This window comes from Leguminivora glycinivorella, chromosome 9 (assembly GCF_023078275.1).
Source record: "Leguminivora glycinivorella isolate SPB_JAAS2020 chromosome 9, LegGlyc_1.1, whole genome shotgun sequence".
NCBI lineage: Eukaryota > Metazoa > Arthropoda > Insecta > Lepidoptera > Tortricidae > Leguminivora > Leguminivora glycinivorella.
Window position 1 is genome coordinate 2743381 of NC_062979.1, and position 522983 is coordinate 3266363.

Here is a 522983-nt window from a genome sequence, read left to right on the forward strand (position 1 = left end):
AGAGAATGTACTCATTCCGTTCTAAGATCTCTTCTCCTACTCTTCTTACTTCGCTTAAACCAATTATGTGGCATTTAATATTTTCAGCAGCTAGTTCTAGTTGTATTAGTGATTCGTCTGTTCTGAGGGTTCTCACATAAATAATAAATAAATATTATAGGACATTCTTACACAGATTGACTGAGGCCCACGGTAAGCTCAAGAAGGCTTGTGTTGTGGGTACTCAGACAACGATATATATAATATATAAATACTTATAGACATAGAAAACATCCATGACTCAGGAACAAATATCTGTGCTCATTATCATTCATTAACTTTATACCTTACTGTAGAACTAAAATATAGATGGAAAGCACAATATCCTTCCTATGACAGTTGGGTAAATAAAACCTAACCATATGCAAAAAACAACTAAGTTAAAACATTTGAGACACTCAACTATTGTTTATATACAGTGTAACATGTGGCACCAAAAAGATTTTAAACACTCATTTCTGTGGGCAAATGAAAGAAAAAAAAAGTTACTCTCGGCAAAACAGTTTTTTGTTTTTTTTTCGGATGTATGTATTAAATAGGCTACTTGCCTCCTAGTAAAATCAGCTTCTTTTTAAGAACTGTCAAAACGAATTTGAACAACTTGCTAATATGGAATTTATATGAAATCGAATTGAGTGATGTCACAGTCAACTTATTTACTTTATATATTTCTACTTGAATTATTAAATATAAATTTGATCAAAAATAACTTCTGTCCATGTTTTTTCTTATAATTATCTGATGCTTTATTTCGTGGATGGTATAAAATATTTTATTTCAACTACAGTCAAGTTCCCTATTATTTGGTATCCTCAAGTTACACTCAGTATGCTTGTACACAGTATTGGTTGCTCTTCCACTCAAACATATAAAGAATGTTCACTGTTTACTGCGCCAAATCATATATTTTTAGTTTCAGCCCCCCCCTCAAAAAAGTCTAGATCTGGCGCTAGCCTAGTTTCCTAATGAAGTAATTATCTATCGACTGTTTAGGGCCATGTTATGGGTTTCCTGTTCTTCTTCGGTGATGGACTATCGGTCGCAGGTGTATCCTGTGAAACAATAGAAGGGTGAATTAAATTTATGCAAGAAAAAAGTTAATTTCAACTTGATAACTGATAAGACACCTACAACTGACGTATAGCAAGACATGCCATCATTTTAAATTAATTTTAAATTGTGAAAATAACCCAAGAATGCCCATTCCTAGTGTGTAAAATAATTCATAATATTCGACGACAACAATGTATAGGGTACAATCTGCAATTTTTTTTTTCCAGAAAATTGCACCTTGGGTACCAACGTACAAGGTGCTATCTGCTATAAGAAAAAAGATCTGCGCAGATTGCGCCTTGTACGTTGTTGTCGTCGAATTATGTTAATGATTAAGTGTCAATTTTATTTCAATAATAATACATTTTTATGAATCATAGTAACTTTGTACTTTTGTTGAATTCATATTATTTATTGTAATTTTTGACATGTAAAAGTGCTCTTGTGGTCTACTTGCTGAATAAATGTTATTGATTTTGACATTGGGTAAATTATTGAGCAGTAAACCTTTGTTGTTCTTGTCACAAATTAACATGAAATTGGACTGTTAATATGTGCCCTCAGGCCATACTTTTAAATTACATATGAGGGAATTGGTTTAATACTTTTAACTTCAACATGTATAAGTCACTAAGAGTGAATAGGATGTAATACTGAGAGCAGGGATCGGAACCCGTTCCCAAATACCATTTGATATCGTTCTTAAACCGTTACCAATAAATTTTGTTCAATGGGAACAAAATAATTTCGGTTACGGTTCTTATATCGTTCCCTAAAAGAACGATTCATTATAAATTTTGTTCAGTGGGAACAAAATAATTTCGGTTTCGGTTCTTATTTCGTTCCCTCAAAGAACGGTTCCTTACAGTAACGTTTAAATGAACGAACAGAATTTTAGCGTTCCTAAAACCAATATTATTTCGTTCCGAGCCGCGCGGGAGTAGGTATAGCGACTGTAGCGAGCGCCAGAGCCGAGCGTTTTCGCCGACGCACGAGCCGCCTTTCGCTGTCTCTTTTTCACACGAAGTTCATTTATATTTCTGTTTCGGTTAGCCGGCCGGCCGCGGCCGGCAATGAAGGTGAAGGTAGGTTGTTTGTTTTGTTTACTTCATTTACTTGAGTTGCAACTTTCGGCGTATAAACAGTGAACGTGCAGTGTAGTTGGGGAGTTTATTGCAAAACCTAAAATTTTTTGACCAAAGCATGAAACTTGGCACAGTTGTTCCTTATATCAAAATAAGCCGATTAAGATCGGGAGCCTTCGAGAGCCTCCCCTGGGGCCCGGGAGGGGGTCAAAGTACCGCTTCACCCGGCTTGGTTTGAAAAATTCTAACTTACCCCGTTTAGTTAATAGGTCATGTTTGGTATCGTTTTCGAGTAAATCAATAACGTAGAATTCGTTTTAAGTACTAAAATTATAATTTAATGGTAAATAAAATAAAATAAAAAAAATGAAATTTTCATCCATGATTTACAAATTCAAGTCATCATAAATGACAAACTGTTTGCTTTTTCTATAAATAAAAAATATGATATGAAAGCTTATTTAATATAGATTATAAAAAAATATAACTTTTATCCACATTTACAAACGTTAAGTTCCACAAAAAAATTACTTTAAGACGCGCGGCGTCGGGACGCCGCGAGCGTAATTTTAAAATGCCTCTATTTTAAAAACTCTATTAGACCCCGTTTAGCTATTAGGTCATGTTTGATATAGTTTTCGAGTAAATTAATAACAAAGAATTTATTTTTGGTACTATAATTATAATTTAATGGTAAATAAATTAAAAAAAATATTCATTTATGATTTGCAAACTCAAGTCAACAAAAATGTCAACTGTTTGCTTTTTCTTTAAATAAAAAATATGATGTAAAAGCCTATGCGTATGTCACCAAACACCAAGACAAGTTTGGTGGAAACTTTCTTCACGAACTGCTTGGTGTCTGATGACCATGGTCCAAATGTTTCAAATGCAATTGCCGCAAATATGTAGTTGTTTTTTAAAAATGCATATTTGCGCGTTTAAACTGGGCGTTTTGCAGCAGCAGTCCCTGGTTTCTGGGCCGAGCGTTAGACGTTGGACGGAGCCAAGGTATCCACACAGGTCACGCCCCACGCCAAGGGTCGTCCCAGAAACCAAGGCAAAAGCGAGCAACCATCAGGCCGCTTACCGTCTGCTGCTGACAAGCCGACAGGTTCGAGGGTTGTCGGTATGTTCGATGTGCCGAGAGCCTTGCGGATTAAATCGTTAAGTGCAGCGTGTCACAAAATTCGGCCAGCACCAGACTGGCAGTGGAGTCCGTGGTGTCCTAATGCGTCGGCAACAAGGGTGTGGTTGGCATGTCTTTAGCCCCAGTCTTAGACAAATGGCAGTATATGATGAAGTAAGGCAGCCTCGGAAGGAGGTATGTTCTCCAAGTGTCGATCTTTTCTAGTAAAGAGGTTCTTCCGGCACTCATTCACTGTTGCGTAAGGACCCTTGATCTGAAACAATATGTGCATTGTCATTTTATTTAAACAGATTCTGCAACTATCAAATTACAACATTTTGGTGGATCACGTACCTAACCTTCACTATTACACACTTACCTATCATACAAAATAATTACAAAATTTAGTAGAATCTGATTAGCCTATCTATGATATTGCTCCATCTCGTAATAGTTTGAAGCCTTGGGTGGCCATGTTTCTCCCTTGTTGATCGTTTCAAGCTGCGTTTATCGTACCTATCCCATACTATGTCTAATCTAGAAACTTTTTCTTTTGGCTTTGTAGCTTAGCCAGGCCACCCAAGGTGTCAAACTATTACAAGATGGAGCAATATCAGAGGCAAATCAGATTCTACTAAAGTTTGTAATAATTTTGGGCATATAATTAACCGGGCAACTATAATATTAAACGGGAAGTTATTTTTGAGGCCCCATTTTAGTCGCCAAACTATTATTTTTGATACCCATTTCTATGGTTATTCAGTCGCCCGGTTAAATACGTGCCATAATTTTGTATGATACGTAACGTAAGTGGGTAATACTGAAGGTTACGTGATCCACCAAAAAGTTGTAATTTGATAGTTGTAGAATCTAAAATGATAATGCACATATTATTTCAGACCAAGTCGTTGCGCAACGGTGAATGAGTAGTCTTTAGGTACCATAAAAGATCGACAATTGGAGAACATACCTCCTTCAGAGGCTGCCTATCAGCATATACTGCGCACAGTGTACCAGGGGCCCATTTCTCGAAGCTACAAGTTACAAGTGGTTTTCAATGTCTAATATGACAAGTTGGAAAGAGACTTCCGCTTGTAACTTGTAACTTTCAGTTTTGAGAAATGGGACTCAGGGCGTTCTTGTTTGGAGTCAGGCGTTGGTGCCACACCAAAATTTGCCAAGTCCGTCTTCTTGGGGATGGAAGGAAGAAGGAGACGAATGGGTACCACACTGGTCAGACAACACTGAAGTGGCCAGTATATGCTTAGAAGTTACAAGATGTTAATGTAAATCAGGTTGCAAAAACCGATGGCACTGCAAAAAGAGGGTAGAGCCCTCTTTATGCAGTTGCATATGTACCCAGCTATGTCTCTGTGAAGGGAATGTATAGTATGAGTAATCTGTCAATTAGGACACCACAAACTAAACTATAAGTGCTAACTTTTCAGTGTTGGATACTCTATGGCAGTTCCGACTCAATTATAAAAAGCTCATTATAATTGACTTTAGTTAACTATAATAATTTCAAAAATAGAACTTCATACAATTTCTATACTAATTTGCAGTACCTGGCAAATTTTCCTGCATCTGAAACACATTTTTTTTTATCTGTCGCGTTGTCGGCCAATCAGAGACGGTTATTACAAACAATTGGTTGCTAGGTAATTCGATGTTGATACAACGGTGAAAGACTCTATTGACTATTGACATTAATTTTAACTTGCATGAATGATGATATTTCCGTCCATTGATGATGAAGATGATGACTCGTAGAAAAAGTATTGTATACAATAGTGATATAATTAAACTTTTCACTCTCGTACCGTACTACACATGGTACTCGACTGAAAAGTTTTGTATTATATCACGATTGTATAAAATACTATTATATAAATTTCTTTCAGTAGGCCTAGCACATGATGGCCGCGGGAGTATGTCGCCGCGAGATAGATGCCACGTCTTCTTCTAACTGTATTAATGACATAAGGACGGGTAGTCTATCTCGCGGCGACATACTCCCGCGGCCATCATGTGCTAGGCCTACAGGATTCACTACAATGAATAAATAACAGGTACAGTCGGTCTTTAGAGTGTGTGGTCCGACCAGAGTGTTGCCGTTGTCGACACCGGAGTCCATAATAATGAATCTTTTTCTATTTATGCATTAACACACCTCTGACACTGGAGATCAAATATATGAAAGAGGCGCGTTCCCCGCACACAGTCTAAGCTCGCGTAGGTGAACGCGTACTATCCTTTGTGAATAGGCTTTAATATCATATTTTTATATTTATAGAAAAAGCAAACCGTTTGACATTTATGGTGACTTGAATTTGTAACTCACAGAAGAAAATTAAAAAAATAATAATTTTTAATTTCATTTAACATTAAATGGTCATTTTAGTACCAAAACTAAATTCTACGTTATTTATTTACTCGAAAACGATACTAAACATGACCTAATAGCTAAACGGGTTCTAATAGAGAGAATAGGCATTTTAAAATTACGCTCGCGGCGTCCCGACGCCGCGCGGCTTAAAGTTTTTTTTATGAAACTTAACGTTAGTAAAGGTGGGTAAAAGTTATATTTTTCATAATCTATATTAAATAGGCTTTCATATCATATTTTTTATTTGTAGAAAAAGCAAACAGTTTGACATTTATGATGACTTGAATTTGTAAATCATAGATGAAAATTTCAAACTTTTTTTATTTTATTTACCATTAAATTATAATTTTAGTACCAAAAATGAATTCTACGTTATTGATTTACTCGAAAACGATACCAAACATGACCTATGAACTAAACGGGGTATGTTAGAATTTTTCAAAGCAAGCCGGGTGAAGCGGTACTTTGACCCCCCCTCCCGAGCCCCAGGGGGGAGGCTCCTGAAGGCTCCCGATCTTAATCGGCTTATTTTGATATAAGGAACAAAACAACTGTGCCAAGTTTCATGCTTTGGTCAAGAAAAAAAGGTTTGGCCTCTTTTTGTCGATAAACGTCCCCACTAAGTGATAGTGTATGCTGGATATTGAAACTATTGAAAGTGATAACGTGAACATAATAACATTAAGATGGGAAGGAAGAAACAGCATAGAATATACACCATGTATATGTATGACGAGGCTACAAAAAAATCAAAATGTTTAATGGAAAACTGTGACATAAACATAAGTTTGTTATTTTTTACTTTGAGCTATTGAGCTAGGTTTGGATAACTTTACATTAATATTAAATAAATAACTTGTCAATGTTAACCTGATAAACATAACAGTCCCAAACTATGTGTACGTTGTACGTAATTTGTGTATGCTTATAGCGTAACTAGCGAATAAGTGTAGGTACATATACAACCTTGGAGGACTACACATTTATTTTATTGTCACCATACCAACTGGTAAAGGCTCTCTTGATTTTCTTTCTTTCTTCTTTCAGAGCTTGTGTATGTTTTTAAAGGTTTCATTTTGTAAGTCTTTCTTCTTCGATGTCAATATTAGAGTTGTGTTTCATTTCATCACTCATCAGGACAGGAATGACACACTTTTATATGAACTAGGTATAATACGTATCGTTTTTAGGGTTCCCTAGTAAACAATAGACGGCCAAGCAAATTTTGTCACTAAAAAGGGCGGCAAATTTTAAAATTGTAGGGCTCACCGGCCAATTGTCTTCATAAAGCCTGTCTACTTAAAGTTTCACGTTAACGGAATCATTAAAGGATTAAGACTATACAGGAGGCAAGCACGAATTCAGATTTTTAGGTCGTTATCGCCGTCGCGCTGACGGGGGCGGAACCCACAGAGAGGCCCTGTATAGTTGTGTGTGCGCGTGGCGCACGCACACAGACGCGTACGCCGGCGGCGCAAGTACTCGCGCTCGAGCCGACCGACCGGCGCCCGCAATCGCTCTCTATCTATTTTTTCGTGTTTTGGACTTCTGATTTGCGTATAGTTTTGGACTCCGTGAAGTATACTCGTACTGATTTGAATAGAATGCAAATTTGTCATATTTTAGGTATTCTAAATATTATTCCTTACCTTATACATAATGTAATTATCTTAAAAGGAATCATGATACCGAAATAAAGTTATTCGGTATGTAAAAAACTAAAGCCTTTTCGATGTCCCTGCAAGCATATAGCTCTGGAACCCCACTCTGGACGGCCGGTTAAGGCAAACAAGTAGGTTCTTATTATTTAGGATTATACCGTTTGATAACATATGTACGACGCCGACGATATGAAAAATACTAAATGTCGCTCATATGATATGTTATTTTATTTTTATGTAATTTTGACTAAATTTGATTTTAATCAATTCAGATAATCTGATTGAGATAATTATGTGATCTGATTGAGATATTACGTAATACTGATGATATTTACATCGAATATGTCGTATGTTAGACCAGCTTCTCCCTGTTTAGATATCAGATTGCATTGACGAGGTTTTCATTGCCGATTTATTCAAATGCTAAATGCTTCACTGCTACTGTGGATTCAGCGATCCAAAAAGAACATTGGAATTTTCCAAACACCATTCAGCCTTGTTCTTTCTCACTTCCTATCTTTCATGTGCATGAGATCATTTACAAATATTCATGACAAAATAGATTAGTAGTGGTCATTCAAGGAGTAAGGAGTATATTATTAATATTAATCGCTTTAATAACGTAAATGTATCAATTTTATCTTAAAATTCAACGTTTTTCACATGATTTTCTTAAATAATGCAATGGTATTTTTGTCTTAAACAATATTCGAATTATTCGTTTTATCCGAATTTCAACTTACAAAAAATCCGAATTTCAACTTACAAAAAATCCGGATTTTAAAATTGGCGGATATCCGGATAAAATGAATATCCGGATTGCAAGCCCTAGTAGAACTGGAACTAATTAAGTACTATGGACAGGGACCTTTATTCTGAGAACGTCATAATTACTATTAGCAAGGATGATTCATATAGGATTGATAATGTTCATACTAAGAATCTTACCTGAATTTTTTAGCGCCACCTATTAAATAGTATCATAACTACACTGATGATGCTTACAAATATCTTTTCTAGGGTTCCGTAGTCAACTAGGAACCCTTATCGCCATGTCTGTCTGTCCGTCCGTCCGTCCGCGGATAATCTCAGTGACCGTTAGCACTAGAAAGCTGAAATTTGGTGTCAATATGTATATCAATCACGCCAACAAAGTGCAAAAATAAAAAGTGGTAAAAAATATTTTATTAGGGTGCCCCTACACGTAAAGTGGGGAGAGATTTTTTTTTTATTTCAACCCTGACGTGATATACCTATTGTTAGATAGGTATTAAAAAATGAATAGGGGTTTACTACTAACATTTTTTGATATTGTTAATTTTTTCGGAAATAATCGCTCGGAAATGTATGGGACATTTCAGGGGTAAACTTTTTTGTATGGGCTTTGTCAGTCCCGGTATATATCGTCCTTGCTATTAGGCAACTACTGAAATAATATTTGTGTGCTCTAATTCAATGTGCACCTCTAACGACTCTTACGCAGTGGCCATTGAGGCCAATCAATTAAAGGTGAGGAAACAGTCTCAGCTGTTGCCATTAGATTTCGTGAAAATAACATTGATCGCGTTGGATATGGTAAGTATGATTAAGAAACTAAAGCCTGACCAGAAATATATAACTATTGTCAAGAGTGCGCTGTTATTCTGATGTATGGAGTGACAGTTCAGTATAGTATGATGATTATGAAGAAAATAGTTTTAATGAAATTCCGCTACATGGCGCGTAGTCATATATTTCTGGTCAGGCTTTACATGTGTATAAAATAAAACAAAACTTATGAATCTTATGATATAATCTTTCCAGTAATTGCCTATATGTTTCCAGTAATTGCCACAAAAAAATTGTTAAAGTTAATGGTATTCCCAGTAGTTACTAGGAGTAAAAGCTGGGAAAATAACATTGTAGTTACCACTGGTAACAACTTAGTGGTAACTCTAACTAGTGGAATAACCCTTATTTTATAACGATATTTCACTAACGAATGTACCAAAATATGATTGACTTTTACACTGAAGCTATAATTATGATAGAGTACACATAATCTTGATACACATTTAATAATATTTTTCTATTGTATTTTCGAGATCTTCTAAACAAGCCAGTAAATTCTCTTCGGGAACTTGTTCTAACTTTTTTCTTATAACGACTGCAACTATATTACGCTTGCATGAATAAGGGCACATCGCGTCCGGTTCCGGTTCACTATAAATAGTATAAATGGATTGCATGGGTTGTGCTCTCTCAAGGACTGCATCTTGGTCCTTAAAAACATTTAAAAACATATCACTATTACAAATTCACACAGATTAAGTAACACACATATTTATACAAATTAGTGCAGATTATATTTTATACAGCTTTCTCACACTATAAGCACTTACATCCACCTCAAGGTCATCAGAATAGCTTGGATATGGGGTAGTTTTTTCTCTATATATATATATATATTTTGAAGACCAGATCTTCATCATCTATGTCAAAGCTTTTATCTGCAATAAAAATATTTTATTTATTTTGCATACTTACATTTCTAGATAATTATTACAATAAGTTACAATCTTTTGAGAATTGGGCCCTTGGTGTATCTACATGGAATACACAACTGTAGTTGGCGAGTGTATTAGTGTCTACACTGTCTACAGACGACCAAACCGACCAAGGTCAACAAGTACGGGATTGTAAGAGCGGGAGAGCTACGTCAACCGGGGTGGCTTTAGGAAAATTTGGGGTTACTTTGATGGTATTTGAACGGCTTTAAAATTAACATCATTCATTATTTACTGAAACTGTTCATGTAACTAGTAGCTTGATAATAGATCAATAAATATTCTTGTAAATCTACCATAGAAAATCGCGAATTTACTTACAGTATGACTTTAAAACTAAATTTTCAAAGTCACCCCTGCGTTTTAAAGCCACCCCGGTTGACCGTATAAGGCTTTCTCATTTTTTATAAATAACAGCGTCCCTAACTGACCTATGTCGGTACGGTCACCTGTAAGTACCTACTTTAGGAGTGACACCGAATAGGGCTTGTAATCCGGATTTCCGCTGATTTTGAAATTCGGATAATTTACACGTTAAAATCCGGATAAAACGAATAATTCGAATATTGTGAATAACAGAAATACCATTACAATTTTTAAGAAACTCATTTGGAAAACAAATTTTAAAGTAAAATTAACACATTTACGATATTAAAGCGATTTATATCAAAAATTACTCCTTGAGTGGCACTACTACCTTATTTTATAAGTAAATAAATAATAAATAAATATTGGGGGACATCTTACATAGATCAACCTAGCCCCAAACTAAGCAAAGCTTGTACTATGTGTGCTAGGCGACGATATAAATACATACTTATATACACAGAAAACATCCATGACTCAGGAACAAATATCTATGCTCATCACACAAATAAATGCCCTTACCGGGATTCGAACCCGGGACCGCGGCTTAGCAGGCAGGGTTTTTTTCATGAATATTTGTGGATAATCTCATGTATATCAGTTTAACTCAATCAATCAAGTGACACTGAGTACCGTATCAAATGCTGCACTTTCATTATTGTTAGCATCCGAATACATTATAAATAAATAAATAAATTGCTAACAGAACTAAAACTGTTCAAATTTTCTGACAAAAAGAAGTCTTCTATGTATCCCGCGGCGGAAGACCTGTTTAGTATTGAACTGCAGAACAAGATGAAGTAGTTAAGCAGATACGCTTTTACATTTTATCCTTTCAAAATAGGTTGCAAGTGTTGCAACACCAAAACTTTTTCGCTGTATACGTAACGTAAGGCCCTCTGGCTAAGAACGTCTACCCGAGAATCACAAGTGTAACTGGAATGGAGTCACGAAGTCATCAAAGATAAAAGGTGAAAATTATTAGAGAGAAAGATCATTCAGCCTTGTTATTTAACAAAGCTAAATGGTGTTTGTAATATGTCATAGTTCTTTTTGCATTTGAATAAATCGGCAATGAAAACCTCGTAAATGCAATCTGATATCTAAACAAGGAGTAGGTCTAACAAGGTAATATTCGATCTAAACGATCACAACATGACGTTTTGCCTCATATGGCAATCAGATTATGTCTCTAGCATTAAAATTCATTAATATCAAATATTAGTCAAAATTACATAAAAATAAAATCATATATCTTATGAGCAACTGAAGTCATTTCATAAAAAAGGCAAGAATGAAATAACTAAGTAACCTAACCTAACATTAAGGTTACGAACAACAGCTGAAGCCTGATTATAAAATAACAATTTCCTACGGCGTTTTTTTCGTATCGTAGTACATAATTATGTTACTAAATATGAGATTTATTAAATAAAATAAAAAATATTCGAAATATCCGTTTTATCCGAATATCCGAATTTTCAAATATCGAGTCGAATCATCCGGATTTCGAATTGGACGGATAATTGCAAGCCCTAACACCGAACCACTGGGCAGAGTTTCAGTATTTAGGTTTATGAAGGTTTAGTATAGGTAAGTAAGTTTTACTCAGTGGCTCATTCTGTGCATCGATCAAGTCATAAATATCATCATTAGTGCCCCTTTCACTCGCAGCAGTATAAGAACATTGAATGAATTGGGATTCTTCGAGTTCTGGGACACGGGAGTCTTGAATACTAAAAACAATTTATTTTTGTGACTAATTGCACATTGTCTTATCTTTAATTGTGACGTTTTTAGACTAAAGGTCCATTGTTGATAGTAGCTGATGTAATTTCTATGGTAATTGACAGTACCAACAATGAGAGTCTTTTTAATTTAAAACGTCACAATTAATGGGAAAGTAGTGTATATTACACACACACACACACACGCACGCACGCACACACACATTATATATATATATATATATATATATATATATATATATATATATATATATATATATATATATATATATATATATGCTGTAGAAATGTAGTCTGGCTGTGAGCGTTTGTGCATTCAACTACGCACACAGATGAGATGACCGTACCAAGGTCAAATAAGGACGCTGCTATTTGTTAGAAATGTTAGAATGAGAAAGTTATTTAACTCTCACGCTCTTGCTAATAGCGGCGTCGCGTCCTTATTTGACCTTGAAAGGTACGGCCATTGCAACAGAACCGCTTTGCTCGGAAGTCCATCTCACAAAAGTGCTTACAGATGGGATGACCGTACCAAACCAAGGTCAAATAAGGACGCTGATGTTTGTTAGAATGAGAAAGTTATTCAGCTCTCTCGCTCTTGCTAATAGCGGCGTCGCGTCCTTATTTGACCTTGGACTGTACTATTGCCTGTAAATAAATAAATACTTAAGCGTCGTGACATTACTTAACTTTTAAAATCGGTAAAATTGAAAGCACTTAATTAAAAAAAAACATACTTACTTCATTGTGGTTGTGGTGCAGAATGTTTTCGACGTATTAAGCTAGGAACACACTACGCGGACGTCCGTCGTAAATCGACCGCGGACGGGAATCTGGACAATGGAAATACACATAACCGTGCAAACTATCGGTCGACGGACGCGGACGTGGCCTTGAGCGCACGGACGTCCGATCGAAATCTGGCTCTCTGGATGTTTTGTTCCGTGCACACTGATAGGTCGCGGTCGCGGTCGTTTTACGACGGACGTCCGCGTAGTATGTTCCTAGCTTTAGTTTCGTTCGACGCCACGTTTACTCACCGCTAGTCTCAAATCAAACAAGTTACTAAAGTGATGACCGTGGCCGACACCGCTTGCGCATGGTTCCCCCCCCACTGTTCGTTCAAATTCTTGGAAATAGAAAAACCGAAATAATTTCGTTCCTGCGAACTGTTCTTTAAAGAACGTATCATTTAATTCCGTTCCCGCGAACTGTTCTTTAAAGAACGTATCATTTAATTCTGTTCTTCGGAACAGTTCTCACTCATAAACGTTCGTTCACTGAACGAAAAAGAATACCGGTTAATGGAACCAGAAACGCTAAAATAAAGTTCTCGGGTCAACGTACGGAACCGTTCCGAAAAAAATACCGGTATCCGATCCCTGACTGAGAGCAACCGAAATTAAGCCTTGGCCTCTAATGAGATTGCACTCTTGAATAAGATATAAGTATGAAATTAAATTTACTTACAGAGTCTACAGACATTTTCCTTTTTAAATAAACATCCTTTTCCTTATTTTCTAATTTGATTCTTTTCATATGCCCACTTAATAAGTCAGGCGGTGGTTTGAGTCTTTCCAAGTTATCCGAGTGCACAGATTTCCTTGTGTTAAAGGCTGTATTTAGAGATACTGTATGTGGTGCCGGCGGACTGACAGGTCGCGCTTTATTCAACACCTTTCCTCTTCCTGAGTCTCTATATCTTCTCTGGCCATGGGGCACACAATACTGGTGAAAAATGTGTAACAACTCATCTCTTGCCATATTTTGAAGGTTCGGGATTCTCAAATGTCGCTAGAAATGAAAAATAGATGTTTATTTACACAAAAGAAATATCGAATGCGCAGTAACTGTAAACAAAACTAGTAGTAAACTTCACTGAAGGTTACCTCGTGAAGTACGTATATTAATTGCTCGTTTGTTAATAGTTCGGGATGCAGTAACATTTCACAAGGTACAGCCATATTCAAAATGTCTTATAATTCATCAGAAAATTTAATAAAGCATAATTTTAGTCAATTTCATTTTGGAGGCTTTTCAAATAACCTCAGCTGATAATGACATTCATGACAGCTGGCTTTACCAGGTGTTTATGAAGTTTGTAATGATATAAAGCCCATTTACCCAATAAAAATGAATTTAAAATATAAACTGAGAATATAACAAAAACTATTAAATGAAGAAACAACCAAAGTTAAACGTATGTTTGCCTTACAATTAATTATAAAACTAAATAAAAATGAGATATTTTAAGGAAGATTTGTAATTCCCAATTAATAATTGAACAACACTCTCTGTAAACACTATGTATAGTGTAAAAAACTATTTTCTTAATCACGGTGAAAATTTACATTATTGATTATTTTTGCTAAATATTTTTATCGACAGAATAAATGTACTCAAAATACTTGAATAAATTGGTTCTTATAACAGACAGTTTCATAATCTTAAAAAAAACTTGTATGCAATCTGACAGTTCAAATCTGACAGTGTCTTGTCAGTGTCAGTTTGAACTGTCAGATTGCATACAAGTTTTTTTTAAGATTATGAAAATTAAGACTCGTCTGTGGGGAGGCATAATATAATAAAGGCTTTAAAAGACAAAATAATAAATCATCATTGCTATAGCATAGCCTATCACACAAGTCTAGTTGGCTATGGGTATTTTATTGGTTGGCTATGGTTTCTGTTTTCTGTCAGTTCGATTCAGTGCTGTCATGTGAAGCTTTGATTGTTTGCTTTACTTATTTCTAACGTTTTTATTTTTGACTCTTGGAGAAATTTTAATTATAGATACGTTAAAATTAATTTAAACGTTACATATAATCATAGCTACATGTGTGGCGTTCCTGCATTAACCCCTCTTCTCTCTATCAAAAGTTTTAAATCTTATTTCTATTTTATTTTCGCATAAATAAATCACGCGAATCGTAAATAAATCTCGATGTCTGTTTGTGAATAAAATAAGTGTTTATCAGTGTGCGAGTGAAATATAAGAGCAGTCAAATGTTAATGGTTCCCGCGATAATTTCGATGTTAGAATCGGATCGGGACGTACGCGCGAGGAGGGACTATGTTGTTTATCAGTGCCTTAGCGATCGGGATGGTGACCGGCTTGCAGAATGTTACCACGGACGTTGCGGCGGTCAGTGACGTCACGGGGGCGCCGCGGCGCGAGCTGGCGGCGGAGGCGCCGAAGCCGGCGCCGCCGAGCCAGGTGGACAACGTGACGGTGCAGGATCGGCCGTCGATGTGGGACATGTATTTGAATCCGTGCGGTAAATGGCGGCCGATAAACCACATATTTTTCCAAGTGGCCAATGTATTTTTCCTGCTGTCGTTCCTGGCGCCGCACACGCCGACGGGGCTGGTCTGGCTGCGCGTGGCGCTGGTCCTCGGGTGCACGTTCTCGGGGATCTGGGCGTGGAGCATGGAGTGCTATCTGGACGCTGTGTTGTGGAACAGTGCATTCGTAGCCATAAACTTTGTGTATTTTGCTGTGCACTTCTATTTGATGAGGCCAATCAAGTTTCACAAAGACGTTGAAGAGGTAAGAATCATTCAAGTATTATTTATTAATTTTGAACTAATGTTGAAGCACTCATTTCGCACCTACTTATATGCTGCTGAAGAGTCTAGAAACTGAACCAGTAACCCATCTTGGTTACATGGAAAAAACAAAAATTGAATGAAACTGTTATTTTGCAGTCATAGTCATAATCTAACAATTACAAAAAATTAAATTAAATTTAAACTGTTTATTTCAGTCATTTTTTATAGAATTTTACAAACAAAACTCTTAATCTATTATTTAGATTCTAATTGAGTTAGGTCTAATTGAGATCATGCATTACATTACAGTTTCAAAGTTAGTATTATAATAATATACTTACATTTTAACTACATTTATGTCAATTCAGAGATTAGGTAAATTGTTCAGCAACATACTTTTATATGACTTTACTATTTGCTTATCTGTTCAAGATTGGCTTTTTTAACATCCTAAAATGTTTGTATGGTCTCTAAAAAATGTAATACATTATTTAATTTGTAAATATGGTGAGTCAAATTAATCCCCATCAGCTGTATCATATCTTATCAGAGCATGAGTGTACAAATGTGGTGAATTTACATATTAGTACAGATGCATAATAAATTACAATCAGATAACACAATCTTATCTCTGCTAGACCTTGATTTTTGCAATCTTTGCGTGTACTTCTCTATAATTTAGCATTTGTCAAGGACTGTCTGGAAAATATTGATTTACCTTCATACCATTACAAGAAGCCTATTTTATATCAGAGAGAGCAAGCCTGTTGACAAATGACATAGTGGTTAAATATTGACAGACCTTTTTCCCACCAGTTTATCTTTTTAGTTTTGACCCCCGAGGTGAACTCAGCGCTGCCTTATTTGCTTCATGTCTTTTTTTTCACAAGAATCATATCTCATGAAGTGTGCTTAAAAATGGCCTACCAAAAAATATAAGTATTTACCTACTACTTTCACATCATATCAGTGAAGTGAAAAATGTGACTGCAGAAGGTCAACTCCAAACATCAAATTTCATAAATTAAGGGTATCTTTTTAGGGTTCCGTAGCCAAAATGGCAAAAACGGAACCCTTATAGTTTCGTCATGTCCGTCTGTCCGTCTGTCCGTCTGTCCGTCTGTCCGTCTGTCACAGCCGATTTACTCGGAAACTATAAGTACTACAGTGATGAAATTTGATGGGAATATGTGTTGTATGAACCGCTACAAAATTATGACACTAAATAGTAAAAAAAAAGAATTGGGGGTGGGGCCCCCATACATGTAACTGAGGGATGAAAATTTTTTTTTCGATGTACATACCCGTGTGGGGTATCAATGGAAAGGTCTTTTAAAATGATATAAAGTTTTCTAAAAAACATTTTTCTTAAAGTGAACGGTTTTTGAGATATCAGCTCTCAAAGTCGTAAAAAGTATGTCCCCCCCCCTCTATTTTTATAACTACGGGGTATAAAATTCTAAAAAAAATAGAGGTGATGCATGCTAATTAACTCTTTCAACGATTTTTGGTTTGATCAAAGTATCTCTTATAGTTTTTGAGATAGGTTGATTTAACTGTAATTTTGGTTTGCTGCTACGGAACCCTTTGTGCGCGAGCCCGACTCGCACTTGGCCGGTTTTTTATTACTCTAATTACACCTTATTTGGAGTCACAGATAAGGGACCGTCAACACTCAAGAGACGCATGTCCGCCGACGCGGAACGGACGTCAGCGCCACGCCGCCTGAATGTAATTTAAAAAACGTCTCCTCAGTACATTTTGTATAGGAAAGACGTAAGACGCGCCCCCAGGCGGCGCGGCGCGCGCCAAGCGAGGCGTCGCCTGGAGCGCGCCAAGCAACGTCCCTTGCGCTTCCTTCCTTGAGTGTGGACGGGACGGTCCCTAAGGTGTCAGGAAATTGTGAACTTCAGTTATAGATAACAGAGAAAGGTATCAAAGGTCACTGCTCTATGCTCTTATCTATACTCATACGTCATTTAAGGCCTGATTCGTAACGGATTTGTCAAATTCAGAGTGCTTTTTCTTGTATAATTTCTAGCTTACTTTATATATACATTACACCATTCAAATTGCCAGATTCACAAAATTATTATGTTAGAATCATGTTTAAAAGCAATTCTCAACTATTTAAAAATATTTTAAGCGGGTTACTCACGTATTAAGTCGATATGGCGTTCGACATATAGTTAAAATTGAGTTGAGTTGTTTTATAGTTAAAATTCTCAACTAACTAGATAGATAAAATTAAAGTGATCGCTGAAAATAATTCGGCGACAAATTGCTGTCAAAAACTTGATTCCTGTTGACGAAACTTGCATTTAAATCATTTTCAACACTACCAGGCAACCAACATTATACCTTATCTGAAAGGCAATTTCTTTACGATTCCTATGAAACAATGATAATGTAGATGAGTCTCCAAATATCCACTTTACTAGGAATTCAGTCGATGCACTGTCCGTTACTAAGCATTTAAAGCAAAGTAACCACTTTTCGATAAAAAATCTACAACAAAAACTGCTGAACGAAGCTGTTCGCAGATTTTATTTAATAATATGATCTTTCAACTTTATTCTGACAATAGCTGGATATCATCCACCACAACTATGAAGCCAGCAGCCTGCTAAAGCCAACGCTCTTCAAATCGGGTAAAAAACTTAATTTAACGAAGTCTCATAGTATTCACCTATTAACCGGAATAGGATGGAGTGTCTAAGAAATTCATTCATTTAAATGACACCAACCATAAGCCACCAAAATATTTAAAAAAAGATAGTCCTATATAGGACTAAAACTAAGAATGTGTCGAAAAACACTGTCGGATGTACGATGGAGGGCATACAACAAAACTTACAATATGAGCGAGGAGAAATGGAGAATGATGAATTTACTAATAAATAATAAATTTTAAATACATTTTAAACACATTATAGAAAAACATACTTTAATTCGGCCGGCTCTGGTACCGTTAAAACAGTTTTGAATTTGACAAATCCGTTACGAGTCAGGCCTTACTTCGCCAATTGTTTATATCCATTGCATGCTAAATTACCTTACGCGCAATGATTGCCCATATACAACTTGTAGAGTACATACTATGTCATGTTTGTGAGCACGATTTGCCGAGACTCGCGTAGTTATGAAGCTGTTTTTGCCAAACAATAAAACCATGTGCCAAACCAACTGACATTTCACCGTATCTACGTGATTAGAGAAATGTCGATTGGTAGTCTTAAAATAGATCAGATTTGGTATAACATTTATTGCCCAACTGAACAAACCATTTAAATCATTCAGTTTAGACCCATGTGTGCATAAACGGCGACGTATACTGTCCTTAGCCGAGCACAGTAGACGCAAACTAGAGAAGCTAAATCTTCCTGAAACTGATTTTATAATAGTAGGTAATACATTACGATACAAGTGCGCGGAAAAGAGGAAGTTCACACGAGTAACGAATTTCCTCTTCACTTCGTGTATACGACGTTTTTCAGTACATGCCCTTGGAAGTTTCGAAATGTCATGTGAAAACGCATATTTGAGTTTTCGAATGTTTCCACTTTATACGAACAATGCCGTACATACAAAATAATGAAATGAAATGAAATGAAAAAAAAATTATTTCAGGCGTGATCCCATAAATTTGTTAGTAAACTTAAACAACTATCCCTACTCTATATTAGTCACAATAATAACAAAAATAAATTAAATTAAATTAAAACATAAACATAAATATAAACATAATAATACAATAGACATTTTAAAGAAAAATATCTCCGTGAAAACACAACATTATTCAACCCTATTGCCCAATAGAGCACTTCCACAAACCCACTTCACTTTATCTCCAACTCCAATACGCCTGCTCTCGACATCGGCATAGAGCTACGCCTCCAGAATGAATTATGTTTTCGGTAAATGATCAAACTACGAGCTATACTCTTAAAGCACGGATGCGCGTTTTGATAGCTGATTGCGCTCTTATCGTCATATCAAAACATAGCAGTCATACAAACATAGCAGTAATACCATGCTCCAACTTTGACTACCCTTCCTAACATTACCTGGCCTCTGGGGTGCATGACTGGGTTGGTAATAGAAAACATTGACGAAATTTGATTTGATCAACTTTAACCACAGCTAAGACCATTTATTTCTTTTTCTAGTTTCACGTTGGTTACGATTTTATCCACTTCACTCCATCTCCAATACATCTGTTGACGATTCAAATGTTTTCGGAAAGCGATAGACGGAGCACGTGCTCTTGTGTGGAGCGAGTTAATGGCGGATTAGGTATTCAATAACAGCGCTCGATCTAGATTTACGTCCGCTCGGGGAAAGCTGAAAGTGAATTGGGAAACAGGAGATCACCTGTGACCATCTTTTTGAATTCGTTTCTGCTACAGACAGCAGTTTATCTCCGAGGATCAATCCTCTCACGACCATCCACGTTCTTTGGCCTATTTGCTGGTTGAGCATAATTTTTAATGAAGAAAGTATCGTGCCATCGTGTCGTAAGACTGGAGACGACCTAGTTCCAACAAGGCCTAGATTTTACGGGATGGAAAACGTATTTAACTTCAATCTGTAAGATGGAACCGAGAAGTGTTTGTTACTTTACGCTGAGAAAAAGTACAATTTATTAAGACTTCTTAGCGTAAAACAAAGCTCAGCGATTTGTACACACTTTTGCATTTGCATCAATCTTTATTTAATAACCATGCCACGTGCCACGATTATAATAAACTTCTACACCGCCTTAAAAATCGGCTAAAAGGATCGTTGGAGGAATATAAATGAAAATGTATGCAACAAATTGCAGCAATTTTAAAAAGACATAAAAAAATATTACGTTCCAAACCAAGACCTTATACTATACCTCTCCCCGATCAAATAAAGGAACGGTCGAGTGAAGCCTACATTGCGTGAAGGAAACTACTCGTGGTGGGCAACTAAAGTAACTTTTTACTGGAGTTTGTAAGAGATGTCGCCGAGGCGGTAAAAGTTAGGCTGCCCTTTGAGAATAAACCGATGCTGCCACTTTCGTCTCATAAATTTCTTTGTATGATTTCTGTGAGAACCTTCGATGGTGATGTTTAGGTATTGGGAGATTAGAAATTTTCATGTTTTTGTAAATATTATGAAATTTAACAGTAATCAATTAATCGATGGAATCAGGCGTTACTTTGCGGAAATCCATGTTAATCGTAAACTAGAACTTTCCTTTGCTAATCCGCGAATCGATAACGTGCAAGTCAATCAGTGCTAACCTGTTATAATTACTTGCGTATTTTTTACATGCAATTAATTTTCCCACCCTCCCACCGCAAAAATAAAAATAAATACGCAAATAAATATAACAACCCACCACCAAAAATACAAAACTCGACACGTGTTTCGCCTCTCTACGAGGCATCCTCAGGAGCTGATGTTGACGGTCCGAAGTCCCGCAACTGACTGATCGTCCCCAGAATGGTCGGCCATATTTATACTTTGTCCACCCCCCTACCAAGCAAGTTAGATGGAAAAATTCGTAATAACGGCGATGACGCAACATTCAACTGCTCATTAAGGATTAACCCCTATTGTTGTACCTAATTATCTCCAACTGTTCTAGAACCCCCAAACGCAGCCCTTTCTCACATACATGTAAAACATCAAAAGAATGATTCTCTGATACAGTATGGTCACTCTCTATCAAATGCTTTGCAAAATTGGATCTCTCTGGATGGTTGTGCCTGTATGATGCCATATGCTCCTTATACCTAGTAGTGAAATTGCGGCCCGTTTGGCCCACGTACACTTTGTTACAAACATCACAGCTCAACTTATAAACCCCAGATTTTTTCCCTTTCTCGATCCTATCTTTGCCGTTACAAAGCTTGGAGTGCAAAGTGTTATTTGTCCTAAAGGCCACAGGAATGCCGTTTGACTTCAAAATCTTATAAATGTCCTCTGACACTTTGCCAACATAAGTAATGCTCGCTTGACACCTCTTAACCGGTTCAGAAGGACGTGCCGCATACAACATATTGTTAACCATAACCATTCGCTTCTTTCTGATGATGCCATCAACGATTGATTTATCATAACCGTTCGAAACTGCCAAGTGGTAAATATTGTCCAATTCGGCAATTCGGCGGTATTCGGGGGGGTCTCTCATTTAAGTTGCATAATCTCGAGTTTGATATCCTAGACCAAAAGGCGAGATACTTTGCTTCTGAACTTGCACATGAGATGTATACTACTCAGCTAAACAAATTGCGTAGGTTAACGGAGTCGAGTTCGAGTTCGTTTTTGAGGGGGAGGGAAACGGAACCAACACCTCACCATGACTTCCATCCTCGTGTGAAAAATTTAACTGATGTGGAGTTTTCGGAGAATGAAGTAGAGCTTTTAGGAAAAGGGTTGAAATATAATTTCCAGCCAAAAATAACTCAGGGGACGTTAGAGAATTTGGCTGTGGATTCAGAGGTAGCGATAGTGCGGGGCCGTGGTGATTTAGATACCAAGACCATGGTGGCCAATGTTATTAAGAGTACTGTTCCGGCACAGGGTGGTGGATTTAGTTCTGATGGTTTGGCACTGAGAACTATTCAACAGAAAGTGCGAGAAAATGATTTGGTAGTTTCGAAAGCAGACAAAGGAAATTGCATTGTTATTATGGAGAAAGGAAGTTATAATCAGAAAGTTCTTGATCTGATTCAAGGTGATGGCTTTTCGAGTTTGCAGAGAGACCCAACTCCAGGATTCCAGAAAGATCTGAGACAGGCAATTAAGAACTCTATGTTTGTTTTTGAAACTGAACATCAGAAGAGCATGGTTGTGCCAATGAATCCACGAGCTCCTATTCTTTATGGGCTACCTAAGATTCATAAGGATAACATTCCAGTTCGTCCAGTGGTCTCATATTTGGGTGCACCAACTTATAATCTAGCTAAGAGGTTGAATCACATTATTAGAGAAAAGTCTCAGTTCCGGCCGAAGTTTTGTTTGAGGAATAGTTTGCAGTTAATAGAAAAGATCAAAGATATTATTATTCCAGATAATGCTGTCTTGCTTTCGTTGGATGTAGATAGTTTGTTTACGAATGTGCCGTATGGGGAGACTTTGGATATTCTAAGGGACCTTTTTGAAAAGCAACGTTTACATCCAGGGGAGGTAGATGAGTTAATAGATCTAACTGCTATATGTATGAAACATAATTATTTTAGATTCGGGGGACAGTATTATTTGCAAAGTGATGGTTTAGCCATGGGTTCTCCACTGAGTCCTTTAATGGCGGATATCTTTATGGACCACTTTGAGAACCAGCATATTGCAGGGAATGATAATATATTGTATTACTTCAGATACGTAGATGATTTGATTATTTGTTGGACGGGGAGTATGGACCTGCTGGATGAATTTGTTACTGGGCTTAATAGTAAACATCCAAAGATCAAGTTTAAGAAGGAACTAGAGCAAGACAAGTCATTGAATTTTCTAGATTTGACCATTACTAGAGTTAATAATAGTCATCAATTTCAAATTTACCGCAAGCCTACACATACTGATACAGTTATACCAGCTTCTTCTACACACCCTTGGCAGCATAGATTGGCCGCTTTTCACTGTTATGTGCATAGGATGTTGTCTGTGCCTCTTTCTGAAGAACACTATCGAGCCGAATTGGACAATATTTACCACTTGGCAGTTTCGAACGGTTATGATAAATCAATCGTTGATGGCATCATCAGAAAGAAGCGAATGGTTATGGTTAACAATATGTTGTATGCGGCACGTCCTTCTGAACCGGTTAAGAGGTGTCAAGCGAGCATTACTTATGTTGGCAAAGTGTCAGAGGACATTTATAAGATTTTGAAGTCAAACGGCATTCCTGTGGCCTTTAGGACAAATAACACTTTGCACTCCAAGCTTTGTAACGGCAAAGATAGGATCGAGAAAGGGAAAAAATCTGGGGTTTATAAGTTGAGCTGTGATGTTTGTAACAAAGTGTACGTGGGCCAAACGGGCCGCAATTTCACTACTAGGTATAAGGAGCATATGGCATCATACAGGCACAACCATCCAGAGAGATCCAATTTTGCAAAGCATTTGATAGAGAGTGACCATACTGTATCAGAGAATCATTCTTTTGATGTTTTACATGTATGTGAGAAAGGGCTGCGTTTGGGGGTTCTAGAACAGTTGGAGATAATTAGGTACAACAATAGGGGGTTAATCCTTAATGAGCAGTTGAATGTTGCGTCATCGCCGTTATTACGAATTTTTCCATCTAACTTGCTTGGTAGGGGGGTGGACAAAGTATAAATATGGCCGACCATTCTGGGGACGATCAGTCAGTTGCGGGACTTCGGACCGTCAACATCAGCTCCTGAGGATGCCTCGTAGAGAGGCGAAACACGTGTCGAGTTTTGTATTTTTGGTGGTGGGTTGTTATATTTATTTGCGTATTTATTTTTATTTTTGCGGTGGGAGGGTGGGAAAATTAATTGCATGTAAAAAATACGCAAGTAATTATAACAGGTTAGCACTGATTGACTTGCACGTTATCGATTCGCGGATTAGCAAAGGAAAGTTCTAGTTTACGATTAACATGGATTTCCGCAAAGTAACGCCTGATTCCATCGATTATTTGAAAACGGCTAGCGTGGCCGAACAGGCACGACTTTATGTCAAACTAACCAAACAACATCGTGCAGCTGTCCAGAATGTGTGGTTTAATCAACAGTGCAAGCGTTTGAACGTTGTGCCTAATTACATCCAGTTGCGTTGTAGTAGCAATTCGAGGGCTGCTAAGTTGGCTGTTAGTAGGGCTCAGAGAATTTGGTTGAACGAAGAATCTCGCCATTGGTTTTCGGTTAGAGATAATTTGAAACTGCATCTTAAAGTGTTGTATTCTGAACTCTCATTTAAGTTGCATAATCTCGAGTTTGATATCCTAGACCAAAAGGCGAGATACTTTGCTTCTGAACTTGCACATGAGATGTATACTACTCAGCTAAACAAATTGCGTAGGTTAACGGAGTCGAGTTCGAGTTCGTTTTTGAGGGGAGGGAAACGGAACCAACACCTCACCATGACTTCCATCCTCGTGTGAAAAATTTAACTGATGTGGAGTTTTCGGAGAATGAAGTAGAGCTTTTAGGAAAAGGGTTGAAATATAATTTCCAGCCAAAAATAACTCAGGGGACGTTAGAGAATTTGGCTGTGGATTCAGAGGTAGCGATAGTGCGGGGCCGTGGTGATTTAGATACCAAGACCATGGTGGCCAATGTTATTAAGAGTACTGTTCCGGCACAGGGTGGTGGATTTAGTTCTGATGGTTTGGCACTGAGAACTATTCAACAGAAAGTGCGAGAAAATGATTTGGTAGTTTCGAAAGCAGACAAAGGAAATTGCATTGTTATTATGGAGAAAGGAAGTTATAATCAGAAAGTTCTTGATCTGATTCAAGGTGATGGCTTTTCGAGTTTGCAGAGAGACCCAACTCCAGGATTCCAGAAAGATCTGAGACAGGCAATTAAGAACTCTATGTTTGTTTTTGAAACTGAACATCAGAAGAGCATGGTTGTGCCAATGAATCCACGAGCTCCTATTCTTTATGGGCTACCTAAGATTCATAAGGATAACATTCCAGTTCGTCCAGTGGTCTCATATTTGGGTGCACCAACTTATAATCTAGCTAAGAGGTTGAATCACATTATTAGAGAAAAGTCTCAGTTCCGGCCGAAGTTTTGTTTGAGGAATAGTTTGCAGTTAATAGAAAACATCAAAGATATTATTATTCCAGATAATGCTGTCTTGCTTTCGTTGGATGTAGATAGTTTGTTTACGAATGTGCCGTATGGGGAGACTTTGGATATACTAAGGGACCTTTTTGAAAAGCAACGTTTACATCCAGGGGAGGTAGATGAGTTAATAGATCTAACTGCTATATGTATGAAACATAATTATTTTAGATTCGGGGGACAGTATTATTTGCAAAGTGATGGTTTAGCCATGGGTTCTCCACTGAGTCCTTTAATGGCGGATATCTTTATGGACCACTTTGAGAACCAGCATATTGCAGGGAATGATAATATATTGTATTACTTCAGATACGTAGATGATTTGATTATTTGTTGGACGGGGAGTATGGACCTGCTGGATGAATTTGTTACTGGGCTTAATAGTAAACATCCAAAGATCAAGTTTAAGAAGGAACTAGAGCAAGACAAGTCATTGAATTTTCTAGATTTGACCATTACTAGAGTTAATAATAGTCATCAATTTCAAATTTACCGCAAGCCTACACATACTGATACAGTTATACCAGCTTCTTCTACACACCCTTGGCAGCATAGATTGGCCGCTTTTCACTGTTATGTGCATAGGATGTTGTCTGTGCCTCTTTCTGAAGAACACTATCGAGCCGAATTGGACAATATTTACCACTTGGCAGTTTCGAACGGTTATGATAAATCAATCGTTGATGGCATCATCAGAAAGAAGCGAATGGTTATGGTTAACAATATGTTGTATGCGGCACGTCCTTCTGAACCGGTTAAGAGGTGTCAAGCGAGCATTACTTATGTTGGCAAAGTGTCAGAGGACATTTATAAGATTTTGAAGTCAAACGGCATTCCTGTGGCCTTTAGGACAAATAACACTTTGCACTCCAAGCTTTGTAACGGCAAAGATAGGATCGAGAAAGGGAAAAAATCTGGGGTTTATAAGTTGAGCTGTGATGTTTGTAACAAAGTGTACGTGGGCCAAACGGGCCGCAATTTCACTACTAGGTATAAGGAGCATATGGCATCATACAGGCACAACCATCCAGAGAGATCCAATTTTGCAAAGCATTTGATAGAGAGTGACCATACTGTATCAGAGAATCATTCTTTTGATGTTTTACATGTATGTGAGAAAGGGCTGCGTTTGGGGGTTCTAGAACAGTTGGAGATAATTAGGTACAACAATAGGGGTTAATCCTTAATGAGCAGTTGAATGTTGCGTCATCGCCGTTATTACGAATTTTTCCATCTAACTTGCTTGGTAGGGGGGGTGGACAAAGTATAAATATGGCCGACCATTCTGGGGACGATCAGTCAGTTGCGGGACTTCGGACCGTCAACATCAGCTCCTGAGGATGCCTCGTAGAGAGGCGAAACACGTGTCGAGTTTTGTATTTTTGGTGGTGGGTTGTTATATTTATTTGCGTATTTATTTTTATTTTTGCGGTGGGAGGGTGGGAAAATTAATTGCATGTAAAAAATACGCAAGTAATTATAACAGGTTAGCACTGATTGACTTGCACGTTATCGATTCGCGGATTAGCAAAGGAAAGTTCTAGTTTACGAGTAATCAATTAACTTAATAGACATATTTAGTCAATCAATTAATTAACAGCGTCTATCGAGTCTATATGAGTAACAAGACGGTAATGTGTTATGTGTATGTGTACCTTTATAACAACGAGGAAGAAACACGAAACGACCTAATAAGTAATTATGTATTCTAAGATGACAATTCAAATGATTCTTTAGGTAAATCCATTGCAAAATACCTACAGTAAGCCTATGCCTTTGACAAATGCTTATTTTTGGATACATACGTTAGTCCACAACATTCACCAACATGTAACCAGGAAACACGTCGCGTCACAGTATCAATAATTCCGTGAAGCGAATGATGTTATAAATATATAAACCCTCCATAAAGTTTGTTGAATTTATCCGTTATCCAGGGATATAAACAGGCGGTAACAGATTGGAGTTTGGAGTGTTATGTGGAGCAATCTGTACGCTACTCGTGTGACCCGATCGTTTGGGTTTTTATTTCGTAAACAACGTGTAGGAAAAGAAATATTGTATACCTATGATATTTAAATATCAGTAAATGTTGCGTTTTATTTTAATTAAAACTAGCGGCCCAACCGGCTTCTTGAATTACTCTATCTATAAAAAAACCCCATCAAAAATTATTTCATACTTTAAAGATCTAAGGCATACGCAGGGACAGACAGCGGGATGCGTTTTTGTTTTAAAATACTATGTAGCGATACTAGCGATACACATCATAAAGTTTAAGCCGCATCCAGCATTCTTGATTTAGCAATTTTCGCGGGACTGCCCTCGTGGGATTCAGGCTGTGTCATTCAAGGGACAGTAAACAACTACAATGTTAGTTACAATGTCACAATGCAATACCAAGTTGGTTCTGTCTATACGTACCGACAACTGGGGTTACTTTGATTAGTTTGATTCGTGGGGTAAAATTGATCGTTGAATTTTGCACTCAAATTAATTCGGTTCTAAAGGTTTTCATTAAATATTAATTTTAGGCGTGTCAACCACATCATACATTGTTTAAATTCTCGTTCAAAAACCTATTCTTCAAAAATTGATGATCAATGTTACCCCACGAATCAAAGTAACCCCGTCTACCAGTACTTAGAACCATAACACCTTACAGGGGGAACCTTATAGGGATAAGTTCGCCTTTGTACACCATAACTATACTGTATTTCTATGTCCTAACTTGTCTTATGTACAATAAAGTGTTTACATACTTCAAGTGTTTACATAACATAAAGTGAGATTTATGTGAAACTTTTATTTTTATCTAGGTATTACGTTTAAGATGTCATTTACTTTTGCATTTCTAATATATTGTATCATAATTTATTCAATAAGAATTAACATAAAATTATAACAAAGTACAAAACTAGTATTAGTTTTAGTTACCTAAAAATAAAAAAAAAATATATGAAAATAAATTTAAAGTACCTATTAACTAGACAAGGTCACCGAGGTCTGAACCCGCCTGTAAGGTTCCCATAAGGCTAGCTGCGTTCCCCCTTTGGATCGCAATGCCAATTCGTTGGGCAAGATTTTTTTTGATAGCTCCCTAATTAATTTGTGAGCTTGGGCACCACGGTCCTAGAGTTTCGACTACAAATGCCGCAAATATATGATGGTCCGTGAGGGCTATATATTTGCGACATTTTGCCGCTTCAGCAGCAGTTTCTTTATACTAATGATACTATGAATTGATGTTATTAAACAATCAACAAATTTATTCGTATCTTACAACAGTTAAAATATAATTTTTAAAATTATTGTAGACGTTCTGAACACACTCGAGCGTAATGTTTGGTATTAAATATAAAGAATGAAAATCTAATATTGTTTAAAGGATTTGGGATAAAGATTTTGGGGAGAGCTACAGTTCAAATTCCGTTTAAATATACGTTATAAGTATAAAATTTAATGCTGAATGTATTAAAGATAATCGCTCCTATCCTGATATGGAAACCCATTGCATCAGAAGCATGCTTAACAAGTACAAGACGGCATTCTGTAAGTCTCCCGTTTTCGATCCTTCCGCTAATTACTTTTTTATCTAAACCTTTATCAGTTGACAAACAGGGTGTTAACTTGTCGATTTAAATTTATGTCTATCCCTTGTCGACGTTTTATAACAAATTAATCATTCCGTTGCTTTGCTAGTAGCTGTTCTGAGTAAGATTAACAACATACTTAGACAGGTTTATTGGTCTACTTGCTTGTTACAACTTACTTCTTACGCAACTCGAGTTTGACATTTATAATGCAACGTTATTCATTCTAGGTATTGTGCTGCTAGTTTGTATACTGTATATTATAAATAAGCTGTTAATGTTATCATCCGATTTATTACTCTAAGAAACTTGTAAAATATCGAAGTCTGCAATAGTGCCAATAGTTTCCTATTTTCTTCAATCTATGTTACCAAGTTTAAGCTTGCGAACTCCACAAAGCTCAAAGTTAAGCTTTAAACTCTTTATGCAATAACCGACTAACTTAAAAAGCTAAGAAAACCACGAAGCACCTCGGAGCGATGTTTTACTGTTTTTCCACGTTAGTTTCCTTCAGCTTTCACGCTTTCAGAGCAGAATTTTCGCTACCCCGTTGCATGTTCTAAATCCGCGGGTACCTCACGGCATTTGCATGAATTAAAATCTGCTATTTCCTCACTTAAACAGATTGCTTGGGCTTCTAAAAATAGACTGGCTTGTGGAGCTGCAATTTCAAGTGCACTACAAACTTATATACGGGAAGCGTGAGAGGGGTTGTAGGGGTAGCTAAGGTTATTAACCCTAATAGGGGTCCACCCCGGTATTCAATGGTGATCTGTCAATATTAGAGTATTTACCACTAATCGATCTATCTATTTAGGTAGAAACTATTGTGTGATAACATTATTGCGGTGTAAATCAAGTACCTGTACGATTATGTGCACAATTGATCTGTGTTCGTTTGTCTGTAAAGGGATATAATATCACTACATAGTATAAAACAAAGTCGCTTTTTCTGTCCCTATGTCCCTATGTATGCTTAAATCTTTAAAACTACGCAACGGATTTTGATGCGGTTTTTTTTAATAGATAGAGTGATTGTAGAGGAAGGTTTACATGTAGGTATAGTACCCGTGCGAAGCCGGGGCGGGTCGCTAGTGTATTAATATAATTAAGATAACTTCTCGTATATCTACGTAAATTTGTGCAAACTGAACCGCTGTCGCTGTCCATTGCAGCTGTGACATGATTTATGAACGACATTAATGACGTCTTCAGTTTGAACATTCATCAACATCTTAGCTTAGGTACTGTCGGTGACAAAGATATGGTAACATTTTGGATTTACTCCTTTGTTATAAGACGTAAACTTTAGACATATCTTACGATCCTTATGGCATACCTAACGTTACTTATGTCAATAATGTCAATATACCTACAATAAATTTAAAAGTGGAAAATGTCTGCCTTGGGTGAGACTTGAACTCACGGCCTCTGGACTAACGGCATCGATTGCAGACGTTTCTGCTAATCAGAAGTTAAAATATACCTACAGTTTTGAATTTTATTATTTCAAGGCAAGTCTTGCAAATTTAAGTCGGAAAGCAAATACACGTACTTATACGTTTAAATTATGTAAAAACTGCACGTGTTAATGTTTTGTGATCCCTGGGGGAACTTGTAATCAAAATTTATGGTGGAAGTGGAAGAAGTCTTTGCCCAGCAGTGGGACACTACAGTTTGACCAAAAAGAGTAGAAATTAAAAAGTGCCAATATTGTGGTGTCATTCCTTTTGAATACTATACCTACGTGTGAGAAAACAGACAACAAAACATTTTGGTCAGACTATAAATCAGGCTAAAAAAAGCTTCTGATATTGAAATGATGATTGATTTAGAAAAAAAAGGTTCACAAAACTATTTGTCCGCGGGAACTTGTTCTTATTTGGTATTAAAAAATATGTAATGGAAGAATGCTTTATTTATTCAAAGGCGTCATAAGCTTACTGTAACTTGGCAGCCTGCAATCCTTTCCGATCGGGTTAGTGGGGCACAGGGGTGAACGCTCTCAAACGTCACACTCACAGAATCGCGTCACCTATTTATACGATTACGCAGGCTGCACAGTTAAAGGATTTAACTCTCATATCCAGCCTCTTTTAAGGCGTCTTAACATAACACTTGGCAAACTGAAATCCTTTCCGATCGGGTTAGTGGGGCACAAGGGTGAACGCTCCCAAACGCCACGTTCAGGGATGCGCGTCTCCTATTTAAACGATTACACAGACTGCACAGTAAATTTGCCCCTTGTTTCACAAGACTGACATTGACAATTGCTAATTCGCTGTACTTTACTGGTTTAACAAGTAAATATTTACGCTACGCATTATTGTCCTTACTTATTGTGAGTATGGTGAAACAGGTCCACCCTTATAAATTACTAAATTAGTATCCTATGTCGGAGTGCCGATCGGAAAATCTGCCGGTGGTCTTGTTAAACTAATTAAATAGGTCTGTCCAGATATACTTAGTCTTAATAATCTTATCTTTAATTTCTGCTTGACTGTACTGCTTGACTATTTCTTGAATCCCTCATCATCATCATTCCCTTGCCCTTTTCCCATTATTTGGGGTCGGCGCAGCAGATCATCTTCCTCCATTTCTCTCTATCAGCCGTCATTTCCATAATAATACCTTTCACTCTCATATCGTTGTTCACACATTCCATCCATCTTTTCTTAGGCCTTCCACTACCATTGTATCCATCCACTTTCATATTTACCACTCGTTTTATAACATTGCTTTCATCCCTCCGCATTACATGCCCATACCATGCTAATCTACTTCCTCTCAATTTCTCTGTCACTGGCGCTACTCTCAGGCTTCCTCTTATATATCTTATTTCTTGAATCCCTAAAGTTTCACATTACTTCACTTAGTACTAACACTCACTTCTAGATTATACTCATAGATTCCTTCCAGTCCTACTGATTATTTTCACTATCCCAAATGTCACAATCACCAAATTTACCAAACACCGCACTTCAAATGTTACTCCGCATATGTATTCCCGGCTCTTATCCTTTATCAGGTTACATTTCACATTTCACCCTCTTTGTCGGATTGGTGTTTTCGACGTTTCCTTTTATTTTACCTGTTAGGTCGCAGGTGGGACTTTGATCTCCAAGACACTTGACCTTTTCTTTGATTGTTTTAGCTATAATGGAAATCAGTCGTTGTTGAGAGTAATTTATTGTGAAATTGCCCTGTCATTAGTAAGTAATCACTTGTCATAATTTAATTGTTGATCCTTTATTATAAAATCGCCTGATTTATTTTCTACAGAGCCTACACTAAAGATCGTTACAAACGACTAGAAGATATTTTCTTTCGTCGCTTATTTTGGTGTTAGCCCACCTGTCTGAATGCATAAGTGCTCACTGCTCTAGAGATGCAACGAATGCGCGGAGTTCGTTTTTATTTCAATGTTTATTTTTTTAATAATAAAGGGCTATGATAATGAGTATTATAACCGTAACTGTTTTTTTAACCGCCTTCCAAATCTCAAGGGAAGGGGTTCTCAATTCTTCTGTTTTTTTTTTTCATGTTTGTTCCTCAATATCTCCGTTGTTACTGGACCGATTTTGAAAATTTTTTTTTTGATTGAATGTATATGCATACAGATTGGTCCCATTTTTCTCAGAACCCAGTTCTGATGATGGGATCCTGGAGAAATCGAGGGAACTCCTCAAATCTGAAAGATATACATAGAGTGATTTTTGTGTTTTTAAAGGAACAGCATGCATTTACGTACGGAACAGAAACATTTGGTGCAGTGGAACTCCTGATGATGGTCAGAATGGAACTCCTCAAATCGGAACGGCACACTTATAGTGACTTTGGTATTTTTATAAGAACAGCATGCACATACGTCCAGAACAGTGACATTTGGTGCAGTGGAACTGCTGATGATGGTCAGAACGGAACTTCTCAAATCTGAACGGCACACTTATAGTGACTTTGGTATTTTTATAAGAACAGCATGCACTTACGTCCAGAACAGTGACACTTGGTGCAGTGGAATCTGTAAGTACTCCAGAATCATCCAAATTTCAAAATTGGTTCAGAAATGACGGAGATATCGAATAACAAACATTAAAAAATATACAGACGAATTGATAACATAATCCAACATTTGAAAGTATTTATCACCAGAACCCCAAAGGAAGGCGGTTTTTTTTTCTTAAAAATTATTTACATTTAATTTGTTTACCCCAAAATCATTCAATCAAAAATAGCACATCCGGTATCCGGCCGGATAGTACGTCACTATCCGAATACCGATATAGTAACCGAATATTCGGTGCATCTCTTCACTGCTCAGTTGCAGTTCAGTCTAGGTATATATTTTTACACTAATTTAAGACCACCACGACTCGACTGCTCGTGAAATGTCTATTACTCGGACGCTAAAAATCTTGTTGCGCTTGATTTTCATTATTTAGTGTCTATTGTTTGTCTATAATTATATCCTACGGGAAATCAAAATATACCTACAGAATATCCTTATTCAAAATATCAAGTAAACATGTACGAGTAAGTTGTTGTATAATTACTTAGTGTAAATAAATTCGTCAGACACGCATTCTGCAAAATTATGTGCATATTTGGTTAATTAAGCTGAAAATAGCTCACGTCACCTGATATCGGTTCATTAATTTAATGATATAGCAGTGTAGGCAGTTAATGTAATTACACGATGACGGAGGACGGTAATGTGGTGAATTATTTCTTAATTCGGACATTTATGACACTAAAGTGCTATATTTACATACTATCGACCACATAACATCGTGTTAACTGACACGTTGTAAAAAAATTATCAGAGATAAAACCGACGGTCAGTTTCAATCAAAGAATATAATACTGTTATTACTGTTTCAATTGAAACTTCAACTCTTCGTAAATTACGAAGAAGAAAATTCACTATTAAATGATTCAAAACTCTTAATTGCAATAAATAGTACATCACATGTCGATTTAACTCGCACTAGTGCATAAAAAACACCATCTGTACTGAAAAATGTCATTAGTGCGATGTTGCAAATCCGCTTCCGGTGCAGCGCCATCTATTAGTGTGGCATTTTGTAAACAGTTTGAATGAAAATAGACTTTTGTAGGGTCGCAAACAGTCAGTATTGTCAGTAACATCATAAAAAAGCATATGTATATCGAATATAATCTTATGTTTTCCCTAACAGGATACGCCAATCAGACTGGACTGTATTGGCCGCATCAATTTGGCCATATACCGCACAAGAAACTAAACTCCCTTAAACGGCTCGAAGCTATTAAAGTGCAGACGTTGAGCTTTATCTGTGATAGTATAAGAGTAGTATTGCTATTTGTGTTTAATTACTTTTACAGTACAGAGGAATTGATTGCTGGTCGCAAAATTTTCGATGCGATGTTAAAGAAAAGAGTATACTCCCTCGGAATTGATGAAAGGCATGTCGACTACGCACTTGCATTTAATCAATTCCACATATTAAAAAAACCTGCAGTTAATTAACAATTTTTTTTGTGATATCCTGCCTGCTGCATTGACCTTGTCTTCGGGAACTTTGGCTATATTAGAGATCCTAAGATAACTTGACTTACCAATCAAATACTCTTAGCTCATTCACAACATTGGCAATGCTGTTTTTGAATGTGACATGGTATCAATGAATCAACATTGTGTTAAAAACTCAAACTCAGTCCTACATACATTGTTTCTTTATAATCTACATGTGTTGTTTGCCCCGGTCGTTATTTCAATTCCTCTTCAACCACAATAGACAAAATTTCAGCCCAGACAATCTAAAGTTAGGATGTTGCCGCGACCTCTTCGTACATTTGTGCTTTTCTAGCTTGTTCTGCTCATTTATTTAGTGACACAAAACATTTCTGCTTCTTCACTTTTAGGTGTCGTATTCTGTGGTTGCATGTTGCAATTTGACAATCTAAACTACATTGGTTTTCTTGTGCAAACAGCAGGTATGACAGCCCTCGGCCCAGTGGTCGAAAAGCGTCAACTTTCGGTCTGCAGCTCAGATTGCTGATTTATAGTAAGTTCATCGATCAGCTTAGGAAAACATCAAATACACCACGGCCGTAAAAGCCTCAGACGGGTCACATCTTTATCAACCTCGGCATGACTTAAGATTTGAGAGACGTTTCTTGCGATTACTGCGAAACTACAAAACAAATGAAATCATTGAACCCCCAAAAAACTAGGATGCATTAGTGACCAGATGGAGATTCCGAATTCTCCAATCTTACCTCGAAGTAAACAAATTCCAAATACCCCAATGGTCCAATAGTACAAAGGCCTAAGGTGTTTGCGGGTAAAACTATCGATTTTATGCAAAGGCGATGCACGGAGCGATGCCAATATTGTCCGCCGGTCCCGTTCGAGCAAGAGAATGGATATTGTAATTGGGATCATCCGATTTGGCTCTCAACCAGTGTCTATCACAACAGAGGCTTTTATGAATTAATAGATTTTATGCAAAAGTAATTAAGGGTATGCGCTTCTTGTACATGTTTAAAGGCGAGATGTTGGAAAATTTCCATTGATTGTTTTAAGCCAGCTCTTGCTTGCTTGCAGTATTTGCCAGGAATCAGCGTTCCAATGGGGATTCTTTTCTGGAAATAACTTCTCTTTTACAGATATTTACAAGGAAGATTCAAACTGAACATTTGCATCAACTAATGCATTTTAATTTAAGTGATGTGGAATGTTCAAAGAAACAATAATTATCTCTGGAAAAAGTCTAATACACAAAACTCATAGAATTAGCCTTATTTGTGTAAACCGAAAAGGCTGAGTAAAAGGTATTGGCAACTGCCTCATTTAAGTACTGATTTCGGCTTTCTCTAGAGCGGGGTTCCTTGCACTCTGCTGTTGCGCCCTGAAGCAATTTGCTTGCCCTAGATCCGGCACTTACAAGCTTGCATCTGATTGAACATGAACATACTATCAAATACAATCAGAACACGCTGTTTTCATGCCAAGTACCTCTAGATACTCTAAAACTCTAAATCAGTGAGAACCAGATTGTAGATCATTGTGACATTTTGCGAATAGAGGTATTCTATACCCGTCTTCCCTGTTAAAGTTTTTAGGATATTTTTTAATTTCGATCATCCGGGGATTGAGCTGTTCTTTCCACATTTATCCCCGGATTGTGAGGGAGGCGATCGAAATTAATAGAGGTATTATCCAATCATCTAATAAAATTAAGGATGACAAGTGAAAATGGATGAAACCGAAATTGCAAAGTTTGGAATAACTCTAGAAAAAAGAAAAATTCTCCATTAGTTTAATCATTTTCTGGAGTCTGGGACCTAAAAGTCAAAGTTCACAATAAATTTGATTACCTAAAAGGCGCGAATGTGAATTTTACGTCCACATCGGGCTACGAGTCGATAAAATAAGATTGATGGCGGGCGTTCAGCTTCCACTTGTAACTATCTCACCATTTGCGGCACTTGTCCGTTAAGAAAGTGGATGACCGCCTCGAAATTGCCTCTCCATACAAAGGAATTCCGTATTTATAGTATTTTGCTGAATTAATGGCAAAACTGTATTTAATATCACCTACTGTACAGATAATAGATTAAGTACAACTTAGAAGCAATTTAGAATTTGCAAGGCTGTTGTGTTTTGCTCCCAAGTCTTGTCTTGTCCATCCATCCTCCTTTGCGTTATCGCGGCTGTGCCAACTAATCCCAAGATTTGGCGTTGGCGTCAATTTTTGCTCCTAATATACAAGAGTATAATAATTAGATAAGTATCCCGACTGACTATTCCAACATAATTAATGTGAACGGAAATTGAAAAATACTGAAAGTCAATGTCCAGCGAGTTGTATTACAATATACTTCTCAAAGTTAATATCCAAGGACAAAACATAAAATTACGTTTGTATGGAGAACGGGTCGGTCCCTTTCCTCTTGACTGATGTAGCCTACTTATTCGTCTGTAGATGGGTGTTGCTTGTATTTGTATTTGGATTATAATTGAACCAACCAAGTTTTGTGGATTTTTGGTTCAAAATGATCCATTATGTTATGATTTGATAATTATCCAAACGCAAATAGGCTCAAATGCAAGTTAATGATTTGATATTTTTTGTAATATTCCTTAAGATTCCATAAACCAATTTTACAAAGATTAATTCGATTCTATCTTCAGCGTCAGATTATTGAATCATAGATATAATCTCAGCCATCTTTCAACAGCTTTAGCGTACTTAGCTCTGGTTTTACCTACTCCTCGACCAGTTAACCGAATATCAACTGTGTTTAACGAGAAATACAGCACACTTCAAAAAAAGGAGAAACATCCAGTCGATTTTAACGTCGAAAGGTGTGAATCACCTGCAAATGCGAATCCTTGCCACAACCTCACAGACCTCTCAGTCACTTCACGGAGTTTTTTCATCGTCTAAATTTACCGCCGGTCGGAGGGATCGAGTTTTTTTCTTTTACCTGCTCGTGTATTTTTAATACCTGTGCAAAGTTTATCGCACGTCACGTCGTCATTTTACAGCTTATAACCCTTTAAAAGCAACCTTGTCGGTCTCCCCACAGGGAGTTAGTCGCCAACGCAATTACTCGGCGCCTCGACCCCCTTTGCTCGGGGTAAAGGCAAAGGCTACCTGCTAAATACTAGTTAACTTACAGAAACGCGTATCTTCTTTCTGTTTTGTATTGAAATTGAACTTTAGCTCGATCAGAACTAAGGGAATTTTGCATTTGTGTTATTGGACATTATACATGTTGTTTATAGTGATGCCTTCAGGCGACTATGTAGGTCTGATCCGGATCATTGGACAGAAAACATGATCATCAGTATTAAACACATAATATCTCCATGTTTGTTTCACATTAACAAATCGTCAAAGCGTAAATGAGTTTTCTTTCAAAGATTGTAAAATAAAAAAGTCATTAACAAACACATTTCGCGGTGTATGTAAATTGAATCGCCATTTAAGGTGTCGTGCTGGTGTCACAAAATCGATTACGTGCAACCGAGTGCCACTAAAAGTTTCCTGTTCGCGGCAAATTCGGCCCAAACTCTATTAAATAAATTTGTACGTGAAATATAACAAATTTTAGGGAGGCGCCGTTCGGTAATAGAGTGGCTAGAGTGCCGTATCGTTGGCGGTTCTTTTATTGGACGGGGGATTGTGGTGTCGTTTGACATGACAATTATTTATAATTACCTGGGTTGGCTGGGTTAAACAAAATTTTTTTCGTAACTGTACTTGGTTGTTTATTATGTTTTATACTTACTTCAATATAGATCCTTTACATACACACGTGGGCTTATTTTTACGCTTATCATCTCATCTCACATGTCACTTTTTGACACTATGCGAAAATATTTTCCCATCTTTTCTTTTCTCCCATTATATTACAAATAACGTCTGTCATTCCTTTGCGTATTTCTCATGTCTCTTTTCGAGTAATTTGGAACAAGACGTTTTAAAGAAATACGCAGTCTACGACTCTACGCAGACTTAATAAGTCACCTGTCACAATGTCACACGAAGAATCTTCTCCACTTCATAACCGAGTCATTTTCATTATTAGTTGTTGCAAGTACCATTATCTTTTATTTGGCTCCATAAAGTTAATTGAAAAAGCTTACTGTAACTGTTTTACTACTTCTACATTATATTGTTTAATTGTCGAAGTTGCAATGCCGGGTTCACGGGCTTCGATGAAAGAGCATTGTGCCCATTGTTTTAGGTCACAGTCATTTAATTGCACTTCCTTCCCACCTTTTTCAGTTTCTTTGTTTATTGTGGCAGATCGTTCATTATGTAACGGATTTATAGCTGTTGCCTTTTTTCTAACAAGTCGTTTGCTGAATAAGGCTTGTTGCTTTTAAGGAGTTTCTAGAGCAGCCATATACAGATGCAAAATGTCGTGCGGCGGTTTAGGTATGACTTCAACATTTTGTTACAAAAACGAAAAGAGACCTAAGAGATGTGCAGTTAAAAAAACTAAAAGTGACAACACTCCATATATTTTGTTATGTATGAAAATAGCATGGTGGTGGAAGGAAACGGCACCAGATTTCAACCTGACAACATAAAGGATTTTGTTTGTAATATATACAATCTGTCATGATAATATACTACTACAAACTTGCCCTTATTTCATAAAGATAAATTTTCCTTTTCCGACAACGCCAGCATGAATACAATTTGTGTGATTTCTGATTGAAATCTAACACAAACGTATTGTATATGTAAATAGACTACGGTAAATTACGGTTACGGTAAGGCAGCCTTGTCACCGTTTGTTATACTCGTTAGCTGACCTTATTGGGCCTAAGTGTCAAAACTGACTTGTTTTGTTATGTAGTGTTTGCATTTCTCTAGGGTTGTCAAATCATCGACATCGCTGGTAAACCACGAGTTTTATGAACCCTACTGTGCATATTCTCAATCACTCTTGCAAGAAATGACGACAGAACATGACAACACATGGAGAATCAGTTTGCTATACTCTTGAAGTCATCTTATTTGGCCTAAGTCTCAAACTGCCTTGTTCGGGTTTCTCTAGCGTTGTCAAATTATCGACATCACTGGTAAACCACAAGATTTTCTCTTCTCTCTTTCGATAAAATCGAGAGTAGAAATTACAGATGACAAAATAAGGAATAATAAGGAATATGAGGAATAATTTAAAAAATTGTATGCTAGCTTTAGTCAAGAATAATTTATCCAGCCAAAATTATGTAATTAATTATTGTTTTAATGTAAGTATTGTCTATATATTGTATGTTTATGTAGTTCAAATTTAATTGCACGAAATAATGGATTATTTTTGTAATTTTTGCATGCTCAGTTGTGAGTAGAGTACACTGTACCACTGATTGTATGTTACCATCTATGCACCCACTGTATTCTGGCAAATAAATACTTTGTATCTTGTAAAAGATAAATGAATGGTCAGTTATTCGTTTCGTTGTTCAAAATATCAGCTTATTATTTTAGTAGACACATTACTAACAAATGTCCCAGTAGATCCAAATGTCGAAGCGTGCTAAGTGGTAACCCTAAATTTTGCATAATTTAATATTGACACAGCCAGCATTTAGCAGAGTGGTACCACCACTATCTGCATACTAATGCGCCTGGATTGATGGCTGATTGGTCCAATTTCATTTATCAGTTTCATGAAAGTTATCTACGGCCTATGGGCATGCTCCCACAAGGTTTCCCTATAGGTTAACTTAGTTAACATGGTTTGTATTCTAATTTCTAATCCGAACTTTGGTAATTTTAGGTTTTAGTTGTTCGGCCATCAGCAGTATTGTTAATTAATGCCAAAATTTTAAGGCAAATGGCCGCTTTCATTACTTTATGTAAATACGTATGTTTCCAATTTCTAATATTGGACGCTTTAGAAAAATATTTGTTCGGGCTTCACAATTAGTTGCAATATCGCGATGATATCGGGTCAAATTGTGATGATAGAATTCTGTCTTCTCTCTTTTCATAGTTTGGTTGTGTCTTCGAAATTAGGTGAAATGACACAGTCAATGGTATATTCTTTTTTTGCGAACAGAATTTAATTCTACCTAAGCTTCTATCTAAAAACTGTTAGAAACGTTTCACCTCGCCCAAGTTTATTATTATCCGTCACTTGCGATCCCGTTTCCCGTCGCTGTAAACTTTTCTAATTGGATTCCAATTAGTTTCAGATGTCAACTCGCAATTGCTTCGTCCAATTGTCTGCTGCCAGATATACAGGATGTTAAGTTAACAAGTCAATGCTTGAAGTAACAATAATATATGGTTCTTTGTTGTAGCATAATATGATGTAGGTAGATACCTGATAATGATAAGTACCTAGTTGTTAATTGCCTGGAAGGTGATGAGTATTTACAACACTTTGCTTATTAATCAGATTAATGGGCCTTCTCTGCGGGATCGAATCAGAAATGACAGAGAACCAAAGTGATCAGCCCACCGTATTAGCAAGCTGAAGTGGCAGTGGGCTGGCCATTAACGTCTCGGAAACGGTGCATGTTATGCGATAGAATGATGATGAATAACGTCTAGACTGAATGTTTTGTAAATTTTAAGGCCTTTTTTCTGCTTTATACAGAACAAACGTTTGAACCCCCGATGTTTTACCACACAACTAGGACTAGAAGAAAATGGACTTCTGGAATCTTATCGTCGTTCCCATCGCACTGTTAATTGTCTTTTACTCGTAGTTTGGTCAGTTAAGAAACTTAAGAATGTCACTGTTAATACCACTTCGAACTCTAGTGAAGAACAAGTAATTTCCCATGTGAATCAGATATCGATAGCGCTCCTTTACAGGCTGGAGGATTATCGGAGACATGCTGCGATTTGTAATTTATTACTGTGATGGATATGGGTCACGTTTGGTATTCCGTGAATTTTGGCTTGCATCTCTCCTCTCGATCTCTCTTCTCTTCTTAGTCGTATACTCTTGTCAGAGTAGTCGTGGCCATTGGGGTCGTTGTGCTGCCTTTTTAATGGTTTCCCGCCATATTGCTCTATTTGCAGCGTTCCGCGCGCAGAGATTTAAGGGTGACCCGGTGAGAGCCCTCACTTGGTCTGTCCATCGCATTGAGGGGCGCAGTCTGGGTCTTGTACCGCCCACTCTTCCCTGAACAACAAGTCTCTCTATGGCGGAGTCTTCCCTACGTGTAACGTGACCGAAATAGCTAAGGGTGCGAGAGTGAACGACATCTGACAGTCTTTGTTTGATTTTGAGCTCCTGAAGAATAGACACATTAGTGCGCCGCTGGGTCCACGATATCCGGAGCATTCTTCTCCAGCACCACATTTCCAAAGCGTCAATGCGTTTTCGTTCACTCTCTCTTACTGTCCATGTTTCAGCCCCGTAGAGAAACACTGGGAAAACGAGAGATCTTACGAGACGAGTTTTCGTTGCCCTTGTGATGTCACGGTCTCTCCAGACCTTGGAGAGTTTCTCCATTGCGGACCGAGTGATGGCCATGCGTCGCTTGATTCTTCTCCTCTCGATGGATATTGGTCTCTAATGGTAGAGTTTCGTCGACTTTAAGGTAAAGTCACACTTTGATTGGGTTTGTGGTTGTAACGAATTTCATGTTACATACTTGTTGGACGACACAGATACACATGGTCAACCCTCTGCTTTATAGATATAACATTTATAACGTCAGTGTGGGAGCACCATTGCTATTGGGAATGATCATCCTCAAACAATGTCTCTATTTGAAGAGCCTTTTCATAGACATTATCTTCTGTCTTGAGCCTTGCTGTACATTTTCTCTGTAATGTTACCATAAACAGCTGAAGCAATTTCACAAGGTGGTTTTCCGTGTATCGGAAGTGCTCTGTCGGGCTTGCCGCCCCGTGGGTAGCGCACGATTTGCATACACGACTAGTCTTTAAGGAATATTGATATTTCACTTTATTTGGCCTTTGAAAGTATGAGATTGTTTGTGATTTTATGCACTATTATTGGCACGCAACATTGACGAATTGTATGTACTTATGTGTTTCTATGAATCAGACAGCCAACAGGACAGCTTAGGACTCTAAGAAAGGAATAGCTTCCTTGTAAGTAATGGAATGGAATGTTATTATAAGAGACTTAAAAGAGATCTGATTATTTATAATATGTTTCATACATGTTCCATCTCACTATTATTTTGCAAGATGACTTTGCGCAACTATACTTTAACTGCTCATAGCAATGTTTACTTTTAATTTGTATTCCAATATCCTTTCGCCTTGCACAAATGGGTCGCAAGTCGCAACTATGTCAGTGATTTTATTGTGATTGTATCCATTTACTATTTCTGGAAGACTTGAGAACGCTCTCTTTGCTTTTACTTGCCATTTGTAGCGGGTCGGCATTGTTTTAACTCATTCCGGCGAGGGCACTTGACTCTGGTAGCAATTACTTTAAATAATGGTGCTACATATTGCAGTTCAGCCAACTTCAGGGGCCCATTTCTAGGAATGATATTAGACTAATATTATTAGTCCACGAACTGTCAAATGGGTTGCCATGACACCACACTGGTATTAATAGACTAATAACTTTCGAGAAATGGGTCCCAGATATATCAGAGCGGCCAATGTCCTCACAGATATCTGAACACGCCTCTAGCCTCTACGTATGCAGAATGCAGATCATTTTAGCACCTTCGTCACTTTTCACTTTTTTACTTTATCAAGCGTCACTTTTTATTTTACTTTATTTTAATGACAGGCGTTAAAGATAATAAAGACGAAAAAAAGAAACTCAGATGTTGATGTGGACAAGATGGTGACCCGTCTACATCAACATAAAATGAGAAAGTTTTTTACTTTGATGTTCCTCGCATGATGGTGTTTTAACTTTTAAGTAATATATATTCTCGTGCTCTTAGTGCCGCTGCTCAGCTGTCTAGTTCATTATTCAACTTTATGAATACCTAAGACAAAGTTCTGGAAAATGTACACCATTGGCGTGGCATCCTTGGAACTCTCAACACTCAACTTATCAGCTACAACTTGTCTTAAGTATGTTTTACTTCAATGCTATGTTTCACTTCAATGCTATACGCCAAAACTATGACTTTGAGATGTGATGCGAATAATAGTATTTTATGCAACCGGTGTTTAAGAGTAGGTACCTATTCAAAAAAGGCGAATGGCACGTAAAATAAGTGTTTACATTCGCATCACCTTTGACTTTTACTTGAGACGGTGACGTCTGTGCCGAATATTTTTGTTATTCAAAGAGACATCAATGTTTTCTGAAGTCCTTAGCCTCTGCCATGACTGTTTGCGTTTTTAGAATACTCGTTAGCGTAAACGACACGGAAAATGTATGTCATTTTTGATTCTACTAAGCAACCGTATGGGGGCGCTGTTCAATCAACGCTCTTCGTACAAATGAATGTCATTTTCCGTGACATTTTATGCTATCGAGTAACGTATAGGCCGTCAATAACAATAACTCATGGCTACGAATACTATCGGTGCATAAATTTAACTTTATTTGTACTGTAGGTAGGTAGCTTTGTACATGTATCTACATATACATGAGTGTTCTAGATCTTGGTTTATTATTACATACATACATACAATCACGCCTGTTTCCCAGAGGGGTAGGCAGAGATCACGGATTTCCATTTACTACGATCCTGACAAATCACTTTCGCTTCACACACTTTCATAACGTTTCTCATACACGCTCGTCGGTTTCGAGTACTTCTGACCTGGCCTTTTCACGAAACGAAGCGCTAGCAATATTTCCCCGATTTGAACAAGAAAAGTTCGCCTAGGTCTTCCACTTCCAACTGACCCTTCCACTCTTTTTTCATATACTTTCTTCGTTACTCTCCTCTCATCCATCCTCTCTACATGCCCGAACCACCTTAACATACCCATCTCAATCTTTGTCACCACATCTACATCCACTCCACACTTCTCTCTTATCACGCTATTTCTGATCCTATCACTCAACTTCACACCAGCCATGCTTCTTAACGCTCTCATTTCTCATTTCATTGGTTTATTATTATATTACATAAACTCCAGGAGTACCTAAATAAAGAAGGCATCTTGAGATATTTGAGGTACATTTTCCGAGACACGCTTGTTTACGTACGCCATATATTGCTGACGCGCGAAAATGTGCTGGATCATGAAATCTGTCAGTATAATGTATTAACGGTTTTATAAACAAACCTGAAATAGATTTGCTATATGTACTCGTAGTTGTTTACGTAGTTTATGAAGTTGTTATGTGTACTTCGATTAAACCACTTTGCAATTAAACTACCTTAGTTAGCACTTTTCGAATTCCTCTAAGGCAATGGTGTCTTAGCTATGTTTTAATATAAATTTTACACTAAGTGTACTACTCCACCAATAAAGTCCCAGTAATCGATCTCAATCGGTCTAAGTAATTAAAATATATTGAAATAAATTATTCTAAAACTATGTACGAGGAGAAACTCGGTTCGGTACTTACTTACTGCTAAACTGACAATATTTTATTCCTGAAAATATTATTTTTTTAAGTACTAAAGTGTAATATATAGTGATAATGACTATTTTCATAGCAAAAACTCCAGGACTGGCGTGCCCACATTTCGCACAGACTAATAACTGTAATTATGCTACGATCACTAATAATGTCTCATAGGCCAAAAGAAGATTAGAACCGGAGCAAATAACAAGCTATTTTAGAGTACAGATGAATCATTTTTTATGATTTTTGTTTACCATAAAAAGACACCGAGCTAAACGTATAATTAATTGCCTAAAGAACACTCATCGTCCTCGCCAATGTCATCCCCTCAATAATGGCTTGTCACACAATATCATAATGTTTTCAGAAACTTTTAGTAATCTCATAGTCACCACTGAGAACAAATTTGGGACCATAAAACAGTAGCCCTACTTGCTCAAGTCTAGCTGTGTAGCGTATTAAGTAGATATTTAGATACTTACATTACTTACCCAAACCTTTAGTAGTTTCCACAAAAAACCTTTCTATGTAATGTGTCGGCCATATTCAATTTAGTATCATCAATAATCTCAGAGCAGACGAAATGAAGCCCGCACTTTACATCAAGCCGTGCGTTGTCGATTGTAATTGCGTGTAGACATGCTCAAAACCAAAATGTCATAACTGACTATATCACCCATTACAAATATCACGTTTTACCAATACAACGTGTCTCGGGTTACACTCGTCTGGCGTCGATGGGACGTGATCTGAAATGCATACGCATGAATTACTGATGAAATTGAGACTCGCACACCAAAGAGAATTTTGCAACAGGTCAAATACAGCCTTAGTTGATCCCAATTTCCCAATCAACTGGGATTCTGCTCAACACATAGCCACACCAGCACGGGTAGCATGGTCGCGCGATAGACGATAAAATATCAGGCCGTCCCTATCGCACTATTAGTAAGTGCGATAGGGACGGCCAGATGTTTTATCATTTATCGCGCGACCATAATTGCCTGCCTGGTTTATTTTACAAACTTTCCTGTCCTGCTTTAGGTATGTATCCCCAATAACTTAAATGATTCGAGGAAAGCATAGGGTTGCAAAAGGAAAAAAAACAATTTTTTTTTTTCATAATTATGAAAAATATGTTTCCCTCACTTCTTTCTGTAAGCTTAATATTTTAATATTGTTATATTTCATGTTAATACTATTTTTTTTGCTTTCTATTTCTTCTCAATGTCTAATATTACTAATCCAGTAGTAGAGTTTCGTTGTCATCTAACTCTAACTAACCCCACAAAATTACTGTGTAAATTGTATATTGTATGTCATAATACTTCGAACAAAATTTATTTAATTGATTTAAAAATCGACATGACACTGGCAAATCATTAGGAAGCCAATAAAAAAAAATGTTTCTGATATAAGTTGGTTGCGCTGAGTTGCTGGTGTTTGAAATATCATTTTTAAATGCTTGAACCAGATGTCTGCAGCACCGTTACCATGGGCTGCCCAAGTGATATTTTTACTCCAAAGTTGAGTTTACGTTTGTTTACAATATATTGTGCCTAACTTCACGCCAAAGAAGCTGCTTCTATCCCTTTCTAAATCAATAAACGGAGAAAGAACTATAGGCGAATGCTACGCCTCTGGTGTTTAATGGAACTAAAATCATAAGTAAATGTAATTTACCTATCGAAATCTGTCAATATAGGGTCTACTGCAAATTTCGAAACATACGCACTGAGGGATTCTTCCTCTTTCACTTTACACTGATAAGAGTAACTGAGACGCATGTCCACATTTCGATAACTTCGGTATTCGGTAGTAGGCCTCAAACCATAGGCCAAGTCATTCTGACGTGACATTTCTGTCAAGTTATACAAAAATCACACGGAATTTTCACGATTATATTTGCAGTTTTAAATAAAATTATGACTAACATATTGCATTAATTTATAATATTACGTGAAATTCAAGATTAGCTAAAATTGAATAAAAAGATAAACCAGTGAACAAATCAAATAAGGTAATGAGTTATTTTTGGCCATCATATTGTACTATTTACAATTGAGATGATTATAATGCTCAAAGCAGTTTTTGGTTTCAGAAAGATGACGGAAGCTATGATTGAAATCAATATTTCCGAACAAACCCGTATGGTATTCAGTCAACATGGAAGATGGACGAATGCACTTTGTTTATTTGTGATGTTCAGTGGTTTCGGTCAAACTTTATAGAATTAGCTTTTGCCCGCGGTTTCGCTCGCGTACTAAAAGAATTCTTATTCAAACATATACAAATAATAAAATTTTCTTTTGGATCCGTACTATGCAGACGTTTTTACTCATATTACTATTGTTTTTAAAAAGAAATGCCAGTGGTTGTACAAATGTTACACAGCGACCACAGCGTAGGTAGTAGGTACGAGTAGGTATGTATTCTATATACACTGAGGAAACTACATATTGTATACAACAGAACTCACATAGCTCCGTATCTCGGCACTATTGTCGGTGGGTAAAAAGTACTTTCTCGCATTATCGCTCCCGGTACCGAAAGTACCGGGAATTCCCGGGATTTTCAGCCAAGCAAAGAACCGGGGAATGAACTTGAAGGCTGTTATAAACCCTATAATTTATGAATTTATTATGCACACTATTGGCGCTTTGTAAATATCTCAATATGTATGATTTACAAAGTAATTGTTATTCCTGTAATTGTTTCTTCTGCTGTATGTTGTATTAAATATTGTATGTTTGCGCTGATGGCCAAGTTGCCAATGCATTTCGTTATAAGTGCGAGAAGTATGTCATTACATTTAAGCTGTTCTTTAATTTCACGAGTCCCAGAGAGACATTTTGCCACGAGCGGCACGCGAGTTAGCTGTAAAGTTAGGAACGTAAATCTCGGGACGAGTGAAGAATGACATTCTCGCACGTGTGACGAACGACATTTTTTTGGTACGTTTTCCACTCCAGTAATACAGTTGCGAAAAAACACTACTACTTACTTACGAAATAAAACAATCCGAACTATCAATTTTCCCATGGACATTGACGGATTATTTGACAATTCAAAGGCGTATTTTTGAAGCTTTTAAACTTGCGTGCATATTTTCGAGTTTGCTATTCATCTAACATAATTTATTTCATTGGGTGCCATAAAAACATAAACATTTACGATTTGGGACGATTGTTTAATGTACAACTACATTTTAATTTAATCGATCCATTTATGCCCCGACGTATTGCAAATAACGTAAAATAATTACGACAAATCGCGTAACATATTGAGGTTTTTTGAACGTGCATTAAGTTAAAACATGGTAGACGCCTCTACTTTGACAGTAGAAGACGCGTTTCGTTCCAATCATGTTCTGTTTACACGACTCATTATGACCGATTTTTCAAAGTATAAACCATTTTTAGGGTTAACTAGGAACCCTAGGTTAGTCAACTAGGAACCCTTATAGTTTCGCCATGTCTGTCTGTCCGTCCGTCCGTCCGTCCGTCCGTCCGTCCGTCCGCGGATAATCTCAGTAACCGTTAGCACTAGAAAGCTGAAATTTGGTACCAATATGTATATCAATCACGCCAACAAAGTGCAAAAATAAAAAATGGAAAAAAATGTTTTATTAGGGTACCCCCCTACATGTAAAGTGGGGGCTGATTTTTTTTTTCATTCCAACCCCAACGTGTGATATATTGTTGGATAGGTATTTAAAAATGAATAAGGGTTTACTAAAATAGTTTTTTGATAATATTAATATTTTCGGAAATAATCGCTCCTAAAGGAAAAAAAGTGCGTCCCCCCCCCTCTTACTTTTGAACCATATGTTTAAAAATTATGAAAAAAATCACAAAAGTAGAACTTTATAAAGACTTTCTAGGAAAATTGTTTTGAACTTGATAGGTTCAGTAGTTTTTGAGAAAAATTCGAAAAACTACGGAACCCTACACTGAGCGTGGCCCGACACGCTCTTGGCCGGTTTTTTAAATTATGTTTAGTATGACTAAAAGTAAACAATTACATATGAAATATTAACGTTTTAAATATTAATCACTTAATAGTATGTTTATAGTTTTATTCTGTCTTAGTAAACTAGACTAATATGAAAACAGCTCGGTAAGTAGTCGTAAAATGGAACGTATATACTTTTTACGCACTAGTTCGTAAAATACAACTTCTCGCACGCTAAACAGCCAAAAAACGGGCACTTTTTGAGCATCTGTATTAAAAAGTAATTTATGCACAACGAGTAATGTAATAAGCAAATTGCTTATTAAATCTCATCAAATTCAAATCTAAATTGAGAACATTACCTATCTATGCTGAAGCCAAATAATATGGGAAAACACGTTGCTGCATTCAAGCATAGGCCAATGTTTTCTTCCAAGTAAAGCAAACAGAACCATTCTGCGCCCCGAGATGAATATTTTTCGACGTGCATCCGTACAATAGCTCGGCACAATGTGTCAGGATTCCGCCATTCACTAAAAACTTCCATTGTTTTGCCTACCCGCGCTAAAGACTCCTAGAATATGCATGGCCGGGGCTTAAACTCTGAAATGTGGAAATTTAATAATCCGTTATGTTAATGGATGGAAGGACCCGAAATGCAAAACTGGTGTTTGAATTTTAAAATAGGCTTAGCTGGACGCTGTTACAGTTAAAACATGTGTAAATAGACAATAAGTTTACATTAAAGCAATATTTTCAAATCCATACCTATGTACTTTCAAGATGGATGTCTTAAACGCAATTGAGTACGAGATGGTTTCTTGAAACAAATCAATTTATAAAATGCTTTCACACAATTACACCTGCTGGCTGCTACTGATAGAAATGATGTGTTTGAGAAAAGCCTGTCAAATTATCTTCCTTTTATTCATAATTCCCGTGAATTGATTTACTGGGAGACGAACGCAAAAACATATTCCAAGAATCGAGACCCACATAGTAACATTAAGACTAAAAATAACTCCCCAGGCTGTCCTCTGCATGCTTATTAATTTACGCAAAGTTCCAAGCCACTCGAGTCTTGATGAATCTATTCAGTCCACGTTTCGATGCAAACTATAGGTTCCTTTTGGAACGCTGTGTCATTATCTTTATAAGGATAGCGTTTGCAACAGACTTATTATTAGACCGAATCACATTCCTTCCAGAGCAAAACATATGGTGCGGCACGTGAAAATTATGTAGGCGACAGTGATATATACTAGTATGTCTGGTCATAGAATTTGATTAAATGACGACGTTTAAGGGTGACGAGGATTTGACGTTTCTTATGATGCGATCAACCGTTCATTACGTTAGAGCATTAAATGATTGCCATGATCATGTAATGGCCAATTTTAAAAATCTGGCCACATTTATAGAGAATAGAGAGTCCTCATTCCTTTTGTATAATTTTCTAGCAATAGTCGTTATATAATTAAGCTCATTTCTCAGAGTTAGGCTGGAATTTTAGTAAGCAAGGCTATTTTTATGACCTAACGCGATGTTTGCACGTTCCGTTTAATTAAACTCATATTTCGAGGAAGTCCATAGGTTACGGTGACCGCTTTACATCAGGCGGACCGTATACTTGTTTGCCACCGACGTAGTATAAAAAAAAAAAAAGTTAGAAACTTTGTCGGCGTAGGACAAAATTAAATTTAATGAATGCCATATGAAACTTTGACAATCTACTAGGGCGCTGTTTTTAATGTAACCGACTGAACATACGGGAAACTTTGTTAGTGGGGGACCAACATTGTTTGTTTCACAACCCGCGAACAATTTTACATTACAACATAGTTATTGTAAAAAATCGAAGAAAATTAAAAGTGATAAGAATTCATGATCACAAGGACCTTGAACTTAAAAACGACGCTATTTTTGGGATACGGCAATAATAATTGCTGAAATCTGATTGGATATTGCGTAACGGTACGGAAGGCGTGGTTTTAAAAATGGAGCAGACAATTAATTATATTTTTACAAGAGGAAAGCTCGTTTTATAACAGTACCAAACTCGGTAGTTTAAATCACCGAAAGTGCACCTGCAGTGATTGCACGAATTGTTCCTAATGCAGATGAACAACTATTGTATCCTTAAACAAACTGTGCTTACGCATTGCTATGAATTAGTTTACACTTCAAATCAGTTGTACTTACGTTAGAGTCAGAACGGGACTGATCACCACATTGGATTGCAGGCGTTATGCCCTCGCTGAGAAACGTAGTGACTAAGCGTTACCTAGAAGTTTTTTCTTTAAATTATGTACTTATTAATGGGCTCACTCTTGGCCACATACTAGCCAAAGGCAAAGACGTGGCCTACGAGGGAGTGAGTTCGCCCAGAAGATGTCTGTTCACTCTTGATTTGAAGGTTGCCTGGTAAGAATTTCCACTCCTTGGCAGAGAGAACAAAAGAAGAAGCAAATTCGCTCAATATTGTTTTTCTAATAGTTTTTCATATTTTCAAATGTAAGCATTGCCTTATGTTTCTTCCAGGTATACGTGGCCCTCTTCAAGCCGCTACGCGTGTCGAGGCGGCAGTTCCGACGGGTGCTCCGCTGTATGCGGAACGTGCGCCACCTCAAGTGCCACGAGCTATACGCGCACGAGAAGGTCACTAAAGTGGACAGTCTCTCCCTAGTACTGTCTGGCAAGTAAGTACAATCCCTTAATACACAGCCGATCTAGCCGTGTAATGACAATCGTTGACGCTACGCTAGATGCCGGATGAAACGCGATGTTATCGTAAAGTGTCTGTGCATTTGGTTACATACCCTGGTATACTTGACCCTCTTCTAGTTCTGATGGGTGTTCCGCTGTATGTGCAAGGTTTTTAATACAACGTCGGTGGCAAACAGGTATACGGCCCGCCTGATGGAAAGCGGTCACCGTAACCTATGGACGCCTGCAATTCAAGGGGATTGGATATTGCCTAGCATGCGCTTTACCGACAATGCCGACCCATTAGAAACTTGTACACTCCTTTTTTGAAGAACTTCATACTGTAGTTCATCGGGAATACCTCGACAGGGAGCTCATTCTACAGCCGAGCCGGAGCGTTGGTGGGAAGAAATTCCTCTGAAACCGCACGGTGCGCTACCATTTAGGTTGTTCATTAAGTTACGTGCGATAGAAGGTCACTGAAGTGGACACTAGTGGACAGTCTATCTCAAGTACTGTCTGGCAACTAAGTACGATCCCTCTATACACTGGTTCATGTAACCCTATTGTGTACAGAAGCCAGTGGGGCTGCTCTCCTCATCCGTCTCCTATCGTGTAGGAAGTACTTGTACTGATTTTCTGAAAGTTAGGCAAATATTTTAGCAATTTTTCATTCAGAAAGAAAAAATATACACATATTGATTGGGCATTTCTCAGAGCGTTTAAATTTTTTTGATTTCGGTGGCAACATTTTTACGTGAATCCTGTAAGAGTCACATGAAATTCGGTCAATTTAAATAGAAGTCGCGGATTTCTACCAGAAACAAAGAAAACTCATGCTACGCTTACGGGGTTCGGGTAATAATGCTGCCACCGAAATCAAAAAAGTTGAAACACTCTGAGAAATGCCCGATTGATTCATCCGGATTACCAAAAGTACCAAAACACGCATTGGTCTTAATAATTCAAACGGAAATTGGACCGAATGCTCTCGCTTCAGATTTTTCAGATTGTATGATAAATTTAGCCCATGCATATTTAAACAGAAGCTGAATTTTTTAAAATAAATACAAATTCAGACAAACAGGTTGTTAATAATCGACTCTGCAAACTGTGGTTCGTGAAAAAGTATCAAAAGTAGGTCAAATGCATAGAGTAGGAACGATGACAGTAGCCTATCTATAAACATTTTTGGGCACGACCGGAACTAAGAAAGTCTGTGGTCCACTCGCCAATCTAATTCCAGAGATTACGAATTAGAGTTGACAAGGCCTTTGAAATTAGTTCAGATATCTCACTAAATATATTCTTTCACACTTTTCAAAATTAGATAAAAATGTTTTTATTTATTTACTTTTCCATTCCTTTTGTAAGATTTTCGTGCAAAACCCAGGCGATTAGACAAAAATAGGTCTTTTTTTTAAGATGGACTACTCTTTTGTGGTCTACATTTGCAAAGGAGTACTTATAGCCCCATTGGAGATTGTAGTGGACTAACGCTAAAGGTCAACAACCTCCATTAGGGATCGTTAATCTTTTTTCAACATTCTACCTAATGAGACATAGTTACATGAAAATAAATAGCTACTAACAAAACAGACTTTCATAAACAAACAAAAAAAGTGATGGCCTAGCGGTAAGAGCGTGGACTTTCAACCCGGAGGTCGCGGGTTCGAACTCCGGCTTGTAAACGAGTTTTTCAGAACTTATGTGTGATATGTCATTTTGACATTTGCCTGACGCTTTTCGGTGAAAGAAAACATCGTGAAGAAACCGGACTAATCCCAATAATGCCTTCGGGTTGGAAGATCAGATGGCCGGCGCTTTCCTAAAACCAGTGTCTACGCCAAATCTTGGGATTAGTTGTCAAAGCGGACCCCAGAACCTCAGAATCCTATAAGCCGTGCCGGGATAACGCAAGGAGGATGATGATGGTATACAAACAACTGTTTTTACAACTTCACAGGTCTAAGGATTATCCTCTTGAGAAAATATATTGTATAAAACGCCCCAATAGACCCATAGCGTGACGAAAACTCGTAAAAATAAAAGACCGAAGTCCTGCTCTGTCGTCGTCAACGATATGTTGACAATCCTGCGTCTTGTACCTTTGTATTAGGGTCTATAGTGTGTACTTCATGTTGACGATGACTGTACACGAATCTTTATGGGTTTCCGAGATAAACAGACCATAATAATATCTGCAGGATTGCTTTACGAAAAGAAGAACAAATCAGGACAAAAAAGAGCACTTTTAGGCATATTTATGGATCGATTTAAGATTTACTAGACCATAGTTGCCGAATTACTGGACAAATAGCGCCCTTTCATTAAAAAGTATGTTAACAGTCTTTTAGGTAAGTAATACAAATCGTTGTGCGAGATATAGGTGTCTAACTGCTTAGGTACAGTCAGCAGCAGAAGTTCCGTAGCGGGCAAGGTGTTCAAAATGAGCTTGACACAATCTTATTTTTAAGACAATAAGAGCGTGTAAGGATCATTGTGAACACCTTGCCCGTTACGGAACTTCTGCTGCTGACCGTACTTATATTGTCGGGAGTCCTTAAAAACGTTTTGCCTTGATTTGATAGTTTAACTTTGTTAAACTAGCATTATGTCCTCAGCGTTTTAAGAGTTTTTAACTATCCGTACTCACTTTATTTTTTTGTTAAGAGAATAAGATTTTGTGATCATTTCGAACATCTGGTGCGCCTAGCTATTTTAGCACTCGACTAACTTTTGTCTGAAAGCACACATTTGCAACGGTCCAAAGACCAGAACTCCAGACGCTTTGTATACCCTATTACAGCAAGTTCTCTGATCTAATCTAGGCTCTGAGTGCACGACGTCATACTTCCGAAATTGTCTTACTTTGTGTTAAGTTACATTATGCTTTGTTCTAAGAGAAAGATAAAAAGGACAACAATTTTTAGGGCTCCGTACCTCAAAAAGGAAAAACGGAACCCTTATAGGATCACTCGTGCGTCTGTCTGTCCGTTTGTTACAGCCAATTTTTTCCAAAAATACTGAACCGGTTAACTTGAAATTTGGCACACATATGTTAACCTGTGACCCAAAAACGGTCATGTAGTTTAAATTAAGAAAATTTAATGATAGGGACCACTTTTGGGGGGTAAAAGTGAAAATTAAAAATCAAAGTTTTTTGTACTATATTGTAGTTAGATATCAAACGAAAGAGTTTTTTATAAGTATTTCAAAAATATTTTTTTAAATAATTTTATTCAAGTAATTTTCAAATAATTTAAGAAAATAGGCTAAAAATGACCATACCCCCCTCCCTCCTTCTCCGAAACTGCTAAGCGTAAAAGTTTCAACAAAATGCAGGAGGATAGCCTTCAATATATAGATTACAGGAAAACCTATTAGAAATCTACTGTTAAGCGTAAGGCGTAAGTAAGACTTAAACGAAAAAAAAACTCAAATTACGAATGTCACTCACTTCCGCTGCAAGGAGTTACCAAATCTCTTGAAATTGTGTAAGTGCGTTTGAATATTACATATAAATTAATTTCTGCTTCGTTTTTAGGGTTCCGTACCTCAAAAGGAAAAAACGGAACCCTTATTCCTATAAGGGATCACTTTGTTGTCCGTCTGTCCGTCCGTCCGTCCGTCTGTCAAGACCCTTTTTCTCAGGAACGCGTGGAGGTATGAAGCTGAAATTTATATCAATTACTCAGGTCTACTGTCCCTTGAAGCTGTGAAAAAATCAAACTTCTAAGCCAACGCAATCAAAAGATACAGCCGTTTATGCCGCAAATTTTCGACACTTGCAAGGGAATCAAAACCTACAGGGTGCTTCCCGTGAACTCAGAATCTTGAAATTTGGTACGAAGCAACGTCTTATAGCATAGATAAAGGAAAAATTACGAAAACCATAAATTTTTAGTTACATCACATAATATATTTTTTTTTAATAATTTTAACCTTACTACCCATTTCCTCATAAACGCGTAGAGGTATTAAATTGAAATTCATACCAAATACTCAGGTCTATAATACCTTTAAGCTGTAACAAAATCAAACTTCTATGTCAACGCAATCAAAAGAAACAGCAATTTAAGCTGCATATTTTGAAACTCGCAAGTACTCGCAAGAAATCAAAACCTAAAGGGTACTTCCAGTCGACCTAGAATCTTGAAATTTGGCATGAAGCAACGTTTTATAGCACACATAAAGAAAAAATTCCGAAAACCTTAGGTTTGTACGGAACCCTCGGTGCGCGAGTCCGACTCGCACTTGGCCGGTTTTTGAAATTGTCCAAAATATCGATTATTTGCTAAAATGACTTAAGTGCCTGTTGGTATACGGAACGTTCGTTGTTAAATGGTCCATTTCGAAAATGTAAGCCGTAAAGTTAAGTTAGGTATGATATTAAATAGCAAAAGCTTAACGCAACACACTCTCCGAGGTGGCCAATCTCAGATGTGGTCTCTCTCAAGCGTTTGCTCGATTGACAGTGGCGTTTACACACAACGTGTCTGATCAGCTCGTCAGCGTCGCAGAACACGAATGGACCCCCAAAGTGTGAACTCTGGTGTAGTCGCGTTTTACATGCATCGATTGAGTTTGACCCCCTCCGGGTATGGGATTCCATATCTATCGACCGCGTAAATACAGAGATCCCCAAGTCTCGAATTCAACACTACATGCCTCGGTTGGCCAAGCCAAGGAATGGTTTACGTGTTGAGGTTGTCGGTCGTCACAACCCGACATACTACACATCACCATTTTTATTTATATGAAACATTGTAAAAACTTTATAAGTGTGATGTAGACCCAGTTATGCTATTGGCTGTTTCGGATTACGTACTCCCACGTCATATCTACTACGAATTTTGTAATATATGGTTTAAAATAACGTATATAAAATATGATCTTCTTTGACACCCATAACAAAGAGTTCAGTATAAATTAAAGGCTAGCGTATGTCATATACTGCACTTTGCAAAGCAGAACTTTTCATAAAGATATAAGGTTCAAATTTTGATTATATTAAAATCATGACATACATTGAACAGTATGCGAAATTGCAATCACTCATTTAGTTGTAATTTGAGTCAGTTTACCTGGTTGCTCACTCGCTATGTTTATCTTATAAAATGATCACGATTTACATGAATTATAAATGGTTTTGATATAAAATAGATCTCAGTATACATATTTCAACTATATTGTGAGTGGTAAAACTCTAAAAATAATATCGTATTTATTCTCTATGTTTTAGTATGTTAAAAATAAAACAATTAATTTATCATGAAACCATTTTATTTAAGTAATGAGAAATATTACAAGCACGACGACTAACTAAAAAGTAAAGTACATTTTATAACATAAAATTTTCTAATAATTACTCACTTCACTCAACTTTTTTACAATTTTTTCTACCAGACCTTCAGTTGCATTTAATAACTCATCATAGTCATCTTGAACAACATATTGTACTGTAACCCCATTAGATTCGATATTTGATTGCTCCAAATCGGATATACTGATTTTAATCAGACGCTTTCCTTTTGTAACCTTTCTGATGACATGGGAATTTAAACCCATTTCTTTTATTTTCCTCTTTCCTTTCTTAGCGATTTTCTTCTGACTTTTTGCTGGTGTACCTGATAATGGAATTTCTAAAGATGGATTCAGGAGCAAATCCTGGTATTTCAGGTACGCATCCATGTCTTGAGAATAATTGAGCGGATCATTCGGTTTTTCACAAACTTGCGAATAAAATGGTGTGGTTTCAGTCATTTCAGCAGCGTGGTTAATAGGTTGCGAGCCCTGTAAAAAAATATCAAGTTAAATATATTTCAACACCAAATAAAAGTACTCAAAGATACCAGAATATAATAAAAGTAAAATACATACCATTCTGATTTTGAAACTGATAATGCACCCGGCTTGAAATCTCGAACTGTTGTAATTTTAATTTATTAAATGCTCTATTTATAACTTCGTAGTAACAAAATATAGTATAGCTATTAGCTATTATAGCTTGCACATTGAACGCGGTCTTAACGCGGCGACATTCGTTTGATTAGTGCCGGAACCTTTATGCGGATCTTGTTTCCGACAAAAGAAATATTACACTTTTGTTTTTCAATAATTAGCTGAGTTGAATATTATATTACAGTGATGATCAACCTTTGTATTATATTGGTTTCTTACTGTATTTTTGCAAATGTTGTAGTTTATGTTAGTTATAATTTGCTTTTAGGTTGTTAACTCATGTCTTTACGTCAGTTTCGTTTTATTAATAAAACCCCTGGCTTATTCATTTCCTGTACTATTTTCTAACAAGTGCAAGTGTTACAGTGCGAGTTTTACGTACACGGAGAAATTCACCTTGAAACAATGTTCGTAAGTTTGTAATATTTTATTTAGCTATAAACTATTCTGAATATGGTGTTGAGTGATGTTTGTTCTCGATTAAATTTACCGATAAGTATCCTTCTAAGTAGCAGTTTTATGCGAGTTAAGTGCGTATTGGTATTAACTTTAACTTAAAATTTATAACCCTCGCTGGAGAGAGGTACAAGTACAACTGTGAAATCTCGTTCGACTGAACATAACAGAATCTTATTTTTTATTTTCAGGTCTGACTTTGAGTACCATGTAATCCAGTCTAAGAAAGACCTCGACTCTGAGGATGAATCTGGATCATTAAAGTATGTATTTTAATTAAATTTAAGATTTTATTGACTTATTATTAATTTTTGTTATTATTAATGATCTAATGGATAATCACTATGTATTGTAGGACTCAGAAGAAAACAACCAAAAGGAAAAACGCTTCTCAGATCCCGAAACGTGACGCGGGCTGGTCGCTGGACAGAAACGTCGTCGAAGAATGTGCTAGTAAAAGGTAATTAATTAAAACTGTGTTTGAAAACTTGTCTACAAATGCGAACTTTTTATTTATTTCTCTTTATTTATGAGAACTGGAAGTAATATAAAGTTTTTAATATTACAGCAAGAAGATCAAACCAAAGAAAACTGTGAAAAAGCACGCATCGTCCGTGTTAATAACTGATACGTTGCAGGACAGTGACACTGACCTTGATGAAGAAGACAAAACTAAAAGGTAATTAATTCAATTCAGTTATTTTATATGTAATACATATATTTACTTAACTAATTGTAATTAGCCTTTGAATCTAAACATTTTAAACCATAGTATTTAAATTCTTAAATGTTAAGTACTTACCTAATTAACTAATTATATTTTGTTGTATTCGATAATATAAATAAGTTTTTAATATTCCAGTACGACAACCAAGTCGAAGAAAGAGACACCTGATTGTAAGCCAGGCTGGTTTTCAAACTGGGGTGACGAAGGACATGTTGAAGCCCAGCGTCGAGCATCCGCTGCCAACTCTCTGTCGTCCGTGCTGATACGTCGCGTCCCAGGCGGCTACGTGCGTCGCACAGCTTCGTTAACCGGTGATCTTTTTATTGATCTTAAACTGTATAACGTAGTCGATATTCAAAACGTTCCATCTGAAGCCCGTTGGGAGAAAGCGCTGGTTAATTTTAAATATCGTGTGGATTCCGTTTCGGATATAGTAGATGGAATAAATAAGATTCTAAAGCGTTGTAAGGACGACTTTACAGATGAAGGAACCTTTTTCCCAGATAAAAAAAGCCAATAATCTTTAATCTTTTTTACGTCTAATTTAGTCTATTCCTATGTCAATAGGCAAAATGCCTCATAATAGCTCCATATTTTGTTCAGTGTGTGACATAAGTATTCCAAGTAAAGCCTTTTCTGCTCACTTGCGCACTAACTTGCATAAAAATAATAACTCTGTTCAATTAACTCCTGATATTGAAAAAATAAGCAGCGCTTTCCGTAGTAGAATAGCATCATACAGAGTGCGTGGACCAGAGAGTAGCCTCCATGACTCACCGGTAAAGTTTCTGTGCGCTCTTCGTAGACATATTAAACATATTCTCGAAGCGAGAAGGCTTGCTTTTGGATCTATAAAGGTTAACTTTGAACTGTTTGCTGAATTTGGTTTGCCGAAAAATGAAGCATGTGAAATTAAATCATTCGCTACGCAAAATATCATTTTACATCAGAGTTACGAATTTAAAGAAATATTTTCAACCATTTTGAACACATTGAGCACGAAAATTGATGAATTTCAAGAACGGGACAGTGGCTGGAGCTTTCTACGAAACTTATATCTCGAGATAAACATAAACAAATATAATCCTCTTAGAGCGTCTAGATTTATAGAATTACCAAAGTTAATAAAACATCGAAGAGCTTGTGTAAATATTAAAAACAATGAAAGTAGCACTATCTTCGAATGATGATAAACGAGTAATATTAAAAGACAATATTCACACACTTGCGTGGGGACATGCTTCATTTTTCTAAATATAGTTATATAGTGATATTTTAAAGGAAACTTTGAACTAATTTGTAAACACCTACTTTACTTTTTAAGTTAGCTATGCCAGTATGTATATTATTATTAAATAAACTTAAAAAAAAAATAGTTTTTCTTTTTTAAACCCACCATATTTATGTACAATGTTTAAATCAACTCAGGATACTTATGTTATGATCGTATACCTGTATCACGAGTACAATATCGTATCATGAGTTGATTTAAACATTGTTTTCAGGAGTATAATTTATAGGTTAATAAAATGCGTTTTATTTAGCACATTCATTTATTCAAAGAGGAACGTGATTTTCTAAATACCATTTTTTCATACATATTACATTTTTTAATGCACAAGTTTTTTTATGGTACACACAATTAAAAATACAATCATTAATACAATATTTTTTATACAGTTCTTGTAAATTCGGTGCACCCTTTTCACTTAAATCTATAACAGTACAGTTTGAATATAATTCTTTAATCCATTTAATTTTTTCCATACCTTTAACGAATATTATCTTATCTTTAATATGATTATAAATAAGTCTTCTAAATTCTCTATAATCAACATAACCTTCGTGCCACAAAATACCTAAATGTTTTTCAATCCATTTTGTCTGCCTCTCTTCACTTTCCGTCAATTTAGAAAATCGAAAAGGGGGTTTTATTAAGAAAACTTGAGTGTATTCTAGCGTGCTGTATGCAAATTCTTTGATAATAAATTCGTTTTCTTTTGTTTTAAACCCTTGAAGGTCTACAAATATATGCTGCATTACGATACTTTTTTCGTAATATTACTTAAAGGCTTATATTCAAATACACTATCATTTAAAATCAGACAGTAAGCTGCAGTGTTCTTTGGTATATCAGATTCACAATCCAATTCAACTCTCACATCTACTGAACCGGTTTTTAAGGTTTCGTTTTGACGAGAACAGTTGATAACAAATAAAGGAGCTTTATCTTTAAAATCTTTAGGGCTAAGCAACGGCGCTTGTAGACGATTATAATAAGACTGTTGAAATTTCGCATACTGTTCGTATAATATAGCAAACTTTTCACCCGAAAAACTAACATCAAAACTTTCGTACGGAAAGTAAACTGAATTCAAGAAAACTTTAACATCTCTCAAATTACAGTGATCAAAGTGTGATATGTCTTTATTAGCTTCATTTTTTCGTCCCGTTTTCAATCCAATTATAATATAACGCGGCTTTTCAATTTGCGATGAAGTTTTGATAGACCAAGAATGTTTTGACGTCTCAGGCAAGAGCGGATATTCATACAAATCCCAAGTCCTAAATGCTATCTGAACGGCACGATCTCTTTCTAAACATTTGAGTAAATTTAATCTTTCACGATCAGACACTTTAACATGAGGCATGCGCCATACTATTTTAGATATAGTAATATTGTCTATATATTCATTCGCATTTAATTTAACACTATTCAAATTAGTATTGGATCTTAAAAGAATAAGTTCATGCTTGCAATTAATTATGATTTTGCTGTAATCCTCAGCAAACCCGAGAATCTTGTTTAAAGGTACAGACACAGAAAATGTACCTTCCGTGTTTTTTATACCATTGACATCAAATCCCCATAACTTAGACATGGATGCTTCCAGTCCATTCATAGATACAAGAGATTTCATAGTTGTTGTAACTCCTGCGTTTTTAATTTTGTCAATTTCGATTCCATTTAATTCATATCGAATATCTTGAAATAGATGAAGTATGGGGTTGTTTGTAAGAAGAACACTTTTTACCTCGGCTTTTGTTTCTCTATTGAATGCGGTTATAGTACCTTCTATGTATAAAGAACTTGCTGATGGTAGTACGTAAAGATCTTGTTGGTTTATAGGTATACGTATTTCATCGTTGAAATTGAAACTTGTGACGTACGGTTTATATGAATGATATTCAAAGCTCTCGATAGAATTATCAAAGACAAAAGGTTCTGTTAAGTTTAATATACTCATTTTAATAGGCGTAAGCTTTGGAGGAATTGCTTATTTTGTTTTGTGAGTTTTACTTTAGGTCTTCTTTTCGTGATTGCAGGATGAGTACTGGTAATGTTTTTAAGAGAGACTGAAGTTTTATTGAAGTCTATCATTTTTTTCTTAAATGTAAATATAACTGAATTTCTTCACCCCGTAAATTAACTAGATTATTGTTAACGTCTAAAATTCTTATCGTTATTGTGTTTAAGCTATTTTGGGTTACAGGGAAATAAATAACGTTTTTTGGTGTTTCTATAATCCGATAACCAGGTGGCACGTTTGGTACAAACTCGTGAATTATATGACTAGGTTTTCCGTTAACGAATGAACCGCTCACTATGTCACATTCGATGCGGACTATGGTTGTTGAGAGAATGGAGACAGGATAAGGGGATTCAGTTAATATATTAGCTTGAATAGATTCTGAACCGAAGCCAAGTATATTACCGATGGAGCCTTCTTTGTCGAAATGAATATTTTCAGAGCATAAAATAGATGTTTTTAAGGTATTATTATTGCATGTTAGTGCAAAAGAGCATCCTTCAATATGTTCTTTAAGGTAATCGTCAATATCTTGAAGTTCATATGATCCTTCAGGAATTTTAATTACTTTGTTTTTACCATAATAGAACTTATTATTTCTGTCGTCTATGTTGGGTATAGAATTAAAAGTTGACATATATAATAGCCCACACTCATATTCACCATCCAGGTGAAAAGCTGGTGAATAGTTTGTTAACAGAGTGGAAGATGTTCCAGTTATAGACAAAGTGAAAGACATTGTGAGAATGATAAACTGATTATTGTGCGATGATATTTAAACGGTTATACCAATATTGTTTTAAATACTTTAGGCATAAGTGTCCACAATTGACAGTGTTAAACTTTTGATATGTGTCATAATTATAGTAAATATCATATTTTTTTAAATACCTCTTTAATTCTAGCGGAGGTCACCATAACTATTAAAATATTCACAATAATTGTTATCTTTTACGTAGGCTACCCAGTGTGTACCATTGTTTTTAAAACTGTCTAAATTAACAATTCCACATTCTACTTTTTTAGGAGTCTTTGGTAAACTGTCTCTCATATAAACTCCTCGAAAATATGGAATATCAGATGAGTGTTTTAAAATGTCAATATTTGAAAGAGCGCGCCTGGGTAACCTCTCAGTTAGTTTTTTGAAAGTTTCAAACATAATCCTTTGCCATTTTTATATGGTTTAATGTGTAAGCCTTTTCCTAATGCAATAGATTCCATCATCTTGTTATGTCGCTCCGATTCCGCTAAATTTTTTCTGGCGGCTTTGTAATCACCTACAGCTTTAGCAATTCCGGCAGCTCCTCCTGCTAATGACCCTAGCGCAGACAGACCAGCAAAAATAGGTATCAGCGGTAAGAAGCCTCCAGTTTTTGGAATTGGTATAAGACGAGGTACCCGTACCTTGGAATTGGTTTTAAAAATTTTCGTCGCAGCAATAAGTGCCCGCTCAATTATATTACTACCTTTTGTTTTTGGTTTCTTTTTTAATTCACTGCGTATCTTGGTCACAAAACGTTTAAATGGTTTTATACCCGCACCTGCCTTTATTTTAGATTTCATCACTTTGCTAACTAACCACGAAGCAATTTTTTCTCCTCTCCCTGCATATTTCGATTTTCTTCTTTGTTTCGCCATTTCGTATAGTTCTAAATCAGCACGATGTCTATCAGCTAAATCCGAATAACTATCATATGCTATGTCGTGTTTCATACACGCATTATCTAGCGCATTAATTCCTTTATCGCCTCTCTGCAACCTTTTGCGCAATTTTGTTCCCGGACCACAATAGTTATAACCAGGTAAGTGTAATTCAAAGGGTAAATTATTAATAGCGCTGTTTAACAGTCCTTTCCCTTTCATATCTCGTGAGATAATAACACTATCATTAAAAGGAAATTATATAAATATCTTTAAACAACCGCACTTTTATCAATCCAACTGTTTTCGCTATTATTAAGGCCCAACCATTTAACATACAACTTTCTACCCTTTCTTTTAATAACCTTTTCTACAAGGTAAACGTTTGGATGGTTGGTTTTCAGAAGTTCTTCCTCGTAAAATGTACCGAGTATAGTGTTTTTATGCTGGTCTTGAATGTGATACGTAACAGGTTGAGTGCGATTCACGTGAGTAATAGTGAAAAGTTCTGTTGACCAATTAGGTGTGTAACCTTTGTGAAAGGCATTTTTATACTTGCTAATGCGTACACAATCTCCTATATTGAATTTGTTCGATTTATAAGACAAATTGGATAGTGATTTTTTAATATTTTTTAATACTTGCATTTCATTATCAAAATTTACATCAATAGGTTTTATTTTTGTTGTGCGATGCACAGTCTGATTGTATGATTTTACTACATCGTCTAATGGCTTACCAACCCATTTATAGTTACCAACTAATGCAAAATGTTTGTAGAGCTTAGACTTAAGTGTCTTTATCAGCCTTTCAACAATAGATGCCTTCTTAATTGAATAAGTTGAGTAATGATTAACTTTTAATAATTTTAAGTAGAAATCGAATTCTTGATTGTAGAATTCTTTTCCTAGGTCAGTTTGTAAGTTTTTAGGTCTTCGTTTAGATGTTTTTATTATTAGTTCAAATGCATCTTTGACTTCTGTTTTAGTTTTAGACTTAATAGGTGTACACCATGCATACTTTGAAAATGTGTCAATAACGGTTAAAATATATTTATATCCTCTGTTAACAGTATGAAGCTTTTGTAAATCTATCAAATCGGCTTGCCATAAATCATCAATTCCTTGTAGTACAACCGATCGTCGCTTAAAATTTCTTCGCGCTGACCTGTGGATCTCGTTCACTATTTGTTGTTTTATCATTATTATATTTTTTTAAAATATCGTCTATCTCCTTCTTCGTGTAAAAGTTCAGTTTTAACTGAGTTACGAGTTGGTGAATTTGATTATTTATTGTGTTAAACAAAGAGTCTATATACTTCTTTTCGTACATGTTTTGAATGTGTTCATCAACGTACTGCTTGTTAACTGCATCATCGGAAGATAATGGTTTAACAACCCCTTTTAATCTTATAGTTTTTAGATCAAAATTTCCTGCTTCTGTTCGAAGCAAAGCCTTGTACTTGAGCTCAGAGATTTCATCAGTACGCAAACGTTTATGAACATGGTGACCGAATTTGTCTATATTCATTTTTTACTTGAAAGTCAAACTTCAACTGATGGGAAAGGTAAGAGTATATACATTTATATATTATTTATTAAGCCTGCTTCACGTAATTCTTCAATTATGGATATTATCTCGTTATCTAACCCTGTATTTCCAGCGTCACGCGATGCTATAAGCAGTTTTAATCTGTCAACTAATTCGTTTGGATCATCCCAATATACATATGAAATATCTCTTTTTACTTTTTTCATTGATGGTAAACCTTTACCGGATATATATTCTTCACTAACTGTGCGCTGTTTGGATAATTTGAAAAGAGGTTTTATAAGGTTTAAATATTTCATACCCTTGTTGCTTTTTATGGGTTTCTTTGGATCAAAGTCGCGTCTATGTGCATTCGTTTTCATTAACAATGTTTTATATAATCGTTTATCATCTTCAGTTACTAGTTTTAAGTCAGGTACTTTCTTAAACAACAAATCATGTAAGCCTTGTGTTAAAATATAACTTTCTCCACCTATCACGAGTTTATCATCATTAACAGAAATTGGGTAAGATCCAAGCATTAGCTTTCCACGCTCATTTCGTACACCAAATGGAATGTTCATGATAAAATATTGTTTCTGCCAAGCGGGATCATCGCGAGGAGAAGGAAACGAGTCTGACGTTCTAAATGAAATATTATTTGTTGTATCAGAATCACTTTGGTTCACACTTTCTTGAGATGAAGAATCACTATCATTTAATTCATTTTCACTATAATTTGGTTCAGATTCAAATGACTTTCTCAACAAAGTTTTATTATCCAAACTTTCTTTCATCCCATCTTCTGAAGGACTATATTTCAATGTTTTTACTGGCTTGTTCCATTTAAACCTATCGTTATCAAAATCTGAGTCACTAATGATTAGATTGTTATCATTACTACTATGTTTTTTTACCATTTCACCAAGTGGGTCTGTGATTGGTTTTAACATTGCTTCCAACATCATATTATCGTTTGATTTAACATCACGAATGCGTTTAACTTTTTTCTTACTGCTTCAGCAGATTTGAGTACTTTTTGTTTAAATAATTTTTCTTCATTAATTTTATGTTCCATGTCTGAACTAGATGGTTTCATTTTAAGCAATAAGTGTTTAATCTAATACTATGCTTTATATATCAAGTCAATCTAGAATTATAAATGTATCAAATCCTTTTCTATAACAGCCTGAATTTCTATTACAATCTTTATTTATGACTAAGTAATCAAACGGGATCTTCCATACTTGTGCACACATTTCACGAAATTGAGACCATGACATATCACTTCCTACATGTTCATCATAAACATGCTTTAAATTAATATCATCCTGTTTAAAAAGAATAACTAAGTTAGCATTATCTCTTATTAATTGTTTAGGTATTTTACTATACGTCTGATTTAGATAAAAGCTATCTATATTTTTATGCCTTCCCATTGCAAAGTAATCTCGTATATTATTTTGATTTTCACACGCAACATCATCAAATATTATAATGGAATTCATGTTTGCTGTATGAGGACTTAAGATTTCATCATTTGCGTTATATTTTTGAAATGATACTGAAGGAACTAGCTTTAAAACTTGCTCTAGAAATTGATACATTGGTTGAAATAAGGTTTTAGAATATACATAAACATTTTGAAAGCGTAGACCATGTTCATGTAGCAGCAAACCGACAATTAAATTTGTTTTTCACGGAACCCTTGCTATGGGAGTACAACTCGCACTTGGCTGGTTTTGTCGACAAAAATCCCATTGCTGCTGCTTAGAATAAATGCGGCCGTAACGTGCGTAACTAAGTGCGCCAGTCAAAAATATCTAAAAGGACCGTGTGATAATTTGGACCACCAGGCGCTAACTTCCAACTTTTGTCTGCAAACAGTCCAAACTTATCCCGTTACAGCAAACCTAATCTAATCTAGGTTAGGTGCCTACATGTGGCGGGCGCGAATAGCTTTCTGTAACGGCCACGTCATACTCGCAGATTCACTTTGTCGGGTATAACAGCATCTTCGTGCTTCGTGGTTCTAAGAAAAAACATAGGTACTCTATTATTGGCACTTCTCTGAAATTGTGATAAGTTCCTTCAAAAATAAGTGCCAATTAATTCGAAAAGACGACAGCTTATTTACCAATTGTATACGTAAACGTATTGGTTTTATTTCTATGTGTGCGTACAGATTCTTGTGTCACAAATATTTGTATTTAAGTCTGACTTAGATTAACTTTATTTTTGTTATAAATATTTCTGTATTAGGCAGGCGATAATTCGCCTAATGAGAGCGAGAGAAGAAAACACTAAAACTCAGTGGAAACACGGTAAAGCCTGGTTTATAAGATCCTAAAAAGTGTTAAGAGTTTAACTATCTATTCGTTTTTAAACGAAATGTAAAACGCGTGAGGTATTACGGGGAAATTCAGTAAACGTTCTACCATATTGGACACCTCCGTACTCCGCCGGTCCACAAAGATCAGTCACAAAGAACTAATGCCCGCCCAAACGTCATTCAGTGTGCGCTGGCCGCAGTGCAATTCCCTTTTGTGACTGCGTTAGAAACAGGGTTACTGGGTTTACCAGTCATTTTTAATTTACGGGACAACTGGCAACTGCCGATATTGAATTTATGGGACAACTGGCAAAGATTGCCGCACTAGGTTGAAATTCGGAAATTGAAGGGGATAACTGGCGCCTAGGTTAAGTAATTTCATAGTCATTGATTAAAATCTTACTAGCTTGAATGCATCATACATAACATAATACGCATATGTATTCGTTTAAGTGTACATATAACATACATATTATGTACGGTATGTTTGTAAATCTGTGTTATATATAATGAATTACATTACTTTTACTGCTTACCTACTACTACTTCATTCTAAGAAGTCATTAAAATAGTTAACAAAACTGTAACCTTCGATATTAATATCGAATACACAGAATATTTTTCTTACCTTAGTCGTTACATCGTTTCATGATTATTAATTTTTTAGAGCTTAATTAAAATCCGGGAAAGTGTTCTGTCCTTAATTGGATATCCAAATCGGGGCTTTACCGAGTTCAGAGGATTATAATGGAGAATTCCTAAACCAATCGGAACGTCTAGTCACCCTAGTTAAATGTCACCGCAAATCGCCAGTGACCCAAATGGACTAACGTTTAAAGGAAATTTCTAGATTTTGTTCGCTAATCCCTATAATGCTTTTAGTGATTGCATTCTACGCTAACCGAGTAGGTACTCTCTGTTTTAATGTCCACAAATGGTTCTAACTGAAGAGTTTCTACCGTTCTATCTTGTTTCTTTAATTGGAAATTTTTTCTGCGTGTTAAGTTTCATTTTAACTGAAAAAAAAATAATTAAGTATACTCTTTCCGAACATAAGTAAAAAAGGTCTTATTCAATAAATACATGTTTCAGTATGACACACCGCCGTATACTCACGAGAATTATATTCAAAGTTTTCTCCGAATGTTTATGGTAAAAGTACTTTTTTATTTCACGCACATGTCGAGAAGGTAAAGTTATGAACAAATGTGCAGGAGAGAGGATATAACTCAAGGATATTATTAAATTTTTGAAGATATTCCTACATGTTTGGTACAGTCGAGTTCATAAAGATCTAAACATACATAAGGACAGACAGACAACGAGAAACGTCTTTGTTTTAGACTATGTTGTATTTCTGTGACAAGGCAGTCAAGGCACTTACTTAAAATATTTTACATTCGTTTGTAGGCAACTATTACACAACGCCCACAAAACGAGCCTGTCTAAAGTGGCTGACGGACGATTATGAAAATTGCACCACCGTATTTGGCATCGATTTGGGCCACCGTGCATGAACTCAAGGTGTTCACAATTACTCATTTTAAGAAGTACACGCGTCCTCGTACAAAACCGGGTTGGTTATTACTCCTGAGTTTTGAGTTACGATGCTTTGTCTGCACCTAAAGAACGTGCCTAATTAATTATTAACGAAATTAAAGGTGTGCTAAGGCTCGGTGAGGCAAAAGGGTTCCTGGATTCACATGTCCAAATCAGGAATTCATCATTAATTATCTAAGACCGGACTAAGTTCCGACGAGCTGTTCTTCCGTGCTTGACAGGTAAAAAGGATGGCGTAGTACGTGCCACATATTTTTCAGTATCTCAGTTGCCAATCTTACTTTTTGACAACCACTTTTAGCATACATAAGCTGTCAAATTCCAATCTTCATGTTTATTTTAGGCCGTGTTTACACAATGGTATCCTTGGCTAAAAACAAAATGTTCATTTAATTATTTTTACAATGTATGCATTTCACGTCCAGCCAGTACCGTTTCCGCGTATCGCATTATAACAGCAACATATACTTAAATATAATTGCAAATACAATGCCCATTTCAGGTTTGCCTGCCCTAAAACAAAACGGGTTTATCTGCTACAGTGTACAGGCATAAAACAATACCGCACTCAGTTAAAAAGTCGTATCTCTTTACAGTCTTTACCACTTCTATACGCACATAGGTCCTTTTGGTTTAGCGTGCATTGACTCGGGTCCAAAAAGTCGTAAGTAATTTTAAGATCCGAATGAAGAGGACAACTGGGATATACGCCGTTTTTCCGGTGATTTGCGTTGTACACGTTTCGCAACCCACTGCCCACTCGCAGATTCGCTTTTCCTTTCAATGGATCCATTCATATTATTATCATAAGGCGAGTTAATGAACTCCGTTGCGTAATTGAACAGCTGTTCATACAAAAAACTTTTAAGTAGAATCTTAGTAAAATTTTGCTATCCAAATAGATATCTATACTACAGCGGGGCAAATCTCGACTGGGGGCCAATTGTAACTGATCCATTTGTCCATTATTACACTATGATGTTGAGTTCTACATGTATCCACTGAACACGCCTACCATATATAACCGGTGGACACTATTTAATAATGCAAACATTGTAAAACATGGAAAAAATGGACCAATTACATTTGCCCCCCAGTCGAGATTTGTCCCGCTGCTGTAAAATGTTAAATTTCCTGTTTGAAAATCGACACAAACTAACAAATATTGTAACAGCCACATCACACAATCATTCTTTGTTTACAATACAAATACAAGCGAACCTTGGAGAATAATACTAGGCTAGCCTCACAATTACACAATATTGAATTTCGTGTCCAGTCACCACTCACCAATCCAAGATGCTTGTCATTGAAATCTAAAAATACCTAAAGCCAAATATTTTGCAACTTGAGGACCTATTTTTGTATGAATGATGTCCTTTTACTATATATTTACCAGATAATATAACCCAGCAACCGTCAAATCAAGGGTGTGAACACTTGAACGAGCACCTCTGAGCGAGCTCGCTCTAACATAGGCCACGTCTATGCCTTGGCTAGTCTATGGCTATGAGTCAGCCCGTGTTAAAAATATGTTTACATTTCACATGGCAAAATATTATTGAGTGTTAGATTAAAAATATCTAATCTAGATCAAGAGATTATTCTGTTTGTTTCATAGATATAAATATTGACATGAATCCAATACAATCCTTGTGTAAGGTGTGCCAGATGCAAGTAAACTACGATACCGGTAATTTTCATAATAACCCGTCAGTAACGCTCGACAGGGCCCGAGTTCTGGGCGTTATGTAATGGTTGCCTACAGGGGCTACAGGCTACCCGTTGTTTACATTATCCACGGTGCACAAATGGGACAATATGCGGAAGTTATCGGTGCTCAATAAAAACACGTTGGAGCATTCCACGAAATGTTTACCGTTGTCCCGTATGTTGCACATAGAAATATACTGTAAAAATAATCATGCAAGACATGAAAAGGAGTATGTAGGCGACAGCGCAAAAAATTGGGTCACCAGAAACAAATGTTTAATGAAATACCTGACAAAAATCTTTATACCTTACCTACCTAATATTGTTTCTGGACGTTCAAATCGGTGAAGATGATGGGCGATAAAACAATCAAAAATGTTGCCGTCTGGTAACCGTCTTACGTGGAATGCTCTTATTCTGATATTGTTGTTGAAATAGGCCGACCAGTGTTCTTAATAATATTGTCTTGAGAAATCATCACTAGCTGTCATCAGCATCACTGCTTCAAAATTGAGATAGATAATAATCGAGAGCGATTATATGAAAGAATTACCACTTGTTTTGTCTTAATCATGTTCTTTGGTTTGGATATAACGAAGTATTAATGTTTTGTAGCGCAGAAATACTGGCAATAAAGCATTTACCTGACTTGTTCACTTTTATTGTTTATACAAGACACAATGAAATTGATTTACACTTTCAGGTGCAGTCCAAGTTGACATTTATTGCATACAATTCATTGTTTATAATGTGTATACTTAATAATGAATAGTAATTATTTATGTTTACAATATTTACTAATTAAGAAATAGTTACATCCTTTCAGAATTACCACGGATTTTTTCTCCTACGACGTATAAGAAAAAGTGCCATCATTTTAAATGTAATCAAAGTAATGTGGTAATATTGATAAATGCCGCATTGACTTCTTTACGTAGAAAGAAATCCCAATTAGGCATAACGATTCCCAATTATACCTAGACGATACATATCGTGACCGTGACTGCAATGATTCGTGAGTTTCTAAAATATCTAAAAATCGTTAAATTCCTTAATGTGAATCGTCTCACGAATGCATATTTTACGATCTCTATCTACATTGTTATTGCAACTAAAGTGAAGCTACGATGAGTTCCCAATGGTATACTTGAGAGCGAAAACGTCACTAAAATGACGTTGACATTGTATGAAAAAATTGACAAATAAAAAACCTTCAAAATTAAGACAAATAAAAACTCGGCTTGTCTGTGCCCATGAGTAAGCCTTCAAAATTAAGGGTGAACAGGCACCGGTGCTTTTTTCATGCTACCGGATCCGGGCGAACTCCATCGTAAGCCACGTTTTCGACTCGGCTTGTCTGTGCCCATGAGTAAGCCCATTTATAATTATAATAAAAACTATAAACAGGGTGTTATAAACGGTTACTTACTAAAACTAAAAATTACAGAATGTTTTAATTAACTCATGTTAGCAACAATTCAAAGCTTAAAGTTACTTACTAAAACTAAAAATTACAGAATGTTTTAATTAACTCATGTTAGCAACACAGCTTTATCGTTTAGCTTAGGTGGTTGCTAAGTTATGAATTTATTATGGTAAGAACTTGCTTTGAATGCTTGAAACTTTTATTTAAATAAGTAAAAATGTAAATTAAAAACTTTAGCCCAAAGTCCCAAAACTCAGCTAAGTTTTACTAGAAAAACACCTCGGAACGTCTTGGAACGAGTACTAAGTAGATACAGAATATAGTCTCTCTCAGAATATAGTCTATCTATGCATCTAGGTTAGCCTCTGAATAACCTTTTAAATGTATTCCGCCTCAAATAGGTCGCGAATATGGGAAGGACCTTTGATTTAATTACATATGCAAAAGCGTATTTCAGTAAAATCGATTTAGTCCAGTCTCCCGTCGCTTAAACGTGAATCTCATACGTAATTGTTATGAGTTTTGTAAAGTACTTAAGGGTTGTTCTAGCTAGTTAATCGAGAAAAATTGAAATACTCTGATTGATATTTAAGCTAAAGTTAAAGTCGGATTGTAATACTAGAATTTCAGTGTTTCTTTAGGATATTATAGAAACCTCGGTATTAAAACCTATAGATTAACCTTTTCAAAATATAAGCCTAACCCAAGATGACTTCCTACTTAATTATAGATGTGATGGATGAATGACAAATCATTAATTCTTAAAGAAGCTGATATAGATTTCGTAGCATTAAATATTCTCATTCTTTCAATCAAAATGTGCACCGCTCATTATAAGGTGCATTAGGGTAATTTCGAAAGGGGAATCTTGATATGATGGAAATAATAGTGATTTTATGCGACTTTCGAAACTCGACGATTTTCGAAATTACCCTAATGCACCTTACATTTAATTGCGCCTTTTGTCATACCTCTCTTATCTGTACCCTGTGACGTGAGAATTTCATGCTTGGGCGCTAAACTCAATAATTATTCGCAATTTGCATTCTACAAGATGCATTAAGGTATCGATACAGTTCCAATCGAAAGTGTTGAAGGCCTGATGTAGATTAAATACTGGTTCTTTTGCAAGGTCGTGGGTAATTATTGTTTTTGTTGGGATCTGTTTTTGTAAAAAGTGCTGGTTGATTTTTTGTTCGAATTATACTGCAACCGTGATTAAAGATGAAATAAGATTTTTAAGTAATTTGTGTTCATTTACTTTTTTTACCTCTCTGACATTGCATTGCTGCTTTATAATAATGCATTTGAAATTACTACAAATATGTTGACACTTGTAAAAAAGAAGGATCATCAATTGGTATAAGTATTTCCTTTTCAGTTTTAGTACTTTTTGTTTCTTTTGGGCATCTTCTAGCTCTTTGTTAGTTACTAATACCTACTAAAGCATTACCAACTCGATTGCTTGAACGTAAAGGGTTATAGGCACAGTATGCACACTTGCAGATGTGTTTTGACTTTACATTAGTTTATTTATGTACTATACACTAGTATATATACCAATATAGTGGACTTCATCATCAATTACGACTTCGCTCAGGACGAAACGTATCCATAATGGGCCCACACGTCCAGATCGCCTTGAACGAAGATATATAGCAGTTTCGGTAAATGGCGACCGACTGTCACGCCCATGCCTTTTGGAGTGGTAAAGCCGCGGGGGTCGAAAGCCCCCCACCCAAAGCGACACCGATTTGAATTATGCATTATTATTTAATCATTACCTTTACCTTATGACCATAGTAAAGTACGATAGTCTATCTATAAGTCATGATATAAAAAGTTTCATTAAATTGATTAATCTCGTTGCTGCCTTGTAGATGCATTACAACTGCGGGAGCCACAATTTCCACATGTCTCATATATATTGTTACATACATATATATACATAGACTGTTAAAATATTATACCTTTTCAGTTGTCCGGAAAAAAGTCAAACAGAAATAACAGGCTCCATTACGAAATCTAGAATTCCGCACTGCACGCTGTAAGAAAGGAACCTTATGTATGACATTTTTCGGACGTGACTTAGCAACCTAAATGCGTTACATTTCTTTTTGGTAAGTATTGAGAATAAAGTAATATTTATAGTTCAAACTGTGCCAAAATATGTTCGAGTTAAATAAGACAAGAATATTTGGAAAAGCTTTACAGAGTAAGCTTCGGAAATTTGCATCAGAATGCTAGTGTTGGAGCCAAATTTTAACTGTAAATATCATTGTTACGTCACACTTTAACCGTCGTAGTATTGTGTATATTTTATTTCATTTACTCTTGGACGCTATTTATTCAGAAACGTTGAAAACTTGGAATAGAGCTGTATAAAATTGGATAACATGGTCGCAAAGCATAAATTGTGCTAGCCGAGCTGAAAACCTACAAAGGCAACTCGTTAATAGAATAAAAGGAAACAAAACCACTAACCCGACTAAAAATCTCCCAACTACGAATATTCAACTTCCGCAGATTTCGGCCCTAATGTTCCCAAATCCTCTTTAAAAATATTTTACGTCAAATCCGATAGCTGTAAACCGCTTTTTACCCAAAATCGTTTCCTAATGAGATCTTTTATAACGAGCAGTAGGCAAGAAGATTTTCTGTTCGCAGTGACTCAGGCCTCAGGCAGTGGTTACTATAATCACTTCATAATGAGGTCCCGAATTATAGCCACCGTTTTAGAACTTCTGGTCATTGACGGAACAATGAACTGAACTGGTATGGTAATTACAATTAGTGACGTAATGACGTTCCTGTTTTGTATACAATGCTGAGATAATGCACTACTACTTTTTACTGCACGTTTCATACAAGCTGAAAATATGAATAAAATCCTTTTGGATGCATAGAAACATTATAAATGCGAATGAATAGAAACTTTAACGTAGCGCGCAGGCTGATTGAATAATGATTAAACGTCTTTGACTTAGTTCTTTCATTTTATCAAAAGCTATTAGTCTACATTAATTCAATTTAAAACTTAAAAGTTTCCCGACTTTGGAAAAAGTTTCCTAATTTGCTAAAATTAATACAAATGCGATTTTAGTTAAAGCTAAAAACATTGTTCCTTAGTTACATTAAGCTATTTAGCTATTCATGGTCGATTCGCTCCTTCAGTTTCAAGCGCTTTTAATTTAATAAAAGCTCTAGGACCTATAAACGATGAATTCAAATCGCGTACAAGCGAATTAGGTCACGATCCGCAATCCGAAAGTCGTTAATATATAAACGTACAAGCAAATCGGGATCCCTGACATTAGCCAAATATCACTCCAGGTCTGTGTTCATAAAGCTCTGCTGCAAACCACAAAACCAGTGGTTGAACAAAATTGTGTGCCGCACAGTAGGAATAGCTGCTACAAGTGTGGCCCGACAGTATTTTGCCCACAAGGTAGGCTAAGTATCTACTTGTGGGCGAGATATATTGAGAGATATTGTCACGTCCATCTTGTGCTAGCCATACAGTTCTTTCCTCGGAAACAGAAAAAAACAGGACCTGATTTTGCGCACGATTTGTTATACCTCTTTTTAAAATTTTTGCATCTTGCTCAACGAATTTGGATTCCAAACATCTTAATTACTAACTTTTAGGTGGATAAAAGCGTTTTTACACGCTGGTATTAAAGAACAAAACACGTGTTTCCGAGCTAGTGAGGGGAAAAAATTTTATCTTGCTCGAATTTGGATAATAACTAGGGGTGGGAAGTACTTTTCAGAAACATAAGATCGGAATCAATACTAAAACCTTGTATGTTTACTGTATATGTAATGTATACTGGATACTGGAATACTCATACAGAGACTAATAAAGCTACACTGACTGCAAAGGAGCTGCATTCATCTCTGTCAACACGTCGAATCGATGAAACGTTGTAAAGGGTCAACATCGCGAGATATCTCAACTTGTTGCAAACTTTTATCATAGTGGTGTAATAAAGATGTGAGAATTGTCTGAATCCGTACACATAGTTGCTACGTGCTTTCCAGCTCAAGTTATAGTAGGGACAGTGAACTTCGAGCCACAATGTATTATGAATGTCTGAACACGGCACTGGCGTAAAGGCCACCCTAATGGAGTTTACCGGCAATCCCGGCTAATCCAGAATGGCGGAGTTCAATACTAAATAAATACTCTTACATCTTTTTCATTCTAAGCAACTCGGAATAATGCAGATATTTGGAACGAAATCGCGTAAATTGATGACATTTAGTGACATTCCCAAGACCTATTAAGAAGAGTCGGGAAATATAAAATTAGATTCTTAATATTATACTTCTTTAGAGTCTGACCTTTGAGTCTCCTTTCGTCTCGCCTTTACAACGTGGGTTCAATAAGGATGAAAAGACTTACTACTTAGGTCGACAGTTATTAAATGAAAATTGGTTTCTTCAACATTTAATTTTAATAAAATCGCAAGAGATAAGGTAAGGACCAGTCAGGGATAGAAATGATGAAGTTTATTATTTTCATCCACACCATATCAAGCAGAAACTATAAATCAGGAAAAGGTCAATATTCAATCTCAGTAAACAAACATCGAAGCATATTGAAGCTGCAAAGTAAATAGCGAGGCAGCGTTAGTAAAAGTTATTGAAATATTGAAACGTACGGTACGGTTGCAGCTGTGGTACTTGAGATGCACTCTATGCGTGAGTGTTGACGAGACCTCTTTCAGACCATCGCACAGACTGGTATTTGACCCAAAAAGTTGGCCAAAATTATTTTAAAGTTCCAATGGCCTCCTAACCATGTGTTATTAAGATTTAAGGGTCAAGAAGGTAAAATAAACCGGCCAAGTGCGTGTCGGGCCACGCTCAGTGTAGGGTTCCGTAGTTTTCCGTATTTTTTTTTTAAACTACTGAACCTATCAAGTTCAAAATAATTTTTCTAGAAAGTCTTTATTAAGTTCTACTTTTGTGATTTTATTCATATTTTTTACACCATATGTTCCATATGTTCAAAAGTTAGAGGGGGGGGGACACTTTTTTTTCCTTTATGAGCGATTATTTCCGAAAATATTAATATTACCAAACAACGACTTTAGTAAACCCTTATTCATTTTTAAATACCTATCCAACAATATATCACACGTTGTGGTTGGAATGAAAAAAAAAATTGTCCCCACTTTACATGTAGGGGGGGTACCCTAAAAAAACATTTTTTTCCACTTTTTATTTTACCATTTTGCCGGCGTGGTTGATATATATATTGGTACCAAATTTCAGCTTTCTAGTGCTACCGGTTACTGACATTATCCGCGGACGGACGGACGGACAGACAGACATGGCGAAACTATAAGGGTTCCTAGTTGACAAATTGAAAGTTGAAAGACATTAAATATTATATTTCAACTTTTATTAGTTATTTTCTTCAAAGCTTACATTAGCTTTCTTCCAGGACATTTCTGTTTTATGTCTCTTGCTCCTGTCGCTCAACTCTAAGAAAGTATTTTCAGGACGACCAGAACTGACTCCTGCTTTTGGTAGAGATATGCATCCTTTGAGCTACTCGATGCTGCTATCTAGGAATCTGGCACTTGTATTAAGAGCAGCTGTCCATTTTTGTTTAAACTAATGCTTGATGCGAGACAGTTTCAGCTTTATGTCAGCAATATTGTGGTCATTTTCCGTATATAGATTCAGTAATACTTGCTCCAAAAATTGCAACTTTTTGTTAAAAGTTGAGCTGTCTGAGCGTTCAATAATAGCAAATAAATCATTCCTATATAATACCCGGATTCCAGAAGAACCTAAAACACAAAAACGTAAAAATAAGTAAAATCTCATGTACCGAGTAACGAATGTGCTTACGGAAAAAAAATCACCAAAAATAGGCGGGTGCATTGGGGTGGCTATTCTGCACTTTATATTATAAAGGAAAGTCTATTCTTCAATATGTCATTCAAATGTTTGCTGGATAATGCTTGGTAACTTATTAAAAATTCCAATGTTCTTGAAAAACTTATCTTTTTATTTAAAATTTCCCGGTACTCACTTCTTAAGGGTATTAATGAAGAAAATCAATTAATATTTAAGTAAAATTTAGTGTTAAATAAAGTACATACCTGGTTCTTCGCAATCCATATTATAAACCAACACAAAACGGGCCAATCAAGGAATAACAAATTTTTGAAAACAATGAAATTCGAGTGCATCGAACAATCACGCAGACGCTTTCGGCGAACGGTAATTTTCGACTAAGCCTACACGGGTGATAGATGACTTTAGCACGTGGTATTTTTTTTTACTAGGTGGAGGGGTTATCCTAGTTTTAAGAAACAATGGTTAAGAAGGGGTACGGCGTAAATAAAAAAAATGGATTTTGGCCAGCTTTTGAGGCTCAATACCTGTCTGTGCATCGAGGGTGGCATAGTTCTTGGTTCTAGGATGATCGCTTTGATAAAGTTTTTTTCTGGAATTTTAATAATAATAGCTCTGAAAACTGTAGGCTTAGAAATACCGTCGATCGGACAAATTTATCGAAAAAAACCAAATCGAAGCAAAGTCATTTCATTTCGAACCTGCTTTGAAAATTTCATTTGCAAAGGAGAACAGTTCGACTGATCAACAAAATAATTTTTGGTCAAGTTAAAACAGCATGCTTTGCAACCAAATTTTCTACTTGCATGTTATATTTAGGTAAAAATATTGTACTGTTAAGGATAGCGATGTAAAGATTTAATAAAACAACCTACTTAACCAAGTTACTGTCGTGGTTGTCGTTAAGGAAATTGGCTATGCCTAGTCATAAACCCTTTGCGTGTGACCCGTGGTCACTGCTCCACAATATGTTTTTATTTCACTGCCTGTGTCTAGTGCGTTTTACGCCTATCGTTAACAACCTTTACTGTTTTCACATTACCTGCCATTGAACATTGCACCTTGAAATTTCACTTTACGGTTAAAAATTCAGTGCAGATCACCGAAGAGTTAAGTGTTATAGACGTTATAGTTACAGAGCCGTTTGGGACGTTTCATGTTAAATTAAGGTTAATCTTTGATCAAGGTCTATGGATTCGACCGACACTTAAACATGCAACGAAGTCTGGGTGAGAAATCAGAAATAGATAAGATTTCACGCGATAACTCGAAAAGATTAATTAATTGTAGACGGGTATAACCAGCATTAGATAGGTACATTGTATTTATTAGCCATAAATAGGCAAAGAAAAGTTTTGACAAAGTTTACATGTTCTTGTAAGCAGCCAACTTTTGCGTACATATTTTTATTTACCTCTATAGAATAGAGGTCATAAAAAGGAGTGCCTACTTAGAGTGTAAAAAGTTGGCAAAACGTGCAGTTGCTATTGCCAAATCAACAGCACAGGACAAATTGTATTACTCCTTAGACAGTCCCAAAGGAGAAAAACAGCTGTATCGTCTTGCCAAAGCTAGAGAAAGAAGTTCTCGTGATATATCCCACATAAAATGTGTGAAAGATGATGTAGGGAAGGTGCTAACGAAAGATGATGATATAAGAGGACGTTGGAAAGGATACTTTGAAAGGTTGATGAATGAAGAAAATGATTGGAGCAGGGTATTGCATCACAAGCCGATAAATATGGGTGCAGTGAGAGATGTATGTATGGATGAGGTAAGAACGGCAGTGAGAAGTATGAAAAATGGAAAATCGGTAGGACCAGACGACATACCAGGAGAAGTATGGAAGTTGTTGTGTGAGGATGGATGTATGTGGCTGACTTTGTTCTTCAATAAGTTGTTGCACGAAGAAACTATCCCCGATGAATGGTGCGACAGTTTACTGGTGCCCATCTTCAAAAACAAGGGGGATGTACAGGAATGCAACAACTACAGAGGAATAAAGCTCATGTCACATACCATGAAAGTATGGGAAAAAGTGATAGAGAGACGCCTGAGAGAAGAGAGTAATATAACACAAAACCAGTTCGGGTTTATGCCGGGGAGAAGTACAACAGACGCCATTTTTGCACTTCGCCAATTGTGCGAAAAATACAGACGTGCAAAAAAGAACTTGCATATGGTGTTTGTTGACCTCGAAAAAGCATACGATCGCGTACCCCGAGAGGTTTTGTGGTGGGCTCTGAAAGAGAAATGCGTGCCTGGGAAGTATGTGGAGCTAATTCGGTCAATGTACAGCCAATGTTGTACACGCGTCCGGTCAGCTGCCGGCACCACCGACAGGTTCAGTGTCGCGGTGGGCTTGCATCAGGGATCGGCTCTAAGCCCGTACCTCTTCCTGCTTATTATGGACGCCTTGTCGTCGGACATACAGGAGGAGGTACCCTGGTGTATGCTTTTCGCCGATGACATTGTGCTTGTCGGTGAAGACGGACACGAGGTACAGAGCAGACTCGAGACATGGCGGCAAAGGCTGGAGAATGTTGGCTTGAAGATCAGCAGATCTAAAACAGAACATATGTTCTGTGATTTCGGCGGTCTCTCTAGTTTTGCTGCCATAGAACTCGATGGCACTTTATTGCCGGTCTGCTCCGACTTCAAGTACCTTGGCTCGCTCGTACAGTGCGATGGCGATATCGATCGGGACGTGAAAAACCGGATTAGCACAGGGTGGATGAAATGGCGACAGGTTACGGGAACTATTTGCGACGCCCGGATGCCTCTTCGATTGAAGGGTAAAATTTATAAATCCATCATCAGACCTGTCGTCATGTATGGATCAGAGTGCTGGGCCCTAAAGGTGATGGATGAAAAGAGATTGCATGTAACAGAGATGAGAATGTTAAGATGGATGTGTGGCGTGACAAGGATGGATAAGATAAAAAATGAGTATATAAGAGGAAGCCTGAAAGTTGCACCGATAGTAGAAAAAGTAAGAGCTAATCGTCTGGCATGGTATGGGCATGTGATGCGAAGGGATGAAAGTCATGTGACGAGAAAGGCATTGCGAATGAGTGTGGAAGGAAGTAACGGGAGAGGAAAACCGAGGAAAAGGTGGATGGATTGCGTGAGAGATGATATGAAGCGAAAGCAAGTGAATGATGAAATGACGGATGATAGGGAGGTATGGAAGCGGAAGACATGCTGCGCCGACCCCAAATGAATGGGATAAGGGCAGGCGAATGATGATGAGCAATCAACGTCAAATGGAAAATTATCCAACCCGCATACACTGTGTCAAACTGCCTCACCAAAAATCAACTAAACAAATATTTGAATCGCAATTGGATCCACTGTTTCCAGCATTCAGATTGGCGAGTTTATAGTAACGTGATGCGGGGCGTTTCAAAGCTCACTGTGTGTGGGCGTTGAGGTGTTGTGTTTACTTCGGTGATCAACATGGGATATTATTGGCATTACACGTCGTTAACAATCTGGAATAGCTGCCGTATAATTATAATATAAGTACACAACTGCCGTAGTTGGCGTTTGTTGGGGATAATATCGGGTGGATGGACATTCATTTTATATTACTTATAGCAATATATTCGGTAAATATTCGGTATTCGGCATATTCGGCAAGTTTTTAATTGTTCGTATTCGGCCGAATTATTCGGTTGCATTGCCGAATATTTACCGAATAAACAAAGAAAATAACTAATGAAGATCTTACGTATTCCAGTGGATAAAAGCTCCTTTTTAGTAGCTTTTTAAGGAACTGCTAAAAAAAGAGAAACCTATGCGTCAAAATATAAATACAATTGTTTTAAAAAAAGTAAAAAACCGTAGTTCAAGAGTTGAGAAGAATTCAGAGTTGTTTTAACTAAGTTTTAGTTATCCACTAAATCATAAAAACATAGTTGTAGTAACGATTATCAATCATTTAATAGTTTTCATGAATCTCCTTAAAAAATATGGCGTAACCGAATATTCGGCCGAATGTTCGGTTCGGTAAGAGCTGAACCGAATGTTCGGCCGAATATTCGTATTCGGCAAAGTCCATATTCGGCCCATCTCAAATATGTACAAATATATCGATAGACAAGTGTAACCTGGATCTGCCTCTTAGTCTTATTTAGGCATCTTAATAAGACAAAACAATTTAAAGACAACATTGACCGCTTGATATCACTCGGTACATAGCGTGCCCTTGCCACCGACATTTATGTAAACAAAAAAAACTTCATTATCATCCGTTAAAATGTTAAAACGTTACATCATTGCATATCCAATTCCCATCTTACGATTTATTTTTAAACAAGCTGAACATAGAAAGGAAATGAGACTCCGCTTAGCTAAAACGTCAATATCACTATTTACCCATATCAACGTTCAGCAATTCCAAAATGGAAGCGAAAACCTATTCAAGCTTCACAAATGTAAATCGAATGCGTATTTTACACGATTACGTCAAATTAATCTGATTATAGGCTTTTATCAGCCATGTCGCCATTGGCATAGTTCAGATTCAGAGCCTACCACAGATATAGGAAGGAAGAAGATCGAACATGGCGGCCGATTTGTATTGACTGACACCTCTCGCAAGTTCTTCACACTAGACACTGTTGCGCAATACACTCGCATCATTTCCATGTACATGCGAACGACTACCGAGTCGTGTCATCACGCACGCACACAACGACGACAGTATGCTCAATAATTTAACAACTGCGACATGTTCGCCGGCGGCCTATCCGGTCTCTAGTATTATATGCTCTGGTGCTGTAGCCGAATGGCATTTCTGCGACGCGAAACGAAAACGAAACGCCGCGAAAGGTAGCCGCTCTATCGCGCCAATCCGCAAGAGCGATAGAGATAGATATCTACGAGCGTTTCGTTTCGTGAGCGTTTGTGCCATTCGGCTACGTACCCTGAGGCCACTACTTTTTGACGTTTTAGAATACGCTACTTGATAGCTAAAGTTATGAAAGATACATTCATTGTATGGAGATGGTGATGGAGATAACAGCTCCCCCAAACGGTTACTTACTAGAGCCATTATTAGGTACATATACTGCATTTTCCGAGAAGTTTGTTCAGCATGGTAGAGGCTGTTCAGTCGATATTATAACGAGCCCTGTCAAGAGCTCTAGATCTCATTTAGATCAACGGCAAAAGTTCTTAAGCCTTTTAACTTCACTTAGTCGCGACTTGCGAGTAGTGATGTCTGGACTATATAAAAATGCGAAACCAAATTGGGGTTTCACTTGGTGCGCAACTGAGTCATACATACATACATACAACATACATACAATCACGCCTGTATCTCATAAAGGGGTAGGCAGAGCACATGAAACTACTAAAACTTCAGGGTTATGAAAATTTGGGCGTGCGAAAAGTTAGTTTTAAAAATAACAGGAATTGATATTTAAATAAGAATAAGGCAAGGTCCTGTAATTTAAAAAAAATATGTACCTATTATGCAATATCACTTCAACAATGAACTGCATATACACATTTGTAGTATTCATACATACTTTTAAAATAAAACTACCTTGCGCATACGAATTACTCTTTGCAATCGCATCCCTAGTCTGAGCACTTCAATGTTATCTCGTAGATTGAACTGAGTTCAAGTTAATTTATCTAACGTTTCCTAATGTTTTAGCGGAAAACTATAGATTGCTGCACTAACTTAGTGCTACTGATCGTAAAAATGTTGCAGCTTCTATTTTATGCGTTTCGGTGGAAGATATTGTAGCCTGACTGATTTATTGAACGTTTTAGAGTTTAGACTATTCGATTTGTTAGTAGTAAAAAAAGCTGATTGATGAGTGTGACAGAACTGACATGAGACAATGTCGGGAATCAGTCACAAATGTGGACAAGGAAGAGTCAGCAGAGTTACTTTAATACATCTACATTCATGCACACAAATTCATTCTAAATATTTATTATCACTCCTTCACTCCTAAAATGTTTTGGCATAGGTACTACAGCACGGAGGACATACATTTGCGTAAAAGTGACACATTTAGGTCTTGAAATATAACATATTGCAGCTGATAACACTGCACCAGTGCCTGCTATTATTTTCCACCTCTTTTTATAACCCTTTCTCCTTTAATTGGTTCATTGGATGCATAAAATTGCACTATTTTCCTGGCGGTGCAGCATTCTCTGAAACGATTGTGCAATTAAATATTTTAAACAGTTTTTTTATGCTGCTAGTATTTATTAAAAAAGATACACATGTAGCCTAGAAATGACCTATGCCTAGGATGATGTCATTGTTGGCATAGGTTATCGTTATCAGTAATGCCTGACTTGCATTACTAATAATTGCAAATACATTGATAACCTTTCGTACTTGAATACTGCAAATGTTTGCAACACTCTCTTGTCCAGCTTTAATTAATCCTGATGTCTGAGGGGGTCGTGGCCTCCGTAGCTCTATCTTTTTTTATTTCCATTCATTTGTTTTTTTTATTTCATTTGTTTGATCTATTCCCTACATTGAGTAATTATATTCCCTATAATAGCGATATGACAGATGAAAATCAAAGAGCAGAAAATCCGAGGTATTAATCAGTATCCACTTAAAACTATTCGACTTCAACTGTTCAGGATTCCAATTACCAGATACCGTGATAGGAGAGAAATTTCAATAGTTAGAAATCAAATAATGTTGTCTGACTTACAATGAAGGTAAGAACTTAAGAAGATATGGCAGTGTAGGTATGGAAGTCTGACTAATTACTATGTTTTGTTCAATAATTGCGTTTGCATAGTTGATAGTTACTTTCTCGAATATTTATCAAATAAAGTTAATGTAAATATGTACACTGTTTACTGAACTCTTTAACCTTTATTGAAAAAAGCATTCCTGGAAGTATCTTAAGTCCGCCTGTGCCATATATTTATCTATATTACACTAGGATTGGGATACTTGAGATTTTATATGATCCTGATTTAATTCAAGTTCCTGCCTCGTACCGATTGGCTGATCTTCAAACCAAAGCGAAATTTATTAGAGTTTGAAAGTATTAAATAATATCTAATATTGTCCAGACTATCTCTACCATATGTGACATGCGGATGGTAACTGTTACGGCCGCAATATGCAAGTTTAATGCCGTCACGCTGTTTGAACAGATAAGCTGAACTTGTGACCGGGCTCCGGGGCTAAACCACAGCTCGTGCTGACCGTCCGCCATTATTACGTATTTTATAATTTTAATGGCTTTGCGGCGGAAGCCGGAGCTGGCGGCCAGAGGCAGATTGACATTACGGATATACCTGGGAATTATTAAGATGTCCGAAGCTTTACTGCAATTTGAGCAGAATCTTAATAAATAAACGTCTGTCAGTGTAAATTAGTTTGGCACTATGTATTAAATATTGAAAACATACCGCTGCGTTGAGTGACTTTTGTCATTCTACTAATTTGTAAATGGTGCAAAAGGCATCTAGATAGAATGTAGATTGTAGATGTAATACAATAGTTATATAATCTAAATATTTTACAATCGGGTAAAGAAGTTGTTTGAAAAAAGCATATTTTTTTTTAATATTTATTATTCTTTTACGTATCTACTTACTTACAGATACTTTAATCATGATCGATCTCGTATTACATTTGTAATTCAAAATTCGTTAACAATTTTGCTCTTCGAACTTTATACATCTAAGTTGTAATTGAATTCTCCTTTAATCATGTTTACAATTTTTATCGCGTATTCAGATTCCTCTTTTTGCCTAGCAACTGCCAATTTAAAGGTTAGAGTTCAAAATTGGTATCAATTACATCTGTTCATGATCGTAGCCTTCATGTTTCTATTGTTTACTTAACTAACAATTTCTAATAACATTCGAAGCAATTTTTTTTGAAGATGATAGCAAAGTTTTGCGTAAATAAACATGCAGAGTACATGTAAGCCATTTCTTATTTTGTACAGTGAGCTCTTCATATCATACGAGTTCTGTGCTTGATGTGATGTTCAAATAAATTGCGTTTTGCCATTGCAGAGCAGAATCTAAAACAAAGCATGTACGTAAATGGTAATTGCCAACGAGGAAAATTTTACTACTGACTTTTCTTATTTACCACTACTACTACAGATACTAGTTTATCTCGATAAAGAAGATTGCTTGTTTGTTATTGGTCGCTTCAATTTAGCATTCCTCTCCACCGCTGCTGTTGACATTTGACGCAGGTAAGAGGCTTTCAGAGTGTCTCTATGGATCGGGAGTGATATCCAAATGTCATCAGTTATTTTAAATAGATTTCAATTATATTGATTGCTGCATAAAAACCCACGTGACATTCGGGTACGACCGACGTAGGTACACACTATAAATACTTATAATACTTCTATGGAATATTGGAGCCTGTCATCTACAATTTCATGGCGAGGCGAGTTCACCGATGAAAATCGAATAGAACGATTTAAAATTGGAATAGGTCGATGTATCAAATTACCATGCTTATTAATTAGACGGACTTACTGTCAGACTTCCAAGTGCGGGGCTAATGCGATTATCACACTAATGCGTATCCATGCGTCGCTCTGGTGCATGAGCGAGACGGCGCCATGCATTTATATTAGCGGTCTCCCGCTCGCACACCAGAGCGACGTCTGGGGGCTTAAAAATAGAGGAAGATAACGTTGTAAGAGGTGATTCGCACTGATCCTGATATGCTTTGGGTGTGTTAAGCTCTGAATCACTAGTAAATTATTTCAATTGCAGCTATTCTAACCCTGGGGATAAAAAATAACTCCAAATATATTTATGGTTATTGTTGTTTACATACAAGTGAAAAAATAAAGATCTTACTAAAAACGTGACGGAATGGAAAGTGCTGCCGATTCTGAGTAGACTGAGCACAAAAATATCGATATTTTTGATCTGATTTCTTTTTCTGAAAAACGCCTTGGGAATCCACGGATCCGCATCAAATGTGAAGACCGCCTAATGCTTAATTGCGCTGCGCCGCTTTGTCCGCACTCATTTTAATTAGCAACTTCTCACGGAGTTTATTAAACTTTGTTTACACACCTTTTTCGCCCGTCACAGGCATTTTTCTCGTTAAATCTGTTCATATTGTGGAAATGTCTGCGATGCGAGTCAGCGGTTCCTTTATCCGATTTTGTTACCGGATTTAGGAGTTGATGTTCGGATTTAGTTTGCGAGGGACGCTTTTGAAGGTGAAATGAGAATGGAAGCCTTAATTAAATTATTTGTCTGTTCTTAGCGTTAATCCCGGTGTCAGCTTCAGGTACCGGTTTTGTACTCAGGTTCCGATTTATTATATAATTATTTTCATAACTTGTTTTTTTGCCGGTGTTGACACGAATAAGGAAATAGTTTTTTTTTCTGTAGGTTCTCCACACCAATTCAATCACATATGTATTTTTGTAGCACAAAAAAAGGTAGAAACGCAACATGTTAGCATTTCTACCTGTCAGTCCAGTCGCTCGAGACTCTGAAGGGACTAGTTAGCGAGTAGTTCAATTTGAATGTTTTGGTATCAAGGGCATGGTCAAAGATAAACAAGCTAGTTAATCAGTCAGGACTGCATAATTATACAAATAGTCACGTCTGTGTCGAGGGGTAGGTAGAGACCATGGATTCCCACTTGTTACGATCGTGACGTGACATACCTACCTTTTTCGCTTCTTTCACTTTCATAACATTCCTCGTACCTTCTCGTTGGATCAATATGCTTTTGGTCATTTTTGGTTGTTATTATTTATTCGTTCAGCTTAGCACTAGTTTTTGAAGGAATCTTTTCTATTTACAGATTAGTGGTGTCGCAGAACCAGAGGGCGCTGCACATCGTGTTCCCGCACCACTTCCTCGACTCGCCGGAGTGGTTCGGCGTCTCAACCGATGAGTACTTCCAGGTAATATTCATTTTAAGTGAAAAATTTACCTCACTGGCTAACTAATGTGGCTCTGCGATCCAAAGAGGATCTTGGCCTCCAAAACGAGAGCACGCCACTTATCCCGATCCTGCTCAGCTTCCTGCCAATTATCGACTTGTAGCTGACGCAGATCCGCCACCACACTGTCTCCCCAGCGGTATCCGGGCCGACCCACCGGGCGGCGGCGGCCACCAGTTGGCCCAGATTTGCAGAGCAGCCCGATTTTCTCCCATTCTTACAGTAGGAGGCCGAACCAGTCCACAAACTCCTCTATTTCAGCATTCCTCCTTATCTAAACCAGAAATAACTACTAATACACTATAGGTGATGCAGACCAGGGTTCAGGCAGTCCAAAAAAGGGATGGCGGGACGGACGGTTTGACTCCATTTTATCCGGATTGGCGGGAATGTACAAATGACAGGCTTGAAGAGAGAAAGTGATATGACCTCTTTGGCCAGCAGTGAGTCAGCATGTCAGCAAAACGGGCTAACAAAAAATACTACCTACAACCCATTGGGTGGGTTCCGATGAAAACGTGCCCTTACCGCGTTTCTGCGTTGAGCCGTAATTTCCATCCCAACCTAAGCATCAGAAACGACTCTCCAAAAATAGTTTTTGACGTTTCTTCACCTTTGGGATACGGTTTAATGAAACAGAACACCTACTCACCACAGGATCAAAGTATTTATTTATTTACACGTGGGCGGTCACCAGCGAATAAACTTGAAAGGTCACGTTGCTGTTTGACATTGACATGCAGCGTGGCTGGTAGAAGTGTTCGCCATTTTTGCACGTAATAATACTTGCCTTATAAAGTTTTAATATGCAAATTGGGTAATGAGAACTCTATGAAGCAAAGCGAATTGAACAAGCTTTAACAAGAAATTATAAGGATTGAAATGCATCCGAAATATGCAAATTCGTTAAAAAGTGGTTTACCAATTTTGACAATAGGTGCTTTTACAGTAGTGGTAAACACGAAACAATGTCCCTTAGTTTCGCAGCGCAGTTTTTGGTCGACCTAAAAAAATGGAATTTTATCTTTTATCTATGCTAAATACGACGGCGGCGGAGCTAACGCCGGATTTGTGATTTCCTTCAGCAAAATAGAGAATTTCCTAGCAAATAGGTTTCAGAAAATGTGTTAAAATCTCTTTACTTTTGTGCCAAAGCTAGTGGAATAAATTAAATTAGATTCTGGAACAAAGTTACCGCTTAACAACTTAGTTTGTTAGCTGCGCTCTGTTTAAATGGTGCTTATAGTCTTATACTAATTGTAACTAATATTTCGATGCCAAACTGAGTTTGACTCTTAAATTTGAATCGCATGTTTGAGTCTCAAACGGAAAATTTTCACGGTTTTGGTGCATTCTAACGTTAAAACCTATCAAGTTCAAAACAATTTTCCTAGAAAGTCTTTATAAAGTTCTACTTTTGTGAATTTTTTCATATTTTTTTTAAACATATGGTTCAAAAGTTAGAGGGGGGGACGCACTTTTTTTTCCTTTAGGAGCGATTATTTCCGAAAATATTAATATTATCAAAAAACGATCTTAGTAAACCCTTATTCATTTTTAAATACCTATCCAAAAATATATCACATGTTGGGGTTATAATGAAAAAAAATATCAGCCCCCACTTTACCCTAATAAAACATTTTTTTCCATTTTTTATTTTTGCACTTTGTTAGTGTGATTGATATACATTTTGGTACCAAATTTCAGCTTTCTAGTGCTAACGGTTACTGAGATTATCCGCGGACGGACGGACGGACGGACGGACGGACGGACAGACATGGCGAAACTATAAGGGTTCCTAGTTGACTACGGAACCCTAAAAAGGTCAATAGTAAAGTCGTTTAATACGAACGTTCTTACTTCAAAGCCATGAATAAGATCCTTAACTTTTGGGAATAACAGGAAAAAGTCCCATTTGAAACTCAAGGGTGACCAATTTCCTTCATTAATATTTAAGTAGGGCTAGGTTTGAATGTTCTTTGTATGTTGCTTATCTTTTCGTGTGTGTGTGGATTGAGTGAGCACCTTCCGAAAATAAAAAAAATATGCTGATCATTTAGTAAAAGTTCTAAAACAATTGTAAAACGAATCTCTGAATTTGTAAAAAGATAAATCAAAAGATACAGCCATTAACATGTGCTCACTCAGTTCTCACAAACTACCAACGAAAACAGTGAATATATTCATTTAACGTATAATATTTATATACTAACATTTAGTAAAAAATAGGCCAACCTACCTCTATAAATATTAGATCACCTAGTTACGTATTTAATTTTTTACAAATAGTTTCTTATGCTCACTCAATCCTCACACTTTTGAAAAGCCGAATTTTGATGAAAAACATAAGATTTAGACCGCTATTATATGTGTATAGTTTAGTAAAAGTGAAATGGGAATTTGTAAAATACAAAACGGACCACTAACGTGTCAGGTTTTTTTATAATAAATTTTTGTAAGTGCTCACTCAGTCCACACGTTTTGACAAAGTTAAAAATGTAAATATCTTACGATTTGTAGCACCTAAGATACTCGAAAGTACTTCAACATTTAGTAAAAATTTTTACTAAATATCCACCATCTAATATTTTAAATTCGTTGTCTGGTTTTAAAGATATTCAGACATAACTTTTCTCATACAAATGTATCAAGTAGGGTGACCACACTATGTCGGCTCCTGATTTTCCCCACCTTCCCATTGTCATATTGAGATTGGGGAGTTTCGTTCAATTTTGATAATAGTTTATATTAAACTAATACCATATTAATTCTCCATCTGCAAACTGTTTTATGGTTATGTTCTTGGCCTAGTGATGATGTGTATTGTGTAATTTTTATCGACGTCAGGATAATAACCATATCGAAATTCATGCATTAAAAAGGACATGAATGATAATTGGTAAGAAACAAAGAATATAATACTTCACTAGTAAGAAACCAGAACCTGGTAATCTAATCGTGCTAACAGATGAGCGTACCGGATTTGTAAGTGGGAGCGAGAAAATAATAACTATTTCTCGCTCCCATTTACAAGCTAGCAAGCATCCATATGGATGACCTTGGTGCGGTACGGTGCTCGTACGGTCATGTGTTAGCAGCTTTACAGCGTGCGTAGCCGAATGGCATTACTCCGACGCCAAACGAAAACGAAACGCCGTGCCAGTTAGTCTGGCTCTGTCGCGCCAGTACGCACGAGCGATATAGATGTCGATATGGTTATTATCCTGACGTCGATAAAAATTACACAATACACATCATTACTAGGCCAAGAACATAACCTAAAAACAGTTTGCAGATGGAGAATTAATATGGTATTAGTTTAATATAAACTATTATCAAAATTGAACGAAACTCCCCAATCTCAATATGACAATGGGAAGGTGGGGAAAATCAGGAGCCGACATAGTGTGGTCACCCTACTTGATACATTTGTATGAGAAAAGTTATGTCTGAATATCTTTAAAACCAGACAACGAATATAAAATATTAGATGGTGGATATTTAGTAAAATTTTTTTACTAAATGTTGAAGTACTTTCGAGTGTCTTAGGTGCTACAAATCGTAAGATATTTACATTTTTAACTTTCTCAAAACGTGTGGACTGAGTGAGCACTTACAAAAATTTATTATAAAAAAACCTGACACGTTAGTGATTCGTTTTGTATTTTACAAATTCCCATTTCACTTTTACTAAACTATACACATATAATAGCGGTCTAAATCTTATCTTTTTCATCAAAATTCGGCTTTTCAAAAGTGTGAGGATTGAGTGAGCATAAGAAACTATTTGTAAAAAAAATTAAATACGTCACTAGGTGATCTAATATTTATAGAGGTAGGTTGGCCTATTTTTTACTAAATGTTAGTATATAAATATTATATGTTAAATGAATATATTCACTGTTTTCGTTGGTAGTTTGTGAGAACTGAGTGAGCATATGTTAATGGCTGTATCTTTTGATTTATCTTTTTACAAATTCAGAGATTCGTTTTACAATTGTTTTAGAACTTTTACTAAATGATCAGCATATTTTATTTTTATTTTCGGAAGGTGCTCACTCAATCCACACACACACTATCTTTTCCTATTTCAATGCAGATCACCCATACTTAGGCCAATTACTTCAACTCGGCTGTAATACTATCGCTTTAATGAAATACATGTTTTGTTCGATGTGCTCGTATTGTGCAAGATATTATTTCAAATAACTATCAACTTAAGTTATAAATAACCTAGCTACCATTTTTCACTTGGCGTTGGAAATACACATGGCACTGCAGTAGGTACACATTGTAAAATCTCAACTTGGAACATTTTTATACTTGAATTTTGAGACTAATTGGATTATCTGGACATTTTTGACTTCTACATAAATGTTGTCGAATAACATTATGAGAAGTATCTGTCTATCCATACTTACTTACTTACTACTAATATTGTAAATGGGAAAGTGAGTGTCTGTTTGTTTGTCTGTCTTTCACGGCAAAATAGACCGACGTATTAACGTCATTTTTTTTAACTTTAATTATAAGTGGAGATAGCTGAAGGAGTCGAGAGTGACATAGACTATTCTTTGTCTCTTTCTGACCCCTCACTTCCCTAAAATGGACGGTGGAAGTTTGAATAGAGCGCAATTTTCAAGCGAAGCCGAGGGCAAAAGTTAGCTATTATAAAGATAGAGGTCAATGTTGTCGTATGGTTTCTGTTTAGGGAGAGTCGAGTAAATATCGAATCAAGTTGTGATTTTTGAAAGTGTGAATGTGTCTGGTGCTGCGTGGCGAAGTAACCTAGATGTTGCATAATTAATCCGGTGCTAACTGGGGCAGGGAGACATCCTAACTAGTGCTGTACCTTATCAGGAATAATTGCATTTTTTTATGAAAACGTTCGCCGTTTCTGAAATATTTCTTAGGGTTGGAGGAATAAGCAGTGTATTACATCCAAAGATCGCAAGCTCGTGCGTCATCTCATACTAAATGTCATCAAAATAATGTCGTAATGTCGCAGATTACTAAGAATGTCGCAGATCTGTGCGATCTATGATTACCTATATCATTAGGCTATATGTAAGAAAAAATGTTTGTTTTTCTCTGTGTACTCACCTATGTATATATTTGTATGCCTCGAACCTATAAAGTACTTGTCTTGTTTCATCATTTTCATCTCAAATTTGTATTAAGTCTTTAGGTAACTACTTAATATCAGAGGTCACATTTATTAATTGAGTATTTATAATATGTACATTGTACAGTAAAAAATACTATTTAATTTAAGGGCTTAAGAGAATTATTCCAATAAAGTATATTTTCAAGTTCTGTTCCCTTATTTGGATATTCCTATAGAAATTTCTCTTGGTAATATTCCCGATACCTATTACCAAGACCGGGAATATTCTCATCGTACGTCACTAATCCAAACCTAAGGATTGATGCTAGGATTAAATATGAGGTACGAACTCAAGTCGACATGCCCAAATACCGCAATTATTGTTGCAATTGGAACCTTAATACGCCTTGCATACGGTCGTTGGTAAGTCTTAGTGACAAATGTTACATTTCGAACAGTAGGCCTCCGAGATTCCTTTGATTTATCCTGGGAAGGGATGTGAGAGGCTGTAGTTACATAGATCCGTCTCAGTTGACAGAACGAAGGTAAATAATCAATAAGGGCCACTTGCACCAACGAAAATGGTGGGTTAACCCATCATTTTATATGGAACTTGACAGATGACAGCCCACTAACCCCGAGTTAAATGTTTGGTGCAAGTTGGCCTAAAGCATGTAAAACGTATGCTTGGGAAGACCGATATGAGTACTTGTAGTAAAGTACTTCACTCACAGTCAAAAAGGAAGAGCATAACTCTCTAGCGACTAAAGAGCTTGGCGGTATTCTCAACATTTACTATGCAACCGCAAATGTTGGAACATGAATACATCAGCAACAACATTATATGCGTAAATGAACTAATTTTTAACTCTAACTGACGGTAATAAAAGAGACTGATACAAAGGATGTCAATAGCGTGCGTTACCAATAATCAGAGTCCACGTTTTAAGGCGGTGATACATCGCAGTCGCAACCAAAACCTACGCAAACGAAAGAGAAAGCGCACGCCCACCCCTGTGCTATACCAAAAAGTTATATCTCCGAAATATTTCTATATAACTTAAGTCCTCTTGGTTATGAAGTGCATTCGAATGATTTGTTTACGCTCGCGGATTAACATAATGTAACGATAACTACTGTTTGCAATTAGGTAAGTGTCGGTTGCAAACGTGCTTAACGAACCGATTAACTCAATATTAACGCAATCAAACAGGAACATGTTTCTACAGACAAGGGTCGTTGGGCTTCCTCTGCAATAAGGAACAATTTATTTTGAAATTTTGTATGAAGACGTCCTCCAACTTCGTCCTCCGTCCGTCCCGTTGCTGCTCTGCGGCTCTGTGATGCTCTATGATCTAGTCAGAGTAATTTTTTAATGTTCGAATAAGCCTCCTGAACTTCGCCTCATTGCCACAACCAAAGTATTCGATGTTTTAATGCTAAAATGCTCGGCTATCTACCATGCTGTTCATTTATACTGTGTCCATGCTAATCAGAGCATAAGGTTATTAGAAAATTCACTAGGTAATTTACATAGCCCGGTGCACATTCCGTGTGTATATGTAGCATTTATCGTATACAATTTATGCAAAGAGGCAGTTAATTTTATCCATTTTGTGTGGGTACGGTTTCTAGTTAGGGCGACTTACGAGTATAAGTAAATAAGTATAGTAACTATATTTATTGTAGCTACATTTACTTTCTTATAGATACGTTTAAGGGTGTTTGCACGTCTTTACTGGTTGGCTTGTTAAATATAAATGTTAAATCTGTAAGATAAATAAAAATAGTCATGTAAAATTATAAGACTAAATCTTTGAAAAATAACGAAAATTAATATAAATGAATAATAAGCCAAAGTTCCAATCTTAAACTCCAATGGAAAAGTAAAAAATGTATTACAGATATCAACGTAAAGTTCAGTGATTCGTGAACGCTCCTGTGCAATCAACAGCTCCATTTGCTGTAAAATGACAAAACTTAATCCTCTCTCCATCACGTTTCAGGTGTCGATAATGGCTATGGAAGAATCTCGAGTGCTCGTGTGGCACCGGGACAAACTCAAGCTTTCGATCATGTCGGACGCCTTCCTGCAGGCGGTGTTCGACCATATACTCGGGAGGGACGTCGTGCACAAGCTCATGCAGGTATGGATTGGATACCTATGTTGTAAAGGGGAAATGCTGATGCTTAAATTGAATCCTAGTAATTTAATGTAAAAAATATAGAAAGAATAGTAACGATTGGACCCAAGACGACCTTGTAGACAAAAGATTTTCTAGGTTCTACACACATGGTACTTAACTTAGTGCGCTGCTGCATTCTTGAAATGTTGGCCAAATCGCTGCATCGACCGCAGACCGTAGGGTAATATTTGTTGTTAATAGCTAATTGGCTATGGCGGAGTGTGAGCAGGAGATTACCAGCAACGTTCAGAGTGAGAAGAATGCTGTTTGTATAATTGTATAAGTAGACCATTTATTAATACTATCAAACATCTGTCAAATGTCGAGTATGACCAAGACTACAACACCAAATCGTACTATTCCAGGTTAGCGAAACGATGGCAGTGAGCAACGGTCACCTGCCGAACAGTTTCGAAGAGGGCGAAGACAAGCCCATGCTGGTCGTTAAGAAGAGCGGCGACGGGCCTGGCATCACCGCGCTGCTCAACCGGCAGCTGCAAGGTACGCCATCTTGAATTTAGGTGCACCCGCACTAGCGGCTTTCGAGTGTCGGCGTCTAGACAACTCTTATGGCTGCTGCTCAAGTTGGTCATTCTCCATTGCACTGTCTAGATGCGGACCCTCAAAATACTCTAGCGTGAGGTAGCTTTTATTCTCCTGATGAGATTCTGAGGAGCAAACTTATTTTAGGCCCGCGTCTCCGGTTGTCACGTTAACATTTTAATAACGTTTTATTATGACGTCACCGTACTATACGACATTTTTATAAAACGATACGGAGTCAACCGGAGACTAAGGTAGGCGATGAGTCTCGTCAGTTTTGCTCATAGGTATGGTGGAATAAGGTTTGTGTTAGACTTTTGGAATGTATAGGGACAATGGTACTGTTGTATCCTTTTATACAGACAGTGAACACTGTATAGAATGCAATTTTACCTAGCAGGAATAATTTTAGTATAAATTATAGTTACGATTTTTACAATTTAAAAAATCGGCATATGATTTAAAAACTAAGGATTTTTAACAATAACAATTCTTTCACATGGATAGTATTCCCCTGTGTGGTCATAAAAGTAGATGCTTCCGATAACATTTAATGCATATATGGGACATCTTATTTGTGAAATCTGAAACGCAATATTATAAATCAAATATAGTTGTTATAAGGGTTCTAACCCTTTGTGTCATCGTAAAATAGTTAAAATACGACTAGCATTTAATGTATTCGTGAAGGGTGGCGGTAGCACTGAAGGGTTGAATGAGGGGTTGGTCACTGCGAGGTTTCTTTTGATTAAATGACATGAGCAAAGCTGACGCGGACATTTTTTGTATAATCTTAGCATGAGTATTAGTTATGTGAAGCCGGTTGAATGGCCTGGCTATTTTATTGTGAAAAATATATTGGCAATATCAAATAGGCAAACTAACTTTATCAGTAGAAAAAGAAATCTGTGTCGGATATTGGTTCTCAGTTTTCAAAATTTGATGTATTATTATTACTGACAAAGTATAGTTTGCCTGAATATTATTATTATTGTGCCGTGAGCAAAACAAATCGAAAGTTTAAGTCTATGGTTCCCAATAGAGCGTACATTTTTTTCGGAGGTCCAGGCGATTTCTTTGTATTAAATAGTAAATGCTTGTTTTTTATTTTATTTAATATACTAGCCGTAGGCTTGAGCTGTAGTTTGGATTAATAATTTAAAATGGCTCATACTAAAGCACCATCTGGATATCATTGGTTGTATTGGATGTTGTCATGTAAGATTGGATGTTAAATGTACCTTAGTATGTCTGTCCATTTTTTTAGTGATACTTATAAGTTATGTTGATTAATTCTTATTTTCTGATTTCCGTTATTTTGCAGACATGCTCACGTACCGAAATTAATGTTAGCTAATGCAGTGATCGAATAAATATACGTTTCATATACTTTACACCATTTAATCTAAAACAAAAAAAATACGTATGTTTTTCGATCAGTGATGATGCTTTGCATATTGGCCCTTACTGTTGTCTATTTTAATTTTTATTTTATGTTTATCCATGGGGCCAAAATGTAAGGCTGTACTTCATGCATTGACTCCATTGATGCAACTGTTGACGACTAATTACAAATGTCGTATTATGTTACATAAACTGTTGTCTGTATGTGGACATAGAAAATATTATGTTGCCTACTGAATAGGTGTAAAATTTTGGTAGTTTAATGACAATACGACCCTTAAATTTTTGTATGGACGGAGGTCGGCAATTCGACATTGCATGTTGTCTGCCTGAAAATATAAAACATAAAATACAATCAAATTCTGAATCTTTACCAATGCAAATCCCGCAATGGGATTGGCCGGTTACAGATAGCCAGTGTAGATTTTCCTGTCAGCTTTACACATATCTAGTGTTTATTTGTTTTTATTTTTAAATGAACTAGCACTTTAAGCCAAACCTTACGGTACAAAGCTATCTGTACCAGTACCAGCGCTATCTGTACAAACTTTCGACAGTTGCCAACTTCATTGCCTGGCGAGTTTAATCAATGGAGTCAACACGTGGAGCCATCCAAACATGGCACATATACTCCTCTCTTTCCGCGCGGTAAATGTGAAAGAGAAGCGTATACCGTGGTGGTGTAGTAACGTTGTTGTTGTGGCGCGGCAGGCGAGCACGCGCCGCTGCTGCCCGCGCCGCACGGCTGCTGAGCGACGACCCGACCCTCCCGCTCCATCTCCCTCACACACATTATCTGCTTATGGCTATTTCATATTCCTCTCTCTCGCACTAACCCTAGAGTTGATATGTCGCCAATAAAAGCCACAGTCATAATTGGTACCATCGATTTAGGGTCATTTAGATCGCACGCAAACTCGCATGCGATTTCAGTCACATTGCGGACTGTTGGCGATACCGCAATGTAATGAAACTGAGAGTGTAAATAGGCCCTTAGTAAACTGATAAAGCTGGAACCTTATTCCATTACACGATTGTGTTTCTTTCAATCCCCATTCTTTAAGAGGGCCAGATTCTAAAGTTTTTTTTGAAACTGCATATACAAAATAATGCGTATTCTCAATTTCTTTATAGGTACTGTAGGAATCAAAAAATGAGGAAGTAGTTTTTCGTAACGACGTATTTAAAAGTACACGTATATAGTTTTTTTAAGACTAGAGATATCTGTTTAGAAATATTTCTCAGTGTGCTTATTTTTAGAGACATATATATACTTATATGTAATGTTTTATACGAAAAGTGTGATAATGTACCTAACCATGACACAAACATAACGTCATTACTTTGAAAAAATCTCGTATCTCACGCTGCTCCTCAAAGTTAAAACACAGTAAGTCTATATGCATTCCATACATACTTATTACAATTTTCTTTTCATTGACAGACGAAGATACAAGTTTTTTTAAAAGTAGTGACGATAATCATCTTAGCTTAATTATTACGTATGTATATGTCGCAGTAAGATAGATAAAGCCGTTATATAGTTATAACCCTAGGAATATAATTATACGTCGTAACATAGTTAAACGAAAGCGATTAATTGCTATCTTACTAGGAATATAACTATAATACTAAACTAGTTTAGTCATATAGTTATATGACTGGATTCAGTTTAGTGAAATGATTGTAGACAGGAGTGCAGCGGTGCGGCGGAGGAATAGTTATAACCCTAGGGATATAAGGGAGCGATTCAGAACCATCTTACTAGGAATATAATTATAATACGGTATTTAAAATTTCAAACGGGACTTAATCGCGTATTACTATGTATTAAGTCCCGTTTGCAATTTTAAATATGTGTAAAAATCGTGAAAGTTTAAATCAGTGTTTTATAATACGTATAGCGGGACGATTTGGAATAACAACATCGTCACTGACGTTAGAACAAAGTTTATTTTGTATCGATCCGAACATAGTACACAAGGTTTGGTTACTAAACAAACGAATCCAAGCTATATTAGTTAAAACGTAACAGTTAGGGCATGCTCCCGGTATTTCCCGGTTCTTGATTTCCCGGGAAATCCCGGTAATTTAATCGCGGTAAGCAAATTTAAACCCAACATTAAAAATGACAAGGTTGTAATTAGGTACGAGTTCAATTTGTTATGACTTATGATAAACATTAAGATTAAACTGACAAACAACGTCAAACTCGTATAACGGAAAAAGTATCGTCCAAGTAACCAGCCAGTATTAATACCCCTAAATACTGAAAAAGGTAAGCAACCTCTAGCAATGCGATATACACAATGTCGCATTACGAATACAATAGAATGGGCACGTAAAAAATAACTAATAATACAAATTAAACAAAAAATATTACCCCCATCAAGATATAGCTCAATCGATTCTACTCTCGATTCTGAACAAACTGATTTCAGGTTTTTAGTGTTAAGTGAAACACGGTGTATATAACTATATTATTTAACTAGAGACGTATTATAATTATATCCCTAGACTAAGTTTAATCCAGTGATATAATTATATAACTAAACTAGTAACGTATTATAATTATATTCCTAGTAAGATGGTAAGGAATCGCTTTCGTTTAGCTATGTTACGGCATATAATTATATCCCTAGGGTTATAACTATACCTCCGCCGCACCGCCGCACTCCTGCCTACAATCATTTCACTAAACTGGATCCAGTCATATAACTATATGACTAAACTAGTTTAGTATTATAGTTATATTCCTAGTAAGATAGCAATTAATCGCTTTCGTTTAACTATGTTACGACGTATAATTATATTCCTAGGGTTATAACTATATAACGGCTTTATCTATCTTACTGCGACATATACATTGTGCACATATTTTAAAGATGCTACTTTTATATGTGCATGATATAGATGTCTGTATTAACGATCTAGTCATGTATCGTTTTCCATTACTTATCTAATATAATACCCAGTTTGCATTCACTTTTAAATATAACTATCGACCCAGAGTGTTGTTACGTGATATGTCAAAATGATTTTTGTGTTTATTTATAAAGGACATTTTTAAATATCAGTACCTACTCGTTTTTCAATATGACTTATTTATATGCTAATAATAAATGCATGCACTTTATAAAGTATATTTAGAAGATGCTTACACGATACATAATTACATACCTAATGCTAGTATCTATCCCTTTGTAAAACTATTTCTAATACTCAATGGTATTGTAGTATATTTTTGAGAATTAATCATATTTTTACACATAACCTTTTGCAATTAGAAAATAGATACCAGCATATTTACGCTGTATTTAGGTATTATAGAATGCTTTAATGGTATAGTTGTTACCCCTTAAAATAAGCAATACTTTATATCTAAGTAGTTTATGCAAGGAAAAATGAGCTTATTAATAACGATCCTTATCGTCCCATCCTAAGTCCAAAATCCCTGAGCATGTTTGGAAGATCAACATTTGGAGGTAATTTTTTGTTTCATTATTTTCTCACCCTTACTCACTATTGTTTTTATTGGCTTTAGATTCAACTTTATTCAACATTTTACTTCTATATGTCAATCACAAAACTGGCAACACTTTCAAGACTTTTCTTCATAAAAAAAATATATTTTTCAAAATTTTAGAATGTGAATCATAGAGCCAAAAGCCCGTCATTCAACATCCACATTTATTTTAATCGCTTACACTGCGTATCTGTTTTAATTAAAGCGTTCAATTCAGCCTTACGTGTGTACGTTTAGTCATTTAGTCGGTTCACATTTTTTTACGTGGACATATCATGTACCTACACTAATATCATCTTCATAGATACATCTAACTGTGCACCTAAAGCGGACTATAGTAAGTCTGGAACTGGGTGTAGCTTGCACTAGAAACCATATTGACGAGTGCAATTATGCTCGATCAGACTTTTGTACACTATAAAAGCTGGGTCCACTCAAGCAAGGCAGTTTTCTCACGCGGCAACGTGCTATGTAAACGGGCCTCATCAGCACTCAGCAGAGGTAGTAAGCGAGTGCGTTTTGCTCGACCGAGGCACATTTATATTGGACGTAGCGTGAGCACATTGCCTCGCGACGTGCTTCGCTCTGTGTGGACCTGTTTATTCGCTTTAGGTGATCATAAGATATATATCAATAAGATATCACGTTAAATTGCATATCTGACGGAGTTTTGATATACCTCTCTCACACTTCTAATATTTACATTTACACAAACGTTAGACTGAATTTTATTGGTCATAGAGGTTGGTATTGCACACGGCACAATCACTCGCGGTGTGGTCAGTAACACGCATGTTTTGTCTACTGTCTGTGAATGTTGGCTGGTGAGTTTTTGGGTTTATGTTATTTTAAACAGGCTATAATTGATTTTTTATGAAAATACTGGCCGTCTCAGCTATTTGAAGTATTCGTCACAAAGATCAACAATTTTTTGAGATGACTTGTTGACTTTTATTTGAGATTTAACTTTCAGTTTGTTTATAGAGTTTGTCCAAGTTCTTTTGATAATACCATGGGTATATTTTTAAAGACGTTCGAATGTTATTCACTAATCCTCTTCCCACTTTTTGAATATTTTAACAAATTCTTACATCGGGTACTCATACTTAATCTTTCGATCGCCACGATCTCATCAGACTCGACGCAATTAGCTAATGTTAACGCTACGGGCCGTAGTCATCGTTCTACTCGTTCTTGGCGTTCAAGAGGTTAAGTAAAAATTGATTGTACCACCCCAGTGCCGAATAATGTAGAAGTGTTCCGTCCACAGCGAGCGACCCCAACGCGTGGCGCCTCGGCCGCATCGAGGAGGCCGACCACGAGACGCCCGTGTGAGGCCGCGCCCGCGCCCCGCGCGCGCCCGGGCGCCGCCGCCGCTAGCCGCTGCAGGAAGCTGCACGGACGCTGATAGTGCACTGTGATATTTACAGCTTTGCAAAATAGACTAGAAATTTACGGGCGACGTCCTAGAGTGTCGTCCCGTTTTCTCACATAAATTGAAAGAAAAGATACTACGATGTTGCCACTTTCTCAACTTCTACTATTTTTTGCCGGGCTGTAAAGTTACTTACGGGTTGATACATAATTTATCTCTTTTCTGACGTTTCGCCGGGTTGCGCTGAGCGTGATCACGGAAGACCACGGTCGTTGCGAGCCGGGTTCCCGAGTGAACCCCTCGTATGCTTAAACACTGATCCGTGCGTGTGAACTTTAATCTAACGTTTGAATGATCAAAATTGACGTGTCGCATACGAGAGGTTAAAGGGTTCGCAAATCTTACAATCGACCCGTAAGTGATTTTAAATTCGTGTAAAAAACGCGAGAATTTAAAGTGACGTGACGCAGAATGTTGACCGAGGTTATGACGAAGTGAACGCTTTCGCTGTTTTAAATGGTGTAAATACTTGATGTGAATATGAATATGGTGACGGTCTAGTCGATATACCTCAAAATATTGTTCGATGGCGCTACATGGATTATACGATGAACGGGTATACACAAAGCGGGTTGCTCAGCCAAGCAAAACGTCCGTGCTGCCTCGGCCGAGGCACGTCCCACGTCTACACTGAACGTTTGCCGCGCGAGCACATTGCCTGGCGACGTTCCTCGCGTTGTGTGGACCCATGGGGCCGATTTTTGAGTCTCACTGTCACTAAAATACCGGTTGAAAACGGTGAATTGCCTATTAAATTCAGTGACAATTCTCTGAATTCGAACGCCGTGAGACTCAAAAATCGGCCCCCAGCTAATGGTATCTTTTCTGCTAAAGAAGTGATTTAAACGGCGAACGAAGTCAAATTTAAATTACTAGTCAAAGAGTTTTACTTTATGATCTGACGGAAAAAATAGAGAACGTAACAACAATATAAACTACGCGGCTTATCACATTTCTAGCAAAAAGGAAAACCAAGTTAGATGACATGAAATTATTGATATTATTACTATAGGGATAGATGTCAAAGAGCTGTAAAAACGTGTAAGAGCCAGCGCCAAAGACAATGCTTTGTGGTAGTCAGTAGCCTTAGTGGACATTTACACGGTGCAAGAACTCGCATGCGAGTTCATTACATTGCGGTATTTGATTGGAGTGCTAAATTATACGTTGTCTCAACATTTCGCAATTCAACTAAAATCACATGCGGGTTATCGTGCCGTCTGAATGAGCCTTTAATTAAGGCTTCTAGTGAGAACGCAGTGTAAATGTAAAGTGATATGTGCGCTATGGCTTGAGTAGTAAGATCGGATTTTGAATAAGATTGAAGATTGGTAATGTTTTAATTCTTATTTTTGATTGAATTTGATAACACCCCCTTAAAATGGTAATCTGTGATTATTTGTAAATTTAATGTTGATTGACTGATTTCTTTTATGAAAACTATTTAGGTATTGTATCACCTTGAAAAGGATTTGGTTTTGCGTCCATTATTTTATAAAACAATAGTAATAAACTACATAGAAAATTCAAATTATTATCTCATCAAGCGCAAAGGAATTTCCATTAGATTATTCAATAATTTGAAGGGGATTGATAATTTGGTGTAATACTCTAGTAATAAAAAAGGTTATAAAGGTATCTGTTCGGGTTTAGTATTTACATTCATTCGAAGTATAAGTAATTGTTTTAGTTGTCTCAGGTTTTCGATTATCAGGCTATTATTAAAATGAACCAAATAAAGATAACACAAGGTGAGTTATTCATGCAAAATCTCAACTATTTATAGGCATATTTTTTGGCAGGGCTCAATAGATGTGTTAGAAGAAAGGTAGGTCAATCAAACTTGGTTAAAATGACACACTCCTGCAAAGACTAGGATTTACGATAAACATAATAGAATAGGGGTGCGTATTGATCGATATAACTTTTTTTGATATATTTTTAGTCGTTATAACGATAATTTGATATAATTATTGAATCATATAACAACAAATAATATACTAACAAATTGTATAATTCTTATTTAATATAATGATCATTTTTTCGAATAACATTTATTATAACATACTTTGTATATAATGCTTATTTCCGATAATAAATAAATTGTATAACACAAATTATTTCTAAAGCACAGTTAAAATAAAAAACAATTGTACAATAAATTAGATCCATCATTTACTCTGGTAAGTAGATTACGTTAGAACTGTGACCCCTACACACAACGCGCTGCTACCAGAAAAATAGGTTAGGTTAGGTTAGAACTTTGACCCTTAAACATATGTACTGCTATCAGAAAAGTAGGTTAGGTTAGAACTGTGATCCCTTCAAAAAAAGAATAAAATTAATTCATGAAATGTTTTATACTGTTTGCTAGTTATATTATACTAGTCGTATATCAATAGATAGTTATACCATATAACGGTTATTATAAATAAGTGTTATACAAAATAATGATTATACAAAATAAAAGTAGATATTTTGTGGTTATACCAAATGTTAATTATGTCAAATGAGTGATTATATCCTTTAAATATATACGAAATGTTGTTATATCAAATGTTATTATACCAAAAAAAGTTATACCAATCATTACACACCCATAGAATAGAGATAGACTTTTTATGTCCCAAAATAAAACTGAGGTAAATAGATTTCATCAACATTTTGTATTAAATAGCTCGTACGATAGAGTAAAGTGTAAAAAATAAAATATATTAATCAAAACCAATTGATTACCTTTTACGGTGGAAGTCACAGTTAGATGCCTATTTACAATTATTAAAATATTACCTGAACATCATAATAAGACTAAATAGTAGGGTTCATTGCTATCCTACAATATTTTTAGAAATACGTAAGTCCAGTAGGAAACAAACGAATACTGCAAGAGAAGTACAAGTTGAATTGCATAATCTTCATATTCAAAGTTGAACAAATAAACTTATATCTGTACAGAATATACATATAAAACTATCACACCATATTGAATGTACAAATATTTTATTGCCTAAGTATGCACCATATATTGGAACATCCTAGATATCAGATAACTTTTTTTTATGCAGGGAGTAATAGTTAAACCAAAGTATTGTAATGGTGCCCTATTCTTATAACTGTACAGATAGAACTGTGTTGTAATATTCGATGTTGGAAATTGTAAGCAATAGATTTTGATGTTAATTATATTTATAACATTCCATAATTTTCCTTTTGCAGCTATGTAAAATGTCAGACATAATATTTGTTGTGTGATCAAGACATTTATGCATACATTAAGCTAGAGAATACTTCGAAGCAATATTGACACAATATGGATTGTCTGGACTTTTACACTGAAATATTATAGCAAACAAGTTACATATTGATGTTGCATATTAAAATAATTATCACAAATGCACTGCCAATGCAATTAATAATATAAAAACTGATTTTATGACTTGAGATGAAGTTATCAGTCTTGCAGAACATGTGAGTGATACTGTGAGATAATAATTCTTAAATTAAGGATCTCATGTTTATAATATGTGCAAGGTTGTTCTATAAGGCCCATGATGATCAAGTTAGATTGTTCATAACAAAGAAATAAAGAGTCTGCTGGTACAAAACAAATATCATAACTACTTTACTTTATATATTGATATGTCATGACTTTGTAATTCTTGTATTCTTTTATTTTATTAGTGTGAGTTATGTTAGCATATGCACCTGTAAAGGTATTGTTCAGTGGAACTGTTTATAATATGCACCTGTACCTGCTATTGTAACCTGAATTAACATATATGCAATAAATCATTCATTCATTCAAGTCTCCAGTGTAAAATGGGTCTTATGGAATTATCTTGTGAACCTATAATACTTGCCTTGATATAAAATGTTTCTTGTACTTGTATAAAATGAGCGCCTGATGTTGGATTAGAATGCCTTAACGAATTGCCATGTGTGATGAATGTAAATTATGAATGTAATTATGTACCTATTATAATAATTGAATAAATGTAGTTCATGTTGAGATAAATAAAAGTAACTACTTGTATAACTTATGTTTTATTTATGAGAAATAGATTATATTATTAAATGCATAATCCTTAATCCTTAACTCTCCAAAGGACATCACAAACATATAAATAAATAAAATAAGACAGTACAAAGGTGATTTTGGTAGAACAGGACTTATAAATAATATAAATATCACAATACAGAGTCATCAAGAGTCATCAAATGTCATACGACCCACCCCATGTGACTTGATATACCTCCGATACTGTTTGTATTTGTTATTTTCAGCTAAAGCCTTCTTGGCTTCTTCATCTTTAATTTCTTGCCAAGCCACATAATTCTCTTTGATCCACAGCTCTTCATCAAGATACTCTTGCTTTTCACTATCTTCTAATGAGTCAAACTGGTGCTGACCAAGCTTCATGTACTTCCTAATTAAATATAATTTCTCCTGCTCCTCATATGGCTGCCTCAAAACAGTAAACTTCCAGAACCATCTCATATACCAATAAATATAATAAGAAATGGTGTACGGCAGTATTATTAGCTGCACCCAGAGAATGTCTGTGATTTCTGGCTTGGCATATGCTCCTTTTATATCCATATTCTCTTCAATAACTCTGCGTATGATTTTATCTTGTTCCTCCTTCTGCTCTGATTTACTTTTTTTATTCCCTTTGCTCTTTGAGTTCAGTTCCTTAGTTTCAGCTTTGGCAATTTCTAGAGCTTTATTTCTATACTTTGGCACAGTCATAAAATACTTAATAGCCGTATCGTACTTGGACCAGGCGCTGTAGTACTGGATTATCGATATAATAGAGATAGTGACAGCAATCACAATCCGAACATCCACTTTAGGTGCCATGCGCCGCCGGTAGTACCTGTAGTAATGAGCGTAGTACTCCTGGGGATTGTCGAGCATATAATCGTAGTCGGTTCTTTCTTCGTCATCTCGAAGTATTTCGTATGCGGTCGCGATTTGCTTGAACTTCTCTTCTGCGACTTTCTTAGCCTCTGGATCCCTGTGCATGTCCGGGTGGTATTTCCTGGCCAGCTGGCGGTATGCCTTTCCGATTTCATTTTTTGTCACGTCTCTATTCACCCCTAAGACTTCGTAGCAGTTTTCTTTTCCACAATAAATACCTTCTAGCAGGTGATCGGCGGACGAAACCGTGGCGACGTGCCATGACAGAAAGATGAAAAACAAATAATATAAGTACTTCGTCATTGTATTATAGCATTATCTTGAGTCGAAATTGTTAAGGTTATCGGCGATATTGCTAAATGCTACAATTTATTAAAAAGCCTGCAAATGCACTGCTACCACTGCTGGATTTGACTAATTTGACAGGCAGCAGCAAAAATGTGAACGTCAGTGCGACGTCAGCTAATTTTCGTTTAGAAACATGTCATACGCGTCGAGGCAAAGTTGAAATAAGCTTTTACCGAATTATTAAATTTATTCTTCCATATAATGCTATTAAATTAGTGTTTTTTCCTTTCCTTTAATATAGAAAAAGCATATGGCCGCCACAATGAGCTAACAAATCTTAAAGTGCTAAAAGAACTTGAAAGATGTCGAAAGTAACAATCATATTCGTCGTGTCACGTGTAAACCCGGCTTAAAACTAACTGTCAATGTCACGTCACACGTCACAAACGTCATAAAAGCGTGTCTGAAAGAGAGATTGTGATTTTTTTAATAAAAGAAAACGAAATTCACAAAAAATGATAGAAAACGTTTTAGATAAGTTCTCTGATTGTGTATTTTTGTTTCTGACTGGAGAAAGCAGAGACGGCCAAGGATTGTTAGTAAAAAGGCATTCTGAAAGTTTAAACGTACACGGCGACTTCAGCTTTCCAAACAGAGTGAAATCCTGGCACGGATACATTGATGCTTCAAAGGCGAAAGAAAATGATGATAGCTTGTTGCAGTGCATCGGGAAATCTACTGATAATTTAGTTCGTGAATCACAAAACTGGGTCCTACAAATAAACATAGTTAAAGAACATAAGGACCGCATTCATTTATTTCTTGACCGAACAAAATCTATTCGTACGGGTTTGAAAGAAGCGTTACAAACCAACGCAACGGTTATCAAAAGAATAAACGAGACACTTGATTCAGTAACATGTGATCCACTTTGTAATGATGATACCTTGACATCGTTTCGTTTACGACATCTGAGCAGAACTATACAGAATCTTTGTACACTGTGCGGGAACAAAACACCCATATTTGTAAGTTGGAAATCATCTAGTATCAGCCCTGATGGCAGACATAAGGTGCTGTGCGGAGCTGTTGTTAATGCTAAAACAGGGAACAAGGAAAATGCAGTTGATGGGAATGAATTTATAAGGTGAGTGAATTGTTAATAGAACCGATTTCACTTGGTGAACTCTGAACAAACAAAAAAAAACAAGGAAATAAGGATTTTTGTTATTGAGCCCGGCCTGATAAGATTGAACAGATAATAAGATAGAATAAGGTAAATGTGTGTAGGGTGAGAGATTGTGTGTTTGTTTGTGCAAACAAATGTTACCGATTATCTCCTAAACTACTAAACCAATTTTATCATTTTAATTAAAGTTATCTCAATTTGGTAACTTGCTGTTATGACACTATTGTTAAGGATAAATAAGTACTGTGAGCTGTGAAACGTAAGCACATAATCTTTTTGTGCAATTGTATTTACAATAAGTAATGTCATTAGCACCTCTGAAGGAACATTTTTCATTCACTTATGATATTCACAACATAATATTCACATTTTTATTTTTATTAATTTCCAGGCTACGCCAAGACGAGATGACACTAATCGCTCAACACAAGTATGGAGTAAGGGTGTCCACAGACTCTAAATGGAAAGAGTTCATAGCTAATCTTGGGGAGTCAGCTGCCATATTTGAGCTGCTTCAGACTAAACCTAGTAGTGCAGTTAAAATCAACTTTGATTGTTCATCAACAGGGTCAAGTAAAGGTAAAACTAGTTATTGTATTAGAAAGAAAGACAGGAGAATTTAGGAAGCAACATAATTGTTAGATGCTGTAAAGTATAAGATTTATAATGAATGTGTGTAGTATATTTAAATACTATTTTTATTAAAAGCAATTTACTACTTTTGTATAGTGTTTGGCAAACTTTTACACCATGCGTGGAAACAATTTTTCATCACACCCGTACTTTAAATGTGCTATTGCACGCAGGCGGAGCGTGAGTTGTAGAAAAATCGTTCTCCCAAGGGAATAATGAAAATTCTTGTACCATACTTAACTTTTTTACATCTATTTACATATTTTTTACATTGCTAGTGTGCTGAAAAACATTGTGTGTAACTCGGGGAGTATTAATATTACTAACTCGAGACTTTAAATCGCTCCGGCAAGCCGTCACGATTTAACTTACTCTCGTTATTAATATTCAACTTCCTCCCATTGTTGCACAATGTACTTTTTTTTATTATTATTTCTCCGTTTTTAAACTCTCGGGTCTTTCGAGCCCGGTCATTTATAAGGCGTGCGTGGGGATATAGATCCAACACGTAGAGGCCGTTTGAAAATGGGCTATTGCAAAGGTCCGGACACCTACCATAACATTGCGTTAACAAGTTATCGAGGCAGGCGGTGACTCGCCACTCGGTAGATGGGCACCTGATTTGCCATCATAAAGACGGCCAGGCGCAACACCGGCGTGAGTGGCTCAGGGGTGTCGAGAGCTGCGCTTTCTCCGTAGTTACTCGCGGCGTTATGCCCTTTAACACTTCCACCCCTGGAGCGATAGCTCAGATGTTCCTCTCTGGACGGCCAATGAAGGCAAGCCAGAGCTGAGAGTCCTGTGGGTCCCCTTGGGGTTCCACTCCGGCCGGCGAAGACACGCCGGAGACGGAGACCCTGACCGACTCTCGGGAACACTCGGGTCCGTGGGGTCGTCACTCCCCAACAGCTCGCCACAAGCTGCCCTGCGGGCTTATTATTATTATTCTCTTTATTCATTTCAGTTCTTAGGCTAGGTATTTATTATTATTATTATTTGTTTGTCTTTTCCATATCTCGGGACCATGGGGTCCCGGACCTTTGGGAGGCATGCGTGGGGCCAAAGCCAACAGCGCAGAGGCCCTTTAAGACATTTAATTTAAAGGCAATGTGATACTAGCCGGCGATTGTCCCTGTCCGCACTATAGAATGCACCCAAGGACATGCCCCAGGTTAGTGTAAAACTATTGCAATGCAAACTTTTGTGCTGCGATGGGAAATTATACTGGGCTATTGGGTTGAAATGTTAGTGTGCTGGTTAACCGGGCTATGGAGGGTCTATGGCACCTGCCTTGATCATATGTTTCTCAAAACACGAAAAAATAGGCAGGCGGTGACTCGCCAACTCACTATATGGGTCCCCGAAAACGGCCGCTCGCACGGAGCGACAAGGGGACAACATAGCGTGAGCGGCTCAGGGTGTGGAGAGTGTGCGCTGCTTTCTAGCCAGTCTGTACAAACAGCCACTGTGCCAACTCGCGTCTTATGCATATTTCACTTCCACCCTGCGAGCATATCCCGCTCTGGCAATCCACTCTGGCCGGCCGGTTAAGGCAAGCGCAGAGCCAGAGGTGAGAATCCTGCGGCCCTGCTCAGTGTTCACTCCAGCCGGCCAGTGAAGGCAAGCCGGTGGGAGGGGCCTGACCACTCACCGTCATGGGACCCGGGACGCCACAAGCTGCCCTGGGGCTTTATTATTATTATTATTATCGTTTTAGACAGGCAGCTGATGCTGGTACGTCTAAATCATAGTTCATAGTTATTCATAGTAATTAGGTAGGTTTTTGCTTGTATGTGTGTATAATGCGCGAACTTGCCCACACCACCGTGCCTAATAGTCTAAAAGTTTGCTGCGCACAGTACATTGACTAAATTGCATGACTATATTGACTATACAGTAGGCACATGCCTTGCATGCACATGAGAATGTGAATCCACATCCAACGTAATTTTTGTCCTAAACTATATTACTGCAAAGCCTTATAAAATCTTGTTTTCATCATATATTTTTCTAGATTTTTAAGAATGACCTTGACTGTCACTTATTTTCAGGAGCTGCTTTCATTCTATACAACTGTGCCAGGCTGGAGACTATTGTGCGGACATTTAATGAGAAAGTTGATGACGGAACTTATCCTCCTTTACCAGACTTTGAACATACGGATTTCGATTTACTCACACAAGAAGTAATAATCTTATAATTGCTTTAGATTTATTTTCACAAGTAAACATAATATGTACTGGTTATTTAGTTATAAAAATCAGCAACATCTGTGAAAAAGTGGATGTTCTTGACTTTGCTACTGACGCTACTGTATGACTCATTGATTATATTTAGTAACTAATAATCTTGATGACATGTATAGTTAGCATCTAAGAAGACTCGTTTTAATGATCTATTAGCCGATAGGGTAGCTCGCTTTAAGGATCTAGGCCGGCTGGACAGAAACCCGTCTCAACAGATCAGGTCATATCTGACAATTGTTGACGCTTGACGCTGATCGAAGCGCAGTCTGGCTCTGTCGCGCCAATACGAAAGAGCTATAGAGATGGCTACGATAACGATATTATCGTATGCATCTGTGCATTTTCCTACGTACTCTGTCCTTTTGGCCACTTAATCCAAGCACTAGCATTTTCTGTCTTATGGATACTGGTGTAAGCCAATGCCTTACTGATTAATAATGTTGAACTGAAGTTGTGTCTTATCCCCGTCTCACAAATAAATGACAGATAATAAAAAAAAACTATTTTTAGTTACTTCAGCTTTATAAAGCCTTTTATTATAGTAACACCATTAGTCTTTAAGTACTCTCTTAATTTATTATTTCAGGATGAATGGAGCATTATATTCAACTTTATTATGGGGTTTCCGTCTCTCATAAATAACTCCATGGATATCAGGGAAGCTACGTGCGAATTCCGACCACACCAGATCTGCGGCTTTCTGTGCTCTATGGTTAGAGTGTTCAGCCAGTACTACAGGAGAGTTAGGATACTGACAGTATGTTGAACAGTGTTATTTTCGAATCTTTACAGATACACGGTGTATTACGAGGATACCTAAAGACTTTAACATATTACTGATCACATTTAAAAACTAATATATTATGAACAATACGCACGTTTTCTTGGAAAAAGTCTAGTTTCAGAGTTAATATCAACTAGAAAAAACATCATGTTACTGAAAAATGTCTTTTTGATGGCAATTATGGGACTATTGTACTATACATAGGTACTATCAGCTGGAAAAGTGCATGGAGAAATTATGAATGAATTCATTGATAAATTCGCCATGCACTTTTGCAGCTGATAGTACATACATTTATTGCGTGTAATGTCTTTTTCAGTACAGATGGTGTTTTTTATACGCACTATTACGAGAAGTGGTTCATTATATGACAGGTCGAAACTTCGGAGGGTCATCTGTACTGAAAAACGTCGTACGATACACGTGCGAAAAGGAAATTCGTAACTCGTGTCGATTTAAAACACTCCCTTCGGTCGTGTTTTAATTTATCGCCACTCGTTTCGAACTTCCTTTTTTACGCACTTGTATCGTAATGTACTATTCTGAAAGTATTACTTGACGAACGACTATACAATAAGTGGGATTCACGTAAAAAACAATCAACAGTAGTAACATTTTTTTGACCTATTTAAACTCATATAGCATTTTTTTTGGCCCTAATGGGTACGATCAGTCCACCGGACGGCCACGGCCCACAGGCTTTCCATTTGAAATAAAAAATACAGCGCCGAAGAACTGACAAACCATTGCTGTCCAGGGTTGACTTGACTGTCAGTGGGCCAGGACCACTTTAGAAATGTGGTTGAAGTTTTTCGGCTTTCTCGCGTTACACCGTGTATTTTACTTATAAATAGGAAGGAAAACTTTCTTTCTTAATGTATGAACACTATGTTATCCCCATAGTGATCTTATAGAAATCCTATTGATTTTATGTCTTATGGGAAGTGTATTAGAACTAACTAGAAGTTGTAGACTTTTTAATAATAATCTCTAATATTTCTTTCTTACAGGAGCCAAGAAAGCATCTGTTGCCAGTATTGTACGCCAGAATTCACATGTTGAAAATACTGAACGAGACCCTCAAGATATGCTTGAAAATATTAAATATTAAAAGTGTTACGCAAATGTAAATGTGTTGCCTTTTATTGACGCCCCATAAGTACGTAGCCATTGTACCGGCGAAATTATAATTTTAAATTATTTTATTGTAACCGTTCCCTTTGTCCAAAAGCTGTAAGCCGCTAATGAGTGTAAACTGCTTAGGAAATGGAGATTAACTGTGTTCGCCAAATATAATAGAAAGCATCTAAGGCGGTTTATGTAGCCGGTGAAACCCTGCGCCCTGTGAATGTTACGATTATTACTAAAACGGTGGAGTTAAACCGATCATCGCTGTTAGCGTGCAGTTGAGTGCACTTCAATGCACATACAGCACAATGAATACATGCAAATAGAACTTGTTCAATATACCACTTCAGCAGCGCATAGAAAAAAAATGTTTTGTTTGGAAACACAAAGTTCACGTGATTGACCCAGGTATTTTATTGTGGGCATTGCCGCGCCGCGATTGGCGCTGGCGGCCCGAGCGCGCACGACCGGCGCCGACTAATCACGAAGCGGTTTACACGGTCGCGCGTCCCAACTCGTCTAGTGTGTTTTTGACATCGGTGAACGCAGTCGTGAACTTCGGAGCGGACCGAGATACTTTTTATTTATAGTTAATCGAATAAGTCGTGTGACGTTCGTGAATACCTGTGTAACCCGGGATATAAATATGAGTATTGCTGCACTCATCCAAGCCGCTGAATACCTCGAAAGGCGAGACAGAGGTGAATTGGATTTTCTTTGTTTGAATTGTCAATCGAGTGCAGTAGACGCACACGTCAACATGGCTCCCGTCTATTTTTGCCGTGTCGTAATCAGCTGATTTTGACGGAATGGCAGTTTTCTTTGTTGCAGAAGCGGAGCACGGATATGCGTTGAACCTGCCGGCGTACGAGGAGAGCCGCTCGGGCGGGAGACGGCCGAAGACCAAGAAGTCGCAGGGCAGCAGGTGAGCGCCGACAGTGCTAGTGCAGTGTATACGTGATCTAATTAGTGGAGAGTTTCTCTCGCGTGATAGGCAAGTGTCGCCGTGGCCGGTTACAAATTGTATGTTTTTTGTTCCAGGACCACTCATAACGAGTTGGAAAAGAACAGGTTAGTGGAGTTTTCCTTACTTATATCAGTGCCGCGGCCGGAGGCTGGTCTAGGCCCGCCGCGTACCGGCTTGCAGTGCGTCTATGGCGCGTGGCGTATTGACCTTGGCAGACTAGACGAAGGAAAGAGTGCAAGCCGAGTAATGAGTCGCGGGTGGGGCGAGTGACGCCTGTAACCCATTTGGCAGCACTGCCACGGGCAGTTACGTCACCTCAGAGTTGGGTTCTGATCTTCCTCAATCGTCACTAACCAGCGTGGGGAGATGAATGAAACGAACCGCCAAGCTATCTGTGCTCGTGTACCGGCAGTTTTTCATTGAGGTTCAGCCTTGTACAACGCATCATGCCATGGCACGATTAACTACTAGTAGTTAGTTTCTATAGCATTCGTAATAGCCGAACGGAAACAATACGTGTGGTATATGCGGCTATGCTTAGGTAACGTGCGGTTACTGACGTGTCAACAGCATAGAACTGATGTTTAGATAGTTAGTAAGTCAGTGTGAGATTAGTTTCCGTCCATTGTTGGAACATAAGCCTCCCTTTCATGCCATTCCAGTCCTGCGCTAATCACACGGCCGCTGCGGGCCCTGTAATGTCATTGATTCATTTGACTCTCCCTTTGTTAGCTACACAATTCTAACCTCTTTGTTTCGGTTGCATTCCTGTGCCCGTTTCCGTCCTTCGCTTTGTAAGATTTAGGGCCCTTTGCCCCTTTCTTTATCATGAGAACTCGTTATCTTTGATTATGATTACGTTAGCTCGAGAATGTTACGGTGTTTAGTTTAACAGGTATGTTAAGTGTTCATTTAGGTACTAGCCGAGAAAATTTAAGTTTACTTAGATAAAGTTGTGATAGTAAAAAGGTATTTTATTTTTTGTATTGAATTTAAATAGAAGGGACTGTACTTACATTTATTCGAAGGTAGATACACAAACAATACACTTTTAATTTAATTAAATTCACACTGCTCACTGCACTGCTAAAAACGGCGGTAAAGTAAATAACAGTTTTTATTTTAGAGACACCCATAGACAAGTAGTGAGATTTTTAAAATTCAACCATAGACAAAATATAAAAAGAGTGGTATACACATACAGGTTCCAAAATTTGACATTTATTTGGTAATGTTGGTATTGAACTGAGACATTTGGGACGTGACCATCAAATCTGGCATTTATTGAGTCTGTCCCGGTTCGCTTCTAACCGACTTTATGTTCTGATAGGTTTTAAAACACAAGTTAGGTACCATTCTCCGCTCATAAAATAGATATTCCTTTTTAATTTCCTCCAAGGTCAGAACTGCACTTCATTTTAACGTCAGCGCATTAAAATAGGTTCCTAATTAACGCTTGTAAATAACTCCACACTAAGGTCGTTTATTGCAATTCTGTTGTAGATAACGCTGTAATTAATTTATCTCACGATCTTATATGAGTGATGCATGAACGTTTTTTATAATGTAGGTGAGACCTAGCAACAAGTTTTATTCTGCTTTTTAACAGACAATTTTGTATAGGAATTAAACAATTTTTACGTAAAATTTGTGGCTGTTATTTGAGGAATTCGCAAAAAGAATTTTCGAGTTCTTAATCTCGGCTACTTTAATATTTAATTTGACAAGGGCACGTGAAAGCCCGTGATAATAATTGTAGAAGCGTGAATTCACATTTTTAGCGTAAGTTCTATTAAGAATTCGAGGCACGTATAGCCAACAAAGTTTATAATACTTTTAGAACGTTCACTGAAAAATCTCTGAGCCATGAGATAAATATCATCCTGTCCAACGACTTCAAAAAAGTGACTAATGCACTTTTTGCGGTCATTATCTAGATTTTTTTCTAGAATCCTTCTTAAGAGAGAATCTGGCTTAAGTAAAGTTTATTATTATTTAAGGTACCGTATGTTTATAACTTACAAGATAGTGATGTTTTCAATATAAATATATGTATGTCTATACTATAGGTTTATACTTGTAGGTACCTAATAAACGTTATTTCTTCGTAACGCAGGTACGTGATTGATGGTTACTCTTACGTCACTTAAATGCTCCATTCTATAAAATATTTTCATGAAAGGCGGGGTTTTATAGACATAATGCGTGCGAAAATAACGTGCATTTCTATCGTGGTAGACGCTTAGGTACTTTCTCCGTGAAATGGAACGCTAGAATGGCAGGTACATATATCAGTTGGTAATTCGGAATACGTCGCGGTATAAATTATATGGAGAAATTGTCGACAAAAGAATTTTTGATATTTTCTTGCTCGCATCTGGCGCTGCGTTGACGTTACTAAGTGGAATGGTTCACAATGGAAAGGTATTTATCGAAAGCGGTAAAGAATGCTGAGCGGTCTCTTACGCTCCCTCTTAATGTGAGATAACGAAAAAAAATGTCTTTACGTAGATACAACATTGTTGAGCTGTGAGATTTGCGTGCAATATGCTAGTAGCTTGTTAACACTTGAAACATGCACTCACGTATGCTCGCCACTCGGTAAGTCAAGCTATTCGTATTTATATCGATTTATATGTAAGATAGCCATACATTTTTGATGCAAATCTCGGAAGCGGCGGATGTGATGCATCCGAGCAAAAAATATGCTTCCACCGGCTGTTCTACATGACGCTCGGAAATGCGCCTGTTTTATGCATGTTTTCTGTTCGTTATGAGATAAATAAACACGCAAAACCGTAAAAAAATTCAGAAGGAACTACGACAACTTAGTAACAAACTTCAAGAACGTTTGGCGACTTTTATGATTCATAGGAACCCATTTATCTATCAGCGATCAAAATCACTTCGGCTATCTATAATATTGAGACAGTTATTGCACTATCGCATTTCTGAGTTTCATAAGTGTAACAACGTTTAATTTTCTATAAGTATAAATCGTGAATACATTTATTTTGAGATATCTGATAATGTATTGTTGTGGGCTGAATTGGATCATGCGGGCGGTATCGTAGTAGTTTAGCCTGCTGGCTGTTGTTTTCGATTAATATATTTCAGTGAATTTAGCAGGCAAATATTTTAGTTTAATACAAATCAAAATTACGCTACGGGATTCGGGAAGTACTGAAAATAGAGCACTTTTTACCTGTTGATATTGGTTGTATAGTGTAAAATACTGAGACCATAATGAGCATTGAGCATGCATAGATTATTGCTAACGATTCACAATGAATAGGCATATCTTAAAATATTATTACCATGCCATTTGTTATCTTGTAGTTCCAATGCAGTTGATATGGTACCTATCTTCGCCAAACATTTGATGATTAATAATATAATAATTGAATTATGTAAATTAATTGAATTATGAAATGAAGTAATTCATTCCTGTTTACGCAGTATCTCATATCTAAGTGAATCGTTATTTTATTAATGACTACAGTCGTTTAGATACCTATTAGTTTATATTAGTTCCAATCCAAATAACAGAAAAGGCAAGACTAATTTCTTAAATAAATGCGTATATTACGCCCAAATAAAAAAAAAATTATAGAACTTTGGCAGTTCTGTGTTAATAATAATTTGTTTGATGTTTAACCAATTTGATTGTTTATGGGTGAATCAACTTTTTCTTGCTTTTTGCAAGAATTACCCTTACTTATTATTAGGTCTACTTTTGTGATTTTTAACCTTACCATCGTGAATAAAGATCCTTATTTCACGTATACCAATTACGGAAAAATTTAAAAACGATTCATTTTTAATTAAAACAATATGTGACCCAGTGGAAGAGACACTTTTTTCATACAAAAGTGAGGGACAGCTATGTCCACTGGGTCACTGCTCGAAACAAAGTTATAAAATAGGAAATCCTATAATTACATGTTGTATTGCGTAGCTATTATATTTGTCTTTAATATAATAATTATACATTAATTAGACTAAATCCCAATTAAATTTTCTCACCACATGTAGTCGAAGTATGCGAAATTTTCCTGGCAAAGAAAAGTTGATTCACCCTTATATGCCTGTTAGGTAGGTATGTAAGTACATGTTAATAGATATCGGATAACTAAAAGCATAATCTACAGGCAACCTATCAGATGGAACCCATTTAAAGCGCCCTCTGTAGTAAGCAATTGGTAGTTTAAAACCCCATTTCCGCTGCAGAGGACAACATAATCCCCACAATCATATGCGGCTCTTATCAGCTAATGTCCGTGCATTACATTTGCAAATTCACTTTGAAATTGTTTTAATCGTGAGACTGTCCGTATGGCGGCCAACGCATGGCCACCCCGCTTGTAGCGCAGTGAGCGGACCGCACTCACCACGCCAGTTTGTTGGTTATCTTGTCTAGCTTCGTCCCTGTCTGCCGCGAATGCATTGCCTGATTTCCGAACGCAATTACATATTTCAGCAAATAGGCAAGTGAGAGCTGCTTTATGTTTACAGCATTGTATAATTTTCGAACGCAACTAAATAGTTCAAATGAACATGAACAAATAGGTTGCATCCGTGCGAGCTGTTTTTATGCATGAACATTGCTATAATGAATAATGAATACAAATTTAAAGTCATTGAGCAGGTTTTTTTATACGTAATCTATAACACGCGCGTTGTTTTATGAAATTGAATGGTTAACATTTTTTCTCTCCGGTTATAGAAATCATCACAACGGCAACTTTGTTCTCACATTCAAATAATCGGGTTAAAAATAGTCGTTGCATATTCACATGTAGGTTTTCTTTGAGTTGATAACCGTTGCATTATAATGCAGGCGTATTGAATGCTAAAACGGGCGGTGTTTGAACAGCCAATCTGTCTGAATAGACGAGCTTTACGTAACCAGTGACGCTACAGCTCGCATGCCCGCCTGCACGAATGCGAGTGATTTGGCCAATAGGTACATAGTTGCATGTTATAAATACGTCGTTATTATGTAAATTTGAACGCGCCCGCAATTATGTGTTGATTGATTTGTGTTCTAGATACTAATTATTTTACCTACATTTGGTTACATTGCATGCAACTTGCAAAGATGCTACTAATATGGGCACGCATGTAAAAAATATAGGTTTTTAATTTATGGAAAACGACTGTAACAAAACGGAAATAGACTATTAACTTTTTAAACGCTTTAAAAAGTTAGAATTGTAATCTATTACCTCGTTACGCTAAAAAACTTGTCTATGGTAAATTAAAAAAAGTGAATTACGGGTTCATTACGGCTGTCATGTGATAGCATGAAGTAAGTTCGCCTACTTAGCAGTAGCACTATCAGCTATTAGCATATGAGTGCCGATAAAAATGCTAAAATACTAGAAAACGTGTTCTTACACTTTGTCCAATGCCTGACACGAGTGAGTGACACGCCTTATGCAAGCGACATGCTCAAGTTATGTGGCGTTGTAATAGAGTAAGGAATACTGTCAATTAAAGTATCATTAATTCAGAAAATGGGACATAATTAGATAGATAGATAGATAGATAGATATACGTTTATTTGTTTGTCACAATACACACAGAATACACAAAAAAAATAAGTTACAAAAAAGAATTAGAATACATAATAAGCAAATTGGAAAACAGGAAATTACTTTTTACCATAGCACTATGATACTGTGCGCGTCATCGTTTTACTAAATAACTTTGTGCAGAGTGTTGCCATTTCTGCACGAAATCCAGTTTTTTTTGTTATCTTAATTTTTTTGAGTTCGCGTCGGACCAAGGCTTGGTCACCAAGCTAATAATATTCGCATGACAAATTTACATGGATACATAACTTTTTCAAAATATTTTCAGGGTTTGCTCCCGGGAAATACCGGTACCGAAAGTACCGGGAATTCCCGGGATTTTTGTCCAAGCAAAGAACCGGGAAATCAACTTGAAAAATCCCGGTACTTTCGGTACTTTCGAGAAATACTTTTTAGTGACTTTTTTGCTACAAAATTTATTTATTTCTGTTTATATTATTTATACAGTTAAAAAATAGGCGTAGGTACAGTTAACACGCGCCTAATCACTATTTAATAGCGGGTAGCAGTGGCAGACTGGCTGCCGTAGCCACCGTGATACTCTAGCTAGTCCCGCTAGTCGGTAGTGGAGTTTTGTATTTTTGGTGAAGGTTAGTTATATTAATTTGACTATTTATTTTTTCTCTCTCAATCTTATTTTCATTTGACTCATTTCTCTACATGTTATAAAACAAAGTCTCCCGACGCGTATGTCTGTGTGTTCGCAAATTTTGCGATAGACCCAAAAACTACTAAACGGATTTTCATACGTTTTTCACCTATGTATGAACATAGTGATTCTTGAGGAAGGTTTAAGGTTTTGTTATTATAAATTGATTAAAACATGACGATATGTGCTAATCAAGTCGGTAAAAATGACTTAAATGACGCTGCTTAAGAGCTTCAATCGAAAACCCTGCCCATACCGATCGGCATATAACAAAATAATGTATGGTGGAATTGTACCTCTTATACTATACATATGTAGGTCTAGAAAAAAGTCGGCATGGCTTATGTCTAACTTTTACGGATAACTGCTATAAACATTGTTAACTTTTAAAAAACGGTTATATATAATGTGGTATTACGGTATTCCAAAGAAATTTCCAGAAAGTTACCAAGTCCCTCTGACTAGCAAAAAAATAGTGCACTATCTCAAATGTTTTGTTTCCTTTACTTTACATCCTTTGCTTCAAATGACGTGTTTGGGGAATTTTGTGAGGTTTTACTGCCGGTCTATAATCAGTTAAGTATTATATTTCTTTAGTAGTATTTGTCTTATTTATTTTACTAAGCGATTAAACATCTCCCAGTAATAGCAGATCGCTTAATCGGAGCAATGTATTGCAATGCAACAGTAACCATTGGTGCCTATGGTTGCCAGATGGTCGGCTTTAGGCGTAATTCTCACGATTTTTTGATTGTTCTCCCGAATTCCGATTTATAATAAGTATTAAAAAAGACAGATAAAAAAATACGCCGAGCGAAGCTGGGGCGGCTCGGTTATCTTATACTTTTAAACGAGCAATTCTTGTATATTTATTTATTTATTTAATTATTTATTTATTTATTTATATATACCGACGATCTCGGAAACCGCTCTAACGATTTCGCTGAAATTTGTTATGTGGGGGTTTTCGGGGGTGAAAAATCGATCTTACTTATCCTTAGGTCCTGGAAAACGCGAATTTTCGAGTTTTCATGCGTTTTTCTTCGCGCGCCATCTCGTGTGCAGTAGTTGTACTGTTAAGACAGAATTCTTTCGGTCGATGTAAGTACTGCAAAGACTAGATGGCGACACAGGTCAAAGCTAACACGAATAGAAAAATACACTATTTGAGCTTTTGTGGCAAAACGCGCGCCATCTCGTGTAGAGTAGTTGTGTTGTTAAGACTGAGAATTCTTTCGCTCGATGTAGGTACTATTTATTTTTGAACTAGATGGCGACATAGGTCAAGGATACGAAACAGAACCGAGCGAAGCTCGGTCGCCCAGATATTATTATAATAATAAAAGACGTAAACTCCCAAAAAATGTTGTTTAATTTGAAAAAGCGAAATAATTAGACCAGTCCCGAAAGTACCGGTAAATCCCGGTTCCATATTGCTTCGGTACCGAAAATCCCGGTTCTTTAAATCAGTACCGGTACTGCAATCCCTAATTTTCACTCCTTCACTTTAGTCCCAAGTCAGAGAAAAAATAGTTTCGACGGATTCCATTCGAGTTTCAATATGTATATTGATTTGTTAACCGCCTTCCAAATCTCAAGGGAAGGGGTTCTCAATTCGTCTCTGTATTTTTTTTTTGTAATGTTTGTTCCTCGATATCTCCGTCGTTACTGGACCGATTTAAAAAATTTTTTTTTGATTGAACATATTGGTCCCATTTTTCTCAGAACCCCGTTCTGATGATGGGATCCTGGAGAAATCGAGGGAACTCCTCAAATCTGAAAGGCATACATATGGTGATTTTTGTGTTTTTAAAGGAACAGCATGCATTTACGTACGGAACAGTGACATTTGGTGCAGTGGAACTCCTGATGATGGTCAGAATGGAACTCCTCAAATCTGAACGGCACACTTATAGTGACTTTGGTATTTTTATAAGAACAGCATGTACTTACGTCCAGAACAGTGACATTTAGTGCAGTGGAACTGCTGATGATGGTCAGAACGGAACTCCTCAAATCTGAACGGCACACTTATAGTGACTTTGGTATTTTTATAAGAACAACATGCACTTACGTCCAGAACAGTGACATTTGGTGCAGTGGAACTGCTGATGAAGAGTGAGCCGCCCCTGGTTAGAGTTCCGTTCTGATAATCATTCTCATCTGTAAGTAATTCAGAATCATCCAAATTTCAAAATTGGTTCAGAAATGACGGAGATATCGAATAACAAACATTAAAAAATATACAGACGAATTGATAACATAATCCAACATTTGAATGTATTTATCACCAGACCCCAAAGGAAGGCAGTTTTTTTTTTCTTAAAAATTATTTAGTGTAATTTTGTAGTTTTTTACAAAGCAACCATTACGCTCAATCAATTCCCTAGTTTAAAGCTAACCTTGATTATGTAACTGGTCGCCCTTTATTTGCCGTGCTCGGTAACGACCTCTGTTCGACTCCGTGCCGACCTGGTACCACGGCATGTCATCACTTTTCTATTCATTTCAATTACTTTAGGGCACAGAGTACAAAAAAAACCGTATTATATATGAAGCGTTTACAAAGAACGCATACATAATATGAACAATGTTACTGGTAAAATACTACTATTCGAGCAGCGCAGTTGAGCGGTATCCTATCCATTACATAATAATACAGCCCAGCTTCAAGTCTTCAACCCGTAAATTATTTTTTTATAAATATTACTTACATAATTATATTATTTGGATTTCTTTCAACCCCTTTTTGCCAAGAGTGACACTGAAACTTAGTAGTTCATGTGCTCTGCCTACCCCCTTATGGGATACAGGCATGATTATATGTATATATGTATTACTTCAAACTTACACGAGTGCTGGACTACTGCTGGTTGTAAACGTCAACTGGATCAAGCTTTTTTTTTTAGTTTGAATAGGTAGAATAGGTAGGTTAGTTTGAATAGCGTGATAAGACAGAAGTGTGGAGTGGATGTAGATGTGGTGACAAAGATTGAGATGGGTATGTTAAGGTGGTTTGGGCATGTAGAGAGGATGGATGAGAGGAGATTAACGAAGAAAGTATATGAAAAAGGAGTGGAAGGGTCAGTTGGTAGTGGAAGACCTAGGCGAACTTTTCTTGATCAAATCGGGGAAATATTGCAAAGAGGCCAGGTCAGAAGTACTCGAAACCGACGAGCGTGTATGAGAAATGTTATGAAAGTGTGTGAAGCGAAAGTGGTTTGTCAGGATCGTAGTAAATGGAAATCCGTGATCTCTGCCTACCCCTCTGGGAAACAGGCGTGATTGTATGTATGTATGAATAGGTAGAGGTTTGATCACGATCACACCTGATGATGAGTGATGATGCGGTCTACGGTGGAGCACGCTTACCTATGAGATGCCTATTTACTCTTGCTTTAAAGAGACTTGGATTGTACTCAGGCGGAAACACCGACTCAGGCAGGACATTCCACTCCTTAGCGGTTCGCAAAAGAAATGTAGAAGCGAAACGCTTAGTGCGCATTTTCGGAGCTGTTGCATTCCCATGTTAAATTGCTACGGGAAACCATATTTATGTGTGGTGACTTTGAGTTGGCTTAGGGCTAGTTCAGACACGGCGGATTCCGCGCGGTCCTAATCCGCGCGGATCCAATCCGCGAGCGAACGAAAGTGTTCAGACATGCGCGGTTATCGTGCGGTGCGAGGTGAGGTGACGTGACAGCCTCTCAGTTCAATGATACACAATTTTGTTAGAACAAGAGATGGTGTGCGGTATAAAGACACTTTATACTCTGCACCCATGAGAAATCTTAATAGATCGTACGCAGGAAGAAGTACACCGTCATCTTTGAACATAAGAGATAGATATGCTCATTACTTTGTAAATGGGTCGCGTAGAATGGCAAGATATAAAAATATAGAATTTACATGTAACTACTGTAGAAAATTGTAAATAAAGTACCAACTAACCAAACATTTTTTTTTTTCGCCAACGAATCCTCTTTGTCACCTAAAATCTCTACCAGCTCCTGCCTACCTCTGTTTTTGACTAATTTACTGGAATAATCTGCACACTGGATATCCCATAGTGCTGGTCTTTTTTCAATTTCGTCTACAAATCATTCGGTGTCAAAGCACTCCATCGTCATGTAACGCGCGGCACGCGCGGATTCCGCGAAGCAACTGAACACGCGTAGGCAACGTCATAGAATTTGGACCGCGCGGCGAACGCGCGTTTTTATTTTCTTGCGGTCGAGTTGCGGCTACCGCGCGGATGCATAGTCCGCGCGGTGTGGTGTGAACGTTCTAGTACTATGCTATTGAAATAAGATCCGCGCGGTTGATCCGCGCGGTTTGCATCCGCGCGGTTTCCGCCGTGTCTGAACTAGCCCTTAAATGCTCCGTATAGTAGTTGAGGTTACCTGTGCTTTAGGCTCGTTCGACGTTGGGCTAGCTTAGTTTTAAATCTATGGATTTATAGTTACTATTTATAGTATTAAACTCTTCAGTTGCAGCGGTAGTAACTTGGAAACTACCTTAGTCATAAAATCCGGTTCTTATAAACCAAATTCAATATTTTATGTCGGGAATGAAGTTCATATAAACGGACTGCAAAACACGCAACTGAAGTTGCAGTTAGGTGTATTGTATATTAGAGTCCGTCTATGTATATCGGACCGGACCCAATTTGTGTCAGTACAAAAGCAGAATAATCATTTTGCATCTGAGATAAAACATAGCATTGATAAGAGTTGTTACCGAATATTTACATTAAGATATAGTATTAGAACACAACAACATATTACGGAGATAACAATTGTTTATAACAAGCAAACATGTTCACGTTATGAACGTAAATAACTAATACGTAATATGTCCTCGTTATGAAATAAAACTTTGTTTAAGAGTACAATACAAGTTTCTAGATTAGGGGCATGTAACATAACTAACTGAGATACATTTATATATGTCATATACCTAATTAGAGGTATATATATTGTTAAGGCACTAGCCCTATCGCTGACGATGGGCGATAAGCGAGCGAGTTATTAGTCGAGCGAGTCTGGCGAGCGTGAGCGAGAAGCTAGTATTGGCAACGTGCGTGAAAGAGTAACGTAGCGCTGATTGACCCCAATACACGGAAGTCGTACCAACATTACATAACATATTTTGACTACATCAAATTTAACATCACATCCTACAAAGCCCTTGCATTACCACCAGTACACCTAGCGAATAGTGCCGATAGATTTGTCGCTCGGCTATCAAATGAGTTTTTAAGCGACAGGCCGCAACCACAGCATATATAATAGTACAACCGCAACAGAAGTTAGTCTCTTAGCGTGAGTACCTAGCGAGCTGAGCTAGTTTTATCAATAGTTTTTAATTTTGCGGAAACGTTGCAAAGAGGCGATCATCTCTCGTTCGCTGACAATAATCTAGGGCCGATAGCTTATCGCAGTTATCGCTTACTCGCCGCTAGTGGGACGAAAGCCTAATAGTTGTTCGCTCTAATGATCACAAAATGCGTAGGCAATACATCTCTTCAATAAAACGTTCATTATTTGCAACAACATTGTGCCTATCATTACCATTATCATTTACGATTTCTCTAAACGCACCGTACCCATTAAAATGTTTGCGGCTAACATGAAACAATGAAATCATAGTTGCATTTGCATGCAGTGCTTATTACTAGTGGGAACGTGCGGCCCGATTCAAACAAGCCTTTAAAGATTTCCCAGCGATACGATATATACCTGTCAGTGTGATATTTTATTGTGGAATAGTCAAACTTGACACTGTTCGGTATCGTATCGCTGTGCGATGTTAACAGTGTTGTTCGAATCGGGCCGGTGGGCATAGAGCGTTGAGTTGAGCATTGAGTGTTGAGCGCTGAGCAAATGACAGTGTTTGGCTGTTTAGGTGCCGCTTTCGCGGCGTTCGCAGAACTGGGGTCAAACGGTGGTTGAACCTCTATGTGACTGCTTTCAGCGCGATACCGATTTCATTTTGCCTGTTTGAGTTTTTTTAAACTAAGCTTCAGGCTTTGCACATGATTGATTACGAAAGGGGCGACAGTATATCGCCGAACACGTATGTAACCGCCGCCTCAAATCTCTCAAAAGAAGGTGGTTCTCTATTCGTCTGTATTTTTTTTTAATGTTTGTTCCTCGATATCTCCGTCGTTACTGGACCGATTTTGAATTTTTTATTTTTTGATTGAATGTATATGCATACAGATTGGTCCCATTTTTCTCAGAACCTAGTTCTGATGATGGGATCCTGGAGAAATCGAGGGAACTCTTCAAATCTGAAAGGCATACATATGACGATTTTTTTGTTTACGTACGCGGCGGTAAAAATTATTTTCTTGTATTTAATGACAAGGACGGGTAGTCTAACTCGCGGCGACATAATTTTGTGCTTGTCCTGCTCATGCGCGGATCCAGGGGGGGGTCATGGGGGTCATGACCCCCCCCTGGAACCTAAGTTGGCCATACAAATAGACCACGTGACCCCCCTGGGGCCCCGGGCCTTTACCACGTGCCCCCCCCCCCCCTGGGCACGAAGCTGGATCCGCGCTTGGTCCTGCTGATGAGTATTAAACTGTATCGTAAAAAATAAAAGCCAAATTTAAATATACTCCAATAATACTACAACTTTGGTCTATATGTAGGCTCTAGATATAGCTCATGATCTTGATTGGCGTTTGTCAGTAAAATGATTAACCCCGGTGTCTTTAATATTCATTTTTAATTCAGTTTAATTTTTCCTTCCTTATGCTAGTAATCGCTATACTGGTAGGTATTTTTTAAATTATGAAGATTTCAATTAAAAGGTAACATTATTGGATCATAGGTTGAATTTATGTTGATGGAAACAACGCTTTTATAACAACCAAAATGTCACTTTTAATCAAATTACATTTAGGTATTGCGAATATCGACAAATTGAATTAGGTACATTTTAAAATTACATGTTAGTTTTTCCTACAAAACAAATGTGGTTTTCCTGAATAATTTTTAGACTAGACTACAATCTATTAACTACCTACTGCTAAAAATAACACATGATTAAATAAAAACTATCAAACCGAGGCTCACGCCATGGGCGTATCCGCATTTTATCTCTTACGTAACTTTCTATAAAACTTTATCGCCATAAAAGCAAAATATTCTTACACTGGCGTTTAACGCGCTGTGCTAAGAGCTGCACAAGTGCACATTAAGCATAATGGCCTATTCTGTACACGGTGCTGCCCTCACTTTGTAGGCTTTTCTATCTTATGGAGTCAAATTAGTTCCTACGGCCACCGCTAGCATTAATGTTTGTCATGTCCACTGAGCTTGCATGGAGAAATTATGAATAGGTAAATTTATTGATAAATTGGCTGCAACTCACTGCTGCGGTTACTCTATTAGGACTAGGAGTAAAATGTGTTCAAGAGGCCCCCATGCTTTGTTCGCGTGAGGGCCTCTGCGAGGCCCCCAGAAACGTACCTAATGGTCAAAATGAAACAATTACGTTTATGTCCATAAGTTTACGTGCGTTTGTGATAATCAGCCCCCACGTCAGTGCGTCAGTGATAACGCACGTCGCCAATACAAAGACACATTCGTCCCTCAGGAGTAAAATGTGTCCAAGACATTTGCGAGGCTCCGGGCAACAAATCTTTGAGAGGCCCCCGTAGTCCCCGTGCTACTGCTTTGCTCGCGTGAGGGCCTCTGCGAGGCTCCCGCAAGCGGGCCCCGCTCGCCCCCAAATACTAAAATAAAATATATCTATAAAATTACGTGTGTTGTGACAAATTGACAATCAGCGCTACTTCTTCACACACGTTGCCACTAAAGATTATTAAATAAGCGCCAATTTTACTCAAGTTATTCCTTTTTTATTTCGAATCACGAATATGGTGGAATATGGTATAAAACTTTATGGCGTAGTGGTTATTGTTAGTGGAACGAAAGTTCGATCGCGATCAGGATATGGTTTTTTATGCTGGATATCCTGTATTGATGAATCGATAAAGATAATTTGACGCGGTCAATGATGATCAAAAATCTCGTATCTCACGCTGCTCCTCAAAGTTAAAACGCAGTAAGTCTATATGCATTCCATACATACTTACTACAATTTTATTTTCATTGACAGACGAAGATACAAGGTTTTTTAAAAGTAGTGACGATATGACCGTTCGTTTTTGTACGGAGTGCGAATAACTATCGATGTCAAAAGATTTTGGACTTTTCTGGTTCGATAATATTCTTTTTTTTAAACGTTGCAATAAAGTTTTAAAAATACATACCTGAAAACTAATATCGTAATTTTTTTATGTACTTAGTAGATTCAAAAGTTAAATATATGAGCTGTCATGCGGATCATCAAGTATTTCTGAACACGAACACCCGATTGTTGTGAGATTGTTTATTATGTTTCCTGCCTGTCGATATCGCCGTTAGTTCTTTAAGTTTGTTTGTGGAACTGCATCGGTGTGTCTAGAGTGGAAACGTAGACAATGTAGCGAGCCTAGTCGCGGCAGACAAAACATGCGAGCGTTTACATTTATAATAATAGTGTTTATGTTAGAATCGAGTGCCAATGACTTTCAGAAACCTTTGAACGGTTACCTATTCGCATGTCTAGGTACAGTAATACTTGCATTTGATATTAAGTAAAACGGACAAGGTTGTGAATTGTCTAGTTGTACGTAACGTATTAAATGTGCCAAGAGTTCATGGGAAAGCGCGCGTCGGCCATTTTTCTCGAAAGGCAAAGGGACTGCATCTTCAATGTCTTTTCCTTATTTGTCTGAGTTTAGTATGCGAGTCTCTTGAGATGATGCTTAACCTAGAAGTGCACCTTAGAGATCGCGAATGTTCGTGTATTTTCAACGTAAGACAATCCTCTTAGCGTAAACGCATACTTGAAAAGAATAATAGTTTCTAACGTTGCGGTATCGCTGGCAAAGTTGCGTTTCTACATGAGAGAGCAAATTGGAGATAGCGTCGGCGGTATCTTTATACACTTTGTGCGTTTATTTTTTTATAAATTACTTTTCTGGTACGGAAAAATGCGGCTTGGGAAATGGAACGCCTGGTTTCCCGTATTATAAAAGCTATTGGGAGAAAAGTGTTACTTTTCAATAAGGTAGAGTCGGCTTTACTTAGGTGATTTGACTATTTAATACCTAAAGCCATACATACAGCGTAATCAAAATCATGCCAAGGGGATAATATTAGCGTGTTCATTTCCAATAAAAAAACTTATAATTGATGTCAAAACTAAAAAATATATAACGACCAATCGTCACTTTGTTCTCCATTCTAATAAACAAGCCGGTGAAAACTTAGCTTAATAGATGCTAGTCAAGACGATGTTGAAAAAAGACATTTGGCTGCTAAAATTTTTCCGAACAAACTCTTAATAAGTAATGACTATAATGAGTATCAGCGATGCACCCGCATCGGCGCCTCGTGTGCTCGCATGTGAACCGCCAACTGTCTCATGACTAATTGATATCGATCGCCGGAGCTGCACCGGACCGGCAGCCGCTCACCTTGACTTTAGGCGCTCAGTTTTTGTGCCCTCCCGTTCGAAATCGCAAGTGAACGGACTGCACCGCGCCGGCCTTGCCTTTTTTTCTCGTTACGATATTCGGCAGCCCGATGACGTAATACACTTTGGCGTTTGTGCAAATTGATCCGACGGGAAGATTTGCAAATTGAACTCGCGGAACGCCACGTGTATCGCCTTTTCTAGTGAGGCGCTATTTTGTAAGCGTGACTGAAGAGTGAAATGTAATTTAATTCACTGCAAATCAAACTCGTTTTAAACTAGTTTCAGTGGCTCTGTGGCGCGATCGTTCACCGCTAGGATCGGTAAGGTCGCGTTTGGCGTGCTAGTAATCACTTAAATCGGTATATAAATTAGTTCTATTAAGTTCATTGTAATGAAGCTACGTTTTGTTTTAAACGATCCTCTGATCGATGTTGCGTTGCGTCGGTACGCACGTCGATTGTTGTGTAAAGGTTGTTTATGGTTATAAATTCTCTAGCAGTAGTTAACGGAGCGCGAGGGGCGTCGGGCGCGGCGGCGGCGCGCGCGGGGCGGGGTAATCACGCCGCACTGGCTAGCGCCTTGATTACTACTATTGTCTTGACGAAATCCTCGCTTCTTCACCACCGCCTTTGTCCCGTCTCTCCCATTAATTTAACGAATCCAAAAAAGCGTTCGAGCGAATTCCGGACCGTTCCGAAACGGATGAGCGCGATAGTTTCACAATCGATCACTTAAATCTGCATCCGTCACTAAGGAAATGAATCCGGGAATCCATTATGCAAACGACCCTAAAATTAATGGGGAATTTCGACGGAATTGATCCATTGGATGTAGTGATTGGAACGCGAACCCCTTCATAATTCGGGGTTCGAAAGTTCCCGAACACGCGAAGGTTAGCGATGATTTGATATCCGCCGATCTGGCCCGAAAGGTTACAAATGCTCTCGAATGTAAACTGAGCTTAAAGCGGTTCAGATCAGACATGCAACATTCGAGCTTTATCCGTGAATGTTAATTGGGTTGCATAGTGCATACGGACACGGACTGCAGCAAAGATTCGAATTTAGATCCTTCAGTCAGCCGTCAAGATAGTGAATAGTGCTGCCCTCACACCGTCAATCAATACGGGCTCACGAGCCCCCGCTAACGAAATAACAAGCAGATAAAGTAAACGCATTCGCTACTCGAGTGAAGAACCTACGCTCCCGGCCTGCCTTGCCCATTGATATTCAGAAAGTAAATACTTACTTTGTAGCAACTGGCTTCGACGTCGTTATAGAATATCGTTTGAAAGCTTTCCTATTTTAGTATTTCCGTTGGTTCGATTTGAATTTCGTCCGTAAATGCAATCTGTCTTTGAATGCCATTTGCCAGTGTCAGTGCGGTTTCGCGTTTAATACGAAATGGATGGAAGCGTGTCATCAATATAGTATTTTATGCAACTGGTGGTTAAAAGAGGTCAAAAAAGGTGAGTGGCGTGGGTAACAATTTAAATTGTTAATAAAGACTCCACGAGCATTTTTTGACTCAGTTAAACACCGTTGCATACAATACTTTTTCTACGACCAAGCACTTATTTTGAAAGAAAATTATAAATCAACAAATACCTACTTTCAGTCATCTTAGTTATCTAGTGGACCGCCTACCATTTTGAATATGCAGTTTGAGGGCAAACAAGAAAATAACACTGTCTATGGTATGGTTCTTTGAAGCCTGGCCACTAAGACGAATCGAGCCGAGTTGAATCGAGTTCTCATACATTTGAATGCGATTTGACGCGTCGCCAATGAACGCAGCAGAAAACGAAGGAGTCTCGACTCTGCGAATTGGTTTGTTAAGTTGGTAGCAATGTATTTACTGAACTGTAACAGCTATATCGTGCTACTGCTACTAAATGTTTTCAGGGTATAGACTAGATAGACTTGTCCTGACATCTTTTATGTAGGGTTTTAAAGTTCTATGCACGACCTTGTAACTCACGAATAACAATACGGGAGTAGAAAAAATATTTAAAGCTATTAGCTATCAACATCTACAATGTACAAGTATGTTTAGTCTGTCATTACATGCAAGCAAATTCTTTATACCCGAGTAGTTTAAGCCTTTGAATCATCACATAACATCTTTTTGTTAAATCGTCATTCAAAAGTCTTTTATCGTCTGTCTAATGGCGCTTAAAGCTTGTCACGGCTACAATTACAATAATAAAGACTAATTCCTACGTTTTTGTCGTAATTATCCATTCCGTATAAGGCTGGTGCGGTGTTTCACGTCGCGTGGGCCTTTAGTGAGCCTTGAGAACTTCCATACACCTCTTCTTAAACAGAAAGCAGTAAGTGTATCGCGTTGGTATACTCTTATACCCTTTTCCAAGTTAGGATGGTTGTATAGCGGTGCCGTCTCTGCCAGGTGTCGTCATATTAGAACTCGGCTAATGTTTGGAGTGAGTGACTCTCCGATTTTAGGGAGATTAAATGCCGTGTACCGGCGAGGGTTCGTTGTTTCGTGCCCGTAAGAGGATTACTACCAAATTGGATTGCTAGAAAAACGGAACGGAACTTTTGAATCGCTTAAAGACTGCCGAACTTTAATTATTTACTGGAATTTCGAATTTGTAATCCGGCCCGCTAAATAAAATGTACAAGATATTGAATTAACTTTTGCCCCCGAGCAAGAGAAATTTTGTCAAAAGGGGTCTGCGAACTGCCGGAGTTAAACCGCACGCAAAAACTTTCCCGTTGAAATGGAGAGAGGACATCTATTAATATCTTCTCTGTGAATAGGTGCTTTCGCGGCTACTGAAGTAAGGCAATTAGGACTCGAAATAATATAATCCTTGTACTGATAAATGCATACGTTTGTCTGTTTGATACCTCTTCACACTTAAACTGATTAACTATGATTTGGACAGATTTTGGCATGAAGCAAATTTGAGTGTTGGGGAAGAAGGATATTAACCGTATCACGATATAATTGTTATTTTATTACATGTGGCTGTAGATGGATTAAAACGAGACGTGTTAGGCTGTTGGGGTAAATTGAAACCAGGGGTATCACAAAAAATCCTTAGTAATTCGGAACCACGGTTCATTTAAGATTTCCTTGTATTTGCCATTTTTCAGAGGCTAACAATAATGTAAGTGGATAGTTTGTCACAGAATGATGACACATGTACCAGATAGCTGTCGTCCGCACTTTATCCAGCTCGATATCCTGACGTTACCCTCTATGTACATCCTTGAAGCAGCGCTATTCGTTAGGAATAACATTAACTTGTTTAAACAAAAAGTAATAAAATCCCAGAGACGAAATAATGTAAACGAGCTTGAATTACCCCCTTCAACACTGGCAATGTTCAGAAATGGTCCGTATTACCGATGCATATTAATAGCTAACAAAATACCAGATGAAATAAAAAACGAAACTAAAGATGAAGTGTTTAAACGAAAATTAAAAGAGTTATTAATTAAAAAATGTTATTATTCTATAGATGAGTTTTTCAATGATACAATCTTAGACATGTAAAATAATATATAATAGAAAGAATTAAATAATATATCAGTAAATTTATAATTTTAATAATTCAATTTATTTCTAATTTATTATTGCATACAATTAGGTTTTCTATTATTGAATTTCAATTTAGTTATTTTATTGTTGACATTTAATTCCATTAATGAAGTATTATTTATTAGTATTAATTAAATAAAACCTAAAAATGAAAATGTTTATAAATTAATTAAATTAAAATTTATACCAATAAATTTTATCAATTTCAAAATAATTTTTGCCACTACATGTCCGTGTAATGAAATGTTGCTTAAAATGCATGTTATTTAAAAATCCATTTTATGTAAATAATTATAGTTTTAGTCTTAGTTAAGTATGTTGCTGTATACCCTAACAGGGTTCATGTGATCTTTTGCTGTGAATAGCCTATTGTAAGACCTTGTGTAACACATGATTACAAATGCAATAAATGAATTATGAATTATGATAGACATTGGTTACGCAAATTGTTCCTGAGGGTCTACCACGAAAACAGAACTTTCCTTATCTTTCTTACCATCCCTCGAACATCCAAGAGTGATAGAGACATTAGAGACAAACAACGAAATTCCAAATTTCAGTGCATATGGTGTTTTTGTTCCGCACTAGTTTCGATAGTAGTCCATTTCTAGTCAGGTCGAAACGTCAAAGGGCCATGTGTACTGAAAAAATAAATGTGGGATCGGAACGTAAGGTGATGGCGTGAAACGGAACGTTGTATGATAGTATGTGGAATGACAGGAGGTGTGAAAGGCGATGGAAGGACGGTTTGAACGGTGAGCGGGCGAACGTTGGGGAATAATTTGTATAATCTTTATTTGGTGTTTAAATAAAACTACTTGAAGTCTTTTCTTGGTTTTTTCATTCGAGGCATAACAATATTCCACATAAATATTGTACGATAATTCGTGACGATTTATCGCTACTCGTTTCAAACTTCTTTTCCGCACTTGTAACGTGACCCTCTGACCTACACGACTAAAATCATGTTTCACGATCTAAACACCGAAATAAGCTATCAAATACCTTAGCATAATGACATAACTCTACAATGGAAGGTTTTTATGTTCTAGTTAGGCGGGCGAGGGTATTTATGACTTTTATGAGCCTATAAAATATGAAGTGCACCTGTGGCGGTTCCGGCTTTAATATATACCGCTTTGACTGGAGATAGTAAGTAATTGGTGTAAATATTTGAGCGACTTTAAAGTTTAAAGGCGTGAAGTTTAAGGGTGGTCTAATGTGGTTTTAAGATGCAAGGGAATGTACTCACAGTACACTAAATGACACTTTTAAGGGTGGACGGAAAATGTAGATGTATACCAGAGACACTCACCCTTAGTGCGTTTTCACATTATCCGATCCGATATCAGATGTAATATTGGTATCCCATACATTACAGGAGCCATCTTTAATTTTTTCCATTGAAATCCTACCGACATCCGATATCGGATAGGAGATAATGTGAAAACGGACTTGTAGATATTCCACCAGTTCTAGCGTTTTGCTTCTTCTTTTTAACCGACTTCAAAAAAGGAGGAGGTTCTCAATTCGACTGAATGTTTCTTTTTTTTTTTTTTTTTTTGTATGTATGTTATTCGATATCTCCGAGAATCGTGGACCGATTTTCAAAATTTTTTTTTTGATCGAACCGGTATAACCCCGAGATGGTCCCATTGGCACCAAGTCAGGGTCTGATGATGGGATCCTGGAGAAATCGAGGGAACTCTTCAAATGTTATAGGCACATGTAATGTTTTTAGTCTATTTTTCAAAGGTACACCAGTATTTACGTCTGATGGTAATAATTTTATGTGGCTGAGCTGATGATGGAAGGTCAACTCCTCAATGGTTAGGAGTTAAAGGATAATTCTTTCACTACTGTACATGTATTCGGACTGATACATATAATATCACTAGGAACCACTAAAAATCAACAAATAAATAAACTTTTTAACAAAAAATAAAACCGCCTTCAAAAATAAGCGCGTTACAAAACACGGAGAAACTAAAAAGCCAAAAATAATAAACCTTTCAATTCAGATTTCTTATCGTATTGCAATAAGCTAAACATCCAAATTATAAACAAATCAATTATTTTTGGAGTCGGTACCAGCCTGTGTATGGTTGGGTGGGGCAAACAGGCAATAGCAAGGCGACGAACAGGTCTGGTACCGACTACAAAAATAATTGATTTGTTTATAATTTGGATGTTTAGCTTATTGCAATACGATAAGAAATCTGAATTGAAAGGTTTATTATTTTTGGCTTTTTAGTTTCTCCGTGTTTTGTAACGCGCTTATTTTTTCTTATACCCACTGCCAATACGTAAGGCGTCTATAGGTATTTCCCAGCTCATATGTATATAACCCACCTACTACCCCACCCATCTTCAAATCAAGGGTGAACCGGCACCTTCTGGGCGAGCTATATATTATTATTATATTATATATTATATTATTTGATACACTAGCAGCTGAAAGCTGATGCGTGTATATCAATCACTTGTTTTTTAGTTACTGTTTATATTTTAGTTTCAAATGTTTATCAAGTCTGTTCTTGAAACTGTTCACTGAAGGAGCAGTTATCACTGTTTCTGGTAGTTTATTATCCACTCGCGTACGACTTGTCTTTGTCTAGTAATATTTATGTATTTAATGTTAGTCAGCCTAGATAAGCTAACTAACGTTATCTTAACTGCGTCAATAATTAGTGGTAGACGTAAACGTTAACTTATACGCTCACGTTACTCCCAGTTTGAGGTTAGTTTACTGTGGGAGTGGACGTATATCGTGCTCCTGGCGTACATTGTTTCTGTAATTCAGAGATCACTTGTGTAATAGATGAAACATGTAGGTATCTACCGTAGAACCAACAAAGTTATAGTCCAATACTATAACAGAGTTCAACACTTGGCTATGGATCTACAATTATTGTTATAATAATAAATAAAAAAAACAATCATCATCCTCCTAGCGTTATCCCGGCATTTGCCACGGTTTACTGACGATTCGCCAAAAAACGTTTCCCAAAGTTTCACATCCCAAACTATTATTCCCAAATTATCATTTCCCAAATAAACGTTTGGCAAAACAACTTATCGCAAATTGACATTTAGCAAAACTTTTTTTGGCAAGTATTTGTTTCCCAAAATATTTACTTGGTCAAATTTAATTTTACCAAATATAATTTAGTCAAAGGTATTGTTAGGCAAAATTTCCATTTCCCAATATATTGTAATTAAATAGCGCGCTAGAAATTTGTTTGTTGATTTTATACTTTGTGTCCAAGATTTGTGTGAAATAATGTGTATGTCGTACTTTTTTTCCTCCTGCTGCAAATGTCAAGGATGACATTTTCACTTACATGTCCGGATACATTTTATTAAAAAGAAACCTTATGTTTTCAAAACCATTATGTTCTATTAATTTTTAATTACTTTAAAAAGCCATTTCCGGTTTGCTCACTGTCAACCTAACACGCTCCTCCTCGCTTCGCTCGTCGTCGCACCTAAACTGTCCCTGTCGCACACGAGTTTTCTGTTACAATACTAATAAAATTATTACATTACATTTATGCCTTGTAATATTTATTGTCAAACGTGGTTTTGCATGGTGTAATTTGTAGAAACATTTTTTGACAAAAAAATAGTTGACAAAATAATTTTGTCCAGTAATTAATTTGACAAAAATAAAGTTGAGCAAACTTTTCTTGTCCAACTGAAGCCTTGGGAATAAAACTGAAATTATCATTTGACAATTTTAAGTTAAATTTGGCAAAAACATCTTCGGTAAATTAAATTAATCCCGTAGAAATGAAAATGCCTAAATATTTTCGAAATTTGCGATGTGAAATTTTGACCAAACATGTTTTTGGGATATAAGTTTTGCCATTGAAAACGTTTGCGAAATAAAGTTTTGTCTAAATAAAATTTGACCAAGTAAAATTGTGCCAAATGATAATTTGACCAAACAAATTCATTGCGAAACATACCTTTGCCAAACAATACTTTGGGAAATGAAACTATTGCGATATGATTATTGGGAAATGAAATTTGACGAAACGTTTTTTGGCGAAACGGCAGGACACCATTTGCCACGGCTCACGGGAGCCCGTGTGCGTAGCCGAATGCACTAACGGTCACGAAACGCTTACGATAATATCTCTTTCGTAGCTATCTATCTCTATCGCTCTTGCGTATTGGCGCGGCAGAGTCAGACTTGCTTTCTGCGGCGTTCCGATTTCGTTTCGCGTCGCAGAAATGCCATTCGGCTACGGGTCCTGGGGTCCGCTTGGACAACATTATAGTATTGTGTTGTTTTGTTTTCATTCTTTATGAAGGCATGTTGCTTAAGAACAGAAATTCAAATATGTTATTTAGTAGGTGAATCGAATAATAATATTCAGATCATCGGATCAGAAAGTTTAATTGAATTTTTATGGTCTTTCAGATATGCATCTCATTAAAAACCAATAAACCTATATTCCATTGATATTTATTAAATGATGAAATAATTACCTATGAATGCACATGTACACTAAAATTATGGATGTACAATACTTCTGTGTTTCTTACTCACTCGATGGTCTCATAGCTAGAATTCACCTGCTGTGATCAGAACATTTCGACTATTTCGAGGCACTTCATTTCTACTTTCGTTCATGAACAAAAACATATTCTATTCTAAGTATTCTGCGATTGTAAAAACTATGATGACGTTCGATCGATCGATTGGTTCTCTCGCACATTCTCGCCATTTAGTGGCTCTTCATTTTTTTTTGGTACGTCTCGAAAATTGTTTATTGTCTGTGCTTACGAATAAACCTGTTCCCATCCCATTTACTTGGAGTTGGCCTTCCTTGTCCTCAATTTCCATCTATCACGTTCTTGTGCTATTTCTTTATTTAAACGAGCTTTTTTTAGGTCTTTTTCAACCGTCGTCCTAGTGGTAGGTTGTCTCGGACATTGTTGGAGTTAATGTGAGGAGTGAGGAATCTATATAGGGTAGTCTATATACATAACCTATTGTATATAGCAAGTAATGTATTTCCTACGGAGAATTGGCTCGCTTGCGCTGAATTATCTAGTCCGTAGAGTTTCAGGAATTGCGAGCGGATGTTTTCAAGAGGTTATGTTTTGTGTATTGTTAAGATAAACAAGAATTTAGCTACATTGTGTGCGGATCTTGTTATCTAGTTACGTGTCAGAAGATAGCTGAATTAGCTGATAGTCTTTAGATAAATAAATATAGTAGGTATAGGTTACTATGAATTTAGTGGATCAAACAAATGCCGCAAATGTAACGAAAAGGTTACTTCCTTTGACGGTACATAACTACTTAAGGGGCTGACAGTGACAACACCTTACTTGCGCAGTTTTTCGAGACAAACTATTAGTTATAGTAAGACAAGTAAATTATATGTTACTAGCTTTTGCCCGCGGCTTCGCTCGCGTTAGAAAGAGACAAAAAGTAGCCGATGTCACTCTCCATCCCTTCAATTATCTGCACTTAAAAAAAAACTCGTCAATTCGTGGCTCCGTTTTGCCGTGAAAGACGGACAAACAAACAGACACACACACTTTCCATTTATAATATTAGTATGGATTATTCATTATATTTCAACGAACATAGACGTACTCGATACATGATTTAATGAAATCGGCTCTATAGAAAAGAATTGCAAAGATTGGTCTCGAGTTCGTCATTAAACGGTTCTATGTCATTCAATTATTCACTTGGGGCCAGTTGCGTCAACCACATTTGATAGACACATCATCGTCAATAAAATTTAACGAACGCTTTAACGGTGACAGACAGTTTGATGCAACCGGCCCTTAGTTGTCTTTAATTAAAATTACAATAACAAAAATATACGTATATAAAAGACTAACGAAACATATTGTACAAATAATGCATTTTTCTATTTTATTTTAATATTTTTCCGTACTTTTCGTACCTAGCCGCCCTCTTTTAGTGACATCGCGCTCTCACTTACTCCCATACGAATAGACAGTGTACGCTAGCGTCAAGGTCATTGGGTGTTGTCAGCGTCTTAAGAATAAATTCTAATCCTAGTGGCATCGACGTCTGCAGACGTTTCTGCTAATCATAAGTTTGTCGACCTGTCTGGCTCAGTCGGTAGTGACCCTGCCTGCTGAGCCGCGGTCCTGGGTTCGAATCCCGGTAAGGGCATTTATTTGTGTGATGAGCACAGATGTTTCCTGAGTCATGGATGATTTCTATGTATAGTTATAAGTATTTGTACATATATTATATATATATCGTTGTCTGAGTACCTGCAACACAAGCCTTCTTGAGCTTACCGTGGGATTCAGTCGATCTGTGTAAGAATGTCCTGAATAATGACCTTTGGTGCTTAAACGCCGAAATAAGACACTTAAGTTTCAATTAAAGGTTTACAATCTTTACAAGAGAGCTATAGAACATGCCATAACATAACAAACTATATGTAGATGGTGTTATACCATATAAAAGCTTAGATTTCACTAGTCTTTCAGGTTCCTATCCATGTTCTAGCGTATTTTTTTAAGCAAAAGCCTAGACTACCTAAAAATAGAAAAGCCTTTAAATAGGTACGACCAAGTCGCAGTTTTTTAGCTAGCCCAGACCAGACGCAGTAAATCACCAGCAAACATTGACAGAATTCGGCGGCGACACGCACTGGTAACCGCCAGACTAGTATTTTACCGCTGGATTGTACACGATAGGTAATATGAAGCAAATTTCATGTGACTTTTGCCTGAAGGAATGAAGGCTTTCGGCTAAACATAAGTCGTACTCGTATTTATTAGTAGGTATAATCAATCATGGGTCAACTTGGTCAGATTTATTTATTCGTATGGTTTAATTGTTCAGTCGTTTATAAAGGTATTCTAAGGTTCTGGATCCATTAGATTACGTCATTACGCAGGGTAAACAAGCCCGCAGGGTTTCCACTATGTATTTGCTAAAAGGCCAGTGCGAGCATGTGCAATTTGGCCAGAAGAAAAAATACCTGTAGGTACCTAAGTTAAATTTTATGTGTCAAATTTACAAACATTTTTTAGAATCTTTCATCTTTTTCTACTGACGCTGTGACATTAATTAGTACCTGACAGAAGTTACAGTTTCGATTTCTGCTATATCAGAATAAAAATCTTGTTTCGGCAAAAAAAAATCCGATCACTCCGAAACGGTCTTTTAAGTCACATATTTTATATTTAATAGTTATACGTGCTGAGCCTCTCTTGGATTACGTCACTTATTCCGGCGCTAACAACACACAACAGAACATTTATTATATAATATAGGAAATATTTAAACGAATTTTCACACGTCCCTCACCTTTGTTATTCGTGTTATTGCGAAAAGAACCTCGTCATCGTATCCTTCCCCCAATCGTTATTTCGTTTTCACTCCAAGGTCCGGCCGGTAATCCCGCTAATGAAAAAGAAAACAATTTCCCCCGTCATTCATGAAAGGCATTAATTTGCGTTTCGTTATAATTCCGTTTATTAGAAAACATCCGTTCATAAATTTTGTCTGTAAATTCCGCCGGATGTAAACTGAGGACACGGAACTCTGGAGGGTTCCGAGGGTTTTAGGGCTGTGAATACCTAGTGCACAGATCTAGGGTGAATAAATGTTCTTTTTGTTGCCATGGAGGTCGGCAGTGTCATATTTAACAGGGCTTTCCTTATTAACCTATAGCTACTACTGGCATTGAAGAAGAACATATTGTAACGTTTTTCCGTCAGAATAACACAAACAAAATTGATTTATTTTCCATTCCACGATTCTTATCTTTCAGCACACACTGTAGTATATTTAATTTCGTAAAATAAATGCTTTATGTCCTAAAATGTAACCGCAAACCGTGTTACTTTTCGTACAAGTCTAACTTTAAGTTTTGGTACTCATCGGTATAAAATAGGTACTAGAAGTATTTTTTAGAATTCGTTTTCTCTTATATACTTGAAATGTTCTTACACTCGATGACTTCACTTGCACACTTTAAGCTTAAGATCTTTCTAGATCTGCGGCACAGTACAGTATCCACTTGCCTAAATGCAACCGAGAAATAAAAAGCTGAAAACTAGACGCCCTCGACTTTCGTCTCTCCCGCGAAATTCGCTCCTAACCTCAAAATTTTAAAACCTTTTTCGCTTGCAGACGCAACTTTGTTGAATTTGTAATTGTTTCGGCCGACTAGCCGCAGTGACACTCGTGGACGTTACGTGCGATCGAAAAACGCATTTTGGCTCTGTCGTGCCACGTGCCACTACAGAAGAGCAATAGTGAGAGCTAGCTTTCGTTTGTGACGTTGGCGAGGTACCGTGGACTGGCAGTTTCTTATAATTAGGCTTCTTGTAGATGGCGTAGGAAGCGTTGTTAATCCACATTGTTCTCGGAGGGATTTAAAATTTATTTCACCCGCCTTTCGTGTGTTAAATTCAGTATTTCGTGCTTGTTATTAGCTCAGTTTGTGGTAGTTTTTAAAATGGAAACCATTTTTAGTAGCCAGTTTTTTGCGCCTAAATAGCTTATTAACACCTGTAGTAGCAGTTACGTAGGCTTTTTGGCAAGAATTATGTAAGCTTAAAATTTGTATATTGCCAATTGTGTTTGTGAATAAGATGAATCACATTGAAATGTATAGACATAGTAGTTATTTAATTATGACTCGTTATTCTCTATTTTAAGACTAAGTAGAAAATGTACTTGAGTAATAATTACATTATTTATTAGGTACACGGACTAGTTAAGGTATATAAATTATTTCAAATGTAATTGTTCTAAGATTTTCCTTACTGACATATTTTGACAGCAAGGCCACATCCTCGCTACATCCCCTGCCTGAGTGTTATAAACAATTTGGAAATTCGATGATTGTGTTATCACTTTTTCCCATTTTAAAGAGAGAGAGAACACCAACCTAACCACAAAAATCTAAATCGGTTCATCCGTTCGGGAGCTACGATGCCACAGATAGACACGCACACAGACAGACAGACAGATACGTCAAACTTATAACGCCCCGTCGTTTTTGCGTGGGGGGATCAAAATAAACAAAAACATAAATGAAATGGTTCTGAGCAGGCCTCGTGTAGACACTTTTCGGTGTAAATTTTCCAACGTGTGTAATATAATCATACGTGCAGCCATGCATGTAGCAATCTCGACCTTCCCACATTTAGGTATAAAAGACAATGTCACGCCCATAGAATACCCGCATTGACGCCACAGAGTTGAAACACAAACAGACAGTAGCTACTTGGCGTTCAGCGCGAAAGTGCATCCACACATATAATGCGATTTCAAGAATGGACACATATTAGTTGATCCCTGCCACTTCTTTTCGCCATCGTCCTAGACGACAATATTTCCATATCCATCGCTTAGATGGCTGGCAGTCCTCAATTGTGCATTTCTCCAGTTCCTGCCTCGCACAGCTAAACTGTGAAATAAACTCGCCTGCGGTATTTACGGACCGATACAACCTTCAAACCTTCAAGAAAAGAGCGTATCCTTTCGAGCATCTATGTGCGGCGTTGATCGCTTATTATCAGGCGACCTGTCTGCTCAATTGCCTCCAATTAGAAAGCCACATACCTATTATATATGGGCGTATACCTAATACGACGTGGTGGCTATATTTTCGAGCTCATATAACCCGGCAACCTTAAAATCAATAGTGAACAGGCATCTTCTGTAGGCCTAGCACTAGCACATGAATGCTGCGAGAGTATGTCGCCGCGAGATAGATGACACGTCTTCTTCTAACTGTATTCATGACATAAGGACGGGTAGTCTATCTCGCGGCGCATGTGCTAACCCTGCTGGGCGAGCTCACTCCATCGAATGCCACGTCGTTGCCTTTGGCTAGTCTGTGGCCAAGAATAAGCCCATTTATAATAATAAAAATAAACTTATGGAGTCGCGTGTAAATCAGTGGTACATCCCATGTAATGTTACCTCTGTCTGCTTGTCAACTCTATGGTAGCATGTAAATTTCCGTGACAGTTGTTAAGTCTATTGCAAATTAAAAGGCATCTTCGTTCGACGACCCCGAGGTAAAGACTACCTTGCTTGGAAACAGACACGTGGATAATAAGGACTGTCAAGTCAAGAGTCAGACTTTGGCATAAGTACGTTTTTTGTTACTGCCGAGTCTTCCTTTGCGCTTCATAGGGTACTTTAACCTTAAAGAAACGGGTATTTAAGGTTATTAATAGTAAGTCCGCTGTGATCAAGGACCATGTAATACGAGACAGACAAAACCCATACAAACAAGCTTACCCCTGAAATGTATGGGCCTTTTAGGCTTAAAACTAAATGGTTCTGTTTCGCAGCCTGGGAAGTGGCCAAAATCATATTTTCACAAAATATTTTCCTTTTTTTTAAAGAGCAAATGACATGCTTCTTTATTTTATAATATCATGATATCATGTCAATACAATTCAAAAAAAATGTAGGCATCATCAGTGTAGTTATGATAGTATTTAATAGGTGGCGCTAAAAAAATTAGGTACGATTCTTAGTATGGAGACTGTAAATCCTAACTGTAAAACTTCCGTGAGACTCATACATATTTAAAAATATTTTAAGCGGGTTACTCACGTATTATTAAGTCGACATGTTTCGATCCAATGTTCGAGGATCTTTCTCAAGAGTAACGACCCCGCCTTTACATGTCGAGACATGTCATATCGACTTAATACGTGAGTAACCCGCTTAAAATATTTTTAAATACTGTAAATCCTATATAAATAATCCTTGTCTGTGATGTTGTCGACAATGACATGACCGGAAGCATTATAAGTATGTCTTTATAACATTCACACTGGCCTGGCAGGTAAGCACAGTCGCGTCAGCCTATCCTGCCTGAGCCGTCCTTTTCACACTAATTGTAAGTGCGATAGGGACGCACTGATATGATATGTAGTACCTGATATGATAAGGATAAACAGCGATAATATCCGCAACTTTGCATGAAGTACAACTGACAATCCTTAAAATTCACTCGTCCCGTGAAACCGAATCCATTAAGTAATGAAAAATGCTAATACCCACCGTCCACCACCGACGGCTTCACAAAGAAATCGATGTCAAACGTCCATCGTCCGTAATTTCTGCAATTTGCTACTGGCCTGCCGAAATGACAGCGACAGCGATCGAAACGCAGTCTCTCTCTGTCGCGCCCATACGAAAGAGCTATAGAAATAGCTACGATACGTAAGCGGCTTTTGGCTACGTATTCTGGGTTCCTAGTCACAATTGCTTACGATAATATCGTTTTCTCTCTGTCGCTCTTTCGTATTTGCGCGACAGAGGCGCGTTTCTACCGACATGTAGCGTCAATGATTGTCACTGCGGTTAAGCCGGCTGAAGTTCAGGCAGGGGCGGCTCACTTCGCGATTCTATCGGCGCGCTACAAGTACATGCTGGCGGCCGCGAGTTCGCGGCCTACTCAGGGGTGGCGCGCGTCCTCACGGAACGCACGTTTGCACTTTCTATTGTTACTTTATGTCGCGAGATTTTTTTAAGGTTTATATACGATGTCCGCGTGTGGAGTGTCTAATGATGCTTAGTTGAATAGACATCATAAATAAAATAAATACCATAGGACATTCTTACACAGATCTACTATTGATTATAAGTCCCCATGGAAAAGTTGAATAAGGCTTGTGATGTTGGAACTTAAACAAAAATATATAAATACTGTATTTATACCTAGAAAGTGCCGAAGATTTGAATATAATAGTATAACATTTTTTCTGAGTATTAATTCGTTTTAATCCATAGGCAACCCTATAGCCGGTCGCGGCGCACGTGCGGCTCGTTTCTTTCTAGAATTTTGTAGGCATTTAAAAAGGCGGCATTTCGTGAACATCAAAGCAGTGGGCCTTCTGTACTTGTAATATCTATTATATACCATCTAGTTCAAAAATGAATAGTACCTACATCGAGCGAAAGAATTCTCAGCCTTAACAACGGGTGCGCCAAAGTTCATATAAAATTGGTATATAGATTATTGGTAGTCCGAAAATGTTTCTCATAAAATTTTACATTATAATGATCATTATTTATAACAATTTTATGTTAATAACCATCGTCACTTCGAATGACTTATGTTCATAATGTCATTCATCATAAACACATTTTATACTAATGTTAATGTTTATATACTTATTGATCATAACGATTGCGAATAATATAATTTATCGTTATATTATTGTTAGCAGAACAGAAATCACATGACACAGTCCAGTTAGGTGCGACGACGAGCGTAGCGAGGAGGAGCGTGTTAGGTTGACTGTGAGCAAACCAGAAACGACTTTTTAATGTAAATTGTATATGTCACTGTAAAAGCTCCAAGCACGCTTCTATAAATGGCACAAGTTTTTCATAGAACTTCCCCAAAACTTCAAATAATTTTATGATGAATGATTTTCCTTAACACAAAATTATGAATATTATTCAATATTTGTATAGAATTTATGATTAAAATTTTTCGGCTAAATGATTATTATGAACAGTGATAGTAGTACTATTGATAATTATGAAACAAAATTATGATAAGTAAAATTATGAGAAATTATCATTCGGAGCACAAATCGGTATAAGCAATAATTTTATAACAAATAATTTTATATGAGCCAATATGGACCCCTTAACAACACAACTACTCCACACGAGATGGCGCGCATTTCGCCACAAAAACTCAAATAGTGTATTTTCTATTCGTTTTAGCCTTGACCTGTGTCGCCATCTAGTGTTTGCAATAAATAGTACTTACATCGACCGAAAGAATTCTGTCTTAACAGTACAACTACTGCACACGAGATGGCGCGCGAGGAAAAACGCATGAAAACTCGAAAATTCGCGTTTTCCGGGACCTAAGGATAAGTTAGACCGATTTTTCACCCCAAAAACCCCCACATAACAAATTTCTGCGAAATCGTTAGAGCGAAATTATATATATAAATAAATAAATAAATAAATATACTGTGGTTCAGGACAATTTTATACCAACGTGAGTATATCATTCTACACTTTATATTTTTAGAATAAAGCTTACGAAAGGTTACGAAGTTTTGCCCGCGATGGCCGCGATATTACTTCTTAAACTTAAAATGTAATAAGTAGAATATGTGCAGTCAAGGGGGGTGGTGAAATTCTTTTTCTTCTTTTTCGTAAGCTTTAGTAGTTTCATGTGCTCTGCCTACCCCTTTATGGGATACAGGCGTGATTGTATGTATGTTGTATGTATGTATGTGCAGTCAAGGTAAAATAATTATAGATGCGGACAAAGCGCCAAAATTATGTATACACGACTTTAATGCTCATAATGTTAAACTTGTGGCTATATATTTTGGCTTTTGTCCGCAGCTATATTTGACACCCTTACTGTTCAGTGTTCAATCAGAATTTTAACTTGATACGCGATGATATGATTCGAAATGGATTGATGTGCTTTTGTTTTAAATATGTTATTTAGTAATCGGCTTATATGAGTTTTAGTTTTAATTTGAATCAATGCCATTGTGTGAGGGTGGAAGTCGAAATGTTTTTTTTTTTTTATTTCACTGAACAACCTTTTACTTACGATGAAGACTATCCTTTATAAGGAATGCATACTCAGTGCAATGCATGTTTTAGCGATGTTTAGCTAGTTGGTTGATTGATGATGTAAAAACTAGAATTACGAGGAAATCGTCGAAGAAAGCAATAATAATGGTTAAAATGTTTACCTTTTGAACATATACAAGCTAATGCTTTTTAAGAATTTAGGATCTAGAACCGGAACATACCTAGTGTCCTAAATTGAGAACACGGAATATTTATGGTTTCTACAATACCTACACACCAGGCCCCGACAAAATGTACATCTTCATGAAACACCCCTGAATATCAAAGTTGCGAAACCAAATTACTCAGCAAACTGTATTACAATAACTCGTTTCACTGAATAAATACAATTTTAGTGGAAACTAATTTCCCACTAGACAAATGGAGCCATTAGTTTGATGTCTGGATTATCTAGATCTAGGCCGTTAAAACACAATGTCTAGGCTAAGCTAGGCTGGGCTAGACATGCGATAATGCTTGTAGGCGTTGAATTAATGCGTGCTATGCTGCTGACAGGGTAAGGGTCAGACATTATTTTTTAACTTCCAAACTAGGTACACTTAAATTTAAAAGTGGAAAATGTCTGCCTTGGTTAAGACTTTTTAACTAATAATGGCCTCTACGGCTAAGGCTATAACTAGCTTTATTAATAGGTGTGAACCTTGACCTTAGAAGTCTTTATTATTTGTGGCTCATGGTTCGTTAAGTATTTCTTGGTGGCTCAGTTTTGCAGAGCCTGGAGTATCGATCCACGAACGCTGTGAGTTCAAACGTCACCCAAGGCATGTTCCATTTTAAATTCATTATAACGGCATCGATTGCAACGTTTCTAGTTTTATTTCATGAGTAAAATTTAGGTACAAGACTTTATTATAATACAAAACCTCATGGAGCATTCCATGAGCTGTCCCGAAAAGTGAACAGCGTCCTCAAACGGTTACCGTGAAACTCCCCAACTATAGTCCAAATCTTCCAACTATGCTCCAAAATTAACTGTAAATATTTCATTTAGGTGTGCCTTTTATTATACAATATAATTTGTAGGGCTAAGGCTGACTAATTAAATAGATAGATAGATGATTTATTTCACGAAAAAAATTACAATATAAGTTTGCGTTTTTGTACAAAAATATAAGAATTCCCATCATGATCGTCATAAAATTAAAAACTTAGAGATAACATGAATAATATTAATAATAAATCATCATATTGTGTCCCCCAATAAGGATCGTCATTTTCCAAAATTTAACAATAAAAACAAATTAATAAAGATTAAAATTAAAAATTAACATTAAATTAAGTATGTAAATACTTACAAATCAAAATACAAATCGATTATTAAAGGAATGTCACACACAAAGATAAAAGATGAAAATATAATGTCATTATTAAATTTCAATGTAAAAATAATATCTCCCAATAAGAATCGTCAACAAAAATAAGTATAAAAATAAGTATTTTAATGGATATATTAAATTAATGGATGAAAATTGGGACGCAATTAAAGTTTTGATGAAAATACTTATATTGACCGGATATAGACCGTGATTACCTTTTTGATTTTTGTCGACTCCCGATAACGCAGTTGCACATCATTCACGGAAAACTACGAAGGCGGGTGGATGTTAAAGTTGTATAACAGCGCGCGATCTACCCTCTTCGCGCTTCCTTTGAATGAATGAAAGTGAACGCAGCCGACGCGCGCGAAGGAGGGTAGATCGCGCGCTGTCTATACAACTTTAACATCCACCCGCCTTCGTCAGTTTTCCGTGATCATGATGCATGCAACTGCGTCGAAATATCGGGAGCTCGACAAAAATCAAAAAGGTAATCACGGTCTATATCCCGGTCAATATAAGTCTAATGAAAAGGACCATTGGTAATAATTAAATTCTTTTTGAAGTTGTAGACCATAGTTGCAGTATTGGATTATAGTTGGGGTTTTACGGTTCTGTAAACATAATTTTTCTTTGACGTTTCATCACAGACGGAAAATTGATTAATTCTTGGTTTTAGTAAGTAACCGTTTGTGGGCGCTGTTCCCTTTCGCCATACAATGTCATTTTCAGTGACGTTTACTCAAAACGAGTTCGGGAATGTCAGAAACTCAGAGGCTTGAAGCCTCTGAGTTGAGAGCATTTAATAGGGCCTTTAATAGGGCAGAAGAATTTCGGAAATTAGTCAAAAAATTCTGTCAAATTGTAAAATTGTATGAGCGGTTTCGCACTTACGTCTGATCCAAATCCGTGAAATTAAGAGCCGTCGTAGTAGTAGATCTTTTGTGTCGTAATTTTGTGCACTACCATAGATCCGAAGAATGAATAAATAAAATACTTAAATAAATATTGGGAAAGGCCGGCAACGCACCTCCAACACCTCTGGTGTTTCGGGTGTCCATGGGCGGCGGTGATCGCTTACCATCAGGCGATCTGTCTGCTCGTTTGCCTCCTATCCCATAAAAAAAAGGACACCTTACACATATCAACTTAGCCCCAAACTAAGCAAAGCTTGTAGGTACTATGGGTGCTAAGCGAAGGTAATACATACTTAAATAGATAAATACATGCTTATATACATAGAAATCATCCATGACTCAGGAACAAATATCTGTGCTCATCACACAAATATATGCCCTTACCGGGATTCGAACCCAGGACCGCGGCTTAGCAGTTAGCAGGCAGCGTCACTACCGACTGAGCCGGAACGGTCGTCTGGTGACTGAAATAAATCGGATGACGGAGCCCTAATCTTTCTTACTCTACCTATTAACACTTAAAAACTTAGAGGCTCTCTAAGCCCGGTGTAACGGCACATCTCGGACACTGGCGATCAAACATATGAAAGAGGCGCGTTCCTAGCACACAGTCTAAGTTCGTGTAGGTGAACGCGTACTATGCTTGTATGAATGAAATATCAGGTCGACTGTTCGCGCTTTTGACAGGCGGTAACTGTGAGGTAACCGAGAGGGGTGGGCGTCACTTTCAGCGGGGAGCGGGAGTGGCCATACTGTACGATAGTACTCTTTATTATACTGTGGCCCGGTGTAACGGTGACATGCAGTCTGCCGTTCACTGTTATCGCGTTATGTCACTGTTATCAGCGGGTATTTCCAATGTCACCTTGCTTTTCGAATCAACAACAACCGAACTCGGTTGACATTGGCCGGACGGTTTGGGGGGTCAATAAAATTAATGTTTTGTTGGTTATCTGTTCAAATTTGTTTAGCATTGTTATTTGTAATGATTACGTATAGTCGGGCAAATGTTTTTATGTGATGCAAATACCAGTTATACATTAACGGTAATTAAGCAGCCTAAACATTTGATTTTGCTGTAACATAACCTCCAAACTGCCAAAGCAGTTTTTTTAACATCAGGATTATAGTAGTCTGTATATTTATCTTGTGATAGTCGTATAATGAAAAAAATAGACGTGTTAACCATTTTCTATTTTTCTCTCTCATATTGTTCTTAAGATAGCTGGAAGAGATCACTGAAAGGGATAAGTTCGCCTTTGTACACAATTATCATATTCTTTGTAATTTATGTAAGTTGTTTTGTGCAATAGTGTTTTACTACTACTACTACTACAATACAAACATTAGATTACTCGTACCAAGAACCTCGCAGCCATTGACAGAAGCACTGGAAAACCAAGCATGAACTAATTCCACGTAACAGCAGATTAAGGCGGCGATTACAGCAGCATATCGCCGCCAAATGGCTCCAAACAACATTATAATAGATGCATTATTTGTCCATTACAGCCACGGCCGCGAATCAACACATTTTAGACCTTAAAACTTATTACGCAAACTATACAACTGTGTGAAGCTAGTTTATTACACCCAAGACTATTTTACTAGACATTTCAGATCTTAAATCTATGTTATAAAGCAGAAACTTGTCTGAAATTGGTGGTAGAAGAGGTGAGGTCTAAATATGGAGTGTTATTAGTGAGGTTTTTGTCGTTTGCGATTCGGATTGCGATTGACTCGTGCCGTGCCGTGGTTTGATGACTGACGACAGTCTGAAGTCGATGTTTCGTGCAAGGACATTAACGACAAATGGTTCTACCAGCTTCTTTGGACTTAATCCAACGGAGAGGCTGGCATATTTCAGATCGACTTGAGCGACTTGACTCCTTGCAGAGAGAAATGTTTCACATGAAGACTAAAAAGTGTTCTAATAGTTCGGATATATCGCTGCTGCTTCTTTGCATCATGAAATGAAAAGAAAACCTTGTGAACCTTGTGAAATGAACTATCGTCTGTCTCATTTCAGACCTACACGAACACGAGTGATATGACCGCCAAGATAAGAGAAGTAATACTCTCATCATATTGGGCAGTACTTTCTCTCCTCTGTATTGTAGACAGTCAATGTGTCCATGAACATATTCTTATAACAATCAGTGATATAAAAATGTTTTAAGCGGGTTACTCACGTATTAAGTCGATATAGCGTTCGACATGTTTCGGTCCAATTTCGAGGACCTTTCTCAAGAGTAGCGACCCCGCCTTCACATGTCGAGAGCGCGACGCATACTGCCCGCTTAAAACATTTTTAAATATGTATGAGTCTCACGGGAGTTTTATAGTTAAAATCAGTGATTTCTAGCCAGGTAATTTTATAGGCAGCAAACGAGTAGACGAACCTTATAACCTCATCAGGATGAGATACAGTCATCGCCGCCCACGGTTATAAGCAACATCATGGGAGCCACTTATGCGTTGCCGACCTTTGAGAACCCTAACTCATTCGGAAGAACCCTTCTTGAAGAACCCCATGTCATTACGCAAGGGAAACACCTCAGAAGGTAGCTCATTCCACAACTTGCTGGGTAAAAACGAGCTAGTAAAAATAGGTAGGGTGTTCGAAATAAGAAACTGTTCGAATGTGGACATGTAAGCTCGCTTGGCATCGTAATCGATTTGTGACCAGAGGCAGAGGTATGCTCGCGCGGGTATTCGCCCGTTTTCGCGTCAAAACGCTTGCGATGCGATAGAGATGTCTAGTCTTGGTGTAGACTACCATCTTTAAACTCCGTATCATCCAACGAGACTTGTCTCTACCGATCTCTTAAATTAAAAAATAATAAATAATAATAATACATTAAAAATTGGCAGACGAGCCACTTCAAATCGTGAGGCGATCTGCAACACCAAAGGAGTTGAATGTGCGTTGGCGTTGATAACCTTGGAAGTAGGTACGCTTTTTAGGGTTCCGTAGCCAAAATGGCAAAAACGGAACCCTTATAGTTTCGTCATGTCCGTCTGTCCGTCTGTCCGTCTGTCCGTCTGTCCGTCTGTCACAGCCGATTTACTCGGAAACTATAAGTACTACAGTGATGAAATTTGATGGGAATATGTGTTGTATGAACCGCTACAAAATTATGACACTAAATAGTAAAAAAAAAGAATTGGGGGTGGGGCCCCCATACATGTAACTGAGGGATGAAAATTTTTTTTCGATGTACATACCCGTGTGGGGTATCAATGGAAAGGTCTTTTAAAATGATATAAAGTTTTCTAAAAAACATTTTTCTTAAAGTGAACGGTTTTTGAGATATCAGCTCTCAAAGTCGTAAAAAGTATGTCCCCCCCCCTCTATTTTTATAACTACGGGGTATAAAATTCTAAAAAAAATAGAGGTGATGCATGCTAATTAACTCTTTCAACGATTTTTGGTTTGATCAAAGTATCTCTTATAGTTTTTGAGATAGGTTGATTTAACTGTAATTTTGGTTTGCTGCTACGGAACCCTTTGTGCGCGAGCCCGACTCGCACTTGGCCGGTTTTTTCTTGAGGGTTTGACAATAGTATCGACCCAGAAACACCGCAAACGATAGTTCGTTCACAGTGCAAGGCAGACTCTTTAAAACATACCTTATGGTAGGTCGTAAATGAGGAAGTAACTGAACTGTTCAATCGCACGCTTAGCATTCAAATCACAGTGATATTAACATTAGTGCGTTGAGTTGCGTACCGTAATTATGTAAAACGTCGCATCTTTGACGTTGCTCGTTCCTTTGAAAGACATGCAGCTTAGTGCATTTTCACATTGTCCGATCCGATATCGGATGTGGGACCGATATCCCATATATTTAAGCCGCCATCTTTGATTTTCGCCTTTGAAATCCTTCCTACAACCGATATCGGATCGGATAATGTGAAAACGCACTTAGAAGAACCGTCTTATCCACGCTTCACCTAGCAAGCACACGATCTGTGTCGACACGTTAAAGGCTAGCAGGGGGCGTATTCCGTTATCTGCGACACAGAGCGGTCGAAAGTCTCATTCGCTAGATAACCCCCCAGGTTAAGCGGCGAAGAAATTTATGGTAGCAACTATGCTTAAATCACGCGATCCGACTTTAAAAACCAGGCGCTAAATGCCTTCAATCACGATAGTTGAAATACAAGCGTTGTTGGGTCACCCTTTGGATTGGATACAATAGGGATTTCGGAAGTAAACCTAAAGTTACCTTCGTTGAAACTTATCTTGGACGGATAATGATCATATTTGATGAAATGGCTTTCTTCCAAGTATTTCCTTTCCCTCAAATTTTACATTTGGAATGTAAGGCTCGCAGTAGGTACATCTCTTTCCCGACCTTTTACTTCGGAAGTCAAAATAAGAGCATTTCCTATGGACATTTTGGATATCTATGTAATACCTACTTGCGAAGAAGACCAAAATCCTAAAGATTACGTAGCTAATCCGCGAATAGAAGAGGTTTGCTAGTCGCGTATTAACAAAGTAATCTTTAAAATTTTGATTAACATGGATTTCCGCAAAGAAAAGCCTGATTCTATCGATTACGAAGAGGAAAATATTTGCAGGATAGAATATTGATAATTGCTAAATTTCGCCATATTTGACATTTGCCTTTGACATCCTTCGCGTATATAGATTTATGCGTTTGCACATATCAGATCGGATGTGTGCAAACGCTCTAACATTTTTAACAGTATTGTAATATCATCTTATGGTATAGGTGCGTGAAAGATTTTGTATAGGTATTTAAAATTTTGTTTACTAAAAAAAAACAGATAAGAAACTGGGTCAAATTATTTTTTTAATCTATATTCGACTCATGTAAAACATTTCCACACCCAAAAGCGGAGCACGCTGATCCCCAACGATAGACGATAAAAACGCCACCACAATTTCCCTCGCTTCGCCTCACAAAGGCCGGCACAGCCACGTGTACTAATTACCTCGGTACCCCAACAATCGTCTCGCAAAAATTCCACAACCGCGCTCCGGCATTTGCATAAAACCCGAGCTTTGACGTTTCGATTTTCGCTTAATTAACGCTCGTAGCGAAAGAGTTAGATATTCTCGCTCCGTCCGTTTCCGCTGTCTTCATTTCGAATTTTCCCCGACTTTATTCGATGGCAATAAATTGACGTCGGCGAAGTTTCGCCCGTCTTTTGATAGTCCAATAATTTTATCTTCATCAGGGCCCCGTTATCGTGTAACGAAGGCGCGATACAATTTCCGTCTTCCAGTACATTTGAGCCTGAGTTCTACCCCGAGATGCTAGAATCTCGTTAGCAACTGATGGGCAGACTTATTTGAAAATTTTGTACAAGCGGTACGAGATACGACAATCCATTTGCTTGACAAGCCAACTTTTTCATCCTTGTAAGTTCCCGCGTACTTGTAAAAGTACAAATTAAAATCGAATTTTACTAAGCGTTATAGAAATGAAACAAAGTTTCAACTTCAAAAGCCAGCGCCGCTCGTACCGTACGTGGTTATTTTCATTATACTTTTAATTAAAAACGGGATATTTGCCATGTATATTTGCTTTGCGGGTTCCCACATTTCGCATTTATTGCAGGCTACATCAAATAACTTTACATGACATATTCCAGTTTTTAATTGCGTTACAAGTAGTCCGACGTTCCATTTTCATACGTATAGGTGTCCGTAGAGAATCCGAATATTTGCATAATAAGCTTGCAGATTAAACTTGGTCGTATGACATCGCTGCAGCATAATTCAATAGTCTCAAACGGATTCCCAACTCGCGCCGTGATTGGTCAAACTGATTCCTAACTCGTTCTGATTGGTCGATCCGCGTGGCCTGGAGCGTAGCTCCGGAACTTCTGTTGCCTTTATGACTTCATGCAAATATGTTCTCTGACAATAATTAGCTTCACCGGTGCTAAGATTCCTATGCGACGATAATTGGATTGGCTTGCTCTCTTAACGTCATCCGTCAAATTCGATTCTCGAGTTCAGAAATTTAATTTCCAAACGCATGTTCTTGTTTATTAACAGATGCTCGGCCTTCAAATTTAATATCCACTTAAATTGTTAGGTCGATATGGTGAAGACCATCTATCAGGTAAATAAAAAGGTAAGGTCGGTAGAGACGTACATCTTACAAACAAACAAATGTGAAATATGAGAGTACTTGCCTATCCCGTCTTTACCGCGTTGTTTTTTGTTACTTAGTACACAGTAAGATTTTATCATTTAGGTAACTCTTCTTCCTACCTACATCTTCTTCCTAGTCATCTTCTGGGCAAGCTCACTCCATCGTAGGCTACGTCTTTACAATTGGCTAGTCTGTGGTCAAGAGTACGCCCATTTATAATAATAATTAAAAAAAAGACAACGTCACAAATATTTACACTAATATCCTTATCATAACTATTTGTTTTTGTTTCTTGCGCATTACTTGCAAACTATGTGAGGTGTGCAATAAAGAGTTGTATTGTATTGTATAACTAGTTCTCTCTTCTTCATCCCTCTTCAGTATTGGCACGATAGAGAGAGCTAGATACGATAACGATAGTATTATAGTAAGTGGTTGTAACGTTGTCTAGATACCCTGATACTATATCAACATGGCTAACTTTTCAGTGTCCATTTGCTTATTTGGTCAATCCGGAGTCGTAATCGATTTTCAATTATTAACCCGAGGCCCCATTAAAGTGTCACGGAGTGATGTGGGTAAACGAAACCTTACCTAATTAATTATTTATAGTTTTTACAAGGCTACGAGGAGGGTGATAAGGGCGCCGTGGACCTTACAAATTTGTTAAAGGGCCACCACAGGGTTTAGTTTTGTTTTTGAGCGTCGTCGTCGCCCGTCTATTTCCCCACACTAGTTTTTGAGCGTCGGTGTATAGTCAGCGCTATGGAAAATGGCATCTCTGCGTAATGCGTCAAGCAAGCGTTGAACAGCTATAGTAGGGTGGCACTCAGGAGACGCTAATGCAATAGTGTAGGGTCCTACGAAAGTAGGTGACCTCTTCAAAACACATTTTTTTCTCAGTTATGTACTGCAAACATTTTAAATCACGCCACCAGTAGGTACCATAGATTTGCCTCTTCATTATATTTATTGTTACATTTTTGTATAGTTCTAGAGCATTTAAACATTTGCATGGAGTTTGTTATTGACTGTTCGCTCTTATATAAAGCCAATAAATTAAAAAAAAAGTCAAACGAAGGAACATTGTAAAATATATATTTGTTAGAGAAAAATGAGGAGAAACCTTTGTACGGAGAAGCGGTACCCTTTCCTCTTAATTCCGAGCAAATGAGCAAGGGTGGACGACAGGCGTCCCTTTCACTCTAATCAGACCCGTATGACGCTATCCCTCTCGTTTTTCTCAATTTCGTTGACCCGTGGGGTACTGTCATATTCGTTGTCAATTAAATGTTCGCGATGACATAATTTGCACGGGCGGTTGAACTTTACACTCCAAGTGTGCTGGAGTTCGGTGTTCAGTTGTTCACGCTCGGGTAGATTATCACACTAAATGCATATTTATCTACATCCATATTATAAGTTATCTATAATATGCTTAAGAACGAGAAATCTGTATCTACTGGATCTGGTGGATCGTAATTTTTACCATATCGGCAACCGATACTCAAATTACATGTGACGTCTCGTATACTTAGACACGGATCCGTGCGTGGGAATTTATATCTTTGATTGTTTTAATTTAAATGACTGTCAGTGCCACTTTTTCAATGATCGGAATTGACAAACCGCATACGAGGTTACATTTAGAACGTTCTGTTTGGAAGAAAGAAAGCCATATTTGCGATTGGAGTTCATCGATCAGTCATTTGTTTCGTTTTAAATATCGAACGTTTTCAAAACTTATTCTTCCACTGACACCTGTCATTTGTATAATCCTGCCAATCATAGAATGTGTCAATAAAGCTCTAAAATGATATTACGAGAAAATTTGTTGGATTTTTTTACCCTTAAAAAACATCAAAAAATTCAAGATAGGAAAACATCAGATTTCAGTGGTAGATTTTTATACCCTTGATAAACATAGGAAAACATCAGATTTAAGTGGTAGCCCTGAGTCTTGAATAGCTTAAGACGGGAAACGAGCCTCATTGGTGCACTCGAGTGAAGACAAGAAGTTTCACTGTTGCTGCAGATCCCGACTTTACTTCGGTCTTAAAGCATGCCAAGGGTCTGGGAAACTTTCTTTAACAATCGTATCCGCAGTTTTGTTTCAGTGTTTTCATGTTTCAATAATCTATTAGATTTTTTCGAAGAGAACCCTCGATAAAGATCAAAAATTTCTAGATACCAGGACAACATCAGACGTCAGTGGTAGCCCTGAGTTTTGAATAGCTTAAGACGGGAAACGAGCCTCATTGGTGCACTCGAGTGAACAAGAGGTTTCATTGCTGCAGATTCCAACTTTGGGTCTTTCAGCTCGCCAAGGGTCTGGCAAATTTTCTTTAACAATCGTATCCGTAAAATAAAACTATGGAAACGGATTAAATCGCGTATAATGAATTTAAAATACATCCCGACGTTTCGAACTCTTTACAGCGTTCGTGGTCAACGGGTGACTTTAAATTCGGGATGTATTTTGATTCATTATACGCGATTTAATCCGTTTGCATAGTTTTATTTCATGAGTAACTATCGCGGTAACCGAAGACAATAATCGTATCCGTAGTTCGGTAGTAATCGTATTCATGTTTCAGTAATCTATTAGATTTTTTCAGCATTGATAAAAATCAAAAAATTCAAGATACCAGGACAACATCAGATGTCAGTGGTAGTGGTAGCCCTGAACCTTGAATAGCTAAAGACGGGATACGATTGGTGCACTCGAGTGACAAGAGGCTCACTGCTACAGATTCCGACTGTGCTTACCTGGGTCTTAAAACTCTTAAATCATGCCAAGGGCCTGGGAAACTTTCTTTAACGATTCTTATGCGTAGTTTTGTCATATTGTTTGAACAGATTTCTCAAATCCGTTGATATCATCAGAAAAATATTTATGTAGGTATTCATTGATGCACTAGTTAAAGACAAAATGCTTCACCGCTGTATATCCCGACTTTAGTTTGCTTAGCGAGTTCTATCATCGCGTCGTACCAAGATGACATCGATTTTGATAGCCGCGCCATGCTAGGGTTAAGAAAACGTCATTATTTCATAGAGGTTTGACGTTGAAATACCATATGCACCGGCGACGCTGTCAAAACGCTGCAAACTTATGATACTCTAGCTATCAAGATCGCCAAAGGTAGGAAACTTACTGTGGATAGTTTTATTCGCTCTTATCAAAACATTAGATCTTTAAGCGATTATAGAGGCGGTGACCGGTGACGCATGGCATGCCGTATTTACAATTTATAAACAATAACTCATTTGTAATGGGTCAGTAAAGAAGTTAGTTGTAAATATTATATGCGTAAATCATAAAGCCTCATGTGTACTTAATACCTATACTGTCCGCATAGAAACAGGAGAAACATTTTATTCTAGCCTTACTAGCCTGTGAACAGGTAAAAATATGTACTTATCTAGACAGGAGCAAATAACTATGCAAAGATTAAGTTAGGTTTTGGAGCGGATCTAGGTGGTTATAGCGCTACGTCGTTTTTCACCCAAAATAACTAATAGAATAAGTTAGTGTGAGAATAGTTATTTTGAGACTTTTCGATTTGTCTTCTTCTTTTCGTGTTTCTTTTTTCATACAGTAGGCAGCGGCATTGATAGCCCTGGCAGTCGGCTCCTTCAGATCCAGCTCAAAGCAGAGACTGTCAATGTTGGCTCTGAGAATTGTTCATAAGTATTTAATTCAATATGTGACGGATGTTAAGCTACGTCTACACCTACGTGTGGTGACGGGTTAAGAATTTCACCACCCCTTTCTTCCCGTGGGTGTCGTAGAAGGCGACTGTGGGATATGGGTTAAAGTGTGGCGTAGGCGAGAGACTGGCAACCTGTCACTGCAATGTCACACTTTCGTTTTCTATCGACCCCTTATTTGCCAAGAGTGGCACTGAAACTTGAGTAGTTTCATGTGCTCTGCCTACCCCTTCATGGGATACAGGCGTGATTGTATGTATGATTGTATGTATGTGTCTACACCTAATTAATACAGAAGCTTGCAGTTGCAACATTGTATGAATAGCAAAGTAAAAACCGTCTAAATCTTCCCACAGTACCCAATGTGCACCGATGCGTCTATTCATCCGTTTCTATTAAGTCGGGCTACTGTTTACGAGTCCGCCTGTCGACCGAGCAAAAATAAATACTGTAAAATGTCTCCCCGCTTCGTCTAGTGATTTGTGTGTCTACCTGCCATGTAGACTACGTCCTGAAGATTCTGCATTGTGAAAATTATGGGCTATAATGTTGTGTTTTTCATTGGTATAGTTCCGGAATTGAACAATTTTTTTTGGCTTTGTTTTCTGGTGGGTTTTTGATGAAATAATAGAATTTTAAATTGAAATTTATTATTAATCGACGTACAGACATAGCGTACGATCCTCTTCGAACCAACCTTACGTGCGGCTAGAGCGAAAGGGATAGCATTCATGGTCGGTACCGCCACGCCGTCAGTGGCGTTGCGGACTAACCATTATTGATACTTGCGTAAAAACACCACCATATATATTACATATTTGCATACATGATTTCGTGCATAAATACTTGACCTTTTAGTTTAATTATTAAACTTATCACAGTTTTTTTTATTAAAACGTGTGTAGCCTTGGAAGAAATAAATTAAAAAACTTTTATAATATAATAAATTGTGTATATAATATTGTCTTCTGTCACCGCGATAGTTACTCATGAAATAAATTTATGGAATCAGATTATATCGCGTATAATGAATATAATCCGTTTTCTTAGTTTTATTTTATTTTGTATATGATATGTTTTCTAGGTTCTTTTCAGTGAAGGAAAACATCGTGAGGAAACCGGACTTATTCCAATAAGGTCTAGTTTACCCTTTGGGTTGAAAGGTCAGATGGCAGTCGCTTTCGTAAAAACTAGTGCCTACGCCAAATCTTGGGATTAGTTGTCAATGTGGACCGCAGGCTCCCATGAGCCGTGGCAAATGCCGGGATAACGCAAGGAAGATGATGATGTTTTCTAGGTACATATACAGAGTGGGGCCTGTAACAAAGGCGAAGAATTGAACTCTAGGCTATTCTCCTTAAGCCGTTTTCACACTATCCGATCCGATATCGGATGTCGGAAGCATTTCAATAGAAAAAATCCAAGATGGCGCCTGTAATGTATGGGATATCGGTCCGACATCCGATATCGGATCGGATAATGTGAAAACGCACTTATACTGATCAACATTTGTTCGGCGACTTTTAAAAATAACTTGTATTTTGATTTTTATCACCCTTGAAAGTTTTTTCTAAGAGGTAATGTATTGCGAATTCTGCTAAGTCTAAAGTGTGACAGACAACGTCAATGACAACAATAATGGCGTACATTGAAGCTAATATTTATTTTGTATGAAAAATTAAAAATTTAAAGACTTCATAATTTTTAAAAGTCACTGAATAAATGTTGATCAGTATAAGGAGAATAGCCTACAGTTCAATTCTTCGCCTTTGTTACAGGCCCCACTCTGTATATAATGGAACTAAGATCGGTTTTCTTTAATTTTAAGTAGTTTTTTTTATATTTAAAATGTAAGAGTTTGGATGATTCACGGTTATTTTCATTAGACTTATATTCACGGTCTATATCCCGGTCAATATAAGTTTAATATTTAAAATGTGTTTTTAGGGTTTCGTAGTCAACTAGGAACCCTTATAGTTTCGCCATGTCTGTCTGTCTGTCCCTCCGTCCGTCCGTCCGTCCGCGGATAATCTCAGTGACCGTTAGAACTAGAGAGCTGAAATTTGGTACCAATATGTATATCAGTCACGCCGACAAAGTGCAAAAATAAAAAGCGGAAAAAATGTTTTATTAGGGTACCCCCCTACACGTAAAGTAGGGAGTGATTTTTTTTTTCATTTCAACCCTAACGTATGATTTATTGTTGGATAGGTATTTAAAAATGAATAAGGGTTTACAAAGTTCGTTTTTTGATATTATTAATATTTTCGCGAATAATCGCTCCTAAAGAAAAAAAAAGTGTCCCCCCCCCCCTCTAACTTTTTAACCATATATTAAAAAAATATTTAAAAATCACAAAAGTAGAACTTTATAAACTTTCTAGGAAAACTGTTTTGAACTTGATAGGTTCTATAGTTTTTGAAAAATATGGAAAACTACGGAAGAGCCGAGCGGCTATTTACCAACGCGGCTTTAAAAACCGGCCGAGAGCGTGTCGGGCCACGCTCAGTGTAGGCACTGAGCGTGACCCGACACGCTCTCGGCCGGTTTTTAAATATTATGTTGTTTTAATTGCATGGAGCACAGGAAGGTCCACATCTATGTATTGGTTTTTTGTAAGGAAATACAACTCTACGCTACGCCTACCTGCTTTAGTTGACTGTTGACACACTGAGACAGTGGATGCGCCAGAGTATAAAAGAGTGATTACCATCTCTTGTCAAAGATCTTGTTGAGACGAATAAAACGAACCCAAACACGAAGTTGTTTCAAGACCTGGTCGTGGAATACTCTTGACTACCTTCCAGCTTCATCATCAGATCCTGGGTACCATCTCTTGTCAAAGATCTTGTTGAGACGAATCAAACGAGCCCAAACACAGAAGAGTTTCAAGACCTGGTTGTTAAATACTCTTGACTACCTTCCGGCTTCACCATCAGATCCTGGGTACCATCTCTTGTCAAAGATCTTGTTGAGACGAACCAAACGAGCCCAAACACGGAGTGGTTTCAAGACCTGGTTGATGAATTCTCTTGACTACCTTCCAGCTTCATCATCAGATCCTGGGTACCATCTCTTGTCAAAGATCTTATTGAGACGAACCAAACGAGCCCAAACACGAAATGGTTTCAAGACCTGGTTGATGAGAACTCATGACTACCTTCCGGCTTCATCATCAGATCCTGGGTACCATCACCTCTTGTCAAAGATCTTGTTGAGGCAAATAAAACGAGCCCAAACACGAAATGGTTTCAAGACCTGGTTGATGAGAACTCATGACTACCTTCCGGCTTCATCATCAGATCCTGGGTACCATCACCTCTTGTCAAAGATCTTGTTGAGGCGAATCAAACGAGCCCAAACACGAAATGGTTTCAAGACCAGGTTGATGAGAACTCATGACTACCATCTGACTTCATCATCAGATCCTGAGTACCATCTATTGTCAAAGATTTTGTTGAGACGAGTCAGTAACCTCAAATGATATTCAATAATAAATAATACTTACTAAAAATATTAGTCAAGTTAATTAGTTAGTTACCAAAGTCGTCAACCCAAGGATCAAAGTTTTCGGTCGCAGTATACATGCAACAGTACAGCCAAACACGCACACAAGTGCGGTTTTGGACACGGCGGGTGCCGCACACAATGACAAAATAACTTCGCGATCGTCGAGCCGCGTGCGGAGCGGACTAACATACGTCCTGCCAATACAAGCACTGCCGCGGTACTGACATCGCAAGCGCGCGTAACCGGTAATAAGGAGGCATTTTTAAAAAATCGTCAAAAATATTAAATTGCAATTAATAGAAAACTTTTGCATAAAATCTGTTTGAGTAAGCGTTGCAGATTATTTTTATATTAAAACTACTTCAAAAACACGTAAGTTTTCGAAGAAATTGACACTTATTCTGAGGTGATTTCTGAAACAAATTGGATTCATCATATCCTCATTTACTCTATTCTAAAGCCTTATAACAAAGAAGTAGTCTCAGATGATTGTAGTACAGGATATACATAATACAAATTTACCACTTGAAGCATTCAAAACTATCCAAATTTTACAAATTAGACGGACTAAGTCAGCACGTTTCGCGGGTTTTCCTAAACATGCACCAGAAAAAAAATCATAATTTATTAAGTGAGTTAGTTTTTAAAAATCCAGTCTCACAACATGTAAGTTAAGAAGATGTCCTAATCGAATCCTGAACTTAATAAGTCTTTTAGATGACGGAAAGTGTAGCATTTTGCCGACTAAAACTATCAATTTTACATTATTACGACGTTTTCGTTGAATGCCCTCTTAATGGTAACCGACAAAGTGGGACGTTTTACTAAACACACTCACATATTTAGCATTAAGTATTATTTAATAGTATTTGACACATCATTTAGTAATAAAAACTACACATTTTAGATAAAAAACCAAATAAAACTACCCCAAATACAGTGTTTTCCTACTGAACTTTTTTCATACTTGAGGATTTACAGCAATATGGACAAGGACAAAATTATTGTTTTATGAATTAAACTAATAAAAACAAGAATTTTAAATGCATATGCATCGATTGATCATCGATCATCGCAATAATGTAAAAGTAATAATTTACAAGTGGCATAACGTATTGTTCACATAAATGTAATTAAAATTAAGTATTGAATTAATAGTTAACATCAAAAGTAGTGGAGTTACTGAAATTTAACGCCCGCAAAAGTACATACACATACATACAATCACGCCTGTTACCCATATAGGGGTAGGCAGAGCACATGAAACTGCTAAAGTTACAGTGCCACTCTTGGCAAATATGGGGTTGAAAGAAAACAAAACTGTGACATTGCAGTGACAGGTTAACCAGGCTGATATTGCAATCTAAAAATATATATTTTTTCCAGCCTCTCGCCTACGCCACAATTTACCCCATATCCCACAGTCGCCTTCTACGACACCCACGGGAAGAAAGGGGGTGGTGAAATTCTTAACCCTAAAAGTGGGTATCTGGAATTTGGGATTACTTTTCAGGGTATGGGCAAAGCCTGACGCGGCGTCGACGTCGCGTCGTCTTTTTCCATACAGTTGGCCCGACGGTACGCTCGCGAAACGCTAGATGTGGGGGGACCCTAATTGGAGAAATGTGAACAGTCTGAAGTGAAGGTTAAATACCTTTTGCAGCATTTAAGTTGTTCGCCTTTTTGTTAAACAAACAGAATAGCACTTTGAAAGCATAGCTGGATGTGCTACTGATACGAGTATATATAACTAGCTTTTTCCCGCGGCTTCACTCGCGTTAGAAACAGACAAAAAGTAGCCTATGTCACTCTCCATCCCTTCAACTATCTCCACTTAAAAAATCACGTCGATTCGTCGCTCCGTTTTGCCGTGAAAGACGGACAAACAAACAGACAAACACACTTTCCCATTTATAATATTAGTATGGATATGGATTCCAGTTAAGAAAGTAAGCCTTCGCCCCTACATTTTCAATATTTTTTTTGTGTTATGGCTCGTTGATGAGTTGATGACTCCACCAACGTCAAGGTTTAGAAAGGCACGCGTTTTATGAAGACAATTGGCCGGTGAGGTGAGACTTACATTTTTCAAATTTGCTTTATAATTTTTAACTTCTGATTAGCAGAAACGTCTGCAATCGATGCCACTAGGCTTACACTACTACTACTACTAGGCTACTAGGTTAGTAGTGGAAAATTTCGCTGGCTTGGTTGAAGTTTTGGTGGCTCAGTTGGCAGAGCGCTGGAGTATCGATCCAGTGGCCGTGAGTTCAAGTCTCACCCAAGGCAGACATTTTCCACTTTTAAATTTGCTTTATAATGCCAAGATTTCGTTGATCGTCTTAAGCTATTTATTAGTCCAAAGAAAAATTGTAGGCGTAATCCATATATTGCAGTGCCCACATAACCCGCGACAATCGCTTCACACAGAAAGCTTAATCTTTATACGGTATCGAGTAATTTTGTATCGTCTGATAGTTTTGCTCCATCTAGCGAGCATGTGCCTTGCATTTGTACCTACCTGGAGATGGATAGTATCCCCAAGTAGAAGTATAAATATTTATATCCGCAAAGGCTGCTGGCAGGAGGAGCAGGCTTAACCAAATGGCCGTTTTGCGGCGGTTTTAATAGTTTCCAACGTCTGGTCAGTTTAGACTCTGAATTTAGTAGTGTCTATGTAAAGTTAACAGTGTAGGGATCATCCACATATTACGTCACACCAAATTTCAGGTTTTTGTACCCCTCCCCCCCCTATGTCACGCTTTTTTGTATCCCTTTAACAGGGATTGTCACATTTAGTATGACCCCCCCCCCTACACTGTGACGTAATATATGGATGACGCCGATTAGTAAAAGCATTATGTAATTTTTGCGGCATTTTTCGGGATGAAGTGCTCGTAAAAATAACTGAAATGTTAAGTATGTTGGTCCTCTTTTAGACAATCACGAATTTATTCGAACTTCAAAAACCAACAGTCATAATTTTATACAAAGTAAAAAATGTACCAATATCTCGAAAACCATGATCCGATATCGGATGTCGGAAGGATTTCAATGGAAAAAATCCAAGATGGCGCCTATAATGTATATATCCCATACATCCAATGTCGGATCAGATAATGTGATAGCTAATGAGATGTCCTATCACTCAATTTCATTTTGGCGTTGGTTTTAGGGACACCGGGAGTTACTTTATGCCGCATTAAGACTATGCTTAGAAAATTATGAACTCCCCAGCTTGCGATTACGACTGAACGTACGGGTATAAACAAACTGGCGTGTCCAAAACAAGCCGGTTCACCCGGTTGATAACCCCAGTCCGCAGGGCCGCACCGTTAGGCCCTAGGAACGGAACGGGTATCGAATCGAAGCTAGCTTATTATGAACGCAGTTATAGTTCGATATTAAATAAAATAAAAATACATTTCTACACAGAATTGCCATTGCGTTTTACGTCAAAAATGTGACAGTTACGAAGAAAGTGGCGCGCGAAAGTCGTTTACTGAGGAGGCACACTCAAAGGCTATGACAGATGGCGCCATCTTATTAGACCATTGCACAGATAAAGAATTTCATGCATGAGAGCGAGAAGATGATTTCTCTCTCACACATATTAATGACTTAATGACAGTGACATCCTCGTTTGCGTACTCTCACGATCGTTACGATCTTACTCGTTACGATTTCCTGCATTTGGTTTTTACACGCTTAAATGTGCGTTACTTTTCTCTACATTTGTGCGTAGGTACGTTCGTACTCGTATAAATGGAAACTACCCATAGCCTCCTTAAAAAAATATTTTGAACTTATATTGATTTAAACAGGATTTAAGACGATACGGTAGGGGTCAAATCTCTATACAAACGCTCTCGACTATTTCCTCCCTGGTTTTTGAAGATAGAGCAATGATTTTTTCAACACATTTTTTTATCTGTGTCGGACCGTTTTGATTTTTTTGATATTCTGCTTTTTAAAGATTCTAGAGCCAATCAAAAAATTCCTAAAACGGCCTTTTTCATTGTGGCGCAAAAAAAGGTGTGATACTCAAGATTAGTAACAATTAACCTAAAAAGCTAAACGGTCCGACATAGATCATTTCATTGTTATTCAGATTCTCAAATTTCGTTCCGATTGATTAAGTTTTGAAGGAGGAAAGAGTCGAGAGCGGAACCTCGATTTTAAAGATTTTTTTGAAATATCTTTTGACTGAGTTGTTCTTAATGGACAATTTTTTTTCGATAAATATACAAGTGTTATTAACTAGATTTAACTAAAATTCCCAAGTTGAAAGGGTGGCTCCTTTCCATTTTAGCATTTTCGGTACCGTATCCTCTTAAACTAACACGATCTTCACTCATATTATATTAAAACTTTTATTGAATAACGAAAGGTTCCAAATTCAAAAACAAAACATATGCTTCCAGGACTCAGGAGGATATAGTCTGTCTTAGCTAGTAAGACTAGGTAGTCATGTACCAATTTGCGTCACGTCATTTAACTATCATAGAGACTAGGCTTAAAATTGGCGTTGACACTTCAACTGAAACTAATTTAGACGAGAGCTTTAACCACTCGCCGCCTCGCTCGTCACGAGCGTCCAATTCTTGTATAAAACTAGTAACTACAAGCAACCAAGCTAAACTTACATCATTAATCACATTTCTGCAAAATGTAAGTTCGTCTCAAGGATTAGTAGGTTGGCCTCTCACACGTGTTAGTTTACAATGGACGCTTGGCGCCGAATAGTCTGACGGTATAACGGTACGCGCGAACTACATGCTCTTCGCTCAACACGACATAGTGTATATATATACATATACATAATTAATAACTAAACATAGCTATAATCTTAACTATAAGATGACATCTGTGATACGTATACAAGGATTATAGTCTGTATCTTTAAGGCCCATTTAAACGGTACGAGAACTCGCATACGAGTTTTATTACATTGCGTTGCGGTGTTTGATAGCTGTGCAAAATTGTATGTAATCTCAACAGCCCGCAATGTAACTAAAAGGATACATACAATTTTGTACAGCCATCAAATAACGCAATGTAATCAAATTCCTATGCGATTTCTCGTACCGTCTAAATGGGTCCTTTGGCATTGAAAAAAAATTAAACAAAATTTACCCTCAAAAGAATCTTTTTTTTGCCGGTTGAGGGTAAGTTAAAACATAACGCGATCAAATAAGAAAGTTAAAGACAGCTCAGTGATAAATCCGCTGGGTTTTTGTATTTGGTTGGTTAACTGACAAATTGATGTAGTAACTAAGAATAAGAATTTATTTATTGCCTCAAAAACGTAAAATTTACCTTACATGCTAAGTACAATGCATATTTTAAATACTAAATGTCCTCGGGATATTTATTTATTTATTTATTTATTTATTTATTTATTTATTTATTTATTTATTTATTTATTTATTTTAAATACTTAATTAAAACAAGTAATACTAAATGTTACCTGGTTTTCAGACTGGACCTTGGAGATCGATCGGTCGCAGGTTAACAAATTACCGCGCTGATGGGCTTTTAAATAACATATTACACGAAAATATAAATTAAAGGTTTAAATAAATAAAAATAAGAAGAAAATAAATAAACTACCCGAAAATTTACAAATTCTGATTTAAACTTTCACGATTATTACACATAATTATTTTTAAAATCGGGACTTAATCGCGTATAACTACATATTAAACTGACCTCCAACGTTTCAAGGACGGCGTTGTCCCCGTGGTCTCGGTGAGTCTTCTCCGACAACTTATTTGTTTACATTCTTCTAAATACCTAAAAGTACAGAGTATAAAAGTCGGCTACTCGCACGTGTCAAGTTTAGAAAGCATGGCGCCGAACAGTCTGACGGACTAACGGTACGCGCTAACACGTGCCCTTCGCTCGACACGACACACACATAAATCTAAATACACATACATAATGATTTATGGACAGAAAATATTCTTTACGTTTTATAGTGTGAATGACTTTGAGATTAGGCTGAGTCGGACTAGCGAGTTCCTTTACAATATGTGAATCACAAGAAACAAGACTCAAGGAAAACCGACTGTTTAAAAATTATGTTTGTTGGATCCGAAACACGTCATCGGATCGGAGTAAAAGTTTATTTTATTTTATACTACGTCGGTGGCAAACAAGCATACGGTCCGCCTGATGGAAAGCGGTCACCGTAACCTATGAACGCCTGCAACTCGAGGAGTGTCACATGCGCGTTGCCAACCCAGCAAAAAAGAGTGTATAAGTTCCAAGGATGGTTCGGGTTGCCGAGGACTCAAAGGACAATAGACGGAACAAATTAGTTCCATAGATCCTTCCGTCACACCAGCACACCGCACCCTCGTTGAGCTCTGGCAGCCTTATACTTACTCACAGGCAGGAACACAACAGTGTCTAGTGCTATTTGGCTGCGGTCTTCTGTAAGGCGGAGCGCATTTTCAATCTTTTTAAACTGTTGCATTGAACACTGGGCCAGCGATCCAATGGGTTCAAGTTCTAACCAAGACAATGAATATTTACACTTGTCTTTTAATTTACTTCTAAATTCTACATTATGTTTTAAACCGCGTCAGTAAATGACGTTGAAATCCTAACTCGCAGCTGAACACGTAAATACCGTGTCGGTGATAACAGCATACCACGCGAGATAGCCTAAGCATGTCGCTTACAGAAACGCCCATTCCTAATACAATGTTAATGTTCGAAGTTGCGAGATGATTATTCGTAAAATTGTTTGAAATTATTTAGGTCTTAGTGTGCGCGCGTATTGTTGATTTTATTCCACATTTCAATGAGGAAAAAAACATTATTTAGGCCCTTTACACCCGAGCTGATACAATAGTGAGGGTTGTTAGCATATATGCCAATTTTAACACAATAATTGTCAATTTTAACATGTTAAAATTCGATATTAAGTTAGCAAACCTCGATTTTTCGGTTGTAAAGGGCTAAAAGATTTATATCGTACAGGATATTAGACCGTGATTACCTTTATTTTTTCCTCGAGGTCCCAATATTTCAACGCAACTTACTTCCTTCCTGCACCTTCTTCCCTGTATAGTGTATACTAACTCGAATATCCATACTAATATTATAAATGGGAAAGTATCTTTTTGTTTGTCCGTCTTTCACGGCAAAACGGAGCGACGAATTGACGTGATTTTTTAAGTGGAGATAGTTGAAGGGATGTACAGTGACATAGGCTACTTTTGTCTCTTTCTAACGCGAGCGAAGCCGCGGGCAAAAGCTAGTACATATATACAATCACGCCTGTGTCCCATAAAGGGGTAGACAGAGCACATGAAACTCCTGTGTGTGTTTCAGTGCCACTCTTGACAAATAAGGGTTGGAAAGAAAACGAAATTTTGGCTTTGCAGTGACAGGTTTCCAGCCTCTCGCCTACGTCACAATTTAACCCATATCCCACAGTCGACTTCTACAGGAAGAAACGGGGTGGTGAAATTCTTAGCCCGTAGCACCACACGGGGAAATTCGAATATACCTGACATCAAACGGATATATGAATCATGATTAGCTGCCAAGTGAAACTCGGGCTCTTACGGTAGTCGTTAGCAAAAACCCGGGGAAGTCACATTTTCTCCAAAAAGACGCAGTGCATACTGACAACCCGATGGAAATGTTTCGGGCTTGGCTGGGTTTTTAATGGAACTTGAACAAAACTAGAAAATATACGACATTCTACAGGAATTTGTCTTGCAGACGAAGATCTTTATAGGGTCTGCTCAACTGGTATGTTGGCATGTTTCGTCTCATAGCTGCCGTCACCATAAAACAGCGTCGAGTCTAGACACGTCCCTATCGATTATGCAGTTAAGATGTTCCTATTCTCTCAATGTTAAAAGGTCATAAATACCCACAAATTCAATATTGGCTTAACCCTTTGGTTTTAAACAAGGTGACTCTTCTTGTCAGATAGACGTAACTGCCAGAGAGTTACATAGAGACTTGAAGCGTTTTCAAACCAGGGAAGTTTGTCGAAAAGGCTTATCTCCTATGGAGGTTATGCAGATTTAAGACCTTTTGAAAGTCAAGGGTAGTCCCTTGAGATAGCGACAAAGCGCGGTACCTTAATTACTCGTGACGCTTGTTCTCGACATTAATTTGACGATACCTAAACCGTATTTCAAAGCTTATAAGGTCGAGTTACGATCAATTATTATTAAACGCGTTGCTGTTAGTTCCATTGTGGACACTTCATTGACCACTAGAGAGCTTTATTTCAAGGTGCTAAAGATCAGTTTGTGTTGTTTACTGAAGTTGGAAGTTACGCTAAACTATCTTGCTCTCGAATGCTTTAATAGATTATAGTTTGATCTTTGGCTCGTTGTAGTATTTGTGAGTACAGGATCCTGGTACAGTCAAGTGTACAGTAGAGGTGGAGTACAAACACAGAATATATAATAGTACAAGTACAGAAGGCTCACTCCTTTGATGTTCACAAAACGCCGCTATTATAAATTCTTACCTACATTAACAAACGGACCGCCCGTGAGCAGCCTACATTGAATTCTAATGCAACGACGGAAACGTACCTACCTACCTCAGAACCATAAGGAAAAAGGTACAGTGGCCTAGATGGCGTTACACCTTTGGAGGACGCTCGGCTAGATGGCGCTAATATTATTTTATTTGACAATTTAACACATATCAAGCTAAGAATATGGGCCAAATTGGCAAAATCGAGTTTCGAAAGTTTTATGTCTGTGTCGGGATCGGGAGATGGCAGTCTATGCACTATGATTACACATTTTACTTTGACAGTAACTCTTTATAATACTCAATCGTCTTTGGTAAGTATCGATACACACGCTGAATGCTCATTTAAAAAGAAATACAAATGGGCTTACTCTTGGCCACAGACTAGCCAAAGGCAAAGACGTGGCCTACGATGGAGTGAGCTCGCCCAGAAGATGCCTGTTCAACCTAGATTTGAAGGTTATGGGCTAGTTGTTCCAACTATAGATACCTAATACATTCGGTTAACTGATCGAAGTCACGCTGATATCTGTGAAACTTCTCATGCAATGTCAATCAGCGAAAGCTTAACGATGACATACTCGTAATTACGGTTTGGTGCAGTCGCACGATTTAAACAATCTTGTAATGCGAACAGTAAAGCTTTAGTTTTATAGGATAGGGTGCCGTCATATTTCCTCTGTCTGTGGTCTTCCGTGAATATTTCTCGCTTAATGGTCTCATCGGAAGATCAGCGCTGGAAGTCACCAGCAACACCGTAGCACTTCATTCCTTTGTCTATTTTGAATAATGTGTATGTGTCAGCTGTGTTCACGGCACTATCGTAGGAAACCGGGCGGGTGACTTTTTTTATCAATGTATTTGGCAGCAAAAGTGACTGAGCGTGTCAGGTGTTAAAAGGTTTTCACAACACAACAATCGTACAGTTCGGATCATTTTATACCTTGCCTAGTTCAATCTATTTGCGACACATTCTCCGTTCACCGTTTACTTAATTATTACCTAAACAAACAACTCAGGCAACTGAAAAACTGAATTTACAAACAGATACTTCCTTAATCCGGCTTGATATGCCGCAGTAATTAACAGAACAACCCGCATGACGCTTTCATGAGCCCTGCGAATATAGAAGGTATATAGTCGTTGAGGCAAGAAGGCAAAGGGGGAGACCAAGGAGAGCGTATATGACCCAAAAATCAACGTTGTGTCGTATCAGGAAGTCAAAAGGAAGGCAGAAGACCGGCACGCATGGAAGTTGCTCCACCGACAAGAGTCCAACTCTTAAATGATTGATGATGATGATAGTCGTTGAGGTACATAGGGCGTAGATACCGGTTTTACCCTTTAGGTAAAGAAGGGCAGAGTCAGTATGCTGCGATCTTTTCATATTATATTGATAAGCAGCTCAAAACTACAGTGATTATAATAGGTTTCAAACAGTCGCAGTTTTCGTAAGTCCAATATTTTGGACTCTCGAGATTCATTTCATTGTATCTTCTTCTGTCAATGAAAATAAAATTGTAGTAAGTATGTATGGAATGCATATAGACTTACTGCATTTTAACTTTGAGGAACAGCGTGAGATACGAGATTTTTTAAAAGTAGTGACGATATGTGTGTCAAAGATCATGGATTAAACATAGATTAATGCTAAGCACTGAAAAAAAAAGTCTCTTTTATTCATCTTAAATCAGTCTTATTGTTTATTACAGACTGACAAGAGTGTTTTTTACATTTATTAACGACTAGCTTTTGCCCGCGACTTCGCTGGCGAAAGAGACAAAAAGTAGCCTATGTCACTCTCCATCCCTTCAACTAATTATCTCCACTTAAAAAATCATCAATTCGTCGCTCCGTTTTGCCGTAAAAGACGGACCAAAGAAACAGACACACACACTTTCCCATTTACAATATTAGTATGGATAAAGGGTTCAATTTATTTCATTATCAATACCGCTTTCCTTTTAAGTAAAATGGCATTGAACGAAATTAATAAATGGTTGAGGCCTAAGGAATTTGTAGGTACTGACTAGTACAGCCTTTGATACTTATATTCTACACTCTATGCTAAAGTTTCTAAATCTAATTCACTCAATGCACTCATTAAAGACCCACGCGGAGCACCAAAACAATTTTTTTCTCTGCTGTCAGACTGACAGAGTTGTCACTTACCTGTCACCTACAAGTAGACGAGACATAACGTGTCAGAAATCGAGACCAACTCCTTATTTCAATATGAATGGGACGATATGAATCTCGGAACAACGTACATATTACGTACGTACCCTTTTGTTTTGACGCACACGTGTTCACGGCACGTTTTTATCGTTAGTACTAACATCTACACATGCGAGTCTAGTAAATAAAGACTGTAAACATATGAATATAAATGTAGGGACATTCAATATGAAAAAAGAAAGAAAGAAAAGGCATTATTTGCAACCAAAAAAATATAGATAATAAATGATAGGCAAGTAAATTATCATTGTATGTATACATGAAAAATGCCACTACATTGCTATTTATAACTTTATATGTATTATAACACGTTCACTGTTCACTATCCCGCTTTAGGCCGATAGTCCACTATCATACGTTTGTCATAGAAATATGATCAATAGGTCTGTATGCCTCCCTTTTTCTTCAACGTGAAGAAAAGGAACGGCATGTTGCCTATGATCTTATTTCTATGATAAACATATGATAGTGGACTATCTGACTTAGTCCTAGTCCTGGCAAAAGAAAAAAAAAACTCCCTTCCCATTGAATAAAAACGCAATTTTTAACTGACACACTGGGTGTGTCTAAGTTGGAGTATAGTAAAAAGGCAACATAAAAACCGTGGTTTTGTATAGAGGTTGTTCATCTTGAATATAGAATATTTTCTTCTAACCATAGGTGGACAGCAATCCTTTGCTATAAAGTTTTAAAAATAATAATTTTACCGTGTGGTAATACAGTAATAGCTCTAGTCTGATACTGATACGGGAAAGAATGGGTGAATTAACACTTTCGAAACCGTCTGCGGCGTACTTTTCGATACGGGAAACCCAAATCGGCTACGCTTCTACGAATCGGGTTCTTGGTAAAAAGGTTTCCGTAACATCGAAACTTGTGTGACCGTTATGTGGTTTGGTTTGAATTTGGAATTCGAGTGGCTCTCGTGTAGACAATCTAATATGTGTTTTTTTTTCTCTATTGAGTATGTTATTATGCCGGCCAGCTTGTTGTATTTTAGTTCGATTGTGTTTTTTATTTAATTCTGTGTAATTTAAACGGTTCGTTCGAAAATCGTTGAAAAAGTGCTGAATTATTTAAAAATACGTGGCCTGAAGGAATTTTAGGATTAGTTCTTAGACGAATCAATCGAGAAAGGGAATTTGGGTCTTATAAATTAGCGTTATTTCGTACCTATTTTGGATAATTTCGTGTTCAGTTTCTGATAATCAAATGAAAATCGGGTTTCTGAATTATTTGAATATACTTATATCACTACGTATTCGTTTTGAAGTCTAGTTTATATACGAGTTTTCTTTGAAAAATTTCTAGTTTCGGATTACCGTATTCTTGTTACATTTATAAGTTATTTGTGCAGGCTTCCTTCCTTTTCCACTGGCGTACTTTTTTAAATCCTTTAATCCTTAAGGAAATTAAACATTGCAGCGTAAGTTTTATGAAATCTCATTATTTTTCAAAGTTAGTTCCCATCGGGCTCTAGTACACAACTAGGTATACAATAAACTTCAGTGTCCGCCGCGAATAAATTAAAGCGAACAACAAGATGAATTTATACGGCAGCAATCAAAATGAGAAGCGCCGCAGACCAATTCTAGTTCAAACATTTTGATAAAGTTTTTATCTGAATTTGATACAAATAAGAGTTGTATCATCTGACATCTCACTCGCTATCTCGCGGCGACTTGCTACCCGTTCTTACGTCATTTAGAAAAAGACGTTATCTATGTCGCAGTGAGATACCTACTGTAGCCAATCGGTGCTATCCCTGCTGGCTTTTAAGTGCGAGGGACTTTCGACTAAAGAGGTGTTGTGAGGGATTTTGAAAAAAGTACCAATGGAACCACTGCATAAAGAAAAACAAACGCAATCTGGCTCTGTCGCGCCAATACTGAAAAAGTAATAGAGACAGCGAGCTCCTATAACGATATTATCATTGAGCATTTGTGCATTTGTCTACGCATGGGTGCATAAGATAAGTTTCCGAATGACTGATGTGCTGACATCTTGTTTCAGAATCGGCCCCCCGGTTGTGATTTAATTACAAACGTAATGGAATTCGCCAACTTATGTTCCCACTGCATTATGTATTCATTTATTTATGGCCACCACCTACTGTTTGCTTACTGACATTACATATACCTTAATGTCAAGGTAAAAGGTCTATTTTACGTATATAAGTTGGTCTCCCGTGAGTAAGCCTTGCGCATTTCGTTGCTCCTTGCATTCGTGTCAAAAGTTAAGAAATATGGGTGCGTTCAAGATTCTCGGAAATATTAAGGTTCTTTATTCTGCAGTTACAGTTATATTCAACGAGGCAGCTTTTTGAAACGATGAAAAAAGTACGAATTACTCCTCTAATAAATACTTATCCAAGGATCAACCAACATCCGATATCGGAACGAAGGGTTCTGACAAGAACACTTTTAAGAAAAAACAAACTTTTTTTTAATGAATTGGTCTTGGTTTTGAGACTTTACATTGAATATTGCGAAAAATATTGTAAGTAAATACATAAAAATATGAATGCATTTGCCCAATACGTCCATCAGCTGTGGCCTCCCTTTACTTCCTTGGCCAATCTCCTTTCTAAAATCAACTATTTTGTCATCAATCATTGGTATTTTATATAATCTGTGCTAGGGCTGTCAAAACAGTCTCAGTGTCATGTATGACAGGTTGTTGTTCACAACGAATTAAAATAAGAATAGAACTTCCGGTACGGGCGCCATCTTACCGTGTCGTGAATAATTTCTCCTTCTTTTGCTCATTAATTTTGTTTAAAGTGTAATATCGATAGCTTATTATGCAGTAAACTAATGTTATAGTGAGAAGCTGATGAAGAATTAATCTCGAAACGCGTTTAGCCCCTTTTTGTCGTCAACGGCCGATAGTCCACGTGCCCTTGTAAAATCTAGCTATCAATTTACAAGTGCCAACTACCGAACACTGTCGTACTTACCGTACCAAAATCTAAAACAATTAGCTTATATCACCTTGACACTGGCAAAATAGTCCCACCAATGGGACTGAGGCCATTTAATTTTAAAAATCCAAAATAAGAATAACGGTAGAATTCCTCGTAACATTATTTCTTGGGAATTGTACGATTTGTACGGTGAGTGACAGTAGACTGTGGTGATTGCTTACGTCAAATATGTAACTCAAATATGTAGATGTCATATATGAAAGAAAAAGTGACAAAGTTTGCCAGTAGTAAAAAAAGGTCGGGTCTGGTTTCTATCTTGGTTAAAGCTATGGACCTCTGGGCCACTCTGCTACGACGGGACCGGTCCTAATTTCTCGATTATATCATATATGCTATCTTAGTAAGAAGAAGGTCTTGATATTTAACGCAAATCAAGATATTTGACATGTTCCCAAAGTTGTATACGTCAAACACTGTATTGCCGGTTTCTCATTCTGGGTGGCCATTTGGCCAACGCTGATCTTCCGTCAGGGCCATACCGAATGATACCACGTTCCTACACGATACACATTTTATTAATACAACTTCGATAGGTGGTACTTTTCCGTAAAAGTAGATTCAGATACTTACTGGAATCTTATAGTATTAATCTAAATACATTATCCACCAATAATCTACCGATTATGTCACGCAATCCCCACAGTCGATCAGTTAGTGATTCGCAAATGGATCGTTGACAACCCTAACCTTGTCCCGTCAATCACGGACACGTGTACACGCATGTCAATTGTTTGACATTGGTATAAACTGTACATTTAATTTATATTTAATAACATGTTTTATGTTGTTTACAAAATCGTACAACGCGAATATTACGAGCGAATAAACTGCGACCATTCTTTGGTGTTTGGTATCAGTTAAGTACCTAAGTTTTATTTAATGTACTATAGTTTTTTTAGAAAGTACTATGAAGAAGTATTGTTTATGGGAAATAGTACGGAACGCTCATTTGTTTCTTGCATAGAAAATACATTGCGTAGTTCTTAATAGTAAAAAAAAATACGAAGTTTCTTTTTTCTGAACTAAAGTGTAGGAAAATTAACGTAGCGTTTATACATATTTCACCATTTTAATATGTATATATGTTAATTAAATAATATAAATTTGCAGCCTGCCATAAAGTGCTGAGTAATTGTCCGCGCAGCGTGACCATGACCAATAGATAATAAATAATATAAAAGAAAGTATACATGAATATTTACATAAAATTTATTAAAATCTAGCAAGTAATGGCAAAAATTGCAATGACATTCCGTCCATTGGTACCTACAAAAAAGGGTAACATTTCTTTGCAAATACTTTTTTTTTTCTTGTTCAAATTGAAATTCCTGAACGTAGCCCTTTGAGTAAAAATTTAAAATTCGAACATTCTCGTGCAACCAGCCAGCGCAGTTCGGTCACGACGCCGACGGGTCCAAATTGCACTCCCAGCGTCACGGCATCACTCAGTGCGGTTGAATCGCGCAGCTCTGCGCCCGGGTACTCGAGGTTAGTGCCCATTCGGACCGCAGCGCAAAGGGCCTCTGCCGTAGATACGAATAACTTTCACTACGCTACATCGTGGCTACATCTAACTTTGAATCTGTTCCAAATTTAAACCATGTCTCCAGCCAACTACAGTTCAATTTGTAGGGATTATGAATAAGTCAGATAAAATCTTGCGTACGTTATCATTTTCAAATAGCAATATATCGTGAGGGTTAGTATAATGGCGGTTCAAAACGGAGTATTTTGAGAATTCGGAACAGAATGGTGCTCGATTGATGGATGAGAAGGACGGACGTAGTTTTTTAAAGCTTGGCATATTTTCACGTGTTAAAATGGCTCTGTATTGGAATAAGGCATTCCAGGATTGCTTTTTATTAATTTACAGATTTTCTCGTCGCGTAAATATTTTATTAGAAGATTATCGGAAAATTTCAGACAAATCGGCTGTAAGATAAAACCTGTAGTCGATCTTAGATTTTTCAACGTTAGGTATATTAATAAGGGTACTAACTATTTGGAAAATTGATAATTTAAACTAAATGTCAACATTCAGTGAGCTCAGCCACGCAATTGCGTCGGGTGTCATTTGATAATAGAGACAAATTACGGTGTATAATATTGCGTTCTTTAAAAATTCACAATACATATTAGAAATAGAATATAAAAGGTCACGTTCGAATCAAATCAAACAATCAGCAAAGTTCAACGTCCTTAGCATAAATATTTACATGAGATAATTATTTCTTATCTATTTCCTTTATTTTTAATTTATGTAGATTATGTGGACGTCGTATTATGTAACATAAACAATGAAGTAATGTACCTACTTTTGCGTAAGTAGGTATGTAATTTTCCTTGATTAGTTTTGGAGTGTGAGAGTGTGACGTAATTATTTATTTTGTTCATAAATAAATCCTATTGTCGTTTGTATTCCAAAATATTAATCAGATTTATAAATAACTTTTTGTTCTAAGTTAGGCGTAGCGTAGGTATGACAATAGACTTAATTAAAAGTGACTTGGTCTCTAGGAATGAAAAATATATCCTTTCAGATTCTAATATTACATCTCATTGTTAAATTTTACGTTTGGAATGTTTGGATAGGTAGTTGTACTAGGTACTTTTTAGGTACTTGGAAGGTAAAGTACGATTCAGTTCGTAAGGGCGGTTTGAAACGACCGTTTCTTTCTGCACAATTGGTCTATGGTCTATGCCTATGAATGACTGAATAAATGCTAGAGTACATTACTTCGCAACTTGTTTATATTTATTTAGAAAAAAAATTACCCTTTTAATTGAACCTACGGGGCTACTAATTACAATGAAAATCCTGCGTGAGATTGGGCAAATGACACACAAAAAGTAATAAAATTTTAAAATCATTTGTATGGTAACCCACGCAATGCGGCTGCGGTAAAAACAGAGCTATTAAAGGCAGCGGTTGATTTATACCCGGGCCTCGGGACATCCTCTCATTAAATACACCTTTGATTTGTTACTATGCCTTGACGTATGGACGTAAAAAACTAAACATTGAACGCTACGAACCGGACTAGTTCAGCTTAAGGGCCTCGCATCCAGATCGTAATTGTTAAAAAAAAAGTTACTTGACGTATTCATACAAAAGAAAAATTTGAGATGCAGCCGGTAAGAACGAACTAAACAGTATCATAATGTGGTAAATGTGGTTGGTTGATTAACTAATGAGTGGTAGAATTAACGAGAGTAGGTATTCGATTTTTGTAGGTACTTAGGTTTCGAAAGGTAAGACACCAATATACCAAGAATTTTTTATTCATGTTGAACCCTCCTCATCTCTACGAAATTATTCTTTTAACCCTTAAATGCATATTGTTGCCATTTGGCTACAATGCATGTATTTTTTAATAAACTAGCCAAAATATAAGCTGGACTTTTTTATTTATTTTTCTTAGATCTGTAGGATCATCATCCAGTTTTTTCACACTTTTCCGCCATTTTTTCTTAAATGGTTGGAAATAATGTTTTTATTTAAGAAAAAATGGCGGAAAAGTGTGAAAAAACTGGATGATGGTGATTTTTAGTACATGATTCAGGCAGATTTTTTCAGAGTTAGTAACTATTTTATGTTTAATCATTTTATCATAGGGGTTTCTCAAATAGTGTACCTTTTTAATAGTAGTAAAAGTTTTCGTATAAATTTTACTAGTAATTATATATTTATATAAGTAAGATTTAGCCTATTTTACTTCTAACACTGATTTAGTATTAAAATCGATGTTAAATATTTTTTTATTATTTTTCCTAGAGTCAGAAAACCATTGTCTATCACATATATTAATTTCGCGTTAAAAGAAAATATCATGCATTTAAGGGTTAAAAATATAAAAATTAACTTGATCTCTGTACGGTGTACAAAGCGCGATGTAGAATATTCGCTAGTTCTAACAGCGCCATTGTACTGGGATATTAATCGTAATTATATAACTGTTAAGCACAAGATACGAAACAAAAAAAATAACTGGAAAAATTGCCTTATTATGTCAAATCTTCATTTACAAATTAAAATAAGTTTCATTCTTCAACTGTCGATCAAATACAACATACAGTTTTTGTTAATTCACATTGAAGTATTCAAACAAACTGATACTTCGTCGCCCCTTCTCTTAAAATTCACTTTAAAATTATGTCAAGTCAATAGGATTAAGGGTTTACTATAAACTCCAATTTGTCTTGTAAAATGTGTGAACATCGGCTCAACTTTTCAGCCAGTGTGGAAATACCGCCAGTCACCGTCGCGTCATTTGTCAAGGAAGTTAACGGTTAGAAAATCATTTTAACAATGAGACGAACATATTTATGGGTTTGGGGAAATATGTTATTTGTGTGAATTTACTTTGTAATGTAATGATTGTAATTATTACTTATGATTTCGCTAATGACAAATGTAAATTATGGTTATAGAGCAAGGAAATGTTAATGCCAAAAAATGTTAGAAATCCGATTAGTAGCCATAAAATTCGTTTGTTTATGTGTTTAAGTACCTACATATTAATTTTTAATTAATAATTAATAAAAACCTTTACTTTTTTCAGGTAAGAATCATTCCATCCTAAAGGCATTCTGTAAGTTACACTTTAAGCATTATGCTTAAGGCATTCTGTAAGTTACACACTGAGAAAATTTTTTTGGTTATAATAGCGCCTACGTGCTCTTTGGTTCAAACAACAAGCTACTTGTCATTTGAATCGGCAGTATATTTGAATCAACAAGTCGATTTTATAAAAACAAACGGATAAACATACGTTTGGCTGATTCAAACAAGTCGAACTTGTTAAATTCACAATGCAAATTTCTCTCAGTGCACTTTAGCATAATTTACCTAAGCATGGATTTATTTAGATTACCTAGGTGACTTAGTATGGATAAGATAGACAAACTTACTCAATCTAAAGCTAGGGTGCAGTGGGGTAATTTCGAATCACAGAAATGCTTGGGTAATTTCGAAAGGGGAATCTTGATATGATGGAATTAATGGTGATTTTTATGTGATTTTCGAAATCAGACTACTTTCAAATTACCCTAATGCGCCCTACTACATAACTTCTTTTCTCCGGTATTTGGTTAAAAGAAGTTTACTCGCCATATTTCCATATTCGCGTAGCAGTCGCGTCACGGACTGCGAACGAACATATTTTCCTACTTATAATTTAATGCGGTTTTCAGTGTGCCTTATTTTTCAGATTTTCGCGAAGATTTCTTGGAATTCTCTTGATTTCTGAAGTTTATAAATAAGTAATTAACATTCTGGGGGCCGATTTTTGAGTCTCACGCGTTCGAATTCAGAAAATTGTCCCTGAAAATAATAAGCAAGTCACCGTTTTCAACCGGTATTTTAGTGACAAAATCCCGTATGCGAGATTCAAAAATTGCCCCCCAGGTTCCACGTGGAATGTTCATTGCACGTGGAACTTTTTAGGACTAATTAGGTACTTATTAGAAAATGTTTCGCGTTACTTTCTCTTTAAATTTTCTGGAGTTGATTTTTATATCTTGGCTACTACAGCAACAAGTTATATACTATTCGGTTTTCTAATAAAAATAATATAATAATACGCGCAGTGTTCGCACTTTATTATCTTCCAACAAAGTGCCAAGTTAATTTTGAACACATCACCCGCTCACCTACAGCTGCTGACAGTACAGTTAAAATGTAGCTCAGGGCGAAGCAAAGAGCTAATGTAGTGAAAAATCCACGGCTCGGTGATATGGAGACAATGGCTATTCCTCTACCAACATAACAAATATAACAATGACCTTGTATTACTTGTAGTCACTAGGTATGAAGAGGTCAGACGCAAAATGGTTTTGAGAACATACACGTGGACATAATTTTCAAAATGGCGTAACTAAGTAGAGTATTATATTGCTGATAAGACGTTTTGATACTGTCTGTTCAAATTATTAGGGTTGGCCATTCAGAACGTCACTCATACAGGCTCATATTTTGTGATAAAATCGATGAAAACTGTTATATAACGGGCCGAATTTAATAAAAGAGCTTTTGAAACTCCAACTGCTTATTTTTGTGATCAATTCTGTAATAGTGGCCGCAAAATGTAATCCTTTGCGTCATTTTTTATTTTAAACCTTATTTTTCAAATCTTACAAACGTTTTTCGTTTGAGTTCGTATTCTGTACATATTTTAGGTGTAACAAACGTGAAGCGAGCAGAGTTTAATGTAGTGAGATAATCCAGCGGCGATGTGAGTCGGTGTCATAGGGGCCACTGTTTGGGCTATACGTCATACATATAAAGTGACCAGTCGTGTGTGAGCTTCATCTAATTTTGCGATAGTACGAATGTGAAAAGATATTGATATATTATCCCTTTTGTCATTGTATTCGTGGAACCACGCAGATCGTGGGTTTGAATCCCAGCGTACAATCCACATAATCGATTTTAGTACCTAATTTTAATTTAAGTCGTGTTTTTGGTTATAATTAGGTAGATACATGATATTTGTTATTTACCTTTTTACTTCTCTAAAAAAGGTACCTAACCTAATCTAATTTTGGTGAAATTCAGAATGGAGAAAATAAAAGTTTAGCCATTTTATTATTTTACGAGTCTACTGTTCCACTATGTAACTGCACGGCTTTTATATCCGTAAAATATTGTCATAGGCCATAACATAGATTATTATAACGTTAATGTTACTAAACATTAAAACAAAGTTGCATAACACAGTACATTACCTTCTTTATCGTCACGGGACACGCACCTAGCTCGCGTACACATAAAATAGTCGCGTTATATTACAGAGTAGAGAATATGAGAAAAATGTGCATAATGGCAGGCTTACGTCACTCGCTCGCGGTTCCGCGTAGCCGTTCATTCGAATGAACAAGTGGCCGAGAGGCGCAGGGGCGCCATGCGCCCGCCAGTGTAGTCACGTGGCACGTTCTTCTTCTGAGATTCACGTAGTAATTTATTAGTATTAGTTAAATAACGCGTAGGCATTGGTCGTTTTGCGGGCAAGTGAAGGAGCTGTTACGTTAGTAACTTATTAATAATCTGTGATAATGGTTTATACACTAATAGACAACGCCACCAGGGAAGCATGGAAAAAATCGTACACACCTGGTAGACTTGGATCAGTGTTCTAAAAAATAACAGGTTCGAGTACAATGTACCAAATCGTAGAAGCTTAATCATGTTGAAAATTCTCAGAAGCATTTATAAGTACAGCAACCGCAAGATAGCAGTCAACCCTTTCTTGTTATCTTTTTCATCCTTTACAATATATACAAAAAACAAACACATCTTTTATGGCGATATTCTCAAAATACTATCTATTAATCCTTCGTCTGTAGTTCTAAAGCTCCACATTTTTGCAGCTAATATAAAAGATAAGGCGAAATCTGTTCTAGAAAAATGTTTTACCTAACTAGCTCCAATGTTGGGGACCTTTCAATATTGAGATTTTTGTGCGGATAAAACGTTCGCGTCTAGTGCATATTTTTCTAAACCCCTCTGCTATTCTTTAGCAAAGGCAAGGATTTTCAGCCACCACATTTTCTTTGTGAGACTGCTCTGAGCCCGCGAGCAAAAGTTGGCATTATAGGAAGTACTGAAATCATCTTTTACTAACTTCAATTTGAGTTTCTTACCGGCTTGAAAATTTTGCTGAACTCAGAATTTGTCAGGCGTTGCTATAAAAAAACATAAATGTAGTTTACACGTTTTAACTTATCATTACGATTAGTATATATACGAGTATATAATAAAATGATTCAGAAGTTATGGTTGTACTGAGCTGCGAAACTGCATGGCGAATTTATAAATGAATTCATTCATAATTTCTCACTTCTAACTTCAATTGAACGTAAAAAAATCGATTCAAAAAAAATTGTCAACGAATATCAGCGTAAGTCACTTTATGAGCACAAGAAAATTAATCCTGTGCACCAAACTAACTATCTGTGTTTTGCCCAAATGTTGACTGGTAGAGAATGCCTTAAGGCGTTAAGTCCGCCATTTGTACTTATTATTGTTAATTTGTGCAATAAAGTTTAAATAAATAAAATTCATGATTTCGCAACTTCGGGCCGATCATGTATCTTAGTTCCCTCCTTCACTTTCAATTCAACGCAGCCGTCCGACGCGTAGAGTGGACGAACGGACGCCCTATCTTAAGTACTATACGTTCACAACACGCACCATGAATAGGAATCACTCATTCCGGTAATAAAGTGCGATAAAACAGCGGGGCAGCACTGGGCCAGGGCTGCCTGCGAATGATTTCACTTCCATTTAGGCATTTGAAGGAAATTGAGAGAAAAAAATGTATTTCAATGCAAATGGATTTCAACTAGGGATGTCCAAAATCATAACTGTGCCTATCGTGCAAGTCTTTATATGGAGTAGCTGTTACGCAAAAATGTTCGAAACAAAATGTGACTTGAAAATCTTTGAGGTCTCAAGACTCTCAAGTATGTTTCTTGAAATTCTCCGCTAGCTAGTCAAAGCATTATTTTTCTTTGTCCTTTGTATGTATGGTAACGCTTTGAAACAAAATGCACTATATTCTAAAGTCAGTAAAATAAAGAGTCTTGAATATTTGTTCCTTTGAACAGTAGTTCTCACAGTTGTGACAAAGTACCTAGTTTATAATAGTCGTTCGCCATAGATTTGCGTCTCTCTCTGACATGTGAAGTGGAGAGAGATGGGTGCTTTATTTACGGCATTTAACTCAATAACGTGACATTTCCACAATGCTCCTTTATCCGACCGCAATGGCAGCTGTTCTGCTCAAAGTTTGTCATGTTTATGTTTGCTGTTTGATAGTACGATACTTTAGGGTACGGCGTATGTAGTGTTGGTTAAGATTAATAATTAAGTTTAAACAGTCCTCTGCGAATAAGTCTAGAAACAGTTATTATATTGATACTTGAGATCTGGTTCATACATGAGCCAAGTCTTTTGTAAAGAATTATTCTTTAGATTATTACTCTCAAATTATGTTAAAAAATTCTAGGTTTGTATTGGCAAATTTAAAAATATTTTAAGCGGGTTACTCACGTATTAAGTCGATATAGCGTTCGACATGTTTCGACATGTTGTTGTTATTGTTAAAAATGTATTGACAATTTGACATTCGCATGAAATGTGATGTCAAAGACCAAGATCATGACCAATCAAAGCACACAACGTAGGATTGAGATAAACGGAGAACACATCGCATATGTCCAGGAGTACCTTTATCTGGGCCAAATAGTCTCTTTCCAGGCGCGACAGGACAAAGAGATCCAGAGACGCACTGAAAACGCCTGGAAGAGCTATTGGTCGATGAAGCACTTGATGAAGGGAGACCTACCTCTGTCACTCAAACGTAGGCTCATGGACATGTGCGTACTTCCAGTTCTCACCTACGGTGCTCAGACTTGGTCTTTGACAAAAGCTCAGCAGTCCAAACTCGGGGTTTGCCAAAGAGCTATGGAGCGCAGCATATTAGGTGTAAAGTTAAGGGACCGGGTCCGAAACACCACGCTGCGCTCTAAGACTCAAATAATAGACGTAGCTCAAAAAGCGGCTAAGCTAAAATGGGACTGGGCTGGCCACGTCTGCCGAATGCCGGACGACTTGTGGGCCAAGATAACCACGGAATGGGAGCCCCACGAGTCAAACCGGGGAACCGGCAGACCACGTCGGCGATGGCGGGATAACTTGGACTCCTTTTTGAAAGATTGGCCAGATGTTGCTCCAAACAGGGATGAGTGGAAAAAGAGGGGGGAGGCCTTTGCCCAGCAGTGGGACACATTAGGCTCTAAATAATAATAATAATAATAATGAAATGTTAACATCATTCAATAACGCCTATTGTTGGAATAAAATTTACTACGTAATTATTACGAAGTCATTAGTCCTATCACTATCAGCGACTGCTCACAAAAAAAAAAACGTTTTCTATCTAATCGTAAACTCGGAAGTTTTTGTTAAACGCTATGTCGCTGTCGTGAGTTTTGTTAGTGATTATGATTATACCTACTGACGTATATGGTGTGTTGTTCACCGTTGTTTAAAAACCTGCATGCTTTTTTAAAGAAGTCCATACTTAAGGCAGGGAGAACGTATACCAATTAATGTAACTGTTATATTAAAAATACCCCGTGGAGTTCACAGCCCTATATCAAATGCATATTCAAACCATCGGCGACTTTCGTTATCTTTGGTCCCGTATTGGCAGGGGGGTTAGCTAATGGGCCGGCTTAGCATTTCGGCAGTAGGGTGTAGGGGTAAGAAATTGCTTGAAAGTAATGTTAATTGGGTATCTTGGAACTACCCAATTTGGTTGAAATTTCAATACAATTCTTTGCTTTGGATTTTCACGGTAAGTTTGTGTGATGCTGATGAACATTTGTTTGTGCGATGAGCACAGGTATTTATACGTCCTAGGTCGTCCATGTATTGCTCGAAAGTGGCATTAATTGGGTATAGTTGAACTACCCATTTTAGTAGAAAATTAACTACCATTTTATGTAGTTTTGGATTTTGGGCTGTCAGGGCATTTATGTATACCTACAGCACAGATATTTTGTTCCTTAGTCGTGAGTGTATTCGTCTGATATAGGCAAAATAATGTTAGAAACGAATGTTGAGAGAGGGAGAGGTAACCCCAAACAACGATGAATGGATTGTGTGAAAGAGGACGCGAGAAAGAAGTAAGTGCTGAGATGACGTAAGATAGAGGAGAATGGAAGAGGAAGACAAGTTTAGCGACCCTACGTAACGTGGGATAAGGGTAGGAAGAAGAGTCGTGAGCGTATTCTTTTTAGGTAAACAATATAATTAATTTTAAATAGATTTCGTCGTTGACTACTACTTTTCTTCCAGAATAGAACTCATAAATACTTATCGAGACAATTCTAAAAAACCCTAACCCAATTAGGTCTCGTTTTTAGACAACATTGCAAGGTAAATACTGGTTTTACTAAATTGCACGATGCCATTGAAATGCCAAAAGCAATATTTTGTGTTGATTTGAAAACTGAACATGATCAAAATGTAAATGGAAACAGCAGTCTAATTTGTAGATTAACATTTGCATACTCTGGTCTAGTAATGCATTTGCGTACCGTGTATTGCTAATTGTAATTAACATTCAAATAGATATTAATGTAAAACAAATTTAATGTTTGATATACAATTATACCTACCACTAGTGCAGTCACCATCTGATGTATCGAAGCTGCCAAGTCTCACAAATATCGGCACATATCCGATCCGATATCGGATGTAGGGAGGATTTCAAAGGCAAAAGTCAAAGATGGCGGCTTAAATATAAGGGATATCGGTCCTACATCCGATGTCGGATCGGATAATGTGAAAACGCACTAACGTTTTGACAATAGAGAAGTGTTCCGATATTTCTGAGAGTTTTGGCTCCGATATATTTGATGACTTTGTGGTTGTATCTACTCGCAGCGAGGTTTTTACAGTAAAGATTGATTTTATATTAAAATGTTAAGTTTAGTATAAAAAATTCTTATCATTCACTCAAGTCCAAAGTTAAATGAATCCAGAACGAGCAATCGAAGTCACTTTCTGATCTCCGTGGCATTTAAGGATGACACCCGTCAACTCTACGGACATTTGAGCACAATATCAAAACGGAGATGAAAAAAAGTTGCCCACCCCTGCCTTTTATCAAACCAATTCTAAAATGACTTAAGTTCGCTTTGAATGATATACATTTAAGACGTTTCTAATAATCATAATGACTGCGCTCCGTTTGAAAAGGGCGTAAGTGTATGTAAATGACTATGCGCTTATGCCTTTTAGTAGAATAGGTTCGGAATTCGGCCGTAGGCTCTCCCTTCTCTCCCCTTGTAATTTTGAGTTAACAACTTCGCAAATGTTAATTTGGTTTAGTGAAAAATAATCAGTTTATACTCGTTAGAATTTTGTCTTTCCTCTCTTGGTAGGATTGGGTTTTTAGGAATATCACGTTTCATTATTTAAGATGTAATTATTTACGTAATTCCAACTATAATACCACCAGACAATCGGCAATGCGGCATCGCTTCACGGTTAGTATTCCAAAAATACGCACTAAGCGTTTCGCTTCAACATTTCTTTTGCGAACCGCCAAGGAGTGGAATGCCCTGCCGCACGAGTACAATCCTCTTTAAAAGCGAGAGTAAATAGGTATCTCATAGGTAAGCGTGCTCCACCGTAGACCGCATCATCACTTACCATCAGGTGTGATCGTGGTCAAACGTCTACCTATTCATACTAAAAAAAAATAGCGCCTGTAGTTAGAGTTTAGTTTTGGAAGTAAGTAACCGATGTTCTGAGGTTTTCGCAATAAATTAACCCTATATTTTTTAGAATAAAACATACCTACACTATTCATTTACTTTAAGAACCATCCAAAAGAAACCCGTCGAGAAATTTTGACCCGATAGGGATATATCCATGAGTCAGAGTACATAATATGAACTTAATGACATTAATGACTGCTTATCGAGTTTTTCCAAAATGCTGTAAGATGCTGGTCAGATGCGCGTCGGTGCGTCCTTCTTTTTCGAACATACAGAAAGTACAAAAGGGCCTCCCTGACGTGATAGGCCATGTCACGCGACCGTGGTGCCCGCCTGTTTGTCAATTTAACACATATCCTTTACCTGATTGGTATGTAATATGCCATTGTCATCTAAACGACTATCAACAAAATATCAGCAGCGGCTGGTCCATACAAGTTGATTCCCACCAGCTTGCCTAAAATTGATTACTAGTAAAGTACCTAATGTTAAGGTAGGTTTTTTTTTTGCTCAGTGTTGCCTGCCTAGCAGAAATCTCACCAGCCGCCACTGCAAAACATGCCAACTGAATTAGCGTATTTTTTTTTTATTTTTTCCGCGTTACGTTTTCTTTTACACATTTTCCTAATACGGAGGATTGAGGATACTTAACAGGGCGAACTAGCCCTGCAATGTACATTTTGTAGGCAGTAAGGCAGTTTCGTATGGTTGTGTTATTCAGGCGAGGAGAAAATTGGACGACTAGTCTATCTACTCGTCACAGTCCGGCCCTGTCGTCAGTAGGGTACGCGCCTACCGTACAGCCTCTAGAATAGTATTATTTATTTGTATGGGATAGGAGGCAAACGAGCAGACAGGTCGCTCGATGGTAAGCGATCACTGCCGCCCATGGACACCCGAAACACCAGAAGTGTTGAAGGTGTGTTGCCGGCCTTTAAGATAAGTGTACGTTCTTGGCGGAAATACCGCAGGCGACAATTCATTCCACAGTTTAGCGTGCATAGTTTCACGTGCTCTGAGCCCTTCGTGTGATACAGGCGTGATTGTATGAATGTATTTTGTATGAAACCTGACCCTCAAACCTGCTATCGCTGCATGTAACTGCTTTGAAATGGAAACTCAAGAAACAAAAAGTTATTACGGTTTAACTCTGACAGGTCTGTTAAAATCGTTTTATAAACTCATACTGGGAGAATATTCTGATTGTGATCAATAAGAAGTTACAAATTCAATCTAGAAATATGATCATGATCTGTTAATGTCAAAAATGACGTTACTGGTTGAAAAAAGCCACTTTTCAGCAAGACAAGGTGAAATTAATAACTTGTTTATACAATCCAAATACGCTTTCAGATGATATGTATAATGGGCAAACGAAATACGGAACCACAACATACGAATACATGGGGAAACGAAATGAATGAATGAATGAAATTTCTTAATTCTTATAGCGTTCTTTGTGGTATTTGCCTAGTGAAAGTAAAAACAGTAGACACTTGTATTGTGTACATTACTTCGTAACTCTTTCTTACGAAGTAATGTACACAATACCAGTGCCATACGGTCACTAAAAATGGTGGCAGTACAGAGGCGTCATTGGTGCCATGCTAGTCAAGCATCAGTCTCTGCGATTAATGAAGTGAGCAATGCGTACTCATCAACCAATTACATTTCACCGATCCACTAAGGCGCATCAAACGTGAATGTTGTTCAGGAATTGCCTTATCCCTCCCTACCTTTAGAAATACTTGCTTGTACAATGTATAGAGTACGGTCGGTGTAGACCCTCCCCCCTCCCACCCACCAATTCGGACATATTGACTAGTTTCCGACGCCTTTTCGCGAAAAAAAGTAACGAGCGACTTGTTTGTCCTCCACTACGAAAATAGATGATATTTTTTCCACTAAGTTTTCGAAATACGATATCCATAAGTTACTGACGAGCGGGGAAGTTTCGTTGTACGATTATTAGGGGGAGAGGTAACCCTATTTACGTAACTTTAGTAACTTTTGCGGCGCTCTAGCTTCACTTTACCTTTTATTTACTTTACCTGTCTTTTCAGTTTGGAACGCTTGAAAAATTCGCGGAGAGCTGGAGAAAGTTTTGCGTTTTCAGTTTTTACGTCTGATTTAAGACTTTTTTTTTTGTGGACGGTATGTGGGAAGGAGGAGTTTTTATTCAGTTTTTAAAGGTTAGATAAATTGGTTTTAGCGTATTGAATCAGGGTATTTACTAGAAACTGAAAGATCAATGTTCGGTTCAACCTCTGCTGGGAAAGAGATGTGGCTTTTAAATTAATACTTTCGGTCGATTCCTTACTGGAAAGACATTTAGACGTTTTTAACCCCCGACGCAAAAACGAAGGGGTAACGTGTTATAAGTTTGACGTGTCTGTCTGTGTGTTTGTCTGTCTGTCTGTCTGCCTGTTTGTGTGTGTGTACCGGTCTGCTGGCATCGTAGTTCTCCGGACGGATGAACAGATTTAGATTTAGTTTTTTTTGTCTGAAAGCTGAGTTAGTCGGGAGTGTTCTTAGCCATGTTTCATGAAAATCGGTCTACTATGTCGCGGTCGGGGGTTCTTTCGAAATTTTAATTGATAACTAAATACAGTTGCAAGCTTTCTTGTTATTTCCGAGTATATTTATTCCTGTTTTAAGATGCCAGTTTTAATTTATCAAAGATTATTGTAATATTTTTGGTCATCTTGTACTTTTTGTAGCTCGCAGCTCGTCCGGCACTCGCCGCGTACCACAGAAGCTCGCGATAAAATATCGGATTTGCTCAGATTAAGCGACGGGTCACGACGGATGGTGATTCACATATTTAATATGCAAATGGCATCATATAATGCGCGTGCGTGAGCCGTGCGATTTGGTAATACTTACCTACCGATTTTACCACGTTTGAATACAGTTTAAAGAGCGATTATCGACTTTATCCGGCTATAAATAAGGTGGGTAGCGAACGGTTGTTTACGTTTGTCAACGGGAGCGCGGGGTCGACGTTCTCGAACTATCTACTTTTAAAAGGGCGTTAGTATAATGTATTAGAAGTGAAGATAAGCCCTTTTGGTAGGTGGTGGTCAGGTTCTAACAATGGTAACGTAATTGTTTACTTTGACCTGACCCGTTACTTAGGCGTAGACTCCTGAGGGCCTACCGCGAACATCGTAACTCGTAAGTTCGCTATCTTCCTCTATCTTTACTTTAAAGATAGAGAGGCAATTAGAGGGTGGCTGATCTCTAATTTATACAGATGACATTCGGTTTGAAGATGGTGCGTGAATTTTGAATGTGTGGATTAGATGCAGGGCGGAGGGCAAATTTAATTATTTCGGAATATTTAATGTTGTAGCGAGTTTGGGTGAATTTCTGTGAACATCTAGCTTGTAATTACTGGTTTGACTATGATTATAGCTTGGAAACCACTAGCAACTTTCTTTGCCTTATTAGGATGAATTGGCACGTTGGCTGTTCGTGGATATAATTTCAACTTCAGTTGTGTTACTTGAGTTTTGTATAGCGTAAAATCAAAAAGCACTTGTCTAAAAAATATTAAAAGTAGGTACCTTACCTACTATAAATTCCATCACCATCCTTTTTTTACAAGACTGCGCCAAAAAAGTGTGTTGTTTTGTTACTCCTATTACAAACTAAAAGGTGATATAACTTTCAGTTTTTTTTTATGTGTGAAGATTTTAGTAAAGTCGCTATCAGATTGTAGAAGGAGCTTTGTTCATAACATTTGTCACCTTTTTAGCCGCTCCAATATATCGATATCAAATATATTATATACTTATTAAAATTTGGATAACATAACAAGATCTAAATTGCAAACAATGTTACGAAGCGTGTATTATTTTCATTCGCGCGAACTCATTGCTATCAACTACATAATGCCACCAAATTTACGTAATGTTATACCTAGAACACCTCATTTTACACCCAAATATCATAGTCACGCGAATTATCAACAATGATATCGTAACATGACACTACCTGGTTAAAAACAATTCAGTGACGCCACTGACGCATTTGTGTCGTAAAATAATACACGATTTGTGGAAAATTATATGTTTTTGGGAATGTATGTTAATTAAGTTTCGTTAACAATGACTATGCGACCAATTCGATCGTACACTGATATCAGAACGATATTCACGATTGATCGAAATCCTTCATATCCCATTTAATCCACCAATTCATTCAATAACCCAGTTTTCAGTATTTACTCTCAAATAGTCCTTACATCCTGGCGGGTGCTACCTCTGCGTGCGTCCCGTGACACGGACAAGGCTGCATTCAGTCGGTTTCAATTTAGTACCAAACATGTATGGTAGGTACGGACAAAGTTCATGTAATGCATTTTGCCACGGTTGTAACATCATAGTAAATTAAAGAAAAGCCAAATAATCGAAAAAATACAATATTTAGAATCATCACTTGACGTTTTGACACTAATGTTAAATTATAACTGTACTATATTTTATTGAACATTATACCTTATACCAGGAGTACTGGGACTGTTTTTGAATAGGATTGTACAGTCGATATTATGAATTATCCACTCAATTGCTCTAAAATTTTCAATGGCAATCTATTGTCAACTAAATAAAGGTTACAGTGTAACTAGAGCTTTGCAACTGAGTGGTTATGATCTGTGGAAAAGTGATTGATAATCAAAACAATAATCTGTAATAATGACGTATCTATATTTAGGCAAGGTTTCAGAAATAACCTATGAGGTTACTCGAAGTCAAAATTGATTGAATGAAAAGGTATTGCCAACTAAAGTGACTAAACATCGGTAACATCATGTAAACCGTTTCATACATTAAAAGGTTAGATTTGACATATCTGCCATTGTAACCCATAAATTCTTAACCCGTCACCACACGGTACACAGTATAAAAATAATACTATATAGTATGGCCACTCGCAAAGTGCGACCACACAGTTACCGCCTGTCAAAACGCGAACAGTCGACCTTACACTATACAAGCATAGAACCTACACGAGCAGACTGTGTGCTAGCCTTTTCAGGTATAGCAGATCATTGGCTGTGGCTATCCTAGACAGTTTGACTGCGTTTAGCTGTAGGTCACATTGGCTGTGGCTATCTAGATTTTTTAGGCCTCATGCTGCGGTATGCTCATACGTCAATGTCAAATAGCGTAAATCGTCTAGAGTTTATATTGCACTGAAACATTAAAAGAGTCTAATCAAGTCAGAAAGTTCAAACTCTGACAAAATCTCTCAAACTGCAGAATCTAATGATTTTCATTTCACTTCTCTCTCCTAATACGAGTACTAAGTATACAATAAGTAGACACATTGGATGCACACGTTGCGGTAGGCTGCAACCTCAATCTGCAAAAAATGTAGCTGAGGTCGTTGACCCCCGGTTGAGCAAGCTTGCTTAGGCTTGACATTCGTATTGACATGGTGTTCATACTGTTGATTCACGAGTGGTTTTGGAATTTGCGAAATTCTTTTATGCGTGTCGTTTAAAAATCCGTACTTCTATATGCGAACATAATTATTATGTTTTAAAGATTTTTTTTTAGATGAGGAGTTTAAAATTACAATACTTACTCTTAATTGGTTCTTCATTCTACGAGAATGTCCTTTACGAAATGCTTTGTATGGCAGCAATCAAATCCGTAAAGCTCGAGACTATACTAGCAATTTGTTAGTCAAGTTTTCGTAAGGGACACTTCTCGTGGAATGCCCCAATTGCACACCGTCATTTGGTTCGTTTCATAGTTTTCTGAATTTAAAAGCGCACGATTTCGTTACTCGATCAACTCTGTGATGATCTGTGTAAAAGGCGAAATGCTATTTTTGGGAATCTGGTGGTATTATCTCGTAAATGACTAAAAGCCTACATAATGGAGTCAAAGAATGTGGTCAAAGTTCAAAAATCATGTCTTAAAAGCGACCTATTTTAGGTAACCTTACTATCATTAGACTTATATTGACCTGGATATAGACCGTGATTACCCTTTTGATTATTAGACCTGATTTAGACGGCGTGCGAACTCGCATGCGATTTTAGTTACATTGCGGGCTGTTGAGGGTACATACAATTTTGCACAGCCATCAAATACCGCAATGTAATAAAACTCGTGTGCGAGTTCTCGTACCGTGTAAATGGGCCCTTATTGAAGTCTCGGTATTTCGACATAAGTTTTATGCATCATGATAAAAAACAGAAAGGTAATCACGGTCTGTATCCCGGTCAATATGTCTAATGAAACTAACAGTGAATCATTTAAATCTCTTAACCCTACTCTTAATCTACCTTGCTTTAGTTCCACCTAGAAAGAAAATTATTATAAATGAAATATTTTTATTCATGGCAAAATAATACATAAAAGACACACAGACTACAGCAACAAAGGCAATTATGTACACCTACATGGTAAGTAAGAGCATAGCCCATGAATATGCCTGTTCACTGGTGTTAGATTTGAAGGTTCTTCCGTCAGGTTAACGAATGATGAGCTATACACATTACAAAGGAAAATAAAATAGCCGTTAACAAAATGCAACAGTATAAATAAATAAACATTTTTAAAACAGTGCGCTATAATAAAATCGAAAAACGAACGTTGACAAAGCGCGCAACCAAATCTGACGTCAGCGATTACGCCATCTATACAATATAGCGGGAATTACATTTGACGCTTTTAGCTGATGGAGCATCTTAATAACAAGACATGGCCGCAGTTCACGTTTTCCGAACCTTAAAACGAAGAATATTACATACAAACAACAGTCAAATCTACGTGAATAACTACAATAAGTATAAGAGGGCGTTTGCGGAAGGGATAAAAAGCGATGGTAAGTAGCAGCGTTTTAAATGCAGCTCGTCTCGAGTTTGAGGCATTCCTCATTCAGTTGATGTTGAAGCATGAATTTTTTTAAAGTTATCTTAAAACTATTAATGGTTATATAAGTACTATAGTACCTATATTACCTATAGTACCTGTACATACATGAATTAAATTGTCCCTCCTTTTAGAACCTATCTATATTGTTATCGCTCCTGTAATAATTTGTGTCGAACATACTCTTCCTAAAATATCTGACCTTGGAATTAACCTTGACATAACCATAATATTTATTCAAAATTGTTCTAATGTTTCCAATTAATTTTATATACATATTGCTATAATTAGCTATATTTATTAAGTAAAAAATGCATGCACATAGACCTAAGAAATATTGAATACACTTACAGGGTGTCATGTAAGTACCTACCTCTTTAATGTGTAACACCTAATGTATTATGAACATGACTGCAATACAATAAAGAATAAATAATAAAGAATAAGTTTGTCTCAAGAATAAAAATGTTCAGTGAGTTTCTTTCACAAACTATTTAACAACTGTCTATATCTACCGAAATTGCACTAGCAACTTACCAAACACCATGTGTAATATTTTCCGTTAGTTTGCATAATCTCCTCGCTGCAATTGTGCAAAAACTGCAGCCGGCTCGTTAGTCCGTTCTGATGCGAAATGTGACCATTTGACGGTCTTCGTTGTTTTAAGCAATTAGTGTATGTGTGGTATTCATTTCGAACTTTTTGAAGGTAGATTCGGACAAAGCTGTGCACCAAAAAGCACGGCTTTTCGAAATTAAGCTGGCACTCTTCCCCATCTTAAAACCATTACTAGGTAGGTTGCCTCGGTCCCTGAGCTCGGGCTTTGTGGATTTAAATACTCTAGATTTTAATTCCACCGTAGTGTATGTATGTAATCTTCTTCGTATTATCGTGTCGAGGTTTTTTTCTTTTTATACAGTAGATGCCCAATAGGCAGCAGCATTAACAACAGTGTGTGTAATTGTAACCTGATTAAAAAAAAAAACATTGAGAACGTTTTTGAAAGTCGCTTAAAAAAGGTGGTCAAAACAGCACACGCAATTGCACGGAAACCAATTAGTTTTAATTAAATTTACTGAATTTCGCACTTTACATTTGGAATGGACGAAAAAGTGTAATTTAACCGCTTTATATACAGTGACGAAAGTGTTATGGTTATTTGCATCACTTTTCTCAAAAGTTTCTAATTCGCGATGATCAGTGAGTGACTTTAAATCTAGCTTCTGACAGTTCTGACCATTGGCTTTCTCTTCCGCTTTCCTCTTCAGTAGGATGAGAATGAAAAAAAAAAACAGACGTACTACCTAAATTACTTTCATATTTGTTGTAAATTAAATGACAAAACATCTGTCAAAATATTAAACAGTAACATTTTAATTACAGTAATAGCCCAATGTCCACATGTGATGACAATTAAAAAAAATCAACGCGTGCCACAAAAACACATCTGCTCTTAAAAAACCGTTAATTAAAAATTTCGACACATGCCCATGTAATTGATTGTGCCATTGTGGCACTTGTGAGTTGTGTTCCATTTTCAAACACATAACTTTTACAACATCGTATCCATACATTCAAACCTTAGGTGTATTTAAAACTTTATTTCTGTTGAATAAGACCCTATTTTGAACGGGTTAGATAAGTTTGATGTGGGTTTCCGAAAGTTCGTCGATTACGGGAGCGTTTTCGATATACGGACGTGCCTCGCATGGGCCCATGCTAATATGCGGGCGCTGTTCATGCTAAAATATGCGGGAGAGACGCGTATTTATAAAGTTTTAAATGATATTTGCATGGTGTGCGCTATACCTGGGTGTAATGGGGGAAGTGTGCCTATAACGGCGGAAAGCTCATGCTGTAGTTACCTAATTAGGCTAATTATAACAGAGATTTCTGTGTACATGGTTCTTGTATGCATATATGGTTGCAAATTGTGATTTTGTAGGAAGTCTGTGTATTTTTATTGCCGCAAGGATATAGTTTTATAGTAGAATGAAGTTGTAGTGATTGTTTTTGATTTTAGTGCGTTTTCTGCATTGATTTTAGGTATTATGTACAGTTTGCCAGAGCTATAGGCAGTGATTACGTGTTAGTTAGCACTGGAATCATGTGCTCATTGTGTTAATACATGAAAATATGAGAAATTAACAATTTTATTATGACTATAAAGCGCTTATATCCCTCATTATGAATATTATGATCATTAACGTACGTGTAATATATGAAATAAATGTTGATATTTGATACAACATCACTAGCTATGAAATGACGATTTAAATGTGTATAAAATATATTTGTTGGTAGCATTTCTTATTTAAAAAGTTATAATATTATATGTGTATTCTATTACCTATCAGAAGTGTCAAAATGTACGTTATGCAATATTTTTCATAATTATTCAACCCAATAGCAATTAAAGCGGTTACACAGGATATTACCATATTTATTACACGTACGCGACATTTGAAACCCGATTCCTGCCCTCCATTACCGCTAATGCAGTTTATTTAATTACCAACTAGTCCAGTTGTCATACGTGCTGTCCCCACGGTACAACTTTTGGGATATGCCCTCTTTTCTAGCTAATAGGGTGGCAACACTGCCAACGCGTCCGGATTTTTTCAAATCATTTTTGTCACTAAAATAGTACATTACGATACGGAAAAAAGGAAGTCAGAAGAAGGAATCGCCACGAGTTACGAATTTCCTTTTCGCACGTGTATTGTACGACGTTTTTCAGTACAGATGAGCCTCCGAAGTTTCGACCTGGCATATAATGAACCACTTCTCGCACTAGTGCGTAAAAAAGCACCATCTGTACTGAAAAAGCAGTTTTTTAAACGGTAGTCTTAATTTATTTATCTTTGTTTAATAAAGGTGTAATTTAATTAGATACGAACTAGTCCGGTTGTCATACGTTCTGTCCCCGAGGTATTAGTCATAACGTTCCGTGTCCTATTGTTCACGGCGGCTAGCTCCCGTTTCCACAGCACGTAGGCAACTATCATGATACAATAAGGTTCTTTATTAAACAGTTTGGGTATGCAGGTAACTTTTTTGAAGATGACAAAACGTGTTATCTCCGAAAGGGCTTTTTATGGATTTGAACCTTATTACTATCATGATAGTTGCTTATGAGACTATAGCACGTGCCGTTTAAACAACACACAAAGGCCTTTGTTTAACAGATTACGCAATTCATCTCAGTCCGGGGATTTTTTTCTAATAGAGTGGCAACACTGGCAATGCGTCCGGATTTTTCAATCCATAATGTCGGTAGTAAAACAGTATGTCGTTGTTTAAACTATTATACTATTGTTAGTATTGTTCGATTGCAGTTATCTTCTACATTGGTTGTGTGTTTAGCTCTCCAGCCCATTTCTCAAAGCATACTTATCTAATATAACTTGAACTCTACTTATATAACAACAGTTTTATATTGTGGGTCAACTTATACTTGTTTCTGTTGAATAACATTACTTATCTTCTGTTTATGCACTTCTGCTATTTATAACTTGATTGTCTTGTCCACGATAATACATGCAACTTTAATTTTAGACCTTGGGTGGTAAATGTAAAGTTTATAATATTGCGGTATTGCGATCTGCTAGTCACGTTTGCTACAGACGTGTCAACAAGAAAATAAATAGCAGGTGCCGGCAACTTTTTTGGATTAAAATAATAATATAAATATCGCGATAAATCGTAACCTTAATAAGCTCGATGAGTAATAAAAACATGCGCTGCAGTATTTGTTTGTAATATATATAAGTTATGTCCACTTTATACTTATCATTGTTTAATCGCTTCCTTTTACAATTCACAAAGACAGTGATGATGATGGACATATGGGAACTTTGTGATGAAACAATGATGTTGTTTGTGATGTTTTTTGAAAGAAAGTGACAAAAACTTTTATGATAAAGACTTATTTGTCAAAATAATCTTTCAATCAATCAATCTTTGTTTTATAACTATGGATGTTGTCAATGGTTTTAATATTCATTTATTTTTCGAGGCTGGCAACCTGTCACTGCAATATCACAATTTCATTTTTTTTTCATTTCGTAATTTCTAAGGGTGGCACTGAAACGTCAGCAGTTTCATGTGCTCTGCCTACCCCTTATGGTAATACAGATGAGCCGTGAGTATAAATACCTATATTCTTTTACATAACTTTTGATCTAAATTAAAGCATCGGTATTTACTTACCGCAGAAAAACAACATTTCGAAGAATTGGTGACCGACGTTGCTGTCTGTTTTTGTGACTTTCGGTCGTCCAATGTCATTACGTCATCTGTCAATGTGACTTCGTTGTATTTCGTGTTTGTTTTGTTATTGCAGGTATTATACAAATTACAACACTAAATGGGGCTGTCACGTTTTAATTTCATAACGTCTGGAAAGATGCTGCTCCAGTTTTTAGTCTTCATTTTTCAAATTCTACCTGTTCTGAATAAATTAGACTGGTCTGGTGATACTTTATGGAAAGAGTTACTCCGACATATTTTTACTGAAAAATTAGGGGAACGATTATAATAAATTTTGACATAAATATATTTTGTTAAGACTCATCATTCATCATTTCAGCCAATAATCGTCCACTGCTGAGCATAGGCCTCCCTTCGTGTACGCCACTTTGTTAAGACTAAGGAAGTCTAATCTTACTTTCATTTCTGGAAGAGGCTAATCTCTGGAGGAAGGATGGGAATATCATTAATATACTTAGGTTTAGACGGAACCTGTCTTATTGAGTTTGAATGCTACACGCTACTTCATGTGTGGAGCTTGTAGGCAAAAATAGCAAACAAATATTGGGGGACACCTTCACATCTTACACAGATCAACCTAGCCCCAAACTAAGCAAAGCTTGTCTCTACTATGGGTGCTAGGCGACGATATACTTAAATATAACTTAAACATACTTAACATACTTATGTACATAGAAATCATCCATGACTAAGGAACAAATATCTGTCTTTATCACACAAATACCCAGGACAGCGGCTTAGCAGGCAGGGTCAATACCGAGTCTCCTATATTACGCCAATAAATATCCGGAAGGCAGCGTAATAGTTTAACCTAAGAATCATTTTAGTGTAAGGAAGGTTATTTTAAAATCGAGAGTTACTAGTGAAATCATTTCATTTTCAATGCGTTGTTTCCACTTGCCAAGGAAAACATCGTGAGGAAACCGGACTAATTCCAATAAGGTCTAGTTTACCCTTTCGGGTTGGAAGGTCAGATGGCAGTCGCTTTCGTAAAAACTAGTGCCTACGCCAAATCTTGGTATTAGCTGTCAAAGCGGACCCCAGGCTCCAATGAGCCGTGGCAAATGCCGGGATAACGCAAGGAGGATGATGTTTCCACTTGTCAAGACGATTGCAAAACAGACGCTTTGACAAGTTATTCCGTATTCGTGTAATGAAGTGGGACTTTTGACTAGACTACAAATATCGATATTACACCACACTCGCTCTCATCTCGGTAAAACCTCCAATCATTACCAAATCGCGCCGAACGCGTGCGTGGAGGCCCGGAGGCCCGCACGTCAGCTGTTGGGGTTAACGACCGCAGGGCTCTGACGTCATAGCCTCGCCCACTGTCCCTAAAGGACAATTATTTGTGCCATTCATCATGTCGACGTAATATCTAAGATTTGGACGCGTGTTTTTGTAACAGGTTTTGTACCTACAGTTAAGTTCACAAATACTAAACTACCTACTACTACTACGCCTACTAATTTTATAGATTGTAGAGTAGAGGTAGAAAAAAACTTGAAATCTGTTTTAGGATTCCGTACCAAAATGTACAAAGAGACCCTTAGTGCGTTTTCATTATCCGATCCGATATCGGATTTCGGACCGATATCCCATACATTACATGCGGGTTTTTCTATTGAAATCCTTCCGACATCCGATCGGATCGGATATGTGAAAACGAACTTATGGTGCGATATGACTAATTATCTCGAGAACTACATGTACTATTCTAAGTTTGCACTGAAACCCTCTGATGATGATGATACAATACCTATAAAGAAATAGGGACTGTGTTACATTTAAAATAATTCAACCAAATCGCAACCTTCAAATCAAGAGTGAACAGGCATCTTCTGGGCGAGCTCGCTCCATCGTAGGCCACGTATTTGCCTTTGGCTATCGTATTAGATTTCAGCAGTTCTCGAAAAGTTTGTACAAAAATTAAGGGAAAAGTTAAATTTGTTTTTATTAATTCCTATTTTGTTACCAAGATTTTGTTAATGAATTGAGATTTTATTAAGTTTTATTTCGTCATTAAGGTTCTCTAGTATCTATATTTTCTTAATTATAACAATTATCCTGTATATATCTTACGAAAGTCGAATTATATTACTAAATGTTGGTAACAAAATAGGATCAATTAAAATTTGATGACGTGGCATTGTACAAAGTTGACGGGAATTGCTGATTTATTTATAATAATAAAAAAAACCGCTGCGTATTTGCAGTCAGAAAAATAATTTTGCATCAAAAATAAACTGACGATAAACTTACGTGTGATAGTTTGGTGTGAGAACCTGAAGTGGCAAAATTAATGCTGTTTTGTAATTTAAGAGTAAACGAAATTGATGCTGCGATTGACTTCGTCTACAATTTCAATTGTTTTGTTTGATAGACATTTTTGTTGTTTATTCGAATTTATTGAATTAGTCATAATACACACAACATGTAGGTCAAAAACCTTGATTGCGGGAATCATTGAAGAATTTCGATCAATAACTAAAATGTCGACCGTCAATTCATGGAAAATTGACGTGATTTAAATGTAGATAGTTGAAGGGATGAGTGACATAGAAAGAGAAAAATATTAATTTGTCTCTTTCTAAACCCTCATTTTCCTAAAATGGAAAAGTTCAATAAGGCTTGTAATGTTGGAAGTTGAACAAAAATATATAAATACAGTATATATACCTAGGTACCCAAGGGTATAACATTTTAATGTGAAGTTTGTAATGCAGCATTAGAATTTTGTAGGTATTTAAAAAGGCGCATTGTCGAACATAACGCGAGTGAGGCCGCGGGCAGAAGCTAGTTCTTATATCTATACAATTTCACGAAATAAGACAGCTTAAAAGTTACTTAATGTTTATAACCGGCGGTCTTATCACGCAAAGCTATTGCAGGCAACAATAACACATCTTAAGCGTATAAGCATATCTCTCAAACGCACGCCTGAACAACTCGCGTCTTTGTTATGAAATGATATTCATTCAAAAAGTTTGAGACGCAGCAAAGTTTAATTTGATTCATGAGAAAGGGGCTAGCGTGATAACGTTTATCGTCTCGGGTGGGAAATATATTGTCCTTCACAAAGGCCTGATTATTTGATCTTGCCCGTTTGGAAGGACGTGTCTAAATTCCACCGTTCGCCCAATAAAGGCTTACATTAAGGATTCCGAGGGAACAAAGGGAAAACCCTCTGTCTTTGGATGCGGATACGTGGGCAAGAGAGACATAACTATAGACTTGTATAGCACTATCTCGGTTACACACCGGAGCGGTGCAGATTCAGAATTTGATAACAGGGTAACCTGGTGGAATTCGCAAATTGTTTTGTATTTTGTAGACACTGTAGCTGTAAGTTGCCTGCTAGATTTAAAACATCTCTGTCTAATGGAAGACTAGTTTTTTACGGTTAGCGTATTATTATCGAATTCTCACTTCATTTACTATAAAATTATTACATGGAAGAATTTCCTCCCGCGAACGCTCCGGCTGTGGACTGAGCCTGCCGAGGTATTCGCGATGACCTACAGTATGGGTCGGCAACGTGCATGTGACACCCCTTGAGTTGCAGGAGTCCATAGGTTAAGGTGACCGCTTTCCATCAGGCGGGTTGTATACCTGTTTGCCACCGACGTGGTATTAAAAAACCATTTGCCGCACTTTGTAGTGTGAACATTATCTTATATAATCCTTATATTTTCCCAAGAATTTTTCACCACTCCCTTCTCTTCTATGGGTGTCGTAGAAGTCGACTGGGCAATATGGGTTCAATTGCTGCGAAGGGCTGGCAAACTTACACGACGTCACGATTTCTTTCAACCCAAGTATTAATAGATCAAGGTGGTACTGATAAACCTTGAGCAGTTTCACGTTTTCTGCCTACCGCTTTTGGAAATACAGGCGTGATAGGATATAAACTTAAAAACAAAAGTCAAAAACAATATATTTATCTACATACATAGCAGAGCACATGTAACTACTTTTAAAGCTTCAGTGCCACTCTTGGCAAATAAGGGGTTGCAAGAAAACGAAAATAGTGACATTGCAGTGACAGGTTGCCGCCTCTCGCCTATACCGCAATTAAACCGGTATCCCATAGTCAACTTCTACGACACCCACGGGAAGAAAGGAGGTGGTGAACTTCTTAACCCGTCACCACACAGGCAACAATATATCTATTTACTTTACGGGTTAGTAATTCCCTATTCATTTCATTCGCCCGTCCTTTACAAGTCCTACATCCTTCATCCTTCCCGCAAAAGGGAATATCGTACAAAGCGTTAACCCTCCAACAGCTCCGTGTAATCGAATCCCTAACTCGAGCGTAATTGAAACACAATTTAATCTCTTAATGGATAATCGATGTCCTTTACAGGACGCGAGGAAATGTGTTGAAGTCAATAATGACTAACCAAAGGCTGGCAAAGAAATATTTGATTGAGAAATGAGTAAATTATGAGTCATAGTGTTGTGTGTGTGTGTGAGTGATTTTAAAACAAATTTGTCAATCCTGTTATGGAATGTCAATCCTGGCATGTATGCAAAGTGTTCATTTTGCACACAGTCAATTTATCAAACATTTGAGTAAGGTACGAGTACAACGGGGCAAATCTCGACTGGGGGGCAATTGTAACTGATATTTTTTTTTCATTATTATACTATGATGTTGAGTTCTACATGTATCCACTGAACACGCCTACCATACCGGTGTACACTCTATTTGTAATAATGCAAACATTGTAAAACATGGAAAAAATGGACCAGTTATATTTGCCCCCCAATCAAGACTTGCCCCGATGTACCTTATTATGTTATTTTATTGGACGAGTATAAGCTATATTTTTATTATATTTGAACCACATTTTATTCATGATACCATGATTATCCAAATTAATAGGACAGGTCGACACGACAAAGTAAAGTAAATTTAATTCAGTAGGTACCTATAGCCGCATTTTCAATTTGTCACTAGCGAAAAATATAATTGCCAAGTCATTAAAGACCTTGGAAACCGCAAAAGTTTATTTAAAAAAAAAAGAGGACATATCCCTAAGAGAGTTTATGCTGCTTATTCCAAATCGTTAATTGGTGATTAAATGTGTAATTCATTTTGAAAAAAAATGCACGGTTGTTCTTTATTTATACATTGCGAAATAAATTGGGGTCTTACGAAGGTTATCAAAAAACAGTTTACATCATTTAATGGGGAAACAATATCGTATATTTTTTAAACAACGATCCTGTAATATCCTAGGGTGGTGGATAAAGAAAGACGGTATTCAGTATTGCTTTTGACGGTCGGTGATATTAGAACTCACATTATCTGGGTATTCATATTCATATTCATATCATTTATTGCATACACATGTGTTTACAATAGGTGTTTTTATAGATTAGGTCACAATGCACCCGTGAGGGTATACGAGTAGCAACATAGAAACTTACATACTATGGGTAAAGGGACATTGTCGATGGCGCTCACGGCGTTACGAGCGACGTTCGTGTACAAATACGACGCCGCGGGACGTAAGCGCCATCGACGCCATCGACAGATTAGGGTCCATTCGCATTCGCATATTGACTCTTTTAAACATTTGCAGATAACGTCACATATTTATTATTCAAATACATTACACAGCATAACATTAAAAACCGAAGCACCGTGAAACTAAAGTAATGAATTCAATACAATACAAGAAAAAAAAGAAACATATTACAACAAAATAAGAAGAGACAAACTAAACACTAGATTTGGGCGACGACGAATTATAGAAAATTTACTGAAATTATGGTCCTTTCTAGTGATCAGGGGCCCATTTCTCGAAGCTACAAGTTACAATTTACAAGTGGTTGTCAATGTCTAATATGACAAGTTGGAAAGAGACTTCCGCTTGTAACTTTCAGTTTTGAGAAATGGGTCCCAGCAGTGATGTGGCGTGACGTCGATGATGACGGGTGGTGATGATGGTTTTCTTTATAGTTAGTATCTAGGCTCTGAATAACGTCCGATATTTTAAAACCGTAACCATAATTTAGGGGCCTTATATATATAGCGGAATTAGTGAACCTATGTACAGTCAACCAATTGGAACCCTAGGCCACTCTACAACCATGTCAAAATGACAAGCAGTAAGAGATTTCTTACAATCTGATTTATAACGTCACTGTGACATAGTTCTACAGTGGCCTATAGGGTTCCAATTGGTTGACTGTACATATTATACGTTGATTATTTTTTGGTGTTTAAAATAATCGTATTATATTAAATGCTTGCGAGACTGCCAATTGCTTCTCCAATTTTAGGTTATGAAAAACTATAATACTAAAAGAGTTTTGAATGATTCACGGTTTTTTTCATTAGACTTATATTGACCGGGATATAGACCGTGATTACCTTTTTGATTTTTGTCGAGCTCCCGATAATTCGACGCGGTTGCATGCATCATGATCACGGAAAACTGATCATGATGCATGCAACTGCGTAGAAAATATCGTCTATAATACTATAATTTGCGTTTCGAAACTTTTATTTAGACATAATTATAATAAAGCGGTGAAAGGTAGCCATATCAGTCATATTACACAAAACAAGTCGAATCCCCCCAGCAAAAATGCGTTATTAAACAGGAAAATATAACCGAGAAAGCACAGATTGTGTTTTTTATTTTTTTTAGAATACCGTGCGATAATGTTGTCATAAAGGGGCTCTTTAAAGCCCATTTAAAAATGGTACACGTGGAGCGGGGACAATAAAAGCAATATGGAAACCATGACAACGTTTGAAAGTACACACGCTTAAGGAAAATGGTACAATTTTTGAGGAAATCCTATGTAACAATGGCTTGGTTTTGATTAGTATGTTATTTTTGTTAAGCGTAGCAGTATATGTATATGAAGGATATAATAAAATAAAACCTACAAACCATTAGGATATTACATATCTTGTCTGTAAGGTGCAGCGGGACAATTGCGAATGGGGGACGATTTTCAATTGATCGATTTTTTTCCATGTTTTACACCATCAACTTGAGCGCCATGTACTATCCACTGAAAACGCGTACCATGCGGTATGACCAGTGGACACTCTAAATAATTATAAGTATACAAGAAATGTAAAACATAGGAAAACATACAGTACTTAGTTGAAAATTGCCCCCACAGTCGTAATTATCCCCACAGATATAAGGTACACCTTATTCTTTTATTTATGAATTTTATAAGGTACAGCGGGACAAATCTCGACTGGGGGCAAATGTAATTGGTCCATTTTTTCCATGTTTTACAATGTTTGTATTATTAAATAGAGTGTCCACTGGTTATACATGGTAGGCGTGTTCAGTGGATAGTTGGATACATGTAGAACTCATTGATATCATAGTGTAAATAATGGAAAAAATTGATTAGTTACAATTGCCCCTCAGTCGAGATTTGTCCCGCTGTACATTACCTTATGCTTTTATTTATGAATTTTTTACTGACATATCTGACTTTGAATAGAAATAGGAGTTAAAGGTTATCTATATGTCTGTTAATGTAATTGTATTATTCTAAAAAAGATTTATTTTATTTTTGCAGGTAAGATTCAACAGTATTTCGCTGCAATGATGACTTTATGTAAGTCTTATAATGTTGAGGTGACTTAGTTATATAAATATTATTGTTTTTTTTCGTTTTTCGCATTGTCCATTAATAAGGACATTATACTTTTAGATTAGACACATTCTCATAGGTCTACCCAGTGTGTCATACACTGAGAGAAATTTGCATTGTGAATTTAACAAGTTCGACTTGTTGCGGGTTTATCCGTTTGAAACAAAAGTATTTTAGCAAACGGAATAAATCAATATTGATGATACAAGTCAAATTTGTTTGAACAAGGTCGAACTTGTTAACAGATATTTGATTGAATCAGCCAAACATATGTTTAAAACAATATGTGTCATGGCTTATGTAAGCAATATGTTGCTTTTTTAAATCGAGTAATTGTAGAAAGTACAAGTTACACTTAACAAAACCAAAGAGCACGTAGGCGCTATTTTAACCAAAAATCTTGTTGAACGAACATGAAAACTGGTTGTTTTTTTCTCTCGGTGATTGAGTTCACATATACGTTTATAGTATGAATTTTCTGAGATGAACTTTTCGGTTTTGCCCTAATCTGCTAAACAAAGGCCTTTGTTTCTATTATTCGCCGCGGTTAGCTCCCGTTTCCACAGCACGTGCTAAAGTCTCAGTGTAGTTAAAAAGCAACTATCATGATAGCAACAAGGTTCAAATTTATTAAACAGTTTGCAGTGTGCAGGTAACTTTTTTTGAAGATGACAAAACGTGTTATCTCCGAAAGGGCTTTTTATGGATTTGAACCTTATTGCTATCATGATAGTTGCTTTTTAACTACACTGAGACTTTAGCACGTGCTGTGGAAACGGGAGCTAACCGCGTCGAATAATAGAAACAAAGGCCATTGTTTAACAGATTAGGGCAAAACCGAAAAGTGCATCTCAGAAAATTCATACTATACCACTAGTTGTGTACAAAACAAAAGTTAGTTAAAAGTGTAGCAAGGTACAAAAGTACGAACTTTCAAAAACACCTGTGACAATGGCTAAAAAGACCAGACACACTTCTCCCCGTTTGGCACACTTACCCGTATTATAGTTTGTTTACATCCTACGCATTGTTCATTGTAAAGAACATAAGTTTAATGTTACGAAATAACTTTATCCGTACCTTGATCATTAGCATGAACGATGTAGCCATATATTTTAATTGTTTTAAATGAAAATTGGCAGCGTGCGTATAAGTCAAGCGTTATTACGAGAATAATTTACGCGGCGCTTCATTTGTTTTCCACGGGTCAATGACCCCTCATCGCCGTCCTTCGCGCCGTGATCAAATCACTGCGTAACTTTTGCAACATCGCATCACGACTTCCTCCTTGTTTCCAATTTAAACCTTAAATTGGAAACTTAAAGGTTGAGATTGGAATAATTTGGAGTGCAGTCATGTTAAGTTTCTTAAGTACGTTGCGTGATAATTTTCGCAAGCTCGCATTTTCAAACTCGGCGCTTTGAAATTTTAACTTTATTTTTCTAATTATAAGGCTGGACGTAGAATGGCGTGTTATATCAATTATGATTTCACTAGAGTTGGTTATGCTCAAAATTATTTAATCAGGAGTGATTGACCCCGTTTGATTATGAAATCACAGACGAGCATTATTCAATACTGAAATCTTAATCGCGCCGTTTACATTATGATTAGATTTCAGATGTTTATGTTATAACTTATTATTATATGTTTGTTTGAGAGTAACAATGATATCGCACTTTTTTGTGCGAGCACGTGTAAGGTTTCCTTATTTCTCTGAATGGATAAATTGTACTAAGTTACCTATTTACAGCGATCATCATCCTCCTTGCGTTATCCCGGCATTTTTGCCATGTCATGGGAGCCTGCATGGGTCCGCTTTGACAACTAATCCCAAGATTTGGCGTAGGCAGTTTTTACGAAAGCGACTGCCATCTGACCTTCCAACCCGAAGGGTAAACTAGACCTTATTGGAATTAGTCCGGTTTCCTCACGATGTTTACCTATTTACAGCGATATACATATATTATTTGTTATTTCTCTGAATGGAAAATTGTAATATTTACCTATTACAGCCAATACATATAGATGCAAAAAAGTGCAAAATATGTATGCACGACTTTATTGCTTATGCTTTAAGGTTGTGTATGTTACATAAAGCAACATAATGGAAAGAAAACAAATTAGGTGTAGTTTTTCTCTTGTTCCACCAAAATTGTGTCCATACCGAATAGTTGTAAAATAAGTATGTCATAAGTAACATAATTTAGTAGCAATATTTCAACTAGTTTAGATGCCGCGTAATTAATAATTAACTAGTTAATTCTCTGGTTTAAGTTTTACGACGAATTATAAAATTAGAGGTTTCCGGGAGAACCATTTGGGACGCCGTGGTGGACGGTCGTGTCCGGAGCAAGTCTCATAAACGCGTAAAAACCCATCGAAACAATAGACACCCATCGCGCCAGATCCCAAGTGCAGCAATCGCTGCACGTGCATCTAAATACCGCCGACGCACCCCGACCCGACCAAAGCTCCCGCGACGCGTTGTACCTAACTTCAGACTTTTGTGACAGTAGTGTTAAAATGTATAGAGCTTATAGTTTTCGCGTTACGAGTGTGCCGTGTGTTTTCTTATTTACTCAATTTATAGAGACAGTGCGAGACCAAAAACACCCAGTAGCATCCAAATAGACAATCCGCAGTACGAGTTACGAGCTTCTTCCCGCACCACAAGCGTGTGCAGTGTGTTTACATACTTACAGTGACAGTTGCTCAATTTTTAGAGACAGTGTTAGATTAAATACCTATACTTAGGAGTACTTAGTAGCGAATCAAGCCAAGTGCCGGTGGCTCTCGTCGTCGCGCCGCCCGCGCCCATACCCAACCTGGGCCCGGCGCCTACTACCCAACGTCGAGAAGCAGCGGCTGATGCTAACTACACCTTCATTGCGACCAAATTGGTGAGCTCGTTCCATCTCTGTTAAGTCTTACTTAGCGCTAACACCGGTGCTCCTACCTCCTAGGTTTAGGTGCCTATTTAACTAGATTTAGCTTGACCGAGTTGTTAAGCCTCAACGAAAGGGATATCAGCTGATTACAATTATACGCCCAGTTTTAGCTAATTATACACATTGTGCCTAATTTATATAACGCGACTATTTATTGACTATTTAATAAGCACAACACAATATATTATGCTTGTATTCCACATAGTTCAATCTAATGGTAATTATTTATTTGTTTCTAGGCGAGGTAACAAAATGTAAATCGGATACAAATATCATGTAACTGTACTAAACTTATGTACTTAATACTAAATTTACATTTTAAGAATAACCAAGCAAAACATTCAATAATGTATACCTATCATTTGTACACGCTATCATTTTAAGTAACTTATTATTATTACCTACCTAACTTTGATTTCAAATCTATAATCTAGCATCGACTTAAGATAAGGTTATTTGTCACTAGCCTGAAAGAGCCAGTCACGGCTAATCTTATAGTCCTATTGAATCTAATCTTAAGTAACGCCTTATTTGATCAGTTTTAAATTAATGAATCGAGAACAAAAGTTAACATAGTCAATGTTAACGCAGAATCGTTGAGCGATAGCCGTGACGTTACCATAATTATACCTGACTATTTTAGTAACTAGGTAGGTAAGACAGGTCACATAGTCCAGGTACCTCAATTAAACTGTATTAGCTAAAATTTCCACTACGCAATTTCCATGGCCCGGGTATTAGAAGCGGGCCGCATAGTTCATATTAGTTAATTAAGTTATGTGTCTAGAACTAGCGCTACGGTTCTGCACTAGACAGGAAAGTTGATTTAAAAAGGCCTGTTGGTCTCAATAAAACCGATAGCGATGTCTATTTGACCAGGTTGTCAGCATTAAAATTACCATTGCTTTTGCGCTGTATAACACTTTATATCATACCTTTGGTACCGTTTTAACTAAGAACTGTAACGAAATATCTTAGTTTGGAAAACATACCTATAATATTGTGGATACTAATTTCACTTTACTTAGCTTTACATAAATAGCACCTTAGGTACTTACTCAACCCCCAATGATACATAGCTAGCTGGAAATACCAAACAAGTATCTGAGACTCAAAAAAAGGAAAAAAACACGGGCTGTTTTCTTGAACTATCTGGGCAACTTTTACAACATAACACATTGCACTTCCAAACCATAAACCAAGCCAATAACTGCCCATTAAAGAAAAGGATAAATTACTTTCTTAAAAAAACCAAGACAATTTCCTTGTAAAGACGCACACATCTGGCCTCCAGTCACCGCTATTCTGCCAAACACGGTCAAAAAGGATATAAATTATGCAATACTCTATTGATATAGGGTTGTTTAACGGCCGGCCGCCCGACCATAGTATAACTGCAAACCCCATTAAACCTTTTCATCCAAATGTCTTTCCAAATTCCTGACGCAAATTTATAACTAAGACAATAGGCCCCATCTGGCATTCGAACCCACGCTACCTACTAGAGAAAAATATAACAATCGCTTTTATTACCAGACCAGGCTAAACCGGCCAACTATATTAAACTATATTTTTATTCTCTCAGTTTTAGGTACCTACATGAATACATACGGGCGCGATCTAGTGTTGTGGTACTTGTGGTAGTCAAAATAGTAGGTACTAACAGAAGTATAGTACTTATTAAGTGATTTCGAGTGTAGATGAAGTGACTATTACTAACATAATTTGTCGTTGTTATTATCTGTGCTATCCTTAAGTGAACTTGTGTATCTAATGCTATATGTGTTGTGGTGAATGGATGCACCGTGAAAGTATAGGCCTAAAATTGTGAGGGTCTTTTATGAGCTTGAAGAATTAGATGTCACAAGAAGATACCAAAGAAATACATAAACCCTTATTTGCCTAAATGGTAATACATAGTTGCATCAGCGCTTTAAAACGTTATTCATTCTTAATTATCCCATCAGCGGACGTGTTATCAAACATATCGCCGTAGACGTCTACAACCAGCAACACTATTACATTACTCTGCACTTACCCACAACAGGACAACGTTACTGGAGCCCTTATTACTTCGCCAAGTCTGCTCATATTATGGACACTCAAACTGTTTGTACTAAACCTCACGTGTTTGTGTCGTCTGTCAAGAAATAAGAAATACATCGAGTTCACAAAGAATGACATGAAATGAAACTATCAACGAGAATAAGCAACAGAAAAAATAACTCATTATCTGAACAGTGCTCAACTCAACCCTCTTCGTAGTTATTACATAGGTAACTACTCTGTCTCTTCTCATCATCAAGAATGGCTTAAGGCTGCGCAGCCGGTTGAACAAAACTGAGAACTGTGCTACAATATCTTCAGAATGCTGGCCTCAGTTTTATCTTACAGTGAAAGCAGTTACAGTGTGAAATATTTACGAAATTTAACAATTACTTAGTTACGTTTTGATTTTTTAGTGTCATTTGTTTAGTTAACGTATAGTAAAGTGTTGTGGGTGATCCTAACAGTGGCAATGTAGCAATCAACCAATATTTACACACTTCACGCGTAGAGACTACTTATGGAAGAATTAAGACATAGAAGAATAATATACATGGGATCCGTGGAGTTATAGAAAACTACCGATATACTCCACTATCGCTGAAATAACACAACTACAACGTGCAACGACATCAAGCTGGCTCTGAAACCGTAAAAGAAGACGGGAGAAGCCCCTCCGGAAGCTAGCCAGCTTCCGTCTGATACATCCGAGACGAAGAAATGACAAGTGAGACAAAGGGGAAGGTGTATTTTAAATGCAGTCACATATCCTCACACCTAATATTTATTACACACCAAGTATAGTATTTATCTACCCAACGCTGACTTTACGATGCCTTGTATTCGGGTCGGCTCCAAATTTCCCGTCTCTCCTACTATCCTGACTGCAAACCCTACACTCCCAACCCTATCTACTGGGTGCTCTGGTGTCTTGGACAGGCTGCGGGGGCCTACGGCGGGGCAGCAGGGGTTGCTGCGCAATGAGCCGGTTTGCAAACGTACTCTGTCTGATTCTGCGTTCGAGTCTTAGTCGGTGAGATGTGACGCAGACATATCCAACGACTCGCTGCCTCTTAGGCTCAATCATCAGAGTCACGTGAGCCTACAGCGCTATTGCGTATCAAAATCTCCTCCCCCTGTAGTCTCCCCTTCCTAGTCCTTGCAGCAGGATCTGCTGGCTGGAGTTACCCCCTGAATCTGAATCTGAATCTGAATTATAAAATTAGAGGTTTCCGCTCTGAATGAGATGAAATTAAACCCGTGCTAGTTAATCATAGGTGCTGTGGGAAAACTACGTTCTAACATACTAGAGCATTTATTTGTGTGATGAGCACAGATTTCGTTCCTGAGTCATGGATGTTTTCTATGTATATAAGTATTTATATATTATATATATCGTTGTCTGAGTACCCACAACACAAGCCTTCTTGAGCCTACCGTGGGCCTCAGTCAATCTGTTTAAGAATGTCCTATAATATTTATTTATTTAGGTATTTAGAGCGTTCCTAATTTTCGATTATTTTTTTTATTTCTGAGGGTCAAATCATGCAGTCTAAATTGGACCCACTTCGGCTACTTCCAATTAGGCCTGTGATACACACGTTAGTACAATTTAGCATACAAGCTACAGGAGCTTATGTACTAAATTGTTCTACCGTCTGTACAACGGGGACTGTTTGAACTCTTCTCTCTTTTAGAATGAGACAAAAAGTAGCTACAACTCAATTCAAAATATCTTTATTCATGTAGGCCTAGTTACAAGCTCTTATGAATAGTTCATTACATATATATTATGATCTTAATCTAACCTAATTATCAGAGCAATTTATTGTTGTAAATTATTGTTCATAATAATATTGAGTCTATAATATACAATTTCATATAAAAATAATCGTTAAACAAAAAATATATAATTAGGTATATGTATATATAAAAATACATGTCTAGAATATTTCTAGGAAAAATCCAATGTCCAAAAAAATACAATATTAATTTCATCAACAATAATAATAATAATAAACGTAAAAATAAGAAACCATTTCGAATAACAATTAATCCCACGTTGTTTTATCATTCATGTAGTCTTGTGTTGTATAATAAGCTTTGGAAATGAGTACACGCTTTACATGATTCTTAAATTTATTAATTGACAAGTCAGTAATATGATTCGGAAGTTTATTATAAAATCGAACACAATTACCCATGAATGATTTTTTAATTTTACAGAGCCGTGTGAAGGGCACCGCGAGTTTATGTTTATTTCTAGTATTTATATTATGTACATCACAGTTTTTCTTAAAATTACAAATGTTTTTATGTACATACATAATATTCTCATAAATATATTGACAATGCACTGTCATTATATTAATGTCCTTAAATTTATCTCTAAGTGAGTCTCTATGGTTCATTTTATATATTGCTCGAATAGCCCTCTTCTGCAGAATAAATATGGTATTTATCTCTGAAGCACTGCCCCAAAGTAAAATACCATATGACATAATGCTGTGAAAGTAACTAAAATAAACTAATCGAGCTGTTTTCACGTCTGTTAACTGACGGATCTTGCTCACTGCAAAAGCTGCAGAACTAAGTCTATTCGAGAGGTTAACAATATGGGGACCCCACTGAAGTTTAGAATCTAAAGTTATACCAAGAAAAACTGTACTATCTACCAGTTCTAATTCCTCATCCTTCACAACGACACTTGTTTGCTCATTCCTTACGTTACTATTAGTGACAAACTTAATACATTTAGTCTTTTTTTCATTTAATAATAAATTATTAGCATTGAACCAGTTCACTACTTTAGAGATAGCATTGTTTACATCACTGTGAGCTTGTTGCTGTCGTTTGAGTTTGAAAATAAGTGAGGTGTCGTCTGCAAACAATACTATATCATGGTGGGTCTTTACAAGGAATGGCAAGTCATTTATGTAGATAAGGAACAGGAAAGGCCCCAATATTGATCCCTGTGGTACACCCATAGAGACCAATGACCCAGTTGATCTCTGTCCATTGACATCTACCCTTTGTATTCTACCATTTAAGTAGGACTTGAGTAAATCTAGTGCTGATCCTCTGACTCCATAATAATGTAGTTTCCTGATCAATGTTTCATGACAAACACAGTCGAAGGCCTTAGATAAATCACAAAAGATACCTAAAGCATCTTGTGACTCCTCCCAGGCATCGAAAATATGCTTAATTAGCTCAACACCAGCATCGGTTGTCGAGCGACCCCGTGTGAAGCCAAATTGCTTATTATGCATTAAATTATTAACGTTAAAATGTCGTACTAATTGAGAAAGAACTAATTTTTCAAATATTTTACTGAAAGTTGGCAGCACAGATAAACCTCAACTAAGGAACAACCATCTCCACTTAAAAAAAAACGTAATTCGTCGCTCCGTTTTGCCGTGAACGATGGACACGGACAAACAAACACACACACTTACCCATTTATAAATATACTGTATTCGTATGGATACCTATACATAGTACGAATACGCAACGCACTATATATTGTACGCAATTCTGTTATCTCTCTCCGAATGATCCATTGTACTACACATAGTAATTTGCGCTATCGCGATCTTCACGCTTAAACAACAAAGAAATAATCGTGCGTATTCTTCGTACACTTTTATATTTACAGAACTAAAGAGAAGCGTAAGAGAACCGTAGCTAAGTGAACACTTGAACAGGCTCACATAAGATAGTTTTTTATAAGTAATCGTGGGCAAATGACTAATATTCACTTAGCAACTAAATTATACATATTTGGGCAGAATTATTTCAGTAAGGTAATCAATTACAACTTTATTTTTCATTTAGAAAGTTTTAAACTGTGTGCGTTGCCGCCGTTGCCGGCCGTATTGCCGTATGCTGATTAATTTTTAGAAAATCGTTATAAAAATGTTAAATTATCTAAAAAATTGAAATTACGTTATCTGCCTGATATGAGAGAGATTTGAATTTGAAAAATGCGTTGTAGAGTGATAGAGCTGTTTGACCTCTGTTGTTGACCGCCTACACAAGATGTCTTTTTTTCCTTTACCTACGTAATGGTACACACATACATAGTAACCCCTTTATTCATAAACGTTCACTAAAGTTATCAAGCCGATAAAGTTCGTTTGTCCCTTTCCATCACACCAATACAGGAAAGGGACAAACGAACTTTATTGGCTTGACGGTAAGAAATCACATCGCGTAGGTCCTACTTTTCACTGACCTCAACTACATACTTGGAACATCTAGGACAAATGTAACTGAGCTGATTTGAATCTTATTTTCATTGCATAAGGTCTAGCTGTATTTTCATTGTAAATAGGCCTCTCATACTAAGAGTGATACTTTTAACTGACCATAGTTCGACCTTAACAGCTTTGAAATAAGCGTTACGTTTCGTTAAAAGTACAGTCAATGTATCAAATATAGTGGACAAAGTGCCAGAAATATGTATCCACAATGTTAAGTTTTTGGCATTTTATTCGCATCTATATTTTAATAGGTACAATATGTCGGGCTAGTCTAAAACCTCGTATCTCCCTTGAGAGGAGTCACAATGTTCTCAACCTTAAACATTGTGGATTAAGGTTGCAAATAATTTAATGGCGTTTGGACTGCAGTGTAGTGACTTTGTTTAGAGCATTCTACTGACTTGGTTTCAATTCGTACACTGCGTAGTGCTTAGTATACCTACTGCTTTTTGTGATCAGCAAATTGCAAAAATAGATTTGAAAGATAAATGAAAGTATGAATCTGGGTTTCTATTCATTTCATACTATTGGCTTTCTATCAGTGGTCTATACCTATAATATAAAACAAACTTCAGTTTTTTATTTCATTAATTCAATAAATAATTTGAAAGTGTCCCTTTAAGAGAAAGATCAGACGGAGAATATTGACACATCAAATCCCAAACTAGAAATTCTAGTTTCTGCCATTGTCTGTATGTTTGGTAAATTAAAAGAAGTGGTTAGCAATTCGCATACGTTTCGATTATTTTGACTACAAGACGTTTGCTGGCTGGTTAGCTGAAGTTTTAACGGCGCCAGTTTTCAAATCTCATAGAACAGACCTAAAGACCTACGCGGGTGCCATCTATGTAAACTTTCGACAGTCACCAGCACCACCATTCGCAATAGGCCAAGCCTGGCGCCTTCGCTACGGCCATAGACGTTTTCTACTTGCCTTCTCTTCGCCTTTCAGCGGGCGTTGACCCGCGCGCGGCCCGGTTAAACATAGCGAGTGACGTCATCTGTTTATCATCGTACGCAAGGTTACGCAGCGCCACGCGGCTTGCACGCCGGCGCGAGCGCAGCCGCGGGTTTAGGGCGTAAGCGACAAGTTGCGTAAAGCCTTCGTTTTAACCCCCGAAGGAAAAACGACGGGGTGTTATAAGTTTGACGTGTGGCATCGTAGCTTTTGAACGGATGAACGGATTTCGTTTTGAGAAGTTTTTTTCAAAATTTACATTTTGTGTCGCGGTTGGGTTGGTTGAAGTCTCACGCGCAGGTAGGAGACTAGTTCTAAGTTACATTGTGACTTCAAAGTGGCATCTTAACGATGCCAATTGGCCATGGGATGCAATATGACCTGACATTATAAATATTAGTGTAAGTTTGAGATGGCATTAAGCTACGGCGTTCTGAGACCATGAACCTGAGATAGATTAATAAAAACTTGTAATAACTATGACACATTTAGAGAACTGCGTTTCTTTAGTTCTGGTCAAAATATTGGCTGTCGTTTCGACAAAAATAAAAATCATGTTTTGGTCGAAGTTCGAAGGTTTGTTTTCGTTCTAGAAACTTCTTACTCAACTTACAAAAGTAAGCGAGACTACTTCTAGAACTCCCACTAAGAGAGCCGATGTAAGTTCGTTCAACTCGTGTAAATTCGAAATTTAAAAAACACGCACGTTCCGTTTCCCTTGCGGAAACGGAGGCGTTACGGAATTGACTTTAGCGGTTGGTCTAAGTAGCTTTACCACATCACATAGCCAGCAATCGTAAAATCTAAATGCATAAAAGTTGGTACCTACATAAACTAAACATGTCTAAGGGCCAGTTGCATCAACCACATTTAACATATGCATCATCGTCACGCAGCAGACATCTGTGGAACTTCCCATGCAATAAAATTTAACGAACGCTTTAAAGGTGACAGACGGTTTGATGCAACCGGCCCTAAGTAACATAATAATGTTATCAATAAAATGGAATTCCTTGAGAAAAGTCTGGACAACATCCTGAAATTTCGTGGAAAATGTTTTTTTTATGCTCTTTTATAGACCCCCGTCTTTCGTCGTTTTAACACATTTTAAAACTTAATTGGGCCGGTGTGATGGTTTTTGTTTGTGCCTTCTCCTTGAGTTCACCCAAGCCAGCTTCTAATCGCTAGTTACAATCTGTCGTTCGGCAAGTTCCTAAAAAACCTAGACACTCGCCGAGCCATTTCTGAGAAAATATCAAAAATCCTGATAGGTATGCCACAGAAAACCCTGATTTATGACCACAGTGTCTCGGTATTTGACTGTTTATTGAAGCAAGACACTAATGAGTCATATGGTCCTCAAGAGGACCACAATTTATGACCATGTTCAATGCTGGTTCGTCGGCTTTTCAGTTTTATTCTGGTAATCGGACGGCATCGGCATAACTACCAAAGAAGGGCCTTTTAGAGAGCAAGCTAATCGCTCCAAACCATTGGCCAAAGTATGTAATACGGCGAATTGGTAGGAGTACCCAGTAGTAAAGTTAATTTGAGCGTCCATTGCTGAGAGCGACACGGACCCCTTCACTTTAGATGGCGCGTGAAAAACACAAATGTGGAATTGTCTATTGGTATAGTCTAGTCAGTCGAAAAAGTTGATTAAAATGAGTGGCGGACAATTGGCGGTCTTACTGCTTAACACGGACATGAGAAAATGACATAGTCCGGTTTGGTATATTGCCTTAAAAATGTAATAGATCTCTTACTAATATTTCACTTTTTACTACAGAAATCTTATACAGGTCAAGAACGTTCGGGAAAAAGAGATATGTTCTTGTGGTCAACTCGAAAGTTAACGATTTAGGTATCTACAGGAAAGTAGGTGGTACTAAAAGTGTTGACCCCTACCTTTTGTGGGGATTTACTTAATAAATGCGGAATCCACAGTAGGCAGTCTCCAGCGGCCGACAAGCGGCCATTGCTCCCACTGAGATGCGTGTACGCCTATTTCAACTCACAAACTCAAAACGACGCATGTGCTTACATTCTTACTGTACATACGCTCTTTTGACTCGCACTTCGTCGGTTTGCCGCGGTTCCGAAAGGTCTTATGTCCTCACGTTTTCATAGTTTATACGACTGTTTGGATCCGAAAATATTCGACCCATAAAGTTAACGGGTCTGCGGTCCGTTTCTATTAGCAAGGACATTTTGCTAGACATGTTTGTGAGAATATTCGTGGTTTTTGCCCTCAAGGTAATGGAGCTTATGAACGCGGGCTTCGTTATGATATTATGTTGGGTTGATGTAGTTACTTACATAGTTTCTTATCTTTATTTAGTTGCAACTATGTATCCATTTTTTTTACTTCTCAGTGAAGATTATTAGGTATCGATCGTTGTGACTGTAAGAGTTGATGTTATTCCTCTGTCAAAGTTAAAAATCCGTTTACTTTCGCCGAAAATCTGTCTATCGATATTCATGTGCTCCGAAATTCCGATGTCCTTTTAAAAGGACAAGACAATCGAATTTTTAAAAAATCACCAGTTTCGAAAACACCAAAGACCAAACCGCGAACCACGTTCGACGTACAACCTCTCTATCGCTTGTAAACTTCACTGTCTACTTTTAAATTCGTACCTAAGGCCTGCGATACAGATGCCTGTAGATTGCAACTGGCATGCCAGCCGCGTACAAAATTAATGGCATATGAACTGGCATACAAGTATTTTCTACGTGACTGGCATGCCAGTTGTGCAAGCTACATGCATGTGTATCGCAGGCCTAAAAGTTCCAGGGACGTGGTCCTGGTTATAGTGGTTATACTAAGTAATCATACCGTAAATGACAAACTAATTTCATCACATCAACACACTCACAAGCTTGGTCGTAACCCAATAACCTCGTTACATAACGACGTTAATTTTATTTATCGCTGACTTTCCCCGTGTCACAGAGGTGAAACGAAAAACGTTCTAAATATAACGGTTTTCACCCGACCCGTGCCGGGAATAACTGACCTTCGCTAGAGATGCCAGGCCAAATACTTGCCGAATATTCGGCCTATCTTGGCCGAAGTGTATATGCGATGTAATATTCGCACATTCGGCACATCTCGCCACATCGATTACATGTATAATTGTACAGCCATCGCAGTTGAAGTAGACTGCATACCGTCCTCATCAAGATACCTCGTTAGTATTAGCTGCTACTATAATTTACAAAGATCCTGTGGCCATGATAGGTACCTAAATCCATTACATATTCCGTATTCCGCCGAATAGTAAGCAACATTCGGCCGAATACCACCTACTTGACAAAATATTCATGTCATCTCTACAGTTAATTTATTTGGCAGCTCAGCGGAGATTGGAAATAACACCTCTTATCAGATACCGTGGTAACCTGTCACGCGTTATTTAAAGTTTTGAAATATAATTAAAAACGGTTATTTTTGAGCTGCAGCGTGGAGGTCGGAACGGAATGTGTCGTGTAAAGATTGCCAAGTAGTTGACGAATGTTTTTTTCGAACGATGAATGTTCTGAAACGATCTCTCGAACAACTTTTCGAATAGATTTTGGAATATAAGAGAGGTAATAGTCGCTCGAGAGACAGCACTATTGATATTGTGATCGATTTTAGCTTTGAAACATGTCCAACATCCGAATGATCCGATCTCCGTCATCCGATTTCTTCCATAAAATTGATTTATTATTTACATAAATCACAGCCCGGAATCATTACAATAATTTCCGTCCAACCAAAAGAAATTATATTTATTTTTAATTAGTGAAGTTACCATCTACCTGTTGGTTGGTTTAATACACAAAATTATGTGATGTTGCTAAATTTATGAATGGTTAAGCTATTTACCTAAATAAGGCATTTACTTGAATGATAAAATGTTGTACAACCATCACACTTAAATGTCCTATGGTAGCATTAGTCGATGTTTGAGAGTAAGGTGAAAACCAAAACAAACTAGATAAATACTTACCTAAGTATACTTCCTTACAGGGGTGAATTTACGTAAAAGTAACGTAAGTCACGACTTCATTAAGTGGTTATTTGAACTACAGCTGCAAATGAAAGGATCTATGCATATGTCGGGAAAGTAACACTTATTTAGAGATAGATTATCACTTGAACGTGAACCTTTTGAATTGATTGAACATGCCATAAAATCGTGACTAATACTCTTGTCGCGGATTGACTTACATAATTTTACGTAATACGACATTCCTAACGCCGATTTCGAGCAGTTTGATCTGAGTATTTAATTACTTAAAAAACCAGAAAACTAGATGGGTTCACATTAAGTGCTAAATAGACCTACTTATAATAAATAAAGAAATCCATTTAAGTATTAAATTACTTTGTCAGTAAAGTCGGCAGAAAAAAAAGAGGCATTAAACGGATATGCAACTCTGTACATTCAATTGTATCGAACATTTAATTGGCACCTAAGTACTATGAAATTTTATGCCATTTGTGGCTGAAAATAAGGCATTAAATTGCGAATTTGGAAACAGCACATGGAGGTGCACTCTGTACATTCAATTGTATTGTTTAGTATCGACCATTTAAATGGCATCTAAATACTATGAAATTTTATGCCATTTGTGGCTGAAAATAAGGCATTCAATTGCGAATTTGGAAACAGCAGATTACAGAATCTGGACATTTAATTGTCATGTGTGTGAATTGGATAACAGAAATTCTGGTTATTAAGCTAGTTAATACAGCAGATTACCGAATCTGGACATTAAATTGTCATGGAAAAAAAACCTACTGGTAACAGAATAACAATGACCTGACCTGTACAGTGTGCACGGCTCATTCAAAGCAGATAAAATGTATCTGGTCATTAATTTGACATGACTTTAGCCTTACGAGGATAAATATAGATATATGTGGAACCAGCAGATTACTGAATCTGGACATTTAATTGTCATGTAAAATAAATGAAAAAAAAAACAAATACTTACCTTGGTTAAGGCAGATATATTTATCTGGTCATTAAATTGTTGTAAACATAGTTAAACAGCAATTAAAAAAAAAAAAAAAAAAAACTGAACATTGAATTGTTGCAAATATGAGCTTAATGATAATAACCTAAACACGAAGTAAATTACGGTTATACTGGTTGAACGTGCGCTTAAATGACGCTTAGATCAGATGATAAATGCTATCTGAGCCTTCAATTGTCATAATAGTAGATTGACGTCGGTCAATAAATATCATTAAATTGAAACCGAAATAAATTACACATATGAAAGAAAAAATACCAAGGCATCCAGTGCCTGAGAGTCTGAGACAACTACCCCAGTAAAACACTCAAGTACAATGACTGAGTACTTTGAGATAGCATAAGTTGAAATATTTTCAATATAATATATTTTGACTTGTGTTAGTTAGAATCATTAAATTGATTGGGTACAGGTTGCCCCAAGAAAGTCCAGTATGGCTTCTTAATTGTCGTTGGAGGCATTTGACAGCGAAGGTGATCCTACATCAGTAGGAGTTCGGTGGTAGCGCTGGAAAAGAGCACTCTTTATATACCTAGATGCCGCTAACGTCAATCAGAGTGAAAAGAGTGAAAAAAATAAATAAATAAAGACAGTTCATTGGTTTGACATTGCATTGTATATAAAAAAAACACGTAGTGGTGCAGCTGAATTGAATAAAATTAAGCGAACGCTTGATACATTTCAACAACGCGGAAAAAAAAGAAGTTGCTAACTCTGCTTACCGTCAACAAGGCTTTGTCAGTATGGGTGACCTCAAGAGAAAGACATGCCTATTTAAGTTGATCTATGATAGATTTTCAAAGACAATCTACGTCAGTTGAAAATCATTATAAAAATATATTGGTACTGAAGGTACTCGTTATCAGTTAGGGTAATAGGTACATACTGCAGAGATTCAAGTAGGTGAATCTCATACAAGTCAGGTGTCCAGTTAAAACAAATAAACTAATGGATCTGTGAGCCTCTATTGAACTAATATAGAAAAAAAAAATAAGAAATAAAAATGCTGAACTTGTTTGCGTAATTTCACGGGAGGATATTGAAATGTGGTCTCTCTTTCGTGAATACATATTAAATTTGTATAAGATTTTCCAAGCGAACTAGTAACCTAAGTTTGTAAATTTATAAAATAAATCTCACTAGTGACCTTATTTCGTCTGGTCAAGAAAATGAACAAAAGGACAACAATCAGCGGCTGAATCAGCTTTGTCTGTAGTGATTGTAAAATGTTAAATAATCACATATTTCAATGCTTCACGTCAATTATCTAGGTACCTAACTACTTACAATGCACATTATTTAGAAGTTAGGGAACATGATTCTATTCTATATATAAATGGATTGATAGACGGATGTGAAGTTAAGGGTACAACTGAGAGAAATTTGCCTTGTGAATCTAACAAACTCGTCTTGTTGCGTGTTTATCTGTTTGAAACAATAGTATTTTAGTAAAGGGAATAAATCACAATATTGATGATACAAGTCGAATTTGTACGAACCTAACAACAAGGTCAAAATTGTTAAAATATATTTTATTGAATCAGCCAAACATATGTTTAAATCAATATGTGACATGTGCTTTTACAAAATCGACTTGTTGGTTTAAATAAAAGATTGGTTCAAAAAAAAAACAATAATATTTCCTCCCACGAACGCTCCGGCTGTGAAATGAGCTATGTCAAGGTATTCCCCGATGAACTACAGTATGGGGTTCTAAAAAAAAAAAGGAGTATACAAGTTTCTAATGGGTCGACGACGCGCATGTGACACCCCTTGAGTTGCAGGCGTCCATAGGTTACGGTGACCGCTTTCAATTAGGAGGCCCTATAACTGTTTGCCACCGACGTGGTATAAAAAAAAATGTAGAAGGAAGTGTAACTACACTTAACAACATCAAACTTGTAGTTGGAATGAAAGAACACGTAGGCGCAATTTTAACAAAAAAAAAATAGAAATATTGAACGAACATTAAATCTAGTTGTTTTTCTCTCCGTGTGACACATAAATAAACGCTGAGTCTGTCAAGATAATTATAACATCTCCTGAAGGAATTTAAAGACACAGCTGCAAAAACAAATTCAAATCGTGGTACCTGGGGAGAAACACTGTGCTTACCTACTACGAGGTAGTTACCTCGTAGTTCGGTGAGCTGTATAAGTATTCTGTTACTCCTGTTACTCCGGTCAATTTCAGTATGACTTGATGCCTTGTAAATGGGCATGCTGATTTGTTCGGTTAACAGCGCAAAGAAAGTAAATGAAGGAGATAATATTTGGGTAATAATTTAGATAATATTTTATCAAAGGAATGGAATGCACTCCCACCATAGATGTTCCCAGAAAAATACGACCTCGGTGTCTTTAAGATAAAAGTGAATATGCTAAGTATTACTGAATCGGTGAGCTCCATCTTCGACTATATCTTCACCTTCCATCGGGTGTGACTATGGTCAATAGCCAATCAGCCAAAAAAAAAAAAAAAAAAAAGTGGTTTTGTAATTTCTTTAATAATCATATTATAAAATAGCCTAGCCTAAGAGTTAAGATCTTAAGATAGATAAAGAGATAATAATAATAAAAAAAAGATGTTGATAAAATACTTTAAAAGAAAAGTGTTATCTAAAATATATACATACTGTGTAGATATAAATCGGATGTTAGTATAATTGGGTCAATTGGGTAAGCACTTCTTAAATAGTATATGAACAGCTATCTATTTTAGAAAATTAATCGTTGATTACTTTGTGTGGTACAAAGTATCTACGAGAAAGAAAGCTGATCATGATGAAACAAAATCAATAAAACGATAAAGTGGATACGTGACCCTGAATAGGATTTTAATGCATATTCTATATAGTATCTCTATGTATTACAATGCAATGAATCACGAGCCCTTTCGATCCAGAAAAAAAAACAGTAGACAGTAAAAGTTTTAATAACTATGCACTGCAATTTATAATTAAATTTATGAGTAGATCTAACTAAACATTATAATATCCGTAAGTATTATGAATTGCATTAGATGAAATGAAAAATGAAATAAAATGAAATAAATGTTTATTCAAAAACTAAACCTACAACTAAATTTATCTTCTGCCAAACCAGAGTATGGTTTGTCGGCAGACGAGGCTCCAGATACATTAGGTTCTATAACTAAATACTTATATGTACTATTTACTAGTTACTAGCAATAATAGGTGCATATAATGAAGTATAGGGCCGATACAATCAGTTATCAATGTTATCATCAATAATTACCTAATATACATTAGACGCCTGACAAGCGACCTATAAAAAAAAAAAAAAAAAATAATGTAAATCATGAAAAGGTATGAAATTAGTGAAATATTATTGTACGAGCCGTACACCTTAGATGATATGGTTCTTGATGGTTGATGGTAGTCTTGATAGAAACACTGATTTTTGATACACTTATAAATTTATTGATAACCAAGGTATACTGAGTACTAGCTAGGAGCACGTATAAACATAAACTAATGCATAAATCGATGTATAGCGTAATCGCAAATACAGCGATCAATCAATCAATCAATCATTATTTATTTGCAATAAAACATAACTAAATGCATGCAAATGCAATCAAGCAATGCAAAGCAATTCTAATCAAGTCATAATTATATTAATTTTAATGCTGACGCGAGTTCTTCCGGTCATTTTTCAATTTCAATTTCATTTATTTAAAGGACCAACTGAGATCATTGTTGTTAGTACGCAATTACATAATAATAAATAACTTAAATATATGGTTAGTATTCTACAAATCTAAATTATCTAACAATGTCAGTACAAAATTAGTATAAATAAATTAATTGAAAACCATGGAAGCGAAATTAAATCAAATTGAACTAAACTTTTTCGGATCTAGTGCGTAAAATTACCGTAGAAATGGTTCCACGGCTACTACGGACCATATTTTCACGGATCTGGATCGGAAGTAAGTAGTACGAAACCGCTCTTACAGAGGTCCAATTAAAGTAGTGATGAGTCTGTGCGGAAAGCGAATAGTCTCTCAAATGAGGAGACCAATACTGTCTATATCACAGAATACATATTAAAACATAATTTATATCACAGAATACATATATTATTAGTCTATATCTAAAATTTTTGTGTCATAAATTATCACGGTCAGAGGCTACTTAGTTAAATAATCTTAGGCCCACTTGCACCAGGGTTAGTGGGCTGTCAACTGTCAAATTCTATATAAAATGGCGGGTAAATGGTGGGTGGGGGTCGGGTTATGGGGGGTTAGGTAGTTAATTATTTAATTGTAAACTTATATAAAACTCTTCACAAGTTCCATACAAACTGTTTTCACCAAAGCTTTACCCTAAAGCGCCCGCACAGTTTGAAAGTTAAATACATTGAAACAAAAACATGTTTACATGTAAATTGTCTGCACGTTTTGCCCGTGACGTGGTGTGTGTACGTATTCGTATGTGTTGTCAGAGTAGATGAGTATAGAGTAGTTTATCTCCAAACTTTCTATAAAGAAGAAAGAAAAAAACGCAGTGCCGACAAAGCGGTGCCCAAGTCCGAATACTAATTGTGATGAACATGATGAGATGTTTTGTTTGAAATAAAATGTGTCATCTGATTGGTTAGACATTTGAGTTCTGAAATTGGAGTGAACGATTACATTTTCTGTCATTTTAGTTTTTCGTTCCTGGTTCTCACGCTTTTCTTACTCAATAACACTTAACATCACACTTGCAATAAAAAAAAAAACTTTTTTCCCTCACTCAAAATTTTCTCTAGGAGTGAGGTGTGTACTGTGTTCAATTGTTACCCACTCAAAGAATTTGTTTGATTGTTTACACCGTGTTACACTAGTCTCTCGAACGCGGGAAGCTAAGATAAATACATAAATATCAGAGGACACCTTACACAGATTAACTAGGGTGCTAGGCGACGATATACATAAAAAACATCCATGAATCAGGACCAAATATCTGTGTTCATCACACAAATAAATGCCCTTATTTACTTACCGCACCATCGGTTTAGGAGGCGATAGGGTCACTGCTGACTACGCCAGACCATTTGACCGATGGTTGATAGGCTATTGACAATGCCCCTACACTCTGACACTACGTTTGGCAGGTGTGCGTATTACGTAACGTCCTTTCATGTTTTTGTGGACAGTTATCGCGATTCGTGGGTCGCTTACATAACTAAGGTGCGTGTCGTTGACCAATCCTGAACTCTGTGGGTACGCGATAAGGTAGTAGAGGAGTGTTAAAGCGCTATGGTTTCAGCTTCATATGATCTGCAGGCCGCTCCGATGTGCGAGCGAGACGTTGCAATAGCTTTTTCTCACTTGTGCCTGCAGTACCGGCCTACCGGCCAATAGTCTATCAGTCTATCACCAATACAGATCTGGTTCGAAATGTTTTTCCTTCAAGTTTTCACGTAAACTCACTAGTTTCAGTATCATGGTTCAGTCAACGTTCGTACTTCTTGTACTGAGACTGACTGAAATATAACCTAACCAAAAAATATTTTTTTTTGAAAAAACCCCCGACCGCTACGAGTACATAGTAGACCGATTTGAATGAAACATGGCTAAGAACTAACTCAGCTTTCAGACAAAAAAAAACTAAATCTAAATCGGTTCATCCGTTCGGGAGCTACGATGCCACAGACAGACACACACACACAGACAGACAGACAGACAGATACGTCAAACTTATAAACACCCCGTCGTCTTTGCGTCGGGGGTTAAAAATGACATGAGGACACGTTCGCGAGTTTCCGTAAAAATACGAAGGACTAACTTTTCGCACTAAATCTGCACCACCTTTGTGACTTTTTATAATATATTTATAAGGGCAAGGGGTTCATTTCTAAATTCCAAATCTCCTCAAAACTTGTGAAATTTTAATTATTACATACATACCTACATACCTTTAAACTTTTCTGCAACTAAGGTACAGCGGGGCAAATCTCGACTGGGGGCAATTGTAACTGATAATTTTTTTCCATTATTACACTATGATGTTGATTGTTGAGTTCTATATGCATCCACTGAACACGCCTACCATATATAACCGGTGGACACTTTATTAAATAATGCAAACATTGTAAAACATGGAAAAAATTGATCAGTTACATTTGCCCCGCTGTACCTTACTGTTTTCTGAAGTGAAAATAACATGCAGCATTCCAATCACTGTTGCCAACCTTTCGGCGTGCATTAAAAAATACACATACCGACCGAAATATCCGTATCACTATGATTTAATATTTGAGTATTAAAATTCATTAGACACAAATTTATAAATGTCAAGTCAAGGAGACAGATTCTATTTTACAAATCTGATACAGTTTTGATCTTAGTTTCTTATGACATTTTGGACCACTCACCTTATGCAGCAAAACTTCACTTTTTCAGTACAGATGGTGTTTTTTTTACGCACTAGTGCGAGAAGTGGTTCATTATATGTCAGGTCGAAACTTCGGAGGTCCATCTGTACTGAAAAACGTCGTTCGATACACGTGCGAAAAGGGAATTCGTAACTCGTGTCGATTTAAAACACTCCCTTCGGTCGTGTTTAAATTTATCGCCACTCGTTTCGAACTTCCTCTTTTTCGCACTTGCATCGAAATGTACTATTTGAGGATAAGTAATAAGTTTTTTGCAAAAAATTTCCTTTTTAGCATGAGCTTACCTCAATTTTTAAACGAGACTAAGTATGTACATGTATAGCTCGCAGACGTTTCTGCATGATAAAAAAAAAGCTTCTAGTATTAAGTTGAATAAGTTTTGTTACAAAAATTTTTGGCACAAGCTTTTATCGCCGACTGTACCTTTCTTTCAACAGTCGTCTATTGCTCTCCGAGACCTTTCTAAAAATCCCTTACTCGATGGGGATACGGCGTTTCATGACCGAGTTCCTATGACCACCTTTCTGCTCCATCATCAGATCACGTGATTTATATACGTGTGTAAAATTTCAGCTCAATCGGAAACCGGGAAGTGGGTCGAATTTAGCTTCTACGTTTTGACGCATACTAACAAGGCAGGTTGAATAAAAGCTTGTAATATACACGCTTACTTGGGTTCGGATTCTCTGAAGAATCAGAATACACAATATTTATGTCTGGTCACATTCTCATCAAAATAAGATGTGGAATTAGCCAGTTGAGATGGTTTCGTAGCGCTGATATGAAGCAAATTTTGCCTAAATACAAATGAAAACCAATATGAATGCTATTGTTTTGAATTGCCTATATTGTTAAAGAAATCAAATGCTATCATAAACAGCTTTTTTCACCACACCAACTGATAAAGGCTTGCTTTGCTATTCGAAAACAGATAGCAAAATTGCATTTTATCCACAAGAGTGCAAAGTTTAAGTTTTAATACAAATTTTAACTTGATATCTTGAGCTGGCTGGTAGAAACTACCTATAAATGATGATTTTGAATTATAAATATTGAACAAATTGATAGATTTTATTTAGTTTGATGTTTTATTGTCAGTATTTTGTTCGTGTTGGTGTGGTGAAAAATTTTGTGTTTCACTCGGCGGCAAAGTTTGTTTAACCTTCGTTCCTTGAAACCCTCGCAACGCTCAAGATTCCACTTTTTGAACCACTCGTTACGCTCGCGGTTCAATATTGGAATCTTTCGCTTGCTCGGGCTTCAATATTGGCACGTGCGGTTAAACAACAACTTTGCCCCCTTGTAAAACAAATAACTAAAAAATTAAATTATGCTACTTTGCAATTCTTGTGTAATACAATTTTACATTCTCATCAAATGATTACTGCAGAATCGGTTTCAAGCTCTTGGCATTCCATATGACAGCTCGCATCATCTGTGAGTTTGTTTATCTGCAAGTCTTTATCTGCTGAACTGATTTTAATACGCAATGACTCAAGCTTGACATTGATACGTGTTCTACATTATGAATATTTCGATTATTACAATACACGAGAGTATTTTTGGGGAGCAGTCCCAGTTATCCCAGAGGGCTTTGATAAGTTGCATTCACATCGGAGCGACTTCGAAAAGCTGTAAACGGGAACTTGAAGGACTTAAATTAAAATATAAATAATACCATGCACGAAATAAAGTATCAGATAATTATAAGAATAACATGGACACTTTGGACAGTAGTTTTTTTAAACCCAATTTCTATTGTGACGTCATCACTGAATTCGATTCCATATTAATACCATATTAGCAAAATCGTTCAAATTAGTTTAAAAATAAGCTGATCTGACTGGAAGGAACGTAGCCTAATAGTCGCTTGTACTTCAAACTTAGCAATATGTTTAGAAAATGTTTAAGTGTGAATCCTGTGTTCATTATCACAGTGAGCTCGCAAAAGCGCACTATGGTCTATGTTGAACGTCCTAAGGCACCCCATAGGTGCACCACAAGATCCTTCCACGCCTTTCTATCTTGAGCTACCGCCATGGCTATGACCATAGTCGCCATGGCATGGTGACTATGGTCTATGACACTTGAGAATTGCGATCTGTAGAGGAGACATCCGGACATACAAAAGCAAATGTCCTAGTCAAACAGTAGAACTATCAGTGCTATTAACTCTATTTTCACACCTTCCACGTAAGTCAATGACTGTACGAGCAAACACACAGCGCAGTAAACAACGTCTTGATCAATCAATACGTGCCGATGGAACGTAACTGTCGACTTCGTTATTAATGGTACGCTACTGTCATGGAGCGTATGACAAAAAAAGCAATGTTTCTTTCTTAAGTTACACACTTAAATAATAATAAACACCATCAAACACTAAAATAGTACATTACGATACAAGTGCGTAAAAAAGGAAGTTCGAAACGAGCGGCGATAAAGTAAAACACGACCGAAGGGAGTGTTTTAAATCGGGGCATTTTCAGAATTTGGGACCCCCCAATTAGCGAAAATTGTTAACAAAAATTAACTAACTGTCAGTTTTGTGACGATAATTAAGCATGAAATTTCAAAAAAATATTGTTTTTGTGTTAATTACATAAACTTTAAGCGATAATCTACATTCAGAATGTGAAAAAAGTAAATTTTTAGACAAATTTTATGCTTAATTGTCGTCACAAAACTGACAGCGAGTTAATTTTTGTTAACAACTTTTTCTAATTGGGGGGACCCAAATTCTGAAAATGCCCATCGACACGAGTTTCGAATTTCCTTTTCGCACGTGTATCGTACGACGTTTTTCAGTACAGATGGCCATCCGAAGTTTCGACCTGACATATATAATGAACCACTTCTCGCACTAGTGCGTAAAAAAAAACGCCATCTGTACTGAAAATGTTTTTACACCATACTCGTACAAACCACTGAGTAAACATACGCCACTAATCAATACGTGATGACAGGACGTAATGCTCTCACTTTACTCCAAACATAGGTACTTCAAAATGCTTTATACGGTGTACACACTTTTTATACCTTAATGCAGGTATGAATAAAACAACCACTATGTAAACTTAACACCATACTCACCAATCTCACCATAGTGTAATCTATCTAACCAACCAATCAATAAGATTACGACGGGCCAACTTCAGTTCAGTTTTTAAAATTAAATGGCTTCAGTCCATTGGGACTACTTCGCCAGTGTCAAGGTGATGTTAGATAATCATTGATAATTTTTGTACGGTAAGTACGACAGTGTACGGTGAATTAGCACTTGCAAAATTGATAGCTAGATTTTACAAGAGCACGTGGACTACCGGCCGTTGACGACAAAAAAGAGGCTAAACGCGTTTCGAGATAATTCTGCATCAGCTTCTCACTACAACATTAGTTTACTGCATAATAAGCTATCGATATTACACTTTAAACAATATTAATAAGTAAAAGAAAAATAAATTATTCACGACAAGAAACCGCTAAGATGGCGTCCGAACCGGAAGTCCGACGGGCCAACTTGTTATTAATGATACGCTACTGTCACTCCACGCCAAACATTCTTTTCAGTACAGATAGTGCTTTTTTACGCACTAGTGCGAGAAGTGGTTCATTATATGTCAGGTCGAAACTTCGGAGGGCCATCTGTACTGAAAAACGTCGTACGATACACGTGCAAAAAGGAAATTCGTAACTCGTGTCGATTTAAAAGACTCCGGTCGTGTTTTAATTTATCGCCACTCGTTTCGAACTTCCTTTTTCACGCACTTGTATCGTAATGTACTATTTCAGTACAGATGGTGTTTTTTTTACGCACTAGTGCGAGAAGTGGTTCATTATATGTCAGGTCGAAACTTCGGAGGGCCATCTGTACTGAAAAACGTCGTACGATACACGTGCAAAAAGGAAATTGGTAACTCGTGTCGATTTAAAAGACTCCGGTCGTGTTTTAATTTATCGCCACTCGTTTCGAACTTCCTTTTTTACGCACTTGTATCGTAATGTACTATTCTAGCTTAAACACGTCAAACATTTATGATTTTATGAAATTCTAAAAAAGCAGTGCTCTATATAGTGTACAGTCTATATTTGCTTTTATAAGTGCAGTAAACTTACACCCTACAAATCAATAATGTGACGACGTACGGGCCAACTTCGTAATTAATGACGTACTGTCACTCCACGACAAACATTCTTTCTGCCAATCGCTGTGAGGTAATGGGGATATTATGGTCGTAACTTTTGTATTATGAGTTTGGCAAAAACTATTAGTTCGTCGTGATGTTTGCTGTTTTGTTGAACACACTAACAATAATATCGCACAAAATGAGGGACGCCAAAATATCTTATTTCTAGAGCTGTAAGCGCGTCTCAGGCATTTATGCAGCATTGTTTTTGTACGTTGTTATTGACAGTTACTGTAGCGAGTTTATATCACAATAATTTCGCTTAATTAAGATATCCTTTAATGCAATAATGACATAATATCACGAACAAACAAATAACTAACCTAACCACAAAATTAACATTTTAAAAAACACCCTACATAGTGGACCGATTTTCATGAAACATGGCTAAAAACACTCCCTACTAACTCAGCTTTGAAACAAAAAACTAAATCTAAATCGGTTCATCCCTTCGGGAACTACGATGCCACAGACAGACACATATACAGACAGACACGTCAAACTTATAACACCTCGTTGTTATGGCGTCGGGGATTAAAAAAGACATGTCATCTACTCTATTAAAACTTTATACTGGCACTAACAGTCATAATCATAAATGTTTAGCAAGTATGGCTGATAAAATCTGAAAATTATATGCACAACATGGTTTTTCGCACTAAAAATAAAACTAACTGTAACTCCTACAAGTTGCAATTTTTTTGCAACACCACAGGATTTACACTGAGCTTGAACCTGTCTGCTGTTGGTCGTTCTTTGGACGTCATTTAAGCAGTTCAAAAAGTTAAGCCATATGTGAACCCCAACTGCATCTGCATTACTGTTGCGACATTGCAGCGGCGTTGCTATCTACTCGCGACTTGCGTTATCGCGCAACTCGCTAACACTTGCCCAAGAGGTCGATGACCGTGAGACATCAGAATTGCTCATTTAATATACAACTAAGGCTTATGTTATGTAAACGCTTTGGTACTTTTTATGTACTTATCCTTATGCTGCACAGATTTGAACCTTACAATTATCAGGATACAGTTGCTTCTTGTTGTCTTAGCGCGTGCAAATACAGAAGCTCCCGCTCAACACAAAAGGAACAATGCCTTTGTTTAGAATCGTTCGTTTCAAAAAATGCATACTATAAGTATATATGCATTCCATACATACTTAATACATTTTTCTCTTCATTTACAGAAGAAAATACAAGTTTTTTTTAAAGTAGTGCCGAATTGTCGCCTGACACTCCTGACAGTGACTCTTCGCCGTTCATTGCTTGTCCAAAAGCACTGAGAGAAAATACAACCAGTTTTCATGTTCGTTCAACAAGTTTTTTGGTTAAAATAGCGCCTACGTGCTCTTTGGTTCAAACAACAAGCTACTTGTCATTTGAATCGGCAATATATTTGAATCAACAAGTCGATTTTATAAAAACAACCTGACACATATTGTTTTAAACATACGTTTGGCTGATTCTAACGGATAAACCGCAACAAGTCGAACTTGTTAAATTCACAATGCAAATTTCTCTCAGTGTACACAGATTGACTGAGGCCCACGGTAAGCTCAAGAAGGCAGTCGCGTTTTGTGTTTTACCTGTTATCAAGTGCAGCGTCGAGCGATAAGGAAAATCATAGTTATTTGCCGGTGGCCGGTTCTATGCACCGGCCGGCCGGCGCGCTAATGTTTGTTGTTTACGACCACACTACATAATAAAAAAGATGGGTGATGAAAATGAGAATATGGCGAACGAAATTAATTTACCGATGTCACGTAGCAATTCATTAGATGAGGCGGAAATGTTGGAGACAGAACAATACCAAAATAATGACGCAAGAGAATTAGATTTAGAATTGACCCCCGGTACCTTAAGCCAAGAATTAGATACCTCTCGACCGTCAAAACGGGGTTTCGATGAGAATCAGTGGGAAAAAGCCGGAAAAAGGAAAGGAAAAAAAGATCAAACCACATACGGAGACAACAGAAATATTTATTTCTTCTACGGAAAAACTACCAAAGCAGTTTGCCTTGGCAAAGTTATTTAAAGAGAATAATATCACGGACATTCAGAAGATTAAATATTTGAACCCATATAAAATTCGTTTAGAGATCTCCAACGAGATAAGCATCGACAAACTGGAAAATAGCAAAATAGTAAAGGAGAAGGGTTGGCGTGTTCAAAGACCGATGGAGAAGTCTCTTTCCTACGGAGTTATACGAGATGTGGACATGGAGCTGACAGATGAACAAGTGTGCCAAAGTATACAATATGACAAGCCAGCGGAACTTTTGTCGGCTTTCAGACTTAAAAAGCGAGATATCAATTGCAAGGAAGGCTGGTCATTGAGTGAAGTTGTGCGCTTATGCTTTAAAGGGACTTTTTTGCCACCATTCGTATTTGTGGAGGGGTTGAGACTCAAAGTGGACCCGTATGTATTTCCTGTTTCGCAATGTTCCCGTTGCTGGAAACTAGGTCATTCACAAAAAAGATGTCCTTCTAATAGAATAGTCTGTCCGAAATGCGGTGACAATCACGCTAACTGTGACACAACCAATTTAACATGTGTTAACTGCGGGGGAGCCCATATATCATTATCTCGGTCATGTCCAGCTTATTTAAAAGAGAAAAGGCTACGTGAACTAATGGCAGAGTATAATTGCACCTACAGAAAAGCTTTAGAAATATATGTAACGCCCGAGTCCCCTGACAAGAAAGAAAGTGCTGAATTTCCGATGACCTACCAATCTTTTCCTAATTTAAAGTTTTCAGAAACTACCCAGTCTGCTCAAGTGGCCCAGCCCAGTCAACCAACTCAAGAAATATCCTTCGCTAAAACAGTACAAACAAAAGCGATGATACACCATGAAAACGATAGACAAGAACCTCAAAAGCGTCGGACAAAAATTAAAATAAATAGATCTCGCGAAGAAAACAATGTGGACTCTTTCCTGGACAAGATACGCCTCACTAGCGAACCGGAGGAATACTTGAAAAAGGATGACGCACAGGACCAAAAAGAAGAAGGTGTTGACATTAGTGAGTTAGTGTCCCGCTTAAAGGAAATTTTATTTTTAAAAGGGGTATCTATACAGGTAAAATTGCATAAAATTTTAAAGTGTTGCATTCAGTGGGTTATGTTAGTGTGTGTAGAAAAACTGTCGAGCTGGCCGATATTAAAAAGTGTCTTGGACTTGTTTATAAATGATAATGGCAAATAACAGAAAAAAATAACTAAGTTAAAAATAATCCAGTGGAACGCCCAAAGTCTCAGGCCTAAATTATTAGAGTTTGAAAACATGTTACTTCAAGAAAAAATCCACGTTGCTGCCTTATGCGAGACCTGGTTAGAACCCGATAGCTACCTAGCGGTTAAAAATTACAATATTTATCGTAAGGATAGGAATGATTCATACGGAGGCGTAGCTTTGTTTGTACATAGATCTATTAAATCACAGTTACATAATATTTACTTTAATAACCCGGGCATTGAACTTCTTTGTATTCAGATTTCTAACTGTGATCAATTAAAATTTGTTACTGTCGTGTACTGTCCGCAATCGGTACGAACTAACATAAATGATTGGGACAATATCTTTTCTATACAGACGAAAAATACTCTAATTCTCGGTGATTTTAATGGGCATCACAGCAACTGGTCGTACAAAACAGATACTAGGGGCTCACAAATTCATGATACGCTAACTGACAATATGTTTGTAACTCTTAATGATGGAAGTCCCACTCGATTTAAATATGTTAATAACCAGTTGCAACAATCATCACCGGATATATCGATAGCTTCTTCAGATATCGCTTTAGACTTCACTTGGAAAACATTAAATGAATCATTAGGTAGTGATCATATCATGATCCAATTAACGACAAATTTGGAAACAAGTAATAACAATACGCTCAATTCTCGCCGAAATTTTAAAAAAGCTGATTGGAACGGATACAGGGCTTCCTTGGAAGAATTATTTTCAAATTTTCAGTGTAAAGATAATTTACAAGACACGTACAATAACTTCATCGAGTGTATAAATAAATCAGCTGAACTTCATATACCCTATATTAAAACATGCTCAAATCCAAGTAGTAAATTTATGCCCAAACCTTATTGGAACTCGTCTCTGTCACAATCAGTAGCCGAGCGGCGCTTAGCACTTTCCGCATTCAGACGCAATCCCACACCTGGTAATTACGATAAACTTAAAACTAAGATACGAGATAGCCAAAGGTTAATAAGGAAAACACGCGATGAGTCATGGCATTTGTTTTGTACATCTTTAGACCAATCAACTACACAATCTGATTTATGGCGTAAAATGAAATGGTTTAAGGGGTCTAAAAGTACAGTTAATTACGTTGAAAAGGATAAAGCAATCAGGTTATTAACAAGCTTAACCCCAGATTACGTGGCGCCAGAAGATCCAACTTTATACAGTCACAATCCTAAACTTGAAATACCTATACAGAAACAGGAATTTGAACAATGCATGCGACATAAAGACACGACGCCTGGCTGTGACAATATATCCTACTCAATGATTAGCAACTTGCCAGATAACGGTAAAGTAATTTTATTATCCTTATATAATCAATTTCTTACGTCGGGTTTCGTCCCCTTGCAATGGCGGGTTATCAACATCGTGCCTATACCTAAACCGGGCCGCAATCCACAATCTGCAGATGCGTTACGGCCGATTTCAATGATATCCTGTCTTTGTAAAGTGTATCATAACGTATTACTTAAACGTGTCGAGTGGTTTATTGAAAGAAATAATTACCTATCGCCTTGTACTACCGGTTTCCGGAAGTGCAGATCAACAGTGGATAGTCTGGCGTCACTGGTCTGCGATATTCAAGTAGGTATGTCAAATAATTGCTTCACCTTAGCGTGCTTCATAGATATTGATAATGCGTATAATCACATAGATTTAAAAAGTTTAATAAGCATAATGGATCAGATAGGTATAGGCGCCAAAATTTGTCGGTATGTCTGGAATTTTCTAAAAATGAGGATTCTTTCAATTAAAACGGATACTTGCACAATTTCTAGAACAACCGGGATCGGCTTAGCTCAAGGAGATCCGTTCTCACCTTTGTTATTTAACATTGCGACCATGAATATATGCAAAAATGTAAAATTTGTAAACAACAATATTAATATCTTACAATATGCGGATGACTTTGTTGTATACACGACATGTCGAACATTGAAAGACGGTGTTCACGAGTTGCAAACAATTTTAAATATATTTACCCAATTGTTGTACCGTATGGGATTAGAAGTATCAGTAACTAAAAGCAAAATCTGTATCTTTAGACGGGGTTACTCACGAAGTACCGTAATTCTTAAAATTAACAATAAACCGTTGGAAGTGGTAGATAAAATTAAATATTTAGGTCTATGGCTAGAGAAAACATTAAAATGGAATAAACATATCAACGAAATTATAGAAAAAAGTTTAAAGCTACTAAATACGTTTAAAATTTTAGCTGGACCAGGATGGGGTATCCACCCTGACAACTTAAGAAGGCTATATATTGCAACTATACGTAGTAGGCTAGATTATGCTAGTTTTTTGTACGGAAATGGGCACAAAAGTACTTTGATTAAGTTAGACCGGTTACAAAATCGTTGCATGCGCACGATCGGAGGCTTTATTAAAAGCTCACCAATTCACGTAATGGAATCCGAGCTCAGTCTTTCGCCACTGCATATACGCAGATATTATCTAGCAAATAAATTTTGGCTGAAAACAAAGTCATATAAAAATAACATTACGATGAATAAAATAGAACAACTAGCTACTTCAATGGAAAATCTGTATTGGAGACGTAAGCAACAACCTTTATTAATCAAAGCTCACGAAATGCTAAAAGATACCCAAATTCATACTTCATGCCAACTTGAACTCTTTACATTGGATACCTGGGTTAGCAGCGTGGATCTTTCTAATGTTATATCGCTTCATATTGAAGGTGTGCAAATATCAAAAAACAGACTAGACGTTTATATCTTGAAGGAAGCTTGTCAACTGTATTTAAAGAGAAAGTACACTGATTTCTATTTCATATACACGGATGGATCGAAATGTACAAACGGTGCAGGTGTAGCTATATTTGACCCTCAATTAAATCGTTCTATAAAACTTCAAATAAAGGATAATATTTCTATTATGTATATTGAATTGGTTGCATTAGCAGAGGCTATTTCATACGTCGAATCATTTAAAAACGGAAATTTTGTTATATGTACAGATTCAAAAAGTGCTTTACAGTATTTGGCTCGATGCACCTCGAATTTTCGAGGAGCACCGATAGCCTATACAATACTTAAAACTCTAAACAAATTGTTGGGGTCAAATATCACGCTGCATCTGCAATGGGTGCCATCTCATATAGGTTTAATAGGGAACGAATCTGCTGATAAACTGGCTAAGCAAGCTGTATCAGAGGGAATAGTATGTACATGTTTACCATACCATACCGATTGTCTAACCACGGTACGTGCCAAATGCAAAGAATTATGGAAGGTGCACTTCGATGAGAGGTCTCTGAACAAAGGAATATGGTACAGAACAATCCAACCTAATCTATGCCAAGTGCCATGGTTTAGAGGATCAGGTATGGGTAGATTAGAGATCATTACAGCCCTGAGACTACGATCCGGACACATTCCACTTAATAGCTTTGCTTTTTTAATGCGAAAGAGCGATTCACAAAATTGTGCGGAATGCAGGACAATAGCAGATGCTACTCACATCATGATGGAATGTGTCCGAAACGAAGCTGAAAGACAAAATTTTGTAACTAATTAAGTATAACATTAATTTACTCAATGTGGGCACATATAACTATATTTTGTCGCTTCCTTTGTCTAAAACTGCCAGAGATTTGTACAAGCTGGTCAATCTGGGAATTGGGCGTCGTTAAGTTTGTAATTAGGATTTAGTTTTGTAACAATGGGGGTGACATTATCAAGTATGATAAAACCCCTTTTTTATTAAATAAAGATTTAAAAAAAAAAAAAAAAAAAATACGTTTGCAATGCAAATTTCTCTCAGTGAGGAAATATTGGCGCTGAGTAACAATGTTACTTATCAACCCAGAAAGAGGCACAGATTGTCAGTGTCAATGTCACTGTGGTGAAAAAGCCCGTGGTGTGTCATGTTATTTAAGAAGTGCGGATGATCTTTGCTCCTTTCACGGGTGTTTTTTTTTATACCACGTCGGTGGCAAACAGATATACAGTGCGGTGATACTCGTCGTTCTAAACTCAAAGCATAGGCGTCCCCATTATCAGCCCTATCATTTGCAACTCGCTTGCGATCGCGCAACTCGCTATCGCGTCGCTTGCCCAATAGGTCGATGGCCTCCGTTGCATCGCTGATTCGGGTGTCTGTTTTGTTTCGTTACACACAGTGGCAATATCGTTGCCAGTGTTTTAATTTGTACTACACTACACTAGCAGCCGCAAAGCATAACAACGGCATAAAAACATTTCGGCCCGTGAGAAAGCTTAGCAGTTTTTTAGCTGTTAGAATGGAATTAGTTGTCTGTCTCGCGAGCGGAGTAGGAGCACTATGCTATATCGTCTGCTCTGGTGATTTGTACAGTCAGCAGTCAGTCAGGTGTTCTCTGCAGCTGACTATACACATACTCTACATATAGAAGATCGGTGAACAGAATGAGCAAGTCCCTTGTTTTTTGTTATTAGAGTATCTAAAGTTGCTACTTATAAAAATACGATTAAGTGTAGTTACACTTCATTTCGAACCTTGCACCGTGTAAGGTGAATATATTTTACCCTTGTGGGTTGACAGAGTAGCCTAGAGCTAGATGTCGTTAGTCTGGATCAATAAAGACGCCCGATCGAATTCGGCCTTCTCCGCTAGAGGTGCCCGTCGTTTTTCTTTAATATGTGGCATCTTTATTCAATTTATAAATTACAAGTTAAAATACTGGTCAGCATATTTACCTCGTGGTTGCATCACACACTAATGGGGATGTGTTGGAATGAAATAATTGAATGTTTGTATTGCAAGATTAAATAATGGCCGTTACGCAAAGCAAATTGAAGACGGTATGGGAAAGTTGTTTTTAATTTAAATTTAAATGTGTGCAGTCTACACTCACTTCACACAATAGATAGTCATTTAATGCATCACTTCATTTTATGATTTCGTTGTTTTTGTACCTACGCAAAAGTTATGAATAAATAAATTAGGGGACACTTTACACAGGTCGACCCCGCCCCAAAAAGAGGATTTTATTTTAGCTAACAGTATGCCGTAGACGACGGTATGTACATAATTATGTAGATAATAAAATGCCCTCTCCGGCCGTGCCAATAATGAGCCTAGTTTTAGAAAATAGACTGGATTATTTTTTATCAGTATAATTTTTTTTTGTGTCAGTAAATCATGTAAATCATAAGCATCTATCTATAACTTATCTACCTTGAGCATCGGAAATAGCCATTACGGTTGACAAAAAAACAAGAATCGAAATTATTTATTATAACTAAGTATGATCTAATATAAATCCATAAAAAGCATTGGAATACTAACTTTCCCTGCTTAAAATATGATCCTAAAAGTATAGTAGTAGTAAGGAAGTACTTTAGTTCTCGACCGTACAGTATGGCCACTCCCGCTCCCCGCGCCGCCCGCCCCTTCTCGGTTACCTCACAGTTACCGCCTGTTAAAAATGCGAACAGTCAACCTGTCATATCTCACTCATACAAGTGTGGTACGCGTTCACCTACAGGAGGTTAGAATGTGTGCTAGGAACGCGCCTCTTTCATATATTTGATCGCCAGTGTCCGAGATGTGACCCCACACAGGAGCGGTAGGTACAGAACCTCAGTGCCATTACATAGTTTTGCGTTATAACTTACGAGTATCTGTAATCATGTCATATGTTTTCGTATTTTCCACTCACCATTACCAAACCTTATACATTTGTAATAAGGTATAAAAGTACTCAGTTTATACAACGGTGCCTTAGGAAAACGGTACAAACGAAAGTAGTCTCATCTCTTTGTGTTAGCCTCGTCGTCGTTATGGGCGATAATCGCGCAGCAGGGGCGCTGCCCTTTCTATATTCTCTTCCCTAAATAAATGAGTCGATCGCTGACAAGATCCAGTGTTTTTGTGAGCTTTAAGAACAGGAAGATAGAACTTATATGGTTTCTTTGCGTATAAGATAACACTTTTTACACCGGTTTTTATCTTTATAGTTTTTTGTGTCGGTATTTCCGGATATGACCACACCTTTATGCGTTTTCACATTATCCGATCGGATGTCGGACCGATATCCCATATATTTACGCCGTCATTTGATTTTTTCTTTGAAATCCTTCCTACATCCGATATCAGATCGGATAATGTGAAAAACGCACTTACTATCTTAAGTCTGCAATGCAAATATACGTCCTATGGTCGCAGGTGTTAGCTGCCCGGTAGGTACATAATAATATTTGCTTAAAATCATAATATTAGTTTGCTCGTTTGCCTCCTGTATACTTATTCTATGAAATGTGCTTAAAAGAACTGTGTACGTAGTCAAAACACAAAAGCAGTTGTTTCGTTATTAAGTTAGGTTCTATCGGTTAAAGTTCACTCAAAACTACTCGAAATTATTCAAGACTCCGTTTTGCGGCAGACCTTTAATGAAATCAACCTATATCATCTCAAACTCTATGTAAAAAGCTACCTACGTACTTATTAACTGTGTTTACTATGTAACAAATCCATACAGTATTAATATGATACTACATCCTATACAATTTAAAAGACCTCTAACAGACTAAAAGCCCAAAAAAGACCACGAACCTACCGCGTCGCTCAATAACATTTCCGCAAGTCGTTAAGCGCGAGAATCGCTCAACGCAGCTTTACCCTACACCAGCCCTTAGGCCACAGGCGCGAGTATCGCTCAGCAGCGGCCTGCAGTATCGGCCCTTGGTTCAGAAGGGCGGGAGTCGCGTGGCGGGGGCTGAGCCCGGGCAGATCGATACCACGTGCGTGCGCCACGGCGGCGTAAACAAATGGTTACGAGTTCACACTGGCTCAATTACGACTGCCTTCCATACTACAATATAAACGGTGCACGGTGGTAGAGTGTGTGCTAAAAGGAAGATATGACGTGGAACAGAAAGCGTCATATCCTAATTGTAAAACGAGCTTGAGCTTCTTCAGGCTCAGCCTAGTTTGGGGTCCGCCAGATGTACCAATATGCTTATTTTGTGTCTTGCTTAGTAAATACTTTTTACTTTTACTTTACTCTTACAATTACATACTAAATTCGGACTAGTTTTATGTCATTAATAGTCAACTAACGACAAATGGTTACGAGTTAACACTGGCTCAATTACGAGTGCCTTCCATACTACAATATAAACGGTGGTAGAATGAGTATGTGCAAAAAGGAAGATATGACGCGTATGATGACTGCTGTAATAGAATCTTGGCTTTCCCGCAATCAAGGGAAGCGAAGGCTCTATACAGTATGGTGATTTTGGGCATCCGGAGAGGATAATAATTAACTGTATAATTTTTAACATTTTAGTGTAAGAACTCCTGAGTCCTGATGTGTATGATGGAGCGACATCGTCTCTTAGACTAAGCTCATTAAATAAAGATAAAAAAAAATGAGATTACACAAAGGGAGATCATAATTGAAAAAAAAAACGAGCTTTTGAGTTACTATTTCATACTGAATTCCGATTAGTTTCATGTCACGTTTCATGAGTCCGAAAAATACATAGACAAGTAACCAAATGGTTACGTTACGAGTTCACACTGGCTCAATTGCGAGTGCCTTCCATATTATACACGGTCATGAGTGTGTGCAAAAAGGAAGATATCGAAAAGACAGGTTGTAAATTAAATGCTTTTTCAGCAATATTACTTATCAACTCATACATTCGACTATTCGCCAAATTACTCTTATTATCAAAGTCATACTAGATTCGGAATAGTACCCATATTATAAACGTGCTATGAACAGAGTGATAGAGTAAAAATATTCCCATTAATAATGTTTCATCAATGCGAAGAAAGCTTTTTTTTTCAAAGCTTTTGAGCTTCGTACAAGTGTAACATGGCAAATCTGCATGTTGCAGTCGCCGCGCGCACTGGCCGCTAAGAAGAAAAAGTACGGCCATATCACGCGTCTTTTGTTTTTTTGCACAAAATTTTCTCTGCCGGGGAAGGCTAATATGCATTTCAAGTGCAATTTATTTAATTGTATTTAAAACTTGTGGAATACTTCTATAGTAAAAACAGTGTGTTTGTGTTGGGCTGCCTCTTATGCAGGTATTTATAGTTGTATAATAAGTATGTGTAAATAGTTGTAAGTTTATTCGTTTAATGTTGAAACCTAATCCAAGTCTTATTGTACGTCACTGTGCGAAAGCGAATAAGGCTTGGGCTAGGTTCCGACTGCACATCTAAGCACACACGATTGTTGCAGCCCTTTATTCTACTTTAAAATTTACGAAGAACTTTGCTGAACGTCGCTGCTTATACTACTCAGCGCTGGAACATCTTCAGCCTGGTTTCTATATACGACTCGCGCAGTGGCACCCGCGGACAGACCACGTTATGCGACTCGACGAAGACCAGCCTAAGAAACGTTGAGGCCAGTGACGATCTTTTACTTGTAAATACCTACTCGCGTACTGACAGATAGTACCCACTTTATTGTATATCAGTGGCGGAGCGTCGATACAACTCGATTCCCAACGGGTTCCCTAATATTATCTAGTATCTGTAGAAGTCCATACAAAACAGATTCCAAAAACCCCTCCGGCTTTACCAACGAAAATTTTCACGCCCCGCCACTGTTGTATATATTGGTTTTATATTATATTGTTTACTGCAAGAACCTTCGTTTAATTTCTCCGCTGCTAGCCGGCTACACAAGGTTTACCAAGTTGTCATATCGTCACTACTTTTAAAAAAACTTGTATCTTCGTCTGTCAATGAAAATAAAATTGTAGTAAGTATGTATGGAATGCATATAGACTTACTGCGTTTTAACTTTGAGGAACAGCGTGAGATACGAGATTTTTAAAAAGTAGTGACGATATGATTATTTTTATGCTAAATTCAAAGTTTATATTCCACGTCTCAAGACAAGTATACGTCAACAAATGGTAATGGAGTTAGATTCACACACACACATACAAAATGCGCATTCATGCCATAGAAAACATATTATGTTTAGATAATTGAGGTGTGTGAAGAAGAAGCCATTCTGTGTGTAAAATTCAGGGATCGGAACCCGTTCCCAAATACCATTTGATATCGTTCTTAAACCGTTACCTATAAATTTTGTTCAATGGGAACAAAATAATTTCGGTTACGGTTCTTATATCGTTCCCTAAACGAACGGTTCATTATAAATTTTGTTCAGTGGGAACAAAATAATTTCGGTTTCGGTTCTTATTTCGTTCCCTCAAAGAACAGTTCCTTACAGTAACGTTTAAATGAACGAACAGAATTTTAGCGTTCCTAAAACCAATATTATTTCGTTCCGAGCCGCGCGGGAGTAGGTATAGCGACTGTAGCGAGCGCCAGAGCCGAACGTTTTCGCCGACGCACGAGCCGCCTTTCGCTGTCTCTTTTTCACACGAAGTTCATGTATATTTCTGTTTCGGTTAGCCGGCCGGCCGCGGCCGGCAATGAAGGTGAAGGTAGGTTGTTTGTTTTGTTTACTTCATTTACTTGAGTTGCAACTTTCGGCGTATAAACAGCGAACGTGCAGTGATAGTGTATGCTTGATATTGAAACTATTAGGATAGGAAGAAACAGCATAGAATATACACCATGTATAAAGGGCGGCAAATTTTAAAATTGTAGGGCTCACCGGCCAATTGTCTTCATAAAACCTGTCTACTTAAAGTTTCACGTTAACGGAATCATTAAAGGATTAAGACGATACAGGAGGCAAGCACGAATTCAGATTTTTAGGTCTTTATCGCCGTCGCGTTGACGGGGGCGGAACCCACAGAGAGGCCCTGTATAGTAAAGTTGTGTGTGCGCGTGGCGCACGCACACAGACGCGTACGCCGGCGGCGCAAGTACTCGCGCTCGAGCCGACCGGCGCCCGCAATCGCTCTCTATAGTCTCTATCTATATTTTTCTAGTTTTGGACTTCTGATTTGCGTATAGTTTTGGACTCCGTGAAGTATACTCGTACTGATTTGAATAGAATGCAAATTTGTCATATTTTAGGTATTCTAAATATTATTCCTTACCTTATACATAATGTAATTATCTTAAAAGGAATCATGATACCGAAATAAAGTTATTCGGTATGTAAAAAACTAAAGCCTTTTCGATGTCAAAAAGAAAGTTTAAAATAATTTTGTGATAAAGTAAATATTTTCTGAAAGGATTGGGTTATACCTAGGGATTGCAATAATATAAAATCCGGATTTTCGGATTATTTTTAGGGCAAAATCCGAACTCCGGATTAAATCCGGATTTTTTTTAGTAACTAAAGCCTGACAAGTTTTTATTTGACCCTGGAAGAGTGTCGCTACAAATCGTTTTCATATGGCAATAATGTGCCGACGTCATGTATAATCGGGACAGCGAGTACTGGGTTTCGTTTCGCGTTAATATTTGTAGAAAATTAAAGCATGGTTTTAGAGAATGACAATTTAATAAGCTAGGTTTGAAGACTTGCTACTTCCACACAGCCTAAAATTCATGAAGCTTGTGCCTGTATCGAAGTCGTCGATGTTTATTTTCTTCTTACGTGGGACCTTGTTTTGTACTGGTGGCGATGATGAAACGGCCTCCTTATTTCTTTAAATATTTTTCACGGCAGAGCTAAATACAGACACCATAAATAAGAACAAAAAATATATTAAGCTAAATCGAAACCAACTAATCATTGCATGAGAACATTATTAGGGTGCCCGCCCCCCTACACGTAAAGTGGGGAGAGATTTTTTTTTCATTTCAACCCTGACGTGTGATATACCTATTGTTGGATAGGTATTAAAAAATGAATAGGGGTTTACTACTAACATTTTTTGATATTGTTAATTTTTTCGGAAATAATCGCTCGGAAATGTATGGAACATTTCAGAGGTAAACTTTTGTATGGGCTTTGTCAGTCCCGGTATCTATCGTCCTTGATATTAGGCAAGTCAATGTGCACCTCTAACGACTCTTACGCAGTGGCCATTGAGGCCAATCAATTAAAGGTGAGGAAACAGTCTCAGCTGTTGCCATTAGATTTGGTGAAAATAACATTGATCGCGTTGGATATGGTAAGTATGGTTAAGAAACTAAAGCCTGACCAGAAATATAAATAACTATTGTCAGGCAGGAGTGCGCTGTTATTCTGATGTATGGAGTGACAGTTCAGTATAGTATGATGACTATGAAGAAAATAGTTTTAATGAAATTCCGCTACATGGCGCGTAGTCATATATTTCTGGTCATGCTTTACATGTGTATAAAATAAAACAAAACTTATGAATCTTATGATATAATCTTTCCAGTAATTGCCTATGGGAAAATAACATTGTAGTTACCACTGGTAACAACTTAGTGGTAACTCTGACTAGTGGAATAACCCTTATTTTATAACGATATTTCACTAACGAATGTACCAAAATATGATTGACTTTTACACTGAAGCTATAATTATGATAGAGTACACATAATCTTGATACACATTTAATAATATTTTTCTATTTTATTTTCGAGATCTTCTAAACAAGCCCGTAAATTCTCTTCGGGAACTTGTTCTAACTTTTTCTTATAACGACTGCAACTATATTACGCTTGCATGAACAAGGGCACATCGCGTCCGGTTCCGGTTCACTATAAATGGATTGCATGGGTTGTGCTCTCTCAAGGACTGCATCTTGGTCCTTAAAAACATTTAAAAACATATCACTATTACAAATTCACACAGATTAAGTAACACACATATTTATACAAATTAGTGCAGATTATATTTTATACAGCTTTCTCACACTATAAGCACTTACATCCAACTCAAGGTCATCAGAATCGCTTGGATATGGGGTAGTTTTTTCTCTATATATATTTTTTTGAAGGCTAGATCTTCATCATCTATGTCAAAGCTTTTATCTGCAATAAAAATATCTTATTTATTTTGCATAATGTACTTACATTTCTAGAAAATTATTACAATAAGTTACAAGCTTTTGAGAATTGGGCCCTTGGTGTATCTACATGGAATACACAACTGTAGTTGGCGAGTGTATTAGTGTCTACACTGTCTACAGACGACCAAACCGACCAAGGTCCAACAAGTACGGGATTGTAAGAGCGGGAGAGCTACGTCAACCGGGGTGGCTTTAGGAAAATTTGGGGTTACTTTGATGGTATTTGAACGGCTTTAAAATTAACATCATTCATTATTTACTGAAACTGTTCATGTAATTAGTAGATAGATAATAGATCAATAAATATTCTTGTAAATCTACCATAGAAAATCGCGAATTTACTTACAGTATGACTTTAAAACTAAATTTTCAAAGTCACCCCTGCGTTTTAAAGCCACCCCGGTTGACCGTATAAGGCTTTCTCATTTTTTAGGGTTCCGTAGCCAACTAGGAACCCTTATAGTTTCGCCATGTCTGTCTGTCCGTCCGTCCGTCCGTCCGTCCGTCCGTCCGTCCGTCCGCGGATAATCTCAGTAACCGTAAGCACTAGAAAGCTGAAATTTGGTATCAATATGTATATCAATCACGCCAACAAAGTGCAAAAATAAAAAATGGAAAAAAATGTTTTATTAGGGTACCCCCCCTACATGTAAAGTGGGGGCTGATTTTTTTTCATTTCAACCCCAACGTGTGATATATTGTTGGATAGGTATTTAAAAATGAATAAGGGTTTACTAAGATCGTTTTTTGATAATATTAATATCTTCGGAAATAATCGCTCCTAAAGGAAAAAAAGTGCGTCCCCCCCCTCTAACTTTTGAACCATATGTTTAAAAAATATGAAAAAAATCACAAAAGTAGAACTTTATAAAGACTTTCTAGGAAAATTATTTTGAACTTGATAGGTTCAGAAGTTTTTGAGATAAATACGAAAAACTACGGAACCCTACACTGAGCGTGGCCCGACACGCTCTTGGCCGGTTTTTACAAATAACTGCGTCCCTAATTGACATATGTCGTTACGGTCGCCTGTAAGTACCTACTTTAGGAGTGACACCGAATAGGGCTTGTATTGTAATCCGGATATATCCGCTGATTTTGAAATTCGGATAATTTGCACGTTAAAATCCGGATAAAACGAATAATTCGAATATTGTGAATGACAGAAATACCATTGCAATTTTTAAGAAGCTCATTTGGAAAACAAATTTTAAAGTAAAATTAACACATTTACGATATTAAAGCGATTTATATCAAAAATTACTCCTTGAGTGGCACTACTACCTTATTTAATAATAGTCATACTAGTTATGAAAAGAAAGCTGCACTTTTGGATGGAAGCAAGTCGCTTTGCATGGTGATAGTAGACATCATAGTAAACGATTTTTTCCGAGGATATCGAAATTTCATCCCTTAAGAAGCCGAGCGTAGCGAGGTGTTTTATGAAAATGAAAAAAATTCTATCTTTTTATTGTATCGTCCGATTTTGACAAAACGTATCTCAAATGAAAGGTATTAATTTGTGTAATTAAAAAAAAATACAAAGAAAAAAATTTAAAATAAAAGTAAGAAAAAAATAATATTTATATTTCCGTCTCGCACTGAATAACTTCAAAGAATGACAGACAAAATGTACAATGTCGATATACAAGTTTTTTTTTAATCGAAGACAGATAAATTTTTAGTTGAAAACTGAAGACCGCATCGAAATCAGATCAGCATTTTTTAAGATACAAGTTGCCAAAGTTGGGAAAGATCGCTTTATATGGCCACTTTGAAATTCCTTTGCCAGAAAGTCAGAAATAATATGTTTTTCGGACACAGAAAAATACATAGTAACAGTACACATCAAAATAAAATTAAAAATTCCGAGGATATTATAATTTCATCCCTTAGAACGACGAGCGTAGCGAGGTCGGTTACGAAAACCGAAAAAAAATCTCATTTTTTTGTACGTCGTCCGATTTTGACAAAACATGTTTCATTTGAAAGGTATTACTTTATGTAACTTAAAAAAAATATTGAAAAAAATTGGAAAAAAAATGTAAGATTTAAAAAAAAAACCTTAATTTTCGTATCACACTGAATAACCGCAAAAAACGGTAGACACGGTGTATAATTTCGATATATGATTTTTTTAAATTAAAGACAAATAAATGTATGATTATAAACTAAAAACCGAATCGAAATCGAATCAGTAGTTTTTAAGATGCAATTTGTCAAAGTTGGCTTAGTTTGTTTATATGGTCGCTTATAAATTCCTTAGCCAGAAAGTCAGAAACATTATATTTTTCTCACAGTTAAAAGTATGCATAGGTAATAGACATCATAATAAACAATTTTTTACGAGGATATAAAAAATTCATCCCTTGGAAAGCCGAGCGTAGCGATGTCTGTTACTAAAAACAAAAAAAGGCAGTTTTTTTTATTGGATCGTCTTTGTAAGGGTTTCTAAGGAATGAAATTTTTATATCCTTGTAAAAAAATGTTTATAATGATGTCTATTACCTATGCATACTTTTAACTGTAAGAAAAATATAATGTTTCTGACTTTCTGGCTAAGGAATTTATATCTATATAATATAAAGCTACAACCCGACTGACATTTTTCCAAAAATGGGCAGAAGGGGGATTTGAAGGTGGCAGTGTTTGGTGTGGTCGTATAGAGTTTGGTCCTGCGACCCCGGATAGATCAGACCGTCGGTCTACCGGTTCCGGGTAAAAAAATGTTGGACGGCCTGGCCAAACGGCTGGAGTTAGCCGGGGAGTGTTCGACCAAATGTCATAGAGGACCCTGGGCAGTTTTTGACGCTGCCATTTTTTTTTCAAAATGGCCGACTTTTTTTTTTGACGATTTTTCAAATTTATCGTGGAGTGCTCAAATTTTGGTCGTAGAATCTCCAAGCGGCCTTGATTCGAATGAAATAAAAAAAAATTGAAAAGTGCTACAAATGTGGGAAAACTGGCCACTTTTATTTTGTATGGCAACTTTTAAACCGTAAGAGATAGCCGGGGGGTGCTCGACCAAATGTCATACAGGTATCCGAGTAGAAAAAAGTTGCATTAAAAAAAAATCAAAATGGCCGACTTTTTTTTTTGAAAATTTTCAAAATGGTCCTAGCGCGCTGAGATTAGGCACACGGGTGGACGGTCGCGCTAAGATTAGTATTCAAAAAGAAAATTTTGAAAAATTCAAAATGGCGGCCTTTGAGGGCCAATTGAAATTTGAATGGAGGTTTTTCTTTTAATTACCATAGCTCCGTAACGGTACAAAGAAGTGAAAAGTGCTCAAACAAATGTTATACAGTCACCCGAGGTCCATCGAATGGCATTAAAAAAAAATCAAAATGGCCGACTTTTTTTTTTGAAAAATTTCAAAATGATCCGAGCGCGCTGAAATTTTGCACACGGGTAGACAGCCACCCCAAGATTAGTATACAAAAAGAAAATTTTGAAAAATTCAAAATGGCGCCCTTTGAAGGCCAATTGAAATTTGTATGGAGGTCCTTTTTTAAATCCCCATAGCTCCGTAACGGTAGGGAAAAGGTTAATAGTGCTTGAACTAATGTTGTACAGTTATCTGAGGTCCATCGAATGGCATTTACAAAATTTCAAAATGGCCGACTTTGAAAATTTTTTTTTTTATTTTCGGTCCGAGCGCGTTCAAATTTGGCACGTGGTAAGAACGGGGGCCAAAAATAGAAATGAGAAAAAAAAAATTTGGAAAAGTCAAAAACGGTGGCGAGAGGGGACAAAGTCAAATTTCCCTACCAGTTTGTATGGAGGTTTTTTTTTAAATCCCCATAGCTCCGTAACGGTAGGAAAATGGTTAATAGTGCTTAAACTAATGTTGTACAGTTATCTGAGGTCCATCGAATGGCATTTACAAAATTTCAAAATGGCCGACTTTGAAATTTTTTTTTTTATTTTCGGTCCGAGCGCGTTCAAATTTGGCACGTAGTAAGAGCGGGGGCCAAAAATAGAAATGAGAAAAAAAATTTTTGGAAAAGTCAAAAACGGCGGCGAGAGGGGACAAAGTCAAATTTCCCTACCAGCCTGAGGGAGCGTTCTACAGCCCGACGGTCATTGCTCCGGTCCAAGTTCCGAGCTGCGTACAGACAGTGCTCCCAAGCAAGAAAATATAAGTAAAAGTGTCTAAAAAGCGACGCGGCGGGCCGGAGGCCGCAGGCCGGAGGTCCAACTTCCCTACAAATCCTACAATCCCCACAGTAACTACGCGGAGGGCCGAAGGCCCGGAGCGTGTCTGACAGGCTCCCAAGTATGCGAAGGCCGCAGGCCGAGCTGCGGGCAGAGTGCTCCCAAGCACGCGAAGGCCGCAGGCCGAGCTGCGTGCAGACTGTGCTCCCAAGAAAACAATAACAAAAAGCATCTAAATAAGCGAAGCGGCGGGCCAAAGGCCCGACGCGGAGCTTCGAAACCCAGCGAAGGCCGAAGGCCGAGCTCCGCGTAGGGCCGAAGGCCCGGAGCGTCCCTGATCGGCTCGCCGGCGGACCGGGAAGTTGGAGTTTAAACACGACCCAATAGTAAAAGTGTCTTAGAGAAGCGAAACGACGGGCCGGAGGCCGCAGGCCGCAGGCCCGTCGTGAGCTTCTCAAGACACTTTTACTATTGGGTCGTGTTTAAGCTCCAACTTCCCTACAACCCCCACAGAAACTACGCGGAGGGCCGAAGGCCCGGAGCGTGTCTGACAGGCTCCCAAGCACGCGAAGGCCGCAGGCCGAGCTGCGGGCAGAGTGCTCCCAAGCACGCGAAGGCCGCAGGCCGAGCTGCGTACAGACTGTGCTCCCAAGCAGAACGATAATCAAAGTGTCTAAAAAGCGACGCGGCGGGCCGAAGGCCCGACGCGGAGCTTCGACGACCAAATGTCATAGAGGACCCTGGGCAGTTTTTGACGCCGCCATTTTTTTTTCAAAATGGCCGACTTTTTTTTTTGACGATTTTTCAAGTTTGTCGTAGAGAGCTCAAATTTTGGTCATAGAATCTCCAAGCGGCCTTGATTCGAATGAAATAAAAAAAAATTGAAAAATGCTATAAATGTGGGAAAACTGGCCACTTTTATTTTGTATGGCAACTTTTAAACCGTAAGAGATAGCCGAGGAGTGCTCGACCAAATGTCATACAGGTCTCGGAGTAGAAAAAAGTTGCATTAAAAAAAATTCAAAATGGCCGACTTTTTTTTTTGAAAAATTTAAAAATGGGCCTAGCGCGCTGAGATTTGGCACACGGGTGGAAGGTCACCCCAAGATTTATATTCAAAAAGAAAATTTTGAAAAATTCAAAATGACGGCCTTTGAGGGCCAATTGAAATTTGAATGGAGGTTTTTCTTTTAATTACCATAGCTCCGTAACGGGACAAAGAAGTGAAAAGTGCTCAAACAAATGTTATACAGTCACCCGAGGTCCATCGAATGGCATTAAAAAAAAATCAAAATGGCCGACTTTTTTTTTTGAAAAATTTCAAAATGGTCCGAGCGCGCTGAAATTTTGCACACGGGTAGACAGCCACCCCAAGATTAGTATACAAAAAGAAAATTTTGAAAAATTCAAAATGGCGCCCTTTGAAGGCCAATTGAAATTTGTATGGAGGTCCTTTTTTTAAATCCCCATAGCTCCGTAACGGTAGGGAAAAGATTAATAGTGCTTGAACTAATGTTGTACAGTTATCTGAGGTCCATCGAATGGCATTTACAAAATTTCAAAATGGCCGACTTTGAAATTTTTTTTTATTTTCGGTCCGAGCGCGTTCAAATTTGGCACGTGGTAAGAACGGGCGCCAAAAATAGAAATGAGAAAAAAAAATTTGGAAAAGTCAAAAACGGTGGCGAGAGGGGACAAAGTCAAATTTCCCTACCAGTTTGTATGGAGGTTTTTTTAAATCCCCATAGCTCCGTAACGGTAGGAAAAAGGTTAATAGTGCTTAAACTAATGTTGTACAGTTATCTGAGGTCCATCGAATGGCATTTACAAAATTTCAAAATGGCCGACTTTGAAATTTTTTTTTTTTATTTTCGGTCCGAGCGCGTTCCAATTTAGGACTTGGTAAGAACGGGGGCCAAAAATAGAAATGAGAAAAAATTTTTTTTGGAAAAGTCAAAAACGGCGGCGAGAGGGGACAAAGTCAAATTTCCCTACCAGCCTGAGGGAGCGTTCCACAGCCCAACGGTCATTGCTCCGGTCCAAGTTCCGAGCTGCGTACAGACAGTGCTCCCAAGCAAGAAAATATAAGTAAAAGTGTCTAAAAAGCGACGCGGCGGGCCGGAGGCCGCAGGCCGGAGGTCCAACTTCCCTACAAATCCTACAATCCCCACAGTAACTACGCGGAGGACCGAAGGCCCGGAGCGTGTCTGACAGGCTCCCAAGTACGCGAAGGCCGCAGGCCGAGCTGCGGGCAGAGTGCTCCCAAGCACGCGAAGGCCGCAGGCCGAGCTGCGTGCAGACTGTGCTCCCAAGAAAACAATAACAAAAAGTATCTAAATAAGCGAAGCGGCGGGCCAAAGGCCCGACGCGGAGCTTCGAAACCCAGCGAAGGCCGAAGGCCGAGCTCCGCGTAGGGCCGAAGGCCCGGAGCGTCCCTGATCGGCTCGCCGGCGGACCGGGAAGTTGGAGCTTAAACACGACCCAATAGTAAAAGTGTCTTAGAGAAGCGAAACGACAGGCCGGAGGCTGCAGGCCGTAGGCCCGTCGTGAGCTTCTCAAGACACTTTTACTATTGGGTCGTGTTTAAGCTCCAACTTCCCTCAACCCCCACAGCACCTACGCGGAGGGCCGAAGGCCCGGAGCGTGTCTGAGAGCCTCCCAAGCACGCGAAGGCCGCAGGCCGAGCTGCGGGCAGAGTGCTCCCAAGCACGCGAAGGCCGCAGGCCGAGCTGCGTACAGACTGTGCTCCCAAGCAAAACAATAACAAAAAGTATCTTCATAAGCGAAGCGGCGGGCCGAAGGCCCGACGCGGAGCTTCGAAACCCATCGAAGGCCGAAGGCCGAGCTCCGCGTAGGGCCGAAGGCCCGGAGCGTCCCTGATCGGCTCGCCGGCGGACCGGGAAGTTGCAGCTTAAACACGACCCAATAGTAAAAGTGTCTTAGAGAAGCGAAACGACGGGCCGGAGGCCGCAGGCCGCAGGCCCGTCGTGAGCTTCTCAAGACACTTTTACTATTGGGTCGTGTTTAAGCTCCAACTTCCCTACAACCCCCACAGTAACTACGCGGAGGGCCGAAGGCCCGGAGCGTGTCTGACAGGCTCCCAAGCACGCGAAGGCCGCAGGCCGAGCTGCGGGCAGAGTGCCCCCAAGCACGCGAAGGCCGCAGGCCGAGCTGCGTACAGACTGTGCTTCCAAGCAAAACAATAACAAAAAGTATCTAAATAAGCGAAGCGGCGGGCCGAAGGCCTGACGCGGAGCTTCGAAACCAAGCGAAGGCCGAAGGCCGAACTCCGCGTAGGGCCGAAGGCCCGGAGCGTCCCTGATCGGCTCGCCGGCGGACCGGGAAGCTCCTGCGGCCTCCGGCCCGTCGTGAGCTTCTCAAGACACTTTTACTATTGGGTCGTGTTTAAGCTCCAACTTCCCTACAACCCCCAAGTAACTACGCGGAGGGCCGAAGGCCCGGAGCGTGTCTGACAGGCTCCCAAGCACGCGAGGCCGCAGGCCGAGCTGCGGGCAGAGAGTGCTCCCAAGCACGCAAAGGCTAAAGCAAAAAAGCACACAAGCAAAGCAATAAATCAAACAAGCAAAGCACAAAAACAAAGAGCAAAAGCATAAGCATAGCTCAAAAACAAAAAGCAAAAAAAAACAAAAAAGCAAAAACAAAAAACAAAAAAGAACACCGCGGGGCCCTCGGGCCCCGCGCACCTTTAAAAAACTAGTTATAACTATTATAAGCGACCATATAAACAAACTAAGCCAACTTTGACAACTTGCATCTTAAAAACTACTGATTCGATTTCGATTCGGTTTTTAGTTTATAATCATGCATTTATTTTTCTTTAATTTAAAAAAATCATATATCGAAATTATACACCGTGTCTACCGTTTTTTGCGGTTATTCAGTGTGATACGAAAATTAAGGTTTTTTTTTTTAAATCTTACATTTTTTTCCAATTTTTTTCAATATTTTTTAAGTTACATAAAGTAATACCTTTCAAATGAAACATGTTTTGTCAAAATCGGACGACGTACAAAAAAATGAGATTTTTTTTTCGGTTTTCGTAACCGACCTCGCTACGCTCGTCGTTCTAAGGGATGAAATTATAATATCCTCGGAATTTTTAATTTTAGTTTGATGTGTACTGTTACTATGTATTTTTCTGTGTCAGAAAAACATGTTATTTCTGACTTTCTGGCAAAGGAATTTCAAAGTGGCCATATAAAGCGATCTTTCCCAACTTTGGCAACTTGTATCTTAAAAAATGCTGATCTGATTTCGATGCGGTCTTCAGTTTTCAACTAAAAATTTATCTGTCTTCGATTAAAAAAAAACTTGTATATCGACATTGTACATTTTGTCTGTCATTCTTTGAAGTTATTCAGTGCGAGACGGAAATTTACTTTTTTTATTTTTTTCTTACTTTTCTTTTAAATTTTTTTCTTTGTATTTTTTTTAAATTACACAAATTAATACCTTTCATTTGAGATACGTTTTGTCAAAATCGGACGATACAATAAAAAGATAGAATTTTTTTCATTTTCATAAAACACCTCGCTACGCTCGGCTTCCTAAGAGATGAAATTTCGATATCCTCGGAAAAAATCGTTTACTATAATGTCTACTATCACCATGCAAAGCGGCTTGCTTCCATCCAAAAGTGCAGCTTTTGGCCAAAAATTCTCCATAACAAGTATGACTATAAGTAAATAAATAATAAACAAAAATATTGGGGGACATCTTACATAGATCAACCTAGCCCCAAACTAAGCAAAGCTTGTACTATGGGTGCTAGGCGACGATACGAATACATACTTATATAGATAAATACATACTTATATACACAGAAAACATCCAAGACTCAGGAACAAATATCTATGCTCATCACACAAATAAATGCCCTTACCGGGATTCGAATCCGCCGGGACCGCGGCTTAGCAGGCAGGGTTTTTTTCATGAATATTTGTGGATAATCTCATGTAAATGTATATCAATTTAACTCAATCAATCAAGTGACACTGAGTACCGTATCAAACGCTGCACTTTCATTATTGTTAGCATCCGAATACATTATAAATAAATAAATAAATTGCAAACAGAACTAAAACTGTTCAAATTTTCTGACAAAAAGAAGTCTTCTATGTATCCCGCGGCGGAAGACCTGTTTAGTATTGAACTGCAGAACAAGATGAAGTAGTTAAGCAGATACGCTTTTACATTTTATCCTTTCAAAATAGGTTGCAAGTGTTGCAACACCAAAACTTTTTCGCTGTATACGTAACGTAAGGCCCTCTGGCTAAGAACGTCTACCCGAGAGTCCCAAGTGTAACTGGAATGGAGTCACGAAGTCATCAAAGATAAGAGGTGAAAATTATTAGAGAGAAAGATCATTCAGCCTTGTTATTTAACAAAGCTAAATGGTGTTTGTAATATGTCATAGTTCTTTTTGCATTTGAATAAATCGGCAATGAAAACCTCGTAAATGCAATCTGATATTTAAACAAGGAGTAGGTAGGTAATACCTTTTTTAGGTAATATTCGATCTAAACGATCACAACATGACGTTTTGCCTCATATGGCAATCAGATTATGTCTCTAGCATTAAAATTCATTAATATCAAATATTAGTCAAAATTACATAAAAATAAAATCATATATCTTATGGGCAACTGAAGTCATTTCATAAAAACCGGCCAAGAGCGTGTCGGGCCACGCTCAGTGTAGGGTTCCGTAGTTTTCCGTATTTTTCTCAAAAACTACTGAACCTATCAAGTTCAAAACAATTTTCCTAGAAAGTCTTTATAAAGTTCTACTTTTGTGATTTTTTTCATATTTTTTAAATATATGGTTCAAAAGTTAGAGGGGGGGGGGGGACGCACTTTTTTTCCTTTAAGAGCGATTATTTCCGAAAATATTAATATTATCAAAAAACGATCTAAGTAAACCCTTATTCATTTTTAAATACCTATCCAACGATGTATCACACGTTGGGGTTGGAATGAAAAAAAAAATCTGCCCCCACTTTACATGTAGGGGTGGTACCCTAATAAAACATTTTTTTCCATTTTTTATTTTTGCACTTTGTTGGCGTGATTGATATACATATTGCTACCAAATTTCAGCTTTCTAGTGCTTACGGTTACTGAGATTATCCGCGGACGGACGGACGGACGGACGGACGGACGGACGGACGGACGGACAAACAGACATGGCGAAGCTATAAGGGTTCCTAGTTGACTACGGAACCCTAAAAAAGGCAAGAATGAAATAACTAAGTAACCTAACCTAACATTAAGGTTACGAACAACAGCTCAAGCCTGATTATAAAATAACAATTTCCTACGACGTGTTTTTCGTATCGTAGTACATAATTATGTTACTAATTATGAGATTTATTAAATAAAATAAAAAATATTCGAAATATCCATTTTATCCGAATATCCGGATTTTCAAATATCGAGTCGAATCATCCGGATTTCGAATTGGACGGATAATTGCAAGCCCTAACACCGAACCACCGGGCAGAGTTTCAGTATTTAGGTTTATGAAGGTTTAGTATAGGTAAGTACTTACTCAGTGGCTCATTCTGTGCATCGATCAAGTCATAAATATCATCATTAGTGCCCCTTTCACTCGCAGCAGTATAAGAACATTGGATGAATTGGGATTCTTCGAGTTCTGGGACACGGGAGTGTTGAATACTAAAAACAATTTATTTTTGTGACTAATTGCACATTTCACATCTTTCATTGTGACGTTTTTAGACTAAGGGCCCGTTGCATCAACCACATTTGACACACACATCATCGTCACGCAGCAGACGCCTATGGAACTGTCCATACAATAAAATTTAACGAATGCTTTAACGGTGACAGACGGTTTGGTGCAACTGACCCTAAAGGTCCATTGTTGATAGTAGCTGATGTAATTTCTATGGTAATTGACTATCTACAGTACCAACGACACAATTAATGGGAAAGTAGTGTATATTGTACACACGCACACGCACACGCACACGCACACACACACACACACACACACACACACACACACACACACACACACACACACACACACACACACACACACACACACACACACACACACACACACACACACACACACACACACACACACACACACACACACACACACACACACACAAATGTAAATATTTTATTTAGTTTTGATCATACAATAGCTTGATACTTTTGCGTGGCTTCTAACGAACTAGACTCGTCTCTAAACCAATATCTAATCTCTATACACTAGACTACTGTAGCACAATACAGTATGGTCACTCCCAATCCCCACTGAAAGTGCCCCCCACCCGCTCTCGGTTACCTCACAGTTACCGCCTGTCAAAAACGCGAACAGTCGACCTGTCATATCTCACTTATACAAGCACGGTACGCGTTCACCTACACGAGCTTAGAATGTGTGCTAGGAACGCGCCTCTTTCATATACTTGATCGCCAGTGTCCGAGATGTGACAGTAGGTACTTTTCTATTAAGCTAGATCTTTAGGTATTTTGAACCCAACAAATCAAGTTACATATTTAAAAATATTTTAAGCGGGTTACTCACGTATTAAGTCGATATAGCGTTCGACATGTTTCGGTTCAATTTCGAGAACCTTTCTCAAGAGTAGCGACCCCGAGCAAAAGGTTCTCGAAATTGAACCGAAACATGTCGAACGCTATATCGACTTAATACGTGAGTAACCCGCTTAAAATATTTTTTAAATATGTATGAGTCTCACGGGAGTTTTATAGTTAAAATCAAGTTACACCTCATTTATCATCATCGGTTTAATAGTTTTCACGTTACACTGGAGCATACAACAAAAACACACGATCTTTAACCATAGCTAATCCTTTTGTCTTTGCTACTATTAAAATGGCTAACATTTTTTTTGTTACCAGCCTCAATCTTATCTTAATTGGACCAAGGGCAATGTACTCCAGTTTTCTGACCACGGTCAAACCATATTTTCTTACGTAATCAGATCAAAACCACAACGCTAATTCGTTCGTCAAAAAAAGCAATTCCACAAGATAGATTTAATATGAAATCATTTCCCTGTGATCAAATCACATTTCAATCACGGAACGAGATCAAACGTCTGCCGCTGGTAATGTGCCATTGATTTCGAAAGTGCCGAAATTACGATCGTTTGTTTGTCGCATTTGACACTTATCGAGCTGCTGGCATTTGTTTTTGTGGGGTTGTGTTTTTGACACTTGTGTCATGCGTCCCTTTTAACACTTAAATGGACCCACCTAGTACCTACAGCGACACAAAAAATAGTACCATTTAAAAATCGCAACATTGTAGCGTGGTCCCAATATCTTGAAAGAGATACAAACCTAAAGCATGCTATAGGCGAGTACATAAGCTTAAGCAATAAGCTCCTTTCTTGTAAATCCATATTCATCGTGCCATATTGAGGTTAATTTTCTTTAATATACGCCATCTGCTCCTGCATTTCCTCAATCAAAATGGACAATAGCCGTACAAACTCATGACAACAACAATCTCTTGTTGCAGGTACGTCAACGGCCTCTCTCGGCAGCGCGCGCAAACACCAGATACACGTGGTAACGCTATCGAGCGAAAAACGCCTCCGGAAAGAATTTGACGAGAACAGAAAACGCCTCTTGTCAACAATTCCAAAGGGGTTCTTAATTTGACTGGATTTTTTGGGTCTTTTGTTGTCGGAAAACGGATTTTAATATTTCGTCTTCAGATTCTATTGGTATTATTTAGAATACGCACCACAGATTATTGTGATGAGTTGTTTCATCAACAATTATTGATGATTGCGATTACGACGTGTTTTTTACGATCACATTTTAAAATACGCACTCATAAATGCAGGTATAACTATGCTTTTTAGAGTTATATCAGAAGCGCTGCGAATTTAGCGTGTGTCTAACTCTAGATATCGTACCTACAGAACCTAAATACTAAAGTTTCGTTGTAGTCAAAATTATTTTCTATAAATAATTCGGTTTTATTAAGAACCCCTTCCCGAAAGGTTCAAAACACGTTACTACACGAGAAACGCCGACTATCTAACCGCGATAAAAATCATAATTAACATTTTCACGCCCGCGTATCGCGTATGATACACTCGCCACTCGGCGTGCGTTCAAGTGTCGAGTCGAGTGCGATCGTATCATTGGCTTGAATAGCGCTGGCGAATCGATTCCTGAAAGGAAACCAGCATATGGAATAGACTAATAGACTATCACTTATTTCAGTATAAAAACACAGTTAAAAATCCATGCGTTTCGGAGACATTCTAATTTACGTTACGTGGTATAAAAAAAATTTTATAGACTAGAAAAGGATGGATTCGAATATGTACCCCATCAGAATTGGTAAGAAGACATAATTTTTAGGGGCAGTCAGATAAAGTCAAGGGTCGACAGTGGGTGTAAGTACAACTCCCAAGGTATTTCAGGTGTGTAGGGGCGCTGTAATCACTTACAACAGGCGATTTGTTTGCGCGTTTGCTTCCTATGTCACAAAAAATTGTTTGCGTTTACTTATAATCGTCAAGCACCCATGGGTACATTGCACAATACTTCATTTTAAACTTCCCGTCATAACCAAATTGATATTCTGTCAATAGTCTGTCAGTGGAACCGCGCCTCACCCTGCGGGTTTAGATTGCTATTCAGAGCGGGGTGAACATATCTAGGTACGTAGCCGAATGGCACAAACGCTCACGAAACGAAACGCTCGTAGATATCTATCTCTATCGCTCTTGCGTATTGGCACGACAGAGCCAGACTACATTTCGCGGCGTTTCGTTCTCGTTTCGCGTCGGAGAAATGCCATTCGGCTACGGGGCCTGTTCTGTAAGATACGACTATTGAGAAGATGCGAAATCGGTGAAGGAAGAATTAGCGCTGATTGTCACCAAAAACACGTAAGCATTTGGCGTGGCCAACAGGTAACTTACATTATTGCTAGCGGCAACCGCTTTTATTAATTTTATTCCAGAAGATTCATATGTAACAGCTACTTTTTCTATGAGTAGGTTATTTTTCGTATACCTACATCTGGCGCAAGCGAGGCTTCTAAACTTAGAAAAGAGGGCAGCACCCGTCATGAACGTAGCGAAAAATTATTCTGTGAGCTTTGGATTTGGTAAGCCCGTCAATGAACGTAGCGAAAAATTATTCTGGTGAGCTTAATGGATTTAGGGGCTAAAATAGACGAAATTTTCGTTTTTGTGGTAATACTCGAATCGGGCGGGTGGATTCGTGGTTATTTGTGTGAGTTGAAATCAATGGGAGTTGTTCGTAGGTGATCATTAATGGTGCGATAGCGGCGTGACGTAGGGGCTATAAATAGACGAAAATGTTTCGTTTTTGTGGTAAATATGGCGGCGGCCGATTATGAAACCCGCCAGGTTGTAAAGTTGCTGAGTTTTGTAACGGCGGCCGATTGTAAAACCCGCCTGATTAAGTTGATGAGTTTTGTTTAGTACTACCATGGTACGGACCTATGGTAGTGCTAGGTAGGATAGATAGATATTATAAGTTAACTTCATTCATAGGTACGAAGATAATGGCTGGACGCTACTTGTGGTCGCGATCCTCGGCAATGAGGAAACGAGGAAGAAGAAGAAGTTATTTTAAACGTTTAATTTCAATGACATTATGATTTAATACATGACATTTTAATTTACTTAACCCGTGCACAGGCGGGGAAGTTAAAGGATTAGGTATTATTTTCAAGACTATAATTATAGTTTTCTTGTTAAAATTTGATTTATGTTTATTTCAAAGAAGATTTTTATTGCTCTTACGCATTTTTTATAATAGTGTGGTGCAATAAAAACTACTAATCATATTGTTGTTTATTCTTTTATCAAAATTTTACCATTTATAAAAAAAGACTCGAGACTCGAGAAGACTCGAGACTTTGGGCTCGAGATTTCTCGAAACTCGAGACTTCTAATAGGTCGAGAAACCAGAAACCCTACTTATTAAGCATGAATAAAATAGGAGTAAGTATTTAAGGTACAGCGGGGCAAATCTCGAGTGGGGGGCAAATGTAACTGGTCAATTTCTTCCATGTTTTACAATGTTTGCATTATTAAAAAAACTGTTTATTTTTAAGAAACATACATGCATTTATGAACTTATCTGCTAATCTTAAATTAAAAAGTTTATTTGAGTTAAGGAGTCTTTATTTTATTTATACATTACTTATTAAGTTTTTTCGTTTTTCATAAGTGTTTTTCAGAAAATAGAGTGTCTACCAGTTATGTAGTAAGCGTGTTCAGCGGGTTTATTTTTCTTTATTAAGGAAAACAAACAGCATTATATAATACATCTGTAAATTGTACATTTAGGTGGATCATAAGCCAATGAAGTTTTCACTAATAGGTAACACTTATGTGTAAAAGTATGCACAAAGTTATAAATTTAATCTAGTGTAACATAAGTTACTTTAGTACAAAGCGTTACAAAATTATTATTTTTTTTGATACAAATGCATGCAAAAACTTAATTATAAAGTACTTTTAATCGTGTTTACATGTTTACATCGTGTTTACATGATTCTAATATTGAACCGCGAGCATAGCGAGTGGTTCAAAAAGTGGAATCTTGAGCGTTGCGAGGGTTTCAAGGCACATTAATCTTCGTACGGCACGTTAAACATTGCCACCGAGTTTGAAAACCAAATTTTTCACCACCTCAACACGAACAAAATACTGACTATAAAACATCAAACTAAATCAAATCCATCGATTTCTTCAATATTTATGATTCAAAATCATCATTTATAGGTAAAATTCTATCAGCTAGCTTAAGACATCAAGTTAAAAGTATGAAATTACTTTGCACTCTTGTGGATAAAATGCAATTTTACTAAATAAGCCGTTACCCGTTAGTGTGGTGAAAATATAATTTTCTTGTATGCCATTTAAACATTCTACGAAACAAAGTTATGCTTATTATACTTATACCAATTCATCGTTATAACAATTTACATTATGCGCATTAGCATTATACGAAATCTGTTATGCGAAATAATGATATGCGTATTAAACGTTATGCGTAATAAACGGTATGCCAATTCATATTAGGAGTATTCAGTTATGCGAATTAATATAGACCCGGCTGGATCCATCTTTATACATACTTAAGTGATCACTTGACGGTCATATTCTAGAAAGATGAGGATGGTCTTACAGGAGGTCGATGGTATGACCCAACTTTTTACTTTTTTTTTTAATTCATACAGAAAAGGTAGGTATTCGCTTAAACACATTCTTAATAAGGAACTTAGGGATATCGAAGCTCAACTTCGAGGTGACCCTTTCCATAATAATTCATATTTTACATAATTCTACCGTAAATATTCCTAATAATAATACTCTCCTATCAAGTTAGGTGTGTGCAAGATCCTCGACAAGAAATGGACACCTCCTCACCAAAGACGTTTAGAAAAACCACTGAGCAATGTATGTTCTTACAGAAGTAAGCCAAGCGAAACACCGTCTTACCCAAGCGTGGTAACCTTCGAGAGTATACCTTAAGTTGTTGATATACAGTTAAGAGTTTTAAGGAAAAAATGGGGTCGCCATCCCGCCCGGTCGTTTCCGGATTCGTCCCAATTTTGAGGTGGGCCCGGTGACTTGGTGACCAAACGTTTGGGACTTCAAAGGTTTTGTGTTAGATTTTTTGTGGAGTAAATATATGTAATTATAGAGTAATATTTATCTTGGACTATAATTTTGTGGAATGGACGGGTCAAAGCCTGGGATAACAGAACGGATAAAAGTTATTTATGATTCTGAGTTTTGTAGCACAAATTTTAGTGTTTTTTGTTTGATATATGTAAAAGTTGCAAATCAATTTAAGAGTTCGCAACTTAGTACGCTCTTTCTTATCAAGTACTATCCGATGCAAAAGTGCATGGAGAAACTATTACTGAATTCATTGATAAATTCGCAATGTACTTTTGCAGCTGATAGTACCTATCGAGTTTTCATTTTTACATTTCGGTCGGGTTTGAATTTGTGGTTCTTTTAACATTTTTCAAAAAACTTATGTCACTTTCTCCTTCTCGTATGCTTTTTTTATACGATACTAGGCAAACCAGCAGACAGGTCGTCTGATGGTAAGCGATCACTCCCGCCCTTGGATTCCCGAAACACCAGAAGTGTTGGAGGTGCGGTATGGGCGTACGCTCTTTTCTTGAAGGACTTTAAAAACGTTTTTTACAATGCATTTTGCTCGACTTAAAATGACGACCGGTCTGGCTCAGTCAGTAGTGACTAGTGACCCTGCCTGTTAAGCCGCAGTCCTGGGCTCGAATCCCGGTAAGGCCATTTCTTTGTGTGATTAGCACAGATATTCCTGTTCATGGATGTTTTCTATGTATATAAGTATGTATATCGTCGCTTAGCACCCATAGAGCTTTGCTTTTGGGGCTAAATTGATCTGTGTAAGGTGTCCCCAATATTTATTTAATAAAATGTGACGCTTTGGTCCAAAAATAAGCTTTCTAGAGTTTCCTTCGAAACCTTTTCAAACTTATCTCCATTCACCCAGGTAAACAGAAAATTCGTAACTTTCGGCTTTCCAAGATGTAGATTAAGTTCCGGTGTATTACGGATGCTAATAACAATAGCAACATATCTTCTCGACAATGCTGGTAACACCGGCTGTCTTCAGAACACAACAGCTATTTTATTTACGCCTGGCAACCTGAGGAGGCCGACTTTGCTTTAGCAATTTGATATAGATTTTTACCTGGTTTTGATACGACGATAGTGAGCAACTGAGCACCAATCAGCAGTAACTTAATTGGTAATTTAAGCAATTGAAGGGGACAAGTCCAGAGATAATACTCGTTATAAATAAAAGCAGCTGAACATTGACAATCGTACACGCTAAATGTTCGCCTTTGTACTGAAACTTTTTATTTTAAATATTATGTGCTGTATTCTTTTCTTGTACAATAATAGTACTTACTTACTAACATGGCAATCAAAACGCATTCTGGCTCTATCTATCATCTACGATCGTGACGTTGGCTAAGTACCCTGCATACATACATGCACATACTTGAACAATAATTAGTTCCATCTGAAATTTCAATACAAATTCTTATAAAAAAGAACTTATTGCAGATGACGCCAAAGGACTTTTCTCTTATGTAAAGTTTTTAATTTAAACACTTTTCGTTCCTTGTTTCTAATGTTGTCTAGTTTTTCGACCTTTCGTTTGGCGTCAGGAGCCGTCGTTTGAAATTACGCTCATAAGTATCTACATATTTAGTTGATACGCACTTATTAGTCTTGAGATTCAGTCATACGAGTCAAAGTCGTATCAAAATGCGATGAAGATATACAGTAATATTATTCAGAATCGGCTTTCTGTGTACACTCGGTGATATTTTATTTAGCCCGGAAGTGCTCCCTGCTGCATTTGCACGTGAATGGCTATTCATCGCTACAACCTGAGTGTTTTAGCTAAAAACGACGTAAGTTTACATGAAGCTGTTGGGCACTTACGCTCTTTTTAGAATTGAAGGCGCGAAACCTGAAGGTTTAGGCTCGAAAAGGCATATGTGTACATAAGGCATTACTGCATTTATGCTTTTTAGAAAGAATTTTAAGAAGCTTGTAGTTTTAGGTAAAAAGGAGCGTAAGAGTGTATGGAGTGTCAGGCAGTTAGGCTCTGCTTTAAAGAAAGGAAGGTCTGGCTTTTACCTAAAAGGGGGTAAGTACGTGGAGATTCTTTGAACTTGTGCTTTTTTGTAAGTTTTGGTGTAAGTTTTGGCCTTATGTGCATGAGTAGATATTTCGAACGACGTTTTGAAATTTATGTTATTGTCATAGACAAAAGTCGTATTTGGCGATTTACTCGTAAATATTTATGTCAAAAGTAGTGTAATAAAAATTATTTTTTGTCAGATCTTCGAAAAAAAAATATCCCTAGAATTTTGCAGAATATTACCGAAACTTAAATAGCATTGTCACTTTTTATGTAGGTACATTAGGCGTGACTAGTTTGGAAAGACCTGATGGAAAGTTAAGACAGAGTCTAAGATAGAGCTCACTGATCCAGTAATAGCCTATTCACTCTTGCTTTAAAGAGACCGAGGTCGTATCTTTAAAGGGAACATATACATTATAATATATAGTACTTAGGTACCTATTTACAGTAAAACACAGTATCTGGGTCAGACTAGTCTTGCCTCCAGGCGCCGTTCCGGAAGATCAGGTGATATATAATGCCAGAGGAAAACTTACTTCCATCATTACCGAGGCTGCCCGGAAGGGAAATGATAACGGTAGTTTTTGTGATCGGTCGTCTCATGTTGTTTCGAAGAGGTTTTATATATACAATACACACTATACACAGTCTCGTATCTGACCGCGTTTGCTTCTTCCCTGTAAGCATTGCAAAGCCAAAAGAATCAATTATTTTTAAACAGACTCTTGAAATTCAAATAAGTAAATGGTGAAATAATAATTTCCTATGTATACGCGAATCATAAATATCTTATACTAGCCATAAAATATACTTATTTCAAAAAGAACTACCTACGGTCTTTTATTATTGCGTCATACATTTTTCGTCCTTTTTGTGTTGGCTAAATCTCTTTTAATCCTGTTACAACAGATAAAAATTTAATTCAATATTTGCGGGTCCAGGCAAAAGTTTCGTAGAGGCTACCGCCTAATCAACATTGTCAAGAATAATCCAGAAAGATCAGAAGCCGGATGGGTAACCCCGTGCCTTCGGCGCCTGTCGCGGCCAATCTCGTGGTAGCGGCTTCGCTGTCTTATCAGCGATCTCGCCAATTACTCTCACGTGCTGATCCCGGAACCATAGACCTGCGAAATGTAAAGAAAGGTAGAATCCTATAGTAAAATACAGTTATACAATACAATGATGAATGACTCAGTTCAAAAGATTGCCCGCTCCTTTACTCGTCCATTTGACAATTTTCGGGGCCGATTGTGGTGGTGATAGCGATTATACCATAAATATGCGAAATATGGAACACTGTAGAATTTGATGGTGGAAAAAGAACAGTTATATTGTGATGTGATGACCTAGAATAATAGATTGCCCAGTAACCCCGTGCCTTCGGCGCCTGTCGCGTCCAATCTCGTGGTAGCGTGTCCGCTGTCGTATCAGCGAGCTCGCCAATTACTCTCACGTGCTGATCCCCAAACCATAGACCTGCGAAATGTGAATAAAAAATTAGGAGTTTTACAACAAAAGTCATTTAAATTGTAAGGGCGCTTAAAATAATTCAGAGAAGAAAAATAGAATTTTACAGCAAAAGTCGTAGCGGCTCCGCTGTCGTATCGGCGAGCTCGCCAATTACTGTCACGTGCTGATCCCCAAACCATAAGCCTGCGAAATGTGGAAAAAGACCAAAAATACTAAATAAAATATCATATATTTTATTTTACTTATAATCGGTTGATGATTTTTAGGCTTACACTCATTTTTTTTTGTTAAAGTCATCTGTTATTGACCGTTTGTTCACTAAATAAAAAAAATACCTACTCCACAGTAATCAGCATCAGTGACAACCGCGCAAAGCTGAAAAACCGTAGCGTAGTCCATACACCTCAAGTCTGCTCCTAACCTCCACTTTCAACTTTTCTCACCTAACTTATTTACGGTTCTTTGTTACGGCAATTTTATTAGCGAACTTCGCCGGGCGCTAATGTGACAGCTAAAATGACAGCAGATCGCATAAATTGCCAAGTTGCGGGTAGTTTTTGGCTACCCCTTTATCTTGGCTTTGTGTTTAAACTAGTAGCGCCGGAAAAGCAACTTTTCATACAAATAAACCTGAATTAAAATTTTTAAAATCTCCCGACCGCGACATAGCAGACCGATTTTCATGAAACATATTTTTTTTTTATACCACGTCGGTGGCAAACAGGTATACGGCCCGCCTGATGGAAAGCGGTCACCGCAACCTATGGACGCCCGCAACTCAAGGGGTGTCACGTGCGCGTTGCCGACCCATTAGAAACTTGTACACTCCTTTTTTGAAGGACCCCATACTGTAGTTCATCGGGAATACCTCGACATGCTCATTCCACAGCCGGAGCGTTCGTGGGGGGAAATTCCTCTGAAACCGTACGGTGCGCGACCATTTAGGTTGTAAGGTGTGTGGATGAGCGCCCTGTCGATGGCGAGCGGTGCGATGATGAAAAGTGGCCGTTGGCATCATGTCAAACAGTTCTTCAGAACACAACCCATTGTACAGGCAATAGAACACACATAAGGAGGCGAAGTCCCTCCTTAGACTTAAGGGTTCAATACCGCCCGTGAGTTTGGGATCGTCGACAATTCGTGAAAACATGGCTAAGAACACTCCCGACTAACTCAGGTTTACTCAGGTTAACTCGCTCGCGCTATTATCGTGTCTCTTTTATTTATTACGGGAACGACTATCTTTTGTTCGGTTTTATCGCCGGTAAGTCATTGCTAACTCGCTTTTGGTGGGACCAGTGTCTTAGTCATATTTCCACTTGACACATAGATCTATACTCTGTCAAACAAGTCTGTCAGTAAATAAGAACAAAGAAAACTATATGCATCCTTCTCTTTAGGATGCTAGAGAAAAGGATAGCTATAGTTTTCTTAGTTCTTATTTACTGACAGACTTGTTTGACAGAGTATAGGCATAACCGAAAACCAAAAAATTGCCAGTACGAATGTTACAATTATTACTCTTTTTATATGAGAAATCATTCACCATAGCAACCCGTTTCAAATCCAAAAGTTAAATTGGCCATTCCCATTCGCATGAACTATTGAGCCCGTACGGTTAATTCATTCATTCATTCGGTCATCCATTCGCTCGATGACCGGCCACAAACTTTTAACATGGAAATTCGCAATCGAAAAACTTTTAGAACACATGTTTCAAGCCCGAAGGACGTATGTAGCCCATATTTTGTTTATAACAGTGTTCGACTTTTTTACCTTACTTCGTTTGGGATAAGATGCAAATTCGTTTATATTATGACTGATTCATATGTCGATTTGAAAATGGAATGTGCTATAGTTAGCCTACGAACCCCACGTAGCATCGTTTAGGATTTTAACATGCGGGAAAATCTATACTGGCCACTGTGGAACCAGAGTTTGTTAAAAAAAGTTTCGTCAACGTTCGTGTTTGAACAAGGAAAGCGGTTCGATTCAGTGTGTAATTATTTAGATGGTATTTTTAGAAGAACTGATAGAAAAGTTTGAAGCAGGAAGTTTACTTACATGTATTACTTAATAAAGAATTCCTTTTAATTTACTCAATAACAGAGGTAAAGAGTTTGTTAATTGAATGATTTATGTTATCGAAATGTGTATTGAATAATTAAATTTAATGTACTATTTGAAACAAAAAAAGTGGTTGTTTGGATGTTACTAGAAAATGGAGTGTGTCGGAAAATATCCTACCGACTGTGCCATTATTTTTTTCTAGAAAATATAAAAACGTATACTTATTTAATCGTATGGCTACAAGTTGGTCGCTTTCTAACAAAATATATACAATTTAAGGACTAGAATTTTACATCTAGCTTCTATATTCTATATAAAACGTATGTAAGTACATAGAACGGAGTAAGCAAATTGTTTTTTTTTCTTTGACTATTTACGTGTTCTTTATTCATGATAATGTTAACATAAAATATACTTAAATCACGAAAATGTGGCCCGTGTCACTGCAATCAGGTAAGCTCCTTCGAAAAACATATATTTTGAAGATTTCCTACTTCTTGCAGGTGTAGTTGCCGTTTCTTCGGAATCCTTGTTTAGTACAGGAACCCTGCACCGTCCTCACATTCGAAGGCCCTGATTGTAGATTCAAATTGTAGATGAGCATGTAACATTTTCATAATTATTATAATTGCACTTTGATATTAAAATACATATAAGTTAACGAGAAAAGTGTAACATGAGGTAAAAACTATGTAGAAGTAAGAAGTAACTTTAGGTCACAGGTAAACTAATAAAAATATCCTCAAAGGCAATGAAAATGAATCACTTCTTTATACAAAATTTGTTTTTATCGCTCTTCAGTGTTTATTTGTATAAACTCAATTTTTGCTTTACGGACTCCCGTTTTACGCGGGGATAATAGTTATTTGTTTTACAAGGGGCAAAGTTGTTGTTTAACCGCACGTGCCAATATTGATACCCGAGCGAGCGAAAGATTCCAATATTGAACCGCGAGCGTAGCGAGTGGTTCAAAAAGTGGAATCTTGAGCGTTGCGAGAGTTTCAAGGCACGAAGGTTAAACAAACTTTGCCACCGAGTGAAACACAAAATTTTTCACCATACCAACACGAACAGAATACTTGAAAATACTGACTATAAAACCTCAAACTAATTAAAATCCATCAATCTATTCAATATTTTTGATTTAAAATCATTATTTATAGGTAAATTCTACCAGACAGCTTTAGACATCAAGTTAAAATTTGTATGAAATTACTTTGCACTCTTGTGGATAAAATACAATTTTGCTATCTGTTTTCGAATAGCAATCTTTACCAGTTGGTGTGGTGAAAATTTATTTATGCCCAACTATACGTATGAATCACGGACAGTAAACGCTATCACCATAAACGTCTCAAACACACAAGTAAACATGGCTACCCGTACCCGTCTCCTCAAACCGTTGAAAATTCAATGACATTCGCTCGAGGCGAACGCTGATATCTTTTTTACGAGTCACAAAAAAAAATAGCAGAACTTTTATATCGGATCCAATTTTGCTCTGTAACTATACTGGGATCTGTGATAAGCTTTTTATAAGGGTAGCTCACACGAGCACGGCGCGTGGATACTGCTTTAGTGCTCCGGAATACTGGCCAGATAGAAAAAGAAATAGCCTATGTGCGAGCGCTTTAGAATGGCTTGATAAAATTAATGCTGGATTTTTCAAACGTGTTGTTCTGTGAGATAAGTATCGTGTCTGATTTTCTATATTAGAATTTTGCAATCAATGTTTTTTAAGACTTCTACACGTTGTATCAACTGCATCACATCTTATTTATGAAGTTTCAAATAATTGACGAAGTATTAATTTTTTTTTTATACCACGTCGGTGGCAAACATGTATACGGTCCGCCTAAATACAACTGAATTTTGTTCGTCACTTCCCAAATGCTCACAAAAACGTAAACTTTCAAGTTTTTTTTATGTTTGTCCGTAAGAGCCCTAAAAGGTTGGAAATCCCTGCCATAACCAATGCGACGAATTCGAGTGTCGTTTTTAACCGATTTTCAATGCGACGAATTCGAGTGTCGTTTTTAACCGATTTTCAAGTGCCACCACACATAGTACAGTCAGCATCAATCTTTAAAAAACTTATCTGAATATTCTCTTTAGTTCGCGGTCAGAAATGTCAAAGTTTTTTTCTATGTATAAACATACATCTGACTAGCTTAAGACTGGCGTAAAGTGGTCGTAGGATAGGGGTAGAGTGGCGATCTGTTGTGATTTCCATCAAATCTGTATCGGTGCTGTTACACGGGCAACACAATTGCCAGCAATTAACATACCATTGCCGCGTTTGTTCCATAGTTATTTGCTGGCAATTGTGTTGCCCGTGTAACAGCACCGATACAGAGTTGATGGAAATCACAACAGATCGCCACTCTACCCCTATCCTACGACCACTTTACGCCAGTCTTAAGCTAGTCAGATGTATGTTTATACATAGAAAAAAACTTTGACATTTCTGACCGCGAACTATAGAGAATATTCAGATAAGTTTTTTAAAGGTTAATGCTGACTGTACTATGTGTGGTGGCACTTGAAAATCGGTTAAAAACGACACTCGAATTCGTCGCATTGGTTATGGCAGGGACCAGGAAGCACCTTTAAGCTCGAAAAAATACTGCCAATTTGTTAGCCAAATCATGAAAGATTGTCAGACACAAAATCGCTTTCTTAGCGTTAGAAGTATTAGAAGAACTGCATTCCGTAAGGGGCTGCGTGGAATGCCCCTTTGATGTTGACTGTACCCACACCCTACGCAATCGCAGTAAGTACTTCATGTTTGTGAACACGCTCGCTCAGCAAAATTACACGTTTCCTCGCCTGAGCAAACACGGGTGTCAACCCCTGGCTTTTAAATATGTGTTGATTAAACTCTGTGTAGACGAATTAAGGGTGAGAATGCATTGTGGATTGTTTCATTTTAAAGAGGTGCAAGTTTCTTTATGTGCGTTAGTTTGGAGAAGTTTGTTGACTGATTTGGTAGGTAAGTTCGTTGGGTGTAGTCATTATTATAAAGAAATATCGTCGAGCTTCGACTATACTTACAGTAAATAGTTGTCGTCAGATATAAGGCTGGTTTTAGTACATTTAGTGATATGCGGACCGACTGCGAGGAGCGATCCGCGCGACCAATTTGTATGAAGTGGATGTTGTCGTTCGTGTGAACCCGTCCGCGCCACTCTAACGGCCCAGCCACGACATTGGTCTAAGCGCGACAGCCGTGAGCGGCGGCCATGCGTGCGAATGAAAAGTCCCATCGCTGTGTCTCGCTCCAATGTATGACCGCCGCTCACCGCTGTCGCGATTAGACCAATGTCGTGGCTGATCCGTAAAACGCCTCTGAACTCAACACACGTTAGTCCGGTGCAGGTTTGTCCGCGTCTGCGTGATCTAAACTAAAACTATCCTAAGTTAGCTGCCAGAGATATATGGAAACATCTAGCGTTTTGACAATATAGGCGTGGCTGTACTAACGATGTCCTACAAAGATAATTCATAATAAATATATTTCCTTATAACATTGTACAGTGTGTTACCACCACCCGGGCATTTATTAAAACCAATAATAAAACAGTAATTAGCAATCGTTTGCGCCTATAACACTTAGACCCACTTGCACCAACCACTTAACTCGGGGTTAGTGGGCTGTCATCTGTCAAATTCCATACAAAACGGCAGGTTAACCCGAGAGTTAACCCTCCATTTTCGTTGGTGCAAGTAGCCCTTAGAAAATTTATGACACTTGGATAGTTCTACCCACTTATATTATGTAAGGGAGTCCCCTCTGCTAACAAACTGTCCTGCTCCTGCTGTTTGGCAGAAGAATTAATGTTGTCAAAAAGGGTTTATTTTGAGGATAAACGATTTATTTTTGTTTATATCAGCATATCATAGTTATTTACATGAACTAAACATATTCATTTTACGAAAACCCGACATTCAATGTAATAAGTCAGCAGTCAAACTTATACCATAGTTTGTGGAGCACTGTATATTTTATACTATAGATATCTGTGATTGTAATAATTAAATAAATAAATAATGCGTGCACTTCTTAATTGTCATTACTCACATCGAGCTGCCATTGCCCTCACTTGATTAAGTGTGTGTGCTATTGTTGTACATAAAATTTTTATTAGAGAGTTTATTAAGTAAAAAATAATTATTATTAATTAAACTAAGGGCATGGCAATGGTTAAGTTAAAAAACTATGTAAGATTACGTTCCTTTAAAAAAAGCACTTGTTGGTAACTCACTGTATACCTAACCTAATAGTGTGGACGATATTGTAGACAGTAAAGCTGTAAACTTAAAACCCTATATACAAATACATAAGTCTCATGTATACATAAACAGACCGCTCGTATTGTTTGAGGTAGGCCGTAGACATGATAAATGAAGATGTATGAAGGATACGGATGAACAATGGTTCTGCCTTAATATTTGTATGTTGGGGTTGGTCCAGAACTATGTATATGTCTGTACCTATGTGGTCTGTCTATGTGTACTTATCGTCTTTTTCCAATGAACTAGGGTAAACTCGCCTCATTCGGTGACACGCCTAATTCGGTGAAACAACCAAAAATCGTCTTTCGGAATAGTGCTCCAAAGCCTGTATCACCGAATTAGGCGTGTCACTGAATGAGGCGAGTTTACCCTACTTATATTATTGTTGAGATTCAACGACACGACAAGGACGAAATGTCTCTTTTCAGTACAGATGGTGCTTTTGCACTGCACTAGTGCGAGATGTCGGAGTGCCATTTGTACTGAAAAACGTCGTACGATACACGTGCGAAAAGGAAATTCGTAACTCGTGTCGATTTAAAACACCCCCTTCGGTCGTGTTTTACAATACAATACAATACAAATCCACTTTATTGCACAACCTCAGAAATTTGAATATTTTAATTTGTCGGCACTCGTTTCAAACTTCCTTTTTTTCGCACTTGCATCGTAATGTACTTTTTTTTAATTAGTTATTAGGACAAGTTTTATTTTTAAAGTTTTATAATACGTTACTAATTGTCGTCACAAAACTGAGAGTGAGTTAATTTTTGTTAACACGCTAATTGGGGGGTCCCAAATTCTGAAAATGCACAAAGTATTCTATAGTATAGTCAAACACTTATGGTAAGGTTTTATCTCATAAAATAATCATAATATTCCACAATAACAATCAGTTCATACGACGTATGGTTGCGTGTGCGTGTGACTGTGTGACATTGGGGCTGATAGTGGGTTCAATCCAAGCTAGACAATTTAAGTTATGGCGACGAATATGGTATATATTATGGCATCGCGGCATTGAAGGTAATAACACTTATAGACGAACTGATATACTAACCAACTTATAAATGATTGTAGCCATAATAAGAACTAGTACAAATTACCATAATATATTTGGTTTTACCATGGTACTTATGCTTCAAATCCAACAAAGGTTTTCATTCGAAATTCCAACATATTTTTTATAAAAAGGTCTTCACTTCGCATGGACGCCACATATTTTGCATAAACCTTTTTTTATTGACCAATTTTTTAAACCAAGCATTTTCGCAATGTTTGTTTAACTAATCTCTCATTTAATTTTTACTTTTATAGTTCCTTTCACGATTCATAAAGCTGTGAAGCCTTTGCTCAGCAATGGGACACAATATAGGCTATTTAACAAAGAAAAAAGTTTCATACCATCCAATAATATGCACGCCATGCGCTTTGCGAGGAACAGATTGCCTATGGAGGGACCTAGGGTCCATTTCTCGAAGCTACAAGTTACAATTTACAAGTTTAGTGGTAGTCAATGTCTAAAATAACAAGTTGGAAAGGGACTTCCGCTTGAAGCTTTCAGTTTTGAGAAATGGGCCCCTAGTCTTCAACAGAATGACATGATGTCATAATAGGCTACTTGCCTCCTAGTCAAATCAGCTTCTTTTTAAGAACTGTCAAAACGGATTTGAATGACTTGCTAATATGGAATTTATATGAAATCGAATTGAGTGACGTCACGGTCAACTGAGTTACTTTATATATTTCTACCTGACTTATTAAATAGAAATTGGATTTAAAAATAACTTCTGTCCATGTTTATCGTATAATTATCTGATGCTTTATTTCATGCATGGTATAAAATATTTTATTTTAACTACAGTCAAGTACCCTATCCTCCAGGCATTGAGATCGAGCATTGAGGGAGTGACTGAAGAAGTATAAGCTAAACATACAATGTAACAATATATAGACTATACAGACTCGATGATATAGTTTTTTCCATGAAAGATTATGGAAAAGACGCTTATTTATCACTTCCCATCCATATTTAGTAGGTTAGAGTTATGAGCAAAAGATATAAGCGGTCGGACATATCTTGCTTTATTTTATTCTCCCATTGCTTATTTTTATTTCATCTGGCCGGTCGCATTCGTCAGAGTAAAAAGCTTTTCTCTAAGTAGTCGTAATTCTTATTGAGATTACTTAATCACCAAACATGGCTATTGTAATAAATATTACAGTAAAATCGTAGTTTTGATTTATTTTCTTTTTAAGCTAAATAAACTTGGGTTTTGTAAAAAAATAACAATTTTTCAAATAGAATTTGGAGAGATACTTTTTTTTTAGCTAAATAAACTTGGGTTGTAAAAAATTTGGAGAGATACTTTTTAGTTCCCCCCCCCCTTATCTACGAAGTTTACCAACATAAATTTATGAAATTTTCACCAAACATGGCTATTGTAATAAATATTACAGAAAAAATAAAATCGTACACGTATCTTGAAAACTTTTTATTTTATTTATAAAAAACCTTTCAGATTTAAATTTTCAATTTCAACACCCTTGCGGGTGTTTATTGTACCTGTATTTTTTAACAAAATAACAATAAAATTACCTGCTTTCAAATAGAGGCAAAATGGTTAAAATCGGTTCACGCAATAATCAATTATTCCATAAAAATCATCTTCCATACTAGCTCGCGCACATTAGTTTACTCAATTTGCCGATAGATGTCGCTGTACGTTGAACGCTCATTTCCTACATCGCGTTTTTCCTGATATAATGAGGTCGGTTCAGGAGCGTCCTTGCGACATGTCGTAAGTCGTAAACTATTGAAGTCGAATAGTCTTGATTTTATTTGGACGTTGTCTAACAATAAAATTGTATATTAAAATATTAATTGTTATGTGGGAAATTGAGTCTTGAGGGATTTAGTCAAATCTGTAGAGTTCTATGAATAACATTTTGATGATTCAACTATTGAAAGTTTGTACGGAACCCTCGGTGAGCGAGTCCGACTCGCACTTGACCGGTTTTTTTTAGATTATCTCTGCAAAATTTTAAAAATGTGTCGTATTTTTTGAATATTTGAAGATTCATTTGTTTTTGATTATACGGTGCCATTTCCCTGTGGTAGGTACTTAAGTAACGAACTAAAGACGCATCTGATTATTACGATCGCAGTATTCTAAGCTTAAGCGTTTGAAAATACGTGTACAAGAGTTTGAAAATGTTTTTGCCCACGCAAACCTTTCACGTCGTTGAGATATTTATTTTGGTAAGTAATATATATTTGCCGAGTATTATGTTTACCCTACATTTACAGGTATAAATTGTTACCATTATTGGAAACCATTTCCCTAAATTCGCGAGGCCCGACCGCCATTATGTGATCTATACGAAAGTGGATTTGTCCTGTCCCTTTATATCCATAAACAAATGTCCGAATGATAACATTACAAAGTATACCTTATGCAAAAACATAAATTCAAGTTTTTTATGTACTTTCGAGCCTCAGGCATTTTCGGTTTTACCCTTGGTAGGAGCGTATAGTCGCAACTGGTCTAAAAACAAAATTCCATTTCTCGAAAGGTACAAGTCTTGTATTACAAGTGTGTTTCCATGGAAACACATACGATTTGACAGTTCGCGCACTTGTAATACAAGGCTTGTACCTTTCGAGAAACGGGTGGTAGGTTAGGTTTGTTAGGTATCTTCAATAGGCTCAAATAGGCTCCGTAAATAAAAATATTGTGGATATTTTGCGTTTTTGCGTTAGACCAGTTGCTACTAATGCCGTTATTTTTAGTTTCTTTCATTAGGCGTTTGTATTCTAAAAATAAAAACAGAAAACGTTGGCTAAGTAGTAATATAATTGGTAAATATGTATATCTATTTCTTATTACATATTTATTTACACTACTGTCATATAGAAATGAAGTACACAGACCACAGCTACATAACGTATGTTTGCATGTACATACGAAGAGGGACTAGAGTTTGTTTAGGTGCATGTTTACATCTTGTTTGCCGCGTCCCGGGTTCGAGTCCCCGCTTTGTTGCAAGTTTATTCGCAAACTTTATCAAACAGTAAGTGTGGGTAGTAAGTAAGTGAATATTCTTTTTCAGTACTAACTCTAATATGTCTCTGCGATCTAAAGAGAATCCTGGCCTCCAAAACGAGAGCACGCCACTTATCCCGATCCTGCGCAGCTTCTTTCAGCATTGTTCAGTACTTACAGATGGTGTTTTTTTACGCACTAGTGCGGGAACTGGTTCATTATATTATATGTCAGGTTGAAACTTCGGAGGGTCATCTGTACTGAAAAACGTCGTACTATACACATGCGAAAAGGATTCATCGCCACTCGTTTCTAACTTCCTTTTTTCGCACTTTTATCGTTATTTACTATTTTGTGCATCACACAGTTACAAATATTGAGATAACAACATGCAGGGTATAGTAATAGAATTTGAGATGTTAATAATAGTACATTACGATACAAGTGCGTAAAAAAGTAAGTTGTTTTTTTACGCACTAGTTCGAGAAGTGGTTCATTATATGCCAGGTCGAAACTTCGGAGGCTCATCTGTACTGAAAAACGTCGTACGATACTCGTGTCGATTTAAAACACTCCCTTCGGTCGTGTTTTAATTTATCGCCACTCGTTTCGAATTTCCTTTTTGCACGTGTATCGTACGACGTTTTTCAGTACAGATGAGCCTCCGAAGTTTCGACCTGGCATATAATGAACCACTTCTCGAACTAGTGCGTAAAAAAACGACCATCTGTACTGAAAAATAAATATTATACCTAGGACATTCTTTCACAGATTGACTGAGTCTCACAGTAAAAACTCAAGGAGGTTATGGGTACTCGGACAAAGATAGATATAATATATACATAGAACATATCCACGACTCCGTAACAAATATCTGTGCTTATCACACAAATAAATGCCCTTACCGGGATTCGAACCCAGGACCGAGGCTTAGCAGGCACAGTCACTACGCGCAAGGCCAAACCAGATGTCACTTTGATAATGGTCCTCTTTTTTAAAATTTTCTGCTTGAATTATTTTTATCTTTAATTATACTTTACGTGTTAATATATGACTGCTTACACGGCGTTTGACGTGTGGTATGCTGCAGAAGCATGAGGTTTTCTTAGATTTGTTTAATTTGCTTAAACATTTGCAATAGCCATCAGGAAAGATACGATCAATTTCAACATGGCAACATATAGGTATTAGAATTTTCTGAAATGCCTACAATACAATACAATACTCTTTACTGCACACCTCACATAGTTTACAAGTGGAGTTCATATAATCAGAATATGTGGTACCTAGGTGGCTCTAAGAAATATGAGAAGTAGAATTTAAATACAACCAAACAACACAAAACACTGATGCAAATATACATAAATAAGTATAACCATAAACATACATAAACATACACACATAATTATTATTTTTTTTAGCCTATTGGGGTGTCCCACTGCTGGGCAAAGGCCTCTCCCCTGGCTCTCCAAATTAAAACACGACCGAAGGGGCCTTAGCCGTCGGCATAAATAGCCATAAATACATACATAAAAAGGTATAAATTAATAAAGAAACAAACAACAGTGCCTACATCGCAGATATGTAAATTTCCTGTCGCCACCTTAGTTTCAAACCTTTACAAACACTCGAAGTTCCTCTGCACGTAGAACCAAGGCTATGAATATGAATATTCGAGCCAGACCTAAGACTCCGGAGAACTGACGCGGTAAGACCTAAAGCCTGACTGACATATCTATTCGAGCAGGCTTTGCCGATGCAATCTATTCTCACGTGTGAAAATTGTGCAGTACCTAACCTGCCTGAATGAATTTGGATAGGTAGACGGTCAAAAAAATTATGAGAGTATAAAAACGCGCGAAATTCAAATTTTTTATGGGACGATAAACCCGCGCCCATACATACATGGATGTAGATAAAGTTATGTATGCGACTGTACATAATTCCTCCCAACTGAGGGGGGACTGAAATCTTCTCGAGGCTGAGGCGTAGGGTTAGAGCCGGCGTAGCTTTATTTGACGTTCATATGCGCATTGTAATATGTCTACTTGAAAAATAAATATTTCATTTTCATTTTTCATTTCATTTTCATTTAATTAGGCATTAAAACACTCATGTTATCTTATTAACACAACAAAAACAACACTCATGTTTTAATGGCTACCATTATGCAAATGTCACATAAATAACTAATATCCAGTTGCGGCTACGTAGCCGAGCCGGACTCACAGAGTTGTTAAAAAAAAGTTAAATCGCTGTCAGTTTTGCAACGATAATAAAATTAATCATGGAATTTCAATAAAAACATCGTTTTTGTTTTAATTATGTAAATTATATACTAAGCTATAATCTAAATTCAGAACGTGTAAAAGATTAGTTTTAAATACAGATTTCAAGCTTGATTGCCGTTAAAACTAACAGCAATTTATGTTTTTTGTTAACAACTCACGCTAATTGAGAGTCATAAATTAAAAAAATGCCCATGTAAACCCATGTCACTTCTATACTACGACTTCTAATCTATGCACTCTATGCAGGGCTCATCATCGCGACCGAAAGGTCGTAAGCGCCGAGTAAAATCGTAGCGCTTGCGACGTTACCGAAGCAGGCCATGGTGAAAATTATACTGAATTCACTGTTATATTATTTGAAAAAGCTTTGGTCCATTCAATAATTTTCTTAAACTTTTTACAAGCTTTTATTCAACTTACCTTGATAGTATGTTAGTTTGGGTCAAAACGTAGAAGCTAAATTTGACCCACTTCCCGGTTTCAGATTGAGCTGAAATTTTGAACACATGTGAATCACATGATCTGATGACGGAGCAGAAAGATAGATAGATAGCGTTTATTGGTAAAAAATAGTATTTTACATGTCAATAATTAATTTCTAGTATTAACTAAAAAACTTTAAATTGTTATTACATTTGATAGTCAATTATACATTTATCGTTGGCGTATCGGTGGTGGTATTTGGCGGTTAAAGGTGGTCATAGAAACTCTGTTATGAAACGTCGTATCCCCATATAGTTAGGGGTTTTTAGAAACTTCTCGGAGAGCAGTAGACGACTGTTGAAAGAAAGGTACAGACGGCGATAAAAGCTTGTGCTAAAAATGTTTTTTTTTTTAACAAAACTTATTCAACTTAATATTAGAAGTTTTTTTACCATGCAGAAACGTCTGCGAGCAATAGTACATCTCTCGATTGATACATACGATAACATCTCGTTTTTTAAGAATTGAGTCTGTAAATGCAAAGAAAAAAAGTCGATGGAATGCACTTACTCAATATAGGAGCAGCGTGAGATACGGATTTTTTCAAAGTAGTGAAGTCTGACCAGAATTATTTGACTATTGTCAAGCGGTGCTGTTTTTCTGATGTATGGGGTGACATTTCAGTACAGTATGTAGAAAATAGTCCTAATGAAATTCCGCAACATGGCGCGTAGTTATGTATTTCTGGTAGCAAAAATCTTATATTCTTAGTCGCAAAAGATCGTTTCACATTTTATTGCGGCCTTTGAACTTCGGCCTTGACTGTAGTGAAAAAGTAACATTAAAACAGTAATAACGTGGTAATAACGCTGTCAATTATATCAAAAGGTTACAAAAAGGATCCGCTAAAAGAGATTTATGGTTATCTTAAGCCCATCTACACCATTACCATAATTTACGAGATGAAATATTGTCTCGGCCGGGACATATTTGCTTCAGTAATTTCCTAATGGAGACTTGGATTCGAAGATTTGTGTCGTTGAAAATGAAATGTTGGATCGGGAAAATGTTAATTAATTTGTAATCAAGTGTGCGTGGAACAAGTTTTGAAAATCATTTTCATTCTGATGAATGCATTGAAATGTATTCTGCCCGCGTATTATGTTTCCGTTTTTATCATCCACGTGGATTAGACATCAGCCACTCTCACACTGAGATACTTGCCAAAGCGTGATGGATTTTTACCCACATAGATGTGATAAAATTGGGAGCATAATACGCCGGTTGAAAATTCTTGAAAACTAGAATTAAGGCTATTTAGACGTATCCTAGTCAAAATAACATAAAAAATATTACGAAACATATTTGACGAAATATTTTTCCACACAAAACATTTCCTATTTCTACGACATTAAAAAAAAAATCTAGATAAAATTGTAAACTTTATTTTTTAAATTACTCTGTCTGTTGTAAACAATACAGAAACAGAGCGGGGAGACGTTTCAATCAGGGCATTGTCTAATGAGATGAGCCCGACAAGAGAGTATTTCATAACACCTTCCCGACGTCGCCAAAAAACTACACAAAAGCGGGCTAGGGTTGCCAACTCAGATAGGGTGTAGTTTCCTCCAGTTTGAATATATCAAACATTTTTAAAAGTACAGTTCTTGAAGAAGCCAACTTGTAAGAATGTTACCAAAGAAGAATGTTACTTGTAGTTTGGAAGCGGCAGGGAATTCAATTCCTAAAAAAGTATTCAATTTTCAACGTAATCCGTACTAATATTATAAATGGGAAAGCGTGTGTGTCTGTTTGTTTGTCCGTCTTCCACGGCAAAACGGAGCGATGGATTGACGTGATTTTTTAGTTGGAGATAGTTGAAGGGATGGAGAGTGACATAGGCTACTTTTTGTCTCTTTCTAATGCGAGCGAAGCCGCGGGCAAAAGCTAGTTATTAATAAATAATACGTAACGAAATTATTACTTATAGATTAATCAAATGTGAGATGTATAGCTTATATATAGCTTAATCGGATGAGACATAGCCAATGAAATTGCGTCGCCGACGTAGTGTTTTTGTATAATTGATCTCCGATTTTAATTGGAATTTTGATCTTGAGATCTTGAGCTGTTGGGAAAGTAACGCGGACTTTCAGAAATAATGTCATTACTATTGGTAGGTCATATGTAATAAAATATTAGAAACAGGGGAACCAAATGAAAGATATAAGTTTGAGATTTGTTTAAATCTATCTAGTTTCATATTTTTAATTAAACCTTATGTTACAATAAGAACTTCGACAAACTGGCAACCCTACTGGTAACCGCCGGTCGTTCTTCATTCCATCTCTGGAACAAAGGCCGCAGATTGCGGCGGCACTCTAATATAATAAAGAGATAAAATAGTCAACACCGAGCTAGACTGCGGTATTAATACTTAAATACTTGTTTAGTACTGTCTTCAACTTTTTATTTGTATAACTAGCGACCCGCCCCGGCTTCGCTCGGGGAGTAAAACATAAAAGGTTCATAGTAAGTTATCCTTAAAAGATGCTTTCAGGGCCCGTAACTTTCATGCCGATGACATCAATTTGACGTCACGCTGCTTATAGGATGATTCAAATAGTTCTACTGTAATTTAATCATAACATACAATCACGCCTGTATCCCATAAAGGGGTAGGCAGAGCACATGAAACTCTTCAGGGCCACTCTTGCAAATAAGGGATTAAAAGAAAACGATGATTCAAATAGTTCTACTCCACAATTTAACCCATATCCAATAGTTAATCATTATTCATTAATCAATGTTTATCATGTACAAATGACTTTAAAAGTAAGCTATTCATACGTGGAATAATTAATACCTACTTGATACGTGAAACGAAAAGGAAACAATTTGTTTTGTTTTAATAATTTATTGAAATATACTAACAAACATACATAATTGATAAAATGAATGTAAAAAATAAACAAATAATTTAATTTACTTTTCACGTATCAAGTAAGTATTAATTATTTCACGAATGAATATATTCGTTTTGAAGTCATGATTAAAATAATTGATGAATAATGATTAAATATTAAATAAAACTCTTGAATCATACTATATGCAGCGTGACGTCAAATTTATGTCATCGGCATGAAAGTTACGGGCCCTGGATATAAGCCATCGCAGACTTTTTTGTAGATAACTCAAACGGTTTTTTTTTTTAAATATGAATGGGCTTACTCTTGACCACAGACGAGCCAAAGGCAAAGACGTGGCCTACGATGGAGTGAGCTCGCCTAGAAGATGCTCCTTCATCCCTGTTTTGAATGTTGCCGGGTTATATGAGCTCGGAAATATAGCCGCCGGCAAGGAATTCCACTTCCATTCCACCATTCCACGCCATTTCCATTTTGGGCAGAGTTTTCGATTAAAGCTCTTAGCCATCGGGCTTTTGTTCGACTCAATTAGCAAATAAAAATTTCAGTCAATACACACAAAATCTTAACAAATTATATGCCTATACCTTTCTTAAGAATCACTATTCACAGGTGAAAATGCGTTCAGTAGTTTTTGAGTTTATCGCGAACACACACACAGACACACAGACAGACCCGGGGACTTTGTCCCCGTCCGTCCGTTTCCTGCGCCGTTTGTACTGTATGCCTACCATCTCCAATTCTCCCTCAATTGAAAGGGATAAGTTCAGATTATTTTCTGGTGTTTTACTACTACTTTTACTACTTTGTTTTATAAGGTGTAGAATTAGGATTTTAGGAATTCGATACTCGATACTAAAATAAATAAATAAATATTGGGGGACACCTTACACAGATCAACCTAGCCCCAAACTAAGCAAAGCTCGTTCTATGGGTGCTAGACGACGATATACATACTTATATAGATAAATACATACTTAATATACATAGAAAACATCAATGACTCAGGAATAAATATCTGTGTTCATCACACAAATAAATGCCCTTACCAGGATTCGAACCCAATAAGTAAGTATCCAATATCATACCTACCCACTGTCTCTAGTTTCGAAGCGTATCCGCTCAATTTCCCATAAGCAGTATAGTAAAGAGTATTATCGTACAGTATGGCCACTCCCGCTCCCTACTGAAAGTGCCGCCCACCCCCTCTCGGTTGCCTCACAGTTACCGCCTGTCAAACACGCGAACAGTAGACCTGTCATATCTTTCATATATTTGATCGCCAGTGTCCGAGATGTGACATAAGCGTGTACTGTACACATTTATTTTCATGCTTTCAAGTGTATTAAATTCTTAAAATTAAATTACTACAAACTAGCGCCTGCTTAGCTCGGATTTACGTATCATTTAATATTAACTATTATACTTACGTGAAACGTTTCGCTTTGAACATAATTAATGCGTCCACAGACATCGTACATTTTAAATGACATGTGAGTTGCTTTTATGCTTTAGGTAGTAATTACTGTTTTAGCTTCATATTTAATGTAAAGCCTTGAACTAACACGTGTTGCTAAGTACGAGTATTAATATTGATAATTATCTTGGGTACTATTTATCAAGAACGATATAATACGGGACTGACAAAGCCCATACAAAAAAGCGTACCCCTGAAATGCATGGGCTTTCTAGGCTTAAAACTTCCAGGCGCAGCCTGGAAGTAACCAAAATCATATTTTCCCGAAATATTTTTGCTTGCTTTTATTTTTTATAAGAACAAATGACACATTTCTTTATTGTAATATCATGATATTCATGATACTCGTATCTAGTGATGGGTCGTCGGTAAAATACTCGTTACCAGTATTTTTCCATTTGGGAATATTACCAGTAAAATACCAATCTTACCGGTAATATTACCAAAACCGGGTAATATACAAAATTTGCGATTTTTATGAGACGCGATGGTTATTTTTTTAATTATGTATTACTAAGTCGCCATCATAAAACTTAAAAAAACTCGTAGAGTGCCTCGGGGAGTAAATTACCAATCTTACTAGTAATATTCCCAAAAACACCGAGTAAATTACCAGTCTTACTGGAAACATTCCTTTCCTACATTGTCACCAACTACAAATTTAATATACTTCGTATAATTTTGTGGTATCATGTGGCAGATATATCTAATATTTGAATATTTTGTCCATTTTCCATAAAATATAAAAACTATTTTATTAAACTTACAACTTTCCACATATCAGGCTAAATAGTAGGAAATTGACAGCTTTGGTTAGAGGGGAAGTAGTGGAACCTACCCAAATTTATTTATTTTGACAAAAATTGTACTCGACGATAAACGTAATTAGCTAACTACCGTAAACTGGGGTTACTTTGATACTTGGGGTTACATTGATAAAAACTTCTTTTTTAATGCAAAATTCTACATGTCCCAACGCATCAGTCCATTTTTTTAACGGCGTTGGCACTATCGATAGTTACTTCCATTAGTTGCTCTAACGCAGCGAAAAAGTATGGTCGTGGGCAGTGCAAATCACGTGTCAAAATATAAGTATAGTTTATCGCTATTTATCATGTTCAAATAACTTCTAAACTAACTTAGTGGGTATTAAAGTAAAAGGTTCACAGTGAATATTAGCTTGCTAGATATATTTTAGGTATATCATTGTATTGAGTTTCGTGTTAAAATTCAAACTAGGCATTTTATTACTAATTATTTAATTTGTGGGGTGTCTTTGATCACCTGCATGGGGTAACATTGACCATACTTACACAAATTTGATTATTGTGTATTATGTCAAGGTACTTATTGAGGCTGATAATTTGATCCCCTTTTGTGATAAATATTGAGACAATCTTACATAAAGTTGATTTTTAGAAGATGGTTATTTATATGTTTGATCAAAGTAACCCCAAAATAGCATTAAACAGTTGTAACTTTTGTACCTGCGAACCGATTTTTATGTTTCCTTGAGATGAAATACTTCTGTAAGGGGTTACATTCGATTACCAAAATAAAACCTAGTTTATGTTTTTTTTTTGCTCCGCACATTATTTTATTAGCATTTCTAGATTTTTAGCAGCGAAAGACTAAAACAAGTTGATGTTAGAGAAGTTTAAACTTTGAAAGTGATCAATGTAACCCCAGTTTACGGTGCCTATCTATTGTAATACAATTGCAAGTCTGCATTAGGTACCTACCCAATAACTTTGTGTTAACTATGTGTGTGTACCGAATAGGTAATGTGAAACAAAACCAGCAAAGTCCGAGTAGGACGGCCGATTTTTTTCTCTCTTTTTTACTCTGAGGTACAGTAAGAAGTGAAACTCCATTATCGGACCATTTCTCTACTATTTACAGTTTAGCCAAAATTTGTTAGATGAGATTTAAGCAAAAATAAAATACTACCCTACTAATTTTCTATATTTACAAATTTTACAATACATAAACTAATCTGTGTGCCTACGGCTGTGTAACCCTGCCTTACCACCTTTCGGTTCTATGGTCCTGGTACTACAGCTGATAGGAAATATGGATATTTGCAGGAAAATTTCTATTATTTCGCCTTCCGGTTCTGCGGCCCTGGTACTACAGGTGATCAAAAATATGGTGTAGCTGGGAAAAATTATAAATGAAAATGTTTATACAGACAGGTTGCTACAGATGTAGTACGAAAGCCGAAAGGCTTTTCCTTCGTATTTTTACGGAAACGTTCGTATTTGCCATGCTAGTTCAGACATTGTCAGTACGTCTTATACTGAGACTGGCTGAAATAGCATCACACGCTCGTACATTTCCGTAAAAGTACGAAGAAATTCTTTTCGCACTTAATTTGTTATCTGTGAGTAGCCTCATTTCTTAAATTATTTCTTAATTAATTAAAAAAAAAAACAATTTTGAGATGCCTATAATTCTAGTATAAGTAGCTCTTTGATGTGACATGTAAAACAAACTTTCATTTAAAAATCTTTAATTTTTAATTTTTACATTACCTAAAGTGACCCCTATGATAGAAATGTATTAATGTAAGTTACATGTCCATGTTTGGGTCATAAGGTTATACGTCTATCAAATTTCAAGTTATTCGAATCCGTATTTTCGGAGAAAATTGGCTGTGTCTGTGACAGACGGACGGTGGGTTCTGTTTTTCCATTTGGAGGTACGGAACCCTAATACAACAAATTAAAACTGATTTAACAATTTTTTGTTATATTTTCGCCATATTATTCCATAAAATTATGATTCATTGCAACTTTCATATCATACTACTATAGAAATATTACCAGTAAGATTGGTAAAATACTCGGTAGTATTGGGAATATTACTGGTAATATTGGTAGTTTACTAAATGACGTTAGGTAGGTATTATTTTTTGTTATAATACAGTGCAACATGTCTCCTTTGTATCAATAAACACAAAAGAAATATTTTTTATCTATTTTTATGGCTATATTTCTCTAAATTACCGCTAAGTGGTAATATTACTAGTAACATTACTGGTAAAATACTCGTTTTAGTAATATTACCGGTAACGACCCATCACTACTCGTATCATGTCATTGTCAATATCTATACACATTTTGAAAAAAAAAAAAGCTACTTATACGTCATCAATGTAGTTATGATAGTATTTGAGGTGGTCCGTTTCCGGTTGTCAAACGAGTAGTACGCAGTTGTGATTGCTCCGACCAAATAAAACGATTTTGAGTGCTTTTAACGCGAGTTCGAGTGCGAAACTGCATAAATCCGATAAATAACACCTTAAGATACATAGACGTTATACAGTTTTGCGGAAATAGTGCTTAAAAAGTGAAAATCAACTCGTAAATAAGAAGCGGTGAGGTTATCTTGCAGAACTATAACCCTGCCAAATTACGAAGTCCGCAATTACACCAACTTCATAAGTATCCAGTGTTGCCAGTGAAATAAAACGTTCCATTTTACGATCAAAAATGAATCCTTCCCTACAAGTACTGTTTGACAGCTTGAAAGTGGAGATGCAGAAACAAACGAATGTAATACACGACTCTGTAACGAAAACACTGAGTGATCGCATGGAGGAAAAGCTACAGGTGATTACGGACGAGAATAAAATTCTGAAATCGAAAATCGTTTCGCTAGAAGAAAAAATCGTGGTTTTGGAGAAAGAAAATAAGAAAAATAATTTGTTGTTGTTTGGCCTGGAGGAAAAAGAAAGTGATCAAAGCGAGCTAGTCGACATCGTCAAAGAAAAGATAGGAAATGACCTGAATATTACATTGGAAAAAACTGAAATAAACAAATTACATCGCATCGGCAGAAAAGATGCAACTAACACAAAAGTTAGACCAGTGTTAATATCATTTGTCAATGAATGGAAGAAGATAGAAATTATAAGACACAAAAAACGATTTCACGATGTATATGTAACCGAGGACTACCCTAAGGCAATACTAGAAAAGAGGAAGACACTCCAAGGACAGTTAGAAGAAGAAAGGAGGAGAGGAAACCAAGCATATATAAAATATGACAAAATAGTAATAAACAGTAGAGATGACAGAAAGGATAGCAGGAAGAGAATGCAGTCTGCGTCACCGGAAGAAAACCAGACAAAGAAACACCCCTACAACCCTCCAAAGACCGGCAAGCTGAATGCCTTTGAAGCAATGATGTCCGGGTCAAACTCGCAAACTGTGTCACCTTCACCAAATCAAGAATAGGACAGGCACATCGGCAACTGGAAACCAACACGAAATAGTAACAAAAGCAACAAAAATACCAATCACCCCAACCCGGCCGGTCTCCGTGGGGTTAGCGACCACCACCCTTTAAAGTCACACAAGAAAAATAACAAAAACGAAAATAAAAAACACATATATCATCCTCCAAATCATGAAAATAAGACGTCAAACAAGGAAAATACTGCAAATAATATTTATATTGCAACTTACAATGTGAGAACCCTCAGAACAGACGAATCACTAATACAACTAGAACTAGCTGCTGAAAATATTAAATGCCACATAATTGGTTTAAGCGAAGTAAGAAGAGTAGGAGAAGAGATCTTAGAACGGAATGAGTACATTCTCTATTATAAAGGGGAAACTAAGGGCATGTTCGGAGTCGGATTTTTAATAAAAAAGGAGCTAAGAAATGAAATTGAAGAATTTTTAGGCATCTCCGAACGCGTTGCAGTCCTAAACATCAACATCCCCGGCTTGGGCAAGTGGTCTATTATACAGACATATGCACCGACAGACATAGCTACAGACGAAAAGAAAAACTCCTTCTACAGAGAACTCAGAATGGCCTTAGAAAACACACATAAGAATAAAATAATTATGGGGGACTTCAATAGCACACTAGGACCCCTGGAAAATAACTACAATAATTTAATTGGAAAATATTGCACAGGTAATAGGAATGATAACGGAAACAGACTAATTGATTTTGCAACTGAGAATAGATTATATATATTGAACACATTCTTCAAGAAACACTTTAACAGAAAATGGACCTGGATATCACCAAGGGGAATGAAAGATGAAAGGGATTTTATACTGAGTAATAATAAAAATAATTTTCTTGACATAGAGATAGTTAACAAAGTAAACTTTAACTCAGACCATAGACTATTACGGGCAAAATTATTGGCTAAAACTCCAAGACACTCAAGGAAACATATAAAGAACAACAGAGTACAGATCCCTCAATCCATACCCGAAGAGTTTGGAAACATTTTGTCAGAGGAACTTGCAACAATTTACCAAGCCCCGAGTATACAAGATAAATACAACATATTGGAAAAAGGATTAAAAGAGTTAAGCAATAAATTCAGACTAAAATCAGATAAAAAAGATAAAATAGGGTCAGAAGCAAGAGATCTTATTTCACAACGGAGGCCATTATTTACAGACAGGAATAAAAATAGAAAAGAAATAACCTGTATCAGTAAAAGAATAAACAATAGCATTAGACAGCATAGACACAGAACCAGATTAGATAAAATACAGAGGTGCATAGAGAAAACAGGAGGAGTTAAGAAAGCTATGAAAGAGCTCAAAGAAGAGACTTCATGGATACCATCGATTAATAGTAATATTAAAAAACAAGAATCAAAAAGATTACAAATCCTACATACAGCCACCCAATTCTACAAAGAACTATATAGCGACAGCCAAGTAACAATAGAAAATCATCATAACAGTAGTAAAAATGATAAAGTTCCAAACTTCTTAATGAGAGAAGTAGAGCATGCAGTAATTACACAAAAAAATTACAAATCCCCGGGAGAAGATAACATTAGCAATGAAATTTTAAAAGCAGCCCTCAGCAACATATTAAAACCATTAACCGATTTTTTCAACGAAATCTTGAAAAAAGAAACCATACCAGAACAATGGAGAAAAACTACAATCACTCTCCTTCATAAAAAAGGAGATAAAGGTGAAATAAACAACTATAGACCAATTAGCTTAATGAGTAATCTTTACAAGATATTTTCAAAACTAATTTTGGGACGAATGACGAAAACCTTGGAAGAAAATCAACCAAGAGAGCAAGCGGGATTCCGTAAAAATTTCTCAACAATTGATCATATACTAGTAATTAAACAAATAACAGAAAAATGTCAGGAATACCGATTGAAATACTACATAGCATTTGTCGACTATAATAAGGCATTCGACTCTTTAAAACATACGGAAATATGGAAAACACTCAAAGAACAAGGAATTTCACAAAAATATATTAGAATAATACAAGAAATGTACTCTAACAATACAGCAAAAATTAAACTGGAACGTTTAGGTGAAGAATTTCCATTAAGAAAGGGTGTCCGCCAAGGTGACCCGTTATCCCCAAAAATATTTATTGCCGTTCTTGAGAGTATTTTTAGAAGAATGAACTGGGATAACTACGGACTCAATATTCTAGGAAGAAAACTAAATCACTTAAGGTTCGCGGACGATCTTATATTAGTATCAGATAACCCAACAGACCTGAAATGTATGCTAGAAGAATTAGACAGACAGAGCAAAATAGTTGGCCTATCTATGAACATGACAAAAACAAAACTAATGACGAACAGTAATAAGGAACAAATAGATGTTAACGGAAGGGTAATAGAATATGTCAGTGAATACGTATACCTAGGACAAATAATATCACCGGAAGACCAGATGGACAAAGAGCTTCAGAGGAGAACCACAAATGCCTGGAAAAAGTTTTGGTCATTGAAAGACGTCCTGAAAGCAAAAGAAATACCTACAGAACAAAGATTTAAAGTTTACAAAAGCTGTATTATACCAGTATTATCATATGCCTGTCAAACATGGGGACTTACCAAACAACAGGGACAAAAACTAAATGTTTGCCAGAACAACATGGAAAGATCAATTTTAGACATAAAGCTAAGAGATAGGGTGAAAATAAGTACCATAAGAGCAAAAGCCAAGACCAAAGCCCTAACAGAAGTGATTAAGCAACAGAAATGGAGATGGGCTGGCCACATAATGAGAGAGGGCAGAGACAAGTGGACTCGAGAGCTTGTAGAGTGGTGCCCTAGGTACAGCACAAGAAAAAGCGGGCCTCAAAAATGTAGATGGTCCGGGGACCTGAGAAGGACGGGTGGAAGGGCTTGGATGACTGTGGCAAGAGACAGGAACCAGTGGAGGACTTTGGAGGAGGCCTTCGTCAAAGGACGAGTTGGAGTTGCCGATGTAAATGAGTAAAAAAATTGTAGTTAAATGAAACTTCAATAATAAAGGCTATTTTTATTTTTATTTTATTTATACAGACATCGTACATTTTAAATGACATGTGAGTTGCTTTTATGCTTTAGGTAGTAATTACTGTTTTAGCTTCATATTTAATGTAAAGCCTTGAACTAACACGTGTTGCTAAGTACGAGTATTAATATTGATAATTATCTTGGGTACTATTTATCAAGAACGATATAATACGGGACTGACAAAGCCCATACAAAAAAGCGTACCCCTGAAATGCATGGGCTTTCTAGGCTTTAAACTTCCAGGCGCAGCCTGGAAGTAACCAAAATCATATTTTCCCGAAATATTTTTGCTTGCTTTTATTTTTTATAAGAACAAATGACACATTTCTTTATTGTAATATCATGATATTCATGATACTCGTATCATGTCATTGTCAATATCTATACACATTTTGAAAAAAAAAAAAAGCTACTTATACGTCATCAATGTAGTTATGATAGTATTTGAGGTGGCGCTAAAAATCGAGGTACGATTCTTAATATGAAATTGTAAATCCTATATAAATTATCCTAGATATATTTGATGGCGACTATGTACAGTCTAATATAATTATGATATCTTATTATATAAACGATCATCCGACCTAGCCTTCGGTCGAGTTAGTTATAATGATAATCTAATTTTATATTTATCTAACCCTTTGTTATCCTAATGGAGAGTTATTATCATTAGTGGAAACCCTAGATTACTCCGTCTGCCCTTGTGTTTTCACCCCAAAAATTATTAAAGTTTGGCCAAGTGCGAGTCTGTATTTAAATACTAATCTTGTTTTGTTATTTTCAGGTAATTCATCATTTTTGGAGTTCTGAGCCTGTTGGTATGTTATAAACAGATTTTAATTTTTAACACGTATGTGGCTGCGATATTTTATTATTGTATTTTATTTCCGAATTATTGTAGTTTCATCTCGAAAAAAAAACCAATGAAAGAATAGAGGATAAACTCACTGTCTATGCTGGGAATTATTTCCGGAATACTACCAACTGAGCTAATGAGGTTTACGCGTTGACAGCAAATATGAAATATTGTGCTTCTGAAATAAAACTATGGAAACGGATTAAATCGCGTATAATGAATTTACAATTCACCCCGACGTTTCGAACACTTTACAGCGTCCGTGGGCAACGGGTGACTGAGGAAAAATTACAATGTGCAAAAGCTACCCACATACAAGAAATATTAAATAAAAGCAAGAAAACAGATTAAATATTTCAAATATTACGCCCCCCAATAGTACAGACAACATGAGAAATATGACAAATGATGAGACGCATAGAAAATTTGTCCTTTATGGGTTAGACGAGTACTATGGAGAAACTGAATCGTGTCTTTATCCTCGTATAAGCCATATGTTTAACGACATATTAAATATTGAAATAAATGGCTTTATAGAGTCTGTTCGACGAGTAGGAAAAAGAGGAAATCGCCGCCCACTAATTATCGAGCTTCTTAGCAATAGGATGAAAAAATACGTTCTAGACAATGCGCATTTATTTAAGCTCTACGGCTACTCTGTATCGAACTTCCTTACGAAAGAAGGTATAGAAAAGAGAAATCAACTGAAAAACATTTTAATAGAAGCACGCAAGAAGGGAAACCACGCAACCATCCGAGACAATAGGCTTTACATTAATGGTAGAGAACATAAACTATACACAGAAAGCCAGAGAAGGCCGCTTGTAATAAATAACTCCATTTGCAACCATTCTTCACCAACCATCACCGCCACCCCTGCCACCCTTGCCAGCCAGAAGCCTGACGTCGAGGAAATCGTGCATAACCCCACTTTGAATTTGGATAAAAGCACCGAAAGCATAAGTGACACCACTGCTAGTAATTTTCGTCCCTAAAAAGCGCACCGACTTTACAGTTTTCTTCCAGAATATGCAAAGCCTCAATAATAAAACTCATATATTGGAGGCATTTCTGGAAAATCACTCATTTGATGCATTGTGCTTATGTGAAACCTGGATGACCTCACCGCAGTTAGAATTGATCCGTTTTTCCGGCTATGAACTGGCTACACATTTCAGCCGCAGTAAGCGCAACGGAGGTGGAACGTGTATTTTTATTAAGAACGGAATAGAGTACTTTGTCAGAGAAGATCTCAATAAAATCTCTACTGAATGTATATTTGAATTATGCTGTGTTGAATTGCTTAAACTAAATACTATACTTATTTGCGTGTATAGACCTAACAGAGATATAGAAACCTTTTATAATTGCCTGGAGACCATTTTAGAAAAAATAAAGCATAAGGAACATAAGAAACATATATTGATAGGAGGTGACTTCAACATTGATATTCAATTAGATTCTAAATGCTCTCGCCGTTTATCTGACCTTATGTTGACTCTGAATCTTGATAACATAGTCCAAGAGCCGACTCGAATTACTCTAAACTCCTCCAGTTGCATAGACTTAGTTTTTACTAATTATAAGTCACAAGTGTCTCTTATCGCAGAGTACGGTCTATCAGACCATAAAAGCGTTGTATGTAAACTTGAAAATATCCGTAGTAAAACCAAATCTAACAACAATATTATCATATATAAAAGAATACATAATCTACATAGCCAACTCGCATTTAAAAACGAACTGAAGAATATTAATTGGAATAGAGTCTTAACTTGCAACGACATGAATGACAACTTCAATGCATTTCACGATATACTTAAACAGATATTGGACAAAACCATTCCTATAAAACGGATTTTACTTAAAAATAAACCTAAAAACATGTGGCTTACGAAAGGTTTAAAAATATCATGCTCACACAAACGACTATTACAGATTCATGCTAGACAATCAAATAGCCCCGTCCTTAAAACACACTATAAAACATACGCAAACATTTTAAAAAACTCGTCACCAGGTCTAAGAGATTAAATAATATAAATAAAATGAAAAAATCTAATAATAAAACGGCGACAATGTGGAATATTATTAGAAATATAAAAAATAATGTTAAAACTAGGAAAAATATTAAAATAAACATATCGGCTCAGAACATTATTACAGAAGAACCCGAAATTGTAGCGAACACTTTTAACAATTTTTTTACCTCTATATTTAATGATACACAAGGTTGCCCCTCTACAAACACTCGGGGCCGCCCCGTGCGATCCCCACTAGAAAAATCTCTGTACTTGTACCCGGTAACGGAGAACGAGGTCTTTAAAATTATACGTGGACTTAAGAAAACACATAGTACTGGGATAGATGAAATCCCATCGACTTTACTAAAATTGTGTGCCACTGAACTATCATTCCCGTTGTGTATATTAATTAATCAATCGTTTAATGAAGGGTGCTTTCCACAACAGCTAAAGATGTCACTAATTAAACCCATACACAAAAAAGGCAATGTTCTTGACGTCAACAACTATCGGCCAATAGCACTACTGCCCACTCTATCCAAGATTTTTGAGAAGTCAATGTGTACTAGAGTCTATAAATTCTTAGAGAAAAACGTTGCATTACATGACGACCAATATGGATTTAGGAAAAACAGATCTACTACCCTTGCAGTAAGCAAGTACACGCAAGAAATCATGGACATTATCAACAAAAAATGCGTTGCAGTAGGACTTCTGCTAGACCTCACCAAGGCATATGATAAAGTTTCACACAAAATTTTGCTTCAAAAACTATACGGATCGGGTATTAGGGGAATCGCTTATGACTGGTTCAAGTCATACCTAGACCACCGATCGCAGCTTGTACAGATTGAGTATCTCGACCCTTCGTCTGCCTGTTTGCAGACTGTCCGCAGTGATGTTAAGGAAGTAAGCGGATCTATCCCCCAAGGAAGCGTGCTTGGCTGCCTGCTTTTCTTAATATACATAAACGACCTTCCAAAAGAAATCGACGTTAAATGTACCCTATTTGCAGACGATGTTTCCCTCCTCTTTGAATTCAATAGCAATGACGATTTTAACGCGACATTAGCATAAACCTTAAATAAAATAAACCATTGGATGAATGACCACAATCTTAGCATAAATTCTGATAAAACAAAATTAATTCAGTTTTATCCTTACCAAAGAACCCCTTTACAACTAAATCTAACGCTAAACAACAAACAAATTGAAGAAGTAAATAATTTTAAACTTTTAGGTGTGACAATCGACAGCAATTTGAATTGGAAAGCCCATATTTTAGATATTAAATCCAAATTATCCCGATTCCAGTACGCATTATTCACACTTCGTAAATACTCGAATTTTGCTGCAGCACTTTCTGCGTACTATGCTTATGCACATTCTTGGCTGCGATACGGTATCGCAATGTGGGGTAATAGTACTGACGCACACGACTTGTTCGTAATGCAGAAAAGGTGTATACGCATATTAGTTAATAAATATAATAATGAAAGTTGCGAGCCTTACTTTTCAAATCATGGTATACTTACGTTACCATGCCTTTACATTTTTGAACTGGCTATGTTTGTAAAGAAAAATATGCATCTATTTCAAAAGCAGCAAAATGAACGTTTAAGAAATAAACTGCAACTGCAACTACCTGCACCGAAATTGGAACTATTCCGAAATAGCCCTCAATATGCTGCTGTAAAAATCTATAATCAACTTCCAAATTACATTAGGTCAGAGGAGAACGACAAAAGCTACGCAAATAAGTTGAAGACATTTCTTATCAATAAAAACTATTATACTGTTAAGGATTTTATGAATGATAATGACATGACATGATCACTGATTAATTATACCTATTACTATTTTAATACTATGAAATTGATTATCACATTCGGTACTATTTGTAATAATTAAAGTATGTTGCTAATAATAATGATGTTAGTATTTTAATAATTATGTTCATATTTAAAATTTTATTCATTGTAATTCTTAATTAATTTTAATGATATACATGCACATATGTATTAGCACATAAGTTAATTTTAAGATTTAAATTGCCATACCCATCTTGGGTCCATGAGGTACTGACTATTTCGCATGTAAAAAACATATTGTAATTACCATGGTGCAATAAAGAAAGAATAAAGAATAAAGAAAGAAAGAATTAACGAACCATGACCATAAATAATATAGATTTCAAAAGCAGGTTCACACACTATTAATAAAGCTAGTTATACAATATTTAAAAGTAAAGTGTTCGAAACGTCGGGATGAATTGTAAATTCATTATACGCGATTTAATCCGTTTCCAGTTTTATTTCATGAGTAACTATCGCGGTAACCGAAGACAATATTATTGTGCTTCTGTTTTCAGTCGTTTTTCTGGATTAAAAAACATATAAACACTACTTACTTTTTAATTTAATTATGCTAATTAGTAATTTCAATTGTTTAATTACACATATTAGTAAAATATTTTGTTCCCACATAAAATATTTTGTTCCCACATAAAATATTTTGTTCCCACATAAAATATTTACTCGTACATCGTAAAGCAGATTATGTAATTCGTTCTATTTCTTTACTTGGCGGACAAAGATCTCCTTAGTCCCCGGTCGTCGGCACCGCCCTAAATTTGGATATAACGTTCCTTGTTCGTTTTATAATCAATTCCTTATACTAGTTTAAACTGCTTGTCTGCTTGTTTGCCTCTAACTCATAAAATAACATATAAGTGTTCCGTTAGGCTTAGAATAAATCTAATAGACGTCCAAAAAGGCATCCAAGGATTGTAAGTAACAGTTAGGTACTCTATATAGAAATGATTTGCCTCGATTCTGTATCTACCATATTATATTGTTAGTTATGTATTAGGTACCTATTATATGAAAACACGAATATAAGTTTATGAAACGACCGGAGTGAGTTTTAATCACACGAGTGTTTATTGCCTAATAATGTACATTTAAGTGTACTGCTTGAATGTGTGAAATGCATTATTTAAGTTTTGAATAATTCACGGTTATTTTCATTAGACTTATATTGACCGGGATATAGTAGACCGCAGTGGCGAAGCGTCGATACAACTCGATTCCCAACGGGTTGCCTAAAATTCTCTAGTATCTTTAGAAGTCCATGCAAAACAGATTCCAAAAACCCCTCCGGCTTTACCAACGAAAATTTTCACGCCCCGCCACTGATAGACCGTGATTACCTTTTTGATTTTTGTCGAGCTCCCGCTATTTCGACGCAGTTGCATGTTTTCCATGATGCATGCAACTTCGTCGAAATATCGGTAGGTAAGTCTAAACGCATTATTTGTCTATCGCGGGTTTCGTAAATATTTTAACTAGGTAAAGGCAGTAAACGGTAATTAATAGATTATTGATACTCATCGGCAAGAAAACGATGCGCCTTATAAGACGTAGGCGATTTATGTAAGGATACGGCAACGGCCGCATCAAATATAATGGCCGACGATATCGCGCGATCGCAAGAGATAGACGAGCTGCGGTGCTCAAAGTTTGAGGGTAAGTCTTTATGCCTGCTGGGCTAACACATGACTGGCTAAATATCTCTCCACGACAAGCGCGGATCCAGCTTCGTGCCCGGGGGGGGGGGTAAAGACCCGGGGCCCCAGGGGGGGGGGTATAAGCATAAGCCGGCCTAGCCGAAATGACAATCGTGGACGCTAGACGCTGATCGAATCGCAGTTTGACTCTGACGCGCCAATACGGCAAGAGCGAGTTAGCGAGCGATTTGGCTACGTACAGTCAGCTGCAGAGAAAAGTAGACCCCCTTGCATACAAATTTTGTATGCATGGGGGTCTACTTTTCTCTGCAGCTGACTGTACCAAGGACGGGTCGTTTATATTGCGGCGACATATTCTCGCGCCAATCAGGTGCTAGCACTTCTGTTTGGCGCTAACAATGGTAGAAGACACAATGGTGGAAGAAAGATATTAAGACATGGCACACTGCAGCCGATTCGCATGTCCACGTAACAAGACACGTTAGAGCGGTTTTGCACTACGTCCGATCCGAACCTGTGAAATATGGTCCGATCCAATCTCCATCATCCGATTTCTTTCCGTCATTCTTCTGATGGTGCATAAATTACCATATAAATAGTTCTGCGGCTTATTTTTATACCATCATATAAACTCATTTCGCACTCTCTAGCAAGAATCTCTAGTGATAATATTATGAATAACTCGTGCGAAAACAGACATCATATATCTAAGAAACTTCTAACGTATCTCACATTTCTGATGCCAATCGCGTCGAAATTGCCTGTAGATTACCTTTAAATTGTATTTCTTCTCCGATAAACACGAAATACAGCAATTTTCTTCAGTAAAAGATTATCCTGCCTAGATTATAAACTTGCGTTAGGATGCTAAAATTATATTTGGATAAAAAACAGATAATAGAAACTTAAAGTCTCGACAGTCAGGGAAATAATTGGTCTGAGTGTTGAGAGGTTCCAGTAAAGCGTTGAGGCACTGGTCCCACCGCGAGCTAGTAAGCTCTGAGCTATCGGCTATAAAAACGATCAACGACTTTTGTTCACTTTTATAGCCGAATTAGCCGATAGCTCACAGTTTTCTAGCTCGCGGTGGGACCAGTACCTAAAGCGTTAAATTGGTGGTTAAACCACCATCCTTGCACCATTTTTACATGTCTCGGTTTGTCGCGATGGTAGAAAATGCCATTAGGTATTAAATCCGCCATTTGTACATTTTTGTTTTATTTGCAATAAGTTTAAAAAACTAATGACTTCAAAATCATAACTATTTTTAATAAATAAATAGATACTATAGGACATTCTTGACTGAAAACAAATACAAATACGTATGTAATGTACATAGAGTGAAGAGAAAACATCCATGACCCATGACTCAGGAACATATCTGTGTTCATCACACAAATAGATGCCCTTACCGAGATTCGAACCCAGGACTGCGGCGTAGCAGGCATAAATAATATAAATCAATAACATCTCCGTAGTTGCAGGCGTCCACACGCAGTTGCTGCTTACCACTAGACGGACTGTGTCCTTGTTTGCCACTTGCTATAAAAATCATCAGTCAGCTACCGGTATTAACTGATCTCAAAGGTTGAGAACCCCTGCCCCGACCGGTCCAACCGGCCGCTGCGATCAGCACGGATTGCAATCCTGTGCACATTACAATGTTACTGATTATTAGACCTTATTAGGGCGTAATAAGGGCCATGCTAGATAAATGTGTTCACTATGTAGTAAATATGTACACGGACAAAGTGCCAAAAAGATGTATAGACTGCTTTAATGAATGGGAATAAGGTCGTGTATTTATATTTTTGGTTACTTTCTCCGTGTACATATTTATTACTTTGACTAGACACTAGCATAGAGGAGCTGATCAGTGGTAGACTATATCTCGATGTATTAAAGTTCATATTAAGTTAAAGAAACTAGTTTTCTATAAAGTAACTATTTTGCAATGGAATTGCATACGATGAATATACGTATTAGGTATTCATAGGTCTTATGTCCACGAGAGAAGGTTCAAGTGTGCTTTGGTGGTATATCTGTTTTTGTAGAACAAGTTTGTTGCAAACAAACAAAATAGTATTTAACAACAAAGTTGCCTTAAGGATAGTCCTTAGATTGACCAAAGTAAATTTCTTTCCATTTTAAGCGAACCGGCGTAAGTATAGCTTTTATTAAAAGAGAATAAGTTGTGCGAAAGCTACGTTATTGTTGAAGTATGAAAAACAAGTCTAGACTCTAGATTTAGGATGATTATAATAAACTCAGTGGCCTGTTTCACCACAGTGACACTTCGCGCTTCCGTTGCCTGATCAACAAAGAAATATTGTCGCTGAGTAATAATGTTACTTATCATACGAAACCAGAAATAGGCACAGAATTGTCAATGTCACGTGGTGAAATAGGCTACTGGTCGCGGGAATCCACTGGATGCGATTTGTACAGATATAGTCTAAGGGCCGGTTGGGCCCATCAAATCTTCTGAAGTTCTGCTGCGTGACGATGATGTGTCTGTCAAATGTGGTTGATGCAACTGATGGGTGCTCTCTGTGCTGATCTCTCGCTCGTGCGTATTGGCGCGACAGAGCCAGACTACCTTTCGCGGCGTTTCGTTTTCGTTTCACGTCGCAGAAATGCCATTCGGCTACGGCACCTGGCCCTCAGTTGAGGTAAGAGGCAGTATCAACTAGCAATTTAATGTCAGTCCACTTTTAAAACGTTCGGTATTCGAAACGAAACAAATGACTGACGATGAATGCCATCTTCGCAAACATTCTTTCTTTGTAACAGAATGTTCTAAATTCAAATAACAGTTAACAGCCAGTGTCAAGCGATCATAAGTTTATCACCAGATCGCCACGCTCGCATAAGACGTTGAACAAACGTTCTACAAAACGTTTGCCCAGTAACAACACTGTAGAGATACTGATAGTGCACCATAATACAAAATAAACCGAGTGTTTAGTACTAAGCCATGTCAGATGTGGATTATTGTTGGGGCACGACTTCCGAGAGCAATACAGGGAGTGTTGCTAATGCTTACGAAATTGAGTCTATGTAGATTTTGACTACTTTAAAAAAAAAATGAAAATGAAATATTTATTTTTCAAGTAGGCATATTACAATGCGCATATGAACGTCAAATAAAGCTACGCCGGCTCTAACCCTACGCCTCAGCCTCGATTTCAGTCCCCCCTCAGTTGGGTTGGGAAGTACGACATACGAGGTCAAGGGCCTACAATCATATGGTCCGCCTGATGCTATCTAAGCTCTCTAAACAGCAGTGGCGGAGCGTCGATACAACTCGATTCCCAAAGGGTTCCCTAAAATTTTCTAGTATCTGTAGAAGTCCATACAAAACAAATTCCAAAAACCCCTCCGGCTTTACCAACGAAAATTTTCACGCCCCGCCACTGCTAAACAGTCACCTTTTTTGGAGTCTCGAGAAGCCCCAACCTTAGCAACTTCTTAGGGTGGAAGCCTGAGCGCTTTAAGAGCCATTTTTTAGTTATTTAAATAAGCTTACTCTTGGCCACAGACTAGCCAAGGCAAAGACGTGGCCTACGATGGAGTGAGCTCGCCCAGAAAATGCCTGTTCACCCCAGATTTGAAGGTTGTCAGGTTATATGAGCTCGGAAATATAGCCACCGGCAAATTCCACTCCTTGGCAGTGCGCATAAGAAAAGAAGAAGCAAAGCGCTTCGTGCGAATTCGCGCAATTCTACCAAGTAAGGATGGAAACCGGCCGTTCTAAGAGTCCGATGGTAGAATGGGGACGCGTGGAATAAACCATATGTAGTTGAGCCGGGTTTTGGGATGGCTCCAAAAAACTACCCTCATTGAGCTTTGAAAACAGCAGGAATACTTTTGAACACCTTTGAATTATCTGGGGACAACACACTAGTTAGTACGGCGATAGCTCGCCAAAGCACGAACTGACTGGAATAACACCGGCCATATCGCTTTGTGGAGTCACGTGGGGCCATTTGTGCGTTATATTACACAAGTACTGGTTATATACTTAGGTATAACGGGACGCTTTTATGTTATAGGTTTAGTTGGGAGCTGGCTACCTTATAATAGCCTCATACTTCTAAAAGAAGCATAGTAGTTACATATACGAATACAGTTTATTCAGGTAACGGGATGAGTTTGTGTTTCAGAGGTAAACTGCAAGCAATTCTTTAATAGTATTAAAAAAAGAATTGCTTGCATGGTACTTCCAGTTTACTTAGAAGAATAGTAGTTTACGTAAACGGTGAAATATGTAGTTTTGTTTTCCCCACACTGCACCCTATGTAGAAAACTTACGTCAAGGCTTTAGGTAAGTCTCGATCGAAATGAACAGGGACGAAACCTAGTTAAAGATCGATTTATTAAACATCAAAAATACAACAACATAATAAAAACATTTAAATTAAAATCTTACAAATACATAAATAGAACTAAATTATAACTAAATAACGACTTAAAATTAACTTATAATAAATAATACTAATGAATAAAAGATCGCGAAACGTGACATCAGGGTTGAAGAGTAAGATATCCATTTTGTTAATGAATACACATACTTAAAAAAAAATTGGTTGGACCAGATAGCATTTGTCGGTAACAGGCAGTTCAACGAAATCGATAGACGCATCGTAAATGTGGTTTTGTGGTAAACTAACAAGTATACATGTTCAAATCCTAGCTTTATTGTAAAAAAAATTGAAAAAACCCCCGACCGCTCTATAGTGGACCGATTTTCATAAAACATGGCTAAGAACACTCCCGACTAACTCAGCTTTTAAACATAAAAACTATATCGAAATCGGTTCACCCGTTCGGGAGCTACGATGCCACAGACAGACACACACACAGACAGACAGACAGAGACACACACACAGACAGACACGTCAAACTTATAATACTCCGTCGTTTTTGCGTCAGGGGTTAAAAACCATAAGTGTTTATGTAATTTCGGGCGAAATGATTTATCAGCAGTAAACGCCACGGTATCTCGTTATTTACGGTTGACGGGCTGACGGGTAATGACGTTTTCATTGCGACGTAAAATGTTTACGTCGGATAGCATCTTGATTTGACGGCGAGCGTGGCTGTTCGATATTGGGCCATAGGCTGAGAGGTAGCTTACTAAATCGTTGAATGTTTTGTGAAAAATTCAAAGAGTTGCACTATATTGACGACCGGTCTGGCGTAGTCGGTAGTGACCCTGCCTGCTAAGCCGCAGTCCCGGGCTCGAATCCCGGCAAGGGCATTTATTTGTGTGATGAGCACAGATATTTGTTCCTGAGTCATGGATGTTTTCTATGTATATACGTATTTATATATTATATATATCGTTGTCTGAGTACCCACAACACAAGCCTTCTTGAGCTTACCGTGGGCCTCAGGCAATCTGTGTAAGAATGTCCTATAATATTTATTTATTTATTTTATTTATTGTCCAAATTTAACACAATCGTACACCACATTAAGATCGCATGCAACGTCAAACATATTCCATGTAGTGGACAATTTGTAGTATTCCAAACTAATTTTGGTAATGCATACATATCTTAATTATTTGAATTTTCGTGTTTTGAACACATATTCAAATTTTATAAACGTATAGATGTTATTCTATGAACATGCGTATACGCATGCTTTCAGCTTTATGACTTCACCCTAAATAAACCCGCTTATAAACTTTTAATAGGTGCACTTATGCTGACTTGTTTTGCATTTTGTCTTTCTTTGGTCGAACACTATATTCTAATACTCATATTTACTACTAGCTCTTGGTGAATCTGTACAACTCTAAAAGATAGCGGTGATACCGCTTGTCGCAAGATGTCTATAAGCGGAGTAGCCATGGCAACAGCTTTCTCATTATGACTTCGACGGTTTATTTTGACAAGCTTTTATGTGACGACCGGACTGTTCTAGCGGATAGTAATAGTGGCCCTGCTTGTGAATCCGATGATCCTATGTTCATTTCTTATATTATTTTGAATGATGAGCACAGAATCTGTTCAGCCGAAGGAAGTAACTGACTGACGGACTTATAAGTTCACCTGATTCTACAAAATGTTTTTCATCATCATATCAGCCGAAAGACGTCCACTGCTGGACATAGGCCTCCCCCAAAGATAGCCACAATGACCTGTCCTGCGCCACCCGCATCCAGCGGACTCCTGCGACCTTCACCAGGTCATCAGTCCACCTTGTTGTGGACTGACTTGAATGTTTTTAATATAGTGCTATTATTTAGTAGTTTTAGGGACAGAAACCCGATTGAATACCCGAATGGAATAAAGCAAACTATACCTCTTTGGTTGTCACAACTCAGACGGGGACAGATTTCAAAACATGTTTCATCAGCTCTCGTATATCAAATGTCTCTATTACGGTAACTCCATATAGAGATATGAGCTATACCCATCTAGGGTCCATCATAAATCCTAATCCGTCAGGTGGTTGACCCCACACATGCCTATACGGATATCTCTTTCACTTGTATCGTCTAGTGCGATGTGTGAGCGTGATAGCGATATGCGTGTACGCATGGCAACAGCGTCGCGAAAAATAGTTGACACGCGATGACTTATGGTTCTAGTGGTCAATTGACTTTATTGTAGTTGTAAAAAAAATGGCTGCGACAAATTGATTATTATGTCGATGTCTATACATTGTAATTTAGACGTGATATTTGATTTTGTGTTTCTGTACCTAAATGTGTTAGATTTGACGACGACCGGTCTGGCCTAGCGTGTAGTGACCCTGCCTGCTAAGCCGCGGTCCCGGGTTCGAATCCCGGTAAGGGCATTTATTTGTGTGATGAACACAGATTTTTGTTCCTGAGTCATGTCACTCTTTCGTTTTTCTACGTTTACAATTTCGTATAACGTCGACGAAATTTAAAATAAAGAGTATTTTATCTATCTTAAATCATTTTTATACGCCGTGTTTCGGAATAAGCTAGTTATTTGCACGGTGTACCTAAGTAACCTCGCGTGAATGATATTTTTTTGGTTACTACCCCTACTGACTATATGAATGTGAACCAAACTAAGTAATTGATAAAATCTCTATTCCTTTTGTAAATATAAAAGCCATCGGTAGCTCTACACCATTAAGTGCTATGTAACTTTACATAATACTTATAAGATGGGATGGCTTCGATCTTTTAACTGGTAAAGTTTGGTTACAAAATGTTAAGAAATTACGCATATGAAGTCACAGGCACAGGCTAATACCATGTTCAAATGGATCAAAAGCTTAAAATTAACACCTTCTTTGAACTCCCAATGCCGACAAAGTCTAAAACAAACAGCATAATAACGTTTCATTCACGAAGTCGCCTGATATGAATCTTATTTCATACAATTAAAGGTTAGCTTTGACAAATCTGCGCGTCATAGTTAACGACACGATCCAAGCCAACGACCTGTATATGACCTTCCTTGGTTCATGACTCATATCTTTTGGCGCCATTAATGCTCAATTCTAAATTATACCTAAAGACGTTGTCATAAGATGTATTGTTGTATATCTTAGTTCTCGTATGATTATGTGTACTTAACCCACCGTTATGTATGAGTACAAAGGCTTTTGTTTGAGCTTGAATGTCGCTAAAATTTTGAGGCAAATAAAAATGCAGAATATTGGATAGTCTGATCTCATTATATGTATGCCTTTTCTAATATTATCACTTCGTTGCTGTAAGTTTCAAAAACATTGAGATGTGACTATTGTCTTATTACCCGAACCCTTAGATTTTTCGGTCACATTATGAGATCACCAATGCATAATATGGAGAATTGTATCATCTTGGGGCGAATGAATGGTAAACGCGCTTGGGGTGGGGCTCGTAAGAGATGGTCTGACTGTGAAGAAGTCGACTGGCGGCAGCCTATACCGTGCAGTCTACATGGCTTATGACCGCGTTCAATGGAGACACGCTACTTGTGGTCGCGATCCTCAGCATTGAAGGAACGAGGAAGAAGAGATTGTCTTGTAGAAATGTCATTTCTTTTGGCGTTGCCTTATTTCTATCTTGAACCACTCTGACTTAGATTTTATTTGTTTTTTAATATAGCTGAATAAGCCGGGAGTGTTCTTAGCAATGTTTGATGAAAATCAGTTCACTATGTCGGGGTTTTTTCAAAAAAAAATTTTTTTTTTCAAAAAATAAATTGACAGACTTTGCGTACATCTATCTAGTAGAATAACTCACATAGTAAAATCAGGCACTGGCTTCATCTCCTACAAAAAGCTCTGTCACATTTTTGGTGACAAAAAAGAAATCGCATGACCTAAAAACACCAGCCAGGCAAGTATGGTCGCGCGATAAATGATAAAACATCTGGCCGAAATTATTGCTGCGCTGGAAATGCTAAAACCCGCGTCAAGTGATAATTTCCCAAATTCAACCAGCGACAGAGCTGTCAACATAATCGTTCGACACTCAGTTTCTCTCAGAATGCGAGATCCGAAATAAGACGGCGGTCGATTTGGTCGGTTTGTGTCAACGACACTATTTTAGTCGGGCCTTGACATTGGCACATGCGCGAGTTAGTATGGCGTCGGCATACCCTTAAGGCTCATTTAGATGCATGCGATTTTAAGTAGGTAAATTGCGCATTGTTGAGGTTACATACATACGTATTGTTCATACTCTAACGAGCGATATTTTGTCCGCGAAAACCGATTCCGCGCCGATAGCCTTAGTTTGATTATAAGTTAGACATGTATATTATAAACTGAAATAGATACCATACACTAAAGAAAAAGCGATCAAGCTCACTGGTGGCGAAGACAGGTGGTTAGACATGTATAGTTTTCTTACATTGATAACTTGTAGGTGTTTTATTACTTATTCTTTCTCTTCCTAGCATTTGGCTCAGTTTATTGCTATAGCTCGTGGAAGCTTTGGATCCACCACTGATCACTGGAATTGACTAAAAGAACTATTTACCCAAACTAGAGGGGAAATTAGACCTTATTAGGATCTGTCCAATTTTTTTAAAGTGTTTTCGTTGAGTTGATATCTTGCTACATGAAAGGTTGATTTGAAGGAAACTGTTTTAAGGAATGAAAGTTAATCAATATCATATGGATTCCGCTTATATAACTGCAGGGCCGCATTAAAATTAGCAAATAGAGCAGGCGCTCTAGGTGCCACATGGAAGCAGGGGCGCCAAAATGCAACATGGTAAAAAAACAGTGGTGCTTTTTTTCAGTTAAGGTTTTTTTTAAACAGGGGCGCCAATATTATTTCTCGCACTATCCTGATTGAGTGCTGGATAGGGTGGATCAAAAAACACTTTTTTGGAATTAGCAAACCTCATAGTTATCAATCAATGACCCTTAGTCTATGAAGCCTTTGTGCAAAATTTCAGCTTTTTTAATCAACATCTTCAGCCCCCGCATTAGGTTTGAAATTTTGAAAATCTCATACAAACCTGAAAATTCAACTTTCAGATTTAAAAAAAATTTCGGCTGTATTATGTTAAGTATATGTTATTGATACATATCAATAAAAGAAACTACCAAAGGTTGCGAAAATAGAATCAAAAATCGCCAAAGTTCGCCTAGTTTTAGTACATTTGCCGAAATAGCCGCTAAAATACCGAAAATTTGCGATTTTTAACGCTATTTTCGCAACTTTTGGTAGTTTTTTGTAATAATATGTATCAATAATGTATACTGAACATAATACTGCCGAAAGTTTTTTTTTATCTGAAAGTTGAATTTTCAGGTTTGTATGAGATTTTCAAAATTTCAAACCTAATGCGGGGGCTGAAGATGTTGATTAAAAAAGCTGAAATTTTGCACAAAGGCTTCATAGACTAAGGGTCATTGATTGATAACTATTAGGTTTGCTAATTCCAAAAAAGTGTTTTTTTGATCCACCCTAGTGCTGGAGCCGGTACTGTATACCTGTATGAAATAAACCTACTGTTATAAATCTTTCACCGTTTTTTACCTACTGCAATACTGTTTGTAGAAAAGATTTTCTGTTAGAAATTTCAAAGGCGCATTCAGACGATCCAAAACTATATGTAAATAAACTCGTTTGTAGATTCTCACACCGCCTACAGTCAGAAGCGTTTATGGCATTATGATTATCGTTTCCTATTTCGTAATTTTATATATGTCGCAGGGATTTAGTCAAAGACGTTATATTATAATTACACTAGTGAAATTTTAATTACACTGATTATTGTCAATAACGAAAGATTCGCATAATTTCACGGGCTTATTTCAGTGATATTGTAATGTCACTGGACCGCATAAGTGATATTATAATAAACCTAGGTTCACGGCTTTCTCAAACCAGTGCTATTGTCAATTTATCACCGTCTTACAATTTCACTGTATCGGTCTAGTGAAATCATAATGTCACTGAAACTAGCCCGTTAAATTGTGAGAAATGCAAACGATTGACAATAATCAGTGTAATTATAATTTCACTAGTGAAATTATAATATAACGTCTTTGACTAAATCCCTGCGACATATATAAAATAAAAGCAATGTCGACCTCGATGGAAGAGGAAGCCAGCCAAGCTAGCACTGTGCTAAGTTGGGAACATTTCATAGCTTTTATCTTTATATTATTACTAGCTTTTGCCCGCGGCTTCGCTTGCGTTAGAAAGAGACAAAAAGTAGCCTATGTCACTCCATTCCCTCAACTATTTCCACTTAAAAAATCACGTCAATTCGTCGTTCCGTTTAGCCGTGAAAGACGGACAAACAAACAGACACACGCACTTTCCCATTTATAATATTAGTATGGATTAGATTGGCGTTAAGTGTCACTTTCGAGCCATAAACATAAATCTATGTCGAAAGTGACACTTCACGCCATCTACAAGTATAATGGATGGCAACAAGGCATTTTTTAGTGGCGCCATCTAGTTTATGCACATCTTTATGCGGTTGCATTTTAATGTATGAGATGGTACTATCTTCTTAAATTTAATCTATGCTTTATAGTTTTTTTTTCCTTTACTTCCAAACATCATCATGATTAGGTATAGTCAGAGATCAGACAGTTGGGCGTCATTTGTATGACGTTTTCGGAATAATGATTCTTATGTTGTTGTCCGATCTCTAGTTATTAGTATCCATGTCGTTGCTGAGATCCTAAGCGATCTGATGAGTCCAGAGCGTATTCTAAATCATCAAAAACATACTATAGAAGCTCAGGTTGTCCCGCCATTTCTTCTTAGGCTAACCACTCGGGTTTCTGCATTAATTGTTGTTTCATTTGTTTATGTTGTCACGAATAAACGCATTCTATTCCATGTTATTCTAAACTGCATCAAGCCACTTTCACACGCTCCTCAACTACTTAATATAATACAACCCATTCAGTGAATGAAGTCCGCAGGTTGACACCCTAATTCAGAACGCATAATAATGATATAATTGCGTTAAAAAAAACGCCAGTTACACTCTGACCGGTAATTTATAGATCGAGATACGGCTTCGTGCGTGTTGGGGCGGTTTAAATATTTTAAGTTCGGCCGAGCATGGGGAAAAGGGGATATGGGCTTGTAGTTTGAGTAAAATTTCCTGTTGGTGGATTTGTTTTTTATCATGCAGTAACATCTCCGAGCGATATTACATATTTCTAAGGTTGAGAATTGAGGAAAGGCATGGGTAAATTAGCACACATCCAGCAGGCCTCCGTGGCGCAGTTGGAAGCGGGATGGCCCCGGCAAGGCTAAAGGTCGCAGGTTCCAGTCCTGCCGGAGGTGTGAATTTTTCAATTTTTCCTTTAATTTAAAAATATGTTCCTGTTGGTGGGCTGAGAGGTCTGATGGTGGAAATATTTTCTAAAATAGCGGGTCAGTGATGTTAATAGAGAGGGCCTGAAACTGCTTACAGCATTGGCTGGTTTTACGGCCCGGCCACGACATTGGTCTAAGCGCGACAGCGGTGAGCGGCAGCCATACGTGCGAATGAAAAGTCCCATCGCTGTGTCTCGCTCCAATGTATGGCCGCCGCTCACCGCTGTCGCGCTTAGACCAATGTCGTGGCTAGGCCTTTAGCGTCACGCGGACCTACTGTGCGGAGCGACCCGCACCGGACTAATATGTATTGTACTATCAGCTGCAAAAGTGCATGGCGAATTTATCAATGAATTCATTCATAATTTCTCCATGTACTTTTTCTGCTGATAGTACAAGGAGCGTTTTAGTCATATGATACAAATTTGCCTTGCAGACCGCTCCGCGCGGTAAGGGCATTTTAGGATTTGATGAGTTAATTTTTGTTAACAACTTACGCTAATTGGGGGGTTCCAAATTCTGAAAGTGCCCCTAAGTCCACTAAGTACGTTGTATATTTTGTGCAAAATATTAATAATTATTTTATTTGTTAAATTAATAGAGATTAAATTAATGAAACATTCGGTATTCGGCAAGTTTTTCAATGTTCGTATTCGGCCGAATAATTCGGTTGCATTGCCGAATAAACAAAGTAAATAACTAATGAAGATCTTACGTATTCCATTGAATAATAAGCTCCTATTTTAATAGTTTTCTAAGGAACTACTAAAAAGATATAATGACCTATGTGTCAAAATATTAGGTAGGTACAATTGTTTTGTAAAAAAGTAAAAAAACCGTAGTTTAAGATTTAAGAAGAGTTCAGAGTTGTTTTAACTAAGTTTTAGTTATACATTAAATCATAAGAACATAGTTGTAGTAACATATGTAACCATTATCAATCATTTAATAGTTTTAATGAACATCCACTTTAAAAATATGGCGTAACCGAATATTCGGCCGAATGTTCGGTTCGGTAAGAGCTGAACCGAATGTTCGGCCGAATATTCGTATTCGGCAAAGTGCATATTCGGCCCATCTCTAGTTAAATACATATGTGTATATGTCCTATGAAACCATAACGATCGGGTGTTACTGTGTTACGTAGCTGTCTGTTTACGTTCAGTGGGACACCTGGGCGCTTTTATAGCAGCATGGGGTCTCGAATTACCATGCCGGTTTACTTTTAATGTCGCTTATATGATATACGTTCATAATTACGTCAATTATAGCCCGTTAGGGATAGCTGACTGTTTTGGGAAATGTTTAGGGCTCCCCTGGTAAACCACAAATCTTTAAAGAATATATATAAGTACTCAATGGAATCAGGCGTTAAGCCTGATTTAGACGGCGTATGAACTCGCTTGCGATTTTAGTTACATTGCGGGCTGTTGAGGTTACATACAATTTTGCACAGCCATCAAATACCGCAATGTAATAAAACTCGTATGCGAGTTCTCGTACCGTCTAAATGGGCCCTTTGCGGAAATCCATGTTAATAAAAATCTAGAACATTGCTAATCCGCGAACAGATAACGTGCAGGTCAATCAGTGTTAACCCGTTATACTTACTTGCGTATTTTATTCATGCAATAATTTACCCAAGAATATGATACACTGATAGAAGAAAAAGTAAAAGCGAATAGTTAAGTATGGTAGGGCATATATGTGATGCGAAGGGATGAAAATCATTTGACAAGGTTCAAAGAAAAACGCAATTTGGCAAGCTCTAATTTGGCGGGTAGCGTTTTGAAGCAATATGAAATATGAAAGACCACGTAAACCTTTTCCAAACCTTCACAAAACTCTAAGGCAGCGTTCCCACTTAAGCGTCGCGTGTCTCGGGGCGCGCAACGGACGTCCGCGCCACGCCGCCTGAATGTAATTCAAAAAACGTCTCCTCAGTACATTTTGTATAGGAAGGACGTAAGACGCGCCGCCAAGCGGCGCGGCGCGCGCCACGCCGCCGCGAAATGTACTGAGGAGACGTTTTTTGAATTACATTCAGGCGGCGTGGCGCGGACGTCCGTTCCACACCTCAGGACATGCGTCTCTTAGGTGTGGCCGGTCCCTAACGGCCCAGCCACGACATTGGTCTAAGCGCGACAGCGGTGAGCGGGAGCCATACGTGCGAATGAAAAGTCCCATCGCTGTGTCTCGCTCCAATGTATGGCCGCCGCTCACCGCTGTCGCGCTTAGACCAATGTCGTGGCTGAGCCGTGAAACTTGCTTAGGGCATTTCTACTAAAGCCTGACCAGAAATATATGACTATTGTCAAGAGGGCGCTGTTATTCTGATGCATGCGGTGACAGTTCAGTACAGTATGAAGAAAATATTTCTAATTAAATTCCGCAACATGGCGCGTGGTCATATATTTCTGGTTCCGTAGCCGAATGGCATTTCTGCAACGCGAAACGAAAACGAAACGCCGCGAAAGGTAGTCTGGCTCTGTCGCGCCAATACGCACGAGCGATAGAACAAGATATCTACGAGCGTTTCGTGAGCGTTTGTGCCATTCGGCTACGTACCCAGGTTTTATATTTGTCTAACGAAGCTCTCTACACCCTGTTTTTATTGAATTCCATTAACTTTAAGGGAAGGTTCTTTAGATCAAATACAATTAATTTCTCTAAGAAACTAGCGTCTTAACTCTTACGGTTATCGAGTTATTAAAAAAATAAAGATAACTACTGAACACGTGTGTGACTGCCTTTACCAATTCCTAATGTTATTTGTTTTGACATGTGCCGTCAATCACTTGACACTAACTTGAATGTTATTCATAAGAGTCTCTCACACTAATAAATTCATTTATTATGTATGAAAATGATGAAATTTTTTTATTTGTGAATTCAACTAAAACTGATATACAGGGTGGTTCCTGATTATGAACTAGCTACGTGTCGAATTTAACGGAAAAAAAAACACGGTGTATAGTCTGCGGTACCAGCTGACAGTATCGAGTGGAGAATAGCATTAATAGCGCCATTAATTAGTATTGCGGACCCGGTCCGTACCTCGATTTACCGCGCCCGTGGATGAAGGGCAATACACCGTGGCCCTGGGTGTGCCTTAACACTTTTATTTTTTAAGTTTAGATTACACCGTGGACCCCTATCCATACCAATATGGAAAAGTGTGTGCACTGAGAGAAATTTGCATTGTGAATTTAACAAGTTCGACTTGTTGCGGTTTATCCGTTTGAATCAGCCAAACGTATGTTTAAAACAATATGTGTCAGGTTGTTTTTATAAAATCGACTTCTTGATTCAAATATATTGCCGATTCAAATGACAAGTAGCTTGTTGTTTGAACCAAAGAGCACGTAGGCGCTATTTTAACCAAAAAACTTGTTGAACATGAAAACTGGTTGTATTTTCTCTCAGTGTGTATCTGTTTGTTTGTCCATCTTTTACGGTAAAACGGAGCGACGATTTCATGTAATTTTTTTTACGTGGTGAAAGTTGAAGGGGTGGAGAGTGACATAGGCTACTTTGTCTATTTCTAACCCCCCTCTTCCCTAAACTGGTGGGTAGAATTTTGTATGGAGCATTCCGCAATTTTAGAATTTAACGTGAGTGAAGCCGCGGGCTAAAGCTAGTCTTTTCTAAAATGTTCCTCACCTTTCTTAGCTCATTTTGTCCTATAGAGGTCGTTTCTGTTCATCTAACGCAGTCTCTATAGTCCGCGGTAACAGCTGACAATATCGAGTTGAGGATAATAGCACCATTAATTAGTATCGTGGACCCGGTGCGTAACCTCGCCGTGGATTAAGGGCTTTAGAGTGTTATACACCGTGGCCCTGGCTCTACCTTAATACCCTTTATTTTTGGTGAGTTTAGATTATAGCGTGGACCTATGTGGCATATTTTAAGACTGTTTGTTTCTGTCATAATTGTAGTTAATAAAATTTGGTGGGTAGTTAGGGTTTCCTATTCTGTATATTAGGTACGTTGCAAGCATTCGAGTCTGTTACAGCCTCATATACTTATTACGATTAAATAATTAAGGGCGAAAAGAGAATATTTCAAAAATCTCATGCGAAGAAAGTGTTTAAATCGTCACGAGATGCGAACGATCTCTTCACAAGTAGATTAGAAATAAGTACACAACAGCAAAGGGTGTGTACAAGTATCTTTCTAATGGGTTGGCAACGCGTATGTGTCACCCCTTAAGTTGCAGGCGTCCATAGGTTCGGTGTCCGCTTTCCATCAAGCGGGCCGTATGCCTATTTGCCACCGACGTGGTATAAAAAAAATGTACATGTACAATGGCCATTTAGAGTGTCGATATAGGCACGTAAATTATTGCTTTGTGTCCTACCTGTACAGTAAATATAAGTGCATTTTCATATTATCCGATATCGGATGTAGGACCGATATCCCATAGATTTAAGCCGCCATCTTAGATTTTTGCCTTAGATCCTTCCGACATCCGATATCGGATCGGATAGTGTAAAAACGCACTAATAAGTTTACGATTGCTATTAAATAATTGTGCAAGTGTATAAAGGGCAATTGCTCATGGTTAATAGTATGAAAACCTAGCCTTTAGAGTCACACTAGTCCACGGTGTATAAACACACATAAGCCCTTTCGTTTCGCCATTGCTACAATGTTTCAAGCCTTTGTTTATAATAACGAGCTGGCTAAGCAATAATGTCCTTTATACCTCCAGGAAAAGGTCGAACCCAATAAATAATAGTCAAGTCTTCCTTTTTAAATCCATCCACGTCGCGAGAAAAATGGAATCGCGTATTTGTGCACTTGTCAAACAAAAGGTTCCATTAAATAAATATTAGGGGACAGCTTACACAGACCAACCTAGCCCCAAACCAAAGAGGATCGAGTATAGACTGCCATCTCTCGACACAAGCTTAAAACTTTTGAACCTCAGTTTTGACAATTTGGCCCATATTATTAGCTTGATGTGTGTTAGAATGTCAAATATTAATATTAGCGCCATCTAGCCGAGCGCTTCCCAAAGGTGTAACGCCATCTAGGCCACCGTACCTTTTTCTCTAGGGCTTTGAGGTACGGTTTTTTCTTAGACTTTATCCGTCTATACGCAGTTACACTAAGCCCCAAACTAAGCAAAGCTATTTATCTGTCAAGTAAAAAAATATTTATTAATAACACTTAAATAAAATTTCCATACAATAAATATCATAAACTAGGCAATTAAAAAGAAAAAGAGGCATAGTGCCCAAAGCTTGTACTAAGTATATTATTCTAGGCGACGATATACAATTATACATTTTCTTACATACATTGCCGCTTAACTGAAGCCTGACCAAAAATATATGACTACGCTACGCGCTATGGCGCACCATGCATGCTCAACATGTTGCGGAATTTCAATAGAACTTCTTTATTCATACTATAGGTACTGAACTGTCAAACCATACGTCAGAAACAGCGCCCTCCTGACAATAGTCATATATTTCTGGTTAGGCTTTATTATACGGCCGCCCTATTAACTGGTAATTCGTATAAAGGTAGGTACTAGCACGTTCTTAATATGGTAAGCGACAATGTACCGAGCGTCTACATATAACGCAATTAATAAATTATGTAACTTTAGAGTCTGTAGTCTAAAGGAAGCAAAAGTATTACTCTGGAATTTTTTGCATTCACAGAAATATGCTGAGACAGAAGATTTCGTACCTTCAACCCTCTAGTTTCAACTTGAGCCTTAGTTGTATAAATTAAGTAGTATTGTTTAAAATTGTAACTAATTCAGTAACACAATGTAAATGGTTCCCCGCGACACAGGCACAGCCTAGTGCGGAGACCCCTGGAAATGTAGAAACCTAACTCTGATAATAAACTTTCTTTCTTTCTTCTTACCTTTTACTAGAAAACGTCACATTTTGCTACATTAGGTGCATTTCCTTTTGATATCGGTACAAATGCATTTTTAGCTTCATTTGTAACATTTTGTTTTGAGAACTATTGATGTTAATATATCAGTGTCGGCGGGCGACTTTCGCGAGATAAATTGCTGTTGTTTCTTTAAAATTTACCGGTAACCGGTAATACCGATGTTGGAGATGGATGCGAGGGCAAACGAAGATTTGTCATTGTATTGTGGTCTGATTCAGTAAGAAAATATGAAGATTATGAAGTTTTAAACAAAGAATATGCTAGAAATAGCTTCTATGTATTATTGGTATGCTTCTATGTATTAATCGACCAGCGGGGGTATCATGCAATTTCATCACTTTCAACGATGATTAGACATCTGTCTCTCTCACACTAACATACTTGCCAAAACGTGACGGAAGCTGTATCCACGTAGATAAGTTATAAAATTGGAAGCATAATATAGCCGGGCTGGAATGTAGTGAAAATCTAAATGGGCAAAGGTGCTGCAATTTTCATTAGATACGTACCTAACTTTGATTGTTTAACTGAAGATCTGTTCCCCGGATGAAATTAAAATTTTGGACCTTTTGGTTACTTCGTTGGTTACTTTATTTTTTATCCGTCCATAATATGCTCGACATTCTTTTGTATACCCACATTTCGAATCCCTCCAAGCGTTGCGTTGGCTAAATTTTATAACGTAATCTAACCCATTAATATAATTCATTTTTCGTGTAAAAGTCATAGTGTTTACCAAAATCCAACAGCGTGTCGTTACCGCCCCCTTCATTCCCTAACCTGAAGACGTTGAGGATCCTGGAATGTATGGCACACCTCGGACAATGGAAATCAAATATATGAAAGAGGCGCGCTCCTACGCACACAGTCTAAGCTCGTATAGGTGAAGGCGTACCGTGATTGTATGAGTGAAATATGGCAGGTCTACTGGTTGCGTTCTTGACAGGCGGTAACTGTGAGGTAACCAAGAGTGAATAGGCGACACTTCCAGCGGGGAGCGGGAGTGGCCATACTGTACGATAGTACACTTTATTATACTGTGGTACGGGAAGCCTCATTTGCCTCACAAATTCAGTTAACAACAATATAAAAACTCTTATCAATCAATCAATTTGACTGAAATAACCTCATTAATGCAATCGATGCAGTTGGGTCATTCTGTTATCTACTCAATGGTGTAAAAAATAACTTTATTTTCATTAAAATCCACAGTCTAAGTAAAATTCGTACATGTACCGTGGTGCGAAAAGGGTTTCCTTCGTATTTTTCCGGAAACGTTCGTGACAAATGTCATGCGAGTTCAATCAATGCCAATACATCTTGTACTGAGACTGACTGAAATAGCACGACACTTTCGTACGTTTATAATACGAAGGCAAATCTTTTCGCACTACACCTGTAATACCTATAGATTATATCCAGATAAAATATGTTCAAACATATCATTATTACGTGCTTTTCAGGTATCTTAGCAGTTCACTTAGATTCGAAAATTTTCTGACTTACGGCTTCTTAATAACCTACATAACCTAACCACAAAATTAAAATTTTGAAAAAAACCCCGACCGCGACTTAATTTCTAGACCGATTTACATGAAACATGGCTAAGAACACTCCCGACTAACTCAGCTTTCAGACAAAAAAACTAAAAGTAAATGGGTTCATCAGTTCGGGGCTACGATGCCACAGACAGACACAAACACAGATAGACAGACAGACAGACACGTCAAACTTATAACACCCCGTCGTTGTTTCGTCGGGGCTTAATAATCAGTTATGAACATCTTAAAATTCAGTCGACTTTCTGCGCTTTGCAAAATACAAACGTTTGTGTCTTCGCACAGTTGTAATTAGGTATTCATACCACACAATAAATATGTATACAAGGAAGGTAACGAAACCATAAAATAGGCACCATGTAACTTCGTATTAACGACATACGACATCACATACGTTAATAATCATAATTCATAATAAAACTAAATACATAATGTGCATTCTAAGTTTCTAACTAGCGTTTTAATACTATGCGCGAATTAATATGTAGTGTAATTTTATAAATAGCATGCCCATGCAATAGCATGTCAAAAAAATTCCGCATATTTTTTAAATCGAAAGCGGAATGACCCAACTGGATATGCCGTCATTGTTAATTATTGTGATCGCGATACGGGTGACGTTTTAATGCGTTCTGCTATTTATATTTATAGTTAACCGCTAGCAGTTTGTCGTAGTTAACCTAAACTGGTGTAAATGGTTTATTTTATTGGATAGACCCTCCAAATGAGGGCGTGATTAATAGGTATTAATTGATCGAAGTAGCGGGTGGCTAGTTAATAATATATCCAAGTCGGAAATGAATTTCGAAGGTTCCGTACGACTGCAACTTGTATTTAATTTAGTTTAATTTATCTATCATTCGAGGCAATAAATAGCATATAATGGTTAGAACTTATACATTATTGAAAATTTAAAAGCTAATTGTTAGTACTTAAGTGGGACTGGGCAGGGCACGTTTGTCGTATGCCGGATGACCTGTGGGCTAAAGCGAAAACCAATTGGGTCCCACCAAATCGAACCCGGGGTCGCGGAAAGCCTCGACGGCGTTGGCGAGATGACCTTGACGCTTTTGATGAGAACTGGTGGGAAACGGGTCAGGACCGGGATACGTGGAAAGGGAAGAGGGAGGCCTTTGCCCAGCAGTGGGACACTCTAGGCTCATATAAATAATAAATAAATAAATCATTGTTAGTATAACATAAAAACAGAAGGTAGACAACACAACAATATAGCAATAGGTACTAACTGAGACCCTTTATAAGTGGAATACCTCAACACACAATACACAAATTCTTTCGCCCCTTGAAGTCTTACTTATCCAGGTTTCATTGTAATTGCATTAGGTCTAGTACTAGTACATACAGGGATAATCGTTAAGTTGGTGTCAATTGTCTTAAAGAGACTGTGCTGTTGGTTTCGGGCCGATATAAAATACATACGCTTCTTGCTTCGGAGTCCCGTAGTCCATTCTATTATTTAAAAAACAAATCTACCTAATAGTATTGTATGACTAATACGCAATTGTTTTTTATATGGAAAGCAAGCCTTAACCTATCCGTGTCTACAAGGAATAGAAAATAGATAAGGACCAAATGGCCCATCTGTCTTGTCTATTATCAAAACACTTTGCGTGTCATGTTTGGCCCATTACGGGCATATGGCGAACGATTAGGTAAGGGGGCACGGAAAAAACAAATGGCCTGGGCCTAGCCGAAGTGACATTCGTCGACGGGGCGATACGTGGAAGACCTAGCAGGCAAGCTGTGATAAAACATCAGGCCTTCCCTATCGCACTATTTGTAAGTTAGATAGGGACAGCCTGATGTTTTATCAATTACCGCGCGACCATGCTTGCCTGCCTGGACCAATTTTATTAGATTTCAGTTTTTTTATTTTTTGTATTTTTTTTAATACTTTATCTACTCAGAATCATGAGCTCTTTCGATCCGAAAAGGAGACAATCTTTTTTATTTATAATTTTTACTTTCCTGTGAGTTACCTCGCGAGGAAACCGGACTAATTCCAATAAGGCCTAGTTACCCTTTGGGTTGGAAGGTCAGATGGCAGTCGCTTTCGTAAAACTAGTGCCTACGCCAAATCTTGGGATTAGTTGTCAAAGCGGAGTCCGTGACAAATGCCGGGATAACGCAAGGATGAGTGACGATTATAAAACGGACATTTTTTTTTCTCTTTCGAAAGAGGATACAAAAGAGCTCATGATTGTGAGTAGGAAATGCATAAACAAATCGACGGTTGAAAAAAAAAATCTTTCTGGCTACGAAACGCTTTTAAATTGTACGTGATTGTTACGTTGGCTAGGCTGGTTGAAATAGTTAAAATAATCGAGGAACTTACGAATGTTTGCCGCTGGGCCCCCATTTCGGTAAAATACTGGTGACAGGCCTTAATTTGTGAAATTGTGGGCTGTACTGAGGATAATTATATGTTAAGTTGGTAGATGTCTTTATTTACGTTATGAAATTTTTAAAACTTTATTCCCCTCCGTTTTAGGTGTTGAGCATTCGATTCTTTATAATAGAAAATGTTTTTTTGTTCATAATTGACGTCTTTCAAAAGGAAAGTTTTTTTGTGGGCGGCTGATTTTGTTTCCTGTTTAAATATTTTATCAGTTTTCATTTGTTTCTTCCTATGTACTTGTACTTACTTACTACCAAAGACATATGTAACTCCGTATAGACAGCTACAGTCTAAGAAAAAAACGTACTTCAGAACCATATAGTGGCCAAGATGGCGTTATACCTTTTTTTTTTTTATTATAAATGGGCTTACTCTTGACCACAGACTAGCCAAAGGCAAAGACGTGGCCTACGATGGAGTGAGCTCGCCCAGAAGATGCCTGTTCACTCTTTGGGGGACGCTCGGCTAGATGGCGCTAATATTAATATTTGACATTTTAACACATATCAAGCTAAGAATATGGTCCAAATTGTCAAAACTGAGGTTGAAAAGTTTTAAGCTTGTGTCGAGAGATGGCGGTCTATGCACTGTGGTTACTATTTTACTTTGACAGTAACTTTCTATAATACTTGATCCTCTTTGTTACTACTTACCTAACGTTTGGTTCAAATAATACTAGCTAATTGAAACCCACTTTGCTTTGAGTGAGAATGCTTTTGAATAATATGTTAAGTACAGTCAACCAATTGGAACCCTAGGCCACTCTACAACCATGCCAAAATGACAAGCAGTAAGAGATTTCTTACAATCTGATTTGTAACGCCACTAATATGACATAGTTCTACAGTGGCCTAGGGTTCCAATTGGTTGACTGTACTGATCGTTGTCAGACCAGGAAGTGGCCATACAGAACAGAACGACTCTAAAAAGCACTCAATCTAATTGTGTTTGCCTGTTGAGACAGCGAATAAATCTTATTATATGACTAAAAAACTTTGATTCTTTGGCGGAAAATAGTAAGAAAACATGATATTATCGGCTGAATTTGTCACTTTCCTCTGAAACAAAGCTTAGTTCTGTAATATTATTTTGCCAACATAGTACTATGAAAAAATGCTGAGCTCTAATTTATCGTAATATAACATGTAATACGCTCTAAATAGAAAATTTGGCCCAGGGGCCCATTTCTCGAAGCTACAAGTTACAATTTACAAGTGGTTGTCAATGTCTAATATGACAAGTTGGAAAGAGACTTCCGCTTGTAACTTGTAACTTTCAGTTTTGAGAAATGGGCCACAGGTCTTGCTCTTTGGGTAAGGTGGCCGCGTTGCCCTGGATATAGCAATGCCAAAATATAACCTAAAGCAATTTAGAGGTATTTTACCTATAATTTTTTAATTACATAAATAAATAAATAAAATATTTTTTAACCGTGTAAAATAAGTAGATATGAACTTTGTATTTTTTTTTACAGGTAATTCATCATCTGAGTCTTACGTGCAACAACATTAGCCGTTGGTATGTTTATAATTACTTAAAAGTGTACATTTATTTTGTAACTTTTGCACTATGACATATTATATAATTTGAAAGAAAAAACCAAGAAGCTGATTTTATTAATTTGCTTTATCAAAATCACTAATAATATGTAATACCAACAGTCTAAAAACTGTCCTTGCTTAACGGGCAATATATTTTTTTACTAATTATGGAAAGAGCCAAAACGTGACTTTATCCAATGAGTTACAAGGAAATTCCAAGAGAATATAAAATAAATATTAAACTATGTGGTCGTAAGTGCATCTTTTATAAAATGAAGTCATGTCGACCGCACTAAACCAGCACAGTATAAAATATGTCCCATAAGCATTAAGCTGTAACATAGAAATGTGTACTAAATCTGACCCAACGCTATACACTTTTATAAAATGAAGTCATGTCGACCGCACTAAACCAGCACAGTATAAAATATGTCCCATAAGCATTAACGCTAACAGGCTATACACTCTCATTGCTACGCGAGTGCGGGTGAGTTGTGTCATTATTATACTGTGGCTGTGTCGACAACAACATAATAGTTATTTGTTATACAAGGGGGCAAAGTTGTATTTTAACGCCGAGTGTGGATTGAAAAACGAGCAAGTGAAAGGGTTCTACAGTTGAACCACGAGCGAAGCTTGCGAGTTTTTTAAGTGTGGGTGAGTTGTTTATTACTAGTTTCGTCATTATTATACTGTGGCTGTGTAAAATGCGTTTTTACCCGAACAACACTGTTTCCGAGCTGTGTGAGAACAAAAAAAAAAGTACTGTACAGGGCACCGTTTTTTTAATTTCGAACTCATGAATTCGCCGTCAAAAGTGTCTGGAAGACGATGAAATGCTATTTTTGAAAAAGGACGGCTAGTAATTTTAAATCTAGTGGTATAATTACCACCCGTTTTCGATTCTGTTAGTAGAATTTTATTTAAATCGCTAGTAGTGGAGATATTATTGAACGTCATTCGTCCTGGGTTCGAATCCCGGTAAGCGCATTTATTTGTGTGATGAGCACAGATATTTGTTTCTGAGTCATGGATGTTTTCTATGTATATAAGTATGTATTTATCTATTTAAGTATGTATATCGTCGCTTAGCACCCATAGTACAAGCTTTGCTTAGTTTGGGGCTAAGTTGATCTGTGTAAGGTATCCCCAATATTTATTTATTTATTTATTTATAATAATATGAGTGAAGATCGTGTTAGTTTAAATCAATACATTTTGTCCAAGTTTAATATATGGCAGGCCTTTTGGCTATTTAGAATAACAAAACTCGTCTTTTGAACTCTGCCTTCCAGGGGACTTAGCTGAATGACATTTCTGCGAAACGCCACCAAAACGCCGCAGAAATGTAGTCCGGCTTTGTCGCGCCAATACGCAAGAGCGATAGAGATAGATAGCTACGAAAGAAATATTATCGTGAGCGTTTGTGCATTCGGCTACTTAGTCCGTTTTCACATTATCCGATCCGATATCGGATGTCGGAAGGATTTGAATAGAAAAAATCCAAGATGGCGCCTGTAATGTATGGGATATCGGTCCGACATCCGATATCGGATCGGATAATGTGAAAACGCACTTACGCTGGACTTTTTGCGGCAGCAACGTTTGAGAAGCCGTTGTAATAGCAGTACAGTAATGGTGTTCGCTTAGCGGTGACCGTTTAAGCGTAACGGCCATATTGTTAAACAAAGTAGTCGTAAATCTTCGATTCAAGTATGAAATGTGCATATTATGGGTTCGTATTACTAAAGACATATGTAACTCCGTATAGACGGATAAAGTCTAAGAAAAAAACGTACCTCAAGAGCCCTAGAGAAAAAGGTACGGTTATACCTCTCGTCTAGGTGACGCAAGGTGACTAAGGTGGCACAAGCTATTATCGCCGACTATACCTTTCTTTCAACAGTCATCTACTGCTCTCCGAGACGTTTCTAAAAACCCCTTACTCGATGGGATACGGACGTTTCATGACAGAGTTACTATGACCACCTTTCTGGGGGCCGATTTTTGAATCTCACTTTCACTAAAATACCGGTTGAAAACGGCGAATTGCCTATTATTTTCAGTGACAATTTTCTGAATTCGAACGCCGTGAGACTCAAAAATCGGCCTCCTGCTCCACCATCAAATCAGCTCCATGGTACCATAATATTGCAATGTCACGTGATTTACATATGTGTGCAAAATTTCAGCTCAATCGGAAACCGGGAAGTGGGTCAAATTTAGCTTCTACGTTTTGACGCACGCTAACATACTAAAAAGGCAAGTTGAATAAAAGCTTGTAAAAATGGATCAGTTACAATTGCCCCCAATCGAGATTTGCCCCGCTGTACCGTACACTGTTTGCTTTTGATTTGACTATACAATAGGCTAGTTTCCTATACTTAAAATAAAATATTTTAGGCAGTGCACGAAATAAAGCACATAATTAGAAGAAAAATATGGACAGTAGTTATTTTTAAACAGAATTTATATTTAATAAGTCAAAGAGAAACATATAAAGTAAATGAATTGACCGTGACGTCACTCCTCAGTATTTCATAGTAATTCCATATTAGCAAATCGTTTTGACAGTTCATAAAAAGAAGCTGATTTGACTAGTAGGGAACTAGCCTATTAACTCTATATACTCGATCCTCTTTGCGCTTACGAAGCGTTGTATTGTATCGTTGGCTAGGTATACCTACCGTCGCCGCTCAGTCTGGGGTGTTCGATACTTCCCTCCATACTAAAACCTACCTAGACACCCTAGTCATAAAGTCCAGTTTCAAATACTGCCACCTTTATTGAAACCGTGTAAGTGACTCGGTGATAATGAACCTCATTTGTATACCATTAAGGTTGCGTTTGTTGTATGTTAATGTGAATTGTGTGCGTGAGGTATTTGTAAGGCTTTAATTGAGTAGCTGCGTGCAATTATTGAATTTTAAGTTACTACGTTTCGCCTGCGGGTTTGCTTGTACGAGCATATACAGTCAACCAATTAACCAATTGGAACCCTAGGCCACTCTACAACCATGTCAAAATGACAATCACTAAGAGATTTCTTACAATCTGATTAATAACGTCACTATGACATAGTTCTACAGTGGCCTAGGGTTCCAATTGGTTGACTATACGTACTACCTACATGAGTAGTGCGAAAAGCTTTTCCTTCGTATTTTTACGGAAACGTACGAACGTGTCATGTTATATCAGTCAGTGTCAGTACAAAATGTCCAACACCATACAACACATATTTTTATTTCATAAGTAACTATAGCGGTAACCGAAGACAATATTACTTTTTGTGTATTATCCGATGTGTCAACGTATGTCACCAACAATTACACGTTTTCCATAGTTATAAAATTAAACCTGTTATTGCCTGTTTGGTTACGGGTTAAGAATTTCACCACCCCCTTTCTTCCCGTGGGTATCGTAGAAGGCGACTGTGGGATATGGGTTAAATTGTGGCGTAGGCGAGAGGCTGGCAACCCGTCACTGCAATGTCACAGTTTAATTTTCTTTCAACCCCTTACTTGCCAAGAGTGGCACTGTAGCTTTAGTAGTTTCATGTGCTCTGCCTACCCCTTTATGGGATACAGGCGTGATTGTATGTATGTATAAAATTAAACTTAGAGCTATTTCTACACTGATTATGATATCACAAGAACTTAATTTGTATCTCACAGGACATAAGAGGTTATAAATAACCATGTAAGCTTAACGCATATTCAGGCAACACCCTGTACGGTCAACCAATTTGAATCCTAGGCCACTCTAGAACCCTGTCTTATTGACACCGTGCATTATTGGCCATAGAAGTCACTTTTGACGTTGACTGTGAAAAGGTTCTACAGTGGCCTAGGACTCAAATTGGTTGACTTGACTTGACTTAATGTCCTATATCCCCTAGGTGGGGCAGAGGGCGTCCACAGTGCGCCGCCACCTCGATCGGTCTTGAGCTTCGTGCTTCAATTCGCTCCAAGTCTTTCCAATAGCCTTAGCCTCTGCAATAATAGTCCGTCGCCAAGTTTGCTTTGGACGGCAACTTTTTCTTTTTCCTTGGGGGTTCCAGTCTAAGGCTTGCCTCGGTATATGGTTTAGACCCCTTCGGAGTGTGTGCCCAATCCAACTCCATTTCCGGCGCTTAATCTGCTGGTCGATCGGGGTTTCATTGCAGAGTCTCCACAGGTGTACATTGGATATTTTCTCGGGCCAGTATATACCGAGGATACGACGAAGGCAGCGGTTGATGCAGACTTGCAGCTGGCGCGAGATGTTCTTTGTCACTTTCCACGTCTCACACCCATACAGCAATACGGTTTTTACGTTTGACCGGAATATTTTGAGCTTTACTCTCCGTGTCAACTTACTCGATTGCCATACTGGGCGGAGCTGCGCGAAGGTTGCTCTGGCTTTGGCTATTCTCGAAGCGATGTCCTCTTCGGTTCCTCCAGTTTCTGACACGACGCTCCCGAGGTAAGTAAATTTGTGGACTTGTTCCACAACCTCTGTGCTAATTTGGAGCGGCACTGTACTTGTCGCTCTGCACCTCATCTCCTGGGTCTTCCGGGTGTTAACTTTGAGTCCCGCCTTCATTGCCTCCCTACAAAGGTCGTCCAGCTTAGCTTGCATATCAGCGCGTGTGTGGCCCAGCAGGCATAGGTCATCGGCATAGTCCAGATCTTCCAGAATGTTGGACAGTCCCCACTCTATGCCGCGGCGCTTATTTGCAATGGCGTGGTGCATGATGCCATCGAGAACAACAAGAAAGAGGAAAGGAGAAAGAAGACACCCTTGTCGGACACCCGCATTTACTGGTATATCCTCCGAAACAAGGCCATTGTGTGTCACTCTGCAAGAGTAGTTCTTGTATATGGCCTTTATAAGGTTAGTCATTTTTTCGGGGACGCCAATTTCGACTGTACATTTAAGACTGGAGGCACTAAGGAGCCATACCAAGCCTGATTTGCAAACGGTCCCAGGATCGATTCCCATTACATGCCCAATTTGTTGATTCGATTAGGGCGTGGTCCGGACTCCGGAGCTACAGGAATGTCTGCGATTATGCGACGGATCCGCACGACGCTCTGGTGTGGAGCTAGATAGCATGTAGCTAGGTGTGATTTGGCTAGTTTTAATACACGAATTATATTATAGCATTTATAGCCTTCGTAAGTTCTAAACCGTATATGAGAAGCCAAGTCAGATCTTAGTCTACAATACATACCTATTATGTGACATATCTGCGTAAAGGGACCTTATTGTCGATGGCGCTTACACTACCTCCCGTGGCGTCGTATTTGTACACGAACATCGCTCATAACGCTGTAAGCGCCATCAAAAATAAGGTCCCTTTACCCAGATCATGTCAAATATCATTCTAAGTTATGAAAAGAAATGATATTTTACGATGTTATAATTAAATTTCAGTCCGGACTGGCCATTGAACTTGGCACCCATTTAGATCTCACTTCTTTTGTTGTCGAAGTCAGCAAACAAGGCAAATATAATATTGATCTTTGCTCTCATTTCACATTTATGTTTTGATGGGATCAAATCTACAACATGCCTCACATCCTTGGTAAGCAACTGGAATACAAGTTGTAACATGCCAAATTCTCGCGTCGGGGGAAAAATTGAAAATTTCCCCGAAATTCGGATAAAAACTCCGAATCTCGAGAGCTGGAAAATAATTGAGTCGAGAAAAGGGGGACGGTGTGAAATCACAGATTATGTAATAGAATAGGAGATATAGCAGGCTAAAAAATAAAGGGTAACATTCGCTTTTAATAGTATAGGGATAGGTAGTATATTTTTTCTGTAATCTGTTGTGGATAAAAAAACTAATATAGTTTTATAATTAATTAATTTTGGTCCCACTTCCAATCTTTAAAATTAATAGGAGGTACCTTTTGATTTCATTTTAAAAGCGAATAGTGTCTAGTTTATACCTCTTATGCCTACTTGCAGCAACCTCTTAACTCAGGGTTAGAGGGCTGTCATCTGTCAAATTCCATATAAAATGGTGGGTAAAATCTCGGGTTAACCCTACATTTACGTTGGTGCAAGTGGTCCGTATAGTTTCAGTCGCTGATATCGAGGGTTACTGGAGAAACCCGATAAGTTGAGCAAACTAGTATTTGAAATTCGAACAATGTGCAATTTACACAGATTTCGTATTTCAACGTAAAATTATTTCGATTTATCGGGTTTCACCAGTAAACCCTCGAATGGTTAATACAACATTACAAGGTCTTATTTTCCAAAGGCGTGTAATCTTTGTGATCATTTGCTCAATAGATATGTATATTAAAATATATGTATATCATGTTTCACATAAATTTTAATTGTATTATTTTTTGTATTGTCTTGTTTTTTAAAGATCTGTTTCATATATGTATAACGTTGCCAGAAATCATGCAAATACATATTGCCACTCGGCAAAGTTTTGGCTTTCGTCAATATTTTGCAAGTTGCACATCTGATTCCACCATTATCTGTAATAAAGGGCAATATCGGATAATTTATTTTTAGGACGGGCCTGTGTTTGCGGATGATTAGGACTAAGTGGTGGGTATTACGGGCCGGCCGTGTTGCGCCCGTCGCTGAGAATGTTTAAATTCGTGTGAGAAGTGTTTGATTTGAAATCAGAATTGAGGAAAATTGGGTCTAATATGTTTAAAAAATATGTTTTTTAAAGTCTAAAAAGCTACTTTCAACCCTGTTATATTGTTTACGTTTTACGTGCCTTGATTCAATAGTTTGTCGACCGGTCTGGCGCAGTCGGTAGTGACCCTGCCTGCTACGCCGCGGTCCCGGGTTCGAATCCCGGTAAGGACATTTGTTTGTGTGATGAGCACAGATATTTGTTCCTGAGTCATGGATGTTTTCTATGTATATAAGTATTTATATATTATATATATATCGTTGTCTGAGTACCCACAACACAAGCCTTCTTGAGCTTACCGTGGGCCTCAGTCAATCTGTGTAAGAATGTCCTATAATATTTAGTTTTTTTTTTTAGTTTGTAATTAATTATTCGCCTTAAACTGTTTTCGTTTATTAAATCTAAAATCGAAATGGTAGTGGGTAATGTCCTAGATTATTAGAGATTTAAAGTGAATGTAATTGTGTATTACTTGGATTCATATTTGTGATGTGTCAGTTTATGACCGATCACTATTATACCTACACAAACACGAAGAATCTTTTTACACCTTACGGACTTTTTCAATTTTCATGGATGCCATTCGGTTTCAAGATAGCACCAAGTGTAAAAATCTCGTGTAGTGAGTTATTATTATGACACATACAAGTACAATATGATCAAACAAGTCCAATATAACCAAATTCTCTTGAACAGTTTTGTAACTTAAATGAAGAAACTTTTTGTGTTCCTTCGGACAACCCTCGGATAATGTGTGCCCACGTATCGGCCGCACTTTAACAAAAGTCTCAATTACTCAAGCCAGTCAACTCTTTAGACGCGCCGTCTTCGGCAAACACCACCATCCATCTTGCGAAGCCAACAGAGCGTCAAGAATGGTGGCCGGTACTACATTGCTAATCCATATTGTGAACGTTTTGTACAAACACATGGCATCTTAAAGCTTTGGTTAATCTCTGGGTTCTGTAGGGTGATAATATTTTTTGCATTTTTTGAGGACGCCCATTATCCTGCGATATAAACAGAAAAGTTGTAACTCACGATTTTTAACCATATTTGATCTCTTCAAATCGATTAGAGATGCATAGTAGGCGTTCTTGTCCTACTTTACAGTTCTTATTTTATGCGAAGGTTTGTTTTTAAATCGGCTGTAATTAAATAAAGTTCAAAACCTATATGGCCTTTACAGAATATTTTTCGGTAGAACTTTCATTGCACGCTTTGTTCATCAATGTTCCTCTCGTACGTGTGCCACGCTATGTGCTAAAGTATCGAAACCATTATAACCCGTCTCAAATTGCTCTGAACTCATCGCAACTACTGGAACAAACATTACAAAGCTAACTCAAAACGTACCACCTCAACCCGAAAGGTCATATCGCCAGAACAAACCCGTTTGCGCGTTTGCTTCATGTTGGCCGTCGGCGATAGTTTCTACATTTTCAGTACTGTTTATTTTCAACCCTTGATGTGCTGACAATTTTGAGATTTTTCTTTTACTGAAAGACGCTTTATAAGAATAGGTTCTGTGACTTACGAACGCTAAATAACGTAAATAATGGGATTGTTGCAGCTTTGCCTTCTGTCTGAAAGTCGTTATTTGCTTATACTCGTACCTGTCCTGTGTGGTAACTTAATTATAATTTAACTTTTTTTATGCTTCCTTTATGAGTAAATCATCGTAAGTTTCTTCTAATAAGTAATAAATGTTGTGTAAATCTGGTAACCGAATAGTTCAGGCGACAAAGGTGGTGGAGGTAACGGCTAACTTGGAGCAAACAAGCGGTAGTCACATACACTTTTGTTAATCTGTGCAGAAGCAATGTACCAGGAGTTAATACGTTTTAGGAGAGCGGTGATCCATCTTGTGAAACCAACGGAGCGTAAGGGATGACGTAACGGGTCGATACTAACGTTTTCAAATCTGTACGCTGGAGGGTTTGGTATATGAAACGATGTCTAGCGCTTTAATTACTGTTTGTTTTCAGTCCACCTGATTCTTATCAAACAAGCTCAAGTCAGTATTTAAATATACAGATGTACTCACTTTAATACATCGCGTTCGGCGATATGTTCGAGTCATATGAAGACCCGTCATCAGGCGTGAGTGCTCGCAGCGGCTTAAAGAAAGTTTAACGTCTATGAGCTCAAGTCAGTGGCGTAAGACTTACATAGTTTATTTTATCCGGTTCAAGAGAACAGTATGAGAATTCTCGGCAGGGGTTCATCTTTGCCAATTTTGTAATAATCTGAGTAGGTAAAGACTACCAATTTGAATCCTAGGCCACCGTAGACCCTTTTCACAGTAAACGTCGTCGAAGCGATGTCTATGACAAACACAGGACGGTGTCAATAAGACAGGGTTCTAGAGTGGCATAGGCTTCAAATTGGTTGACCAAACACTCTTTTCTTGAAGATCTGTGGGCTATTGCTCCACAGTGACATTTACACTTGATAATATTAGGTACTCGGCGTCAACATTTCCTTGTTGGACAGGCAATGAACGGCGAAGTGTCACTGTCGGTCGACAATAATTGTCATTGTTGTGAAATCAGCCACCGCCACACTTAATTTCTTTATTTGTGTGTGAACCTTCTGTCAACAAGCACTACTGTGACCTAAGTTAATATTCTATATCTGGATCTAGATGTCTGCACCTGGCATATTCCTTTGCCTTTACCTTCAAGAGGTTTATCGTCTTTGCTTCATCCCTGCCTCTGCTGATTCGACTTCCTTTTGATTGGACGACTCGTAAAATATGACCGCTTCGTCTAGTCTAGGAGCTCGATTTTCAATTCGTTATAGTTTTGATTTTTAACTATAATTTTTTTAAACGTTGATTAAGAACATGGTATACCTTAACACGATCCGCAATTAATCTCCATACGAACTGTCATTTTAATCAATTAGTGGTTTTAACATGAAGAGGTGACAGATAGTGTAACTTTCAATATTATAACATTGAAAATTGTAGTCATTACAGTTTTGATCCCCTACCACCGAAGGTGACCTCTGCTTAGAAATCATACACAAGAAAAAACCTTGATACTGGCTGTCCAAAGAAGACTCCAAATGCTTCCTTTGTATAAGGAAAGTTTCCATTAGATATACTTTCTTCTTCTTCTTGTATTCGTTCTCTTGGCCCATTCAAGTAAGGTCATTGTCATTATTCGTCACAATTTTGATTTAACTCAGGTAATCGTTTCTAAAATATAGGCAAATGGGTGTTTTTCAAAATAAATCTCTAATATCGAATTTCACCAGATCTGGGCGTGTTTGGGCTCATTCTTCTCAGAATCACGAGCTGATTCGATCCCGACAATAAAAAAAATGTGTCACAAATTTTCCATACAGAATTCGAGTGTCCAATACGTCACGCTCGTAGTCATAATACACTAAAATCGTGACGTAAAGGAAAAGGAAAATGAGGACACATTTTTTTATCATCAGGATCGAATTAGCTCGTGATTCTGAGAAGAATGCCCAAACACGTCCAGATCTGGTGAAATTCGATATTCGAGATTTATTTTGAAAAACGCCCAAATCGCAAAATATAATTTTCTCCGTCTTCACATACAAAATATGTCACAACCAGTTATGGATATCTGTTATCGGCTTTCACCTATCTGATAAAATTGTTTGTTTGTGCTAGAGGTCGAAATGACATTCGTCTTATGTAACTATGACTAGGGCGCGGATACAATCTTGATACGAGAGATATGAATGTGTAAATTACCTACATACATAATATGTATGTATAGGCATACATCTGGGATCCGCTTTGATAAATAATTCCAAAATTTGGCGTAGGTACTAGTTTTTACGAAATCGACGGCCATCTCGCTTTCCAACTCGAAGGGTAACTACCTAAGTAGGCCTTATTGGGATTAGTTCAGTTTCCTCGCGATGTTTTCCTTCACTGAAAAACGACTGGTAAATATCAAAAGCGTCGCACATAAGTTCCGAAAACTCAGTGATACGAGTCGGGATTTCGAACCCCGACCTCCGCATTGAAAGTCACACGCTCGCTCTTACCGGTAAGCAACACGCGCTTTTTACACAGGTACAGAGTTAATTACTTCGATAGATTTAAGCAAGGAAGGGTTTACATACTTCATACTAAGAATCGTACCTCGATTTTTAGCGCCACCTATTAAATACTATCATAACTATGCATAATAACGCTTACAATTTTTTTTTCAAACTGTGATTTTAAAATAAAGGAATATGTCATTTGTTCTTTAAAAAATAAAAACACGCAAACATATTTGGGGAAATTATGATTTTGGCCACTTCTAGGCTGCGAACAGCGCCATCTAGTTGTAACCCCTCGTATATCAATTTTGATCATATAAATAGTGACCTTGACATTTTAAAAAAATAGATTAAAATTCCCACGCACGGATCCGTATCTAAGCATACGAGGGGTTAAGCCTAAAAGGCCCATACATTTCAGGGGTACAGACTTGTCATCCCATACATCCGTCTCACGTTTTTCTCTTCAATAATTTGACAGGTGCAATTTACTAACGTAAGTATTTAATTTACTTTTCAGCATGAACATCGAAACGCCTGACATATAGCGAAAGCTAAATGATGCCGAATTTTGGGACAGTTGTCAAGGCACGTTATGGTCTCATTTAAAGTTCGTTTGCTTTTCAAACCTGAGGTCACTGGTTCAAGTCTCGGCGGAGACACACGTAAAGATAATAGTTTTTTTGGGTTTTATTTTTATTTTGTTTTTTTATTTGTTTTGAGTTTTTTTTTGCATAAGTTTTAACGATAATTCTAAATTATCTTGAACGTACATTCCAGAACCAGAATAGGCAAAATATGCTACATAAAATATCACCGATATCAGATGAATGGCTTAAATATACGGCTGAAATATATCGGTATCGGTCCTACAATCGGATATCGGATCGGATAATGTGAAAACGCACTAAGACGGAAGTATTACTTTCAGATTATTTTATTTTTATTAGTTTAAAAATATTTTACCACAAACAGCTAAGGTACAGCGGGACAAGTCTCGACTGAGGGGTTAATGTAACTGGTCCATGTTTTACAATGTTTGCATTATTAAATAGAGTGTCCATCGGTTATAGGCGTGTTCAGTGTTTTACCGACATAGTAATTAAGACTCCAAAGCGGGTTCTTCGTGCTATTTATTATTATTTTACGAAGCGTCACAGAAACAAAGCTCACTTCTTCACAATAATTTGTGAAGTTATGAGATTCTTAACAAGTGGATACATGTAGAGCTCAACATCGTAGTGTAATAATAAAAAAATGGATTAGTTACAATTGCCCCCCAGTCGAAATTTGCCCCGCTGTACCTTACATAAATATATATCAGCACGACAGATTCCGATGGCACTATGATCAGAATGAGACAAAAGTTGTCAAACGATTTACGGGTAATTTATCGAGCATTACTTAACCCCACACTCAGCTTGGATTTTTTTAAATATCGTATATTCTTAATGGGGAATAAAACAATAAATTTATAGGCCAATTTTATTCATCAAATTCTTTGAAAAGTTTCTTGATTATCATTCTAAGCGTTGGTACCTCCTGCCAATTGCAAAGTATGCGTTATAGCAAAATAGTTTAATGTTTTGTGAAGATTATAGGAAATATTGTTTGTTGATAACTATGACGGGAACTATTCCTTTCACTTCTTGTCACCAATAAAATTATCACTGCATTTAGTTTTCGGTGCCTTGGCGAGCTATCAATACTGAAACAGAAACGAAAAGAGATAATTCAAATTGCATTTTGATTTAGATTACTATAAAAGGGATCATCCACATATTACGTCACACCAAATTTCAGGTTTTTGGACCCCTCCCCCCCCCTATGTCACGCTTTTTTGTATCCCTTTAACAGGGCTTGTCACATTTAGTATGACCCCCCCCTCCCCCTTACACTGTGACGTAATATATGGATGACGCCAAATACATTATTTAAATAAGGCTTTGTTCTTACTTTCTTTTGACTGCAACTATCTATTTTTTTATTTCCTGCAATTTTCAACTAACTTCTGGAAAGCAATAAATAAATAAATATTCGAAATATTGCTATTTACAGCACAATAACTATCGTGAACCGTTTTTATTAAAGAATACGGCGATTGATGAAAATGGTAAAATAATATGTATGAATATTTATCATATTTGTCAATTTTGACATTTTTGGGATTTTTTAAATTAAGTTGGAGCATAAGCAACTAGGCTATCGTCCACGAGCTCGAAAATAAATAATTATACGCAATATAAACGCACTACGCTCAATTAAAATTATTACATCAACTCGCTAGCAAACCGCAGCAGCTAATAAACGGCTGCAGGATTTTTTTGGTTAATCACATCACATGAAATGTTGATGCTTAGTTACCACTGAAATAACAACTGCTTAGCAACTGGTGGCACCCTGGCTGCTGACGTGCGTGATTGACAAGGTATATCTGCTGTTTGTATGAGCTTTGTCAGTCCAGTATTAAATCGTTCTTAGTTATAGGATATAAAAAGTGGCTATGAAATATTAGGCTATTTTCCGTCTGACGCTACATCTGAGTCAATATAACGGGTGTTGTGTTTGGTTAGAGTCTATTTTTAGTCGCCTGGGCTATTAGATAACGTTTGATGCGATATGAATGACGTGGTTTAGTCGTTCTATCATCTTTATGTATGAACTTATCGCTGCATCCGTTTTTTTAGGGTTCCGTAGTCAACTAGGAACCCTTATAGTTTCGCCATGTCTGTCTGTCCGTCCGTCCGCCGATAATTTCAGTAACCATTAGCACTAGAAAGCTGAAATTTGGTACTAATATGTATATCAATCACGCCAACAAAGTGCAAAAATAAAAAATGGAAAAAAATGTTAGCCCCAATGTGTGATATATTGTTGGATAGGTATTAAAAATGAATAAGGGTTTCCTAAGATCGTTTTTTGATAGTATTAATATTTTCGGAAATAATCGCTTCTAAAGGAAAAAAAAGTGCATCCCCCCCCCCCCTCTAACTTTTGAACCATATGATTAAAAAATATTTAAAAAATCACAAAAGTAGAACTTTATAAATACTTTCTAGGAAAATTGTTTTGAACTTGATAGGTTCAGTAGTTTTTGAGAAAATACGGAAAACTACGGAACCCTACACTGAGCGTGGCCCGACACGCTCTTGACCGGTTTTTATTACTTATATAAACTTGCCAGTGATTGACCTTAGTCGCACCTCATGGAAAGTGACGACAAGGCCGAAGTGATGTGTTTAACGTGGATGTGGGTAGATTAAAAAAAAAAACATAGTAAAGTTCTATCGGAATTTTTTTTATTTATATTTCTGACGTTTCAATGCCGGTTGCGTGAAATGTTGAAGGAAAAAAATATCTGTGAATATTTTCCAAGAATACTGATTGACACTAGTTAAATTATCTTCTAATGAAAATATTTCAACTTGTGTTATTATAAACTACCACTATTTTTTTTTAAATCAATTTCTTTCATATGTGTAATTTATTTCAGTATGAACATATTTTCTATCGTTTAATTATTATTTACGAAAATGGAGCCCTCAAACGACTAAATATTACAAAACCACCTATCAATTTTAAATGTCTGCTTTTCATTGAAATAAAAACAATTTAAGTCCTTCACAGTTAATAGGCCACTTTTAAACATCAATCGAGCGGGCCAATTATTACTTATAAAAATATGGTATCTCATATTCTATTTGATCTATTCCTGCCAAGGTCATAACCTACATAGCACCTGTCATGGCTCGCCTGTGGCGTCACGGCAAACAAAACGTTTTGATGAAATCTTGGACGGTGTACCAGTCGTGGACAGCTTTAAAAGTAATGAGCGAAAATGTTCCGATAAAAGTGCCTATCATTATACAGACCTATAATCGTAACTATTAAACCTTTTCTATCTAGCATTACATATAATAGATGTAGATGTAGTGTAGGGACGCCTGGCCGGATATGTCGATCGCTTGCGTTCATTCAGCCCAATTCCCTAGAGTTGGTGTTACTGTCCCGGCTGCCCTCCCACACTCAAATCTTCTCGTTTTCCTGCAGAACAGAAGGACATCTTTAAGTTCGACATCCTTGAGTTCATCTTCTCTCAAATTGTGCCGAATGTATCATATCGCGGTGCCGCATACTGAACATGCTAGTAAGTGCAAGATCGTCTCCTCCTTACCACATGTGGACAGGATTTCGCTGCTGATACCTATTAACTTCATATGTCTGTTGAGAGTGTTGTGTCCCGTTACGATGCCGGTCAACATTATTAGACTCTTAATCAAAAGATACTTTCACCTTATCTCACTACTAACATCTAACTATTTTCCCGTTTGATACAACTGGTCTCTTTTTCCCAGTCTCTTTGTGCTTCATCTCTTTTATTTCTTTCCTTTCAATTTTATTACATTATAATAAGGGTTCAATCTTTTACTTCATTGGTTTTCGTACGGTTACGTACATGTGCATAGAAGTTTCTACTTTGGGTTTAACACAGTTTTAGTGCCCAATAATTATTTAAAAAAATATTCATACAATTTCTTCAGATCTCCCTTATCTAACTACTAACATCTAAGTTCTAACTAGGTTACAAGTTACGGCCAAAAACCAATACATCATAAAAGTAATGCGTGATAAATTAATATCATAAAATACAGCTATACAGAGATCCTGTAAAAAAGCAAAAAATTAAACTGTAAGATTATTTTAAAGTGATCGAAATTTGTTTTTTAAAAATAACTTGTATTTTTTTTTTATTACAGGATTTTATTTAAAATTTTTAGGTTGCGCGAGTTTATGTTTTGTGGACGTTGTCATGTGTCAAAAAGAGGTTCTTACAGCTCTGACAATACAAGTTTACAATGACAACAAAACAATACATCATAAAAGTAATATTTTTTTTGATAAAGAATAAAAAAATAACTTCAATTAAATTTTAAATAGTCACATAGCTTATAATTATGCCAGTCAAACATTTATCCCGAAATCGGTCACAAAAACAGTTACTCGGTTCACTTTCGCGACTGTCCAATACTGGCACCTCCACCTCACACAAAAACATCTCTCAGAAAAAAATGATAAATCTAGCGTGCCAGCTACACATTCGAATGGGATATTAATCAACTAAATTTGACTTGTCGTCTAAAAAATCTTTCAACCGTCACCGCGAATCACTGCTGAGATTAATCGTAACTACTTGCACATAAAAAAGTAACTTAAATCTTATTTAAGGATGATAAAGGTGAAAATCAGTTGGTAGTAGTATATAATGTAAGGTAATTATCTAATGTTTTATTAATATAGGCATTTGGGCTTCCTTGGCATTTGCCTGACATTCCCGAGTTGCTGTAGGTCGTGTGAGTTGTTTGAATGCCCTTTATTAGGAAAAGTGAACCTAGTATTGGAGTTAAAATAGGTCTAGTAATGGATGTGTATTCGGCATGTAAATTGAATAAATGGAAAGGGTAGTTTTTCAGGGATAAAAAAAAAACTTTAGTCATTCGTGGGCGTTACGCGAGACTGAATAGAATGACTTCTATTCTGTTCGGTATCTGCGTATCTGCATAAATTAAATATAACAAGATCATACCATCCCATACATGCGACCGCCTACGAACGCGCTTATACTCCACCACACATAGATGGCGCCACAAAAAAATGCCTTGTTGCCACCGATTATTTGTAGATTGGCATTAAGTGTCAATTCCGAGCCGTAAATCTATGTCAAAAGTGACACTTAACGCCATCTACAAGTATAATCGAAAGCTACAAGACATTTTTTTTGTGGCGCCATCTATGTGTGGTGGAGTGTAAGCGCGGTCTTAGGCGGTCGCATTTTAATGTATGGGATGGTATGATCTTGTTATATTTAATTTATGGTATCTGTTAACTGATTGTAGTTAAAGTGTATCAGTTATAATAAAACATCACATAAAAATAATAGCCACAGATATCGTACAGAAAGATCCACAAACGAGAATAAATTATTGATTACAATCTCGCACGCAGAATCACAACTGTTTGTATTCATATGTTTACCAATGGGTTATCACATTGGGTATTTTAATGTTTGGATAGGTCTCCTGACCTGACCTGACCTTGTCGGTGACCCGCAATGATTGCACAGCTGTTGTTAATCTAGATGCCGAAATATAATTATAAGCTTTGTTATACTGGAAATCATGACCCATTTTAGAGTCTAGACTCCACTTAAAAAACAATATTTAAAAATAAAACAAGTTTTTTCAGTACAGATGATGTTTTTTTATGCACTAGTGCTAGAAGTGGTTCATTATATGTCAGGTTGAAAATTCGGAGGGCCATGTTCATATCATATTCATATTCATTTGCATTTGCATTATTGCCACTCGTTTCGAACTTCCTTTTTTACGCACTTGTATCGCAATGTACTATTAAAATCTATAGCTTTTTAACTTACGGTTTTTGTTTATGTTGAACAAGATGTGGCTCACTTCAAAAATCGAAAGTGTACCACTCACCTTATCGGCTACGTCACTGATAAATTTTAATTCGTTTATCAGTTACATTCCAAAATAAACGCTATCACTACGCAACACGACCTACATTCGTTTGTTATGTAGGCACAGCTGTGCTGGTATTCACAACGCTTATTATATCACACGCTAAAACGGACCAATTTATTCTACATAAATTACACCGACACTTTAAAATGTCTACGTTATGAGTTGATTATCCTATTCGTATTCTGTTTTTTTTTCTCCAGTCTTGGATAGTTGGTATAGGTACAGCCTTTAAATTAAAAAAAAAAACAAACGTAACATCAGACAGCAATTAACGACAAGTAGAAAAAAACGTATTTTACAGGATTTTCCTACACCGTCCCATTACTGGGGCTAACATCATTACAAAAGTGTTTAGAGTCTGTTCGGAAAGAGAAGAGTCGTGGAATGTGTTGGACCCCATACATTTCACAACTCTTCTGTTTCCGAACATACATACTATAAATTTGAAATTCCTAAAAAACTAAGAACTTTCTTATGCCAGTCGCCATGGGACGATGACTCGCGTGCTCTAGATAAACATTCGCAACACACGTGTAGTTTGACATTGACATTGAAAGTTTTATTTTGGTAGGTGTTACGTTTTTGCCGGATCTTGATATTATATCGGATTATCGGCTTTGTTTGGGGGTCAGCGCACGATTGTGTTAATACGGGTTTATTCTTGACATTATTGACCTGGATTTGACTTTTGCGAGGAATATAATATGGTACAGAAAGTTTATCTTTTAATTTTATCGAGTTTGGTGAACTTTATTGCCTTGGACATATTATTGGTTTAGGTTAGGTCTTATTGGTACTTTGGTATAACTAAAGTCAAAATGATCCACACCTGGTAATGTCTTTGACTAACTGGTCTTCTCTTTTGGGCATTTCATGTGATATCCCTAAGGATAATGTTTGAAAATGAAATGGTACTGATCAAAGTCAGTTTTGAGCGGTAACTATTGGGATAGTGTCCAAGAATGGGACATTTATTAAGTAAAGATATCATGTAGTTTGAAACGTTTTATAATTACATTGTTGTAGCATTCAATCTTAACCCCTCAAGCGCCTTGTTACAGATCTGTCCCAGGCAATTTAAACTGTAATTAACAGATTCAGTCGCAATTTTTGACAACGGCGTTCCAGGGGTTAAGCATAGCATAGCATAGCATTAAAACAAAAAAGTCTTGGTAGTACGTATTTTGGTCCAAGAAAACTATCCTTTAAACCGAGTACTTTTACCATAATATTTACATGTATCAAAAGCCTTACATATATTTAAAAACTATATTTCATTCCTTGTCATGTCATTCTTTTGAGACACAAAACGGTCCTCATCCAACCGGCCAGCTCTCTTTGTCTCAAAGCGAATAGTTGTCGAATTGATGTAGATCTGTCGTGACACCACGAGCGTTACGACGCCGAGTCACGAGAACATTTCGTTGGAATGCACCGCATTCTTACGCTTTGACGAGTATTCGTTTAGTTGGAGTGTGAAATCCATTCGAGAACATATAGTTACATATTATGCTTTTTAGGTTTTGGTAAACACACAATCTGTCTCAAAGCGAATAGTTATCGAATTGATGTAGATCTGTCGTGACGTTACGAGCGTGGCACGAGAACATATCGCTGGAATGCACCGCATTCTTACGCTTTGACGAGTATTCGTTTAGCTCGAGTGTTAATCCATTCATAGATATATAGATATGTGCGTTTTAGGTTTTGGTAAGCTTTATTTGGTATGGGGTTTTAAACAGCGCGCCAAGCGGGGCAATTCGGTACTTACTCACTTACGGCGATGGCTCAGCGACCCGAAGTGGATCTTGGCCTCCGACACTAGATTCCGCCATTCGCTCCTATCCTGTGCGATCTGATGCCACTCGGTCACTTGAAGGTCACACAGATCTTTCTGGATCTCATCGATCCATCGGTACCTGGGCCTTCCGACCGGCCGTTTTTCAGTAGCAATTCGGTAAGCTTATTTATTTCAAATTGAATAATGAAATTTTCACTACGGCTTTTGATTGAGCCGTGATAATGCTACTTTCTCAATCCCCAAAAAAGCTTTCTAGAAGATTTCAATTTTTATTCAAGTGAAAACATTCGCAAGTTTGGATCATCAGCACTCGTTTAATTTAAGTATTCGTTTCTGTGTATCATATCAAGCATTTTTGCCGCGGCAAAATTATGTAACATACTTATACTTACAAATTATGTTTTATTCCGTCTTAAACAGGACAAAGTCAGGGGCTTCATTAATGTTTGGAAATAATTGTGACATTGTCATTGAAAATACTTAAATAGAGAGCTTGGACCGCTCAAAAATGCATGCTATATGACGAAGGCAACGACTTTTCATTCGACGGTAACAACACTCCATGTCATGGATGTTTTACACGAATTCCCGTAATGTTTTGTAAAACTTGCGATTCCGCGCGTTTCTACACTAGTTTAAAACTGGGGCTTGACAAGCGCATTTTTGCCTGTTGGTGAATAATGCATTCTCTGAAATGCATTGGAGGCGTGTACAACACAAAAACAGCACACAAAAACACACAAAACGCACACGCACAAAAATCTCATTATCTTAGTATTATGTAGTTGTTTAGATAGGTAAAACAAAAACTATTAAAAAAAGCCATTTATTCATCAATCTTTTACATGTCTTTTCTTGTAATTCTTGTATATTCTTTTGGTGAACCCCTCATTAGGTGAAGGCATCCTCCATCTCTCTCCAAGTGTCCCTATCTGGCTAGGGTCATCCACTGTTTCCCTGCGGCCTGGGTTAAGTCGTCTGCCCACAGTCTGTTTGGTCGACCTTCGCGCCGCTCTCCTGGTGGACCTTTCCATTTAGTTGCCTCAATGGTCCATCTTCGGTCAGAATACCGCGATAAATGCCCAGGCTAACGCCATTAAGATAAGATAAGATAAGATAAGATATTTTATTGACCATGTAAAAAACATTACATTTAGCACGTCATACATTAATAAATTAATAAATTCCAAAAAAAAAAAATAATATGTTGAACACTTCTTTCTTATACATAATTCACGAAACTCTTAAAATTATAGAATACACAGGGCTTTTCTCCAATAAACTCTTGATTTTGTTTCTAAAGTCCTTCTCTGGTAATGTGGTTATATCTGTAGGCAGTAGGTTGTACAAGAAAATGTTCTTGTAGATAGAATTTCCTTGGTTGTATAATCTCTTAGTTCTTGATTTAGGCATACATATATGTTCCTTCAGTTCCTTGTTCCTCGTATTGTATCTATGGTTATCTTTCTTTTGTTTAAAGTTTTTCTTATCTTTGTGTATTTCTAGGAGACTAGTGAAAATAAAAAGCGAGATACTTAACAGTCATTATTCGATCTTTCGCAAAATAAACTTTAGCTGATTGACGCCTACGTAAGTTATTCAATATTCTGATTGATCGCTTCTGTAATTTCAATACCCTCTCTATGTCTCCTCCGTTTCCCCAGATACTTATACATTTCAAGGATAGAGCGTGTGTGAGGGCGTCAACTACTTTTGTCTTCTGTCTGATTTTAATGCTGCAAATTTTTTGTATTTTCCAGATTTTTAAGATACTTCTTTCCATCTAACACAACCTGGCACAACTATTCAACTTATTTAAATTTTAAACCGAGTAGAAAATAAACTACTAATAGTCTCACCCGACATGACCTTATTACATAAGTTTGTAGAATCTGCATTATCTCTCGATGTCTTTCCAATGTCTCGTTGTGAATGTCTCTCAATGGAGTTTAGTACTTTGAAATGTGTAAGTGTATTCATGTTTATATTACTTAATACATTTTCTATTATTCTTGTTCTTATATTATTAAAAACGATTAAGAAATTTTGATAGAAATTATAGGAGTGTTACCTATTACTTAGTTCAGTAATCCATTTTGTAGCTTTATTTTTTAAATGTAGAATATGTATGTATTACTTTGCACTTCTGTACATAGATATATGGATATGTATGCTGGTGTTGCCATCTGGTGGAGGTGACGCATGGGTGATGTAAAACAGCGCTCTGCTATGCCGACCTTCAATGCGCAGGGTTGTCAATTCATGTGAAAACATTAATAATAATATTTAAAACCAAATATCACCAAAAAACATGGTACACTGAGAAAAAATACAACCAGTTTTCATGTTCGTTCAACAAGTTTTTTGGTTAAAATAGCGCCTACGTGCTCTTTGGTTCAAACAACAAGCTACTTGTCTAGGTGTCTTGATGGATCAGAGTCTTTCTTGGACAGCTCAGGTGAGTGAGGTTAGCAGGAAAATGTTCGCTGCGGCCGCATCTCTCCGTAGGCTTCGTAATCTCTTGCCTTACGCAACTAGGATTGCGCTTGCTGAATCTCTCTTATTGCCCATATTAGATTATGCCGACATTTGCTATATTGACCTTACGGAGGATCGACTCAATAAACTTGAGCGTCTGCAGAATCTTTGTATAAGATTTATTTTCGGCTTGCGCAAATATGACCACGTGTCTCACTTCCGTTCTCAGCTCAAATGGCTCCCTATTCGTCGCCGCCGGGACTCTCATATACTCGCCCTTCTTTTTGGCATTCTCTTTAACCCTGCTACTCCGCCTTATCTCAAAGAGCGTTTCAAGTTTCTCTCTTCTATCAGATGTTCTCAAACTCATATTCTTGCTCCCCCACCATCTACTTCTAAATTCTATAGCAACTCTTTTACCTTCCGGGCTGTACGGTTGTGGAATTCCTTACCAGTAGAATTAAGACTAGCAAAATCTCTTCCGATTTTCAAAAATCAGCTTAAATTATACTATCTATCTCTATCTTAAGTTGCCATTTTTATTTATTGTATTTATGTATATATGTATGTATATGTATGTATGTATTATGTGTATGTAAGGTATATTTATTTATGTATTCGGTATATATGTATGTGTGTTTGTGTTGGTTTTTCTCTATATTTTTTGTTCTTGCACTGCCTGTTAACTTTTGTTTCTGTTCCGTTTTTCCAGCTACCCTAAGGTTGTCTGGAAGAGATCGCTTTTTAGCGATAAGACCGCCTGTTGTTACCTAGTTATACTCTCACTAAACATTCTGTATACTTATAACATGTAAAATGGTGCAATAAAGAATATTTACTTACTTACTTACTTACTTGTCATTTGAATCGGCAATATATTTGAATCAACAAGTCGATTTTATAAAAACAACCTGACACATATTGTTTTAAACATACGTTTGGCTGATTCAAACGGATAAACCGCAACAAGTCGAAATTGTTAAATACACAATGCAAATTTCTCTCAGTGTAAATTAGAACAAAAACTCACTGTAGAAGTTTTGATCATCCTCTTAAACCTGTAGCGTCTGATAAAAAAAACGACACGTTTCTTTAAACAAACTACTTAATACATTACGATACAAGTGTTGACAATAGGAAATTTGAAACGAATGGCGTTAAATTAAACCACAACCGAAGACCGTCTCCGTCCGTGTATCGTACGACTTTTTTCAGTACTTATGGCCCTTTGAAGTTTCGACCTGGCAAGAAAATGCATACCTACTTTGTGAATTAGAGCGAAAAAAACTCCATATGTACTTAAAAAGTCACTTTTAGCACTGTGATATTTGATTGATATTGTATCGTATGTAGAGCTAATTTTCGACGTATATTAAAATTCGAATAGGGCCGTATAGTAACTGCCTAATCAAAAAGTCAGGCGTCCCCAATTGCACTTATTGAGCGTCAGAAGTAGGTCTTACGCAACGAAGTGCGTTGATTGAATTAAAACTGTTACAGTATTAACTGGGATATCTGGTGAGAACTAGGATGGTGGAACAGACCTTCGTGGTTAGGGCTGTCTCGAAAAATATAAATTCATTTTGTATCCGTTTTACATTATTTATTAATATCAGGTTACGAGTTACGATTTGCACTCGTCTCACTATTATTCAAATAAACTGCTCACAACGGCTCCATAGTTATTTTTTATTCAGTAGATTTATTTTAAGAATTGCGGATAGGTACATTAGTCTGCCTGTAATCTTAGTTGTATAATAATATATTTAGATTATTGATTAATTTCATTATTGTGCTTTCTTTAGACGATTTCGTATTCGTTAATTGAACTATTATTCATATTTATGTGACATGATATTGATGATGTATCTCTGTATCTCTTTACATACAACTATGTTTGACGCTATCATGCCAACCTTAACACAGCTCTACTGCATATCAAACTCAACTTTTTTAGGGTTCCGTAGTCAACTAGGAACCCTTATAGTTTCGCCATGTCTGTCTGTCCGTCCGTCCGTCCGTCCGTCCGTCCGCCCGTCCGTCCGCAGATAATCTCAGTAACCGTTAGCACTAGAAAGCTCAAATTTGGTACCAATATGTATATCAATCACGCCAACAAAGTGCAAAAATAAAAAATGGAAAAAATGTTTTATTAGGGTACCCCCCTTACATGTAAAGTGGGGGCTGATTTTTTTTTCATTCCAACCCCAACGTGTGATATATTGTTGGATAGGTATTAAAAAATGAATAAGGGTTTACTAAGACTGTTTTTTGATTATATTAATATTTTCGTAAATAATCGCTCCTAAAGGAAAAAAAAGTGCGTCCCCCCCTCTAAATTTTGAACCATATGTTTAAAGAAAAAAAATCACAAAAGTAGAACTTTATAAAGACTTTCTAGGAAAATTGTTTTGAACTTGATAGGTTCAGTAGTTTTTGAGAAAAATACGGAAAACTACGGAACCCTACACTGAGCGTGGCCCGACACGCTCTTGGCCGGTTTTAATATATAAAATTGTTGCTAACCCTAACAGAGTGCAGCGACGGCGCAAGGTCGCGTGCGCCGACCTTGCACCGCCTAACGACCGCTTCAAAAACAACGCAAAGACTACCAACTTACTACGTGCACTCACCGTGGACCTTGTCACCTGAACAAGAAATACCAAAATCGAATACGCACACTAGGTACTAGTCACATAGATAAAAGTGGGAAGCTTACCGCGAATGTTCTTTATTTTTCCGTCAATCAATTACGAAGTAATTAAGAGTGGCAGAGAAGTTCTTAGGTCATGTTTGTTATAGGTATCTAACATGCCGTATTACATACCCACTCACATGAATAGAATAGAATAGAAAGATGTTTATTTCCCTAGTTTATTTGTTACGTTCTGTCCACCAGGGCGGCGTGTTCGGCCTGTGGGTGTGTCAACTACTTAAGATCTATTTATATGTGTCTAAAAGATCTGTATAACCCACTCACATGCTGGTAGGCAGAGATCACGGATTTCCATTTTGCTGCGATCCTGACAAACCACTTTCGCTTTCATAACGTTCCTCATACTTGCTCATCGGTTTCAAGTACTTTTGACCTGGCATTTTTGCAATATTTTCCCGATTTGGTCCAGAACATAACGTATTATTTGAAGAAGAATCGAAGAACGAATCGAACAGACTCATGAACCATCTAACATAGATAAATGCAGTTTGTCTATACCTTTTTGCTAGAACGTTAGAGATGAAAATCGAAAATTTCTAATGCAATGTTTTATTTCTTTTGAACTTGTTCAGAAAGAATTAAAGATGAATGTCGTAAATTACACTGAAGTCTGTTGTAATATAAATCAGCTGTCAGTCTTGTTTAAATTTACATTTTACAAATAACCGTTTTTTAAGTGCCAGGGATTACGTGCATAAACAATTAGCCGTTTTAAATTGGTGTTTTATTTTAAAGTGCCAGGAATTACTAGTATAAATAACTTGTTATTTAAAATTATCATGGCAATGACCCAGTGTATGACACTGCTTCTATACTTTAGCATCTTACATAGCAATACAGAGCTCCTAATGTAAATTGCACTTGAAAAGTTTACGTATTTTTGGAGTGTATTTTTTTTAATTAGCTTTTTTCAAGAACCATTTCTAAATAATGCTATTTAATGAATGTCTTGCCTTTATGTCCAGGGCCACAAATTATTATCAGTTTTCATATAGTCTGTCAATTGTCAAGCGCTGGTGGCCTAGCGGTAAGAGCGTGCGACTTTCAATCCGGAGGTCGCTGGTACGAACCCCGGCTCGTACCAATGAGTTTTTCGGAACTTATGTACGAAATGTCATTTGATATTTTCTAGCCGCTTTTCGGTGAAGGAAAACATCGTGAGGAAACCGGACTCCAATAAGTAGTACCCTTTGGGTTGGAAGGTCAGATGGTAGTCGCTTTCGTAAAACTAGTGCCCTCGCCAAATCTTGGGATTAGTTATCACAGCGGACCTCAGGCTCTCATGAGCCGCGGCAAGTGCCGGGATAACGCAAGGAGGATGATGATGATAGTGTGTCAATTGTCACTGTGACATTACCTAGGGGGTTACCATGACGTACTAAAGACGTTCAGTTTAGGTTGAGAGAAAGGGACACAGCTATAGCAGTTACATAGCTCCGTCCCTCTCTCTCAACCTAAACTGAACGGCTTTAGCACGTCATGGTAACCCCCCTGTAGTCATAAAAATTCAACTGAAAACGGATGTATTTTCAGATAATCAGTATCTCTGGTTATTCAACAGCGGTCATATGATCTGCAGTAGGTAAGCAATAAAATAAGCATTGATGATGTAACGTTGCGCTTCAGTGCAAGGCGCACGTGCATACCTACTGTTTGAGAGTAAGAGGGCTTAAGTGGTATTTTTTTTAGTTAATATCAATTTTGCAACGCAGCTGTCGTGACATGTATAAAGAGTAAAATGTTTTCTAAAATTTTGGAAGAGACAATAAAATAGCGAATAGATAATAGTTATTTGTTATACAAGGGGGCAAAGTTGTATTTTAACGCCGAGTGTGAAATTGAAAAACGAGCAAGTGAAAGGATTCTTTAGTTGAACCACGAGCGAAGCGAGTGGTTCGAGAATAGAAGAATCCTGAACTTGCGAGTTTTTTAACACACGAGAAGTAAAATACATTTGCACCCGAGTGTAACACAAAACTTTTCCCCTCACTACAGCGAGGAAACTACAACGCAAAAAATGCGTTTATCACTGCTTCCAGTAGTTCCACAGGTGGTAAATCATCTTCATTACTAAATTCACCTACTTTTGTCAATTTTAAAGCAGTTAATTTGACTATATTCAACGTCAAATTACTTTACCCACTAGTGGATAAAATGCGTTTTTACCCGCTGGTATTAAAGGACAAAACACGTGTTTCCGAGCTAGTGAGAGGAAAAAATATAAATACATTTACTACTCGACACTATATTTATCTTCATAGAGATATACTGCACGGTCAGCACATGAGTGACTGTCTTTGTCCTTATGTCATTAATACAATTAGAAGAAGACGTGTGATCTATCTCTCGATCGGCGATATACTCTCGCAGAGAACTGTTTTGCAGTTTGGCGGTATTTTGTAAAGTGTAATATCAATGTAACTATTGTGTCTGAAGAAAAAAAATTAAAAAAAAAATCATGTGCTAACCGTACTGGTAGGTGAATGATGATGCTTTATATTCTTCTATAACTTATATTTTAACCCTAAGGTATTCGTATAGATACGAGTAGGTATTCTCTTCTCTATGTCTCATCGAGTTGCGTATACATGTACCAGGCGAGCATGTGTTATAAGGGTTGCCACCGCATCGCTTCCTGAACATTCATCATGCTCTCTACTGTTTCCTGCCCTTTTTCCCGTCACACTCCTAGCACCCAAAGGTCCTAACTTCTCGTTGTTCCTTCGCACTTACTACATTTTGTAGTTATCTTCACAGCATACCTTTAAAATACAAATGTACTAGCTTCTCATTGATGCTACGCTCTTAGTACTTTTTGTAGTTGTTTTCCCAGCACACCTCTAAAAGCCAAACGTTCTAACTTCATACCGGTGTCGTGCATTTCATGCGTTTCGCAACTGTTTTCACTTGATACTTCTAAATTTAAATATCCCAACTTTATGCGAACTACCACGCGTTTACAGCATTATGAAAATGATTAGCATTGTCGTAACTGTAAAGCTAAATGTTCTAAGTCTGTATAGAGTTTGTAGGCACTTAGTTCGTTTTGTTATTGAACGATAGTGTTGTAAATTACCTAAGTTCTGACGCGGGTAGGTTTTAAACTTATCTGTATGATGGAGAGTTCCGTTTGCTTGCGTGGTTCAATTTTGATACGAGGCGAGTACGAATGGTATTTCCATTTTACTATTTTGTTTAAGTTTTGATAGTGCACGCAACTGAAGCTAGTCGCAAAAGGATAAATAGGAAATTCATTGATAATAAAATTTGTGTCTACTAACTAATCTTTACGTATTAACCAAATAGTTTAAGATGTTTTTGTAAGACTTGAAATAAATATACCTACATTCATTCATTCATTTATTCCTTTATAAAACATAGTTTTACATGTCAACAAAATTACATATAAATACAATTATTCTTCTTTGTTATTTTTTGTTATTAAGTGTCTACAGTCGGCACTTATAACTTACATAGTTAATGCAAACATGCTGTCGAAGATACATTTCAATTTTATAATTCAAAATGGTTGGTATAGTGAACCAGTTCAAGAGTGCACGTCGTTGAAAAATTCGTCAACAGTGTAATACGCTTCAAGCATAAGTTTATTTTTAAGTTCATTTACGAAAGATTTGTTATTACTCACATTTTTTATTTTTAGTGGTATTTGATTATATATTTTAGGACCTATTGAGTGGAGACACTTTTTAGACTTGGCTAAACGAGTACATGGTTGACGGAGTTCGCCTCGTCGCCTCGTGTTATAGTTGTGCGAGTCACCACGCGTCGGGAATTGCTCAAGGTTGCCTCTCACATACTTGGCTACGTCAAGAATATACAAGATCGGGAGGGTGAGGATCTTGGCATCCCTGAACAGCTCTCGCGCGGGGTGGTCCCAGGGGACCCCACATATGCAGCGAACTGCTCGTTTTTGCAGCCTAAATATTCTGTCGCGGTTGGCTGACGTTGCCCATAGTTCAATACCATAAGTTAGTAATGAGTGGAAGTAGCCAAAATAGGCTTTCCTAACGTTGGCAGGATGTAGGCTAGGGCGCAGCCTGCTGAGTGCGAAGCAGGCAGCAGACAAGCGGTCGCATAGTGAGTCAGTATGGCTGTTCCAAGTTAATCCGGAATCGATGACGAGACCAAGGTATTTTACTTCGTCCACCTGGGGAACAAGTTTGTTATTGCAGTAAATATGTAGGTTATGTTCTTTTTCCCACGTAAGCAAAAGTGCACTATATTTGTTTTTTCTACGTTCAGTATCATTCCATTAACTGAGAACCAAGATGCGACGTCGTCCATTACTTTGGCGAGTTTCACCTTAAGTTCCAGCTCATTCGAAGCTGAAACGATGACACAGCCGTCATCGGCGAACATGACAAATTCTGCATCATCGGTGGCGGCTGTAAAATCGTTCATAAGTATTAAAAACAGGTTGTTACCCATTACCGATCCTTGGGGTACAGCACAGTCACCTAGTTCTAGTAGTTCAGACCTGGCACCACGGACAGAGGTTAATTGCTTGCGACCTTCTAAAAATGAAGCGATCAAATTATGGTAGTTACCCTTAAAGCCGTAGTGATCCAACTTGGCCAGAATCAGAGGATGTGCGACTAGCTCGAAGGCGCGCGACAGGTCGCAGAATATAGCGGCGACCTGTCGCCCGGCGTCGAGATGGCCAGTCACTCTGGATACCACGTCTCGTGCTGCATCAATCGTCGACCTGCCAGGTTGGTAGGCATATTGCTGGCGATTTATTAAGTTATTTTGGTTGAAATGAGACATCAATTTTTTACATAAAAGACTTTCAAACACCTTAGAAAACAGTGGTATAAGAGATATAGGCCTATAATTTTTTAGTCTATTTAATTCGCCCTTCCCTTTATAGATAGGTTGTACTTTAATATTTTTTAAGTTGCTCGGATAAATGCCGTGTTCGATACAACTGTTGAATAAATTACAAAGCATACTAATGACAAATTTAGGTATGAAGTCTAATGAGCGGGTGGACATATCATTAATGTCTTTCGAGTCCTTACGCTTAACGTTCAGTAAAGTTTTTTCAACGAGTTGCATATGAAAGGGTTCAGTTTTAACTACGTTAGGATATTTGTTTACATACTTATTTAGATAGCGTAATGCGGCAGGTATATCGGCTTGAGCTCCCGTGTTCTTGTTTGCGTCGATCACAGACCATTAATTAATGGTCTGTGGCGTCGATGTAAAACCGGTTCAGCGCAGCGGCGGTGGCAGCAGCGCGCGACTCAGCTGACTGACCGGCCGATTCGCTTATCAGTATGTCAAGGGCATCTCTTTTTGCATTATCTCTGCCCGTTTCAGATGCTATCACCCGCCATGATGTTTGACATATATTTGTGCTTCTTGAAATTAAGTTATTTATGTATTGCTTGCGAGATGCACATAACTCAGCCATATACATACTCTCAATCGCGCATAAATCGTAATTAGACTGTAATGGTTTTGTACTACATGCTATTGTTGTTTTTGCTATGCGTAACTGGTTACGCATGCGTAACTGGTTACATTGAAATTGGTTATCATGCAATATATTGGGATATATGTATCCCAATATATTGCATGAAAAAAGGAATAAGTGTATAGGAACATACTATTATATAAGCGTGACAAAATTAATTTTATTAGGATGGTATAAAATTCAACATGGCTACGTTTGCGCCAAATAAATGCGTGGGAGTCGATGTTATCGTTATTCAAAATGTGTTACTTATGAGATGTTATTTTTGTTACAGGTACGTTTTGGTGACTAAAAAAGAAATACAGGAACTACGTATGTATGTAAACATTTTAAGAAACAAGAACCGGCGGACTCACAACGATTTTATTTTTTTGATAATAATATACTTATTTGCTATTGTATGTGTGAAATATGAGAAATATTACTTGATATTTGCCAGTCGCTTTTCGGTGAAGGAAAACATCGTGAGGAAACCGGCATGCTACATCTGCGAAGGAATTCAAAGATGTACGAATCCGCTTTCTACCATAATAAGTATCATGACTCGATCTTATAATAATGTATTTAAATAATAACATGCTCTTATAAATATTTATGCAGACAACATGCATCGCAGCCGCAATGTTAAATATTTGACTAACATCCAAATGTTCTAAAACAGTCTCTCATATTAATGCTATCAACATTGTAGTAAACACTAACGTAATAATAATCTCCTGCACTTGAACGGTCTTTCATCCTTTTCACTCTAATGTAAAACAAAAGAGATGACAAACCAACCTCTATAAGATGCCTTAAAGAAGAACATCGAATGTTACTATGGAAACCAAAGGCCCTTATGACATTGTACGCGCGACCACAGACTAAAAACATTCCCAACGGATTTCTTTGGAATCTACTGTCGTAAGCAAAGATTGCATTTTGTTTTTAAATATTTACATTATCTGTGGGACCGAATGCGTTTAAGACTGATATATGGGTTCCATCTGTGGGAGCGAGGTATTTTAATGTGAAGTTAATTGTATATTATTTTAAAATAATGCCGATGTTTGTTCCAAGTTCGGAATGAAATACTGAGTCATCGTAAAGGCCTTTATTTACAATAAGTATCTGATATATAAGTACTCTATATTTATAAAAATTGCGCAAATTACTGTTTATACTAATTTGAAATTATTTTATTGACATTTTTTTAAATATTTTGAATAAGGTGCAGCGGGACAAATCTCGATTGGGAGACAATTGTAACTAAAGCATTTTTTCTATTATTACACTATGATGTTGAGTTCTACATGTATATACGCCTACCATATATATAACCGGTGGACACTCTATTTAATAATGCAAACATTGTAAAACATGAAAAAAATTACAAATTGTTACAAGTTTATTTTTATTAAATTATATTAAGTACGTTATTCGCGAAGTAGGTACTCAAGACTACAGGGCAATTCGAACTTACGTTTATAATAGAATGATATTTGAGTCAAATCATTTAATCTTGCTACTCCTTATTTGTCTTACAAGTCGTGTTGTGTCCTGGCAGGCAAGTATGGTCGCGCGATAAATGATAAATAAAACATCTGGCCGTCGCTGTAGCGATAGGGATGGCCTGATGTTTTATCATTTATCGCGCGACCATACTTGCCTGCCTGATGCTTCAGAACTACAGTACCCAGCGATAATGATTGCACATCGATTTTTCGCCTTCGTAGAGCGTTGTCTCTTTCTTGCTTATGTGACGTTAATTGTCTCTTTCCAAAGGCCGATGTGCATTATTTATCGCCGTTTACTGTAATCGGTTTACTTCATTTTATATAGATGCGTGCATCAAAGGAAGCTGAACGCAGCCATAATATTAACTAAATGTCTGAAATTAAAATCGATTATCGTCCATATTAAATTTCGTGAGATAGGCCACATTTAAATGTCATTCGGGTATCGATGCACAATCGAACGGACCAGCAAGCTACTAGATTTTGCTACAAAAGTTTATTTCCATTAAACAATATAGCGAGTACTCGAGACGACTTACTACAAGTGTCAATAAATAAACAAGTTTTATTGTGCCATTACGGATCGTCGTAAAAAATTCAATTTGGCCGCGTCCAGACATCTGTCTACGGATTATTGTCGTTCCGACAGCGCTTAATTAAATTTCATTATTGCACTCGAATAAACAGACGGCAGTTTTACTTTCACATGTCCGAAAATCGTACATTTTTGGACTAAGAAGATGGAATCACCATCGAAGCGCATCTTATACACTTATAGGTATGAGAAATCGCTCGTTACTATCATGTGTAACATGCTAGCTCAGTATACAGGGTGTAACAAAAATGGTGGTGAACCGTTTAAGGGCGTATTCAGTATCGTATTCTCATCAGGAAAAAGTAGGATAAAAATTTTTTTTCGCAAAAAATTTTTTTATCTTTGTATGGAGATTCGACCGATTCGCGCGGCCCGGCTCATACAAAAGTGAAAATTTTTTTAGCGAAAAAAAAATTTTCTTCTACTTTTTCCTGATAAGAATACGATACTGAGTACGCCCTTAAACGGATCACCACCATTTTTGTTACACTCTGTAGGTACCCCTCAACGATTTCTTAAAGCCTGGCGTCCACTAGGATCGCCGAGTCGAGCCTCGCTAATTCGCTTTCTGCATTTCTTATGAGACTGCGTCCATTAGCGACGCATCGAATCGCATTCAGATGTATGAGAATTCATTTCGACGCGGTTCGATTTCGCCTTAGAGCCAGTTGCGCCAACCACATTTGACAGACACATCATCGTTACGCAGCAGATGTCTATGGAACTTCCCATACAATACAAATTTAACGAACGATTTAACGGTGACAGACGGTTTGATGCAACCGGCCCTTAGTCTTTCTTTCTTCCGCCAGTCTTTAGAAATTCACTGTCAGCACCCGCACCTCATTTTCCTATAGTGGTTATGTTAAATTAGATTAGATATCCTATTGGTTTGTCATTTTGTTTTCTCTGAATATGTAGGTAAGGTAAGGTATACTACCTGATAACTTTTCGAACGTTATTTCTATTGTCACACAACGGTACACCCTCGGGTAAACAATTAGATTATTCAATTAAATTTACAATTTATACGATATATCACGGGAACCCCCGTTTACAGCAGTCAAGCTTTGAATGCTGGATTATGAACATTAATGATATAATGCACGAAACATTTTTTTTAAATGGGCTTGCTTTTGGCCACAGACTAGTCGAAGGCAAAGACATTACACTTCATAAAACAAAGTTGCTCGTCGCATCTGTTTGTAAATCCGCGATAAACAGCAATACTACTGAACGGATCTCAAAATCACTATTCATTATCATTAGAGTGATTCTTAGAATGTATGATTAATGAGAAGGGTTAGGTGTATGTATTATACTTAAGATCACTGGCACTACCCGCTTAACTCAAGGTTAGTGGACTGTCAACTGTCAAATTCATACAAAACGGTGGCTTAACCTCGGGTTAATCTTCCATTTTCGGTGGTGCCATTGATTAGTTAAAGCCCGACCCATCCGTAGCATAGTTAAATTAGATCTTCAATATGTACAAACGTGATACCAATTCATTACTAAGCCCCAAAAGAGCACACCAAACGTCGTTAAACTGTGAACATAAACACAGTACAAAGTATTTTCATAACAATGTGCCGTGAGCACTTCAAAAACCTTTTGTAAAACGCAAAAAAGCGTCTGGCGCATTAAGACGTCCATTAGATACCTCTTATATATCTTTTTACAGTTACGCACTAGACACTGGATAATACAATAAAGAGAAATAATGAATGCCTGGAAAGTACAAAAAAGTGGGTTTATTTTAGCGTCTGATGTAGGTAGTTAGATTTGTAATATTTCTATGTGAAATATTGTGCATGTTATAACGAAGTTTTAAAGGGGGAATAGTTAATTTATAGTAGTATAAATACTCTTGAAATAAATCCTAACTACGAAGTATGATTTTTTAAATGTTAAATATATGGACACCGAAATTGCTCTTACAAAATCACAGGCACTTCATACATTTTACATAGTGCGTAAAATGTGCGCAACTTATTATTAACTAGCTTTTGCCCGCGGCTTCGCTCGCGTTAGAAAGAGACAAAAAGTATCCTATGTCACTTTCCATCCCTTCAAATATCTCCACCTAAAAAATCACGACAATTCGTCGCTCCGTTTTGCCGTGAAAGGCGAACAAACAAACAGACACACACTTTCCCATTTATAATATTAGTATATGGATTAATATGGATAATACACAATTATTACACATACATACAATACATACACTATTAACAATATACATACATACATAATCTCACGCATGTACTATTGTACTCCCAAAAAGAGTATTTCATCTCATTTTCCGACATTTACGAGTATACTATAGGTACTAATATTATAAATGAGAAAGTGTGTGTATGTGTCTGTTTGTTTGTCCGTCTTTCACGGCAATACAGAGCGACGAATTGACGTGATATTTTAAGTGGAGTATTTGAAGGAATGAAAAGTGACATAGGCTACTTTTTGTCTCTTTCCTATCCCCCCAATTCCCTAAAATTGGGTTGAAGTTTGTATGGGGTGAAGCCGCGGGCTAAAGCTATTTAGTAATTACATAATTACGTATTGAATTCCGCTCGAAATAGTCATGTCATGAGTCTCATCAATAATTAATGCCACTATCGCGATAATTACATATTTACTGTCATTAACAGCTCAGTAATACTTACACGTGCGATGGGTCAACGCGACTAATAATTCCGTCATAGGTATATAACCGACCACGTGACTTATATTGTTTTTACCTTTTTGATTTTTGTCGAGCTCCCGATTATAGCTGTTGGTGTTCCTAAAACAAATAAATAAATAAATACTGGGGACACCTTACACAGATCAACTTAGCCCCAAACTAAGCAAAGCTTGTACTATGGGTGCTAAGCGACGATATACATACTTAAATAGATAAATACATACTTATATACATAGAAAACATCCATGACTCAGGAACAAAATCCTGCATGTGCTCATCACACAAATAAATACCCTTACCGGGATTCGAACCCTGGAACGCGGCTCAGCAGGCAGGGTCACTAACGACTGACCCAAATAAATATATATGTTATAGCGGCATTTAAACTTTAATAGTTTCATGTGCTCTGCCTACCCCTTTAAATATGGGATACAGGCGTGGTTGTATGTATGTAAAAGGCTTCTAAATTTCCATGTATCTCAGAATATCGCAAAGCAAGAACGCGTAAATCAAATATACATACCTACATAATGCCACAGACATATTCATCTGAAGCTTAGCGTGGCACAGACAGAGGTAATTAACGTGATTTAGTGTATGGATGCACGCCCAGGTGTGATGTGGGGTGTCTATTACAATTCATACAGTCGGTTCATCTTTACTTATCCTATCATGTAAACAAACGAAACGTCAAATATGATCGATGATTAATATTGATCATTCCTATCGATCAGTTGTCATCCCAACATTGCGACTCATAGACAATCTAGACTTCGTAATGTCAGTTTTGATGTCATCCGTTCGTAATTACAACTATTGATGAAAATCGTTTTAGAAATGATATTTTTCAGTGGTTTTTTGATTGATTTCAATACTGTGTGATTTTATTTAAGTGTATAATAACATTTTTAGTGATGGTTAATGTGCAATTCCAGAGAAAAGTGAGATAATGTTTTCCAGCAGTGTTTGTTTACATGATTGGACAAGTAAGGTTGAACTGAGTGTAATAAGGGATGACGATTGCATTTAAAAAATCTGTTTAGTCTAGTCTAGTCGAATGAATGAATGATTTGAATAAACGTACGTTCACCTGTCCCCTTCTTCCTGTTGGGTGTTGTAGAAGTTGGTTATGGTTATGATGGGTTCAATAGACCCATGGGCGATGGGCTAGCAACCTGTTACTGCGCTTATGAGCGCGTTCAATGGCGACACGCTACTTGTGGTCGCGATCCTCAGCATTGAGGGAACGAGATAGAAAACAGGAGAAAATAAATAACAGCAATGGAGCAAGTTCTCAATTCGTTTGTTCCCCTATGTTACACCCTCGAATCTGCGCCTATCACGCATTTTATGGGTTTAATTTAAATATTTCGTGAACATCGCAAGACGGATGGCGCTGGTGTTATTGACAACAGGAGCGCGCGCGTGGGCGAGAGTTCTAAAGAGCCAGTGTATAACGATACATTCTAACCCCCTTATTCATAAACGTACTCTAAAGTTATCAAGCCGATAAAGTTCGTTTGTCCTTTTCTATCACACCGATACGTCGGAAAGGGACAAACGAACTTTATCGGCTTGATAACTTTAGAGTACGTTTATGAATAAGGGGGTAGATTTAGAACACCAGAACACGTATATGTAATGAAATGAAATGAAATGAAATATTTATTTTCCAAGTAGGCATATTACAATGCGCTTATGAACGTCAAATAAAACTACGCCGGCTCTAACCCTACGCCTCAGCCTCGAGAAGATTTCAGTCCCCCCTCAGTTGGAGGAGGGTATCCACTATGGGACCGGCAAGAAACTCGGCGGGCCACTTCTTTTCAAAACATTACATCTTATATTTAACATGCATTAAAAAAAAAAAACAAGATACAATTTAATAAGCAAAAGTATTCATAAAAAAAATATTAACACAAGAAATTATACAAAGTACAAAGCTATTATGATTATTAACATTCATCCATTGTAGTATACATTACACACACACACACACACAATACTCTTTATTGCACACCTTGATAAAATACATCAATACAAAACATGGAAGCAACACGAACAAAGTACATTCCTTATTTTCAATTATTTTATATGTTAACTGTAAATCCTGTAAATACATCTTAGTACGAGTAAGGTCAAGCTCACATACATAAACATACCACACAAGTAACACAACACAAACTTAATTTTTTAATGAATATTACCAATAAAACGTTTTTTTTTTAAAACCGCCTTCAAAAATAAGCGCTTTAGAAAACATGGAGAAACTAAAAAGCAAAAAATAATAAACCTTTTTAATTCAGATTTCTTATCGGATTGCAATAATCTAAACATCCAAATTATAAACAGATCAATTTTTTTGTAGTCGGTATCTGATCCAATCGAAATCGCTATACTAGACCCAAATTTTTACTTTTTTTCGGTTTTGTTCGATGTAAATACAGTAGGGCGTTTTCGCGAGAACAATCACCAATTTTTTTTTCTAAGGTAGGTAAATTGTACGTTTTTCGTACTCAAAATCACGAGCGCTTTCGATCTAGGACAAAAAAATGGCCCCAAAATGTTCTATTATTTTTATACCTACTTTGTACCCGCTGTAGAAAATGTTTGAAAAATGGTAACGAAGTGGAAAAATTAAATTTAGGACGCTTTTTTCTGCCTAGTAGGATCGAAAGGGCTCGTGATTCTGAGTAGGAAACACATTAAATTAACCTAATTTAGAAAAAGTTTTTGAACCTTTTTTCGTGAAAATGCTCAGTAAAGAAACCAAGCTCAAAGTTATATCAAACTCGGCACACAATCGGAATGTATTCATCGAAACAAAGGCCATAAAATGCGACTTACCGATTTGTCTCTGTCGCTCCCAATAGCGCTGAGCGAGTCGTAATCGAATTGTTTTCGGTAAATAGATAAGAGTTCGATTCTAAATTCGGAAAATCGAATCCCGTTTGAAAATTATCATATACTAGCTTTTGGCCGCTGCTTCTGTCGCGTTAGAAAGTGACAAAAAGTACCCTACCTCTCCATCCCTTCAACTATCTCCACTTAAAAAATCACGTCAATTCGTCGCTCCGTTTTGCCGTGAAAGATGGACAAACAAACAGACACACACACTTACCCATTTATAATATTAAGTATGGAAGTGTGTATTAATCCGATAATATTTCGAAATAATCTGTTTTTTGAAAACTAATTTCAGTCCTCACTTTCCAACAAAAAACAGGAAAATGATAATCCTATGGCTTTTTCTATGACGAAATATGTACCCATGTTTTAATACACTCACCTTTCCATTGTGTGTACATAATATCGAATTTCATAATCAATTCAGTACTGGGGGACCCCCAATACATTTTCCCGAAATTCTGCGTTGGACACCATTCGACCCATTTCTGCCATTACAGAGGGGAACATATAGATAACACATCACTAGACTGTGCAGCTATGTGCATGGTAAAATGGCAACGTACTGGATATTTAATGGTTCACTGGTAGAAAATGGATAATCCATACCTTTATTGAAGGGACAACTTGTACAGTGAGCTGCGAAATTGCATGGAGAAATTATGAATGAATTCATTGATAACATGCACAGTGTACAAGTCTGGCATATTTTAAGTGGTAAAATCTCTACCCACTGAACAAGGCCGTAGTCATATTTCGGTCCGGAACCAGCGGATTCCCAAAAAGGTCACCATATCGGCTTTATACTGTCGTTGCATAAAAGTACCTTCGCACACATTAACAACAGCTATATTGAATTTTACTATCGTACAGCTACGATAAATTTATAAATTTACAGACTAAATACTAAAAAAGAACAGTATGAACTATTAACTATTTGATATCCCTATGTTCCTAATGCGGAATCTAAACGAAGCAATCTGTAGGGAAACATTTTGGCGGAAAAAGTCCTCTTTTTTTCTGATTTAGAACTCCGCAGTTCCAGTGAAAATGTTATGGGTTTGATGAGGCACCCGGCTTCGTTTGGACAATTTATAACGGTTTTATTTCATGCGGAAACTATGCTCCTGCGGTTTATTTACGGTCGTATATGGAATACAGAAATGACAGTAAATATGGGGGCTGCGTTTTTCTTCGAGAAGCTTTTACTTTTGGGAATATTTTCCTGCGTAGAACTCGGAGTCGTGGTTTCAAAACTGTCGAACGTTGAGTTACAGTAGCGGAAAATAATCTATCATATTTTTTCGGACAAACCTGCATACTTATTTCATTTATTTTTTAAAGACGTCTATTGCGATATCGATGAAATTTACAATATAGGTGCGCAAGAAAAAGGCATTTTGGGCAACATAAAGTTCATTTTTAAAACAAATCGTATGCCTGAGTTAATGCAGGGTAGCCCTGTGGGTCTCAAATAGTATAATAATTATATGGTGTAATTTTTCATACCAACGACTCCTACCCGTCTACAACAGCTTGCCTTGTCGCTCGCGAGTCCATACTTGAAGTCGCGCTTGATGTATGGACTCGCGCGCGACAAGGCAAGTTGTGTTAAAGGGTCTGAGATTGATTAATACACGATTGGTATGTGTAAAGTCTCTAATCCGCATCAAGAGTATTTGAATACTTACGAGTCTTCGGACCTACTGCACGGGCCATGTGCAGTGCAGTTTTATTAGTTATATCAAAACTCTAATTTTAAGAATTTTCGACATTGTTTTCGTATATATAACCAGTATGATAGATTATTCCGCTGCTGTATGTAGGTAAGTGTGTTGAAATTTGGCAACTATTAAAATTTTATTCATATCGCTTATTTTCTCTAATGTAAAAGCTTGCGTGTCCGAAATTAATTAATTTTTCCATAGGAAAAATGAGAGTCTATAAAACTAAATTAGACAACTTTTTTACTCTTTTCGCAATTAAAATGTGCTATTTCCGAACTCTACGGTCTAGCGTTTACTATGATTAGGTATTTACCATATGTTTCACAGCTTCCCTTAGACTTCGACTGACCCGTGCTCTTGAAGCTTTCCCAACGAACCCCAGAAGTGGCGGGATAAAAAACGGCAGACAGGTTTACACAAGTAATGCTTCGGTCAACACGGCTGTGTTTAGTTTTACCGACTTTGTAAGTGGGGGTTTAGTACATGGCAAAGAGGAACGAGTATTATAGGGAGTTTAAATGTGTAATCACAGAGCATATACTGCCATCTCTCGACACAAGCTTAAAACTTTTGAACCTCAGTTTTGACAATTGGGCCCATATTGTTAGCTTGATATGTGTTAAAATGTCAGATATCAATATTAGCGATATCTAGCCGAGCGTTCCCCAAAGGTGTAACGACATCTAGGCCACCGTACCTTTTCCTCTAGGGCTTTGAGGTACGTTTCTTTCTTAGACTTTATCCGTCTATACGGAGTTACATATGTCTTTGGTACACGGTGAATGGTGTCAAGGCTTGAGTGAGCGCTCGGAGCGAAGCGGATGCACTCATGTTAATATTTGGCGTTCGGTGACATGGCCAATTGGCCACGTCCTCGACCGACGACCGATAGTTTGCACGGTTCAGTGTATATTCATTGTCTAGATCCGCGTCCGCGGTCGCACGACGGCGGACGTCCGCGTAATATGTTCCTAGCTTGAGACTCATACAGTCTTTTGTCCATCGACGGAAAATCGCCAGTCTGAGCTTTGCCTTATGCGCACTGCTAATGAGTGGAATTCCTTGCCGGCAGCTATATTTCCGAGCTCATATAACCCGGCAACCTTCAAATCAAGGGTAAACAGGCATCTTCTGGGCGAGCTCACTCCATCGTAGACCACGTCTTTGCCTTTGGCTAGTCTGTGACCAAGAGTAAGCCCCTTCATGATTTAAAAAAATCTATCATTCAAACCGCTACGGTCTCTTATCAAAAGGGCTACGGTCAACAGTCGTAGCACTTGCTACGACGCGTAGCAACATCGTAGAGGTTACATTTGTGCTACTCCTACACTTACTGGCTTTGCTGTTCAACGAGTCCAAATAAACATAGTTTTTATTACATACAATCACGCCTGTATCCCATAAAGGGGTAGGCAGAACACATGAAACTACTAAAGCTTCAGTGCCACTCTTGGCAAATAAGGGGTTGAAAGAAAACGAAACTGTGACATTGCAGTGACAGGTTGCCAGCCTCTCGCCTACGCCACAATTTAACCCATATCCCATAGTCGCCTTTTACGACACCCACGGGAAGAAAGGGGGTGGTGAAATTCTTAACCCGTCACCACACAGGCTCACGTCATTATGACGTATTGACGTACTTACGTCATTGAATATTAGTAGAACATCATTTTTTAGGGTTCCGTAGTAAATAAATATTGTACCTGTTCCTAAATATATTTTTATTCTCATATTCGAAAGGTTCAGTGGCTGCTGGCTATGGCCATCGATTTCATCTGACATCCTTCCGAATAATGATATCCATGATTAAAAGCCTTCGTGAGGGTACCGTTAGAGTCCATCTTTATTTATTTATTCATATATTGATTTTCCAATATTTTGGTTATCTAATATTCGTCGTTACATAACCAGATTTACCAGATATTACCAGAATGAAACTAAAACTCAAAAATATACTCTAAGGAAGGGTTGCTGCAAATGATTTCAGAATTACAATGAACTTCAAATTGAACTTAAAATTAGGGATGTACCGACTATTGATTTGGCCGACTAGGCCGACTACCGACTAGTCGGCGGTTGGGTGGCCGATTAGTCGGCCGACTAGTCGGCTAGTCGGCCAGAACATAATTTTCGTCTTAAAGCACCAGATTTTTTGATCATTAAATCGCAATTTTCATTATTTTTACAGGTTCTAAGTTCTATGAGATTTTTTCTTTTTTAACAAGCGGGTTGGCTTAGTGGGTATTGATCCTGGCTATGAAACCGACAGTCCTAGGTTTGAATTTCAATGAGGGCCATTTATTTAATTATAGGCACATATTTATCTATAGGTACATAATACAACTATATCGGCTGTTAATTTATTTTTGTCCTGTTTTTTATCAATCGCCGACTACAAATGTGGCCGGATAGTCGGCTTTCCCGACTAGTCGGCGACTAGTCGGTACATCCCTACTTAAAATATAACCCTTAAGTAACCTCTCTCTGACAGCCCTGCTTATTACAAGCTGCATAAATGATGTTTGCTACAGGGTTGTCAACTTCTTCTTATTGGGTGGGACGGCATACATTATGAGATATATCGAGTTACACTCAGTAATTAATGTTTTAATGCTAAGGGCTGGTGGTAACCCTAGCGTGAGACTAAGTGACACGAAAATTATGTTATATTTAATTTAAATAAAAGATCACGTTCGTATGCTTCATTTGAATAATTTTAAAGTATAAAAATACAACCATTTTCACTGCAATGGATTAGGGTAGGTACAGTCAACCAATTGGAACCCTAGGCCACTGTATAGAACTATGTCACAGTGACGTTATAAACAGATTGTAAAGAAATCTCTTAATGCTTGTCATTTTGACATGGTTGTAGAGTGGCCTAGGGTTCCAATTGGTTAACTGTACTTAGCTAGATTTTTATTTAAGGCTGAATTTTTTGAATTGATTTTCATCCTTGATACTTATAATATTAGTATATTTCTTTTCTAAACCGAATCCGTCTGAATTTATCTACAAAAAATCCAGGAAAATTCAATAGAACAAAATAATATCCTTATTGTGTTAGAAATATAGTTGAAATTTCAACATTGATTGAACCGTCTTAAGATGAAAATAATTGACGAATGACAAAGGGCAAACATCTACTTTTGACAATTTACGTCAGAATTCAACACAACAAAGTCGTAACTTCCATACTTTAACGCGTAACATACGCCCTTTTCAAAGTCATCGTTGACTCGGTAGGTAATTTACAAGTAAATTCGCTTTACAATTTGTTGGGCAAAGCACTCCGTGATGATATGCGATTATTATAAATCTCATATTTCACGCAACAACGTTACGCTACAAGCTACCTTGATCCGTGCGCTTAAAGTTCATATTTCAATACCGCTATAAATGTAGATGCGAGTTTCGGAAAATTATGAAGTGATATCAAGTTGTACAAGAAAGGACGTAAGCACCATTGATTTCCCTAAGCAGTTACGACGTATTAGAAAGAAGGAGGATGAGATACGCTTCCTTGGTTAGGAAGTAATTTTATTTAGAATGAACTGTAAGAGGCCACGGCACCTGTTTTCGAAGATCGCAGTATTTCATACATATAATTATGAATATGAAGATTTCATACAGATGTCTAAATATATGTAAACCTTATTTTCTTAACAAGATATAAGAACTTTTAAGCTTGGTTTTTACGTGACTATGCTTTGTTTCACTCACTGCACTTCGTGTTAGACTGCACTGTAGTTATAATATAACCATTTCGCTCGTAATGGCTCGGATCTGGCGGCTTCCGCATACAACGTATTAGCATTGCGATACAGCGAGGAAATGTAGCAAGTATCCTTTCTAATGTGAAAATCCAGCTATGGAGCATAGAGGACGAAACAAATGGTGATAAAGTAAATCACGACGGAAAGGAGTGATTTAAATCGACACGTGTTACGAATTCTCTCCTAGCACGAGTATCATACGACGTTTTTCAGTACATAATTATATATATTATTGTCCTTTGAAGTTCCGACTTGACAGACAATGTATTACTTTGCGAACTAGTGCGGGAAAATAACACCATGTGTAGTGAAAATATTATTCAATATTCTATATTATACAGAGGAAAACAGGAACTAAATTTAAGAGTTTTGAATGATTCACGGTTATTTTCATTAGACGTAATGGCCTTTATTAAGTTTCCATCATGACGTTTTCCATGATCATTGTTGCATGCAACTGCGTCGAAATATCGGGAGCTCGACAAAAATTGAAAAAAAGGTAATCACGGTCTATATTCCGGTCAATGGAACTCTCTGGTCTCAGGAACTAAATTTGTATTACAAACGCTCCCTTTCTTAGGCCTCCCATCAAAATAAAATTAATTCAAATTAATGGCTCCGTCTTAATTAGGAGCGAGTGTTTCGTCATCAGTCATCGGAGTGATTTCTCGCTATTTGCCGGTCCTCTGGGAACGAGTACCGAGTTTATTCGGGAACCCTCGAGATAGGGTTGTGCCAAACGATTGGCTATTTGAGTTTTCATTGACTGAAATGTACAGTAAGTATTTTTTTTCCTGAGCCTTTGTAGACCTCTTTAATACATAAGGAAATGACAACCTTTAAATTACATCGGTGATAAAACATTTTGGTGTGGGAGGAGGAAAGTTATGATGATAAATCAATTTACAATTACAAGCATTTGATGCATTTCAGTATATTTTTTGTTCCATTCACGGAAGACTCGTCTCTTTACCAACAAGATTGGTTTGATTTTTGTTGATTGTTTTGATTGGTTGGACAACTCCACCGTAATATTTAACCACTGACTTAACAGCTGTGACGATTAGAATTAAGAAGTTCGGAAAACAGCCTAGTCCAGGACTGGGATAAGTGACGTACACAAAGGGAGGCTTATGCTCAGCAGTGGACGATTAACGACTGAAATGATGATGACGATGAATATTTAGAGCCAGTTGCATCAACCACATTTGACAGACACATCATCGTCACGCAGCAGAGGTCTATGGAACTTCCCATACAATAAAATTTAACGAATGCTTTGACGGCGATAGACGCTTTGGTGCAACCGGCCCTTGGTCTATCATTTAAATATTTGGAGTACTTCGTCACACTCCTTATTATCTTAGATCTCTATCAGTGCCAACCCTAATCGCATCGGTTAATATATTCATCGCGCGGGGATGAATCTGAAAGTTATTTCCTTTAAAGCACATCATTCATCTTTACTTGTAAGACACTTCAAGGCCCCAGTCAGGTTAATAAACGGAGATTTAACCTCCTGAATGTACAGTCAGAAGTAACTACCATTCTGTAACCGCTAAAAAAAAAGGAAAACCGGCCAAGAGCGTGTCGGGCCACGCTCAGTGTAAGGTTCCGTAGTTTTCCGTATTTTTCTCAAAAACTACTGAACCTATCAAGTTCAAAACAATTTTCCTAGAAAGTCTTTATAAAGTTCTACTTTCTTGATTTTTTTCATATTTTTGAAACATATGGTTTAAAAGTTAGAGGGGGGGGGGACGCACTTATTTTTCCTTTAGGAGCGATTATTTCCGAAAATATTGATATTATCAAAAAACGATCTAAGTAAACCCTTAGGGCCTGGCCACATGGGCGCGTTGCGGCGACGCACCGCAAAAATTCTGCGTTGCGTTGCCGCGCCGCCAGTTTTTGCGGCAGGAAATCTGCGGCGCGGCACCGCGACGCAAGAACTCGCGGTGCGGCGACGCACCGCAAAAACTCGCGGCGCGGCACCGCAACGCAGAATTTTTGCGGCGCGTCGCCGCGCCGCCAAAACTGGCGGTGCGTCGCCGCGCCTCGATAACTATACACAGTGCAGAACTTCACGATCAGTTTTTATCTAGAGTCCAGACATGGATCCCATTACGCGCATTCTGCTCTTGCTCGTATTACGGAGACGAAAAGAAGATGCCGGGTCAACCCATATATGTATATACACGGTGTTTCCGGTATCACTCAAAACCTCAGACACCCCAACTGATTTTTATTTTTTTAAACTCATCTAGAGTATTCATCTTTTAATCTGATCGTTACTTTTTTTTCAATTGAATTTTTAATTTTCTGTACAGCTCTACTTGAATTTTAGCTCTACACAATAAAATAATTGCTAACTACCATCATAAACCATAAGACTATTTATTTGTGTACGTTACTGCAACGACATAAGGTTTACCAATAGACAGCTAAGATGTCACTGTAAAACACTTTAAAGCTTTGTCACAGTAAACTTCAAATTGGACAGGTAATCGCAGTAAGCAAATAAACTCAATATTCAAAATGACAAGGTTGTAATTAGGTACGAGTTCAATTTGTTATTACTTATGATAAACATTAAGATTAAACTGACAAACAACGTCAAACTAGTAGCGGAAAAAATAATCGTCCAAGTAACCGGCCAGTATTAATACCCCTAAATACTGAAAAAAGGTAAACAACCTCTAGCAATGCGATATACACAATGTTGTATTACGAGTACAATAGAATGGGCACGTAAAAAATAACTAATAATACTAATTTAAATAAAAATATTACCCCCATTAAGATATAGCTCAATCGATTCTACTCTCGATTCTGAACAAACTGTTTTCAGGTTTTTAGTGTTAAGTGAAACACGGTGTATATAAAATGAATAATGACGGAACTCATTTTGAAAGGAAATATGCGGCATTAAAGACAAGTGAAGTGAAGTTCAAAGAATATTTCAGAATGACAATAGCAAGTTTCGAAGAACTGGTCTTTAAAATCTCACCTCGAATGAAAAATAGTATTTTATGCAACTGGTGGTTAAAAGAGGTCAAAAAAGGCGAGTGGCGTGGGTAACAATTTGAGGCGGAGCCGAAAATTGTTAATAAAGACGCCACGAGCATTTTTTGACTCAGTTAAACACCGTTGCATACAATACTTTTTCTACGACCAAGCACTTACTTTGAAAGAAAATTATAAATTCAATAAATACCTACTTTCAGTCATCTTAATAGTTATCTAGTGGACCACCTACCATTTCGAATATGCAGTTTGAGTGCAAACATGAAAATAAAACTGTCTATGGTACATGGTTCTTTGAAGCCTGGCCACTAAGACGAATCGAGTCGAGTTGAATCGAGTTCTCATACATTTGAATGCGATTCGACGCGTCGCCAATGATCGCAGCAGAAAACGAACGAGTCTCGACTCTGCGAATGCCAGGCTTTATCTGACATTCTAAGGTTGGCAACAATGTACCTATTTCATACAATATTTTAATTTTCTACGATGAAGTGATTGGTTTGTTAAGTTGGTAGCAATGTATTTACTGAACTGTAACAGCTATATCGTGCTACTGCTACTAAATGTTTTCAGGGTATAGACTAGATAGACTTGTCCTGACATCTTTTATGTAGGGGTTTAAAGTACTATGCACGACCTTTTAAGTCACGAATAACCGTACGGGAGTAGAAAAAACAATATATATTTAGAAAACCTGTCGGACCTCTGGAGATGCTGGGATTAACTAAATATGCCGAATACCGAATATTTACCGAATATTCGGCCCATCTCTAATGTGAACGAAGGACGAAAGGACAGCCTTATAGACAGCAGGCAGGCAATTATGGTCGCGCGCTAAATGATAAATATATCAGGCCGTCCCTATCGCACTATTTGTAAGTGCGATAGGGACGGCCCGATGTTTTATCATTTATCGCGCGACCATGATTGCCCTGCAGCTTCTTATTGCTATCGGTGTCGAGTACTTATCTAAGTTAGGTATCTATTTTAAATATGACGGTGTAATTGTGTGCAGTACAGTACCTACAAAAAAATCGTACAGAAATTAAAAATAATTACAGTACGCTGAACCAAAATAATATATTACTTACAATACTATATATCATATCATTTTCCTCAGAGCATTTTTCCTGTCTTTGTGTATACTACCTACGGTTGGCAACCCTACACCGCTCAATGTGGCATTTGCACGATACGGCAACGTGCCGCGGCAGCCGGCCGTGTCGCAGTTGTTAGCTAAGCTACCCTTGTGTGCGTGCGTGATGACACGATTCGCTGGTTGTTTTTTAGGTATTTAAGTACTTTTAGGTGTTTAAGTACTTTTAGATATTTAAGACGCTACAGGAGCGAAAATGGAAAGGAAAGGGAGCCCTTTCAATTTGGGAATTTTAGTTAAATATACTAGTGTTATTAACTAGATTTATCGAAAAAAATTGTCCATTCAAAACAACTCAGTTAAAAGATATTGCGAAAAAAATCTTTAAAATCGAGGTTCCGCTCTCGACTGTTTCTTCCTTCAAAACTTAATGAATCGTAAGTGCGTTTTCACATTATCCGATCCGATATCGGATGTAGGACCGATATCCCATACATTACAGGCGCCATCTTGTATTTTTTCCATTGAAATCCTTACGACATCCGATATCGGATCGGATAATGTGAAAACGGCCTAACGGAATTTAATTACTAACAAAAATAATTGATTAGTCTATAATTTGGATGTTTAGATTATTGCAATACATTAAGACGCTACGGGAGCGAAAATGCTAAAATGGAAAGGAGTCCCCCTTTCAATTTGGGAATTTTAGTTAGATATACTAGTTTTATTAACTAGATTTATCGAAAAAAAAAATTCCATTAGGAACAACTCAGTTAAAAGATATTGCGAAAAAATCTTTGAAATCGAGGTTCCGCTCTCTTTTCCTCCTTCAAAACTTATTTAAACGGAACGAAATTTGAGAATCTGAATAAAAATGAAATAATCTGTGTCAGACCGTTTAGATTTTTTGGACAATTGTTACCGATCTTGAGTATCCCTTTTTCGAGCCATATTGAAAAATGCCGTTTTTAGAAATTTTTGATTGGATCTAGCATCTTTTAAAATAAGAATAGCAAAAAATATCAAAACGGTCCGACTCAGATAAAAATAATAATAATCTGTGTCGAAAAAATCATTGCTCTATCTTCAAAAACCAAGGAGGAAATAGTCGAGAGCGTTTGTATGGAGAACTGACCTGTATCGTATCGTCTTAAGAAATTTGATTTCAAAGGTTTAGGTAGGAAATCTAATCATCAATATTATTGTTGCAATGTAAAATTATTTTTTTCTTTTTTCTCCGTGTTTTCTAACGCGCTTATTTTTAGGAGGCGGTTTTTTTTTCATGGTTTGTTTAAGGTACACACCGACATGCTGTAAACATTTTTTAGTTTTTCGTAAGTTAGTCGTTAATGGTGGTCTACAGCTAAAATTGATCTACGACAGAAATGATCTGTACATATTAAAGTAAGTAGGGAAGAAAACCGCCATGCTGAAGTGTATTTGTGCATGCCACGTCTGGTCTGTCGCATGCATGGTGAGACGACTTGGACGCCTTTATGAGTGACTGCATGGCCGGAAAAATAACACCAGAGGGAGTTGAGGAAATCAAGGGGAGAGGCCTTTGCCCAGCAGTAGGGCACTATAACGGGCTAATTAAAAAAAATCTGTACCAGTTTAATTTTAATCTATTTTTAAGAAATGTTCCTACTAAAATGTAGATTCTAGCGAAAAAACGTACCTAGGTTTTTCCAGTTGAACATTATTTTTAGCTGCAAGCCACTATTTACGATTTAATCGATTTAAATAAAACTTGCATACTAAATTATCCATTTGCATATTGATCGTAGTGAAAACACGTACGAAAACGACGTACGTTTTTCTGTTTTACTCTTTTAAAGGCACAGGTCACACGTTTTAAATCAAATCTATGTCGTACCGTTTAGGTTTTTTGGCTAATTGTTACCAATCTTGAGTATCACTTTTTTTGCGCCATAATGAAAAAGGCCGTTTTTGGAAATTTTTGATTGACTCGAGCGTCTTTAAAAATAAAAATATCAAAACGTTCCAACACAGATAAGATTAATAATTAATAACAATCTGACTGGGAACAAATCAAATTATTTTATTGAATATTTTTTTGATTTGTTGTTTAATAACCTAACAAAATTAAATTTTTGAAAAAACTCCCGACCGCGACATAGTAGACCTATTTTCATGAAACATGGCTAAGAACACTCCCGACTAACTCATCTTTCAGACAAAAAAACTAAATTTAAATCGGTTCATCCGTTCGGGAACTACGATGCCACAGACACACACACACACACACACACAGACAGACAAACAGACAAATAGACAGACAGACACGTCAAACTTATAACACCCCTTCGTTTTTGCGTCGGGGGTTAAAAATAGTCTTTCGCTATATCGTAATGCTGCAAAAGGATTCATATAGGAGGTGCAAGCACTAATTGTTGCCTTGGGCCTTGTCGTTTTTTCTTTCGTGTATGATGTCTATTTCAATTTATAGAATAATCTGTGTTGAAAAAATGGGTGCGTATCGATCGATATAACTTTTCTTGATATAATTTTAGGCGTAATAACGATCATTTGATATAATTATTGAATCATATAACAACTAATAATATACTAACAATTTGTATAATTCTTATTTAGTATAATGCTCATTTTTTCGAATAACATTTATTATAACATACTTTGAGTATAATACTTATTTCCGATAATAAATAAATTGTATAACACAAATTCTGTCTAAAGCACAGTTAGAATATTTTTTTTTACAATAAGTAAATTAGATCCATCATTTGCCGGGAAAGTAGATTAGGTTAGAGCTGTGACAACGCGCTGCTACCAGAAAAATACGTTAGAACTGTGACCCTTAAACATATGTACTGCTCAATCAGTCTACCTTCAAAAACCAGGGAGGAAATAGTCGAGAGCGTTGGTATGGAAATTGAACCGTCCTGTATCGTCTAAAAAATATAATCGATTGTCGATTTAGCCCCGCTCCCCAGCTGCCAGCTTGCAGACCTGAGGTTGACTATGATAAGAGAAGCATCTTAGCAGGTTGCCTCAAGGGCCTACTCCAAAATCCTGCCAGATTTCCGTCCATAGTCCATAATAGTGCGTAATTTTATTTTCACGAATTTATCGGATTCGGATCGGACGTAGTTCGAAAGCGCTCTATTTTTAACGTAAGTACGTACCGATCGTCATATTCAGATAGAACGAATATTTTCTTTACCTATGTATTTACAAATTGTCAAATCTTTTGGGAATTACATAAAAGTCATAAAATTATTTATTTAATTAAATTTTGAAAAAAACCCCCGCCCTCGACATAGTGGACCGATTTTCATGAAACATGGCTAAGAACACTCCCGACTAACTCAGCTTTCAGACAAAAAAATCAATCTAAATCGGTTCATCCGTTTGGGAGCTACGATGCCACAGACAGACACACACACACAGACAGACAGACAGACAGACAGACAGACAAACAGACAGACAGACAGACAGACAGACAGACAGACAGACAGACAGACACGTCAAACTTATAACACCCCTTCGTTATTGCGTCGGGGGTTAAAAATGTTATTATTTAAATCTACCCATCGATGTACCCATTGCGGAAATATAAATTAGAGAGGCACTCCATAAATGTCAATAAACCCTTAATTGCATGATTTTACTTTTTTTAACAATTTACAGATATATATACACCATGGTGGTATATATGCTGAGCACTGGAAAAATAATGGAAAAAACCGGCCAAGAGCGTGTCGGGCCACGCTCAGTGTGGGGTTCCGTAGTTTTCCGTATTTTTCTCAAAAACTACTGAACCTATCAAGTTCAAAACAATTTTCCTAGAAAGTCTTTATAAAGTTCTACTTTTGTGATTTTTTTCATATTTTTTAAACATATGGTTCAAAAGTTAGAGGGGGGGGGACGCACTTTTTTTTCCTTTAGGAGCGATTATTTCCGAAAATATTAATATTATCAAAAAACGATCTTAGTAAACCCTTATTCATTTTTAAATACCTATCCAACAATATATCAAACGTTGAGGTTGGAATGAAAAAAAATATCAGCCCCCACTTTACATGTAGGGGGGGTACCCTAATAAAACATTTTTTTCCAATTTTTATTTTTGCACTTTGTTGGCGTGATTGATATACATCTTGGTGCCAAATTTCAGCTTTCTAGTGCTAACGGTTACTGAGATTATAGATTTTTAGGGTTCCTAGTTGACTACGGAACCCTAAAAATCTATCACTATTTTTTAATATGAAACAACGTAACTAAAAAAAGATGATTTTTAATAGCATATTGAAAAATTCGAATATTGCTTAGTATTTTATCGTGAAAAACTGTACTAAATCTACTATTGATTCAATGTTTGTGATGCTTGGAAAAAAATCCATCACCAAGTAAAGAAGGGTTAAATATAAACGACACGAAGTTTAATTCGAACACAACAGTTCACAATTGCGAGCAGCGGTGACGCACCGCCAGTTTTGGCGGCGCGGCGACGCGCCGCAAAAATTCTGCGTTGCGGTGCCGCGCCGCGAGTTTTTGCGGTGCGTCGACGCACCGCGAGTTCTTGCGTCGCGGTGCCGCGCCGCAGATTTCCTGCCGCAAAAACTGGCGGCGCGGCAACGCAACGCAGAATTTTTGCGGTGCGTCGCCGCAACGCGCCCATGTGGCCAGGCCCTTATTCATTTTTAAATACCTATCCAACAATATATCATACGTTGGGGTTGGAATGAAAAAAAAAATATCAGCCTCCACTTTATATGTAGGGGGGGTAACCTAATAAAACATTTTTTTCCATTTTTTATTTTTGCACTTTGTTGGCGTGATTGATATACATATTGGTACCAAATTTCAGCTTTCTAGTGCTAACGGTTACTGAGATTATCCGCGGACGGACGGACGGACGGACGGACGGACAGACAGACATGGCGAAACTATAAGGGTTCCTAGTTGACTACGGAACCCTAAAAAGAGATATTTGTATTGTGTACAAAAATTGGGACCCAAAATCAGTGAAAGTTGTTAACAAAAATTAACACGATGTCAGTTTTGTGACGACAATTAAGCATGAAATTCCCATAAAAATATTGTTTTTGTGTGAATTACATAAACTTTAAGCAACAATCTACATTTAAGACATGAAAAAAGTTGGGTTTTACACAAAATTTATTCTTAATTGTCGTCACAAAACTGACATCGAGTTAATTTTTGTTAACAATTTTCACTAATGTTTGGTCGCAATTTCTGAAAATGCCCACATATAGGCTCGTTTTTGTGTCACGCAGACCGACCGCGCTTAGCGATCCGCACCGGACTAATATGTATTAAATTCAGGGAGGAGTACAGAAGACGGGTCCGCGCAGACGACAACATCAACTTTATAAATGGGTCGTGCGGATCGCTCCGCGCGGTCGGTCCGCATGACATTAAAACTAGCCATAGAAAGAATAATTATATTGACATTTCTGGCCGCGAACTGTACAGATAGGTATCTATGTTAAGAAAAGTTATTTAGAATGTCTGATACCTTTGGTTCGTTGCGCTACTATTGATGATTTATTTAGTCATATGGCAAAGAACAGAAACTTTCATTAGGTTAAAATTAAGTCCAACCAGCCATTTATTGGTCGAATAATGATATCCATGATTAAAAGGTTACGATCTCCCAAGACGGCACTGATGTAACCTCAACCGACTCCGTACTGGCCATGGTCGCTGTGCTTACTACAAACGCACGGCCTTACTTGGTAGATATTCCGCGAATTCGCACGAAGCTCTTTACTTCTCCTTTTCTTATGCGCACTGCCAATGAGTGGAACTCCTTGCCGGCGGCTATATTTCCGAGCTCATATAACCCGGCAACCTTCAAATCAAGAGTGAACAGGCATCTTCTGGGCGAGCTGACTCCATCGTAGGCCACGTCTTTTCCTTTGGCTAGTCTGTGGCCAAGAGTAAGCCCATTTATAATAATAATAATAAAAAAAAACACCGGTGTGGATGGGTGGAGTCCCCGGCTTGCAACAATTGTGGCGAGACTGCACAAACAATCCAGCACATAATAGAGGATTGCCCTGTGACGCGCTATGCCAATGGACCTCCAGAAGACCTGATCACCCTTAGCGACGAGGCCAATAAAAGGCTGACTGGACTATTGATGATACTGTACAATAATAATATGTTTTACGTATTTTCAGCCATACTTTCTAAAATGACTTAAAATAATACCTATGTCACAGCTAGCGATCCAATAACGATCTATCAATGTCATTATTTTCTTAAAATACACACAGATACACGTGCCACCTATACACATGACATGACCGATAGGTATTGGTCGAATTCGACGGTTCTTAAACAAATTAACACCTAGCTTTTCTTTTTGTGTGGAGATTGAAACATTCCACTTCTTAAATTTGATTTATACCTAGGATAGTTTTTTAGCTTTAAGTGATAATTGTATACCTGAATTGGGTCACCGTTGTAACCTACTAATGTAATGAATTAACACCTGTGTAACACGGTTGAACAATAAAGATCTATCTATCTATCTATTGATCCGCTACCTTGCACCCTTAGAAGATATCTTCAAGAGACGCATTTACCCGACGGACGCAAATATCCCGGTTGACCTTACTAACAGTAAAATACTTATAGACCGACAAATCAAATTATGAACTGTAAAACAAAAAAAAAATATTTTATAAAATAATTTGATTTGTTCCCTAGTTGTACCTGGCCAAGAAAGTGGTCTACCAGTTATGACAAAAGTTTCTGTGAGCTCTAACGTGCGCTAAGGTTGACTTGACACATGGCATGACGTAAATATCATATATAGACAGAGCAATTGTCACTGACATAATATTAAGCTCAACCGTAGGGTGGTAAACCACATTTTTGGTCGACTGTACCGACAAATCAAATATTTAACATTTCATGCCATCGTTCGTATCTCTATTATTCAGAATACGCCTATTTCTGGCAAATTTAGTTTGCCAGAGTATACGTAGATCTCTTTGAATCGAATCTGCCTGTAATATTGCTTTCCTGTCAAAGGCTTACGTTTATCAAATATGGGAGATATCGGGTTGCAAAATGAATATTCGCGGAATATGTGTGGGTAGTACCTTTGTACCCGTAGGCCCTTTGAAATATATACTATTTCACCTGTTTGTACTATTGGAATAATTCTTACCAGTACAGCAATAATTTATCACCAGTTAGTCTAAAATTGTGTACATAGCTTACAGAGCTTATAAGAAGAAAAGCGTCTAAGAAGTTTAAATTCTTACGGTAGATGTCGCTACAACTCGCATTGACCTAAGTGCGTTTTCACATTCTCCGATCCGATATCGGATGTAGGACCGATATCCCATATATTAAAGCCGCCATCTTTGATTTTGGCCTTTGAAATCCTTTCTACATTCGATATCGGATCGGATAATGTGAAAACGCACTAAGTGGTGGAAAATTTCGCTAGCTTGGTTGAAGTCTTGGTGGCTGAGTTGGCAGAGCGCTGGAGTATCGATCCAGAGGCCGTGAGTTCAAGTCTCACACAAGGCAAATGTATTCTAAGTTTACTGGCAGCGATTACAGAAGTTTCTGCTTATCAAAATAAAAAAAAACCAGTGCTTACAATATCCGTGTAATCTGTAATAGCTTTGCACTAGGATAAGTATCATTAGAAATCTAGTAGGAGCATTATTTTTAAGTCTAGAAGATGTAAGTATAAATAAATATTATGGCCGAAAGTAAAGTAGAACCTCGCTACATATAATGGAACCCCGTGAAAAATCCGGGACGTCAGGATTGAAAGTCGCACGTTCTTATCGCTATACCAAAAACGCTTCCTGATAACCTGTGTACCTATATCTAAGAAATCTATAAATTATGAGCTCTTATTTCGGAGGTCAAAATTGACTTTGGATCACTAAGTCAAAATAGTTAGTTTTGTACCTATAAAGGCTATAAAATATTATTCCACAAAATGTTTATCAAAATATTCCTTGTTGCAGGTATGAGCAGACTGAGAGAAGGGAAATAAGGTTTGTCAAAACGACTTCTGTTTTATACCAAACTTGGTACTTTACACCACCAAAAGAGCATAGACCTTCACAATTTTCTAAAGATATACGTCTTTTCGGTTTTGGCGTAATCCACACCTTTTTCCGGATGGATGAATATGAATGTGTGTTATTGTATTGGACGTGTGCGAATACTTTTTCGCGTTAAGTTTTTGCTGATTTCCTTCGACGGCACGTGTATTGTGTTAAAACGACAGAGTTCCAACATTTTGAGATTCTAACCCATTTTCCTTACATAATTTAGGTACATATTGGCTTTTAGTTTTATGAGACTTTTCATATTTTACCATTTAGGCACCTAAAGAAGTGCTCGCTCATAATCTGCCGTCTTCTATTTGCCCAAAAATACTTGTCTAGGTACCTACTGAAATTCAATGCATATGATATATCGTCACTACTTTTAAAAAATCTTGTATCTCACGCTGCTTCTCAAAGTTAAAACGCAGTAAGTCTATATGCATTCCATACATACTTACTACAATTTTGTCTTCATTGACAGACGAAGATACAAGTTTTTTTAAAAGTAGTGACGATATATCGGTTTTTTCCCGCGGCTTCGCCCGCATACTAATCTAATCTTGTTTTCCCATACCAATTTTGGATCCCTATTTATTTATTTAAACTTTAATGCACAATTGGAAAAAAGTACAAATGGTGGACTTAATGCCTTAAGGCATTCTCTACCAGTCAACCATAGGGCCAAACAGAAATTCGCGAATGTGGGTGCAGTGAGAAAAATAAATTTAGAAAGCATGACAACTATTGACAAGTACTTATAGCAATATTATTTACAATCAATATAATACATAAATAATACGTTCATATAATTACACATATACTTATACACAAATATAAATACAAATGTACATACAAATAATATATTATAAGCATTATGCATATGGGCGAAGGAGAACTAATTAACTATTTCACCCCCACAGGAGGCTAATTTTGAAAAATCCTTTCTTATAGTGCTCCTCTACACTATATAAGAAACCTACGTGTCAAATTTGGAATCTCTAGAGCCAGCGGTTTTGGCAGTGCGTTGATATGTCAGTCAATCAGTCAGTTTGTTATTTTATTATATATATTGAATTTTAGATGATTGTTCTTAATAGTGACAATTAATGCTCTAGTTATAGTTAGTACTTGAATAATTAAATAAAAACATAACATAATTAGATAGGTACTTAAAGTAATGAGAGAGTATATATAACCACCACTACCACAGAATATATAACAGCAAGTACAGAAGGCTCACTCCTTAGATGTTCACAAAATGCCGCCATTCTAAATTTTTACCTACTCGTACATTAACAAACGGACCGCACGACAGCCGACGTTGAATTCTATTGCGCCGCGCGAAGGTCGTCACCACTGAATGGGCCGCGAACTCGGGGCGCCGGCATGTACTTGTAGCACGGCGATAGAATCGCGGGGTGAGCCGCCCCTGATTGTACAGAAATACAATTAGTAGTTGAATGAGGATAATAATTAGGCGTAGTTACAGGAGCCCAATATTAAGCTATTCTTAATTAAACTAAACACTTCCTCTGATTGCGCCGATATATTTAACGGAAGCACAAATTCTCCCAAACTCCAACTAAAATGTTAATTTTCTCTAATAAGTGTAGTTTACTTCGAGCAAAATTAATGTTTTCCAAAACTAGTATAAGTATGAACCATAATATAATAGACTTGTTACTTAAGCTAGGGTCCGATTACACTGGGTTTACTGTAGGGAATGGTAGAGCAGGTGTGGTTACATATTGCCGCGGGTGGCAGCCCTATGTTATTGGCTTTAGTTTCAGGACACGTGGCGCGTTACGTAGACGTTAGGGTTGTCAGTAAGAATTTTGTTTTGCGCTGATTGTGTCAATTTCATTATCTGTAGGCGCCGAACAGAAGAAGAGCCACATAGGCAAGAATGATGAAAAAAAAAACTAAACATTCGTAGTTTACCGTAGTTATCTATTATACGAGTATGTTGAAGGAAATTAACCTGAAATAGTCAAATCAGGCTTAACTTTTGTCGTGTTTATGTTAGAAAGAGACAAAAAAGTTGCGTTTGTCACTCTCCATCCCTTCCACTATCTCCACTTAAAAAATCACGTCAATTTTATTTGTCTCTCCGCTCCGTTTTGCCGTTAAAGACGGACAAACAAACAGACGCACACACTTTCCTATTTATAATATTAGTATGGATTTTGCACTTTACAGTTTTTTACTCAAAAAGATGTTTTTAATTCAGTTATAAATTGAAATAGATACCAAATACGAAATAAAAAGCGACCAAAGTTTTGTAACTAATAAGTAACAAACATTGGTCGCTTTTTACTACTGTGTGTGTGACTACTTAAAAAAAGCAAATTAATTTGTTTTTTTTTTCCATATTCAGTACTTACAAGAGTTACAAGTATTACTAACAAAAACTACTTGTTTGAAGCACTTTGCAAGTCGTTTTCACTAAACTTATGGACATTTTCAATAATCTTACTACCTTAATAGTGCCATGTGATCAACTACCAATTCAAGTTCCAAATTTTTATCTGCCAACCCTAAGCTAGGGTTGTCACTGAGCTATGGAAGAAACCCTTAAGCACACGTGTAAAATTCGTAGATGTTTTCTTTGGCGCGACCAAGTTGTTTGCTCACCTGCTCCAATATATTTGCACGATATGTACTTGTTACATTTTAGGATTGTCAAAATCAAAAAATCAAAATAATTTATTCAGCAAATAGGCCACAGGGGCACTTTTACACGTCACATGTACATAGGTATTTAAAAAAATATTTAAAATTGAGTTGAAATTACAATTGATACTATTATATACTAATTCTAAGTTCTAACTAAAGTTAACTCTATACAATTAATTAGAGATGTAGAAGGTCTCTAAATGTCGAATTACAACCAAGAACTACACTAAATTTTAATATAAAAAGTACAAATACAAAAAAAAAGTCTAAAATTACTTTAGAGGTGCAAATGACTCTAAATGTCACAACTAAAAATAAAATGTATATCTACTTAATCTAATTCTCCTTAGAGATGTATATGGTCTCCATGAATCAAAATCATATATTTAAAATATTCACTAAAAGAAAGGAAACAAACGACAACCGAACAAAGTGTCCTAATTTAATAAAAATTAGAATTAAAGTTACTAAGTTATAACAGCCCCAGTAAGCTTAAACAGACCGGTCTTCACAGACGGCACCCGTTCACGAGTATGACGCGTATCTCAGCCATCGCCTCCCTCAACCTTTATTCGGGAAGGTGGCGACCCGATCAACGACGCCACCGCAGCAAAGACTTTTAAGTGTGCATGACATGTTCAAGCTGCCAGGCTAAATTAAATATTCAAATAATAAAACATAGCTGTAAGACACTATATTCTGTGCTCGTATGTAACAAAGGAAGGAAATATAGATTTATACAATAAAATTAAAGTAAGATAAACATTAAACATTAAACACATAATCTTGGAGATGTATAAGGTCTCCAAGTGTCCACAACTAAACTTAAATAAAAACAATATAATCAGACGAGAATATGTTCTCATACGTCAATTGAACACTAGTATGCTTAATTACACAATGCAGAGAAAATGAAAAAATATATACGACTTCATTCATCTATTGACAAGCAACCACCTTAAAGGCATCCCTATCATCTATAAAATCCTTCACAGTGTAGTACGCCTTACATAACAACAAACGCTTAATGCGTGCCTTAAATTTGTCAAATGGCAAATCCACTATATCGGTTGGTACTTTGTTATAAAAACGTGTACAGTTCCCGACGAAAGACGTACCAACCTTACGGAGACGGTGGGCGGTCACAGCAAGTTTATGTTTGTTCCTTGTGTTATAGTTATGGATGTCACTGTTAAGCTTGAATTCGTGGATATTTTTCCGAACATACATAATATTTTCGTATATGTATTGAGAGGCAACGGTAAGAATGTTCACCTCTTTGAATTTTTCTCTTAAAGATGCTCGACCGCCCAATCCGTAGATTGAACGGACTGCTCGTTTTTGCAGCACAAAAATAGCCTGAATGTCTGCAGCTTTTCCCCATAACAGGATCCCATATGACATAACACTGTGGAAGTAGCTAAAGTATACCAGCCTGGCCGTCTCTACGTTTGTTAGTTGTCTGATTCGCCTTACTGCGTAAGCTGCAGAACTAAGTTTGCCAGCTAAAGTGGCTATATGTGCATGCCATTGCAGTTTTGAATCCAAAGTGACTCCAAGGAAAACCGTTCGATCTTCAAATTCCAGCGTTTCACCTTTCATTTGGATCTTACTGTTATTTACCTGCTTAACGTTCGGAAGCGCAAATCTGATGCACTTGGTTTTCTTGGCGTTTAGAAGTAAGTTATTCGCCGTAAACCAGTCTGTTATGCTAGACAGTGCATCGTTGATGTTATCGAAGCTGCTTTCCTTTCTGTCAACTTTGAATATAAGAGAAGTGTCGTCAGCAAATAACACTATATCATGTTTATCTTGCACTAGTTTCGGTAGATCATTAATGTATACTAAGAACAGGAAGGGACCGAGAATTGAACCTTGAGGCACTCCAAGTGCTACCGGTGAACCTGCTGATTGAGTCCCATTGATAACAACTCGCTGAGTTCTGTCGGAAAGGTACGATGAAACAAGGTCAAGGGCAGCAGCTTTAACCCCATAGTGGCTCAATTTTCTCTTTAAATTCTCGTGATCAACGCAATCAAAGGCCTTTGATAGATCACAGAAAATTCCAACAGCATCTTGAGCTCTTTCCCAGGCGTCAAAGATGTGTTTTAGAAGTACCACACCGGCATCAGTAGTTGAACGACCTCTGGTAAAACCAAATTGATTATTGTCAAGCAATTTATTTCTGTTAAAGTGAGACAACAGTTGATTAAGAATAAGCTTCTCAAAGACCTTACTTAGTGCTGGTAATATTGAAATAGGTCTAAAGTTGGTCGGGTCTGATTTCGTTCCTGATTTAAACAGCGTTTGCTGTGTTTCATAATATCAGGAAAAATGCCAGTTTCAATACATCTGTTGAAAATCTCAGCTAAATAGGGTGCGATTGATTCTACTATTGAGTGTAATACTTTAACTGACAAGCCCCATAGATCTTCAGTTTTCTTTAAATTTAAAGATCTGAACGTTTTAATAACTATGGTCGGAGTAACATAAGAAAATGTGAATATTTCTGAACATTCTTCTACATTAGCTTGCAGCATTTCTTCAGCGACAATTGGCGATGAGTTAAGAGACTTTGTTGTCTTTTACTCTTTAATTTTTTGGTTTTTCTGCCTAGGTTTTAAGGACGGATTCTAACTAGACCTGTAAATAGGATGGGATTGAGTGATTTTCACAATAGCAAATGTACTTACTCATGTAAATTATTGGTAGTAACGGTATTTTTTTCGAGCTGCGAATTAGAGATCCGAGTTTTATTGTAGAGATGTGTACTAAAAAGTTGTCATGTAAAATCAAGGGGCAGGGGCGGCTCACTCCGCGATTCTATCGCCGCGCCTTCTGTACTTGTACTGTTATATATTCTATGGTTTAAATACACACCGTAGCCAAATGGCATTTCTGCGACGCGAAACGAAACGAAACGCCGCGAAAGTAGTCTGGCTCTGTCGCGCCAATCCGCAAGAGCGATAGAGATAGATATCTAGGAGCGTTTAGTTTCGCGTTTGTGCCATTCGGCTACGCACCCTATGTACATAATCGTTTATTTTCGTTACTGCTTGGTTTCTCTTAATATAGCAAGCAGGTTTGTAGGTTTCTCTAAATATAGCAAACTTACCAACTTATAATTTATTCAACATCTCGAGTCCTTTCGAGTTTCGTTGGCAAAGCCTCAAAAAAGAAATCGTTCGTACGTATTATCGATATAATACAATGCAAAAACTTCATTGCAGATCTCAATACTGAAAAATAATATTGTATAGTGCGTATCTTAAGATGTAAACAAGAGGCGATCTCGCTAAAGCGTACAATTTGGTCGCAAATGCACCTCCCACGACCATTGACCCCGAAGCGTAGCGTAAATAAGCGTAAGTCGGCGTAAGCTGACGCCCGTGCGAGCGTAAGGACGTTAGCGGCTTAGCGTGACTCCGCCGATGACACGAATAATGCGAGCACAGTGCGAGAGGGACAGAAGGGATATGTTATCTACTTATTTGGGAATCAATTTTTAACTAGCGGTAACCTCCGCTAGCGATACTTAAAATTTTAATACCTTTTAAAAAATGGAAAAATGTAAGCTTCCAAAGCAGGACTCGAATTCGAACCCGCATCAAGCTCCCTTTAATTAACCTACTGACGGGACACCGCGCCGGACTCTCGCAAAATAAATCTTTCCATTCTTTTCTTTATGCATTACCTTTGGGGTGGCGTATAGCGACATCTACCGACAGATAGACGTCATGTACTTATTTCGGTTTACGGCACAAATCATTACATTAGACATTAAATTACTAATTAGTATAAATATGAGTGTCAAAAGTGACTTCTGGTTTGTAGTTTTTTGACAATGCTGTCAAATCGGATCAAAAGCGCGATGTAGTAATCGGTTGTCTATACAGATATAGCGCCATCTAGAGTGATATTTGGTAAACCTTTTTTTATGAAAATACTCCATTGACTCCAAACGTTCAAAAAGTGACTAAGCATCACTGCTCTCTGGGCATATACTGTTTAGGGGAAACTCAAAACGAAAAAAGGGGAATGAAAGATCGTAGAATCTGTCTGATTTCTAACAGTTTGTCCTCATGTTTTCAACTATTTAGGGTAAGGTCAGTTATAAATACCGGCCGGTGACGACCGGTCTGGCTCAGTCGGTAGTGACCCTGCCTGCTAAGCCGCGGTCCTGGGTTCGAATCCCGGTAAGGGCATTTATTTGTGTGATGAGCACAGATATTTGTTCCTGAGTCATGGATGTTTTCCTATGTATATAAGTATGTATTTATCTATTTAAGTATGTATATCGTCGCTTAGCATCCATATTACAAGCTTTGCTTAGTGTGGGGCTAAGTTAATCTGTGTAAGGTGTCCTTAATATTTATTTATTTATTTAAAAAGTAGACTTTAGTGCGCAAACTTAGCTGCATTTGTTTTCAAACAACCCCCGTCAGTAGAGGCAACGTTATTTAAACAGCTATCGGCGCGCCAACTAAGTTGTATTGGTTTTCGAACAATCCCTAAAGGCTTCGTTTACTACAAGGGAATTCAAGAACTTGAATTTGAACGTTGGTTTGCGTAGGTATATGACAGCAATATTAGAATATTATTTTGATATCTTCAAAACTAAACTAAATGGTGAAATAAAAAGGACCAGGGCGACGATTTTTGAATCCCGGCCATTCGATTTCGTGAAATTCGTTCAGTAATATCTTCACTACTAGCGATTAGATTCTACTAACAGAATCGAAAACGAGTGGTCATTACCACTAGTTTTAAAATTACTAGCCGTCCCTTTTTAAAAATAGCGCTACGTCGTTTTCCATAGACTTTGGAACGGCGAATTCGTGCATTCGAAATTCAAAAATCGATCCCCAGCCATACTTTGCAGAGTGACTTTTGAAGTCATAACGAACAACTCTTATTATGGAACCATTGCTGAAATCGCGAAAAAAAAAAATTGGCTGTTCCATACCATACCTGCGGGAGTTCAAATTCAAAGTATGGGCACCTAATATTTATATATGTCGCAGTAAGATAGATAAAGCCGTTATATAGTTATAACCCTAGGAATATAATTATACGTCGTAACATAGTTAAACGAAAGCGATTAATTGCTATCTTACTAGGAGTATAACTATAATACTAAACTAGTTTAGTCATATAGTTATATGACTGGATTCAGTTTAGTGAAATGATTGTAGACAGGAGTGCAGCGGTGCGGCGGAGGTATAGTTATAACCCTAGGGATATAAGGGAGCGATTCAGAACCATCTTACTAGGAATATAATTATAATACGGTATTTAAAATTGCAAACGGGACTTAATCGCGTATTACTATGTATTAAGTCCCGTTTGCAATTTTAAATATGTGTAAAAATCGTGAAAGTTTAAATCAGTGTTTTATAATACGTATAGCGGGACGATTTGGAATAACAACATCGTCACTGACGTTAGAACAAAGTTTATTTTGTATATCCAAGCTATATTAGTTAAAACGTAACAGTTAGGGCATGCTCCCGGTATTTCCCGGTTCTTGATTTCCCGGGAAATCCCGGTAATTTAATCGCGGTAAGCAAATTTAAACCCAACATTCAAAATGACAAGGTTGTAATTAGGTACGAGTTTAATTTGTTATGACTTATGATAAACATTAAGATTAAACTGACAAACAACGTCAAACTCGTATAACGGAAAAAGTATCGTCCAAGTAACCAGCCAGTATTAATACCCCTAAATACTGAAAAAGGTAAGCAACCTCTAGCAATGCGATATACACAATGTCGCATTACGAATACAATAGAATGGGCACGTAAAAAATAACTAATAATACAAATTAAACAAAAAATATTACCCCCATCAAGATATAGCTCAATCGATTCTACTCTCGATTCTGAACAAACTGATTTCAGGTTTTTAGTGTTAAGTGAAACACGGTGTATAACTATATTACTTAACTAGAGACGTATTATAATTATATCCCTAGACTAAGTTTAATCCAGTGATATAATTATATAACTAAACTAGTAACGTATTATAATTATATTCCTAGTAAGATGGTAAGGAATCGCTTTCGTTTAGCTATGTTACGGCATATAATTATATCCCTAGGGTTATAACTATACCTCCGCCGCACCGCCGCACTCCTGCCTACAATCATTTCACTAAACTGGATCCAGTCATATAACTATATGACTAAACTAGTTTAGTATTATAGTTATACTCCTAGTAAGATAGCAATTAATCGCTTTCGTTTAACTATGTTACGACGTATAATTATATTCCTAGGGTTATAACTATATAACGGCTTTATCTATCTTACTGCGACATATATATCGTTATCTATGTTTATATACAGGGTGATTCATGAGTCGTGAGCAGGAGTGAACAGGGTACTGGGGAGGGTCACGCTGAGCAACTTTCATAATGGGGCAACACTGAATTGTGATTATTTTTCTTAACTATGACTTAATTGATAAGTACTTAATTGATAGCTAATTATCAATTACGTTCTAATTATGACTTAATTGATGATTAACTATCAATTAAGTCATAGTTAAGAAAAAAAAATACAATTTAGTGTTGCCCCATTATGAAAGTTGCTCAGTGTGACCCTCCCCAGTACCCTGTTCACTCCTGCTCACGACTCATGAATCACCCTGTATATCGGTGTATATATAGTACCCACAACACAAGCCTTCTTGAGCTTACCGTGGGCCTCAGTCAATCTGTGTAAGAATGTCCTATAATATTTATTTATTTAAACTTTATAACTTTATAAACTTTATAATAGTGAAATTGACAAAACCCGGTTGCGTCTTAAACCATCCTTAATAATTAAGAATTAACGAAATATCCTCATAGTGCGAAAAGCGCACATAGTAATCTGCATTTTGCTTTAGTGGCCGGAATGTCCATATTGTCATATTAAGAAAATTAACTTAAAGATTTTGTCACGTTCAAACCCCCTCGAAGGCCGAAAAATAGGATTAGAAGAATCCCGACATGGCTTTTAGATCGATATTTTGAACAAGGTTGGTAGTAGGTATCAAATTATTACGCGTCTCGATTGTTCGCGTACCTACGAGAGATAAATAAATAAATAAATATTGGGGACACCTTACACAGATCAACTTAGCCCCAAACTAAGCAAAGCTTGTATTATGGGTGCTAAGCGACGATATACATACTTAAATAGATAAATACATACTTATATACATAGAAAACATCCATGACTCAGGAACAAATATCTGTGCTCATCACACAAATAAATGCCCTTACCGGGATTCGAACCCAGGACCGCGGCTTAGCAGACAGGGTCACTACGAGATAAAATAGCATCAAATACGATTCTGATACCTGAGTTCGAATCGCCCAAATAGATAAATGATAGCCGCTGGCACCACACGCGTTGAACGGTATGCGATTAAAACCGGCGATCACTCTTAGCCAAAATAGATTGCATGTTTTTAACCACGAGCCGGGGATACTTGGCACGCGACTCGAACGTGCGCTTTTTATACGTTAAATACACGTGAGAAAACGCGTAAACAAGTTGTGCAGATATTGGATGATTAATTTAGTACGTCAGTGCCGTTCAGTGTGCTGTCCCGCAAACCCCGCTGGCTCCAAAGCAAAGAAAACCAGCGCCGTTGACTACGCTAGCCGTGTCAGCTGCAATGCTGAGTGGAGACCATTTTAGGCCTCACATCGTTATTACTATTTTTTAGTTTGTGCAACTTTTTATCCTATTTTATCTGTCGAAGTGTTTTTATCCTATTTTATCTATTGATTTTTACTTATTGATGTGTTGCCTGAACAAATGATTTCTATTCTATTCTATTCTAGTTAATTAGTTGTTAATACTAATCTCGTGAGGTATCAGTCAAATGTTAAAAAAATTCTTTACTCTTAAAGAAGAGCACCGTAGGAATCGCTTCAATATTATCGATGAGTCTGTCTGGCCCCGTAGCCGAATGGCATTTCTGCGACGCGAAGCGAAAACGAACACCGCAAAAGGTAGTCTGGCTCTGTCCAATACGCAAGAGCGATAGAGATAGATATCTACGAGCGTTTCGTTTCGTGAGCATTTTGATTCGGCTCGCACCCTGGAAAGTATTGTGACCAATATTGTGACCGCATTATTTTTTTGTTTGTTGTATATGTATTGTAAAATGGTTTTTCGAAAATTATGATCTATTCGTTATAGTTGTTGTCTTTTGTAATAGGTAAGTAAACATACCACTCTCTTGCTTTTTTAACTAGTTTTTTGCTTCACCTACTGCTCCCCATCGTCGTGTGCCGTATTAATCCCAGGATCCCCGGTTTAAGATACGTCAGGCCGAGATAACGCATGTTTGCGACGTGTGCTCTTATACTACACACACCCCCAGAAACGACGTAACCGCCTAAGAAAACAGCGGTACTTACGCCCTTTTATGTTTAAGATGAGTGTAGGATTATGAGCGGAAAATTTTACTGCCTTGTTTGTTTCGGCCATTTTAAGTAGGGTAGAGTGAGTTCTGAAAGAATAGACGTATAAGTCAAGTGCGTTGTGGATTAAAATTTCATCAGGTTAGGCTATGCACTTTGCTTTGATCTTTGGAATGACGGACGAGTGGATTCCGAGCGAGCCTCATGTGAAAATACATATATTTAACTCCTTGACGAAGACAAATACGTATGGATGTATACTGCTGTACAATTAGATTGTGTTCCAGTTAACATTGTCTAAATAATGACTATTCTGCACCATACTAGAAATCATTGCTTCATACAACACAGTTTTTTAAATTAAGAATCAGTAGATTTAAAATATCTAGGCTATGATTAATTTTACTATTTCTACGTCAAGCCAAATAATATTTTGCGCATGGATTTGTTAACTAGGTATGCATTTGAATATTATTTACCCACTAATGGTTTCTTACATACATACAAAAATACATATAATCACGCCTGTATTCCCATAAAGCACATGAAACTACTCAAGTTTCAGTGCCACTCTTGGCAACTAAGGGGTTGAAAACAAAAACGAAATTGTGACATTGCAGTGACAGGTTGCCAGCCTCTCGCCTACGCCACAATTTAACCAATATCCCGCAGTCGACTTCTACCCACGGGAAGAAAGGGGGTGGGGAAATTCTTAACCCGTGACCACGCAGTATCATAGTACTCTTTATTGTATTGTGTGAATCAAATATTACAATTATCACCTACGAACAAATTTAAGCAATTTCACCCCAACAAGTCGTCTTGTGTTTACTAGTCAGTGCCTCGGGCTCGTTCCAAAACAAATTAGGAGCTAACTACTGAAGAACTAGCTAATAACTGTATTCGGTCGTGACAGTGCACCTTTATTATTGTACCCTTACATGGGTACCTATTGTTATTTATTTTACAGAATTTGATCAATTATCACCAAACAATTAAATTAGCCAATTCATTTCATCCCAAGAATCGTCTTTTGTTTACAACTAGCCAGCGCCTCGGGGTCCGTTCCAAAACAAATGCGGAGCTAACTACTGGAGAACTTGAGCTAATAGCTGTATTCGGTCGTGACAGTGCAGTATCGGGCAAGTTGCGCCGTCTCTTGTTGGTTTGGCAGCAATATCGCTTGTATTTCTCTGTGGAGACGTCGGGACAATCAATCCTAGAGAAGTTATAGCCAAGGTTTGACTTCTTTGTAATATAATATAGATTATATAGATAAAACTGTTTTTTTTTTCATTCCTAGGTAAGTTGACAATAATTTTCATATTCTCGCAGTACAAACCAGGGTTTTCGACGTAGTTTGATGTCAAGAGAGCGTTCTTGGGTCGAGGTGCTGGTGGCTATCCGGCGGATCGACCCAGGTATCGCTGGGTCCTCCCAGCGATACCCGGACAGTATGGCGGCGGATCTGCGTCAGTATCAAGTCAGTGACTGGCAAGAGGCTGCGCAGGATCGGGACAGGTGGCGATCTCTCATTTCGGAGGCCAAGCTTCACTTTGGATCCCTGAGCCAAAATAATTGGTTAGTTGATGTTTAAAATGTTGCACCACGATGCTGTCAAAATCGATTACTATTTAAAATAACGAAAAGTAGATTTCAATATTTTCAATGTTAGAAATACGTCAGTTAGCATGCATCTTTTTAATCCTCGACACACAAAAGTTCGACGTGTCTGTCTGTCTGTTTATCTTTCTGTGTGTGTCTGTCTGTGACATCGCAGCTCTCGAACGGATGAACCGATTTAGATTTAGTTTTTTTATATTTACTTACAGCCCCGGGACAATAACAACCTAAGAAGGAAATTGATTAATAAATGTTATACAATACATATATTCTATTTTTGAAAGCTGAGTGTTCTTAACCAGGTTTCATGAATGTCGGGGGTTTTTTCACAATTTTATTTTTTTGGTTAGATTATTACTGTCATTGTATTTACGAATCAACATTACCGATATGTGTCTCACATTTTGCGAATGTTACCTACCTACGTAATAAATTTTTTTTAATCATACTTTTTTTGAATTATAGCAATTCCCCTCATATTTCAAAACGCTGACAAGCTAAAAAATCCATTCTAAACCGTCCCTATCGTCGAAACTCCTGTAGGCAATATCTAAAATATATCTCGTCCAGTCCATTTGACGATTCGGCGGCCGTCTCTCGCAATTTATGTCACCCTGGGTGCCAGCCCGGGATATACAGGGTGTAAACCTAATACGGGCGAACCTCTTAACGGTGGTGAGTATAGGACATAAAAATGGAATTAGATAACTTTTACTTAAAATTGAAATATTTTTTTTATCCATACAAATTAATTCGGCCCGCAACATAATGCAAACACACTCGCGTTAAACGCTCGTTGACAGTTGTCATTGACTGTCATGGCAACCACGTTTACAGTACATTGCTGCTGGGAAATTTTTCAAAAATTCTCTATGAGGTGAGAATTAAGAGTAACTCAAAAACACCTCTTAATTAATGATAACAATATTGAATTATATGCCTGGTTTCATTTATCGCCCTTATTACGTTTACGCGCTGTATAGCGTTGGTAGTACATAGATGTATGTGTAAACGTCCGTCGCATTGAGAAGTCCAGCGGCACTGTTCGAAATTCAAACATCTACAGTTAATTTTCGAACGCAAAATGCAAGATAGATACTAGAGGGTTGAGATAAAGAAGAGTCGGTAAGTGATAACGAATCGCTGGCTAGAATAATAATGTACAGATGTATTGCGAAAAGAGTTGCCTTCGTATTGTTACGGAAACGTACGAACGTGTCATGCTTATTTCAGTCAGTCTCAGTAGTACTGTACTGACATTGACTGAACTAGCATGACAAATACGAACGTTTCTGAAGGAAACCCTTTTCGCACTACATCTGTACTTACATTTATATTCAACATTTACAACATATAGACCGTCAACCAAATCTTGTCACTAGAAAAAGGCGGCAAATTTGAATAATCGCGGGCTAGCAACACTAGTTTTGAAAATCGGTGAAAATTCGCGTGTCATTTGTATCTTATCTGTGGAAATCTCCACCCTACCAAAAAGAGAAATAACTAGCACATATCCGTCCCTTTTTAATACATTATCTAATTCGTAAGGAAGGAGCGAGCCCCTTGAAAAAAAATATATCTGTGGCTGTTCGACGTACATTGCTGGTTTTTGTTCCTTTCATAGGGATACCATACTTTAGTTTGATGTACATTGCTACTGCCAAAATTTGGTTGACAGGCTATAGCATTTCCTATCTAACTGCTTTCACATAGTAATGCATTATAATATTATATTGGAATATGGGCACAGAATAAATATTAGTACAAGTACAGAAACCCCACTCCAAAAACCCGTTTAAAGAAATAACGACTCATGCTACTATACTATTAAGTTCAAATTCCGACTGCGCAACGCTAAATGCCTACAATTTTATCAAAGTAGAAGTGCGCTCTCTTTCTATCGCGTAACTCGTACCTTTTCTGACAATATATGGCCCTCTGCCAGTCACGCCGGCGGAACGGCTAGCGCGTAGGTACTCGCCGCGCAACCTTGAGCGAGTGACGGGGGCCTGTAGGCCTAGCACATGATGGCCGCGGGAGTATGTCGCCGCGAGATAGACTACCCGTCCTTATGTCATTAATACAGTTAGAAGAAGACGTGGCATCTATCTCGCGGCCATCATGTGCTAGGCCTACTGATATGGGTACAAACTTTGCATATATCACACTAGCTTTTTCCCGAGCTTCGCCCGCGTACTAATCTAATCTTGTTTTTCCATGCAAACTTTGAACTCCCATTTCACCCCCTTAAGAGGTGATTTTGAAAAATCCTACACCTTATAAGGAACCTACGTGCCAAATTTGAAATCTCTAGGACCAGCGGTTTCGGCTGTGCGTTTATATTTCAGTCAGTCAGTTTCTTCTTCTTTTTATATAATTTAGATTTCGAAAATGTTATAAAGGCCGGCAACGCACCTCCAACACCTCTGGTGTTTCGGGTGTCCATTGGCGGCGGTGATCGCTTACCATCAGGCGACCTGTCTGCTCGTTTGCCTCCTATCCCATTAAAAAAAAAATTGTCATGTAGTAAAAAACCACAACATAATTTACCGAAACGATTACACAGATGTAAAGAATGTGGGAAACTGTGGAACATACATAATTAATAATTTTAAGATCTCGGTAAAATCTTTAACATTAAAATATTAAACAGTGACCCTTAATTTCAGGCGTCCATAGGTTACGGTGACCGCTTTCCATCAGGTGGACCGTCGTAAGCCTGTTTGCCACCGACGTGGACGTGGTATTAAAATAAAACTTGTATGTATGTAGTTAAAATCTTCAATTCCAGTTTCTTTCAACCTTTTCTTAGCTCGGACTGAAAAGAGGATGTTCTCTTGAATCTAAAACTGCGATCCGACGTCTGGCCATTTGTCCATTCGCTGCGAGACGCCGAGCATCGCGATAACTTTGTGATGTGTACAGCCCTTTGTCGTTTACTCGTACCAAAGACGTATACAAGGTGTCAAACGGCGATGCTTAGAGGGAAAGCACTTTAAATATCATAGACAGGATATTTTGCTTAACGAAGACTGTTTTACTTTTAAAACAGTTAAACTACATTAATAGATTTTTAAAATAATTACGTTGTTAAAAAACCGGGAATCGAACCCGCTACACGAAAAAAAAACCGTGTAACTTTGTCATACCGGTCGAGAGGCTTCATCATAAGGATATTTCTTTTTAAGTAAGTAACGACTCTCGGCTGCGAGATGGTGCTAATTTATTATATTAATATTTGTCAATTTTGGCTTACCAAGTCAAGAATAAGGATCAAATCGTCAAAACTAAGGTTCAAAAATGTTAAGCCTGTGTCGAAAGATAGCAGTCTATAGATACACTGTGAAGAAAAATAAAAGGTATATACTTAAATATATGTCTATTTTACATTTTGGTTTAGAATAATTATGAAGCATGAGTACTCATTAAAATTAAACAGCACACTTGTACGCTTTTAAATAAATGATACTAGAACCACCCACGTAAAAAACAAATCTCTATAAGATGCTTATTTTTTCTCATTAAAATATCAAGAATTAAGTAACTACTTGACTGTTTTCAATAATACTTGAGTAAGGTTCGTGGCTAGTAAAATATACCTCTATACGACCTTAAAATAACGGTAAAAGGGTCGTTTTGCTGTACACTAAGTAATCTCATAATAGGCCAGTCCAAATATATAGCGTACAAAGAAAGCGTTATCAGATTTCAATAACATCTGTTCTCTTGTTACTGCGGTCAACGAACCGAGGGATAACCTAGTTTCAGTTTAGGTTGCATTCGGCGACCATCCGGCGTATTATACAATACAATACAATGCAATACAATAATTTTATTTCGGAAAAAAAAAATCGTAGTGTTAGTGTACATTCCCTTAAACCTATGTTAGTTACATTCACATTACTTACATCTAAAAACTAAACTGTAATAAATTATGTGTCAATCAACTTTTTTTTGTCTGTTATTGCCTTGGTTACGGCCCCCTGAGTCACGCTGGTTTTATGCAAAATTATGCTACTGAAATTCTGCAAGCATGCGACTACATCCATGTTTGTAGGTAGCAAATTGAGGAAAGGGCTTGTTAACACCAGAAAAATGCATGTTTGCATAGTTTAAGTAGCATAATTTTGCATAAAACCAGCGTGACTCAGGAGACCGTAACCATGGCAATAACAAACAAGAAAAAGTCGATTAACCCTTATACACATGGCCTCTGGATGCCATAATGTACACTATCCCAGTGCCTTCAGAATGCACAAGCAGGAGATTCCAACACTAAGCGCACAAGGCTATTGGTACTGTCTCGCACGCGACGCATTAGGGAGCTTCCATTTTTAGGGTTCCGTAGCCAAAATGGCAAAAACGGAACCCTTATAGTTTCGTCATGTCCGTCTGTCCGTCTGTCCGTCTGTCCGTCTGTCCGTCTGTCACAGCCGATTTACTCGGAAACTATAAGTACTACAGTGATGAAATTTGATGGGAATATGTGTTGTATGAACCGCTACAAAATTATGACACTAAATAGTAAAAAAAAGAATTGGGGGTGGGGCCCCCCATACATGTAACTGAGGGATGAAATTTTTTTTTTCGATGTACATACCCGTGTGGGGTATCAATGGAAAGGTCTTTTAAAATGATATAAAGTTTTCTAAAAAACATTTTTCTTAAAGTGAACGGTTTTTGAGATATCAGCTCTCAAAGTCGTAAAAAGTATGTCCCCCCCCCTCTATTTTTATAACTACGGGGTATAAAATTCTAAAAAAAATAGAGGTGATGCATGCTAATTAACTCTTTCAACGATTTTTGGTTTGATCAAAGTATCTCTTATAGTTTTTGAGATAGGTTGATTTAACTGTAATTTTGGTTTGCTGCTACGGAACCCTTTGTGCGCGAGCCCGACTCGCACTTGGCCGGTTTTATCACTTATCAACGTAAATAAGACACCTGTCACTCTCACACTGACATACTTGCCAGAACGTGACGGATGCATTATCCACGTACATAAGTGATAAAAATGCAAGCATCATAGGCCTGCAGGCCAGAGTACCTTAGACACCTTCTAGAAGGTAGAGCGAGCGAAGAGTACCTACATTCATTTTGTAAACGTTTTGTTAAAATAACAAGAAAATTGGGAAAGTTAAAACGGAAAAGTTCTGTAACGTGTTTACAGTCAATACAAAACTTAGAATTTCAAATGTCCGACGTCAGCAACGAGACGAGACATATCTACCTAACAACAAGTGTACACACACTTGTTGTTAGGTAGATATGTCTCGTGAAAAAGGCCTACCTAACAACAAGTGTACACACACTTGTTGTTAGGTAGATATGTCTCGTGAAAAAGTATAAAAGTCAATAAGTTATAAGTTATACCTCCCGTGTAAATAAAAGAGAGAACGGAGAACTTTTGGCGTAGAAACTAGGTCCATGGTGTCCCAGCGCGAACAATCGCGAAGTCGAGGTAACTGGTGCATGACCGAAGAGCTGGCAACTTCCCCGCACAACGTATCAGCATTGCGATACAGCGAGGAAATGTCGCCAGTATCCTTGTGCATTGCCTCCAGGGTCTAGTTTAGACGTTAGCTAGCTTTTAAGTTTAGTCTTAGCTTCTTATATAATTATGTAAATAATAATATTCATATAAAGAGAGAACGAGCAATTTACAGTTCCTCGCTCGGCGACAAACTATAGTATGTAACTCGCTCGCGCTATCATCGCATCTTAATCCCAAAAAAACCGGCCAAGAGCGTGTCGGGCCACGCTCAGTGTAGGGTTCCGCAGTTTTCCGTATTTTTCTCAAAAACTACTGAACCTATCAAGTTCAAAACAATTTTCCTAGAAAGTCTTTATAAAATTCTACTTTTGTGATTTTTTTCATAATTTTTAAACATATGGTTCAAAAGTTAGAGGGGGGGGGGCGCACTTTTTTTCCTTTAGGAGCGATTATTTCCGAAAATATTAATATTATCAAAAAACGATCTTAATAAACCCTTATTCATTTTTAAATACCTATCCAACAATATATCACACGTTGGGGTTGGAATGAAAACGACGCGGCGTCAGGCTTTGCCATACAGTTGGCCCGACGCTACGCTCGCGAGACGCTAGATGTTGGGCTAAACATACATTTCACTGCATGTGCGATGGTTCGATGGTGCGGTGGATGCGAAAGAACCGCTTTCTAAATGCGATATCTCTGTGATTTCAACTTAATAACAACTACTAGTCTAATCGATGCAGTTTTGCTCGGTTTCTCTGCAATTAACCCGTGGACCAGTGCAATCATAATTAAATGTGCTATTATTTGTGGCTACATCAAAGCTACAAAAGCAAAGCTACAATCCATTCAGGGCAGTCTAGACAGCGCGTCAACTTCAGTGACGCACCTACTCATTGATTATACGGGCTGATACCACCCTGTATACAGGGCTGCCTGCAGCCTATTACACAACAGTGACAATAAAATTGTTGGCCGACAGTGACTTTGCCGTTAATTCAACAAGGAAATATTGACGCTGAGTAACAATGTTACTTTAACCCAGAAATAGCTACAGAACTGTCAGTGTCAAGTGTCAATGTCACTGTGGTGAATAGGCTTGTGTAGTACATGTACTAATAGTACAAAAGACACGATTCCCTGCACTGTACTAGACTGAACTACTCCCAAATGATTCTGCTCTCTAGTACATTTAGTACACTCACACACGCGCAACATAATGGGAGCGAAAGGAGCGAAGAGCCGAGAAAACACGACAGCAAAGCAATCCGTATGATCCAACCGCAACCGAACTAGAACCGGCTGACTCGGACTGAGAGCGCGCGAAAACGGCCGATCAGTCTCTCGCTCTCTCGGTGTACTACATTACTAAATGTCCTAAAAGAACGAACTAGTACTCTTCAGATATCGTACTAGTTGGGAGCGATCTTTTCAGTGAACGAGCAGGCACAACTCTAGTGGTGAAGTAGCCCACTGGCTGCCTGTAGTTTCACCTTAGGTATTAGCAAAGAGGATAGTTTATAGACTATTACAGTCAAAGTGGAATGTATAGTAGTCATAGTGCATAGACTGCCATCTCTCGACACGATTAAAATTGTTGAACTTGAATTTTGACAGTTTGGCCCATATTCTTAATTTGATATGTGTTAAAAGTGTCAACTATTAATATTACAGCCATATTTTTTTCTTGGTGATTTTGACTTAACGAGTAAAACGATTTATCGTGCTACATAAACAAGGATTTTACGACTTCGTAAGACCTGGCTGGTATATGATTCAGTTCTACCAAAATGCCATAGATGATGCTGTCTATAAAAAAACAGAATACAAAAACAAACGACGGGTGGTTTTCTGACGCGGTAACCCTAGAGCACAGGCAACACTCAGCGAGCTAGGTTGAGTTAGCAATTATCGAGGCAGGCCCTTTGTTTCGGCTGTTGTGTAACCGTCGGCCTTTTGGGGAATAGTTCAAATACCTAGTTCAGCAGCCTTTAGATCTGGAAACCAGTAAACACCTGTAATTGAAGGGAAAAGGTAATATTAGTAAAGGTTTCGTTTTCTTTCCATCGACCTTATAATTGCCATGAGTGGTAATGAAATTTGAGCAGGTACAGTCAACCAATTGGAACCCTAGGCCACTCTACAACCATGTCAAAATGACAAGCAGTATTAAGAGCTTTCTTACAATCTGATTTATAACGTCCACTATGACATAGTTCTACAGTGGCCTAGGGTTCCAATTGGTTGACTGTACATGTGCTCTGTCCTGTTTAGGAATACAGGAGAGAGATTAAGACATGTTAAGAATTTATTTGTAGATGAGACCGGGACCCAATTCGTATGTTTTTATTATAAGAAGCAGGCAACGACCCTAGAAGTCAGGCAACGCTGGCCGAGCTATTTAGGTTCAGTAAGCAATTATTGAGGCAAGTGGCCTTTGTTTCGTCATTTCCATAATCATCGGTCTTTTGAGAAAAATAGTTCAAATAATCCAGATTGTTACTAATAGTTGCACAATACTGACTTATTTATGTGTAGATGAGTCAGAAAAACGAAATAGTATGTTTTTATTATAAAAAGCAGGCAACAACCCTACAAGTCAGGCAACGCCGTCCGAGCTAGGTTCAGTAAGCAATTATTGAGGCAAGTGGCCTTTGTTTCGGCTGTTGTGTATTGTGTAAGGGTCTTTAGGGAAATAGCCCGCGTTCCGATTTGGAAACTGCCGTGCAATACTGTTTTAAAAACGAATAAGACAGCACGATGACGAGGTAAGAGTGTGAGCGAGAAAACCGATGAAAATACCGATTGAAAGGCTTAAAATGGGTACATATATGGGAAAATATCAAAATGTACAACAATATGCCGTATTCGACGATAACTCAATAAAACATCAAAGACGAATAGCGCGACGGTTGTCAAGACCAGAATAATGAATCACTTATTAATAGTAATAGTAATAAAGCGATAATCATTAATAATTCTGTTATTGCAGTTCGACTGACTCATCGGGTCGTTGGTCTCGCAAACAAAGCAACTTTGTAAACTGCGTAAATTAAGGTGGCTCGCTTTCCATACAAAAAACATCTACCATTTATTTAGTCACCGCACACTACAACTAAATAAAAATATGCGCATACATCTACTATACATTATCCGTCGTCGCGGTAGTGAATGAAATACATTGTTTCATACAGAAATCATGGACAAATCCTTGTGAATTTTTTATTAATTTTACGTAAATGTGCGTGCCAAATTTTGTGTACAGACACAGAGCCGTCATATTTCGCGCATTTTTAGTTGACATTGTCATCAGTGACATTTGGCTCTTGACAAGTAATTATTTAAAGATATTGGTTTAGTTAACTCAAGCAGACTCAGAAATAATGACGCATTTTGTCAACAAAGATACATATCGTGTATTTCGACACTGCTAATGTAAATCGAAATGGCGTCTCGGTCAAACGACTGACTATGATGCAGAAGATCGTGGGTTCGAATCCGAAGTTTTTTTTAATCATTTGAACTTTTATGGATTTATTAAGTATTTTTTATTTTTTTAATGGAATATTTGACTATTACTATATTGCTTTCCTATTTTTTATTTTCATACAAAAATACAATACAATCCTTTATTATGCCTTTGTTGATAAAATAAAATATTACACGTCTGGTATAATACATTATACATAGGTCATAGTGTGGGCATAGCTTTAGTAAAGTATTGCATTTACTGAGCTGGTTGACCTATGTTATTGTTGTGTGAATGTTTTTCTTCAACAACTAAATGGTTATATACAAGAATATGGGTAGCTTTTGCACATTGTAATTTTTCCTCAGTCACCCGTTGATCACGAACGCTGTAAAGTGTTTGAAACATTGGGATGAATTTTAAACTCATTATACGCGATTTAATCCGTTTTCATAGTTTTTATTTCATGAGTAACTATCGCGGTAACTGAAGACAATATTAACTAAATGGTTACAAATAATAATTATCATCAATATAATCTGGTCCAGGCAGGCAATTATGGTCGCGCGATAAATGATAAAACATCTGGCCGTCCCTATAATTGCACTTACTAATAGTGCGACAGGGACGGCCTGATATTTTATCGTCTATCGCGCGACCATGCTACCCGTGCTGTACTAGCTTTTGCCCGCGGCTTCGCTTGCGTTAGAAAGAGACAAAAGTAGCATATGTCACTCTCCATCCCTTCAACTATCTCCACTTAAAAAACATGTCAATCCGTCGCTCCGTTTGGCCGTGAAAGACGGACAAACAAACAAACACACATTATCTTTGGTGAAACAACGAATTCTTCCACTTCAGATTATAGAGTAACCAGCTTTATACCGCTTTATACAGCTTTATACCGCTTTTGATAAACTAGCTTTTGACCGCGGCTTCGCTCACGTAAGAAAGAGACAAAAAGTAGCCTATGTCACTCTCCATCCCTTCAACTAAATCCCCTTAAATAATCACGTCAATTCGTCGCTCCGGTTTTGCCGTGAAAGACGGACAAACAAACAGACACACACCATTTCCCATTTGTAATATTAGTATGGATTTGACATTATTATTTATATTTAATTAATTATATATGTATAGCCCAATTTCGTCGGGAACAGCGTGTTATGTAATGGCGTCGTTGGTGTACAGTCGTCTGTCACGCCGTGAAGGTGCGTTCGATTCCCAGGATTCTATTAACTTTTTGTATTTTTTTGGATATAAATTTCGTATTTTTTATTGACCGAGCAAGAATGGAGAGCCGAAGGTAACAATTTTATCTTAGAGAACCTATTGATATTTTTATTGTCATTTTGATTTTCTATTTATTAAGTTGAGATATAAAACACAACTTTTAATACCCTCGCTAAATATAATATTTTATCGAAATTACTCCTTAGATAAAAAAAGTCCACTTGAGTTTTTAAAGCATTACGTTACTCAGTTAACTATTGCATTTTCATTTACTAATTTAAGATTTCAAAAGCGATTTGAATACCCTTGCTCCATCGAAAATAAACAATTAGAAAAAAAAATCATTCGAATCGTAGTTTAGAAACTAAAATTTATCTATACTTTTTTTGGAATTTTTAAAAATATTAGATTAGGATAATTATGTTAGAAATTCTGAGTTCGACGAACCCAAAAATTATTACCATGTAAGAGAATAGGTTTTTAATTTTTTTTGTGGTTAACGCTCAGTAACTACTGTACGAGTATATATACATTTATGTATAATAATAAAACAAAAAATAGTGTCTCATAGTGTTGTGTTCCTGCCGGTGAGTAAGGCTGCCAGAGCTCAACGAGGGTGTGGGGTGCTGACGACGGGAGGACTTACGGAACTAATTTGTTCCGTCTATTGTCCTTTGAGTCGTCGGCAACCCAAACCCTCCTTTGAACTTGTACACTCCTTTTTGCTGTGCACACGCAGCAAAGGGGAGTGTACAAGTTTCTAATGGGGCGGCAACGCGCATGCGACACTCTTTGAGTTGCAGGCGTCCATAGGTTACGGTGACCGCTTTCCATTAGGCGGACCGTATGCTTATTTGCCACCGACGTAGTATTAAAAAAAAAGAAAAAGTCCTGGATTCGAACCCAGTACTTCCATGCAAATCATGCGATGGCACGTATTTACCGCAAGGCTATTTAAACAAGCTGTCGCCGCGTGAAATTATCGACTAGAAGGAATACAAAAACACTGTTTGTATGTGTGAGTGGTACTTAGAAATAGTGTAAAATAGTAAATTTATCTACATTAAGGGGATTAATGTTACAATGAGAAGTTGAATGTTTGTTGTAATACGTCAATTTTAATATTAAATGTTCGCGAAGCATAATTGAAAGTATATAAATGCCTGTACGACTCCACAAAAAAAATAAGACTGGTAATTTGAAGATTAACGCCATCTAACGCAGCCTGAGCTTCGGGTAACCTAAGCGAGCCACCTTAATGTTTCCGATAACAATGCTGCCTAGTGGCGTAAACTTGAAGTAGGCACAACTTGGGAACAAATCTATTTAAAATTTTAGATGGGACTTAATCGCGTAAAACTATGTTTTTAAACCTAGGCGGGCATTATCCCCGTGGTCGGAGCAGACTGGCTAAAATTGACATCAACAAACTTCTAGCTGTTCGAACTACCCGCACTTATTCTGACCGGGTTCCATCAAAACTATTTGTGTTATTCCGTGGCCGAGCCGGGAATCAAACCCGGTTCAGCTTAACGCGTTTAACGTCATCACCACTAGACCGCCATATCGGTAACTAAAGACATTCTGGTACGCTTTGTGCACGACTGGTGTTGCCCTAATTTTGTCTGGTTGGCTTTTCCATATTTATATGGTGTCAAATTAGTCCCAAAAGCCTCCCTAGCATTAATGGTGCCGTGTATTTCTGACAATCAGCGCTACTCTGTCACGCACGTTGCCAATATGTGCAGGGTCGGGAACGTATTAAATTTGTGGATCGTTTAATGTTGCAAGCGCTTTTTAGACAGTCGGTGAGTCCCTTTCAGATTATAAGTTCATCGGACGATATCGGCCAGTTAGTGTATAAATCATTTATGACGCGCAAATTGAGCTACATAAATAAAATAGTTTGACATTGTGTCTAGCATTTCCTCCTCCTTCCTGATGACCATTGTCGGTCAGCTCACCAGTCAGTTTACTAAATCTTTTTTAGTGTAATCTACAACCTTTTACATAAAGTACTAGCATTTTGTTCATGACCGTTGTCGGTGATTTACTAAAGTACAACCTTTTTTTATCTTTTAGTAGTTTTTTTATTGTGCTTAAATTTTGTTACACCTTTTTGAAGATGAAGATATATTTTGTACACTATGTACATACTTTTTTAAATATTAATGTAATGTTATTTTTGTTTCAGGTATGGCTTTACAAAACATAATTATTTATAGTTCGGGAAATATAATTTGAACGTTTACTGTAGTTTAGTTTCCCGAACTATATAATACTAAGTATGGCAAATACACAACTAAGGTTAGTCAAAATTATGTTATGACGACCGGTCTGGCGCAGTCGGTAGTGACCCTTAATCACGGTAAGGGCATTTATTTGTGTGATGAGCACAGATATTTGTTCCTGAGTCATGGATGTTTTCTATGTATATAAATATTTATCCATACTAATATTATAAATGGGAAAGTGTGTGTGTCTGTTTGTTTGTCCTTCTTTCATGGCAAAACTGAGAGACGAATTGACGCGATTTTTTAAATGGAGATAGTTGAAGGGATGAGGAGTGACATAGGCTACTTTTTGTCTCTTTCTAACGCGAGCTAAAAGCTAGTATATTATATATATCGTTGTCTGAGTACCCACAACACAAGCCTTCTTGAGCTTACCGTGGGCCTCAGTCAATCTGTGTAAGAATGTCTTATAATATTTATTTATTTATTAAAAAAAAATACAAAAAACGTCGTCATTGCATATCACACGAAGTATCACTATTAGGCCCGTTACTGGATTCCCAAATGTGTACCTACTGTTTCCGAAATTCTGAAAACTTCGTGTAACCCTTGATATTGTGAAATCTCACACGTACCGCGTTATCGTCAATGTGTAATCCGTGCGGGCCGTGCCTTACCCGTAAAATCGTAATACTTACTAGTAGGGAATAAGGGTAAAGAACATAATTATTATAAATTCTTCGTACAACCCGTGAAATTTGAAAAGTCATCAGGTAGTAGTAGTAGTAGTAAAACACTTTATTGCACAAAAAAAATATTACAACACACGAGAGAAAATGCTTGTCATTAGTACAAAGGCTAACTTATCCCTTTAAGGGATCTCTTCCAGTTAACCTTAGATTTAGTTGTCTGACAAGCTCTGAAATCCGATGGCCCTTTGAAAGCTCACGCACCCCTTCTCTGTTCATTCTTTTGCGATTCATGTTTTTATAGATACTTATTTACGAAAAGCAATCTCTCCTTTAATTACAATTACGATGAAGAGAAAATATTGATTGATATTTTTTTCTTTGCCCTTTGTCATCTTATACCTACATTCGATTGAAACCGAATCAATTTTTTTTCCATTTTGGTTTCGGCAAAAATCATTCTTGCTTTTCTAGCGTACATCGACACCTATTTCACCTCTAATACCGTTAATAGATGCGCACCGCATCTCCGTTTAGTAAATACCTGCCAATGATAGTGCTTATTAATGAAATCGTAAATGTTATCCGATAATATCGGATACACATTTGTATTCAAATTCGCGAATTACGATAGAAATTTGGACGCGCAATTAATTGTATGCAAATAAGGCTTGCATTAATAGTCGTATTAGTATTTTCATGTAACAAACTATCTATGAAATAAATTCAAAAATATACCTATTGGCTATGTACGTGATTGCCATATACACGTAATTTTATGGGCATATCAAACATTAATGTAGGTACAGTCAACCAATTGGAACCCTAGGCCACTCAACAACCATGACAAAATGACAAGCAGTAAGAGATTTCTTACAATCTGATTTATAACGTCACTATGACATAGTTTTACAGTGGCCTAGGGTTCCAATTGGTTGACTGTACTTTGTCCATTGGCTCAATCCGCGGCAAGAGTAACATGAGTTACATTTTTATGGCATGTTCCATTTATTCACGATGCATGTTCAAGTGATAATCTATCTCTAAATAAGTGTTACTTCCTCGATATACGCATAGATCCTTTCATTCGCAGCTGTAGTTCAAATAAATACTCAATGAAGTCGTGACTCACGTTACTTTTACGTAAACTCACCGCAATGTATAATTTCACTCCATATTATTTAACAAAGAAGTAACGGGAGAGAAAACCGAGGAAGAGATGGATGGACTCTGTGAGACATGATATGAAACGAAAGCAATTTTTTTTTATTATAAGAGTAAATGGGCTTACTCTTGGCCACAGACTAGCCAAAGGCAAAGACGTGGCCTACGATGGAGTGAGCTCGCCCAGAAGATGCCTGTTCACTCTTGATTTGAAGGTTGCCGGGTTATATGAGCTCGGAAATATAGCCGCCGGCAAGGAATTGCACTCCTTGGACTGCCAAGGAGTGCAATTCCTTGCCGGCGGCTTCTTTTCTTATGCGCACTGGCGCATAAGAAAAGAAGAAGCAAAGCGCTTCGTGCGAATTCGCGGAATATCTACCAAGTAAGGATGGAAACCGGTATCTATCAAGATGAGATAGGTGATAGAGATGTATGGAAGAGGAAGACATGCTGCGCCGACCACAAGTCACTGAGATAAGAGCAAGATGATGATGATTTATCAAAGAAAAACCCACAAAATGCATTAAGCCCGCCTTTTTGTACTGTAAGATTTTTCTTTTGTTCAATAAAGATTAAATAAATAAATAAAATGAGGGCAGCACATGCACAATACATATTATTCAAAGGCACAACAGTATTTTGTTACCCATGTACTGGTTACTGGAAGTTTCAAATATTATTTCACAGAATTTCGCCAGAAATTGCTTTTTCCCAATATCAAAATTCACTTGGAGAATGCAGGAAATGAAAATTGTTATAAACTCTGTACATATCGGACTTCCATATTTGTCAAAAAGTACGCTTTAGAAAATGTGAGCCCGGCGGCCATTTTACCTCGGAGAAGGCAGCACATACTCCTTTGAGCATTGACATTTAAGGTCCGACACGTTTTCTCACAATAAAGGAAACTTCTACAGCCCGAGCACTAGAATCTGAACTCTAAAACTATACCAATAAAACCGTGACAAACAGCACCTGAATGTTGTAGAACCCGACACGTGCTAGATATACTAGCGATAAAATGTTCCAATTTCAAACTTATTTGTAATGTAACAAAGGCTTTGCCGACTGCATTTAAGCCAGTTAATGAGATGTGTTTCAATATCGCTGAAGTGCAAATTTCAACCATACTTTTTTGCTAGTAAAGTGGTGTTTACAACAGTACAAAATAGGTGAAGTACTGGCTACATGGATACGTGACCATGGATGCCACGTATTTACATGAGGAATGATAAGAGATTTCCGTGGGTTGGTTGTTTGTGTTTACTAGTTCGGGCTAATTGTGTATGAAATGGTAGTACTTACAGAAAGTCGATATAATATTTTAATCTTCATTACTTAGAGGTACAATTATATGAAAACGGTTTTCAAGCGATTGTTAAGAAATCTAATTAAAAGAACAGCCACATTTCCGTAATAAAATAAAACTCAAAACGTTACACCAATGTTTAGGGGAGTCTACTGACTATCAGCCGGATTGTAACGGTCTGTCAGTTATATTTTTTTTTACTTTTACTCACGGCGACAGACCAATATTACCGGCATACTGTAGTCAGCCCCTTTAGATCTAGCGGTATACCGAAAATAGTTATGATCCATGTGAATTTGTGACTTTGCACCAACAACCCAGGTAGAAGTACACTACTCAACATGAGTCGACAGTCCATTATATACGGTAGCAACATCTCTCAAACAGCAACGTATGAACGGCCCAAGTTCCCCATTCGTTCTAAAGACGTTTTGTTCCTAAGTGGTCCCACTTCATTTCACTTTCGAGTTGCAAGTCATCGGGCCGAAATAACTCGAGTTGAGTCTTGACGGGGGTTCCGTTGAAGAACGGAGGGCGATAGGTTATGAAGGAGTGATGTAAGTTTAGTAAGTTTCTGTCTGATGCAGTTATACGCTTGGATTACGTCAAACATATCAGCCACGACATTGGTCTAAGTGCGACAGCGGTGAGCGGCCGCCATACGTGCGAACGAAAAGTCCCATCGCTGTGTCTTGCTCCAATGTATGGCCGCCGCTCACCGCTGTCGCGCTTAGACCAATGTCGTGGCTTAGCCATAGTCGACCAAAAATTGGTCGTTAGTATGAAGACGCTTACGCGTCGTCATCGCTGAACGCATCATACCAACAAGCTATTTTTGGTCGGCAAAAGCCGATTCGGCGTCGATATGCTTGGGGAGACTTATTCAACTGTTCTCAGTGTCCGGTTGAAGTGCTGAAAATTTCTCAGAACACGCGCCCAAATAAAGTCTTAGTCAGATGAAGTTGCTTTGTGAGCATCTTGGCCGTACGAATTGAATGGTGACTGTATAGATGTTTGGCAGTGGCGTGCACAGAGGTTTGAGACAGGGTAGACAAAAATAAGTAAAAGCAATTAACTTACCGATTCCTTAACATCTTCGAAGGATAACAATTCCCAAATCCTTTATTGGCACAAAACGCCCCGGAACGTTCCAACTGCACCCGAACACTTCCGAATTAAAGCGACCCGTAGCTTCAAAGCGAATTTTGTCACCCATTAACTCCTCAAGATACCCCCGGCATAATCACGTTAGCCCCCTCATAATTATTGATAATAACCCCCCCACTGTATTTAAAATAAGCCTTTGATGTATTCGTAAACGTTTCGCTGTGAACGCCTTCGGGGCCTCTTTTCTTTATTTGCTGCGATAAATACTGCTGAGAATCCCTTTAAGCGTTTGAGTCCATTGACGCAATAGGTTTTTGCTTGGGAAGTTTTAAGGAAGTATGTGTACACTGTGTATGGCTTGAATGCTCGACTTTAATATTTTTTTTAAATAGTACATTACATCAGAGGCCGGGAAAATGAGGATTTCCGGCCAAGTGGGTATATATACGGCGGATAGGGATACGAGGCCGGGAATCCGTTTTCACGCCGAGGCATGTATAGTGCTTTTCTCAAACATACAATGAAATAAAAAAAAATGCTCTAAAGGACAATATTTTATAAAAAAAAGTTACTTTGCAGGCCTAGGCCTAAAAAATAATATGAAATCCCTTTACAGTCCTCTCGAGTTGTTGCGCCCAAAAAGCGATACTTCCCAGCCCATTTTAAGGAACGTAAAGACAATATTTCATTGCATGTTTGAGAAATAATGCTTTTTATTGCTTTGGACAGCGCTGAATCGGTTGTACCTACTGTTAGATTTTCTAGTAGTTAATTTGAAATGGGATATAGTATAACGTGCAGCCACGTAGTGAAAACTGTATGTTAGGAAGTAGGTACTTTATGTTTCCAGATTTTTTTTTCAGATAAGATTATAAATGAGTGTTACAAACCTATTGAGCTTTAAAGCCTTGTTAGAAAAAAATAACGTTTTAGTAACGCTCTCAATCGGTTCTCCTTGATAAAAAATATAATAAATATTGGGGGACACCTTACACAGATCAACCTAGCTCCAAACTAAGCAAAGCTAGTACTATGGGTGCTAGGCGACGATATACATACTTATATAGACAAATACATACTTATATACATAGAAAACATCCATGACTCAGGAAAAAATATCTGTGCTCATCACACAATTACATGCCCTTACCGGGATTTGAACCTGGGACCGCGGCTTAGCCGGCAGGGTCACTACCAAGTACGCCAGACCGGTCGCTCGGTAATAATACTAGAACTAATTCCTGCTCGATTCGTAAATGCTAAGATATGTTTCATCAACGAACGCAAGACAGGTATCGTATATATTGGAATACATACACGTACATAATATACTAGCTTTTACCCGCGGCTTCGCCCGCGTAATAAAAGTATTCATTAAGATTTTCATTTGGATCCGTAGGGACCGTAGGTTTCTCTGTAGGTATATTTATCTGCGATTATTTCGATTGCACATAATACTTTTGCTTGCAATGATTGTAGAAATATTACACATCGACCATAGCGTAGGTAATTCTATATACGCTGGGGAAACCTTTATAAACATCCCACATAGCCCGTATTTCGACACTATGATCGGTGGGTAAAAAGTACTTTTTTCTATTATCCCTTACAATTTTTTACATTTTGCTTATACTTATCGCAAACGTAATCTTCAAGCAAGCAAACGATCGTCTTAGAGCACATTGATTGTAAGAGACCGCCGACCGATTATCCGTATCCCTCTAACGATACCCATATTATCCGTATCCGTATCCGTATCGCTATCGCTAACGCTATCACTATCGCTATCCCTATCGCTATCCCTATCGCTATCCCTATCGCTATCGCTTTCCCTATCGCTATCCCTATCGCTATCCCTATCCCTATCCCTTATCATGTTTAATGATATAACACTTTAAGTTCTCGCGCTTTGTACACATATTTAAAGTCACATACAGGTCGAACGCGATTAATTAACATTATTTTTACCTTTTTTCCCAACGTTTCGGCCAGGTTGCACTGGCCGTGGTCGCGGAAGACTGACGTCCCAGCAAAATGTCACCGGAGATGTAAACAACACAAAACTACCCGATATTAATTTATATAAATGTTCGGGGTAGACAAATAAATATAATCTACCCGCTTTTAGTTAATGTTTATTTCCCACCATGTTTATTTTAAAGGTAAAAATAATGTTAATTAATCGCGTTCGACCTGTATGTGACTTTAAATATATGTTTAATGATTTCTTATCAAGTGCTAAAATATAAAGTTTCATGGTTTTATCATTTAAAATTAAGAAATCCCATACAAACTTTCAACTTCGTTTTCAACCCCTTCATCCCTTTTTTTCGAAATAAAAAGTAGCCTATGTTCTGTCTCAGGGTCTAAAGATTGTCTGTTCCAAATTTCATCAAAATCGGTTGCGTGGTTTAAGCGGGAAAGCGTAACAGACAGACAGACAGACAGACAGACAGACAGACAGACAGACAGACAGACAGACAGACAGACAGAGTTACTTTCGCATTTATAATATTAGTATGGAAGTATGGATTCCTATGTCGTAATATCACTCGCGTCCATTTTCTCTTTTCCACATTTTAAAGTAAAATACTACCCAAAGGACCGTAAACTTTTATATTCTTTAGCAAAGGAAATTGTGCCATTCGAAACGTGAAATGATAGAATTTCCTCTACACTATATTTATATCTGATTTTTCCTACTCAAAGCAACTTCCTCCCTTTAGGAGTTCTCTTTTATATAATATCTATATTGAGTCCTTTAATGAAAAATAGTCTGTGTATAAATACTATACTCATTGTAATTTATTTTGCTGTTTTGTCGTCGTTGTTGAGTTAAAGGAAAATTGAGGCATTAAAAAAGGAGTATAACTGTTGTACTATAATCTACAGTAGCCGTCAGATATACTATAACGAACAAGGCTGCCATAAATATCTGAACAAAAGCTCTAATTAAGAGCACACTTTGATTTAGCCAATGCACTTGCTGGCCTAGTAAAGCTGGCAAAGTGATTATTGCTTATTACGCTTTCTTCTTCTATCGCTATTTTAGCTGTTTAGCTTATTATAATTGAAGGTATGTACAAGTAGGTATAGATAGATAAAGTCTAAGAAAAAAACGTAAGTACCTCGAAACCGTCAAGAAAAAGGTACGATGACGTTTACACCTTTGGTTGACTCTCAGCTAGATGGCGCTAATATTAATATTGGACATTTTAACACATATGAAGTTCATGAAATAAAACTATGGAAACGGATTAAATCGCGTATAATGAATTTAAAATACATCCCGACGTTTCGAACTCTTTACAGCGTTCGTCATTCATTATACGCGATTTAATCCGTTTCCATAGTTTTATTTCATGAGTAACTATCGCGGTAACCGAAGACAATATTACATATGAAGTTAAAAATATGGGCCAAATCGTCAAAGGTTCAAAAGTTTGAAGCCTGTGTCGAGAGATGACAGTCTATGCACCGTTACTACACATTAACTTTGACAGTAACTCTTTATACCGCGTGTGGATTCCATACTGGCGAATAATATATCCAGTTATAGTATCTGACCATACGAATCGTATAGGAAAATCATTTTGTTAAAAAATGTTATTAATTAAGAGTAATTATTTTTTTTAATCTGACCAAGCGGCAATGTACGCCGTCCAACTTAATTTGACATGACATAAACGCCATGTCGTAATGACGATTAGGTAGGTAAGCTAATTGGCGAGGAAGGACTTAATATATTGCATGCTGAATTATGTTGTATGAAAAAAAAACATGTAGTTAGGCTCCTTAGGTCCGTTACTAATCGTTATTAAGATATTCGCCCGTATGGAATACACACGCTGTATACTCGATCCTATTTGCTACATATGTATTAAAGATTCCTGCAGGATATCAAGGTTACGTCCTCAATAAAGTGAATGCCCAATTGCATGATGAATATTCTCTGAAATAAGCGTCTTAAAATCGCTCCAGCGTCAATTAAGTATTTCACTTAAGCCTTAAGACTGTATTGTGTAGAGTTCAAAATTGATGAGAGTTGTTCAGAAATGCTGTACATTAAAATGAAGGGAAGCTTTTCGTGAACGATCCGCCATTATATTTCGATATTGTTATTACAAAAGGCTAATTATTGTTCCTGATATAGAAAGGTACGGTAAACTGTTCAGGAAAATGTTATTTATTGGGTTAATTTAATTAACGTCTTTATGGTTTTATCGTACTACCTGAGGGTGTATATTGAACAAGGCAATAAGTAGGTTATTATTTAGCTACAGTTTACAGTCCAACATCAGATAAAAACTGAATTTTAAAGAGCAAAATCTAACCATGCAAACTTTGGTATCGTCTTGAAAGATTTTGGAAAGAGGGTGGTTAAATTATTAACTCGTAACCACACGGAGTTTGATTTTTTTTATACCGCATTGCGGCAAACAAGCATACGGTCCGCATGTTGCTAAACAGTTACCATAGCCTATGGACGCTTGCAACAATAGAGGTGTTACTTGCGCGTTGCTACCCTTTAAAGAACTCCATACTGTGGACCCTAGGGAAAATCTCTGCAGGGAGCTCATTCCACAGCCGGATCGTTAAATCACTGTTTATAATTATATTTCATCATTCATTATCTTGCCCTTATCCCAGTCACTAGGGGTCTGCGCAGAATGCTTTCCTCTTCCATAGGTACATCTCTATCACTCGTTATCTCTTCAATCTCATCATTAACTTTCGTTTCAAATCATGTCTCACACAGTCCATCCACCTCTTCTTCGATTTTACTCTCCCGTTACTTCTACGTTTGTATATCTTTACTAGCACGAACTTGATAGAGATCAACTAAACCGCCGTGCCGATATCTGCATACAACTTCTGTCTTTTCGCCGCACATTCAACTGGTTGGACCATCTTATCACTGGAGATGAAAAATGGGTCTTATATATAAATCACACACGCAAACGTCAGTGGCTAGCTCCAAACGAAAAAGGAATAGAGGCCCCAAAAACAGAGCCTCACCCGAAAAAAATTATGCTGTCCGTTTGGTGCGATATTCATGGTATTATTCACTGGGAACTCCTACCAAGTGGAATGACTGTTACCGCATCAGTATACTGTAATCAGCTTGAAAATTTAAACCAAAAAAATCTGTCAGAATCGTCCACAGCATGCTAAAGTTTTTTCTTACACGACAATGCTCGCCCACACATTGCAAAAGTGACTCGGCTAAAGCTATTGGAGCTAGGTTGGAAAGTGATACCTCATCCACCGTACTCTCCAGTCTTGGCACCTACGGATTACGCATTGTTCAGATCGCTAAGGTATTAGATAATTCTATCGTTACCTAGTTCCTTGTTTTGGCAAATCTATTCCTTTTACTTTTGATAACCCTTTCTTGTTATACATCTAAGTAACTGACAATTAACAACAACGTTTGAACCGTTGCCCAGAACTAGATTTTAGACCACTTCGCTCTAAATGACCACGTAATTAAATTCCAGCCAAGCAAATAAAGCTCTCATTGCTTGAGGTTACGAGCTTAGACGAACGCAGATGAGTGTTGGTGCACGAAGTTAGTGGTACATTTGTAAGACCCTCTGAGAATATTGTCTTAGGATATTCAAAGAGAGATGCTGTATTATGCAAGCGAATGTTCCTTGCGCTGGAATATTATTCCCGAAGCTTCTATATAATGTTTACAAGGTATTTTCAACTCCTCAGAACCAGCATATGATTCTGCAGTGACATCAACAGAAAAAATCAAAATTGTCTTTAGCTCTAAATTTTAAATTGGACAAAAAAGGAAAGGTATGGAAATTTTTCCGTAGCTCAATTGGTTAAGAGCAATGCACGGATTGCAGAAGATGCGGGTTCAAGTCCCGCCGGAAGCGTGCATTAACCCCTCGAACTATTTGTTCCAGATCTGTCACAGACAATTTAAACTGTAATTAACAATAAGGTTATTAATTCAGAAGCAAATTTTTGACATCGGTGTTCCAGGGGTTAAAAAAATCCTTTAATATAAAAATGTGAAATTGGAAACTTTCGCACTACTGTGTTATTTTACCTTGCGTTTATAATGGAATCATTTTTAATACCTATATTTTCACTTAAATTAACAATTTTGATTCGCTGATTGAGTTTAATGATTCAGCATAAAGCAGTTTTCAAGATTTCACACATTTTATCTGCGTACACATTAATTCTAGTTCTTCTTATAAGATAAGTTTCTAATTCCAGTATACTCGTAATCCCTGTTCACTTAGCTCGTAACTGTAAACACACCTAAGTCCATTTTCAACACTGTTAGGTTTAAATAAACATTCTTGATTATACTGTCCCGCTGCTAACTAAATCTAATTTGTAGTACTAAAGTGCTTTTCATTACTTAGTGCCATTTGTTATTTATAGCCTTTTGGCAAAGGTGTTCTTCTCAAGAGAATTGGCGAAATAAGACTCCTTTTACTCGGAATATGAACCGTTTTGTTAGTAATAGCCTCGGCTTTGAGAACATCTATATTCTTGGACGAAATATCCTATTTATTTTGGAGGAGATCAACTTTTTTCGGCGTTATCAAATAATTAGTTTGGGATTATTGGCTGCGGCAAAAAATATTTTGTCATTTGTTCAGTTCTTTCGTAAGAAATCTTAAAAAAGGTATAGTCAAAAACTATAGAAATGAAATTTACTTTAGTGTCTTCCAAAGCTGAAACCCAAATGGCAATTTTATTATTTTCGATCCTACAGCTTGTAGTCATTACCGTCGTCAGTTCTGTAGCAGGCTGCAGGGTTAGCACATGATTGCCGCGAGAGTATGTCGCCGCGAGATAGACTACCCGTCCTTATGTCATTAATACAGTTAGAAGAGACGTGTGATCTATTTAGCGGCGACATACTCCCGCGGCAATCATGTGCTAGGCCTACTGAATATAGCTTCTTCTAATTTCACATTATTATTGAACAAATATCTCTTGTTGATAAATTAATTTATTTGATTCTGTTTTATCAAGTTATCAAATTCACCTTTTCAGAAAAAAGTCCCTCAGGGTTCTGTGCTAGGTCCAACTTTGTTCAATGTCTTAGATATATTATGTTCTTAAGCCTACCTAAAACACCATACTTATTTAAACTAGTGCCATAACCAAGTATCTTAGTCATCGGCATATGCTGAGCGGAATCCGGGTTGGTGTAATTATTCTTTTCTTTATATTTCTCAAAATAGTTCCCGCAACCTCTCTCACTGGCTCGCTGCCTCTCGTGTCTTGGTGCAGATTAGCTAGAGTACCGTCATCAGTTGCAGTGATCGTAGTTGAGAACTTTCCCGATTACAATCAATTATTAGCAGACGTCCCAACTTGAGCGCTGGAGAGGGTTAACCGACTGCGAACTGGGGAGATTTGTTTTGTATAAAACGAAATAAAAACTATAATTTTACATACAATTCGATTTGTCTTACTTAAGAGTGGAACGGCTGGTGTTTTTAGTGTGACAGGCCACACTCACACTACGCCTAACTACACTATATAAGTATCGGCACACTGTAATTCTAAGCCGAATAAACCTATATTCCATACAATCGACTTGTCATTTAGTTCCCACATCACATGGCGACCATGTCAGGATCGCCATCACAGTGTGTTTAAGGTAAAAGCACCTTCATTGAATGTATGATAAATTAACAATGATAATTTATTTGACTCCCGGTTATCAAAAAAACACTAATAGTTTCGTGAGGCTCGCAGTATCGGCCTATAATATGATAAAAAGTTATTGGTATTACCAGAATTTGAACCAATATGCCATTATTCTTAGTTAAAATACGACTGTTTAAAAATATACCAATCTTTGGACAGCATCCTTGTGAAACGAAGGATTCCTTTAAAAAAAATAGAGTTGTCAGCTTTCCTCATCTAAAAAATTTATTGAAAATATCTTTTCATTTCCAAAGTCGGCTTGAAACAAGCAAGATTTTGCGTTTCCCAGAACCAAAAATCAAGTATTCGTACTATTTACCGAGAACCTTTTTCGTTGATGCCGTATTCGTTCTATTATTACTCAAATTAAGCGGGTTTATATGAGGCACTGTTTCCACAATTTATTTACATTATTTTTCATAACAGAAGTGGGACTTAATCACGTATTAAACGTGTAATAGGACGAATAACTATTCTTTCATAATAACTATTTGTGAAAGAATCCCTAAATTCAAAGATGGATTCATGATTATTCGGAAACTTATGTCTGGTAGATATTGTATTTAAAATACTAAAACGTACCATATATTTGCGACTAAGTTCCGTTTTCGTAATCGTTAATAGTTTGATAGAACTTCGCGATTGAATTCTAAATATCAATAAATCAGAATGAGTAAGTAAAGCAGAAACCAGAATATTTTCAAAATATCATTTCAAGGGACTAGGACTTTCACCGCCTCGAAAAACTCGTTGAAAAGAAACTCCAACAATTTTACAACTGTGCCTCGGCCTGTTTTCCCGATTTTAGTGTTTTATTATCGGCATAATAATTAAAACTCCAAGTTACCTTGTTACTTTTACGAAAGTGTAATTTAACTTCGTGAAAATTTCATCGAGTCCGAAACTTCGAAAAACGTAAAGGGAAAATTAGATCCTCTTAATCATTAGACATTTGGCGAGGATCAAGTTTCGAGTGTTCAAAGACCTAGGTTTGTGTAAAGTTTCGGTGTTAATTAAGTTAATTAGTTGGAGAATACGTACCTCATCGAAGTTTGCGAGTGCTCGTATCCTACGGACTGCGCCAGTTAGTTGGGAGTTGAGTGTCTAATGACAACACCAGGCCTAGTCGAAATTGTAAATCAGACAATTAGATTTGTTTTTCATCCGTAACGCGAAATGAGGACTACATGTTTGATGCCAAAGTCTGTAATGTGGCTTTGTCTCTAGTTTCCAGAGGTTGGCGGTTTTACTAAAGTTTCTCCTGAGTCCTGGAACCATTTTTCTTTTGTTTTTGAATTTGGAAGTTCTTATTTATTTATTTATTTATTTAAACTTTATTGCACAAACAAAGAAACATGTACAAATTGCGGACTTAATGCCAAAAGGCATTCTCTACCAGTCAACCATTGGGTTAAACAGAGACATATATGTTGGCGCAGGAGAAATAATAGCTACCAGAGACATAAATAATCGTGACATCAAACATAAATTTACAAAACTAAGGTTGAATACTAATACTTATATAAATTTATATAAAGATAGACTAATATATATAATTACATATATACTGATGGTGAACATTATTTGAATTCTTCTGTCAGAAGATACTTGCGGAGCAGTCGTTTGAAAACGAGTTTGCTTGGGGCTTGTCGAATAGAAAGAGGGAGAGAATTCCAGAGACGGATTGCCTCGACGGCGAAGGAGTTAGAGACGAAACCAGAACGGTGAGAAGGAATGGAGAGTTTGAGAGAGCGGGAGGAACGTAGTTCACAACCTGGGCGGGCTCTCTCTGGGTTAAGCTCTTGTTTTTGATGTGAAGTTCTTTTGGAAAATAATGCGTTTTTCGGGCATGTAGCAATAGAATCACAGTAGGCATCTAACAAGCGTAAGCGATTAGCAAGTGTGGCAACATGTTTTGATTTTTACATATTTAGTCTAGGTACTTACTTGTATTTGTTTTTGATGTGATAATAGTCTAGTATAGGTCTTATATGTATATGTATGTATATACGGGGATATAGTACTGGAATCCAAAAAAAGTACTTTAAAAGGCTCTTAAAAAAACATCTCTTGGATACTCTATAATAAGCGATCCTGCCTACTTCAAACTAAGTACATAAAACATTTAGAAGTTATATATATTAATTAGTATATTTAACTATATTTAATAAGAAAATTGTATAAAAGAGACTGAAACGACTCCACAGTCAAACTAATTGTAGTTTTGTGGAGCATTGTATTTAAGTTATGTTTTGTAATTCTTAAAAAAAAAAAATAATAAATGTCAAGGCAACTAGTGCTCAAAATTGCTGTGTTTGAAAACGGACACCTCTAGTTCTCTGGATAATCTCAAAAAATCTTTACACAAGAGTCACGAATAGGAGTATTTAACATGCAGTAAATCTGTATCAGACATTTGAAACTAATGCGCTGCAGAATTGTTCGTACGGCACGCAAGTTTAATTCGCAACAGATCGCAAAACTAATTCGTACAGTCAGACACAGATTGCGGCTAACGAGCGTGCAGTACAGTCGCAGATATCGAAGTTGGGCAATTTGTAGTCGCTAAGAGCATACTTGTGTTGGAGATATATGCGTTCTACACCCAAAGGTTCCTTGTGTTTCGAATGACAATACGGGCCATTTTATCAACATTTCTGCTAGAATTTTGGATGGAAAGGACTTTATTAGGTTTGTAAAAAGTGGACCCTTAGCGTAGAAAGCCACGTATGCTTTATGTTGAATAGAATCTTGGGATGGTTACACTGATACTTAATAGTTAAAGATATACTTCGTCTCGGTTCTGGGTTGATTGGGTCCTGGTTTCGAATCCCGGTAATGGAATTTATTTGTGTGACGAGCATCAGATATTTGTTCCTGAGTCATGGATGTTTTCTATATCTATATCGTTCTCTGAGTATCCACAACACAAGCCTTCGTTGCTTACCGTGTGGCTCAGTCAATCTGTGTAAAAATAGGCATTGTTGGAACTGTTAAGCAAAATTCAATGGAAATAGTATAAAAATTATCACACAAATAAGTGATTATAAGAATCCTTAAATTAGAACACGGCGAAAGATGCCTCTAATTTGTGAAATTCGCGGTAAGGTCTGGTAAACGATACGTAAAGTAGGCGTAGGCGAAAGTAAGAGATTTGTTTTGCTAAATAATAACATTGTTTACACTTCTATATTTGAACTAGCTTTTGTCCGCGGCTTCTCTCGCGTTAAATTCGAAAATTGCGGAATGCTCCAAAATTCCACCTCCCATTTTAGGGAAATGGGGAGTTATAAAGAGACAAGTATACTCCTATTTTTAATTAGCCGGAATTATTGTAAACAAAAGTGTGGCCGGTGCTATAAAAAATTTGTACCATTCGAGGTATTAAAATTGCCGATATTTTACAGGTTTAATAAAAATCTTTACATATTCCACTACACAAATAATGACTCTTTTTAAACGAAAATAAATTGAAACACTAAACGTTTTGGTATATTTATTGAAATTAAAAAGCCGTTTTTGTCGGGTAGTTTGTATATTGCATTGGTATTACTGTGGAAATGTACCTGGGCGACCAAGTAGCGGGCCGCTAAACATTATTTTTTAGCAACTTTTGAGACTAGGTGGCAGTGATTTTTAATTAGTAATTAAAACCGTCTTCTTCAAATGCGATGGTGGTAATAAGGTGGTTATAAATTTAATTAGTGGTTTTGTGAGTATCTGATATGACAGGACATCGTCTATTTTGGACGGATTTCTATATTGACTTGCATGGGATCATAACATAATATAACAGTCATTGTGTTCGATCGCTTCACGATTTTTAAGTATGTAATAGAGTGATCGTTAATAACTGGTTAAAAGTAATTTGATTTTCTCTTGGCCCTTACTTTGAGAACCCCTGACTTGAGCTGCACGTGTTACTTTGACAGTGACAGCAGTTTGTTTACGTTTATTCCGTTCAATTCGTAATGGGACTATAGTAAATAATTTACTTATCTTAAGGCGATCGCTCGTCAGCGCCGGCGTCCCAGCTGCTTTAGAACCCCAGATCGCGCGGGACGACGGCAAGCGCCCTGATGGGATGTCGTTGATTCCCTGGAGGATGGGCCGTGCGCTGGTGTGGGACGCTACCTGCACCGATACGCTGGCAGCGTCCTACATTTCAGCCACCACTAAAAATGACGGGGCGGCGGCTGACGCCCGAGAGCGTTTTAAAAGAAATAAATATAGCTGTCTCGGCACCAATTACGAATTTGTAGCTTTTGGTGTCGAGACACTCGGTCCGTGGGGTAGCGGTGCGCGCGGGCTCTGCAGAGAACTGGGCAGGCGGTTGAGGGAGTCAACGGGGGACCCTCGCGCGGGCAGTTTTCTCGCGCAAAAGATTGCAATCGCAATACAGCGCGGGAATGCTGCCTGCGTGATGGGTACCTTGCCACGTGGGCAAGGTTTATTATTTTAAGTTTTATTTTTAGGTAGTTTTAGTTTATTATTTTAAGTTTTATTTTTAGGTAGTTTTAGTTTATTTCTTTAAGTTTTATTTTGTAAGTAGGTTATTTTCATAAACGATTGTTGTTTTTTTTTAAGTATTAACTAAATAAATTTACTTATAGAAGCTTTAGCTCTATTACGTGTTCTTGACATTCTTTGAGCTCTGATTTATAGTTTACTTATAAAGTGAATTTATCAAAGAATATTCTCATATCGCATTCGCTTTGGCTCTTGACAATGCAATTTTCTATAAACATATTGCCTGACAAAATGTAGATCTTTGAATTTGAAAACATATTCTTTTGCACTTGTATTCCTTGTGTTTCTGTATTAAATATTTAAATATGATGAAAATTGTAGGAAAAATATTCCTGTGGCCGTATCATGGTCGTGTTTTTGTCACATCATGCGTCACTTTCGTACTAACATACTTGTTAGAACGTGACGTGGTGACAAATGATACGTGTAGACAACCATCCATCTTAGCCCTGCAGAATACTATAGTAATATGATATTAATGAAAATAAAAATGAAATATTTAATGAAAATGAAATATTTATTTTTCAAGTAGGCATATTACAATGCGCATATGAACGTCAAATAAAGCTACGCCGGCTATAACCTAACCACAAAATTAACATTTTGAAAAAAAAAAAACCCCGACATGGTGGACCGATTGGCTAAGAACATGAGAAACATGGCTAAGAACACTCCCGACTAACTCAGCTTTCAAACAAAAAAAAAACTGAATGTAAATCGGTTTATCCGTTCGGGAGTTACGATGCCAGACAGACACACACACAGACAGGCAGACACGTCAAACTTATAACACCCCTTCGTTTTTGCGTCGGGGGTTAAAAATATATTCTTTTGCACTTGTGTCAAATGATATTTTGATTTTAGTTATTGTTTTAATTTTCCATATTTAATATATGATAAAAAATATTAAATAATCACTACGATAAAAGTTCGGAAAAGAGGAAATTCAAAACGAGTGGCAATAAATTAAAACACGGCTGAAAGACGTGTTTCGTATTCATTCTTCACACGTGTATCGTACGATATTTTACAGTACATAGGCTCTTTAAAGCTTCGACGTAAAGTATTACTTTGCGCACTAGTGCTGTTCAGTTGTGTTTTAATGTGTTCCTGTATGTACGAGTTCACTTATGTACGCGAGTACGCACTGTGGGCCCATTTGTTAAAATAATGTGCGGAAATCGTAAAAGTTTAAATCAATATGTAAAAATCGCTGTCCTCACAATTCCAAACCTTTAAATAAGTTGTTAAGGCCCATATTGAATCGTATCGGTGCCAGTACCCTCAATTGTCGTTCTCAAGCTTTGTGTGGTGAATCAGGGCAGGCGTTTGTCCCATCTGACATTTATGGTGCAGTTTATATTTATGGCCAACGTCCCCTTGCCTGGTTATCACGATGATCCAGCGAGCGAGACAGAAATATGATAGTGTCACGCTCGCAAATACTGTCAAGACCTAAATTAGAACATTACGATACAAGCTATGATGAAAAGAGGAAGTTGGAAACGAGTAGCGATAAAACTAAAACACTACCAAAGAGACGCGAGTTACGAAATTTTCGATGCAAAAAATGGTCACGTGGTTTACTTTGTTGACTGTCTCTTTTGCACTCACTGGATGTTAAATACATTATAGCTTCCCTTTCACAAAATCACAGAGTAAACCTCCTAGCTCTTTTTTTTTTTTTTTTTTAATTTATTTAGAACACAAACAGTCACATAAACAAAATGAGTTGGTGTACTACAATGTAGGTACTAAGTAATTTGGATAAAAAAAGACCTGGAGGTTCATTACTGAATATAAAGATTGTTAACATACTAACAAAATTAGGTATGTAAGCTAATAGGTAAGCAAAAGAAATCATGAACAGTAGGTAATACTTAAGAAATTTTACAGTCATTAGACTAAATACTAAATACATTTTCTTTACTACGATCGGATACAATTATAATTAATTTAATTAGAGGAGGTAAATATTAGTTACTCATATTAAACCGAACAAAAACACACACACACAGAACACACAGAACAGTTGCGAACCCCATGTCCAAAGAATTCAATAAGTCGTCTAGATGGCACTACAACTTTGGTTGATTCTCTTGTAATTAATATTTGACAATTTGAACACATATCAAGTTAAGAATATGGGTCAAATTGTCAAAACTGAGCTTCAATAGTTTTAAGCCTGTGTCGAGCAATTACCGTCTGAATATACACTGTGACTGCACATTTTATATTTTCTATACAACCTGTTACACCAGCCACTGAAAACCTCAGACTTATTATTTAATCTTTATTCTTAAATCGAGTATTATTTCGAAAGATATTGCTGTTTCTTTTATTTTCGAAATTCTAGTTGATTAGTACCTCTACGTATGTGTAGCGTGTTAGTGTATCATCATGGTCCATTGAAATATAGCCTAATCGATTCTACTCTTGATTCTTGACACGTTGTATACTCGATCCTCTGTGGTAAACGTGTCACAATGCGGTGTATGGGTAGTCTGCACCAACGCGTCCAATTCTAATTTTAAAGCTACCCCCGCTGTATCAAAGTGGCACAAAAGGCCCCGTAAATTAGAAGGTACAATGGCCACCCGAATTAGCATAATAAAAAGGGCATTTGGTGCTGATCGTAAATAATGCTTTATGGCTGAACTGGGGAGGTGCATAAAGATATCATTTCGTACGGTGGGTGTGAAAAAACGTTGGTTAGCACGTAGTCGCGTGTTTTATAAAATCAAAAATCGTCAATTGTTAAGAATGCTTAACAGCAAGAAGCACCTATAGATATAACCGTACAGACTAAAACACTGACGTAGATACTAAAATATAGCCTTTTAGTCAAACCAATCAAGATGTAGGTATATAGATAGACATTATCTTAGATACCATCTTAGGGATCATCTTAATATTAAAAACTAAAGATAGTTTTGGCACTAATAGTTTTTTCTGCATGATCAGACGGTGCCTCATCGTGTATTGTTGATTTTGGAGGTTCCCGAGGACCTCAAAATCTCTGCTGTGGAAGCAGATATAACTTTGACTAAACGCAAAGGTTAGTAACGTTACCGCCATTGATAATACATTACAGTGCCACCTGACGGACTGAAAAACAAGAAAATTGGCGTGCTCTTAAGTTACTATTTCTGAAAAGTTTCAACCGATCGTTGCTATCAGTTTATGATTAACACTGTCTACGCGGCGCTATTTTCATACGGGGAAACCCATGTAATCGGCTACGCTTTTGTAACCGGGTTCTTGGTAGCGAAAGTGTTAATGTACCTATCATAAAAAGTGGTGAATTTTAACCAGAATAACAAAAACCAACTTCAAACCATCGGACAAAAACTAGATCTTCCTCAAATTTGCTTTGATCCAGTTAAAGCGAAAACAAAACCATAATTTCAAATGAAAACTATGCTATCTTAAGCGAGTTGGTTTAAAGAAATGTCTGATGTGTTTTTCGAATCTTTCAAGTTTTGGCTCCTCGCCTGGTGTTTACGCTGCGATGCCCACGAAAATATTGTATCAAATCATATTTGATCGTTTCGATGTGCACACTATGTATAGGTATTCGGTATGCATTGGCAATATTACAACGGATGCTAAATATTTTGGTTACTTTTTTAATAAAATACTGTGAAGAGAAACTGTTCAATTCGCGACTACATTCGACTCAGCATTTCTCCAAGTAATTTTTACAATAACTATCTAAAAAATCATCCCTTGACCGCTTTCACTTTTAACTCAGGTAACTAAGCTATTCTTGACAATTTTTTCATGTAAGCAAACAGTTAACAAAAATGCCATAACTACAGTAGGTAAGTCTTTATTTAGAGGGCATAAACTGTACGTAAATTTTATTTTTTCGGCCTGTTAATCTTGCTTTAATGCATAACTGCCAATTTATGCAGATTATGTCGTTTATTAAACTAGTTTATGGGTCAGTTAAATTATTATAAGTAAAATTTAAATGTTCTTTACTACCATATTTTACAGCTTAAGCGTGAGGGGTAGGTAGTTCATTTACACATTTGTTTGATTACCTGAATATGAAATTCGTTCAAAGATTTTAAATTACTAAGAATTAAGAGTTGAGAAAGAAATTCTGCAGTCAACGTGCGTAATTGAACACAATACGTGTTACATATCCTATAATATTTTCATTTTTGATAATGTGTTGCTAATACACTTACGCTAATTGGGGGTCCCAAATACTGCCCATAACGTTATAATGTATACTTTTTGATACTTTAGAAGTTGATGTTACTATGCCTAAGTCCGTTATCCGATCCGATATCGGATGTCGGACCGATATCCCACACATTACAGACGCCATCTTAGATTTTTTCTATTGAAATCCTTCCGACGAAACCCCAAAACTACCTTATCAAACTTTTCACCATCAACCATAAAACTTGATGTTTGACCGAAAAATGAATCTGTATAAAGAAATAGGTAACTTTCAAGTAATAATTTCCACTTCCTCCAAGTAATCCCTAAGAATTATTTAATACCCAGCTCCCTGAATAGAGGTTCCGTATTAATAGAGAATTTCGGGTATCGACAACCCGTCAAAACGTCGTAACCGCACCAATACCCTATGTCAGTTACAACCATTCTGTTTATTCAATACCGGATCCGTTTCGCAAACAAGTCAAACAACCCCCCAGATTTAATATCAGCGCCATGAATGACGTCACGATATAAATGACATTTGGACATGTTTATGACGTTTAGTGTTTGTCACGGTTTACTGGAATTAATGTGACGCTTTGTAACGTTATTATAGTTGTAATTAATATTAGGGATTTGGTGAATGACGTTTATGGTGACACGGGGGTACACCACTGAGTAATGCCTATTGATGGGTTTGCGATGCAATGTGTTGTAAATATAGTTTACTGCATATAGACTGGTCAAAAAGAGAAATAAAAATAAAGTGTGATGTAAAGCTGCATTTTTGGTATATTATTTAGGGTCCTTGGAGGACTGTGAAACTATGTTTGGCAAGCAAAAAAGGGTGTGCTTTTTTTTTTAATTTGCAAAAAAACTGCAAAAAAATCGGACTATTTTTAGATTTTGCAGTGTCATTTAAAAACTGTAGATTTTAGGCAATAAGTTGCTTTACAAAGTTGAAAGTACATTAAATTTGAAATCATTTGAGTCTACTCGCAATGCCGTATCTCAAACAGTTTTTGAGATATGACACTTCAAAAAAGGGTATTTTTTCCCCTTTTTAAGAATAAGATTAAAATTACCCCACGTTCATACATAGGTACTTGCCTCCAATAAATCAACTGTACAGTGAGATGCAAAATTGCATGAAGAAATTATGAATGAATTCATTGATTAATTCGCCATGCACTTTTGCAGCTCACTGTACCTATTGTCTTAATTGTGCGTAGCTTGACGACGTCAAATACTGAATTTCAGCTATAATAGGTCTCTGATCTGAGATACCTTATTATAGTTTTAAATATATCTTAAAAATTCGTTGTCTTAAAATTGTCAGTTTTGCGCTGTTATTTGATTCAGATTTAAATAAAAAGAAAGAATATCACAAGGCTGACTCAGTTACTATAGTGTTTATTCCTCCCACTAACGTTGTTGTATTCTCCCATTCATGATCGTTAAAATATAGCTGTCCTCCGCGCAATATCGCGCGCAACTCAACGCTTACCCCATCTTGAGATATGCCATAAATAAATAGTAGTAAATATGTAATTTACGAGGCCTGGGTCGCGTATTTCATGGAATTAATATCGTTGTCACACCGATATTCGAGCAGAAAGTCGTAAGTGACACGGATGGAAATGTCAGTTACGACGTTTCAGTCTAAGTGTTAACACAATATGTAGGCAAAACAATGTTGTTAGTGCCATAGCGCGTAATGGCGCATGCGATCTTTTTGTTTTAACTGTCGTGTGCCTACTGTTCTGGGTGGCATTGTTGAATTAAAAGCTTTGTGACACAGATAATGTGATTTAATTCAGAATACGTTTATTGCAGTTGACAATGGATGTATCGGAGGACAGAAGCGTGTCAGGGCAGCCTAAATGTAATAAAAACGTCAATTTCAGTTTGCCGTAGACTTTTATGCCTACACTGATAAAAGAAACAAACTCTGCTTATAAATCACTTATATTTTGTTTTTAACAAAGAACACATAACACAGCCATGTTAACTTCTTCCTCGCCAATCACACAGAGAGCGCCATCATGCGCCCGAAAACGGAACAATGCTTTTATATTCAGTGTTTTTTAAAACTCTTTAACAACAATAACATTTATATCCATTATTAAACATTTGTAAATTCTTTAGTTATTATTACATTAGTTTTGGCACAAGTTCAAGCTACATAACAATACAAGTAATATTATCAGGTATTTTAAAAAACATTCAACTACACCGGATCCTCAATGACATAGTGTAGCCAGGCTAGTAAATTTTACTTAAGATCTACAATAATTCGATAGCAAAATATGTTAAATTAACCGTATTTATTATTAATCAAACGATATTTCTAACAGTCGGCCAACCTGACTATTGCCTGCCCCTAGGCAATCTAATCAGGCAGACAAAATATATAGAAATGTAACAGATAAATAATCCAACTTATTAAATTAACATTTTTGATTGTTTTTTTTTTTTTTTTTTTTTTTTACATATAGTAGATCTTCAATACCAATTTTAAGAAAGAACAGTATTAGCAGGTTATCTTGAATACTTATTCAACTAAGTAAATAAACAAAACAGCAACAAGTTAGAGAGCACGCACACGGAAACTGCTGCCAGCGACTTCTTTTTGTCGTGAACATGGCCTAGTATGAAAGTGCACACACGAGGCGACACAACTTTTCATACAAATACGTAAGTCGTCGAGCAACTGTATCCCCCGTGGGCGCACACCCCTTAAATTTTACTCAAACCCTTAAGAACAATTAATAAAAAAAATTATCATTATTAGGTTTATACATAACAAGCTTATTCCCACATTCACATACATCAACATAGGATGAAATGCATCATACTTCAGTTTATAAAAACTATATATATATATATATATATATATATATATATATATATATATATATATATATATATATATATATATATATACATCGGCCATCCTAAATCAATTGAATGTCCCTATTCATTTTCTTCTTATTGTTCAGGTTATGTACATACTAACACTTAACACACCGTATGTAATTATGTTACTTATTTTGTTATCACATGTAATCACTCAATTAAACACTGAAAGTAACACAAGAGAAAGAAACGGTTCAATACTTTCACTCTCACTTTAATTCGGACTTGTGATGATCCTCAAAGCAGTTGCCGTCGTCGTGAGAATCTTCCTGGAAGGTATCTAGTAAATGGTCATCTTGTCTCCGGTACACCCACCAAACGTAGCAACACTGGTAGAAGTGGCGAGTTCCGCAGCATCTCGGTATAACCACTCAGGGTATAATACCCACAGGTAAGTCACTCACATAGCGTATAACACGAAGGTGGACAGCTATTACCATTTTCGTACTCGTCACAGTATCTCATGAAATATCTTCTCGCAAAATTTACGCCAATTGTGAACTTCATTTGAACAGTTGTTTTTCTCTCATACGACGCCCAAACCACAGAGCCTTGTGGGTTGTGTCGCCTATTACACACGCTGGGTGTAGAACAGCTTGTTATGGCGTACCCACAGTGGGCATCCATCTCAGGCAAGCTTGGTGCTGCTTGTTACCGCGTTCTCACGCAGGGAGCTATCGGCCTCAAGCTAGCTAATTGGGTGACCCCTGTTACCGCGTTCTCACACAGGGAGCTATCGGCCTCAGGAAGTCCAAACGCTTATCACCGCGTACCCTCGCAGGGGGTATCGGCCTCAAGTAAGCGTTTCAACAGGGTTATGTTACTGCGCACGTACTCCGGACGTAGCAGCCTCAGCCAAACCAAGTGCAGTGGTGGTGAACCGTTTTCGTACTGCCGCGTACACCCACAGGGTGTATCGACCTCCAGCGTGCCAGGTCACCTCGGCGCTCGGATGTATGCACTCAGTTTCGGAATGCGAATCATCATAAATCATACATGTTGAATATATTATGTATTAAATATAGATTACGTATATATTAGATATACATATATGTATATGAATTTACGTTGTGTTATTACTGTGTTATTATTGAGTGTTGAAACATAAATTTTATATATTTATAATTGGATTATATTTGTGGAAACGTAAAGAAATAATATCTTAGCAATTATTCGTTATCCGAGTAACAACTTTCGTGTTCTGAATCAGACTGGGAAAGAGGACCTAGCCTTATCCACGGTTTTATTTTATCCGCTGAGTAAACGTTTTTATATTTTCTAATCGAGAACCCATCCACGCTACTAACTTCGTAACGATCGTTGCCCAGAACCGCAGTTACTTTGTATGGGCCGCTATAGGGTGGAATTAACTTATTGCTGTTCCCAATGTTTCGAGAGCTTTTCAAAACCATGACTAAGTCTCCAATTTTATATTGTTTTGCTGGACATCGTTTGTTGTCAAATCGAGCCTTCATAGATTCTTGCTGTTTTTGTATGTGCGCAGACACCTGTTCCCTTGTCATGTTAATATTTTCATTCGGCGTCAGTTGTTCTGAAATGTCATGTAAATGAGTTTCTGCCAAGTTAACTGTCTCTTTGCCGAATACTACTTGTGCTGGTGTTTTCCCTATGCCTTTGTTAAGGGTATTATTAAGACTCCATTGTACCTTGTTAAGATCAGCGTCCCAGTTACGATCATCTTTATCAATATTAAGAGCGGTCAACGAGCTCAGAATAGATCTGTTATAGCGTTCGATTTGCCCGTTAGCACGAGGAGTCGCTACGGCATTTTGGACATGTCTGATCTGGTTTGACTCTAAGAAAAGTTTGAACTCAGCTGAAGTAAAACTAGTTCCCCGATCCGACACAATTATTTTAGGCGAGCCAAAAATGCCAATGAATTCGCTCATTATTTGTATTGTTGTCCTACTTTTAGTGTTCCTAACTGCTCTTAAAACTATAAACTTAGTGAAAGAGTCTATAACCCCTAAGATATATGTGTTTCCATTTTTGCTTCTGACAAACGGACCGACATGGTCAATATGTATGCATTCAAACGGTGTACTAGGTTTTGGGATCGGATAAAGAAAACCCTCCTTTTTACCGGCTGGTTCTTTTGCATAGGCGCACGGGATACAAGCGCGAACATATTTGCGGACAAAATGGGCCATGGCTGGAAACCAGTAGTCCCTACGCATTTTCTCCAAAGTTTTCTCGAATGAAAAGTGACCGCTTTCATCGTGACATAACTGACAAATTTTCCATCGAGCATCCCGTGGAACAACCCATTTTAATTCGTCCTTAACCTTCCTGAATAATTTACCATCTTTTAAGGAGTAATTGTTTTTTATGTCTTTTGCTTCGGTACAGTTCTTGTCCAACACGCTCTTGATCAGTTTTAGTTTAGGATCACTCAATTGTACGGCTAATAGAGTATGCTCTTCAGTGACAATATTCATAACGCCAAGTTCCGCTATGTCATTACTTTCGTTGGGTAGCGGATTTCGACTCAAGCAGTCTGCATGCTGCATTTGTGTACCTGGTCGGTACTCGATTGTAAAATCATAATCTTGGACTAGAAGCCACCATCTAGCTATACGGGGAATCAGATCACGTTTTGTAAGAGTAGTACGTATAGCATTACAGTCCGTCACGATTTTGAATTGAATGCCCAGCAGGTAAACACGGAAACGATTTAATGACATAACAACTGCTAGTGTTTCCAGTTCGAATGAATGCATATGCTGTTCTTCCGTTGAGGTTTGTCGGCTAAAATACGCAACGGCTTGAAGTGGTGACTTTTCATCCACCCTTTGTAATAGGACTCCGCCAATACCTAACTGACTAGCGTCAGTGTGAAGTTCCGTCAGTTTATTGGGATCATATATAGTTAGAACTGGTCTAGTAGTAAGAATTTCTTTAATTAAATTAAAAGCTTTAGTTTGATCTTCACCCCAAACCCACGGTGTATTTGACTTTGTTAAACACGTTAACGGTTTTGCTATTGTAGCAAAATTTTGTACAAATCTTCTGAAAAAGCTAGCTAGTCCAATAAACTGACGAACTTCATGGCAATTTTTGGGTACGGGAAAAGAGGCAACGGCCTCAGTTTTACGTGGACCCGGTCGTACTCCACTGGATGATATTTCAAAACCTAAATATTCAATGGTCATTTTGAAAAAATGACATTTACTCAGATTCAGTGTCAAATTTGCTTCTCGAATTATTTCTAATACACTTTGAAGTTTTGTGATGCCCTCTTCGATTGTTTTCGAACCTATAATAATATCGTCCATATATGCTAATACCCCTGGTAGTTTATATTTTTTAATAGTGTATGAACCATTCTCTGAAACACTGCTGGTGCATTAGTTAACCCAAACGGCATTCTATTATATTCAAAGTGCCCGTCTGGGGTAACAAAAGCTGTCAAATGCTTTGAATCTTCAGACACCGGTATTTGGTGGTATCCTTGCGTTAGGTCCAAAGTGGTGAAATAACGTTGACCCTGCAGATTATCTATCTGGTCGTCGATTAAGGGCATCGGATATTTGTCTTTAACAGTTTTTCGATTGAGAGCACGATAGTCTACACAAAGTCGCAAGTCTCCATTCTTCTTAGCTACCAAAATTATGGGACTTGCGTATTCTGAACTCGACTCGCGTATTATATTGTTGGAGAGAAGCTCGTTAATAATGGTGTTTACTTTTTCTCTCTCGGACAGGGATAATCTATAGGGCCGATATGTTACTGGACTATTGTCGTGCAGTTTGATATGCATTTCAGTAACTGACGTCTTTCCCAATTCACTTGTCGAGAATGCAAAACAATCCCTGTGGTTATTTAACAGGCTAAGCAACTCCGATTTGACCTCGGATGTTAAACTAGTGTCTACATTGATATACTCACTCGTGATCACAGCAGGGTCGGTTTGAATACGTCTTACATTACTTACAATAGTATCGACATTTTCAGTGGTCACTACGACTTTAGGTACTCCTATGCCTCTAGCAACAATTTTGTTTTTAGGAATGACTACTTCTTGGTTATTTAGACTGACAGCAATCAGTCGTCCCACACCCTTGACAACAGGATAAAGTCCTGGTAGTACTAGATATTCTCCCCCTGAGTCACACCTTATGTCTGTGTTTATACTGACAAACCCGTCATAGTCTTGTGAACAGATCACCTCAACTATAGTATCACTTTTTATTATAGTTTCATTAGTGGTCTTCAATACAATGGAGTTTGAATCGTTAGGCACAACTTGGTACAAGGTTAACTCTTTATCAGTCTTAAAAGCCCTAACAGATGGAAGTTCAGTAAGTGTTTGCCCTATTAACACGTCACTTGATAATAGAAATGTAGGTACTATGTACGCAACTACATGTACGTCTACGAGGTCTACTACAACTTTTATCTGAGTTTTACCATACGGAGTTATCGAGCTGTGGCCAAATCCTCTTAATTTCGGTAAGTCGTCTGTACTCATATTAAGACATAATTCCTTGCATTTATCCTCGGTAATCAAGGTACACTCACTACCAAAATCGATATACCCGGTCATCTCTATATTATTTACTTTGACTTGTTTATAATACTTAGAATCACTATTGCGGGTACTTTTTATAAGGAAAACTTTCTTGGATGTAGTATTGTTCTCATTGTCAATGGATGGTTTTGCGTTTTACAATTATTTTCCAAGTGACCATGTTTTTTGCATTTTGTACATTTAATAATTTCTTTGGGGCATTTAGGCAAAATGTGCCCAAGCTCCCCGCAGTTGTAACACGATATTGTACGGGTTTTCTGATTTGACCTATTCTCATTGTGGTACTTCTTTTCGAACTTCCGAGAAGAATCCTGGTAACGGTCTGAAGCCGTATTTCTTGAAGCGAAATTTTCATCCTTCCTTTTATGTGTAATATTTCGAAAATATTCGAGTACCTGATTAGGGTCATCGTAGTGAGCCCCTCTACGTGCATGCGAATATTTTCATCATAAATACCATGACTTAAACAATCGACTGCTTGACGACCCTTCAGGTTACAGCGATTTATGAGCATAATTTTATCGTAGAAATATTCTACCAAAGTTTCGTAGCGCCTACTCTTACGACTTAACATTTCTGCCAGCTGTTCAGCATAATTTTGGTCATCTGGGAACGCATTTAGCAAATTTTTTGCCACTCTGCCCAACTATATTTAACCGAGGTCAGCCCGTCATACCACTTCTTCGCTAGCCCTTTGAGTTTCGGTAGGGCGTAATATATAGTTTGACGCTCAGACCAACCGTATATTTCTGCAGATTCGTTAACTTTTCGGATCCAAGTTTTCATGGTCTGGGATCTCGAGTTCGGATCGAATTCGGTGATAATATTCTGCGACCCAGGAATATGTACAGGGTTTCCATGCACGGGTCCACCCTTTTGTAACATACTTATTAGTTTCTCAACTATCGAGTCGCTTGTTATATCAGTGTATTTTTCTTTACTACCCGAAAGGCTTACGGATTTCCGATTATTGCATGGAGACTCAGGGTGGTTTGAATTACACGCAGTTTTTGAAGGCGAACGTGATAAACGACTCGAAAAACGGCCGTCCCTTACCGTGAAATTATTAGGGCGTTCCTGAGAACGTCGATCCACCACCCGTGAACGACTTCTTTCGGGCGATGGGGTATTTATACGAGACCTGCGCTCAGAAGTTCTTTTACGTGACGGAGAACGGCTTCTTGTTACTCTACGCGTCATCGACCTATTCTGGCCCCGACGCGAGCGGGTCCGGCTCCTTTTCTTTACAGGTGACAGTGAACTATCGCGAGAGTACCATGATCGCGATGTAGAACGAGAATGTGATGGTACTGAGTCGGTATCTCGCGAAGACGAACCACGTCTCAGCCGTTGATTACGACGTTCACGAGAACGACGACGTGAATTTCTCGTGGAGCTATGGTCTCGTGAGCATTGTCGCCTTTTACGGTCCGCATTTTGACAGGAAATGTCTGTGCTCATAGGAACTGGAGGCAAAGGTGTAAAGCCTCGATCCGACATTATATTATTTTTAAAACTGTAGTTGTAAAGTGATATTTGTTTTCTAACTCTAAACTAGCTTCGATCCTTTTGAAAAGGAAACAGAAATATTGAATGACAAAATTGTACTGAAGGCTCAGAGACTATGAAACTGGTCACAACAATAATTAAATGTATAATTTATTTTCAATCGTGAAGTTAGTAGTTAGATGAACTCTGGAGTCTTGACAACAGTAACTATTATAAGCGCTAAGAACAGTTGTAACACAAGAAAAGGAATAATAATAAATATAGTACCTAATGGAACTATAACAAGTAATAAATGGTAAATATTAACTTATTATCTTCAATCAAGTATAAGATATTAACACTACTGTACATATATGCAACCGAAACCGAGTCATGTATGTGCCTTCTGAAATTAAAATGTGTATACTTAGGTTTATGTTTCCTAAAGATTTACAACAGGTACTTAATATGGTTTGTCCGAAGTCTGGCCCGGATAATGTTGTTTCCTAATTTTAAACTGTAGCTATATGTCTCATCAACTAGTGTTGTTATTAAACTTTGTGAAATGTTTATACATACCTATAAATAAAATATGAACTATATATACATATTACATTCAGGTCAGAAAATGATTGACCGTCAATACATAAAACTTATGATTCATATCTTAGTTATTGCAAAATTGCTTGCACTTCTGTTAAATTGATTAAAAATCCACAGCATTCACCACTTTTCAAACCAACTGTACTTTCCATGGACAAACAGGTTGATACAAGGTGACCAATAATTTTCAAAATACTCAACTCGGTTAATTTGTTTTTTTTTTATTTCTTTAAAAAAAAAACACTGTACATGGTTGCATGTACACCATACTAAATTCAAGAACAGATATAGATACTCATATGTTGCGTTTATTGTTTCTAGATAAGCCTTGAAATAAAGTATAACTTTCATTTATATTGTTTGACTAATATTGTCGCTACTCATAGACAGATACTGTGTGTTATGCACTATATTTTAATTTTCATTTATTTATTTACACATAAACATACACCATCAAGCTTAGATATTGTCTTTGAATGTCGGCAAGTAACCAAATCATAACATTAATTTAACAAATAATGTACCACAACCAGATATGCATTTGTAGGTTAAAATGTCAAAGTTAGTACTTATTTCTAGATAGTACTCATATACCTACAACGAGAGGTGCACCATTGCACATCAAACCATATAATAATAAATATAAATGGAGCAAGTTGCTGTCCATCATAAATGATGAACACTCAGTAGGTAACAAGAAATGTCGAAATGCACTAACAATTTTGACTGGAAAGGGAAAACTTTGTTGTTTTTTTTTTAAAGAAACAATTGCGAGCTCGTTAACAACTTTTGTCACTAAAACTTGAACCTTTCCGTTACGAACTAAGATTGCTATTTGTATAACAAGCTTCAATGAAACTAGGTGGGAATCATTTATACAGCCCAGGCTGACAATAAATTTCGGTTCAGTAAGTATACAAGATACTGTGCACTTATATTAAATTTGCTGAATTCTATATTCCAAAACGAATTTGTACAAATAAAACGTAAGCACATTTAGACCAAATTAGACTTTATTTTCATATCCATACGACCCTTGACCGGCTCTTGATATAACAAACACAAGATATGTGTCAATCCTACGATTGTTTTTCTTTTATATTTAGTAATTATCAACTAACCAAGGCGAACATCAACCACTACACTAAAGAAAGTGAAGTGGAATGTTCTTTGTCTGAAAAATGAACTTAGACGGGTCATGGATATAAACAATAAATTATCACCAAAACAAACAATAATTTTCACTTACCGATCGACGCGCGGTTACTTTACAAATACTACACCTTTGGACGTAAAGTTTCTTGTCACTTCTGACAGATAAAAGAAACAAACTCTGCTTATAAATCACTTATATTTTGTTTTTAACAAAGAACACATAACACAGCCATGTTAACTTCTTCCTCGCCAATCACACAGAGAGCGCCATCATGCGCCCGAAAACGGAACAATGCTTTTATATTCAGTGTTTTTTAAAACTCTTTAACAACAATAACATTTATATCCATTATTAAACATTTGTAAATTCTTTAGTTATTATTACATTAGTTTTGGCACAAGTTCAAGCTACATAACAATACAAGTAATATTATCAGGTATTTTAAAAAACATTCAACTACACCGGATCCTCAATGACATAGTGTAGCCAGGCTAGTAAATTTTACTTAACATCTACAATAATTCGATAGCAAAATATGTTAAATTAACCGTATTTATTATTAATCAAACGATATTTCTAACACTACACATGTTTGTCGTAGCTAACATAGAATAATAGGTTTCTTATTCTAGTAATCCATCCTTTCGTACAACTAGTGTCTACGCCAAATCTTGGGATTAGTTGTCAAAGCGGACCCCTGCTCCCATGAGCCGTGGCAAATGCCGGGATAACGCAAGGAGGATGATGGTTTTAGAAATCCATTACTGCAATGTTCGTTTTGCCATTTTCCAAATTAAAACTGGTTTTCCAGTGGTTGTTACGGCAGTTATGTGTTTTGGTGCAGATTGACTGGCATTTGTCAGTTTCAAATTTAAATCTAAATCGTTGTAAACTCAGAGAAGTCAACTCCCCAACGTTATTCATTAAATTTGTTCACATATGCAAAAACTTTATTAAAATTCGATCACAATCCTTATCATTCTTATCAATGACACACAAGAATATAATATTTTACTATCGTACGAACACATACTTTAAGCTCCTCATTTTTATACTAATAGAACCCTCTCTTTCCAGGTAAGCCGTATTGACGGGACGTAAGTGACACGGAGCCAATTTCCGACAAAGAAGCTTTAAAACCGACCTGAATGGGTTCAATAGGCGTATCTACCTTACAATGCAGGGCAGATAACGAGCGTGCACTTTTCCAGCTCACGGGGCGGAAAGGGAATTTACTTACCTACTTACTTTGTTTAGTGTTTTGGGGCCTACCGGGTAATGGAAACGTTGGGTCGTTCGAGATAAGATGATTTTCGAAGTTCAACTTGAAGTTATACTTTTAATGACGAATATTTGAACATTATAAGCTAGAAATATCTGTCAGAATTAGAAATTATGTAACAGAATTTACATCTTAATCTTAATAGGTATGAATTAAGTTATTCATTGACTGGACTTAAGAGTCATTCAGTTTTCTTTATTGCACGTGAAATTTTAGGTCCTTTTTATGACGTATAGTCAACCAATTGGAACCCTAGCCAGTCTACGACCATGTCAAAATGGCAAGCAGTAAGAGCTTTCTTACAATCTGATTTATAACGTCACTATGACATAGTTCTACAGTGGCCTAGGGTTCCAATTGGTTGACTGTACATGGTTTCAAAATATCAACAATATGTTACACAGTTCTGTTTTTAACCCTTACGTAAATATATGTATTTTTCATTACGTATAGAAATATAATGATGTTTACATTGTGATGTTGATGTCGATGGCCCGATGCCCTTTATTTCGCATACGATCGTTTTGCCAAGTGCAATAAAAGCATTGTTATGTACGTGTGTTACGAGTACATATGTAAGCGTTATATGAGTTTATTCTAATAATACTGAGACATGCAAAATTGCACGGACACATTATAATAAGTAAATGACGCTTAGACATCAGAAAAGACTCAAGATACAAGTCAATTCTAGCAGCTTATTTAAAAAAGTAGTGTCGAAATAAATAAATATATTATTAGGCCATTCACATTCTTACACAGATTGACTGAGTCCTACGGTAAGCTCAAAGAAGGCTTGTGACTATTATTCCTAATATAGTATTACTTTTTAATTTGAGTTACGACCGAATACATACTTATAAGGGCCACTTGCTCCAACGAGAATGGAGGGTTAACCCTCGGGTTAACCCACTATTTTATATGGAATTTGACAGTTGACAGCCCACTAACCCTGAGTTAAGTGCTTGGTGCAAGTGGGCCTAAGAGGAAACATTAAATTTGTAAGATTTTGTCTGATGTAAGTAGCTTAACAGAAAAAGGAACTCTGTAACCACCAAATTTTATCAAATTCTATCTAAAAAACTACAACAAAACAAAATAAAAGTAGACCCACCTTATGTTATCCCGCAGAACCACGAAAATAAAACGACTCCGCTACCAAGCGAACCGAGAAACGTACGGAACCATCCCACAATTCACATTTCACGTTTAGCCGATTTTCATTACAATTCAGCTTATTATACACATTCCAGTGGATCTTTACAAGTTTTTCTGAAGGGGCTCTCGTGTGTGTGGATGGTATTTTCAATCTTGTTTCATTTTGGTTTGAGTAGAAAATCGTGTGGGGAAATTGATTAGTTTTCGCCATTTTGACAGACTTCACAAGTGTCATTGAATTTAGTTGGATTTGAATATATCTGTAGTTTTTTTTGAGGTAAATAATGACGGCGGCGTAGACCTACTTTATACATGTCGAACTGATATGGGCGCCCGTGTAACCAGTAATCACTGAAATTTACAAAGTATTTACCTACTATAATTGCCTAGCAGCTAACTAAAAGAAATTGAAACTAAAAATTGATTTAAGTACTTTTAAAGTTGGATCGGTGTCTCTTGGTGGCTCAGTTGGCAGAGAGCTGGATCGTGAGGCGTGTGGGTTCAAGTGTCCAAGTTTAAAGACCAGGGTACGATCTGTTTCGTAGCTATCTATTTCTGTCGCTCTCGCGTATTGGCGCGACAAAGCCAGACTGAATTTCTGTCGGCGTCTCGCGTCGCGGCATTAGGCTACGCCGGCTGTTTATCGAAAAACATTGCAAAAGGTCATATAGGTACTAGGTAGGCATAGTCTTATAGCAGTTATATGGACGCGCAACCACCGTAACTCACAAACTGGTGTAATTGCCCCGCGAACAACTAATGGCGCGGGCGCGTAATGGCCCGTGCGGGTTTCATTGCCCGCCGAATTTTCACCAGCGCTTCGATTCCGGCTTTCAGTTGCGGCCTTCTGCGAGTTGTGTCACGTGCGGGTATTTATGGAATGTTTGGTTAGGAGTTTTTTTTTATTACCTATAGCCTCCTACGACGATATATCATATACAAATTCATACTAATATTATAAATGGGAAAGTGTGTGTGAAATCTTTGTTCGTGACATAGGCTACTTTTTGTCTCAGAAAGTCCCCATTTCTCTAAAGTGGGGGGGTGGTGGATTGTAAGGAGCATTCCTCATCAATTTTCGAATATAACTGTTCATAACTCAGGAACGAATATCTGTGTTCATAACACAAATAAATTCCCTTACCGGAATTCGAACCCAGGACTGTTAAACTGTTGAATGAAATCGTCTATAGATTTTGAATTAGTATATGTTGTAGGAATCCATAGGCGATGATCATTGCTCATTATTAGGTGATTCGTCAGCTTTTTTGAATTCTTGATATTTTTTTTTATTACTACGTATAGAATATTTCTATCCGAATTAATTTGACACGTATGATATATCATGAACAAAATAATCAGAAGACCTAGAAAGTAGTAAACACGACATTCTCATTCGCAATCTGAAAATATAGAATAATATTTTTACACATATACCAACCACCTATGTATATCTTTCAAAAAAAAATAATTGAAAAAGGAAAAGAAAGAAAACTGGACGCTGCCTATCTTTCAAATATAATTCAATTACATTTCTCATAATTTTATCAGAATACATTATCTCCGACTTGACAGTTAAAGTAAAAGTTTAAATTATCACAACATAAATGGTATTCCACGAGGCTGCCAAGTTTTGGCCCAAATTGCATTGCGTGACAATAAATTTGCTTTAGCTTTGAACTTGACATCCTTTCTGATAATAGCGAATGAAAATTTGGCCTACTTTCTAGCAGTTGTAGCATTTGAACGAAGTGGTTTAATCTAAAAATATTTTAGATGTATCGGTGCTGTTGGTACGCGGACAACATAATTGGCAGCAATTCACATACAATTGCCGCGTTTGTTCAATACGCACCAACTAACTATGGAGCAAACGCGGCAATGGTATGTGAATTGCTGGCAATTGTGTTGCCACTGTTGCCCGTGTAACAACACCTTGAGAACCGTGCCTGTTGGCTGTTTCACCGCAGTGACATTGACACTTGACATTCACAAGTCTGTGCTTATTTCTGGGTTGATCAGTGACTTTCGTTCCGGAGGTCGCGGGTTCGAACCCCGGCTCGCACCAACGAGTTTTTCGGAATTTATATGCGAAATGTCATTTGTTATTTGCCAGTCGCTTTTCGGTGAAGGAAAACATCGTGAGGAAACCAGACTAATTCCAATAAGGTCTAGGTTACCCTTCGGGTTGGAAGGTCAGATGGCAGTCGCTTTCCTAAAAACTAGCGCCTACGCCAAATCTTGGGATTAGTTGTCAAAGCGGACCCCAGGCTCCCATGAGCCGTGGCAAATGCCGGGATAACGCAAGGAGGATGATGATCAGTAACATTGTTAGTAAGCGTCAATATTTCCTTGTTGAAGACGCAATGAACTACAAAGTGTCACTCACTGTCGGCCAATTGTAACGCCGTGGCTTGCGAGGGCGACGGTCGCGCGATGGTCGCGCGACGGCGATGCGACGCATACGAAATCAAACCTTATCGATATGGAAGTATGAGACGCGACGGCGACGGTCGCGCGCCGGACGCGCGACCGTCGCCCACGCAAGACACGGCGTAACGGTTGTAAAATAGGTCACACGGTGAACATGGTGAATGGGGTATTGGTGATCCATAATCTACGTAGAGATCGAAAAATGTCGATCGTTCGACTTAACATGAGTAGTCACTCAGGAGTCCCTACAATATCATTTTAATGTTTTTGAGTAGATATCACGGGAGTTTCATATTTAAAATTTAAACTTAAAATCCCTTGAATGTAGAATGTTTATACTGAAATTCTTTCTTCCAACGGTCAAGCCAACCAAAGAGAGGCTTTTATCCAGCCGTAATCCTTAAGTGCGGTATTTTGTTGATAATGGATCCTAAACAGCTTTTGCACTGGTTACGCCCTCTTACGGCAAAATGTTATAAGCGACATGGTTTTAGTTTTACTTAACAAGCTACGCTTTTCGTTTCAAGTGGTTATTTTTGTTTACAAAAGTATCCATGATAACAGAAAAGCCAGGGTAAATTTGATCTCAGAGTGCTTAATGTGCAGTGCCTATTTGACCTAACGAAAGACCTTTAGAAAACTTATCTTTTGATAAATCAGAAAAGGGTTAAAAATGTCTATTTAGCGGTTGTAACTTCAGATATGTAACTTGCAGAAAGTTTTAAATTCAGGAAATATTTCAAAATCTTCCGGAAAATTTCACATGGTCAAGTTAAGCTAGAGATACAGGGTGGTTCGCGAACGGGGATCGGGGTAACGACGCAGAAACAATAAGTTCGCTGAATAAACATGACGTCATTACCGGCCGGTAATGACGCTGTCCAGGGGAATGAATTGTTTTTTAAACAGGAAGTTTGGGTGGTTAAGATTTTTGGCTGTTTAAGACTGCTACGATGAACTGCCTAGCCAAGATGATCTTCGCTCCGTTTTTAGGGTTCCGTAGTCAACTAGGAACCCTTATAGTTTCGCCATGTCTGTCTGTCCGTCCGTCCGTCCGTCCGTCCGTCCGTCCGTCCGTCCGATAATCTCAGTAACCGTAAGCACTAGAATGCTGAAATTTGGTACCAATATGTATATCAATCACGCCAACAAAGTGCAAAAATAAAAAATGGAAAAAAATGTTTTATTAGGGTACCTCCCCTACATGTAAAGTGGGGGCTGATTTTTTTTTTTCATTCCAACCCCAATGTGTGATATATTGTTGGATAGGTATTTAAAAATGAATTGAAATGGGGAAAAGGGTTTACTAAGATCGTTCTTTGATTATATTAATATTTTCGGAAATAATCGCTCCTAAAGGAAAAAAAAGTGCGTCCCCCCCCTCTAACTTTTGAACCATATGTTTCAAAAATATGAAAAAAATCACAAAAGTACAACTTTATAAAGACTTTCTAGGAAAATTGTTTTGAACTTGATAGGTTCAGTAGTTTTTGAGAAAAATACGGAAAACTACGGAACCCTACACTGAGCGTGGCCCGACACGCTCTTGGCCGGTTTTTTTAAACAGGAAGTTTGGGTGGTTAAGATTTTTGGCTGTTTAAGACTGCTACGATGAACTGCCTAGCCAAGATGATCTTCGCTCCGTTTTATACTTTATCTACAATTCGACCTATACGGTCTTCAAATCTTCAAGAAAAGAGCGTAATAAACGCACCTAAAGGCCGGCAAAGCACCTCCAACCCTTGTAGTGTTTCGTGTGTCCATGAGTGGCAGTGATCACTTCCCATCAGTTTGTTTCGTATTGCATAATAAAAATCTGAAGCATGATTGAAATGTCTTGCTTTTCGTGTGACGCACGATAAGTAAACGACATATTTTCTTAGTTCTAATGTCACGGAATCCGTATATTATTTTATTTTTTAACCCCCGACGCAAAAACGACGGGGTGTTATAAGTTTGACATGTCTGTCTGTTTGTTTGTCTGTCTGTCTGTCTGTGTGTGCGTCTGTGAGTGACATAGTAAACCGATTTTCATGAAACATGGCTAAGAACACTCCCGACTAACTCAGCTTTCAGACAAATCTAAATCGGTTCAACCGTTTGGGAGCTACAATGCCACAGACAGACACACAGACAGGCAGACAGACAGACAGACACGTCAAACTTATAACATCCCGTCGTTTTTGCGTCGGGGGTTAAAAATAGTACCTGTAGTGATAGAATTCTTCTGTATGTTTTCCAATTCAGTTCAGTTTTTAAAATTAAATGGCTTCAGTCCATTGGGACTATTTCGCCAGTGTCAAGGTGATATGAGCTAATATTAGTAATTTTTGTACGGTAAGTACGACATTGTACGGTGACTTTAGCACTTGTAAATTGATAGCTAGATTTTATAAGAGCACGTGGACTACCGGCCGTTTACGACAAAGAAGAGGCTAAACGCGTTTCGAGAACAATTCTTCATCAGCTTCTCACTACACCATTAGTTTACTGCATAATACGCTATCAATATTACACTTTAAACAACATTAATGAGTAAAAGAAAAATAAATTATTCACGACACGAAACCGCTATGATGGCGTCCCAACTGGAAGTCCCTTTCCAATTCATTCTTCTACAGAATTTAATTTACCTCTAGATTACATGAATTTGTCAGTTACCCTTAAACTTACTAAATACCTACCACTTAAGTTTAAAAGCTCTCGCAAGCCCTTAAACAAATGCACCTCATCGCAAAGAACATTAAAACTTCCGATAACTACGTATCAAACTTCACTCGAAATTTACCTCCCGACTTAAAACTTCTCTTTTCAACGGCACGGTAATGAGGGAGATGGTATGAGAAGTTTAGTTCACTGTGCTGCGTTTAGGCTACTTGAAACAAAGAGTTAATTTGGGAAATTGGGAACCGGTGAGCAAAAATTTACTGGGTAATCAATTGAACTTAACTAATATATGCGTGATGAACAGACATTTTTTTTTTAATTATTATAAACGGGCTTATTCTTGGTCACAGACTAGCCAAAGGCAGAGATGTGGCCTACGATGGAGTGAGCTCGCCCAGAAGATGCCTGTTCACTCTTGATTTGAAGGTTGCCGAGTTATATGAGCTCGTAAATATAGCCGCTGGCAAGGAATTCCACTCCTTGGCAGTGCGCATAAGAAAAGAAGAAGCAAAGCGCTTCTTGCGAATTCGCAGAATATCTACCAAGTACGGATGAAACCGGCCGTGCGTCTAAGGGTCCGATGGATCGAATGGGGACGGTGGAATGCTCGACTGCTCGTGTAGCTCTTAACTTTTCCAGCAATTTTGGTGTAGCTAAGATAAATTAACGCTCATTTTACTGTTAAAAATCCTAATGAACTCCTAATGAATTCCAGCTGGCTTCGGATATATAGATACATTCCTTGAACGCGACAATGTTACGTCAAAATTGCTGGAAAAGTTACCATGTCTGGAGTTGAATCATGGCGTGATTTTTTGCCATGATTAGCAAATATCGTCAGATCAACTTACTCAATATCTTAACAAATTACATACGAACTTATGTACTTATACAAACAGACTCAGAGCTATATGCACTTTTGTGTACCACTTTCTTTTATAAGGTGTAATAATTATAAAATTTTAAATTAAATTATATTAATTAAATTTAGGGTTTATTGATTAGATAGATTACAATCGAAAAAATAAAAATAAAAACGTGGGTAGAAAAAAAAATTTTCTATCCACAAACAAGATAAGAAAAAAATAGCATACTTTTTACTTTACTGTTGACTGACTTGGCTAATAGCAAGTAAGTCAGCTGGCAAAACTTATTCCTGCAACATAACAAGCAAGCCGATATCATTTTCACACTCCATTACTTCAATTTGCATCCCATCACTGGTAGATACTGATCGACTAGTAAATACCAAATCAACCGGCAAATATAAAATCGGCAAGTACGAGCGATCTAAACGGAGCATGTAGTTATCATTTTCACACACTATTACTTTGGATGCATTCGTTTTGAGGCGACTTAGATTTAATATAAGCAGGATTAGTAGCAAGTAGGTAAGTACTATCTTAGGGATCTAATTAAGAACTTTATCTTAGCGATGAAAAAAGCCGGAAAATTCCCGGTTTTTTTCCATTTCACTTGTTTTTCAGAAATTTATAGAAAGAAACCGCGAAACTTTCGGCTCGTATTTTTCGGAAAAAAACGATTTAAACCGAAAAAAACGAATTGAAAAAAACCGAATGCAGTTTTCAATTTAAAAATTTCAGTTAAAAAGTATTTACTTGACTTTTTAAAGGTTTTGAAACCTTTACACATTGCTTTTTACTACTGACGGGTATTTGATGGCTGAATTCGCCGAGTATGCAGAGAGCAAAAGAAGGCTTTTGGGCAAATGAAGTTATTTGGCGGCCTGTCATGAACATAACCCCACTGAGTTGGTGGAAAGGGTTATGTTCTACCAAACTGCTGTCAAATATTGCGGTTAGATTGCTCAGTATTCCTCCATCGTCCGCCGCAGCTGAGAGAAATTGGTCATTGTTTGGACGGACACCAGAGACAGAAATCGGCTATTGCCAAAGCGTCTTAATCTAGACAAGCGGTAGCGTGTCAAGCCAAGTTCAAGTAACAGAACTGGCGAGCAGCACCGTGTGTTATATTACACGAACCATTTGGAGCCACTTTTGACCCCCTCATAACTCAAAAACTATTTTACATAAACGTGTCAAATTTGGCTCATATATTGAGACATGCGAGATAGACATATTAATTAATAAGCGTTCTCTAGTGGTTGTTCACTTCGACGAAAAAGTCGTCGAAGTGAACAACCAAGGCATTTATCATATTATTGAACTTGGCTCTCATTTCACATTTACGTTTTTGATGGGATAAATTAATCTTTATTCGGGCGAATTTGCACCTACAAACGGACTACACCGACCACATGGAAGAAGAAATAACTGAAGTATATGATGAGAGTGACAGTGATTTGAGTGACTAAATAAATACTTATTTTAATAATGTGCTCGTTTTTTTCCTAAAAAACCCGAAAAAAACCGAAAAAAACGAAAATTTCATAAACTCCTGAAAAAAACATTTGATTTTTTCCGGTTTTTTCAACGCTAGGTACGAATAAAGTAATCCTCAGCCTCAGATTATGTGGTAGAGATTGTTTAAAGATTGTTATCATAAATATTTATTTTTACATCTTCTTGTTTTGTTCTTTGTTTTCCAATGCATCCATCTATAATATTGTCTGCTTTGTCTTGACGTTGATTAGCAGAGAATGCCTCCCATGGCATTTAGTTCGTTCATTAAGTTTGTCTTTTATGTAAGTAAAAAAAAAATACTCGCCAGGCAAGTAGCAAGGCAAGTGCTCTCCTCACACAAACGCAGCATGCCGGTATCATCTTCACACACCATTACCCTTGGTTGCATCCGCTCATTACGCGACTTACAGACGTTTATTGATACTCGATATTCTATATTTTACATTTACATGCTTTTTACGGTCGAATACTTCGAATAGATTGTTCAAGTTGCAAAATGGTGCGATTTATAACGTACTAGCTTTTGCCCGCGGCTTCGCTCGCATTAATAAGAGACAAAAAGTAGCCTATGTCACTCTCCATCCCTTTAACTATCTCCACCTAAAAAATCACGTCGATTCGTTGCTCCGTTTTGCCGTGAAAGACGGACAAACAAAGAGACACACTTTCCCATTTATAATATTAGTATAGATTGGTTTCAGTTACTCCATTTTCGTATATTATTCTATTAAAACTTAACTTACGAGTCAGTGCGTTTTCACATTATCCGATCCGATATCGGATGTAGGACCGATACAATACAATACTCTTTATTGCACACCTCACAATCCTCACATAGTTTACAAGTTTAGTACCTAATGTACAATATTCCATACAAGCCATCTTTGATTTTTGCTTTTGAAATCCTTCCGACATCCGATATCGGATCGGATAATGTGAAAACGCACTTAAGAGTGCTCTTTTTACTTTTTAGTTTTCAAAAACGAATGAGAATTGAAGAGGGTTGTAGAAATTGTAGAATTGACTTTTGTGTTACGAGTAAGCTTATTAATTAAGCTAAATATATTATATGTATAGGTTTGATTTTCAATGTTCTGCAGTTAGTTTTACTCACGTTGGTTTTTTTAATAGTTGGTCGCGTTTCATTCAGTAGTGTTACAACACCGTGTGCTTTTTTTGTTTAAAAAAACACTAAATTTTATGATCATTCTATTATTAAATCATTCTGCAGTCTCGTGGTTAGTAGTGATTCTAAAAAGAGTAGGTGTATTACATATTTGTCCTGAAACTTTCGCTTCGCTCTGTATAAAATATCTGAAATACTGGATTTTTCTCTTCGAAACTTCTCATCCAATTTACTTCATACTATCTTTTCTTCTGAGGATACTTTTTAAGTGAGGTACACCGTTCCGCTTATCGCTGGCAACATCGCAAACGTTAAACAATTACCGTAAATGAGCGTGTATTGCACCATTTTTGGCACTAACTTCCACCACCAACCTAATCGGGAAACGTCGTCAGCGCCTTTGAAAGTTATACTCACTTAATGCCCTTTCGATTCTCAGCGTGCATCGTCCAAGCTTCATTGTACTTAATTCGTTTTGATTTTAAGGTACCTCCTTATCTCTGCGTATGTACTTAAGACGTTTCGGTATTGGTATAGTAGGAAAATAGTAAGTTCTGTCACAGCGGGAATGCTATTATTTTGTGGTGTCGCTAAGGGTAGCATTTTGGACCGCAACTGTTTCGTAATTATGATATTGCTAACATAAATATGGCATTTTTCTGCTGAAGAAAATAAAATTAGTTTTATTAACTGTTAACCGAAAAGGATATGAAATAAAAAGCAACCATGGTAACGAGCGTAAACATAAATTCACGTCATAAAGAAATTAGCGTAACTTATTTCTGAAAATCTGTATTTTTATTTCACATACACATCTAATTTAGAAGGAATGCGTTTTTATTTAAGTAAGTAAGTAAGAGCCTATTTATCACAAGATTTTCCAAAGCATGTTTAGTTTTTTTCAAAGCATTTTTGTGCATATCCGCAAAGTTTCCGAGCCATAGTTAGCTATAACCGTTAAGTAAGCCTGCTTTCCCATGCAAATTGCATCGAATTTTGTTTAGCCACCATCAGCGTCATCAGCGAATAGCTAAGAGTGCCGATTAAGTTTGTAAGCTTATTTTATATCCTTTTGCGTTCATAGTGGCTTTTACCCGTTTTTTTTAATAACAACTAATTTTTATCTTTAATCGCTCTTACAATAATCGATTGACATAGTTACAGAGATAGAGTTATTCTCTGTTTCACTTGAATGATAAAATATCTACTTTCAAACCTTAATCCGTGGCTTTTACCCTATTTCGCGCGTAGATTACATATTTTAGATATTATCGGTATAATTGGTTGTTTTATTGTAAACTATTTTTGCAACAAAAGATGTTTCATTTGCATTTCATCGGATCGTACCTATACTGTGAAACTGCACCTAAGGCACTCAAAATGTACGTTTTGTATTTGTACCTATTTGTAACGTTCTGAATCTTTTTTATTTTACCAACGAAGAAGATTCAAAATTTAGCTATTTTAACTATAATACTCCCGTGAGACTTAAACATATTTAAAATGTTTTAAGCGGACTACTCAAATACTCACATAGTCGATACAACGCTGGAAAAGTCGACATGTTTCGATCCATTTCCGAGGATATTTTTCAGACGACCCGACGACGCCGATTTTAGTGCGTTTTCACACTATCCGATCCGATATCGGATGTAAGTAAGTATTCAAAGGCAAAAATCAAAGATGGCGGCTTAAATGTATGGGATATCGGTCCTACTTCCGATATCGGATCGGATAATGTGAAAACGCACTTACTCGTCGTAAGCAGCGCTTAAATAAAAATTTAGCTAGTCACAATACGATAACATCTTAGCAAAGAGGATCGAGTATTATAGAGAGTTACTGTCAAAGTAAAATGTGTAATCACAGTGCATAGACTGCCATCTCTCGAAACAAGCTTAAAACTTTTGAACCTCAGTTTTGTCAATTTGGCCCATAGTGTTAGCTTGACATCTTATACTTTTAAACGAGCAATTCTTGTATATTTATTTATTTATATATTTATTTACACTGACGATCTCGGAAACCGCTCTAACGATTTCGCTGAAATTTGTTATGTGGGGGTTTTTGGGGGTGAAAAATCGGTCTAACTTATCCTTAGGTCCCGGAAAACGCGAATTTTCGAGTTTTCATGCGTTTTTCTTCGCGCGCCATCTCGTGTGCAGTAGTTGTACTGTTAAGACAGAATTCTTTCGGTCGATGTAAGTACTATTTATTGCAAACACTAGATGGCGACACAGGTCAAGGCTAAAACGAATAGAAAAATACACTATTTGAGTTTTTGTGGCGAAATGCGCGCCATCTCGTGTGGAGTAGTTGTGTTGTTAAGGCTGAGAATTTTTACGCTCGATGTAGGTATTATTGATTTTTGAACTAGATGGCGACACATGTCAAGGATACGAAATTAACAGAACCGAGCGAAGCTCGGTCGCCTAGATATTGTGTTAAAATGTCAAATATTAATATTAGCGCCATTTCCCAACGTTCCCCAAAGGTGTACCACCGTACCTTTTTCTCTAGGGCTTTGAGGTACGTATTTTTCTTAGACTTTATCCGTCATACGGAGTTACATATGTTCTTAGGTACCTATGCATAATAATATCGTACCTACATATCAATGAATTAATATGACAAAACTTTTCTCATCCGAAACTACCAGAACTTAATTACAAAACAGTAATGGATTCCACGTCCGTTTTTATGCACGTTTAATCTCCATACAGGGTGGTTTACGAGCCCGTTTGATTAGAGGACCCTTACCCGGGGCAGTTTCGGAGTTTTCGAGGGTATTCTAGCAGTTTATTGATTCCACTGTGTATCTGTTAGAAACTTACATCTAGGTACTTACTACGTTAGGAGGGTACCTCTGCAATGACATTGTAACATTGAAATGCGATGATGATGATGAAAATGATCGATGACCAATGGTCAATGGTCAAAACTCAAACCAATCAAATTTAAACTGATTCTTAGAACAAATTAAATTATCCTCATAGAAAATAATTTATTTCAGTTAGGAGGTCGAACTAGTTTCGGTTCTATCTCAGAGATGGCCGGGGGCGCCTTAGCCTTCGGTAATTGTGTCATATACTGAAAATTACGACCCTTGCCACCGTGACCGAATGGCCGAGTGGTTTAGGCATCCGTCGCGATAACGGAGGACGCTGGTTACAATCCAGCTTTGGACACTTGGAGGCCTTGGTAATTTTTTCTTTGTATATGACATTTATTTCACTTTAAATTTAAACTGGTTAGAAGTTTTGTGGTCTATAAAAATTAAGAAGTCAGCAATCAAATTATGTGCCATAAAAGTTCTATAGTTGTTTGATATTTATAGTAACTACTACAGAGATGTACGAAAAGATTTTCCTTCGTATTTTTACGGCGTGTCATGTCATGCTATTTCAGTCAGTCTTAGTACAAGAAGTACTGACACTGTCTGAACTAGCATGACAAATACGAACGTTTCCGGGGAAAATACTTAAGGAAAAGCTTTTCGCACTACATCTGTAAGTACTTGCTTGACACATATTTTGTACCATTAGGTTTGTTATAGAGAGCATGTTTTTTTTTTTTCATGTTATATTTTTAAATCGACCTTGTTTTCACGGGGCACAAAATTCACCGAAAGGTACATTTTTTCTGCAACTGACTCCTGTACGTCAGAAGACCGTATTCATGTTGAGCTTGCTAATTTCATACCCGCTGCCACGCTCACACCCGAAATACCCAGCAATAACCTAAATACAACAAACTGGGCAAACTACTCATAAATCGACATTTAGCGAGAAATTGCATCAAAGGCGGCTTTATCTAAATCGACTTTTGTCAATCCGCCATATTGGATCGTAAAACCCTCAGCCCCACGCAATAAGAGCTATTATCGATCAACTGCTTCGGCCATCGTGAAATCTGTACCCCCCAAAACGTCGCAAGTCATACAGGGTGGCTGAGAACATGGGCTGTTTTTGATAAGTCTAAAATGTTTACGATCGTGAAATATGTCCCGTAGGACGCTTTGTGAAGTCGTGACGGTTTGAATGGCGGTCTCGAGTTTTATGTTGGTAGCAACGGCATTTGATTTAATGTGTCGTAAATTCTAATTGGGGGAGGTTCGCAATCACATGCTTATTAATCTTATTGTAAGTTTAATTGATTGATTAAATATGGTGGGGAATTAATTATTGAATTACGTACATTTATGGTTTTATTGGTTGTATGAACTTGACACACTGACTTCTTTATCATACCAATATATTTTGAATAATGATTTATGTAATAATGCATGACGAATTTATCAACGAATTAATTCATGATTTCTCCATACAATTTCGTAGCTTACTGTACATATAGTTTCAGTTGTTTATAAATTAATTTATGTAATTTGTTTTCATGTGAGTGGAGAAGTAAGCAGTGGGTATGGTAAAGTTTTTATGACGAAAATAGACAAGGCCTTTCTGTAAAATTAAAAAAATCTGCAACGTCAATCCGAAGAAAGGAAAGGTTCAATAGTGTCTTGGTCTTCCACTTTTGCAAATAAGTCGATCCGTACGAAGATTATACTGTATACCTAAAATTACTTCATCAATATTTTCCTGTTTTTGAGCAATCGTGGAAACAAACATTACAGCAACATTGTAATCTTAATTTTGTGAGACACCGAAAATTTCGACCCAACAATGGACTCTTTGAGTTTGTACTTTGGATATACTGGATCACTTTCTCAAATTACACAAAAGTCATTATATCCATTAGCGCGTAATACTCAATCAAAAGCATTATAAATTACAATAAAATTACACCTCGCGAGACATATTTTTGATTAATTACGTACAGGGTGTTTTTTCGGGCGTATCTCGGCTCTAATTGAACTCAACAAAATGGCTGGTTGACATGCTTCCTATTTAGGGTTGCCACAGTGTCGACTTCTATTTTTTTTTATATTTATTTATACAGAGTGAAACAAAAAGGACCATTCATACTTTGCATAGTGACTTTTGAGGTCATAATGAACAACTTTTATTATGGAACTAATGCTGAAATCGTGAAAAAAAATATGTCAGTCTCATAGAAATGAGCGGCATCACGACAGTCGGAATGTATGGGACAGCCAATTTTTTTGCGATTTCAGCTTTGGTTCCATAATAATTCACTTTACTCAATAAAAATTGTTCATGATGACCTTAAATTCACTATGCAAAGTTTGAACGGTCCTTTTTATTTCACCGTGTATAATATAGATCGATAGAAGAAAAAGATAACTAACTGCGTCTAAACTCATCAGTTACATTGTGAAAAAAAAAATGAAAATGAAATATTTATTTTTCAAGTAGGCATATTACATTTACAATGCGCTTATGAACGTCAAATAAAGCTACGCCGGCTCTAACCCTACGCCTCAGCCTCGAGAAGATTTCAGTCCCCTCTCAGTTGTGTCTTCAAAGTTAGATTTCATGTATACATTAGGCACCTACTTGATTGAGATTGTTTTTTATGTCTGAGATAATAAATAATAATAAATAAATATTGGGGACACCTTACACAGATCAATTTAGCCCCAAACTAAGCAAAGCTTGTACTATGAGTGCTAAGCGACGATATACATACTTAAATAGATACATACTTATATAAATAGAAAACATCCATGAGTCGGAACAAATATCTGTGCTCATCACACAAATAAATGCCCTTACCGGGATTTGAACCCAGGACCGCGGCGTAGCAGGCAGGGTCACTACCGACTGAGCCAGACCGGTTGTCCGGTTGAGAAACTCTTTGTTTTCTGTAGGATTAATAATAATAACTAACTACTAACTCGACCAACATCTCGAGAGACTCTCGCTAGGTGGTTGGATCAAGGGTCAGATGCAGAAGGCGGTGATCTTGGACACGGCGCGGATAGTCCGACGGTTCCTCTCTCTGCAGCCCTAACCACCGGCAGCTTGGGCCCTGCCCCGCTGCCGGCGGCACCCTAGGTTAGGTTTTTTTAATGTGTTTATATATTTTGTATTGTTTTGTATGTGGTTTTGTATTTTACTTTTATAATCATATTATAAAAAAGCCTAGCCTAAGAATCAAAATTAATGAAGAGAATAAGACTAACAAACAAGTCTGTCAGTAGAACTCTAAAGAAAAGGATGCATATAGTTTTCTTTGTTCTTATTTACTGACAGACTTGTTTGACAGAGTATAGGTAACAGTAATATAGTATCCGTCACCTTATGTCGCACTTCACGCATCTCGGTAAAAGTTGTAAACCCTATTCCTTGGCATATTAAACATGTAAAATCGGGTAACTCACGTAAAATTGTCGAAGGTCGCTCGACATGTTTCGCTCCGTAACGAGAAGCATTTTCATTGAGCACGCGCGATGCCGATGCCTATTCCTTGGGTTTAGAACTTTTACCGACCATATGTGATAATTATTAAAATCTTGTGATGTGCAAAACCAATTTAACTTCACTTTCACTTCCATGTTCAAAGGTGCGAAAGTAGGGCCAATGGGCCAATTATTTGCTATCTTCAAAAAATTCTAGGCACTTAGTTTTTTGTTACATTTACCAAAAAAACTTACACGCTACGAAAGTCCCTGTGCGGTAACCCTGTTTTCGAGAACTAGTATCGTAAACCACAGTCCAGTCAAAAATAAACTTTATTTAGTTGTCCTAAAGTCTTTTACATAAATTTTGACTGTTTTATCTGTACCGCGATAAGGTAAGTGATTACAACTAAGTAATTAATCAAAATAATTTGCCTACAACAGTCTCTATTACCATAAATTTATGCTTTCTATTGTTAACTGACCTATCATGGGTCGTATTGTAACGCCCTAAGGTTGAAATGTTTGTTGAAAATGTTTCCAGTAGGTACAGTCAATGTAATATTATGGGATATGGGTATTCTACCAAGCGAAAATTTATAGGCACAAAATATACAATTCTTCGGATTATTTGCAAAGCCGAACCTAAGTTATTTTTTGGTTTCTTCGAAGAGTAACTGTACGTGTAGAATTAATTTGCGATTCATATGTAATTCTCATCATCATCATTCCCTTGCCCTTTTCCCATTATTTGGGGTCGGCGCAGCAGATCATCTTCCTCCATTCCTCTCTATCAGACGTCATTTCCATACTACTAATACCTTTCACTCTCATATCATTGTTCACACATTCCATCCATCTTTTCTTAGGTCTTCCACTACCATTGTATCCATCCACCTTCATATTTACTACTCGTTTTATAACATCGCTTTCATCCCTCCGCATTACATGCCCATACCATGCTAATCTACTTCCTCTCAACTTCTCTGTCACTGGCGCTACTCTCAGGCTTCCTCTTAGATACTCATTATATACTCATACTCATTATATACTCATTCTCACTTCTAATATTAAAAAAAATACTTCTTACGTGGGTACATTTTAATTACCTAGACAGATAAGGGCGTGTCTACATGCTCCTCATTAGTGTAATGCAATCGCGATCTCATCTTTATTATGATAAGTTATGTTAATATGACCTTATGACGTTGGTTTGGTTGACATTAATAGCTCGGCCACACATGCGCGTTTTGAGAGCGTAGGCGGAGCGTTAGCGGAGCGCAATGATAGCGGTGCGCCGGACGAACGCTGGCGTTGCGCCCAGCAGACGCCGGGGGGAACTAACGAGCGCGGAATGCGCGCGGATTGCGAGCGGGAACGCCAGCGTTCGTCCGGCGCACCGCTATCATTACGCTTTATGTGTGGCTGAGGCTTAATCATCACATTCCTATTATAGTATGAATTTTCTGAGATGCACTTTTCGCTTTTGCCCTAATCTGTTAAACAAAGGCCTTTGTTTCTATTATTCGCCGCGGTTAGCTCCCGTTTCCACAGCACGTGCTAAAGTCTCAGTGTAGTTAAAAAACAACTATCATGATAGCAATAAGGTTCAAATCCATAAAAAGCCCTTTCGGAGATAACACGTTTTGTCATCTTCAAAAAAAGTTACCTGCACACTGCAAACTGTTTAATAAATTTGAACCTTATTGCTATCATGATAGTTGCTTTTTAACTACACTGAGACTTTGGCACGTGCTGTGGAAACGAGAGCTAACCTCGGCGAATAATAGAAACAAAGGCCTTCGTTTAACAGATTAGGGCAAAACCGAAAAGTTCATCTCAGAAAATTCATACTATAATATACTTGAGATTTGAGGTCTGCTTTTCTTCTAGGTTTTTACAAAACTACATACTAAAACTAGTATCGAATGTCTATGCTTATAACTTAAGAGCAAAATTGTATTAAGTTTAATATTGTATTAATTTTAATACAGATTGTATTCAATGTTATAATAACCTTTTGAAACTTATACGTAACACTGAAAATATAGAACATTTCAAGGAATTGTTCGACACAACTTAAAATATGCTTACTTTAGTACATATAACATAACATAACTTTGCTGCTCAGGAAAAAGTGGGTAATTTAATGCCCTTGTTATTTTAAGTTCAAATCAAATGTGAATCATTCTCTTTCATTTACGATTTTAGTCCAAAGTTATTAAGAATGCATTAAAGTCGTATTGAATTTCGAAAATACATTCCAAATTCGAATTTCTAACGGTTAATCCCTTCCAGAATTATTTTAACGAATCAAAGATGCGAGCGTGTTTGCATGAAGCCGATTACAAATTTGTTCGAGCACCTCGTTAAAACACCTATAGAACTTATCGCGCTATGAATAGAGTTTATAATTGAACGTGTTACAGTTTACGACGTGAATGCGCGTGGTTATGTTACAAACTTATTAAGTACACCTCCTAAAATTTACGTACGCTCTTTTGCGTATATAAATAGAGTTGATAATTGAAAGTGCTTCTGTATCGGAGGTGTATTTACAAGTTTGCGTTTAATCGAAATTGTTGAGCGCAACTAACAATCATCTTCCATTAGGAGTATCCGTATTGCTTATTATGGCTCGTGGTTGTTTGCTAGGAAAACATTTCTATTCCGATCCGACGCCATATGAAATATGAAGTGGGAATCAACGAGTGATTTAAGTTAGCGTTGTGGTTTCTTGAATTTATTATGTTTTTGAAGGTTAAAACTGGCAAGAACTACTTACTACTTAATAATATTGTAAATGGGAAAGTGTGTCTGTTTGTTTGTCCGTTTTTCTCTGCAAAACGGAGCGATGAATTGACATGATTTTTCAAGTTGAAGAGTGACATAGACATTGTTATATATGTCTTTGGTATGTCTTAGGACATTAGAAAATGATATTTTGTGAAAAGAATTGATCAAATGACATCTTCCTTTTTCCTATTCAATTATGTAAATAAGTCTCTGTAATTTTACTGTTAGCGTTCCCTTACAGGAAAATCTCATTTAAATGTGTACAGAATACACACCGTAGCAAGTAGCTGGATACGTCGAACCTAATTGAAAGGTACCGGATTCGCCCGGGGGGTTGGTATTGTGTACACTGTACACTGTGTACACGTCAGTCGGAAAGGTGACGTTTTGGATTCTTAAGGGTTCTGTATTAGGTACAAGTTTTTTCTCTATTTAGGTGTTTTGCAAAACAGCACAGTGAGTTGCAAAAGTAGGTACATGGTGAATGTATCAATGAGTTCATTCATAATTTCTCCATGTAAGTTTGCAGCTCACTGTTCATACTAAGTAGGTATTACTTGCATTAGTAGTACAGTACATACATTATATCAAGATTTTAGACCATTTCGTCGTTCGTACGGTCTGTACTTACTGCTATTTTATTTGGGTTCTAATAGCGTATAACAAAGACAGTAGAGGTCTCCCTCTGTCTAAATTTGACGTGAACTGGGACAGTCTTTGTGAGGTCTCTTCTCATTTAGAAACATTTTTTTTTTCTGAACAGATGGCCTTTACTAATGGTAATGGTAGAAAATAGAGTCATTACGAATTCAGTAATGATATTCTTGTTTAACATAAACATGGGGTAATGTTGCGGTATTATTAAAGGGAAAGCTCATATAAACGAAATTTATTTATACCCTTGAAATACAAATGTTAAATCTTTCGAACAACGTAGGTAAAAAGGTAATTGTATTTGTAAATGTAAATTTACCCTTAAACACAATGTACGAGCCTTCTCGTTTCCATTTGCATTCCGAGAAATATTGAAAAGTTGTTTTCTATCGGGCACGATCCGTCCCCACTAATAAGACCCTTTATAAGGGCGCATCTACGTGTATGCGTCGCCGAGGGAATATTGCACGATAAAGAACCTTATTTGTGGCCATTTCCTCGCGTTCGGGGGAAAGCTATTCCTAAATCACGCCGAGTACTCGATTGCAGCAACCAGCATAAAGATACATGGCCAAAGTATACGTGATTCGAGGTCTACGAATACTAGTAAGTGTGGAGGCGAGAGTTTTCCAAGCGTTGGGAATACGAAAAGGTATTTTACATGACATATTCCGATGTGACTTTTTCTTTTTTTATCGTTCTGATTATTCATACTTAGTTGCATCTCGTGTTTCTATGGCTACTAATAAGTTGTTTATATGGCAGCATCTGCGATTCGCTTCGTGAATGTGGCACGATAAAGAACCTTATTTGGAGTAATTTCCTGTCGTTCGGAGAATGTATTTTAGTTACTTTACCTTGTCGTCTTCTTGAAATATTAGATGAGAATTTTCTTCCTTTGACATTGTTTGTTTTGGTACGTAATATGTTCTTGCCTTTTCGATGTCCTATATTATATAATTGTATTATTCTATGTTTTTTGTATTTATTGGTATCAGCTAGCATCTCAAAGTAACCAATTCCAATTATAGTATCGAAATAACTTGTTAAGACAGATGGTGATTGTTTAACGCACTAGTGAACTAAACTTTGAAGGGCCATCTGTACTGAAAAACGTCGTACGATACACGTGCGAAAAGGAAATTCGTTACTCGTGTCGAACTTCCTCTTTTTCGCACTTGTATCGTAATGTACTATTTGTTTAGTTTCACGTCATCATCTTCTTCAATTTTAAATTTACAATTGATAGTAAATTTTTTTTAAATGTAAAGTTTAATTTATCCCCAAAGATGTAGTCTGGATGTGGAAGTTGTTGTGTAGTTGATACAGAATGTTAATCAAATAGCTCAGCCTGCGGTCTCCATTCTTAAGAGGTTCGAGTAGTTGCTATTTCAATTTGTTACATCGAGGTGAGGCTTCACTATTAGCGGATATAAAGTTTGTTGTTGTTGATTGTCCTAGGATACTGATGTGCCGACGGAAACTTTCCAAAATTCTGAAGTTTTCACATAGGAAAACTTCGGAAACTTTCCATACTTTGTATTTTTCATGTATTTAGTTTTATGCTAGTTCTAAGCTATGGGTACATTATGCCTGAAATAAAAGCTGTTTATTTTTTTTTGTATGGATGGAAACTTTCCATTTCATGAATTTAAATTCGCTTCATTTTATTATATATACCTATATTAATTTTTCAAAAAATTGAAAATTTTTTTTGGAAAGTTACCGCAACTTTTTTTTTTTTACATGGACTTTCACATCACTAAAGGACGCCTCATAGGTGCATAGGGCCTCCACAAGATCCTTCCACGCCTTTCTATCTTGAGCCACCGCCTTGGCCTCGTTCCAACTCAGTCCGAACTCCCGCAGCTCGTTCTCTACGCCCCGCCTCCAGGTGTGTACGGGGCGTTTTCGGGCTCGCTTTCCTCCTTGAGGCCGCCACTCAAACGCGAAACTGCCGCTGTAGCCACAGTAACAGGACCAGTGCCAGTACCTGTGTAGGATATAATGGGTACCACATACAAAATGGCGTAGCTGGATAACGTTGCTTCCCGTACTATTTAATCGCTTCTTAATTAAAGAAGACTACCGCCTTGGTTTGAACTTTGACCCCAATTTGCTATTTTTGAGAACACTAGTTTCATCGCTCGTGGAAGTCATGGAGATCACCAAAAAAGTACAACATTCATCAATTTCTTTTTTCTTTAATCAGATTTTTCTGCGCGGAACAAAAAGGCATGCTTTAAGGCAATAGATGATTTATTTTGGCTTTATTTTGAAGATTAAGATAATAATTATCGCCGTGAAATAAGACATAAAACGAGAAATATCTAACCTTTCACAAACCTCCAGCTTCTCTCGTGCGAAGTGGGACCACACCCGTGCCACAGTCCTGCTGTCCACTCGCGTTCTTGCGGCTTCGCAACCGAAATTAAACCGAAGACTTACACACCTTACCAAACGTCACATCTCACTACCAAACTAGTACTAACATACGACCTTTTGAAACGAACTAGCTTACTGACCTGTTGCTAAAATGACGTAAGTCTCGACGACTTAGTATTGAAGTAGGATGCTTCAGTTCCACGCGACTCGGTTCTGAACTACGGATACACTCGGAACTAAAACGTCGTAAGTACATATTATAAATTATGGAGACAATACCTTTCGGTGTTGCAGTAAATTCGATGTGTTCATGTGCCTGCGTCCAATTTGAACATTTTGAACTTGTTAAGTTTCATCGGAAATCTCTGGATAAGTTATGGGGTTCTAGCAGATATATTGGGTGGACATGGTTACCACAAATATCTGAATACTGATACCCAGATATTTTTCTGGCACAAACGTCAAGTTGTAAGTACTTGACAAAATAAAAACATCGACAATCCTTTTATCGATAAATAGCCTTACATAAGGTTATTAATTACCATTAAAAATAATCTCTAAAATCTTGAATAATCATATAAGAAATTATGTAAACTATTAAAATATGGTTCATTTTATTATTATTGTCTATTTATTTTCAAACATCTGACATTTGTATAAAACATTAATGTTATACACATAAATTCAAGCCTATATTCCCTAAACTGGGTAGACAGAGCACATAAAACTACTCAAGATTCAGTGCAGCGTCAATAATTAATGACATAATTTTAATAATTAATGACATATTATAATGTAAGTTATCGATGAACTAAATATCGGAAGGAAGTCACTAGTGTCACTTCGTTCGTGCTAGAAAAATATCTAGGCGTACTGATCTACTGTCAAGGATTTTGGTACCTACATAGAATACGCCAGTTATGGTGAGGTAGAAATCTAACGATATTATTGATGACTGATCGTTTATGATTATACCAACATTTGATTACATTTGAAGTAAACGGCAGCAATCGCTCCGTTTTTATTGTACTCTGTCAAACAAGCCTGCCAGTAAATAAGAACAAAGAAAACTATATGCATCCTTTTCTTTAGGGTGCTATAGAAAAGGATACCTATAGTTTTCTTTGTTCTTATTTATTGACAGACAGACTTGTTTGACAGAGTATATTAGTAATGGGATTGCTAGAAAAAGAGGAATATGAGAATTACGTAGAGAAATAAAACTCTTTAGACTTGCAAAGAAAAGCCTTATGTACTTATTTATGTCCGGTTGTGTAATTATATGTATGCGTTACACCAATTTAATCCAGCTGTATTTGCTTTGAAATAAAATGACACATTAATTTGTAAATATTAGCGTTTAGGAGCCCAAACTAAGTATCAGTTCTGTGAGTGTAGTGAAAAAGGGTATAACTCAAATTTCACTGAGTCAATTTAAGTTATACCCTTTTTCACTAGACCCACAGAGTTATAGCCGGACTACCTCTCAAAAAGAATACTTTTTAACTGGTGTGTAATTATTTTTTTAGGTGCCTATATTTAGATTTTTTTTTCAAAGTGCTTGAAATTGTTTCTACAAAAGAGTGATGATTTAACTTATTTGACGAATCACGCAACTCTGTACGTCATTTTCACCAGCTTCCCGACCCCATTATTTACTGTGGTTACAGCTGTAGGGTTTCCGCAGCGTACAAACAAAACCACACCTTAAAACCTGCGCTATAACACACATTACACCTTAACAATACTTACTCAAATAATGTAAGCCAAGTGAATTAGAAGTTAATTTCGAAGAGTTACAGTTCATTTTAGAGCGTCGCGTCTCTGTTCTAAAGCTTTGTCAATGTAAATTAGACTGTATATCTTTTCGGTTTAGGTTGACAATGTGTTTTAGGGTTTTGGCTGCGGTTGTCGGAAAGGATGGGGATTATAGACTACTTCTCACAGACTACGCATCATGCGTAACATGCAAAGGCACTGTGTCTTTGTAGTATAGGTGTTTGAATTAAAGCACTGGCTAGCTGATTGCTTCCTTATATATATGTATGTAAGCTTGCCTGTGTGGTGACGGGTTAAGAATTTCACCACCCCCTTTCTTCCCGTGGGTGTCCTAAAAGGCGACTATGAGTCCAAAGTCCAAAGTCCAAAGTGTTTTATTTGTAAGTATATGTCAAACTGATTACAGTGGTGGTAAACAATATCATATATGTAGCACTATACTCTGCCTGATGGCGTACAAAAACTTCATTATGTCCTTACATACTAACATGCGAAATTGATTTTACGTAACTATATTCAACATAAATTGGGAAATTGAGTAATAATTAGTTATAATATAATTAATATTGAAATTCATATCAGGCCGTGGGCATTAAAAATTATGTAGCAAAAATTCAGAAATAGAATAAAAACAATTATCAATTAAAAATGTCAATAGTTTACGTTTAAATTCATTTAAGGGTAATGGGATATGGGTTATGGGTTATGGTGCTGAGATATGGGTTAAATTGTGGCGTAGGCGAGAGGCTGGCAACCTGTCACTGCAATGTCACAGTTTCGTTTTCTTTCAACCCCTTATTTGCCAAGAGTGGCACTGAAGCTTTAGTAGTTTCATATGTTCTGCCTACCCCTTTATGGGATACAGGCGTGATTGTATGTATGTATGTATGTAAGCTTACTTTTTGGGTCTGTGCTTCAGGGTCAATTCTTGGGGATAGCACAAATCCGAATGCGTGCGAGGTTACGGAAGAGTACTCTGGACTTCGGTGCTTCTAAATCTCGGTTTAGAGCAACTTTTTTCATGGGGGGGCCAAAATTTTAAGGAAATTTACAGGAGGGCCAGATTTTCTGGCGACTTTTTTGAAGGATCGGTGAAGGGCCGGATAAAATCCCCTCCGTACTTGGTCCACCACTGTTAGGGGTGCGTCAACAAAAAAGGGTTGTGGTTGAGTAAAACAGGGGTTTCCTCCACTTAGAGAGTTCCACATATCCATGCCATCCTCGCATCTGGGTGGCATACCTAATGTATTTAACCCTCTAAAAAAGTCCGTCAAGTGCTCCAAGTGAGCTCAATTCTTACATGTGTCACCTATCGTAGAAGTGATCTGTGGCGAACACAGGTGTGAAATTTGAGTATGTTATGCACTTAGAGTGATGAAGTGGGCTTAGTGGTCGTGGGTTCGATTCCTGTCATTCCGGAGGCCGATTTATGGGTACCCTGGTTTTCGAGAATTGTGAAAGGTGAAATGGGTGTCGAAATATTATAGATGTAGATATGATCATATGTAGATATGTTGAAAATGTGAATAGGTTACTTTACGTCCTGTAAGCTCACAAACTAATTGATTTGTTTAACTTAATTGATATACTAAGGAGTTGTTCTTTGTTACAGGTAAGCCAGCAGACAACGCCGATTAAATAAGTGGTCAACTAAGTAAGTTTCAAAAACAACTTTATATGAGCTCGATTTGCTACATTCACTAAGAAGATGTAAGAAGATGTAGAAGGGATACGTAATCATAAAATAAATAAAGTCTCGTTTGATTATAAGCTATTAATAGTTTTTTGGGGGCAGAGTTGTATTTTAACGCCGAGTGTGGAATTGAAAAACGAGCAAGCGAAAGGATTCTATAGTTGAACCACGAGCGAAGCGAGTGGTTCGAGAATAGAATCCTTAACTTGCGAGTGTTTTAACACACGAGAAGTAAAATACATTACTTTTCCCCTTACTATAGCGAGGAAACTACAACGCAAAAAATGAGTTTATCACTGCTTCCAGTAGTTCCACAGGTGGTAAATCATCTTTATTACTAGATTCACCTACTTTTATCAATTTTAAAGCAGTTAATTTGACTTTATTCAAGGCAAAGTTACTTTACCCACTAGTGGATAAAATGCGTATTTAAATTAAATTAAATTTACCCGCTGGTATTTAAGGACAAAACACGTGTTTCCGAGCTAGTGAGGGGAAAATGTTATTTTAAGTGGATTACTTTTGTTACTTACATAATAAAGCGATTGACTAACACATTTTTGGACCATTTGATGTCTTAATTAAACAAATGAATTAAATTGAATAAACAATCATTGACACAGGTATCACGAGTATGTTGCATGTATTTGGGTTGTTTCAGAAATCGGGATCCAAAATTAGTGACAGTTGTTAACAAAAATTAACTGGATGTCAGTTTTGTGTCGACAATTAAGAATAAAATTAGTGTAAAAAGCAACTTTTTCATGTTCTAAATGTAGATTATTGCTTATAGTTTATGTAATTAACACAAAAGCAATATTTTTATTGAAATTTCATACTCAATTGTGTCGTCACAAAACTGAGATCGAGTTAATTTTTGTTAACAACTTTCACTAATTTTGGGTCAACTTTTTTGAAAATGCCCATTTACCACCACGTGCTCTCAAATTTTAATTTATAAGTAAGTAAGTATTGGGGGACACCTTGCACAGATCAACTTAGCCCAAAACTAAGCAAAGCTTGTACTATGGGTGCTAGGCGACGATATACATACTTATATAGATAAATACATACATTACACGGAAAACATCCATGACTCAGGAACAAATATCTGTGTTCATCACACAAATAAATGCCCTTACCGGGATTCGAACCCGGGACCGCGGCTTAGCACGCAGTGTCACTACCAACTGCGCCAGACCGGTGGCCGGATTTAAATTTTAATTGTTTAAAATATTTTAATACACGACACTACGTATTACCAGGCCTACGTCACTCGCTCGCGGTCGCGCGTTAAGTACCTACCCGCTGGAAGTTGCCTCGAGGTAACAAGTGATCGAGAGGCGCCACGCGCCCGCCTGTGTAGTACGTGGCACGTACCTACTATTCTTCTGAGTTTTACGTAGTAACTTATTAGTAAGTATTCGTTAAATAAAGCGTAGGTGTTTGTCGTTTTGCGGCCAAGGAAGGATCTGTTACGTTAGTAACTTATTAATAATCTGTGGTATTACATGTGCAGGGTAAATGCGCCGATGCGGCGATCGCCGTCAACGCTATTAATTACCGTGCCACGCTTTGACAGGTGTCGGTTGGTCGTTAATTATGTGCCGCTCGTCAACGGCTCCTCATGTATGTTATGAAATTACAGCATGGACCACAGAGGTCATTGTTTAAGACGCTTTGATTATATTATATGAAAACGTCATGCTCTCTAAATTATTATTCTCATTGCACCGCTCTATGGTTGACTGGTATAGAATGCCTTAAGACATTTAATCCGCCATTTTTACTTTTTTATAGTGCAGGAAAGTTTAAATAAAACTAAAGACTATAACTACGTATAGACAGATAAAGTCTAAGAAAAAATCGTACCTCAGTACCATACAGAAAAAGGTACGGTGACCTAGATGGCATTACACCTTTGAGGTACTCTCAGATAGATGGCGCTAACATTAATATTTGACATTTTAACACATATCAAGCAATATGTGCTAAATCGTCAAAACTGAGGTTCAAAAGTTTTAAGCTTTTAAGCTTATGTCGAGAGACGGCAGTCTATGCCCTGTGATTAGTTGATTACACATTTTACTTCGACAGTAACTCTCTGTAATACTCGATCCTCTTTGATAAAACGTTCCTATGATAAAATCGGGAAAATCCTGATTTCTTTATCCATCTTAGGAGCTCTTTCTCGATCGTTCGGCTCGGTAAGAGGTATGTCAGTATCGGTGCAAGTGGAAATCTTTGATCTCTGTCTACCCCTCCGAGAAACAAGCGTGACTGTTTATGAACGTTTTAATTATCAGGATTGGTTTTATTATCAGGAGTAATGCTATCTACGATTTTTCTCCATTAAATTATGTGTTGTGAAGGCGACTATGGGATATGGGTTAAATTGTGGCGTAGGCGAGAGGCTGGCAACCTGTCACTGCAATGTCACAGTTTCGTTTTCTTTCAACTCCTTATTTGCCAAGAGTGGCACTGAAGCTTTAGTAGTTTCATGTGAACTGCCTACCCCTTTATGGGATACAGGCGTGATTGTATGTATGTTGTATGTATGTATGTATGTAAATTATGTCCTAACGAATGCTTACGAATCACAACTCCAGATATGCAATAGGTATTCAAATCGGCACACACTTTGACAAATCGGTTGTTCGTTAATTGGTTACCGTCTGCCAACTTCTTCTCATACATGCTTTATGTACATGCTTCTCATACATGCTGTATTATACACTAGCATTTGTTTTTATTGTATGTGACATCTATGACATTGTTTTATTTATTGATTTGATTTGTATTTATTTTTTTCTATAATTTTAAGTTGATAGTAAGTAATTATATTAAATTGTTTAGTTTAAGTTAGGTATATTTAAGTCTTTGTTTTGTGTTTTTTTCTAGTAAGTAATCAACTTGTATTCTTTGTTATTTTTTGTAAAAAATTTGGAATTGACGATCTTTTAGTGTTATAATTGTGTGAAATACTGTGTCTTTTTCTTCAAGAAATAAAGATATCTATCTATCTATCTATCTATCTATGAAAATTATGAAATTACGTTACGGGTGTCTGTGGTCGCTAAGTCTTGAAACTCAAATTTCATGATTAAAATGCATTCATAACATAAGTAACATCGAATTCCCTTCGAAGATTTTTGTCTCTCCCTTACTTTGTTCCAAGACTAAAAATATGTTTAAAGCAGTGACACAACCCAGGTAATAACAGAAAGGTCGCGCGAGTGACATTCTGCGACCTTTGCTAGCCGTAAATCAGCTCACGCGAGTTGTACATGTGTATATGTATGTAATGTATACAGGGTGTACCAAGTCTATGAGATTCGAGGGGAAAGTATTTTAAATATCATGGATAGGACATGTACACTGAACCAGTAAGCTACAACTTCGGCGTTGTCGTCACTTTCCATCAGGTGTGACTAGGGTCAATCACTTTTTTTTTTTAATACTACGTCGGTGGCAAACAAGCATACGGTCCGCATGATGGAAAGCGGTCACCGTAACCTATGGACGCCTGCAACTCAAGGAGTGTCACATGCGCATTGCCAACCCAAAAAACTTGTACACTCCTTTTTGCCGTTTTAAGTACCTACACAACAAAAAGGAGTGTACAAGTTCCAAAGAGGGTTCGGGTTCCGACGATTCAAAGGATAAATAGATGGAACAAATTAGTTCCGTAGATCCTTCCGTCACCAGCACACCGCACCCTCGTTGAGCTCTAGCAGCCTTACTCACCGGCAGGAACACAACACTATGAGTAGGGTACTTTTAAAAATGATACGATATTTAAGGCACTTCCCTTTCATGTGCCATAGTCTTGGGACATTCTGTATACAGTATGCATATAACCTTTGGGTTGCATGGGGTTTACTTAACCCCTTATTGTATACTTTGGCGTAATTTACATGTTAATATGGCAAGAGAGTGTTATGTTACGTGCTATATTGTTTTATGAAAATTTTGAATTAATATTAGAAATGTTTTTGTTTTCATTACCTTTCATGTGTGATTTATTTCAAAGATTTAGTTTTTTTTTCCTTCTATAGTACTAATAAATTGCTGACTTAATTAAATGAACAACTTTCGTCGTTCTCAGTAATAATTATCGGTATAAATTATCCTATATCCACCAACGAATTATTTGTGTATTAATATAACCCGCAGTTACTCCCTTGGAATTGAATTTGAATACGAATTTGCAACAAAAACTAGCTCTAGACACGATATGGTCGATATAAATTGAATATGTGTAGTGTAAAATTAAGTGACGTTTCAACATAAAATAGCGTCACCTTTGAAACTGATATTCAAGGTTTTTTTGGCGTATGTTTAAGGGTAGTGTTAGTGATTGGCATGTCAGGGTCGCCATGTCATGTCCCCCCATGTAGGAACAACTTGTTTGTATCGAATGGGTATTATTCTGTCTACAAGTTCTAGGATGTGCATCATGCATGCATGCTGCATGATAGTCAGAAATTCTAGTCAGAGTTATAGGAAAGGCTGTATAAAACTAGTTTTCTATATATGATTTTGCATGCCTTATAGCTGGCTGAATACACTGTACTTTCCATTTGCTACCATCAAATTGACTGAATTCTTGCTAATAAACGATTTGATGATTTATCCTATTAGGCATGACGACTACATGAAAAAATGGCATTATGTTTAGTCCGTCAGTTAGATCGTCTAAAAATACTGAATACCCATTTCTCGCTTTATCTAATGAATGAAAAAATACAAAGATACAGGGCTTCAAAGTTTCGGAAGTACCTAGGCGTGACGTCACGCAAAACTTCAACGCACTGTACCGTCGTCATTTTTTGTTTACGAGAAAAAAGAAAAAAATGTGTCCAAAATTTTTTGATGATCTAACTGACGGACTTAACATTTTTTTTAGTCGTCTCGCCTATTACAGGTTACGCTACTTAAATATTATAGGATGAGTTGCAGCGGTATGAGTGGGGTGTTCCACTTACACTACATAAGGACATACACATACATTTTGACAAGAATTATCGGTAGATATCCTCCGTGTGGTGACGGGTTAAAAATTTCACCACCGCCTTCCTTCCCGTGGGTGTCGTAGAAGTCGACTGTGGGATATGGGTTAAAGCGTGGCGTAGGCGAGAGGCTGGCAACCTGTCACAGCAATGTCACAATTTGAATTTCTTTAAACCCCTTTTGGCCAAGAGTGGCATTGAAACTTAGTAGTTCATGTGCTCTGCCTACCCCGTTATGGGATACAGGCGTGATTTATGTATGTAAGTATGTCTGTTATCGATAGAAGATTTCCCCGATTTTCTTAGAGCAACTGCACCGTAATCAGAGCGAAGGCGGTACATCGTTAGTGTCATTCAGCGCCCTATTTATGGAGTGCGCTAATCAGGAGCGCTTCCAAATGCTTGACGAGAACTAGTCGCATGTCGAACGACGAATTTTTTTTCTACGAATGGTTTTATACACATCTCATTCATATATTATACTAGTATTGCTGTTTCAAGTGGGATAGAGCTAGAAAATCAGAACTAATCAATAGTATACATCACATCAGAGGCCGGGAAAATGAGGATTTCCGGCCAAGTGGGTATATATAGGGTGGGATAGGGATACGAGGCCGGGAATCCGTTTTCACGCCGAGGCATGTATAGTGCTTTTCTCAAACATACAATGAAATAAAAAAAATGCTCTAAAGGACAATATTTTATAAAAAAAAAGTTACTTTGCAGGCCTAGGCCTAAAAAATAATATGAAATCCCTTTACAGTCCTCACGAGTTGTTGCGCCCAAAAAGCGATACTTCCCAGCCCATTTTAAGGAACGTAAAGACAATATTTCATTGCATGTTTGAGAAAAGGAGATTTTTATTTTATTTTTGGAAATTTCAAACGACCCCACGTACAAGTAGGTACGTTTTTTAGCGTCGGCTAATAGTCTATATTGCTAATTATCCATTGGAATCTGATAAAAATATCGACAACAAAGATTTTTTTCTCTAAAGCGAAAAATTTTTAACGGTTTTTAATTTTACAAATTAATGCCAGATATTACGTCCGTTAATTAAATATAAGAAAAACACATCTTACCCGAAAAATGGAAGAAAATACACTCAGTCCGTCGTACTAGTAAACAAAAATATCGTTAAGCGTCATAATCGTGAACTTTTATGTGAGCTCTCTCTCGCCCTAAAGTCCCTTTTCAAATTTTTCATTCACTTAACGAACGCTATGCCCATTATTTCTTCTATCATTATAGCTGTAACATAGATTACAGAATGCAAGAGATTCGCCACAAAAGCTCAGCCACTAACTACGCCGTAGTAATCACCAGCGGCCTATTTCACCAGAGTGACATTGACACTTGACACCGACAATTCTGTGCCTATTTCTGGTATGATTAGTAATATCAAAGAGGATCGAGTATTATAGAGAATGACTGTCGAAGTAAAATGTGTAATCACAGTGCATAGACTGCTTTCTCTCGACACCGGCTTAAGACTTTTGAACCTCAGTTTTGACAATTTGGCCCATATTCTTAGCTTGATATGTTTTAAAATGTCAAATATTAATATTAGCGCCATCTAGCCGAGCGTACCCCAAAGGTGTATCGCCATCTAGCTCACCGTACCTTTTTCTGTATGGTTTTGAGGTACGTTTTTTTCTTAGACTTTATCGGTCTTTACGAAGTTATATAGGTCTTTGGTAATATTAATACTCAGCGTCCTTATATCATTGTTGAAGAGACGCAGTCACTGTCGGGAAACAATTGTCAAGTAACATTACCATATTCTGAACTGTTTGTTTAGCTCCGCTCCGGACTAATAGGTACAGTCAGCCAAAAAAGTGGTTTACCACTTTTTGTCCTTATGTGTTTAACATTAGAGTCGAAAAGTGGTAAACCACTTTCTTGGCTGACCGTACCTACCTGTGTATAGGTGTAGGCATTGTATTAAGTAAATAGTAACTATTTATGTAATTCATAATTAAATGAAGAAAATGTCGTTCAATGTAACTATTTCGTATTGCTTGCAAGTGGCGCGTCTCTGCAAGTATTAATTAATCGCTTACATCAGGGGGCTTAAGAATGTGATTCGGGATATGAAAATAAATGGTAAACAAGAGGTACAAGCAATATAAAGAACTTTTCAAGTGATTAAAGGCCATAGCACAATGAGAGTAGGTATATTCATATTTGAGTTTACAAGTTCGTGTTATTTTTATGTTCCTGGAAGATATCAAAAGGGGATTTTTTAAATAAATAGTTTTTCTGTAATAAACATACTAATTTGTTCATACACTTAATATCAAAGCGTTTCAATGAAATACAGTATAAAGTGTGTAAATACAGTTTTTGAAGCTCATGCAGATGATTATCTTGGGCCATTTTTTTTTCAAAGTTGTCCACCCCACTTTTTTGTAACATAGGTATTTTTTACGCGATTCATACTCAGAATCGCGAGGTCTTTCGATCCTGATAGAAAAAAATGTCCCAAGATTTCTATACATTTTTCAGACCTTCCATTCCGTTACCGCCACCTTCATACAAAATGTATGAAAAAATGGTAACTGAATGGGAAAAAAACCTTGGGACACTTTTTTCTCTTATTAGGATTGAAAGAGCTCGCGACAAAAAAAGTGGGGGAACTTTAAAAAAATGGCCCTCATATCCCTTATCGTTTGGCAGACAAAAATTACTTACCCCGATTTCTACTAAAATAGTACCGAATTAGTGGTAAAATAACCGGAATAAGTAAAGCGCGGTGGCCATTTATAATATTACATTTCTAGTAGCCGAAAAAAAAGAAAACCCGACAGAACATTGTTACGTAAGGTTTAATTGGTAAGAAAACTGAGAGCTTGATTGTGGACCCTTTTGTGACCTTTCACATAATGAGCAGAAAGTACCACTGCCCACTTAATACTGACCTAAGATTGTAACAACTCTTACACAAACTAACGCCGCGTCTTGCGTGGGCGACGGTCGCGCGATGGTCGCGCGACGGCGATGCGACGCATACGAAATCAAACCTTATCGATATGGAAGTATGAGACGCGACGGCGACGGTCGCGCGACGGCGACCGTCGCCCACGCAAGACACGGCGTAAGGAACAAATAAAATTATCTATACATGGTGCTCGTGAGCATTGCGAGAGACTTTAACCATTTAACCACCAAATGAGGAAAGTTTGCCAAATAAATAAATATATTTTGTAATTTTTTTTTACTATTTTTGAATGTATTTTCACATAAAAAATAAGTGTAATTCATAAAACTGGCACTGTAAATGAGTTTTAACGTTTTTTTTCTCTAAAAGCCTTTTTGAATTTTTTTTTACTTCTTACTTTTTGACATCTATCAATTCATGAGGACTACAAGAAAGAAGACTTACTGAAGACTAGGCAGTATGGCTTAGAGCCTTAGCCTGTCCAAACGGACGAAGGAAAAAAAATCAATTCATGAGGATAGTAAGACTATTTTCCATAATGGCATCAACGCCGTTAAATAAAAAGCCAAAAATAATAAACCTTTCAATTCAGATTTCTTATCGTATTGCAATAAGCTAAACATCCAAATTATAAACAAATCAATTATTTTTGTAGTCGGTACCAGACCTGTTCGTCGCCTTGCTATTGCCTGTTTGCCCCATCGATCTAAAAAATCGATGGTTTGCCCCACCCAACCATACACAGGCTGGTACCGACTCCAAAAATAATTGATTTGTTTATAATTTGGATGTTTAGCTTATTGCAATACGATAAGAAATCTGAATTGAAAGGTTTATTATTTTTGGCTTTTTAGTTTCTCCGTGTTTTGTAACGCGCTTATTTTTGAAGGCGGTTTTATTTTTTGTTAAAAAGTTTATTTATTTGTTGATTTTTAGTGGTTCCTAGTGATATTATTTGAATCAGTCCGAATACATGTACAGTAGTGAAAGAATTATCCTTTAACTCCTAACCATTGAGGAGTTGACCTTCCATCATCAGCTCAGTTGATTTTTAGTGGTTCCTAGTGATATTATATGTATCAGTCCGAATACATGCACAGTAGTGAAAGAATTATCCTTAAACTCCTAACCATTGAGGAGTTGACCTTCCATCATCAGCTCAGCCACATAAAATTATTACCATCAGACGTAAATACTGGTGTACCTTTGAAAAATAGACTAAAAACATTACATGTGCCTATAACATTTGAAGAGTTCCCTCGATTTCTCCAGGATCCCATCATCAGACCCTGACTTGGTGCCAATGGGACCATCTCGGGGTTATACCGGTTCGATCAAAAAAAAAAATTTGAAAATCGGTCCACGATTCTCGGAGATATCGAGTAACATACATACAAAAAAAAAATAAAAAAAAAATAAAAAAAAAAAAAAACATTCAGTCGAATTGAGAACCTCCTCCTTTTTTGAAGTCGGTTAAAAAGCCTTTTGTACTGAGTAACAATAAGATTTTTTTTTTCAATTGGTAATAACTCTGAAACTAGGCGAAATCCAGAAAAGTATATATGACATATGGATCAGGAATATGCTGCTAAAATCTCTCTCAATGCTCACGAGCACCTTGTATAAAATACAGGATCAGCTCATAGGAGGTGAGGTGCAAGCACAAATTGCTCGCCCTTAGAGTTGGCCCAAGGCTCTAAGCTTTCAGGGATAACATACACTAGAGAATTTTTGACGGGTAGCACGGTGGCCGAGGTGGTGTAGTGGTGAGCACGTTAGCCGGGTAAGATGAAGACCCGGGCTCGATTCCCGGCTCCGTCACCTTTGGAATTGGTCGCTTTTTCTTTGGTGTACGGTATCTATTTTACTTTTTTACTCCCTACGCAAAAACGACAGGGTGTTATGAGTTTGACGTCTCTGTCTGTCTGTTTGTGTGTGTATGTCTGTAATCTGTCTGAAATCATCTCAATCTGTCATGCAAATCGGCCCACTATGTCGGGGGTCGGGAGTTCTTCAAAATTTTAATTTTGTGGTAAGGTTGTTAATTCTTACTTATACAGTCACTTACTCAAACTGTGCTGTCTTTTGTTACTGGTATGTCTTATCAAAGAGGATCGAGTATTAAAGAGAGTTACTGTCAAAGTAAAATGTTTAATCACAGTGCATAGACTGCCATCTCTCGACAAAGGCTTAAAACTTTTGAACCTCAGTTTTGACAATTTGGCCCATATTCTTAGCTTGATATGTTTAAATGTCAAATATTAATATTAGCGCCATCTAGCCGAGCGTACCCCAAATGTGTATCGCCATCTAGCTCACCGTACCTTTTTCTGTATGGTTTTGGGGTACCTACGTTTTTTTCTTAGACTTTATCTGTCTATGTGAATATTTGAAGTCTCCCAACATTATTATTTTAAAGTTTGATTCGCTCGGCATATCACATGCAGTATGAAAACAAGAAATTACTACAAATATACCTATGGCTGACTGTCTGCTCAAATAGCGCATTTGTGGCCAAATAAGCAGTATAAGCATGGCGGTGCAATTCTCTTGCCGATAATATCGAGTGCTCGCAGACACGCCTACGCAATAGGGCTGTCCCACATCACTTTTGAAAATAAATACGGATTTAAGAAAACTAACTATGCCATTCTGTTTCCTATAATGGACCTAACTACATGCCGAAGTTAACGGAATTCAATAAAAACACGGTGTATAAAGTATGGATAATTGTTTCTTTCACGGGAGGTGGTGATTAAAGTTATGATGTGTTTTGTCTTTGACTGTCAAATAAAAATATACGGCATAAACATTGCCTTTTCAACGCTACAGAATGCATTTTTCAACTGATTCTAGTGCTGGTGAGTCATAAGGCCGGCAACAGACAGTCTTAAAATTCATAATCCGAAAAATCATAATCTTACGACCTTATTTGACGACCGGCCTGGCTTAGTCTGCAGTGAGCCTGCCTGCTAAGCCGCGGTCTTGGGTTCGAATCCCGGTAAGGGCATATATTTGTGTGATGAGCACAGATATTTGTTCCTGAGTCATGGATGTTTTCTATGTATATATGTATGTATTTATCTATTTAAGTATGTATATCGTCGCTTAGCACCCATAGTACAAGCTTTGCTTAGTTTGGGGCTAAGTTGATCTGTGTAAGGTGTCCCCAATATTTATTTTTATTTATTTATATTTTAAACATTTTTATATTAAAGGAAAAAATGGAAACATTTACGCTTCCGGCGGGACTTGAACCCGCACCATTTTTGCAATCCGTGCAATGCTCTTACCAATTGATAAATAAATTAATAAATAATTAATAATAATAATAAATAATTTATAAATTGATTTTAATATAAAAATGTTTAGAATCGTTAGCAGACGTTTCTGCTTAATAAAAATTTATTTATATTTTATTTATAAAAATCAGATTGAGTGCACGGATTTCCATACAATTTCGCAACTGTCCACACACACACTTATTTTTTAAGATTATGAATTTTCAGGTTGATCTGACAGATCGTATACAACTCTTTTTTTTTTTAATTATGAATTTTAAGATTGTCTGTGGCGTCCCTAAGTTTTTGGTTATTTTCAAATATTTGAAGATGTATTTGTAGGAATTGTAGGTCGTTTATAAATTATTAAACATATAGGCGTGTGAAATGGGACTGGGCTGGTCATGTCTGCCGAATGCCGGACGACTTGTGGGCTAAGATAACCACGAAGTGGGAGCCCCACGAGTCAAACCGGGGATCCGGCAGACCACATCGGCGATGGCGGGATAACCTCGACTCAATTTTGAGTGGTTGGTCAGACATAGCACTTAACAGAGACGAATGGAAAAAGAGGGGGGAGGCCTTTGCCCAGCAGTGGGACACAGAAGGCTCCTAATAATAATAATATTATAGGCGTGTGACTACCATTACAAATACTTCTTTCCAAAGGTTCGAAAACGTCGTTACGCCCGATGAAAGTATTTATTCAGTCTTATTTTTTTTAAAATCTCATCGTTACCAACCCTAGCGTCCAATTAGCCCCGACTAGACTCCGCGCTAATGATCCACGTTCGCTCGTCTTTCAGCCAGCTCGAACATGCGCTAACATCGCACCGATAGATTTGGAATTATATCATTTTGCTGTCACGCGTGCGTTCATTTCGCTCAAATGGTTATTCGGTTACCTTATTAACATTTGAGAACGCCTCTGTTGCATTACTACAATTCCTATACATCCTATAGATATAGATCGTGTAATTATTAAGTACATTTCTTGTAGGTACTTTGTATTATATAGATCGTGTTACTCAGTATGACGCGCCTATTTGACAATAGTGAAATTCGTCGTTAGTTGCGACGTTCAACAAGGAAATATTGACGCTGAGTAACAATGTTACTTAATAGGCTACTAGACTCTTATCCAATTTGGCACAAAAAATTATTGTTTCCTGTAGTATTTGACATAAGAAACCAATTTTTATAGATTTTGGGTATTAAAAGTGTATGGTGGCTACTTATTTTCGATTAAAAATGTGTGTAATATTTTTTTAACTTTGGCCACCGAAAACGCTGTCAGACGTGTAGTGACCTCATAGAACCTAACTTAACTTAATGTCGAGTCAATCACTGACATGATGAACTTCATGCCTCATAACTTAAATGTCAGAAAATTTTGAGTTCAATTCGATTTACGTCATGCGCAGACAATCTATAGATTAACATGGCTAATGATGTTTTTGCCTAATTAAGTTAAAGTAAACTTTATAAATGATTTTTGTGGTTTTCAAGTCGTAATAAAATATGGTAGTATTTTTTTCGGTTAATTGGACAGTAATAAATAAAGTAGACTTTAAAAAAGGGTCAAGTAGCCTATTTGTGTTGTATTTTAACATTATAAGCATTTGTTTTTCCTTGAATTGCTGTTGATGCCCAGAAATAGGCACAGAATAAAATTGTCAAGGTCACTGTGGTGTATAAATAACCCACAGTTTTACATACACTATTATCTTTAGGACACATTAAATATATCATTAATATATCTTCCGCTTCGCTTGTGCTCGCCGTAGATTGATGGTGCTACGTTTGCTACGCCGTAGAACGCAGCGATGCTACCGCTACGCAACATTTGCTCGTAGAGCCAAGCGTGCGCAAGAGTTGAATCAGTACCTAGGCAATATCGAGGTAAAGTGGGTGATAGACGTACGAGCAAGTATTCGTAGTTATGGCTCGACGACTTCGATTGTGTGTCACCGTAAGTACGCGTACTTTAAAACCGCCTCGACGATCCAACCGCTTTGAAATCTTTAATTACCCGTACTTGCTCGTATGTCTATCACCCAAAAAGCGTTCGTCAAATTTTATTATAATGAGAAGTTCCATAAACGTCTGCTGCGTGATGATGATGTGTCTGTCAAATGTGGTTGATCAAATGTGGTTGCAACTGGCCTTAAGTATCTAAACAAGGGTAGGTAATGAGTCATGACAAACGTTTATTAAAAGGGATCTACGTAGAACTTTACAGTTCTATACCAACATATTTTTAATTTCATTTGTTTTCCTTAAAATATTTCGTAGATTTCGTTATCACTAACTGCAGCTTTTGTTAACTACGCAACTTTTAAATCGTGTAGCTACATAATTATGTGTGTGTATAATTATACACTGAGAGAAATTTGCATTGTGAATTTAACAAGTTCGACTTGTTGCGGTTTATCCGTTTGAATCAGCCAAACGTATGTTTAAAACAATATGTGTCAGGTTGTTTTTATAAAATCGACTTGTTGATTCAAATATATTGCCGATTCAAATGACAAGTAGCTTGTTGTTTGAACCAAAGAGCACGTAGGCGCTATTTTAACCAAAAAACTTGTTGAACGAACATGAAAACTGGTTGTATTTTTTCTCAGTGTAACTGCACCTTTTGTTAATTACGCGACTTTTAAATCGTGTAGCTACATAATTATTACATAGTGAAGCCAAGTATCAAGTAAAACACCTGCCTGTTCAATTTAACACTTCTGTTTTGTCATACTTTAAAATCTTTTAAAATCATCCCCATTCAAACCCTTGTGTTACGGAAAGATCATTACACAAAATGTAAAGAGACTGCTTTTCAGTGAAAGAACACCTCTAAGAACAAATAAATAAAGGTCAAATCCCTGTAACTGTTTTCAATGATGTCCCCACACCTCTCATTTACGCTTTCAAGCCCTAGAACACTACCCTCTATTTGAATTTAACTCATCAATTTGAAAAAGTCTTATTTTGATACAAAAGGTATGTGAGTTACGTCCTTTCCAAAGTAACTCCTCGATCGTTCCGTAAAAGAAATGAAGTAACTTTATATGAAATGTATGGCGCTTACGTCATTATTGCCTTGCGTGTTCGATTCGAACCGTGAAAATTGAAAAGGAATACAGCCATAGTAAAATGTAGCCGCTTATGACTTTTTCGAATTTGGGTTTTTTCTTTTTAATAACCAAAGTGCAACTCGTCAGTTGTCGTAAAATCCGTAATAAACCGTTTTTAGTGGCCGCTGGTGGACCCTTGACCTGGGGTAATTAGCGGAGTACACTTGAGTGCATTAAAAGATGGTCCTTGTAATAACTTAAATAGGTTTACACCAGCAAATGTATAATATTTAATAATGAATAGTTGAAATAACATAATGAGAATAATTAACAATGTATAATAATAATTATGTAATGTATGTACTAATAATGTAAATAGGTACCAATAAGTTATAATTATATCTGTATGACGTGTAAAAATAATGTTTTACCAATAAAGAATCTGAATTTGAATCTGAATCTTGTTCTTGGGGAGGTTTTTGTTTAGATATCGAATATCTTTAGTATTATATCTTTTTTTAAATAGATTTTAAGTCATACGTAACAATATTTTTAGTTCTAAACTTGGCCCAAAAATATTTACCTTAATTTAGTAGCTGGAGATCCAAAACAAGTGTATTTCATTTTATTTAGAATCTTATACTTAACACCGTTTCAATCTACATACATTTAGTTTTAAACAGTTATACCTATAAATATCCGACCTGCAGGCCTATGATGCTTGCAATTTATGACTTATCTACGTGGATAAAGCATCCATCACGTTCTGGCAAGTATGTCAGTGTGAGAGTGATAGGTGTCTTATCCACGTTGATAAGTGATAAAATTGCAAGCATAATAGCTCGCCTGATTCTTATGATTTGACGGTGACAGTGGTATTTAATCGCGGAAGCATTGTTCGACTACAACCCATATTCTTGACATTGTGAAACGCATAAAAACTTCATTTTTAACCCCCGACGCAAAAACGACGGGGTGTTATAAGTTTGACCTGTCTGTCTGTCTGTCCGTCTGTCCGTCTGTCTGTCTCTGTCTGTCTGTCTGTCTGTCTGTCTGTCTGTCTGTCGGTCTGTCTGTCTGTCTGTCTGTCTGTCTGTTTGTCTGTCTGTGTGTGTGTCTGTCTGTGGCATCGTAGCTCCCGAACGGATGAACCGATTTAGATTTAGTTTTTTTTGTCTGAAAGCTGAGTTAGTCGGGAGTGTTCTTAGCCATGTTTCATGAAAATCGGTCTACTATGTCGCAGTCGGGGTTTTTTCAAAATTTTAATTTTGTGGTTTTGGGTCAAAAAGATTTAGTAAAAACGTCACTTCTGTGGACAATATTATAAAAGTTAACGACTCTGGTACATTCGTATCCCGTTTTTCGTATTCGAGTGTCAAGAACTAAAAAACGCTGTTTTCCGTAGTCATTAGAATGTCGTCTCAAAAATTAGCACTTTTGTGATTTTCTTAACTTTTTAAACATATTTCTAAGGAGAGTTATAACCTTTAATTACCCATACATTAAAATTTGTTTGACCCGGTTAGGTCATGTAATATATGGGTATAATTATGAAAGAGGGTAGCATCAATTATCGGCGACAGATTTATGTACCTACCTACGTATCATCTTTCTCTTTCTAGTGCAATAAATGGTGGTTACCAAGCAGACGTGTCTTGTGCTTTCTCTCCGTTCTAGAAGTTCCTAGCTGGCCAGTGCACCCATAGACTTTTGACCCGGTTAGGTTATTATTCCAGTGGCCGACGGTGTACATAAATGAAAAGGTCGCCATTGCGTTTTTACTGCTTGCGTAAGGTTTATGACCCGATTTGTCCACTCGGGTGACTTTAACGCTGCCTCCGGGTTTGATCTACCATCTCTACCCAAACGCAATGAGATTTTTTTAAATTATTATAAACTAGCTTTTATCCGCAGTTTCGCTCGCGATAGAAAGAGACAAAAGGTAGCATATGACACTCTCCATCCCTTCAACTATCTCTACTTAAAAAAATCATCCGTCGCTCCATTTTTGCCGTGAAAGACGGACAAACAAACAGACACACACATTTTTCATTTATAATATTAGTATGGACTTACTCATGGTCACAGATAAGCCGAGGCGAAGACGTGGCCACGATAGAGCGAACTCGCGTTTTTCAGTACAGATGGATTTTTTTAATACCACATCGGTGGCAAACAGGTATACGGTCCGCCTGATTGAAAGCGGTCACCGTAACCTATGGACGCCTGCAACTCAAGGGGTGTCACATGCGCGTTGCCGACGCATTAGAAACTTGTACACTCCTTTTTTGAAGACTAGTTTGTACAGTCAACCAATTGGAATCCTAGGTCACTCTACAACCATGTCAAAATGACAAGCAGTAAGAGCTTTCTTACAACCTGATTTATAACGTCACTGTGACATAGTTCTACAGTGGCCTAGGGTTCGAATTGGTTGACTGTACCTCTGAAGTTTTGACCTGACAAGAAATGAACTTCTTTGCGCACTACTGCGGGTATAAATCACTGTCTGCACTGAAAATCACTATTAAGTAATAAAAATCTCTAAGATTTAAATACAATTGAAATAAAGTTGAAACGAACGTTAAGATTTATGGCCACACGTGAGATAAAATAAGGCACAGCGGGGCAAATCTCGACTGGGAGGCAATTCAATTTCAATTTTTTTAATAAAATTTATAGAATGTACCTAACATTACAGGAGAGACCTAAATCGTTACATTTCTTAAAGTAAATGTAACTGGTCCATTTTTTCCATGTTTTACAATGTTTGCATTATTAAATAGAGTGTCCACCGGTTATATATGGTAGGCGTGTTCAGTGGACACATGTAGAACTCAACATTATAGAGTAATAACGGAAAAAAAGGATCAGTTACAATTGTCCCCCAGTCGAGATTTGCCCCGCTGTACTTTATACATAAGTTTCTTCCTAAAGATTTTCTTAATTCATTTTTTTTTTTAATTATAAATGGGCTTACTCTTGGCCACAGACTAGCCAAAGGCAAAGACGTGGCCTACGATGGAGTGAGCTCGCCCAGAAGATGCCTGTTCACTCTTGATTTGAAGGTAGGAATAAATAAGTAAATATAAGTATATCCTTTATCTTATTCCATATCGATCCTTGACTGCTTTTAGATTTTCTAGAAAATGTTAAATCTAAGATGAATTCTTTCCTTCTATGTTCAATTTACCTCTACCGTAACGTCTATCGTAGGTGTACTTTAAATGCTTGTACGAATAGAAATATGTACACATATTTCAGCTTTATTTCTATGAGGTAAGGTTTAAAAGTTGTATAGATATTTATGATGGCGTACAGGTATGTAGTGCTCGAAGGCTAATGAATTGCAATTTATTAGAGTTTCCTTCGCATTTCTGTTTTATTTCTTGAGGTATGTCTGTTTTATTTTATTTCGCTGCAGTCTGAGCTTGATATATTTTTTTGTTCCGGTAAATTGAAGGGGCATATTTTTCTCTTTACTTATTTTCTGTCTTTGATATCATAACTCCACGAACCTTTAGGCGTGGATATATGTTCTATAAAATCAAAATTGCCTATAAGTACCAAGAGCATGAAAATATCAGTGAGGATTGTCGATTCAAAAGAAAAGTAATCTATTATGGGATATGGTTAATCTAGTTTTAAGGGTCTTCTTTCCAAATGTTCTGGGTATATTGTTTAAAATTGTATGAAAAAAGTAACCTTTGAACGAAAATAAGAAGGTGTGTATTTAAATATTGTCTTCGGTTAGCGCAATAGTTACTTTCGAAATAAAACTATGGAAACTCGAAGTAAGACCACGAGAAAACGTCGGGATGTATTTTATACGCGATATAATCTGTTCCATAGTTTTATTTCATAATAGTTTTACTTATATTTTATATATTGACCAAATAAATAAATAAATATTGGGGGACACCTTACACAGATCAACCTAGCCCCAAACTAAGCAAAGCTTGTGCTATGGGTGCTAGGCGACGATATACTTACTTATATAGATAAATACATACATAATAGAAAACATCCACGTAACGTAACGTATGTATTAAATTTCGTAGTATTTACTTGATTCGAAACACCAACTTCTCATTAACACGCATCTATATTTTTCATACTTCATACCCTCATCATTAGCATGATTACTGCATCCCCCAGCGACTTGAAATGAACTCGACACTGTTAGTAACGACACTAAAGATGCAGCGTTTGTTGACGTGCACATTGACTGGGGGTCAACCCCCCCTTTAAAGAGGGGAACGGGGTTGCTAGAAGTTTTTTTAACTGTAGAAATCAACCATGCTAAAATAAATGCAGGTCTTTGAATGAACGCAACGGTATTTCTGGAATAGAATTAAATATACTTACTTACTAAGTACATTATTTCGTTTTGAAATCAAATAAGACAAAACAAATAGATCAAGAGCCCAGGCCCGCCAGACCTTCCTCAAATTCTCAAGGATGAAACTTTGGGACAATGTAGAGTTCACATCGGCGTTTAATGTGTGCATATTTTCCAGTTCGGCCCATCGGCCAATTTTTTGCTATCAAGTGATGAAGGTGAAAAAAAAAAGTGCTTACTTTCCTTAAATTCTCAAGGCTGATTTTTATATATGTGTTAGAGCACGTTGTTAGAAATTGGTTATCATCAATGCCAGACCGTTTCCGCCGGCCATAACTTTTACCAGACGCGACAAAGTTGGCAAAAAACGACTCTAAGTTACCTCATTTTCTCAAGCCTGATTTTGATATATGATACGCAGGGACCTATAACTAGACCGTTTGTAAGCAGCCAGACCAATCGGATGGACCCAACCATCCGCCAGACCGACTTAAAGTTTCGATATGAGCATTAGTAGAATTGAAATATTCCGGGTCTATAAAAGCTAAAAACTTGAATTTTCTACATTAAGCTACGTGTATATTGTATACTTGACGTAATAAGCGACTTTCAAAAATTTTACTTCTAAGGAAATAAAAAAATGAAAGTTTATATGTGGTGCAAGATTAATTTTAAGCTATGAATTTTATTTACACTGCGTAAGTACATGTGTATTTTATTATAAATATAACTTTTACCAGACGCGACAAAGTTGGCAAAAAACGACTCTAACTTACCTCATTTTCTCAAGCCTGATTTTGATATATGATACGCAGGGACCTGTAACTAGACCGTTTGTAAGCAGCCAGACCAATCGAATGGACCCAACCATCCGCCAGACCGACTTAAAGTTTCGATATGAGCATTAGTAGAATTGAAATATTCCGGGTCTATAAAAGCTAAAAACTTGAATTTTCTACATTAAGCTACGTGTATATTGTATACTTGACGTAATAAGCGACTTTCAAAAATTTTACTTCTAAGGAAATAAAAAAATGAAAGTTTATATGTGGTGCAAGATTAATTTTAAGCTATGAATTTTATTTACACTGCGTAAGTACATGTGTATTTTATTATAAATATAACTTTTACCAGACGCGACAAAGTTGGCAAAAAACGACTCTAACTTACCTCATTTTCTCAAGCCTGATTTTGATATATGATACGCAGGGACCTGTAACTAGACCGTTTGTAAGCAGCCAGACCAATCGAATGGACCCAACCATCCGCCAGACCGACTTAAAGTTTCGATATGAGCATTAGTAGAATTGAAATATTCCGGGTCTATAAAAGCTAAAAACTTGAATTTTCTACATTAAGCTACGTGTATATTGTATACTTGACGTAATAAGCGACTTTCAAAAATTTTACTTCTAAGGAAATAAAAAAATGAAAGTTTATATGTGGTGCAAGATTAATTTTAAGCTATGAATAATAATAATACTTGTAAATTTGTATATTCATATTTTCATTTTCATTTTATATTATAAATAACGTAAACAAGGAAAAAACAAATTGGTACAGTGCATTATAAATTAAATATTCAATTCAAAGAAGTAAACAATCAATGTTACAACAGTATATAACTAAACGAATTTCCTTTCTCCTACAAAACATGGTAACATACCTAAGTGACGAACTTTAGAATTACAAGTTTAGGAAGTTTAAACATTTTGTACTCAATACGAACATCATGAACCCCGTTATAACCCATGTCGGAGATGCTGAATTTTCAGACACGAATACATTTTTGGCATTCTTCAAATACATGTATGCCGTTATAAAAAGTTTAGAATACTTTACGTGTGTACACAACATATACACTTATACTTTCCACCTCATTTTAACTGAACTTATATAAATGCTTAAATAACTTTTGTAGTATGCGAGGGATTTGACATTATATGCAACATACACATAGTGCCTTTATACATAGTGTGAGGTCCCTCGCCCACAAATTAAAAAGGATCGATCTTAAAACTAATTTTAAACCACCTTGTTCGACGACCGAAAAAAAAGTTTAATTTACTTTTCTTCTTTAAATTTATAATAAAATACACATATACTTACGCAGTGTAAATAAAATTCATAGCTTAAAATTAATCTTGCACCACATATAAACTTTCATTTTTTTATTTCCTTAGAAGTAAAATTTTTGAAAGTCGCTTATTACGTCAAGTATACAATATACACGTAGCTTAATGTAGAAAATTCAAGTTTTTAGCTTTTATAGACCCGGAATATTTCAATTCTACTAATGCTCATATCGAAACTTTAAGTCGGTCTGGCGGATGGTTGGGTCCATCCGATTGGTCTGGCTGCTTACAAACGGTCTAGTTACAGGTCCCTGCGTATCATATATCAAAATCAGGCTTGAGAAAATGAGGTAAGTTAGAGTCGTTTTTTGCCAACTTTGTCGCGTCTGGTAAAAGTTATATTTATAATAAAATACACATGTACTTACGCAGTGTAAATAAAATTCATAGCTTAAAATTAATCTTGCACCACATATAAACTTTCATTTTTTTATTTCCTTAGAAGTAAAATTTTTGAAAGTCGCTTATTACGTCAAGTATACAATATACACGTAGCTTAATGTAGAAAATTCAAGTTTTTAGCTTTTATAGACCCGGAATATTTCAATTCTACTAATGCTCATATCGAAACTTTAAGTCGGTCTGGCGGATGGTTGGGTCCATCCGATTGGTCTGGCTGCTTACAAACGGTCTAGTTACAGGTCCCTGCGTATCATATATCAAAATCAGGCTTGAGAAAATGAGGTAAGTTAGAGTCGTTTTTTGCCAACTTTGTCGCGTCTGGTAAAAGTTATATTTATAATAAAATACACATGTACTTACGCAGTGTAAATAAAATTCATAGCTTAAAATTAATCTTGCACCACATATAAACTTTCATTTTTTTATTTCCTTAGAAGTAAAATTTTTGAAAGTCGCTTATTACGTCAAGTATACAATATACACGTAGCTTAATGTAGAAAATTCAAGTTTTTAGCTTTTATAGACCCGGAATATTTCAATTCTACTAATGCTCATATCGAAACTTTAAGTCGGTCTGGCGGATGGTTGGGTCCATCCGATTGGTCTGGCTGCTTACAAACGGTCTAGTTATAGGTCCCTGCGTATCATATATCAAAATCAGGCTTGAGAAAATGAGGTAAGTTAGAGTCGTTTTTTGCCAACTTTGTCGCGTCTGGTAAAAGTTATGGCCGGCGGAAACGGTCTGGCATTGATGATAACCAATTTCTAACAACGTGCTCTAACACATATATAAAAATCAGCCTTGAGAATTTAAGGAAAGTAAGCACTTTTTTTTTTCACCTTCATCACTTGATAGCAAAAAATTGGCCGATGGGCCGAACTAGAAAATATGCACACATTAACCGCCGATATGAACTCTACATTGTCCCAAAGTTTCATCCTTGAGAATTTGAGGAAGGTCTGGCGGGCCTGGGCTCTGGGTCTAAAAAGTAAGCCAAGTACAATTGAAATGGATCACTTTTTTATATCATTTTAAATTTAATTGAAAGTAATTTTCGTTACTTTTATTAAGACCGTTATATAAGATATAGAAGGCCTGGCTAAATCATAATTGTTTTATAAAACTATTTATTTAGTACATGGCATTTTTCCGCATGTATTTCAACATCAAATCAAATGAAGTCAACGCTTCAACGCTGAATCATATTCAATTACTTTTCAAAGTTAAAGAAAGTCAGCAGACACATTTGCTTAAACACTAAGATTGAACAAAGAAAGAAGCGCCCTCAAGCGATCACTTACTAAAATTAAAATATACATACATCTTTCCGTTTACCCTATCCACTAACGTATGTATTAAAACGTCAAAATTTCATAGTAGATCCTATTACATAATGCATGCATGCAACACTTTGATTAAAACCAGCCGAAAACGGGAAATGCACGTACCATTACTCACATTAATGTATTTATTAGGGCAGGTCACGCGACTTTTTGATTATAATTTCTTCGTGTAAGGTTAATTTGATTGCTTTGACTTATGTTGTTGGTGAGGTTTTTTGTTTATGCAGCCTTTTATGTGATTTCATCGTAGAATGTTTAAATTTGTAGTGAAAAAGTAGCATTTATTTGAATCGATAACACTTTCATAGAATTGGTAACATTTTTTTTAACTTGATCTAGTGATGTGTGCTGTGTGGAACATGGATTTAATTTTTTTTTATGACCTTGATAATTTGTTAATATTTTGCGTCTATTCTCTCCAATTTCATGCACTTAGCAGTGTGTAAATCTGGATCAATTTCCGACTGCATTAGACATATTGAGCGGGATATAGACCGTGATTACCTTTTTGATTTTTGTCGACCCCCGATATTTCGACGCAGTTGCATGCATCATGAACATGATCACGGAAAAGTAATAACAAAGTAAAAGTAAAGGTAATCACGGTCTATATCCCGGTCAATATAAGTCTAATGAAAATAACCGTGAATCATTCAAAACTCTTCTGACTGCATGTTAAACACTAAAGTCGTTCATAAATAGATATCGGCAGCTTTTCATTTTTTTTTATTCGTATAATAATGAGATATATAAAACAGTATAACTAGTTTTTTTTTGCGAACGAGGCCTTCGCGATGCACTGGAGGATAGCTGGAGCAGCAGTACAAAGCATGATGGCGGCCAGGACCACGAACTGCCGAGTGATGTCCGTAGAATTTGTTATTCATATCTCCAAAAGCTTTAAGTTTTTAGTTATTTATAAAACTATCCACAACTTTTATCTTTTGTTTTTGGTGGCTATCTTCAAATTTCTCCGAAAATTTCTAATAAACCTCATTTGTTCTTCACGATCGTTAGATTATCGTAGCCTATCCCCAAAACCTACATTATACTATTAGCATAACGACAAGAAATCTTGTTAAATACCCAATTAAAAGTTGTTAAAGCCGGCGGCTGAGATCTGTTTTCATATCGTTGCTAGTTCAAAACCACTTGTTCAGAGATAGTACTTCCAATTACATCTTTGGAAGCGAAAGCTTTTGTTACGGAGAAAATCTTAGATCGTTAGTAGATGTAGAATAATGGAAATACTCTTACAGGTAACTAGTAGGTTTCTATTGTACGATTCAATTATTTTTCAATGTTTATTTAATTTTATATAATTGCCATGTTTAGTTCATTTTTTTTCAATCTTTGCTAGTGCGAGCTACGCGCTACAGAAAAAACCGTATGCAGCGAAAAGGTCTACTAAAAGAGAACCCACATAGGGGGACCCTAGGAGGAAATGTGTTAATTCACTGAAGTGAACTGCTGATTCGCTCTAAAATATTTGTTTCAACATTGAAATTGTATTGTATATTATTATAGTCTCTTCGGCTGTATACTTAGCTTGAATTATTATACGTTACGGATATTATCATTGCTTTGTTTGTGACGAAGCATGTTACTGATTTGCATTTTTGGCTACTTGACAAAGCCCACGTTGCGGATGACTTTTTAAATGAGATTTGTGTTCTATTTTAAGGTTAGTACAAAAAAGGTACTATAACTTTAAACTAACACTCAAAACATCAACTAAAATCTAATATGTAAATGTTTCTATGTTGCTATACCCTGACGGGTGCATGTTGTGACCTAATCTATAAAAACACCTATTGTAAACACATGTGTATGCAATAAATGATATGAATATGAATATGAAAATGCACAAAATACACCATAATGATGAAATAGCCACCTGAAACGTCCCGTGCGCCGACGATTAAAATCTATTAGCGACGGAATACTAATTCTAATTCCCTTGCCAATAATTTCCGTGAAGATTGCACGGTGCATGGGACCGGACAGGTGCGTTGTTAGGCTGAAAACATGTTCAAATGTGAATTTCATTTAGGAAAGGGTCGGGGTTTCTGTGTTGCTTCTAATAAAGTCATTTGACTACCTGTCTGTACCAGTGTATTGTTAATGTAAAAGCCCGAAGTAGTCTTACCACGATGGTCGGTAAAAGGTATCAGGCAGAAATTTTGGGGAAGTTCTATGAAAAACGTGTGCTGCTTAGGAATATGAACGCGCTTCGGATTTTTACAGTAACATGGGCAGTTTACATTAAAACTTTAAAATGTCGCTTCGGGTTTACGGTCAACCTAACACGTGCCTCCTCGTTTAGCTCGTCGTCTCACCTAACTGTGATGGGTACAGGTGTTTGTTTCTCAGTCATGGATGTTTCTATGTATTTAAGTATTTGTATATTGTAGAAGAAATCATCATTATCATTGACCTTAACGTCTATTGCAGACGATTTATGGTGTAATATTTGAGGAGCACCTTTTCTGATGACTTATTAGACCGATGCGCGACCGACATAGTCTACCGCAGGACTGACAAGAGAAGTTTGTGGAAATCGGCGCTGAAACACCTTGACGTCGCTTCTGTCCCTTATCAGCGAGTGCAGCAAACCATGACTCATCACAAATTTTTGCGACTCTCCACAATGCGTTTGCGCCACTCCGTTCGTTGTTCTGCAACCTTCTCCCAAAGTCGGTAGTCAATATGAAAGGCAATCATGTCCCTCTTTGCGCTGTCTTTAAAACGAAGCAACGGCCTTCCAATGCTACGCTTTGCATTCGCAACAACAGAAGAAGATAGTTTCAAGTAATTGGGATAAGGGCAAGCGAATGATGATATTATATGTATCGTTATCTGAGTTCTCACAACACGAGCCTTCTTGAGCTTAATATGAGGCTCAGTAAATGTCCTATAATAGAGGTATTTATTTATATTCCTTCCGAAACTCCAACTATAAAATACTCATTAAAAAGGTCCACATTTAATTCATAAGGACCCTACTCTGCAGGAAAGCCACAAACGATAAAGTTTAGAGCGTGTCAGTCTTAATGACGTTGTCATAAGGTATAATTTCCATGCTAAGTCGAGTTTCCGTGAGGCCCAGGATTGACAGTCACGCATAGGTTTTCATAACGATAATAAAAAAGGATTTTTCCGTAATTGTGCACGAAAGTAATGGAATGGTAGGAAAACAGATAATTTGAGGTTTGAAAAGTGGTGTTTTTAAACAATGATGGAAATAGAAGAGTGACATTTACTTGAAATTAAAACTCGTTTCAAAACAGTACAGATGGTGCTTTTTGCCCGCACTAGTGCGAGTAGTGGTTCATTACATGTCAGATCGAAATTTCGAAGGGCCATCAGTACTGAAAAACGTCGTACGATACACGTGCGAATAGGAAATTCGTATTTTCCGCACTTTGATCGTAATGTTCTGTTATCTACATCCATAAATCATAAATTTATCAAACCCAGTTAGCAAGCATGAAGTGCCTGGTTTTTTTTAACTTTGCTATTGATGTAGGTAATGAGAATTTTAATACTAGACTTATATTGACCGGGATATAGACCGTGATTACCTTTTTGATTTTTGTCGAGCTCCCGTTATCTCCCGATAATTTTAATACTACCCGCTCGTTTAGTATACATATACCTATCTAGGTAAATGTACAAAAAAGTGATGTTTTTCCGTACTTTATCTTTAATATTAATATTCATAACTGCTAAAGCGCCGCGGGCGTGGCCATGATGAAACGATAGTGGACAGCGTCGGGCCTTTAATTTTTCCAGGCAGGCCGGGAAGCACGAATTTTCCGGCCTAATGATCGGGAAATGCCCGCTTATCGGCCGCGACATGCAGTGAAAGGAAATTGTAATAAATCACACGATTTAACAACGCTGGTGCAGTGGAAATAATGAGAGAAACGTAACGAGTAACAAATGACGTGCAGCGAGATATGAAATGCTTAATGACGTACAGAACTTCGACGCGACATTTTTTGACACGTTTTTATCCCACAACAGCCCACGGTATTCACTACATCCTACATGTGTGCCTACCTTCAGATTTTATCACCTTCAGATATGTAGACATTACCGACAATGACATACAACGGCTTTTTTAGGGTTCCGTAGTCAACTAGGAACCCTTATAGTTTCGCCATGTCTGTCTGTCCGTCCGTCCGTCCGCGGATAATCTCAGTGACCGTTAGCACTAGAAAGCTGACATTTGGTACCAATATGTATATCAATCACGCCGACAAAGAGCAAAAATAAAAAATGGAAAAAAATGTTTTATTAGGGTACCCCCCCTACATGTAAAGTGGGGGCTGATAATTTTTTTCATTCCAACCCCAACGTGTGATATATTGTTGGATAGGTAATTAAAAATGAATAAGGGTTTACTAAGATTGTTTTTTGATAATATTAATATTTTCGGAAATAATCGCTCCTAAAGGAAAAAAAAGTGCGTCCCCCCCTCTAACTTTTGAACCATATGTTTAAAAAATATGAAAAAAATCACAAAAGTAGAACTTTATAAAGACTTTCTAGGAAAATTGTTTTGAACTTGATAGGTTCAGTAGTTTTTGAGAAAAATACGGAAAACTACGGAACCCTACACTGAGCGTGGCCCGACACGCTCTTGGCCGGTTTTTTCCATATGTTAATGACTAGGCCCACTTGCACCAACCACTTAACTCAGGGTTAGTGGGCTGTCAACTGTCAAATTCCATATAAAGTAGTGGGTTAACCCTCCATTTTCGTAGGTGCAAGTGGCCCTAAGAGGTTTTTTACAGAGTTTTTCTTTTTTTTCTAATATCAGTCAATTAGTATGACATGACTAGAATGCATATACAATTATACATAGTGGTGTAAACATCAGTCAAAAAATGCGTGTTTGCCTTAATTATGTTATGATGAAAACCAGTTTTAGAGAAAGATGTTATTAACATTTCTCTGAATCTGAGCCAAATTCAGATAATTTTATAATGGCATTATAAGTCTCTAAACGTGATTAGGAATATATTGTTAAAATCTTTCAGGGTATTCAGGCCCACGTTGTAACATATGTATGCCTCATTATATTTCACTTCTTAATTTAGTATTTATAAGGTTCACCCTGTTGTGGCATAATTTTTTTATGAATAATTCTATTGTGCATAATCGATTTAGTCATAATTGGCTTTGTGCATAAACTGCTATGGCATAGTCAAGTTTAGCATAATCTGTTTAGGCAGATTGTGATTTGTCCGAATATTCTTTGTACATAAATTTGGTGCTCCGAATCATTTTTACGCATAAATTTTATGTGCATAAACTTAGTGTTCCGATTCAATGTTTTGCCGAATTTATTTTGGCATAACATCAGTAATAGGTCGAATCTTACCATTATACATTCTTTTGTATATAATTAAAAAAATGGTTACTACCAATATTACAACATTATTGGAGCAATAACGATCTAATTCGTCTTTGCTCAGTAATTATCAGGTTAAAATTATAAACGTTATTGTTTTATTTTTGTTTCACTTTTACCTAGCAGTGCGTTTTTGTTGTGGTCGCAGTTGTAACCTAACCTAACCCACTTTTTCCTAGCGGTAATTTTCTGTTGTGGTCGCAGTTCTAACCTAACCTAACCCACTTTTCCCTAGCGGTGCTTTTCTGTAATAGTCGCAGCTCTAACCTAACCTAACCCACTTTTCTGGAGCAGTGAGTATCTGTAGAGTTCGAAATTCTAACCTAGTGTAACAATTTTCCCTAATAGCGCATTTCTGCTTAACGAATAATGTATGCGAAATAAGTTTCGGATAATGGGATGTATGCCAAAAATATTTATGCTCATCCAATTTCTTCCTAATGACACTCGGCCTCAATAATAGTAGGCCAATATATTTTCGGACAAAATAATATTCGAAATATCGTGCATTATACCAAATAATGTTTATGCTACATTAACATTCGGCAAAAATCGATTATGCCAAATCTGTTATGACAAAAGCGTTTCGGACAAATAAAGTTATGCCACATAGAGGGAACCCGTATTTATAAGTATATTATATCTAATGACAGTCCCAAAATACCATATTCCCCGTTGATGAGCACGATAAATTAAACAAGGGGAGAAAGGTCATCTAAATCGAGTATGCGATCAAAGCGGACCCACGCATTCTATAACACACCTTATTCCTTTATAATAAAGGTCTTAAAAACCTTTTTAGGGACAACTCGGGCGTGACAAGGACCTAGAGTTGAGTCTGGACCTTTGTCCGAACGATTTACAAACATTATTTATGTGAATGATCAATGAATTCTTTGTTGTACACTTCAGAGCAATGTAAACGGTTCGTCTTGAATATTGTGTAACTTAAATATTGCTTTTAGAATAATGAAAATAAATAGGTTATTTTGGTAACAATTTTAATACACAATATGTCTAGAAAAGTATGTTTTATCGAACACCATTGAAATGTTCGGCGACTTGGAAGTGAACACGATTTTATATTAAAATTAAGTTCGTCAAATCTATTGCATAAAAAAAACCTATACACTCAATATGCATGATTTATGCAATATAGAATTTGAACATATTTCCATATAATGTGACCCCTTATTACCCTGCTGCAGAGTTGCTGGACCACCCCAGGAGTCAAGGTATATATCTGATCAATACGGAAACGCGCATGTGACACCCCTTGTTGAAGGCGTCCATAGGTTACGGTGACCGCTTTCCATCAGGCGGACCGTATACCTGTTTGCCACCGACGTGGTATAAAAAAAATACCGATCGGCCATTGTCTTGAAGTCATTACTTGACGGTGACGAGAATTTTGCATAATATTATGCAAATGCTCCACAAGAACTGTTATTATAAAAGCGCAAATGCATATAACTAAAGAATTCTCTTAATTTCCGCCATAAACTCGTTATCAGCGGAGCGTTAAAACGCTAAAACGTTTTTATACCGTTTTATAAGCGTCCATTAAACATTTCGTGTAAGTAGATTCGCGTTCCTCCCCACTAAACTCTTTGTAGACTAATGAAATGGACGCAGGGTTGCTACATCGGAATTAAAATCTTATTTTATTGCGAGCGCGGAGAAAATGGGGATTTTCGCGTTTTAGTGCTAAGGTGCAAGCGGAACCATCTACAGTTCTACAGGTTATGTTTGCATTTAAAAATGAGTAAAGTTAAAAGGTTTCTTCTATATATACCTCATCGGATTCATATGAAAATATGACGTTTTGGGTCATTCCATAAAAATGCGTAGATAAATCTGTAGGTACTATTGAATTGAAGGCTCATAAGATTAACATAATTTTGATAAAATATTAGTTGTAGCTTTTGTGTAGTTCAGTGGTCAGCAAACAAATGGAGTTACGTAACCCTCTATAATTACATTGTTAAACTGTATTGTATTGTGGTTTCCAAAGTTGAGACGGCTCCGATTCGTCTAACAAAAGCTACCGAAGGAAGACCTAGGCGAACTTTTCTCGACCAAATCGGGGTAATATTGCAAAAAGGCCAGGTCAGATATACTCAAAAGCGACGAGCATATATGGGGACTGTTATGAAAGTGAAGCTGAAGTGGAAATCTGTGATCTCCGCCTACCTCTCCGGGAAACAGGCGTGAGCGTATATACATACGCGATATGAAAAATTTCTCAAATAATGTAACTCACTTAATCAAACATTGCTACGCTTTACTTTTTACTTATTTCAAGAGACTTCTTGGCTGAAATACAGCGAAATGTTTTCCTTCGTTCCTTCAACGAACACTTCCAATTATTGAAGCCGTACTCTCAACCCATTTTCAACCATCTATCTATCTTTTAAAGTTCTACTTACCCCTTTTTTTCGTATTTGTAGCTTCAACAACCTTGGAAGCGGAGTACGTCACTGCGTTTTCAATTGTATTCCGTTGAAGTTTGTATGTATTCCGTGTTATTTGGTGAACCCCTTATCTCGAGCTTCACAAAGTGTCAACGTTCGTGTCTAATTTCCTCTCTGAAATTACACAACATTAATTATATCAATCATCGAAGCGAACTAAATAATTATTCCGCTGTCTGATCATCGATCTGTGTACAGACGCCGTCAGATATATCGGAGCGCCCGAGGTGGTCACAAACATCTGAACACGCCGGGAAAACAGTGAAGCTGTCCAGACGGGCCACTCTACAATCATGTCAAAATGACAAACAGTAAGAAATTTCTTACAATCTAATTTATAACGTCACTATGATATAGTTCTACAGTGGCCTAGGGTTCCAATTGGTTGGCTGTACGCGTAGTATCGCTATTATTTTACATCGCAAACGGTTAAAAACCAAAATGACCACTTTTTATATTACCAAATTTATATAAATGTAGGTTAGGTATCTCCAAATATCCGAAACCCAATCTGCACAGAATAGGACCCCCGCGGAAGCAGAGCTCCGTCGATATCGCTTTGAAGTGAAGACAAAACGGAAAAACCATTGTAGGCATTTTTAGGGTTGCAAAAAAACGGTTTTTTTTCTGGCTTGAAAAAAACATGAAAAAAAACCGTGAAAAAAAAAACAGTTTTTTTTCTGGAGTATGTTTTTTTTCTAAAGTACGAAATCTCAAAATTTGCAAAGTCGTTAATACTTTTATACGGTTGTTTAGACTTAATGTTAACTATTAAACGAATTTAATCAAATAACTATAATTTCTGGTCTTAAAAAAAGCAACATTTACGAAATCTGTAGTTGGTAGTTACCACTATTTATTTTTGGAAACACCACCGCCTCTCCACGATACACGCAGCATCGGGGATTCCCCAATAAACGTTTGTATACTGAATGTTAATTGAATTAAAATGTAAGTTATTGTCATTGAAATACGGTACAACTCACGAAAAACCGTTATTGTCGTATTCTTTGTTCATCTGAAAAAAAAACCATATTTAGAAAAAAAACCATGGTGCTTGGTTTTTTTTCATGTTTTTTTTCACAATTCTGAAAAAAAACATTTGTTTTTTTTTTCTATTTAAAACCCTAGGCATTTTGCGTTCTAGACCGTTTGCGTAGACTGACGGCCCGGCCACGACATTGGTCTAAGCGCGACAGCGGTGAGCGGCAGCCATACGTGCGAATGAAAAGTACGCTCACTACATTTGTAAAATACCTTTTCTCAAACATGCAATGAAATATTGTCTTTACGTTCCTTAAAATGGGCTGGGAAGTATCGCTTTTTGGGCGCAACAACTCGAGAGGACTGTAAAGAGATTTCATATTATTTTTTAGGCCTAGGCCTGCAAAGTAACTTTTTTTTTTAAAATATTGTCCTTTAGAGCATTTTTTTTTATTTCATTGTATGTTTGAGAAAAGCACTATACATGCCTCGGCGTGAAAACGGATTCCCGGCCTCGTATCCCTATCCGGCCCACTTGGCCGGAAATCCTCATTTTCCCGGCCTCTGATGTAATGTACTATTACTCATTAAGTGAAATGTAATTATTTCTTTTGAGTTAATAAATGTCTTTAACCAGAAAAGTCCCATCGCCGTGTCTCGCTCCAATGTATGGCCACAATGCTGGGCCGTAATAGCGATTTAGGTGAAGTATTACACTAGTCCTTTTGCGTTCTAGATTCTAGGCCATCCGCGAATAACCCTTCTATTTTCAAGGCGTTAGTGCGTGTTTAGATATTTTGAGCACCTCGGACGCCCCCATATATCTGATGGCGACTGTAGAATTGCTTGATTGCGTCTGCTAAAGATGTCTATGATATCAACTCATTAGCACATCCGTAATTGAATTAATTACACTCCGATAATTAGGTGTTAACGATGAAACATTATTTGTAGAATCCATTCGAATTCATGTTCGTACAAAAAATATCAAAATGTATGTTTTTTTGTATGTATTTCTGATCCTTAAGTTCTGCATATTGCTGCTGTATTATTATCTAGTAGTAAAAGCTTATCTTTTTCGTTGCCCAGCAATGAGACAAAGTACCTGAGCCAATTTTTTATAGTACATTACATCAGAGGCCGGGAAAATGGGGATTTCCGGCCAAGTGGGTATATACGGCCGAGCGAGCGTGCGAGCGAGGCCGGATAGGGATACGAGGCCGGGAATCCGTTTTCACGCCGAGGCATGTATAGTGCTTTTCTCAAACATACAATGAAATAAAAAAAAATGCTCTAAAGGACAATATTTTATAAAAAAAAGTTACTTTGCAGGCCTAGGCCTGAAAAATAATATGAAATCCCTTTACAGTCCTCTCGAGTTGTTGCGCCCAAAAAGCGATACTTCCCAGCCCATTTTAAGGAACGTAAAGACAATATTTCATTGCATGTTTGAGAAAAAGTATTTTTCAGTACAGATGGTGCTTTTCTTACGCACTAGTGCGAGAAATGGTTCATTATATTATGTAAGGTCGAAACTTCGGAGGGCCATCTGTACTGAAAAACGTCGTCGATACACGTGCAAAAAGGAAATTCGTAACTCGTGTCGATTTTAAACACTCCCTTCGGTCGTGTTTTAATTTATCGCCACCTTCCTTTTTTTCGCACTTGTATCGTAATGTACTATATCCTCCTCAGTCCTCGTGTACATTATTTTTGTACGCAGTCAAAATTTTATTTTGAACTTTTATTAACGCAAGGTTCCAAATTCAAAAACAAAACAAATGCATCCAGTACTTAGGAGGTTTAACTAGTTTAATACGCTAAAGGCAATCATCTTGGAGATTAACGTGTATCGGACACATTACTTACAGAAAATCAGAGGGATAAAGCGAAATATCCATTGTTAACACTAAAGATGTCAAAGAGAAGATTTTTTTTAAGACAAGCTGCAAGGATAACTTGATCAGAAACTTATTAGCAGGACTTCATCTCTGCAGCTCACTGTACCAATCAGTTTGAGTGATATCCATGTCCAAGGTTGCATCAAAATAATCGCTCCATCCAACATTTATTCAAGTTGGCAAGAATTTCTCTTCATCCAACTGAATTTCTTTAAGTTGGCAGCCCTGCGTGTCGCTAAGGCAGTGTTGATTAATTGCTCCGTAATCCACCACGAGCCAGACTTTACCTTCCACTAGAACCCTGTCGCAGCCAGCGATAATACAGGCTGGAACCTTTCAGTTTTATACATTACTGCGACAAGGTGCTATGAAACAATTTCAATGTAATCGGTTATGGGCGGAAAGTGATCAAAAAGAAGTTTTGTAGAAAGACATTTTAAATTTTGTTATCCTTTTCTCGATTAAATAGCCAGCACTTACCAATTCGCCGAAAGTTGGGCCAGCTTCGGCTCAAACTGTTACCCATATCACTCATCTTTTTTGACCTGTTTTAAACGCCGGTTGCATAAATCACTATTTCTGATGTACTACTTACAACACTACTTAAAACACGGATTTGTTACAAAATTTCTAAAGAATAGCTAGACAATAGAAGTATACTGCTTTAAAATCGAACCATCATTTTATCGATACCTATTCAATTTCCAACGAGTATCTTGTGTTCCCGTAAAATTTAAACCAGCGTATGAAAAATTGATCAAACAATGTAACTCACTTAATCAAACATTGCTACGCTTTACTTTTTACTTATTTCAAGAGACTTCTTGGCTGAAATACAGCGAAATGTTTTCCTTCGTTCCTTCAACGAACACTTCCAATTATCGAAGCCGTACTCTCAACCCGTTTTCAACCTTCTATCTATCTTTTAAAGTTCTACTTACCCCTTTTTTCGTATTTGTAGCTTTAACAACCTTGGAAGCGGAGTACGTCACTGCGTTTTCAACCGTATTCCGTTGAAGTTTGGAAATGGAATCTCTCGTGGAAGCGCGGAGGTAGGTATACGTGGCAATGTTTTCGCGAGCGCGGATCGCTCTCCGGAGATACATTCGTCGCTCGGTCGTTACGGAGCGACCGGCAATTTATTAAAGAGATATAGAGGAGTTGTTTTAACTACTGCCGCTGGATTACCTACAGGATTACTGCTGATGGTTAAAATGATTTATGAATATTTACATTAGCGATAGCGAACTTTCGAGATGAATAACGGATAAGTCTGGGGGTTTGCGAAGCATTTGATAAATGAAATGATTCTTACGGACTTGCTAACGATTGCTTTCAATATTCAAGGAAAACTTTATGAAACATAAATATTGCCATTAAGACGTTCACTGACGTTTTGTGTCCGTTTATAAATAGTAGTAGTAGTAGTAGTAGTAGTAGTAGTAGTTGTAGTTTGTAGTTTTCCTTGTTAACATTAATTTTATTTATTATTTTTGATATTTAAACATGTCATATCGTCGGGGATAGTGTAATACCGCGTAACTAACAAAGTCAATAAGTTCCAATTTCCTTGTAAATTGTTCCCGTGTTGAACTCTATGTGTTTTGTTAGATACGCGGTATTGCACTATCCCCGACGATATGTTATAGTACTCGTATGTTTGAACTGTTCACATATTAATAACGTCATAATCAGTAACCCGCATTATTATATTTTGTAGTTAGCAAATCTAAAAAATAATGCTACAGAAAAGTGGGTTCAACTTCTTCATTGTATGTCTCTAATATACTACTTATAGTATACAATACAACACATTGAATATTTAAAGCAATCGTTAGCAAGTCCGTAAGAAACATTTAGTTTCTGGTAATATTCAGCTTATTCTTTCCTTTTATAGTTTTTTTTGTTGAAATTACACTGGCCTATACTTATAAGATAATAATGTTATTGAGTACAAATACCCATTTGCGACAACTTTGTAATACATGCATTGCACGTGACGCGATCCACTTCTTATAAAGAGGAACACATGTCAAACATCCCAGTCAAAACGTCACTCCTGTTTCGCCATTTTTAAATCTATTCACGCCACTATCCATTTTGGAACGTCCCAAGAACTTACCTCTTTATATGTAGTTCCATCCTTTTGGCGCGGAGCTAGCGTTCTACTTTCACTCCAAAAGGGTGTAATTCTCTAAGTGTTTAAGTGTAGTTACGTCGTTATAGTTTTAAAGTGAAATGCAGAGTGCAACGTGCATTTTGTATGAGGCATTGAAGCCGTATTGTGCAGACGGACATGGTTTAATCATGAGACAGGGAGGTTTACATGGGGAATATGTTTGTTTTGGAGGGTGCGAGGCGTTTTTTTACGTGGAAAACAAGCGTAGCTTCTGTGGCCCGGTAGCCTATATGGATGTGTGTGACTTCAAAGAAGGAAAGGGATTGTTATTGCCAACCCTTTAGGTCTTTGTGGACTTTTATGAGGCTGTCCTTATGTTATAATAAGGTCCTTTAAACCTGACATTCTGACAAGGGTTTTTAGTCAAATATTCTTAGTTTGTAACGAAGAATTGCATGTAAGCAATTAATATTCACATACACGGCTTTATCTTGTTGTGGACATGTACATTTTCACATGCCTTATGGTAGAACATATTAAGAAACAGCTTCACCAATGTAAATATTTTATAACACCTGTATTGCACCATATGTTCTTGTGAATAAACATTCATTCATTCATTCATTCATTCAAGACTTCAGAAAACTGGTCGCTCTATTAAAAGCACACTTTAATTGAGTGTGTTTAACACCCCTCATTTTATATTTTTGCGTTTTTCGTATTTTCCTCGCATATTTTTCATATTTTCTCACCGTTTAAACCTACCCTGGACTACGACGAACATTTTAAAACCAAAATCAGCTCAATCGGCCCAGCCGTTCTCGAGTTTTAAGGAGACTAACGAACAGCAATTCATTTTTATTTATATAGATAGATAGATAGATTTAATTTCCACTTGCCAGCTTAAAGATAGGTAAATGCTCTGCAAGCGACACGAACAGTAAACCTGCAGGTGGACTGATAATAACGTAATGAGAACAGTTCATTTAACCGGGATTTCGTCGCGAGCTGCCGCTTTAAGCTCTTTGAGCGCTCATTTTGAGTCCGTTCTGAGCGCGTGTTTCTATTGAGCACTTTAGTTGACATTTATGGAGAATAATTGTACCCTTGTAACACCTCTAACTTTGCAGGTAACAGCTGCAACTAAAGTGTTAAATGAACTAAAAATCTATGAATGCAGCTTTTTAAAATAAAATATTTTTTTCTTTCAGCAAAATATTGATATTTAAGGTACTTTCCCTCCATGTGGCATAGCCGTGGGACAACCTGTATAATTACGTCATTCCGGTTTTTTATTACATTTTGTTTTCAATACGATGTATCTATCAATCGACAGTAATTTTAATCCTACTAATACTACCTATATCGTCCGTAATTATTTTAAATCATGAAAAATTTACTCATTTATTGATTTATAAAGCTGTGTTTTAATCCTAATTTAAAAAATTGCGTGATATGGTTTAATAAAACCGCTTTTACACTAGTTCGATAGACAATAGCTTGGCAATTGCAGCAATAACCCGGTATCTCGACCACTGGCGCGCTTTAATGCGCTTTTTATGCTCGACTGCATTTCTACTATTCTGAGATTGCTCGCTTCGACAATATGGCGTTTTTTGGCACATTTGTTTGAAGTGAAACGTAGATTTAAATTTGCATTTTTAAAAGAGATATTTGGAAATAAAAATATTGTGCATTTTTATAACGATACGAGAGACTCGTTACGTTATCTTGAATAGACGATTCAAATAGTTAATTAGTTTTTTTTTCTTATATTTTGCTACATCTAGGTACTGACTGAGTACAAAATTGCCACTAAGATTGTACCGAGGAAAACGAAAAAAAGTATATAATAAAAAAATGTGCGGAATCCCTCCGCGGGGAAGAAGTGAAACTTCTTGATATTGATTTTTTTTTCAAAATTCGAGTTGGCAACACTGAGCCAAAACGTTTAACGCTGTCAGTTGGATTGGATTAAATCGCATTAGAACTATTAGAAGTACTTCTTTCGTCACTTAAAAACGAATAACTACAACTTTATTGATAACTTCCTCCTTTTGGAAATTAGAAATCTGTTAAAAAGTTTATTTGCTTTTATATACATTGTTTTTTGTTTCCCTAAGCTCCGCTCAAGTAAATACCTTTTTTTTTTTAATTTGCCTCTTTTTGTGACCTACTGCTGCGCAAAGGCCTTCCCTCGTTTTTTCCACTTTGTTAATTTAATACCTACTTTTAAAATATTTGTTACATTACATACAAAATAGCTAACAACTTCAGCTCATATTTCATAATATGGATAATCATATTATTTCACCCACACGTGCGAACAAACATGCCATAGCGATTTCCCCAAGCAAATGTCATTAGACTCATTAGGCGCAATCAGCCATCGATCGCCGTTTGTGGGTCACAGCTCGCCGAGACGATTTACTGCTTTAAATATAGTGCTGCTAAAAATGTCTGTTTCTGCGTGTTAGCTATGTCATTTTGAAATATTCCTTTATTATTATAAATATACTTAGCCAAAGGCAAAGACGTGGCCTGCGATGGTGTGAGCTCGCCCAGAAGATGCCTGTTCATCCTTGATTTGAAGGTTGCCGGGTTATATGAGCTCGAAAATATAGCCGCTGACAAGAATTCCACTCCTTACCAATACGAAAAGAAGAAGCTTCGTACTTATGGTTAAACAAAAAATAATTATTTATTAAATGATTGTTAAATGACATTATAGTTAGATCGGTTTAGAGACAGTTTTTACGTCAATTCAGCTAAGTAGATACGACGTATTAACAGAAACAAAGTAGCAACACATTATGTGCTGAATTATTTTGTAAGAAAAATAAAAGTATTAGGCATTTGTTAATTGAATCATATGAAAATATGTTCCGTAGGGCTTCTATTGCTATTAAATATGCGGCCACTCTACAACCATGTCAAAATGACAAGCAGTAAGAGATTTCTTACAATCTCATTTCATAATTCATAATTCATAATTTCTTTATTGCATCCATGGTTACATCTAGGTGTTACATATTTATATTGGTTTCACATGTACCCTGACAGGGTACAGCAAGTCTTAAATCTAAATTATGCTAGGTATTGAATCGATTATAATATTACAATATTGAATTTAACAAGGTAATTATGTAAAAGTATATAATAGGAAACAATCAAATAGGACATAAAGGTAGGTATGTCAAAAAAGAGTTAAAATTATGAATGTCACTTGAAGTTGCTACGTATACCAAAATAGACAATGTGTCATTTATAACGTCACTGTGACATAGTTTTATAGTGGCCTACGGTTTCAATTGGTTGACTATACACACCGTATATCTAATATTTAACGTATATTAAATACGGAAAGATCTAAAAGTAGCCATTCCGACCCGATACGGTATTTTAAAAATTCAACGCCATAACAAACGGACCGCACGCGAGCAGCCAACATTGAATTTTTCCCCTCACTAGCTCGGAAACACGTGTTTTGTCCTTTAATACCAGCGGGTAAAAACGCATTTTATCCACTAGTGCTTTAAAATTGATAAAAGTAGGTGAATCTAGTAATAAAGATCATTTACCACCTGTGGAACTACTGGAAGCAGTGATAAAAGAAAATCTTGCAGTACAAAAGGCGGAATCATGCTTTAAGGCATTCTCTACTATGTTGACCTTTCTTTTATGCGGGGGCTTCGCCCCCCGACCCCTCCTTTATATGCTCTTAAGGGTCTCAAGAAAACCCTATCCCAACTTATTTTAAATACTACGTTGATCTTTCTTTTATGCGGGGGGCTTCGCCCCCGAGCCCCCCTTATTCATGCTCTTCAGGGTCACAAGAAAACCCTATCCCAACTTACTTTAAATACTACGTTGACGTTTATTTTATGCGGAGGGCTTCGCCCCCCGAGCCCCCCTTTATTTCCTCTTAAGGGTCTCAAGAAAACCCTATCCTAACTTATTTTAAATACTATGTTGATCTTTTTTTATGGGGAGCTTCGCCCCCGAGCCCCTCTTTACTTGCTCTTAAGGGTCACAAGAAAACCCTATCCCAACTTATTTTAAATACTACGTTGATCTTTCTTTTTTGCGGGAGGCTTCGCCCCCGAGCCCCCCCCCCCCCCCCCCTTTATTTACTCTGAACGGTCACAAGAAAACCCTAACCCAACTTATTTTAAATACTACGTTGATCTTTCTTTTTTGCGGGGGGCTTCGCCCTCCGAGCCCCCCTTTATTTCCTCTGGAGGGTCACAAGAAAACCTTAACCCAACTTATTTTAAATACTACGTTGATCTGTCTTTTTTGTGGGGGCTTCGATCGCCCCTGAGCCCCCCTTTATTTGCTCTTAAGGGTCTCAAGAAAACCCTATCCCAACTTATTTTAAATACTACGTTGATCTTTTTAGTAGTTCCAGTTCATATCTTCCGGCTCCATCATCAGACCTTGAAACCTAATCGTAGTCAAAGTTCATTACAAGACTTTTCTAAGAAACCCAAGAACTACTATGATACGATGTTCTATCATGTAGTTCCAGTTCATATCTTCCGGCTCCATAATCAGACCTTGAAACCTAATCGTAGTCAAAGTTCATTACAAGACTTTTCTAAGAAACGCAAAAACAGCTATGATACGATGTTACATCATGTAGTTCCAGTTCATATCTTCCGGCTTCATCATCAGACCTTGAAACCTTATCGTAGTCAAAGTTCATTTCAAGACTTTTCTAAGAAACCCAAAAACTGCTATGATACGATGTTCCATCATCTAGTTCCAGTTCATATCTTCCGGCTCCATCATCAGACCTTGAAACCTAATCGTGGTCAAAGTTCATTACAAGACTTTTCTAAGAAACCCAAAAACAGCTATGATACGATGTTCCATCATGTAGTTCCAGTTCATATCTTCCAGCTCCATCATCAGACCTTGAAACCTAATCGTAGTCAAAGTTCATTACAAGACTTTTCTAAGAAACCCAAAAACAGCTATGATACGATGTTCCATCATGTAGTTCCAGTTCATATCTTCCGGCTCCATCATCAGATCAGTTCAACAGTACCATATTATTGTACTGTCATCAGAACTACATACAGCTGCCAATAATTGGCAGGATCGTAGCGTAATGATAATTATTATCATTACGCTACGATCCTTGGAAGATGGTTAAATTAGCCTCCGTAGATTCCATTACATAGTTAGTTACATACACGACGACCTAATAAAAGCGTGTTAATATTAATATTAGCGCCATCTAGCTGAGCCCTTCTTCTGTGTGGTACTGAGGTAAGTACGTTTTATTCTTAGACTTTATCTGTCTATACGGAGTTATATGTCTTTGACTAGAAGTATAGGTACTCTAATGAGTATTATTGTATTTAGCGCCGTCTCTCGGCAACATTTACTAAGTAATTTACGCGACTTGAGACTTGTGCGAACCTTTAGGCATGGAAAGTCACATGAAAAGTTGTCGAAACTAATAATGGATGGCGCTGCATTTAAATTTCTTGACTGATAACTCTAATACTAAATTGAATATACTCTAAGGTAGAGCAGAGTCTAATACCTCCGCTTTACAAAAGACCGCAATCAAGTAGCACTAGACTTTACTCATTGTTGTGTTCCTGCCGGTGAGTAAGGCAGCCAGAGCTCAACGAGGGTGCGGTACTCCTTCCTTCCTTCCCCCTCCTTCCGTCGGTCCTTTGAGTCGTCGGCACCCATGCCCCTTCTAAGTACAGGTTTGTACAAGTTTCTAATGAGTCGAGTCGGCAACGCACATGTGCCACTCCTTGAGTGGCAGGCGTCCATATGTAACAGTCACCGCTTTCCATCAGGCGGACCGTATGCATGTTTGCCACCTACGTGGTACAAAAAAAAACTCTCGACGAATTCACCTTAAACATTAAAAACTAAATCAAAATCGATTGATTCGTTCGGGAGCTATGATGCCAGACAGACATGTCAAGCTTCAAACCTATTATTATTATAATATTTTTGCGTTGGTGGTTAAAAACAAGAAACCTCCTTCAAAACTATAATAAAACACAACTTTCTATGAAAATCGGTAAAGTGCGAGTGGGATTTCGACATTTCCATACAAAAAGGTCATGAGCGCCTGACGACATGTGATGGCAACGTATACTAGATTTGTACTTTAAAGATTTTGCGTATATTTTGGAAACTATAAGAGATAGAGCAAATAGACTTCAGATTTTGGTTGTCGGTGGCACAATTTTTTTGTTTTCGTATATATACACCATTTTTTGGACCTATTAGGGCAATATTATGGTCAGTGCAGTTCTAAACAGTCGTAAGCGCCTCTTTTTTAGTAGGAACTTAAGTCATTTTGGCAAATGCTTAAAATTTTTAACAATTTCTAAACAGAAATGAATTTCTTTCTACCTGTCCATGGCGCTCACAAAATTTCAAAACATTTAGTAAGTACTTGCAGCGGCAGTGAGTGAAAAATCTCAATTTGAGTTTTTTTCTCTTAAGTCCGACTTACGCTTGACTGTAGATTTCTAATAGGTTTTCCTGTAATCTACAGGTAGAGGGCTATCTCGTGTATTTATTTGAAAATTTTACGCTAAGTAGTTTCGGAGATAAGGGGGGGGGGAATGGTCATTTTTTGCTTATTTTCTTAAATTACTTCTAAATTACCAAAATAAAAACTATAAAAAAAATATATTTGAGATGCTTATAAAATGCTCTTTCATTTGATATGTAGCACAATATAGTTCTAATAACTTTGATTTTTAATTTTCAATTTTACCCCCCAAAAGTGGCCCCTATGATTAAATTTCGTTTAATTTCATTTAATTATATTACATGTCCGTCTTTGGGCCACTTGTTTACATACGTGTGCCAAATTTCAAGTAAATCGGTCTAGTAGTTTCGGAGAAATCGGCTGTGACAGAGGGACAGACAGACACGCGAGTGATCCTATAAGGGTTCCGTTTTTCCTCTTTGAGGTACGGAACCCTAAAAACGCAGCCATAATCCGTGAAATATCGCCCGGCGGCCATTAACAAAAACTACAGCTGCACCGAAACGGAAACGGGTAAATAGGCATTTTCGGCGCCCATGTATCATTCCGGTAATGTTGTCGTTGCGGGCCGGACGGCAGCCAGTGTAAAGTGACCTTTAAACAACACCAACAACCTGGTAACACTTGGCAGCAAATAGTAAAAATAATCGTAACGGTACAGTATTGAAAAGCTTCAAGGCTTTATGTCACATAAGTGTGCATCACAAAATAGATCCAACACATACACATGTAGTGTGAAAAGGTTTTCCTTCGTATTTTTGTACGAACGTGTCTGCTATTTCAGTCAGTCTCAGTACAAGACGTATTGACACTGTCTGAACTAGCATGACAAATACGAACGCTTCCGTAAAAATGCGAAAGAAAAGCTTTTCGCATTACATCTGTAACTACCGTAACTAGATAAAAAGATGACTAACTTATCACATGGGATACCTACAGGCTTAGTAGTTGGAGGTCATAAAATGTCATAGATTGAGGCGAGTGTGTAAATCAGCTATTGGATGTCGAACAATGACTGACAGATGTCATTAGACCACCATCTACAGTGGCGCGTGGTGAACACAAAGTTCGTAGCCCTCGTTAACTGATTTTCATGAATCCAACCACACCAGCTGCTGTAAGTAACTTTAAGTAAACTACAATATAATTTGTTTAACCTTAAAGCTAAGCCTTAAAATAATCAATATATATACTGGTTCATTAGCCTGACTACGCCCTCGCCGTTCGCAACAGCACCCCTGAAAAAAGGTCCACTTTCTATCTGCAAAGCCATTAACTAGAAACGGCGTCGGTGCCGAAATTCTGCGATTTATCGCCCAACGCGAAACCAAATCGTAACAGTAATACCAACGTAACAACGCACACGGTAAGCTAAATTCCCCCTTAATTATTTTAGCGTTTGTGGGATTGGCGACCGCAAATGTAAGTTGGTAATTTTTATGAGTCTAACTGCCGGCGGAGGTAACAGCGAGGACGTAAAGTTGACGATAAAATATGAAATTAAACATGACGTGTTCGGTTTGATGCGCTAGTGCAGTTTGGTTACAAAGTTAATGGCATGTGTTGTATGCAGTCTTAAAATAGTTTATAATATGTACTTTCCGGTACATTTTATAGAGCTTGTCTTTAAACAGCTGATACTGCATGCTGATGCAGCTGTACATGTGAATTGCAATAAATAAATAAAATACTAGAATCTACATGTCAGAACGAAAGTGTTCATTTCAATGGTCTAAAAAAACGGAACACTTAGGATAGGGTTGTAAATAGAAAAAAAACCAAATGTTTTTTTTTAGAATTGTGAAAAAAAACATAAAAAAAAACCGAGCACCATGGTTTTTTTTCTAAATATAAGATGAACAAATAATACGACAATAACGGTTTTTCGTGAGTTGTATAAAATAAAGTATACAAACGTAGCGTGGAGAGGCGGTGGTGTTGCCAACAGTAAAATAAAATAAAAATAAATTTCTCGAACTTTTTAAGACTTGCTTTTGTAAACGTGTTGCTCGGCCGAGTTACAAAAGCGTACTGAGGAAAAAGCTAGACACTAGTATCTAGTCGAGGAATTCACTCGATTAGGGCCGAGTTATGAAGGTGTTAATCTCATTAGTGGTTCATGTCTTTTAGAACAATTCGTTTAAAGTTAACATTAAGTTCATAAAAGTATTAACAATGAGTCTAAAAAAAAAAACATACTCCAGGAAAAAACACGGTTATGGAACAACCCTAACTTAGGAACACTAGGTAAAATAAGCTTTCTTTTTGTATATTATTATATTATCATAAATCGTAAAATTAATAAAAATAAAAATAAATAAATATTGGAGGACACCTTACGCAGATCAACTTCAAAAGGTATTTTTTTTTTCTAGGCAACCTGTTTGCAAGGGTGTCAATGTGGCCAAAGGGCTGGCTAATATTTTTCTCAGGAGATGAGCATTACTATCCATTGCGGCAAGGCGCTGGTACATTTTTTACTTGTACAATTTTAATAGTAATAATAATAAGCGATAAGGGTTCCTTATCGCACATAAAATATTTGGACCCTTTAGACTTGGAGCGCCACATTTTAATAGCGGGATTTTTGAATAGGTTTCATTATGAATCTGATCAAATAAACGAACGTATTTTCCGAATTCCAAAATTAACATCAAAATATACAATTGAAATACATATAATTAGCCATAGAATGTTTTTCGCTACTTTGCAGGTGGTACAGCGACATCTGGCGAAAAATTTGGACATCAAAAAATACTTATACATTTTACAACGCCAAGTCGTTATCCAGTTTGCAACTACCGATAGCAAATCGCCCTACCGTGGGAAAACAACCACTAAAATTTCACCGTGGTGATAAATCTAGTGTATAAATTCCTTACACTATAAAAAACAACAATTTGTTGCACGTACGTAATCTTGCTATACTTGCTGCCTGCACAATAGGACACGTGCTATTGTTTAGAGGAGTGGTCGTTAGCGGACACTTCACAGAATCGTTATTTGTTTCAATTGCTTGCAAACACTTTTCTTGCACTATCAGGGAGAATTGTCCTAATGCTGGGCGTGTTTTCTTTTTTAACCGACTTCAAAAAAGGAGGAGGTTCTCAATTCGACTGAATGTTTTTTTTTAACGTAACGCCTATTCATTTTCATAAAATAATCATTGCTGGGAATAGCTGGTTACTCGGGACTATTTACGCACATAATTTAAAACAAAAATTATAGTTAGGTACTATAGTATTAAATGTGGATTTTTGAGAGCTTTAAGCGAATGTTCATCTAAGATTTTTTTTTAATTAGCCTCTTTTGTGTCCCACACTGAGAGAAAATACAACCAGTTTTCATGTTCGTTCAACAAGTTTTTTGGTTAAAATAGCGCCTACGTGCTCTTTGGTTCAAACAACAAGCTACTTGTCATTTGAATCGGCAATATATTTGAATCAACAAGTCGATTTTATAAAAACAACCTGACACATATTGTTTTAAACATACGTTTGGCTGATTCAAACGGATAAACCGCAACAAGTCGAACTTGTTAAATTCACAATGCAAATTTCTCTCAGTGCACTGCTGGGCAAAGGCCTCCCCTCGCTTTCTCCACTCGACCCTGTTGTCGAGATTAGAAGATTATTCTAGTTTTTTCCAGGCTCTCATGATCTTAGATCTCAGCGAGAAGACAAAATTTGAATCACCATTCAAAAAAAAAACATACCTATTTAGACGTTTTTGAAAAATTAGGAATCTAAATAACCTTGTAAAAAATATTTTGCAATTCCCATTTTACCTTCACGCTGCTCACATGAACCTATTTTGCCTCAAGCACTTCATATAAATACGAACTTTCTGCCACAGCTGTAAGCAATCAGTTTTCATCTTGAGATAAGCAATTCAAATCATACAGCAATGTAACATACACATTTGTACGTAAATATTAAAGACAGGGTAGTAATACAGACTTCCTGCCTCACATGAACTCCCGGTTCATACGAGTATTGCCGTTGTAAAAGGTATCGTATAATTTAGCGAGCTCTCTGAGAAAGATGACATATATTTCTATCCAAAGATAGATTACGTCTAGTGTGAAAGTGAATTTAAAAAAAATTATCTATAATTTTATAATGTAACACAGTAGCGCCATGAGATTAAAGTAGGTTAACCAAGTTTTAGCATAAATATCAACAACAATGATAGATGCTAAGACAGTCAATATTTCATGCAAGTTCTGACGGTGCGCAGGTAAAACAAATTTAATAGAATTATACTCTTTTGGTAGTAGTTTGTTGATTAATTTTGTATGGGTAGAGGTATTATTGCAGAATATAAAAACAAATAAACAAATAGGACTATTTAAATAAATAAATATTACAGGGAATTCTTTCACATATTTCCTGAGTCACACGGTAAGCTCAAGAAGGCTTTTTTTTGGGTTCTTATATAGAGATATATTTTTAATATGCAAATAATTATATACATGGAAACCATCCATGACTGAGGAAGAAATATCTGTGTTCATCACATTCATAAATACCTTTACCGGGATTCGAACCCGGGACCGCGGCCTAGCAGGCAGTGTCACTAGTGTCACTACCCGCTATGCCAGGACGGTCGTTAAATCATAGTTTTTTTACACGACTGCCCCAAAAAAAGAGTGTATTGTTTTCAGCGTTCATGTTTGTAAGTATGTAAGTATGTATGTATGTGAGTTTTATTAAATGACAAAAGCGCTTTGTAGATTGACAGTATTTTTTTTTCTAAACATGTCTCTCGTATATACACACGAGAGAAGCCATTTATATCAATAAGCAGACGCCATATTTGCGAGTGTCGGAAGCAAGCCTTTTGTTCGCAGCCTTTTAGTATGTTGTTTATGGGCTCTGGTGGAACATGCAACATATTTTACAGTTAGGTCAAGGCTGAGGTCAACATTATAACACGTGTGAAAAATACGACTAGCAGTGCGATAATTTATTATACAAGGTTACGAGGAATCAATAGAAAATAATGAAAAATGACCTAATCACATTTGAAAAGACTATAATGTCATATACATTTTGCGTCTAGTAACCCTTTCGGCACATCTCGGACACTGGCGATCAAATATATGAAAGAGGCGCGTTCCTAGCACACATTCTAAGATCGTGTAGGTGAACGCGTGCCATGCTTGTATGAGTGAGATATGACAGGTCGACTGTAAAGTAAATATGGAAATCTTGGGACATTTTTTTTCTTCTATCAGGATCGAAAGACCTCTCGATTCTGAGTATTAATCGCGTAAAAAATACCCAAGTTACAAAAGAAGCGGGGTGGACAACGTTGAAAAAAATGGCTCACGTACTCAGACAACATTTTTTTCTCCTTTGGCTTCGGAAACGAACGGCTAAAATCTTTCGAATTCCCCAAATTACGCCGTGTATATGCATCAAATTAAACTTCCTTAAAGCGTAGACAATGCAATAACATCAAATTATCTTCATTCCACGTAAAGTGAGCCACTGTATACGAAGCAAATGACATTAATACGACAACAAAGCAATCTGGGGTATGCGGCACACATTACTCTGTACGACACGGCTTTGATATGAACAAGATGCGTGCTTTGCTTTTGACTTCATTTAATATTTACTTAGTTTTGCAATGCAATTTTAGTATTTTCGTTTAATAAAATTTGAGCTACTATCCGGTCTCTGGTGAAAACATAGAATTTTAAATACTGCAAATGGAACTTACACAACTTTGAAAAAATAATAGTTTGGAATTAAGCCGTCTTTGACAGTACCTTCAAGTCTCTTTTGCTTGATTATTTAATTTAAAAAATCATGTAAGAAATATGTTAATACTATTTTTACTTTACTGACAAGAAGACCATCCCAAAAACTATAAATAAAATATATCTATTTATAAAATAATAGCTTTTGCGCGCGGCTTCGCTCGCGTTAAAAAGAGACAAAAAGTAGTCTATGTCACTCTCCATCCCTTCAACTATCTTCACTTAAAAAATCACGTCAATTCGTCGCTCCGTTTTGCCGTGAAAGACGGACAAACATACAGACACACACACTTTCCCATTTATAATATTATTAGTATGGATATATTGTCTATTAAAGGTATCCTTCATCGAGGTTCTTGCCATTTGATTTTTGAATTTGATGTCACTTTTACAACCAAATAACTGTAACCTACCGAAATAGATAATAAAATAATATTCTTATTACGTTATTACAAAACGACTAACTAAATTCTTTATTTGATTACAGGTACATTTTAGCCGGGTAATGTCAGGTTCTGGGTGAGTGACCTCCGACTTATTTTTAGAGTTGGATCACCAGAAGTAATTCTGTCGGATCTCCCCTGAGGGAAATAAAGTAAGTTCGACTGAGCGGGTTAAAGGGTTGACGAAATATCAACGTAAGAGCGGTTTCGCACTATCGACAGGGGCGGCTCACTCCGCGATTCTACCGCCGCTCTACAAGTACATGTTGGTGGCCGCGAGTTCGCGGCCCATTCACTGGTGACGACCTTCGCGCGGCGCAATAGAATTTAATGTCGGCTGCTCGCGTGCGATCCCTTTGTTAATGTAGGTAAGAATTTAGAATGGCGGCATTTTGTGATCGTCAAAGGAGTGAGCCTTCTGTACTTGTACTATTACATATTCTATGCTACGGATCCGAATCCGTGAAAATAAGATCCGTCGTAGCCGTAGAATTAATTGTACAGTATTAGTTGACGCATTAGATCCGATCTCCACCATCCGATTCTTTTTTTTTTGGGGAAACATACAGCACATAATAATTTACTCTTTATTATAAATATGCGCTGATAATGATAACATAAAATAGGTATACTAAAATCACGAAAATGTGGCCTCTCTCACTTCAATCAGGTAAGCTCCTTCGAAAAACGTATATTTTGAATATTTCCTACTTCTTGCGGGTGTGTTTGCCGTTTCTTCGGAATCCTTGTTCCGTACAGGATCCCTGCTCCGTCCTCACATTCGAAGGCCCTGACAAGTCTCCGGGTGCCTCGCACATAATATACATTAAGGTTTAAACAGAAGTTATAAACCAAAACAGTTTCCACTTATAGCTATTACAGAATTATTTACTCCGAAAAATGATACAATTAAAATTAAAAAGTTGATTTTAACAGCCATTAGTAATAGTACATTACATCGGAGGCCGGGAAAATGAGGATTTCCGGCCAAGTCGGTATATAGGGATAGGGATACGAGGCCGGGAATCCGTTTTCACGCCGAGGCATGTATAGTGCTTTTCTCAAACATACAATGAAATAAAAAAAAATGCTCTAAAGGACAATATTTTATAAAAAAAAGTTACTTTGCAGGCCTAGGCCTAAAAAATAATATGAAATCCCTTTACAGTCCTCTCGAGTTGTTGCGCTCAAAAAGCGATACTTCCCAGCCCATTTTAAGGAACGTAAAGACAATATTTCATTGCATGTTTGAGAAAATTAGTTTTACATGCATAATTAAAGTAGTAAGTATTCAAGCACAAATTTAGAATTTGGAAATGAATATGAATATACAAATATACAATTCTTTCCCGTTATATTCGGCTCTAGCTCGTTGAAAGAATCGCGGAGTAAGCCGCCCCTAGTTGAATGATATTTTTACCTTTTGCCCTATTACGCTGTGTCTTGCGTAGGCGACGGTCGCGCGACCGTCGCCGTCGCGTCCCATCGCGTCGTCTACTTCCATATCGATAAGGTTTGATTTCGTATGCGTCGCATCGCCGTCGCGCGACCATCGCGCGACCGTCGCCTATGCAAGCCACGGCGTTAGCGAACAAGCCATTATCGCTGCGTAGAGCAATGCTCATTCCTCGTAGCAGCTGTTAAACGTTTCTGTAGCATAGCACGCGTAGCGGTGTGGCTACGCGCTAAGCTCTACGAGCTAGTGAAACGTAGACGTACACGTTGCTACGGTATACGACGTAGCCAACTAGCCACCGCTACGATTCACGGCTAAACAAATAATCGTAGCGCAATTTTCTACGAATTTCCTTTTGCACTTTTGTAAAACGGAGCGACGAAGTGACGTGATTTTTGAAGATAGTTGAAGGGATGGAGAGTGACATATGCTACTTTTTGTCTCTTTCTTACGCGAGCGAAAAGCCGCGAGCAAAAGCTAATCCTATATAAATTAAAAAAAAACTTTTTTTTTTTTATTTTTTTTAATCCTATATAAATAATCCTTGATAATAATATTTTTATTTGAAAGAGAGTTCTACTGAAAATACATTATTTATTGGTTGGCGTGTTGCTCAAAATTACTTTGGTTGACCCTCGGGTCTAGTAACCCTCGTAAAGCTCAAGATTCTACTTTTCCAACCTTTCACTTTTGCAATCTCTTGCTCTAGTCAATGTCTATACGAGGAATGATATACAGAGTGGGGCCTGTAACAAAGGCGAATAATTGAACTGTAGGCTATTCTCCTTATACTGATCAACTTCAGTTCAGTGACTTTTAAAAATTATGAAGTCTTTAAATTTTTAATTTTTCATACAAAATAAATATTAGCTTCAATGTACGCCATTATTGTTGTCATTGACGTTGTCTGTCACACTTTAGACTTAACAGAATTCGCAATACATTACCTCTTAGAAAAAACTTTCGAGGGTGATAAAAATTAAAATACAAGTTATTTTTAAAAGTCAAGTGTTGTAAAGTAAGTTGTTGTTCAATTCTTCGCCTTTGTTACAGGCCCCACTCTCATTTTACATACGTTTTTTTTTTTTTACTTTACACTCTGTATAAATCTACTAATTTGTCACCTATGGACGACTGCAACTCAAAAAGTCGCACGTGCGCGTTGACAACGCATTAGAAACTTGACGGCATTGACGACCGGTCTGGCTCATTCGGTAGTAACCCTGCCTGCTAAGCCGCGGTCCTGGGTTCGAATCCCGGTAAGGGCATTTATTTGTGTGATGAGCACAGATATTTGTTTCTGAGTCATGGATGTCTTCTATGTATATAAAGTATGTATTTCTCTATATAAGTATTTATATCGTCGCCTAGCACCCATAGTACAAGTTTTGCTTAGTTTGGGGCTAGGTTGATCTGTGTAAGGTGTCCCCAATATTTATTTATTTATTGTCAAGTGTTTGACGGCACATGTCAAAACAGATAACATTGGGAAGCGGTAAGGGAAGCCACACACGTGTTCAGTATTTTTTTTTTAATAATTCGATAACCGTAAGAGTTAAGATTCTTAGAGAAATTGATTGTATTTGAAGTAAAAAATCTTCCCTTAAAGTTATTCAATAGAAACAGGGTGTATAAGAAGGCGAATGTACTAACAGCTGCAAAAGTGGATGGCGAATTTATCAATGAATTCATTCATAATTTCTCCATGCACTTTTGCAGCTGATAGTACAATTGCATTATACAATTCTAAAATGAAATATTTGTCTTGGATATTGAATACGTTATTTTGGTAACGATATTCATGTTTGTATTTATATAGGACTCGGCGATATGAAAATTCGTTGTTGCTGTATGTTTTGTTAGTTTTGCCAATATATTGCCTCGGGGTGAATAAGCTAAGCATTATTTTCTCTGCCTAATTTTGCAACATGGGTTGGATAAGTTGACGTTTCATGAAACAAAAATATGAATTTTGAAGAGCAAATATTGACTTATGATAAAGCGTAGGTTTTATTTTGGGTCTTAAATACACTTGTAAATTTTATGAACGTAAGCAGGGACAAAGGTTGTGACTAGAATGATATAAGGTACAGGGGGACAAATTCGACTGGGGGACAAATGTGACTGATCCATTTTTTCCATATTTTACCATGCTTGCATTATTAAATAGAGTGTCCACCGGTTATATATGGTAGGTGTGTTCAGTATTACATGTAGAACTCAACATCATGGTGTAATAATGAAAAAATGGATTAGTTACAATTGTCCCCCAGTCGAGATTTGTCCCGCTGTACCTTACTGAATTTTGATCGTGTCTCTAACTCTCGACTTAAGGCCTAATATTTACAATGTATTGATTTAAACTAACACGATTTGCACTCATAATCTATTTGTCAGTCTACCCGTGATCACGAACATAACGTTATGTTCGAAACGTTCGGGCCAAATATAAATGTTTATGCCTAATATTTAGATAATTAGGTACTCTGAATTTACATAAATAATTCCATCTGTGTTTCGTACCATCGATTTATATGATGGTCAGTCATTAGCTATTACTATTTGAAATACCATAAATCCCAACACAGGCCGGTCATACTAGTAGGTTGGTACCCCTGGGCATTGGACCGGGTATTCTCCGCCAAGTTTGAAGTCCCGCATCCCGCATGGCTTGTGTTGAGCATGCAATGGGAAAGTATGTTTGTGGTAAACGCTGTACTGTTTATTGTGTGCATCTGAATACGGACCTGGGTAGCAGGGGCGTAGCTAGGAGAACTAATGTACATCATGAAGTCTACTGGCCAGTTATATGTTAGACCCCTGGGCATTGGTATTATCCCGCATGGCTTACGTTGAAAAGTTTGACGTTTGTGGTACACGTTGTACAGTTTATCGTGCATCTGAATACGGACCTGGGGACCAGGGGGTGTAGCCAAGAGGACTAATGTACGACATACATATGTACATATGGCCTTAGCGTCTATTTCAGACGATTTATGGTGTAATGTCCGAGAAACATCGCCTTTGGTGTGCTTTTGGTGACTAAACAGACCTATGCGCGAGAGCGACACACTTTGCTATGTAGCTGACACACGTCTCATAAATAAAAAGATACCTAAAATGTACCGGGGTGACATATACTAAGATAAATAGGACTAAAATAAAAAAAAATTGTAACGAAAAATACGTAGCTCTCAAATATATATTTGTTGTTATATTATACATGTTAAGTAGATTATCCTCAGAAGGGTGCAACATAGAGCAACAAATATTGATGATCGTAACTTTAAAAATATATATTTATCCGTATATATTAGGAATCATAATTATATTTATTTACATATGTATGTATCCACTGTCCATATCAACGATATCTTTCATGATTACCTCTATATCATGACGCAAACGAGCAGACGATCCGCTTGATGGGAACTCTAAAAATATTCCTACAAAAATAGACCACATAAAAAAATAATTGCTAGCACAAAAAGAGTGTGTATTACATAATTTACCCGGCTACCATAAAAGTCGCAGGTAGAAATGTTTTCGGTAAGTATGAATTACTTATGAGCCCCTGAATTTAACATGTAACTTATCGCCGTGGACGCGACACGAACCCCATTTGTTTTTTATCAAAAACGTGTTTTGGTGAAGAGATAGACGTAGCTTAATTGTTTGTGACCGATACAAATTGTTTATTCCTATAATTTAATGTATAGTCAACCAATTGGAACCCTAGGCCACTCTACAACCATGTCAAAATGACAAGCAGTAAGAGATTTCTTACAGTCTGATTTATAACGTCGCTGTGACATAGTTCTACAGTGGCCTAGGGTTCCAGTTGGTTGACTATACAATTACTCCTAGGTACAGTCAACCAATTGCAACCCTAAGTGCGTTTTCACATTATCCGATCCGATAACGGATGTCGGACCGATATCCCATACATTACAGGCGCCATCTTGGATTTTTTCTATTGAAATCCTTCCGACATCCGATATCGGATCGGATAATGTGAAAACGCACTAAACCACTCTACAACTATATCAAAATGACAAGCAGTAAGAGATTTCTTACAATTGATTTATAACGTCACTGTGACATAGTTCTACAATAGCCTAGGGTTCCAATTGGTTGACTGTACATATGTATAAACTGTCATATTGAGAGAATAATTGACAGATAATTTGCCTTGGACATTCTGTATTATTTTGTTTTGATTGGGTACCCGTTGACCACGAACGCTGTAAAGTGTTCGTAACGTCGTGATAGTGTATTCATTATACGCGATATAATCCGTTTCCATAATTTTATTTCGTGTTCATGTTGTTATTTGTTATTGAGCTCCCCCTCCTGTGTTTGAAGTCGGTTAATAACCTAACCTAACCACAAAATTAAAATTTTGAAAAAACCCCCGACCGCGATATAGTAGACCGATTTTCATGAAACATGGCTAAGAACACTCCTGACTAACTCAGCTTTCAGAAAAAAAAAAACTAAATCAAAATCGGTTCATCCGTTCGAGAGCTACGATGCCACAGACAGACACACACACACAGACAGACAGACAGACAGACAGACAGACAAACAGACAGACAGACATACACACAGACAGACACGTCAAACTTATAACACACCGTCGTTTTTGCGTCGGGGGTTAAAAAACAGAAGCACACAACAACTTAACATTACATTTGCCAAAGTAACACACAACCCACAACTGTAAGTGCTAGTTTACGTTACGCCGTAATGCGATGTTCCATCACGCCCCGACACATATGTACCACCTTATGTACTACGGGCGGTTACATAAAGCGTCTCACACGCTACAGTGTGTAGTACGAAATGTTTTTCGTATTTTCACGGGCACTCACGAACGAGTCATGCTATTTTTTTTTATAACATGCCGGTGCCAAACAGGTATACGGTCCGCCTGATGGAAAGCGGTCTCCGTAACCTATGGACACCTGCAACTCAAGAAGTGTGGCGACCCATTAAAAACTTGTACACTTTTTTGAAGAACCTCATACTGTAGTTCATCGGAAATACCTCGGCAGGCAGCTCATTCCACAGCCGGAGCGTCCGCGGGAGGAAATTTCTCTGAAACCACACGGTACGAGACCATTTAGGTTGCAAGGTGCGTGGATGAGCGCCTTGTAGATGGCGAGCGGTGCGATGACGAAAAGTGGACGTTGGCGTCATGTCAAACAGTTCAGTCAATCTCTGTCCTAAGGGACCCCATAGGTGCACAGGGCCTCCACAAGATCCTTCCACGCCTTTCTATCTTGAGCCACCCGCCTTGGCTTCGTTCCAGCTCAGTCCATATCCCTAAGGTGTGTATAGTACTACTTATTTTTATTTTATTCGGAGCTGGGAAGTGTTAGCTTCGTTTAGCGCAGCGGCCTGAAATTTGCCTCTTTCCGGCTGGAGGACAGGAAAGTTGTTATCGTATCTGCGTAGTGTGTGAGAGCCTTAGGACAGCGTTAGGAGCCTGAGGTCTAGAATTTTGCGGTAATCTAGAAACTTATGTGCTGGGCAGGCTAAGTGTGATTAAGTTTCTTAAGTTAGTGTCAATTTTGTTATCTATTTTAGTTTGACGTATAACTTGTTAGTTTATTAGGCGCAGAAAGCTGAAGGACATAGGGCAAGTTTTATGTTTTTGTCAGTTGGAGTAGCCTCGCGCAATATTGTTTATGTACATGTAACTTATCTTATATGTTTGTATTTGGTTATTATATTATACTAGCTGTTGCCCGCGGGTTTGCTCGCATTTACTTCGAAAATTGCGGTGCTCCATACAAACTTCCATCCCCAGTTTAGGGAAGTGGGGGTTAGAAGGAGACAAAAAGTAAAGGAGTAAAGAATCACGTCAATTCGTCGTTCCGTTTTGCCGTGAAAGACGGACTAAGAAACAGACACACACATCTTCCCATTTATAATATTAGTAAACGCATAGAAATCATCTGTCACAGGTTGGCCTATTTATAAATATTAACAAAACTAAAAGATTGTCGCTCGCGTCAAATTCGAAAATTGTGGAATACTCCATACAAACTCCAACTTTACATCATGGTGAAAAATATATTTTTTTATTTATTTCCTTACGAAGCACTTCCATAGAGATCAAAGGAAATATAATATTACAAGGCACACGGTTCCATAACTTACCATAAACAATTTGTTTATTAATCTCCAAACACCGAAAAACCGATTAATCCACAACACATACGAACTTCCCGCTTAATATGAAAAGTTTAACGTGCATAATTGTGTCGATACGTTTACCGGTTCTTGAAGTTGAACCGGAAACTGTTCCGGTTTTCGTGCCGATACGGGCTCCATTAAGGTTTTAATTTACGATTCGAGGCAAAGCGTTTTGCGCATGTTTATCCCTTTTATGTAAAATGTTAGTGCAAGGTTTATGTTTATTACTTTATTGTGTAATATAGATGATGTAGGTTTACTATCGAATTTAACGCGAGCGAAGTCGCGGGCAAAAGCTAGTTATGTATAATATCGTGTGTCGGAGCTCTATTTTCCCTTTTGTATCCGTATTCGAGCAAAAAAACACAAAAATGGCCAACGGAAAGAAGATGCAGTGAAAAATATTAATGTTTAATCAAGTCCCTTCACTGGAATTATATTTCATTATTTCCTTCTGTGAATACTATAACCTGATACAAAAGATATTCAAGTTACAGGCTACAGCGATATTCCACGTATCATTTTCATGTTAAAAATTAAATTTTTCACTATATCTGTTACTTGCACCACCGAAAATTGGTTAACAAGAGGTTAACCCACCATGGAATTTGACAGTTGACAGCCCACTAACCTTGATTTAAGTGGTCGGTGCAAGTGCCTGAATGGGTTTAGTCATGGCCACAGAGACTAGCCGAGGTAAAGACGTTACCTACGATGGAGCTCGCCCAGGTTCACCCTTGAAGGTTGCTGGGTTTTATACCTATGAGGTAGGAAATATCTTCTTCTTATTTAAGAGCTAATGTAGCTCTTGTCGGTGGAGTATGCGCCATATTTCCCTATTCTCCGTTTTCCTCTTTAGTTTTTGATACGACATGACACCGGCCTTCTCCTTGAGCTGGTCAACAAAACTCCTCCTGGGTCTTCCGCGCCCTCTTCTTCCTTTCACCTTTCCTTCTAGGATATTTTTAAAGAAGGTATCATGTCGTATCAAAGTGACCAATAATTTTGCCTCTTCTGTTTTCTATTTCCTTAATTAGTCTTCTTTTTTCTCCTACAATTTCTCCATTCGTCTTTTCTCCATCGTAGCGTCAACATTGTACCTAACTTCAGCTACGCCGGCAGTTCTTATGAACATTGTATCATCGTCGTCGCGAAACGTTTCTGCTAGACGAATACCGAAGACATCTATCCCACTTTTAACAATATATTGTATTCTACCATCAATGCGTCTAAAGGAAAACCCAGATTCTGTTTACCATTAACCTACGCGCCCACTGAGTCGGTGATTTCCCCAAGAGTTGTGTCCCAGCATAAATTAAATATAACAAGATCATACCATCCCATATATTAAAATGCGACCGCCTAAGACCGCGCTTACACTCCACCACACATAGATGGCGCCACAAAAAAATGTCTTGTAGCTTTCGATTATACTTGTAGATGGCGTTAAGTGTCACTTTTGACATAGATTTACGGTTCGGAATTGACACTTAATGCCAATCTACAAATAATCGGTGGCAACAAGGCATTTTGTGTGGCGCCATCTATGTGTGGTGGAGTGTAAGCGCGTTCGTAGGTGGTCGCATTTTAATGTATGGGATGGTATGATCTTGTTATATTTAATTTATGGTCCCAGCCAGAACGTTTGCTGGTGCAGTTGCGGAAGAGTACAGTCAACCAATTGGAACCCTATGACACTCTACAACCATTATAAACTGAGATAGATTTCATACACGAAAAAAAAAACCCCGGTCTTCAGCTCGGGGCGGGCGAGTGGTCTAGTGGTAAAGACGTTAGCCGCGTAAGCTGAAGACCCGGGTTCGATTCCCGGCTCGGCCACCAGTGGGCCTTGCCGTTTTTTCTTTCGTGTATGATATCTATTTCAGTTTATAATTTATATATAGTAGTGTGACTACTTGACAGAAGAGCAAATCAAAAAATATTCAATAAACTAATTTTCACCACACCAACTGGTAAAGACTCACTTTGCTATTCGAAAACAGATAGCAAAATTACATTTTATCCACAAGAGTGCAAAGTAATTTCATACAAATTTTAACTTGATGTCTAAAACTGGCGGGTAGAATTTACCTACAAATAATGATTTTGAATCATAAACATTGAATAAATTGGTGTATTTGATTTAGTTTGATGTTTTATAGTCAGTATTTTGTTCGTGTTGGTGTGGTGAAAAATTTTGTGTTTCACTCGGTGGCAAAGTTTGTTTAACCTTCGTGCCTTGAAACCCTCGCAACGCTCAAGATTCCACTTTTTGAACCACTCGCTACGCTCGCGGTTCAATATTGGAATCTTTCACTTGCTCGGGTATCAATATTGGCACGTGCGGTTAAACAACAACTTTGTAAAACAAATAACTATTGATTTGTTCCCTAGCTCTACAACCATGTCAAAATGACAAGCAGTAAGAGATTTCTTACAATCTGATTTATAACGTCACTATGTCATATTTATACAGTGGCCTTCCATGGTTCCAATTGGTTGAATGTACTTCGGCGTGCCTGGGAGCTCGCCCTAAGCGGGTTTTAATAAGTTCCATTTACCGTTGCATGATTTTCCACTACGCATTTTTGTAAAGTTTGATTTGTGAGTCCGATTTTATTGCTAAAATATGGAACCCTATAAACTAGACTCCCGTGCAAAATTATATCAAAAATGTACGTTCTAGGTACACTTTTTTCCATTCGCTCGCCCCTACACCGTGTGCCCGCCGCCGGCAGAAATTTATCACGAAAATTAATTTCGTCTCATATTTACGGCGCGGTCACCCGACTTTGCTAAACCAATTCTCGTGAATTATACAGCTCACTTCTCGCCTGATACGCACTCCGTGTTATGTAAGTTTTTGGTAGAATCACGTTCTTGAAAAAAATACCAATCTACAATACATATGTACGTGAACCAATTTGAATACTGGACCACTTTAGAATCCTGTCTTATTGACATCGTGTTCTATTTGTCACAGAAATCACAATGTCGTTTAGTTTGCAAAGGTTCTACAGTGGCCTAGTATTCAAATTGGCTAACATAATACATAAACTAATTTTCCCTAAAAGCGGTAGGCAGCACATGATTTCAGTACCACCCTTAGCAATGAAAGTTTAGTATTGCATGTTTCAATTGATTGAAGGTTTGTTTACTTGAAGTTATCAAATCTTTTTTTTTTTTTTGTTGTAAATTATCTTATTATCGTTTCAGTAATATTTAAAACGATAAAAAATTACTGTAATGAATAAAAACAAAGCAATTGGAATTATTCCCCAATATCGTAAGACTACTCGTGTATGTAATCTATTATTAATTAGCGATACATAAAATATAATAATACACGACGAAGCCAGAAGTTGTAATTGAAGCGGAACCAATTATTCTGTATTACTCCCACGCGCGGAATGTGGCCCTACCAAGGGAATAGGAGAGGAATATTCTCTCATTGGATTTTACGAGTTATCGGGAATATTACGGACTAGCTTTTGCCCGCGACTTCAAGGAATAATTTTGGTAGCGCCTGGTGAAAATTGAAGGCAATCATTTTATTTGAGCATTGCTCGCATCAAATATCAGGCGATGCCTTTATTATCTAATTTTCGGGGTGGATTTGAGATAATTATAACCCTTTCAAGAGATGATTTGTGGGATTCAGGAACTGTCTTTGTACTTTATTTGTATGTAAAGTTGTAAATATCTCTGTACTATTTCCACTAAATCGGTTCAGGCGTGCGTTTTCACATTATCCGATCCGATATCGGATGTAGGACCGATAATATTACAGGCGCTATCTTGGATTTTTTCCATTGAAATCCTTCCGACATCCAATATTGGATTGGATAATGTGAAAACGGACTTAAGCAGAGGTCCTAGAAAGTAAAACACAGAAAAACAGACAGACGAACTTTCTCATTTTATAACATTATTATACATATTTATGTAGAATATACTTAACATTTTATTATATTTATAGATTGAGGAGCGACGCAAATATCGTCATCGAATCCCGGGCAATAACCCGTAAGGTTAAGGACGATGTGTAATTAACCATCGTGGACGTTGGCTGCCGCTCTTTTGGTGAATCGAGTCAGATGACGGTTATCAATTCTCCTAAAAACTATTATAGGGTAAAATAACGAAATGATCGAATACCTGTGTATCGAGAACATTTAGTAGTCAAATAATCCTGATTAGAACAGCCACAGTTCTAATTACGCTGCCGTGTCATATCATTCTCATTATTATTCTGTTTCGAACATTGCACATCAAAGCTCTTCTTTTTCATGTCTATAAAGTACCATCATTCTTTTTTTCGTAAGATGGATAATTGAGTTTTGTGAAGTATTGCTGTGGTCCCATAGAAATTAATTTTGGATAAGGTACAGCGGGGCAAATCTCGACTGGGGGGGCAATTATAACTCATCCGTTTTCTCCATTATTACACTATGATGTTGAGTTCTACATGTATCCACTGAACACGCCTACCATATATAACCGGCGGACCACAGATGTCATATATACCATAGATCAAGCAAACGTATCTACTTAGCGTGTCAAATGAACTCAGTGAAATCCACTGAGTTGTCCGTCTTTAATCGCAGCTTGCAGCTTTCGGGCGTCAATTTTTGTAAGTTGAAGCCAATCAAAACATAAAAAATGCCTCGTTACGTGATATTCAATTGCAACAACACAAAAATTATGAACAATCAAGAGCCTGAGACATATTTAAAATTACAGGCAAGAAACAACTTCAGTACAAAATTTGACACGCCCGGCCGCTATACAAATAGATGAACTTGTTTCTTCTATATAAATAAAGTTCTGTGCGGCGGACACTATTTAATAATGCAAACATTGTAAAACATGGAAAAATGGACTAGTTACTTTCCCCCAGTCGAGATTTGCCCCGCTGTACCTTACCTGTACTTTTTATTATTGATAGTTACTTACTTGTACACTTTTGGTAAGTACGTTCCGTTTACATATGCTTAAGCGTATCATGTGAGATGCATTCTACGGAA

General features: G+C 37.2%; 5 protein-coding genes and 1 long non-coding RNA gene across 7 annotated transcripts; 3 read left to right on the forward strand and 3 right to left on the reverse strand.

Annotated features, from left to right (window-relative positions):
• Nucleotides 1–758: 758 nt before the first annotated feature.
• On the reverse strand, nucleotides 759–14056 carry LOC125229634 (ashwin-like). The gene is made up of 3 exons (XM_048134515.1): nucleotides 13906–14056; nucleotides 13487–13810; nucleotides 759–1091 (listed from the first exon to the last, which is right to left on the reverse strand). Exons 1-3 carry the CDS (start codon nucleotides 13978–13980, stop codon nucleotides 1029–1031), a joined length of 462 nt encoding a protein of 153 aa, XP_047990472.1. The 5' UTR covers nucleotides 13981–14056; the 3' UTR covers nucleotides 759–1028.
• Nucleotides 14057–14729: 673 nt separating this feature from the next.
• LOC125229302 (blood vessel epicardial substance-like) lies at nucleotides 14730–104337 on the forward strand. 2 transcript variants are annotated; one of them, XM_048134103.1, is made up of 6 exons: nucleotides 14730–15566; nucleotides 51453–51610; nucleotides 87960–88062; nucleotides 95215–95355; nucleotides 95760–95895; nucleotides 102138–104337. In XM_048134103.1, the coding sequence occupies exons 1-6, from the start codon at nucleotides 15090–15092 to the stop codon at nucleotides 102200–102202; spliced, it is 1080 nt and encodes a 359-aa protein (XP_047990060.1). In that variant the 5' UTR covers nucleotides 14730–15089; the 3' UTR covers nucleotides 102203–104337. The 2 variants fall into 2 exon arrangements, with proteins under 2 accessions (XP_047990060.1, XP_047990061.1); XM_048134104.1 differs by lacking the exon at nucleotides 102138–104337 and adding an exon at nucleotides 98053–98846.
• On the reverse strand, nucleotides 56019–58286 carry LOC125229303. Its single transcript, XR_007177387.1, has 2 exons — nucleotides 57501–58286; nucleotides 56019–57413 (listed from the first exon to the last, which is right to left on the reverse strand). It is a non-coding gene; the product is annotated as an uncharacterized LOC125229303 (long non-coding RNA).
• Nucleotides 104338–106330: 1993 nt separating the features above from the next.
• LOC125229382 (dnaJ homolog subfamily C member 25 homolog) lies at nucleotides 106331–107638 on the reverse strand. The gene has a single exon (XM_048134206.1). It carries the CDS (start codon nucleotides 107524–107526, stop codon nucleotides 106507–106509), a length of 1020 nt encoding a protein of 339 aa, XP_047990163.1. The 5' UTR covers nucleotides 107527–107638; the 3' UTR covers nucleotides 106331–106506.
• Nucleotides 107639–107970: 332 nt separating this feature from the next.
• Nucleotides 107971–113494, forward strand: LOC125229381 (DALR anticodon-binding domain-containing protein 3). The gene is made up of 5 exons (XM_048134205.1): nucleotides 107971–108658; nucleotides 109092–109279; nucleotides 111385–111518; nucleotides 112166–112336; nucleotides 113374–113494. Exons 1-5 carry the CDS (start codon nucleotides 108027–108029, stop codon nucleotides 113491–113493), a joined length of 1245 nt encoding a protein of 414 aa, XP_047990162.1. The 5' UTR covers nucleotides 107971–108026; the 3' UTR covers nucleotide 113494.
• Nucleotides 113495–114034: 540 nt separating this feature from the next.
• Nucleotides 114035–262078, forward strand: LOC125229383 (max dimerization protein 1-like). The gene is made up of 4 exons (XM_048134207.1): nucleotides 114035–114192; nucleotides 114308–114416; nucleotides 114533–114562; nucleotides 261606–262078. Exons 1-4 carry the CDS (start codon nucleotides 114138–114140, stop codon nucleotides 261694–261696), a joined length of 285 nt encoding a protein of 94 aa, XP_047990164.1. The 5' UTR covers nucleotides 114035–114137; the 3' UTR covers nucleotides 261697–262078.
• Nucleotides 262079–522983: the final 260905 nt, after the last annotated feature.

Bases quoted from the DNA above. Each gene is read 5' to 3' on its own strand.
- LOC125229381 (XM_048134205.1), top strand. From the start codon at position 108,027: ATGATAGAAAACGTTTTAGATAAGTTCTCTGATTGTGTATTTTTGTTT. The intron at 111,519-112,165 runs GTAATAATCTTA...TTATTATTTCAG, and splicing joins TCGATTTACTCACACAAGAA to GATGAATGGAGCATTATATT. The intron at 112,337-113,373 runs GTATGTTGAACA...TCTTTCTTACAG, and splicing joins GGAGAGTTAGGATACTGACA to GAGCCAAGAAAGCATCTGTT.
- LOC125229382 (XM_048134206.1), bottom strand. From the start codon at position 107,526: ATGACGAAGTACTTATATTATTTGTTTTTCATCTTTCTGTCATGGCAC.
- LOC125229634 (XM_048134515.1), bottom strand. From the start codon at position 13,980: ATGGCTGTACCTTGTGAAATGTTACTGCATCCCGAACTATTAACAAAC. The intron at 13,811-13,905 runs GTAACCTTCAGT...TTTCATTTCTAG, and splicing joins TAATATACGTACTTCACGAG to CGACATTTGAGAATCCCGAA. The intron at 1,092-13,486 runs GTAAGTAAATTT...ATTGTTTCACAG, and splicing joins GGAAAATGTCTGTAGACTCT to GATACACCTGCGACCGATAG.
- LOC125229383 (XM_048134207.1), top strand. From the start codon at position 114,138: ATGAGTATTGCTGCACTCATCCAAGCCGCTGAATACCTCGAAAGGCGA. The intron at 114,417-114,532 runs GTGAGCGCCGAC...TTTTTGTTCCAG, and splicing joins AAGAAGTCGCAGGGCAGCAG to GACCACTCATAACGAGTTGG. The intron at 114,563-261,605 runs GTTAGTGGAGTT...CTCTTGTTGCAG, and splicing joins AACGAGTTGGAAAAGAACAG to GTACGTCAACGGCCTCTCTC.
- LOC125229302 (XM_048134103.1), top strand. From the start codon at position 15,090: ATGTTGTTTATCAGTGCCTTAGCGATCGGGATGGTGACCGGCTTGCAG. The intron at 15,567-51,452 runs GTAAGAATCATT...TGTTTCTTCCAG, and splicing joins TTCACAAAGACGTTGAAGAG to GTATACGTGGCCCTCTTCAA. The intron at 95,356-95,759 runs GTATGGATTGGA...GTACTATTCCAG, and splicing joins TCGTGCACAAGCTCATGCAG to GTTAGCGAAACGATGGCAGT.